The sequence below is a fragment of the Phyllopteryx taeniolatus genome, chromosome 8 (assembly GCF_024500385.1).
Source record: "Phyllopteryx taeniolatus isolate TA_2022b chromosome 8, UOR_Ptae_1.2, whole genome shotgun sequence".
NCBI lineage: Eukaryota > Metazoa > Chordata > Actinopteri > Syngnathiformes > Syngnathidae > Phyllopteryx > Phyllopteryx taeniolatus.
The window spans coordinates 31,534,510-32,042,239 of NC_084509.1; the positions used below are offsets into that span (position 1 = coordinate 31,534,510).

General features: G+C 44.3%; 15 protein-coding genes and 4 long non-coding RNA genes across 57 annotated transcripts in view; 7 read left to right on the forward strand and 12 right to left on the reverse strand.

The window, feature by feature from the left end:
- The window catches only part of tenm4 (teneurin transmembrane protein 4), a 180,509-nt gene extending 34,713 nt beyond the window's left edge, over window positions 1-145,796 (reverse strand). The window contains exons 1-26 of one of the 12 annotated variants that reach the window (XM_061781958.1): window positions 145,334-145,796; window positions 110,376-110,683; window positions 109,297-109,575; window positions 79,486-79,698; window positions 68,788-69,052; window positions 64,800-64,874; window positions 64,499-64,597; window positions 61,713-61,948; window positions 52,626-52,790; window positions 49,931-50,145; window positions 46,759-46,969; window positions 38,417-38,518; window positions 37,748-37,942; window positions 36,009-36,209; window positions 32,465-32,650; window positions 28,868-28,894; window positions 25,205-25,351; window positions 24,451-24,670; window positions 17,931-18,050; window positions 14,278-14,539; window positions 12,492-12,759; window positions 11,080-11,223; window positions 8,235-8,484; window positions 6,767-6,787; window positions 1,973-2,205; window positions 145-299 (exon numbers count right to left, since the gene is read on the reverse strand). In XM_061781958.1, the coding sequence (XP_061637942.1) occupies window positions 145-299; window positions 1,973-2,205; window positions 6,767-6,787; window positions 8,235-8,484; window positions 11,080-11,223; window positions 12,492-12,759; window positions 14,278-14,539; window positions 17,931-18,050; window positions 24,451-24,670; window positions 25,205-25,351; window positions 28,868-28,894; window positions 32,465-32,650; window positions 36,009-36,209; window positions 37,748-37,942; window positions 38,417-38,518; window positions 46,759-46,969; window positions 49,931-50,145; window positions 52,626-52,790; window positions 61,713-61,948; window positions 64,499-64,597; window positions 64,800-64,874; window positions 68,788-69,052; window positions 79,486-79,698; window positions 109,297-109,575; window positions 110,376-110,604 (4,518 nt within the window). In that variant the 5' untranslated portion in view covers window positions 110,605-110,683; window positions 145,334-145,796. Of the gene's footprint in view, window positions 1-144; window positions 300-1,972; window positions 2,206-6,766; window positions 6,788-8,234; window positions 8,485-11,079; window positions 11,224-12,491; window positions 12,760-14,277; window positions 14,540-17,930; window positions 18,051-24,450; window positions 24,671-25,204; window positions 25,352-28,867; window positions 28,895-32,464; window positions 32,651-36,008; window positions 36,210-37,747; window positions 37,943-38,416; window positions 38,519-46,758; window positions 46,970-49,930; window positions 50,146-52,625; window positions 52,791-61,712; window positions 61,949-64,498; window positions 64,598-64,799; window positions 64,875-68,787; window positions 69,053-79,485; window positions 79,739-83,923; window positions 84,174-109,296; window positions 109,576-110,375; window positions 110,684-145,333 lie in introns of those variants that run through there. The other 11 variants (XM_061781948.1, XM_061781952.1, XM_061781953.1 and 8 more) reach the window with 11 other exon arrangements.
- Window positions 145,797-148,547: 2,751 nt separating this feature from the next.
- On the reverse strand, window positions 148,548-208,418 carry LOC133482488 (uncharacterized). Of its 2 annotated transcripts, XR_009789809.1 has the most exons (4): window positions 208,319-208,418; window positions 208,052-208,124; window positions 150,856-150,946; window positions 148,548-149,423 (listed from the first exon to the last, which is right to left on the reverse strand). It is a non-coding gene; the product is annotated as an uncharacterized LOC133482488 (long non-coding RNA). The 2 variants fall into 2 exon arrangements; XR_009789810.1 differs by lacking the exons at window positions 148,548-149,423; window positions 150,856-150,946 and adding an exon at window positions 167,397-168,374.
- A 15,697-nt stretch (window positions 208,419-224,115) lies between these two features.
- LOC133482446 (protein FAM181B) lies at window positions 224,116-227,079 on the reverse strand. 3 transcript variants are annotated; one of them, XM_061782594.1, is made up of 2 exons: window positions 225,672-227,079; window positions 224,117-225,087 (listed from the first exon to the last, which is right to left on the reverse strand). In XM_061782594.1, the coding sequence occupies exons 1-2, from the start codon at window positions 226,528-226,530 to the stop codon at window positions 225,080-225,082; spliced, it is 867 nt and encodes a 288-aa protein (XP_061638578.1). In that variant the 5' UTR covers window positions 226,531-227,079; the 3' UTR covers window positions 224,117-225,079. The 3 variants fall into 3 exon arrangements, with proteins under 3 accessions (XP_061638577.1, XP_061638578.1, XP_061638579.1); XM_061782595.1 differs by having other exon boundaries at window positions 224,119-225,087; window positions 225,772-227,079; XM_061782593.1 differs by having other exon boundaries at window positions 224,116-227,079.
- A 7,065-nt stretch (window positions 227,080-234,144) lies between these two features.
- prcp (prolylcarboxypeptidase (angiotensinase C)) lies at window positions 234,145-248,175 on the reverse strand. Its single transcript, XM_061782588.1, has 9 exons — window positions 247,759-248,175; window positions 243,248-243,388; window positions 243,034-243,135; window positions 242,452-242,633; window positions 242,229-242,386; window positions 241,623-241,795; window positions 236,417-236,584; window positions 235,305-235,492; window positions 234,145-234,477 (listed from the first exon to the last, which is right to left on the reverse strand). Exons 1-9 carry the CDS (start codon window positions 247,933-247,935, stop codon window positions 234,267-234,269), a joined length of 1,500 nt encoding a protein of 499 aa, XP_061638572.1. The 5' UTR covers window positions 247,936-248,175; the 3' UTR covers window positions 234,145-234,266.
- Window positions 248,176-248,992: 817 nt separating this feature from the next.
- On the reverse strand, window positions 248,993-254,463 carry rab30 (RAB30, member RAS oncogene family). Its single transcript, XM_061782602.1, has 4 exons — window positions 253,965-254,463; window positions 252,333-252,431; window positions 251,079-251,346; window positions 248,993-250,810 (listed from the first exon to the last, which is right to left on the reverse strand). The coding sequence occupies exons 2-4, from the start codon at window positions 252,423-252,425 to the stop codon at window positions 250,560-250,562; spliced, it is 612 nt and encodes a 203-aa protein (XP_061638586.1). The 5' UTR covers window positions 252,426-252,431; window positions 253,965-254,463; the 3' UTR covers window positions 248,993-250,559.
- An 875-nt stretch (window positions 254,464-255,338) lies between these two features.
- ndufc2 (NADH:ubiquinone oxidoreductase subunit C2) lies at window positions 255,339-257,683 on the forward strand. The gene is made up of 3 exons (XM_061782604.1): window positions 255,339-255,583; window positions 256,528-256,671; window positions 257,559-257,683. Exons 1-3 carry the CDS (start codon window positions 255,445-255,447, stop codon window positions 257,606-257,608), a joined length of 333 nt encoding a protein of 110 aa, XP_061638588.1. The 5' UTR covers window positions 255,339-255,444; the 3' UTR covers window positions 257,609-257,683.
- Window positions 257,684-257,686: 3 nt separating this feature from the next.
- LOC133482452 (mid1-interacting protein 1-B-like) lies at window positions 257,687-259,837 on the reverse strand. Its single transcript, XM_061782603.1, has one exon. It carries the CDS (start codon window positions 258,637-258,639, stop codon window positions 258,247-258,249), a length of 393 nt encoding a protein of 130 aa, XP_061638587.1. The 5' UTR covers window positions 258,640-259,837; the 3' UTR covers window positions 257,687-258,246.
- Window positions 259,838-260,425: 588 nt separating this feature from the next.
- guca1c (guanylate cyclase activator 1C) lies at window positions 260,426-266,931 on the reverse strand. Of its 2 annotated transcripts, XM_061782600.1 has the most exons (5): window positions 266,794-266,931; window positions 263,235-263,559; window positions 263,017-263,166; window positions 262,043-262,135; window positions 260,426-261,246 (listed from the first exon to the last, which is right to left on the reverse strand). In XM_061782600.1, the coding sequence occupies exons 1-5, from the start codon at window positions 266,796-266,798 to the stop codon at window positions 261,118-261,120; spliced, it is 702 nt and encodes a 233-aa protein (XP_061638584.1). In that variant the 5' UTR covers window positions 266,799-266,931; the 3' UTR covers window positions 260,426-261,117. The 2 variants fall into 2 exon arrangements, with proteins under 2 accessions (XP_061638584.1, XP_061638585.1); XM_061782601.1 differs by lacking the exon at window positions 266,794-266,931 and having other exon boundaries at window positions 262,043-262,225; window positions 263,235-263,429.
- Window positions 263,320-263,944, forward strand: LOC133482454 (uncharacterized). Its single transcript, XR_009789795.1, has 2 exons — window positions 263,320-263,459; window positions 263,568-263,944. It is a non-coding gene; the product is annotated as an uncharacterized LOC133482454 (long non-coding RNA).
- On the reverse strand, window positions 265,470-272,475 carry LOC133482449 (TPA-induced transmembrane protein). Of its 3 annotated transcripts, none has more exons than XM_061782597.1 (7): window positions 272,112-272,462; window positions 270,892-270,969; window positions 270,611-270,658; window positions 269,995-270,127; window positions 268,741-268,901; window positions 267,608-267,678; window positions 265,470-266,990 (listed from the first exon to the last, which is right to left on the reverse strand). In XM_061782597.1, exons 1-7 carry the CDS (start codon window positions 272,166-272,168, stop codon window positions 266,795-266,797), a joined length of 744 nt encoding a protein of 247 aa, XP_061638581.1. In that variant the 5' UTR covers window positions 272,169-272,462; the 3' UTR covers window positions 265,470-266,794. The 3 variants fall into 3 exon arrangements, with proteins under 3 accessions (XP_061638581.1, XP_061638580.1, XP_061638583.1); XM_061782596.1 differs by having other exon boundaries at window positions 270,611-270,661; window positions 272,112-272,459; XM_061782599.1 differs by having other exon boundaries at window positions 266,830-266,990; window positions 267,608-267,733; window positions 269,995-270,143; window positions 270,593-270,661; window positions 272,112-272,475.
- Window positions 272,476-272,608: 133 nt separating this feature from the next.
- zgc:153184 (uncharacterized protein LOC751652 homolog) lies at window positions 272,609-288,859 on the reverse strand. 4 transcript variants are annotated; one of them, XM_061782589.1, is made up of 7 exons: window positions 288,672-288,859; window positions 279,866-279,949; window positions 279,723-279,794; window positions 279,206-279,274; window positions 276,871-276,996; window positions 276,212-276,439; window positions 272,609-274,536 (listed from the first exon to the last, which is right to left on the reverse strand). In XM_061782589.1, the coding sequence occupies exons 1-7, from the start codon at window positions 288,750-288,752 to the stop codon at window positions 274,231-274,233; spliced, it is 966 nt and encodes a 321-aa protein (XP_061638573.1). In that variant the 5' UTR covers window positions 288,753-288,859; the 3' UTR covers window positions 272,609-274,230. The 4 variants fall into 4 exon arrangements, with proteins under 4 accessions (XP_061638573.1, XP_061638576.1, XP_061638574.1 ...); XM_061782592.1 differs by having other exon boundaries at window positions 279,901-279,949; window positions 288,672-288,854; XM_061782590.1 differs by lacking the exon at window positions 276,871-276,996 and having other exon boundaries at window positions 288,672-288,854.
- A 5,363-nt stretch (window positions 288,860-294,222) lies between these two features.
- Window positions 294,223-298,677, reverse strand: mlnr (motilin receptor). Its single transcript, XM_061783109.1, has 3 exons — window positions 298,552-298,677; window positions 296,989-297,777; window positions 294,223-294,991 (listed from the first exon to the last, which is right to left on the reverse strand). Exons 2-3 carry the CDS (start codon window positions 297,767-297,769, stop codon window positions 294,639-294,641), a joined length of 1,134 nt encoding a protein of 377 aa, XP_061639093.1. The 5' UTR covers window positions 297,770-297,777; window positions 298,552-298,677; the 3' UTR covers window positions 294,223-294,638.
- A 4,070-nt stretch (window positions 298,678-302,747) lies between these two features.
- Window positions 302,748-375,874, reverse strand: fndc3a (fibronectin type III domain containing 3A). Of its 3 annotated transcripts, XM_061781776.1 has the most exons (27): window positions 375,637-375,874; window positions 375,240-375,411; window positions 370,035-370,178; window positions 349,418-349,493; window positions 336,721-336,797; window positions 334,993-335,239; window positions 331,099-331,386; window positions 330,038-330,096; window positions 328,053-328,198; window positions 326,595-326,654; window positions 326,356-326,494; window positions 324,879-324,932; window positions 324,368-324,492; window positions 323,963-324,137; window positions 323,355-323,441; window positions 320,557-320,695; window positions 320,422-320,490; window positions 317,469-317,587; window positions 316,102-316,207; window positions 312,901-313,076; window positions 312,315-312,428; window positions 309,910-310,059; window positions 308,932-309,269; window positions 308,577-308,789; window positions 307,927-308,093; window positions 305,942-306,066; window positions 302,748-305,706 (listed from the first exon to the last, which is right to left on the reverse strand). In XM_061781776.1, the coding sequence occupies exons 3-27, from the start codon at window positions 370,143-370,145 to the stop codon at window positions 305,377-305,379; spliced, it is 3,690 nt and encodes a 1,229-aa protein (XP_061637760.1). In that variant the 5' UTR covers window positions 370,146-370,178; window positions 375,240-375,411; window positions 375,637-375,874; the 3' UTR covers window positions 302,748-305,376. The 3 variants fall into 3 exon arrangements, with proteins under 3 accessions (XP_061637760.1, XP_061637762.1, XP_061637761.1); XM_061781778.1 differs by lacking the exons at window positions 370,035-370,178; window positions 375,240-375,411; window positions 375,637-375,874 and adding an exon at window positions 354,139-354,356; XM_061781777.1 differs by lacking the exons at window positions 370,035-370,178; window positions 375,240-375,411; window positions 375,637-375,874 and adding an exon at window positions 353,789-353,930.
- Window positions 375,875-376,907: 1,033 nt separating this feature from the next.
- rcbtb2 (regulator of chromosome condensation (RCC1) and BTB (POZ) domain containing protein 2) lies at window positions 376,908-392,958 on the forward strand. Of its 3 annotated transcripts, none has more exons than XM_061781791.1 (12): window positions 376,908-377,126; window positions 379,133-379,274; window positions 380,643-380,793; window positions 381,881-382,047; window positions 382,137-382,295; window positions 383,443-383,550; window positions 383,622-383,764; window positions 385,236-385,426; window positions 386,260-386,386; window positions 387,740-387,879; window positions 387,960-388,090; window positions 388,471-388,611. In XM_061781791.1, the coding sequence occupies exons 2-12, from the start codon at window positions 379,149-379,151 to the stop codon at window positions 388,492-388,494; spliced, it is 1,467 nt and encodes a 488-aa protein (XP_061637775.1). In that variant the 5' UTR covers window positions 376,908-377,126; window positions 379,133-379,148; the 3' UTR covers window positions 388,495-388,611. The 3 variants fall into 3 exon arrangements, with proteins under 3 accessions (XP_061637775.1, XP_061637773.1, XP_061637776.1); XM_061781789.1 differs by having other exon boundaries at window positions 376,910-377,126; window positions 388,495-392,958; XM_061781792.1 differs by lacking the exons at window positions 376,908-377,126; window positions 381,881-382,047 and having other exon boundaries at window positions 379,136-379,274; window positions 388,495-392,958.
- Window positions 392,959-397,394: 4,436 nt separating this feature from the next.
- LOC133482115 (putative olfactory receptor 52L2) lies at window positions 397,395-407,008 on the forward strand. 2 transcript variants are annotated; one of them, XM_061781794.1, is made up of 4 exons: window positions 397,395-400,506; window positions 401,460-401,636; window positions 404,482-404,965; window positions 406,598-407,008. In XM_061781794.1, the coding sequence occupies exons 1-4, from the start codon at window positions 400,451-400,453 to the stop codon at window positions 406,919-406,921; spliced, it is 1,041 nt and encodes a 346-aa protein (XP_061637778.1). In that variant the 5' UTR covers window positions 397,395-400,450; the 3' UTR covers window positions 406,922-407,008. The 2 variants fall into 2 exon arrangements, with proteins under 2 accessions (XP_061637778.1, XP_061637777.1); XM_061781793.1 differs by lacking the exons at window positions 397,395-400,506; window positions 401,460-401,636 and adding an exon at window positions 402,056-404,138.
- Window positions 407,009-407,010: 2 nt separating this feature from the next.
- si:cabz01090165.1 (uncharacterized protein LOC100333421 homolog) lies at window positions 407,011-450,697 on the reverse strand. 9 transcript variants are annotated; one of them, XM_061781787.1, is made up of 13 exons: window positions 450,266-450,697; window positions 449,176-449,295; window positions 418,305-418,412; window positions 416,575-416,851; window positions 415,675-415,875; window positions 414,360-414,526; window positions 414,046-414,286; window positions 411,965-412,177; window positions 411,580-411,890; window positions 408,522-408,705; window positions 408,008-408,206; window positions 407,705-407,893; window positions 407,011-407,588 (listed from the first exon to the last, which is right to left on the reverse strand). In XM_061781787.1, exons 4-12 carry the CDS (start codon window positions 416,839-416,841, stop codon window positions 407,811-407,813), a joined length of 1,866 nt encoding a protein of 621 aa, XP_061637771.1. In that variant the 5' UTR covers window positions 416,842-416,851; window positions 418,305-418,412; window positions 449,176-449,295; window positions 450,266-450,697; the 3' UTR covers window positions 407,011-407,588; window positions 407,705-407,810. The 9 variants fall into 9 exon arrangements, with proteins under 9 accessions (XP_061637771.1, XP_061637765.1, XP_061637770.1 ...); XM_061781781.1 differs by having other exon boundaries at window positions 416,575-416,899; XM_061781786.1 differs by lacking the exon at window positions 449,176-449,295.
- LOC133482117 (uncharacterized) lies at window positions 418,309-420,781 on the forward strand. Its single transcript, XR_009789697.1, has 3 exons — window positions 418,309-418,447; window positions 419,852-420,103; window positions 420,247-420,781. It is a non-coding gene; the product is annotated as an uncharacterized LOC133482117 (long non-coding RNA).
- Window positions 441,655-477,448, forward strand: LOC133482116 (uncharacterized). 6 transcript variants are annotated; one of them, XR_009789694.1, is made up of 7 exons: window positions 441,655-442,945; window positions 450,722-453,214; window positions 458,372-458,600; window positions 458,842-458,919; window positions 458,996-459,123; window positions 474,737-474,879; window positions 474,973-477,448. XR_009789694.1 is itself a non-coding variant. In XM_061781795.1 (5 exons), exons 2-5 carry the CDS (start codon window positions 458,545-458,547, stop codon window positions 460,779-460,781), a joined length of 678 nt encoding a protein of 225 aa, XP_061637779.1. In that variant the 5' UTR covers window positions 441,655-442,945; window positions 458,372-458,544; the 3' UTR covers window positions 460,782-465,282. The 6 variants fall into 6 exon arrangements, 2 of the variants coding, with proteins under 2 accessions (XP_061637779.1, XP_061637780.1); XR_009789695.1 differs by having other exon boundaries at window positions 474,978-477,448; XR_009789693.1 differs by having other exon boundaries at window positions 474,737-477,448.
- Window positions 477,449-478,427: 979 nt separating this feature from the next.
- On the forward strand, window positions 478,428-481,247 carry LOC133482576 (uncharacterized). Its single transcript, XR_009789839.1, has 3 exons — window positions 478,428-478,638; window positions 479,063-479,320; window positions 480,076-481,247. It is a non-coding gene; the product is annotated as an uncharacterized LOC133482576 (long non-coding RNA).
- Window positions 481,248-507,730: the final 26,483 nt, after the last annotated feature.

A 507,730-nucleotide genomic window follows, 5' to 3' on the forward strand; every position in this document is an offset into this window, starting at 1 on the left:
TGCAATCTAGTACGGCGGCGCGCTCCGTGTGTGCTCGAGCCCGCAAGGTTAAAGTTCAACTTCATCCTATAGCCACTCCCTGCGGCAAAAGGTCAACACACACACCCTCTGTTAATTCTGCTCGGGTGGACCAGGGGGCGGTACCTGAGAGATATCCATGACGGAGTCGCAGCTGAGGGGTCGGGCGGAGGTGAGGTCGTTGAAGCCCAGGAGGGTGGAGATGATGCCGTTCTGGTCCACTCGGCGAATCATGGTGCCGTCCACAAAGAAGATTATGCCATACTTATCCACCGCGACGCCTAAAAAAAAAGAGATGAAGCACAACAGTCATCAGCTCTTGGGATTATGTGGAACGAGCACAACCTGTAAGCGTCGCCTCACAATCCAGAGTGGAGAGCGTAGTAGACCTTTGCGACTTTTCTTTTGGACACTGCTCTCTCAATGTACACTGTTGCACAAACAAATCGACTCTTAGAGCCTCATTTTTTTGGCTCTTTAAACCATGAAAATGAAAATACAATTATTTATATGTCACATTTTATTTATTATTAATACTGTTTGCGTCCTGGGTACCGTCAAAGGCTTTGTAGAAATACAGGTTATGATGAGGATGATATATTTATATGATGATATATTATATTAATATTAAAATTATTATTTTATGTTTTGACTTAATTATTATCATTATTATGATTGTTATTATTATAAACAAATGTTTTAACATAACGGGATTATTATTATTTTTAGATATTTACCTGCAAATGTTTTGAACAAAAACATTTTAACATAGGGGGCTTATTATTATGATTATGATTATGATTATTGTTATTATTATTATTCTACCGCTGCAACTATTTTAGCTTACATCTTTAAACATAGTGTGCTTTTGATTTGATTTTCTTGAAACAAATTGGGTGTATTATTATTCGATGTTTTTTTTTAGATTGAATTGAATTTAAAAATATACCGACTCTTGTCTTTTTCCTGTATCAGACGACCATAAAAAAGCACCTGACGTTAGCGAACACCTTTGTATAGTGTGTATGATTTCTTCTGTATATTCAGAGCCCCTCACACTAATTCAGCATTGGCGAAAGAAACGCTTTTTTTTTTTTTTTTTTTACACACTTTTTACACACGCCAGCGAGATTTCAGCACATACGAATCACACTGTCATGCCGGCAGGGAGAACAAAAGGTGCGCGAGCGTGTGATCAAATGACTTAACGCCTTGTCCAAATATAGAGAACCCGGAAAAAAAGAAAGATGACGCTGGGGAGAGCAAGAAAATCATAAAAATAATGAAGTCTTAAAATAATAATGCTAACATACAGTTGGTAAAAAAAAAAAATATTACCTCTATTGATGAGGTTGTGTTTGCACAGTATGGTTTCTTCAATACTAATATTTGATGGGTGGGACATGGTGGATGCAGCATTTTGATGAACATCCCCGCCCCCCAAATTTTTTTTTATACATATATATATATATATATGAAGGCTAACAATCACTGCTATTTAAAAGTGTTCATAATTCTCTCCACCTTGACTAAGAGCCTAGTTCCCGCTGAAGAAAATCAAGTCCAAAACATTATGCTGCCGCCACGTTTCACTGGAGGTACGGTGTTCTTCTGGTGTTTGCGCCAAACATACGTTTTGGAGTTATGGCCAAAAAGTTCAACCTCGCTTTTACCAGACCATAACAAAATATGGAGCGATATCAGGAGCTCTTACTTTAGCTCCGGTTTGCCATTTGGCACGCCTTAAACAGCGTGTTAGCGTCTGCTCCGTGCTCCTTGTGAGTGTTTTCATTTTGGATTTGTGTGTTTGTCTGGTTGTCTCGTTCAAAAAACACTGAAAGAGCATCGTGAGTGTGACTCGACAAAAAACTTGAACATTGGGGCACTTGTAAATCGAGGTACAAAAACACACACGTAGGCTAACGCCCGTGCTAACTGATAGCACTGACTTCACCTCTGGGGTTGGTGAGCGTGGCCTCCACTGCCTTGCCTCCGTCGCCGCAGCGTGCGTCGTCGTAAGGTAGGCACTGGTCTCCGGTGCCCGCCACCAGCTCCAGATTCTTGGCCACTTCCTTGGGCGCGTTCAGCGACTTGACCTTGAACACCTTGCGGCTGCTGGTGTCCGACAGGTACACGGCGCCGTTCACGGGGCTGCTGGCCAGGTAGTACTTGTGGGCCGGGCTGTTGCTGTGGGCGAAGGTGAAAAGAAATCAACAAAACCGCATGTAACACAATTAAAATGGACTGAAAAGCCATTTAGATTCGTTCGAGATGAGCGGAACAGAACAGACAATGAAATTGAACAAAAGCAGATTAAAAACCACAAGAAAAAAACAATACAGGCAGTTTAGTTGGAATTCCAACATCCACATTAGTGTAGAGAAGTGTACAGAAGATCTCACAGCTCACAAATTGTTATCATGGCACACAAGGTATAGTAGCATACACTGGAGTGAAATGCTAATCATTACACTTTCCCTGACCCATAATTTCTCCGCGATATTACAATTACAATGCTGCAGAAGCGAATCGGTTACGGCTATTGCAAAAAGCAGACTATAGCGTGTCGCTTGTTTTTAGGTATTTGGATTCAAAAAAATAAAAAAAATCGAGGCAATTTGACAACACTTCAAGCCAGACGTTGGCGGGAATCCATGCAATGCAGTAAAGCAGTTCACAGAAACAGTGCTTCTCAAAATCAATATTTGTCTAACTTTCCTATTAGGTTGTGGGTCAAAAGTCTAGAAAGTAAAGTCAAAATCTAAAAAAATACGATTAACCTTCTGCTGTCCTTACTTTTGCTCTTCTTCTTCTTCTACTGTATTTATAAGAATTTATATAATCCTAGAATTTCTTTTAATTCCACATTTCCCCATAAGCTTCCCATTATGTTGCGGGCCAAAATGATCCATTTAAAAGTTTATATTATCTAGGGAAAAAAAAAATCAAAAATGTCAATAATAAGAAAAATACACCTGTTTACATGTTTGAAAGTTTTATCAGCTTGACAAAATATTTTTTTTTTTTCTGATAAAGCTTCTTCTGCTGACGTTACGTTTGTTCTTTTAAGTTGCATAACATAACAACTCCCAGCGCTATATACTGTATGTGTGCATGTACATGTGCACTTCGGGTACATTTTTTCAAAACCAAATCACCTTTGAAAGCTATTTATTTGTAAGGATAATGTAAGATAAGTTTGAATTGGATCGTACATAGTTGTGGTCTATTTACGGTTCAAACTAGTAATATAGGCAATTGTACATAATATATATATATTTTTTTTTGCTATTTACGGCAGGGCACATACCCATCCCTCGCGAATAGAGTTTACTATACACCAGCCCAATACTAAACCTGACCCATTGCATTTTGCAACCTATTTTATCCTTACGTGCGCTCTAAAAACAGCAACGCGGGTGCAGTTTAGCAACGTAGTCATTAGCGTCCACTCCAAAGATAACCCAAGTTTATCGGGCCCTCGGCAGGGCCCGATAAGCATTACGGAGACGGCTGTCAACTGGCCGTCATTCAGAGTGGATTAAGAGCCAATCTTGACTCTTTAACCTTGAGGCTTCTTTTAGGGCTTACACTTTTTTTTCCCCTTTCTTTCTTAGAATACCACAACAAGGCAAGGCTCCGTTGGAATTGTTGACTGATTTCACGTGACATTTGACCTTCAACCAACGGCCGTGGTAGCTGGTGCAAAAAAAAAACAACCGCCGCGATGGAGTAGGTCAACATCCCGCCTGAATAACCGGTTTGTACTTGCCCAGCGCAATCAGCTGATAGTTTATCAGCTCCAGGGGCGTATGTAGAGCAGCCGCTTTTAAAATCAGGAAGCGGTATTTGCCGACCTTGAGCTCACGCGGCCGTGCGCGCTGGCCATCCATATTCACCGACAACATCTAGTTTGTAGGAGATAATTGGATTTTGCCGCATGCTGGAGCAGAAATGAAGGGAGGGCATAGGGGGACATCCTTAGCAGGGGGTCAATGAACACGAACGCGAGGTGAGATCAGCCACCTCCAATCAGTACTGTATCGGCATGCACGGCTCGCACACCGATGGCGGGATTTAGCCGGTTTTATAGCGACGCGTGCTGTTTTTCATCCTGAATAAATCTCCTTTTTATGATGCAAATTTGCTCAGAAGAAAAAAGGGACGTGGTTTGGCTATTTTAGTCTGGCACAAGCAGCACATTGAGGAGTTTGTGCTCGTCGTAGTCCAACGGCGTCCTGAATGCATTCACGTGGTAACACACTAAGATCATCTCACGTTAGTCTGAAGGTCAATAGAAAGATCCTCGACAGCAGGCACATTGCGGTGTCGTCATTACCATGACGACATGGAACGGGGGTAGGGTGTTGAGAGCAGGCGTGGCTACTCCTGGCCCAATGACTTCATCAATGAATCAACGTTGTGTGAAGTCATTCGACCAACTCGTACATGGCACATGCAGCGGACACTTCACCAATCACAAATAGCCCACGGTGATAATTACACCAGCCAATCGGGTATGGGCCGCTCATCTGAAGCGAAGCCTGATAATGCTGTTAGCTAAGGCTAATCTGCGCTAACATGGTAACTTGGCTTAGCTTTGGCTTTAACATGATCGAGTTTCCGCGCAGTTGGACCGTCACTTTAAAATAGCAGATCTTTGCCCAGCCTAGCTGCCAAGCTATACGTAGAAATGAGCCCCGCTGTTACTTCAGAATCCAGCAAACTACGGGATTGCAGCAAAGTGAAAGGCTATTCGTGTCAATTCAGCTAAAATGTGGGAAGTAGCTAAGTTTGACTTTGCTGCCAAGTAACGGGATGAGAAACCTGGTGTGGGGGCGGTATTATGTATATTAGCCCCACTGTTGTGTCACAATCCACAAGAATTCAGGACAGCTTGCTCACAGACACATTTTGGGAAATAGGTAGCTCACAAAATATTGACTTGCTTGTTTACTTTCACAGGTGATCCAGTCTGGCCCTCCAGAGACCGAAATATTTGTATCCAAATACAGTGGACCCCCGGTATTAACTGGGCATGGGAATAATTGAGGCTCGATATAATTGCCATGAAGAACATATCTATTTTTTTTCAAAGGGAAAAAAGATAAAAATAAATACTAACTGGGGGATCGGGTAAGAAAAATGCAAACAGGTGGGGGATCGTGAAAAGATATTTCCTTGAATAATGGAGAATAGGTTCCCCAAAATAATCTGTGAACAGGTGAATCCACCAATGGCTAACAGAGAATATACGGAGTCCACTATAATTTAAAAAAAGAATCCATTTTCGATGCTACGCCCTCTCTTTAGGACGACCCCCTACTGATATGAGGGGGGAGGGGGTGACTTCCAGAGGCTGAAGGTTTTACGACAAATTGAACCCATAAACTGAAGGAGATATTTGAAAAAGTATTGTTTTGTCCTTTGAGTAGCAGTGAGTCACAATACCTGGGTAATACCTGGAAACCAACACATCGTGCCGTTTATAGGCGAATTGAATTTATGGGTCTCTATTTTCCATCGAAAAGAGACAGAAAAGTCAATTGAGAGCCCCGGGGTGTTCGCTATTGTGCGATACCTTCTTTTTTTTTTCTAAACGGGGGGGCCAGCGACCGGCACGACTTGGCTTTTCATTCTCTGTTTGACCACATGTTCGCCGGCTAAAGTCATGACCCCGTGATGGGAAATCAATCAGGAGCCCTTTCGCCTGAGACGTGCAGTATCTGCAGACGGCTCTGCCTCTTCGCCACCTGCCAGGCAACACGAGGCGCTCGTACCTTGAAGCCGAGCGAATTATGTGCTAGTTTCTACGCCGCTATGTGAACCTCTGCCATAGATAATAAGGATCACATAAACTGGAAATGCAGAGTTGAGGACAATCTTGGAGATTTTACCATGCATGTCAATACACAAGTGGCAAAAAAATTTCTTGAGTACAGTAGTTATACTGTATGTCGTCATGTAGCGGCCGCTGGGCGCAATCATCTTTTTCGTGTGTCCTCTTATGGTGATTCCCCGTATGGTACATAATGTTTATATTGATGGTTTCAACTATTAATAGATGCAATTCATCCATCCATCCATTTTCTGTACCGCTTTATCTTCGCAAGGCTCACGGGCGTGCCGGAGCCTATCCCAGCCATCTTCGGGCGAGAGGCGGGGTACACCCTGAACCGGTCGCCAGCCGATCGCATGGCACGCAGAAACAAACCACCATTCGCGCACACATTCGCACCGACGGGCAATTTAGAGTCTTCAATCAACCTAGCATGCATGTTTTTGGGATGTGGGAGGAAACCCGAACGCCCGGAGAAAAGCCACGCAGGCACGGGGAGGACATGCAAACTCCACACAGGCGGGGCCGGGATTTGAACCCCGGTCCTCAGAACTGTGAGGCAGATGTGCTAACCGCCATATATACAAGAAAATGTAGGCAGAGCGTAAAATTACCTGCAGCAGGGCTCGGTCCTTATTATGGCATTGCCTTGTCACATATTTTATTTGAGGAAGCACTAATTAACCAGAGAAGCAGGAGCTGCAGATGCAAAGCAATGGCGTGTGCAAGATGAAACCCAGTTCAAAATGGAAGTGTGTCAGCTGTAGGAAGATGACAGAGCCAGGCAGACACTTTCTACAGTCAGTGTATAATCTCCACTTTAAAGCGGGGGTCTGAATTGAGTTCAAAGGTTCACAGGGAGGAAAGGGAAGGGGAGAGAATCATCTCTTTCGGTCCTCTATGTCTTACCTATGCCGGAAGTCTTTATTTCTGCAAAAAGCAGCAGATAGAGGGGAGAAGACAGACAGTAAATGTTAGTTGTTAGTAATGATAGGCTTCAAAAAACAGTTGTTAGTAGGCAGAATTAATCAAACGGAACATTGTATCACCCGAAGACATTGATTGTTTCCTAGAAGGGAATACTATCAGTTTCAAACTGATACAGGCGCACGAGCGGAGAGGACCATCCATCTTGCGCCTCGAGGGCATTTCTGTCCATCTCAATCCACCGCCGTGCTTTACGACAGCGGTCCCCAACCGCCGGTCCGGTACTGGTCTGTGGGTCATTTGGTACACAGCAGCGCAGAGAGACTGCACAAAGACTGAAGTTTCATTTTGAAAATCAGGTGCATACGACATCCCAGAGAAAGAAAGCAGCATTTAAGAGACAATATCACCAGTCCTGGTTTATTGCTCCAGGTGATTCCCACGCACCGATCTGCTCTGCAGAATTTGCGGCGAGAGCCTCGCAGATGAAGCAAGGAACCCTGCAAAACCGCTTGCGCCCATGGAGTAGCGTTGTGGATTAAAATCAAGGCAGAACATCCATGGAATGGCGAAAGCATCCATAGAATTCTTCGCTTCCGTTTCCCAAGTCCTGTCTTTGCGAGGTGGGATTTTCTACAATGACGGCAACCGAAACAAAATGACATCCAGTCGTAGACTGGACATAGCCAACGCACTTCAGGTGTCATTGTCTTCCGTTGTCTTCCCCAAGATGGGCTCAGCTCGTTGTGGAGAAACAAGCTCCCACAAAACATTCAGTATCGTGGTGACCGACACAGTGGTGTCTTGAGATACAAGTCCAATTCATTCCTTGACCACGCTGCTATCTCAAGTCACCTTTCCCCATTGAAATGAATGCAAATGCAATTCATCTCTTCCTGCCCACCCCCTGCCCCCCCCCGCAGCGAAAAAAACACTTTTGTCACACTTTGTACTTGAATGCACATTGTGCAGCTCTATCTGGTGTGCACTCCTTTGCGCCCTTGGGCCATTATAAGACACGCATGCATATACAGTGGCCTACGGTACCGTCGACTCAATTCCTCGGCACTAATATTCACTGTTCTTCACAGACGATAAATATTTTATATGCATGTGAGTTTTCTTATATTATCTGTCGATGTGTTTTGCTGTTTGTGTTAACTTAACACCGTAATAACACCGCCACATACTCTAGATGCTAATTGTTAGCCCATGTGCCTAAAGAGTTTCTCATTATATGTTAGTATTAAGGTATTCAAGTAAAATTAAAAGCAAAAAATAAAATAAAATAAAATAAATACATCAGATTAGCATTAACTTGTAAATCGGGTCACTTGTATCTCAAGTCATTTCATTTCATTTTTGTTGTTTTTATGCCGGGACCGATGCTTAACGACAAGCGTCCACTCGTCCAGTGGAGCTAATACTGCTCCCTCGCACATTTTGTTACCTGAGCTCCAGGACGCTGGTGACGTTCCCCGTGGCGTAGATCCGCCGCACGTAGTTGAAGTCACCCACGTAGAGGCTCCCGTCGGAGCCGCACGCCAGAGCCACGGGGGCCAGCAGCTTGTTGCCGTCGGCCATGCCGTTGCAGCTGGGGCAGGAGATGCTGCGGCGGCGACCGTTGCCCATCACGCTGCCGATGACGGGCGGCTGCTGAGAGATGAAGATGTTCTCCCCGTTGCCCATGTGGAGAATGCCTGGTGAGGACGCAGTGGAGGGACGCATTATTGTCCCTAACGTGCTTCATTGGTGATGAAGACAAAATGGAATTCAAATGGATCAAGTGTCATCAATTTGTTTTCCCACTACGGGGAAAGTTATTCATAGCACCATTCATTCACAACACAAAATCCATAGTGCTTTACAGAGACAAAGAAATAATGATTACAAACAAAATGACATGAAAATGGGAAAATCATGATAACATTCTAACATAGAAGCAGGATGAATGAAAAGACCAAACAGAACATTATCAGGACAAGATAGTCAGATAGTCAAAGGAAAACACAAAATAAAAGCCACATGGTGAAAACCAGAAATGATGTTTGGAATTCATGAAAAAGCAGCAGTGATGGTAAAAAATATTGATGGAATGCAAATGAAATTTAATACAACTAATCGGTACCAACACAAGTACTGTGCAAGATGCAGTTTCATTCAGTGATTTTTTTTTTTCCATGTACCCCACTTTGAGAATCACTGGTTTCCCCAAAAATATTTTGCAATTAGTCGCCTTTTTTTCGTTATTCACGGCGAGGCCCAGTGCCCATTTACTGTACAATGACCGCATTGCAAAATACAAGGTTGGATTTATTTCTTCAGCAAAGCATATTGGTCCCTCAAGTCAAAAATTGTGTTTCTACTTCAAAGAAAAAATAAACTGTAATCATGTGACAAGGGCAAAAGCGGTGCCAAGTGTCGTGTAAACTACGGAAATGTTGATATGATTCAAAGATCAATGAGTTTTACCATATTAAGCTGTTTTGGGAACATAGTGGTATATTTACGGTTTAAACCATAAAAGGTGCAATTTCAACAACAAGAAAAATGTAGGGGCAGCATCACTTCCTGGGTTTACTGTTTGGAAACCTGATGACGACGTAAAGGGCCTCCTTCAGTCCAATCCGTAACGTCCTGTTTGAAATGCAAGGCGAGCGTCCCTCTCCTTCCGACTGGTACTTGGCGGCGTGAGTGGTCTGAGCAGAGCAACGTTTGGTCTCTCAGCGAGGATCTATCAGCCAAGCATCCTCTTCCCGGGGCGTGATTTAATCACGCAATAGCTTCCACGAGCAGGCTGGCGGCAATTAAATTAGGCTCGATTCTAAAAACGCAGGGCACGAACGTGACACGGTGGAGCCAAAGAAACGAGGGGGGGCGGGGTGGCCTAGCGTCTTGTAGAATCTGGCAGCGGCATCTCCTCCTCCTCCTCCTCCGGATGGCGCATTCCAACTCGGTGTGACGGATCAAAGCTTCCGGAGCACTTTTCCTATCAGCGCGCCTCATCTCCTCTGATGAGCCCCCGTCACACAGAAAGCGAGGCCTTCACTCGTGACAGGTGACTGCCCCGAACTTTCTTCTCTCTTCATCCACCTTTCAAGAGTCATTTGGCAGAAATGAGAAAATGTACCCCTTTTTGCCCTGGTGGGAAAAAGACTGCGGTAGAAAAAAAGGCAAATGTCTTCTCTGGCAGAGTGACATTGTTGTTTTGCAGCATCTCGGGGAAAAAGCACGAGAGACTTATTTTATCACGCCTGTGATAAGCGATGATAAACATCGACACCTGTGGCTCGACAAAAAAATAAATAAAAATGATGATTTCTCCGAGACATGACTTCACACTGTGTTTCAAATTATTCTTGTTCTGGAAACACTCAGCAAGCCTGCACCCGATGACCTCAGGGATCTAGTTCCATAGCTGTGAATGCTTTTTTTGGGTCTGTACAGTATGTGCCCTGCTATTGGCAGGCTACCCCGCTTCTCTCACCCAAAGTCAGATGGGATAGGCTCCAGTTCATCTGAGACTCTAATGAGAGTGCTATAGAAAATGTATGGACGCTATTTGTATGCAGCACGGAGCACTATTGGTTAGCATTTCTGCATAACACTTCTGAGGTTCCGGGTTCAAGGCTCCATCCAAACTGTGAGGACAAGCACTGTAGAAAATGGATGGATGGATAGATGGATGCATTCAGACCCAAAAACATCTCATCCATTGAGATGCTGTTTCGAGTGATACCGCCATCTACTGTCAGAGCTCTGACTTTGAACACATTCACCGCCATTGACGGCTTTAGAAGTCAATTATCCATGTTAACTGGGAAGGCTGGCAGTGAATGATTAAGAACGCTCTACGGTAGTACTTAGATATTTGGCCATAATGCCCGCAGAGTGAGGGAAGAGGTGGAGTTTTATAACACTTCTCAAACAGTTGAGGGTTCAAGAGATACTAGAGTTGCTCGTAAGCTATTTTCACCACATTAAATTGGTTATTAATTCGTACAAATAACAGAAAACATGGGACTAGACCAATAGTATTGATTTGTGAAAAATATCAAATTGGCCATATTTGGACATTCTGTATGAGATTTTCACCCGACAGCTATGACATGCAAGAAAAACGAAAAACAGAACCTCAGCTGTTAACTTTTCTTAAATCCAATATTCATAATTTTCTTGAATGTCTTGTGTTGTCTCCAGCGGTTTCTGGGCGGGCGTAGGCGTGCAACAAAAAGAAGCCCCCCCCCCCTTGCCCAGAATAGAACATTGCAAAAGGGATTTAGAAGTTGACTCACCGCTCTGTATATTCAAAGCGTGGTGCTTGTCGACGGTCCACCCGCCCAGCTTGGAGGCCGAGCTCTCGTATCCCTGAAGAACAGCCGTCCTCTTCTCCCACAAGATCAGGTCCGGACATGATTCATACTCGAAGCCCACAGACACTGGAACAACAATGTAAGGTTGCGCCATGTCAACCTGGACTGAAAATCTCAAAATAAGACGACATGGTCGTGGTAGTATGCGACGACATTGTATCCCAAAGGGCGTTCTCTAATTGCTCATCAAACTGTTTATGTGCTATAAGAGTTATTTTCTCAATATAGCGGAAGGTCAACTACTGATTTGTCCCTTGGGAAATAATGGAAATAATCTGTTCCTGGGTAAAACTGTCACCATCAAAAACCTTGTATTAACTCTTCAGGAAAGTGACATTTTAACAATAACTGAAGTGTAAGAACAAGTTAACCAATATGAATTTTGAGATGTCGACTTACTCTTGTTTAATATGCTTGTAGCCATATTGCACAGTAATCCCACAAACATAGATGGCTAGCTATTTACGAATTCACATCTTCGTGTTTTTGTGCTCTTTCTGAAACACCCAAATATGCCACAAGATGCCGCCAAAGCCTTGTCCAAATAGGAATTGGTGTCAAGGAAGTACTGTATGTTGAAAAGTGATGCAGCCCGACTGAGAGACCAAATCTGTATGCCAAGTTTGGCTTGGCTTGTTAGTGGAAGTCACAGTCTGCCACGTGCTCGAAGATGCTCATTTCTGGTGCATTTTTTTCAAAATTCCCTCATCTCCCACCAGTGGTTAGTAAAAAAAAAAAATAATTAAAATGTAAAAAAGAAAAAAAGAAAAAAATCACTGTTCAAACAGTGCATAATCTTACAGTGACATTTTTACATTTGTTAGGTACACTTGATTGAACTAAGTACAATGCAATTGAATTGAATATTTTAGCAGTTTTCCCCCCACAACCCTCGTGGGGATAAGCGGTGAAGAAAAGGAATGGATACGACTGTTTTGTTTAGGTACAATTTTGATTTAACTTATGTGCAGTACATTTTAATTGAATCATCATTTAAGTATTTTCTATTTTTATTTTCCTATATTTAAGCGCAGTGTTCAAAATATTAAATACACTGTTTATGAATAAACCCTCATTTTTTGATGAACACTTACATACACTTACTACTACGTTATTGTATTTTAACATTGGTCAGGCTGGTGGTACTTGGAGAGCGAATTATTTTTGGAACTTCAAGAACTACTGCTGTACATCATGCGCCAGAGTGATGAGATACTTTTTAAAAAAACACAACTGGAATATAATAATCAGCTAATTTTCAAATCAAAGAAAATAGTTTTACGGTTGGGCGTAAGTACAATATGGCTGAACAAAATGGGTGTTTCCTCACTGACCAAATGCTTCGGACAGGCCGTAGACTTTCTGGCCGTAGACGTCCGTCTTGTCCCACACGAAGTCGTACAGGAGGTTCGGCCCCGCGGGGAACCACTTCCTGAACAGCCGGCCCTCCACCGCCACCATGAGGTGCACCTTCATCAGGTTGAACGGGATGGCGACGTGAGTCAGGGTCACCCTCAGTATGGACTTGTAACCCGCTGTCCTGCTGCTCAGGTAGCCTAGCTTCATGTCGGTACCCGGTATGAGAATTTCCTCCTGAAGCGTCTACGTCGGTGCAAAAACGAAACACGTATCTATCCATTCATCCGGGAACAATTTACACTCTTCAGTGGAAGTACATTTTCAGTAGTATGCATTCTTTAAATGTAGAAATATGGTCGAGATGCACAAAATGGTCGGAAGAACTCATGCCTGGAAATGAACAGGAAGTTGGACATGAAGCTTGAAAAATGGTGCTTTTATTTGCCCAAAAGAGCCCTAATAAGAAGCAGGCATCCTAAACAAATGAGCAAGGCGAAATTGCATGGACCCATGCACAAAATTGAACAGAAAGTCTCAGAACCAAGCACGTCTGGTCTAACACGAAGGCCCCAGGCTGCCGCATGGCCATAAATACTCAGTTTAAATCCATATGCCCTTTTATTTCACAGCGAACGTCCATTTGTTTGCCATTCTGGCCGCTGACCAGTACAGACCGTCGCTTTTTATCCCTAACCTTTGCTCCGAGCAGATCGCCGGAGCCAAAACATCAATAGGGGGACAATTATGGCGTGGCATCGTAGTGTGAAAGATTTCTCCATGATAGCTCACTGAATAGTTTTCTCGATCGATTTAACAGAAATGTCCTTCATTGCGAGTGCTCCGTCCCGCTGGACGACAGCACCGCTGCATTGCCCTTGGGCTCGCGGCTCACACATGGCAGATCATATATGGGCTCATAATAACAAGCCGCGGCGTCGGATGGTTAAAGGTCAACAAAGTGCCGGTTTATTCCGCTCTGCTCCAATTAAGTCATGCACCTGTACATCCCCCTCTTTTGTCTGGCAAGATATAGTGTAACAACGCCGGTCAGAGGAGAGTTCGGTTGATCCAAATTCACCCTGGTGAGGACCGCTGAGTGGCCCTCGAAAGGGGAGCAAAGAGAAGGTGGCGGCTATAAATAGACTTGAATACAAATTTCACCGATGTGCCATAAATCTTCCAAGGCAAACTGGGAGACAAGATAATTAGAGAAGGACAAAGAGACGCCTGTTAGGCATGACAGTCACGAGCACTCAGCGGCGAGTTTGGGTGGCAATGGAGGTCAATGGAAATATATCCTGGAAAGCCCACTTTATCGCCATTTTAAACAAGACATGGAGCACTCACTTGGTTAGGAAAAAAGACACTGCACAAAAAATGGAAAATGCAAACAATACTTTCACTGCGAGGTAACTGCGAACTGAGGGTGGCCCGATGTTTGTTGCGTGTGAGCGTCTGAGGCTCATTCGCAAGTCAAACACAAAGTGAACTCGCGAAGTTGGGAAAGTCGGAAATCGAGGCAGCGCTGTATTTGTATTGGGAGACTAAATTAGCCATCAAACTACGAATTACGCCGTGTTCAATGGAAACTATCGATGACATTGTGAACTCGCGTAATCATCCTCGAAACTGGCCAAGTTCCGAAGAAGAGCAATCACACGGGCCAGATAAGGATCACAGCAGTGACTATTACGCTCCATGAACAGTTCTCAGAGTCTGGCACATATAAATGTATATGCGCGTGTGCGGAGAGTCAGTCACCTGGATTTCGGGCACCACCGTCCCCCTCTCGGCGCAGGAGCCGGCGAAGGCGGTGAGCGGCGCAGGCGACACCGCCGGGCTGGGCCGCGCGAAGCCGCTGAGGTCGCAGCTGGGGATGTCGTTCTCCTCGTGGCGCATGACCACCGTGTCCGTGACGAAGAAGCGGCCCCACGGCAGCCACAGGGTGCGCTCCTGCGTGATGAACGGAGCGCGTTCGAAGCGCAGGGCCACCGCGATGCCCCCGTCGGTCACCAAGTCGAAACTGAGAAGACGAGCCGGACGCACGTGACACATTTCATCTGCTTAAATTGAATTTTCGGGTATCTGTAATTTGGAGTCTTTTCTGACAGCTTTTTACTGAAATATATAAGATATACAGTGGTGCCTTGAGATACACGTGAAATTCATTCTTGACCGAGCTCTTAACGCAAAATACTTGTACCAGTGTCCCCTCGCTATATCGCGGTACACCTATTACGGATTCAGTGCAATGGCGATTTCATTTCACAGTCATATTGCGGGATTTTGAGTGTATGCTGTAATATGCTTTTGTGGGGAAATATATGCTTCCTCGCCTAAAACAGAAAAAAATGCATATTACAAGGAATAAAATGTGCAAAAATACAAACCCCAATTCCAATGAAGTTGGGACACTGTGTAAAATGTAAGTAAAAACAGATTTGCAAATTTTGTTCTTCCAGAGCTAATAGTAATGTGTGTGTGTGTGCGTGACAAAGAGATAGAAAGTGGCATCGATCCCTCAGATGGAGGCGGTCCAGTCCAACATGAGTCTAAAAGCCCAGACGTGCAAACCCGTCCAATCGGTCGCATTATCGGACCCGTGCCTTGGGGTGCGATAATGCGACCGAGTAAGCGAACGCCGCCTCCTGTGCGCACGTGATGCCGGACCCGCTCGGTACCTGTCGCTTCTCGCCGAGAGCCCATTAGCCCCTGCTCACCTGGAACCCACAGAGACATGCTCGTACGCGCAAGCGTGAGGCCGCACAAAAGGAACAAAGCCCGGCCGTTCAAACTAATTTAGCTGTAAATTCGCAGGCTGCAGCTGGACTGGTTTGTGGGACACCTACAAACACTTTCGGACAGGAAACCATGCGCGGCGGGCACCGATCGACGGAGGGGTTTTGCTGGGCGTTACCAGACATGACAACGGCCTCAAGACAGAACTTATCAAGCGGCAGTCTTTGCTCAGCGGCGCTGAAAGTGTGCTGATGCAACGTGCTGTATATTGACAAAAAAGTAAAACGATAGAGACCGAGCCCTGCCGCAAATAGCGAAATAAAATGCATACAATTGATGCCCCAGCCTGAAAATGTTTAGAATTGCCGATATTAATAGTTGAAACTGTAAATACACCACAGACCCATTAACCCCCCAAAACAGTTTCCTATCATTTTAAACTCATCTTATAACATTACAATTCAAAAAATGAATGGCTTTAAGATGATACAAAGGTTTTCATCTGTCAGTCGAGATGTATCACTTCAAACATAATCCTTTGACACCAGTAGGATGTCGTTCGATTCTTTGATCGCATCGCGAACGTTACGCTGCAAAAGCAAGGCCCCGTTTGAATCTGTGCCGCCTAGCTAAAGTGCTCCAGGTTGCCACGATTGTAAAGTTCCATCAGATTGATCACTGCAAATGCCGCGTACTGTATGAATTGATCTCCACAGCTCGGTGGCAACGAGGCTTATTTCAAGCCACCGTCAGCAAGCAGTGACGAAGCGCCCCCTCCAAAACCTCTTTTGTTTACGCCAGAAAACGTTTTTGGGCACAGCGTACTTTGAAAGAGGCAGGCCTCGGACAATGAACAACACATCATTCAAATTAGTCGAGACAGCTTTCCCATTTCTAAGTGGCTGAACAGGTGCATTTCTGATTTCACGCTGCACTGAGCCTGTTTACAGACGTTACAGCAGGGAGTGCTTGTGGCGGCGGTGGGTTCCAGCGGGAGTCGCAGGGCCATGTTTAAAAAACTGGGAAAACAGGGTGATGGAGGAATGTTTACACATAAGCTGTCTTCAAGAGAAGCGTATGCAATTTTGTGAAAAGGAACAAATGGAGCGATGCGTGAGAAAGACGCAGACAAGGGGGGAGGAGATGAAGGAAGGCGCCGTCACAGAGAGCAAAGAAGAGGAAAAGACTTCAAGGCCAAAGCAGATTAGAGGAGAGTTGATGAGGAGGGGTGTCGATGAAAGGCCGGAGGGATATCGGTGAGAAGGATCAAGAGCGTATGCTATATCGAGAAACCAGCAAGTGATAAAAATGTCAGCAGGAAGTGAAGCATGTATTGGGACACGACAGCTTTCTCTAGGAAGACATTTGTTTGACACCAAATAGTAAAGAAATAGTGTGCCATTTGCGGTCCTTAGTTAGTGATCTGGAAACACTAAAAGTCCAAATCCACAAATTTGTCTGAAAACTTACTGTTTGAAATATGTTATTTGTTTTGAATTTTTTTAATTCATGTCCTGTGTGAGAAGAGGTTAGGGATTAGGGTTAGAAATAATAACTATAAAACAAACACTTCTTTTTTTTGGTACCCCTGTCATATTGGAATCAAAGTGTAGGCTACACCTTTTCCATAACCTCTAGTTGGCGGTGGCATATTGGAATTAAAGTGTACAGCTTTTACATAACCTCTAGATGGCGACACACATTTATATAATGTGAAAGTTTTTTTTTCATTTCCCCCTATACCTATGTATAATGCGCTCTATTGATTCTTGACAACTTGTTGAGGAGAAAATGCGCATTACATACAAGAAATTACGGTACATTACGCATCTAACAGTGCCTTAAAAATCACTTAAAAACGCTCCTTTGTCGTTTTTGTAAAGGTTTATCGTCGGGCCAACATAGCATCCGTCTGCGATAAATGTCCGTGTGAAACATTGGTTCCGGCGGCGCGAACAGTTTCTTTTTTGTTTGTTTGATTTTTGTGCCGACATTTTTTAAGTCGACTTAGCCAAGTTTTTCCATTGCCAGGGTGTTGCCTGCCTTTTGCCCAGTGGATGGATGGATGGATGGATGACGGACGGATGGATGGATGGATGAATCGATTTAATGTTGGCTGGGTAGTTGGTTGGTTGGTGAGTTAGATATCCAATCCAATTGAATCCAAGCAAGTATGTACAGTACTACGACTCTCAGCCTGGTTGTTTCCTTCTCATCCTGCTGATTCTTTGAACAAACCAGCTGCCAACAGACTACACTATAATCTCATGACTGAGATTAGGATGGTCCTACTGGTCCTTTAATAAATGAGCTAATGTGCAGACGCAAAGTGACGAAATGCGCGTAAGAAGCATATCCGACGCATGTGCACCGCCTCAAATGAAACGTCTCCCTTAATTCCTCCAAGAGCCGCCGTTGTCTCATAAACAATGTCCATCTGCGCCGCGCCACGCAGTCCAAGATCGCTCGCTTTGAATTGGCATATTTGATTCTTTTTCCTCGCCTGCTGCTACAGAAGCATAATTTACGAGCGTGCACCAGAATGTCTTTGTTTGATGTCTCTGGGAATTGCGCCCGGCGCTCCCAAATTGGAAAGCGTGAGGCATATCAATGGCGGCGGCCAAGCGAGCATCTTTAGAACTAAAAGACGACTTGAAACAAGACAGATCTCTTACCTCCCATCCTGCCTGGTGACAGTGTATCCGAACGATGGCTTGTTGATGAAGCTGATGTTGACGCCCACCAGCGGCGTTCCGTCCGAGGTCACCGCTTGTCCGCGGATGACGCACACGTGCCTGCATGTGGACCCACGAGAGCAGCGAGATCACTACGAGGACAACAAATGGTACCTCGTGCTTAATGATGCCAAAGAATAACAGTCCCTCCGTAAATGAGGACAAGTGTCTTGAATTAAACTGGGACGCAGCAAACATGAGTTTACTGTTGGATAATGCATCACTTCCAAGACAAAAGATGGCCGCGGGGATGAATCAATCAAGCAACCCATTCAACCAACACTCCCCCCAGTACTGCCATGCAATACAAACACAATGGCCTTTGCTGTGTTCTGAGTGAAAGGCTGTGTTACAGCCCTGATTGTTGCAATGCTGCAGGATCTCAGTGTGAAAGAAGCTCTATTTTTTTTTCTCAACTAAAAACGCAACCAAATTGATGCCCCAGAACAGAAGCGCCAGAAAACACAGTACAGTAACCCCAGGGACCGAGCCCTGCCGTTGAACAGCGAAAAACCCAGAGCAATTAGCGCCCCCGCAACTTTATATGTGCCTATATTAATAGTTTAAACCTACATATATGATCTAAAAACAATGTAATAGTATTTCAAAGCTATCTTGCAACATTACACTTAATAAATGAATGTACTAGCAAAACCATACGCATTTGCCGAAGACCATCCATAAGTTCCGCTAACGACCCGGGCTAAACTTAGCTTCTCCCCAACAAGATTTTCGCCTCAGTCACGTCACCATTCTTCCTTTACAACAATTCTTACTTTCCTATTAGCCTGCGCATTGGTGACATCTTGGGAAATTCCACAAATGTCTGATCCGTACTGCTATATGAAACAATATCTGGCCTTCGCTGTGTTCTGTATAAAAGACTGATGAATGCTTTCCGTTACGACTTTGATGCTTGTTATCTGTGTGAAAGTGGCAAATCTTTCTGTGCAGCAAGAAACAACGTAGAAAGATTCATGGTGGCTGGCTTGTGAAAGGAAAACACTGTACAAAATAAAAGCAATCAAGCACAAGTAGAAAAAACATCTCCTTGCATGTCTCGGAGGTGTTTTTTTTTTTTTTTTCTTAGCCGAGCCGGAGCGATAATGAGATAGGAAAGCTTTACTTAGTTTTTTCCCTAATTAAAAAAAAAAAGCCCGACTTATCTTTCTCATTGCGAAGGAAACAATAAGAGTGCAGATTGCTCGACTCGCTTGGCTGCTTATCGAGACCCCGGGGCCGCCCGCCGCCGCTCAGCCTGACATCGATGTCACCAAATGAGATCCGATCGCCAGTCCCCCCCAGCGATGGATTGCCGGCCAGCAGCGGTGCGAGGTAACCAAGGACAAACGCTTACTGTACATCGGTGGATTTCGGAAAACTGTACGTTCTCATCCTTCCGATGTCGAAACAGGCTCATTCTTTCTTTAACATATGGGCAGAGTACGAGCATCTTCGCCACCTCTTGCAGCCAGTCACCCAAATGAGCGGAGACCTCGTCACATCACGTCTGACCTGGCGCAGTAGTACCTCCCCCTCGGTCAGCCATTGTTTTTGCCTAAAACAAAACACTCCCTGGACAAAATGCTATTTTTAAAAGCTTCGGGTCTTAAATATTGTCACATAGCGGACGGAAACCCTCAACATGTCCTTACCAGAGGCAAGATCATTCACCTCCTACTATGCCGCTCCCCCCTAGGAACCTGCCTCTATGTTAATTAGGCTGGCTCTCCTTCAGCAGACCTTGGCTGTCCAACCGCTGTACTGTAAACAAGCGAGCAGATAGCGCCGCAAATATGTCCAAAGCGGCTGTATTTGCACAGAATTACCGCGGCGCTGTCGTACGATCATGATTCACGCCGACGCTTGATTTGGTTTGAAGAGAGCAATCGTAGCGGGTTTCCTTTTAGGATGCGGGAAAGTGGAACCATCTCCTTCCCGCCCGCCTGCTTCGGCTGCACACTGAGACGATTACGTCTCCTCCTCCTCCTCCTCCTCCTCGTCAAGACAAATGATTGAAATATTGACATCAAAACAGAGCCCAAAGAAAGGAGATGTTGAGGGAGCGTGAAGGATCAGGGCGAAGTCACAGGGCGGGCCTCCGATGTGAAGCGCCCAGCGGCGATCATCCAATGACGGAGAGGCCACATTCCTGAATGGCCACATGAGATTCATCGATTTGGGCCACGTGATCCGAGAGCTGCTTTGGCAAAATGGAATGGATGAGTTCGTCTTTGAAGTACCCAGTGGAAAAGGCCAAAATGAGCCTAAAATGGCGGACTTCCCATGTCTTTTTGGCCTTGAGACGTTATTGCGGGTCTTCTCATGTCAGGCATGCCTACCAAATTGGATATTGCTAAGTGAAACGTTTGGTCAGGATCTGACCTTGTGGAGTTGAGTTTCGAAGCGTTTTGAAGGATCCCTGAATATGGCAAAACATATCCAATTCAAACCAAAATGGCGGACTTCCCGTGTCTTTTCCGTAGATCTACTCGTGACAGGCATGCCTAGCAAATTTCGCGGAGCTATGTAAAACGGGCTTTGGGGGCTGAAAGTTTGGTTATAAATCGAGTATGGGAAAATCCCCAAATTGGCAATTTAGTTGGCCTGGCCTGACAATAATAACAACGAAGAAATGAAACAATTTCAAGAGGGCCTTCACGGCGCAATAATACACAGTGACGCCGGCTCATCATAATGATGAGAAAAGGCGTTTAGTGGAGCCCGCAGAGAAGAAACACAACAAGAGGCCCTAATGGCCTAATGCTGGTAATAGCTGCGCTGTGTATCCATCTCTCCCAATGACTGTCCCTGTTTACTAATTTCATCTGCGGATGTCGATGCCGCCCACTGCAAAACCTAAAAACCTAACCAAGATCAAATCAAGTCGTAGCTCGATTTATGGGTTTAAATCTCAATGTTCGTGACTTTATGTAGTCTTATATCAAATCACTTTTCATTCGTAAAATGAATTGAAATGCCACTGAGCCTTTCCAGTCCCCCCCCCAAAAAAAACAACACAATTTCTGTTATCGCTGTAAAGAAAATAACAAAATACAAAATAACAATCCAAGAAAATGTAACAAAACGAAAGTGTAATTCCTGTAAGCGCAGCATTGGAGCGCGGCCTCGTTGTCGCTAGTTGCGACTCTTTGTCCCGTTCAATAAACGGCCGATTTGTTTGCGCGTGTTGCGAGCCAACATTCTTGTTACAAGCTAACTTTAGATACACCGTTACTCAAGTGAAGTGAAAAAAAGGAGAAGAGAAAGTACTGTCATGCCCCTGTCATGCACGTGGGCAAGGAGAGCCATCGTCGCCAATATACTTTATTGACTGGAACAAACAGACAAATACAAAATGAAAATACTGGCAAGGAGCTGCTGTAGGCCACAGAACACGCAACCAAACTCCCGCTCCTGATGTCACTCATAGGCCTACAACAGTACATACTGTAGTTCCATTTTAGGAAAGCAGTTGATTTCTTTCCATCGTATTTTGTGATTTTTGATGATGTACAAAACTGTATATTCCTCATTTCCTGACTTTTTTTGTAGTTGTATTTGAAGCTTATTTTTGGCAGTTTTTACCTGTCTCTCGCAATCCCCGTTTACCATTCCGTCCGGCGTCGGGCCTCGCTGCTCTCTGGTATCGCGTGTGGCGGCAGAGACAGTCGGGAGCTTTTATGCGGTGGCGGCAGCGTTATTGGGTGACACCTCTGCCGCCTCTTGCGGTGGGAAACATCAGAGGGCGGCAAGCTCCGACATGTCTACGAGGAAGCGGTTAAGCGGGATCAATGGAAAGATGATCGGCTGACCGGCCGTGTAGGGAAAGGTGCCGAGAGCCCATCCGAAGCCCTCATAAGCGCTCGCTTCTGTCAGCGTGAATGGTGCAAGGGGAACGAACACCCAGCATGAATAATAGATTGTCACTGATATTTTTAGGTGAGCCTCCATTCTCGCAGCTCATCTCTGGATTCTCCACTTTTGACTTATTTATGCCCAGTGCTCCTGCTACTCCTGCTTCTTCTTCTTCTTCTTCTTCTTCTTCTTCCACGCTCATCTGGCCGACAGCAAACGCTGAGTGCTTGTTGACAGCCAGCGAAAATGTCAACGAGGATGAAATGTCACCGTGTTTCTCGTACACAAGGCGCTACACCAAAAACCGTGAGAGTGTCTGATGGAAGCATGAACGTGTGCTTTTTTAACCGCTGGTCGCTGAAAACTGCTGGATAATGGAAAAATGTCTCACGCACACGAACTCCGACTAGGGAATTCATTTAAATGAGGCCCATTCAGAAGCGGGTATCTTAGACAGATGTGCAATGCTAAATGGCAACATATTTTGTTTTTTGGGGGGGGCTATGTCAGTTAATGTGAGCAGAGCATGGCATCAAAAGTTTGCCAATCATTTTGAGGGGGAAAAAAAAGGAACCAAAAAAAAGAGCCCACGACACCTGTTTAACCAATGCACGCAGCATTTGGGTGAGTTGAAGGGCTCCTACTTTGAAGAAATCCTTTTAGGGAAGTTGTTCAAAGGAGCCTCAAGATACATGGGGGTCCCATTCATCGCAGCTACAATGGAAAGGATATTTCTGAAGGCATTTCAAACATTAGTGGAGTGTTTTACCCTTGTTCTTCGAAAAATTCTCCCGCTTGAACTGGGATACTTTTGAAATATGTGCCGTCTTCCGGAACAAAGTTTAGCTAAAAATAGTGACGTCGAAAGCCATAACCTTCAGCGTCAGGAAATAACAACAACACGCAACAGTGTTTGTTTTCCTGAAACGATTTTTAAAAGAAACGCTCAAAACGAAGTCAAAAAATGTGATGTTGTCGATGTGTTTTTCGGTTTTGATGCAGTGAAAAAAGATGAGTGAGTTCCAAAGCGGGACGTAAATAAGGTGAGAAAGAGTCGCACGAGCGATTCCAGATGAAACGCGAAAGAAACAAAAGGCGTAGCGGGGTGGGGGGATTGCGGGAGTCTGACAGCCTTCCTGTCCAATCTGAAAGTGCGCCCTGCCTCTGGGAGCGGGCCTCAGACGGATTGCAGTGAAAGTAATCACGATACACGAATACGAGATGCCGTTCACGTCTTCTTTTTTTTTTTTTCCTTTTTCTTTGCCTCGTTCCGAGTTTGTCCATCATCATCTGTCCGTCATCCGTCAAGCGGCTCACAACCACCGCCGGCTGTCCATTTCACCCTCCATTACTCCGTCCAGCCGCCTTCCTCCTCCCCCCCCCCCCAAAAAAACATCCCCTTCTAACACTTGCTTTTGCTGTAGTTATTTATAGCGCAGTTGTCTTAAGCAATCAAGTGCAAAATAACTCACAGGACGCAATAACAAGCAACAAGCGGGCTCCAACAAGCGGACTAATGCTATTTCGCAGCATTTAGTCACTGCAGACCCGCAGTTCTACACTTAAAACAATTCATGATCGTCCAGTCGGAACATATTGGATGGCTTGTTTATTGTATGCAATTGCTTTTAGATGAATACGAGGAGTGCGTTTGCTCTTCTGTCTTAAAGATCACACTGGAAAGTAGGCGAACACTCCGCTTTAAGGCTCCATTTCATTGACACCTCATGTACAAAGGCTGCATCAAAAGATAGACATGCTCCATTTTGACTGATAGAAGAAGAAAATAATGAATCGATATTGAATAAACTACATTCATATTTGTTTTTGAGAAAATGACAAAAAAGGAATAAAATCAAGATTTTCTTTAAAGTGAATGTCAAGGTTGACTGATGTCAATATAATTGATTGATTCAATTGATTAAAAATACCTTTAAATATATATATATATATATATACACAATAGAAATATATTAACATGAATAATAAACAAAGTAAAGTAAAGTAAAGCAATAATGCTTCATTTTAATTGATAAGAATACATTACAAAAAGTAATCATTACATGCATTTAACAACATAACAATTGTAAAATACTTGAATTAAATGAAGAAAATCGGAAGTCTGCTGCTCGGAAATGAATCATGCTCAGCGGTTTGACTGATCCATACACCCATTAATAAAATTAAATGCAACGCATTGAAAAGAAATAAATAATACAATAGATTATTATTATTATTATTATTTATAGTAATAATAAGAATATCCATTTGTTAAAAAATATACGTTCAAGTTGAACACAAATGAAATTCATGACTAATGTAATTGTTGATAATTGGACAGCTATGTTATGGCCGAAAATCGATGAGCACGTGCCGTTTTGATTGACGCTGTGAGCGGTATTCGTTGAAAAATCTGTTCAATGTGATTGTAAGTTTCCAATGGCACCGCATCACATTCTGAAAGCCATTTCGAATACTTTGACCTTTCCGATACAGCTCTCGCGTCGAAGCTTAGGGAATGTTGATCGTGTACCTAATGAAGTGCCCGGCGAACATGGCCGAAATGTCAAGACCTCCGACGAGCGCAGCAAAGGTTACTCACTTGGCGTCGAAGGGACTGGCGCCGCGCACCACGTGGGTGCTCTCCCGGCCCACCAGGAAGCGCACGCGCTCGTAGAAGCTCCGCAGCTTGCCCCGGTTCCCCGACGACACTCGGGTCTCCTGGATGATGTCCAGCGGGTCCGGCGAACCCACGCACAGCGATGTGCTGTGACAATTGGCCTGCAGGCAGCAGTCTGGATCCATGCAGTCCAGCAGACCATCTGACAGGGTTACAAATACGCAAAAAAAATAACGCTATTTAAGTGACTGTACAGTAGAATGAAACCTCGCTTTCCATGATCGATTCAATTAAGGAAGTCAGACTAAAACTGAATTGTATGAAATCCAAAGCGCTATTTCCTAGAGGAAATAATGTAAATCAAATTCATTTGTTTTTGAGACACCCAAAGAAAAAAAAGAAAACAACTTTTTAGAGTCAATAAAATCCATAAAAGCAATGGCGAACGACGGAAGATAAATCAGTCAGTGGCGAAAAGAAGATGCTTTCGAATGGATAAACACATTCTCAAAATCTTTGAAATTGCCACAAATGCGTCATGATGGGTCCTCTGCGAGGGGTCATATTTACTTGCGTAAACACGGCGCCTTGGGTTTACGCGCATGCGTGTGACGTCACAGACTCATTCCATCCATAGCAGAAGTCGCATTTGTTTTTGTAACGTGAGCCCAAGAACCTTGGGGTGCCAACAGGGCCACCTGGCATACTTAATAGGAAATCTTCGTCCGTGTCTTACCTCCGTCGTTGTCCTTGACGTCGCCGCAGGCCGTCTCCATGGAGGTGTCGCAGCCGCTGCCCCTCCAGCCCAGCTGGCATACGCAGTACCAGCCGCCGTTACCCAGGGTGCACCTGCCGTTGCCGTTGCACAAACCGGGGCAGCCCTCTGTTTGGGTGACATGAAAGAGAGGATATATAGAGAGGAAAGACTGCTCGGGCAAAGTAAAACAATATTGCATAATAATCTATTGAAAATTCTTTTGCAGACTCCTAAACTTGTCCCCCTGCAAAACCAGTTGAAAAGCTACTTGATCTGGGTTAGTGTTTGGATTTAGTTCCCGGCGCTTCCTGACGTTTACACACACACACACACACACACACAAACGCACAGACACACACTCGTTTGTGATTGTTCCACGGCGAGTGCCTGGGGGGGGGGGGGGGGGGGGGGGGGGGGCAAACGTAATGACCCTCCGCTTCAAGTTGCTCAATGCGATACACCTTCGGCGAAGCCGCTAATATCCCTTCCCCATGCACTCAGATGCGCCCGATCCTCACAGTCGATATTGGAGTCATTACCCGCCTTCGCGCTGTATAATGACACAGTTTGTTCCTCTCACACTCGGCTTACTATCGTGCGCAAACACACACACACACACACACATAGTAGGTTACAGCCACGATGGCTATTGAGCAAAAAAGGTCCACCGCATGTCATTATTCACTCATGTTGTTGATGCAGGCTGTTAATGAATGGAAGAGGCCTCACTCACGAGTAGCAACTGTTTCCAATTGTTTTGACAAGGCATCCCGGTGGAGAGATTCTGATGGATGACAAATCAGTTGCGTCGTGCAATTAATGAAAACACAAGATCCACGTAGATTTTGAAAAGTCAAATGTGCACTGCTACAAAAAGAATAATGCTCCGATTTGAGTGACATTGAACAATATTCAAATCATTTCAAAAGTTCAATCATAAATACAAACCCATGAGTTGAACTAAAGTCCAACTGATACAAAAAAGACATGTTAGTGTATTCAATTACATAATATTAAAAGCAAAGAACTAAAATATATTTTCAATAACTGTGGTGGTAGTTTTGTAAAATATTGCTTTTTGAAAGCTAAAATTGTTGGTATAGATTTAATTCACAAATATACACATACTGAATTGATTTTAGCCACTGCGAGTCAGTTGGAACACCTTTGCATAAATTGTGATTTGAATCATTTCGCCAATGATGCAATTGTGCCTCAGAAGGGCTTTCTTCTGGCTTCTGATTGGCTAAAATGGCCTACATCGAAAAAAATAGACTGCTGAACAAGGCCCGATGAGATTACCCCTAAGTGTGCGTTCCACCATTAAGAGGAGCCAAATGCAACAGAAATGCTAGTAGGGAGAACAAGCCAGGTTTTGGGAAGATGGAAAGCGGGATGCTAAGCACAACGGTGTTTATTCGGGAGCATTATCTGCTCCGATTATCTGCTCACGTGCGATTGTAATCGCGACGTCTCGGGGATATCAAACGCGCGCGTCTGTCACCCTCGGTGTTGTCGGCATGGTGCCTTGATAAACGCCTCGCTGAGCTCACCATTTTTATCAAGCACGAGGAGTCAGACTGACACTTACGTCGAATGGGGGGAAACGGGAAAATGGGGAGGATGAAAGACGGGGAAAAAAGCGACAGGTGGAACCAATGAAAGGTGGAATGTGAAAGGAAGCATTTATGGAAATAATGGCGGATAGAATACGACACAACCCGGAGATGAGGGTTTCAGATCTTTTGGTTAAGTGAGTAGCGTTGTAACGGGAGATTCGGATTTTGATTTATACATTGGCTAAGGGACAGAAAGTGGAAATTCCTTGAGATGTATGCATGTATGCAGTTAACAAAGACTCGCGGACAGCATAACTAGTATGTTTTGTGCATTTCAGTAATAGTTGGGGGGGGGGGGGGGGGGGGTGACCCTATCCTCAGCTATTTACTGATGCCCTTCTTCTTTTGCTTTCGGCCACAGCGCGTCAGGAATTGACATCATTTTCCAGGGCTAAACTGGATTTGGTGACAAGGAAGTACAGTATGTTGAAGTGATAGATGTCAACTGAAAGACAAGCTTTGTGTGTCGTGGCTGGCGATGTTTTTGGCAGTGCACTAATCCCAAAGAGATTCGCGTTTCACTATTCACATGTTCACCAATTCACGTGTTTTTTTTAGGGAAATCCATCTTCAGCTGTTTGGCGAAAAACTCAAAAGAGATTTGCGTATTTATGTGCTCTGACTGTAACAACCTCAGAGGCCATGAGATGGCGCCAAGCCCACGGTAATAGGAAAGTAGTCATTGGTGTCAAGTCAGTATGTTAAACAAACTTGAGAGGAAATGTGGATTATATATTTATAGGGATTTATATGGATTATTCTATGAATAGTAAAAGCAAAAATTAATTGTAATAATGACAAAATAAAATAAGTGAAACTATAAGGTAAATGTATTTAAAAACAAAATGAGAAAACATGTAAAATCACAATAATTCAACAAATAAGAAGAGTCCCGGTGCCGCAATTGACCTGGATGAAAAAAAACAACCATTGGTATTTGTTGATATGGTGTCAGTATGTTACAAATGATTTGGGCAAATATGCTATAAGGCTCAATAGAAGAAAGTAAATATAATACAGTAGTTTAAATGAAGAAGTAAATAAGTCATAACCTGAATAGGACTTGCTTCCCATATCCATTGATACAGCTTTTGTATTGTAATTTATTGATTAGCTAGTGCACCTTCGAAGTGAGTGCATATGTGCCATTGTTCTGCATGTTTGATAATCGAATACAGCGGAGCTTTTAACCATGTCGTCTGTCCTCCCAAGAAAATCAATTAAGCTTTGGCAATCACTGATTTGAAAGGGCCTCTGCTAAACGATAAAGGGCTCCTTAAAAATCTATTTCAATAAAAGGCGGAATAAATAATGCGCTGCGGTCAGAACAATACAATTTTCCCTTAATTTCCCAGAAGAACGGCAGCAACTGCCGGAGGCTAATAGTGTTAGAAAACGTCTCTGTACAAAACGCTGACGCCAGGAACACGTAGCGAGCTGCCTTAGGTTAGCTGGTTAAATTTCCTATCACCACAGATGGCCTCATTTTGGTTCATGAGCTAACAACAGTGCACCGTTATTCTCAGCCAATAGAGAGCTTTGAAATGGGCAAAATCCAGGTAGTCTCGTTAGCATCACAGATAATAGCTAGGCCTCACGTCCGTCGCACAGTGGTTGCATTTTGGTCACCGACCTCACAATAGCATATCATTGTTTGACGCCGAAACGAAACATTGAAATTCAGGCCACACAGCTAGCCATCTTTGCTGAGCTGGCAAAGCTTGATGAGCTAGCACCGTGCATAGCAACTTCCTTTGTGAGCTAACAGCATAGCATCGTTTGATCATTTACCCAAGGGCCCTGTTTCCCCCCCACAACTTTTCAACTGCAACGGACGCACAACTCGATCCAGTGGGTGTGAAGGTGCTAAGTGGAGATGATGGCGTGACAATGGCGCAAAAAGGTGGTTAATGGCGTTGGTGTACAGTGCTCGTCGGTATGTATGCGACAAAGTTAATGGCAGTCACACAACGGCGATGAAAGAAGGGTCGACGTGGAAAAGAAAAAAGGAGGAATGCCATACCTTTCACTACCCTATCCAGATAGTGAGCTTGGGAGATAAAAGATAAGGACAATATAATAAGGGAAGGTAGAGACAGCAAGGCAGAGTGTTAGTGCACCACAAAAACAAAAGAAAGCATGCATCACAAGCAAGACGACCAACACGAGCCAACACAAAGATGAAAACGAGCCATGCAGACTCCCGTCGGACGGAGCGTCTCGCGGGACCGTTTTCAAAGAGCGATTGATGCACGAGGAGGTCAGGCTTTTTCGACTGTGGGACGTTTTCATCTTCAAACGCACCTCGGCAGATGGCGAGGTCGAAACGATTCTGACAACTGATCTGAAATGGTGATCTTTGGCTTCTTAATGGACGCCACGGAGGGATATTCTTATAGAGATCTCAGAATAGTCCATCAATAATGGAGCACCCGCTAATGAAACATTCGCAGACCGAGTCCTTGCTCGAGAACAACAATAACTGAGGTTCTCCTGGTTTATTGGAGGAAAGCTTTCACCGCTCCATTGATGTCTCATCCCCATTGATGCAATGTTGAACCACAATGATTTTCACGGGTCAGCGTGACCGGCCGCACGTTAAACCCCAAAATGTCACCCGCGGCTTGTTTAACCCGTCAAATGTTAACGGGTCAATGTGACCCACTTCATGTTTACCATAAAAATGCCCACAGGTCAATGTGACCCGATTCACGTTTAACTATATAACATCCATGAATCAAAGTGACTTGACGCATGTTTTAAAATAAAAATGTCCTCGGGTCATGTTAAAGCCTGAACATTTTCATGGGTCAACGTGACAAATCCGCTTAATTCAATGTGCAATCCACTGCATGTTTACCTAGAAAATTGTACATGGGTAGATGTGACCCGCAGCATAATTAACCATAAAAATGTTCACGGGTCAACGTGACCCACTGCAGGTTTAACCACAGAAATGTTCACGGGTCAGCGTGACCCACTGCATGTTTAACCACAGAAATGCCCACGGGTCAACGTGACCCACTGCATGTTTAACCACAGAAATGCCCACGGGTCAATATGACCACGCTGCAGGTTTAACCATAAATATGACCGCAGGTCAGTGTGACCCGACTCATGTTAAACAACAAAAATGTCCATGGGTCATGGGTCAATGTGTCCCGCTGCATGTTTTACCATGGGTTCATGTTAAACTCTAAAAATCTTAATGGATCAATGTGCAATCTGCTTGTTTAACATTGCAAATATCCTCAAGTGAATGTGAGCCGCTGCCCGTTCATCCATAAAAATGTTCATGGGCCGATGTGCTAATCGTTCCTGTGTTGGTTTGGGCCAGTGCCGTTCATGTGCAGTCTGGACACAGTCTGATGTGAAACATGTCCTGCTAGTAACAAGACAAAAAGGTGTTGCTAGTCACGCAAAAGTGGCTAAGCGAGCAACACGGAGTAGCTGCTTGCTTGGTCGCAACACCCGAGCTTTGTCCCCTGTCATCACAGTCATGAAATACCAACTTGGCATGAAACAGAACCTCCCCCCAAAACTGAGTGATTCCAACCAGAGTGTGACAAGTGGATGATAAGTGGAATGTAAATCTTTATCCTTTGTTGACTTTGGTCGTGTCAGAGACCGTTTACGAAGACACCTGAAAATTGATTAAAATTGTGCATTTTTTTTTTTTTTTTCAAAATATGTCTCCTTCCAATGTTTTTGGAAGGAGTCCCCCACAATACCTTTAAGCCCCTTGTCACTTCCGGGTCAATATAGTTATCATAGGGTGTACATTTTCCAATTGGAACAGTAACATAACAGGAGGATGAATAAGAGCGGGTACTGAGGAGCGAGCGTCTTTCAAATCAGTGGCCTCAAAAGTTTCGAACTAAACTGCACTCTTCTTCCCGAGTGTTGTTGTTGGAGAGCAAACAAGGAAGGAAATTACAAAAACGTCAACAAGCCCGTAGAATCGACTCTCGCCATCGAAAGGTCGCCACCTCCCCCAAAGGGAACATGCTCAAGTTTTCTTTAAGACAGGAAACAGAGAGAGAACTCCTACTCCGAAGACTGCATGTCTTCAACAACAGTTGAGAATATATTTTAAACAACTTCACAAAAACAAGTCAGCCATATGCACTTGTTTTCAAATGATACGAGATAATAGTTGATTGCAGATGATTTTGCGGCCCTGTCGAGTTATGGCTGGCGAACCACGGATTTAGAAAACACGACCTCCGGATGGCCTGGCAGTTTTGACGTTCAGCGGGTCTGACAGGCCTGACATTAAATAGCGGGGTGCAAACTAAATAAAAAGGCACCTGTCCTGGTGAGCTCCAGTCACACTTGAAAAGCTGTCAATCCTCACAACATCCATCATCATCATCATCATCATTATCATCATAACCCAAATACATAAAATATCTTTTTTTGAAAAAGGGTCCTTTGCTGTCAGGCGCAACCACATGACTCAGGCAGGCACAAAGGCAAATAAAACCAGGCTGCTTGAAAAGCGGGCTGGCAAACTTTGACATTGAAAAGTAATCAGCTAAAAAAAAAAATTGTACTTCAGATACCGACTGACTGACTGACTGACTGCGGGCACCAAGAAAACGGAACATTACAGCAATCTGGAGACTGCGGAGCATACAAGGTGTGTTTATTTTGTTTATTTCTGGCTGTGTGTGCTCACTCTCTCTTGTTTTGACTTCTTGCCATGTAACTGTTTATGGTCTGGATTCCAATGTTATTCAAGAGGAGACTTTGGGCCACAGGAAAACAAAGTGCTAAATCCAAAGTAGAGACTATGGAGTTTATTACTGCTGCATCCAGAGCTAAGAACGAAGGAGGATAAAGAGGCTCTCCTGTCTTTACTTCTGCCGGTCCATAGTAAGGATAGCAATTTTATTCAAGCTGAGAAGAAAACAGAGCAGTCCGGCAAAGTGGAGACTGCGGAGGATATTGTGTTGCTTTTGGTCATAGCTGTGTATGCTCAGGTTCTCTCGTTGTTTTTACTTCTTGGCATGCGGTGTTCATGGTAAGGATACCCATTTTGATTGCAGACTGCAGACAAGAAAACGCAGCACCACAGCCGTTTGGAGACCGCGGGGTATATTTTAGTGTATTTTTGTGTGTATATTTTGCTCATTTCTAGCTGTGTATCCTCACGTCACAATGAGGCGACTAGGTACCGTGTAGTGGAAAAGGGGCTTACAGATGCAACTATTGTGATCTCCTTCCAAGGCAAATCATCAGAAAAACGTGAGGCTTTCAAGAAAGCTGTTGCTATTCAGACAAACCCTGAAACAAGCGAGTGCAAAAGAGAGTGCAAACACACACGGAGCCGGCGGGCGGAAATGAGCAGCAAAGAGGAAGAGGGTGAGCCAACTCAAAGGACACCTTAGCACATTCCCACATTAAAATGCATGAAGGCAAGCCTCGGATCCTTGCGTAAACCCGTTCATGCTTTACTGAGTTGCACAAATTCAATTAAGCATGCTTCCTCCGCCCCCACCGCCCCCCACATCCGCCACGTCTCATCGCCAAGCGGACCCTCCCCATCACACCCACCCACCGCTTCACAGGCAAAACCTTTTTGAAGACGCCACACAAAAGCGTGGCCCCGTCCTACCGATAGTGCAGTGCTCTCCGTTCCAGCCGGGACTGCATTCGCACTTGCCGTCCTTGCAGGTGCCGTGTTCGTTGCAACGCGGGTGACACGCCCTTTGGTCGCATCCGGCGCCCATCCAGCCGTCGTCGCAGCGGCAGGTGCCCGACGCGCAAACCCCGTGGCCGCCGCAGTCGGCTGCGCAAATCTCTGTGGGAGAAAAAGGTGGACAGACAGAGAAGATGGGGGGGGTCGATGGGAGTAAAAGAGAAGAGAACTCCAGGAGTTATTGTTGAGGGAAGGCGGCCACGCTCCACTACCTTGTCTCACGAACGCTGAAAGGAAATTCCGCCGCCTTTCCCCAACAATACAAATCTAATAAGACCATTACAAAAAGCACAGATGCCGACTGCGTCGACCTTACGGCAGCAGACGTCGTCTTCATCTTTTTGGGGATAATTCACTTCTACTTACAGACGGCTGAGAAAAAAAAAAGGCCATAGCTTTGTTAAAAGTGAAGAAAGAGGACTCAAGTAAGAGGACTGATACTAGTAAAAGTAAAAAGCAGTTCCGACTCGAAGCTACGGCATGCTCGTAATGTTTAAAAGGTAATTCACGAAAACAAAATGGCAAACTTTTCACGACGACGGTGTGTGATCCTCTCAAGGCGATATATACACACACGATACATATTCAGCTTACACACGAGGTGCCAACAGGGAAAGTGAACATCTTGCTCGAGCTCGTTAGCGCATATGGTGAAATGAGCAGCCGAGAACAACCTCGGCATCGACTCCGGGGTCTCGCTCGGTGCACAAATTGAGACGGCGATGTTCATTTGACGGTGTAGAAATAGAAAGACACAAAGGTACAGCTACACAGCGCTGTCTCTGCCGACGCCAGCCATCCGTGCATTTTCTCGACCGCTGATCCTCGTTAGGGTGAGTCGGAACCTATCCCAGCTGACTTCGGGTGGGAGGCGGATACACCCTGGGTTGGTCAGCAGCCAATCGATACCGTTCGCACCTATGGACAATTTAGTCTTCAAAACTTCAAAAGACCTCGAAACTTGAAAGTGGAAGTCCTAACTAGTAGCCCACCGTGACAAAGCTAAGCGATGCTAAATTGAAATGTAATCAAATCCTCGTTCCGAACCTTTACCTCCAGTCGATCTGCGGCAAAATGTTTTTTAAAATTCAATCCCAGAAGCCAGTCGTACATACATTGGTTGTCATGAGGTCACCCACAAAAAAAAAGAAAGAACCCATACCCAAAAACAAACAGGAAGTCTGCCATTTTAGGGTCCTTTTTCACCATTCCCAAGGGTCCTTCAAAACCAACTCGTCCGGGAGAATTTGTCAAGTTGCTACCAAATTTGAATCACATATACTGGACGGTAAACTGCCCCAAAACATTTGTTTTTATCATTGCATGTTGGCAGAGCATGGCGGTGAAGTTTGATGACTCGCCACAAAATACGAAATTCCAACAACTCCACTCCACTCCACTGCACTGCACTGCACTGCACGAGGTCCGAAATTGATCCAACGTCTTCCTATCGTAAACGTGTTCCCACTATTGCAATGATTGCCATATGTACACGTGAGAGCTACAGAGAGAGAGCTGAGAGATTGGTTTTCCAATTGGATTATGTTGTGGTCAGCGAATGTAAACAAGCGCACATTTCGCGGCCCAAGCTTATGACTGCTCCAAAGCCACGCGGCAACACCATCTTAGCCTTGGAAGTATTACGGCAAGCGGAATTTATTGAGAGGCTTCCTCGCAGTCTGTTTGCCATCCTGTACGGCACTAAGCTTAGTGTTGTATTACAGGAATGCTTGACAATAAACAGGATAAAGCGGGATAAAGCGGAAACTCATCATCATTTACAGAGCTCACTACCCATTTCCCCCCACCCCACAAAATCACCCCCTGGATTACCTCTTTAAAGGCATTGCATGGAATATCCAAGGAGTCTTCCATCTGAGGGCTGAGATTGTCATCTCGGGCAAAAACAAATTGCCGTCTGAGTGGAAGCAATCGAAGGCAGATGTACTGATTATCGGCACATAGGCTTTCATCCATCAGGGAACCATCGTTAAAAACAAAACAAAACAAATAAAACAAACAAAAGTCTCTCAGATGCATCGATTCGCAGCTTTGCTGTAAAATGAAAGTTCTTCCGGAACTTCTGAAAATCAGACAGCTCCGTCAACCCACCGCTGAGGTAAGAAGAACCTTCTAGGTCATTTTCATCCAAAAAGAAGATTCCAAAAGTACACCCAAAAAAACACATCTCCTTTCATGCAAGCTTTTCTCTGGCAATTCCTCTTAAAATATATCGAATCAAGACGTCTTCTGGCAGAACACAAGAGTGTTAATATGAGCTGCCAAAGATGTCAAGGTTGTTGTCGGCTGAGCTATTAAAAAACGTCTGTCACAAAAACTGACACTGTGTTATTACGAAATGTTATTCCTTCCCTGCCTGCAGATTTAACGGATGATCGCCACGAATGGTCGTCGTTCTTCAGCTTGTCGGCCACGACCGTTCATCGGCGTGTTATTTCCGCTCCGCCGTCAAGGAATTATTTACCGCCGCTAATTAAGACGGAACATCATTAGCCAAAACCGTTGCCGCTTTATTGCCCTTCCGAAGCCATCGGCTAATAGTAGACATTCAGTTCTTAAGGCTCATTGAGACTCCCGGTATGTATGAAAGACGACACGTGCATTTTAAAACGGTGTCCAGTAAATGTCACCGCCCTTTATAGATCCATATAGCCGGTGTGTCGAACTTAGCAATTCATTCACGAAAGAGGGAACTCTTTTTTCCCCAAAGTTTTAGATGGCACACATTAGTCATGTCTCTGCCTAACATCGGCGGCTAGTGTTGTTGTTTCACTGGAATTACGGCATACAATGACATACTTGATATGTCATTAGTATCATTAACATACAGTACAAATAACAGAACAACCAATAGCGGCCACTAGTTGTGTTGAATTGTGACTATTTGACGTGACAACATGGCTCGTTTCATAAAAACAAGATTTTGCCAGCTGCTAATTACAAGACAACGTCAAACAAACCAAACTTGCTCCGGTTTTCATGTTGGTTATGCCTGTAGCGAGTAGTCCTGCTAGTAGTCCTCCCTTAGTACGTAAGCATTCGCCGTTATTGATTATGATATAATCTTCTGTTTTAGTGTGTGGATAAGAAAGCAGACCTTGTTCCTCTCTCGCTCTTCGATGTTGTATCACCGCTGCTGTGAGACAAAGCGAGATGGTTGTGATTGTGGGGGTGCCAGTTGCAGAAGGCAGATGATAACTCGCCAGTTCGTGCGTGCGTGCGTGCGTGTGTATACAGTATGACCTCGCCCGAGGAAAAACAGCCAGACACTTCTTAGAAGCAGCCATCAGCTTGTATTTGATCTCAGCTGTTTATTCAATTGCAGCTGTCATTATTCTGAAACAGCTTGTCCTCGTCGCTTGTTCACATTAACAGGAGTAGAAATGCTGCTGGCTTCAAAACGCTTGAAGACAACTGACAACGTTTTTCCCACACTCACCCGCGGAGCAGTCGTGGCCCGTCCAGTTAGCGTCGCAGCTGCACGTCCCCGCGTCGGCCAGGAAGCCGCCGTGCCCGGAGCACCGGTCCGTGCAGGAGGCCCTGGGGCTCTCGCAGCCCTGCCCGCCCCAGCCGGCGAAGCAGTGGCACTCGCCCTGGACGCACACCCCTCGGCCCGAGCAGGTCGGGTCCAGGCAGTCCGCTGACAAATGAAAACGTTTCCGAAATTAGAATCCCTCAGGTAGGTGCAGAAAGCGTCACGGTACCGAATGTACCAACCGCAGTCAGAATGCGTCAGATATAAGCCCCTTTTACCGAAGTCAGTAGCCGAACGTTACTTGTTGCTGGGCAACAAATATGTCTTATCAAAGTCGACAGACCCCTGTTCTTGTGGTACAGAAAAATGAGACCAAGATGTTTTCGAAAGGCTTGAAATGTGTTTAAATCATGTGGAAAGTATTAAACTATCAATTAAATCATTGAAATAGATGAGCAGCGCACCCGCCCCTCCTCTTCTGAGAGGGCCTTCACTTCAATCGCACTTTTAGGGAATATTTTGTCCGGTTAGACGATACCAGAATGGCGCACACAGATGGCAAACGGACAACGGGGCTCGCGCGACGTCAGCAGTGCCCCCGTTTAAAATGACATCAAGTGGACATAAAGGCCGCCATAGTACGACAAACAGCATCTCCCGCCTCTCGCCAGATGGTTTGTGCACCAGGCCCGAGGAGCAGAGGACTAACTGACAAGAAACTCTCCTGGCAATTAATCACGGGCGGCTGAAGGTCGCGGCGAAGAAAGGTAAAAATGTTAAAGGCCGCTCTCGTCCCCGTTCCCCTCCGCGGCTCACCGCTGACACGCCGACCCGAAATAGAATGGGGGGGCCTGTGAATGTCGCGCACACCCATTTATCAAACCCCCCCGGTGCCATTTTTCATCTTGAAATGAGAGCCTTCAAGAGCTGACAAACACAATGGCTGCCTCACTCTTATCTGCTCGGGCATTATCCTTCATCGAGTTCCCGCTGGATTTACATCAGACGCCGCGTCTGACTTCCAACACCGTAAACGGACTGTTTGGTTGTTCATATGCTGCCACATAGTCGCCATTTATAGTCTGTTACTCACTTGCTATGGGGGATGGCTGCAACTCTCCAAGCTAAACTGCTATACGTGTTGACAACTACCTTCCCACTAAGCAGTCCAATTCGGTTTGTTGGGCAATGTTCTACTCCACAGTCTCCACTTTGCTGCAGGAGTCCGTTTTCTTGCTGACCTCAGTCTCTTCTCGGATGAAATATGTCTGCACACCGTGGCCATCATGTCAAGAACTGAAAACACTACAACCTCGTTCTCCTCCACGGCTAGAAATTCCGCAAATAAACATCCACTCTCGTACTGGCTGACACTATTGCTTTACTCCACAGTCTCCACTTTGCTGCAGCCCTGCCTTTTCTTACTGTCCTCAGGTTTCTCTTGGATAAAATGTGTCTTCTAATGATGAGACCCGAGTGGGAAATACAGGAGACCTCTGTTCTCCTTCATGGCTCGAAATCCTGAAAACAAACTTTGACTTTAACATGAGCCGACCCATTGCTTTACTCCACAGTCTCCATTTCGCTGCATTGGTCTGTTTTCTTGCTGCTGTCCGTCTTCTCTTGGATAAACATTTTTTTTTTCACGTTTGGGCCAATACTTCAATTGAATCCAGTTCTACGGGCTTTTAGGTGTCCATTACCTTCCTCGCAGTTCTCCCCCTTGTAGCCCGGGTTGCAGATGCAGGTGCCCACGATGCAGGTGCCGTGGTTACTGCACGCGATGTCTACGCACTGGTTGGTCGGGACGTCGCACTCGGAGCCCTTCCAGCCACTGTGGCACATGCAGCGACCTTTCAGGTATTGACCGTTGCCGCTGCACAGCACCGGACAGGCGGCTGGGCGAGAGAGCAGACAGTCCATTAGAAGGTGTTAGCGTCAAATTGTGTCTTGTGCCTTTTGGCCTGTTGTTATTATCCATTGAACAATATAAACATGCCGTGACAGAAGTGGATTGCCATAAATACAGCAAACAGGCAAGAATAAGGAGAGAGTGTGGATACGTCGGAGGTTGCTGGCAATGATCGATTGCCCCATTCACTGACTGCACCCTCGCATTTTGGCGAGAGAGACAATTTCCACCGCATCGCTCGGTGTGCGGCGGGCCTATGTCAACTTGAGTCTCAAGAATACCAAGTCAAAGTCAAGTCTTGCGTAAGTCCTATAACAAAGCGACTTAACTCAGACTCAAGTCAAGTCCACCTGAATGTTCTTATCTCCGCTCAATTCTAACTAGTAGAAGAAAAACAAAACCCCGCCACGCCATGTGCGAGGATGACAAACGGGCGCGACGACGTGTCCGCCGAACTTACCTCGGCCACAGTCGGGGCCTTTGAATCCCGAGAAGCAGCGGCACGCTCCGGCCACGCAGTCGCCGTTTCCGAAGCAGCTGCTGGGGCACTCGTTGACAGAATCTTAAGCGGGGGAAAGACGATGGCAATCAAGGAGGTATTTTCAACAGTAATGGCAGCACAACATTCCTCCCCCTTGTTCGCTCAGACTTAATTATTATCTCCTCCGCTAATGACAGTGACGAGCCCGACTTCAAGCTGAATGAACAATTCCGCAGGGCCGTTTTTCCTGCAATTTGCTTTACCGGCGTGAACACATACTCAATGGAAGGCTTGCAAAGTGAATTAAGTCGGAATGCAACACATTTAAGGAGAATGCTTTCCGACCATCACGAGCAAACTAAAATAATGTCGGTAACCACATCAGTACGTCGGTATTGCAGCGGTGCAAAAAACGACATCGCACGGAGAGCTGTTGCTAATATTGGAGGGAACTTTCTTTGGCGAAGTTTTATTATTATTATTAGTATTATTTCTTTCATGACCAATGAAAACATTAACAAGAATAAATAAATGTGATCAATTTGTACATTGGATTCTTGATTTATGTTTTAAATTATTGAATAAATGAGAAATTATTTTGCTCATATCTTTTATTTTATTTTATTCTGTATTTATCATTTCATTTCAATTTTAATACGTCTTCGGACTCAAAAGCAATCTGAAGAATACTCAACAAGACCTTAATGCTAAAAACGAATTTAAATATTTACTATTATTAAATAAATAATAACACGATGATAAATAAGAAACACATTCTTACGATGTAACCTGCATTCAATTCTACATTTGAACAATGATGTATTTATGTACATTTGTATTATTTATGTATTTATTTATAATTTCTTTATTGAAAATGTAATAGCCGATCTTTGAAGCAAACAGCAGAGCGAATACGACTAAAATGGACCCTATTTAAATTCATAAGCATCCATCCATCCGTCCGTCCGTCCCTCCTAAATGTCATTTTTGTTTTATTTTATGAATTTCCCCCCTGCTTCGAACCCAACGGCAAACTGAAGATAATTCCAACTGCTCTTAATGGTTATTTGTTTTAATTGAATTTGACTGATTCATTCATTTATGATTTATATTTGTCTTTATTTTCAAATGTTGCACATTATGTATTTTGTGCTTGTGCAGCTTCCTACATCGAAATGTTCAATTATTTCTTGACATACGTAGCCAATTCTAGCTTTGGTCAGATGATATCGCGGCAATTGCATCATCCTACCGAGGCAGGGTGTGTTCAACCACGTGATAATTATGTATGCATAAATATGTATTTCCCTGAGAATTTTTTTTCCCCCCCAGTGATTAATGGACATTCAGCACGAGAACGTTTATGGTTAACAATAAATCATGATGTTACGCCAATGCATCTCTTCGTCCTTGTACCTTGCTTTAGTCATTTACAATTTAACACAGTCTTAAAATATGTAAACAGTGTTTTTTGTTTTTTTAACAGCACCAATCAAGCCACCATAGCAATGATTAATTTCCTCTGTTGTTCCACCTAAGTACATGAACTCAATTGTGAAAGTAATGAATCCGACTTAACAATGAGGCGCCACTCGTTGGATTAATGGCTGGAAAAGAAAAAAGAAAATCCCATCTCGCTGCTGGGAGAAACTTTTTGGCCAACAAAAGAACCTCTTGTGGTGTCGCAAAGAACTCCGAAATACGAGCTCCGGATGGGGCTTCCCTTTCCTCGGGAGAGTCAATCATCGCTGAAGATGCGAGGCGGGGACAAAGAGGAGATAGCGAGACTCGCTCGCTAATGCTTTTGTGTGCCAGCGCTGCCGCCGGCTCGTCCACGGCAGACTTATAGAGCAGGGAGGTACGGGAGAACTTTGCTGCGGCGCTCCATCGTCGGGAAGAAGTCGGAAAAGAACGTCAGTGTAGTGGGAGGTTTGGGTTTCTTGAGCTCCCGGCGGTGCTGGGTGGCAGTAGGAAAATGAGGTGTGGGATGTGAGGCATGGAGGCCGGACTACATTTCTCCCAAGGGTGCAATTATGCAGGGCAGCTTCTTGGTGTGAACGTGCAGCTAAAAATATGTATACAATATAGATTTATTTAAGTATTGGGACACGCCTTTGATATAAATCATGCAGAGGTTGGGTTGAGACGAGGGATGGACGTCGGTGCAGTGCTTGTGTTCAGTGTTCATAACTGAAATGCCTTGTGTTCCAGGCAACAATTAAGTGAAATGTGTGGCCAGATTGTTAGAAAAACAAATGTCAGTAATGACAAGTTCTTATGTTCAACGTGAGTGAAACCTACGCCACGTTCAGGAAACGATAGCTTGCTGATTTTGCACAATATTTGGTCACAGTTTCAAGACGTGATGACATTATCAAGTATCGGTACTCAAATGTAGGTACTTGTACTCGCAATCAGTCTCAGACAAAAGTGGTATCGGGACATCCCTAATTGAGTGCAAGTTGTTGCTTACACCGGGAAATCGTTCCAAGGGCCGCCTCGTGATCCGAACTGTCATAACTGTCATGTTTAGCCCGAAATGCCACAGAAATTCAAAAGTTGCCTATTTTGGAGAAATCGGAATGTCGCAATCACCAATTCATATTTCTTTCAGAAGATGAGTTTTAAAAAAAAAAAAAAAGAGAATTTGTCAGGATTAAAAAGTCTTAATCTTAGGAGGTTTCTTTTTTTTTTTTTTTTTTTTTTATAAAATTAAATTGTAATATTATGCTAAGCCATATTTTAAGTGAATTTCAAAAATATTCTTTATTCTGGTAATTTGCCATTTATTCTCTAAAATACGCCTATCATTTTCTAAAAGACTATACGCTCCAAAAAGTACAATTTTGTTCTAAACATTTATTTTTTATTTTTTTTAAATCCTGTAACAATGTGCCTTTTGTTCGAAAAACTTCATGCTTGATTTATGAAATAATCTGTCACATTCATAACAAGGTTTTTAAGTGGACCAAAGTAGTGAGGAGTAATTATTATTATTTTTAGGTACAGTATCATAACTTGTTATAGAGATTGTATTACTAGTTGTGAGTAAATTAAGCTTGAAATAATAATTTGAAAAACAACACCATACCTATACAGGGTAGGAGGTATAAATACACTGGTTCGAAGATGTTGTTTTTTTTTGTTTTTTTTTTAAATTACTTAAGTTTACTTGTTTTAAGCGCTTTTGGTGAGACACATTTTCTTGTTCTGTTGGCATATCATTTTCCCGAAATGAAAGAAAACATTCCTTATTTGATGACTTTTTTTCTTGCCATCTGGAGACTTCCCTGTTCCTGTTCCACGGTGCAAGAAGCAAGGTCCACAAAGGCGTGCATTGGTCAGTTTGGTGCAGAAGAACAAGCCTGTCACAAAGCTCACACAGATCGAGGACTGACCTCACAAACGCTTGTAGGTAGGTCGACGACTCCGAATGTGTCCCGATACTTTTGTCCTAACAGCAAATGTAATACTCTGTCTGGCCTTATAATTCTAAGCGTTTTGGCACATCCCAGTCATTTATATGTTTTCTAATATTTAAAGCTGTCGCCGTCACGTTTAATTGACTGACCACGAACCCAGGCGCCTCGGTGTCGACTACACATCGGTGCGCGACACGTTATTCCCGCCTAGTGTTCTCCTCGGAGAGCGGCCATGAATATTTCTTCGCCGCGCGCTCGACGTCGCTCCGACGCATAAAGCACGGATTCGAGCCGGGGCCTTCATTGAAATTCATTACCCTGCGTATCAGGGGGAGCTAACTATTGTGCGAATCCCAGCAGTCCGGCGGCGCGGCGCGGCGCGTGACTTTAATCAGCGCCTTTTCCTTTCCCAGCACGTTCCAGAGGACGCCAGGCACATCTGAATGATGTCAAGGCAGTGAGCTCCTGCTCCCCCCACACCCAGCACCTCCTCCCAATTCTGCACCGGGATCCGTGTCAGGCACCAGGCAGCCAGGACAAATGGCTTCACGCTCCAGAGGGCTGTGATTCGGAACACATTTTCACTTGGCCAGGGAGCCACGATTGAAGAAGGCAGCCTACGCTAATGACAGGGACCCCCACCTCATTTAGAAACCAGAGGCACGTATTTTACGGAGCACCACCCGAACAAAAATACCCCCAAATGAATAAATAATGAAAATAAAATGATGGATGACCTTGTCTCAATTGACTCACAAACTGACTTGCCGTAATCAGTGTAAAATCAGGTTGCTATAAAATATTGCTATAGCATCTTCAAGTATTGCATCTTCATTATGTAAGCGCTTCATCAATACTCACTAGAAATACTACCCGAGTACAGGTCAATATGTAAAACCTTTATGGATCTGCTGTAAGGTTTTTGCTCCTCAATTTGTGATCTTTGCATATGTTAGCTTAGCATGTAAGCATTTTATCTTTTCTCATGAGAGCTAGTACCGGAATCCAGATGTACAAGCCCAATTCCAATGAAGTTGGGACGTTGTGTTAAACATCAATAAAAACAGAATACAATGATTTGCAAATCATGTTCAACCTATATTTCATTGAATACACTACAAAGACAAGACTAACTGATAAACTTTGTTTTTAGCAAATAATCATTTACGTAGAATTTGATGGCTGCAACAAAAAGCTGGGACAGGTGGGTGGCAAAAAAGACTGAGAAAGTTGAGGAATGCTCATCAACACCTCTTTGGAACATCCCACAGTCCAACAGTTGAAGGACAATGTTCCTCAACGTACAATTGCAAGGAATTGAGGGATTTCATCATCTACGGTCCATGATATCATCAAAAGGTTCAGAGAATCTGGAGAAATCACTGCATGGAAGCGGCAAGGCCAAAAACCGACATTGTGTAAAGGATATCACGTGGGCTCAGGAACACTTCAGAAAACCGATGTCAGTAAATGCAGTTCAGCGCTACATCCGTAAGTGCAACTTGAAACTCTACTACGCAAAGCAAAAGCCATTTATCAACAACACCCAGAAACGCCGCCGGCTTCTCTGGGCCCGAGCTCGTCTAAGATGGACCGACGCAAAGCGGAAACGTGTTCTGTGGTCCGACGAGTCCGCATTTCAAATTGTTTTTGGAAATTGTGGACGTCGTGACCTCCGGGCCAAAGAGGAAAAGAACCATCCGGACTATTATGGACGCAAAGTTCAAAAGCCAGCATCTGTGATGGTATGGGGCTGTGTTAGTGCCAATGGGCATGGGTAACTTGCACATCTGTGAAGGCACCATTCATGCTGAAAGGTACATACAGGTTTTGGAGAAACATATGCTGCCATCCAAGCGACGTCTTTTTCACGGAGGCCCCTGCTTATTTCAGCAAGACAATGCCACACCGCATTCTGCACGTGTTACAACAGCGTGGCTTCGTAGTAAAACAGTGCGGGTACTAGACAGTTCAAGTTGTACATTAAGCAAGAGTGGGAAAGAATTCCACCTACAAAGCTTCAACAATTGGTGTCCTCAGTTCCCAAACGTTTATTGAATGTTGTTCAAAGAAAAGGTGATGTAACACAGTGGTAAACATGAGCCTGTCCCAGCTTATTTGCCATAAAATTATAAGTTCATGATTATTTGCAAAAAAACAATCAGGTTTATCAGTTTAAAAATTAAATATCTTGTCTTTGTAGTGTATTCAATTAAATATAGGTTGAACATGATTTGCAAATCATTGTATTCTGTTTTTCTTTATGTTTAACACAATGTCCGAACTTCATTGGAATTGGGGTTGTAAAACCCTTATCCGAGGGCCAAAGTGCTTTCACAAATGAGGTTGCTATCTTACTATAACAACCGCAATAATCATTGACTAAATATACGGTAGCGTAACGGAAGTGCAACAGTTACGGATAGTGCTAGCCTTTTTTGTTTTTTCTCGTGCTGCACATTGGTGTGATGCTGTCAATTCAAATAAGCTTTTAACTGCCAAACGCATATCTCTAACCATGACGTCAGTTCGCCAGAGGCTTAGCTGCTGTGTTTGTTTCTGGATGTGCGACTAGAGCGCGAGACGGTTATATGTTTCCATACCGAAAATGTTGCATGTGGGAACTCGGGACACCACTTCACCGCACCCGAACATATGAATACATTACAACCGTACAGTGCATATGAACGGACAATACGGGATCTCAAAATGCTGCCTTCTTTGTCTTTTTTCTTGTTCTCCCACATTCCTCTACCTGAGCGTCCCAATTTGAAGGTCAATTCCAAGCCTCCGTGGCACAGCCAATTGGGGGGATTCAGTTTCTGCTGAAGGGCACTTAACCAGTGACCCATTTTCCAAAAGAGGCCCTCCCGTGAGCAGAGGAGCTCCAATGCAAACCAACCAACAACTCTGAGTAATCCCTCCCAACCCACTAACATCCCCCCGCATCGGCCCCCTTCCCGGCCCATCCGCATCCCAATTCGTCGCACTGTCGGGCCTTTTTCGGCTCAAGCTTTCCCTGCTCGATGACGCCGGGGAACCTTCACGCGCTCCCCCGTCGAGGAGAAATAACCAAAGTAAACACGGCGGCATGACTTGCCCCTTGTGTCGTATCGTAGCATAAATATTGAATTGCAGCTGCTGTTGGCGCAGCGGGTGGGGGCGTGGTGGTGTTCGAGGGTGATGGGGGTTTGAACGTGGACAGATCTGCATCGATCCTGTTCCTGGCACGGTCCCAGTCGCACGGGCCCAGGAGCTTTTAATTAAAGAGCATGCAAGGAGAACTCCCAGCTGTCACGGTGGTGAAAGCTGACACCTCCTCAGCCCCTACCCTCGCCCCTGCTCCTTGTTTGATAATGCTAGCACTAAGTGCTAACAAAGAGAACTAAGCCAGGGATCAAAGAAGTCGAAATTGGAGCAAATTGGGGTAGAAAAAAAAAAACAAGGCAGTATGGCATGAGTGTACACTCTACACTCAATTGGCTGAACCCCCTGATTGGCTCATGAGACACTCACGCTAATGAGGACGTTATGATCCCTAAATTGCCTTCTCGGGGGGCATGGCAGGATAGCGCTCGTGCCCTGATTTTGGAGTTTTTGCCAGATGTAAGATGTAACTTGATTAACCTGCAGTTTCTTCAGGTGGTAAAATCTGCCGAAACCTGCGACTGACTCAAGTTTTTCTATGAAAGCAATCAAATCCTCTTTTTAAAGCCCAGATCAGACTGATTTGAGGGTGCAGCTCTGTTTCGTGCAAATGAGCCACGGACGGAGTGGCAGAACTAAAGAGGTTGTGACGAGGCAAGCAGCAAAAAAAGCGAGCGCCCATAGAGATAGGAAAAGTGGACACATTGGCAAAATACAAATACCCTCCATGTCGAACACTTTGCCAAACATTTCAATATGTGTCACTTTACGTTCATCTGTGCATCCAACAACACTCAAGGCAGCTCTGCCTAGCATTTGGCTTTGACTTGATAGTGATTTACACAGTGCAGTCCATCTGTTGCTTGAAAATAGTGTATCTTCACCCAGCCTAGGTATCAGGTCATGAGTGGAGAACCCTGGTGTTGGGCTGGTTTTCTGTAAATTAGTGGAATTGTGACATCACAGTACAGAATGGCTCGCTAACCGAATCGTTTTGGGTAGCTAACAGAGGATTTACACTTGATCGGCGAGCAAGCACTCCAAAGACACATTGAAGAATCCATCCATCCATTTTCCATACTGCTATATCCTCACAAGGGTCGCGGGCGTGCTGGAGCCTCTCCCAGCTATCGTCGGGCGAGAGGTTGCCCGCCAATCGCAGGGCACATAAAAACAAACAACCATTTGCACACAGGGCATTCACACCGACGGGCAATTTCGAGTCTTCAATCAACCTAGCATGCATGTTTTGGGGATGTGGGAGGAAACCGGAGTGCCCGGAGAAAACCCACGCAGGCACGGGGAGAACATGCAAACTCCACAAAGGCGGGGCCGGGATTTGAACCCCGGTCCTCAGAACTGTGAGGCAGATGTGCTAACCAGTCGCCCACCGTGCCGCACATTGAGGAATTGTTTGCCTGTAAAATTGTTTGCCTGTAAAATTGGACTTCGCAAAATGTCTTAAAACAAGAAAACACAGCTAGCCTCAAAACAACAAACAATATTTCAAAAATCACAATAACAATTTATAAATAACTTTTTTGGAGGAAAAATTGCTAGAGGCAAGTGAAATGTACACAAAAAACTGCCTGATAAGAAGAAACCACTGAAACGTTGCCTGTGCATTTAGTAAAGCTTTAATGATGGCGACAACTAGAATTTCCATTGTGGGCCTAACAGAAAGTCATTGTATTCTATTATTTGTACTTCTTATTTAATATGGCCAATTTCAGGCTTTCTGAGCGTACTCACCTATGGCAGTGGTAAGAAAAGAAACGGTTTCCATGTCTTTCCCGTCGTTGTAGACAGCCAGGTGCCAGATGCCGGACTCCATGTACTGGATGAAGCCCGTGTCGTGCGTGGCGACGGGCGCCAGGCTCCGCTGCAGGGCGGCGGGCACCTCTCGGCCGGGGGGGCCGCGGACCAGGAGTCGCCGGCCATCCAGCAGCTCCACAAAGTCAAACTGCAGACGAGAAAGGAGAAAGTGAGTGAAGGCAGGATTGATGGATGAGCCGCAGACGCGCCATTAAGAGTGACATGCGAAACGCGAGCACTCTCGGGCCGTGTTTTGACCCAGCGTCATTTGGTCTGCATGAATAAGTTATCCGACCACGGCAGCAGCGGTAGGAGCATTAGCCTGGCCACAACGTGGCTGGATGGGCTGCCGTCATGTCACACTGCGCGTATAACTTTACATGGAAGTGAACGCCATTAAAGTAGAAATAAGGAGTAAATGGCTTGGCTGCAAAACAGGGCTCCCCCACAGTTGTGAAGCTCGCTATCTGGTAGCCGAAGCTTTTTTTTTTTTTTTTTTTTTTTTTTTTTTACAACTGACTAAAAATAAAATATGGTCCTACACGATAGCTTTTATCTATTATCTATCTGTCTGTCTGTCTGTCTAGCTGTCTGTCTACCCACACGCTATCTTTTGTCTATTATCCATATGCCTGTCTATCTATCAGCTAGTTAGCTTGATAGCACAGGGCCTTATCTACAACTTTTTTTGCAAGCCAGCTCTGAATAAATTAAGAAAAAGAATGTATGTCTGAAACGCTAGCTTTTATCAACGATGTCGCCACCTATCGATCGAGCCGACGATCTATCTATCATTCATTCGTCAGATTGCTATCAGGTAGCCTTAGCTTACTTAGAGCTTGCTATTTTGCAAGCTAGCTCGCTATAAATAATCAAGGTGTGTCCTAGATGCTAGCTTTTCTCTCGCTATTATCGATACATCAATTCATCTATAAGGTAAGCCTTAGCTTACATACAGGTTGCCTATGCAAGGCAATGAATATTTGTGCGATAAATGCCGTAGGCTACGCACTGTAAAAGCCATAAGCTAAGCACTAACAGAACTCGTTCACCGAATTTGTCAACTAATGCTCCACGCCATCATTTTAATGTCAAAGCAGTTATGTGTTTGTACGTTTTTGTTTTGATTATTGTTGTGACAATTGCTACTCTTGCTGTCCATTGCTACAAATTGTCACGCAAATGTACACAACACACGTTTTGAGTTAAAACAAATGGAAAAATGCTAGCAGCGCTAACACATTGGGAGAGCTGTCCAGGCTGGTCTGCAATGTGGGGTCCCAATTTTCCTGATAACAAGCTAGTGTATCATCAACTTGGCTTTGAAGCTGTCACTTTTTTGATAAAATAGGCTGACGTGGTTTGCTTTAATAGAAATCCGCGGGGGGAAATTAAGTGAGTTTGCCAAATAACATCTACGAGGAGTCACTTCATCATATCAGCGGAGACTCCATGAATAACAATGAGGCTGCATTTCACTTTCATCTCCACTCTGATCAGGTGAGAAATGACCACTTTCAAGACAACACAAGACTGAAAAAAAGGCTCAATCAAACTGTACGGTAATTCATTCATTCGTTCATCTTCCGTTCCGCTTCTCCTCACGCGGGCCGCGGGCGTGCTGGAGCCTATCCCAGCAATTCCCGGGTGAGAGGCGGGCTCCGTCCTGAACTGGTCGCCAGGCAATCGCAGGGCACATACAAACAAACAACCATTCGCACTCACATTCACACCTACGGGCAATTTAGAGTCTTCAATCAACCTACCATACATGTCTTTGGGATGTGGGAGGAAACCGGAGTGCCCGGAGAAAACCCACACAGGCACGGGGAGAAGATGCAAAGTCCACACAGGCGGGGCCGGGATTTGGACCCCGGTCCTCAAAACTGTGAGGCAGATGGGCTAAGTCGGCCACCGTGCCGCTCCTGTACGGTAATTTCCACTGAAATTGGGCTTGGGAAAAAGCAAAACGGCAGTTGTGCTAAGAGAATGAAATCTAAACTGCGAGCCAAGCGGCCAGATGTGATTCATAACAAGATATATCTTGGAGAAATTAGAGTCAAAGAAAAATCCTTCCTCTCACGGCACCAGTGAGACTCTGGCTCCTTTACATGATTCATGGACAATACCCAACTGCAAAAAAATGTATTGTAAATCCTCACCGACGTAACAAAGAATGTGATTCATAATACACTAGAAAGGGTTATGAATTGATTCCGCGCGGGATGTAACAATGCAGCAATTTATATTCTGCTGCAGAGCAGAAATGTGTGAAATTGCTCATACTGTGTAGACATTATTGTAAATACAATACCAGTATAAACAAAGTACAGGGGGACCTCCGTTTACGACAGAATTCCGTTGCTACCGGACCTGGGAATATGTCAAGTTACTAAACCTACCTAAACCTAAAACAGGACAAGTTTAGTCTGATGTCATGTCAGACAGTCAAGGGGGAAAAAAATCTTTTTATACAGTCTTGGCGAAACACATTGGCACTCCAATGTGATTAAATCCTTGCAGAAATTAGCTAATTTCAAAGCATTCTGAAAAGAAGTCACTTTTTGAATTTTGTACTGAATTTCTACAAAAAAGTGAAAATTGTGTTAGATTTAATAAAATGTGACAAATTACAGTAGCTTTCATTATTTTCTTTGTCCTAAATCCCGCTAAATCATCTTTTTCTTTTTTTGTTTTGTAGAAATGACCTTATTTGAAAAAGAATCAAGCAAAGTAAAAAATGTCACTTTTCGACTAGAATGCATTATTTTTGGATTTTCTTTTAACTAAATTATTGCAAAATTAAGAAATGTGCTAATTTACTAAATTTGACCATTGACTAACCCCTGTGTGTGACATTTCACAAAATGTAACATCAAATTACAAACTTTTTGGACGAATTACTTTGCATTATTTAGTGTCGGAAAAGAATTTGCAGAAATTAGCTGATTAAAATGTCATATTTTGACTATCATCTTTTTTTTTTTCAATTATTGCCAATCAATGCATTTAGTATATTTCAACATTAAATCCCACCTGTGTGTGAGATTTCACCAATTTTTCTTTGTGCTCCTGCTAAAAACAATTGAATTTAAAGACAAAATTCCACCTGTGTGTGAGACGGGGGGAGGCCCCTCCTGCCGTAGATCCCCACTAAGGCATCTTTGCTGAGCGACACGTTGAACTTCAGGTACATGGGGTGGTCCACAAAGATCTGCGACCGCCAAAAGACGCCAGGCGGGATCTGCTGGGCGACCTTGCGGCCCACATCGATCTCGCCCATGTCGATGTAGCTGTCGTCGGGGAACAAGCTGTCCAATTTGCCTGAAAAGTGCACATACACACACACACACACGCATATACGGAAAACTGGTCAAAGATATCCCGCCATTAATTCAGCGCATGGAAGCCTAGGGGGGTGGGGGCAAGAAATATACAGCAATTAATGACCCCGTGTGACCGTTCCTGTCATAACTAAAAAACAGCAAGCATAAATACGTTGATAGTGCTCCGCTTAGGTCACATCTGGATGTGTGCTGCAGTGAGATAGAAAAGATACAAAATAAAATAAGATTGTAGCATGTCGCTGGCTTTAATTAGTTCACCGCTTGACGCTTTCGCTTTAAGAATATCAATGGAACATGTTTTCCTTGTGGTTTTCGCCCCCTTGTTGCGTTTTAATTTAAGCCTAAACACGTTTTCAAAGTGATTTGCCACCAAAGTAATGGCTTGTCTGGGGAAACGGAATTAAAAAGGTCGAGCATATGGCGGCACAAATGGTATAAGAGAGAGAGAGAGAGAGAGAGAGAGAAAACACATTGTACAGTTGTAATTGAACCTATAGTAATAAAGTGAGAGATGTAATTATATTTGAGAAGGATCCGGAAAGCCGAAAATGTGGAAAGCTCCATATGCCGCTTATTGCACCTGGTACTGGACTCGGTGGAAATGACAACATCTGTTAGACGAGCTCCGACGAATGCGCTAACGACAACGAGCCTCGGGACAGGGTGGCGGGCAGGGCTTCATGTTGCAGATGGCGCTCGACTTCAAAATTCCATCAGTGGGAAAGATGAGTTGTACAGTCAACTGTAAATAGCAATCCCCCAAGCCTAAATACTATTGCCGTAGCACTGCAGACAGTAATGATTAACATGTACACACCCCTAATCATCGGAGCTGAGCTGATGGCTGCTACTCACTGTTCATACCGCCACTAGGCAGTCGACATGTCAATCATTATAGGCAGCACCTGCGATAGGTTGTTATACAAGTCCCACCTTCCTGCACTGGTTAAGCCATCATTGGCTGGCTTCTTAGTTTCTGTTGGTAGGTATCGTCATTGATCCATTCACTGCCGTGGACATTTCACGTCGTCAGCTGGAATCCAACCCTTTTACGTATACGTCGAGTATGTTTTTCATCAGGTAGGCGTGGAAGAGGTTCTTGCCCAGCTTGTTTGTGAAATTCAGTTTTGTAAACTACTGTACTAACTAACAGATCTCTGTAGATGGCAGCGTTGCATTTGCAGTTCCTGGGAATTACAGTCTCTCAGGACCTGAAGTGTGCGATCAACATCAACTCCGTCCACAAAAAGGCCCAGCAGAGGATGTACTTCCCGCGGCTTCTGAGGAAGCACGGCCTGCCACCGGAGCTGCTGAGGCGGTTCTACACAGCGGTCATCGAATCTGTCCCGTGTTCTTCCATCACAGTCTGGTTTGCTGCTGCTACAAACTCCGACTGCGACGGACAATCAAAACTCCTGGAAAGATTGTCGGTACCCCCCCCCGACCCACCCTTGAGGACTTGCACGCTGCCAGAACTAAGACAAGAGCGTGCAAAATCCTCTCGGACCCTCCGCATCCCGGTCAGCGGCTCTTCCGGCTCCTTCCCTCGGGTAGGCGCTACCGAACAATGCAAACTAAAAGTAGCACTGATGTTCAACTTGCGCCATGCGGTGAGTGGAACAGCCGCGTTTTGAAAACACTCGTCGGTCAAGGTGCAAGGTTCATCAGTCACTGGTAGGCTGTTCAGTCATTGTTTGTGCCTACGTGTCAGTCATTGGCAACCCAATTAGCTTATCTGGCTGAACTCCATGTAAATGTACTGCTGGTGCTGCAAAACACGACAGCGACTCGTCATTGTTTCCAGTGACAGCAACCCACAATGAGGCTTATTCCAAAAACTATTGATTTCCTCTCTGCGGCGGCTGAGCTCGGACCTTTTCGGCAGCCGCCGCCTCCCTCGCGAAACACACTTTTCTGCCATGTGTTAAATGAAAAAAGACAAGTGCGGGATTCATCTATATGGTAATGACCCCATTCTCTACCTTTTGCGGCCTGCCAGTGGCAAATGGCACGGCTACATTTTGGCTCATTTGCTCCGGAATGGAAGCGAGCAAAATTTCCTGGAGCTGAGCCGTCGGTACCGTGGGGCTAGCACATGCTTTCTTTGGCTGCCAGGCACGGCGGTCCGGGCGGGGAGATGAAAGGATCGCATTCGTTATGAAGGGCGAGCGGGTGGCTAATCACCCCCCCCCCCCAACCCCCGCAGTTGTAGCCCCGGGACACTGGTTCCCTTAAGCTGTGCCATTTTCTCCCTCCAGGAAAAAATAATGCTTACCCACTGACAAGCACTTTCACAGGATTACAATGCCGATCTTGCCGCATGCCACAGAGGCCCGAGTGGGCGCAATGTGAAAACAACCGTAGACCCGCCGCAAATGTCATCGGCAAAACTTTTGTTTCCCCAGCAGAACTTTCCGCCTGCGCTGTTGCGATAAAGCACTTAGAAGCCGAACTTACCGTCGTCTTTGCCCCCGCGATCGGGTACCTCCAAGCCCGTGTTGCCCAGCGGCCTCAAGCTCAGGTCGGTAGGGAAAGGTAGGCCACTTGTATTGTCGTCAGTCACGCGGTACATCTGTCTCTGCGTGGGCTTCAGGTGCCAGTTTAGTCCGAAAAGGTGCATGGCTGGGAGGGGAGACACAAGAAGTGGATTTTGGATATTGACACTCAAAAAGATGCATCCAGTTGTTTGGGAGATTGAAGGATCAAATCCGTTGATCATGTAAGAACACTGTTGCTAGTGCATAGATTAGAAACATGCAGGGGTAAGTAAGGATGCCCGTTTCAAGATTTTAAAGGATATTTGATCAAATAGAATGATGGCAAAGGTAGTCCAATGAGTGTACAGCGAGACCGAAGGAAGGCGGGACTTGCGTCCCGGCTTTCACAGATGCTGCGACTACAGTTTTATTATAAAATTGTGGATTTTTGTTCATCTGTCTGTGCCGGCGAGTTATAGTGACAGGAAGAACAATTCAATACTTTCCCACGAGATGGCAGAAGGTACAATTAATTACTATATGTATCCACCTGTTGCCATTCACGGACAAATCGAGGCCTATCGAACACAAAACGGGATCACTGAATATCAATGCATGGATTGCTGCAGATTGGTCACTGAGACTATGTTGAAGAAAAAAAAAACATCAACTTGACTCCAACCAAAAGCGCTCCAAGTGAAAACAGGCAGTTGAACTCAAAGATGACGTACGGTTTAATGGTTAACGGCAAATTCCGCTGAGATTTGGCATCCCAGCGCCACGCTGACCCCGAGCGACAACATCTGCCTGCCGACGTTGGCACGGACCTCCCTGATGCCTTGTGATTGCTCGAAGCTGATTACCCCCCACCCCCAACAGCAAGACTGAAGCCAAAAAAAAGAAAAAAATCCCAGCAGGCAGACACAAAGGTATTTCAATGTTAACTCAGCGGATAAAGCATGCTGATATTTTACAAGGTCGACAAAATGAATGTCCTACAATGCTGGTGCGGGGGACAGAGGTTGGGGGGCGAGGGGGGGGGGGGGGGGGCAGATCACCAATACGTGAATGGACAAGACGAGCTTAGCGAGGCAAAAATAAATACGTTGGAATTCAACAGTCAGCAGGAAAAAAAAGGAGCGGTAACTCAATAAGGCCATTTTATTGGTTTGTTGCTCCTCTTAACCTCTTCTGCTAAATAAGCACGCAGTTCCTTTCGAAACTTTGAAATTGGCACTCCTAACAGGCCACTGTTGACTGAAAGACATTCCAATTTCAGTTCATGCAAGACAGTTTATTTGAAATTCTGAGACGATTATAAGCGAATCTGCCATTTCTTGATGAAACCGACAAAATCATTCATCGCTTGATCCTTTTGCGTATTTTATCTTCTCCCTTCAACGTATGATTTATTGACATAAAAGCTGCTAAAGAACGACTCCAAAATGAAAAAGTAATAGCATCGATTAAGCGTCATCCTCATTCGATTTGTTCATCACTGTTTCTTGGCTCCAATTGAGGCAGGTCATTCGTTTGTTCTTTTCTTAAAACACCGTCTCGCCTTGAGAAATGAACAGTTCATTTTTGAATATATAATTATTCATTTTATTTATAGGCGCCTATCAAGCCACCGAAGGGCACCGTACAATCATAGTTCAAAGAAATCAAGCAATAGAACAAAATAACTACGTAAAACATCAATTCAAATGGCAAATGTTCAAGCAAGTAGGCACTCCGGAATAGGTGGGTCTTCGGTTTGGATTTGAAGACTCTCAATAAAGGTGGTAGTGAGTTCCAAAGAAGAAATGCTGTTGCAAAACACAAGATGGAATTGAGTTCTGTTACTAAAGAAACAATATTTACCCGTTTGAAAATCCCCCCCCCAAATCATCTGGCACGCTGTCAGAAGGACACAAAAGCCATTGACTGTTTCCGGTCCAGCGTTAAAAGTGCAGTTCAAAAATAGCCCGGTCGGGTGAAGAGAACCGTCACACTGAAGGTGGGGGCCCAAATTAGGCTGAGGTGGCCCCCTCCATATTTGACTGTATAGTCAGTAAAAACACGCTCCAGGATAGACACATTCAGAATAGCATTAAAGGAAGATTCAAAGGGAAATGCCACGGAAAAGACTGCATAAATATTGAGGTCTTAGTGTACATAAATGTCAAGTCTTGTCTGTGTGCTTTTCTTCAAGAAGTTTCTCCACGACACTCGGCGAGCCATTGATCTATGTCCGTGAACAAACGTCTTTTTGTTTGTCATTGCCAACGCTGCCTTTTTGATTTGTGGCGAGAGAGCGACAAAGCGAGCGCGTCGGGCAGGAAACCCACTTTAAACAAAGTCACCGGGCAGGCGGGATGTGTCGTTCCAAGTGTCCTAGTAATGCGTCTTCGCTGGGGCCCATTCTTCATCGCATCTTCAGCCGTCCCCGAGGCCTCCAATGGGAAACGAGCGCCCCCGTTTTGAAAGATTTACGTCGGGGTATCTGTCACAGGCAGAAGATTAGACCCGAGACAAGAGAGATACCCTATTTGGGTTTTTGTTTTCTGGCTGTACAAATTTTGCAATGACACAGGGAGGGTTTTGTAGGACTAACTCGACACTTCTAATGAGACATCCACTGACGGAGACAAGCTTCGCTCTTGACCTCTCAAGAGGTGTTGTGGCCTCCTTTCGCTTACATCTTGGCAGGAACGTCGGGTCACACCGAGTGCCAATTAGGCGGCACGGAAATAAAAGACCGCTCGGCCCATCTGAGTCGAGTCCACGCCGTTCGCCGCCGGCTCGTCCGCTGATGTGATGACTCGAGCGTTGGGCGTGTTTCTGCTTTTAATCATCAGAGGGGCGTCTGAACTCGCCAGCGAACATTCAACATTCTGAAAATATAACCTTTTGAAGAGCCACGCTAAAGCAGAAACAAATAAAGCCCAATTATTCCAAACAAAACGCTACCGTTATGCCGAATGGAGCTGTTGCCCTGCACTTGGTCGGTCTCGGTCTTATCTTGGGGTAATAAGAGACGCCGACGCCCGACGTGTGTTACCGATGTCCGGTCTGCTGTGCAATTTTGTTTCAGTCGCCGTCATTGCAGAAAATCCCACTTCACAACAATAGCATGTTGGAAACACCCATTGTTTCTGCCACGTTGGGATGTTGTTTGACCCTAACTCGTTAGAATACACCATCTGACTGGAGAACCTTCCAACCTTTATGGATCCAAGGAACATATTTTCCAATTGAAAAATCTCACGGCACACCAACAAACAAAAATGTCACAAAAAGTGACTGTATGTACTTCCTGCCATCTAATAGAAGAGCGTTCATTTGTTCTGTCTGTCACTATGCCTCGCTGGCATCAACAGATGAACAAAGATACATTCTTTATTGTAAATATAGTTGTTGTTTTTTTTTTTAGTATATACAGAAAATGAACAGGGCATTTAAATAAACACATTGCCCCATCTTGTGATCGGATTGGTGATCAATTATCGCTTTTTTAAACTCGCTGATCGGTGATTGGCCCAAAAAATCCTAATGGTGTAAAGCCTAGTGCTTTTTTTTGGGGGGGGGGGGGGGGGGGGGGCAGTTTTGAAGGTTTCATTGCCTCGATTGTATTCCACAAAGCAAGCTATAGGTTGATGGGAATCAAGACTCTTAAATTCAGCTTTCTTTGTCTTTTGTTTCATTATTTGGCCTTTTCTTCTTTCTGAAGAATCTGTCCAAAACCATTAGTTTTTTTTACTCATTTTTGCTAGTTTATTCTTGTTGCTATGTTGAACACAGACATATAGTGTAAAAAAAAAAAAAAATAAATAAAAATAATAGACAGTAAAGGGGCTTGTCCGATGTATACCGACCGGGAGGGAATTGCACCAGCGATTGAAAAAGCCCGCTCGACTCTGGGCTCCCGCTAAAGACTTTGGTACGTCCAGGAGCAGCCGGCCAGCTGACCGAAAGCAGAAGTGTAGGGACGGAGCACCTCAGAGAGTTAAGACGGGGCGAGACCGTTTGGAGTTTTGAGAGCAAATCGCAGTCTTCGAATCAACTCGAAATTGCACAGGCAGCAAAGAGGAGTTTTGTGCTCGGGTTCCACTTCCGCTAAGAGGCAAGCACGATCAAATGTGAATGTTTTTCACAGCATGTTTCCTCTCAAGTCTTCTCCCAAGACTATATTGACAAATTGAAATGATTAGAAATGGCCACATAATGCCAAAGGTAGATCAGTAGCCAAAGGCTTGGCGTGATTCTGAATTTCAAGCACAATTCGCAATCCGTCCGTGTGAAATCTTGAAGTTTTACCGATCACGTAGTGACTGAAAACAAACGGTGCACTTCATTGAGTTACGCACGCGAAACGGCGAGGAACCAAAACCAACACGCAGGTCACAACATGCATCACGAGGCCTTATTGGCATAATTCGACATCTCACCTCCAGTTCCCTCAATTACGAGCTTGCGCAATTAATTGCACTCGAAATCAAATGGCCTTTTTTCAGCCGCAATTAAACACGGCCGCTGATTGGGGTGATGCGCGGTCTCCTCGTGTTTTGATGCACCTGGAGAGGGAGTGAGGTTTTCCTTTTTTTTTTTTTTTTTTTAGGCATGATTACACAGCGTGATGAAGCTTTGGACCTGGACCCCCAAAATCCACTTTCATCCTGCTTAAATCTCGCAGATTTATCTCTAATCACCGCCGGCCACAGAACATAGCTAATCATCTTTTGACAAAATAATGAATTTTTAAATCAAATGGATTACTATTAATGCAGTTTTTAGTGTGCTTGGCCCTCAGGGGAAGGAAGAGCCGGAAATTGATAACCTTCCCCAATTGTTATGGCTTAATAACTATTCAAAATGAATTTGTCTCGTTCTAATGCCCACTTGCCAATCGTACACTACGTGACCATAAAATCAGGCAGGCCTTCACCATCGAAAAAAAAAATAAATGTTATACTGCAGCTACTGATTCCATCCATTCAAAATTCTAAATATTGAAAACAATTTCTGGACCTTCGGGTTTGTATTTTTCACACACACAAATCCAGTTTTCCCATAATTCCATATTTTTCTACAAGAGAAAAATGAAGTGAATGAAGCTCCACATCTTTCCAGCCATTTTACTCCTCATACTTCCGCATATTCACACGACTCAAACTTGCAAATATTCCCCCAAAAATGTAATTCATATCTCAATGCACTGCTGTGTCGATATTAACTTGCATTACTGAGCAGAAAAAAAAGTGTGAAAGGTTAAACGTTATGCTTGATGAATTTCCGACTGACAGAATGAATTTTCAAATTCCACATTTTTTTTTTTCAAGGTCGCGGGTTGGCTACGCCTACATATGAGAAGTCATCACGAGACGCCATTATTGCCTGTGTCGACGCCTCAATTCCAACATGAAAGCGGCTGACTTTAAACCAAATGTATCGCCGGCATACAATTCCAGCCGGTCGCATACAAAAGCTAGCAATTCAAAGTGCAGACGTGCTTTTCAAGTGCCGTCGCTATGCCTTTAGGGGCTCCAGATTCCACCATTAAACCTCGTGATAGAATATAATCTGCAACCAGATAATCATTAGAACTGCGACGACGAAAGGTTAACGGTCATCTCGTCTTTCAACCGTCATCTTGCAAAAACACAGAGCAACCGTATTAAATAGAGATCATAGAAATGAGTCAGGGGTGGGAAAACATTTATGGGCAATGGCCAAATTGGATTCTTTCAAGGGACAGATGGGCCCGGTCATTTGTAGATTAAAAAAAATGTATATGCAAAATATGTAATACATTTGATCATCATCAATCAATCATAATGAATTTAAGAATGATTTAACGAATAAAAAATGTAAAGGTCACATGGGCTCACCGCCTGTGGGAGGGGCCATGGGGGACGACTGCAGCGCGAGCTGGGCGGTGGCCGAAGGCGATCCGATAGAAACTGGCTCGAGGGAAGTGGAACGTCAGCTCTCTGGCAGGGAAGGAGCCCGAGCTGGCGCGTGAGGTCGAGAAGTTCCGACTCGATATAGTCGGGCTCGCCTCCGCACACACCTTGGGCTCCGGTACCGGTCCTCTCGAGAGGGCTTGGACTCTCTTCCACTCTGGAGTTGCCCACGGTGAGAGGCGCCGAGCAGGGGTGGGTATACTTGTTGCTCCCCGGCTCGGCGCCTGTATTGCATCCCTCCGCCTTCGGGTGGGGGACGGGTCCTGACTGTTGTTTGTGCCTATGCACCGAACAGCAGTTCAGAGTACCCACCCTTTTTGGAGTCCTTGGAGGGGGCGCTGGAGAGCGTTCCCGCTCGGGGACTCCATCGTTCTGCTGGGGGACTTCAATGCTCACGTGGGCAATGACACTGAGACCTGGAAGGGCGTGATTAGGAGGAACGGCCCCCCCGATCAGAACTGTTCTGTTATTGGACTTCTGTGCTCATCGCGGATTGTCCATAACGAACACTATGTTTAAGCATAAGGGTGTCCACACGTGCACTTGGCACTAAGTCGCAGTTCGATGATCAACTTTGCGGTGTGCTGTGAACGACTGGCAGAATCCCCTGTCAGAAGGAGTTTCAACTCCCACCTCCGACAGAACTTTGCTCATGTTCCGGGAGAGGCGGGGGACATCGAGTCCGAGTGGACCATGTTCCGCGCCGCCATTGCTGAGGGATGCCGCCAAGCTGAAGAAGGAGTCCTATTGGGCCTTTTTGACCTGTGGGACTCCTGAGGCAGCTGATGGGTACCGGCTGGCCAAGCAGAATGCAGCTTTGATGGTTGCTGAAGCAAAAACCCGGGTATGGGAGGAGTTCGGTGAGGCCCTGGAGAAAGACTTCCGGACGGCTTCGAGGAAATTCTGGTCCACCATCCGGGGACAGAGACAACCAGTCTACATGTGTTTTGTGGACTTGGAGAAGGCGTTCGACCATGTCCCTCTGGGAGTCCTGTGGGGGGTGCTTCGGGAGTATGGAGTACCGAACCCCGTGATTTGGGCTGTTCGGTCCCTGTACGACTGGAGTCAGAGTTTGGTCCGCATATCCGGCAGTCAGAGTACTTTTATGGACAGAATTTCTAGGTGCAGCCGAGGTGAAGAGGGGGTCCGGTTTGGTGGCCCTAGTATTGCATCTCTGCTTTTTACAGATGATGTGCTTCCGTTGGCTCCATCAAGCCGTGATCTCCAACTATCATTGGAGCAGTTCACAGCTGAGTGTGAAGCGGCTGGGATGAGAATCAGCACCTCCAAATCTGAGACCATGGTCCTCAGTCGGAAAAGGGTGGCGTGCCCTCTCCAGGATGAGATCCTCCCCCAAGTGGAGGAGTTCAAGTATCTCGGGGTCTTGTTCACGAGTGAGGGAAGAACGGAACGGGAGATCGACAGCCGGATCGGTGCGGCGTCTGCAGTGATGCGGACTTTGTATCGATCCGTTGTGATAAAGAAGGAGCTAAGCCGAAAGGCGAAGCCCTCGATTTACCGGTCGATCTACGTTCCTACCCTCACCTATGGTCGCGAGCTGCGGGTCGTGACCGAAAGAACGAGATCCCGGATACGAGCGGCCGAAATGAGTTTCCTCCGCAGGGTGTCCGGGCTCTCCCTTAGAGATAGGGTGAGAAGCTCGGTCATCCGGGAGGGGCTCAGAGAAGAGCCGCTGCTCCTCCGCATCGAGAGGAGCCAGATGAAGTGGCTGGGGCATCTGATTCGGATGCTTCCCGGACGCCTCCCTGGTGAGGTGTTCCGGGCACGTCCCACCGGGAGGAGACCCCGGGCACGACCCGGGACACGCCGGAGAGACTACATCCTTCGGCTGGCCTGGGAACGCCTCGGGATCCCCCCGGAAGAGCTGGATGAAGTGGCTGGGGAGAGGGAAGTCTGGGCGTCCCTGCTGAAGCTACTGCCCTCAGATAAGTGGTAGAAAATGAATGGATGGATGGATGGAAGGTGTAAAATTATTAATTACAATTTGTTGTAATATTTACAATAAATGAATTAACCAATTGTTTATTGAGATAAATGACTAAATACATTTGAATTTGAGAACAAATATTTTGGACTCTTGAATACATAAATGCTCGGTAGCCCAAAATGACCATACTTCTTCGCCCACTTGTGATTTAAGGGCTCTAAATTATACAAATAAATATCGTGGTAGGAAATGATTTGCATCCAGATTATCAACAGAACAACGAGCGGAAAAAGTCAATGGTCATCTCAAGTTTTATTCCACCTTTTGGCATCTTTAAAAATGTCCGCTTCCTCAACCGTCAGAAAGAATTGCGAACCGTATTAAATATAGATCATAGAGATAAATGATAGCGTATATTACCCGTGTGTGATTCACTTAGGGGCTGGCCAAAAGAGGGAGCGCTGATTTAATAGCGCAGAGATAGCCTTTAGCCAGCTGGGCTGTGCAGGTTGGGGGGGGGGAATTGATGAAAAAAGAAAATGGGCAAGTCTTATCTGAGGAGCGGACATCAGCAAGAACGCTGATTGCACTTTTCTCAAGTGACAACGTTATCCCGGTCAAGGTTAGCTGGCTGGTGAGAAAGCAATGAAACTGCGGTCAACGCTGCAAAATCTGACCTTCAAAAGAAAAGAAATGAAATGCATTATTTCATTTCAGCCCCCCAAAAAATTTGGATACATACACTACTAGTTTCAAAAGCGCCCACCGATGTCTTAGAACCTGTGTATTTTATACTACCTACACCAGTGTTGTCCAATTCTTTTTTTTTCCACTGAGGGCCACACACAGAAAAATGAAAACAAGTCAATATGCTGTATATGCCGTGGACATTTATATTTGTCAACTGGAACCCAACCGTTTATTGGCACCCACTAATAAATTCATCAAGTACAATTTTCAACAGTTAGGAATAGGGTCTCGTCCAGCTCGTCTGTGAAATTCAAGCTTCTGCATAACTGTGATGACAAGCAGATGCCAGGAGATAGCGGTGTTGCATCGCTTTGGGTTTGACATCAGCACAGCTTTTGAGTAGAAGACAGACGGAAAGGTGCGACAGATGGAAGACATATCCTAGCGAGATAAGCTGTCCAGGAAATAAATGGCTGGAACTCACCGATGAAGTAGGCCAGCAGGAAGAGCAGCGTGATGGAGACCAGGATGGCGCTGAGGGCGGCGCATTTCCAATTGCAGTGCTTGTAGGGCTTCTTCAGACTGAAGGCGGGCCGAGAAAAGGTGCTGCGTGGCAGGGGTCGCGGGGGCGGCGAGTACACCGTGCTGGAGGTCAGCGGGTACCCCGGCGACGTGGTGCAATACATGGGCGAGGTTCCGCCCGGCTTGAACAGGAAGTGCCTGTGGACAGGGAAGTGGTTTGAGTCTATGTCGACGCGGGCTGACAATGAAGCGCAATTGTGTTCCCAGGCACACTCTGTACCGTCGCCATAGTAACCCTGCGGCCGGATTAGCCGCGAGACATAAAACGTACATAAAAGGAGCGGTCCCCAACATTTTTGAGCCCTGGGCTGAGTTCATATAAAGCAATATTTTGAAAAAAAAACATTACGCTAACAAGTCAACCAAAGGATTAACATTTTTCCTTTTCTTCCATGTTTTGAAATAATGACGCTTTGTGTTGTTCATGTCGAATTGAATTTCTTTGAATTATCTATCTATCTATCTATCTATCTGGCTAACTACCTAGCTGCCTATCTATCGACCTACCAGTAAAATATTGTTCAGTCTCTGTTCGGCCTCGTGCCAAATGAGCCAAATGACGAGTAGTTGAGGACCGCCGCACTAGACTTTGCTCCGAGAAGGAATATGAAATGGAAGTCGCCGCCTCGCTTTCTTTCCGTATTCACGGCAAAGAATCAAGGAGTCATTCCGGGAAACAAGGCCATTCATTCGTCCTTGGAGGAAGGCGCCCGGGCCGCACTGGCGTTCCATCAGAGGCGGCCGCGCCGCTGTCAAGGCCCTTTTACTGACACGTTTACAAGAGGTGGACGTGAGTGATTCAATGGCACGTTACGGCGTGACTGGGAACATGTGTTACCTTTAAGTACAGGGGTGGGGCGGGGCGGGGCAGACATGCTGGTACAGCTTGAGGAGTTAGGACTGCCATTTTTTCTTACATCTATTAAAAAAGACTACATACGACCTGACCATGTTGTATGAAACCTTTATAGGCTACTCATTGCAGTACTTGTATTAGAGGCGTTAATCAATTAAAACCGCAAGCGGTGATAAATGATCATCAAACCGTGATGCCATGCTCTGTCCCCACAAATCTTATTAGCTTTTAAGCGTAAATCATGTATCTTTGTTCATCTTTCTACGCCAGCAACGCACAGTGACGAACAATGAAATGCTCTTTCTTCCACGACCACCACACATCATCATTATTTTCCAATATATCATTTTTGTGACATTCTCATTTAGTAGTGTGCCGTGAGATTTGTCCAAATATAAAATATGTCCTTTGGCTCTCAATGCAGCTTAGGAACACCGGTGGAGAATTCCTGGTTCGGATCGGGGCTCATTCGGGCCATTTCGACTTATTTTTCAATGACAGGCATGAGGCCTCGAGACTTTATCGCGCGTCGTGTTGCTCGCTCAAACTGCCGTCTGGAGCTATTTTTTTCGAGCTTTCGAGGCTGTGCTAAAGTGTGAGTTTTGGCGGGGTCCTGTTTGGGGCCCCTCAACTCGCACATTTTAATCGGAATATATGTGATAGGCCAAAATCTTTTCGCAATTCACCTCATTTGGGTACATTCCCCAGGTGTAATTTGTCAATGCACGAGCATTGGAATCCATGCAAAACGCTTGCGTTAAACCAAAATGCACACGGAGGCTTTCCGTGAGTCTTGTTATAATAGACACGTCCACCCAATGCCGTGTCGACCGGTGAATTTGCTGTGGGGCTCATTTCTTTCTAATTTCTTTGTGTTTTTCAAGAGGGCGCTACTGAGTTGAAATACATCCAATTTCTGAAGCCATCTCTGTTTGATGATCACTTCTTTCATTTTGCCATGAAAAAAGGCTTGCAAGGCTGCATGTAGCTTGAATTCACACTGGTTTTTTTTGTTCTAATATTGTATTGTATGTAATTTTTAATCCTATTATCGTCACGCCCATGGAGTGCGAACAGGTTTTAATCGCTTGTGTTTATACTTGCATACTAAAACTACTTAAGCATAAAATCCAATGAACTGATTGGTTTCGGAACAGGATAAGGGTGCGGCTCTAAGAATTGTGCTAAGTGGATTACTGGCACTTTTGTCACCCAATGTCGGGGCTCCCAGCAGGCATGGGGTGTGAAAATGTTCTCATTTACATTCAATTCTATGTGAAAAGTTTGCGATGGGCGGCTTGGGAACCACTGCGTTACATTACGTCTCCTCCTTGATTTGTTTGGGATTTAACCTCCAGTTATCGCCACCTGGAGGGCTGGAGTGAAACAGTATCAACAGCAACAATTTTGTGTGTGTGTGGTTCACGGTTTGTTTCTCTTATGCGCAGTATGAATCTCGTCGCTAAGCCCGAGGGACCAATCTACAGCCGTGTAGCGTTTCTTTCATGCTTGACAGAGGTCCATGGTCTACCGAGAGTCTTTCTCGGTATCATTATTTTTCTTCACTGATTATCCGCGAGAAAATAATGGGCTTGCGTTGCCTCACAATCGGACAGTCGGGGTACGTTTTGCACGCCCTCTTAAGTCAGCGATTACGCTTCATTATCCGCAAAAGGGCTACATGGGGACGGATAGAGCTTCTGGCACACATGCACACGCACACACACACACACACACACACAGACACCGACGGCATTGTGAGATCAGAGAATGTCCGATGGAAACATAGCGCAAGGCATTGGCAACAGAAGCGGGGAAAGCATGCGACCTACCCGTCGTCGTATGCGGCATCGCGGCGAGCGGACGCCAGTATGTCCATCTCAATGAGGTTGTCCTGTAAAGTCTCAAGGAATGCCTGCTTTGCTATGTTTCTACACACAGGTGGAGAGATGATATGAAGCCGCTGGTGAGATGCGCGTGCAGGGAGCACAGAGAAAATACAGTGTTCCGCTCAACAGGGACAGACAGCGAGGCACACCTTATGGAACTACTAGTACTACTACGACTACTATCACTACTACGATGACAAAGGTGGGATTAGCCCCCAACCATCATTTGGGCGCGCTGGCCTACCTGGTTTTGTACGAGCCCTGCCCTTCTCTGCATGCGTCTTGCTCCTCTCTAATAAACATTAGAGCGTTCTGGCTCCTTGTAAGGTTGTGGTTGGAAGAGAACAACGTGTCACTTACAAATAGCAAACTTCACGCTGGCTAATACTTTCTGCAATGGCTTTAAAGGTGTCGCTAGTGGTGTGTCGTCCCCGCAAAGCCACCACTCGTGAGCAGGGAAGAAAATAGTTTGAATACGCAGTTGGGTAATGGGCTACAGTATGCAACCAACAGATAGATAATAGACAAAACCAGGGCCCAAGGGGAAGGACATACATGATGGCAACAAACAGGACTTGGAATAGGCCCCGCATGAGACAAAGTTGAAGGTCGTAGGATCATTTGGTAGGGATGGAGCCAACTGTACATTGGAAGACACTAGGGACAAATGTGAAGGATATAAGGTACGGCGCTACAGATGGAAGGCACCCAGGACAAGAGTGAAGGACGTAAGGTAAATGGGCTCCTTAGATGAGAAGCATTTGGGGATGCAAGGAAAACAAAGGACCGGAGTAAAAAGGGTACTGTAGGTGACCAACAGATCATGGAAGACACTACGGCGTCGGGACTAAGGGAACATAAGGGACATAGAGAAACAGATGGGGCGAGGAAAAACTTGAGGACGGGGGGCATAGAGTGGTGCGGTACACAGATGACAAATGGATAATGGAAGACACAAGGGACAGGGACAAGGACCAAGGACATACATGAATGGGGTAAATGGGAGACAAACGGATAACGGAAGACAGTAGGGTTCAAGTTGAAGGACACAGGGAAATGGGCTACATGGGTGACAAACATATAATGGAAGACGCTCTAGGGACTTAAGGAACATGAAGGACCGAGGGTAATGGGGTACACAGGTAACAGAACTGGGGACCAAGCTGACGTACAGAGGGGCAATGGGGTGCATAGGAAACAAACAGAGCATGGATGACACTCGAGATGAAGGTTAAGGGTCTAAGGTGAGGGGGTACAGATGGGGCCGACGGAACTTGGAAGACACTCGGGACAAATATGAAGCAGCACATAGGTGACTAAGCGACGATGCGAGATACGAGGGACTAAGGGAAAATAAGTCACAAACGGAACATGTATCACACTAGGGACAAAGGGAACAAAGCGGAAACAGGATACAAGAGGCAAGTAGGGAACATCGAGGGAGACACGGGGGGCGGGGCGGGGCGGGGCGTGCTTAGCGCTGCCGTTGCTTTGCGGGGACGACATTTGCAAAAGCAGCTTGTCACTACGATTGCTTTCGCATGAGGAAGCAGCCTTAATGAAGGTTGTGCACAAGCCTCGCCAAAGTAAGGCACATTCGCAGTTCATGCTTAATTTTCCCGCTTGGCCTCGTCCGTTCCACAAGCAAACAACAATGAAGGAATGGACCATCCACATGCGGCAGGCTGCTGCTCCAAGAGAAAAGTCCTGCTTTTGAAGTCTTGGAATACCACTTTTAATGAGCACAGATACCTGGGCCCAGGGGAAAAGAAAGACCACGGCGGATACCGGCGGACCGTCGAGATCGGAATGCGACCCGCCCCAATGGAATTCACATTTGGATTCCGACGGCCATTGCCACGCTATCGGGTAGTTTGTTAACAGCCGCATACTAAGTTTTCGGGAAGGGTTTTTCCATTTTTTTTACCAATCAGAAAACCTGCGCTGTTGATGAGCCGTGGCAAAATCGAGATGCTCAGTGGCAACTACTGATGCTGGGATCTTTAACCCGCCCGTTATGTCCCCCATGACCATGTAGGCACTTTTGAAAAGATACTGTTTTTGCCATGAATACTGGAAAATTCTGGAAATAAAACCAAATGACTTTTAGATTACATATTATACTTTAAAAATGTTTCGTAAATCTGACAACCTTTGTGAGTGTGATACAGACGGAAAACATTTTTTTTTTTAAAGGTGTATGACTTGTATACATATTTACACTTTAACGCTCCCGTTATGTTGAAAAAAAAGAAAAAATGAATTCTAGGGGGGGAAAAGGATTAAACATTCTGGTATCCTTATGGTTTTCCTTTTCATAAAAATAAAAAAAAGAGAATTTGCATTTTTGGATGATTAAACAGAAAAGGTCACAGTGACCCCTGGAACTTCTCTGTAAAACAAATTAACACAACAGGAGTGTAAATTCCAAATCCCATGTAAATTCAAATACTAATTACAAATCTACAAATCAACGAATTAGCAAGACCATCCTACTTATCGTCATTTAAATGTAATTCTTTATTATTTTTTTTTTCCACTTTGACCCGCAGCCTAACAGGAGAGTCGTGATGTACTCCGATGCGTGAAAAGCTTTCCTTAACATTAAATATTCAACTCCCTTCTCCGTATGATTCACAATAATAAACATACTGTCTTGTTACATTTCAGTTTTACCCGCGAGGGTCAAGCTACACTGCATCGTGGTGGTCCTCAATATGAAAATCTGTACAAAATATCAATAAATATATAAAATACACAGCACTCCGAAGTTGCCCAAAATGTTAAATACTGTCATCAAAACCCTTTTTGGGCATGATCCAGAATAATAAACATCTTGAATTGATAGATTAATCAGTCGAGGCGAGGCGAGGCCATCGTACGGCGTGCGTTGGCTTCTCTTGATTCGGTTCCGAGTGCTAATAATGAGACCGGCGCCACATTAACACCGACGACACTCGACGCGAGCGCTTCTCGTCGAGCAACATGCGTCGCGACACGCCGGCTGATTGATGCGGCATAAACACGGGTCGGCGGCGCTTTTCACTTCTCATCCGATGTGATTAGAATTGAGATTTGGCAGTGTCGCCCCGGTAACCAACAGGAAAACAAAAGGCCCGCCAGCAGCACTTTTCTCTTGTTTGTTCAAATGGTGAGCCTTGACATCCTGGCTGACAGGGTCGTCCTCATTTCATCACTCCTTGCTAGCATAGCAATATACTAAATCAAATCAAATCAGGATTAAATATCTCAAATGAATGGCAAAATATGCGTTTTCTTTGCCTTGCAAGGTATTTTATGGGTAAATTATAACTTATTTTATAGATATATTTAGATTTTATCACTGGTTATGAGTAAGTTTATCTGAACAAAAGAGATACAGTGGTGCCTTGACTTAAGATAGCGATAGATACATTTGCTCGTAACTCAGTTTACTTGTATATCAATCAATTTTCCCCATTGAAATGATGTGAAATGATTTAATCAGTTCCAGCCACCACAAAAAAAAAACACTACACACTGTATAAAAACATAAAAAATACAGTAATCCCTCGCTATATTGTGGTTCTTTTATTGCGGATTCAGTGTATCACAGATTTTTTTGGAAGGTCACGTCAGGTAAAACACAAGCCACAGTCAGAGTTTTATGACGTACTGTAAATTCACATATACCAACCTTAGCCCGACAAATAGCTAATCCACACACTCGACGGGAAAAAAATGCAAGACTGATTTACAGAACTGTAGTTTAAAACATCACTGCAATTAATTCTGTGCCCCCATAATGCTTTTTGCCGACTACATTGCCAGTTCCGTCCGTGAGTGTGAGGAACGGTGTAAATGGTTAACCCAGGAAAGCGCCTCTTTGTTTGTATTTGTGTTTGACTGTTCGTTGATTTTCACTGCACTAGAACGGCGGTGCATTTAAAGATGGCTCGTAAATAGAATTTTGGCTCTCAACGCAAAATACAAAAAAGATTGACTCGAAAAACACCGTAGCTCGTAGGTCAAGATACCACTGTACACTGTACGACTTGTTATAATAAATCTTGCCAAGTCAACATTTTTCCGTTGTATTGGCAGATGATTTCGCTTCAATTAAAAACTCTACTCCTCATTTCATGACTTGTTTTTCTTCTTTTTAACACCAAGCATACTTAGCATGAGAAGTTGTGCTCAGTCACACTGGAAAGAAGCTCGCCTGTCATCACGGACACGGAGTCGCACTCTACCTGGTCTCCAGCGGGATGTTGCTGTTGAGTAGCCAGTTGTCCGGGGCGCCGCCCGCATCCGGGGCACCGCCGGCTGCAGGGCCGTCGGGGGGCGCGGAGGAGCCGCCGTCGGTGGGCGCGGGGCTGGGGTTGCTCCGTGGCGTGTAGTTGCCCCGGTTCAAGGAGTCGACGGAGGCCGCGTGGTGCTGAAGGTGGTTGGGCGAGTGGGCGTGGGGGAGCGGCAGCGGGGGCGTACGCAGCCGAGGGTGGTTCTGAAAGACGGCGTCTGGAAGGCAAAAAGAGGGAAATCAAGGTATTTCAATAATACGTTTTTAAAAATGCATTAGACCGCCACCCAATGTAAGATTGATGCCCCGAGCTGTGCTACACTAACAGCAGCTCGAGCAAAACTCCTTCGGTATCCCCATGGAATGTTAGGGGGGAAAAATTGCCATCAGTTTCAGCATTCAACACGAAATTGGGTCGACATGTCTGTCATAAAAGGACGCAACAAAAGGTCTCAAGGACCCCTGCGTTCGACGCAGGTATCCTTGACACATGGGTGATAGTTAAAATGAGGAAATTGAAAGAGTCTGCATTAAAGCACGGCATGATATTTGACAGTCGCTTGTTTGTTTGTCTATTAAGCACTGTATGTACCATCAAAATCCATATTTAATGGCAATATTGCATTGATTGGGGGTATACACAAGTCTAACAGCTATGCGAAAGTAGAACGTGTCAAACAAATAAACACGCAAAACAATAAAAGCAGTGTTTAGTCATCTGGCTTCTTCACTTTTCTTGCCTACTCAAACACTTTCAAGCCTTTTATGACACACAGGAAAAACAAAAGAAGTCAGAGATAGAACCTGGACGCCATAAACTAGCGAGCGGTGGGCTCGTTTACATTTATAATGTGCATCTTTCATTGGCCATCTGCAAAGAGTGCGCCGGGCGCTGATTTACCTTCCCACTCGGCTTTGAACCCGCTTCAGTGCCACATATTTCATGGTCGGGAGCCCAGACAAGGAGAGTGTTTTGCAGGGGGGAGCGCTACTGTATATCACGCTTGTGTCGCGTCGACAGATGGCCGAGCGGGGCGCTTCCCACGTAATTAGCTCGGCTGCTGAGGCGGAGATGCCGTGGCCGGCGTGAGTTTGGGGCATGACCTCCCTAACCGGAGCGCAACACTACACGGATAAGATTATGCTAATGACGTACATGAGACACACATCAACATCGTATCAACATCGCATATTCAGTGACATTCATGATGATGCAAAAGTGCTGTAATTCGTTTTCTCAGTTTTTGTTTTTGTTTTCGTAGTAAGTAGAGTACAGTAAACAGCTGCGGTAGCAATAATGGTAGTAATGATAATGATAGCAGTTGTAGTAGACGATACTACCACTACTGTCATAGTAGTAGTAATAGATGTAGTTTCACGACTAGTAGGGATGGTGGCGGGGGTGGTGTCGGTGTTAATATTGTTAGTAGTAGTAGTAGTAGTAGTACTATCCATCCATCCATCTATTTTCTGAGCCGCTTCTCCTCACTAGGGTCGCTGGAGCCTTAGTAGTACTAGTGTTGGTAAAAAGTAATAGTCGTGCTCGTAGTGGTGGTGGTAAGAAGTACCAGTAGTAGTCATTTTGCTATAACTAGTAATAGTAATTGTGTAAGTACTAATGGTAGTGGTGGTGGTGGTGGTAGAAGTAGTAGTAGTAATGTTGGTAAAAGTAGTCATAGTAGTCATGTAAGTAGTAATGTAGTGCTGATCGAAGTCACAGTGATGTGGTGCTAGTAGTAGTAGTAGTAATATTAGTAGTCATGATGATAACAGCAGTAGAAGTAGTAGATGTAGTAATTATAATAGTAGTGGTGGAGGTAATAGTCGTCATGCTAGTAGTAAGGTGTTTCCAATAGCCGCACAAAAGACTCAAACTGTATTATTGACTAAGCCATTGGTTTTGTTTTGTGCTCGCACTGACTGCTATTTGGAACTGTTCATAATTCCCTCCTCCAAAAATGTTTTTTTTTTTTTTTTTCCTTCAATTGAGTTGTACAGGTTATAGGCCACATTAATGGTGGAAAAGGTGATTGATCTTAGTCTCATCTTTTATATCACTAAAACCGGGTATGTAAACATGGGTGTGTAGACTTTTTCTATCATATCTAAATATGCACATGATTGTTTCTTTCCAATTGCTAATTTCCTTTCAAAAAGTAACTTAACTCTCCCGCTATGTAGCCTGTGAAATTTACTGGGGGGTTTTGTTGTTTAAAACTCCAGAAAAAACATTTGTTAAACATGAAAAAATAGGATGGCTGTGTTATTTCCTTTTACAGTTATTTTCTTTTTTTATTTACATGGTGTATTAAATATAACTATGTGTGTATCATTCGCCCATTGTTTGAGCCTCAGGTGAGCCGTTGCTTTCAAAGTAAAAAAAATCAATCAATCAATCAAATCTGAAGACAAAGCGCAAAGCAAAGCCAAGAAGCCTCGGCGATACCACTTAGCTGAAATCATTCAAAAGGACGGCGAAAAAAAAAATGAATGGTTCTCTATTGACTGGGTGAAAAGAAAAGGCGATTCATTAGTTATCGCAGAGAAAGAGAGGATGGCGACTGGGCCACAAAAGCTGAAACTTTCACATGCTTTTACCAAACAGAAGCCCTCATACAACTTTCCGGCCGAAGAATGGGACTCTTTTCCATTTTTCTTTCCGGCAGATGCACGCGTCAATCCAGGCGTCCTGATGCAATTAAGCTAATGCACTTCATTAGGACAAACATCTTCCTCCCCCACACGCTGACTGACAACACAACATGTTGGACGCCCAACGACTGAAGAAGCAAATACATGAATTGCAGCTCCTCACAGGCATGGCTATTGTGCATGAAGTAATTATCTCCTAGAGAATACAGCCATGCTAGTATGGGAGTAGCCAGTATGAGCAACCCCGTTGCATTTATTCATTCATTTCATTTTATTTGAGCGATTGAGCAAGAGCGAGCAGCAACCGACATAGACAACATAAACAATCCCACAAAGCAAAGCCTATTGGCGCCTATCCATTTAGCAATTAACAGACATTTTGCTAGCAGCTTTTACATCGAGCAACTTGAATCGAACTTAAACAGAAACAATCAACATCCTAGGTTGGAGACAAACAGTACATGCATGCACACAGGATACATAATACTGTAGTAATATTGTCACTTTTAATCATTTAAATTGCTTTGACCTATACAGTATACATATAGTAAGTGCTACATAGATGAATAGATCAATAACTTCATTGTACATTTGTATTGATGGCAGTCGTAATACTAGTAGCAGTCGCAGTAGTAGCAGTGATTGTGGTGTTAATTGTTGCGGTAGCGGTAGTAGTGTAGTGGTAGAAGGGGATCGAGGTAGTAGTAGTAGTTAAAATGGCATGGCACGCACACACACACAGCAGCTAGCTAGCTAGCTAGCGTATGAAAGCATGTGTAGTGGTCATAGCCCCTGAGGTCGAGCAAGGTGACACCCGATCCGACCCCCGCCTGCCTCCACGGAAAACGTCCGAGTGTGAACCGTTGGGTTGGACAACATTAATCAAAAGCTATGGGCCTCCGAAATAAATCATTACATCTTGCTTAGCTCTGCAGTGCCTATGGCTAATCACCACTGCACTATTTCTAGCTGAGTAGGATTTGTCTATAAAAAAAAAAACACACACAACAACAAAAAACAAATAGAATTTGTCATGAAGGCAGTCAAGCAAGACTTTCTGCCGGCTCGCCCCGAGCCCGTTCTTTCCTGCACCATTAGACGAGTCAGCGGGGAAGCTCCGCGCGGGAACAGCAGACCCGTCGGAGAACTAACAGGTAGTGGACAGCGAACAAACACATGGTGTCTCTACCGCTGAGCTCGCCTGCTTACTAATTGTAGTGCTGGATATGTCGCACGTAACAACCCGCTTCCAGGAGGCTAACTCAGTAGACCATATGAGGTGCAAATCAAGAAAAACTGCATTTTAAGGATTCAGAACAACAGCAAAAAAAAAAAAAAACGTTTTGTTGTGGTGCTGGCGATGCTATGATATTGGGAGGTGGTAAGGAGGTGGCAAGTGTGGCAGTGTTTGAGTGGGAGCATCCAGTGATTTTTCCCACTCATGTCGGTTTGTGCTACTGTATGTGTTGTTTCCATATTTCCTTAATGTGATGCAGCTTGCAATTTCTCCCTGGTAGAGACCGATAAAGTAACCTGAACTTGATCGCGGCAATCATTTTAGTCATGTGGGAAATAGTAGTAGCGTATTTTCACGACCATGAGGCGCACTTAAAAGTCTTACAATTTCTCCAAAATGGACGGTGCGCTTGACTGACTGGGAGCATTTCCTGCCGACACGCTGCTTATATAGAGGAAAGACGGACGTGACTGAAGTTGGTAGAAGTTGTGGTGGTGTTGGTGGTGGTTGTTATTGTCGTAGTGGTAGTAGTCTTGTGGTAGCGGTGGTAATTGTAGTACGGTAGTGGTAGTGATGTACTAGTCGCAGTGGTAGTCGAATTAGTAATGGTAATAGTCATAGGAGTAGCGGTGCTGGTGGTAATGGTGGTTGTCGTGGTTGCTGGGGTGGCGGCGGTAGTAGTACTATTATTATTATTAGTCATAGTAATAGTGGTAGTGTTGTTGGTGTTTTACAGTAAACTTCAACTGGCCGTGACAAATAAAAGCACTCGTTGCCTCTTATTTGGAGAACCGTGCGAACAAGTTTTTTTCATTTACTCGAATTGTTGTTGTATGACGGTCTCTCATTTTTTGAGAGCGACAGAGTGAGAACGGGTGCAAAGAAAAATAACGTGTTTTAAGAAGTTTAAATGTGTTCGGAGTGTGTGGGAGGGGTAACTCTATCCGTCCATCCTCCGGGATAAACAGGGCTTCATTTTATTGTTATCTATAAATTGAGCTTTTCCTCGCTATCCTGAGCCATTAGGACCGCCGCGAGCAGATGCCCGCCGCTCCTCTCCCGAGATCCCGTGGATTTCCCGTCACCGTCCAAACAAGACGAGTGGTTATGTGCGTAGCTTTCTCTACGTCCGTCTGCCGCGCATCCATCAGGGAGGGCGCGGAGATTTTGTTATAGGGGGCGGGGAAGGACACAGATGGTCCGCAATCATCATGCGATGGACGTGATGCATCTCAATTTGTGTCAGCAAAAAAAAAAAAAAAAAAAAAAAGGGGAGGGGGAAGATGATATGTCACTATGCAAAGGGCATTAGCCACGCGACAAGAATGGAAGCGGAGAAATTGTCTGCCGGCTGACAACAAGATGACATCAAGCGAAATAGCCTGCCTTGGAAGCCGTGACTCCAACTAAACGGCATCATATTCTTATTTAAGTCATGTCTACTTAACAAAACAACAGTCATTTTCTGCTTTTTGGACTTTCCACACACAAACTGCATTTTTGGTCACTGAAAACTGACGTTTTGGGTGGAAATCAGCTAGTGTGAATACTGAAAAATATGTCTCGTTTTGATGACATCACAGCATGCTCCATTCTCTTCTGAGGTGAGCTCTTGAAAATATTTGAAAAGAATTGGATACAATAAAAAAGTTCAATACAATTATCTTTGAAAAAATCTTGCCAAAATAAAAAAAAATAGATACACAAACCTACAATGAAAATATGAGGAAATTATATACAGTTTATGTATAAAAAAACATACCACACAACACAGTTCTTGAAAAATAAGTAAAATGGAAACAAACAAAAAAACAATTACATGTATCTTTAACACATTTTTTTTTACAAATGTAGTGTGGTATACTGTATATTTTTCATATTTATAATAAAAAAGCAGTTGTTTTTTCATTGGCTGGCAACAAAGTGCTGGGTTTAAACAGTAAACTCCATTTTTGTTGTGAGTCCACATCACTTGGCTTTTTTATCCATTTGCTATGGTGCCTTTTCGTAAAATGTCTTTCTTCTGATTGGCTGACGTGGCCACCTCCTGTTGCTTTGGTATGTGCTTGGGGAATGCATTTTTATGGAGACACAGATTTGGATTGTAATCCATATTTGAATGTGGGGGGGAGGGGGGGATAAGAATTTAAGATCTGTACCCAAAATGAGTTGAGCATGAACCTCAGCTTTCAGGGACGACCTCCTGTAACGCACATTTGCCTCACCCTTGCATGTACAAGGGGGGGATGATGCAGCAGTTTGAGAGCTTAGTTGAATACTCTTGCATTGCAACCCCCCCCCCCCCCCCCCCGCCTTCCCTCCACCCACAATCCCCCCCCAGGCCTTGAGCATGCACGGCTCAGCATTCCGGCCCGGTCAGGTGTGAGCTGCTGGAGGGCGGCCGAGCCCCTTTTTTTGTTTGATTTTTTTTTTCCCCCTCCGACAGCCGCATTGAGAGCCCACACTGGCACGGACCCCCTGCCGCCGGGCATTAAGAGATGCTAATCGCGGGAGGTCGGCGTGTTTCAGATGTGGCGGCCGCGGGCTCCCGCTGGCAGCCTCCCCGGGAAGGGAGCGCCTCGCAGAAAACCCACGGCCACCGAGAAACGCACGCGGCACAAAAGGGACTGCAGGCTCCAGCGAGCGGGCCTCATCAGCCTTGCAGACATGTGGGTTTCTCCCAACGAAACCAAGGAGGGGGAAAAAAGAAAACCCACACTACATCCTTCCAGGCTTCTATTTAGTTACCTCGAAATCACTTAAATCCTGCATGTGGGCCTCCGAGATGACCCCGGGCAAATGTGATGCAATGCGATAAAAAGCCACCTGCTCCGCAGTGCAGCACACAGACTGCGAGCTTGTTTACTGACAATTAAAAACGAATAATGCAAAATAATTTACCCCTGCTCTTGCCTGGCTTTTTAATCGCCCGTTGGTGCACCATCAAAACACCTGAGAGATGCCACAGGAGCTTTTTAGCGTCCCTTTCTATCAAAACAGTCACTGGACACAACCTTAGGTACACACGATGTAATGTTTTCCAACCTTTATTGATCCAAGACACTTTTTTTACATCAGTAAAATCTCACAGCACACCACCAAACAGAAATACATAAAAAGGATAGTTAGCCTAATAGCATAACTGCCATATTAGTCCATTTTAACTTACTGTAACAATATCAACAATATAAAATACCAACATGCTCGCTCAAAATTGTGTTTTTACTTTATGTCGATTCAATTCTCAGTCATCTCGGTCTTTGCAATCCGCAAAGGTTGGCTCGAGGCACGCTCAGACAGGTAGTAGGTGGTATATGAAAAAATGCTAAAGCATGTACTTTCTTCGACACAGGATTCAACATTGGTAGCAGCAGTTGGACAAAATCTCTTAAGTCAACTTTGTCTTTCAAGTCCTCCCTAGAACTGGCCAAAATTACCCTAAAATGGAAAAATTGCACTTTTCTTGTTTTACGGCATGGATTCCTGAGAATGTTATATAGGGGCCACTCTTGCCTTTCCAATTTCATGCAGCTACATGAAACTGGAAAGAATGGAAAATAACTACATAGAAACAACAACAACAACAACAAAAACATTTTTGGTATTCATGCATGCTCAGATCCTAATAATGCGCAGTTTTGACTGAAGTATTAGGTGGTGTAACAATGGCACAATATGTATTGTCTTCTTTGCGCAAACAAATCCTGAACATACACTTCTTGTTAAGGCAGTTCATTACAAAAATAACAAACATACAAAATAAAATTAGAACCATAACACGATTGCAACATTTGATTCAATCGCTTCGATGCGTAATTTCACTGTAATTGCTCCGTCAAGTGATGTTTGTGCAATGCAGCAACTTTTAGCTGGCTTAATGAGTCATGTGGCTGTAAAAGAAAAACAATGCTGGGGGCTTCTCCGATTTCCTTTGTGATTGTAATGAACTCTTTGCTGTCCGTGGACCATTGTTTGTATTCACCCTGAAAGCAAAGCGCATTTAGCATGACGTGCTAGCTGTTGGCATCTAAAACGGAATGTGGAACTAAAGGTGGAAATGAAGAAGTCCTCGTCGTTCCTCGGCTGCTGTCCCCCTCCTGATAGCCCAGAGGCTAAGATAACTGCTTTATACCTATGCAAAGTGGCTATCGTTAGGAGGGCAATCTGCCGTGGAAGAGAGCATCAAGTCCACCATCGCCACCCCCGTCCCCTCCTGGATCGCCTCGTCACGGCGAGATGACCACCAAATCACCTCTTGAGGAATTAAGGAAGAGATTTACGGCGGGATTAATAACTCGCTCCGTTGGGGGGGGGGGTTCTCGTTTTTCCTCCTCGAGCAGGCGGGCAGCTGGGACACTTTGGAGTTTGATGTAATTTGAGCCTTTGGGAGCTCGATCAATTATTAAAAGTGTTTCATTTCGTGATATCAGGAGGAGGGAGTTGTCAATGGGGAACTGAAATGGAAAGAATCTGTATTTAAGCTTCTTGTTTTTCTGACAGGTGGCCTAATACATATTTTTAAGAACTATATATATATAAACCTTAAAATGTGCTTCTCACACTGGGGTTCAGGGACCCAGGGCGTCCGCGAGCTGTAACTTGGGGGTCCTCGAAATCTTTTACGATAAATTATTAGGTATGTTGTATCATTTTATTTATTAAAAAAAAAAAAAAAAAAAAAAAAAAAGCGTACAGCTACATATGGGGACATGCATTCCAATAAAACAAACATTCTAAATGAATTACCCCTAGGACCAATTAAAAACTCTGATATGATTGTGGCATATCATCATATCAATCTGGCATCATTGCATAAATATTTCATTTCCCCTTGAACAAAAGGATTTTTTTTCAAGAATAAAGTCCTATTTTTTAAAGAATAAATGCATCTTTTGTGCAATTCAAGGGCTAATAATAAAGTAATAATAAGTAATAAATAATCAATTCAAATTCCAAGATTGAAGCATAACGTGAATGAGAAGTTTATCAGTTATTGACTCTAGTGGGTAAAGGCACAAATGCAATTTGATGTCAATACAGACTGCTTGCTTTGGAGCCAAGTGAGGCAGTGACCCACCTATTGGGAGTAAAACATGTGACAGTTGGAACCTAGTATCAAACAACAACAACAACAACAACAACATTAAAGCTGCAACCAGCGATGACTGGGCCCTCGCAAGCCTCACGTTTTCATGGCAAATGCTAAAAAAGAGCAAAGATCGATTCCATGCTCCACCCGCATTGGATGGCGTAGGCAAAAAAAACGTTTGGCAATTTAACGTCGTCCCTCTGTCCAGGGTACCCGCTTTCAATCGGGGATCACTTTGGCAAACTCCCTGGAATTCAACCAAAATGGCCGATTCCTGTTCAATTTTGTGGGTTTTTCGTGCATCGTGTTATGATAGACGTGCACCTAATTTTGTGACAATTGGCGAAAGTGGTGTCTGGGGCTAATAGTTTCCAGACTTTCCAGGGGGCGCTAGTGAGTGAGTTTTGCCCATCTATCGAGTGAACTTGCTTCTAAGTGGGACTCATTTGGACGAATTTCCTATTAAGAGTATGTCAAAGTAAGAACCCTGGAATTCGCCCCCAAAATGGCTACTTCATACCAAAATGGCCGACTTCCTATTCAATTTAATGCATGGGCCCTTGAAACTTTTCCACGCGTCTTGTTAAGAAAGACATAAGAAATTAATGTCGGGAGCGGATATTTTCTTCTTTCCAGGAGGTGCTACTTTTCGGGACCCCTAAAATCCACACATTTTCATCAGGACCCAGAATATTTGGGACTTTTCAGGCATATTGAGGCCCACACTCATCAAAAAAGGCAAGTCATTCTCATCATCAGCATCACTAGTAAATGTAAGAGTGCACGTTTGCACTTTTTCGGAGCGAGAACGCCGCTCAGCCCGTCAGGTGCACGAATCAGCCGCCGACGTCTTTGGCAAGGAGCTGACGCATATCAACGACGCATCGCACTGGAGAGTTTCGGAAGCATTCATCTGGCTGCATTTGACTTGTTAATTAAAGTAATGCCTTTCAGCGACCGGCTTTAACACGTTACACCATTTCCGTTGTTGAGGTATTTAATGTGGCGGTCCGAAGACGAACGCGGAGTGAAAATACAAGGTAAATGTGTGACAACTATATCAATCCATCCCTTTTCTATCGTGCTTGTCGTCATTAGGGAGCTGGAGTCTACCCCAGCTGACTTTGGGCTAGCGGCGGTGTACACCCTGGACTGGCGCATATATCGAAACAACCAATCACACTCGCATTCACACTTATGGACAATTCATTTACTCTTTAATGAAGCTAACATGCATGTTTTTGGGGTATGGGAGGAAACCCGGGTACCTGGAGGAAACCCACGCAAGGTCGGGGCATTGTGAAAACTCCAAGGCCGGAGCGGAGATTCGAACCCTTAACCTCCGAACTGTGAGGCGGATGTCCTCCCCACTCAGGCACCGTGCTGCCAAGTGCAACAAATCCCTCCCGCTGAATCCAAATCATCCATCTCTTTGAAAGCAACATCTGGACTCTGCAGACTGTGCTTGCCCACGTTTCCCGAGGCTGTGTATCGACTCTTTCTCAACTTTCTACTCTCTCTTGCGGACATAAATAATAAAAAAAAAAAAAACGAAGGCCGATGTTTTCGCCGAAAGGCGTCTGCAGGACCTACAACACACTACGTGTCCGGGAGCGAGGGATCACGGGAAGGCCGGGCCTCCAGAAGGCAAGTAGAGTTGAGAGACGACTCACCGTCAGCAGCTGCAGCGTACCGGTTCCCCGAGCCAGCTTTAACTAAGAATGAATCGGGGCCAAACTCATCCTCCGAGTCAGAGTCCCGGGCTGGCTGAGCTGCACTGTTACCTAGCAACCCCCCCTGGCTCTGATTGGCCGCAATGCAAGGGGGAGGGTACGGGAGCTGCTCGACAGGGGAGGAGGAGGCGGAGGAACAAAGCAGCGTAGGACCTGTGGACCACAAACAGAGACAACACATGGTGGTGGAGGGCTGGGTGGGTGGGAAACACACCCAAACATCACACACACACACACACACACACAAATGCAGGACTTAAATGACACTTGATAACAAAACATCGACACCTCCGCCACCTCACTCCAGCTGAGAAGAACAAGACATGACTTTGATATAGGAGAAGTCATGCCTGATTTTGCTTTAGCACGTGTGAAAACACCTTCAGGGGTGGAACATCCTTTTGAAACAAACTTCACTCTGCATAAACACAACCCTGTACTTCAACACTTTAATTAATCTAATCGCAAAACCTAATGATGGGTTTGGGAACTTGGTCCTCTCTAACCATATACATGCAATGACGAAAATGTTTTCACAATTTCTGTGTCACCCACCTTTCCGGTCTCCATGATTGTAATTTCGTTTTGTCTTTGAGAAATCTACGCTATAGCTACCATGACCCTAAAATGCTGTCATTTCAGGTGTGATTTCTTCAGACGTTTTTGTAAGTCCACTCATGCTCGCAAAATGTGAAACTGCTGAATCTGGATCGGAAAAAATTCTAACTCATTCACTGCCCGCCTTCCCAGTTAACATGGATATTTGACTTCTAAAGCTGTCAATGGCAGTGAATGTGTTTTAAGCAACCAAAATTCCGAAAAGAACAAGACATGAATAACTTTGAGAAAGAAGAAGTCGTTTCTGACTTTGGTTTAAGATGAGCAAAAACACCATTAAGGGGGTGTCAATCATTTCCGCTCACGCATGGCTCTCAAGCATAAACTTCACTGTGCATAACCAAAACCCCATACTTTTAACACTTTGCATTAACACTTTGTATTTTTGGGTCATAAATACTTGATGGGTTTGTGAACTCATCAATTAAAATGTATTACACGTAAAAGTCAAAAAATATATCTATATACCGATTGACCACGTTTCTGGACTGTGTGAGGAAGCTGGAGAACCCCGACAGAACCACAGGCAAGTAGAGTAAGAACATGCAAACTACACAGATTCAAACCTAGAACCTCCTTTTGCAATAAAACACATGAGCAGATGTGTACTGTGCAGAATCATGTGCTCGCGGGTACGGACAGATTCCAACCTTCACTGATCTCAACCACCTTAGTAGCAACTGACCTACATGGCACATGTAAATAATTCACCCCAACCCTCTTATTCTTTCCCCCCCTTCAAGACTTATTGGGTCAGGCCCTGAAAATTAGGACATGACCGTGACGGAAAATGTGTACAATCATGGTTTTCTGTCCATTTGTAAGTCTCATACATGGGACTTGCTTAATACTGACTAATGACTGATTAGATTGTTGGGTATGTTTGTGGTTGGAGCGATAGTTCTTGTTCGATTAAATCAGAGGATGGCAAAGTCAGACAAAACCATCTTCGTGGGATAAGAGAAAACAATAATAGTCAGTGTTGTATAAAAGAGAAGCACAGTGAAGGATTGGAACAACGGATACTGCGTTTGCTGAATGGTTGTTTTTGTCTTCTTGCAACAAGGTATCCAGGTCTCCTAGATATTATTACAGATATTTCAACACTAACAGACTGAGACAAACAAAGGCATCGCAGCGGTCTGGCTTTGCGTTTCTGCTGACTGGGCCTCCATCCATCACGGCTCCGCAAGCGTCCCGCAAGAGTATTACAATGCAACTCATTGATTCACATCTAATTAGGAAACAATTAGCCACATTAGCATGACAGGGTCGAGCCGTGCGCAAGCAGCAAATTCCCACGAAGCCTCTTGAGGAGGCATCACGGTACAGCCTTCATCAAACTTTGCCTGCCTGCAATAAAAATAAAAAAAAATAATAATAAAAAGCTTTTGCTGTGTGCGCTGTAATCCAGGGGTTTTCAAACTTCAAGGGGAGAAGTTCTTTTTTTCCAAGAAAAGCCTGAAAATGATTAACATGACTAAATAACATAACTACCCTGTGCGCCCCTAAATGCCATGGGAAGTATCTTTTTAATGCTTCAAACTACATATTCATGACCCGAATATAACAGAAAGTAACTTTAACAAATTTGATCTGATATATTTGTAATCAGTTCAGTATGTTTGTTTTATTGGCGTGCCGATCCCCATACAGGTATCCACAAATGTTACAAAATAATGTATTGGAAAGATTTTGCGGACCCCCGGGGTTCGCTGCACCCAAGTTTGAGAAGCACTACTCAACGCTGAATCAACCTCGGTGGCGTTTCAGAGCCCCAGAAAAAGCTCGAAGGCGGCCACCTCTCGCTTCCCATCATTCACTTAGCGTCAAGTGGGCCGATTAGTTCCTGACAGCTTCAGCGAGCAATGAGCAAACAAGCGGCACATTAAAGGTCTGAAGTAAACGCTTTAGCGAGCTCTTTAGTGGGACCAACATGCTAGCTGGTAAAAGCTAATGATAGTGCGGCGTGAGGCGCAACTTCCTGCCAGAACGACTCATTACATGTCTCATTAGCAAGTGGCAACAGACAGCAAAGTGTTGCTTTTTCAAGTAAAAAAATACAATAAAAACATTTGAATTATATAACAGCCATTTGTGGTGTGTGCTTGTTTAATGCGTGTGGTAACGTGACATAAACAAATGAGCATACTCCATTTGAAAAATAAGCTCTTTATCCATTCCTCAGCGAACACAAGAACAATGGAAGGGACACGTACATCTGATTGGGGCTCACTTGGACGAATTGTCAAAGCTCTGGAATTGACCCAAAATGGCTGCTTCAAAGCAACATCCTGTTCAATTTGGAACATGGGTCCTTCAGACTTTTTCATTCTGTTATGATGGCCATATCCAAGCAAATTTCCGGTCATTGGGTGAAACTGGTGTTAGGGGCTGCATTTTGAGCAGGTGCAACTGTGTGAGTTTTGCTGAGTCCTCTTTGATAGCCCTAAAAATGCATACATTTTTTTGCAATTTTGTGTCTCCATTTGTCAAAGAATGGGACTCATTTGGGCAAAATCACAAGTAGGAGCCCTGGAATCTGCCCAATATGGCCGACTTGTGCCATGCCCACCCAATTTCATGTCTTTCAGTGAAACATTTTTTTTTTTTTCTACCATCGTCGCAGCATGTGAAGCCGGCCCGAGCAACACAAAAGCTACGGTTCCTTTTTGTTTTACAACACTCCAAGTAAGTAGCTGTGATACAACATGTCCCACTCATTAACTTTGTTTTTCCAAACATATTGATTGATGAATCATTTGTGCCAGCACTAGTTCCCATCGCCTTGGGCAGAAACGAGAGTTAAATACAAAAAGGAAAGGAACCTGCTCACACTGTAATACAGCAAATAGTCTTTACTACACTTTGTAAGTAAGTTTTTTGTATTTATAAAAGTCTAGAAATTATATGACACAAAAACACAATACTGTTATTTCTTTTTTTTTTTCCTTTAGTGTTGTTGAAGCTGGGTTCTTAGCATCCTTAGCTGTCTTAGCTACCTCAGCAATCTCCAGTTCCTGAGCACACATAGCGGTTTTAGCAGTCTTAGCAGCCTTAGTTGTCTTTGAAACATTAGCATTATTATTATCTTAACATTAATCAGAATCATCTTTATTTTGCCAAGTATGTCAAAAACACTCAAGGAATTTGTCTCCGGTAGTTGGAGCCGCTCTGGTACGACAGCGAATACTTTTGAGACAAAGACATTGGGAAAAGGAGTCACTGAGCAATAAAAGGTTGCTCGTAATCTGGTAATCCCGGTACAATTTTTTTTTACATTTTTTTTGTCAATTGTGCAAATAGATCTAGAGTTCTCTAGCAATGAGAGCAGTTTGAATGACTAATCGAGCAATAGTCCGGTGCAATGACCATTGTGCAAGGGGCGCCGAGACTTCAAGAAATGTATGCAGTTTAAAGTGACGAGTTGTGCGATAATCTGGGACCATGTTGATTGTGCAAATGTTGCAGATACTACTCAGTCGATTGTGCAAATTTGTGCAGATGCTACTCAGGCAGATGAGTGGCCAGTATTGGTCAACAACAGATATGCAAATAGTGCAGCGTGGCGAGACTACTACAGTGAGTGCACGAGTTATGTATAATTGGCCCGACAAAAATGTGACAACAAACTCAAGAGAAAAAAATTGGCAGCATGTTGCAGTGGAATTGCAAGTTAACTGTTTAAGAAGTTAATGGCAAGAGGGAAGAAGCTGTTGCTGTCTGCTAGTTTTAGTTTGCATTGTTCGGTAGCACCTACCTGAGGGAAGGAGCTGGAAGAGCTGGTGACCAGGATGTGGAGGGTCCAAGAGGATTTTGCATGCTTTTGTCTTAGTTCTGGCAGCATGCAAGTCCTCAAGGGTGGGTAGGGTGGTACAGACAATCTTTTCAGCAGTTTTGATTGTCCGTTGCAGTCGGAGTTTCTCCTTTTTGTAACAGCACCAAACCAGACTGTGATGGAAGAACACAGGACTGATTCGATGACCGCTGTGTAGAACTGCCTCAACAGGGCCTGTGGCAGCCGTGCTTCCTCAAAAGCTGCAGGAAGTACATCCTTTTTGAGGATGGAGTTGATGTTGAACTCCCACTTCAGGAGAGACTGTAATTCCCAGGAACTTGAAGGTCTTGACGGTTGACACAAGGCAGTTGGACAGCGTGAGGGGCAGCTGTGGTGAAGGATGCCTCCTGAAGTCCACAATCATCTCGACAGTCTTGAGCATGTTCAGCTCCAGGTTGGGTCGGCCGCACCACAGCTCCAGCCGCTCCACTTCCTGTCGATACGCAGACTCGTCACCGTCTTTGATGAGACCGATGACTGTGGTGTCGTCTGCAAGCTTCACAGTCATTTTCCGTCACGGTCAGGTCATAATTTTCAGGGCCTGACCCAGTAAGTCTTGAAGGGGAAATAAAATAAGAGAGTTGGGGTGAATTATTCACATGTGCCATGTAGGTCAGTTGCTACTAAGGTGGTTGAGATCAGTGAAGGTTGGAATCTGTTCTTCTGCTGCCTCAGGAGGACGTCCGTACCCGCGAGCACATTATTCTGCACGGTACACATCTGCTAATGTGTTTTGACAGCCAGTTGCGTTGAGGTGCAGTCGTTCACGTAGAGAGAGAAGAGCAGTGGAGCGAGGACACATCCATGGGGCGCCCCGGTGCTGGTGGTGCGTGTAGATGAGGTGGTGTCCCCCAGCCTCACCTGCTGTGTCCTGCCCATAAATCCACTGGCAGATGGCAGGCGAGACGCTGAGCTGGAGAAGCTTGGAGGAGAGGAGTTTGGGGATGATGGGTGTTGAACGCTGAGCTGAAGTCCACGAACAGGATCCTCGTGTAGGTCCCCGTGCCATCGAGGTGTTCTCGGATGAAGTGCAGTCCCATATTGACTGCATCATCCGCGGACCTGTTTGCTCGGTAGGCAAATTGCAGGGGAAACGGGATGGTACTTCGCACAGTTCCAGAGATCTATTGAAGATTTGTGTGAAGACTTGAGCGAGCTGGTCCGCGCAGACTTTGAGGCAGGATGGCGACACATGCTCTGGGCCTGCCGCTTTGTTAATCTTTTGTTGTTTGTAGATGCGTCTCACATCCTGATCATGGATGGTCGACGCAGAAGTCAGAAGTGTGATTGTGGTCGGTGGTGCGGCTGGGTGGGCGTGGGGTGTGAAAGTGTCCTTTTCAAATCTGCAGTAGAAGGTGTTCAAGTTGTTGGCTAGTGTGCTATTGTTCTCAGCTTGGGGATCGATGCTTGTAATTGATTAGCGATTGTAATGCATGCCATAATGATTTAGAGTCATTAGCGCTGAACTGTTTTTCTAACTTTACTGCATAGTTTCATAGTTTCATAGTTCAATGTTAATTTCTTTAGTCAGCTGGTTTCTAGTTTATACAGGGCCCTGTCTACACTTCGATATGCGTCCTCTTTAGCCTGGCAAATTTGCTTAAGTTTGGCAGTGAACCACGGCTTGTTGTTATTGAATGTGTGAAATGATTTTGTTGGTACACACACCTCTTCACATAAACTGATATAGGATGCGACAGTGTCCGTATATTCATCCAGGCTGCCAGCTGAATTTTCAAAGACACTACAGTTTGTGCAGTCTAAACAGCTTTGAAGTTCTATCTTTGCTTCATTGGCCCACTTTTTCACTGTTTTCACTGTAGGCTGCGCGCATTTAGGTTCTTGCCTGTACGTCGGTATTAAGTGAATTAAGCAGTGATCAGACGAGCCCGGGGCTGCACGAGGTAAGGCACGGTATGCGTTATTTAGCGTACTATAGCAGTGGTCTAAAATGTTATTTTCCCTGGTAGGACAGTCGATGTGCTGCTTGTATTTAGGGAGTTTGTGGTTGAGTTTAGCTTTGCTAAAGTCCCTGAGAATAATGAGGGGTGAGTCTGGGTGGTTTTTTTTCAATTTTGTTTACTTGTTCAGCAAGCGTTAGCAGTGAGGCGTTCGTGTTAACTTGAGGCGGACTGTAAACACCGGCGAGAATGAAAGACATTACCGTCACAATAGCAAATTTAGCCTTTTGAGCAACCTTAGCTGTCTTAACATCCTTAGCTGTCTAACCAACGTACGCGACTGAACTGTCACACAGTGTGCGTGGTTCGGCAACTGTTTTCATGAATGGCCGATCAGGTCTGTCGCTGGTTTTGTAGCGATCGAAATACACATAAGCTTTCACTCACGCCAAATATACATTTCGGGGTTTAAGCGAGAGAGACACCGAACGGCCGCTGCGCCGCCCTCAAAACATATAAATGGAGTATATAAATCATCAAATATTGTGTTTTCCATTAATACTTAAAAATATTTATAATTTTGAATGCCTGCCTGTGGATGAAAAAGTGAAGCTTGCGTCAAATATTTACACGAGAGGTACGTACGGTGCTGGGCAGTTCTGATGAATGAGAGAGCGAGACGCTTTTAAATTATCCACACGCTATCACGTCAACTCTCTTTAGAAACCCGCTTCTTCCTTAACTACAAACTTTTTAAACTTTATGGTTTAATAAATGTGATAAAGTACAATATACTGTATGTACAGCATCAAACGCCTATACAGGCTCAGTATCCACTGCTGTCTTGGAAAGTTAGTTACTTTAGCAACCTTATCTTCCTTAGCAAACTTAGCTGTATTAGCATCTCTGGCTGCTTAGCAATTTGAGCTCTCTTAGCAACATCAGCTGATTTAGCAGCCCTAGCTGTATCAGCACTTTTAGCGTGGTTAGCTGCCTAGCCAACCTTGGCTGCCTTAAAACCCTTAGTTGCCGTACACATTAGCTTTTGTCACATTACCGGTCGGTCCATGAGCAGCCCATGCTTCCTTTGCAAATGTTGCTGTTTTAGTAGCGCTAGCTCTCTTAGCATCCTTAGCTTTCTCAGTAATCTTGGCTGCCTTAGCATCTTTGCTGTCTTGGAAAAACTTCAACATCTTTTAGTGCTTCAGCTAGCTTAGCTCCTTAACTGCCTTAACACCTTTAGCTACTTGAACAAACTGAGCCGTCCTATGCCTGTTTGTTTCTACCACGCATCATGAACAGTGGATAACCCATTTTTACACTTGTATGACAGTCACAAATGCTAACATGCTATCGCTGTACCTATTGTAAGGGCCAGAAAAACAGGCGCAGTTTGCAATACTATCAACATTAAGATTCACTGTTTTTATTGGTTTTACATTTTTAGACTGGTGAGCTACACACGTATGAGACGACTGCATTGTCTTTTTCACAAATTACGCATTCCGAGCAACACGTCAAATCACAGCCGTCGAGCACACGCATCACAAACAGACAAAATCATTACGGCCTGGCAGATATTCGGCTGGAATTTAATTTTAGGGAATGCATTTATCTGACAAGACCACGTTCAAATTGAATTGGGTAAATAGAAAAATATCATTTAAAGAGGGGGTGGGAAAAAAAGAACAAAATCGATTAAGTAGAGTCAACATTCATCCAGAGAGCCGCAATTTTTAATTCTCAGAGAGAGATTGAGCTTTACGTTTTCAAAAACATAACTGACGTCAATAACACTTTTAACTTAAGGCCACAGATGCCACAGAGCTGAGATAGAGATGTCAGCTATTCGTTGAAGGGAGAAAGTATTATTATTTAGGACATAGCTGCCTTTGCTTCCTTAGCAACCTTGGCTGTCTTAGCTGTAAAGCGCAACCTTGGCAATCCGAGCAGCTTTAGCCACTGTCTTAACAATATTAACAAGTCCAACTAACAGGCAACCACATGACAATTAAACACAAACCCTCCTCCAAAGCGCCTGATTGTTCCTATTCTACGTTGTCAAGGTTGCAATCAAAGAGAAGAAAAAGTGATTATTGTTCCGTTAAATACACCTCATAAGCCTCATGGAAATAACACTCTCATAATGGGCGTGACATTAAGCTACTGACGCCGACAATGCCTTAATTGGACGCCTAATGGCTTTGCAATTGCACCGATCATCATCATCTGTTTTGTTTTCGGCACGCTACAGCTGGATTCAGATTTGACCGTGGAACAATTATTATTTTTTTTTAAACATGAAACATAAACATGGTGGGAATGGAAAATTAATTCAGCTTTATTCCCTATAAAGGCCAGGGCTGACAACCTTTTTCCAAGGACCCCCATTACACTGAAGTCTTTCTGGGCTCACAAACTTTGATCCCCATTAAACCTTTTGTAAGTGTTAGCACAGGGGTTCTCAAAACCTATAGGGTACAGAAACCCCTAACGGGAACTTTTTTTCCCCCAAGGAACCCTTCAAATCCTAACGCTGGTTAAACATAACTACCACGTGTACCCCTAAATGCCGTAGACATAAAAAAGTTGCATATTTTTTTAGAAAAAAGTCATAATGTTATGATGACAAAGTTATATTTTTTTTTGAAGAAAAACAAATAAGTCATGTTTTCTCAAGAAAAAAACTTTGTAATCTTGACAAGAACAAAGGCATACTTTGAGAATGAAGTTGTAGTTTTCTTAATATGAAAGTCAAAGTATAATGAGAAAAGTAAGTCATATTTTAACAACTATTTAACAAAAATACAACATTATTTTCATCAAAACATGCCTTTTATTCTGGGAAAGACATCTTTATTCTAAAAAAAAAAAAAATATATATATATATATATGTATATATATATGAATGCACGCATATTAACGAAAAAATACACCTTTTTAAAATGACATCTTCTTTTCCCCCTGTAGTAATACACCACAACCCCAGGTTGAGAAGCACCAATCTGCAGGTGACTCTAATTGAAGACACAATTGCACTTCAACAGATGCCATTTTGTGGCTTAAACTGCAGCCATGCTGCTAACTACCCACGGTTCAGACACCCTGCCAACAAACCAACACAAAGACTCGCAAAGAAAGCAACAACAGAGCCAGCTTTTGAAAAATACTACTTCATTTTTTTTCCTGATTGTTCTGCTTAGCTGCTTTAAATCAATACCATAAAAGAATGGAGCTAATGTATGGCATGGTGGGACACAAATGGTCTTTTTATAGACATGGCACAGGAAATGGAAATGATATTTGTGTTGCAATAAATGAACATGACCACACAAGACGGCACGGTTCCACTTACGGCCAACCCGCAACGTTGTTATTGGCACTTAAAAGATGGCGTCCATTACTCAGACTCTGAGTGTCGAGCAAATTACGACGGGATGCTTTGCGCCAGACCAGGAAGCTAACACAAGCTCATTAACAGACTGACACACGACTGTTTGAACATGTTGTAGATGTCTTAGCATTGTTAGCTCTCTAAACATTTTAGCCATCTTCTTTGACAAACACTTGCTAACTAACAGTTTCTGCAGACCAGCAGATGGCAGTAGTGGTTCCAAAAGCAGTGGTTGCCCATTTTTATTACAGCAAATTAAGTGGCGTCTAAAGACACAGCAATTATTTTTAAGTGTTCTGAGTTTCTATTTCAGGCAACATTTGTGTATTTTTTTTAAGTATTTGTGTATTTTTGGTGAATAGATTATTAAAGATTAAAGATGAACTGAACTGAATTTGGGCAGTTATTCTTTCGAAGAAGAAGAAGAATCACCTTTTATTGTCATGAACATGCATGCATGTACACGAAATTTGTTCTCTGCATTTAACCCATCATAGTGAACACATACACATGTTAGTGGAACACACTGGAGCAGGGGGCAGCCGAAGCGCCCGGGGAGCATTTCGGGGTATCAGTGTCTTGCTCAAGGACACCACAGCCGTGAGTCCGGGGAATGTTGGCGGATGGTCCAGTCGGGGTCTTGAACCTATGTCCCCCACGGTGGCAAGCGATGATCTTAACCATTGGGCCACGAGATACCACGAGAGGGACCCAGTGAGCCACTAGTGGTACGCCTATCGCACTCCGAGAATCGCTGGCCTAAGCTCTCTTCACATCTCAGTTGACACAGCATCCATCACCATTTTAGCTGTCTGACAACTTTAACTGTCGTTGTAAACTCAATCGTGATAGCAACTTTAGCTGCTTTGTTATCCTACGCCATCCTTATCCTAGCATGGGGGGGGGGGGGGGGTGAGATATAGCGTCTCCTCTCCATCAGCCTGGCCTCTGTCACGGCCATCCATCCAGTCCACTGTCGTCCTCCCAAATGGAGGGATGGCGTGCCTGGTGATACATCTGAAGGACACCATCTGTTTACACTTTTTCATGACAAACGACTATAAAGACTTCTGCAGACCTGTTGGGGGCAGTAGTGCTTCCAAAAGCTGGTCTCAGTTTATAGAAATTGTGAAATATTTTTGTATTTTGGGAAAATATTTTTATATTTCTCATCTATGTTTTGTCAAATATTTGTGTATATTTTTGTCTTTTATATAGACATCATTCTATTTATTTTCCGTCCCTTAATTTTCATTTTTGGGTAATATGTGTATTTTGTCTAATATTTTGTCAGATACATTTGTACCATTTTCAGTATTCATGTATTCAATTTTATTTTTTTTCTTGTCTGTTTTTTCTAATTGTGTATTTTTTACTACTATTTGGGGATTATTTTACATTATTGTTTCCCCCAATATTTTAAAATTTTCAATCTAATTTCCTTTTTTTTCCCAAATATTAGCTTTTGTCTAATATTTGTGTATTTTGGTCTTATATTTGAAATCATATTTGTATGTTTATCATTTTATTAAATGAAGTAGTTTCTCCATGAACGTTTTTGAACTGCTCTGAGTCACTAAACCAAATGTTCCATTAGCTCCTTCCTGGTCATTAGCCGGCTTGTCCACGGAATCATTAATACTGATGTAGTGTGGCATCATTAACCCCCCCCCCCTCCTCGCCGTGTAGCTCCTGTCCCCCCCGTGATGCCCCATTCAAGCTTCCCTAGCGGGGGCTGTCATTATTCGAGGATGAAAAGTGAACGCTGTTATGCGCTCACCTCAGTCTGCAGGCATGCGATGACTATTTTAAGCATCTCCTGGCCAACACAAGTGCCTGGAACTAACATGCCAGTGGCCTGTATACAAGTGCGCTGATTTAAATGGACCAAGCTGGGCCTCTCGCACAACTGCTACTGACACACCATATTACCAGAAATAGTGGCCAACTCACTAATAATTTTTCACTCAGAATAAACAAAATAGTAGTAACTGTAATTGTCACTGATACTGATGTTCATACATGCACATTGAACTGCGTTGGTAACCAAAACACCAGCACCTAAAGAGGCAAGTAAATTATTTGTGCAAAGTGCAAAGACTTACATGAGGTTGAAAATGATTTCCCTGTACAGTTTTAAAGCTGCCTTAGTATGCTAGCCATCGTCGTCAGCCATTTTGCGTCATAAGCTGTCTAACTGTGTTAGCAACAGTCGCGGCCTTCAGAAATCTTGGTTCTCTTAGCATCCATATTTGTCTTAGCAACCTTAGCAATCCCAACAGCATTGTCAAACGTATCTGTTTTCCTTAACATTCTTCATCACTTTAGCTACGTTGGTATCTTTGGCTGTCTTAGCATACTTCGCTATCTTTGCAAAACTAGCGCCCTTAGCTGTCTTAGCAACCTTAGCATTCTCATCTGACTCCTGAAGTGTATAACCAGCCTGAGCAGCCTTGGTTATTTCAGCATCCTTAGTTGCTTTAGCATTTCAACCATTTGATCAAACCAGAGCTGTCTTAGGAGAGTTGTGAGGAATCCCACTCGTGTTCTAGGCAGGACACGCCCAGCCATCCAACAACCAATCATGTTGCAGCGGTGCGTGTCCTGCAGCCAATAATATTGGAGTGGGGCGTGGATTCCTAATAACGCGTCTTAGTAACACTTGCATCTATCTGTTTCATTAACCATAGATGTCCAAGCAACCGTAGCTATTGTAGGATCCTTAGTTCTCTTAGCATTCTAACCAGCGTAGCTATCTTGGTATTCTTAGCAAAATTACTATCATAGTAAGCTAATCTATCTCAGCACCCTTAGCTGTCAAAGAAGCCTTCACAAACATAGCCATTATAGCATCCACAACTCTCATAGCATTCTAACTAAAATGGGAGCCAAGCATAGCTGTCAATTTAGCTACCTTGGTTTCCTTAGCAAACGTAGCTATTTTGGCCAAATTGGCTGTCGTAGAAAAGCACAACTGTGAAGACACATCCTCACCAAGCACTCATTGCAACTGGGTCACTTTAACCACCTTAATATCCTTAGCTGTCTTAGTGACCCGAGCTGCCTCAGAAACCTTAGCTGTCTTAGCATGCTACACATCTTAGCCAAACGTAGCCATTAAAGGTAGTAGTATCCTTTGCTATCTTAGCGTGCTCCGGCAAAAAAAAATGTCAATAAAATAAGAGCACGTTGTTAGAATGTGCTGCTCAGTTATTCAGAAGCCCACACCCTGGGAGCGTTGGAGCGCACGCTTGCCGCTCGACTGAGGAGACAGAGCGGCCAGAGCGCCAGGCGGGACGCGCACGGAAGCCGTTCAAGCAAGATGGGTGTTCGTAAATTCAAAGAAAGGGAGCGTGCTCTGCCTCTCTGAACACCGCAGCATTAGGGCGTCATATTCCATTTCCCTACACACCCAAAGTGACCTTACTGTCTTAGCATTCGTAGCATCCTTAGCTGCCTTAAGCAATCTTAGCCAACCATCGCTGTCTTAAGTCACTGAAGCCACCTCGGTATCCGTTGCATGCTTGACTATCTTAGCAAAGCTCGCAACCTCATTTTCCTCCGAAACCTATCTGCGTTAGCATCATTAGCCTTAGTTGTAGCCTAAACTCCTCGTGGAAGGGAAAATAAACAATGGTGATGGAGGATAATTATCAGCTTTTTAGTCTGTCTCCTCTGGTGGATAAACACAATGACATGAATAAATAATAGTCCACAATCCTGTTAAGCCCCCAACGCACACCAGCAGTAATAAAGGGAGGAAACTCAAAGAAGACAAAAGTTTACTTTCGCTGCTTGAGAGACATTGCGGGCCACTCATTAGGGCCCCGCGGAACAAAGAAACCCTGCCTGGCTCCCTGCCTGCCTGCCTGCCTGCCTGTTTGCCTTTATCCCGTCATTCCTTGAGAATGAGACGGCCGCCTTTTGATTTCTTTTTTCTTTTCTTTTTTTTGGGCGCACCTTCGTCAAAGTGCTATTTATGCCCTGGCTGCTTTTCCATTTCCGTCACTTTGTGCAAAGAGTTTGTTTGCGCGTCTGTGGAATGTAAAACACACGGCGCCGAGCAGCGCTGCCAAGTCCTCGCCGTATTTATTTCACAGCACACGGGCATAAACTTCAGCCATGTTTTTCTTTTTTTGGAACGCTTCAATGTACGAGAAGTTGGCTCATTTAAGGCAGGAGGGCTGAATAATTCACCAAACGGAGACGCTGATTGTGCATTTTTTATTTGTATTTTTTTCACTTTTCTTGTGCTAAAAGGGAAAATGTGAATTCAACCTGGCGGTGCTACGAGAAATCGAGATGTAAGAAGTATGCCAAGAGCATAAATTAAAAGAAAAAAAAGGTCATCCAATTTTCCAATGGCTAATTCCCACTGTGCCAATGAACAGAAATGGAGGTGCCTGCAGGGTACAGCAAATGACCCTTTATTAAGGCCAAAGCAGCAATAAAGCAGCATTCAAAGACACCCACACGTCCATTAAGATTTTTTTCATTCTTATAAATTGGTTTATTATTAGATTAATGGATAAGGGGTCCTTATTAGGGATGATATGGTAATTATGGTTACTACCGTATGTAGCATCTCTTAAAGTAGGAGGTGTCTTTCTTCAAGAAACCACAAACCGTGAAAGAAGAAGGGGAAGGCATTTCAAAATATATATATGCAATATTTGTATTTTTCCTATTTCTATTTATTTCCTGATATTTTTTTTTTTGTCGAATATTTGTGTATTTTCCATGTACCGTAATATTTTTATAATTTTCTAATATTTGTGTATTTTTCTCGAATATCTTTGCATATTTTTCTACTTTTGTTTTATTTTCTAATATTTGTGTATTTTTGTCAATTATTTTGTATTTTTTTGTCTAATATTTTGTATCATTTTCTTTAACTTTGGCCTAGTATTTATTGTGTAATGTTTTCTAATTTTGTTCCATTTCTCTAATATGAATATTTGATTCACTGATGGAATGTAAAGCCATATTTTTGTATATTTTGTATTTTTGTTTTTTCCCCCAATATTTCTGTATTTTTGTCTAATAATTTTGTTTGATTCTCTAATATTTTGCCTGAATTTGTGCATTGTTCTTTTTTTCGGTTTTTCTAATATTTTGCTTAATATTTGTTTATTGTGCCATATTTTGCATTTTTTTTCCCAACTGTTTACGTTTCATTTCAAATTGATGCATTTTTTGTTTGTGTACTTTTCATCAAATATGAATGAGTGCTTCATTGATTGATGGAATATAGGACAATATTTTTGACATTGTATTTTTGCTCATTTTGTTTTTCATACTATTTCTGTATTATTTTTTTATTTTGCCTAATATTTGTGTCTTTTTTTTTTTTTGCATATATATATTTATATATATATTATATTTTGCCTGAATGATGTGTATTTGTGTGACATATTTTGAATTATTTATTTTTCATCTAGTATTCGTGTAGTTTTGGTTTGTCTATTGTCATCAAATATAAATGAGTGTTTGATTGAATGCAATGTAATGTTATGTGACGATGAAAGCCTGCATCATTTCTAAATACTTTCATCTCTAATCATTCTTATTAATTTTGTCATTTGCGCTGCTGGCTTAAAACAGGTGTCGTCAGTGTCAACACTGGATATTAATAAAGGTGCAGCGTGTGCACGAATAACTAATGAGCAGGCAGCCTGCCAGTACATTTCCCTCTTTGTGAAACAGCTCCTCATATTTGAGTGTCTCATCGCAAGAGGGAGTGCGAGGTGGGCAGCGGGTTAAGAAGTTCTCGAATCTTAAGGTGAAATCAAGCGCTAGCCACTCCACAAAGATGAGACAATGTTTTTATGAGGCGACGGAATACAATTAAAAAAAACACACACACACACACACGGCAGTTAAGTGTGACCCCGAGATCGAAAGCGTTGCTGATTAACAAGCTGTGCTGTCTTCAAAGGTGAAACGATGAATGCAAACTTTGACGGGTCATTTCAATTACCTCCAGACTTAAGGGTGACATATAAATGCATACTTAATTACTAGGAAAACGTAGCTTTAAGCAAAGACCCAAATGTGTTGCCATAGCAACCACGCCGCAAAAGCTCACAATTTACACTGAATCTACATAATGCCACTTTGGTTTCTTGCTTGTTACTGAGTGTCTGATGAGAAGTGACAACCCCACCGAGACCTTTTTTGTTGCAATGTGAGCTAAAACGGAATTAAATGTGACCACTAATGAGAGAGAGCGTCTCGTCGAGCTGCTCGTGCACCGACTTTATCAATTAGAACTTGTCTGTGATTTCATTAATCAGGAACAATTTGGACAGAAACAGGCATTTGCAATATCGCAATATTGGACATAATGTAGAGAGAGCAAATTGGGCTCTTGTCGTACTTAATCAAGTAACATAATGAAAAAGATCGTTATCGAGCAAGCTTACTTACACTAATGAGCCTTTTCATAGAGGCCTCCATAAAAATATCTAAAGTCAAATACTGTACCGTGGTATTTTCCTTTTAAAAAAAAAAAATATTACGAGTAATGTTATTTTATGTTGTTGGGGTTTTGGAATGGATTCATGGTATTTCTAGTCACGATTTGAAGTTACTGCCATGCTCAAGGAACGAATTGAACTCATAAGTCAAGGCACAAGTGGATTCAGGGACAGAATGAATAAGTGCTTCACTTTCTAGTCACACATCTGGTCCGCACACAAACCCAGCGCAGCTCAGCCTCTGGCTAACAGACATCATGGCTAACACTATGCTTTTTTTTTTTTTTTTTTGCACTTTCCCAGAAACAAAGTATTCAATCCGTTGGCTGTAACGGCGCATGGATTTGTATTCAGACTTTTGGGTATGGTAATACCGAGTTCCCGTACGGAACATAGCAGGTGAGGGATGGAAACTGTCGCCCTGTAATTGTAGCGCTTTCTTAAAATGAAAAGATTCAAGATGTTGTAATATTCACATATTTGTTGCAGCTCTGTCCTTCATTTCCTAAAACGAAGACAAATCTTTTTGTTATTTAAGCTGTGATACATTGCTGAATATTGATTATTGTTGTAGCTGTGATGTGCCGCTTTCATATTCGTTTGTATTATTAAATAAGCATAATAATGCATCGAATCGATGTGGTTGTCTTAGAAGACGCTGCGCCTCTCATTCGAGCAGGCTTCATCAGTTCATGCAACGCTGTCGAGTTAAGACAACACTGGCCTGGGTCGGTGTGGGGGAAAAAACTCAACTATTTCTTTGTCTGTATCGTTTGTTGGTGATGTTGCACTTTCCTAAAAAGGCAATATTAAGCTGTTATACATTGTTCAATATGTGTTACTGTACATGTCGGAATCATTAATTTCTTTTAAAAAAAAGACGGCAAACTACTGATTTCATTTTCCGAAAAAGAAAATAATTTAGATGTGATTAAGTCAAAATGGAATACACTGACACCATTTTGATTCATGTCGATGTCTCAAATCAAGAAAACAACCATTTTGAGGGCTTTATTCAAAAAAAAAACAGCTCTGCGGTGGTCCGCTGATTAGGGCTAGCATCCCTATCTCGCCTCGAGCAGGAAGACTATGTATTGCCTCTCCTCACAGGCACATAAATAAAACTATAAGTGGGGATAATTAGCTGGATCTTCTTGGGGTTTTACGAAAAGAGCATCAGGATTAGGTTGATCATCCCTCTTTGCATGTCCCATATCAGGCGGAGGGAGGGAGCACTGAGACCAAACGCCACCCCCGAGCCCTCGGACGCAGCGATGTCGGTTACGGCGATCTGACAAACTGGAAAGGAGGCGGGTGTGCGGCCACGCTGATAACAACCCAAAACTGTCCACAAGGACCTCTAAAACCCTGCAAATTAGCCAGAGAAGCTCTGCGCTGTAATCCGTGATCTGGGCCCCCAGAAAACAAACAAACAAACAAACAAACAAACGAAATAACCCCACCAGAAACATTGTGGCTGAGAGCCACAAGTGATTTGCATCATTGGTCCTCAGTGGTAGGAAGTAATACTGTGTTACAAGTGCTGCGTTATGGTACATTTCTCACATATTCCCATATTTGACAAGTTTAGGCCAAAATTGAGCCTAGCTCTACTAGCAGACTGCCTATCATGGCATCGTCTTGATGTCGCATTTCCTAACCCTCCAAAACCAACAACTCCCACATACAACTTTGATTTCAAAAGCGGACAAGTGACAGTGAAGTCATTCGCGTTAAGTCCTCAAACACGTCTGCGCCCATGATTTCTCGTTAGCTCGCTGCTTATATACGGCAGCTTCGATTGTGCTGGAACGTGAGCGTAACATAGGATAACTTTTAAGTGTACTGCCCATGGTTGATTCATTGAAACAGTCCAAGAGAGATGATGATCCTCACTTTGTCAAAATAGCCTCATTCCGTTTTTGTCAAACAGCTCAGATGACGAGACAAGAAAAAGATGGAAATAGAGAGTGGTCAAGTCCGACGCAGTTGAGATCTTCAAGTAATGATTTAACACAAGTGTCGGTATTTCTACTTAAGTGCAGAGTGTGATTGAATTTGCCACCTCTGTTGGTCGTCATTTTGGCTCGCGATGTTAATGTGTGTTAACCTGTTGTTGTAACGTGACATTAAAAAAAGTAGCAGCAAACATAGACAGCGGAAATGGCGATGAGAGCGACCGTGCCTTGTCATGGGATAATTAAGGATGCGACAGATGGCTGCATGGAGATCTTGTTTGAGATCGTGCTCCTACACTGTGCCGGGGAAAAAGAACTGCCCCCTTCTCGAGTTCAGGTTTTCCCATATTCATATCTCACAAAGAGAAGCAAAGTATATAGAAAATCGAGTTTCTAAATTATGATTTGATTTAGTAAGGGGAAAAAAATCTAAACCTCTCTGGCCTTGTATGGAAAAAGTAATTGCCCCCTGAAATTAAGAATTGAAATCGAGCTTTCGAATAGCCGTGGAGGAATTTTGCAGCATTGTTTCAACTCAGTCATATTCAAAGGATTCCAAGTCTGCCCGTTTAAGGCCGTACAACAACGTCCCAATTGGACTTTGACTTGGCCACTTCGAAACCTTTTTCTTTCCCTTGCCATTCAGAGGTGGACTTGCTGGTATGTTTCAGGTCTTTTTGTCTTGCAGGATATCCCAAGAGTGTGTGAGCTTGAGGACACAAACTAATGGAAACTTACATTTCCATTTTCTGGATTTTCTGGTGGACAGCAGAATGAATTGTTCCATTGATTATAGCAAGTCGTCCAGGTCCTGGAGTAATAAGCAGCCCCAGATCACCACGATGTTTGACTGTTTGCATTTTGTTGTTTTAATCAAATCCTTTTTTTGCGCCCGATGTAACAGGCCGCACACCTATCTAAAAGTTCAACTTATGTCTCGTATGTCTACAGAATATTTTCTCAAAAGTCTTGGGGATCATCAAGATGTTTCTAGGCAAATGTGAGACAAGCCTTTTTGTTCTGTTTTGTTAACGGTGGTTTTCGCCTTGGAACTCTCCCATGGAGGCCATTTTTTGCCCACGTGTCTATGCTGGAATCATTAACACTGACTGTAACCGAGGTCAGTGAGGCCTTCAGTAGTTTGGATGTTGTTCTGGGTTCTTTTGCCGTTGCACTCCTGTAGTAATCTTGTTTAGCATACCACTCCTGGGAATGTTCACCACTGTTCCCAGTTCTCTCCATTTGTGGATAATGGCACTGATGCGGTTCGCTGGAGTCGCAAAGCCTCGCAAATGGCTTTGTGACCTTTTTCAGACTGATAGATTTAAATTACTTTGTTTCTCATTTCTTCTTACATTTCTTTGGATGATGTGTTCATTTTCAGGTTTGTATTTTTCCCCCCATAATAAGAAGATTTTGAAACTGGTTGGATGGATAGGTAGCTGTCTTCTCTGAGTCGGGATGAATATAGTCTGGTAGTAGGTAGGTAATGCGTTTCATAGATCTGACACTGTATTACACTACATGTGACAAAACTAATGACTACAAATATTTTCATTCAAATGTAAGCCCGTCATGCTGTTGGACACTTACAGTACCGTCAATGCAACACACACACACACACACACACACACGCGTGACCGATGGCTGACAAAGCTACTCGCACTGACATCAGATATGAGTCGTCATCAGCAACTTAACACAGACCTGGACCTGCTGGACCTGCTGGACCTGAGATCAATAGTGAAACGCTGGAGCAGACGGTGGCAGAAAGCAAAAAGAAGCACCTCACATTGTCCTATAAATATATGCACAATGCATACATACTGTCGCGATAAGATAGGAACTCTGTTAGAATTTTGTTTATTATAACTCCACTATGATCTCTCTCTCTCTCTATATATATATATATATATATATATATGTGTGTGTGTTCAATTACAAAAACACAAACCTTGCGGAAAACTGTTTTTATGGCACCTGTGAAGTGATAGTGTATTAAAAAGTATGAGAAGCAGCAGAAAGGCTATGTTGGTTAATATTGAATATCTTTTGAGGGACGATAAAAGCAAGGAAGCTGGATGGAAAAAAATGCTGATGTTATTATCTGTTTAAATGAAAATGTCTTTGATAGAAATGAATCTCATGAGCTGGTGCAGGTGTAGCTAGTGTTGTGGCAATAAAGAGAAAGGAATCCAACAGACTTGTTGCTGGTGAGACTTATGAAATTGTCGGGAGAGAGCGGGATGCGTTCTTTGTCCTGCGGGCACCTGCGACCTGTCCCCTCGCAGACTGTCACCGCCGCGCTGCATTCAAAGACATGAGGTCTCCATGGCGATGTTTTCGGCAGATGAACGCTTTACCGAGTCTTGCAGCATACACGAGGAAGGTGAAAAAGTCACCCAGAAAGGATTTTTCAAGGAAACATGCCTTTTTGGTTTTTTTAAATGACCAGCTGGATAACTAATTGACTGACTAACCAAATAACGTATTCGCTAACCGACTACCTAACTCACCAACCAACTAATCCACTTACCAAATAATTGACTCTCTGACCAAACGAATAACTTAATGACTAACCGACTACCCTACTAGCTGAATAGCGACGAACCAACAAAGCAAATAACTGATAAACGGACTAAACCAATAACTTAGTAAATGACTAACTGACTACCTGTGTAACCAACCAACTAATTGACTGACCAAATAACAGACTACCTGACTAAACAAAGAACTTTTTTACTCACCAACTAACTGACTAACCGGAGTAAAAAAAATAACTTGTGCAAGCCTTCATCCCGCTCCACGTACTGCTCGGCCATTGGTAAGTACAAATTTCGTTACCGTGACAACTTGGGGCGCAGGATTCTATTCTCGTTTATGTGGCGCACGGACCACGACGAACCCGTCCAAAATATCACCGAGCATTTAGTAAGTGCTCCTAATCAGAACCCAACGCGGTTAGCTAATGCCAATCTGTGCCTCCAACAAAACTCAATGCAGCTCTGCTTACCATTCTGGCTTTGATGTAGTGTTTCACCCTTCCCCGTCCAGACTGCAAATGAGTTGCGCTTGCGCCAAGCCACCACAGTGGCTATCCGCCAATCCATCCATCCATCCATCCATTTTAATGGACCCATAATCATTAGGCTATGAAGCAAATTTCTAAATGGGAAGCTAACAAAAGATTTACATGCTTGTTTAATTTCACACGAGATCGGTGGGCATGCACTCCAGAGACCAAAATATGTGTATACAGAGAATAAAGTCCATTTTTCATAATAGGTCCTATTCTTGGTAGAGGGACAAATATTTTGGATGAATTACGGACCCTTTTTTTCCGATGGCTAATGAGGCGCTCGTTTTAACACGAGCTTTCTCAGAGTTGGCCTGTTTTGCGTGACTGAGGACGAATGTAATTAGTGTTAAATCGCTACTTCGCCTGCTTTCATGTTTACAGCGCCCGCCTCTGATTGATTTCCTTATTCTTTTATTTCCATTCCATCCGAAATGTTGTCCCGCAACACATTTTGGTCGTGTGGTCACAGAACTGTTAGAGTTGCAGAGGGTGGGCGCTTTTTCTTTTTCCTTCCTAAACATCAATAGCTGTCATTCTAATGCATTTCTTTTGCTTTTAATGCTATGAAAGCGTCCCGTTTACGCTGGCTTGTAATAAGCACAACGGTGTCTCTGTTGTTTCCACGGCGACCCCAGATTACCTACTTCAAATAGGTGTTCTATAACGCCGGTGGACCAGCCAGGACGCAAGCCTCTCGTGATGTGTCAGTTCAGAGCGCTGTGCGCTGCTCCTACAAAACGCTGACATGATCAGACGTGTTTATTTTTAGTCATGTTATTCGTATCAATAAATGATGGAACATGTTTATTTCAAGGCGAGCTGTGCAAGCGTGTTCACGTACATTCTTTGACATCTTTATCTGTTCACTAATTCACATTTACTGCTGGTTCAAAAGCATATACAATTGAAACTGTAGGGGGAGCTCTGGAGCAAAAATGTACTTTGACCAACCAAGTAACAGATTGACAAACTGACAAACGCGACTGACTAACTAACGAGCCAACAAGCTAACTAAATAGCTAGCTAATCTGCAATAACAATACTGCGGCTCTGCTTAGCTTTTGGCTGTGACACGATAGTGGTTCTGTGCAGAAGTCCAAGGCACATTTTCGGACATTTGTTTGACGGAAGAAGCCTTCACCAAGAACTTAACTTGTTTGGTAAATTGTGTGCAGAAACTTGTGTTGAAGGAGATAGAAACATAGCCGAGAGGCTGCGGAGCCACGTAAACGCAGATCCTCCAAGGGAATTTATTTTGGGGGGAGGGATGCCTCAAGGCACGACGATTTCCCGCAACACATCACACCCGTGAGAACGGTCTTTATTAAGATGAAGCGTGCGTATCAAAATGGAGTGCGTGGAGCTAAATACACGACGAGATGGCAAATCATCAGTTCCACACTGACATATACCTGGCCCATCGCCGACTGCTCCGCAGCCGTGATGTGTCCTGACCGTATTACGCCGATCGACAGCGGCACGCCATATTAACGAATTCATGTTCATGCACGTGCTACATGGCGGCTTGGGAGTTTGTCTGAAAACGCAGCTTAAAACCACTGCAGTCATCTTCATGGCGCGATGGTGTGGTAGATATGCAATAATTCTGTTTATATTTGATCTATGTCATCGTCATATAAGTGACGCGCCCCCGCGTAGGGCGCTCGTATGGTTGCTGGGCGACGCTGATCAACAGCTGCCTCACTCTCGTTCTTCTGGATGGCCTTCCAAATGTGTTCACTCATAAGCACAGTATTCTGATTCAATTACAAATATTGTACAAAAAGTGTTATAGAGATGAGAGAAGACAAAAACACATGCACCTTAGCCTGTTAGACGAGCGATGCTGACGTCTAACAGGCAACCGTTTCCTCTCCGAGGGTTGATTTCACATTGAAAGTGTGACATACTGTATCGTCTTCGACTGGATTTCAAAGGCTTGCACATGATTCAGGAAAAAAATCCACATTCCGGGAATTCTACCCACCTGCAGACTTCAGTGAGCCACACCTCTCAAGCCGTTACGCGCAAACTGGCCAGGTTTGTCTGGAGTCATTATGGCAGAATCGGCGTAACTTGGAAACGCGGAAGCCAGGAGCGTAAAATAGTGACTTGCGCACCAACGGGAGAATATGGCCCCACATAAGTTAACTGGACTTGACTAAGACAAGATGGCGCCTACCCGTGTGGATGCCTCGGTTACACGCTCTCTAGTATTGTTTTTGTTTTTGTGTTTTTCATTCGTCTTAGGAGACATTACACGACTCACTTAAACAAGGGGAGACTTGCTAACCATCAAGGAGGCTACGCCGGACTTTCTTTCACCAACTTTCACGAATCCGCTCAGTTTTTTCCCTGAGTTACACACCGGAGCAGCGACCGCGGTCTTTGGCGCATGGAGACGGAGGCGGCGCCACAGAGGGAAGCGAGCCGGCATCCAAGTGAAGCGCCGCAACAGAGGATACAGATTGGTGTTCCCGTCGATCCACCTCGCGAATCTACGCTCACTACCCAACAAAATGGATGAGCTTCATCTTATGATAAAGACCAGTAAAGACGTCGGACGTTCCACCGCCATGTGCTTTACGGAGACTTGGCTTTGTGAGGCTGTACCCGATGGCGCCGTCACGCTTCCCGCCTTCCATCTTCACCGGGCAGACCGCGACATGGAATCCATCCATCCATCCATTTTCTGAGCCGCTTATCCTCACGCGGGTCGCGGGCATGCTGGACCCTATCCCAGCTATCATCGGGCAGGAGGCGCGGTACACCCTGAAGTGGTCGCCAGCCAATCGCCGGGCACATATAAACAAACAACCATTCGCACTCCTATTCACACCGACAGGCAATTTAGAGTCTTCAATCAACCTACCACACATGTTTTTGGGATGTGGGAGGAAACCGGAGTGCCCGGAGAAAACCCACGCAGGCACGGGGAGAACATGCAAACTCCACACAGGCGGGGCCGGGGATTGAACCCCAGTCCTCAGAACTGTAAGGCAGACGATCTAACCAGTCGTCCACCGTGCCGCCGGACATGGAATCATCGGGGAAAACAAAAGGCGGCGGGATATGCTTCTACATCAACGAAAAATGGTGTACGGACGTCAGCGCACAGTGCAACCCGCATTTAGAATCGCTGTTTTTGAACTGTAAGCCATTCTACTCGCCTCGTGAGTTCGCATCATTCATTCTCGCCGGTGTCTACATTCCGCCTCAAGCTAACACGAACGCCGCACTGCTAATGCTCGCCGAACAAGTCAACGAAATTGGCAAAAAAAAACACCCGGACTCATCCCTCATTATTCTCGGGGACTTCAACAAAGCTCAACTCAACCACAAACTCCCTAAATACAAGCAGCACGTCGACTGTCCCACCAGGGAAAATAACATTTTAGACCACTGCTACACTACGCTAAATAACTCATACCGTGCCAAACCTCGTGTAGTCCCGGGCTCGTCTGATCACTGCTTAATTCACTTAATACCGACATACAGGCAAGATCTTAAATGCGTCAAGCCTACAGTGAAAAAGCGGACCAATGAAGCAAAGACAGAACTTCAAAGCTGTTTAGACTGCACAGACTGGAGTGTCTTTGAAAATTCAGCTGCCAGCCTGGATGAATATACGGACTCTGTCACATCCTATATCAGTTTCTGTGAAGATGTGTGTGTACCAACAAACTCATTTCGCACATTCAATAACAACAAGCCGTGGTTCACTGCCAAACTTAAGCAACTTCGCCAAGCTAAGGAGGACTCATATCAGAGCGGGGACAGGGCCCTGTATAATCGGGCGAAAAACCAGCTGACTAAAGAAATGAACATTGCAAAGAGAAACTCTGCAGCAAAGTTGGAAAAACAGTTTAGCGCTAACGACTCTGAATCAGTCTGGCGTGCATTCCAATCGCTGACCAATTACAAGCGCATGCCATCTGCCAGTGGAATTACAGATTTCTGACGGGCAGGACACAGCAGGTGAGGCTGGGGGAGGCCACCTCATCCACACGCAGGATCAGCACAACGGGCGCCCCAAGGTTGTGTCCTCTCTCCGCTGCTCTTCTCTCTCTACACGAACGACTGCACTTCAACGCACCCGGCTGTCAAACTCCTGAAGTTTGCAGATGACACCACTGTCATCGGCCTCATCAAAGACGGTAACGAGTCTGCATATCAACAGGAAATGGAGCGGCCGGAGCTGCGGTGCGGCCGACACAACCTGGAGCCGAACACGCTCAAGACTGTAGAGATGATCGTGGACTTCAGGAGGCATCCTTCGCCACAGCTGCCCCTCACGCTGCCCAGCTGCCTTGTGTCAACCGTCGAGACCTTCAAGTTCCTGGGAATTACAGTCTCTCAGGACCTGAAGTGGGCGATCAACATCAACTCCGTCCTCAAGAAGGCCCAGCAGAGGATGTACGTCCCGCAGCTTCTGAGGAAGCACGGCCTGCCACAGGAGCTGTTGAGGCAGTTCTACACAGCGGTCATCGAATCAGTCCTGTGTTCCTCAATCACAGTCTGGTTTGGTGCTGCTACAAAAAAGGACAAACTCTGACTGCAACGGACAATCAAAACTGCTGAAAAGATTGCCAGTATCCCCTACCCACCCTTGAGGACTTGCACGCTGTCCTCTAACTAAGACAAGAGCGTGCAAAATCCTCTCGGATCCTCCACATCCCAGTCACCGGCTCTTCCAGCTCCTTCCCACCGGTAGGCGCTACCGATCAATGCAAACTAGAACTAGTAGACATTCCAACAGCTTTTCCCCTCTTGCAATTAACTTCTTAAACAGCTAACCTACAATTCCATTGCAACATGCTGGCAATTTTTTGTCTTTTTGTCTTGAGTTTGTTGTCACATTTCTGTCAGGCCAATTATATATTACTCGTGCGCTCACTGTAGTAGTCTCGCCACGCTGCACTATTTGCATATCTGTTGTTGACCACTACTGGCCACTCATGCCAGATTAGCATCTGCCCCATTTGCACACTGACTGAGCAGTATCTGCACCATTTTCACAATCAACATCGTCCCAGATTTTCACGCTAGGAGTCACTTTAAACTGCATACATTCCTTGAAGTCTTGGTGCCCGTTGCACAATGGTCATTGCACCGGACTATTGCTATATTAGTCATTCAAACTGCTGTCATTGCTAGAGAACTCTTTTTGCACAATTTCCCCCAAAAATAATAATAATTGCACCGGCATTACCAGATAACTAGCAACCCTTTATTGCTCAATGTCTTTTCTCCAAAGTGTTCTCTGTCAATTGACTGTCTGTTGTCGTACTAGAGCGGCACCAAACTACCGGAGTCAAATTCCTTGTGTGTTTTTTGGACATACTTGGCAAATAAAAATGATTCTGAACTGAACAACCGACCAACTAACGCACTGCCGCCAGCACTAACCACTGACTGATAATACTGCGGCAACAGGGTAAGCTGTTTATAGCCGTGTATCTCTACACGACGATGACAAATACGACCCATGTGGTATCGTGTAAAGGACCTCGCTGACGGGCCAAAGCTGCGAGTACCACAAGTACCCAGGTCATGGCTACCAAAGCCAGCGGCGCCTCTTTTAAGTTACAGTAAGATGCCCGCCTTGATGTTCTGCCTCTGCGAGGCCTCACTGTGACTCAGCAGGCACTGGCAGTGTCCTCATGGGGCTCTCTTGGGAACAGATGCATGATGGGAAACACACGCACACACACACACAGAATGCACGATTGTATGCACATGGAATACAGGCTGACACAAAGAACTGACCCCTTTTTTACAGATACTTTACATTTGTAAGTCAATCTGCTTTGTCTTTGTTCTTTTGTTGATGTTAATCAAGATGGATGGATAGACAGATGAATAGATGGATAAATGACAGCTGGATGTACAGACAGACAGGCATACAGAGACGTAGATGGAGAGATATTTTTGCTTTGTCTACGTATTCTCAGTGCGGTATACAGTATATATGGAAGAGCGTGAAGGAAAAGGCTCCCAAACATTTGCATGCATTAAGTGGAGGGTCAAGCGAGTCACATGTGAAAAGGGGGATTGGGGATGAGGGGCGGTTGGCGGGGGTGAATGCCTGCTGGCCTGAATACATTAAAAAGGCCAGTGAATGGTTTGTTGGTTTAAAGACGTTGGCGCACACACAAGAAGCAGGCCTACTTGATGGATTTTAATTAACTTGCCATATATAAATTGTATGTTATCAGGCCAAGCTGAATTAAATGCCCCGACGGAAGTGCTCTTTCTGCCCGAGCGAGTGGAATAAAAAGGCTGCTTAGAATCCCGATGGGGGTCCATGATGCCGCAAGCCCGAGCGCCGCCGTGCCAGGAGCGTCGCTTTAATTATGAACAACGGAGACACAATGTGGAGGCCCGCACACTCTCCCCCAACCCAAGTCACCCGCTCAAATGGATTCTCCCTCCTGTGGACATTTCTGTCGCTTATAAAATACATCAGCAGATATAAATGTAAAACTGTTTGCGAGGTTCTCCGCAAGGCTGCGTCGGGGTAATTAGAATCTCGCCGCCGGGCGCCACATGAGTTCGGTTCTCTGCTGCCGAGGTGTCCTGGGAACGCCGTCGCAAATCTGCCAGATCATATTCAGGGTTTAGGGGCGTAAGGAACTGGAACCACGAGACTCTTCCCAAGCTAATATGAAAAAGACCATTTTTGTAAGTAAACGTGGGAGGCAAACATGCCACTGCTTCATAATGAGATTTAAGGCCTTACATAGTGTGAGGAAACACCTTTTGTGACAAATGAATCGCTGCGGAACGACGGCAGTCAATCGATAAGGAAAGTGACAGGCTCACAAATAAGGCGACTGCCAAATAAGCATTGAACACCTTACTTCCACTTCCAACATCTCTGTGGAAATAGAAACACGACCAGAACAAATGTACACAATAGACTGGACATACATTACACACTTCAGGTGTCATTGTTTCCCATTACCCCAAAACGGGACCGGCTCATTGATGATGGCTCACACTCATTACAACAACTACAATCAGTGTAATGACGAATCCATCCATCCGTTCTCTGTGTTATATTCGCTTATCTTCACCAGGGTCGTAGGTGTGCTAAATCCCATACGAGCCGACTTTGGGCGAGAGGTAGGGGGCACCAGGAACTGGTCACGAGCCAATCGCTGGGCACATGTAAACAAACAGCCATTCACACCCACGTTCACACCTATTGAGAGATCTTCAATTCACCTACCGTGCATGTTTTGTTTTTTTTTTATGTGGGAGGAAACCAGAGCACCCGGAGAAAACGTGCAAACTCCACACAGCGGGGCCGGAGCTCTGATTTCAACCCACAAACGTGTTAAAACAGTCGGCCACCATGCTTATTTTTATTTATGCATTTTTTTCAATTTGATTCTATGCCAATCAATCAAAATATTGCGTTCCATGAAACCAAATCACTGGGCTTATTGACCTTTCCGTAATGTTTGTAAACAATAGGCACCAGGTTAAATCTAGGTGGGAGAATGTGATTGGCTACCGCTGACCTAAAATGGAAATGATGACAAACATTTGTTGTTTGGGGTTACAACACCAGATATACCCCAAAAGTTGAAGATATTCTTCAATTTCCTTCCAAAAAAAACCTCAGGATTAATCCACCAGAACCTGTGGGTCAGAAGCATAAATCAAGTCGATGTAAATATCATCGGGTTTGTGGAAGACATTTTTGGAATATTTTTGGTTGGGTTGTCTTGAAGTAACGTAGCTAAACATAATGGGCCCTATTTTAGTGAGCGGCATAAATCCGACGCAGCGGGTGGCGCAACTTTGCACCAGGGGCGGGTTAGATAAGGGTGTTGGTAATTTCGTAGACCAGCCCAGCCCGGCGGATGTGATAGTGGGGCGGGCTGTGCCACTGTGGGTGTGTTTACAGCGGACTTTATTCAAATCAAAGTGGCTAGCTTCATTCCCTTTAAACGTAACACAATGACAGTCTCGACAGACCGGTCTGCCAAATTGGCTAATGTGCAACGAGCCTTGCACGGTCTACGAAAATAGAGCCCCATGTCTACACAGCTAATATCAGTTAGCTGCCCACTTCACGGTCAAAAGAGCACGTCTGTGCCATTAATCTGAGCAACAGAAAAGTCAATTATTTAGCCAATCCCTCAGTGATCGTGTTAACTATGTCTGAGTTTCTGGATTAACCTGTTGGAAGCAATTTACCTTCCTTAACATCTCCTTTTTGGTTGACACTTCACATATTCAAACTGCAGCGGTCGAGAAGAAGGCTAAAATGATCATTTATTAAGCCATTAATTGTGTTTTCTCAATCGTTCTACCTTTGTCAAATGACACGTAAGGGTTTGTTCACTTGCGGTACAACCGGGAATCGCTTGAGCTTTTGCCACCCAGAAGTACTGTACATGTGAAATCATGGTGCAAAGCTCAATCATTTGTACACAAGCGCTGTACATTTATAATAAAAGTTCCACTTACCGTTCTCTGTGTTTTCATGTTCCGTGTCGGTCAGCGTCAGATTTGAGTTCGCCCTGCTGGAGAGGCACGAGCTTCGGCCCGACTTGGGATTGCCGCGGCCCCACAGCCGGATGGCGTGCTCCGGAGATACAACGCCGTCCGTCTCCGTGTCGGCGTCCGAGCCCACGCTAACAGAGTATTCGCGGTGCGGCATGCCTAGCTCGCCCCGGTAGGTCGCCATGTGGTGGGCGGACGGGAGGGCGTCCCCGAAGCCAAGGTCTCGCAGGGAGAAGTCGGCACCTGCGGCCAGGCATGGAAACGTGAGGCTGATTTAATATGATGCCGGGTGCATCATTTAGCATAATGGAGATGTTGTTGTCTGCAATGTCGGCTGCATTTTGACCTTGAGACATGCAGGATGCAGACATAGCTTTTAAACGTTTGTGATATTATTACTGCTTACAGTATGTAGCATTTAGCTTGTTGCTAGGCGACTAATGAAAGCCTCTTGAGAACATGTCGACTTCCATTTTTAACAACCTGCATGTAGTGAATTTGACTGCGTGGTTGAAAAATGATCCAAGATTCCACATGGGAGCTCCTGAGCGTAGAGTAAACGCTAAGAATTGTGTCGCTTGTGTGGAATTCATTGTCCTCAACAGGAATTCAGAACATTCTAAAAATCTCTGAAAATCAACAGAGATGAATTCATGGCACGGTGGACGACCGGTTAGAGCGTCTGCCTAACAGTTCTGCGGAACGGGGTTCAATCCCCAGCTCCGCCTGTGTGGATTTTTTCATGTTCTCCCCGGCCACTCCGGTTTCATGCATGGCAGGTTAATTGACAACTCTAAATTGCCCGTAGGTGTGAATGGTTGTTTGCTTGTATGTGCCCTGCGATTGGCTGGCGACCAGTTCAGGGTGTACCCCGCCTCCTGCCCGTTGATAGCTGCGATAGGCTCCCTTGTGAGGAAGATGGATGGATGGATAATTCATGACCAATGTTCCCAATCCAGTCCATCCCTAATACCGGGTGTCAGAACAAGAATTGATTTTGAAGGATGTGAACCGAGCTCATGCTAAAATAACAAAAATCCCACCTTGCCGACCGAACTCGTCCACCTCGTGGTGCACCAGCTCCTTGACGCGGCTGCCGTACGCCATGCGGGCGTCGTGGTCGAAGGCCTTGAGGGTCTCGGTGGAGCTGTACGACCTGGGCTGGGTTTTGCCGTCGTCGCTGTCGGCCGAGGAGCTGGTGTAGCGCCGCTCGGGGGGTTCCTGCCGGGCCGTGGTCAGCGAGCGGTACGGTCGGCGTTCCTTCACTTCCATGGCGGTGGCGCCGGCCTCCTCCCCGCTTGGTTTTTATCAACAAACGTGAGTCAACGAGGACGATTTAGTCTCAGAGGTTCTGTTAAACAAACAATGCCAAACCTTGTCAGCCACCTCGTGATGAAAAAACACAATTGTTGGCAGTTATTTGGTGCAAAATGTGCAAAATCACCTTGAGTCTCTGCAATACCCAAGATCTTCTGACAAATGCGTAAGTTGCTGTGCCACTTTTCCCAAAACATCGATACCCCTCGTGACGATAAACACAATTAATTAAACAGTATTATCGGATTACATTTAGCAGGCCTTTTCTGTTCAATTTCCAAGTGTCATTTTCATGATAACCAAGAGCTTCATGAACTATTTAATGGAGGAAGTAGCCAGCTACCTAACACACTGATCATAACACACTGAGCGTTGAAAGTTGATTGTGCATCTTTTTCCCCCCCATGATTTCTTTGCTCTGAAGCACGTGTGGAAAAAGCGGCGACACGTGTCTTCTGTGAATCGTGTTGTTTGCGGGTAACAAATCATCAGCGGGGGAGGAAGCAGCGTCCGACAAACGCAGGACGGCGGTGCGAGCCAGCAGAGATGATCGCATGCGCAATGCTTGCCTCTCACATGAATACAGCTCAACAGACACATAGACGATTGCTCATGCAGATAAATAGAGTAGCGCTATATTAAAAAAAAGCTGAATTCAAATGAAGTGGATTTATCCTATGGTCTAGTGGTCCCACGGAAATCTTTAAAAATTCAGCCTCCGAAACCAGTTCCACCGAGCAACAAGAAATTTGCTGGGCACGTCTATCAAGAGTAGACCCACAAAAAAAGTCTCAAGAAGTCACCTGCAAAGACACAAATCTGTCATTTTGGTTTCAAGTATCCATTTTAGGATGATTTTGACAATTTAGAACTGAACTCGACAAGGTCAGATCTTAACCAAATGATTGAATTGGTGACATGCGACTCGGCAGACCTGTTAATTATGACTCGACCCACGTTAGAAAAGACAGGAGAATTCAGCCACTTAAGGGTCTTTAACTCAGATGCAAACAAAATCGGTGCACATGTTTCTCATGAGTTCGACCCGCAGAAACGTTTCAGGAAACTATGTCCTCAAAGTCTGTTTGAAGTGGCCATTTTAGGGTCATTTTGGCTATTTTGAGGGTTTCTTTCAAAGACTTGACAATCGGTGGGAATTCCAGGGCTCGTAATAGGAGAAACTACAATGGAATTTACTGTAACGAACTTCAATCGGAAGCGGGTAAACTACACTCATGGTCGACGTTACATTTTCAACCATTAGCGATTATGCCTTCGAGGGTTGGCGGGCCATGGTGTACAAGTTTATTTGGGAGGGTACGCCGTGAAAAATGGGGTGCGAGGCTCCATTGATCACTGCTCGCAGCTGAAACGTCCCCGGTGCTTCCCATCAAGTGAACGTCGTAATGCCAGCCGACTACCAATGAGGAGGCCATTACTCTTTTGGGAACAAAAACAATACACTATGGGGAACATTCTCGAAACTTTAGAAAGCCTCTCCTTCTCTCGCATTAGCATAGCGTCAAGGAATGGTTGAAAAACAACCAAATTAGCACGCGAACCCAGAGATGAAGAGCTCTTACAGCTGGCGAGTGGGCGGCGTTTTCCGCGCACCCCCGTGCGGCCGAGGTCCTCGCACGGCGGCCCCGAGTCATTAATCACCGCCATCCTTTCAGCTGTCGATACGTGCAAACACAAGGCAACAATGGCAGTTTTCAAGCACGTTTTGCCCCCAAGCAGAGGCAAGTTGGCTCCAACAGGGGCCATTGTTTCCTGTTTTGTTCTCCCCAAGCAGTCGCTAGCGTAGCATCCCAAAATGCATCGACCTCCACCGAGGAGGTTATGTTTGCATCAGCGTGGGTGGAACTTCCTGACAACACGTATTCTGCCATGGGTGTTATGATGACATTGCTGCTGTGAGTGTACATGCTGATGACATGAGAATTCAAAGTATCCAAATAAATTCCCCTTTTTTTTTTATTGGGCCCCCCCAAAAAATGGAAGAATTTATTTATTTGTAGTTATTTCACAGTTGGGTGCAAGTTGAAGGCTATTTAATAAATGTGTTTGTTACTCCATTTAGTCATAGATCTAAATTGCATGTGTTCGTTATTTAACATTTATTTCATTATTCAGTCACGACATAACACATAATGAAACAAATAAATTCAGACTACTTACTCCATATTATAACATATTTAATTTGACTTAATTTCTGGTTTAACATCTGCTTTTTTCCATCTCATATGGATACCAACACTTGTAGTATTAGAACTACAGTGTATTCAGCTTACTAATTCAAAAGCATCGGTATTGGTATCGGCGATACCGGCCCTGTATATACTTGGCATCGGATCGATATCAAATTGTGCAGGATCGCCAAGTGTGGGGGATTCCAGTCACGTGACTTGACTCGTCAAACTTAAGTTGTCAGTGTTAGTACTTTGGACCTGCTCGGCAAAAAACGATGAAAGAATCGACTTGACTTTCCCCCTGCATTCGCCAAGTCTCGCCTGTTTACATTGAAAGAATTGCTTTTTTTAGACAGCGAGCCATTTGTTTCGGTTCGTTTTTTGTTTTGTTTTTTTGTGTAGCCTGCGCACACCTGGCAAGCCACCAACATTTTCTGAGGCGGAGTGCAGAGGCCACCTCATGGAGCAAGGATCACGGAGCGAATACCGAGTAGGATTACATTTGGATTCAAGGATTTGTATTTGTATTTGTATTTTTGTATATCAAATCGGTGGAAAAGAGGATCACAACATGCCAGGTTTGCAACTCATACAACTACAAAATCTAAATTCAGCTGACATTGTAAAACCCCACCAACACAGGTAAGCTACGTTAGCTTCAGAATTTAGCTTTAGCTTTATGACTATTTTGTGACTTATTTTCCCACCTCTTGAGTATCGCACACCCACCGGCACCCGATAATAAGCAAATGCTTTGATTTGACTGCAGCGCCTTCGCCGGACGCGTCCGAAAGAGACAGTGGCTCCACTTTTCAAGCATTATCATCATCACAGGAGCGAGGCAGCTGAGAAACAAGGTTAACGAGGCTACACTCGCAAAGACGAGTTATTTACAACCGCCGCTGACAAAGAAGATAGCGAGCGTGCCCTTTTTATTTCCCAAAAGTTCTCCCCACTAACAGCCGAAGCCGCAAGTGCATTATCTATGCAATGATTGCAAATTGATTGCCGGGGACATAAGGAATGACGGATGGTCTGTTTTGCCAACCTTTTTTTGAATGCAACTTGCTGACTCAGCATTCCTCAATAGCATTGTCCACATCTGGCAAAAGGTGCCGCGTTATCGGTCTGAGGCAAGTCATGTTAAAACATCTGAAATCAACAATGCATTGCACCCATTCAAGTAGATTGTCGCATTGTCCGTGTAGAAGCGCACACGCAAACGCACACGGGCTCATGAAATGATCCGCAAAGCACATCTTCATCTGTGAAGAAGTTAGCACATGTAAGCAATGCTGGCCAACTGGGACGAGGAAAATGTATAATGTATGCAATTTATCATTGATGTATTATATACCAATCCACCATATAATGTTACGAAACTGCACATTAAGAATAGGAATAGGAATTGAAGAATAGCTTCACACTAGATCGGGTTGCACATTTTTGGAGATTTGCAAAGTTGGAAACTTTCCATAGGAATGGATGGAAATGTAGGGGACTTCATCAGAAATAAAAATTGCAAATTAGTCTACTTACTGAGCCGCAGTTGACGAATACTTAATTCAGTTGAACTTGCCTCAAAAATATAGACAGTATATCTGAGCCAATAAATCAACCAAGCAATTGTAAAAGTTGTGATTGTTCAGTGATTGATGTAAAGCTCGCTCAAATAAATCGAAGTAAAGCTGTCTATCCTTTTATACATGTATAACTGTTACTGCAATTTCTTGTGTTTTTTTCAACAACAACCAAAAATTGCCAAAAGGCAGTAGAGTACATTATACATAGGTATAAGAAAAATGAAGAAAAAAAACTTCCACATTGTATTTATTTTGACCAGAATAAGGGTTGTATAAAAGGTGTACTTACATTCCAATATCATATGTAGTGTCTGATGTTAAAATTGTATATATTTTTTCACCGTCCACCCGAGAATCAAGGCCTCCTTGATGGCAAATTCATAAAATCCTAAATATTTGGGATTTCATTCTGATATTTTCAGAGGTTGAAGTGGGCATAATTAGAGATGTCCACATGCACGCAATCTAGCTCTCTAATTAGGCAAAGGTATTTGTCTTCGTCATTCCAACTTCTCGGATGAAACAGGAAGTGTAACTCTGTATACAAACACAGTGCGGCTCAGCCTCTGGCATTTCGACGTCAATCTCTTACTGTTGAACTTGTCTTCATTGTTCTTTTATTTAAGAATACAAAATATTGCAGTTCCTAAAAAGAAAATATCGTATTTAATATGTTATATATGCTACATATATATTTTTTTGTAAAAATGATTTGATTCATTTGAGAAGTTTTCATTTATTGGAGAATTTACTTCCCAGCTCTCGGCAATTCCCAGATATGCTCCACCTCTATACAACCGTGTTGTATTTAAAAAAAAAAACAAAAAAAAACGCACACATCACTGCCTATTACAGTCGCAAAATAGTGAAAAACCTAAGTGAGATACTTAGCGGAATTATCCCTGTAATTGACTAATTTGGCCTTGGTGGAGGTCTGCGCTCCACAAGAGTGTCACAGTAGTTTCAACAGAACTTTGTAAAAACAAGCTTGACCGAAAACAGCTGATATGTTCAAAAGAGGACTTTTCCCAAAACAGCCTCCAGCGAGCACGCCACTCCTGCGGTGTGAGCCTTTCGCTAATCTGTCAAGGCGATCCAGACGTCAGCCCCCCGCCGTGCACAGCGCAGGGACCGCCGGGCCCTGTGAAAACACCGCTTGCTTGTTTTGAGCCCGGCTCGTCGTCGCGACCGTTGCTCCGGTGTCGGGAGTCACTTAAAAACGCAGTCGAAAGGGAGTGGGAGGCAGACTGGGGGGGGATTGTGGCTGCAATATAAATGCAAATGACTTCGTGCTATCCATCACGCAATTAGCGAATGTGCTGAGAGTTGCTATTCAGTGCAGCGGCGTATAAATCTCACCTTTTCTATTGCCCACCCTAATTAACTGAATGATGCTCTTTACATAAGACGCAAAAAAAAAAACAACAACAAAAAAATGGACTGGCTAGTGGCCAACGGAGAGTTTGTAAATGTTAGCCTCGGATTCACAGATTGCCACGAAATTTGCTGGTACCAATAAACAAGGAAAACTATTCCACTGAAATCGATTTCCAAAAATAATTTCGTTTAGTTTATACATACCTATAGATACCACAAGATGGTGCTAAACAACACCCTTATTGCTTTGACCTAAGCACATTTGAAAAATCGTTTTTTCAGCAAATAACCGAGGACGCATTTTAAAAAATTTCGAATTTATGACCATGCAGGGATAGACAGATGTGTGAATAATCCGTTATATTATTTAGCTGGTTTCAAAGTTGAAAGTCAATTTTTGGTCTGTTTCGAAGGCATACACCTTGTACCAAAATTCAAAAAGGGTACAGTATACTAGACCAGTGAATGATCAATTAACATGATGCAATTTCACTTAATTGTCCCAAAAAGGACTTTTTCCCCCCTCCAAATAATGTAGGTTTGTTCATCCATCTATGCCTGTGACATATAGTGACAAATACATATTAGTCCACTAGGTACAATTAACCTGTGTATACATCGTTGCCATTCAGACAACAGAAAGATTTCCCCTTAACAAACACCTCTTGGGAGAATTTTCCGATCAGTACCAAATTTGAAAGGGGGACACATTCAAATATTCGCAGGGGATTACTAGCGACCGATTCGTGACACAAGTAATTGACGCCCACCAAAATGTACGATTGCCTAAATTCAAAGTTGAAAACATAAATATACCACAGAGTGTAATCTTAAAACAACATAATATTATAACTCACCTTACAACATTACCCTTAAAAATAAATGGCAAACGGTACTGGAAGTGCCACTTCCACTAACAACCCAGGCTAATCTTAGTTCGACCCTGACACACTAATCTTGTCTCACAGTCGAGATGTACCATTTCAACATACTTCCTTGCTACCAATCACTGCACTTTTCTATTTAGACAGGGCTTTGGCATCGTATGATATGCTGTAACGACGTAGCTGTCATTTTGGTTCGGAGGGGAATTACAATTTGTACTTTGCCGAGCTTTGCGCTAAAAGCATTGAACTCGACCAACATGGCCGCCACAGAGCAGCCGGCAGTGCAACGCAGTGGACTGTTGGGCAGATTTCAGCGACACTGTCCATTGAAAGCAGAGAAAGCTGCATACACGATCACTTACTCGTCTTCTGTAAGTCTTTCACATGGCGGGCCTCCATTGAAAAGCCTCCTGGCTCGACAGAAAGGTGGGCTTTCAAAACAAACTTTGGCCAGAGAGGCTTGTGTGTGCGCGGCCGTGCGGGGTTGGCTCGTTCCGCTGAATGGCTCGCCAAACAAATCGGAATTCAGCTTCAGCAAATGCAAGGCTGAAGGGAGCGGGGGGCGGGGGTGTCGGGTGCCATAGCGACTCCTTCCAGGATCAAAAGCTAACCCCACCAGCGCACCGGTGCGTTCAACTGAATACGTAAAAAGGCCTTAACATAAACAGAAGACGTCTATGACTGACTGCAGCTGGACCTCGCCGCTGATCACTCTCACGATGAGCTGGGTCGAGTTGCAAATGTTTAGGACTTGGGAGTCGCTTGGTAAAAATCTCTGAACGTTTTGACTTGACTTAGTATTCATGGGGCTCGACTTGTCTTCAGACTTGAACAACATGACTTGACAAATTTGAAAAATCTTGTCAAGACAGTGTCTCATTTGTTTTTGAAAGCAGATTTGGTGCGTTGTGGGCAAACCTGGCAACCCGCTCGTCTGATATGAGGCCACCTCATGAAGTAAGTATCGTGGAAGGATTCTGATCAACTCGGGAAGCATGCATATATTTTTCAACTCAGAGATAAGACCCAGCAACAACGACATCTAACTTATTCCATCGGTATAAAACCCACAAACACAGGTAAGCTACGTTAACTCCCTACAGTTTAGCTAGCCGTCACCGCAAATCATATTATTAATAAAAAACATATTATTACATTAATTAACACGTCTCTGTCAATCAAAAACCTTCTTATCATTACAAAGGCACCATTGACGTGTGCACACAATAAGCAGGATTATTTATGAACAACACAATCATATCCCCGGCGTGATCAAACTAGCAAACAGCGGGAAGGCGCGCAATTATCCATCCATCACTTGCGCAAAATTGGGCCAATTTGCTCTTTGATGGATTTTTGCAGCATTTCAAAAGCAAATAGGAAAACAGCAGGCAGGAAACGGTGACACACGACAGCTATCGAATCGTGTTGTTAGAGAGCGCAAAAGCGGCCGCTGTCCGATATTAACATGGGAGGGATCCTTCCGCGTGGTAATGCAGTCATTAAAAAAAAAAAAAAAAAAAGCCTAACCCGAGAGGAGAAAATTGTGGCGCTCCAACCTCTTACTCCCAAAAAAAAAAAAAAAACGCATTTATTTCTCACTGTTTTAAAATAAGACAAAATATAATCAAATTGCAATAAAATACATCCATTTATCCATTTTCTATACGTTTATCTGAATTAGGCTTGCAGGTAAGCTTGAGTCGATCCGAGCTGACTTTGGGCGAGGGAAGCGTGTACACACCGGCCAATCGCAGGGCGCATATAGACAAACGACCGTTGACATTGGACGATTTTGAGTCGTCAATGAACCTAACGCCGAACAACCACGTGTGTGCAGGCAGGTTTTGGTTGTCCTCAAAATATTTCCTTTCATTTTTTGTGATGTACTTTAAAACACATTTACAGTTCGCTATTCGCTCACCAGCGTATTTTTGGAACCTGTCCCGAGCTAGTCTCTGAAAAACTCCCTCGTTTGCGTGTTTTTATTAGGCTAATCGGAAAGTAGTAATTGATGTCGAGGAAGTTTCTTGAAGTGGTACATCGCAACTGAAAATCTTTGTATGTCGGAGAGGAGGTAAGTTTAGCCTGGGTCGTTAGTGAAAGTTACAAGTGAGTGTCTGCTTCATGTGATTTTTTTTCAAAATCAAATAATCTGTAAACCATCTATTTTTAAGGGCATTGCTGTAAAATGAGTTTGAAATGATATGAGACAGTTTCAAATCTTCATATAGGCAATTACACTCATAAACATTTTCAGGGCAGTGTGTCAAGTACCGGTACTTACATTTCATTCGCTCAGTCCCTACCTGTCAAGAATAGCAGTGATTTACTTGACTCTGGAATCTGAATTTTTTTAAAATGACTTTTTTCTTGTACAGCGTTGGCTTCTGATCAGCGGTACACACTCAAATGTTCAGGTACATCGTTGACATGGGGATGGCGGGCATTTGTGTTTGGCCACGTCTCTGTTGCCACATGCACGAATCGGCTTTACGAACTGACTAAGTGAAATTCAGCGACTTGGCGATGAAGCGCTGCGTCAATGAGTGAAAATAGAATCGAATCTCTTTAGGCACTTGCTTTATTGGGGGGGAATATGGGTAAAACGGAAAGCGGCGGCTTTGCGCAAGCGACACTCGTTCACAGTCTGGACGTAAACTACTTCTCATCTCTGAAAGGAGTCTTCAGAAATGTCCAGTCAAAGTCACTCGTGGCTAATTTGAGAAATAGTCACGAAGGTCGCACTGAGTAGCCCTCACTGGGTCGCAATGACCTTGCGCTGCCCACTCTGCTTTTGCATGAGACAGCAAGAAAAACAAATCAAGTGATTTGGACCACGGTGTGGATGTGAAGTGTGTTGTCATTCTTTATCCTTGGTGGATTTTGACAGAAGAACATCAGAGACCTTTTGACACCTGGGAAAATATTTTAAATTGTGGGGGGGGAATAAAATGCCTCCACCAGCAGTCATTGAATCCATCCACTCAGTAGGAAAGGAGACCTTTTGTCAGGGGTATTCAGGTTCCTGAGGCGAATGCGACTGATCATGACACGAAATGTCCGATGGCGCTCGCACCGCCGGCTACGGTGCTTTTTTTGTGCCCCCTACTCCATCCGTGCACTCAAACGCACTAACCCAAACAGCAAAGATGCACGGCGTCGACGTGGGAAAAGGCCCTTTGGTCTATCCAGAGGTGGGCAGCGCTGCACCTTTGTGATGTATAAATTGAATCCCGCGGCTCGAGGCCACAATCAGTATCGCTGATCTAATCAGGACAGAAAAGGATACTTCCATCAATAAAACCATATAAGAGTCAGCAAGTGCCCATCACACCCCGATCAATCTGATTGGGTCTGCCTCTTCTCTCCCGCGCTCTCCTCCGCAGACTTTCATGGGATAGCTGCATAGAAGTCAGGACGTACAAATAGTTGGCGCCTGTACTTCAAACTTTCAGGTATATGTACTTTGGACTATTTACTTTTCCTGGCGATGTTTTACTTTCACTCCCTCAATTTTTAAAACGTCTATCTGTCATTTTTAATCAGGACTTAATCACACAAAATAGGCGTGTTACTTTTTTCAAGTTCTTCGAATGACGACAATCATGTAAAAAAAAAAAATGCAGAGAATGGGGATCTTAATTGGTTGAATAATTAAGATCTTTGGGACTTAAAAGATGGAAAAAACAGGGACAGCAACGACATGGAAGAACATGAGCCGGGGAGCTCGAGCATGCACTATGTTGCAACAGGTTGGTTTTTTTTTTGTCGAATCGTGAAAAAAAGATAAAGGTATTTTTTTCAATTGTTGTTTGATAATTGTTATTATGTAATTTAGTTGTTTTTGTTTTGTTTTTGTCTTTTTTGCTAGTCAGTTCCAAAGTTAGCAAAACTATGGGAACACATTTTACGAGCATAAAAGGCCAAGTCACAGTAATAAATGTTTTCATTGTGGCAAGGTATGAAATCGGGTATTGTATGTAGTTCACAGTAAGACTTTAGAGTCACAAACGTCTTTACTTAAGTAGTCTGTACGTTTTTTTGTTTTTTTGTTTTTACTTATAGCTAGATGGACAAACAGACAGACACACAGATATTTATTTCATCTACAAGGGAAATGTATTCATTTTGAATTAGGAGGAGTTGAATTAGTACTTCTACTTTGACCATTCTAAAACTCTCTAAATCTCATTCACTGCCATTGACGGCTGTTGAATTCAAATATCCATGTTGCGAAGAATGGATGCAAATGGAAGCGACGGTTGCTATTCTGGTACAAAGACACAACAGGCTGATAATGCACCTTCATTTTCGGTGAAAATGCAACCGTGTGGTTGTTTTGAGTGAAAAACGGGTCGAACAAAAGCGTGCCTCGACAGCTTTCGAGACAAGATGGCTGACTCAAGAACAGAGAGTGAAAGCGATGATAGAAGCAGCTTGCATCATTTCCTGACACAGCCTAGATACAAAGAGTCTTTGAATGCAAGCTTTTTGGGAAAGGGTCCGTTTCATACCTGCTGAGGACCTCACTGAATATGGTCATTCTGCGGCCTGATTTCAGAACGCCTCAGGCGCTGTCCGGCAAGCGGCGAGTTTGGCAGGCAGTCGCGTGAGAACAGGTTTACGTAAACTTTGGAAATGAAAGTTTTTGAGTTGTGTATTTCTTTCTGTAAAGCATCAAGGGGGAGGAAAACGGATTAACATTTGCATTGGAATACTTTAGTTATCGCACGCTCTCCGATCACAGCTGTAATTGTTTTCTGTAATATGAGCTTTATTCTGTTTGTGTTGTTATGTAATGACAAATGTTCCATTTGAGTGATTTGGAACAATATTTGATGAAAGTGCAATTGCAAGATGCAATGGCATTTCATGTGTCGCTTTTTCAATATTGTTGACGAATCAAACGTAACTAGCATTATATGAAAACATGGTCTGGTCTTCAGCCTGGTTTACCCCCAAACGTTTCCTCTTACTAACGCTGATGTAGACCAGAGGCTAAAAATCAGAAAAATCCCAATGTTTAACGCACTGCCGTGTTTGCGGCGGAGCCAAACCCTCCCACCGCCTCAATGGGCGGTGGGCAAACACGGCAATCGTTTCATAAGGAAACAAAGCACTCATGGAGCCGCGAACAGAAGAATGTCTCATGGCAAACACAACGGTGGCATGTCACACACGCACACGTCCAGACCCCCCACCGACCACCCCTGAAAATCCGCTGACAAACAGCCATTCACGTGGACCTCCCAACTCTTAACGGGAAAACAGCAGAAAATGAGAAGGGAAGCTTTTCAATGGATTGAAAACATCCTGAAGTGTTTTGCTGATAGTTTTGCCACTGAGGCAAACAAAAACATCTGTGTTCTGAGTTATTCTGCAGTCGTCATTTTGATGTGAGCGAATTCTGCACGACCACATACAGAAAAACTTTGTTTCCACCTAAAAGTATGCAAAACAACAACAGCAGCAACAACTAGTGGTACTGAGAGGACCTTAGGTGTTTAAAGGAAATCATATCGAGTCAGGAATGGAGCTATCGCATCTAATTGCAATGAATGTTGAATGCATCATTTCTTGCCACTGTGGCAAAACTCAATCTGCCACTAGGGGGCACCTATGATTCTCATGGGAGGGACCTTCATGACGTACAAGACCTTTGGTCGACCTTGCGGAGCTATCACGAGTGTCCTGTTTTCGGGGAACTTTGCTACCGTACCGCCCAAAAAACTCCATTTCTTCCCAATTTGCCGTCAGCCATCTGTGTCGTACACATGGTTCACATTTTGGAGCAGTCGGACAGAATCTCGAGAAGGAGCTGGAAGCGTCCTTAGGAATCCCACTCGTGTTCTAGCCAATACTGCAAGATAATTGGCTTCTGCATCGCAGAAATGACACACTGCGCAAATGTCCAAAGATGAGCACATTTGGCACCAAAGAAATACAATACAGTTTGTTCGGGTTAGGTTGAAAAAAAGAGAGGATGAACAAACATCTTCAACAAAACCTTTTTTCCCAAAAAAACGTCTAATCATTTTCATATATAGAGCAATATTTCTATAGTTTTAGTGTGAAGGGGAACATTGATACCAATTCTTAGTGCATGTGCCCAAATAATCATATTTTTCCAGCACATATACAGGGTTAGGATTAGGGTTAGGGTTAGGGCGGGCTACGATGGGGTTAGTGGGATTACAGTTCGTGGGATTCATAGAAACGCCACCACGCTGACGTTACATACTTCCGCTCCCGTGTGCCGGGATACAGCAGCCAATCAAATGTACTCCAGCGAATCATATTGGAGTGGGGGGGTGGATTCACGAGTCGGATTCCTAATAATAATAAATATGGTCAAATGAGCATAAAATGGCGACTTCAAGCCATTATGGAAGACTTTAGCTTCTTTTCAGACATGACTTTGGCTCTCTGACAGACATCCCGACCAAATGACAGAATTTCATGTAAAATGGGATTTTGGGTCTGATTGTATTTTTGTACTCCTCAATTCCGATTTGTGTTTTGCTTTTTTTTGGTAGGCTAAACAAAACATACCTACCAAACATCTACATTATTTTCACCAGCATGAACAATCCCGGCAAATTTGGCGACTTTTTTTGGAGTTTGTATTTGGCCTGACATTGACAACGATGAAAAGAACAGTGAAGTGTGACTCGCTGAACCGCAGTGTCGCTGGCTCCTGGCAAAATGTAAATATCAATGATGACTTTGTCTGCAAATTATCATCAACGATGCATGCGGAGAAAAAAAAAAGAATGCAACCGCCCTTGGTAAACAAAACAGCGCACATAAGCTGTAAAGCTTTTGAGCGTTTCGAAAAAAATCAACCGCTTCATCGGGTATAAACTACATTACCCATAATCCTCTTTGTTTTATCTGCTCAGCATGAGGACGGTGGCATTATTCCAAGCTTTCCGTTTTCAAAGCCAACATCTTGCATAATTTAACTCTATCAAGATGGACCGACCGCAAACTCTGCGACCGCGATAAATAACCCCAAACCAGAACGACGTAAAACATTCACTATTGTAGAACTTCGCTGGGAAAGTAAATACTTGCGACTTCTGTCAAACGAGCACGAATATAACAAGATGTTTACGTTCGCATGATTGTGGTTGTAGTTTGCAGTGGTGTACAGCTGTACTGTCATGCCGAGCGATATTTCTAATACCGCGGTGCGTCTGCAAGAGATTACTTACCACCGGAACCCGTGCTGTTCGCGGTTTGCAATAATATGCGCAGTCTCGTTATTGCCGGAGGAGGTCGAGGATATGACTCGACACACGGGAGAGGGGTCGAGGACCCGTGCTAAGCCAGCTTCAATGAAAATAGCAGAGGAAGCATTTGAACAGTTGCAAAGGTGATTGCTTGGTTGCGTTTGGGATTTACAGTCTTTAACTTGATTTTACATTTGTATGCTGCTTCAGAATGTTACAATTAAAAATAATGAGAAAAAACGTGAAATATTGATTTTGTACATTTAAAAAAAAAAAAACTTTTGATGTTGCACTTTCCCCAAAACAAGACAAACGGTTGACGTTCCACTTTCTTAAACTAGAAATAGTTCGTTTTCAATTGCAATTTCCTAAAAAGAAAAACGATTAATGTTCCACTTTCCTGAAAACAAAGGAAACGGTTAATGTTGCACTTTCCGAAAAAAGAGGCCTGAATATTGATGTTGTACTTTAATTGAAAAATTCCCCCCAAAAAATACAAATAAAAATCAATAAATAAAACTTTGGATGTTTCCTGAAAACAAGTGATTGGTTGATGTTGTACTTTCCTAAAAGGAAAACAAACTACGCATGTTGCACTCTTCTGCAAAGAAGACACACTATTGATGCTGCGCCTTGCTCGAGAGAAAAGATTCCAGTCTTTATCACGAAAGGGTTCAATCTTTTTTCAGTTAAGAATGCTCAAATCAATCTTGGCCCTGTCATGGATTTTGTTGGGTCTTTGAAGTTCCGCCGTGTTAATCTACGTGACGCCATCACGCGGTTTGCTTATTCAAATCTTATGTTCCGCTTTCAAATAAGCTCTCGTAGCCCATTGATGAGCTCATGCCAGGTTTTTCCTTTCTTTCTCGCCGCCATAAAACCAAGAGAAGCGAGCGCTCGTCGAGATCGGAGGCCGACGAGGACTCTGCTCAAGTGCGCTCATTGTCTCCCGTTTAAGTGGGGTCAAGAAAGACCACCGCCCCCCCCCCCCCCCACCCCGAGTCCACCCCGAGTCCCCGAGTCCCCGAGCGGGAAGCGTCGGCAAAAAACATCCACTCTTAACCCCCGGCATACCAAGTAGGCTCTCCCGGGCACAAAGGCTGGCTTTGTCCCGGCGCACTCAAGGTGCGCTTTCACGAAACCCTTCATAAGGTGAACTAATGGGGGGGTGGTGCTTGTTTTTAGGTGGGGGGGGGTTCTCAAACAATTGGGGTCCAGGGGTGACATTTTTCTAAGGACACCTTCATAATCCTAACGCCGGTTAAACATAACTACCACGTGTATGCCTGAATCCCATGGGAATTCAAAAGTTACCTATTTTTGAGGGAAAATAAGGAGTTGCTTTATTGTTTGTTTTATTGGATCTCTGATCAGTCCCAAAGGTAGGCATACACTTTTCTAAATGAAGCCACATAATAATGTATTGCAAATGACTTTGCGGACCCCCAAGCTACCGTTCACTGACCCCTTGGCGACATGGACGACGCCGGTTTGAAAACCGCCGGAGGAGAGGACACGCTAGGACAACTTCCAAACGAGGCAGAAGACGAAAGTGCCCACGGCCGAGCAACGGAGTGAATAAAAACACTCGACAAATGAAACTTAATTGAGGTCAGCGTGATTGAAGGCGAAGACGGCTTGCCGCATCGCTTCCAGATGGCGAGCTGTTATTTCGCCGAGCGGATCGGACGCCTGTAACCCGAGCCTCCGAAAGCGGGGGCCGCCGATACTCTGCAGGTTTGAGGAGACTTCAAACCGGGCCGCTGTTTGGATATGAAGGGGGGGTGGGGGTGGGGGGCTAAGTGCGTAAGTGTATGTAAGTGTGTGAGGTGGGGTTTGTGCGGCGGAGCAGGAAGAAAGCGTGTTGAACAAGTTGGGAAACAAGCACGGCGGCTTTACTCCGAATCCTCGTCGGAGGGTTGTTTAACCACAGCTGGAGAATCCCGTCGTTTCGCTCGATGACTCTGTCGTCTCAAGCTTAAACGACGGCGACCGTTTTTCCACATTTTTGTAATTCAACACATTTATTTCCCAGCTCGTATTCATAAAACTAACCATTTCGGTGTGCGAGCATACACTTCATGCCAGCGGTGAGGGAATCGAGTCGCACGACCTGACATGGAATGATGTGTATTGTGTTTTCCATCAGATGGGTGAAAAGAGAACGGCAACATGCAAGCTTTGCAACTCGAAGGTAAAAGACACAACACAACTACTTCCGCATCTCACGTCATCCGTCACTGTAAAACCCACAAAGACAGGTAAGATACGTTAACTTCACAAATTCGCTGACCAATAGCTATTCAAATATGTCGGTTATGTTTATCAGTTTATCAGTTTATTTTTGAAAGGGGACAATGCAATTTCATCAAACACATGAAGTACACATGGTTAAAAAAGCCCGAATTAGCCAGAAGGCTAGTTTTCATCTGTAGTCCCCTGGCCATGATGTCAAAAAGCAGTCAAATAAATACATCTACAAGACAATATCATACAGGATACATCATCAAACTATACTATTAAGAGAGAATCAAACCATACTTCTTTTGATCATAACAAAAAGACAACATAACATACTTGTCTTTTAGTGTTGGCAGCTATAGGTGTTAACTAGCCACATTTTGTGATTTTTTGTGAAGGCCTTGCCTTGTATGTTGGAAGCAGTTGAACCTCGTTCCACTCACCAGCGCTCCTCACTGACCGGGCCGACTTACTGAAAGTGGAATGAGACGGTCGCCTCTGACAGAGCCTCGAGTGACACGCTCAGAGCCGTTTCTTTGGCTGATGAACTCAGCCAGAGGAGCTGGGGCCAAATCGTGCAGTAAATTTGATTTATAAATCAAATTGAAAATCTGCAAATATGTGAAGACGGTCCCAGTTTAAAAGACTGTATTTTTTTGAAATTGCACAGTGATGATAGTGCCTTGGTTTTTTATCCATCACTTTAATGACTTGTTTGTACAAAACTTCCAATGGTTTTTTTTTTGCATTCTGACCAGCCTGGGACCGACTGGTTATGCAATAGTTAAAGTGACTAAGAATCATCGAATGCAGGTACATTTTTGCAGCTTCAGTTGACATTTCATTCCGAATTGCACGGAAATTTGCGAGGTTTAATTTGATATTTTGACACAATTTGTCAATATGGGCTTTAAAGGAAAGCTGTGAATCTATTATTAACCCAAGATATTTGTATTGGCTGACAATTTGCATTTTTTCTCCATTAACAAGTATGTCGGGGTCAGGTGATACTCTATTTGTTTTAGTGAAATACATGCCTACAGTTTTAGAAACGTTTAGCTGTAGCTGCAGCACTCCTGCAACCAAGTTGTGACACAGGACATTGTATGAGTGAGTTTAGCAGCAACAGTATCTTTGGAGCGACCATGAACAAAGAAAACCGTGGCGTCTGCATACATTACGCACTCTGCTTCAGAGCAAACAGTGGGCAAATCGTTGATATAAAGACTAAATAAAAGGGGGCCCAATATTGATCCCTGAGGGACTCCAGAGGTTAGCCTAAGAGACTCTGATCTGCAGTTGTTAACTGATACAGATTGTGTTCGGTCATGCAGATATGATTCAATCCAGCTCACAGCTTTGCGAGAGAAGTTCAATTTTGAGAGCTGGGTAAGAAGAACAGAGTGATTTACTGCATCGAAAGCTTTCCTGAGGTCCAAGAACACCGCCCCTACAACTCCACCCTTGTCGAGAGAAGATTTGATTTTCTCAATGAAGAGGCATGTAGCCATTTCAGTGGAATGCTTGGATCTGAAACCAAACTGCGTGGCGTGGAGAGAGGGGGAGCTGCTGATTAAATAATGGACAATCTGCTCTGACACCCATTTTTCTGCAACTTTGGAAATGGCCGGAAGAATGCTTATAGGTCGGTAGTTATTCAGAGAAGTTGAGTCACCGGATTTAAAGACAGGATGTGTTTCATTCAGAAGATAATAAAGTCATGGACAATATGAAGATATTTTGCGAATATGCAGCATGTTGTGACCGAGTGAGTAAAAGTTGAAAAGTGTAAAGTGCAGCTTAAAATCAGAGCTGGGTCTCCTCTAACAACATTGGTTTTGGGTTTTCTCCAGTTACAAGTTTATTTCTTTGCAGGCAGGATGTCGGACAGCTCTTCCGCTCCCAGACTGTCATCCCGGCTCGAGCTTCCAAACTATTCGACGTCTTTTATAATAGGGAAGGGTTATATTGTTACTTTATGAGACAGGGTTCAAATAAACCAGCGTTTTCCTCCCCGGAACAAAAACAACAACAACATAACGTTGACATACTATTTGACGAATATGTGAATTGACACATTTTTGGAAAAGGTCTGCGGTTTAAAATGAAGGTTTCGAGGCAGGGTTCGGGTTTCATGAAAGTCTTCCTAGAAGATAGGAAGCTGTTGTGGCTACATTTACTGAAGGTGCAATGGTCATGTGTCCCAATACTTCCTCCAAGTATAAAGTGTATGGCGCGTATCGCAAACATCATTATTAAATAATCATCGCTCCCAAAAGTCAGCAGAAGTAGCAATCGAATGAAACACAATTTGGAGTGATGTTCCTCAGGGATGTGTTTTCGGTCCACGATAATTTTCTATACATGTTGAGGACTATCACAGTGTAAATGGGAGTAATGTGTCCAAAATATTTCTGTCCATGTACTGTCTGGTATGGCTGTGTCTGATGTGTTACTTATATAAATATGACGCGTGCACAAACAACGTCACCATAATCATTTTTGGACCCGTTAGGCACACCCAGAATAACGGCGCCACGGTTCCGTCGCCCGCTGCTGGCTTTTTCACTTTAAATGTAAAATAGGTGTCAACTCATAAAGCGTTTGGCGGCTGGCACATTTTCCCGTCATGTCATCACGGTGCTTTTCTATTTAAACGTCTCTCACCTGATGGCGGAAGATACGAACAGTTGAAACCATCTGATGTTTGGTTTCAATTAAGTGGAAAATGGGCTGCAGACCTTAAACCACCTGCAATTTTTGGGGGTGAAAGGATCCTAAAAGGAGCCGATGGGATTTATATCTTGCTTTGTGTGTTTGAGCTGAGTCAGAGGAATGTTCTCATGAACCTGATGTGCTGTAGCTCACAGCTTTGACCCACTGCAGCTTCTTTTATAGCCCGAAAAGCTCCCAAACTCCTGGTTTACAGATTTATTGTCATTTGTCAACACTCCAGCAGGCCTTCACTAGTGTACAAGTCACAGTAGTTTTGGTGCAGCGAGAGACGCTGAGACACTTTATTGATTGCTCGATAGAGAATTACCGTACCAGAATGGGCGGGGTGTGTGTGTGTGTGTGTGTGTGTGTGGGGTGAAAATTAAAAGTTAGTTGAAGACTCTGAATTGCCCGTAGGTGTGAATGTGAGTGCGAATGGTTGTTTGTTTCTATGTGCCCTGCGATTGGCTGGCAAGCAGTTGAGGGTGGACCCCGCCTCCCGCCCGAAGACGGCTGGGATAGGCTGCGGCGCGCCCGCGACCCTCGTGAGCAGAAGCGGCTCAGAAAACGGATGGATGCATAGGCAATTCCGAACCTTTTGGGGGGGTCGTCCATTATCCGGAAGAGTTGGGTTTCCCACACGAACAGCTAATAGGCTAAATGCTCATAGGTATGATAAATGAAAGAAATGAAGAAAATGATTTGGTTTGATTTACTATAATAAGAAAAAAAAAGCGGAGGCCATGTTTTGCTATGCCACAGCAGCCCCTATGTTGGCTTTCTGCTCACCTTGCATACCACCACCCACACTCTCCGTTTCAGCAGTTTTTGTAAACTCTTCGTTCCCAAAGTGCGCACTACTTTTGCTCGATCTTTTCAATTGACTGCCCTAAACAACAACGCTGTGTACATGTTGTACAAGAATTTGATCATTATTACTCATATAAGTACTCAACAAATATGTTTTGCTACCACTTTGCAATCAAGCCCCCCCCCCCCCTCCATGATGGGTTTATAAATCGGTCATGAATTTGTTTGTTCATGCATTCCAATTCCGAAGCTGCTTTTGTTTCAGTCTGTGTGAGTAAAACGAATCAATGAGGAGCGACACTGCATTCCAGGGTAAAAACAAAACACAAAAGGCCTCCGTCGAAAGCGCTTGCGTCTAATTTGTACCTCGTCTTCCCGAGCTCCGAGGCCCTCGGGCTCGGCTTCTCTCGTTGAGTCCAAGTGACTCGAAACACTTGTTAGCGACAACTGCCGCTGCTGTTTTTTTCCTTTCCTTTTTTTCTCTCCCCGAATCCACGGTCACGCCGGGGAAGGGCACCGGCGTGTTATTTACCTCGAGAGCGCCGACTGCGCGCGTCTTTTTGGGCTCAGATGTTGACACGTTGCCTGGTTTCAGCGATTTGCTCGTTGGAAAACATACGCACGCACCAATCAGCATGTTTGTGCGAGTGGAAAATGTGGACATGACACTGCGAGGGATGTGTTAACGCGTCCATCTGCTCGCACGGCGCTTGGAGGATTCGCGAAGCGCCGTGCGAGTGTTACGGTGCGAGCAAGGTGACGGGTTTATTTTCGCCGCCAACTGCTCCTTTCTACCGTTCCAATATTAGAGACACTAATGTCCCGGCTTATCATCTTTACATATGATTGACCGTGAATGAGGACGTGAGCAGATGTTTGCAAAAGTACTTTAAAAAAAAAAAAAGAAAAGTAGAAGCAGAAGCACTGATTCAACTACAGTACCTAAATAAAAGTTTGGGGGAAAAAAACACAGACTCTGAAATGTACATCAGTATAAAATTAACTTTTGATAACTTGAGAAACTTCTCTTGCACACAAAACAGTTTCCCTCTTTTCTTGACTTGCTTTGTGCTTATAGTGAGAAGAAGAAGAAGAAGAAGACATAAACACGTTAAATGTCGCATGTCGGTTGTTGCTTTCTTTTCCACCAAGCGCGAGATGGCATTGCCCGACTTTTAAGCGATCGAAGCAACGTCTTCCGATAGCTTTACGAGTGTTGGGAATTGACAAACAAGAAATGCTAAATCAGCTAATGTTAGCTGAAAACGAAAATCCACTTGATCAATCAGTCGAGATCTCTTTATCTCTCTGGCTTCACCGTACGTTTTTTAGATGTTGTGTAAAAAGTAATAAGGCTATTTTGACAAAGTAAGAAAGTACAGACATCTGCGTTCAAATGTTGGGAGTAAAAGCGGCACTGACCTTTCTCTATGCCGCGGGCCTATGTGCCAGTCTCGGCATATGTGCCCTGCGATTGGCTGAGAACCAGTCCACGGTGTAAAAGAGATTTCCGTTACGACTGAAAGTGACAGGAAGTACGCAAGCGAGTCTGGCCATTTCTTTCTACAGCTCATGGCAGGCTATAGCTGTAGCCGTTGTAATGCGTTCTCCACAAAGTCACTGTATCCAAATGTTTTTCTCCCGCACAAGATTCCGTGTGAAGTCATCCCTTAAAATAGTCCAATAATCCCTTCCAGTTGAGGGATATGAGCACTCTCGCGGCAGTCTCAAAGGATAAACTCACTCTTTTGTCTGCTTTCAAATAGTACATTTAACACTGCTCTATAGTTCTATATATATATATTGGTCAATTGCTTCCAGAGTCTTAATTCCTTCTTGTAGCATGACATTTTGGACAATTGTACATGCTCAACTTGGGTTTGAAGTTTGGGTTTCACGCCTGAGGCAAATTTTTAAACAAGGTTTCGAGTTCCAAATTAGGGTTTCAAGGCACAATGAAGGTTTCAAACTGGGATTAGAATTTTGGCCAATTAACCTACCGCGCATGTTTTTGGGATGTGGGAGGAAACCGGAGTGCCCGGAGAAAACCCACGCGGGCACGGGGAGAACGTGCAAACTCCACGCTGGCGGGGCCGGGATTTGAACCTCGGTCCTCAGAACTGTGGGGCAGACGCTCTAACCAGTCGCCCACCGTGCCGGGCAATGCACTACTTACGTATCTGTGAATGCCAACCTGTGAACGTGTACTGTACTGTAATACCTATACTGAGGTACGCGTAACAGTTGTCCGCAAATAACAGAGATTGTTTTTTTTGTTTTTTTGTTTTTACATACACGTACTAAATTTCAGTCGTACGAACGGATTTTCAACCTGTTTTCCGCACCCTTTGATAAATAAGGGCCGTAGTCTAAATGAAGCTCCTCGGCTCACTTCAACAGTTCCTTGAGAGCAAGATGTCACCAGATGACGCTTTGGCCTCAGCACAAAAACAGTGAATAGATATTTGGCCAGGTAAAATTCCGCAAATTTGTGAATTGGTGAATTCCATACCGTGAATATGCGTGGGTTTACTGTACATCCATTGGTTTGACTTGTTTAGCTTGAATGTTTTTATCACTTAAGTGCACATTTACCACACGTCATTTGGATTTAGCACAGTGGATTAAAAGTCAGCTCCACTCTAAAACTATATGTGGACCCCTACAGCAAAACATGTTTCTCCCAAAAAAAAAAACTGGCAGCTGTGGTGTGGATTGGCTTCCAGCGGCTCAATACGACACGCTTAGTTTAGCCGGCACGTCGGCGCTGGACCGCACTGACGCACGCGCTGACCGTCCAGCTCGGGACCGCCGCCAAGCCCCGATGGGCTTCCTGGCGTCCGCCCGTGGTCACGTGACCACAGAGACGGTCGCCACGCATGCAGATACACTTCAGGGACAAAAGCGTTGCGCCGAGCCTGCTGTGCGTGGAATGGCCATGTGTCCCAATACCTTTGTCCATTTACTGTGCTGCCTAAATCATCGAACTTGACAGAAACAAAAGTATGCGGACACTTGCCGACAGTAGAGGTGTCCCCATACTTTTGTCCAGATGGCATTGTCTCTGTCGGAGGACATTTGTATCTTGTTACCGCACTTTTTGGATAAAAGTATGTCCCAATACTTCTGTCCATATAGTGTGGCACCAAAATACAATTACTCTAAATAGACAAAAGTATTGGGCCGCCAATAGATGGTAAGCCCATGTGTCTCAAAACTTTTGTCTACATGTAGTGTGGAAACAAAATACAAAGTGTTCTTTTCCAGAAACAAGAGGGCTTATATTGTCTTTGGTGTTACCTACCGTACAAAACATTAGGCCTTTTGTTATCGCAATAGATCACAAAGACCATTGAAAGCAATGCATTCTGAATAGACTTCTTTTATTTGATTTGATTTTTTGGGGGGGTCAAAAGCGCTTATCTGCGTCTCAACTCCCTGAAAGAAGCAAACGATCGCCGCGTCCATTGTGCTCGGCGGCTGATGAATCGCACGCGGCGGCCGTGCTGATGTTGAATGCTGCGCGCCGGAGGAAGTTCGCATTCTGTTACCAGGAGCAAAGAATAGGCCTTTTCTTACCAGTCCTTTGAAATTAATTATCGCTGAAAACGTGTGAGACGCCGTCACGAGTACAATGCAGTGCGGCGGGTAAAACACCGCGACTCCTTTGGAGAACTTTGAGAAAGTACATGCTGTTGTTAAGGTGCATGATGAACAGACATTTTGAAGTTGTTTTAGCTGAAATGTACAGAGACCGAGGAAGGACATTTTGAATTGTGGCCACAAAATACAGAATTAACAGATTTGTGGCCGCAAAACAGGTACAGTGTAACGTGAGCACGCCATACTAAGTTGTAGTTATGAAATACATTAGCACAAAATACAAATTAGTGGCCACGAAATGGGTATAACGTGCACGAAAAACAAACTCATAGCCGTGAAATAATTAGATTGTGACACGGAATACTACTTTTTGGCCACAAAGGAGGTATAACTTGCACAAAATTCAAATGGTGATCATTTATTGTTTTAATAATCTCCCCACCTTTCCTAGTTTACAATACATAACAGCAACAACGTATAGTCCTTCGTGTTGAGTGAACGTGAACCTCAGGCATGGATCTTTAACTGAATGAGGAAGCACTTGAAGGATTTCGGTGAACGAATCTTTTGAATGAACCGATTCGAGTGATTCAGTACACTCAAAAGAACCGCCGTGCCCATCACTACGTCAGACTGAAAGAGACTCTCATGTAAGATATTTGCGTCTGAATGAAGGCTTTTGTGAGAAATGAAACTTCAAATAACAGCTTGAAAATGATGATGATGCCACACCGGCTCATTGTTGGCCTATGACACTGGTGGACCAGCCAGGACACCTCCTCCGATTCATCAGCAGAAGCATATTTCCGAGTTCTGTTAGCATTTAGCATGCATGTTGGTATATTTTTTTCTATTAGTTGAAGGGCTTCAGAGATGTCCACCCCCACCCCAAACCCCCCACCCCCACCTCCCTCAGCATACTGTACTGTGGAGAGAGTAAGACGATCAGACACGACGTTGAGACGAAGCGACATAATCTTCCTATCAAAAGGTTAATCCTGCCGGAGACATGAAATCACTCAAGAGGATTCTGGTAAAGCTACACGCAACGAAGCAGCTGGACTGTGGACTGGCCCGGGCTCAAAATCAATAGGGTTCTTGCCGAGGCGAAGGGAGATCATCACGGAACGTTCCAGAAGGATTGCCATTGAAAACAAACAGCTTTTATATTATCAACCTCTGACTTTATGAGTTGGCTACCATAATTGTATTTTTTAAAGAGACTTACACTTAATCGTTAACTAATATGACGAATATTGTTGAAGTCTCTTATCTTGTGGGTCAAATTGACCCATTTTAAGCTGTCAATTATGTTGCAAGTCAAATTGATCCATTTTACAAGGTCTGTTATGTTTCGGGTCAAATTGACCCGTTTTATAACGTCTGTTATGTTCCGGGTCCAATTGACCTCTTTTAAAACGTCTGTGATGTTGCGGGTCAAATTGACCCATTTTAAAACGTCTGTTATGTTGTGGGTCAAATTGACCTCTTTTAAAACGCCTGTGATGTTGCGGGTCAAACTGACCCATTTTACAACGTCTGTGATGTTGCAGGTCAAATTGACCTGTTTTAAAACATCTGTGATGTTGCGGGTCAAATTGACCCGTTTCACCACGTCTGTTATGTTGCGGGTCAAATTGACACGTTTTAACACGTCTGTTATGTTGCGAGTCAAACAATATTTTGAATAAACTCCTCCTGCTCCTGCTGGCATTGCTTTTTTACCTTTTTCTTTAAAAAAAAAATATTTAGCAATAGAAAGAGGAGAGTTAAAACATCACATCAAGAGGCACAGACGGTCCCCTACTATTAAGTCTTTGCTTCCACTGAGCCGAGAGAATATACTGTATGTCTGCGAGTATTGTTGTCTGCCGTAAGCCATTGTTTGAAGGTTTATAATTACCGTAACATCTATGCTGATTTCCATTAGCCTGTTAATGCTCGCTTTAAGCTAGTGGACACATGGTGCGGTTGAACATTTTAGTGTTTAAATATACGTATTTATTTATTTTTTGTTTCATGTGTCAGACTTACAGTAAACTGAGAGTGCGAACAGGCACTAAAGGAACACTTGAAAATGTGCGTTTTAATAAGTTGAATTATTTTATAAAACTAGAAACAAAATGTTTTGAAAATTCTTTATATTGCAGATGTTTTGCCTGTTACAGGCGGGTGCGGAATGTATCCCCGCGAGAAACTCTGGTTCACTCAATCCCTATCACAGAATGATAAATGTCTTTTCGTCGACATGACTTATGTCACGCAGGTGGCTTTAAATCAATAACGTCAATGCACTTTTACGCTACAAACACAACGCAAACAGACAAGTGCTGTCGTCCGGGTCACGCAAAAGAAGAAGAACAGTTCAGCACATTCTGTACCTATTTGATTAATAAGGCAAGTCGCGAAAATGTCATCTTAGCACTGCGGCTGAGAGGAAAAATGCCCTACTGTGTCTGTGACTGGAGCACTAGCGCACTAGCGGGCCAGCTAGCAGAGCCTCAGAATATTGAAGGCGTAACTGCTGAAGGTCAGCTCCGCCGGGAGCCGCCACTCCACCACTTTGCCGCCTGACGCTCGCAAAATGCATAGACGAGGCCTATTCGCTCAGCCGACAGGACAACAACAACGCTGCTGCGCTTACTCTGCTCCGGGAATTCCATCAGTGTAGGTAAGTCACATATGTCCAAGTCTTAAGAAAGTCTCAAGTCTTAACCTTCACGTTTCAAGCCGGTCCCTAGTGACTGACAACAACAATAAATATCAAGCAGGTTGAGTGTACATGAAAGTACCGTGAAAGTTTTTCATCAAAACAATCATGAAGCTTCAATCAAATTGCAGCTAGCAGCTGCGTTCTTTTTCCACGGGCACAAATCACAGGGTCACTTGTTGCTAGCTAAGGTTCACAGGGGCTCAATCAGATAAAAAATAAACATTTCAAATAAAATGGCACAGACCATCCACACCCACTGCATGGCAAAATAATGACTAAAAAAAACATTTAAAAATAAACACCATGAGGACAATGAGACAAGATTAAATTTAATCTGTATTAAATATAACATTGAAATTTAAATTATAATGGAAGTAAAAGGTTCTCTGCCTCCACTAACAGTGTGGTTGAACCACTGCTCTGTTTGTACTATAAAATTCATATTAGAAGGGAAAAAAACACCAATGTGCAGTTTCCGCATGATAGGTCGCCATAGAGATATACAGTACACTAATCAACTATATGCAGTAAATCACCTGCCCAAACCCGGAAAACAGGTTAGCTGACTTCCTGTGTTTGCTACGCTAACGAGCATTAGTACGGTTTGATTACATAATTGTTTGAAGCTGAACTTGCTCAAATTGTATTTTTATTATGACTGGTGTCCTCGGACAAAAGTATTCATACAAATTAGATATGATATATATATATAAACACGTGCGAAGCCTAAACATTGAATATTGTCATCTTTGGTGGCTCCGTTGTGCCACCTTTCGTTAAAAAATGTTTTTTAAAAAACCACTGTAGACGTTTAAAGTTCCTACGGTTGCTTTGTCACAGCCCACGTCGCCATTTACTTGAACCGGGTGGAGGTGTTTAGATCTGTTTTACCGAATGCGGAAGTAGGTTGCGCATATATGGGATTACACAAGTGAATCACAGCTCTGTATTAAACATAAAATCCATATCAAAAGGGAAAAACGGCCAATATACGCGAAATCAAATATTGTTCCACTGCTCTGTATTAATAATAAACTACATAATATAAAGGAGGCGGCACGGTGGATGACTGGTTAGCACATCTGCTTCACAGTTCTGAGGCAGATGTTTTTGTTTCTTTTGTTTATAACATTGCAAATCAATGCTAGTGTTGTGTGTTAGCATTAAGCTAGCTGACTTCCGTCAAAGTCATTTTGTTACAGCAATCGAAGTACTACTCTGTATTAACTACAAAATACCAATTTGAAAGTGGAAAATGCCAACAAAAAACATTAAAAGGAAAAAACATGAAATACAGCAGTCACCAGACTACCTTTCCATCCACTAATTAGCCAATTAAACCACTGCTTTGTATTAATGCATATTAACACATACAAACTGCTTGTGTGTAAACAGATGCCTAATCATGTTTTTTCAGCAATTTTCCAAGCCACTGAATACTAATATATTTGACATCTTTTTTTTTTTCATCCATTCTAAGATGTGATATCTGTATCCAAGAGATGCAAACTCTCACACTCATGACCTTCCTTCTTGGGCTGTCCATCTTTGAACCACTCCGACATCTCCCACTGTGTCCGCATATTGATCATAGCAGATGAAAATGCAAAGCCTTAAGGCTACTTTACGCCGCACAAAATAGTGCTGAACGCAAAAGAAACGCCAAGAAGGCTTCATTGAAGCAAAGACGCTGAGCGAGAGCTGCGATTGCGACAAAGGCGGTCGCAGGGGCTTAATTACCTGAGGATTAAGCCACATTTCACCGTCTTGCATAAGATGGCGGTGGTCATGATGAAACGCCATGGGGGAGGCTGTTCTGATGGGAGGGCCAAACAAACAAAAAACTAGTATGTCGTTAGCGGGATGCCCCCCGAGGCACGTGACGGCTGTCAGCGGAATGATGACCTTCACACACGGATGTTTTTGGTTTTTTTGGTCAATTTATAATTACTGTCACATTTTCCTTCCCGCAGTTCAACGCGGGGCTGCGGCGCTGTCATGAAAATAAAAGGCGGTTCAAATCAGAGAGAGGTAATTTGTCACGCTGTGTTTTAGGGAACATGGGGGCACGTTTGAGGCGACAGTTGGGACTGGAGCAGAAGCTGCGAGCGGCGGTACTTCGAAGCAGTCAGCCTCCATTTCTCTGCGTGAGTGGCGAGTTGTTTAGTGCCGGGGGTCTCAAACTGGGCTGTGTGAGCTGTAGCTTGGAGTCCAAAAAAGAAATTATTTGCAGTCAATTTATTTTTCATTGAAAAAAAAAGGTCCCCATCCCTACATATGGGGACCGTAAAAACTCCCATAAGAAACCAATTAGTCCTATATGATTGTAATGTAGCATCACATACATCTGAAGTCCCTTTTTTCGAAAACAAGACATTTTTTGAGGACCTCATTCTTTTTTTCCAAGAATAAAGGCAACTTTACATGACCCTAAATGCATAATATTGTGGAGATGTGGTAATGAACAAGACAAGGAGACGAGAACCAGTCATGTGACTGCACTCTCCATGTCCAAACTGAGTGTCGTCCCACCAAAGAGCCAACCACTCCCTTTGAAGCCAACTCCTCCCTCGTTCATCTCCTGTCTCTCCCTTGAAGACACGCCCCTGGTGAATGTCTCCCTCTTGTGGGTCACCAGAATATCACAACAATAAAGATGTATGTTTTAAATTCACTTTTTTTTTTATCCTGGGGGAAAAAAAAACATTATGTTTTTGTCAAGATTACGACCTTTCTTCATTGGACAAAATACAACTTTATACTTGTAACATCAGAATCAGAATGATAACTCTTTGCTTCTAAAAAATGTGAATTGATTATCACAGCATCCTAATTGTTTCTCTCGAAAATAGGCAGCTTACATTTAGGAGTAGTTGTGTTTAGGTTTATGAAGGGGAACTTCTCGCCTGAATTCCTGATTTAGTGCAATCAAACAATAAGCTGTGTGCCGCTTCCTCTTTGGTCAAAATGTTTGACAAATTTCCCCCACTGGGCTCCGGAGGACGGCTTCAATGGAGATCACTCAATTTCCCGCTGAGAGGCCCCCTTTGGCTTGATTTGTGCATTTGACAGCCACAAAATAGTGCTTAAATGCCTTATGCAATTGTGACGCTAACTAAAACTAACACTACGATGATTCAAAAAGGAAATGACATTTAAGAATATGTCCGCATAAATCTACTCCACAGAAAATCTCCAAGCTTCTGATTGGCCCCTGATTTGACCTTCATGAATGTGAAGACGCCACAGTCTGGAGGAGTCCCCTCTCCCCAGCAAACAATTGACCGGACGAAGGGTCTTTGTGCGGGTGCAGGAGGCGTGTCCTGGGGGCAGCCTAACACCTGGCTCCCCTATCCAAACAACTACGACGGTAATCCGAGCCCGGAGCTGTGTGGACCTTGTGTTTTTGCACCTGCTCACCCATCTACTAGACACAACGAATGATGAGATGCGGTGTCGTATTTTATGGCAATTTGATGATTCTATTGATGATGCTATTTTTTATATCATACAATAAATAACTCCCTGGATTTGCTCGGTTCCAGTGGAACGTCTGGAATATTCCGGACCAAAAAGAGTATTGTCGCGGCCGTGGCTAAGGGGAGTTAACTAATGTCATGCTTTTAGGTGGGAGCTTTTTAGCGGTTCCTTCTAGGACGTAGCGACGTATCCATGCCAGGGTTTTGGCAGTTTCGTTGGAGTAAGACGCGGTACACACACATAAAGACAATTGGCCTGTTTTTGTGCCGATTTTGACGCTCCCTGACCAAGCACGTCAAACGCCAGACAATCTTAAATTTTATAAGATTATCCTATAAAATTGTCCTTAGTTCTGATGTGTGTTAAGAGTGGATTCGACCCCGTTTTACAGTCCAAAACCGTTCGGGGCCGACAATCTTAAATCATGAAACACGTTCAATATTTATGACCAAAAAAAGCCGACTTGAGTCACGACGCTGAGAATGGTGACGTGCACCAGAATGTAGCCAATCACAGACGCGCCCAAGAAATGAAAACGAAAACGTCTTACTCAGTAGACAAGTGGGTTCCCCAAACGGCAAGAAGTCGAATTTTCCAAAAGAAGTCTTTTATGAGAGCGTGGCAATTCGCCAACCTTGGGGAACACTCGGGAAACATCGGCGCGTATCTGGAAGTGTTACTTCCTCTTCGTTTTTCGTTTTCGATCAGGTGTGATCACACGAGACTTTGAGATCAACGGTGCAACAGAATCTTTGTGTGTGGCGTGATGCGTGATCCTCGGAGCACAACACACACAAAACCGATTTTTTGATCTTCACGCGTGCAATCTGTAGCAGATAACAAATCTTTTAAGAGTCGAACAATCTTTGCGTGTACCAGGCCTAGGAGAAAACACTTTTAAGTGGAGGGTAATATGTGGATGAATATAACTTCTACGCCCACATTTTCAGGGTTGATCGATCCAACTGTGAAACCAGTTTTACAAAAGAGTTCAGTAGTGATGCAACACATTTTCTACCACTGAATATTTTTGGCCCCAAATGACCCAAAAGTGCACTTTCGCTTTCCGTCCGTTGAAAATAACTTTCACACAGATTACATACACTGTCATCTGCGCTCACTCAGAAACAGTGGAGAGCATTAAGATAACGTATGTGCAGCAGCTATCTGTCCAGGTCATCGCTAGTTCTAATCAAGTTTAGAGAAAATGGGACTGTTAGTGTTAAGGGGGCAAACCACCATCACAGGCAGTTGCTTGGCAGAGGCGGTAATGAAGAATCAGAGTAGCCTCCACATGTCACATCCAACCTAATGAACCTGTCGCTACAGAGTGAAGATGAAGACACGGCAAGGTCAGACAAGCTAAATGTCTTTCTGCTCCTTTGAGAGACGTGGAGGGAAAAGGTTGAAGAGCAGGTGAGGATGCGGCTCGGTCGGCCCTTCCGTGGCTGACTTGAAATGGGTTGTCGGCGAGGGCGAGGGCGAGGGCGGGGGCGAAAGCATGTGGGTGTTTCATAATATAGCCATGAGTTACATTTTGATCGAGTGCGTGCGTGATGCATCAAAGAGCAGCCTCGGCTAAACGTAAAGCCCGCAGGCCGAAAAACACTCCGGTAGCGCCTGCTGAAAAAGCAGTTATACAAGAATTATTGATTCCTCAGACACTTTAGAATTACTGACATCAGTGAAAAAAATGACTACACGCCGAGATCCATGTTATGATTTCATTTGTGCTTAAAGGCTATACTGTAATCCCCCGCATATTCACGGTTCACTACTCACAAATTCACCTATTCGTGTTTTTTGTGGTTTCTGAAACACCCTTGGATCGCGGCCATGTCCTGTCTAAACTGGTGTCAGGGAAGTATTGTATGTTGAAGTGATGCATCTTGACCGAGAGACAAGCTTTGTATGTCGAGGAGCTGAGTTTAGCATTGGTTGTGAGTGTAAAGTCTTTGCACATGTATCATTATGTCATCTATAGTTCATAGTTTGTGGTTTTCTTTTATTTCATTTTTTATTTGTTATGTACGGTTTAAACTCAACTATTAATAAAGGCCATAACAAATTTTAGGGGGGGGGGGGGCATCAATGACTCGCGGTTTTTCGCTATTCATGGCAGGGTTCAGTTATCTGCTGTATCAAAAAATAATCTGCCGTTACATAGGTAATAATGCGCATTTTGTGGGCCTCCACATTCACGAAAACCCACCAATTATTGCAACCGTCTGTATCCTGACGAAACTGTACAAATGTAAGTGGTCCCGAACATGACCCCTGCCCAAACTCACTTAATAGCAACCCCTGGAAAGTGGAAAATAACTAGCCCCCGACACCAGTTACAACGATCGACAAGAAATAGAACACGTGAAAAAGTCTCAAGGACAAGCATGTCTAGCACAAGAGCGTGCATGAAAACCTCCCAAGCACCCATTCGAGAAATGTAACAGAAAGTCAGCCATTTTGGTCTGAAGCGGACATTTTGAAGAAATGTACTTTGGCCAAATCCTACTTGGGGATTGAGCAAAATGAGCCCCAATTGGGAGCAGGTATCCCAGACAAATGGGCCACACTGAAACGCAAAGCTCGATTGCCCCTGCAATTCAATGTGAGTGCAGCATAGCGCCAAAGTTGAAGGACTATTTCTTGGATTTGCTATGAAAATGGAGGTGCGAGAGCCCGTTTATTGCTGTTCACAGCTTTAATTATGCATGGAGCTCGTAGTGGTGTCCTGATATGAAGCAATATTTCGCCCCTCTTATGTTGACTAAATAACAAGAAGCAGTAGTGCAATTGTAAAAGTACAAGCACAAGAAAGAACCTTGAATTGACAAACCGCAACATATCCCATTGGACATTTGGGGGATTTTGTCATGCATTCCAATACACAATTATGTTGAGAGTTGTTTTGATGGTAGCCAAACTATCACAAGCACCGGTTTATGATCCATTGACATTGACACCAAACTGTGCATTCTTTGTAACCGCTAAATTTCTGTAGCAAAGGTTTCCCCACCTTTTCTTGAGCCGAGGCATAATTTACATTCGAAAAATCTCAAGGCACACACAACCAAAAAAAAATACCACAAAAACGACTGAATTAATTTACTCCAAAATGTACTGTGAAATCTGTTGAGTGCTATTATTATTATTCTATTATTATTCTGCTATTATAAGCTATGATTCTATTGTATGAATAGCAACAGGTAGATCGTACCTTCTGCCATCTAGTGGAAGAGCATTTAATAGTTCCGTCGTAGCAGAGACAGATGAACACACTATTTGTTGCCAATAATTCATCATTTTCTGACCAATTCGGTGAAACTGGAGAATTTGACTAATCAATCAGATTTCCTACTGTGCAGGTGTACCTAATATTATGTGGCGTGTGACTGTTTTCTATCGTGGTTCCTTTGTCACAAGCGCAATAGCGGAGATTGCTTTCTCGCTGCTCAGAACATCCATCCATCCGTTTTCTGCCGCGCTTGTCCTCACGCGGGTCGCGGGCGTGCCGCGGCCTATCCCAGCTATCTTCGGGCAGGAGGCGGGGTACACCCTCAACTGGTTGCCAGCCAATCGCAGGGCACATACGAACAAACAAGCATTCGCACTCACATTTACGGGCACGTTTTCGACGCTCTAACCGGTCGGCCACCGTGCCGCTCCTGCTCATAACAATCACAATAATTATTTTGGGAATTCCCTCCTGGCCGACTCCGGAGGGAGCGAAGGGAGACGTTTCGTGGCTTCCTCTGTGTCACGCCGCGCCGCCATCATTAGTTCAAATGCTTACAGGGCGATTACGGCGATGCGGCGAGGTCCGACTGAAAAGCGATTTTTCATCCCTTCTCCCACGGGGGTGAAGGCGACGACAACGAGATGAGGAGGAGCAACAGTTTGGAGTGCATCAGCATGACAAAGGCAAGGGAGGAACCATGCGGTGGGACTTAACAACTTAAGACTTCGTAATTCGTTGCCCCCTCGAATTTAACCTCTCATATCCAAGGTTGCATGGACACAAAAGGAATACTGTCCTTATTAGAAATCTACCTTAAGTTTGACTGTGTCCCCTTGCATGAGCTATTCAAAGTGTGGTGCTAAGATACCAATGAAAACATGGTCACAGTCCATTGAACCCCTGTTTATTTGCAGTTTGCTCTTCACTAATTCCCCAATTCTGCGGCAAGAATAGATAGCTAGGATAGCCTAGCTAAAGCTATGTCTATTGGAGGGCCATCAAAACCCGTTTTTTTTCTTGAAAACCACACCGCCTCATTTTGAAGACGAGCGAAGATGAACTTTTAAGATTCAATCGGCGTGAATTTTGTTTCCGGAAGGTGAAAAAGAGCATCGACAACCTTGGAAAATGTACCTAATGTTTTGAGCAAATGATGCGTGCAGGTGAAAATCCATCCAAGCATCCGCTCATCTTCATTAGCTCGAGCCTACGTCCGTTGATTTTCGCCAACAGGCGGCGTACAGCCAGGACGCATTCTGGACAGACGAACAACAATTCGCAGCTCTGCGTTTCGAGCCAACCGTGAATTTCAACCGCTATCGTTCAACATCTGATGAGCTACGTTGCGTCCATTTCCAGAGAATACACCTCAAAGGACACACACTAAGCCACGGAATTAAACACACTCCGTTTAGAGCCAGCCAATCAGTACAAGAGATGGCCTGAGCTACTAGTGCTACAGTGCAACAATGGCTCCCGGGGGTCCGACTCACTCGCTCTCGCTCTCACTCTCACTCGCTCGTTTTACTCCTCCTCTGCTCTCACACACTGTTTGGGAACTCCTCAAAATGAAGCGTCCAACTACACAGCACTGACAGGCTTGATCATTGCTTATTCATTGGAGCACTGGACATTTTTACAATTACTTTTAGTCATACAAAAAACAATGCGCTTTGAAGAGGAACATATTTGTTTTAAATATGTTCTGTATACTGTAATAAGAAAAATAAATGGTGACTTTGATGTTTTTGAGAGGGCACAGTGGTCTGTGTTATAAGAAAAATAAAATGTGACTTGGGGTTTAAAAATTAAAAACAATTCCTGCAAATATTTTAATGTTATTTTATAATATAAATAATAAATGTAGAATGTTTTAGGGATTTAAAAAAATATATATATATTATATATATATATATATATATTAAGTCATTTATTTAAAAAAAAAATTCTAATAAATGACTATGATGTGCTTGGGTGAGTTAAAAATATTTGTATCTATTTTATATTATTTGTTATTTTTAACTATTAAAATCAATTAACATTAACAACTAAAAATTATTTTAAATAACAACAAATTAAAATCAATACGACCAAAATTTGCTATCAGGAATTGAAAAAAATCCTGAAAATAATATAAATATAAAATAATGTACATTATTAATTAGAAAATTATTACTTTTTTATATAGCTGTACATGATTTGCCCAAAGTATTTATATTTTTTAATCATACAAGATAATATAGAATTATAAATAAACGATTATGTTTTGATTTCATAAAAATATATTTCAGTGAAACCATTTAAAACAGCTCCACCGCACAGTGCAAAAAAAAAAATTAAAAAAAGTTGTTTTTTTCTCCCTTATGCAATTCATGTCGCATTACAAATTGCGTTCAAAACGAACATGGCATCATAATTACAGCGAACATATGGATTTATTTATTGACTTCCACATGTAGTCACGTACGCGAACACCCGCACCACGCACGCAGGGACACCAGCCAGCCGTGCACGGCCGGGACCCAAGGTGCGGTTCGGATTGTCGGGGGGGGGGGGGGGGGCACCATGTAATATTGTAATATTTCAAGCAGCCTTTCTGTAGCTTACCATGCTTGGAGAGACAATGCAGCAGGTCCCGTCCGGGTCCACACTTCACTTGACGAGCCCCCACTCGTGGATGCGCCCCCACTCCTTATTTCCACAGTGCGCGACACGCACGATGCTGCGTGAAAAGAAAAGAGGGAGAAAAATTCGTCCTGTTCCCTTTCCTTCCTTCCTTCCTTCCTTCCTTCCTTCCTTCCTTCCTTCCTTCCGTGCGCGCCGCTCCAAATAATAAAGAAAAGAAAAATAATACGAGAGGTGCTGCTCGTGCACGCGCACGCCAACACGCCCACGTCGCGAAGGTTCCGTGGCACCGGAGGCAAGAAAAAAACGAGGTGTGACGGTGCCGAGGCAGAAGATGTGCGGGCGGGTAGTGGAGTGAGTGGCAGGCGGCTGCTGCTGCTGCTGCTGCTGCTGCTGCTGCTGCTGCGTGCTCCCACTCACTGCACGAGCACACGCGAGTCACTGAGTGTGCGTGGACGCCCCCTTCGGTGCGCGGAGGTTGGAGTCCCTGCAAGTGGATGCACCCCCCCCCCCCCACCCCCACTCTCTCTCTCTCTCTCTCTCTCTCTCTCTCTCTCTCTGTCTGCATATCATATTTACATTGCAACTCATGACCCCCCCCCCCCCCCAAAAAAAAAATACAATGATGAGCAGAGTCAAAGTGAGTAAGTAATGTTTGGGGGAAACCCTATATCATTTTTTTTCCCCCAGCAGTTATAATTGTATGATTTAATGCCATGGCATCATTTATGCTTTATTGATTTTTTTTTTACAGCTAAAGTGTCTTCAGATGCGTTGAAAAGCACTAAATGAGTGTGCAGCGGGCAGGCTTGGAGAGTAAGTCATTACATGGAACTAGAATGCGCCATTTAATGACAAAATGTGGCTCATTTGAATCCATTCAATTACTGGGAGAAAATGTGTAGTTCAATTACAGTTGCTTCTGGAAATGTATTGTCATTACGATTTGAAAAATGCCTGCAATTCTTTTTTTTAGATATATAGATATATATCACTTCCTCCTTCTAAAGGCGACGCTTGTGATTGGCTCTCTACAGTCATGTGACATTCCGCCCTCGTCTCAAACGTGACATATTTTTCCGACTATGACCTCGAAGCGCCACCTTGTGGTGCAATCTATTAGTTTGTCTAAGATTTTCACAAGGTTAGACTCCTAGTTCCACTTTTGAACGCAAAAGAATATTGACTTTTGAACAAATTTTCAGTTATATGAAGCGATGTTGTCTAAATTGTGCACATTTGTCATTAGGTCAACATGGTATGGTATGGTATGGTATGGTACAGTAATCTTCCACATGCTGTACGCAAAATGCAACAAACAATATAATTGTGTATTTCAATTTCATCTGGTTTTGTTGTCAGTTTATTATTTGTGTGCACTAAACTAAATTCCTCCCCAAAAATCTATGGTTTGAAACCGCGTTTTAAAGGAAACGTTCAAGGGTTCTGTTGATGCATTCACTCAAAATTTTAAAAAAAACGATTAACACAAAGATTTATGAATTTCTTTGTCCCAGCTTGTGCAAAAATATCCAGATGGGTGATCTCTGGACCCCACTTCAGACACCAAACGTCATCGCTAACGCCTAATGCAGTACGTTCTATAATACCAGCAAGCCTATTGAAAAACCGAGTAGATGTTTGCGTCCTTGGGTGGGCAGCCCCGAAATCGCAAATTTGTCTTGATGTGGCTCATTGGATTCCACTTCTGACACCAAATGTTTTGGCAATATTTTCTGTATTACTATAATAAACTTTGAAACACCCAAGAGTATTGTTTATGACCCTGGATGGCTCTACTTATATGCATAGCCTCCAACTCACAAACCTGTCCGAATGGTACATTTTTGGATCCCACTTTTGTCACTAAATGTTAAGCATAGTATAAGCATAGTAAACATTGACTGCAAAAACGCCTGAATGGCCGATTCTTGGATCCCACTTCTTACAGCAAACATTTTATTTTACCATACGGCATATTGAAACACCAAGTGTAATTGTTACGTCCCCGGGCGGCCGGCCCCTGACTCACAAATATGCCTGGATGTCTCTCCCCGGGCCCCACTTCTGACACCAAATGTCTTGCATTACATTACTATAATAAACTTTGAACCGACAAGAGTATTGTTTTTGTACCCAGATGCACAGCCTCCAACTCACTCTGAATGGTCAACCCACTTCTGACACCAACAGGTTTTGGCAATCATTTTTGTATTGCAGAAGTAGATCTCAGATCGCATGGCCCATTTTGTGTATTACCGTAATAAACACTGCAAAACAAAAGTATCGGTCAGACCTGATATCATGTCGGGCCGTCAGCGGACTCTTTCGCTTTGAGGCTGACAGCAGATTTGGAGCAATAAATTGCAACCTTTGACATGTGCATTTGGCAAGGAGAAGCAAAACGGCCATCTGTCCCGCTCCCGTCTTTTTGTCCTGCTCCTTAATCCGCTTGCCACTCACACTCCCGGTTTGAGCTGCCGGTCAAGAGTTCCTGGCCCTAGAAGCGTGTTTGGTCACCCACAGGACGGAGGGCGAGTCGCGGGGTCGCGGGGTGGGGGGGTTGAGCGGCAGTCCCCTAATTCGACGGCATTGTGTGCCAAGAAGTTAATCTGGGCCGGCCGGGCGGGCGGGCGGGCGGGCTCAAAGGGTCTCTGAAAGCGCTAGAAAGTTAAATATGCTTTCACGTAAAACTGGGGACGGGGACGGGGACCCGCGGGGGGATTTGCGCTGGCGTCCGTGTGGGAAGGTTAGCTTTTTTTTAATTCGGGTTCCAGTTTGCAGGTTTGTGGAGGTCGCGGGTGCTAACAAGTCAGCAGCTTCACTGGGACAATGTGTGTGTGTGAGAAGCCTGTGGATGGTGTGGCTTTATGTATTTTCTATATCACCATTGTGATTGTCTGCGAGGGTGATCCTTGGAACCCATTTCTGACACTAAATATTGCTACTAATAATTGAAATATTACCATAACAAATACTGGAACACCAAAAGTATTGTTTTTTTCCCCCCGGGTGGGACGAACACAACTCGCAAATCTGGATACCACGCCCCGGATCCTACTTCTGACACCAATTATATATATATATATATATATATATAATTGTTTTTTTTTAATTGTATATCTTTATTTATATCTGATATTCCACAAACTCTTATTCATCCATTTCTTTGTATATATTTGTTAAAAAGCTAAAAGTTGATAAAAGCAAGAAGGAATTCTTAGGATGGTTATTTCAGTCCTCTTATTGGTGATGAATTACATTTTACACATGAATTTTTTTAAATTGTTCTGAACTTTGATTTACTTTATTTAACTCACTTTATGTATTTTTGATATTAAATTTTTTACAAATATTTTATTTCCATTTTCTGTTGACTAACATTTCTCTTTTTTCATATATCTGAACATAAACAAATAAAATCATAATATTTGTTTTTTTTGAAAAAGCCCCTGAAAAGATGAGGTCAAAGTACGAAAGAGACTTCCAAGGATGCTCCCATTTTTATCCTCGTCCTCTTGTTGGTTGACGTCATAAATCAAATTGGATTCATTTCATTTATTTGATTGTGTATTTACTTTGGATGTATTTATTTCATTCATATCGATCAGATTGCAGTTGTCGGAGGTTTTGCAATGATTGTTTTCTTTCCCCTTGGATCTGGAAGTGAAACTATGAAGATGGTAAAGGTTATTGATTTTGCAGATGAAGACAGTATGTTTAAGCCTTGTGCTCTTCCTTGAATAATTCCCCAGGTTTGCTGTGAAACTTTGCGGGCCCGTGTTCCTTTGTTTTGCTTTTGAGACGAGGCTCAGTGCTGCCTGCGACTCCAATTATTCGCCCCATGAAACTCCTAATTGGGCTACGCTCGGCTTTGCTCGATGCTGCCTCTCCGCCTTTTTTTATTTGGTATTTTTTATGGTTTTGCCCTTCTTCTGCTTCTTCTATTTTTTTAATCTGCAGAGTTAATCATTAAATCACAAGCATGGCTTCTGCTTCGTGACACCACCGACATCTGAAGTTTGATCTTCATCTTGTGATTTACAAGCCCAATTCCACTGAAGTTGGGACGCTGTGTTAAACAAACAAAAACAGAATACAATGATTTGCAAATCACGTTCAACCTATATTTCATTGAATACACGACAAAGACAAGCTATTTCATGTTCAAACTGATCAACTGGATTGTTTTTAGCAAATAATCATGAACTTGGAATTTGATGGCTGCAACACCTTCCCAAAAAGCTGGGACAGACAGGCTCATGTTTACCACGGTGTTACATCACCTTTTCCTTTGAACACCATTCAATCAACGTTTGGGAACTGAGGACACTCATTGTTGAAGCTTTGTCGGTGGAATTCCTTCTCATTCTTGCTTGATGGACAGCTTCAGCTGTTCAACAGTCCCCGCGGGGTCTCCGCTGTCATATTTTACGCTTCATAATGCGCCACACATTTTCAGGCAGGCCAGTCTCGTTACCCGCACTCTTTTACTACGAAGCCACGCTGTTGTCACACGTGCGGAATGCGGTGTGGCATTGTCTTGCTGGAATAAGCAGGGGCGTCCGTGAAAAAGACGTCGCTAGGACGGCAGCGTATGTTTCTCCAAAACCTGTATGTACCTTTCAGCATGAATGGTGCCTTCACAGATGTGCAAGTTACCCATGCCCATTGGCACTAACACAGCCCCATACCATCACAGATGCTGCCTTTTGAACTTTGCGGCCATAACAGTCCGGATGGTTCTTTTCCTCTTTGGCCCGGAGGACGCGACGTCCACAATTTCCAAAAACTATTTGAAATGCGGACTCGTCGGACCACAGAACACTTTTCCACTTTGCGTCGGTCCATCTTAGACGAGCTCGGGCCCAGAGAAGCCGGCGGCGTTTCTGGGTGTTGTTGATCAATGGCTTTTGCTTTGCGTAGTCGACTTTCAAGTTGCACTTCCGGACGTAGCGCCGAACTGTGTTTACTGACATTGGTTTTCTGAAGTGTTCCTGAGCTCATGTGGCGATATCCTTTACACATTGATGTCGTTTTTGATGCAGCCATAAAATTCTACGTTAATGATTATTTGCTAAACACATGGAAGATCATGGGGGCATCTCCAAACAGTGCCAGATTCCAAGTCACGTCATATTTTCAACTTCCGAAGTCGAACACCACCAAAGACGTACCGTTCAGAAAGTTTTAAATCTGGGCATTGTGCTTTTTCTTTGGCTTGTAGGCTCACTAACATACTTTTTGATCATTCTGAATTTGTCAAGTCCAATGTTCTGACTCGAAAGTCGTGCAAGACATCAGAGGTTAATTTCAGTTCTGCACATTTGGCTTTTTTGGCTCACCAATATTCTTGATGATGGCGCAGTTGGGAATTCTTCTCACATTTTCGAGAAAGATACGCCTGGGCAAGTCGTCCGAAACTTCGGAGTTTGGATGATATGATGCGAGATCTCTGTCTCGCAAATGCTGCGTTTTGCTTTTTCTTTGGCCTTTTGGCTCACCGGGATAACTTTATGTTGGTTCGCCAAAGTCGAACACCGCGGCGTTCGGAAAGCCACCGAGATTTTCGGGAAAGGTTAGCTTCAGCTTGACCTGGAACAGATTAAACCGGATATTGGAATACATTGGCAGTCAACCAGCATTTCAAAAAAAATCAAAAATAAATAGCCTCTCACAAACAAGAAACGTTCAGCTTGAATGAGCTTCTGATTCCCGCAGAATACTAAACCGAATATGGAAGAGCATTGTGACCTGTCATTTTAGTTGTCCTGGTGATTGCCGTTCAGCTGGAGTGAAGTCTTTTTTGAAGACGCGTTTTCAGCTGCGATGTGCCCGAAATACCTCCTCAGAATGTGCGATCGCCTTTTTTTCCATTTTCTGAGAATGTTCTCATTAATTTACACAGCCGCCATCTCCAACGTTCTCGCCGGGTCGTAAAAGGATCGGGCTCGTGAGCGGCATCCACGCGGACTGATGAAAGATTAAAGGGATTGTTGAGATTGAAGGCACATTTAGTACCCCGCCGAGGTCCAATTTGGCGTCGCTTTGCGGCCAGCGAGGCTGAAAAAAACAAAAAAGACGTCGGTGGCGGCGCTTGGCTGTGATGTGACACGGATGGGGGAAAAGTCTTGGAGACCAGCCTGCAATCATTTCTAATGTTGCCAATCTAATGGAGGCGAGGGGGCGGATACTTAGTGGAAACATGATTTGTTACACCGACATACGCTAACGCAGTGTTATAAATTGTGCTTTTCCAAAGTATGTGTTTTGTTTCCGAGACTCAAATAAGCAGCAAAAGCAAAAAGCTCAAGCGAACAGGCTAAATGGATTCAACAATTATTGTAGCCTTCTTCTCTACCGCTGTAATGTGAAGGTGGCAAAAGATGGTATTACGCGAGGTAAATTGCTTCCGAGGGAGATGGAACATGCCGACAGGAAAGTTGATCACAAAATAGTTGGCATGATCGTTGAGGGACGGGCTAATTAACTGGCAATTCATGATCTTTTGATTCTGAAATGGATAGCACGCTCTAGCGAGCAGGCTAGCCGTTATGTTTTGTGTCGGCAACGTCACCAAGCAATCGAGGACAGTGAACCGCTACAAATGTGCGGGCAAGCGCAGATTTTTGTGCTCAGATCAAAGCCATGTCTAATACAGAAACATAAGAAATGCTTGTGGTATATTGGTGCCAATGAACCATGTTGAAGTGAGGGGAGGAACTTCATCTAGTCAGTCCATAGCCTTTGTCTAATGGCCAAAAAGTATTTTGCCACCATCTTAGGGCATCTATAGAAATTCAATGATAAGCCTTTTTAGCGCATTTTCTGTGCGCGCCACTTATCCCCAGCTCAAACCGTTAGCCGACGCTAATCCATACATCTTTTCTACAACGAAAAGCGGAACACTACAAGAATAAAGTTGTTAGGGTATTTTGGAAAGTCACTTAAAACAGGACTTTCTTCCCTGGTTAAACTTTGAGTTGAATATCATAACGTTCCAACTTTATCCAGGACAAATCCAACTTAATCCTTGTAAGATTACAACTTTGAATCCTGACAAAACATGTCTTCGTTCTTGGAAAGAAATGCACTTTCAATAAAGATCAGAAGAATTGAAAACATGTTTAAATTAAGCAGAGGGACTATTTCAAACTCCCCTGTTGTACAGCAAAAGTGTCAAACCCAAAAGGCATACAGAGTCGCCATTCTGCAAGGCCATGCAGCTGAACAGGACGGGTTAAAACAAAAAAAACAACATTTTGCACATGGCAACTTTGGAATTCTTATGGCATTGAAGGGTGCATACTGTATGGTAGCTACTGGAAGTTTAACTGCTGTATCAAAAATCTTTCTCCTGTTAAGGGGTCCTTGGACACAAAAAGTTAGAGAACCCCTTTCTCCATCTACTTGTGTACAATCAACTTAAAAGTCAATTTCCCTCCCCGAATGTCTCCTTTAAAGCGCCTGTGATTACTTCGCGTTCCTTTCCCACCGATATTGCCGAAGCAGAAACACACACTCGACCTCCAACGTGGACCCGATCGTCAAGACGATGAGTAGCAAGCAAAGCGGAGGTCACAAAGATAACGGCGATAACAACTGCTCAAGTCAACTTCAAGTCACAGTCTTCACAGATGCTAAGGATCAGAACGTAGTCGGTTTTTGCTGCGGGCCTTCATTTACGTGCCCGGACGTGAGCACAAAATAACGGCGTGTCACCGGAGACACTCGAGGAACGAGTCGCCGTTAAGTGCTCGTGTTTTGCACGTACCGGTGACTCACCCACTTCAGCGTCGCGGACAGAAAGTCAACCATAAATGACAACAACAACAAAAACAAGCTTAAATGGGCATGCGGTGTTGGACTTTTATTTGTATAAATGACTTCATTTTGAAAGGTAATTACCAGCTACGTGTCCACTAAAAGCTTTTGCCGCTGTTAGAAGGACAGAGAATAATAAATACACTAATCTCCCTCATGCCGCGGAAGCGCGACTGAGACGTCACTCGCTGGATTTTGGGGGTTTTTGTTTGTTTTCTTTTTGGGGGCAACCGACTCAACTCACTTCCCGACAATCAGCAGTTTGGCACGGAGTGAACAATTCTTCAAAAAGAGGCTTTTTATTTGTAGCGTATTTAACCAAACACCCCATAATATTGTCTGAGGAACATCCGCTAGCTTAATGCCAACATACGATGCAAAACATCATAGTCGGGCTAACGAATAGCATCCACGTGGTTTGTGTTGTAACCCTTCCAGCAACAGACATCGAGAAACACGATAGGTCCCAGGCAGGCGTACATTTCTTTTCAAACAATTCATCGAGCCAATGACAAATATTTCTCTGAATTAATACAGCCAATGACAAACATTTGTATTCAGTTACTTTGTTTTACGCTAGTCACGCTACGGCTCGGTCTCTATCTTATGCGACACAGGCACAACACGCAAACTTCCTCGCGAGGGCCAAGATTCTGAGAATTGCGAGGCAGACGTGATCATAATCGACAGATCGGCGTCGACTCGTCAGCGATCGATCCGGACAAAGAGAAAGCGAGATAGAGACCCGCTTTGAAGGTTTTAATCATGGATCTGATACTTCAAGCGAGGACCTGTCTCAGCGCACACATTTTGTCCCATAAAAAGCATCTGAGTTTAGAAACCGAGTCCGACGCATAACCGCGTCGGGTTGCGCGTGACGACCCGCCTATCTTTACTTTTTATAGCTGCTGATCCCAGGCGCAAGCTAGCGTACGGCTTGCCTAGGATGGTGGAGACTACGTGTTCGGATACATGTAACGCTTTAAAAAAACAAAAAACATTTCAAATTATTTTCTACGGAGCCCCAGACATGAATTGTAAAAAAAATACTACTACTACTTTGTACGTACAGAATAACTATAACTATTTTGCGCGCACAAAATAGTTTGTTATAGTAGTTTGTGCGCACAAAGCAATAGTTCATGCGCACGAAATAGTTTTTTTCCCCCTCGTGTCATGTCTGGGGCTCGGTAATTTTCACACCTTTCAGGCACTGATTTTACGACTCGTTTTGGGCGTCACTACCGTCACTCTTCATAGCGCTGTATTGAAACGGATGTAGCGGATATGCTTGCGCTGAAATCAAAATGTTATACTAGTTAGAGGTGTAACCAATATGAAAGCCAGAGAGCCATTTGTGAAGAGGTGATCATGTGCACAAACATGACTAAAGCTAATACAGTGGTGCCTAGAGACAAGAGTTTAATTTGTCCCCATTCTAATCTCTCATCCCAAAAAAAAAACCAACCCACATTTGTGTGTTAATTTTTTCATGAGGAAAACAGCACTCTATGATATGGGACTTTATAAAATCATAGAATGAATAACTTGATTAAACAGAATGTGACTAATTAAACAGTTTGCACATGACGATCTATTACTGCAGTTCAATTCATTGTGCTGCTCCTTCTGGTGTGCCCATCTTGGCCACCAGGTTGTATTATTATACAGTCATGCCAAAACGAAGACCACTGTCATTTCTCACCGAGGATACAGACTACATGCCTGGGAGTCTTCTTATATTTTTCTGTCTCCGTGTGTTGCTCCACCGTTTGTGTTCAAATATCCGTTGCCGCTTCCTTTTTGAAAAATCTTTCCCAAAAAATGTTTCCACTTATGAAGAAGCTGTTCATGTTTTTGATCCAATGTTGCCGTGGACCGCTGTTGCTTCTGATACAGTCCGGCACTGTAATTGCAATGTGGTCATTTTATATTTATGGATTTTTGATTATTTGGAGCTGGTGACGGGGCCTGTTGGCTTGTGGTGGAGCAATGTGTTTCTATGTTTGTTGTGTCTTGTTGTAATGGAGTGTGTTTTGTATTTTTTTCCCCCCGCATTTGTGCCGGAACCCTCTCGAAAACCAGTTGCCGGTTCCCCTCTAGTTGGAGCTTTTGAAACCCATATTTTCTAAGCACTTTAAACGCTATGCAAAGGTCGGCACGGCGACATTATGATCACCGCTTGCGCCAACAAGGTTCACTAATATTGTGACAGGTGGGGTAACCATGGCAACAGAGGCTATTCTCATCACGTCGGATCAACGCGATTCCGGAGCCGTTCTGTTCAGCGACTAAATGACTCGGTGTCGCTGCTCGTCTTTTGAATGGAAATCTTTTATAAAACGTCCAAACAACGGCGCCGAATGCTAATGCTCATGCAAATCGTCACTCAAAGACAAACAAGAGCCTCACAAGGACTTTCAAGTCAAAGGGACGTTAATATTCATGTTGCGATCCGGGCGGGTGCTAAATTAATTAGCCAGAATGCGTAAACGCTAACTCAAAGGGTGCCCATTAACGCTGCGATTCCGTCTCATTTATTGATTGGCTGTGAGTTGATTTGTCTTAAAGGGGACATAATATGAAAATTGAGTTTTTGTTTGTATACAAATAAAGTGAACCCTCCGATATTTGCAATGTGTTATTCACGGCTTCACCGATTTGACTTTTTTTTCCGCCGTGGATCCTATTGTCAGTGATTTGCTGAAAAACTCACCTGGTCAACGAAAGAAGTCATATGTGTCGAGGAAGTATGTTTTAAGATCTGCATATGTCAGGGAGGAGCTAAATTGAGCGGAAGAAATTACGAGAGAGAATCTTCGCCACTTGTTTTTGCTTTGCCCTCGAGGTACGACAAGACGGAGGTGTCGTTATTGCTTGACGATTGCTATTTTTACGGGTTACAAAGGTGACCCATTTCCGAAAAATCACCAGCGAGCGAGCTGCATTTTGTTTCTCTGTCCGCGACTTGGCCGCCAGGCTAGGCGAGGGTCCGCCATTTTCAAGCTACGGCTGAGCGACGCTTTCTGAAATGTCAACGCCGAAAGGTAAGCGTAGCTGTCGTGAGATTTGTTGGATGCAGATTAGCATAAATGCACCTTGCTTGATCGCACGACCGTTCAGGTTTTAATGGGAGAATTTTGGAGGCTGAAGAAAATCAAAGTCGGTTCATGTTTCCTCGTCGCTCAATGAAGTCGGATTCTCCCAGCAAACGAAGCTTTTATGAGGCTGACACGCTAACCCTTCAGAACCTTTATTTGCTATAAACAAAGTATATCTCCAATGAAGCCCAAAGTTGCATTTTTCTTAACTGAGAATGCGGAGGCAAGTGGTTTAGTCCCAATAGTCTCAGACCAAGAAGCTCCTCTTAGCTTGCTTGATACGACAATTAAGTGCACTAGTTTCCACACACAGCCCTTCATCAAAAATTGATCAATCAGAGGTTGGACTGATGGAAGCATTTTAGGGTGTTTAGGATTGAAAATTGTAGAATTGTCGAAACGAGGCTTACCGGTTTCTGGCAACTCCACGTAACTGCGCGTAAATTGTACCACGCACGGAGCAGCGTGACGGCCATCAAGCTCCTCAAACTTGCGTTGCGCTTCAGTCAGGGACAGAATTCGCTTTTTTTGCAACACTGCTCCGATGTCAATTGGCAAGTTGCTGTCGGCGGCCTCGCATCTGTCTGAAACTAAACTGAAAAAAGGAGGCGGATAGTGACTTCTGGAACAAGTTTAACATTGGCTATAATCGGCCCCGACGTGAGCAGATCATGGAGGAAGCTAACACTCCACATCACAGGATAGTTGCTCGGGATAAATCTTTTTAAAACATTTGATAATCAGACTTTCGTTGACTTTGATTAGAAGAGCGTAAAAATGCTTCTATGGCATCTTGGTGCCAAGGAACTACGTTGGGGTGAGTTGAGGAGCTTCATGCAGTGTTTTGCCGCCATATTGCGGCATTCTAAACCTTCCTGGGGGGGATGGGGGGGGGTGTTAATTACTCGCAGACTTTTGAATCGTTCACCGTACCCGGGTTTAATCATCTTGCTGCCACATGACGACTATTGTCCATCTAATTCAGGGGCGGAGCCAGGTGGGGGCCATCTCCCGAAGGCAATCGTTGGGAAAAAGTATTCAGCTCAGCGGCTGGTTATGCGATTTTGTCCTCTATACCAATATTATACGTAATATAATATATATCAATTCATCGGTCGTTGTTAAATGACATCTTCCAAAATACACATTTTTACATATTCATTTGAGAGAGCTTTGCCCTGCTATTTGATAGCCGCATGTGATTTCAAAATAGTGGCATTTAATAATCAGCGCCGATTCTATTCAGCAGACGTCTGGAGAACCCGCAGCCAAACAAGAAGTGCCTGTCAGGCTGCAGTAATCCTAACGGCCAATAAGCAATCGCGCTCATAAATACTACAGTTTCACCTTACCTTACAGTATCTGGGGAATCTTGACCTTTGCGTGGGGATGAAGCGTCTTCCAGTACACCAGCGTGGAGACTAGCGAGTCCGTGATCAATAGCGCTTGATAAAAATAGAATCCAATTTCTATGTCATCTGATGGATTGGCACGTTGCGTGGCAACCGTCCATGGGACGCTGTGGTCCTGTACGTTAACTCAGCACCGTAGCGTTTGGTTACTTTCAATCCAACAGGCTGCGTCTTTTGTTTGTTTTTTGGGTGGGTGCGAAATGGATTGCTTTTGGCTCGACTTTTTCTTTGTTTTTTTTTTGCCTGCTTCCTCTTTAACGTGCCAAATCTCACGGCACATCACCCAATGAAAATGCTAACACACAAATTGACTTCTTACCATTGTCGTTATTTCCTATGGGAAACATTGTCAGTCAACGTTTTAGTGTCCTTTTGTTGGCAGATGCTGCTTTTGACTATTGAAAAAAAAAAACACTGTTCATAAAGTTTATCCCCTCTGTTTCATTATTTGACGGGAAACTTTTTAATTAACCTCCTTAATTAACCTTCAGTGCTTTGTGTTGACAGCTCCGCCCAAATGATCCTTTTTTTTTTCTCTCCCCCTACCGTCATTTTCCCAAATGAGTCCGTATGCGCTTCCGCCAGTCACATTATTGACCGGCGAGTACTCGCGTTTCCACCCAGCTGCTTATCGTGAGATGACCCGGCGTGGTCACGTGACCTCGGACGCCACCCGCGCGCTGGCGAATTGATGAGTCGCTAATGGAGAGGTCGCCGAAGGTTGCCGGGCTAACGGAAGCCGCGCTCGGCTCTCCGGTTTCGATCTGGCCTTAACGGCAAAACCTGGACCTGTGGCTTCATGATTTTGCAAAGGTGGGGATGTCCACTCAAGTTGCACTTCGGGACCCTGCAAAGTCAATTCACAGATTTGTTCCGAAATACTTTAGGACTGAGAACTGTGCAATAGTCTTTTGTGGATTCGACAGCCAATGAAAAAGTCCATGACATGTCCCATTTCCTACTTTCCACGTAAAGGTGGGAATCCTCACCTCTTAGCCTCATTCTTGCTTCTTTGTGATTGATTCTCCTCTCCCTTGCGTTCATTGTTTGCACATGCACCAGGGAGGCAGATAGAAAATGGGAGGCGAGCGAGCCAGGGTGGAGCAGGTGAGGCCAATTTGTACGGTGCCGCAGACACCTGGCGGCCCGATTGAGCCGAGTCGGAAGATGCGTCCGATAACATGTCGCCTTTCCAAAACGCTCTCACGGCCCCCGCGAGCGCGCCAGCGGTCGCCGTTTGGCTTCCGCAGATCGGATTTCATCCTCTGGTGGCCAGCCATGATGATTTACTACAAAACAAAGTTCCGGGCATCTGGGGGGAGGCTCTTTATTGGGAGGGAGGCCTTTATTTGAACAAATGTCGTTTATAGTGACATGAAAAACATTTCCTTTCCCACAAATGAAACCTAAAGTGTCAATTTGAGATGAGACGTATACGATGTAGCCGCCCAGTGACTATTGGGGGTGTGCTTTCTATTTGAGTAGCGGCCATTTACCTATGGGCAAGAAACCAAGAGTTTAACTCCTAAAGGTTACTAAAAACATCCTTTTACAAAGCCTACGTTTGAGTTGGGACTTTTCAGTGAATATTTGGGGTGAGGTTGCTATGAGAGTAGAGGCCATTTACCTGCAGGGATGGCTTTTATTTGTAGAAATGTCTTTATAGTAACATTGAAAAAAATTCCACAAATAAAAGCAAAAGTGTCAATTTGTGGTGAGACATTTTTTTTTTATTGTACCACATACCCAGAGACGAATTGGGGTATGCTTTCTATTGGAGTGGCGTCCAATTATCCGTGGGCCAGGAAAGAAGGCGTCTGTTTGACAGAGGAGTTTAATTATTACAGCGTAGAACGTAACCGGTGACTATTTGAGGCGTGGTTCCCGTGAGAGCGGATTCCATTTTCTTGAGGGCAAAAAAAGCTTGGCCGACTTGTACGTCAAAGTGCGTGACTCGCTCCCACCTCTGCCAAGGGCCATATCGAAAAATCCCTATTGATTGACGCCATTGATTTTTCTGCAGAAAATCGAAAAAGGAAAAAGGCCGGGCAACCAACCAATGGCATCAGGCGTCCTTTTGAGTTCAAGTGGCCTTGGATGCGGCGTCTTCCTGGGCCATCTGTCTTCGCATCTCGGACCGATATGAACTCGATCAAAAGACGGAGCAAGCTAATGTGCTCATTAGCATTGGCCGGGGTGCCCGCCAGCGTTCGGTGTGCATTAATGAAGTCAAGCGCGGCGCCAAACAACGGGACCCCGGCTAACTTTGGAATGCTTCGCCATCCGCACACGGGGGCTCCCTAACGACCCGAGGATGTGAACTTGGCCGCAATTCAATAGGCCCTTGTTGGAAAAAAAAGAAAAATGGCCTTTGTTCAACAGCGCTGTCGTGCTTTTGGAAAAGCCTGACTACCCACAAGTCGGGTTTTTATTTCGACATGCAAACAAATGAGAACACAAGTGGTTCCACGTGTAAGTAGCAAAAAACAAACAATTCTGCCTGCATATTGAAATATGTTACCCGAGGGAGGTGTTTCATTTTCATGAAGGGATTTTTTTTTTCTCCACAAAAATGTTAGTAACATGTTTTCTTGTTTTAATTGTGTGGACATGCTAGGTTGTTTCATTATCTGGCCGTCCCGGTGGTGCAAATTCTATCTGGCGGAGGACCATATTTCCTCAAATAGTGACCTCTGGTCTAATAGAAGCCACGCCCTAAACAATTAGGATTCCAGGTCCAAATGCATATTCAACCTCAACAAACATTCAATAGGACATGGTCATGGAAGATATGAAATGAATAAAGAAGAACAATGAGACACAATAATTGAGCCCAAATCGCTTCCAGGTGTCATACACCTTAATAAAAAAAAACAATAAAAAAAAAAAAAAAAAAATCTCATCTTGACACCTCCTTTTTTTCGTCATCAAGCAAATTATCTCAAATATAAACTGTGCCCCAAATAGTTGCCAGGTACATACAATAAGCCTCAATGTTTTGCCCTCGTGAAAACAGTCTCCACTCTAATATGAACCACACCCCAAATAGTCGCCAGAAAAAAATAAATGCCTCACCTCAAAGAGATACGCTTTTTTTTTTTGCCCCCGGGAAAACGGCTTTCGCTCAAATATAAATGGTGCGTTGCCAAGTATGTTGTAGACACAAAAATACTTGTGTATCTCTTCGCTCCACTATAAAACAAAAATTCTATTGCCCGCTTTAATAAATGCCTCCCCTCAAATGAAAGCATTCTTTTTTTTGCCTTCGGGAGATGGCCCCCACTTTCATAGAAACCAAACTGGGTGCGTCGTTCACTTTAGTAAATAAATGTCTCATTATAAATTGAAGCCTTCTTTTCTTTGACCTCAAGAAAATGGCCACAACCCAAAAAGTCGCCGGGTCGATCGTTCGCTTTAAAAAACGTTTCACCTAAATTCCTCTTTTGTTTTTTTGCAATCGGAAAAACAGCCTCCACTGAGAGAAACCACACTTCAAACTGGGTGAGTTGATCACTTTCAAAAAAATAAACGCCCCGCCTAAAATAATAGACGCCTCTTGTTTTGCCCTTAAGAAAATGCCTAGGACTGGATGTGTCAGTCACTTCAGTAAATAGATGGCTCCTTTGTTTTCCCTCAGAACAATGTCCTTCATTCTTAATGCCACAAAAAAAAAAAACACAGTAATATAAGCCATCCCCCAAATAGTCGCCAGGTCTGTCATCCACTTTAATAAATGACACTTTCTCTTTTGTCCTCGGAAAAAGGGGCTCTACTCTCATAGCAGCCACGCCCCAAATAGTCGTCGCCTGTACCATCCGCTGTAATAAAAGCCTCACCTCAAATAGACACCTCCATTTATTTTAGTCAGCGAGACAAACAAGGCGGAGGACGGCGGGCGTCTCTGCGGAGTGGCGCTCGACACTCGGAGAAGCCGCAGCTCAACAGTAGATCACCGAGTCGGACGCTTAGCGGCGGTTCCCGGCGTCCGGACGCCACGTGTGATCGAAAGCGATCCGACGGGGGGCACGGGGAGCTGCAGCCACCGAGATACTAATCGGTCTGCTGTCGCTACACTCGAGACACTCAACATGACAACGAGGGCAGGCGGGCTTCTTCCCTCAGGCTACCTACTCAAGAAAATACAGACCGGAAGAAACACGGGATAATAGCGTAACGTTAGCATTGCGTCTTATTTGACAGATAATGCAAGCACATTGCTTACCTTGGTGCAGACAACGCAGGCTGTTTTTGGTTTTTGGGTTGTTTTAAGCATTCCAGTGACTGCGGTAATGATAACAGTGAAAATGACAAAAGACGGCGAGAACTAGTCCAATTGTGACTGCATACAAGGCAGCCGGGTGGACCAAATTCAAAGCAAATGATGAATCCAACGCATCGTACACCAGGGAACATTTTCAGCTTTTCTAGAACCCTTTGTTTATATTAGCTGTGATTTTGCAGGTTTGTTGGCACTGGTATTGCTTATTAATTGTTATTATGATTATTATACTTTATGACTGACGATGACACCGGCCCCTCACGTCTTCCCCGGCCTTGTGCGATCCCCCCAACAAAAGAGGCTTGGCGCCTCGCTGTGGCGCAGACCATCCCAAGGTGTCCTTCGGCAAACGCCGTTCATCGTCGACCTGCGCGCGCGCGTGCGTGTTTTTACCACTTTTCTGTGGATGAAAGCGCGACATGTTTTGCAAAGGAAGGTCGTGTATTCCATAAAGGTGCCAATTGCTTCTTGCGGGAAATGAGCCGCGGATTTTATTTTCTGGGGGGGGGGAAAAAAAAAAAAAAAAAAAAAAAAAAAGTATAAGCAATTTATCCATCCATTTTCTGTCACGCTTCTCCTCACGCGGGTCGCGGGCGTGCCGGAGCCCCTCCCAGCTGTCATCGGGCAGGAGGCGGGGTCCACCCTGAACTGGTTGCCAGCCAATCGGAGGGCACATACGAACAAACAACCATTCGCACTCACAGTCACGCCTACGGGCAATTTAGCGTCTCCAATGAATGCATGTTTTTGGGTATGTGGGAGGAAAGCGGAGTGCCCGGAGAAAAGCCACACGGGCACGGGGAGAACATGCCAACTCCACACAGGCGGGGCCGGGGATCGAACCCGGGTCCTCAGAACTGTGAGGCTGACGCTCTAACCGGTCGCCCACCGTGCCGCGTAAGCAATTTAAGTGTATTTTTTATAATAACTGCTTGTGCCTGTGTTTTTTTGTTTTTTGTTTTGGTTTAGGCAGATAATTGTGATTGTCACTGCTTGGCTCTGGCAATGAAGATACTCAAACGATCTGTTATAAGCGCTGCCCCCTTAGTTCCTGTTGCCAAAGCAGGGGAACGACGCATACCGTACAAGAGATAACACGACACGTGACCGTAAATCACAAAGCAACACATTGCAAGGGTGTGGAAATAACACATATTCTTTCTTCACAAAACTTGAATCGAGCTTACACAGAACTGAGCTAAAAGGTACCAGGGGGGGAAGTCGTAGCTCTCTGTGAGACTTCTGGAAAAAGGAACTTCAAGCCACAAAACAGAGAAACTTTACTCTTGAATCTCAAGAAAATGTCCGAGACAAACTAAAGCCGCATAAAGAAGAAGAAACAGAGCTCAAGTCTTTCATCTTAGATTAGCTCCCTTGGCAGTTTTCTTTGTGCTTGTAAAACCAAAAACCCAAAAAAAGACAGTTGTATTTTGTCTTGGTCTTGGAACTGCTATTGTGTCAATTTGTACTGATAGCAACCTGGAAATGAAGTGAAGCAAGGCCCTAATTAATAGGAAAGTAGTACATTACATCGGTGTCAAGGAAGTATGTAAATCTTGACCGAGAAATCGTCACAATTCATTTATTTTTAAGGGTAATGTTGTAGAAGGAACTTGAAATAATAAACCGTTTCAGAGTCGCAGTTTGAGCTTTGAAGGCAATTCCAAATCTTTTTGGGGCGGGGCGTCCAGGACTTTTTTTCGCCATTGGGTCTCAGTCTGGAACGATCTACCGTTTTTTCAGACCTTAACCTTGTTTTTAATTGCGAGAGACCCCAGACGTGACCCAAAATAAAAGGAACAAATCTCGGTCCGACTCGCCGAGATTTTGCCATCGGAAATATTGAACCTGTTGAACATTGAGCATAGTCGGCCTGGACCCCTTTCCGAACAGACGGGGGAAAAAAAGTCCTCCTAAATCACTTAACAGGATCATTCTCTCAGCATAATCTTTCAGACGCTGCCCTTTGCTCACTTTGATCAAAAGTCGTCAGATTTGGCCCGATTGTCAGTCTGAATCCAACACCCATTTCAGAACCACCGCTTCGACTCTTTTCACTCTTTGAAGACATTTGGGGTTTTTTCAGACAGAAGAAGCAGGCAGGAAAGGGTGCGCAGTACAGTACGCCTTTGAAGGGTGCATCAAGGGAACCGTGCGAAAGAAGGCACGCTAACGCAGGCAGATCGCAGAGCAGGAAGTCAAAGTGTCGGGACGCTATTAAGGAATGCAAAGATCCACGAAAAGGCGACGAGCCAGCGCTAGCGCTGTATTTCCGATTACAATGATTCAAAATGGGCCTACATGCAGTTGAGACGAGGGCTACTTCAGATCGGAGTCAGCAGGTCTCATGTCGGGAGCAAATTGCGAGCGTTTTGGATAATGGGTTAGGTTGCAGGGTCCAAGGTCTAGAGGTTTTGGGAGTAGGGCTTTGGGTTTAAAGTTTTGCTAAGAATTGAAGGTTTTGCTCAGGCCTAGGTTGTAGACTTTAAGGCAAGGCTCTTGTTAGGAGGGTTAGGGTTTCAGGTTAAGGACTCGGGGGCAAGTCTAGGGTTTGGGCCCGGGTTAGGATGAAAGGTCAGAGTTTATGTTTAGGAGCAGTGGTTAGGGTTAGGACTCGGGGGGCCTGGTTACAGTTGAAGGTTTTCTGCACCGTGACTGTGCTCGACAAAGAATCCCCTGCGCCTCAAAACTATGTTCTTCGCCAATCCAAATAGACATCCCCTTCGGAATTGGCCGATGTGCTGAGAGTTTCAGTCTGTCCAAATGTGTCACGTGCGAGCCTTTGGCATCAGAGCTCCAGGCTCTTTCGGCCTCGGACGGACAATACAACAAGCTTTTAAAAGCGCTTGAACGGGACTCCCGGATGCGAGGGATTTGTCCTGACAGAACAAGGAGGGAAGGTCGGCCGCAGTTCTGCTTCTTGTCCCGAGTTTGAGGAGGCTCAGGGAGTCCGCAGCAGCTGAGAAAACATTTCAGACAGAGACAGACGACCCAAAGTAAAACCGACCTTTTTCTGCCCCCGACCAACAGCTGGGACAATAAACGCAGCGCAAATAATCTGGAGGCTCTAAAAGTAAAAGCCCGGATTAGCCAAGCCGCCGTTTGGTTTTTTGACGGTCTATTCGGCGACATTTGGATTCATTGGCACCTCTTGCTACACACTGAACTCTTTTGTCTCTCGGGACGCAGCTGCCGCGGCTCCTCGAGGTTCGTTTATGTTAGCGGTCCGAGCCGATTCTCAGGCCGTGACGTCCGTATTTCTGTCCGTCAGCTGCGGGATGCTTCCTTTGTGCACCCAAGTAGATTTCTTTATTTGAGCACAGCGGTACCTCGATTTACGGCAAATTTCTTTTGTTCCTTGACAGAGTTTTATTTTAATTGACTTTGCTCGTATTGAAAATCAATTTTGAATCAAGACAAATAAGAGTCGTGTAAAATATGACTGTAATCGAAAGATTTGTTGTTGTTTTTTCCAAGAAGGCGCATCTTTTTCGGGAACGGACCATACGGTGCAACAGCAACAGCGACAGCTCGGACGGTGCGAATGACTTTGCTATGAAGCGCCGACGCCATTTGTTTTGGCATCACACCTTCCATCCGTTCATTTCGGTTCAGTGCAACGCCAAGACATATTGTTAACGCAGACAAGTGAAACGTGAACCATTTGAACATTCTGGATTATCACGCTACGGAGATTATTGCTTCGGTTCCATCTGGAGAACCGGGGCAAAGCCGTTTCAACGGATGATTCACGAAAGCGGGACGTTGCGTTGCGTTGCGTTGCGTGAGCGCCAAGCTCATTCTAACCCGCGTTTCAAATTGGTTTGAGCCGAACCCTTGCACTGATATTCGCATTCGGGCGATGTCGATTGAGCTAACAAGTTTGATTTACAGCTGAAAAGCGTATCTCGAGCTAGGCAGAGGCCGAGCTGCACCGCGTTTGTTTACCGTTCCTGTGCCCCCGTACCGGACCGAAAAATCTGAATGAATGTATCGCTACGCAATAATCTAAATATTGTAAGAAAGTAAGATTGACAAAAATGGGATACAACAATGAAATACGTGGCTCGAAAACAAAATAAAGTTGGCTTAGCCTGGCACTGCTTAATTTGACTTCACTGTCTCCACTTGGCTGTAGTGCTCCAGTTTCTCACGGCCCTTAGTCTCCTCTTGGATAAAATTCACCTCCATTATTGTCGTTCCTTATTGTGTCTACTTCTGACGGATATATCCAATTATATCTGCAAAACTATATCAAAAGGTCACCTTTTTTTCTTTTTCTTTTTACAAAATGCAACGAAACCTGGAATAAGGACACAATATGTCGACTGCAGAGCCAGTTCTCGGTTTAAGACACTTTTGTTCCTACAATGGCAACGTTCGTAACCTTGAAAAGGAGAACCCACGGACAGAGATCCATCCATCCATCCATTTTCTTTACCACTTGTCCTAAGGCGGGTCGCGGGCGTGCTGGAGCCTATGCCAGCTATCTTCGGGCGGGAGGCGGGGTACACCCCGAACTGGTCGCCAGCCAATCGCAGGGCACATACAAACAAACAACCATTCACACTCACACTTACGGGCAATTTAGAGTCTTCAATCAACCTAGCACGCATGTTTTTGGGACGTGGGAGGAAAGCCGAGCGCCCGGAGAAAAGCCACCCGGGCACGGGGAGAACATGCAAACTCCACACAGGCGGGGCCGGGGATTGAACCCGGCTCCTCCTCAGAACTGTGAGGCAGACGCTCTAACCGGTCGTCCACACAGAACGTTTTATATATATATATATATTTATGAGGGTTACTAATTAATTATCCTGTGGTAATTGGGATATTAACCTTATTTGTCCCTGCCGCAACACCATACACTCACACGCTCACATTATCCGCTCGGCTGTTTCTGTACAGGCAGCAAAGTCAAGCTCCCAAAATATTTGAAAAGATGAGTTTTTTTTGGGGGGGGGGGGGGGGGGGGGGGCGGGGTTGTGGAAAAAGCACATTAGTCAGCTGTAAAACAGACATGGAAATCAGACTGATGGGCCAGAGGGAGAAACTCTCATCGGGTCCCTCGGTGGAGGAAAATGACTTCCACATCACGTTCATCTTCATCAGAATATGCCAAAAGTGCCACAGACTGTTGAAATCACAACCTATGCGCTCGTCTGCGGGAGATTACGTAAGTCGGTCGGTGCTGCGCTCGCTTGCAGTGGGAGTTAGAAAGACTTTAAATGTAGTCTGGGGCTTTGAATTCATTTCCACGCAAACGACGGTATCGGGAACGCAGCCAGCGCCCCGCTAGGTCGCGGGGAGTTGGCGCTTTATTCAATCGACCAAACAAGGCCTGCGCAAAGAAACAAAAGACGAGGAGGAACAGAAGAGAACAAATGCAAATGAAGAAAGTGGAAAAGGATTTGATTGTTTGGCCATATTCGAGAATTGTTCTTTTTATTGAGGTGCCAAAAGGGAAAGAGCGAACCACAAACGACTTTTTGAACAGCCTGCCCACTCCACAAATATTCGGGGGTCTGGCGTGCCCGCCCTCCCACACGACAAGTGTGACACGACACAAGCGAGGGTATATTTTGCTTCATCGCAGTTCCACTCAGGAGACTATCAAGGCGGTCTGGGCCCTCTCTTTCAGCACAAATGCATTCCAGTGAATGTCGACGCATTTCAAGGCTCCCAATATGACCCCCACCCAAAGGGGAAGCAAACATCATACAGCAGCATGAGAAACAATACAAATACACAGTAGCGCCCCCTGGAGTTTCGGTCTGGATTCAGCCAGTAGGTTACGAACAAGTCCTTGCACCGCCTTTTCCCAATTGATCATCGCTCATCTGCCGAAGATGGCCGCTTCCGATTGAGGCTCATTCGGGCGGATTCCCAAGTCGGATTTTGCCGAGTACCAGCCCGAGAATTCCCCCAGTGCGCCTATATATATATATATATATGTATATATTTGGTTTTTATTTCGTTTTTTTACTTTGGTCCGAACACAAGAAGCGCCGTACTGAAGTGGGGCACCAAACTCTTTCCACTGGCTTTACTGCAGCAGATTTTCCTCCGCCTGGACCCAGTGACAGCTTCATCTTCCCGAGAAACATCAATCCATCTCAAGATGTCCTCCACGCGGCGGTTGAGGATAATCGCCAGCAGCGCCTGCGCTCGGTCGCAGACAAATCAGCGATTATCGTTCGAGAGGCGAAAACGCGCGCGGTGGGAAGATGCCATTACGGGCGGTTAGGGCCCGATGTGTGGCTCCTGAGGGAAATCTCCATCGGACAAGCGAAGTGCAGCGCGTTATCCGTCAGATGTGTCAGATGTTGGTCAACTTGTCATGAAATAGTCCGCTGGTGTTAAGAAGAATTCCTTGTCATTTCCCGAGGCGCTCCGCACTCCATTTCCTGCCAGAATGCATTCGACAGAAATTCAATTCTGGTTATTGAAGGCCAATCGCTGCAGCTGTAAACAGATTGCTATTGTTGTCCATGTTTGAAAAAAAAGGACCAAATACTTTTGGGGGTTTTTTTTTGGGTTTTTTTTTCCGAGAAGAAATTTGGAGAATTGCTAAAAAAAAAAATAATAATAATAATTGACACTACTCTTTGGACACCAGCAGCACAGATCGAACAGAAGACAAAGCCGTTTGTCAGTTGTTGTGCTCCTTTCCGTGACAATTTAAGATGCCACAAGATGGCGCCAAAGCTCTGGCTAATATGGAAAGTAGAACAGTGTTCGCTCGCTAGCTCGTGGTTGGCCTCGTGCAGATCCACTGCATTGCACAGATGTATATCGCGCATAATTCGGTTTATATATATATATTTTTTTTTTTATGCTGTCATTTTTGGGCAGGTAAAATACACTCTTGCTCGCTTAAAACCTTAAAATAGAGAAAGGAATCCATAAAATACATATTACATAGAATAAAATGGAAATAGTGAAAGTCATACGTAAAAGGAACAAAAAGTAGCTAACAAAAAAAAAAAATAATAATAATAATAAAACTGGCAACTCACTTTTACTCACAAGTGAGAAGCAGCTGATGGAAGAGTGACTCCTCGCTACGTTTTGCCAAACAGTCACAGAAATGCCGATTCGGGCGTTTTTGTTCACAATTACTCCAAGCAAGCAAAAAAAAAAAAAAAAAGGTATGGAAACAAAAGAATCTTATCCTTTTGCTGATGGGAAGTCTGCAGAAATAAAACTGCTAACGTAACACATGAACACGTTTACCTTTTGCGAGCGGCTAACGCAAAAAGATAAAAAAAAGCTCCATCTTGCCAAGCAGCTGAATGCAGCAAATGTTTTTGTTCACAAAAATCGGATTCAAAACATGCATGGTTCATTGTTTGTAGGAGATTTCAGGCGTGTTTTGGAGTCCAACGGTGCTGCAATTGGACACGCTTGAAGGAGGCCTTCGACTTTGTTGGATCCGCTGAGTATTGGAATGCGGCAATAGTACACGTGTGGCGTGGCGCATTCACACATTTCCCGCAGGGAAACGTGTGTGTGCGTGTATATACAGTTTATTCACATTATTCAAGTTTTATTAATGTATTATTTTTTATGTATATATTAGCTCTTGTTGTTTTGAAATACATATCTTCGGACCTGGCTAAAAAGAACAATATGTACTACAATACGATATTAAATGAAATCACGATATTCATATAAATTAATATTATTATAATAACACATTGAAAAATCTATAAAAAAAATATTTACATTATCTCATTATTAAAAAGTCCTACTTTTAAATTCAAGTGTTTTTATTTTCCAAAATATAAAACAATGTTTTTATGTAATTATTGTTATTATTTATTATTAAACTGATTGATTTTTGTATTGATCTGATTTCATTTTTACATAACGAAACACATTTATATTGAATTCGCTCCTTCCTTCCTTTCACGCATTGACATTTTTTGAATTATTCTAATTCAACATTTATAGATTATGAAATCATGAAAAGTGTACCATTGCGAACCATCATGTCCGCGAGCCAGAAGCGGAGCTGCACTGTGCTCGTTTGCAGACTTGGCATATAGCTCGAAAGCGAGGCTTGTGACATTTCTCGGCCTCTTAGCTCATACCTAGTTTCTTTGTGCGGGAACCCGAATCATCACGGCAAACATACTTGCCCCTCCATTTTGTTGATTTGACTTTTTGGCTAAGAGGCTGCTAGCTTATTTACTTGGTTTTCTGATCAGATTTCGGCTCTCGTCGCAAAGGGAAAGAAAAGAATAATAATCGACCGACCGTAAGTGGAAAAGCTCCGCCGACTCCTGACATATTTCCTATCCAGTAACCCCCGATGGTCAACAGGACTGCGTGTGTATTATCTCGTCTACTGTCTAACGAAACCAAACGCTAAGGAAGGAAGATGTCAGATTCCATTTATCTTCGACAGACGAGCGACCACGACGAGGGAAGATTGAAAAGGGAGACGGGCGCGACGGCGTTAATTGGAGTCCTCGCACCCCGGGAGATGCTCTGACCTTGGACTTATCTCTGCGACCTCAAGCGCGATCGATAACTAAAGAAGAAACGCAAGATGCCACCCGAAGCCGAGGTATCTAATCTCATTACGCGGCGCCGAGCCCGTTTCATTGGGCGACCGCAGATATGAGGGGATGTCTCCGTAAACATTTCATCGGCGCGCTAATAAGAATCCCGTTCAAAAGTTACAAATAAAACCCAAAAAGACGGCGCTTCCGCCTTGAGAATCGCCTCGATGACGCTGGTGAATGATTGAAACTGGAAACGCCGTGTTTACCCCTCGATAACAGCGGGACATTCTGCAACATAAGTACCGAGCGAGTCTCCCCGCAGACTTGGCGCTTTTATAGCTTTGTCGCCGGATCCTTCGCTTTCCATCTTTTTTCAGTCAAAATAAACCAATATTTAATGCGGCCCCGACAGCAATAGTACTTGCGTTACCTCCGTCGTATTGTTTAGTTTATTTGTCAGGGAGCGCGACAACACAAGCGGTGAACTCAAGGGCAGCGCTGTTGCAGATTGGAGCTTTGTGACTCATTTCCGTCTGAAGTCCCTTCGGCAGCTTAGAAAGAAAACGTTCATGATCGTGATCGTGATCGTGATCGTGATACATTCCATGATTCACACTTCAAAACAGAAGTTCACGAAGTTGACATGTGCTTCATTTCCCGACATGGAATCAGGCTAAACTTTTCCTGTTTTTCCGTCCATTTCTATTTGCCAGAATAAGTTTTGGGACAATTTTTCATGACTTTCTTCCAAGTCCGAAGTTTACATACGCACGCGAAACACACTAAGCACACGCAGCGCAACAGATACCTGTACTTTCACTCCGACGTTAACGACGTGTACCGATGGCGGCCGGCTGTTGGGAATTGATTTCGCTGCGGCCATCTTGTGGTGGAGTGTCAGAATCTCACTGGTAAGTCAATGAAAATGTTTTATTTAATGGGTGGGCGTGGAAGAGGGTCTCCGCCCAGCTCGTCTGTTGAAATTCAGCTTGGCGCACCACTGTAACGACTAACAAATGACTGCAGATGGCGACGCTGCATCACTTTGGATTTGAAAGCAACACGGCTTTTTTTCGGCGACAGCAACCCGCGTCGGACGGCCGGCAATACGGGGAACTCTTTCTTTGAAAATGGCCGGCAGTCACTGAATTAAGTCGGTGTACTAAGTACTAACACAGAATACGCTAGTCGGATAAGACGTGCAAATTATCCCCACGTGAATTGCGTAACTCACTCACATCTCGAGCGCTGAAAAATATCCTCCGGTTAAAAGACGTCGACGCCGACAGGCTCGGTTTCTTGAACTTTGTTAAGGTCCCCTCGGCCAATGAGACTGTCTGGAAATGTCGATTCCAATGTTCTCGTATCGCCTGAGAAGCCAATTGATAACTTCAAGATGAATCGCGCCCGCAAACGGGCTATTAGTAGTCGGTCCGCGTGTGCCCGGCGGAGGGGCTCTGCCGGGCGGCGTGTAACACAAAACCACACGAGGTGGCTTTGCTGTTCAGTGACCAATGATTGCGCATGTAATTGCTTCCATAAAAACGGCCCGCCATGTGTGCCGTATTATCGCGGCCTCCCCTCAAAGACAAATACAAAAATACGCGCAGGCGAACGTGTCGGTTGTTGTTTGGAACGATTCGCCATGATGTCACGGGATCCTGTCGAAGCCGAGCCTTTCAGGCGCGGGCGGCCCCGTGCGATGTTTGCTCAACCTTTGCATAATTACAGGCCCCCGCAAACAAGACGGGACCACAGAGGGTTCTTGTTCCAGCAAAACCAAACACCCGGAGATTATTGTTGTACGTCGACGTGACACGCCTGAAGGTTTTGAACGTCCCGCACAAGTTGCTGACGTAAACGAGGTCGAAAGCACTTGGAGAAACATTTTGCCGGATGTATCAAAGCAGCCCCAGAACATTCCCGGGCACCACATTTGACTCCAGAATACCTTGACAGTCCCTGCATAGATTCAGCATACCCTGAATGCCAGATGTGGCAAAGCAGCCCCAAATCATTACCAGGCCTTCTCCATGTTTCGAGCTTTCTGACACGTTTGACACACATTTTTTTTGCTCCAGAATACCTTTGATAGTCCTGAGATTTGATTGTACCTTGCACAGATTCAAGATAGCCCGCATGTCGGATGTAGCAAGAGCAACCTTGGCTCCGTGTTTCACAGCAGATACGACGTGCCGTATCGCCCAAACATGATCGTTGTGCCTTGGTGGAGGTCATCGCCGTCCTTTGTTCACGCAGTATTCCAGTATTCGGTGTGACACAAAATATGTCCTCCTGAGCTATAGTTTGGGGGTTTTTTGTTGTTGTTGAACCAACATGTCAAAAAGTGCTAACATTGGAGGTCTCCCTCTCTCAGCATGGCGGCATATAAAAAAATCATTTGTGTTTCGGGGGGGTGGGGTCACGCGGCCACGCTCCCCCGACACCGGCGTGGATAACCTTTCGCAGCTGGCAGCTCATGAATACATATCAGTTCAATTTAACACTTCAGTGCCTGTTTCACTGAACTTTCGTATCATCTGCGTCACGTCGTGTATGTCGAACACGGAAAGAAGGAAAAAGCACCAAACGGAACGCACCGCGAAAGTATCACAATAGCTCGGGCGAGTCGAGAGTGCAGTTTCTACGTGAATGCTGAAGAGCTGCCGCTGAACTGAAATGATGTCGGCATGATTGGAATTGGTGGGAAATGGGATCTCAATTTGGGATTTTTCCTCACGGACACTGTGACACAGACACTAACAACCCAGACTAAATTTAGCATCCAGAAATGTTCGTCCCTCAGTCGAGATGCATCACGTCAACGTAAGCCACACAAATGCTACTTTGGCATTTTGTGGCATCTTCGGGCATTACTTGAATCCTTCAACTTTTCTGTACGCGGCCCTCGTAGGAAAACGACTCAATTGGGCACTCCTGGGCATCTTTAATATCTGCAAGATGAGTGTGGATGTCAGGCGGGTTGAGACTGGAAAGCGTCTCACTTGCATTTGCCCAGAAAGCACATGTCGCATAATGCAGTCCGTGCACGCCGCGAGGGCAACAACAGGCGCATTCACGTCCTGCCATCTTATTCCATATTCGACATTCAATCAGCAGGTGCGTTCAGGCGGCATGACATTTACAGACTGGGGGGGGGGGGGGGGGGGGGGGGGGGGGGCTACGCTACGACCGTTGTGTCACAGGGTAATTATGGACAATGCGCGTGACGCATGAAATGAATTGAGACCATCGTGGCGCCAGGGTGGCGTTTGCGGACGATGAAGAGCACGCGAGCTACTCGCTTGCTCATCAAGATTTCCGAGAAAGAAAAATCGCATGTTGTGCTCGGCCATCATCACCTTTGTCGCCCGACACGACGACGACGACGGCGATGGCATGCTGTGGAAACGCAGCTGCCTCCACCAAGGATGCTGTTGTGCTTTTAAAAAATAAAGGGGGGGGGGGGGCACTTTATTTGTGCCAACGCTTTCCCATAGAAATGAATGTGATGTCAAAAACAACCAGTCACCATTGTCGACCCTTGACTAAGTCACAAGTCACATTTGAACATCGTTGACAAATGGAGAGACAAAAAAAGTATATCAAAACTCAATGAAACGCGACTAACTACTTTCTGTGGAAATTCCCTTCGAATGCTGAAAAGCTGAACTGAAATGCTTGAGAATGCGTTGAAATCAGGGTGGCAAAAAAGCATTCTTTCTAATAATCGATCAATCTGATTTCAAAAACTTCAAATGTGCACGCCTTTCTTCAAATGATTCCGATTGTTTCAAATTGACAGTTCAAGAAATGCAAAAAGATACATTGATCATGATTCAGTTAATGGTTCCATAATTGTTTCCCAAAGTGAAAGCTGTTTTCCAAACGTCTTACTTTAATTTGGATTTGGACAATTTGAAGTTAAACAAGGTCTCTAAATGATCGATTAACTCGTTATTGATTCATTTGATCATTGCACATTTCTAGTTGAAATGTTAAGCTATGTATAGAATGTGAGATTTGAAAAATCCCAAAAATGCTGGCACAATATAACGAATGGTTTATATCTGTTGAAAAATGCTTTCCAATATGTTACAAATGAGCTGAGCATTTTCAAGTTGTGGTGGTTTGAATCAGGTGAATAAGACGGATGAGTCAAATTCCGATTCATCCCGTGGGATTCGCTCGATGGGAAACGTGCAAATGTGGGAAAAGGGCTGAATGAAAGACGTGACGCTTGGCCATTGCAATGGTTTGAATCAGTTGAGAAAGGCGGACGTTTCCCAAGAAGAGGAAAAAGTGGGCCAAATCACATCAATTCCTCAGCATCCACGCACATGCAAAACTGCTCAGGCTTGCATCGCGCCTATCAGACGCCATGCTCAATGTTCGCTCTGTGGTGATGTCACCACAAGCGAGACAAAGAAAAACAAAAGACCATTGGTGGACTGCTGAAGTGTTCAAAAGTGAGTTTTTCATTTTTTGCCAAGTGCGTTTGATTGAAGATAATCGGCGCAGCACTTTGCAGAGAAGCGGCCCAGTTAATCTTCCCCCGTTTTTACCGCTCGCCGACGATATTTTTGATTGCTGCATGCAATCACTTTTAGATGCATGCAAAACTTTCTTCTCCGTATGAGTCATTTCTTTCTCTTCCCCTCAATCCCCTTTTCCCTTCTTTTCAGCTCACGGCGCTTTAGGTACTACTTAGCCAAAGTGTTTTTGACACGATTTACCGTAGCTGTGACTTTGATGCAAATATTTGGGGCCTTTGTGACGCGCCGACAACAAAAACAACAGCGACAAAGGGCTTTTTATTTACAGATACGCAATGAATAAACGTGTCGTGAGCGAGTTGAACGGAAATTGTTCTATTTGCCTTGTTCCATTTCATTTTGGATTGCATTGAATCCAAAACATCCCCACAAAAAACCAACTGATGAATTGTGCCAGGATAGAGTGATTTCGATTTGGGTGCCGAGAGATTTGTATCATATAAAATGTATGCCTTGCCTCAATAAAAGTTGCAAAATCGAGTCCGTCAAGTAGTACGCAACGTCATCTTTTCTCGTGGAAGTCCAACGACGGCATTAACTAAGAGCCCGAATCCTTTTTTCTTTTTCCCCCATGTGATCAACTTTCAGAGCGCCAGCCGTTGGCACGTTGACACCCCGCCGTATGATTTACTACATTTCCAGCACTCCCGCGTTCTAACTGCGACCAGATTTGAACAACATCAATTCCACCAGATGCTGATGAGACGGAATTTGAATGCATCCGCGGCGGCTCGATACTGATAAATTGTGTTGACGTGCACTCGGGGCAAAAAAAGTTATGAACAGATTTATCGCGCAAATCTTTAGAGCAGCGCTATGGCCCGTAGTACATTTTGCGAGTAAAACGGCATCTGGCGCACTCACGGCGCATTTGAATGCACGGGCGCAAATGTGTTGCACAGACGAGGTTTTGAGGGATAGCGTGCAATTAGGCAGCGTGCGAGTCGCTACGTGCTAAAAGATTCAGTGAGATTCTTCTGGAAACATTCATTTTGATTTATGCAATCATCACCCAAAAATAGGGAGTCAAATAAATACCCGGACAGGCTCGGTAGAGTGTCAAACATTTTGCAAAGGGGAAAATACGAGAAAACATTTCCAGAACGACAACGGCAATTTCCAAAGTTAATAAAGACAAAAACTGAAAAAAATGGAGAGGCGGTCGCCATATCATTCAAATCTGCTCTTTCCGGCGTAAACCTGAAAAGGTTTGTCATTGCCTCGAGATGGCGGCCAAGCACCTTTTTCTGTGACACAAGCCGAAGGCCCGACTCAACGAAGCTCCTTCCCTCGGTTCGACATTGCGATACGAGTGAGTGCCCTCGAAATGTGCTGTCAAACTAAAGAAAAGCAAGAGAACGGCACGTTGTGCCGTGTTCCAACAAACACGTCGCTTTGATTGAGATTAGCCCGTTTAGCTTCCTTACCGGGCCCGACCGACCCCGTTTAGCTTCCGACAACAAACGAGATTACAGGGTAGTCAACTGCGGACGCACTTGCTAACAAACAATGCAAAACGCCACAGACGGACAAACAAAAAGCATTAGTGTCGCGGTGTTGTAACCCTTTTAAGCCACAGACATTTAAGCACCAATTGTGCAGCACAATGTCCACTGAATGGAAGCGAAACATTATGTGATGAAAGTATTTTTTTCTGAAGTGCAATATGATAGAGTGCCATCTTTCTTGGTTTCGGGAGGCTGGAAGGGATTGCGTTCATTTCAGTTCAATTTCAATGGGGAGCGATGATTTGAGAAATGTCTTCACTTCTTCTCCGCGGAAATGAGTTTGTCCAAACAGATGCTTGTGTAAAAACGGGAAGGACCCCGGCGGCTGCCAACAAGCCTCCCCTCAACGCTTGCCGTTTGCGATGTGATTTCTTGCGATTGACCCGAGCGACGTGTTGTTTGCCCTAAATCCGCTGCATTGCTCCACATATGGGATATTGGCGGTTCTCTTGAGGACTTTCTTATATTGGCAGCGACGAGGACAGAAAAACAAGTGCCGGAAGTCGGCTTGGCTTTGCAAATTGTCGCGACGACAAAATACTTTTGTGTCCGCAGATGATTGATGGAGGCTCATTTGAATGCCGTTGACCGTTACTGAAGAGGAAATGAAATTATTGATAGAATGAATGGTCAAATGTGAGCAAGCGACACGGTCCAGATAGTTTGGATATGAATCTATTGAAATGGTTGTTTACCAATTAAATAGCTTAAGTGGCATTTAATGTCCTGTAGAATTGGTCAAATCAAAGCTTTTGTTACGATTGTTGAGTCTTTCCCTGTTCATCAAGCTGTCTGTTGCATGATATGCTTCACGGTGTCAGCTTTCATCCCAAATTCATCAGAAACTGCCTCGAGATTTGATACGAGTGTGCAGAGTTTGAAGGAGATCACAGCATCAGGATCAGAGTCTGTACATTGTTGCTATCCAATATGCACGAGACAATATTAGTTTACACATGCTTTAAAACACACTTTTTTGTTTTGTAAGTATTCCTTGGCGCCTGTCTTCAAGCAGTTGATTTGTTAAATCCCAGTTGACGTTGACTGTAAAACCCACACGTACATCCAAAAATGTAAACTCCAAAATGCTTCACCAAATTTGGTCCAAAGAAAGTCGGCTCCAGTTGAAAGCTACATTGCAATGCCAAACGCTACCGGAAATGAGCGTGGATGTTACAGTAATTATGAACCTTCAAACAACACACACGGCGCAAGCCGCAAATACAAACCGAGCACACGGAAATTGTCGTCGTTCATTAAGAAATGAAAGGAAATGAGAAACGAAGGCGACTGTGGATCTGCACTTTTCTCCTAAACTGCAGCAACGCTGCGCAACTATTCCTTGGCCAGTATTGAGAAAAGGATCATTTCCACTGACAAAGCAAAAGAATCAATCACAGCTATTAAGACATATTATGATCAAATGAGCGAGCTCCTTTCTGACATCCAAGCAGAACGCATCCAAATAAAGATTGAGGAATAATACGCGCGTCTAATTGCATCCCGCGCACTCTGGCATGAACCCTCCTTGTGGTTAATTGATCTCTTCCTTCACTTTGGCATCTTCGGCTACGCGCGACGTCGCGACGCGCGTTCACGCTTTGACGGGGGCGTTTCCCGACGCTAATTGATCAATTGCAGCCGACTCCCGTTGGTCGATACGACGACTCCCGTCAGGAAAGGTGAAAGGCGCGCTAAGACCGACAAAAGCGGACGCATATTTAAGTGAAAATCCATCCCAGAAAAGTCGAACATTTCACGCAGGCTGGCTTTACGCTGCCGATGCTCAATTCCGATATAAATCCGAGAAACTAAAGCGAGCTCTGAGAGTCAGCGGTTGTTTGTCTATAGGTTTGCCCTGTGATTGGCTGACGAGCAGTCCAGGGTGTACCCGACCGCTCTCACCGAAAGTCAGCCGTTATACTAGCCTGACCGGCGGGCATGTGCACGGATACTTTGAGGGGCAGGTGCTCAAGCAAAAAGCAAAAAAAAATAATTTAAAAAAAATAATTATTCATACAAGAAAATCAGTAGTATATATGTTTAACTTACTATATGCATTTATTTACCTCAATAATACAACTTTTAAGTTACTATTAACAAACGTTTGGTTTTTTTGTGATATACAAAAATGCCCATTGTTAGTTAACCTATAACCTGTACAACTCAAGTGAAAGGGGAACTAAAAAAGCAACAATTGAGATAACGTGGTTGCACAAGTGCACACACCCGCCTATGTGGCTGTGTTCAGAACTAAGCAATGGCCTTCCAACGGGGGTCAGCGCACACCGCCGCCCTTTAAAGTGCCTCTCATTAACGACCGATTATTAAGTTGGGAGCATTCGTACAATTCAAATAAAGGCCCCTCAAATATCAAAATACTTTGGGTGGAATTGATGAGAGAGAGGGGGAATATTTGGATGAATGAAGGGGGGGGGGGGCTGCATCCAAAAAAGAGCCCATTTTTCATGTAGGCCAGATGTGTCAAACTCATTTTTGTAGTCAGAGGGCCGTTGACTGTGAAAACCATATCAATGTTTAGTCACCTCATTATTACATATACACAACCAATTGATGGACAGCTAGTTTTGAAATCAGAAGTCAAGGATAATAGTTTGTTCAACTATTGTTCAAGTTACCATAAACAGAAAATGCTGGCAATGTCTCAACACGACTATTTCTTGTTATTATTTTATGAGAATTTGAGCAATAATGTGGCACGAGCGCCCACGAGGGGCGAGGAAGACGCACGTGTCACGGCACCCGTTACAGGCCACGCAGATGCGTATCGCGACGCGGGAGGCGAGCGCCGCCGCCGACGACCTTGAAGCAAATCTGTTCACGTCGCGTACGAGCCGTCATCTGCGGCCTGCCGGCGAATGTTGAAAGAGTGGAGATTCCGCGCCGGTGATGACAAAGTGACGCCGTGGCGATGATCTGAGCCCGACGGGGAAAAGAAGAAAAGAGGCCGTCGGTGAACATTTTTGCAATATTGGCGAGAGCGATCAAGCTTATCATCATTATTTAGCGACCTGCGATTGCTAACCAGTGTGTCGTGCCATGAGAGATGAGGTGTCTCCAGTTTGACTTGATTGGTTTCAAAACTTACATTTAAAATGTATTGAGCACAAATAGTGTATCTTTATCTATCTATGCCAATGACATATAGTGACAGACCGAAAAATGGAATGTTCTTCCCCGAGATGGCGAGCAACCCGCGGATCCAAAAAGCCATTTGGAACAGCACAGCACAGCACAACACCACGTAGCGCTGACCCTAAGCTATTGCAGGATGCTTGGATGTTAGCTTAACAAAGACAAAATCTATTCTCTGTATCCCACTTCCCTCAGCAAAAGTCAACAATAGCTTCAAGTTATCCACGACCTCAAAGAGTACAAGCAGTATAGAATGGTTCAACTGAAAACCCTCTTTGCCTCTACTCCTTGGTTCCCTGCTTCTTTCAGCAAAAGTCAACCGGGACTCCAGTTTGCCACCGACGCGAATGACCACAAACAGGATAGGATGGGTGCATGGGAAGTATAGAGTCTCTGGATCCCGCTTCGCTCACCGAACGTCAACTGTGTTAGACTCACGACCATAACGAGGACAAGCAGTACAGGACCGGTGCATTTCATTCAAAAAAAGAAGAAGAAGAAGAAGAAGAAGAATCTCTACTCTCCGTTCCCCGCTTCTATCACTTCTATCACCAAAAGTCCACGCACTTCAGAAAACAGCAATAGCCGGTTTATATCCTGTCATGATCTCATTATGTATGCCTTTTTCCATTTGCCAACACGCTGTGGGGAGAGGATGGGGTCTTTGCTCTGAAGTAGACCAAGTAAGGTTAAGCGCACGCTGGGATTAAGGCCCGTCAGTCCGACGCAAACCGGCTGACACCCGGTGACGCTGGCACGTCTCCACACTGCCGCCTATTTGAAGCGCAACAATCCAGCCGCCTGCAGAGGGTTCTCCTCTTAATCGAACTGCTTTTTATGCTTGGACAAGACCCGCTCGATGCTTTCGTGACAAACTTGTGTTCCGCTCTAGACTTCTTGAACAATCAAACAGTGTCAAAAATAAATGTTGCTCGTAATTTCGAGGAAACGGAAGATGGCCGTAGTTTGACACCGAGAATTTGAAGTGAAAACATTCAATCAAAGAAAATATATAAATAGAAATACAACAACATTAAAACAGACAAGAAATGCATGCTGTTTAACTGTTCAACCTTGTCAGAATTAAGTTGTATAGTCTCGGTCTTGACTCCGAAAAGTCTCGAGCAAGTCCTGGTCTCGGACAGTGTGGTCTTTGGCGCAACACTACAATGAAGTGATGCATCTTTACAAAACAGTCTCTGCGAAAGTGACATTTCTATTTACCCAATCTGTATTTCCACTGGGGGGGGGATTGTGTGCATTAGAACAAAAAACAAAAACCTCTTTCCGATAGTTTTGGACAGGATTTTGCTCTGCTGGTCAAACACGATGTGATTCAGGCAAGCGTCCGTGTTTGTCAACGCGGGTTGTCGTCGGCGATGGGCGATTCCCATCCTGTCACTCACGCCGCACGGCTAAACATCCACGACGCTCCCTGCCACATCTTTTTCTTTCAAGATCAAAACTTAATCGTCGTCCTAGCGAGATTAAAGAACCAAAGGATGGTTCTCGTCATATGACGGCGAGGATGTATTTGGGGGCGCCGGAGAAATCATTCTAAGCACAAAGTGGCGGCTTGAAGGGAGGATACGATGAAAGGTGATTTAATACTGAGATTTAATGGCTGTAATTAGTTGAGGGGCAGAAAACAAACACCCCCCTCCTCCTTTGACTGCGGCTTGGATGTGTGCGGCGATAAGGAAGGACTCCCTCAAGCGTGTAAACAGCATACAGTAAGCCACTTTTCCCAGTAGAAAGCACTTTTAATTAACTTTTTTTTCCCATCTGCTCGTGGAAGGCCACAAGGAGAGTCAAAGTCTTTCTTGTTTACCCAGCAAAAGCAAGACGTGGCTACGAAGCAGGAGAATATTTCAAACACTTCATCCCGAGGGAAGATGCAAAGTGACTAAGCTGCTGTGGGCGACGAGGAGGGCAACTCAGACGGCATGTGACTGCGCATGATTATCCAGCGAGGGCGACGACGGAACGCGCGGCGAACGGGACGATCCTCCGTGCTACGCGGGGACATCACAAAAGCTTCCAACTTCAGACAAAATGGCTTCCGGGGAGCCAGAATGGAGTCAATTTGCCCTGGGCGGGCGGGCGGGGCGGGCTCTCATGACCAATGCAGCGAGACCTCGACTTACAAGCGTCCCGACTTTTTATGCTACGAGGAGCCGTAGCTCGCTCAATTTACCACGGAGCTTTTTGATGCGTGTTCCGTTCACGACCGCGAAAATGCCGTTTTTGCAGATAGCAAACGGTTCTTCAAGAAAAAGAGGCCTCGTGTGCTTGCTTCAAGCTCTTTATTTCGCCTCCCAGTTGACGTCTACTGTAAAACTAGACATAAAGCAAAGAGAATTCCACGTTGTGTATTTAACCAAACCGCATCTGGTCATTTTAACAACACACGGAGAGACAATACAATACTCAGTCGTATATTCTTTATCCTCTGTGAAGAATGACCATTACCGTGGCTTACCGAGGAGCTGAGACAGTCTCCATATATCTGTATGTCTGTATTATACTGCCCCCAGGTGGCCAAAGGTACACAACACAATGAGCAGCACAATGTCCATTAAATTAAAGCAAATGTTACAATGACGGTTTGACTGGTATTTACATTCAGTTTAATTGTTATTATTGCATGTTTTGATAGAGTATAACACCACACAGTGCTGTTCTTCGTCATTAAAAACACGTTCGGAAAATGTCTCGGTGTTTTTTTGGCGAGCTGAAATGGTCTCATGTTATTTTCATTTGTGATACGAGTCATTCGAGTTACGAGCACAGTCACGGAACGAGTTACTAAACTCCTTAAAGGTCGAGGTACTGCTTATTTGTTTGCAGACTCATTTATGCTGAGGATCAAACAACAACTCTGACGTTTTTGTTTTTATTCCATCATTACTCCACCTTTTCTATACATTTTGTGCTTGTATTTTTGGTGTTCAAATACATTGACGTGTTTGAAAAATGTTGAAATATTTTTAAAGTGGAGGGGAGGGGTATTTCAATGCTGGAACTATTGTTTACATTTTTTGTTCTTATGTGCTCTCTTGTAGCGCGAGTGAATCTGAAACATAAATCCTATGATGGTACTGACAGCTTCTTTTAAAAGGTTGAAAAAAAGCAAAGCTAGTATGTGTTGTGAATTTGGGTCTGACGTCTCCACCAATATATGTTTGTATACGTTTTCTGCCATTTCCCTTCCCTCGCGCAAACAAGTTGAGTTTTCCGTGTGCAGTGCATAAAGTCAAAGATCAGTAGCACAAAAGAGCCTACGAGAACAATAATGCGACAAACAACATTTGCAGGTAGAAAGGGTTTATTTTTTTATTTTTATTTGCCACCTACGGTAATGCCTCACTTAATAGTAGCTTCCGCGCTAACGACCCCCATTGAAGAAGAATTCATCACTGGTCGGGGCTCAACCGACTTACATGACGGTGCTCTGTCTTTTTGGAAGCAAAAAAAAAAGCCAAAGAAAAAGCCAATTGATTTGTCAACGTGAGATCATGCAACATATGCCGACTGGCGACTTTCGGTGGCACGGTTTTCCCGCAAATTTGAATCGTCAAGGGCCGCGCCGGCGTACGCTTCGCATGCTAAAGATGTCGACCGCGTTGCTCCGGGGACAAAGCGCGTTTGATGAAAAGCCGTCTTAATAAGGACACGCAAGGTGCCGTTGCGGCTCAAACTGATGGATGCGATGTGAAAGTCACCCGGCTTCCTCCTCCTCCTCCTCCTCTTCCTCTTCTTCTTCGTGGCGGGTTTGGAGAAAGCGTTATTTTCTGCAGGGGAGCCGCGGCGTGATTGAAGTATTTACGACAAACACAAACGCGATGACGCCCAGAACGCGGGTGACGGTGACGCACGAGCGGACAGGTTAGCGTGTACGGACGGCGGCCCTCTCGGTGGCGACGCCTCGATTTATTGTCGGAAGGTTACGAGGCTCAACTCGGCGCGAGCCGCCTTCCTCTGGGCCCTCGCTACTTTATGGACAGGACAAAAACCCTTTTCCAAACACGCCACGCTGGAAGTCAAAATGAAACTGCTGTGTAGCGATTCACACGAAGGGCTACCAGTTGGATACACACCCCTGAATGATTTGTTGATTTGTTTCAATGAAGATCAAGATCAGGTTAACAATTTCTCCCAGGAATCATCAGCAAGGATTTAACAAGGTAGGAAACAGATAAATAGCAATATGCAACACTTTATTTCAATGAAAGTATTGATGTTTGTAAATGATCATTTCTACAACAGTCCAAGGAAATTACAATGTCCCATGACTGGTCAGCTATTTTTACAACGGGACGTTGTAGCTACGTGCTACATGATTTGATTGAGAAGATTTTAGTTTTTACATTGATACAAAGTTGATATCGATGATGGCAGGAGTTCGGTGAGGCCATGGAGAACGACTTTTCGGGCGGCTTCGAGCAAATTCTGGTCCACCGTCCGGCGTCGCAGGAGGGGGAAGCAGTGCACTATACACTGGATGGGGCGCTGCTGACCTCGACTCGGGACGTTGTGAATCGGTGGGGAGAATACTTCGAAGACCTCCTCAATTCCACCGACACGCTTTCCCTTGAGGAAGCAGAGTCTGGGTTCTCTGAAGCGGGCTCTCCTATGTCTGGGGATGAGGTCACCGAGGTGGTTGAAAAGCTCCTCGGTGGGAAGGCCCCGGGGGTGGATGAGATTCGCCCGGACGTCCTAAAGGCTCTGGATGTTGTGGGGCTGTCCTGGTTGACATGTCTCTGCAACATCGCGTGGACATCGGGGACAGTGCCTCTGGATTGGCAGACTGGGGTGGTGGTCCCACTTTTTAAGAAGGGGGAACAGAGGGTGTGTTCCAACTACAAGGCGATCAGACTCCTCAGCCTCCCTGGTAAGGTCTATTCAGGGGTGCTGGAGAGGAGGGTCCGTCGGGAAGTCGAATCTCAGATTCAGGAGGAGTAGTGTGGTTTTCGTCCTAGCCATGGAACAGTGGACCAGCTCTTCAGCCTCGGCAGGGTCCTGGAGGGTGCGTGGGAGTTCGCCCAACCAGTCTACATGTGTTTTGTGGACTTGGAGTCCTGTGGGGGGGCTTCGGGATTATGGGGTACCGAACCCCCTGATACGGGCTGTTCGGTCCCTGTACGACCGGAGTCAGAGTTTGGTCCGCATATCCGGCAGTGAGTCGGACTGCTTTCCGGTGAGGGTTGGACACCGCCAAGGCTGCCCTTTGTCACCGATTCTGTTCCTAACTTTTTTAGCTAGAATTTCAAGGCGTAGAGGGGGTCCGGTTTGGTGGCCACAGTATTGCATCTCTGCTTTTTGCTGATGATGTGGTTCTGTTGGCTTCATCAAGCCGTGACCTCCAACTCTCACTGGAGCGGTTCGCAGCCGAGTGTGAAGCGGCTGGGATGAGAATCAGCACCTCCAAATCTGAGACCGTGGTCCTCATTCGTAAAAGGGTGGAGTGCCCTCTCTGGGTCGGGGATGAGGTCCTGCCCCAAGTGGAGGAGTTCAAGTATCTTGAGGAAGAACGGAACGGGAGATCGACAGGCGGATCGGTGCGTCGTCTGCAGTGATGCGGACTTTGTATCGATCCGTTGTGCTAAAGAAGGAGCTAAGCCGAAAGGCGAAGCTCTCGATTTACCGGTCGATCTACGTTCCTACCCTCACCTATGGTCGCGAGCTGCGGGTCGTGACCGGAAGAACCAGATCCCGGAACTAAGCGTCCAAAATTATTTCGCTGGGGAGTGGGAAGTCTGGGCTTCCCTACTGAGGCTGCTGCCCCCGCCGATAAGCGGAAGAGAATGGAGAATGAAAGTCACCGTGAGATTCACCTCCTTGATGCTCACAGCCAACCGGCTGGTCTCCTGCATCCTTCAACGAGAGCGTGTCAGAAAGACGTAAGAGAAATCCCGTCTCAAAGAGGAAACGGCGCACTTCTGTCAGGCGTTCGGCGGGTATCTCAGTCCGTTGAAGGCGATCTGATGCAGAGTGATGTACGTATCAAAATCCCGCTGCTGCCGCCTTTGCTTTTGTGTCGCGGGAAAATGAAACGATTACCTGTTCAGTTGACGCCGTGGGCGCAGGGTTATTTTTCTCGTGAACGTCGTTTCCAATGAAAATCTGACGTTTTGGGACACTTTTCATTGAAAACACAGTAATTGAAAACACACGGCCCACGAGTGACAGCTGGTGCAGACACGATGAATTACGTACTCGCCTTTTAGATGCAGAGACCCCGCAAAATCTGCTTTAGTTTGGAACACATAGCCCAGCTGACGTGGGATAAGAAAAGACATCAATCAATCAATCAAACATTTTATTTCAAAAAAGGTTCTTTTTTAGGTTTGGTTTTCTTATGTTGTTGGGGGAAAATGGTTGAAAAAAACCTTTGTGTTTAAAAATAAAATAAAACAACAACAAAGAAAAAACTTATTTTTAGAAAATGGAGGTGGAAAGAATTGTTGAATACATTTTTTGTTGTTGATAAGTTAAACTTCTTTCATTGTGTTTTTTGTTGAAAAAGATGCGGGAGTAATAAAAAGAACTATTTTTGGAAAAATAAAATATGTTTTTAAAAACTTTAACAATTAAAATTGAAATAATCCAATTTTTCTGTTGAAAAATAAAAACGTTTTTGTTATCATTTTTGTTGTTGTTGCAAAAATATTTGGGCCCCAAAAACCTTTTAGTTTAAAATTTTTTTTATTGTAAACATTTTGGGGAAAAATAAAATTATTGAAAAAAATATATACAATATGTGTAAAAAAAAAATAATAATAAATTATACTGAGAAACTTTTGACTTTTTGGGGAAAATGGCAAAACTTTTGCTGAAAAAAAAATGTATTTGATGAAATGATAAAACTTGTGAACCCATAACCCATAGAACCTTCGAGGGGAACTGGATAAAGATGTAGATATGGTATCATGTCTTGTCTTTTTGCCATTTTAAGTCCCTTTGGGAGTTTGAATTTAAATGGTAGTCCCATCTATCATTTTGTCACCATCAAGCAAGTCTGTGTCGCCGCAACCCATTCGATCTTGGTTCGGATCAGGATACAGGAAAATCATTTCACTGTCACCAGAACCATCCGTCCACAGTGAAAAATGTCCTCCAATCAAAACGTCCTCCTCTGTGAACCAGGAAGTAGCCTGCTCGCACACAAACAGTTAATTGCCGAAAAGCTTGACTATTCACGGTTTATGTGTTCAGACCAAAGCAGCAAAAGTCGGACTTTGGCCCATCGTGTGGGATCTCGGTATTGATGAGCTTCATGTGGAAGCGAACTACTGAACTGATTTTGATCCGCTCACATCCGCTTCCCATCCACTTGACATTTCCCACGACGACCTCTCGTCGACGTTTGATTGACAGCGGCGAGACGACAGCCGCGCTGATACCGAAGAGTTGGAGATCAAATTCCTCCCGTACTCGAGGAGTTATTTGATACGGCGTACTCCGGCCGCGTAGCGTCTGGTGTCTATGTCAAAGTCGATTGATAGCGTCAGCGGGGGAATGTCGGAATCTCGGGCTGTTGTCGCGGGAGCCAGCGTGAACATCCGCGCCAAAACCGAGGAAGTCACCGACATGTCGGACACATTTTCAGTACGTCGCATTGGTGAAGCGGCAGTCGAAACATCTGAAAAAGTCTTTTTAGTGGCCAGGCACATTTATTTACTCAATTGTAGGTGTCAATCAGGGTGGAGGCATCCCAGAAATAAAAAGGATACAAACCTATTGTGTTAGGTTTGTTGCATGCTGACAAACGGACGGCCTAGTAACATATTTATTCATGCATTCATCATTTTCCAGAGGAAAAACGGCAGCGCCTTGGTGGCTTACGTTTGTCGCATGCTAACATGCTAACTGAAATGGACACAAATCCTTTTCTTTGGATTGTGCAGGAATTGGCCATCGTAACATGAAGAGAATTTTCTCCAAAGTAGGCAATTAGGGAGAGACGTGGATTGCCGTTTGTGGATTATGAGGAGACGCCGACAGTTTGCGGAAGCCTGCTGCAGTGTATGCGTGCACGTGTACCGCATATGACGTGCTCATGCGTGGCACTGACTGACCGCTCGGGAATGAGGGCGAGGCAGACTAAAATACGGCCCAATCCATCATGTTTCCCCGTCACGATTCGGGCCTTCGGCCTCAGAAAGAAGCCACCCGGCCCGCCTATCCCCGCCATTTCTCAGGTTTTGACAAGCAGACGACGATATTTCGGGCCCTGAGACATATCTTCAGGTAATTGCTTCTCCACCTCACGACCAGCGGGAGACGGTAGCTCTTCTGATTTTTGAGTTTTGAGCTCATTTTGTATTTGAATTTCCAACAGTTATTAGCGTCCGTGTTCTCCCATTTTCATCAGGATAACATTCGAGGACCATTTGGGAACGTGTGTTATTGCGCTTTCACCGCGCAGCTGTTTGTATGCTTCCGAACTGCAGTTTCTCGCTTGATTCGCCTGTGAGGATCTTTTGCCAATAGCTGCCATTGATTTTGACCGAGAGGCAACTGAAGCCTCCATAGAAAACTTCTATACTTATTTTAAAAATGATTTTATTTTTGGAGAACACAGAGACAAGCCACAACACAGTGGAGATGCATCAAAAAAAAAAAGAAAAAAGAAAAGAGCCAATGGCAGTGACAGTGTTTCATTCTGTTGCTGTTTTTTGGGCAGAGGGGGCTATGCACCAGGATTGGAGGAGATCTTTTGGAGCAGCTACGGCGGCGTGCAATTATTTCTATTTGAGGGTGCACCTGAAAGAAAACACCGCCTCAAAACTCACACATTTTTTCACATGCAGTGAAAAAAATGTGCATTTTCGGAATCCTGAACTCCCCCGAAACACCAGGGGTGGACATCTTTTATCATAACATGACAATAGAAAACGTCGCAAGGACCCCTGCCTAAAATTGGGAGAGAAAAAAGCTTCAAAGCAGTCATTTCGGACCGATTTTAGATCTTGTGCCTTAACAAATTCCAACTAGAGAATTCACCCAAAAATGTCGAGCACCCCCTCGGAATGTTAGAAAAGAATTAGCCCCCGACAGCAGTTTTACCAATCCACACAAAACTGGGTACATAATAATGCACGGAAAAGCCTCAGTGACCTATGGCGGATGTTGAACAGGAAGTCTCGCGCTTCGTAACGCCTCATGGGAAAGTGGAACTTTTGAATTCGCTACACCTTCCGTGCATACGCCGAGTTCATTTCACCTGAATTTCTTTCTCCCGGACGCTTACGGCTACAGACCGAACTTGGCGCGACCGCTGCAGAAAATTCCACATTGTACGTCATTGGACTGAGGATGTCACATGAGTTGGGGAAAAACAGCTCCAGAGAACCTTTTTTTTGGGGGGGGGGAAAATACATTAATAAATCAATTGCGCTGATACTTTGAGAGTCTAGCAGGGTGGTTGAGTTTAACACGGAGCAGGCAGGGGGGGGGGCACCGGTGGCCGTGTGGTGGACAAGCCCAATCTGCATCTTATGCCGCTAATCCCGTTCACATCCCTAGCCTTGCAATGACATGCACTGACCCGCTTTGTTCCACGCTCCCTCCCTCAGACGGTCTGACATTTACGTCGCCGCTCTGTGGATCGCTGCAACACTACGGCCTTGCTTTGACCTTGCTCGCTTTCAAAAAAAGAGCGCCTATTCTCGTGCAACTATTCGTCACAGAGTAGAATGGGTTTCTGCAGCATTAAAGCTCAGAGCGGAGTCCTTTATGCGGGACAAAAAACTAAAACATTTGTGACATTAATGTCAAAACAATGGTTAAATCAGATGGCCTTATCCGCAGCTATTTGACGAAAAACTTTCTATAATGCCACAAAAATGGTACCTAAGCTCCAGCGAGTAGGAAAGTAGTCATTTGTGTCAGTGAAGTATGATGCGGGGATGCATGTTGACTGAGAGTCTGTATGTTGCAGATGAACTGGTTTTTTTTTTGGGGGGGGGGGGGGGGGGGGGGCGAGGGGGGCGACCCACCCATCCTCCGCTGTTTGCCGTTTTTGTGTTCAGGCCAAAGCCACGTCTAATATAAAAATTGCTTTGGCCCCATATGCACTTATGTTAAACTTCCTTTAGTCAGGCCACAGCTGTGTCTAATCCAAAGAAGAACAACTGACATCTTGTATAGGCAATTACAAACCTTTTGTGCGGGCAGTAATTACTTGCAGATTTTAGCTATTCGCGGCAGGGCTTGGTCCCTCTATATAGTTAGTAGTTTTTGTATGGATAGTATGTTCTAAATGAGAAAAAACAAAAAAGCATAATACATCTCCTTTAAGTCTTTGTTTTATCTCGTGACTGCTGCAAATAAATAGAACAGAGCCCGGCAGCGTACGTGGAGCATACGCAGTGTAATAAATATCGCAGCTCCGCGACTGTGAGTGAAATGATTATTTCATCAGTAAATTCCGGAATTTCAAGCGGCTGTGATAACAGAGAGGCAAACACTCCGGCCTTGAAGGAATTTTGTCTCCCCCAGCATCCTGCCAGTTTTGTTCCGCTGCCCATTTGTCAACAGGATGTCCAATCGCTCAGTGCCAGGCGGGCAAATCAGCGCCTTGTCACTTTTGACACGACAATCGCCGCGCTCAGACGAGTCGGCGTGGCCGCTGTGCCTCGCGGCGACGTGGCTCCATCCAAAAAACAAAAAAAGCGCCCAGAAGAAAGGCAAAGCGGACGTATAAGAGCGGTGAGGCGCCTTTGAGATGGAGGACATTTCTTTTATCACGGGAATCAAAACCCTGATTGAGCGGTGTGACCAAACCTCACTTTGCCGTAGAATGATGGCATACAATGCGCGGAAATACAAGCTGGCTTGCAAGTCAAATTGACTTCAATATAACGGTAGAAACTCCATTGATCGATACAGTAGAACAATTAAAAGGGCAGCAGCTCCCAATATTTTCCAACTCCCGACCGCGATCGTGCGTGTGCTACTGCGCTACTTGAGTGAGTTCTGCGATCTCCTTTTTTTTTTTTAGGTGTGAATGATCCCCACCTTTGGACACTCTGCCTTCCGCGCACGCTTTCGTCCCGGCTCGGCTCGGCGTGGACCCGCGTGGGGAAACGCCCACTGCGAAGCTTTCAGGCAGAGATTTTGCTTCGACTTGCTTTCGCAATCGAATCGCTCGAGTTATTCGAAAAACCGTTGCCCCGTTATTCAGGACAATGTTCTGCTACGGTATGTTGGCAGGGATGTCATGTTAAGACCTTTTTAGTGGAGACTTCACAGAAAGATAATTAGTTCGCCCACGCACACCCATAAACAGTATTTAGCTTGACTAGTGCCCAAGTAAGCCGCACTCCACTTACACAGCGGAGGGTGTCATTTCCACACCTTCGTAAACGCCCGGCGTCTACGAAGTGTCCTCGCCTTTTTTCTGACACCCTCCCACGTCTGCTTTATACGCTTTCGCATGTTCTGCCCGTAACAGAAAGTTCCACATATGTTGCTCACGCGATAAATCAAAGAGGCTCTCAATGAAGCACAGCAGGTTTAGAGTGCAGTTATTAAGTAGCAAGTTTCTCGCTCGTGGAAAAAGAGTAAGAATTCAGAAGAAGGCACATCTCTCATGTAATGTTGTTGTGTTATACTATGCAAAACTAGGTTAGGGTGCTATACTTAGCTTCTCGCATAGCATACATTTCATGGTATGCAAGAAGTTCCACGAGATCCTGGTGTCTTGATATACAAGTGAGGCGACTCACCGTATGGGTTTCTCGAGATACGAGCCGTCATTTGTCTTTGTTTTTTTTTTTGCTTTGACTTGCTAGCGCAAACGTCAGACAAGAACGCCGTATCAATCAATCGCATTTCATTTACGTGGCACTTATCGTACATCGAAGACACAACCCAAAGTGTTTCACAGAGATACAGAAACAAAATACATGCACAAAAACCCACCTCTCCCCCTCCCGCTCCCTCGCAAATAAATGCAAACGCACCCACACACACACAAACACAGCACCTATTGACCAACAGCGGCGACATAGCCATGGCAACGCACTGAGGACAACCCGTCTTTCCTGTCAAACACGTACACAACCCTTTTAACAAGTGACATTTGAATGCAAACTGTGGAGCAAAACTTTTAGACTTTCAATTTGGCAGTTATATATTCTTTATCCTCTGCGAGGAACTGAGGCGTCTGTACTGTACAGACTTTCATCTCACTGTAAATCTGTCTGTCTTATACTGCCCCCAGGTGGCCAAAGCAGGCAGCAGTATAATAATTATTCAAATGATGCCATGTGAGACAAAAGCTTTAATTCATTTGAATTATATTTAATGATGTCATTACGGTTTTCATAAAGTAAAATATTATAGAATGCTATTTTTTGTGTTTTTTTTATTGGGGGAGGCTGGAACGGATTAATGTCATTTCCATTCATTTCAATTGGGAATGATGATTTGCGATTTGAGTGGTTTGAGTTACGCACGTGGTCGTGGAACGAATTAAACTCATATCATAAGGCACCACTGTATTTTGTTGATTCCAATTTTTCAGACCGAGTGCAAGTACTTACATCGGAGGAATCGGTTGTGGTGAAAAAATATATTTAAAAAAAACACATTCACTTTCATTTACAAACAGTGCCTGAACGCAACTCACGCAGCTGCTATGTAACTGCTCGTGTCAACAAGAATGGCGGCAAAACAAATGGCCGAAGAATAACGTAGAGACAAAGAAAATACAACGCAACTGACAACGAGATGCATGGAGTTCCACGGGCTCGGTTGCCCAGCACACGAACAAAGTGCAAATTAGTTTCGCGTGAAAAAAAACAAAAAAAAAGTGTGTTTCCGTCACTGGAAAGGCGACAAGCGTCACAGCTCGGACTCATGACAATTAACAAAAGCTGTTGTGAACACTACAAAACACACAGAGAAGTTTTCAAACAATTACAACCATGTCTCGTTATACCGACTACAGTATGCTATGCTGTTACGGTTGTTTGTTATGTTTAAATTGTTTATGTTTGTTATGTTAATGTTTTTAGATGATGTTTTTTTTTTTTTTTTAAGTTATGTTCATGTTTTTATGTTACGTTGTTATCGTATGTTACGTTACATTACGCTGCAGAATTGCAGTTAGGTTTTGCTATGTAACGCGATGCTGTAATGTCATGCTTCGCTATGTTGTAACGTAATGTTGGTCAGTTTAATTCACGACGCTCGTTGTTTTAATGTGTATTCTTTATGTAGTTGGCAAAGGTGGCGCAAGAGCATACGTGGCCAGCTGTACATAATCGGACAACACAAACGGTGTGAAATGTGTCGGAAAGGGGTTCCGCTGGCTGGCACTATCATTGCTGTGATGCGTTTTTAATGGTGCTTCCGGAACGGGCTATTAAGGTTATGATGGCCTCTCTCGTTGGATGGCAATTTTTTTTTTTTTTTATTTTTTTTTTTTTTTAAATGCGGTTTCGCCAATAATGTAAGTACGCATCTTTTTAGCAGGGCTCCGTGCACCAGTACAAATATGAGACTTGTGTCATTGTTACCGTGGAATTAATGACTTCTCTATTGTTTACTTCCACTTTTTGGCACAAAATGTCTGTTCCAGAAAGACAGACAACATCTGCTGTGCACGGCGGGTAGAGAGAGAGAGAGAGAGAGAGAGAGAGAGAGTGGAGCGCCGGCGACAAGGAGAAGACGGCATCCACTCGGCCAACGCACAAATGTATTACAGTGTTTGTGTGACTTTTGGCTCAATGAGACCACCGCAAATCAGTTCATTTCTTTACATTCTCTTTATTATGTTTTTATATTTCTGTTTTGCGATACAGTGCTATTTTCTCCATTAAAACATATGACAAAAATGTTGTGGTGTTTTTTGTTGTGTTTTTTTAAGGGGGGTTGGAACGGATTAATGGCATTTGCATTCATTTCAGTGGGGAGGGCTGATTTGAGATAAGAGTGATTTGAGTTCCAAGCGTTTGAATTCACAGAATTTGCGCTGGAGGAAAAATGAATGTCTCTCCTTTATTGTATAAAAGATATGCACTCCAACCTGCCATATTGTGAATGACAATAATGGTTTCCCCTCATCAGTGCTACTTTTAGTGTATTTTCAGCCATTATCATGCAAATAGTCGTTGCCTGGCATCTTTTTCCTGCCAAAGCCGTCACAGCACAATAGAGACTCGGGTTCATTAAAACATCACACTGTTGACTCGGAGGGAGCCGCTGGCCTGCCAGACGGGCCCGTGCCAGAGCCGCGGGCTCGTGCCTCGTGCCTCGTGCCACCTGCCACGCGGAGGCTGCTCACCTCAATTAAAAAATAAAAAAAAAGCCTTATAAAGCGCCTTCTATTCATTTGAAATTCAGCTCTCGTTCCCAGCACAACAATTCCGTATTCACCTGCGAAGCCTCCAAACCTATTTGAGATAACTCTGCCTATGACTCAGCTGATGGTGTTTTCATAATGGAAAGTGCGGGCCGCAATAGGCGTGAGGAGGGGCTTCAAAAAAAACAGCTTGCGGAAGGTATAACGGACGTGCTTGCGATCTGGGGACTTCGCGGCGAGGGGAGAGACATCGTAATCATTCCGAGATTAGCCCTTTTTAAATCATTGCTACTTGCCACCACGGCGGGCAACTGGTTAGCACATCCGCCTCACAGTTCTGTGGACCGGGGTTCAAATCCCGGCTCCGCCAGTGTGGAGTTTGCATGTTCTCCCCGTGCCTGCGTGGCTTTTCTCCGGGTACTCCGCTTTCCTGCCACATCCCAAAAACACGCATCGTAGGTTGATTGGAGAAATTGCCCGTAGGTGTGAATGTGTGCGCGCGAATGGTCCTTTGTTTGGATGTGCCCTGCGATTAGCCGGCGACCAGTTCAGGGTGTACCCCGCCTCTCGCCCGAAGATAGCTGGGATAAAGCGACCCGCGTGAGGATAAAGCGGTAGAGAAAATGGATGGATGGATGGATGCCACCACGGCCTATAATGGAGCTAGGCTACCTGCGCAGGTGTAATAGCCGGGTGTAAAATAGGCCTGTCAAGGTGAGTGACGCCTCCATTTTGAAAAAACGTACATCCGAACAAGGCTGGGTTTGCTTATTTCTGGGCTACTTTGTGATGCAATCCAACAAATGAATCCGTGATGAACAGAAAGACAAGCGCCATTGTACTGGCAGACATCACCATGTATATCACGTGCGACTTTTCAGAATCAACAAAATCTAATAATTGTTGATCGTTTGGCAGGGTTTTCGCAGTCAACGGTGATTGGATACGTTCGTCTTCCTGATTTTTTAGGTGTACGCACTTTGGTGTCACGCACGGGTCACTCCCCTGCCCCATTATATAAGACTTGAACCCAAGCGTGTTAGGTTACAAGGGAGCTGTTGGCTCGCGCCTCCGATTGCGGTACGGAAAGCCCCGCGATGACCCGGTGAGATATATTTCCACCGCTGGCGGCGTTTGAGTCGGTACAAACATGTAAGGCATGTGTACGTATACGAAACGTTTGGACGAGGTGCATTCAAGGACGGGACGAAAAAACGATCAATGAATTAAACCCATCAATAACAGTAAAATTCCACCAGATGGTGGCAAGGTAACGATTTGCTTTTATAAATTGCTTTGGCCTGAAAATGTTTTCAGCAAATAGAGTGGGCGAGTTAGAAAAAGAATAATGTGCAAATATGCAAACTGGCCATGAATATGCAGAGGCTCCCTGGATGGGGATATTTTTTTTCTTTGGAGTTTATAAAGCACAAATGTATTCCAAATCAATTTAGAACTGGAAAGGTTTTGTAAGTCGAAATTCCGCTTTTGGAGCGTTCTAAAGTTTGCCATTTCCAATACCATTGATTGATTGAATTGTTAAATGGAATGGCCGTGAAGTGGCATAGAAAATGGATGGATGGAAGTTTGCAGCAATGCTAAGATTTGGAGTGCCACTCCGATCTGAAGCGTAGCGCGAGCTGCCCGACAGCGCCGCCTACGAGGCGTGCAGTCGACTGGATCGGCGGTGAAGAATGGTTTGTTCGTATTAGCAAAATGAGTGTTTCTGCGCTTGACGGAGCCTAATGACACGGAGAGGTGCATGTAATGTGCTGGAACCTCATTACGTCTTAATAATCATCTCGGGCCGACGCGGCTCTCTTGGCGCAAAGGACGTTACACCCTTGGCGCCCTTTGTAAAAGGCGGCTATTAACCCGCCAAGTTCTGCGGCCGTTTTTTTGGGGGGTTTCCCCCCTCGGTTGGAAAAATGGAAAAGAAGCAAAAGCATAACGACGCATCGGCGTTTTAATTTGCACGCTGTCGTTCGCTCGTTTCCAAGGTCGCCGTGAACTTTTCCCTCAAATCACCGGCGGTGAACGTGAATAATAACCAAGCTGGGATTGCTTTTACACACTTTTGGCAAGGCACACTCCCGGTGGGGGTGTGGAAGTGTGTTTTTAATTAAAAAAACAAAGTTACCTTATTGGCGTAATTAAAGTGGCGGCAATAACGCATTGTTTAATTAAGAAGTTCAGTTGATTAGATGCCCAATAATGGATTCATCTTAGCAAAATGTGACACAAGGGGGGGAAAAAAAAAAAAAAAAAACACACACAGCGGCGGTGGAGGCGGCACTAGCGCTCAAGCAAGGATTTTATGGGGCTTTGCGTGGATATTTTTCCTTGGGTGTGAAATCCCCCCCGCTTGTAAATGGAAACAATCGATATGAAATTAATAAAAAACACATTTCTTAATGACGCCCCGGGAATAATCCGGAGGAGGGAACGCAGGAATGTAAAATGATAAATAAAGCCGCTCAAATCCCAGTGCCGAAATCCAATTTGAGGATTCCATCAAAAGGGCTCTGCCTCCATTACCTATTAATAATCAGCATGGAACAAAAAGCAATTATCAGCCATTCAAGCGCGCTGAGGTTTTTTTTTTTCCAACATTGATTACGCAGGCAAAATGGGAAAAGCCTTAGTTGATTCAACATCCTTCATTATCCAAAACAGCAAAAGGCCTCGCGCAGACAACAGTGGGATTCATAAACCACTTGTCAGCGCTCATTTACCCCACTGACCGTGAACTGAATTTACGACACAATAAACCCAAAACCAAAATAATTGCAGTGTTGTGCTCAGAATAGAATGACTGCAGTTGGCTGCAACGTGACAGCATTAAACAAATGCCACACACACACACACACACACACACACACACCAAAAGACCTGGTCTTGCTTTAACACGGTCCCATTACACGGCGCCTCGGAAATCTTTATAAGCATAGCTTTTTGCACCGCACGCTTTCTACCAAATGACCTTCCGCTGGCCGAGTCCATACCGAGCATTGGCTTTACAGTCGTATTGACGAGGCCTGTTTTACGGGGCTCGCAAGGCCTCGTTCGGCCAGCGCCATAATATGTTTGCGTGAGGGCTATAAAGAGCTCGATGTGAAATCAAATATGTCCTTTAATTCACTTTTTACAGGGCGGGCGGAAAGCTTCCGAAAGCTGCCTTGGCGATGTAAGCGCGCCGTGTATAAAAACATTGTTAACGGCAGGTTTCCGGTGTTGTCCGAGACGCCTTGAATAGGAATTCAAACACAATGTAGCGAAAGATAGCAACTGAGAAGCTACGCGGCCAGGCGATCGACCAGCTTGTCTACAAAAACATCCTGCAGACTCGTGACAACGCGCCCGCTCACAACGGTCCTCATTCACTCATAAATGCGTCGAAAATCTTCTGAGGTTTTGTGTGTAGCAAAATCACCATCACATTCATCACACGTGCGCGCCAGCCAGTTTTAATCGCGGCTATCGTGTCAGAGGGGGAGGCAAGGAAAGCCGCGAACGAGAAACAGTTGGGGCTGTCGCTGCACCTGAGGTCTGCACTCGGGATCGGGTGGAGGGGCAAAAAAAAATGGTTGGATATGCAGGTGGCTGCAAAAAAATGCAAACATTACATTTGCACCAAAACCAGTGCTGACATTCAAAGCAAATCATTTCCAGAAATGGTGGATACTGGAACAGAACTTTGGGCACGCTACAGGGACGTACGCATACAGAACATATTGGAAGTGGAAGTGCCACTCTACCCTGTAAACAAACACAAAGCAGCTCAGCCTCTGGCTAACGATATGCTTTTGGCAGTACGTCAAACTTGGTAACTCATTGGAGCCAGCGTCACGCCGATGCCAGTTTGGCACTCAAACAGCCTCTCCTGGCTTCTTCAGATGAAGCCAAAGCAGTAAGTGCCGGTGGGTTTTTTATAGCAGCATAAGTCAAAGTGTTCAAACTGTTACTGCTGCACTTGTCTGCATCATTCGTTTCCAAAGAAGATGACAACAACTATTGATGTTGCACTTTCCCCAAAAGTTCATTTCATCCATGAGACAGGGTGTCCTGTTCCGAAGTCGGAAAGCGGTGTCGACCAGCCGTAATCTGCGAACGAACCAATTACGTACCCAATCGTGGTTTCGGGCGTACCTTTACACCCCGATTGGATACCTATGGAGAAAAAAAAAAAAAACATTGATGGCCTCACACACCATCACTGCCACTTGGGGCTCATTTTGCCTTCTTCATAAGAAGAATATTTTCAAAGGGTAGTCAGAGCATAGTCTATAATTAGCCAAGAAAATGTGAATAAACGAAAAGCTCATTGAAGTACTGTCTATGCTGCTTTTGCTGTTCCTTTTTGCTCAAATACAAATCATATTTAACTTTATCTGGATATTCTATAGATGGTGGTACCCTGATGTAGGACTGCGATTTTTTTTTTTTTTTTGCTTTGCACCCCGAGCCAAAATTTGAGTTACAAGTAAGCGTCAAAAGATGAAGGAATCGGGCACTGTGATGCCCTGGCATTGGTACCAACGTGAACAACGCTACCTACGTGTCTAACGTCGGCTTGTTTACAGTGCTAATGCGAGCTTAGTATCGCTTATGATGCTATTTTGCTGAAGCTAGCGATGCGCTATCTGTGACTATTATATTACTATATCTTCTCAGCATTGATTTTTTTTTTTTCCCCCAGAATTGCACTCATGCACGGTGCAGGGTGGCCTCGGTCAAAGTTTCGAGACGGGGGAGGGATTCTTAAAGTGAGGTGAACATTCAAATCTTCCGACGAGCTTTAACGTTGCCAATTTTCCCTTTGAGAGCCGATGTGCGAAAGTCTTCAACATCCCGCGTTGCCGGGTTCCTTATGAAAGGCACGGGGAGACAAATTCCAGATGTCTCCATAGATATATTGCAGCATCTCTGTGTAGGAGTCGAGTGTGTGGTAGTAGCTTGAAGGCAGAAAAGGCCCATTTATCATTTAGTCAGTTTCTGGTGTTCCGTCAAGTTTTTCCCTAATGGAGCGTATAAATGCATGATCATTAAAAAGGTACGTCTTTTTTTTTTTATTAGGCCATTTACAGATTGCCTATTGGAGCAGATGCCATCAAGGCGAACCTGCAAGGAGAAAAATGTGTCGTACGTCGCGAATCCAGCCGGCGTTATGATGGATGACGGCGGCATGGGAACCGAAAAGACTGCTGGACAGGGCACACCCTTCCACCTCGGTAGCCAGGGATGGCTTGGCCACATGCCGCTCGCATCATTACGCCGCCTCGGCCTAGACCTCTGGTGCCACCCTGATTGATGGGCTCCACCGGGCCAAATGGCCCAATGGAGGCATTCCATCCAGACTGTCGAACGGGCCATCCGTCTCGGAATGCCTCGAAGAGAGCCGCCTTACTGTACATCTTATCTAGGCTGCGCTGCTTAATCCCACCTCCCGATTAGAAAGGCCAGCCGGGCGCCCTGATGAGTGCGAATTGGGATTGGGCGCGATGTCAAATTAATAAATCACAAATGCCGCGGCAATTGTTGTCGTCACCTGCGCCGCGCAATTCATGACACTGAGCCGCAATGGAGGTCAATATAAAGTAGTTACTCATGGGACAATGCCACGCAACACACTGCCGTACGATTATTACGGGAAATAATTTGCCTGACAGATGGGCAGAAAAGGAGTTCTTCTGTTCGGGTTCTTGATTATCTGCAGCACCATTCAACTATATCCAACTTCTGCAGTAGTCCTCGCCAAGTACATTTTACATTTGGTACAATATAACACAATACTAAGAAAATACATTTGGTCATTGGAGATCAGGCTAACGATTACACGAGGTGGGAATTTTGACTTCTGGGTCTGCTTCGTCTTTATATTTTCACTTGTGTAGGCATCACGATTTAGCATTTTGCATTTGCTTTTTTTTTTTTTTTTTTTTTTTTTTTTTTTTTTGCCTCTCCCACCTGACTTCAGTCAAGAGGCCAGATAATGGCAGGGCTCACACAGGAGGACCAGATCCGAGATTGGAACCCAGGATCTCTCAACGCTGAGGCAGACGTGCTAACTAATAGGCTAACGTGCTGACCGGTTCAAAATCTCAACGATAGCGCATGCCAAAGTTTTGGGTAACATCGGTTTGTATAATCCTGCTAACAATCAGACAGACACAACCTAATCCCTTTAGTGGAGGAAACGACAAAATCCGGTTGTGGATCGCGGCCAATCAAATTCTACCGTGGGAAGTCAATGAAACAAAAAACAAGCTTGGAAAATGGCGAGGCATACGGATGCCAGGGGGCAACATGCAATTCCAGCCAATCGACTCGATTCCCTCATTTTACTCGGTTGCGGCCTCGCTCGGTATTCATTGTGCGTTCGCCAACGCGACGTTGCCCGGCAAGTCATTTGTACATCGGTGGCGGCTGGAAACGAACGCCTCGCCGTCTGCGCCGCTGGACGCCGTGCCCCGTGCAGCCAGATGCGGCGAGCGGATGCATACGGCTCGTTTGCTCCCATGCCGCTTCAATACAGTAAGGCTCATTACGGTAATCGTCGCTTAAATGTTCTCATTATCTGCTGCTTACTGGAAACCGGAGCGCAAAGAGCTGCTTCCCAATCTGCGTGGCAATTCTTTCTTCCCATTTGCAATGAGCAAACGAAAATCCAAAAGTGAAAGAGTGACAGATCTTTCATGATTTCATTTTAGCTTCAGATCAAAAAGGCAAAAATGAAAAATGGGCCACAGGATTCAGATGGGTCTTAATCTAGTGGTGCCTGGTACTCGTCGTGTTTATGCGAGCCGGACGATTGGTAAATGAGCATTACTTAAGACACGTTAGCTCGTTAGCAGCCACAATCAGTCCACCGAGGCATACACAGCACACAGTTCCTCGCGTATCATTTTTTTGTTACGATTAAAAAAACAATAAGTCACATTTTCACTTTTGGATTTTCAAGCACCAATTAAAAATAGGAAAGAATGAATTCCACACACATGGTCCTGTTCTCGAATGTATCTCTGTAAGTTTTTGGGAGAAAATGGGTTTATTGTTTTTGGTTTCAGTCTTCGCAGCCATAACGAAGCAGGAAGCGTCCCAGCTGGTTGCTTCCCCGAAGCCGACACCGAGGCTGTGGCGCGGCGTGGGCGCAACGGAGGTCGCCGCTGGTCTGCCTTAATGAGTCGCTCACGCGTCAACATTGGCACCCGCTCACGAACATCTGCCTCTCGCATTCGCAGTTTACTTACATTTCACCTGCGCCATTACTCACAATGAGCGATCACCTACTTAGCTCCGCTCTGCTGCAACGTCCGTCCGAAAAGGACGCTAGCAGGTTTTGACGCCAGCGCATTTGCGAGCCCTGGGGGAGGTTCATCAGTGAGCATTGTTGAAGCCTCTATGACCCGATTATCAATCGCACAAAGTTGAGAAAGAACATTTGGCAAAAACTTGCTATCGTTGCGATGATCTGATAACATGTACTCGCCCGGTAATTAGCAATGTGATTCCGTCACAGAAATAAAGCAAATCCACTTCCTGGAACAATGTAGAATGTGCTTGCCAACAAATGCTTAAAAAGGTGGGGTTTGCAATTTAAAAAAAAAAAAAAAAAAAAAAAATTTAAAAATACTTGTTTTCATATGTTAAAATTGTCTGTTTGACTTGATAGTACAAGATTAAAATGATCTTTAATCATCCCTCTCTGGCCCCATCTAATGCCTCCAATTTAATTTGAGTTATTATTTTAAAACCTGGCATGGCGAAACAAGAATAGCCAAGACAGGAGGCGTGACGAAAGAGTGTGTCAATCATTTGCATATGCCCACCACTCACACGGAGTCTTGAAGGGAGTACAAGTACAAGTAAGCCTCTCGCAGAGTACACTTACAGTATATGTGATGTTTCTTGGCCAAATTATTTAACTCCAGTTAGAAACAAAAGAAAGAGAGAAAGAAATAATTGCACGGCTATCTACTTAAAAATCAAGGGTCAACATCGACAACGGTCGGTGGTGTCCTACGCGCGGACGGCTGCATGGCTGAGCTTGGGCAGCCACCGCGTATGTCACTTCTCACTGAGTCGTCGGGTAACTTGATCACCTCTCTTATATTTTTAAGCCATTGTACTTTCCCAAAAATACAATATCAAACAGCTAGCATTTCATGTAACGTTAGGATGAAGATTATATACGTTGGGATTTGTAAAGCCTTTCCGCTAGCATACGCGTCGTTCGCACGTATGTCAGCGGCCTTAAAAAAAAAAAAAAAAAGTCATCAATTTACACAGAATGTCTTAGGTCATGCATTTGCGAAACGCAACATGCGCCCTCGAATTAAAAAAAATGAAACACAACTCATGTCTATTGCTGACTAGTGACTGCGGTTCCGTAGATTGACCAGTACATATAAATTGTAAGTACTTTTTGTACTTTTATTTTCCCACAGGAAACCTTCAGGACCAATGAAGATATTTGACGTACCGTTTGTGATGTATATCCAAATAGTGCAGCGTCTCTGAACGTCCCCCGAGTTTTTCTTTTTAAACGGCAATGACGCTTGACCGCGGATGACGGCGTCCTCTCTAATCGCGTCCTCGCACGCGAACCCGGTCCGCCCGTGACATTTAGCAAAGGCTTTCTCCACCCAGTCGACGGATGGGCCGAGAAGATGCCATGAGGTGATAAGCTTCATTTATTGCGGACCTCTCATCAGCACATTTTTTTTCTTCCCTTAAAGCGCAGACGGAACATGCCGATTAGCATCAGGAAGGCGTATCAGGACGGACATAATAACCGTGTTCTCAAGGTGAACCTTTTCAGGCCGCCCGCAATCTTAACTGAACGCAGACGATCGACATTTTTCTTTTTTTTTTTTTAAGGATTATCTCTCCGGCTCCGTGTCTCGAATGGCGCCCCCACAAAAGGGAACGGACTCGTTTTGTATTCGCACAATGCCGCCGCAGATTGCTGTGATTACATTAAGTCAAAGCTCGCCCTTCATAGTTCGGGCTGTGATGTAATGCCGCTGTCGCCGTTTATTAATTGATATCAAAGGCGCGTTAGAATGAAGCTCGGGACGTTTTGCTAATCGAAATGCCTCATTCTTTTTGCGTTTGCCCTTGGGAACGACGGCCGCGATGAGTTTGTCGTCGCAACGCTCCGAGCTTCCTCTGGGAGGCTCTGCTCCTTTCCGACGCAAATAAGTTGATTATGTCAGCGAAAGCACCTCCGGTAGTTGTTTAGCGGTTGTAACGCTTACAACAGCCAATTAGCCGGGTGTCTTGCCTTTGATTCATAGTATTTTGGGGTTAGGGTTATTTATAGCATTTAATCAGCCGGGAGCAACCATCCGTGTGCGGCCCCAAAACCCCGTTGAATTACAAAGCGTCTCATCGTGACAGAAATGCCAAAGATGGAGAAGATTGTCACATTTTGTGCATCGATAATTCAGAGAATCGAGTCATAATTAGAGCCATCGCATCGTTTAGCGGGTATCCAGACGACGCAGCAGCCCATCATTTACTCAAGAGTGAGCGCAACAATACAGGCTCTGCCTTTTAAACAGAACCCAGCGATGACAGGACATTGCTGTGACTGGGTTCCGTTTCACAAAGCATCGTGAATGCACAGATACCCCGCTTTTTCGGAGCGTTTAGTCTGAAAGGCACACGTCCGATGAGCCAATTTTAGGGAAATTGGACGTGCCTCGTCCCGCAACTGAAAATTGACTCCATCGCGGACTTAAAACAGACGAGGCAATTCCTCGCCAACCGGCGCGGCTGTCGTATGCAATATTTCGTGGATCTATGAGTTTCTGAACGGTCATCGTTACGCCGACGCCGCTGCTCCGACTGCTTCTGCTACAGACCCAACAAACGGAAAGCAGGAGGAGAAAATCTGGAAGGACATCAGTTCAATCAGGCAAGGAGACGACACATGAAACCTAAGGGACTTTCTGGAGAAAACTCAATCTGTGGAACCAAAAGGGCAGAGAGGACTAAACGTTAGGAGAAGAGCAAAGATCAAAGTCTGTCTCCTTGCTTCCATTCCATCGGTAACGCGCTCTCTAGTATTGTCTTTGTTTTTGTGTTTTTCGTCCGTCTTTGGAGACCTTACACGACTCACTTACACAAGGGGAGACCTGCTAACCATCAAGGAGTCTACTCCAGACTTTCTGTCACCAACTTTCGAATATCCGCTCAGTTTTTTCCCAGAGTTACTCACCGGAGCGGCGTCCGCAGGTTTTCGGCGCATGGAGACGGAAGCGGCGCCACAGAGGGAAGCGAGCCGGCATTCAGGTGAAACTCCGCAAGAGAGGACACAGATTGGCGTTCCCGTCGATCCACCTCGCGAACGTACGCTCCCTACCCAACAAAATGGACGAGCTTCATCTTCTGTTAAAGACACGTAAAGACTTCGGACGTTCCGCGGCCATGTGCTTCACAGAGACCTGGCTTTGCGACGCTGTACCAGATGCCGGCATTATGCTTCCCGGTTTCCACATTCATCGAGCGGACCGCGACATGGAATCATCGGGGAAAACAAAGGGCGGTGGGATATGCCTCTATATCAACGAAAAATGGTGTACGGACGTCACGGTGATCAGCACACACTGCAGCCCGCATTTGGAGTCGCTATTCTTAAATTGTAAACCATTCTACTCGCCACGTGAGTTCGCATCATTCATTCTCGCTGGCGTCTATATTCCGCCTCAAGCTAACACGAACGCCGCATTGCTAACGCTCGCCGATCAAGTCAACGAAATTGAAAAAAAACACCCCGACTCACCCCTCATTATTCTCGGGGACTTTAACAAAGCTAAACTCAACCACGAACTCCCTAAATACAAGCAGCACATCGACTGTCCTACCAGGGAAAATAATACTTTAGACCACTGCTACACCACGGTAAAAAACGCATACCGTGCTATACCTCGTGCAGCCTTGGGCTCGTCTGATCACTGCTTAATTCACTTAATACCGACGTACAGGCAAGAACTTAAATGTGCGAAGCCTACAGTGAAAACAGTCAAAAAGTGGACAAATGAAGCCAAGATGGAACTTCAAAGCTGCTTAGACTGCACAGACTGGAGTGTCTTTGAAAATTCAGCTGGCAGCCTGGATGAATATACGGACACTGTTACATCCTATATCAGTTTCTGTGAAGAGGTCTGTGTTCCAACAAAATCATTTCGCACATTCAACAACAATAAGCCGTGGTTCACTGCTAAACTTAAGCAGCTTCGCCAAGCTAAGGAGGACGCATATCAGAGCGGGGACAGGGCCCTGTATAATCGAGCTAGAAACCAGCTGACCAAAGAAATTAACATTGCAAAGAGGATCTATACAGCAAAGTTGGAAAAACAGTTTAGCGCAAACGACTCTAAATCAGTCTGGCATGCATTCCAGTCGCTGACTAATTACAAGCGACGATCCCCCCAAGCTGAGAACAATAGCACACTAGCCAACGACTTGAATACCTTCTACTGCAGATTTGAAAAAGACAGTTTCACACCACACACCAATCCGGCCGCACCCGCGACCACAATCACACCTCTGACCTCTGCGTTAACCATCCATGAACAGGATGTGAGACGCATCTTCCAACAACAAAAGATTAACAAAGCGGCAGGCCCGGACCACGTGTCTCCATCCTGCCTCAAAGTCTGCGCGGACCAGCTCGCTCCAGTCTTCACTCAGATCTTCAATAGATCACTGGAACTGTGCAAAGTTCCATCCTGCTTCAAACGCTCCACCATCATCCCAGTCCCCAAGAAACCTGCAATCTCGGGTCTGAATGACTACAGGCCTGTCGCTTTGACATCTGTGGTCATGAAGTCCTTTGAACGTCTTGTGCTGGACCACCTCAAGAGTGTCACAGGTCCCCTGCTGGACCCCCTGCAGTTTGCCTACCAAGCGAACAGATCTGCGGATGATGCAGTCAACATGGGACTGCACTTCATCCGAGAACACCTCGACAGTGCAGGGACCTACGCGAGGATCCTGTTCGTGGACTTCAGCTCAGCGTTCAACACCATCATCCCTGAACTCCTTTCATCCAAGCTTCTCCAGCTCAGCGTCTCACCTGCCATCTGCCAGTGGATTTACAGCTTTCTGACGGGCAGGACACAGCAGGTCAGGCTGGGGGAGGCCACCTCATCCACACGCAGCATCAGCACTGGGGCGCCCCAAGGTTGTGTCCTCTCTCCGCTGCTCTTCTCTCTCTACACGAACGACTGCACCTCAGCGAACCCGACTGTCAAACTCCTGAAGTTTGCAGATGACACCACTGTCATCGGCCTCATCGAGGACGGTGACGAGTCTGCATATCGACAGGAAGCGGAGCGGCTGGAGCTGTGGTGCGGCCGACACAACCTGGAGCTGAACACGCTCAAGACTGTAGAGATGATCGTGGACTTCAGGAGGCATCCTTCGCCACAGCTGCCCCTCACGCTGTCCAGCTGCCTTGTGTCAACCGTCGAGACCTTCAAGTTCCTGGGAATTACAATCTCCCAGGACCTGAAGTGGGCGACCAACATCAACTCCGTCCTCAAAAAGGCCCAGCAGAGGATGTACTTCCTGCGGCTTCTGAGAAAGCATGGCCTGCCACCGGAGCTGCTGAGACAGTTCTACACAGCGGTCATTGAATCAGTCCTGTGTTCTTCCATCACAGTCTGGTTTGGTGCTGCTACAAAAAAGGACAAACTCCGACTGCAACGGACAATCAAAACTGCTGAAAGGATTGTCGGTACCCCCCTACCCACCCTTGAGGACTTGCACGCTGCCAGAACTAAGACAAGGGCGTGCAAAATCCTCTCGGACCCTCCCCACCCTGGTCACCAGCTCTTCCAGCTCCTTCCCTCAGGTAGGCGCTACCGATCAATGCAAACTAGAACTAGTAGACATTCCAACAGCTTCTTCCCTCTTGCAATCAACTTCTTGAACAGCTAACTTACAATTCCATTACAACAAGCGGGCAATTTTTTGACTTGAGTTCGTTGTCACATTTCTGTATTTCCATTTCTGTATTATGTATTACTCGTGCACTCACTGTAGTTGTCTCGCCGTGCTGCACTATTTGCATATAGTGGCCACTCATGCCAGAGTAGTATCTGCTCCATTTGCACACTGATTGAGGAGTATCTGTAACATTTGCACAACCATTGTCCCAGATTATCGCAGTACTCGTCACTTTAAACCGCATACACTCCTTGAAGTCTCAGTGCCCTTTGCACAATGGTCATTGCACCGGACTATTGCGATATTAGCCATTCGAACTGAGGACTCTGCATCTTTTTGCACAATTGTTGTTTGTTGTTGTTTTTTGTTAATGTCTTTATGTCTCCAAAGTGTTCTGTAAATTGACTGTCTGTTGTACTAGAGCGGCTCCAACTACCGGAGACAAATTCCTTGTGTGTTTTGGACATACTTGGCAAATAAAGATGATTCTGATTCTGATTCTGATAAACAGGAGCACCGTGCGCCATTTCAAACGCTCTCAATGCCAGAGTTGTGTGCGAGCGGACGACCACACTGTACACCGTCTTCTGGTTTCTCATTCCAACTGGATGAGAAGACAACTAGACTGTTGTTGCCTTACCCGGTGGTCAACCAAATCTTTACAACACGAAGACACCAACCAGTTCTGCATTTCCTCATAAAGTTACCAAGGGTGTTACTTTACTGAACTGCCACGTTACGTTGGTTCGTTGGTGTTTGAATGAAACACGGTCACTTATGTAACATGGGTTCATGATTGCGTACATGCTAGATGCACATTGTGTGGATGCTTCTTTGTCTGTGTTGTTGCAGATCACAGATTTGGATTCAGAAAGTAAATAAAGCTTTACAATCTACCGATCGGGGCTTATTTGTGTATCGATCAGTGAAACTGATTCTTTTTATTTAACCCACCCGTCCACCCACCCCACGCGTTCTTAACTTATTATATCTTGCAAAAAAAATGCACTGTTTTAAAAAAAAACAAAAAAACAAACGTTTTCAGGACTATTGAGGCCCCCAACAGCTACTCACTCGACAGAACAATCGCCATCATCCAGAGGCATCCTCAATCCCCAAAGAAGGCAGCAGCAGGAACGTCTCGCTGCTGTTTACAAGACAAGGGCACCTCCAATCAGAGCCGCTATTTTCTTTTAAGCTATAACAAACACTCCTGCTTCTTCATACAAAAGAGCACAGAGGTTTTCGGACAACAATAATAAAAAAAAAAAAAAATTGTTTTTTTTTTTTTGTTTTTGTTTTTTTTAAACTCTCACTCAAGTCAAACAGAAAAATCAATACCTTGTAGGTGAGGAAGGGATGGCAAATTGACCTCAGCAGCTCAGCTCAGTATGTAGCGTAACACCACGCCAGTGTATTTATAGTCCCGACTACTGTGATTGACAAGTTCACACCAGAGGTCAGTGCAAGAAACACAGCTGAAAATAGTCATCATTTAAGGCCTCATTACAGAGGAGGAACTTGGCATGCAGCGCAATCAGAGCTTCTGCTTCCCAATAAAAGCCGCACTCGTCCGCGTTGATGAAATGTTATTTGCTATTATTAGTCCGCGCTGCTAACGCTTCATCAATAGCTCCACAAGTCATTGAAATGAGGATGTTGTTGTCACGCTGCGCACTCCCTTGTAAGCGCTAAAATGTCGAGCTCAGGACCGCACTTTGGATGGCCAGCAAAACGCTCGAGGACAGGAAACAGTATGCTAACATCAAATAATTAGCGTCGTTAAAGGGGTGGCAAATTTCCCCAAATCTTTTGCTACATTTCTATGAGCGGTTAAAGCTAGGATTTGGTTGAAATTGAACAGAAAGCTGTCATATAGACATTGTATTTTGTCATTGTGAGACATTTATGCAAAAGAAGATTTCTTTGTAGGGAAGAACTTTGGCCCTTTTTTGAAATGATACGTTGAAGACACACATGTAATACAGTTTTTCAGTGAGGACGGGGCCTCCGAGGACAACCGTAACGGTGACGGATGGAAATGAGCACAGACGAATGACTTGCATTAAATTGTACAACCATTTGTTTTTGTTTTGTTTTGTTTTGTTTTGTTTTGGTGGGAGTATGCAGCCGGAACGGGCGGCGCATACTTCCACGGTGTAATTTCCATCGATCACGGTGCGAAGGGGGAAGGAATGAGAAACACGGGGATCGCGCTAAATCCTGGGAGGCTGAAGTCAAATGTATTGCTTTCCGGCTGTGCACCACCGCTCATCGACCTGTGGGGAAATATTTACAGGAACTTAACTGCATTGCAGATACTGGCTGCTATATATACAGTGGTAATAAATATACAGTAAGCACCTGCATATTCACGGTTCACCGTTTTCAAATTCACCTATTTGTGTTTGTTTCTGCGAAACTTATTCTCTGAATCCTACTGTCATTTGTAACGTTCATTTCATCGTTTTGAATGCAAGTCACGTATTTTGTGCTCTTCGTAAAACACGCAAAGGCCCACCGCACACCGAGCGACGTGGCCCAAACCAACTGCCTTTTCATGCGTGGCCTGGGAGCAGGGTTACAATGTTGCAGACGGAACAGGCAATAAAAATGCACAAGCGTTCACCAAAAAAACATTTCCACCATGTTTTTATGGTTCAATGAAAAACAATACAGTTCAGTATATTGTACGTGGAGCATCAAAACCCAAAACTGGGTTGCAGTTTTTTTTCATTGCAGCGCAGCGATAGATGTGCGGTGCTCAATCGCTCGGGGTGTGGCGAAGAGGCAACAGCTTTTTGGGGTTTTTTTTTTTCTTTTCTTTTTACGTCTTTTTACGGAACATATTGAAATGTTCCAAAAGTCATACTTGACATGTTACCGTTGACTTTGGAGCTTCCAATGTACCATAGATTTGATATTTTTACATTAATTAGTCCGGCCTTGCATTTAGCAGCATAAGATTAACATAGCAGTTCCCCCAAGTCAATTCATAGGTGCTAATTTGAATGTTGGAAGTCGATAATGTACAGCAAAAGTGAAGAGGCACAAAAGTCCCCGCACGTTCTCTCGCCAACATTAAATGTCACGTCAACGCATACGCTTTATATGGACACGCGGCGAGCGTGTGAATATATTTCATGATCACATTTGAAAGCAAAACGATAAGCCGGAGAAGAGAGAAACAGAAGATCCCCACGTGTTATTATGCATCGGGGTGGCGCTCAAATATTTCCTGTAAAAGGTTGACGTTGTCGCCAAATCTAATTACAACCTGGAAAAGCTCCAAATGAAACGAATAGTGCGGGCAAAAAGCGCGACGGACGTGGCCCCTCGCAGTGCATTTCAAGCTCCTTTTCATTCATGCCAGCTACTTAGCGCGCCTTCTTCTCGCGAGCTCGAATCAATGTCACCTTTTGCATCCGGGCGGCGCTAAGTCACTAATGCTGCTTTTATTTGCATAAAGGGGAACGGTGACGGCTGACGAACACTTTTGAAAGTGCCGCGCGGCCACGGGGAGCCGGCGGCCATATTGAAATATCGGCATCATTTGAATTGGCTGCAGCGGCTGAATTTTTGCGACGGTGCAGCTGTGCTTCGCGGGGGCTCCTTCCAGGTTCATTCCAACATTTTCTTTTCATCCTCCAGGAAACCCAGCAGCCTTCTGTTTGTTTCCAGCTGGCACAATGCGGACAAAAGCGACAGCACGCCTCTTTTGTCTGATGCCAAATATGACAGTCACAGCCTTTTTCACTTCCAGCATCCACGGCTGACGTATAAAGGGCACATATCACGGGACATTTGAATCGCTTGGATAGAAACTTTTCAAAATAATCCCAATCGGCCGGAGTTTTGCCAAATAAACGCCGATATATTCGGCGTTTCTCATCGAACAGTAAATGCTCTTCGGATGCACGGAATGATATTCTTGCGCTTTTTGCCCACTACATGGAGCTCTGACTCCATTTAATCCACGATTCATCAGCGATTAGCGGCGGGTTCGGCCGTCGAGTGTCAAGCGTGGACTGGAACGGGCGCTAACGTTCCGATTTTGCCAGAACGGCTCAAATTTGAACATTTCGGCTCCCACGTCCTTTTGACCTTTTGACCTGAAAAGTACCGCTTCCGATCCACTAAGAAGCGCGTGTGTCTTAACTTTGTTCAAATAAACGTCTCAGGGTAACATTTGCAACGAGATTATATTGCGCAAAGCAAGGAGTAGCAGCCTTTGACGTCTTGGAGCCTCAGCCGACACGTGCCGCACTTCGGCGTGTGACGCAATAACAAAACTTCAAGGCAGCCAACAGGGTTAACAACCTGTGACAAAAGACGCCGGGTCACCGTAAATGCCAATGACAAGCTAACATTGAAATATGTATCGTCGCTAGCAAGCGAGTGGAGAACGCTCACACACATTGACTGGAAAGGCAGCTATGATAAAAACAAGAACCGTTTTCGAGTTGATATTGTACCTGCTACAATTGTGGACTGGGTTGCCAAGTTGTTCTACTTTTAGCAGATATCAGCATGCGCCAAGTTGGCGGCTGAGTAGCATGTTGGAAGCGCCCGGAGCGTTGGGCAGTCGCGTGCAAATTGGTTTCGTTGAGGTTTTCAAAAGTAAAGCGCTCCTCCTGTGTTATGTGCAACCTCTACTCCTGAGAAAATAAAATGAACATAGACACGTTGTTTCAGGGATTGAAGCTGTTTGAGGAATGGAACGAGCTTTTCCCCGATCTCTCGGCTGTTGTTTGTGACCGCCCTTTTTTTGAATTAACACCCGAATAGGAGCGGCTCCCTGTTGTGCCATCCCTCTTCCTCCTGCTCCCGGCTGAAGCGGTGACCTTCTCAGCACGACGGCTATCATAATGTGTTCCGAAAAGGTCAGCGAGGAGGAGCGGACTCTCGCTCGTGACGTTTGTCCCAACTGATAGAACCTGAGCCGCGGTTACACACGTGCGCTCGAGTACTTTTCGGTCAATAGTTCATGAGAGGAGACTTCTTCCCAAAACTACTTTGGCTTTCTCCCGCACTCCAGGAACGTGCGTGTTAGGTTAATGGAAGGCGTAAATACTTGTCTGTTTGTGCCCTGTGATCGGCTGACAACTCAAATACTCTTGTTGTTTTCAGTTTTTAAATGATGTCATTATTTTCAAATGTGTTTGTGTTTTTTTTTTCCTTTTGCACTTTATTCTGATAGTTTGTATTTTTTTCGCAAGATTTCCTTTTTTTTTATGTTGTTGTATTTTCCAAAGTCTCCATTTATTTTAGACTATTTTTCTTTTCAAATATTTTTGTATTTTTTATATATTTGTATTTTTTCTTAAATATATTATTTTTATTTCCAAATATTTTGAAGGGTTTTAAGTGTTTCTTATGTTTTAATATGGTTTTCTGGTTTTCTGTTTTAAGACGTTTGTGTTGTCTATCATTTTTATTTTATGTTTGTATTATTTTGTAATATTTCTATTCATTTTCAAATGCAACTGTTAACTTTAACATTTGTATTTTTGTAATGTTTGTATTTTTGGATTTTCAAATATCTTTGCCTTTTTTTGTATGTTTTTTCAATTTTGTTCTTGTTTTGGGTTTGGCTGTTAATGTTTTAAAATAAAAGATTCCAATAGTTTTGCATTATTGTATAGCTATAAAATGTCATATATTTTGTATTTTAAAATATTTTGTTTTTGTCTACGATTTTGTATACTTTTAGAACTATTTCAGTTTAAAAGTGTTTTGTTTTGTTTTCTTCTGCCACTCCCATGAGCAAATAAATCCCTCATGTACTATTTCTCACGCAAGTATGGTGCTAATATTAATAGCCATTCCCACTTTGCGCACTCTAAACATAATATATTTTCATAATATTTCATCTGGAGCACAATCAGGAGTTTATGTTTAAAACAAAAACAAAAAAAACTGAAAACACCGCTTTTGTTCCAAGGTGAAAGGCGTGCGAGGCCTCGGTGTGCGACGTAACAGGTGAAAGCCTCCCGACGGCCGCCATCAAATCGCTTCATTGACCAAACGGAGATAAACGGCTTACAGCTGTTCTACGAGCAGCAATCACATTCATACGGGGGGGAAGGGGGGGGGACTCGATGATGCATTTCGCTTGCAAGCCCCCCCACCCGCGACAAGCAAGCAAGCAAACAAACCAACAAACTGCATTAAACATGAGATCACGCCGCGATCGCTGTAGTTAACTGCTTGAGTGCATCCGTTTCAACAATGGATTTATGAGGGTGCTTGGAGGTTGCCATGAGAGATGGGAGTCCCAAAAATACGACTGGATTGGAAAATTATTACTATTTGCAAAATAATCCAACAATACAGGAAAGATACACAAATACTTTGATTATATTATCCATCCATCCATTTGCTAGAGCCCTTATCGTCATTACGTGTGTCATATATCAAGGAAAATGGACAAATATTGGGGGGGGACTCAAATACATACATAGATAGACCAAAAAGAAAAACATTAGGGGGGAAAAAAAAGCTGAAGATACCACCCCAAAAAAATATTTTAAATAGTTGAGGGGAAAATATTTCTGCAAAACGATGACCAAAAAAATGTGGAAAAATACAAACATTTTTAATAAAATGATTTTGGGGGGGAAAATGAGGGGGAAAGATTTTTTTTAAATACAAAATATTTTACATGTTACAAACAAATCAAAGTTCAATGGACAAATGTAAATTGAGTAAAATACACAAATATAAAACAATGACTGCAACTACAATCAGTAAGGAAAATTCATGTAAAGATACAAATATTTAAGATGAACACACAGAATATTGGGGGGAAAATGTACATACAAATACAAAAATTGAGTCCATAAAATACACAAAGGTACTTTTCAAATGAATGAAAATTCTTCGGAAAAACAATTCAAGACAAAAGAAATCAGCTGAGAAACAGCTCAATTGTGGAAAAAAATCGAGGCGCGTCGGTAATCGCGACAAGGCCTGTCCGCATGGCAGTATGTGAATGAATGTCTGTCATTTCCGATGCGGAAGAAAATGTTTTCAAACAGAAGCTTCGGTGTAATTGTTTGATTTCAACGCGGCAGGTCTAAGTACGGTCCTTAACATGGCCAAGAAACGAGTCAAATTGTGTGTTTTTCACACCCGCTACTCTGGCTGTTTGTTACACGCCCGGCCAAATAACACAGGACGCCCTAAACGTCAGCAGTGACAAAGGAGACTTTCAAACGATACGAGCTCGCCTGCCGTCAGAAACACTGTATTTCCCTGTATTGATATGCACAGCGACATCGCGATTGACGCGTCAATAAGGCTTCATCTCAAATGGGCGCAAAGCTTCATCAAATCAAATCTCACAGCAACAGCGTCGGATCCCCAACATGAGGGCGCATTAATGCCTTCGATCGACGCCAAACGCAAACAGGATCATCCGCATACAAATGATGGACAATTCCAGCCGGGTCACGCCTGGTCCGCACACGCGGACGTTCCGTCATGACAGTCAAGGTCAGGGCGCCTTTTACAAGGAAATACTATCGGAATCTCTCTCATCTGAAAATGGTATGATATTTGAGAAGACAATACAGAAATACGAGGAAAAAGGCTCAAATGTTCGGAGAAATTCCGAAAATATTTGAAAAGGATGGGAAATATATTGGAATATGAGACTCAAATTGCAATCAGGTTTCCCCACTCATCACAGTAGAGAATCCGTTCTTATCAAAGTGCTAAATGATTTCAGGTTGAACTGAACAGTGACTCGGGAAAGGTGTCAGTTCTTGTCTTGCGGGATCTCAGTGCGGCGTTTGATACGGTTGATCGTAATCCACTGCTGAACAGGTTGCAAACGTGGATAGGACCAAACCCAACAGTCCTTAAATGCTTCAAGTTACTTCACAAGCATTGGAAGTTTGACATATGGGGTCCCTCAAGGTTCTGTTCTTGGACCCCTCCTGTTCAACCTGTATATGCTATCTTTGGCTCAAAGTTGTCAGAACCTTTTTTTTGTTTACTATCAATCATAGTTATGCAGATGACATACACTTTTATCTAGCAGTGTCTCCGGATGACCACAGTTCAATGGAGGTGTTGTGTCACTGTCGAAATCCAATAAATACAGTAACCTTGGGTGAACCTAAACTTCCTCCAAGTAAACCACAACAAAACAAAGGTAGGTTTTGGTAGTAAAGAAAAGAGGTTTGCTGGTAGTAAATACCTGGAGGCAAACACAAAGCCGAAGTCCGAAACCTTGGTGTGCTGACCTGACTTTCACTAGTCATATCAAATCAATGACTACAACAGCCTTCTACCAGCTGAAGAACAGAGTGAAGGCTTGCATGTGACTAAAATCACAGAACATTCGGAAAAAATAGAGAAAAACACACAAATATTAGGGAAAATATACCAAAATGTAAGATACAAAAGTGCAAACTATTACAAAAAATGTGCATAAACATTGGGAAAATGGACAATTACAAAGGAAAAATAGGAAAATATTGGACGAAAAATACAAAACTTAGGTTTAAAAAAAATTAGACATATATATATATATGTGTGTGTGTGTGTGTGTGTGTGAACAAAAAATGCATATCATAAAAAATACAAAGATGTGAAATATGCAAATATTAAGGAGATTAACCAAATAATAATAATAGAAAAAACATGGAAAACGTGACAAAACATTAGGACATACATACATACAAATATTAGGAACATACAAAAATGGAAGGCAAAAAAAGTCATAAAACATGACCGAAAAAAAGAAACACATATGGGGGAAATACACAAATATTAGAAAGAAAAATGGACACAAAGAAAATACAGAACGCTCGAAAAAAATGTAAAAATATTTGTATATTCTTCCATATTTTCTAATGTTAGAGAAAATGCCCTTGGAGAAATATACAAAGAGAGAGAGAGAGAGAGAGAGAGAATAAAGTACACAAATATTGAGAAAAAAATTACGAAAATATCAGACTGAAATTGCTTTCTGTATACTTTAACTTTACATTAATTGAACTGTGTAACATGTCTCTACTTTGACTTTAGTACAAAAATAATACATGGAAAATATAAAAGTATAAGAATTGTTGTTTTTTTTTTGAATGTGAAATGAAAAATTTGAAAAATATCTCACCGTCCGTCCCTTGTGCACTGACTGCAATTTCTGTTGCAGTAAATCAAATGGCGATTCTGGACTCTCTGGTTATTGGGAGAGGCTAGCATTGCTCCGAGCGGAACATTTGGCAGGTGAGGAGACACACCCCGAGCGGCCCACGACGAGTTACAGTCCGAACGTGCAGACGCGTCTCCCGGCCGGGACGGAGATGTTACTGAACCCTAACCGTCTGCACACGACCAGCAATGACATAAGGAGGCACTATTTCAAAAAAAGAAAACAAAACAAATCAGCTGTAATTGTGTCCGTATGAGTGCTACCACCGCCGGTTACGCGTGGATCATATTGTGGAATTACTGTATGAAGTTGAATGTCCGAGTCCACGTGTGAATTCATCTTCTCTTGGCTGCTTGGCTCGCTCTGACGTGACCACCCTCAAAGATCGACTTTGTACTTTTAAACCCCTTTCCATTTCATTCCAAATGTACGTGATGCGTTGAGTTTCACCATTTACGCTAGGGATCGACCTTTTTTTTTTTTTTTTTTTTTTAAACCCGATGATCGATAACAGATGACCTGAAAACTGGGTAAACATCAAGGAACTATTTACGCATTTACATTATGCTGCTGCTGACCCTGGAATCTCCCTGCACCTTTTATATTGTTTGAACCTAAAACAACGATTGACATTTTGGAAAACTTGATACATTGTAGAAATATTCGTGGAGCTATGTATTCGTTTACGTTTTCATTTAACTCTGCAAGCCTGGGAGCTCCCTGCACGTTTTGGTAGAATTTGAAAACTCGGGTTGTGCCCAGGACCCCTAAAAGACTTCAATTGCACGCACTCGCGAAAACCGGTGCATGCCGAGGCCCCCCGAATCCAAAGCGCCATTTCCATAGACGAGAAAAGAAAAAGAAAACCACCTCGACACAGATGTTTTCAAGTCGAAACGTAGGAAAAGGAACACCGGAGTGAGCGTTTGCGCTGGGCAACATCAAACGACGGCGTCGCCGCGGCAACACGTTCTATCAAACGTCTACTTCGGGACCGAGCGAGAGAGGCCGAACCTCGCCGTGGGGCAGAGGCGACCAAAATAGATCTCTACTATTCCTACCATAACTTTATTTGTATTTTGTAATTGAGGATAGAATGGTGAGCATGTCTGCTCTGTTTTTCCAACATTTAGCCTCCTCCGGTGTTTGATAACAAAGAATTTTCCGCAATATTTGTCATGGACTGTGATGAGCTTCCCGAGAGGAAAGAGCTTTGTCCACACGTCGGGACACTTTTGGGGCTCGGAACCGGCGGCCCGGTTCGACCGTGTTTTTGGTCAAACCTTTTGCGATCACGTCGCCACGCCGACCTGCGGGCTTCCTCGCACCCAGCAAGTGATGGAAATAACATGCACGACATTTGACACACCGCAGAGAAGAGTGTTGTTCACAAATATGAACCATTCAACAAATCATCCAATATATAAAATGACACATACATACACATATATCTATATATATATATATATATATATATAGAAATCTGGCAAAATCAAGCTCGACTTTTTTTTCCGCCTTTTCTTTCAGTGAAAAACAAAACAAAACGCTGATCTGAATGAAGGCGCTAAAGTTCTTACATCGCGGGGGTGGGGTCACGCCGTGTCGTTTTAATTGGTGAAAAACAGTTTCATACTATAGCTCCCCGATTTAGTCCTCAGTCTTACACACGTTTTGAGCAATTATCTTCAAACATGTCCAACTCATCTTTGTCATGGGCCACATCGTACTTATGACTTGCCCCCCCCCCCGGAGGGCCGCTATGACTGGGAACCCCTATAAACAAAAGAGGACCTCATATAATTACATACAGTATACACAACACATTGATGAATAACCAGTTTTGAAATCAGAAGCCGATAAGAACATGTTTTTCAACTGTTACATTTCTTTTCAACGGGGGATTGGTAACAAAAAACGCTTCCAAATATCTCAACGTTATGACACCAGAACACAATTAGCCATTTTGATTTGCTTTCGCGGGCCCAAAAGCAAATGATGTGGCGGGCCGGATCTGGCCCCCGGGCTGCCACTTTGACACCTGTGATGTACAGCGTATTAAGAAACACACGCACGCACACGCACGCGCACACATCCCGCAATAAAAAGGAGTTCACTGAACATGATTTGTAGTTCAAATGTCATTTGCTGACCAATGAAGTGGAACTGGATCCTTTTCCTCCGCACAGCTGATGACCTCGCATCACCGCACGAGACCAGAATCAACCAAATCCAAACATGGGAACTGGATGTCATGTCTACAGCTAGAATTTGTTGTTGTCGTCCGCTGTTTGCTTTCGTTTTTCTTTGGGCCGCAGCGAGGGCGACGGCGAGCAGCAAACGCTAAAAAACGGAAAAGTCCATTTGTGACTGCGAGGCCTCCAGCAGATCAAGCGTCCTCATTCCTGTGGTGGAAATATTAGCAGTTCAATGGAAAAACTCATTGATCAGCTGCCAACTTCTCTATTTTTTGGATGTCTTTTTTTTTAACGGGGAATGATTTGGAGGGTTAAGAGAAAATGCTAATGCCGCCCCGACAGTTTCAAAGGAAAGATTTAGATCAACTCAAATGTTCCAGGGATGAATTAACATCCTGCCAAAAGCTTCTATTTGGCTCTGGGCGCCCGAAAATTCATCCGCTTCTTCTTCGCTCTGATGGAGCGTGCCCGACTATGCGGAGAGGAACTTTCAGAAACACACCTTGTAACCCAACTCCACCCGTGCGTGAGCCAGACTTGACTGAACGGCGTTCAAGATGGACGGACAGAAAGAGGGATGGATGGAGCCGTCCATTCGTTCTGCGAACTCCTTTGGAGCAAATATCGAGATCCCAACACAAAGCCGCAGTTGACCGCAATTCACTTTGGCATATTTTCGTGCTCTTTTTAAAACACGGCGTTTTCAAAGTCGCGGATCCGTACGTGACATGACTTGGCCTCCACGTCGAGGAAGCGGCGAGCGTCCCCGCCGCACGCCCGAGGACCGAAACTCGCAGCCGCACGTGAAAGGCAGAAGAAAGAAACGGAGTGACGCTGTGAGCCACTTTCTCCGTGCCGTCATAGCAACTTGGTGGAATCAACAAACAAAAGAAAAAAGAAAAGAAAGCAGGCCGCTAAAGGAATGCTAATGATGGCCCGTGCTAACTGCTGAGTTCTGCTAAGACGGAAGGGCGAGAACTGAAGGTCCTTAGAGGGCAACGGCACAGCCTGAAACCCGCAGAAAAAAAATTAAATGGAAGCCATCTGCGGAATGTCTGAGAATGTCGAACTCATACAAACTTGAATTTGTCTGAGAAAGCCTTCATGTGCTGCTGCTGCTGCTGTTTTGCTTAGCAAGGGAACGCTGACGCTGACATTTTCTTCTTTTACGCCTGATGAGGTTTTGTCGATTTACAGGATTTGGCGATGACGGAGGGTTTCGGAACGTGATAATGCACAGCGGCAAAACATTTCTTTTCAGTTTCAACATCTGTGATGAGGGCCAGGCACATTTCCTCATGTCACAACATTCTGAGTTTGACTTTTGGGTTTTTTGTCCATTTTACTTCCATGATGACGGGCAACTACGACATATTCTTGATTTTCAGTTTTATTTCAGTGATGGCAGGTTACATTTTCTGTTTTTTTTTTGTGACGCCTATGATAAAGGCAGTTACAACATTTGTTTTTTTTCTTCTGTAAATTCATTCCTGCAATAATGGACAGCCATGAAATGCTTTTGTTTGCTTCGTCGGCCTTCTGCGATGGTGGACAGTTTTGACATGTTCTTGTTTCTTAGCTTTCCTTTCTCGTGTTGACGTGCTACAAGATACAAGAGACCTGACTTGCATTGCGGCCCGGGTCCACCCCCACCGAGATGTTGTTTGCGAATCTCTCTGACAAACGCGTGCCGTAAATCAAAGCGGCCCGGAGAGGCGACTCATCCCCCATGTCGGCCAGTGCCACAGAATCCATCCGCCTCCTGTGCGGATGCGCCGTTTTTACAGCTGAAAATGGCTTCCCAGATGTAGCTGCCGTGAGATGAACAAAACCAAAAACAATTCCTAAATATATCTATCTATCCATCCAAGGGCGATTGTGCATCAGGCACGCACATGGCTCGGGGAGTGGGTCGACTCTCAAATGGAGTTTCACTGCCACCACGTGGCCATTATTGAGGGCCCGCAGCAAATTGATCAAAACGTGGTGCTTGTTGGACTTTCTTCTTCTTCTTCTTCTTCTTCTTCTTCTTCTTCTTCTTTTCCTTTGGGTTTGTCGCCACAGCGCGTCGTCCTTTTCCACGGGAGCCTGTAAATCTCCGGCATCCTCCTCTCCAACACCAACAGTCTTACATTTACAGTGGATGGATGTCTTCCCTCACGACATCCATCCACCTTCTCTTTGCTCTTCCTCTCGCTCTCTCGCCTGGCAGCTCCATCCTCATCACCCTTCCACCAATATACTCACTATTTCTCCTCGGCCGTCCCTCTGACGAGCTCATTTCTCATTGGATCCGAGCCGGTCACTCCGAGAGCGAACCTCAACACCTTCATGTGCTCGGCTTCCTGTCGTCTCTTCAGTGCCGCCGTCTCTCATGCGTCCATCACGGGGCCGGCCTCACCGCTGTCTTCTAAACGTTGCCCTCCGTCCTAGCAGAGACTCTTGTGTCTCATACAGTAACACACCTGACGCCTTCCTCCACCCGTTCCAACCCGCTTGGACCCGTTTCTACACCTCCTGAGCACACTCGCCATTGCTCTGGACGGTCGACCCCAAGTATCTCAAGTCCTCCGGCCTCGTTCTCTCTTCCCCCACCGCCCCTCTCATTCATGCACATATGTTCTGTCTGACTTGGGCTAATTTTCATTCCTCTCCTTTCCAGTGCACGCCTCCATCTTTCTAACTGTTCCTCCACCTGCTCCCTGCTTTCACTGCAGATCACAACGTCAGGCATGAAACCAGACTGTTGCTCGCAAATACTCACTTCTGTCCTGAGTCCAGCCTCCACGACTCTTTCCCATAACTTGATTGTGTGGCTCCTCCACTTTATTCCTCTCTAGTTCCCACAGCTCTGCACATCACCCTTGTTCTTCAAAATGGGCACCAGCACACTTTTCCTCCATTCCTCAGGCATCTTCTCACGCGCTAGAATTCTATTGAACAAGCTGGTCAAAAAGTCCACAGCCACCCTTGCTAGACGCTTCCACACCTCCACAGGAACGTCATCAGGACCAACTGCCTTTCCATTTTTCATCCTCTCTCATGCCTTTCTAACTTCCCCCTTACTAATCATTGCCACTTCCTGGTCCACCACACTTGCCTCTTCTACCTAACCTGCTGCACATCCCTCTCATCGCTGTGTAGATCCTTTTCTCCTTCTTTAGTGTCCAACCTGGCATACATGTCATCATATGCCTCTTGTTTGGTCTTTGCCCCGTGTCGCATCTCAATGTATTCCTTTCGCCTCTCCTCGGTCCGCTCAGTGTCCCACTTCTTCTTAGCTAACCTTTTTCCTTGTATGACTTCCTGTACTGTGAGGTTCCACCGCCAAGTCTCCTTCTCTCCTTTCGTGCCAGAAGATACACCAAGTACTCTCCTGCCTGCCTCTCTGATCACCTTGGCCGCAGCGGTCCGGTCTTCTGGAAGCTCCTCCCGTCCACCGAGAGCCTGTCCCACCTCTTCCCGAAAAGCTGCGCAACACTCGTCCTGTCTCAGCTTCCACCACATGCTTCTCTGCTCTGCCTTTGTCTTCCTAATCTTCCTCCCCGCCACCAGAGTCATCTTCTTCGCTGTCTAGCCACACTCTCCCCTACCACAACCTTACAGTCGCTAACCTTCTTCAGATGACATCGTCTGCACAAGATGTAATCCACCTGTGTGCTTCAACCTCCGCTCGTGTGGGCCACCCTATGTTCCTGCCTCTTCTGGAGAAAAAAGTGTTCACTCCAGCCATTTGCATCCTTTTTGCAAAGTCTACCAGCATCTGTCCCTCCAAGTTCCTTTCCCGGATGCCGTACTTACCCATCACTTCTTCATCACCCCCTATTACCTTCACCCACATGTCCATTCCAATCTGCACCAATCACGACTCTCTCTCTGTCTGGGATGCTCAGAACTACTTGGACCAGCTCCTTCCAGAATTTCTCTTTCACCCACCTCTAGGTCACATCCTACCCGTGGGGCACAGCCACTAATCACATGACACACAGCACCCTCAATTTCAAGTTTCAGCCTCATCAATCGATCTGATACTCTTTTCACCTCCATTACATTCTTAGGCAACCCTTCCTTTAAAATAACCCCGACTCCATTTGTCTTCCCATCTCCACCACGGTCAAATCATTTCAACCCTAACCCCTAAACTTCTCGCCTTACTACCTTTCCACCTGCTCTCCTGGACACACAAGATAGCAAGCTTTCTCTCCTGATCATCATGTCAACCAACTCCCGAGATGTTCCTGTCGTAGTCCCAACATTCAAAGTCCCCACATTCAGTTCTACGCTGTGTGCTTTCCTCTTCTCTTTTTGCCGAAGAACCCGCTTTCCACCTCTTCTTCTTCTTCTTCTTCTTCTTCTTCGACTTGGACCCACAGTAGCTGAATTTCCAAGGGCGCCCTGCAGGTTGACGGCGTCGGGGGCCGACGTGGTTAACCCGGGCCGCGACCGATCCGGTGTGGAATTCTTCGGACGAACGCTCATATTTGTTTGAAGCCGGATGCCTCCGCATTGATCCGGGCTTGGGACCGGCCTCCAGTTTGCACTGGCTTGCTTGTGCCCCCCATTGGGCTGCATTGCTTCCTTTTTTTTTTTTTAGTTTCTTAATATTATTTATGACAAGCATTTGTGGGTTGATTTTCTAAAGTCCTTTTTAGAACAGTGATCATGAAGTAAAAAGTAATACATCATTAAGAAATATAGCCCATCAGTGGCCTTTTGTCCCTTTTGAAAGTTCTCCAAGGGCCTACAGTAAATTCATGAAAATGCATGATGCGTCCATCATATTTATTAGTTTGATTTTCAAATATATTCTTATTTGATTACATTTCTCCAAGAACCCACAGTATAGTCATAAAAAGATTCGATGTATACATTAGATCAATTATTATTATTATTATTATTGTTATTAGCATTTGTGGCTTAAATGTTTTTGGTGCTTTTTAGAAAGGTTTGTCAAGGCCTTATGGCGTTGTGTTTTTTTATGATGATTATTAATAATAATAATGAAATGAAACCAATTGTAAAAAATAGATTTTTAAAGCAAGTATTAAACTACTAGAAAACAATTATGTAAATAATAAAGTTATCCTATAAGGGGCCGTTTCAGCCTTTTCAACATTCTCCATAATAAATTCACGGGAATATTCGATGCCTCTATCAAATGTACTTTTTTAATTCATGTTTATTATGAATCTGATCTATACTGTATTATGATATGTTGGTTACGTGTCTGAGGCCTTTCATAACATTTAATCTAAGCTTGTATCACATAAATATGATTAGCAATAGTATTTACTAAACAAATTAAATGATTGAATACATTTTTAAAATATGCTTTACACTCGTAAAGAACACATAGAATTTTTTTAGAATTGTCATTTTCATTTCCATCTTATGAATGATCACCATCACTATATTTTTAACCATGTGTTAAAGCTGCAAAATAAAATCAAATAAGATTCTTCTCATCATCTTTTGGCCTTGTGCTGTAGTTCCACAAAGCAGAGAGCAGGGGGCGTCCTACATTCGGGGTGGGAGGTGCCATGTGCTACATCAAGTGCCAACAGTTTTTCTTTTGTGAGTGGATGAAACTCGGCAAAATTGATTTGATTTGGAGAAGTGATCATGTTGCGTGCATTTAATAGTTAGAAAACGATTTCACATTAAGATCGGTGCCGTTTAATGTACTCAACACCCAAATGTTAAACAGGACCTTGCTATTGATTTACTTTACTTTCCCCCCCCCCCCCCCCCCCCCATTTACAGCTGGTTGTGGATTATGAATCCACCAAATAAAAGAACAAACAAAATTGTAAACTGCGTAAATTTGGGTTCATGAATGATAAACATTGCTTCTGGTAGTTTGTCAGTTTTGTCAGCCGAGTGAAACAAAGTCATGTACTTTTTTTTTTGTTTGTTTTTGACAGCAATAAAGGCCAGCTTTATTTCATCTTGTACAGCATCCAAGATAGATTAAAAAAAAAAAAAAAAAATGATTTGAACACAATTCTGATTGTGAAAAATTGAACGTCACCCCTTGAAACTAAATTGTTCCGCATCACAGCGTCGTGAAAATGACAAACACGTTTATGATATTGTGATCTGATCGTGTGCGATTTACATATCTTAATTAGGAAAGTCTTCAATTCAATTCACACTGTTAGAAATGTCCAGGGTAAACGAGCACCTATTTCCAGAATACTGCTAAGCATGTAGCCATTTCAAAACACAGTCAGGAATCATCTGGGGCTGGAGTTTTGCCGGCGCCAGGGCATCTCGAACGGCTTGAAGACGCGGGGGGGGGAAACCAAATAGTCGTCCATTTTGTTCGCTGACAAAGATTAGAAACTCGAGAAAGTCAAGCAACTCAAAGTACGTGCTAACCGCTAACGGAATGCAGCAAATTGAAATGAAAAGTCAGATCATTTGTTCGGCAGATGTTATGAAAAATGTCGATGTGGTCAGATTACATCAGCAAAGTTTGCTAATGCTAACATCGTAAGAGGTGTCCTGGCTGGTCCAAGTACATGATCCACCATGACAACTATTTTACAAGTGAATGTAGCATCAACATGATTTTGAAGACATTATTTAACGGAATGGCGTCGTAAATCAAGGACCCCCTGTAAACCGCTGGCAATCTTTATAGATCTTCCTGTTAAGGAAGCTCTGAAGGTTCTCTATAGGGTTGAGATCAGGGGATGATGGGAGGCCACACCATGAGAAACCACAGCTTCTTTTACATCAGTGATCTAAATTGACAGGAGAAACAACAAAAGCAAAAACTTCAGCTCAAATGTTTAACATACAGTACATCCGATATTCCTCATTCGGAAGCGTGTAGCTTGTCTTAGTGTTATGATGACTGCAGCGGGTCCCCGCTTTACCAGCTTATGAATGGCGCACAGCGAGCGGCGTAAGAATACATGGTCATTAACGTTTTTCATTGTATTGTTTTATATTGATGGACTAGAAGTGTTTTTTCTTGTTCTTTTACAAATGCGTACTGTAATAACTTTACGACCGTTTTAGCGTAGGTTAGTGATAGACTACGACGTGTTCGGACAGAAACTTGGATGAACTCGTCAGCCAAACAACATTTCAAGGGCGGAAGACGAGAAGGCACGCTCAGCTACCGCCGTACTTGCTTACAAGTATTCACGGCTTAAAGTTGTTCAAACAGATAATGACTGGAATTCTAACTTGACTTTACTACTGCGTTAGCAAAGGTTAGCAATGTTCCGACAAAATTATCCTATGTTGCCGGAGCGCCGTTAAAAAAAACCCGTGTAAAACAATGCTGTCTTTTCTCATAGAGATGAGTAATGAGTCCTACTGAAGTCTCCGCTTAAGTCGTAGTTGACCTGAGGTACCGAGCAGTCGGTGAAAAAGTTGGAGAAGGCTAACGAGCACAGCGTATTATCCTCAGCACCCACGGGGGCCGTGGCCTCCGGGTGGCAGTAGAGCGGCGGCTGGCCAGGAGTCGGGAGCTTCCTGGCGAGCGGCGGCGAAGGGTTAGTCCACGACTCCGGGTACAGGAGACCCCCGACGAAGTGGTGAGTATCGTAGGAGGCGGCGGAGGCGGCGACGTCTGGGCCGGACGCATTTTGGTAGAGTTCCTGCTCGGCCACCACGCTGACGTAGTCGGGTCCCAGCAGGTCGAAGAAGTCCGCCGCCTCCGGGTTGGCTCGCTCCAGGTCCCGCAAGGACATTCCCGCCGCAGGGTTGACGTTGGAGCAGTTGGCCGGCTCGGTGAAGAAAGAGGGTGGCAGGTTGCGGTGGCGCAGGGGCGGTTTCCTGGCTTTCTCGCCGCGGACTTCCTTGCTGGGGCTGAAAAGAGCGGCCAGGCTGCGGTTCTGCAGGCTGGCCCGGACGCCGTCACGCTTGGCGACGGTCTTACCCGCCGAGGGGGAGGAACCCGGCCCCTTCCCCGCCGCGTCGCTGACGTTGACGATCCCGGTGCACCTCTTGATCTGCTTCTGCAGATACTTGCGGTGGTTGACTTTCCTCTTAGACTTGACCGGCTTATCCAGGGCCAGCTTGATGTTGCTGGAGGCCGAGTCCATAAAGCTCAGCAGCTCCCTGGTGGTCTCCTTGTAGTCCTCCTCTTTCTCCGGTTCGCTCAGGAGACCCCCGTCCATCGCCGAGCCCGGGAAGCAGAAATTCATAAACTGGGGATTCATAATGGCGGCCATTCTCAACCGCCACGATCCAGACCAGATTCTCACATCATATTCTCCGCCGTCCCGATGCTGCTCGACATTCCGGCGCACGAGTGAGGCGCTCGCTAGCGGAGTGAGGGAATCTTTCAGGGGGCCGGACCCCGTGATGTCAGAAGGAAAGAGGGGGGGCTTCCCCCTTCAAAGAGTGCAGGACTTAACTCTTTGCTTGTCCCTGGGCCACCTGCATCCCCGGAGGGATTTTGTGTGAGATTCCACGCCGAGGGAAGGACAATAACCTCGCTCGGGAGCACTCCCCCCGTCGTGGAGGTTTGCGCGCGCTCACGCCTTGTCAAACTTCCGAGGAAGATTAGGGATGCGAAAAGACTACAGGCAAGAATTTGAGACATTGGTTTTGTTAATCATTGATGCTGGTAGTCCATAGTAATCAACTGGGCGACTTCTAAATTTGCTGTTTTGACTCAACACCAGAATATCCTCCCGATCCAGCCAATAGAAATTCCAAAGAAAACCATGTGGGGGCGGGGAAAACTATGGAATTCTTACACATAAACACGATATAGATCCTCACCAAAATCGGGAATGACTTCTCCATTTCCCATTTAGAACTCGAGAGTGCTTTTCGTTCCAAACTCCGAGGAAAGCAACAGGAAAAAAAGGCAAAAATACTTCAGCAATATTTGCAGTTTGGAAGACAAAAAAAGAAGAAAAGAACGCTCTTTATCCCAATCCTAAAAAAATACAACCTTGTCATTATCAGTCCAACATCTGAATTTCCTGTTTGGACCACAAGCAAGAACTGAAGAATTCTGGCCAACGGGATTTCAAGATTGAATATTTATGCCCGAACACAAAATCTCCTCTCCGTAATGCAGCCAAATTCCTGCGGAGACAAAGAACAAGAATTTTCACACCACCCTTCATCCCAAGCCGGAAAAAAAAAAAACATTTCCAAAAAGACTTTTTGAAATAACTACAATACAGCCTCGTCATAATCATAATCATAATCATAATCATAATGTTTGGACTACAAATCACAACATCCTTCCAATTGGGACAAAAAGGCTTGGGGAACAACATCCAGAAAAACACTTCCATTGAAAACCAAAACCCAAATGAATTTTTTTTTTTTTTTTTTTAAATCGTAGGCACTATCAGGTCAACTTTGCCCATTTCCTTCGGTGACTGCAAAGAACATGAGATGGTTTCTTTATCGCGATCTTGCCAAAAAGGCGCCCAAGGAAAACTACACCACTCGGCATGAATCAAATCCATCTTCTTCATAACCGAGCCAATTTTCCGTGAAGCGTACCGAGCCCAATTTGAGCGCCTCTCGTTGCGGGAAAACGTGGGCGTCCCGTTTGGCCGCAAACGTTACGGTCCCGAGTGGCCGTTTGTGTCTTAATCTGCCGGTGACATAAAGTTGATTTCTGGTGCATTCCCAGGCCAGTGGGAATTTCTGCCCCAGCCTGACAACTATTATGGGGCTGCCTTTGACATAAAGCCCTACAGGGTCTAAATAGCCCCCATTCTTCGGCGGGCCCAGTGAAAGGGAGCTTTGTGCCAGAGATTCATTAAATTGCACCTCACAGCCCCTCGCTAAAATGCCTCTCCAATAATGGAACAGTCCATTTAACTGGAAAAGCTGCCGGAGCCGGAAAAAAAAAAAAAAAGAGGAACGCAGTCCAGAAAAGTGACTTTGACAGAAATCGTGCGTATGAAGCCTCGGCGGGGGCGTCTTTACAGGAAGTCGCCTTGCCAGCCATTGAAAAGGGACAGCCATGTTGCTTGCCAGCGGCTGACTTGGTTTTTTTTTTTTTTTTTTGGAAGTCTGCTTTAAAGATGCACTTTAACTATTTTGTGCCAGTCGCTCGCTGAATAATTCATCGTGCTCCTCTTGGAAACAGTGCATCTTGAGGTGAGGTGTTTTGGAGTTGAAGGGATGGAGTGAGGCTGTTAAAACAAAATCTCTTCCGTGCCAATTGCACAAGAGGGGGGGAAAGGGAGGCCGTGGAAGTGATAGCGCTGATATAATCAGATGTAGGGCTGGCCAATGTGGACAGATTTCCCATCTTAATGGATTCCCCCCCCCCTTTGCCAAGCTTTGAATTGTTTCTCCCCCGCCCCCCAGCAAGTTTTCTTTCTGAGGATTTACTTCCGCAGAAAGCTAGCGAACCCCTGCTATGACCAAGCCCTGCAATGTGTCACCAAAATGGGCAAGTAATTGACACCACAAGATGGTGGCAAAGCACTTTTCTTCTATTAGACAAGGCTACGGCCTGACCAAATGAAACTCCTCTACTCAGTTCATAGCTGCTTGGCACCAACATGCCACCAGATGGTGCCAAAGAAATTGTGATATTAGACATGTATTTGACCTGAGCACAAAAACAGCAAGTGGAGGACAGGTTACAAAAATAATCCACACGTAGGCGAATTCGCAAATGTTGAAGCGCAAACTCGCAGGGGTTCACTTTCATTGAACAAATATCTTGACTGATAATCGGAAAATGAGTGCTTCCTCTTGGAAAAAAAAGGTCCATTTTCTCAAGACATGATTAATAAAAACAAGAACAGAATTTTTAATCAAGGTTTTTTTTTCCCCAATTGTCCAATGTAAATGGTGGGAATGAAACCAGGAAAACTATTTTTTCTTTTCTTTTCTTTTCAATCTGTAGATTTCAGCTTTTTCTAGTCGGGGAAATCAACATTTACTTTTCTTGGTTACGCCAAGCTTTGTTGCTAGGGAGAATTCCTGGAGTACAAGCCTAGCTGTCCCATTGGCCAAGGAGAAATATAAGCTTACCGTATGTCAGTTTTAAAAAAAAAAAAAAAAAAAAAAAAGTTTGAATGTGGAAATATGTGCTTTTCATTTTCTGTTTATCAACACACGACTTTTGTATCAATGCTCCGCATTAAATATAAATTAGATTCCAATATTGCCCATAATGCAGAGCAGTCACTGTTTATGGCAAAAATTATCTTCGTCAGGCCGATCAAAACATTGCGATGAATAAAAAGTGACACACATGGTGTTTTTGTCGCTTCACGCTAATTCAAATCCCAACCAAACCACCCTCATTTTCCCAATCTCACCCCCCCCCTTATGGATGGGGCTTTGGGGGTTTGCACTGCTGGGTCATTGACACTGGCGAAGCATGACGCACACATCCCGGAAACAAGCTGCCATTGTTGCATCAAGGCTGAAAGGGCACAAGGTTGCTTGGGGGGGGGGGATTGGGTTTGTTGTGGGAGGGGGTAATGTAGAAAAAACAATCCTGTGGGGAGGTTAAAATGTGTTATTTCTATTATTTCCAAGGGGTCAAATGTGTTTATAATCAATTTGAAAGCACATTTTCTAAACTAGAACTCGAACTTGTTAGCCTAATAGCGTAATTGCCCGAGTCATTTGAATTTGCTGTCACAATAGCAATAAAAATACCAACCATCTTTTAGGACCACTTTTCTTTTGATCTCAGTGTAGATTCTCAGCCGTCCAGGTCATGCTAATCTGCAAAAGTTGAACTGAAATGAAATGGCAAATGAAATGTTGCATGTTGAATTTGTTGTGTTTTTACCAAAATGTTCAAATCTCATGAAGGCAACTATGACGCAACACAATTGATTCCTTATTACTTTGCTGACCTCCAAGCTATACAACTCGCAGAGTTTGAGAACCGCTGCTGTGGCCCTCCACCCACCGACCCACCCCGCACCTCCCCAAATCCCCTGGGCAAACAGCACACATCCATATTGTGGCGATATTGTTCAACATTAGCACCCCTGCCTGCCATCCAAACACCAGAATTCACTTATTCAGCAGGCCCCCGCTCCCTCCTTCAACGTGGCACACCCGAGCTGTGTGTGTGTGTGTGTGTGTGTGTGTGTGTGTGGTCCCCCGCTAACTGCGACGCACTCCAGCGTTTGGACTCTGCTGAATACTAAATAACACCTTTGATTGATGGCCACTGTCAGACGCCAGCGGAATAAACGACCCCTCCGAGTCGAGTCCTGAGAAAACTTTTGAAGGAGGCGCCTTTGGGTGGCAGAGAACCCCGATAAGTCCTCCCCCGCGCCGGGCAGTATATCTCGGCGTCTGAAAAGTCAGCGGAGCTCATGACAATGCAGCGACAAGTCCAGCTTTTTCTCCTTTTTTTGTGTGTGCGCGCGCGACATACCAGTGCTGGACTTGTTGCCCATCTGCATCGTGTCAGCTTCTTTCAGAGACACTTGAAAATGAACCAACCTACATGCTAAATGCTAAAAAGGCTAACTTGTTTGCGTTTTCCTAAAGTCAAGTTAGAAGTTCAAGAGGTAAGCTATTGAACATGCATTCAAAATCCTAACGGCCTGACTCATCTGTGTTTTGCCATAAAATAAACAGACGAGTCAGTTTCACACTTTGAAAGCATGAAGTGCTATCACAGGCGAAACTCATCAATGTTGTTCTAAAATGAAACACATTGATACGTTTACAGGCATGACGTGCGATCGACTTTTACAGCATTGCGGTAAATGCTAAATCAGGGTGGATGAGGTGGCCTCCCCCAGTCTCACCTGCTGTGTCCTGCCCGTCAGGAAGCTGTAAATCCACCGGCAGATGGCAAGCGAGACGCTGAGCTGGAGAAGCTCGGAGGGAAGGAGTTCAGGGATGACGGTGTTGAACGCTGAGCTGAAGTCCCCGAACAGGATCCTCGCGTAGGTCCCTGCACTGTCGAGGTGTTCTAGGATGAAGTGCGGTCCCATGTTGACCGCATCGTCCGCAGACCTGTTCGCTCGGTAGGCAAACTGGAGGGCGTCCGGCAGGGGACCTGTGACGCTCTTGAGGTGGTCCGGCACGAGACGGTCAAAGGACTTCATGACCACAGATGTCAAGGCGACAGGCCTGTAGTCATTTAGACCCGAGAATGCAGGTTTCTTGGGGACTGGAATGATGGTGGAGCGTTTGAAACAGGATGGCACTTCGCACAGTTCCAGAGATCTATTGAAGATCTGAATGAAGACTGGAGCGAGCTGATCCGCGCAGACTTTGAGGCAGGATGGGGACACATGGTCTAGGCCTGCCGCTTTATTCATCTTTTGTTGTTTGAAGATGCGTCTCACATCCCGTTCGTGGATGGTCAACGCAGAAGTCGGTGGTGCGGCCGGGTGGGTGGGTGTGGGGTCTGAAAGTGTCCTTTTCAAATCTGCAGTCGAAGGTGTTCAAGTCGTTGGCTAGTGTGCTATTGTTCTCAGCTTGGGGGGGATCGTCGCTTGTAATTGGTCGCCGATTGGAATGCACGCCAGACTGATTCAGAGTCATTAGCACTAAACAGTTTTTCCAACTTTGCTGCAGAGTTTCTCTTTGCAATGTTCATTTCTTTAGTCAGCTGGTTTCTCGCCCGATTATACAGGGCCCTGTCCCCGCTCTGATATGCGACCTCCTTAGCTTGGCGAAGTTGCTTAAGTTTGCCAGTGAACCACGGCTTGTTGTTATTGAATGTGCGAAATGAGTTTGTTGGTACACACACATCTTCACAGAAACTGATATAGGATGTGACAGAGTCCGTATATTCATCCAGGCTGCCAGCTGAATTTTCAAAGACACTCCAGTCTGTGCAGTCTAAACAGCTTTGAAGTTCTGTCTTTGCCTCATTGGTCCGCTTTTTCACTGTAGGCTTGACGCATTTAAGTTCTTGCCTGTATGTCGGTATTAAGTGAATTAAGCAGTGATCAGACGAGCCCGGGGCTGCACGAGGTTTGGCACGGTATGAGTTATTTAGCGTAGTGTAGCAGTGGTCTAAAATGTTATTTTCCCTGGTGGGACAGTCGATGTGCTGCTTGTATTTCGGGAGTTTGTGGTTGAGTTTAGCTTTGTTGAAGTCCCCGAGAATAATGAGGGGTGAGTCCGGGTGTTTTTTTGCCAATTTCGTTGACTTGTTCGGCGAGCATTAGCAGTGCGGCGTTCGTGGTAGCTTGAGGCGGAATGTAGACACCGGCGAGAATGAATGATGCGAACTCACGAGGCGAGTAGAATGGCTTACAGTTCAAAAACAGCGATTCTAAATGCGGGTTGCACTGTGCGCTGACCTCCGTACACCATTTTTCGTCGATGTGGAAGCATCTCCCGCCGCCTTTTGTTTTCCCCGATGATTCCATGTCGCGGTCTGCCCGGTGAAGATGGAAGCCGGGAAGCACGACGGCACCATCGGGTACAGCCTCACAAAGCCGAGCCTCCGTAAAGGACACGGCGGTCTTCATCAGAAGATGAAGTTCGGCGATTTTGCTGGGTAGGGAGCGTAGACTCGCGAGGTGGATCGACGGAAACGCCAATCTGTATCCTCTCTTGCGTAGCCTCACCTGGATGCCGGCACCGTCTCCCTGTGCCAAAGGCCGCGGTCGCTGCTCCGGTGAGTAAAAAACTGAGCGGATATAATATATATGCGTGTGTGTGTGTGTCTGTGTATGTATGTATATGTATATATACATATACATATATACCTATACATATATACACATACACATATACGTATATATTACTGTGAAAAGGAATTTTAGGTACGTGAGAGTTGTTTGAATGTGGAAAATAGTTCCCAAAATGTTCTGAATGAACTAAACAGTGAATTGGGAAAGGGAATAATGAGAATGTTTTGGGTTTTTTTTTTGCTTTTCCAATTCACTTGACGGGAAATACTGAGAATGTTTCCAGAATTCCAGTTGTGTATATATATTCTTTTTTTCAAAGTAATATTTTTGGGGTACAGAATAACGTAATTTAAGGAGAGAGCGTTTTACGACAGTGAACTCCAAACCCGCCTCGCTTTTAACCTTCCTTCACCCCCCTACGGAGCGGTATTAATAACATTGCCAGCAGGGGGAACAAACAGGCGGTGGGTGAGTGAATGGTCGCTGGGGAAGGGGGTCCCGCAGGACGGGGTCAGACGGCAACAACCTCCCGCTACTGGCATTATTGGCCTCCTCAGACTGCGGACTTTTATTAAATCTTGGTGCCATTGTTCCCGTTCGCTCTGGATGGGTCAAAGGCAACAAAGACCTGCCCGGGCGGGCGCACTATTAAAAGGACAAAATACACATCGAAGACAACAGATCACGGCACACTGGGCGTCCGCATCATCAGGGTCACCGAATTCTAAACATTCAGACTTATGCTACAATATTCAAAAGTTAGACTTTGTTTGTTTACGTCGGGTTTGCAATGTATGGCTTGCAGGCACGGGCGGCCTTACCCTAACCCTTTTCAAGCCCTGAGATTTCCAAAGACCCCCAAACATTTCATAATAACTGATTCATAAAGTTTACTTTGATTTAAAGCCATTATTTTCGTCTTAATTCACACACTTCAAAGACAACGTGCTCCCCCCTCTTCTCATGCAATGGACTACCCCATCTTCTTACTGCGCATGTGCAGACTTGATTCAGCAAAACAAACAAGTAGGGAGTAGAATGTGCTATTTGTTTTCTAATGTAGGGAGTCAAAGTAAATAGTCATCAGAAAAATAAATAAGTACAGATACGTGAAAGATCTACTAAATCTAAAACAGTTGAGTCGACGCCGCTTCTCACTGAAAGTCAGCGGAGATATGCCGTGACCCGAATGAGAATAAACATTACAGACAACTGACTCATGGATTCTGAATTATATAGATTTTTTATTCCTTAAATCCTTGATTTGATTTGTAGAAAAAAAAAAAAAAGTGTGCGCGTATATATACACATTCACACACACACTTGATGCAAAAACAGTATCAAACCTAATTGTGGTGCATTTTAGCGGCCTGTCTGATCCACTTCCGGAAATAGCTCAGCTCCAGCATGCGGGCCTGCCGCACAGAAGGCGGGTCCAGATCGTTAGCGTGGCGCAGGTCCAGGTGATGAGCGCCGTCCAGAATCATGATGGACACCAGGGAGGCGGACACGTTGCGAGTCACCCCGCCCGAAGACCACGGGTCCAGACCTCCGTTACTGGGACACCACGAGGAGACCATTCAGACTTCTTTTTCAGGGCCGAATCGTACTCACAGTTTGGTAGCTTGACTTACCAGTTTGATCTGTTCCGTGACCAAAACTGGAACTCAAATATTTGTATATCAAATAAATATTCCCCGTTGATATGAATTGAAATGCCATTAATCCGTTCCAGTAAAGAATGTAACGGAATCAAGTCATTTTGTAAAGCCAAAAGTCTCTCTCTCTCTCTCTCTCTCTCTCTCTCTCTCTCTCTCTCACACGTAACTTCAGTGATGTGCCTTTCAGGGGGCTCGGCCTCGTCGTGAGTGCGATGGGCCATTCTCCACATTCGTCTCCACATTCGTCTTATTTTGTATTGACTGTTTGTCGTGTTCAACAAAGGACGCTGAAAGTAAATAAACGACTGTGGCTCTCCTTGCCCATGCACATTACACTTCCTTATTAATTGCACATTCACCCCCACTCGAGCGGCGTCGTACCCGAAGAATTTTGGCTCACACCACACACACACACACACACACACACACAAATCCGGAATGATGTTTAAGATTAAAAATCAACAGCTCCCTTTTTCATTTGAGGAAATTGCAACAGTAAGTTTGAACTCTTATGCTCTTCAAACATTGAGGTGGTTTTTGTAAAAACCTACGGCTCGCCATGACATCTGCAAGTCAGAAGCTGAGCTGCATTGCGTTTGTTTCCGGACTTGGGCCCAAAACTACTTGATTGGCCCTTGTTCCTATACTATTCTGGAATTGTCTAAATTGTCCTGTAATGTGTGCATAGACGTTCACTGAAATGAATTCATTTTCTGGGCTTACCTGAAGATGATGTTGCTGTGCGAGGCGATGTCCTTCCCGCCGAAAACCACACCGGCCCAGTCGGCTCGCGGCCGGACACCGAACGTGGCGTGGCACTCATCCGAGAAGGCCTGGAAGTTCCACTCCGCGGGCTCGAACATGTCGCGGACTCCGTCGGTGCACATGGGCATCACCATCTCGGTGCAGGCCTAAGGAGGAAGGAGCCCCTCGTTTAACGATCTGATTAACCAGAGGTTGGCTCGTTATTGAAGGCCCTCGTACCTCAAATCCATGTTCCCCCACTGAAATGAATGAAAATGCGAGTAATCCATTCCAGCCCCACCCCAAAAAAAAAAACCCACACGACGGTATAGGACTGTATAAAAACATCGTGAAACAGAATGTAAAGAATTGAAACGTCCCCCCGCCCGAAGATAGCTGGGATAGTGACCCTAGTGAGGATAAGCGGTAAAGAAAATGGATTTAACAGCAGTTTCGGTAATTCAGTGGACATTGTGCTGCTCCTTCTGGCGTGCATGCCTCGGCCACCAGGGGGCAGTCTAATACATATAACAAAATGGGAAGCCCTTTGCAACCAAGTTGTAGTAATATTAGTTTTTCACAGAGCAAAAAGAATACGTGCCGTGAGTGTCATTATATTCGCTGTCTGTAGGCGTCCGCACAATTTGTGTTGAAATATCTGTTGTTAAAAAGTCTCTACCGTGATACCGATGCCAATTTCATTAGCTCACGTATGGTGCTTTGCATTATGTGTTAGCATTGAGACAAACTTGTGCGGCTTGGTTAAATATGTGAATTTCAACTGGGAGTGGCAATAAACATCTTGAAGCAAGCACACTTGAACTCTTTTTTTTTTTTTTGAAGAGCTGCTTGCTATCTGCCAAACTGCACGCCTGCGGAGGCAGACTATCATGGTTCAACTTTTTTTTTTTTTTTTTGCTTGCAACGCAAAGCCAAAAAAAAAGGAAAAATTCAAAACAGACCATGCAACGGCTTGTAATAAAAAAAAAACTAATAATTCAGATTGCGGCACTGGTGAGTGAAGGTACCACCGGATAACATTTTACATTAAAGGTCTCTCACTGCGCCGTGACCAAATGGACTCTCTTTACCTGGTAGTCCCAGCCGAATATGCCGAGGCTGCCGGTGGCGGTCTCGGAGATGTTGAGGCAGGAGGAGCTTCCGCTGTAGTTGTAGTAGACCTTGGCTCCTTGGGACACGCCGTGAAGGAGCTGCTGGTCGGTTGCGTACGAATCCAATGCCAGATACTTGCACACCGACTGGGGGGGGGGGAAACACTGATCAACGTTAACGGAATTTAAGTGGTCGACCAAAATTTGTAATTTTCCAGTGGGCTCTTCATTTTTTTCCAGAGCAGTGTATGATTTTTACAGTCGACACCCCAGGTCTAAACTATTAATAGAAGCAATTACAGTGGTGCCTTGAGATAAGAGTCTTGTCAAACGGTTCTACGCAGAGAGAGAGCAGCATTGCGTGGGCGGCATTCTTTTCTTGAAGAGATTTCTCCGGGCCTGTAAGGCAGTCTGGAACATGCTATTTTTGCTACAGTGAATTTTTTGGGGGTCAAGCTGAACCGCCTATGGCATCCAAGGTTACCCGATTTTGGAAAGAAAAAAAATTAAAGAAAACGAAAAAATTCCTCATGGCTCATGAAAGCTACCTGCCCGACTTGCCACGACAACAAAAAGCAAACCAGCGTGATCAGATTGGATAACATTTGAAAGATTTAAGCTTTTTCATATATTTACAATAATGTGTACGGTTCTGGGCGTTTTAGGGCCCAACAAATAAAATAAAAAAATTAAAAATACAATAATTTTGTACTGTCCAGTAATATTGGTACATATGGTCATAAAGAAAGAAGTGATTCGATATAACGGACAATTGGCGATAACCCCCCGCCCCATATACTGATCCTCTGCCACCTCTGCGCTTAGCAGCACGACAATAAAATTTGTCGTTCTTCGCAAAGGCTTATGAATATATGCCTGTGGATTTTGTCGTCATATCCGTCGACATTTAGTTTAGCAACATTTGTGCTGAGATATCTGTTGCTGAAAGGGCAACGGCGCCAGCATAATGCTCATTGCTAGCCCATGCGTTTATGGCATTTCTCATTGTATGTTAACATTCAGGTAGCGCTGGCTATACGTCCTTGCTTTTATATTTATTTTGACAGCAACCTTCAGCTGAAAGTGGCGGCAGTTTGAAGACCATTTACTAATTACATCAGTTACCTGCCACCATACAGCGCTCATATATCAAGTTTAAACTCACAAGTCAAGGCAAACAAAGAAGAAAAAAAAAAAAGTAATCCAATAATGGCTATATTCTCAAAAAATATATATATATATTTCCGTCACTTGTATATCAAGGCACCACTGTATAAAGCTTATTTTCGCTATTCTTGGCAGGGCTTCATCTCTATCCAGCACAAATAGCTCCCACTTGTTTTCTTTACAAAACTTAGTTCCCCCCCCCCCCCCCCCTCCGATCTACCAGCTGACCTCAACACCATGTTTCCACCTTGCCTCGTCACATGCAGCGCTCACCGTTGACCCCCCCGCTGCCCACTCAGCAGGCATATTCTACTTTCCCTACGGCTCAGTGTCTCTAGAAGGCCGGCTAAACGGTCATAGAGAGGTTCCTCTAATGTATGCGACCCCTATGGGCGGTGTAAGCGCTTTAGGCTGAGAAGCTTTTTTTTTTTTTTTTTTTTTAATGACAAAGCTAATGTGATTATGTGAGCCAGTGTGAGAAGGGCCCATTGAGGGTTTAGAGGTGTTGGCAGAGATGAATGTATAAAGCTAATCCTGGCTGAAAACTAAGGAGAAGATGCCACCCCCCCTTCCGCTGCTCTTTTTTTTTTTTTTTCTTCCACGGTGTAAATCTTCGCTTGGACGTGTCCTCGGCCGTCCTCATCCATCGACCACCACCAAGTGCTTGCACAAAAGCCTCAGTAACAACACTAACAGGGTTACAAAAACAAGGAGATCCCAGTTTTTGTTGGGGGGGTTTTTTTTTTTTGGGATTGAACTGTGCAACCGTAACAAAACCGACAAAAAAGATGGCGCTCCAATACAGGCTGTCCCAAAAAAAAAAAAATGTACTTTGCTTATTTTCTGATAATTTTTTTGTAATCTATCCTCGGTTTACAGAAAAATTCCCCTTTATACTGTTTTTGTGCACCATCTGGTGGCAAGGAACTGTTGAAGTAAGTTGAGGAGCTTCAATCAGACAAAAGTATAGTGGTACCTCACCTTACAAGTTTTGAGGTACCAGCTCTCACTCGGCCGATGGTTTTGTCTTGAGATGAGAGCAAAAATTTGAGTCATGAGCGCTAGATACTTCACAACAAGCAGCAGTTTGGTAAATGGGCAACAATTCTTCAAAAAAGAGGCTACGTGTTTTCTTAAAGCGGTTTATTGCTACTCCCAGTTCAAGTGTACTGTTAAACTTAAAACAAAGAGAATTACACCTTGTGTGTCTGACGAAAGTCCGCTTAGCTTAATCCTAACACCATCGACCAGAATGTTACTGATCTTCCCCACACTCCTATTAACCTCTACTATACTCTTAAACATCTTTTAAACTCTTAAACATACAGTAATGCACAGTAGCACTCTACGCTATATACACATTTTCATTCCTTGTAATGTGATTGAAAGAATTTTTTTTTTATTTTATTTTTTTTTTTTAATGTTTTAGGTAAGGAAGTGTTTTTTTCTACCACAAAAAAAAAAAAAAAACAACAACAACAACAACATACAGTTAGAATACCGCGATACAGTGAACTACGTGCATTATTAATATGGAGGGGGGGGGGGGGGACCCAAACAAAATCCACAATGCACTGAATCAACGCAACGTGACCCGCGATCTAGCAAGGGAGCACTGTATACATGTACATGGATCATACTGCACCCTTGTGGCCAATGCGCAGACACCAGAAGGAGACGCACAATGAATCGATTAAATCATAATGCACAAAGTAGCAACCAAGTACAATACTGTAGAGTGCCTTTGTCTTGTTTTTGTTTGTTTTTTTTTAAATTAAAAACGTGTCACGAAAATTGTTGTCTGCGTTTTATGGGGGGCTGGAACAGATTAATGGCATTTTTCATTTCAATAATTTGAGTTCCAGGCTTGTTCACGTGTCAAGGTACCACTGTATTGAGGGTTATTTGCGCCTGAAACAATGTACAGTCAAAGTGAGTATTTTCAGGGGGCATACCCGAAGTCCAAACTGTGATGATTTGCTTTTTTTTTTTTGCATTCTAAACAGGTCGGGACGCTAAAGCCAACGCGAGGCCCCTCCTCTTGTTCCGCAACGGCTGCCATAAATCCCTGCGAATTTCACATGCAAATCAGGCGCCAGCGCGTTTTATGTGAGAAAGCGTTTACAGGCCGCCATAGAACAAGTCTGCTGAACAACCAGAGGCATTTGGACTTGTTGTAACAACATGCACACACACACGGCAACCTGTACACTTTGTGTTCACAATAGTAGCACTGTGTAGAAAACACTGCCGAAAGCGCCGCCTTACAACTGATTTGAAGTTCACAAGAACACGTTTGCAGCATACCATACACACTAGGTTCCAGCTCACCGTGACCCTGAACAGGATCAGCAGTACAGAAAAATGGATGGATGGACTAAATGCAACACACTACAATGTATAAACACTGCACTACAGTACATATTAGTGCACGACAATATACAACAATTCAGCCACACTATACTCCACATTCACACAAAAACACAATAGTAGTTAGGGCTGAATTTCATTTTGTTTGTGCATCGTCATCGCAATGTACGCGTGCGTGCGCAATAGTCCCTGCGATGTTGGCGTTTTGGAATATAGTGAATCAACTGTAATATTAAAAGGGACCAGCAGAGGGAGCTTTCAGGAAGACTGTAAATGGGATTCAAAGTGTTCTTTTGTAATACCTCCATAATTGTAAAACTTTATTCCGAAGAAAATCCTTATTTGTATCAGTTAAAACACGTGCCTCACAGTTCTGAGCCCCGCCTGTGTGGCGTTCCCATGTTCTCCCCGTGCCTGCGTGGGTTTTCTCCCACATCCCAAAATCATGCGTGGTAGGTTCATTGGAGACTCTAAATTGCATGCAAGTGTGAATATGTCCACAAATGGTTGTGTATTGCATGTTTTTGCTTGCACATACAGGACGAAAGTCCTGTTTTTGTTTTCACTCCCCAATTAAAAAACATTCAAGCGACACGTTTTTGATATTGTAGGGCGAAAGCTGCAGCTGGCTACTAGTGTGGACTGAATGGGTGGCAACAATGGGGAAATGAAATGCCAGTATATTCAGACTAATAGCCCTTCAATAACATAGTTGTGGGGGGCATGAACTAGTTGGTTTTTTAGTTCCAAATTTGGAATTCTACATTATGAACTAGTTCGCATAGAAAATGAACTCTCTCTACACCGATCCTGTATTACTTGACATTGCGCTATATATCGGCGATTTAGAAAAAAATGAAAAGACAATAATCATTTCAACCAATCGGTCATTCCCCGATATCATGCAGCCCTAACTACAATATAGTGTAGTGTGTGTATATAATACATAGATACTAAACAACACTACAGTACAATGCATAGACGACACTACATACAACACTAATGCATTGAATAGACACAATATATACAAAATACACAGACACAAAAACGACTACAGCAGTGATTCTGAAACAGGGTGCCGCGGCACACGATTGCCCATCGGGTAAATGATCCCATTTTCCCCCCCCAAGATTATCCTTCATGTATCATTGTTGATCCATCTACGCCAGCCATGTAGTGACAGGCAGAGCGATGTCGCATTTGATGGCAGAAAGTACAATAAACCCGCGTATCCATCGGTCGCTATTCACACAAGCGGCCGCAGATTTGCCGAGCCGTCTTGTAAAATGACGAGGAGAGGAAAGCGGCAAGAAATGAAGGCGTGTTCGCAAGGACAAATCAAAGGGTTATATCCAGTCAAGTATCATTATGCAATACAACATAAACTGAATATCGTCGCTGTCGGGCTGAAAGCTTGGGTGTCTAAATGTGGTCAATTTCGATAGCAATAGTCAGCCCCCTGCGGTTTGTTTGCTTTTTACAAATTATTAACCAATAGCTTGAGAGCAACTGTCTGAGAATTGCCACATAACGCCACCTCGGGAGCCTCGTGGCATTAGATCGCCTCAAGATTTCTTTCGGTTTTGCCGCTCATGGAAAGTAATGACAGAAGCGCACGGCGGGTTTAGTTTAGTTTCGCTGTCGGTACCTGGACGGGCCAGCGAGGAAGCGGCCGCAGGAAGTCCGCCTTGTAGGGGTAGTCCACCATGGCCAGGTTCACCCACGTCTCCTGGAGCCAACTCTTGAAGCCCGGCACGTCCTTGTCGCTCTTGAGTGGCGCGCACAAGCCGAACTCCTCGGACAGCCACTGAAGACCCTGCGCTGCGCGCCGCAAGACATGAGCCCGAGTCTCATGACGCCGTCAGTCAGCCCCGTCCGTGCTTTCCTCCAGCCCGGTGAGCGTTTTTGATTAGAAAAAGCCCTCGAATATTTGGAGTTACTTTTTCCCCCCCTTAAAACGGATTCATTTCTCTCATTAAATAATCGATTGGCAATAAAATTACAAATGAGTAAAATGCTGACTGCGCACTGACATACATTTGACATTTTATGACAGAATTGGCTTATGAATAATCAACGAATGTTAAATAATGTACAAATCTTTATTTGTGAACTATTGTACATATCGTCCATCTTCGTTCATTGGCTAATTTAGCAGTTGTAAATCAGAACGAAATGGGCATCGTATAAAACAAACGTTATTCAAACTCAACTTGTGATTAGTTTTCCCAGCGTTCTGGACTAAATGTCTTACCAGTGGCGGAGAGGTTAGCGATGGCCCTCCACGACGCTCGGATGTTCGCGTCGCAGTTGGGTCCGCTTTTGGCAAAGTCCCGCGTGACGACTTCGTAGAAGTCTCCGCATGGCGCCATCCCTGTGAACTGCCATATTGGTGCGGAGGCGGCCAGGGCACTGGGGACATTTGATTTTTGAAATAGCGTTGCAATTACCCATTTGGAAGAAGTTGCCGCCCTTACCCGACGACAACGTTGGGATATTTCATCCGAAACCAGGCGGCCAGCATCCCGCCGTACGATCCCCCGACGGCGACGACCGGGCTTTGCCGGGCTCCGGCTCTGCCGAGCTTCACATTCTGGATCAGTACGGCAAAATCCGCCAGGGCCTGCTCTGCGGTCAGGTAGTTCAAGTGCTTGCTGTCCTGCAGACAAACAAGTGCGCTTTTGAAACACAATCGCACGCACAGCAGACAGTCTCTCGCAAAAGTGAGCAAACCCCTCGCATTTGTGCGACCTCTTCATGAAGAAATGCTACAATGTATGACTAATGAGGCCCAGTTTGGGACATTTACACGTAGGGATGTCCTCGCTACGGTTGCCCCCAGTTTTGACAAAGGCCGTGTGTTGAGTTAGTACAGGAAATCTTCACTGGACACGGAGCAACGCTTCTATGGACCTTGCTTTGTTCACGGAGAACGGAGAAGAGGGCCTAAACCACAAACTGGATCGTCCAGAATGTCTTGCTAAGAGGAAGAATCAATAACCAAGAACTCTCGAGAGTCCAACTTGCGATTCAGTGTTTTGATAAGCATATTCACTCACGCTGTAAGAGTCCGCTCCAAATGGCATCGATTCTCCGTAGTATCGATGTTCTGCGAAGATCAACATGGCGCCCAGGTCTCCGGCCACGTCCCACATGAAGCCCTGGACCACAACCAGCTCAGTTGTACATTATACGGAAGTCTGACGTCGAGGTTCCGCTGTATTTGAATAATGTGCACGCAAGAATGAAACATGACTTGACGGGTTAACTGACAGTGTTGTTGCAGAACCAGGTGATGTCGCCTTCGTTGCCCGTGTAGAACAAAATGGGACCGCCCGGCGAGCGCCACTGCTTGTCGGCCACAAGGTAGCGCTGTTTGAAAGTGCCATCTTCTACGAAACCAAAATGATCAATCTGGGGTGGAAAATAAATAAATAAAAAGAAGTCACGTTACCTTTTAGTTCAACGTACAAGTAGGTTCCAAGACCAACCGGAGCAATATTTTCATGGGACATGGTAGCAGTGAGTAGGCATGTTTTTCAGTTAACAACAGGCTAGGTTCCCTTTTGGTCAGGACTACAGCTCAGATTTATGCGATGAGACATCACAATTATATCAGAGCTTTTAACTGGCGTAGAGCTAAAATGGACTTCGTCTTACCACAGCAATTTTTTATTTTTTTTTTTTGAATTAAAAAACAATGCGCTTGTTAATTTGACTTTATGTCTGTTTAGATTCTTAGACATTCAGCTTATATGGTAATCAGCAAGGGTTGAATCGAAGCAACTGGACTCTTTTTTTTTTTTTGTTGAATTTGTTTTGGGTTTTTATTTTTTTCTGTTCATGAACATTTTCAAATACAACTTTGGCTTTGTGAGAAAGGTGAAAACTACTGGTGTTATTGTTCCAAAGTTGAAGACACACAAAATGACCATCAATTGCCATGCAAAATGATCAACCGAAGTTACAAATTCAGATGGTGATCAAGTAATTCATTCCCATCCGCTGTGTATGACACAGTTGTCAAAGATCCTGGACACCTCTATAATAAAATGTTTTTCTTTTGCCCATCTGTGGACACAAAAGGAGGCAGTGACTTTGCAAGGCAACGACAGCAGAAAGATTCAAAGCGTCCTTTCAGCCTCATCTTGGCAGCGTGTGGGCGTACCGTGACAGCGTTGGAGAGAGAGGAAAAAAAAAAAAAAAAAAAAAAAAAAAAGTGGCAGATCGGCATGCACCACATAATTGTGTGAACAAAGCATTTAAATGTGGTTGTGTGTCCTTTAAAAAGGTCACTTTTTTCTCCAGTCGCTTTGTTGATTCATTTAATGAAGTCTTTTACTCTGAATATTGTCTTTTCAGAAGGTCACAGTTTGATATTTGCCATAATTTCTCGTTTTTATTCAGCTCCTGTAATTGATTTAGACACATAGAAATGACAAGATGCTGCGGTATTGCTTGTTTTTTTTAACTCTACAGTGAATCCCCGCAGGTAATTGACACCTCGCAAAATAATTTATAATTGCCTACATATGCCACAAGATGGCAGCAGACAACTACCTTAGTTTAAATGAGACCTCAGCTCACTTCTACAGTTCCTTGACACCAAGATGCCAACAGATGGCGCCAAAAATGGCGAACTGTTAATAGGGGGCGGTTGAGTGTATACCTGCTTCTGATTGGAGCTTTTTTTGGGCCACTTCTCGAGCAGGAACTTGCCTAAAACGGCTACGGCAAATACAAACTGACGACTTCCCGTGTGCTGTTCTGACGGACATTTCGTGTCGGTCAATCAAACAAGAGTCGAAGGATAATTTTTTTCTAACTTTCCAGGGAGTGCTACCGAGTGAATTTTGCAGGGATCCTGTTGGGGACCCCTGAAAAACATTTTCACCAGGATACACAAATGCTTCTGAATTTAGCATCGCTCATCTGTCCAAGATACTTGCTTTCGATTGCGGCTCATTTAGGCAAATTCCCGAGAAGGATTTTGTCAAAGTACAAGCTTTGTAATTAGCCAGGCTTCAAACCAATATGGTTGACTTCTTGTTCAATTTTATGCATGCCAACTGGTAAAACTGGTGTCGGGGGGGGGGGCCCCCTAAAGCCCCCTCTCAGCATCCAGACCTGGTTACCTGAGAAGTAGTGCCACTCTGTGGACATTGTGGAAATTACTGCATGAGTGACATCCATTCATTTGCTGCGCGGCAGGCAGTAAAAAGAGGATTTCCTGCGGAGATGAGAGCGATGACTTTGTGACCCGCTGTCACGCAGACAGCGTGGGAAGACGAAGGCGGCGCGACGGACGTGGCTCGAGCAAATGGGAATTGCATCAGACGGACTTTTTTAAGTGTAGTGGCGAGGGGATAAGACAATGTGCATCAGGATAGAGGAAGTAGTCTTTATGGACTCACTGATGAGGAAGAATGCTGACGGTGGGTGGAACACACGTGCACTCCCCTTCCCCATCCCTCTGGCTAATTATGCCAACATAAATACTGTACATTACTCACCAAAAAGTGAAAGATACATTGGTGACTTGACTTACGTTTGATTCATTCCTTGACCACGCTTGAACGTCAAAACACTCAAATCATCTAGCTCCATTGAAATGAATGAAAATGCCAATAATCTGTTCCACGCACCCCAAAAACATGAACAAACATTTTTTGAACCCGTTTTTAAAAATGTACACACACATCTTCTGCAATGAGCGCCTTGGTCACCAGGGGGCCACATAATGCATGTCGATGACAAAACAAGAAAGTCGACTAAATTGCAAAAATATTCATTTTTCGCAGAAGATAAAGAACATATGCCTGTGAGTATTGTTGTATGCATTTGTTCAAATACACCTTTTTAATTTTTTTTAATATATTACAGCAACAACATTGTTAGTTTCATTGGGCTGTTTATGATGTTTTTGAATTGTGTATTAACATTAAGCTAGCAGACTTTGGTAAGACATGATTAAGTGGCTTGGTTAAATCAATGTGGGATTGTCTTTGTTTTACGTTTAGTTTTATGAAAACCTTCAATAGCTTCGGGCAAGCACTTGAAGAGTTAGTCACTATCTGCCAAACTGCTGCTTGTTGTCAAGTTTGATTCACGGGACACACCATAGCACGGACTCGTAACTTAACAAAAAAAAAAAAAAAAAAAAAAAAAAAACCAAACCAGAGAGAGAAAAGAGAAAAAAAATCGCCAGAGCAATGGTTTGCATATTGAAAACCCCCTATCAGATCAAGTTGAGGTACCTGAAAAGTCACTAAATAGCCCAATATACCGATTTTGGGAGTAGTGTACACTTATTAAAACATTACAATCTCATGGCACACCAAACTTCAAAAATTTCTCAAAAATATTTTCTCTGTTCATCAGGGGGATTACATTTAATACCAACCTGCGATACAGAGACAAACTTTTTTTTTTTTTTTTTAAATGGTTAAAACCCAAATAATAAAACATCTGTTTTTAAAACACGTTGTAAACATATCTCAACGCTAAAAAAAAAATGGAAGCATAAAATGTCCAGAAAATACAGATTATTAATGGAGGGAAAATAATTAGGAACAACAAACTAACCGAAGGAAGAACAAGTACACACTCATTGTGTTGCTCTTTACTACAGGAAATAGTGAGGAGGGGGGCTTTGTTGTGGGCAGACAACACGTGCGCGACCTCAACAATATTAAGTGCTGCAGTAACCAAATGTTGCTGCCCAGGTGAGCAGTGTACAAAGAATGATTATGCTTCTCTGTTATACATTTGTAAGTCACGTGCCAATATTTCCACTCAACGCGGACTATGCTCTTTCTGACTACCATTGCATTCTCTTATCCCAGGGACATGGCTTTCTTTGTCGGACTCCTCCATCCACTGATTTCATCAAACAGGAACTATCCACTTAACCACCAACAGCCATTAGTCAGGATTGAGTAAGTCACATACAGTGTACGGGAGACTTGCAGTTATGCAGGTACTGTACAGATGCACAGAAATTAACTGGAATTTATGTTTTCCATTGAACATAAAAATGTCTTGTATGGTTTTTGATAGAAAAGGAAATATTGGAGTAACATGTGATCTGTGGGGGGGGGGGGGGGGAATAACCGCTAACAAAGTACGTTTTCCTGAATATTTTATATTTTCTCACAATGAACTACGATGAGGTCACCAAAAAAAATAAGAAAAAGAAAAAAAAAAATCTAAACCAGATCGTCGTGAGTGTATTATAATTAATTAAGCTCGCCAACCGCACCTGTTAGCATTCACACCAAACACGTTGAATGAATTGTAGCTTTTAATTAGTATCATCATAACATTTAAAGTATAATGAAGAATTTGGCCTACATATTAGAGACTTGGAGTAAAATTCAACTCGCCTTCTGGTCAAAGTACTTTTTTTTTTTTTTTTTTTATATAAATGTTTTGTAATAGCGCTGCCATGTAAAACTAATCCAAGACAAAAACGAGTCCTCATTCAGCACGTGCATGCTACTATTTTTTAATCAACCCAAACTTTAATCGTTTCCAGAATAGCGGAAAATGACTACCAAAAAAAAAAAAAAAGAAAAAAAAAAAGAAAGGAAAAGATAAATCACGTCGCAGTGCACCAACGTCATCTTTGCCACTCACAGCCAATGGGAGGCATATTTGAATGTTGCGTTTCAAGGTTAACTTTTGGTACGAAAACTAGGAAACACTTTTTTTTCCCCCTCATTTAAAGTGCAAAGAAGAATTCGGCGTACATTGTAAAGACTTGGAGAAAAGGTTCAACTCACCTTCTGGTCGAAATAAAAAGTTTCATAGCTGACGGGAATCTCAGAGGAGGGAAACGAGCCTCCGCGTCTGGTGAACAATTGTCGAGTTTTGAAGGCGTGAAAAGAGCCAACAAACAATAATAGCATGCAGGTGACTGCAGCGACATCCAAAAGTCTCTTCCCGGCTCCAAATGTCATTTTTTCTGCCGTCCTGTCAACACTCCCGCCGTCAGCACATTTTGGGGACAGAAGACCGGATGATCCTCTTAAAGAGGAGGAAAGAGGAAGTGAAACTGCCTGTCAGCAGACATCAAAGTGTTTCTAATTTAAGCGACAATAAATATCACGGGTCCAGCAACTGACGATAAACAACGAAACTTCCTTTCGGGGTTTTAGAAAGCCCCATTTGGTTCACGTTTTATCATCTAGTTGCTAGCGGCGAGCCGTCGGCATCGTCGCTGGCTAAACCCAAAGGCTCATGGGAGTTGGAGTTGTTTACGTTGCTCCGTTGACACGCTAACATCTCAGCATGGATCTATAAAAAGCAGAGGTGGCACAAGTACTCAAACTCTGTATTATACATAAACAGTAGTAGAGATTCTTGTGTAAGAAAAACAATCCATAAAATAAAAGAAGAAAAAGACTCTTGTTTTAGGAAAAGTAAAACAGTAAGCTCCTCCTTGAACTGTGTGTCCCAGTGATCTTAGAATCTTAAATTGTCCGTGGCTTTATGCCCCTGGCAGGGGGCGCCCATGGCAAACAGGTCCGAGGTGAGGGACCAGACAAAGCATGGCTACAAACAAAAAAAAAACTCCCATGATGCGTAAAATGATTGAATCACTTGGCTTCCCCAAGTCCACAAAACATATGTAGACCGGTTGAGTGAACTCCCACGCACCCTCGAGGACCTTGCCGAGGGTGGTGAGGTGGTCCACTGTTCCGCGGGCAGGATGAAAACCACACTGCTCCTCCTGTATCTGAGATTGGAATCCCTACGGACCCTCCTCTCCAGCACCCCTGAATAGACCTTACCAGGGAGGCTGAGGAGTGTGATCCCATGTAGGTGCGCGACATGGCCCCCTGCCTCCCCCGGGACATGGGTGAAGTTCAGTTGAAACTCCTTCTGACATATCCACTGAGATCTCCTGATTTCTATCCGCTTTGTATTACGGTCTCTACTTTCTTATTCATCCCTGCGATAAATGGGGTTGAACATGTTCAAAAGACATTCCAATTGGGCATGCTGAAGACCACCGTTAGTCAGATTATTTATTATTATTCAGAGTAATTTAGAGTATATTTTATACACAAAAACCTCCCCGTAGTGTTTTCCTACTGCGTTAACCACACATCCATTGGATTAAAAATAAGTCACTGCAAAATAAAAACATGTCAAATATAAAAGCAAAGTGCTAAATTTGTACGACAAAAAAATGTTACAGCAAAAAAACAATAGGAGGAGTGCAGTTATACGGCGTGTGTGTGCAATACAGTACGTTACAGTTCTGATAAATACATGAGCACTAAATCGCAGTTATGGCATAAAACATGCTGGCAAGCTTATGAATGAAACACAACTATACACAAATTACACGACAGGAGGCCGGCCATGTTACAATTATGTGGCTACGGAGGCAAAAAAAACAAAAACAAAGAAATGCCTCGGCGTAAAATGAAATATTAGTCCGTTAAAACCTTCCAGAGCTAGAGTACGGCTAAAAAACGAAATGGAAAAAAAAATAAAAAATAATAATAATAATAATAAATGGAATCAAATGCTGATTTACGGTGGCTGAAACCCTACTGTAGCAGCAAGTAGGAGGCAAAATATTTCACAGTTTGTCGAGGAGCAAGCCGCTTGGACATTTATTCCATATGCTTGATATCCTGCCATTAAACTATTGCGCTGAATTGTCTGACTGGTAAGGACAAAGAACGTATTAGTACCCATTTATTCAATATCCAGCTTCAGGTCAAAGTACGAGTATACTATTTATCCTGGCTAGTAAAACAACGACACACACTAGTAGCAAGACACCCTAGTCGTTCTACTAGTGTGCTGAATTGTCTTAGTAGGGAGGAAAAGGAGCATACTAGTACATCGACCTTAAGTTGGATATCAAAGATTTTGAGTGGTAGGTAGTACTACTAGTTTTCACTATTCAGGGTCCGGCCTGGTCCCTATATCCCGCGAATAGCAAAAAATCTGCAGATAATTGACGGCCATTACAATTGCACCGAGAGAAGGAAGAAAAGAAGAAGGAAAAAAAAAAAAAAAGAATTGTTGTTTTTTGTTTTTTTTTTTACCCCAAAAGTACCACTAAGCATTTTCCGGGTTGAAAAACAAGGGGAAAAAAACAACAAAAAGAAAAAAGAAATATTAAAAAAAAAAAAAAAAAGAATAGGGAAAAAAAATTGGAAAACAAATCCGCAGATTGAGGTCGAACTGAGAGTATGCGGGGGTCCACTGTATTAGTACAATTCGTAATTGTACTAGTATGCCAAGTTTACTAGTGCGACGGTCCTTCTACGAGTGTGCTGAATTATCATAACAAGTGAGGACGAAGAGCATATGCGTACATGGGACCCTAAACTGGCTATCAAGGATATGGAATCAATGTTCAAAGAGCTTTCTTTTACAGAAAGACAATTGTGCAACATATTAAGGGGGGGGGGGGGGGGAAACACACACACACATTCTCTAATGTAAACGGCAACAAAATCCAACCCGGCCGACGGAGCGTTTAGCATAACACTGCTGGTGAATACTGAGACTTGGGCGTGACTTGTCGCCGCGACGACGGCGGGAAACGGAGCCGTGTCTAGTTGAGGCTGCAGCAGCTCAGGTAGCTGATGGTCTTGCCCTCGCCGGGCACGGGGGCAGCGTCATTGTCGTCCAGCTTGTTGTGCTTGGACTCGCGGATGAGCTGGCAGGCCAGGTCCAGGAAGAGCTTCTCCACGTTGTCCGACTCCTTGGCCGAGGTCTCCAGATACAGCATGCTCTGCGCCTCGGCGAAGTCCTCGGCCCGCTGGCGCGCCACCTCCCGCTTCTCGGCCAGGTCGATCTTGTTACCTGAGGGCGACTGATGAGTTGCATTGGTTCTGTGACCGCGTTCGTAACACAGATCATCTTTGCCCGTTGAAAAAATGGAAATACCATCCATCTGTTCCAGCGTCCCCCTAAAATGGACTCTGTAATAATGCCAAACCCCAAGTGATTCCAAGAGACCAAGATTGTTGCGTTTGGATTCAAGGATGAAGTCTTTGGATGAAATCATTTTTGGGAATTTAGGGATCGAAAACACGTGTTACGAATGTTACGAATGTCCAAAAACACTCACCGACTAATATGGTCACCACCTGGTTGTTGGCGTACTGCTCGATCTCCCGCAGCCACTCGGGAAGGCACCGGAAGGAGTCCTCGCAGGTGATGTCGTAGGTAAGAATGAGGGCGTTGGCACTGCGGTAATAACTCTGAGTGATGGAGCGGAACCTCTCCTGGCCCGCAGTGTCCCATATCTGCAGCTTCACTTTCTGCCCCTTGATCTCCACCGTCTTAATCATGAAATCCACCCCGATCGTAGCCCCCTGGCCAGGCGGGAAAAGGCCCTGAAAGGAGCCCAGAAAAACCTGAGCAGTCATTCGCAGTGTGGTAAGCAGGCTCCCTCTAGTGGTATGCGAAGGAATGACTGCCCAAGTACAATTCGGTTGTATTGAACTTTTTGAGTTCCATATATTTGCATTGAATCTTCAAGAACAGTTGGTTTTGAAACACTTATTCGGGTACAAATTTGATGTCACGCATATGCACAATACATTTGAATTGAATGATATAAGTCAAATGCTGTGGATTTAACTGAACCGTTCAAATGTTGAATGTGAGACTTGAAGTCGGAATGGTTTGGTTTGACTCCGTCGGTCAAGAAATGTGAAAGGATGAGGTAGATGTGTACAATATCGCTTATTTTGTGAGTTGAAGATTTTGAAGTCGGGATGGTTTGAATCAGTCAGGAAATGTGGAAGAAGGAGGTCAATAAAATCTCTGAAAATCTGGGAGTTTGGGGAGTGGGAATTCTAAAATGTCCTGAATGAGCGAAACAGTTTGAAGTTGGAATGATTGGAATGAATCAACAAACGTGGAAGGAGGAGGTGAATGTGTAAAGTCTCTCTTTATTTCAAAATGGTATTGCGAAATTTGCAAATTTGATTGTGAAAAATGGGGAATTTGGGCAATGGGCTAATTCTTGGAATGTGAAAAACAGATGTACTGAGATAGTTTGAATTTGGAATGGGAATGAGGGGAGCTTTTTTGCCAAATGTCTGTGGACAATATGGAAATGTGGGGAAAGTTTGGGGGAATGTGGAAAGCAATACCCTGCATGTCATGATTTTGTGAATATGTTGCGAGTTGGAATGGTTGGAATCAGTGGAGGAATGTGGAAGCGTGGCAAAAATCTGCCAAAATAATCAATAATAATACACTTTTTTTCTGAGCAAAAGTGAAATGCTCTTTAGCATTCACACAATGAATAATGAATGCATCGACGATGTATTTTATTAAATTTTTTAGTTTTTGAAATTAACTCCACACCAACCTGAGTGAAGCGGCGTACGAGGCATGTCTTCCCGACTCCGGCGTTCCCGATGAGAACGATTTTGAACAGGTAGTCATAATCCTCCATACTCATGCTCACCTAAAGGAACAAACAAAATACTGTGCAATTATCATAGCAGACACATTCAAGAAGACACTGACAGGCAGCTGCGGCCAAGTGGAGACTGCGGAGTATGGCATCCAGAGTTGAGGCACAAAAAAACGAATAACTGTCGGAATTTTTAGAAAAAGGTCAAATCAGAAGACAGACGTAATGCGCATGGTAATATTTAGGGACAAAATTGGTAATTTTATGAGAATAAATGAAAGAAAATTGTGATTCTAAATGAATAAAGCTGAGTTTGACAACAATCAAGTCATAATATTATCAGGAAAAAAAAAGTCATAACCTGACAAAAAATATTTTACTGAAAAATATAGACTATCCAAGACTAAATAATAATTTTACAAGAATACTCAGGAGGTTTGACCGTGTCCATGTATATCCGTAAGTCTGTACTATACTGCCACCAGGTGGCCAAGGTCGACACACCAGAAGGTGCAGCACAATGTCAATTGAATTGAAGGAACAAAATGTGGCAAAAACATTTTCATTATTTACATTCTATTTAATTACACCATTACTGTATGGTTTATAAAGTACAATATTATAGAGTGCTAATATTTTAATTAAAAAACGAACTTTTTTTAAAGAATTTTTTTGGGGGGGACGGAACGGATTAATGGCATTTCCATTCATTTCAATGGGGAAAGATGATTTGTGATAAAAGTGTTCTGAGCGCCGAGAATGGTCAAGGAACAAATTAAACTCGTATCTCGAGGCACCACTGTCGACCATTTCCCTGCCTACGAAAAATCCATGAGCGATCGTCACCCCCAACCCCCCCAAAAAGATTATAGTTGCCTATCGAAGTCACTAGATGGAGACAAAGCACTTCTTTTGTCGAAATGAAATTCCTCATGTTACTTCAACATAGTTCTGTGGCACCAACATGCCACGAGATGGCTACTCAATTTTCTTCAACATACAGTGAACACCCGCGTATTCGTGGTTCGGCATTAGCAAATTTACAGATATTTGATAGGGAACTTATCTCCTTATCACCGATTAGCTGTTTTTGTATTCACGCCAAAGCCACGTCTAATGTAAAAATATTGCTTTGGTGCCATCTTGTGGCATCTTTGCATGTTGAAGTGAGGGAAGGAGCTTCACCGTGTCTAATTGAAGGGGGAAAAAGTACTTTGTACACGTTGTATTGTGCAGCAGGTGTAGCTAACGTTGCATTCTGCGAGTGAAACCATAATGAACAAAAACTGTTGTGGGGGGAAAAAATTAAAAAATAAACCACACAGCAGTACTGTGACGCTTCATAGTTGCCCGGTCATTGGAGTCACTATTTTCCCCTTTGCTAGACCGAGCGGACCAAGTTAAATTCGGATGGTTAACATCTTTGTTGACGTCTCGGCGAGGCTACAGTGAGGATAGCTAACGAGCAGCTAGCCACCGTGTGAAGCCATTTTGGCTCTATCCAGGCCATTTTGGCTCTTTTCCTTTGTGGAGATGTAGCCCGATGGAGGGAGGAAAAAAAAGAAAAACAAGACCGCGATTTACCTCAGTAGAACAAACCGGGGATGTCCCCGCTTTTGACGGCTACTCGCGATGCATCGGTCACCTCATCAAGCGGCGACACACAGCACGGCTGGCCGGGAGTAAGTAGCACAACTCCTACGTGTGTTTGTGTGTATCCTCCTTCGTTGGATGGAGGAGGAGGAGGAGGAGGAGGAAGACTGCACTTCAATGACGTCTTCGTCTAACGGAGCACTGCACTGCAAACTCATCTGCTTCTATTTAGATTAAACAAAAAGAAAGGAAAACAGCAATATTCCTAGGAAAACATAACCAATACTAATAATTATTATGCTATTGGTTATTACTCATAAAGAAAAATAATTTGCTTATTTAAATAAAACAACGAACAATTAAAAGAAATCAATCAATCAGTAAACTAATTTGATCCTTCAATAGAAAAACTAACAGGATAAAAAAAATAAATATACATCCATCCCATCCATTTTCTGAGCCGCTTCTCCTCACGCGGGTCGCGGGCGTGCTGGAGCCTATCCCAGCTGTCATCGGGCAGGAGGCGGGGTACACCCTGAACTGGTTGCCAGCCAATGGCAGGGCACATAGAAACAAACAACCATTCGCACTCACAGTCGCACCTACGGGCAATTTAGAGTCACCAATTCGTGCATGTTTTTGGGATGTGGGAGGAAACCGGAGTGCCCGGAGAAAACATTAAATATACATATAATTATCAATTATAATTGTTATTATGAAATTAAAAAATTAAAATACTCATGAATAACAATAAATAAAATAATCAAAACTTGAACAAGAAATAAAACAAATTTGATTTTACAACATAAAAATAAGATTGCAAATTTGAATAATTAAAAAAGCCCCCCATGGTTATTAAAGAAATTTCAACTTTAAAAAATAAATAATGTGCTCATTAAAAATACACAAGCTCGCACACAAAATTACTGACAATTGAATTATTATACAGTATCACCAAATATTACTATTAACCAGAATCTGAATCATCTTTATTTTGCCAACTATGTCCGATAAACACACAAGGAATTTTTAAACTTAAAACATTTTAAAATCCCCTGCTTCTTAAAAACATTTACTGTATTTTTAAATAAATACATGAGTAAATTATTTTAAATAAAAAAAATATGAAACCTCTTCAATTAAAAAGAGTGTAATTTTTAAAAATAGATTTAAACACTTCTGCTTCAAATATATAAAAAGGCCCGCCAGATTTATTTAACTGCATTAGTATATTCATTGTATAACAGCAAAAACACATTTCCAGACTTTTCTTTTTATTTAAAAAATAAAATAAAAAATGGAACTATGTACTGTTGTTGTTTTCCACCTGCCTTGTTTTCAGTCGACTTCCTGTCTGAACGTGACGTCACCGCCTCAACTTCCTCCAGAAGGCGGAAGCCAAATGGACGACGCTCGCTAATCTCGGAGGTCAGGACAAGACAGAAGGACGTCTTTTGGGAATTTGTGGGCCATGGGATTCATTCCGGACGAGGGCAAGGGGCTCCCTCCGCCCGACCTCGTAAACCCAAACTCAATGTGGCTAGCCGGCGTGGGCTGGTGCACCGCCATGCTCCAGAACGCCATCAACCACAGGCCGCCGCTAAAGTCAGGTTGGCACCATTAGCATGCTAGCAAAAATGGAACCATTCATGTAAGGAATCACATTTGATTTACATAGCACTCCTCGAAGAGAGGACTCAAAGTGTTTTACGTGTTGAAATGCATCGTCACATAATAAAGATTTTAACCAAAAAAAATTACATTTAATATGTATTCTGACATTTTAAGAAGCAAATTCATTTTTGTTACCGTTCATGGTCCCTAATTGTTTTAATAACAATCTTGATCATCGATAAATAGCTTGGAGACCTTTTTTTGTTTTTTTTTAAACATTAAATTGTCCAAATCCTCAAATTTTCAGCCTCTCAACAATAAATATTCTGATTTCCCTCATCCTCCTTGAAAGCAGACTGATTAACATAGTGTTTATTCAAAATAAGACATTTACAAACATCCGTTTTTACTTTGAAAAACAATGATCAACATTTTCTGATGCTTACAGATCAAACCAGTAATTGAGTCATCAATTTATTTTTTGCATGTTCTGCTTTCTATGAGATAATGTCCTGTTTTAAAATAAAGGGGTGGAAATTAAAAACTTTTTTTTATCCTATTCATAAAAGAAATATTGACAGATTAAATGATTGTTAGAATAAGCATTAGTTGCAGGCCAAAATAAGGGGTAAGATTTTTTTATTTTTATTTTTTCAATGGAGTGGGGCAGGGGGTATTAAGTACCACTGAAATGGCTGCCAAAACGTGATTTAAATGGTTTAATTTGTTATATAAACAAAACAGTATTTTTAAAAACGTTTTTTCCATTAAAATAATACATTTACTGTAATTACAATTTTGCACTTTTGCTTTTTGAGGCTATAAATGGTAGTTGGATATTTTTTATTTTCATCAATAGTTTTTATTGAAAGTTATTTTGTGTGTATAATTATTTCTTGTTTAAAATAAAACGCCTTTTAATGTCTCCTGTGATTGTCAGGAGCTCATCGACAGGCCCTGATGGCGACGATCGGCTGGTTCATCGGCTACCACCTGACTAAATATGAAAATTACGTGCACGCCAAACTGGACCGAGACATGAACGAGTACATGAAACTGCACCCGGAAGATTTCGCACCCAAGGGTGAGTTCATTTGCTGTTTAAAAAAAAAAAATATATATATATATATATATATATATCATATGTCTGTATTTATTGACTTATTTATAAAGGGTTCTATACAGTGCCCGCATTTAAAAATTAGAATGCTAGAAAAAGACAAAACTGGTTACACTTAATTTGAATGTCTCTCTTTTTTTTTTTTTATATATATTACATATAGACCATAGGTAACTATAAATGCCAAGTATATACTGTCGTTTTTTAGTTTAGTTTTTTAAATTTTATTTTAAAAAAATATGTATTTATCAAATCATGTAAAGAGTGTGATCATTTGCATAAATAATCCAAAATTTGGAAAAAAATACATAGTCATATGTTATCTGTTTGCAAATAATTTGGTCTTTTTAATAGTAAAAAGTTCAAATCAATTTAGAAGTTTGTTTTTTGTAATATCGTGTAGTGTATTTGTCCCTTTTTTATAACAACGCATTTTAATAAGGCAGAATACAATCATACAAATATATTACCCTAAAAAAATTTTTTAATTGTACTACTTCGTCAATAATTTTGTAAAGATTAAATAAAACACTTAATACATTTATGATTTATTAAAATGAAACTTAATTTAGTTTGAGCTGTAGTTATTTAAAGTGCTTTATAAATAAAATATAATTGAATTGTTAAATAATTGTGGTGTATCATGTACGATAAACTTATTTGGTCTGATGAAAGTAAGATTATTATTTATTGAAAATACAAATATTTAAGAATAAAATAAATTGTCACGTATCATTTGTCAATTTAGTCATTAAAAAAAAAAAATGTTGTTTGATTTATAATCCCCTTCTCCATTTTCCCCCAAAATGTGTTTTGTAGTGAATGAACATATTTGCTCTTGTTCTCACTAGAAAAGAGGACCTTTGCTGAGATTGTGGAGCCTTTCATTCCTGTGCGCTGAGCTGTCACGTCACATTCATTGTGCCCAGTATTCCCCTGTATAATTGCTTAAAAATAAATACAACATAATCCAATAGTCTCATGTTCAATGTTTTATTCGCTTGTCCAAATTTTTTACTCTTAACTGTATGGAGATTTCCCAAAGAACAGGTGCATGTTTCAGCGGGAACCTGTGGAAATGCAGACAGTGCTTGGGACCGTCGACCACTTTCCCTGTTGTGGATGAAAGAATGACGAGCAGGCAGTTTGAGCAGAGTGACCCGTTCCTTTACTCATCACCCGGACGGACACAAACAATTCCCGGAAGTATAAGGACAATCAAAACAATATAGGGGGAGATGGTACTTGAAAAGGAGCTCACTGGTGTAAACGGGTCAGAATGACCACTTCTATATCAGTTAATTCTACCTTCTATTGACCCCCTTTTGGGGTCATTGACCGAACCGAACTGTTTCCCCTCTGTCCAAATGCAAGAAAATGGTCAAAGTTTGCATCAACACAGTCCAATGTGATGGTTTTCTTAGCTTGAGTTCTGATAATCATAGGGTTTGTTGCTGTAGTTGTGTTCATTCTACCGTATTCTGTTAAAAAAAAGAACAAATTAACTTCTGGATTTCACCTATTCAAATAAGTCCCCATTTAATTGGAGATGCCGACAATGTCCAGGTACTTCTGCGTCAGCCTGTGGCTCCTGCGCGTGAGCTGGCTGACGACGGCGAAGAGTCCGGTCAGGTGGAAGCGCAGGAGGCTCTCCGGCTCCAGCAGCACCTCGCTCACGCGGACCTTGGACTTACTCTTGTCCTCGGGTTGCGCCAGTCCGCTCTCCACTGCGTTCCTCACCGACTTGAGCATCAGGTAGTCGCCGTACAAATCCTGGGAAGGCGCCTCTCGGTCCTCCTCGGCGGGGACGTCTCGCAGCAGGCTGGGCAGGAGGACCGTCTGCTCCATGTTCCTCACCGCCGAGCTGTAGCTCCTCAAGGCCGGCAGCAGGCTGTTGCGATTTAATTCCGCCGACTGCATGATTTCGCTCATCGAAGAGACTGCGTTTCCTGGACTCGTCCGGATTTATACAAGCGCTACGGTTACGTAAGCACATCGTGCCACTCGTCTGGCAACGACCCGGGTGCTACTTGGTGTTAAGGCTTATCTCTTGTTTGACTTGAACAGTGTTACTGTATGGGTACAGTGCAAAAGTTGGGCTTAAAAAAACAAGGGGGTGGGGAGTAATGAAATAAGGAATGTTATGTAATCTATGCAAAATGGAAAACCTGACATGACAAGTCAATGCAATGGTACTGTATATAACTAGCCTCAAAACCACCCACTGAAAAAGTGACTGTTATATAGACAGTCCCGGTATTTGAATGACTATAAATTTGCCCACACTGTAAAAAAACAAGTAGTCAAATATGGCATATTATCCATCCATTTTCCGTACCGCTTTGTCCTCACTCGGGTCGCGGGCGTGCTGGAGCCTATCCCAGCTATCTTCGGCTCCAGAGGCGGGGTACACCCTGAACTGGTCGCCCGCCAATCGCAGGGCACATGGAAACAAACAACCATTCGCGTGCACATTCGCACCGAAGGGCAATCTGGAGTCTTCAATCAGTAGTATTTAGTTGTCAGTATTAGTATAAATTGTCATTTTAATTACTGTTACAATATCTATACCGATGTGCTTACTAAAACTCTGGCGTTTTAAGAAAACGTTCAAATAAAACCAGCAACTTTGCTGTTAGACTAATGAAATTATCCTAACACAGATAAAACTGTTTCCCAAAAAAAATGAAAATAATTCATTGAAGACATTTTCAGCCAACAGAACAGGAAAGTGTGACTTGGCAAGATTCCATAAAACAGGTGAACAAAGCTCGCCCGAAACCACCCACCGGAAAAGTAACCAGAATGTGATGGATGTTACTGGTAGTATACATTGATACAAATCGCTAGCCTCACGGCATCATTGCAAGTCGTTTGGATTACTGTTAGAATATCAATTGATGATACTGATGTCCTTGCTAAAAAAAAAAAATGTCTTCCTGTTTTCTGAAAATGTTCAAATAAAACTTAGCCAACGATGCTACAAGGCTAACGAAATGTTCCTACAGTGTAGAAAGCGGGCTTAAATCAACAAGCTCAAAAAGTAATGAAATGAGGAATATATGACTTAATTTGAGCAAAAATGGTCCGCGAACCGAAGAGGAAAATTCTACTGCGCAAGATTTCGTAAATATAGTCAACGTAGCCAGCCCGTTACCACCCATGAAAAAAGTAACTCGACCGTGCTGGATGCTAGCTATATAGTCACTATCAATACAAATACAAATATTCCTACACGACAAAAGCTGGACTTTGAGGAAAAAAATAATAATAATGACATTTGTAATATTTTACTTAATTTAAAATGCTTGGAGCAAATAAAATTCGTACACAAAAATGACCTGCTAAGAAGAACTTTTTTGGCAGACAAAGAACAAACATAATATTTTGCCTTGATTTGGACTTTCATAAAAAAGGGTCATGAAATGGAGAATAGTTATCAATTCAATGAAATCTTTTGAGTTTCGTCAAAGTACCAATAAGAACTAGCAAGTGGGAATTATTAACGCCAGCCCTGCTGTAAAAAGGCATCATGTGCTTTGCTGATCAGCTGAGTGAAACCATATTTGGTAACCCGGGTTTATCGAGTTTGTTTGTTTGATTGATTGATTTGTTTGAATTTGTGCTGAGTTGCGTTCCAGTGTGTGGAAACTCCTGGCTAGGCATCGGCCATCTGTCTTTCCCAACCTTTTTGGAGTTTTCGCGTCGATTGGGGAAATTGGTGTCGGGGACTGACTTTTTTCAAGCTTTTCCGGTCTGTTGTGGCGGGTCCATTGAAGAAACACTCAGCAAACGCAGCCAACGCTTATCGTGGAATCCATTTCAAACATTCGGTACACTTGCACCATCTATCCTTTCAAAATCAAGAGTGTTCACAACTGGAAATCCACTGTCGCAGATACGACTCAAAATCAACAGGGTTCACAGATTGAAATCTGTGAAATTTGAAGTTGAATAGAAAAGAAATTCTTCCTTTTGACTCGAACTACTTCAGCCATCTTGTGATGGCTCACTTGAAAGTCCGTAGAGTTCCCACCGCCCACAATCGATAGGGTTCAGAACTGGAAATCCCAGAAATGTTGAAAAGGAGCTGAAAAACATGCCTGTGCATGATTTATTTTTGACATTTGACTACTTCAGCCATCTTGTGTCCTGTGTTATGATTTTTTTTTAAATATTTGACTTGAACGGCCGTCATTTGTCGTCAATTGTGACTGGTGAAAATAAAAAATCCGATTTGGATTTTTCATCTCAGCTACCTGGCCCACGGATCAAAATCAATAGTGTTCCTACCCGATGAAGCCTCTACTCATTACATTGTAGCCAAGCAGTTGAGCCCGTCGCCGTTTTCTCCAGGATAAAAGAAGGCTCCGCCAGGGGGCGAGGTGCAGTGGCGTCCCTCCCGGCTCGCTATTTGGACTTCTTGCATTGTCCCATGATGATAATCTCCAGTACGTGGGTGAGGTCCATCATCTTGGTGAGCATCTCCATGATGTCCGGGTGCTCCCGAGCACCGCTGATGAACTCTTCCAGGGTCAGCTCACCTGGGCAACAAGATGGCGGGTGTCCAGAATTTCACATGAACGCTGAGAGATGATGTCAGCGAGACTTATATAACAGCATATCATAGCACACCCCATGACGACTTGTCTCGACATTCGTACAAAACCTTTCCACCGCGTTAAGTGTGAATGGCTATCGCTTCGAATCCACGCAACACTTTTGGATATACAATAGCGTTAATGTAAATCGTTGTACTGTTTCCCGGCATGGACTCAGTTCATCATTTGATAGCATGAATGCTTATCTCGTAGCATTGTAGCATCAATGTGTCAATGGTTGTCTGTCAGCATTCACATGAATGTTGAAGTAGTAGCTTCTCGACGCTTTCACTCAATTTCTTTTTTTAGGCAGCAGTGAGAATGCTCGTCTCTCAGCATGTTTTTGACAACCAATGCAGCGAATGTTTTCTGTCTTAGCATACAGAGATTGTATTTGACGGCCTTTGAGTGAATGCTCAATGTATGTACGTGAATATTTGTTTGATGCTCTATAGCATTCGTACTGATACTTTTCTCGAAGCATTCAGACGGATGTTCGTTGAACATGTAATCAAATGCTCGATCGCATTTGTACAAATGCATGTCCCTCAGCATTCAGACGGATCTGATATATAATCTCGCAGCATGAACACAAATCAACGAATAGTATTCACACAAATGGCCGACTCTCAATATTCACATGAATCTTTGACGTTTGATAGCACGAGTACAAATGCTGGTCTCTCAGCATTCGCCCATTTCTTAGGGTGCGCATGCACGAGTGCAGGTTTGACCTCACCTTCCCCGTTGACGTCGATCCTCTTGTAGATGAGCGTGACGATTTCTTCGGGGGGAATTTCGTAGCTCCTCGTGATGTCTTGGATGGCCTGGTGGGAGATGCTCTGCTCAGGGGCATGCGGTTTATGACCCAATACAGAAAAGATACATCGGCATTGTCTTACGGCCATACAGCCATACTGTTGGGACATAGGACTTTTAAGTTTCCACTGTACATCCACATCAGCCGTACAGCAGCCAGCACAAATCTGAACTGAATTGGACTTCATATTTGAGCACTTGCGGAGGCTCCGTTGGGATTTCACATCGGCACGGTCTTTCGACTGTGCAGCATTGTAAACATCAATTGAACTCCAAATTGTAGCACTTTTGGAGGTTCCACTGTAAATACACATCGGCACGGTCTTACGGCCGTACAAAAATTGCAAACCTGAATCAAACTAAATATTTTAGCTATTTTCAGAGGTTCCACTGTAAATACACATCGGCACGGTCTTACTGCCGTACAAAAATAGCAAACCTGAATCAAACTAAAAATTGCAGCAATTTGTGGAAGTTCCACTGGAAATGCACAGTGGGGTGGTTTTCATGCCGCAAGTACCCGAATTGAACTGAATTCCAAACTGTAGCCTTTTTAGAGGTTCCATTTTGATTTCACATTGGCTTGGTCTTAAGGCCACGCACAAGTGGAAATCTGAATTTAACTCCAAATTCACCAATTTTGAAACTTCCATTGCAATTTCACATTGGCATGGTTCCAATTCACTTCCAAGTTGCACAACTTTTCGAGGTTCCTTTGTATCTCACGGTAGAAGTATGAGAAAGTGCAGACTAGTTCAGTGAGGCTAAAAATAAGAAGTCCTGGATTAGACCTTGTGTCAACTTTCATTCACTTAAGCCCACTTCCACTAAGCACTCACACATTTTTGGAATCTCCCAGTCGTAAAAAAACCAAACAAACACGACGTACCTTAAATATGGTCTCCATTTCATCCTTGTCGATTTTGCCGTTTCCGTCCTGGTCGAAGAGCTTGAAGTACCACTTGAGCTTCTGGTTGACTTCTCCCTTCAGGAGCAGACTGATGGCGGCGATGTATTCCACAAAGTCGATGTAGCCGTCCTGCAAAAGTAAACAAGATGAGAAATTCACTCAGATTATTGATTCTCATATACTTTGCTTCTTCTCACCCCGTCCATGTCGAAGGTGAAGAAGACCTGGTCCACGTAGCTGCTGGCCTCCGCCGTCATGCCGTTCAGCTCCAGCATAGTCTTGAGCTCAAAGAGCGTGATGAGGCCCGACGGCGACTCCCTCATGAACTTGGTGTACCAGTGGTGCATGTCCTCCTCCAGGATGTCGTCCATGTTGGAGCCATAAGCGCCCATGCCGGCCGGACTGCTCTTCACAATGCGCAGGTAGAGAAGCCCCGGCGGGAACGGAACCGGCGAGGGGAACGTCAGTCGGCCGACTGGCTGAAAAGGCCCCGCGCCAGAGGCTGAATGTAATCTTCTTGATCTTGCCAGGAGCCAAAAGCAGACATAACCCTTTAATGGGATAACAGGGGCAAGACTTCTCAGAAGCTCCGGGACACGGCACCGTGATGGGTGAGGTCTTGCTTTTCCGAGGCAAGACGCCGACCTTCCTCGAATGAGCAGACACCAGAGCCTTATTTTGTACTTAAGTCACTTGTATGTTTGGCATCAAGCTTCCTTTCCATTCAAAATAGAACTCAAATCACTACGAGAGGTAGTAGCCTGGGGAGGGGGGGGGGGGGGGGTTGGTCGGTGCCCCCGAACCAATGTTTTTCTATCGGGCGAAAAGTCCATCGAAGAATGTATTTTGACTGGGAAACTTTCGGCGGTCCACAATAAAAGGCCACTAAAATGTGCGGTGTATATTTCCTCTACGATGGTTGTGCAATATCCTGTGATAATACATAAGCATGGTTCTCATAATAACATGTAGTTTGCACCCTTCTTTACAAACACTGAGATCCAGTACAGGAGCTGAGTGGCAAACTGACAAAGCTATATTGCATACTTTCAAGATTTATCTTGTTAAAAATATACAGATGGCAACGCGCACAAAAATTTGTTGTAAAATGAGAATGAAAAATACAAGTTTAAGCAGAGAGCAGCACTGACCCACGAGTGGCCTCAGTGGAACTCTGCTGCACTAATCTGGGAAAAAATGGCTCTCCATCCCATAGTGTCTGTTTTCAGCACGTCTCTATTTTGCTGCTTTGAATGGGGGCCGGAGCAAAACATAGTCTAATCCAGACAGTTTTTCCTACAATAAAATCTCGTACATGTGCCGCTATGCTTCGAGCTACGTGCTATTTACGTACAGCGGCATCTGCTGGGGAAAATGTTGACATTTCATTTCCTGCCTTATGGTTATCATCACAATTTGTAAAATCTCCCATCATTAGGTACACTTGAGATACGACTTTAGAAAAACGCTTGTATCTCAAATCAGCTTTCCCCATTGGAGTGAATGGTAAGAACAGTGCTTTTTAATCTGAAAAATTGCGCTCTTATAATATTGTACTTCATAAAAACCCACAGTAACAACATAGCAAAACAAAATGTCCAAAAAAATGAAACCATTTTTGCTTTATCTCCATGGACATTGTGCTGCTCCTTCCGGTGTACGCGCTTTGGCCACTTAGGAGCAGTATAAACAGACATACAGATATACGGTCACAATTCCTCAGTAAGATGCAGTAAGGTGAGTTGTTCTTCACAGAGTATAACGCCTGTGAATATCGTTATATGATCTTTCAATGTGTTGCTTCACCGTTTGTGTTCAAACATCCATCGTTTGAACGCGGTGACTTTGATGCTATTTGTTAGCACATCTATGGCCTTTTGTATGGCTTGGTAGGATTAAGCTTACCTGACTTCCCCAAGGCAACGCTGTTGCTGATTTAAATACACTAAATTCTCTTTGTTTTACGTTTGGTTTGGCAGTAAATGTTCACCGGGAGTGGCAATCAAAAGCTCGAAGCCTCCTTTTTTGAAGAATCGTTCACCATTCGCCAAACCGCATTGTTGTGAAGTGAGTCGAGTTGACTGGCACCATACAGATATTGGTTGAAACACAGCTCGTATCTCGGGGAAAGAAATCAGCACTTGCTTTGTATCTCAAAGCACCCCTGGATGATATAGAATATATTACAAACACACCTGATTAGACAACATGCATCTGTACTTCTGTTCGAAATCAAGTAAAACTACTCACTCTTCGAAAATGCCAGGAACAGGAAGCGTCAAGCTTCTCAGCTCATTTCCTATGTATAGTCGTTAGCCACGGTGCCAATTGTATTGCTCACATTGTACTGATCTCCATTTCCTGTTCTAGGGTTATCATGACACAGTTCCTCTTCTGCGGTAGAATCACACACAAATAAAAAGCCAAACACAGTCGGCACACATGAGGCCTTTAATGGGAACTGTCAAGAACAACCTCAATCGGTCTGGACGATGATGTGGTAACTAGTTTGATGAAAACAAAATAGCATCGGGATGTTTGTTCCCGACAATTTGGCATAAACACGTTGAATGCGGTGAGTGGCGCAGACAAACATGTCAGCGGCAAAATAGGTTTTTGGCGGGATTACGGTCAGAGTGAGTGACTTTGTCCCTTGATGCTAACACAGCAAGGGACAATACCTACGAGATTAAATCATAATAATTTGGTTTTTTTTTTTTTTTTAATGTGGACTTGCATTTTAGTCATTGGACAGGAATAACATGTAAATCCACATTTTGTGAGGATTTTCTTAAGAATAAAAAGTGTGTGAGGATTTACTGGTCCATTTGTCAGTGAGCAGAAATAGACAGAAATAGACATAGTGTACAGGAAACATCTATCTGCGCCCTCTGTTGTTCCACCACAAGAAAAACACTTCCAAAATGGAGTCAGCAATCCTCCAGTTTACAACAAAAAGAGGGATCGTTATCATGTACTCGAAGGCCATCCTCTCGCTAATATTCACCAGTTAATATCATAAAAAGCTTTTTTAAAATATACACACAACTCGCCTTTACAAAGACAATAATACTCTGTTTTACATGACACTGATCCCACGCGTTCATATGAATGTCAAAGCTGTCATACGTGTATGCGACAGCAAACTAAACCCAGCCGCTTTGGACATACATTCATGAGGTACACCGGCACAATCTAACTGATGTGAGCTCGCAATGAGCTTTCAACTCAATTCTTTGGAAAACGAACAATCCAGTATTATATTATTATTATTAAGTACGTATAAATATATTTATTACAATTGAGTGAATGATTTTTTAAAATATGTATATATATATATATATATATATTTTTATTTATTTTTTTTTTGTGTGTGTTTATTTTGTTTACAGCACGATGATCAAGTGGTAAGAATGACTGCCTTGCAATCAGGAGATCTGGGTTTGACTCCCCAAAACATGCATGCTAGGTTATTTGTCGACTAAATTGTCCATGTGAGTGTGAACACTTGTTGGCGTACACTTGCCCCGTGACCGCCTGGCGACCACCCCAGGGTGTAACCCGAGCCTGACTCCTAATAACGATCGCTTGACATTGTGCAGGTGTACCTCCTTTACGTCTCTATAAATAATGACATTTACACGCTAATGCTTGGTCGTCGAAGATGATTTGTATGCCGCAAATGTGTGACTGCGTGGTTGCCCGCACTTGTGCCGTCATGTGCACTTTGGAGAACAAGCAGGCAAAACAACCCACCTCATGACAACTTGAGGGAAACAGGGTCGATGTACAAAGAGGACGCGGCGGAGGCGTCGCTATCCTGCTGATCGGAGAGGAACTGTCTGAGCACGTTGTACACCATCTCCCTGCTCAGCGTGAAGCTCCGCAGCTGCTCCTCGTGCTCCTCGGGCATGACGAACGTCAGCTGGTACTCGGCGATCACCGAGTCGTTCCTGGAGAATTAGAAGACGACGACGAGCTCAACGTTGGAATGTTTGTGTTTTTGACAAGAAAAAGAGCACTCGACAGTATTGAATATTACATCAACATACACTAATATAATTATGAAACAGAATGTGACAGATTAAACAGTTTATGCATCATGATTTCATGCTTCAAGGGCAATTGACATTGTGCTGCTCCTTCTGTTTTACGCCTCGGCCATCAGGGGCAGTATAATAGTTACATAATAATACACGACGGTTTCTTCTAAAGTAATATTAGAATATTTTTCGCACATGTCTGCACGGGTTCCTACCTATTGTGTTCAAATACAAGTTGTTAAAAAGTTTAGAATTAACATTGCGTTTTAGCAAAAAGCTTTCATAAGTTATCCAGCTTGCTTAAACACACAATGTGCAATTCTTTGTTTTATGTTTCGTTTTAACTCATCAGAATTTTGAGGAATTCACCATCTGCTGTTGCCTTCCACGATCTAGCGTTCGTAACTCCAATTTTTGCTCGCCAAAAACCAAGACAAAAAACCCAAATCATTGAGCGACGACGAAAAACTCATAAGACAGGTCACTCGTAGGGCGAGGTACATATCAGTGTTAGATGTCACGCTTACCGGAGAGCGTAAATTTCCGCTTTGGAGAAGTAGCGTCCGAGCGCAGGGGAAGATCTGTACAGGCCTGACAGCTTGGAAGGAGAGGAGGAGAGGACGTCATCGGGTTGGGACACGCAGACGCTCGAGCTTCTCACGAGCGCATTCCCGGCATATTTGCATGTCAAGGCACAGGAAGCGAGTGCGTGGGTCATAGACAACGACAAACTTTCAATGTCAAACAATAAAGTCCTCAAATGAAAGAATAAGGCCTCTAACAACACTGTTTGGATTTGGATCAGAAATTCAGCTACAAGAATTACATTGCATTCATTTCAATTCAAGTTGGTTTGATGGAGTTCAGCATTTATTTATTTTTTCACTGTACATCCATTTTTATTTTCCAGGTATTTAAGGTTGCATGTTATTAAGTAATTCAACTGAAATAACTGAACAAATAAATAAAAAGTCAATGTATATATATATATATTTCTCTTATATTTAGGCTTTCATTTTACTTTTCTTTTCTCTGCTTACCACTACTTTTACTTAAAAATAAATAAATAAATCTCTTAAAATTAAATATTCACATACATACGTAATTAGCTTCTCTCTAATTCTTTATTTTTTTTGCAACGTTTGGATATTGCTCAGGAACTAAATTAAAGGAATATAATAATAGAAATGAAATCTATAGGTATGTAATTGAAAACAAAGTGAATTATTATTTTTTTTATAATTAATAATTATAATACTTTTCGAATAATAGTAATGATACAAATAATAATGATTATTTTTATTATTTGTGTACAGCACTTTGTTTCAGTTTGAAGTAATTCATCTGGATCATATAGAGACTATATTATTCATGTAATTCATATTCATAAGTACATGGAGCCATTTGGGTGTTTTCTTTGAAATGGAAGTCTCTATATTTTTGTTTTTAAACGACAAAAGTAAGCATTGCTATATTTATGTATGTATCGCTGCTGGTGTCTTAACTGCAGGAAGGAAGTGAAGTCCCTGTGAGCTGCGTGTACGCTACTGATGACATAAGAGCAATCGGACGTCCGGGGAGTTAAACAAAAAAAAAATAAACTACACTGCGGCTCCCAAAAAAAAAGAAACCATTTCGCTTTTCGTCACAGCTGTCTCACCTTGCCCTCCAGGTCGCTGGCGAGGGCTCGGCTCCGATCGGAGGAAATGCTGAGGAGGTCCTCGGCGAACGCGAGGCCGGGCAGACGGAAGCTGCCGTTGAAGAGGCGAGCGACTCGGAACGAAGACCGGTCGAACTTCTCGTCCGGGTCCTCGCGAACGGCTGCGCGGAGGGAGATGAGCCAGATGGACCACGTGAAGTTATTATTTTGATATTTGACATGTCACTAAACAGCAAATTCCATTTCCTGTTCAGTTGTTGGCATCACACTTTTGCTCTCTGCCATCACTTGCACCTTTCAGTAGTGACATCACACAGCAAAAAGCCAAAGAAATAGCAAAATGATCACTTTAACTCCGAAGTGGAAAATCTATAGCCTTTTTTTGTAATTAGTTCAAATGTATTTTTTGTGTTTTTATTTATTGATCTCATTAAGTAACTGATTAATTTTAAATAGCAAAATCTAAATATTAGTAAAAGAAACCATTCTAAATATGAATTCAACATGTGTCTATTTATTAATTGATTTATTTTAAATAAAAATAAAGGATAGTAAAATGAAAAGTTTTTACACGTACAGTTCACATTTGTTTTATTTATTTAATAATTGGTTAACTTATTGTTTTGTACATATATGAACATATTTTTAAATGTTACATAGTATACTATAAAACAATATCTTATTACTTTTTAAAATATTTTTAAAAGAAATGTTTTATTGTAAATAAAATCCTTTTTTTGCAAAATAAACAATTCTACAAATAAATCTATTATATGTAGATTTAAATATGTATTTGATCAAATATGTAATTTATTTACTATACATAAAATAAGAAATGTTACATATCCAGTTAACATTTTTTAACTATATTACATCATTGATTAATTATTTATTGAAAATAATGACACGGAAAATGTATTTTAAAAACAATTTTACATATTTATTTCTTTGTTTCTTTTTTATAATTAATTGGGCGATTTATTTATTATATACAATACAATACAAAAAAAAGTTAGATAACATTCTAAAATATACATCTAACTTTTCTTTCATTTTAATTAAATTAGTAATAAAGAACAAATTGAAATGTTCTTTATTCCTTTCAATTCAATTCATTTTGAATTACTTATTTGTACGAATGACCTTGCCCATCTGTCCCTTTTCAAAATCAAACGTGGCCGCGGATGGAGCTTTCCGACATCTCATGCGAACATACAACAATTTGCCTTCCGGGGCTGCGGGCGTGAGCGTTACCTGAGCACACGGCCAGAGAGAGGAGGACGACGGCTGCGATGAGGACGGCGAGCAAAGCGAGCAGCATCCACAGGCGCACTTTGCCGCACACCGCCTCGCTCAGCTCCCTCTTCACCCTGTACACCGCACCCTCCTTCACAAAAGGACACCTTGCACGAATAACACGACTTAAAACAAGGTAACGCCATACTTCTAATTTCCCTTAGGGAATAAAAAAATTAAAAAAAAAAAACGTTTTTAAAAATGTCAAATTAATGCAAATAAACCCTCCCATAAAGCTGCTAGTTGAGTAAATAAACTCCACACATCACCATAAAAAAAATCTCATTTTTGTTTTTGTTTTACTCTGAATATAATATTATGAATAACTTCAGAATTTAATGAAAATAATAATGTCTAGCTTTAAACATTTTGCTTCTATTCCATTATTTCAAAAAAGTTGAAAAATAAATGTATACAACTAATATGCAAATGCCTGGTGCTTTGCAGTTAAGTAAAGAAATGCCTACTCAGCCACTATAAGACCAGATAGATAGATAGATAGATGAGTTATGTTATATGTTAGTATAAGATATGTAAATACGATTAAAAGTACAACCTGAGAAGTACTGAATACCTCAGTTGCCAGACGTCCTGAACGCATCGTCTCGCCGTTCTGACCGTTCTTCTGAAACAAAACACACACACACACACACGCTCACACTTATACACCATACTTCCTTTAAAATCTCCGCCCCTTTCTGCTAAATGAAGAAGTGAGTCATGTGTCTCACTAGCGTGGAAAAATAAATAAATACACGTCTGCTCCACACTTGTTGTGAAATTTGACAGCGTGGGGGGGACACTTGCTGTCTGGTAGCAGTTCCTACACACGGCAACTTCCTGCGTCAGTCTCACCTGAGCGCCCAGCAACACGCTTCTCTCGGTGGTGCTGTGGCATCTGTCAGCGTGATTGTCACCGGTCCCCGTGGTTCCCTGGTGGCACACACACATTATACAGTACATCAAACTTAAGGGTTATGGTTTACAGGGGTTAGCTTGTTTTCACCTGTGCATGACCAATCTTTGACAATTTGTATCTGCGACTCCACTTAACCTTAGCAAGTATTAGAGACAACCCTCACAGATTCACAAGAATTGTACATTTTTGAGAAGTCATTTTGAAGTAACTGTCACAATGTCAATAAAAAAATAAAATAAAATAAAATAGACCAATGTGCTTGCTAAAAATGCTGTTTTTTCTTTACCTTTATACAGATTCTCAGTCATCCAGGTCATGCGGTAATCCACAAAATTTGCAATCGAGGAAACTGGACTCTTCTTGTCCGTAGAACTTTTTTTTCTTGCATTCCGAAAATGTTTCAAAATAATTTGGGCAATTCTGCTGTTCGACGAATGGTATATTTTCAAGATAAAAAGTTGTATCTTTTCAGGATGAAATTTGCAATATTATGAAAATCAACTTGTATATTTTAAAGAATGAAGTCGTAATATGACAACATTAAAGTTCTTTTTTTTTTTAGAAAACTTCTCACACATTTATGAGAAAAAATATATATTTTAGGGATCGGAGTTATGATATTGCAAGAATAAAGTTATATATTTTTCAGAGAAAAACAAATAAATTGTACATTCGAGATGCACAAGCACCGCCGAACAGTAAAGCACTAACACAACAAGAGAGGTGTCCTGGCTGGTCCGCCAGTGTCATAGACAAATAAAGCCATCTGTGGAAATTGATATGAGAAGTCTGAGTAGCCTCAACTTTTCACTTGATTTTGTTTTATTTTATTTTATGAAGTTGTTACATATTGTGCCTTTAAAGAGCACAAAAGTAAACCGACTCAAAGTGGAACAACTGTGGAAAACGAGCCTTATTGATTGTTGTACTGCAACTTAATATCATACAGGACATTTGGCAGTAAAAAAAACTGTTGTGGACTAACAGTAGATCACTATTGAGACGTTTAGAGAGACTTGAACTCATTGACTGTCAGTCGTCCATGTTAACATGGATATTTAAATTCAAAAAATAACATAACAAATATGAGAATGGAGGTGTGGTCAAGTAAGTGTCCACGTTGTTATTTTTGGCAAACAAATGATAATTTACTCACCAAATGTGCCACGGTGTCGTTCCCGTTCGTTTTAACGGTCTCCATCTCAATATCCATATTGCCCAACAAGCAAAATTCCCCCCCAAAAAAAAAAAAAAAAAAAAAAGTTCGAACCCGGAAATATCTCTAGTAGTACTACTACGTAACCGAACTTTCTGCGGGTGGTCGTAAACGTCTCCGCCAAATGGTGGAAGCAATGTGGGACAACTCCTGGGCTCGGTCCGACTAAAGAGACACGGGTAGGTTTCGAACACACACGAGAAACACGATGTTCCACAGTGTCACTGAAACTTCCTGACAGGTGAGCCTGGGAGAAGAGCGGGTTTCGCTCACACGACAACACCTGCGCTCTGATTGGTCACCTTTCCGGAAGTGAAACGTGTTGCTGTGCAAATACCAAGTGACGGCAATTTGCTTTTAATTTGAATTTGATTTGATTTTTTATTTTTTTTAAATCAGGCTTGTATTGTTGTTTGCTAAGCCAATGATTTATAAAGCACGGAAAAAAATCTTTATTGCAGCAAATGATTCAGTATCGTTTTAGGAAGGCGAGTTAATTACAGCTGAAAGAATGTAACATTACATCACTAGCATTGTACCAATTGTATCAACGTGACCCATGTATTTTATTTTATTATTTTTTTTTTTTGTAGAATTTAAATTTAGGATCAGAATACATTTGAAGACCGATTTTTATGTAACACAAACAGGAAACTGTTTATTATTGTGCATGGCTTCCAATAGCCGGAGTCCAGCCTGATATGTATTAAAATTAAAGACAAGCAGAAAATTACACACATGAAAAACTATGCAAGAAAAGCACATAATACCAGTGGGAGTTTTTTTTTTATACATTTATGTCTCTTAAAATATTTATTATATACAAGTCCAAAATAGGCGGCACGGTGGACGACTGGTTAGCGCGTCAGCCTCACAGTTCTGAGGTGCGGGGTTCAATCCCCATCCCCGCCTGTGTGGAGTTGGCATGTTCTCCCCGTGCCTGCGTGGGTTTTCTCCGGGCACTCCGGTTTCCTCCCACATCCCAAAAACATGCATTCATTGGAGACGCTAAATTGCCCGTAGGCATGACTGTGAGTGCGAATGGTTGTTTGTTTCTATGTGCCCTGCGATTGGCTGGCAACCAGTTCAGGGTGTACCCCGCCTCCTGCCCGATGACAGCTGGGATAGGCTCCAGCACGCCCGCGACCCGCTTGAGGAGAAGCGGCTCAGAAAATGGATGGATGGATGGAAGTCCAAAATATTTGTTCTCTCAGCCAAACAAAAATACATCTAGTTTTTTTGTTACGAAGGAGTGTTAAGGCCACACTGAAAAGAAAACAAAAATACACTAAAATATCGAAAGAAAAAAGTTGAAAACTGTATTTTCATGAAAAACATATATCGTTGAGATAGAAGTTGTAAATACTAGTGTAGTGCAAAATAAATATATTTTCGAGAAAGAAAATGTGGATATTTTCAAGACATGTTGCAAATTACAAGAATAAAATCATGTATTTTCCCCAAAAAATAAATTGGTGTACTTTCAGGAAAAAAACATGTATATTTCCAAGATTGAAATTGCAATACAAATAATATATTTTCATTGAAGAAATTGTTTACTTTCAAGAAAAAAAAGTTGAATATTTCTGAGAATAAAACTCATAATATTAGAAGAATGAAATCATACATGTTCAAGGAGAAACGTTTGAGGAAAAAAAAAGTTGTTAAAGTTGTTATAATACAAGAATAAAGTTATATTTTTGAGATACAAGTCGTGATATTAAGAAAATAAAGTTATATGTTTTTGAGGGGAAAAAGATGTAAAAGTCATTTATTTTCTTAAAATTACGACTAAACTATGAAAGAGATAACTTTTTATTTCGAAAAAAAAAATACTACTTTTTCCTCGTAAGATTACAACTTCATTCTTTCTTTTCTTTTCAGGGTGGCCCTAGTACTCCTTTGTACTCGATCAACAGCAATGTACAGTATATAATCCACATATAGACTTGAGGACCTGTTCTATAAAGCGCCAGCCGAGGGCGTCAGAGCAGGCAAGTTGCCTTATTAGTCAAAGCAGTTAAATATTCCAAAATCTTTTGCGTGTTTTTTTTTGCAGTCACAGTTCACCCATCAGTCCATCCATCTGGTGGGTCCGGCGCACTTCCTCCGCCCGAGTCTCCTCTTCGTCCTCTGGGGGTGCCTTTGCTCGCGCCCCCTGCTCCTCCTCACTGTCCCTGGGCTCCCCCTTGTCATCCTCGCCTTCTTCAAGAGTGACCCGGTCCGCGCATTGTAAAAGGGCGTCCCCGTTGGCTTCGGGCGAGCGCAGCTCACTCGGCGACCGGAAGAGCGACGCCTCCTCCCCCGCCGACCTCCTGTGTTGTCTGCTGGGCGGACGCCTCTTGAACGACAGCCGTACTCGAGTCTGTGAGACGTGGGAAAGGTTCACTCAATTGACAATGAGGTGAGGCCCAAGACTCGGGAGTTGATTTTTGGGGCCTCTATTTCTGCCAATCGTATTGATTAGTGTTCATTCGTATGCCTCCTCTGCAGTGTTGTTTACATTATCTATTGCCGGCCTGATGTGGGTTTTAATCTCAAAAGGTAGCACATTCAGCTACAAGACGGGACTGGGGATGATTTATACAATACTGATAAAGAATTCAGCTTCACAATGGTAAGACCACATCGAGGGATCCAAACTCGATGTCACGATGATTGCTTGGCCGCCACAAGAGGCTGTGATATCGCCAAGGACCAATCAGAGCAAAGCTGTTTGCCATATTTTAATCAAGGCAAGGCTTATTTACGTATCGAAATATGAGAAATCCGGGCCGTCTCAGCTGCCAGGTGTAAAAGACCAACGAGGATAGCTTGAAAAAGGGCATTCTGTGCATTTCCAACCTAATTAGCTTCTAAACCCGATAAAAGGACATCAAAGACTATTTACAACAAATTTTGTCATGGGGCACTGCAAACATTTGTCGTGCAAGAACAACAAAGTGCAACAACAAATAAAACGACTTAGTTATACAAAAATAAGTTCAATTGTACGAAAAGCAGTGTTAAAAAATCATTGCAATCAATTTTTAGCATTAACTCATTCGTTAGTGCCAAGTGTTTTGTGTGTGAGTGAGAGCTTCGCAAATGCTCCCACCCGGAGTAACGCTAAAAACACTAATAGGATTACGTCTTCATTGTTGCACGCCTCTGAAGCTAATCTGAGGTGTGTGACATCCGCTAAACTAACACGCCATGACCGCCCTGCGGCGTCACCGTTCGCTCTGCCAATAGCCTGGCAGGCGTGTCCGTGTCAAGGTGACGAAAGAAAATACCTCTAGTAGTACACGTGTGCAGTTAAAATACACGAGGCAATTCATTAGCTAGAAAATCTTTTTTTTTGGGGGGGGGGGGGGGGGGGGGGGGGGCAGTGCATTTGGTACCTGGGCCATCAGTGGGGATTTACCCGATTTAATCATCCTCTAACTACCAACACTATCGTGTAGCAAATGTACAAAACATAAAGACTACATAAAATTAAAATATAACAGTTCATAAATGTATAACATATTTATATATTATAAAAATAGAAACTTAAATAAAATACATTATACTTACCAGAGATGTGGATTATTCAATGTATTATGTGTGCAGATCGCTTACAGACGTGCTTTGCTAGTTGAAAGTGGCTCGCTCTGACCAACCAATCAAAAGGCAGAAAAATGTTGCCGTTATTGTGGGCCGGGTAGCCGGCCCTCTGAGGAGGGATAGCGACCGAGCCCTGTCGCCAATAGCGAAAATCCGTAAGTAACTGACGCCCTCCCCGAAAGAGGTTTACAATTGCTCCTCCCCTCACGTCAACAAACAGTAGTTGCTTGGCACCATGAGGCCACAAGATGGTGCCAAAGCACTACATTTATATTGGACAGGGATTTGGTCTGAACACAAAAACAGCAGCAACAACAAGAAATTAAGATAATAGACTATTGGGAATAAACAAACATATTTCCATGGGACAAATATTAGAATTTAGGTTGTAAATGTAAGTCTGTGCTTCAGACACTGTTTACAATATGTTTAAGTGGGAGGGGTGATGTCACCTTGTGGAAGCTGGGGAGCGTGGCACCTTCAGGAGTGCTGTTGAAGCTGACGGGCTCCTCCTGCTCCTGCTCCTCGACGGACAGCTGGGCGGGCTGCAGGTCGGGGCTAAGCGGGGACACGGTGGTTCCGACGGCGGCGAGGGGTGGCGGCGGCGAATCAGGCTGCCGGTTCAACTCTGCGCCCTTGGGCGATGGCAGCAGGGTGGTGGGCGACAGAGCGAGGTTGGCCTGTGGGGGAAACGGCGGGCAAACAATTCATGCTCCTTTATCACTGTGGCTTGACTTGCTAACAATACTAGAATTGACAAAAATGCACAACGCCTCCACTTGGCGACAGTGGCCCTCAGTCTCATCTCGTATAAAATCTTCTTACTAAGAGTATACATACTAACAACTTAGGCTAACATTATTCTCTCCCCAACATCCAAATATGTCAGTTTCTCAGTCGAGCTGAGATCAATTACTACTTTTCTATTCGCCAAGGCTAATTGGCTAAGTTATTTTTAATGTAGGTCCACAATATTAATACAAATACAATTGTCCTTGCTAATTTTATTTCATTTTTTTTATGTCTACGTAGATTCTCAGTCATCTAGGTCATGGCAATCTGACATGGACTATCGATCATCCTAGAACACCTCGACGGCGCGGGGACCTACGCGAGGATCCAGTTTGTGGACTTCAGCTCTGCGTTCAACACCATCACCATCATCCCCGAACTCCTCTCCTCCAAGCTTCTCCAGCTCAACGTTTCGCCTGTCATCTGCCAGTGGATTTACAGCTTCCTGACGGGCAGGACACAGCAGGTGAGGCCGGGGGACACCACCTCATCTACACGCACCACCATCACCGGGGCGGCCCAAGGATGTGTCCTCTCTCCGCTGCTCTTCTCTCTCTCTACGTCAACGACTGCACCTCAACGCAACCGGCCGTCAAACTCCTGAAGTTTGCAGACGACACCACAGTCATGTGTTCATCAAAGACGGGGACGAGTCTGCATATGGACAGGAAGCTGACAACCTGGAGCTGAACAAGCTCAAGACAGTGGAGATGATCGTGGACTTCAGAAAACACCCTTCGCGACAGCTGCGCCTCACGCTGTCCAACTGACCTGTGTCAACCGTCGAGACCTTCAAGTTCCTGGGAATCACAGTCTCTCAGGACCCGAAGTGCTCCAACTCCATCCTCAAAAAGACCCAGCAGAGAATGTACTTCCTGCGGCTTCTGAGGGAGCACGGGCTGCCACAGGAGCTGTTGGGGCAGTTCTCCACAGCAGTCATTGAATCAGTCCTGTGTTCATCCCTCACAGTCTGGTTTGGTGCTGCCACAAAAAAGGACAAACTCCGACGGCAAGGGACAATTAGGACTGCCGGAAAAATCGTCGGTACCCTCCTACCCACCCTTGAGGACTTGCACGCTGCCAGAACTAAGACAAGACCATGAAAAATGCTCTTGGACCCTCCACATCCTGGTCACCACCTCTTCCAGTTCCTTCCCTCAGGTAGGCGCTATCGAACAATGCAAACTAAAACCAGCAGACATTCCAACAGCTTCTTCCCTCTTGCCATTAAATTGCTAGCGGCTAAGTGACTCTCCGTCATGTGTGTTTATGTTTTACGTCTTAAAGTATTGACTGTCAAAATGGGTGTCTATTGTCATACCAGAGCGGCTCCAACTACAGACAAATTCCTTTTTTGACATACTTGGCAATAAAGAGGATTCTGATTCCGCTCTGTGAATAGCGAACTGCGAATAGGCGGGGATTCGCCGGAACCACAGAACCACCTCATTCTTCTACATTGTTGTTGCTTGTCTCACTCAGACTCATGTGTCTAATGCTGCATGATTTTTCCTTCGTTTCCTTTAATAATGTCAATAATCATTCAAATGAGTTTTAAACTGTCGGATCCTGATAAAAAGGATTATGTTTTGCGCATGAATAACCATCAACTATGAATCCAATGTATCACCCCGGTTTCCTCTGGTCAAATTAATGCTAACCATTCACTCGTCAACCTCCAGACATCTATTTGATATGATTTGGGAGGAAGACAGAGACTAAATAATCCACTATTACAGAGGTGGCATACTCGTCAAATCTAGTCCAACACATCACTACAGCAAAGAAAGTGTGTCTACTTCATGGCTGTGTTATTTTCATTTTGGCAAGAAGAAATTGCAATTTTTGATCACTTTTGACAGACATTACAAGCACTTTATTTCCACTAAATTCTTTCCCAACATAACTTGAAGAATAATTTAATATTTGAGTGATTTCAGATTTCTAATTAAATGTGTTGTGTATCTACAGTACATAAACCCTCAATTGCAGGGGTAACCCTGTGTACTGTAAACTGGATTAGATTAGATTAGATTCAAATTCATTGTCATTACACAAGCACAAGGCAACAAAATGCAGATTGCGTCTAACCAGAAGTGCTTTGGCAGTTATTAAATTGCATATGTAGTATAGACAGTGTGGTAGGGTATGTAAATATATGTCGACATGAGTGTCTATTTCTACAGGTCTATACAGTCAATGCCTGTGTATAGGTCGCTATGTACAGTCTGTACATGTTTTTTTTCCAGTCACAAAGGCCCTCTGAGGGAAACCATATCCACAATGTGTCCTGATACCAAAACAAATGTGAAAGCCTTGCTCTATAACATGCATACAGTGAATGAAAGCAAAATTTCCCAACTATTTAACCACTGGAAAACCTACCTGCACAGGCGAAAAGAAGAAAAGGGAGAAGCGGCAGCCCTTTTGTCCCATGGCTGCCACGCTGCGTGTGACAACGCTGGCGAGTTAGAGCCTTGCTCAAGAACCCTGCGGGCCCCGTGATCCCATTATTAGCTCATTAATCTGAGCTCATCGGGGACAAGCGCTCCATCCAACCCCATCACCCTTCTCAACCCCTCTCAAACCTAAAGTTGTGGCAGTGCTTGAACAGCAGATGGCAGTAATGGCTTTTAGCGTTCAAAGTGCAGTACCTGAAGTCTCTCAATGATGTTGGAGCTCTTCATCCTGATTTGAATCGGACTTGTGGAAACTGTGTTTGTCTGGAAAACAAAACACAATCATGAACGCTTTCATGTTGTATACAGAAATTGATTAACACACATTCACCTCCATTGACGGCTTTAGAAGTCAAATATCCATGTTAACTGGGAAGGCTGGCAGTGAATGAGTTAATTTAATTGCAGCTGGGGGAGGCATTTATTAATCACATTTCCAGATGTTACTTAACGTTTACATATTGTACTGTTAATTTTCCATGTACCCGTAGGATGTTCCTGCTCAATTTTGATCTAGACCAAGAATATCATGATAATAATTGTCTATTCAGTGGTTCCTAAACTTTTTTTTTTTTTTTTTTTTTTTTTTTACACTTAATACCAACTCAAAAAATACTAGCGTCTCCAGGTAACACCATCATGACCAAGAATAAAATGCTGTAACATATTATTTCTTGTGAGGTGCATCACGAAAGTCATAAAAATAACTCACATCGGATCCTTGCACGTCACCTTCTCGAACTGGAAACCTCAGCGAACATGGAGGTTTTCGTCGAAATGGAGACTGCAGAAAAAGAGAAAAAGATCGAAGCACAAATACGTATAGCTCCGGTAAAAGATTTTAAACGGTCTAACCTCGTCATGTGCAGTGGGCATGGGTAGTATATGACCTTTGAACCTGCCAGCCAGCTCGGCCACCGATAGCTTGGATGGAGAATCCTTGGTGGGCCACAAAGCATACAAGACGAGAAAACAACATTCATGTTATTGTCCTTAAATGACCTTGAATGCTTCTGAGACCGAAAATGGACAGTCTGCCCAAAACGGCTGCCAAATAACATAAGAAAAATGAGCACATTTCAGAAATGACAAGACAAGAATTGATTTTCTGATTGACTTGTACATATTCTATATTAATGTCTCTTTAAAAAATATAAGTAAGGTCATTATTATTTCATGTTAAATGATGTCACTATGACCACTGTGAAAACACCCATAAAAACGACAATGTGCTTGACTTTTGCACAGTACAGTACATTATATAAACAATGCCAAAAAAAGACTGATTTTAATTTAAAATCAGATTTTTTTTTTAGTAATATGTGATAATTGTATGTATAATTTTCTTTGATCCCTCACTCTGCTAATTGTGTTGCCACCGCAGGGAGAAGCAGGAAAGCTCTCAGAGTGAAAAAAAATGCATCTTAAAATGTGTTCTTTTTTTACATATATACACACCGTGTATATAACAACAACAATATAGATTTCCATTCATCCATTTTCATACCTGCGTGTCTTTATTTCCAAATGCAACTCCATGGCACTAATGCCAAATTCAGGCTGTTTAACACCCTCCTGTTATGTTGGAGGTCAAATTGACCCATTGTAATGTTGCTGTTGTTGTTGTTTTTAAATAGAAACACATTATTTAATGTAAAAAAAAAAATACAAATATTGGCCATAGTAATTTTGATTACACATTTTCTAAATGATTGTTATTCGCATTCGTGGTCACATTTCGCTGTAGTTGTCTCGCCATGCTGCACTATTTGCATATAGTGGCCACTCATGCCAGAGTAGCATCTGCTCCATTCGGACACTGATTGAGGAGTATCCGTAACATTTGCACAATCGACATTGTCCCAGATGATCGCACTACTCGTCACTTGAAAGCGCATCCACTCCTTGAAGTCTCGGCGCCCTTTGCACAATGCTCATTGCACCGGACTATTGCGATATTAGTCATTGGAACTGCTCGAAGTGCTAGAGGACTCTGCATCTTTTTGCACAATTGTTTTTTGTTTTTTGTCAATGTCTTTATGTCTCCAAAGTGTTCTGTAAAATGACTGTCTCTTGTTGTACTAGAGCGGCTCCAACTACCGGAGACAAATTCCTTGTGTGTTTTGGACATACTTGGCAAATAAAGATGATTCTGATTCGGATTCTGATCTACCCCCTCTATCCCTTTTGTGACGTTGTGTGTAAAAAATGACAGATTTTTCCAAGTTTAAAAATCTGGTACAAATATTTGTTTTAATTACAAATAATGTTGCAAAACATTTTGCAGCATTTCTCTTGGCTGTAGTACTTGTAAGCTCCAACATGTGCATGTGGATGTGAGAATATTTGTTCAATTCGATTTCCAATGTTATGTGTTCGGCCCAGAGTCTTCAGAAGCAGTAGTGCTGGCCAACTACATCAGCAATGGGACTGTTTCTTTAACCAATCAGATTTTCAAATTCACCTCAGAGGGACGGCTAGCCGGCCAACATTAACATCAGCATTTTTCCATCCTCTGATTCGGCGGTCAGAGCAAGTCAAGTCCAGCTAGCAAAACAAAGCACACCTGTAGCAATCTGCATGCATGAATGTTTCATAACCAGCATCTCTTGTGAGTGTGGTGCATTTCATCTTTTTGTCATATTATCACATACATATCGATTTTGTCCACAGGAAGTGAGACCCTCTCTCTCACTCGGGTACCACAGCTGTTCATCATCACCACTCTTTATCGCCTCTCGTCGATAAGTTGGCTACAAGCAAAAAGAGCAGCATGGAGATTTCATGGGCGCGTTTGTTTTGTTGACTGCCACAAAACGCAGGCCTCCAATTCTTAGGTGAGAACGCTCGCCTCCCTTCCATGCCCGCACACACATTTTGCAGTGTAACCCACGGCGACGTACACATAAACTATCTCCTGAGCTAGATACACACACGTTTGAATCACGAGCTTTATTTTGCCGTTTTCAAATTCCCCCCACCCCCCAGTCATGTTGTCAACATGACCTCACCACCGCCACCCAAACGCATGACATCAGAGCGTCCGCCGCCGACGCCCTGAACCAGGGCCCAGAATAACGCCCCGGGACCACCCACCCCTCTTAACTCTTTAACGCTTTCCTTCCAGCCAAACAATCGGATTGTGTGTTCAAGAAAGTCACAATTCAGTTTGAATGTGTAGTTTAACCTTTGTCACAATTAATAGAAAAGAGGTTCAAAAGCTTAAACTCTTTCTAAAAAAAACTCTTCAACTCCGGACGGTCTAAAAATGTTTGGGGTGTTGACTACCTGTTGTGGAGCCTACAAATGCTTTGAACACTTTCACGGCTGACACGCTGATTCCCACTTTCTTTGTCAACTTTAGTCTATATGAAGAGAAAATAAAAGCAAAGACGAGCATTGCTTTTATGAACAGTAAGGCAGTAACAATGCTTTAATAGGCAGTAACAATATTAATAGCCAAAACAGTCCGCTTGAGTCGAGTGTTGACTGCTGCAAAGGCGCTATTGTGTTGAGATCGTTCAAAAATCATGACAGACAATTCTGACGTTCCCGAGTTGTGATGATCTTAGCCTGTTTGAATGTGTCATTGTTGTTTTTTTGGTTTTTTCTTAGCAAACCCATATGTTTGATAACATACTTTGCCATACATCTTGCCCTTATCAGCACATGCCCGACCGACCCTCTTATCGACGAGCCATATTAAGCAATCAGCTGCGTGTACGGTATGCGGAGCTCGAGTGGGAATTTGCGGTCAGCCGCGGGAGAGAGCTGGTCAGACTATTCCTGGGGGCAGGACGGGCCTGGGAAAAAGCCCCCGGAACAAAAGCCTGGCTGCCGGCCGGGCCTGCCGTTCTGCTGCCTAACCCCCACTCTCGTCTGGCCCCCTGGGACGCAGGGGTCCCTGGATGGGCCTGAGTACATCTGGAACATACTAAAAACGCAGCCTGCGACAAAGCGCGTCTATATAAGGAAACCATGGGAAAAGGTATCAGCCAATTCGGATGTTGACAAATACGTCACGGCATATCACAGCACGCCACGCTGCGCCCACATTAGATGCCGTAGGCCAAAAAGCTTTGCAATTTAGCGTCGCCCATCTCCAGTAATTCGTATACTTGCGCCTTATTGGGAATCATTTGGGCGAATTTCGTTGTAGGAGTCCGCCGAAAATGGTTGCTTCAAACCAAAATGTCTGACTTCCTGTTCAATTTCCTGTCTGGGTCCCCGAGTTTCATGACTTTTCTGTTATAATAGATGTCAACTAAATTTCGTGTTGATTTTTCAAACTTGTTTTCGAGGCAAATTTTCACCAGGATACACACACACACACACAATTAAAGCTGCATCACCGTATTTATTTATAAGGCCTGAACTGAAATGGCCTCTGATTGGCCACCGATTGAAACAACTGACACAATAAAAATGTTTTGCTTATGATGTTGCGCAATAGAAAAATCTCTCTGACCTTAGTCGCAAAGAAGAAAGAAGGCATTAAAAAAGATGTCTTCGATACGGTGACACAGCGGGAATTTGCTGACTTGAGGCGATTTGCGGAATGTTCGATTCCATTAAATTGTCAAACAGCAGACAAATCACATGAACAAATAACACTGCTGACACTGTTGAAGTTTGACCGTGCTTCCTGTCATACGCACCACTTTGGAACATGTTCAAGAAACCCCATTGTATCATTTTAGTCCAAATATGGGGCACTTTTCATGCAGATTTCTTTAGACGTCAGAGACTCTCCAGCAAGCAATCCCGATTTACAGTCTTTTTCCAGATGAAGCCCCACCTCCTGGGAAAACCTTCGATAAGCTTTCTTCATCACAAGATCAATTCGAAGCCCCCGCGGGAGGCGTCTTGTTTTATCGACATGCGCGTGAGGTTTTCCCGTATGACCCGGCAGAGGACCACACAGTGCCGTCAATTGTCTCCTGCTGCGGCTTTTCCGACAATCTCGATGGATATGAAAGCAGCGCGCCTTGAAATCTAAGTCGAGCTGATACAAAAAAATGATGCTTGGCTCAAGAGCCTGGGGCCTTGTTTGCATAAATCCACTGGTCAAAAAAAGGTAAAAGATGTTGGTTTTTTTGGCAAAGCGCTTGTTCTTCAGTCATTAACTCAATCTGTCAGCACTCACACTAACATGACCGCCAGATTATCTGAATTTTAACGACAATGAAAATTGTAGCTATGTACTTACAGAACGGTAGAAAGAAAACTGATAGGATACGGGGGGGGGGGGTCTCTGTTTACAAAGGAATAAGCCATAGTCCATCACTAATTTATGCTAATTTACAGTAAAAACACTGTAAACCTTAAATATATAAACTATGAAATGACAAACAGAAGTAAATACGACAGTAAGTGAGCACGCTTTCTTGTGCCGTTTGACAACGTACAGTACATCTCGACTGTATGAAGAGCTTTGTAGGTCGGGAATTTTGTGATTTAATGATTCGTTAGGGGTCAGAGAATAGAAAGACTGAAATTGCCTTCAAACTGTAACAATATTTTGAAGAATCTGAAGAAGAATTAATGCCATAAACGTGTTTTGTATTTTATCATCTCGAGTGAAAGTGTGACAATAACCCCTGAACAAAAAATGGAAGTTTCTATAACATTGGAAACATCTGGCTCTGCATTACAATATAAACCAGATAATCCATTCAACACTAATTACATAGACAATTTAATTTCCACCCACCAGATGCTCATCTAATTAGCAAGTTGCATAAAGCATAATGCTAATGAATAGCATGGATGCTAGCTAACAAAACGGGACATTTTCTCCACAGGCATTCAAACTCCACACCGGAAGGCCAAAGCCGAGATTTGAACCGCCAACCACGTACCTCAGAACTGTGAGGCAAAAGTGTTAACCACTAGGCTTCGGTATCTCTGTTGCAACCTGGAGCCATGAATGAAGATATCCACCTCTATACCTTTCTGTGACTTCCAGTCTATGTTTCTAAACATCCTTTTATGTTCAATTCAAAAGATGGCCTGTACAGATTGTCAGGATTTTATGACGGTATCACGTTGAGCCTGAAATGAATTCATGCACTTTACAACATTTTTGCATGGAGAAAAATATTTTTGAATGAAAACAGTTTGGAACTCGACAAACACACCAGGAGGAATGATTTTTTTATTTTTTGTTTGCAAATATCTGAACTGACGTTCATTTTAATAAACAAGCAGATCAAATCCTCAAGTAAAACAATACTGACCCCTTGGGTCCCTGTCTTGGAAGTAGTCAAGCGTGTCTTTACTTTGAGCTACAGAGTGGAAGTACTGATTCTACGCATTTGCGATCGTCCGACCCAAAAAGGTAACACCGAGCGGCTGGTTGACACATTTTAGAGTAGCGGCTGCTTGAGAAGGGGGCCAGTGACAAAGTGGAGATAACAACATTTCCTCTTCCCGGAGCTGTCTCTCAGCTCTACAATGACCCGCAGATTGACTTTGGAAAGCTGACGGCACGTCGTTGCTTGTCATCCCTCAATAGCGGCCCCTTCAGGGTCTCCCCCCCCCTCGGAGCCTCCTTATCCGCTCTGCGGTTCCCACCCCGACTATCTCTGAGCACCATACCGGGCTTTTCACGGAAACTCGCAAGGCTTAAGGTTCGACTTTTTGCTGATAGCAAGGGAAGAAAACACATTACGTGTTCACTTTGAGGTATGTTTTTTAGGTGACTAAAAAGGCTGTAGTATGTGTGCCACACCTGTAGATGGCAGTATCACAAAAGTATACAGTAATCCCCCAGTATTCAAAATTCACCTATTTTTTTTAACCTATTCTAAACTATTCTCTGAAAGCTTTCCTCCGTTTGTGCTCTTTCTCTAACACCCTGGGATGCCACAAGATAGCCCCAAAGCCCAGGTTAATAGGAAAGTAGTCATTGTCGTCGAAGATCTTTGTATGTCAGGGTGGAGTTAAGTTTAGCCAAAATTGTTAGCAGAAGTTATAGAGCGTCGTCACCGCTGTTTTGCTTCAGTATGAAATAGTGAAAAAGGCAAGTTATCGACACAACACCTAAATTTGCCTATTTTAAAAGAAATGTAAATTGGAAAACTAGGATTCCTAAACATTTTAATGTCATTGTAAGCCATTTACCCCCCAAAATGAATGGCTTACGGTTACTTAATTTAAAGAAGAAAAAAAAAGTGGATCCTTTACAACCTGTAAAAATAGCAAAATCGAGACCGCCGCCGCCTGTCAGCTTGAGCTTTTTAATAGCCACTCAGCAGCGCAAAAACACACAATGCCACAAAGACTACCCGTAACTTCCGCTAACAACCCGGACTAAACAGAGCTCAGTTTTAGAAGAGTCAAAATGTATCACTTCCACATACTTCCTTGACACCAAAAAAAAATTTTCTAAGTGACAATATTGAAGTGAGGTGAGAAGCTTCATTTAAACAAAAGTCGTGCTTTGCCGCCATCTTGTTATGTACAGGCAATTCTAAACCTTTTAAATGGGGCGTCAGTTAATGGAGGATTTCCGCTTTTCGCAGCAGGGTTCAGTCCATAACACAGGACCTAAATGAACATGCAAACGTCCTGACCCAACTCCTCAGCGACTCAAAGGTTCCGATGGCAGCAGAGCGCAAAAACAGCCCCATTAAATACTTCAGACCCTCTTCTCACTTTTGGAAAAGCTTCACAGAATTGGACTTGACTTGAGTAGCGCGCCGGCAGGTTGCAGGATTCTCCTCAAGAACACCCCCACAGCGGGGAAATAACGAGGGTTCCCCCACCCCCTGACCACAAATCCAGTCACATACTGTAGCTCAACTGTTGTCTGGCCCTCCACATGGTAGAAATAGAACATTAATGTGGTTGGCGGGATACTTTTTTTGGAAGCAAAAGGAGGCGTTTGAGGAAAATGGGAGACCGTCGTCGTGTTTGTCCATCACCGCTTAAAAAATACAAACTATCCATGTTGCGTTTTCCTAAAAAAAATAAAAAAAAAAAAAAAAACTTCAATATTGTTTGATCGTACACATTATTGTGTTAACTCAGGAAAGCTTCACTGTCATCTGCCCCCTGATGTCGTGTGTGTTTCCTATTAGAGTACAGGCATCCACCCTGTAAACACACTCCATCCGAAGCGTTAATGGATCCAAAACAAGTTAAATGACTTCTCATGACGCAACATTAGGAGGAATGTACTTGATTTCTCCAGCATTGCCAACATTATTCACCAACCCCGAGAATCTGGTGTTCCGATCAGATCCAGTGGCTAATGTGATGGCTCACGTGCTGCAGGGCGGTGCCGGCCGGCCCCTCATGACACACAGTAAACACTAGGGACTAACTTTGAAAAAGGAAAAAAAAAGATCTTGTTTTGCCGTTATAGGGAGGAGGCTCCTAGAAAAGCCGGCAGGGAAATACCACAGAGGAGTAGCCAAACAAAAATGGAAAAAAAGTCAAATACTAGTTTAACAGACCAAAGTGCATCGTAAACATACATGTACTTTAAATGTATGTTTCATTTAAATATATACCTGGAGCAGGCAAACTAGCATATAGTTTATAGGGTAAGTTTCGAGCTAGCTATTTTTAAAACATTTCCCCCAGGCTAAATTGGCTACCTAGTTTATTTGAATGAACGTTTCCAGGCTACAGCTGCTAGCTAGTTTATTTGACTGAACGTTTATGCTGCGTTCAGACCGAACGCGAAGCTAACTTTCGCCTCGCGTTACTTACGCAAGTTTGATCGTGGAAGTTGTGTACACACCGAATGTGAATTTGCGTCATTCAGACCAAACGTCACCGGTTTACAGTAAAGTACAACCGAGCTGTACAAAACCAGTACCAGATACACCAACTTCCTCGCTCACCATCCTCCAGGCCTGCTCTTTTTTTCGTACAATGCGTTGGTAGCAGGAGTAATCAAAAGGTTCCGTCTTCCGACAAGTAGCGAAGACAATTTTAAACTTTTTTAAATTTTAAATTCCATTTTACTCTATTATACATTTTTATTTTGATTTGTTTACCACAACTTCTTTTATCACTCAAAATCAGATTTTAAACTTTGCATATATAAAAAAAAACATGCTCGCTTTATCTAGGTTGGACTTGAACAGTTATCATTGAAAATAGTATCTTAGATTGTATTTGTATTGAGATGTTTTTGTAAACTTAATTGACACATCTACATTTCACTCAAAATGAACTTTTTTAATTTTTGCCTTGTAAAAAAAAAAAAAAACATTTTTTAAAAAAAGACGCACAAGCTAGGTTTAGCTAGCTCGACGAAAATAGCATTTGTGTTTAAGATATGACTTCTATTTTAACCAGTTAAAATAGCTATGTTTTGTTTACTTTAATTACACATCCAGTTTTTTTGTTTCATTGAAAATCAACTTCAAAAGGTTTTTCCATCCAAAACAACAACAACAACAACAAAACAAATACACAGCAAAACAAAAAGTCAGCTTTAGAACTCGGGCTAAAGCCTGTTAAAAATAGGATAAACTAATTTCATTTGTTTACATTTTTGGTTGAAGTTTTATTATATTTACTCAAAATATTTTTAAACGTATTTGATTGTGGGGAAAAAAAAGGCTAACATTGAAGAAATTGGCAATAATTAAAAACAAATTGTAAAAAAAAGTCCTTTTAAGGACAGGAACTTAGTTGTTACCTCCATCCTGGAGAATGTCCCACACTTGAAGGTCCCCTTTTTGTGATTAATATCGTGACGTCTAGCAGTTACAGTGTGCATATGACAAGAAAAGTGGAGTTGTGTGTTTGTATCCGGACACAAATGAGCCCCATGGACAAGAAGGAGGAGGAGGAAGAGGAGGAAGGCGACTTTTACTCACACTGGTCTTCAGTGAGCCATCAAGCCCGCCATCTTGAGTAATATTACTTCCTGTTAGCACTTTCAAAAGAAAAACTAATAAGAAGCTACACTTCCTTCAAAACAGTTTTCTCTGTTTTCTAATCCTAACAAAAATAACCATGCTCACTTTTGATGGGCACCATCACAAAATATTCATTTGATGATGTTTTCTTTTGTTTTTTTGTTTCCTTTAAATCATTTAACAATTATTGTACGGTCATGTATAAATACAGGGAGCTGTTTCTAATATTTTGCTACAATATTTTGGTATATATTTAGTTTTGATTTACTAGATTCAGACAGTACATTAGATGAAGTAATTTATTTATTTGATTCTATTACATTTTACTTTGAGGGATTAAAAAGATTGCATAAAAATGCAAAAATGTCAATTAGTTCTCATTAGAGTTTGTATTTTATTGTATTTATTATGTCATATCAATATTCTATTTTTATTTGTATTCATTTATTTTGTAGTTATTTTTTTATTTTAAGTTTGAAATATTTTATTAATTTCTTTGTATTTGTTATGAATGTTACATTTATTATTTGATTTTTGTGTTTCCTATTATTTTCTATTGTAAGTTGTATTATTTTGCCCATTAGTTTGTGTTCATATTTATTGTTATTTGTATTATTTTATTAGTTTTATTTGTGATTGTTATTTGCATGCTTTCATTTACTAGTTTGCATTATTTGTGTGTTAGTTTTATTATTATTATTATTATTATTGATATTAATTTGGATGGATTAATCTTTTGTAATTTTACTGTTTTGTTTTATTATTGTTATTTGTATTGTTTAATCTACAGTATTAGTTTGGATGTTTTTATTTTTGATTATTTAATTTCATAAATTTTGTATGAAATCAAATGTATTTGTAATTTTTTTTATTAGCGTACTTGTGTATTTAAAAAATAAAATAATATATTTGCTAGTTGTCTTTTAACTCGTCTTTGGCTGTTTAGCTCCCCCTACAGGAAAATGGGCGCACTGAATCATTGCAACCCAGCAGAGTTCTTGCTTGGCCGTCAAACATCAATCTGACCATATGGAGCACACACAGGAAGTGTCATTCATTCTACGTCACATTAATTCATTCCGTCAATCCTGATCACATCAAAAAAAGGGACTCAAATAAAATCACGCGTGTTGTTGTTGTTGTGAGCTTCCTCCTGCGTCCATCTGGCAAACAGGAAGTGGGTCGTTCATGGGAAGGGGATATTTATATATATTGCTACAGTTTTATTTCATTTTAATATTATCACTGTTTAAATTGAGTTTTTTAAAATTTTCATGTTCTTATATTTTATGTTCAAATTATGCATAATGTTACAACGGCTTACGATAATATTAAATCTTCTTTTTAGAAATGAAACCTGTGTGTCGTTTTTGACGAACACTCAGGCCTACTCCTCTACGTTGTTGGTATATGGGGAGCGATTTTTTTATAAAACATTTTTTTGATGTGGTACTTGGTGAAGAAATACTGCTCCAGGCTCCAACATGAGTTGACTGGAGCTCCCTCTGGTGATCATGAGGACAATTGCATGTCTTCAAGGTGCTGAAGGTTGTATTGCGCATAATGTATAGCGATCGTCTCTCCATCGGTAATGTCCGATCACGACTCAAAACTGCAGCTGCCCCCCTAATCTGAAAAAAAAAAAAAAAAAAAGAAAAAAACTGGTCCAGACCCCAACAACTACACAAACCTCCGCCCCCATCTCCAATTTAGCCTTCATCGCACCGGACTATTGCGATATTAGTCATTCGAACTGCTCGAAGTGCCAGAGGACTCTGCATCTTTTTTGCACAATTGTTTTTTTGTTTTTTGTCAATGTCTTTCTGTCTCCAAAGTCTTCTCTGTCAATTGACCGTCTGTCGTCGTAGTCGAGCGGCTCCAACTACCGGAGACAAATTCCTTGTGTGTTTTGGACACACTTGGCAAATAAAGATGATTCTGATTCTGATTCAATTCCAAAGTCCTTGCAAAAGTAGTCGTCACTCAAGTTCACTCTCATTTAACACAGAACAGCCTCTATGAGCCTTGCCAGTCCAGTTTTTGTCCCCTCCACAGTACTGAAACAGCCTCATTAAAAATCACCGTTGAGCGCCTCGTCACAGCTGACTCCGCTTCACTTTTGATCCTCATCCTCCTTGACCTGAGTGCGGCTTTTGAGACCATCTCACACCCGATCCTCCTCAATAGACTCTCCTACACCGCCCGAGACTGCTTTGAGTCATACCTTAAAGAGCACCCTCAGCGCATTCAGCTGAAATCTTTTTCATCCGACCCCACCCTACCCAGTCACTTCAGATGTGCCCCAGGGCTCTGTCCCGGGGCACCTGCTTTTCATCAGCTAGCTCCCTCCCCTCGGCAACATTTTCTGTAAATTCATTTTCCTTTTTCCTTGCTTCGCGTATGTCGCCCAGCTCTACCTGCCCTGCAAACCCAACATTTCACTTCTACCCACTCCTTCATCGTACTGGATGGATGGATGATATCTTTCAGACAATAAATCCAAACGATTTGTGTCCAAGCAGCAAGCAAAGACTAAGTCATCTGATTTGAGCTCACTGGAGGCCAAACGGTCGTATTTGTGAGACGCTGTAGTGTCAGAGGCATGTGCGAAAGGTTTCGAGGGGAGGCACGATGGCACTTTTGGTGACACAAACAAGCCCAAGAGGAGGTCTGGCCACAATTCAGGAGGACGTGACCTTCGACTCGCAGCGCCGGCTCATCTGGTCCAGATGGACGATGCTGCCGGGAGGTGCCAGCCTGGAGAGGATGACTCACGGCACACTGTCTCCCGGCGCTCCGTGCGTGTGCGCGCCACTGCCAGTGAGTGCCACCTGAGCCCCGTGGCTCTGTCGGTCTCCGTCACGTACGTGCCTGGAATCGCACATAATGTGACCCGGTGATTACATTACTCCCATCCGCATCACCATATTCAAAGTAACGGGCCCTCTAAGTGCATTTAGGCAGCGGATAAATGATGCGCGCTTGTCAGCGGGGACGCGGCTCGCCGCCATCTTCTCGACGCCGCCGTCTTCCAGTTTTCAAGACAAATTCGGGTTTTGAGAGCGTGTTTGCTTTTTCACCTCAAAAGCAGCGTGTAAAAAAGCAGGGGAGCAGACATGGAGCTGTTTACAAGGAGATGCTGATGGAGATTAAACCCACATCCAAGACCATCCATCCATTTCGTCATCAAATCTATAGAATAGAATCGAATCAAAGAAAGAAATACAATAACACTAAAAACACAATAAAGACAGGGAACTAAAACTACAATCCCAATGCAAGACAGAAAATAAATGAAATACATTTCCAAAACAAGGCCGGCATATCATACTAATAATGATAATGAAATAACAACAACAACAAAAATACAGATACAGATCCGATGAAATGGAATACAAAAATAAATACAAGGTAGGTCAGAAAATAAATACATTAATAACAATAATCCTCAAAATAATAATACAGTAAATAAAGAATACAATCCCGTACAGGTTTAAGACAAGACTGAGACAACGTTAATATAATAAAAATAGAAAGGAGGTCAACAAAATAAATTGTTCTGTTCTTTACAAGCTCAACCACACACATGCACACTTTCACGCACGCGTGCATACTTTATGTAACTTTCTTTAATAGGGACCACATCTTTGGTAAATAAAGTAGTCCAAACGTGTACACACACAAGCATAAGCACACACAAACACACTCTTCTTGTTGGTCAGATTTATTTGAATGCAAACATACAGTGCCACATTTGTATACGTATGCTTTCAAATGCAATTATCGCACATGCAGCGGACAGCGGCTAATTTGCAGGGAGATACGGACAGGGCTCCAACAGTCAAGGTAAGCGGGGAATTGACACCCATTATGTTTAGCCCCTCAAATCCTTGAATGGGGGGGGGGGGATATCCTGTTCACAAGCGTTTTCTTGAAAAAAAATCAAATTGGGAGAGGGAAAAAAATCAGCAAATACATGAATGCGTGAGTGCCGAACAGCAAATATGCGGGGGTCCACTGTATCGTAAATGCAGCAGACATCGATATTGTGATAACGAACCCAATGACGACCGCAGCACGTCGACATCATCTTAACCTGAATCCGCTCATATTACGACGATACGAAGAATGGAAGTGAAATCATGTCAACATGTAGACAACATCAGACGGGCTGTGTGCACAGTCCAGGGCCACGACATTAACGACACAATTCAACGACGACTCATGGGAAACGAGAACAAATGCTTACAGTCCTGTTGTCTTTGACCTTTGTCAAATGCTAACATACGGACGGCCGAATAACAAACAAATGCGTGGCACGCCTTGACCTGAACATTTTGGTAGTTTTGGGTCGAGTCAAGATGAAACCGTCCCCCTTGGCACAGATGAAAATATGCTACGGTCAGGTTGGTACCGTCGGTCACATGCCAACATACCGACGGCTAATTCAAACATATTACCACGATTTCTCCATTTCCTTTTGGGGATAATGCATTTGTATTGTTTTGTGGTTGACTCACAATGAAAAAAAAAGGAAAAAAAGGTACCATCCTATTGTCGTACGTTTATCACATGCTAACGTATGTCAAACAAACAGTAGCATCACAACAAACACGGCACACCACATATTAAAAAAAAAAAAAATCTCCTTTCAAGTTTTTGATAGTTTTGTGTTGAAGTCACGATTAAAACGTTACGTAAAATGGTACGTTCCACATAACACGTGGATGGCTAAGTAATACACATCACCAACATAAGAATATATTCCTGTTTTTTGGTGTTTGAGTCACGACAAAACCCCTTGAATAAAAAAAATGGGACAGTCTTGTTGTCTTACGTTTGTCACGTGCTAACATGCAAAAGGAAATGAACCCAAATCCTCTCCTTTTGAGTGTGCAGGTGTGCCTAAAGTTGTGGACTTATTTCCAACACCGATATGACTAGCTTACAACGCAAAGTATGCTCCCAAAACACTTTCATCATAATTTCCAACTCATTTTCAAACATTACCGGTGAAAAGAAATGGCTCACAGAAGATTTGATTTCCAAACTATGCACCAGAAGTGCAGGCGTTACTGTACGTCTGCTAACAACCCGGGCTAAACATACAAAGATGTCAACCAGTTGAGAGGTGTCACTTCGACATGCTTCCTTGGCCCCAATGAATACTTTTGTATTAGCCAGCGCTTTGGCGCCATCTTAGGGCGTCACAGAAAGAGCGCAAAAGTACACATAGTCAAACTATACATCAAACGAGGAGAATTTCACCTTGTGTATCTAAAACAAGCATGTTTCTAAAGCATGTTTTGTGTATCTAAAACAAGCTGAGCCTTCATTTGGCAAGATCCATGCTAATGCTAAAACACACTGGGAACCATAAATGGAACCCTTTAAGTAAGTGATACTTGAACACACACCGCGCAGCAACACATGTAGACATTCAATATAACAGTACTCACAGTCATATGTTCTTTATCCTCTGCGAGGAGCTGAGCCGTCTGTACTGTACAGACGTCCGTGTACGGAATTGCCCCCGGCAGGACAAATGCCATTCAATTGATGCAAAGTGTGACAAAAACATTCTTTCTTTTTCAATTATATTTAATTATGGCATTACGTTTTGTACAGAGTACAGTATTTTAGTACAGTGCTGTTTCTCTCATGAAAAAAAACAGCGCTGGAACAGATTAATGGCATTTTTTTTCAGCAGTTGTTTTTCAAATGATTCATCTTTGACATTTCTTTCAACGCACGATGGCGGCGAGGTGAAGACGTTCAGCGGTGGACCCCGTCAGGTTCTCGATGGGGTCCACGGTGCTCAGCTGGCTCTGGCGACCGCGGTGGAGGCGGCGGTTGTATTCTCGGGGTCCGGGCCGCTGGTGCAGCAGGAAGAGGCGCTTGGCGGCGGAGCGGTACTTGCGCGACATCAGGTTGTAGACGACCGGGTTGATGGAAGCGCTCAGGTAGCACAGCACCATGGAGGCCATGTTGAAGTTCTGGCTCAGCATGGCCGTGTCGTAGTCGTCCACCTGGGCGAAGAGGTTGCGGCCGATGTGGTAGGGAAGCCAGCAGATGATGAAGGCCAACACCACCACCACTGGGGGATCAACCATCAGGTTACTGGAAGATACTTTCTCACAGGTGGTTGGTTATAAAAATGTTTGGTTGGGTTGGTTTTTGAGTCATTTAGCAAAACGTAATAGCGAGCCTGCTAGCTTGTGTCAGCTCAATAGCGCGCTATCCACCTCAGTCTGTGCTATTCATCTGAAGAACGGAAAAGTCAGTTGATTAGCCAGTTCCTCACTAGTCATGCTAATCTAACTTCCATCCGTCCATCCATCCATTTTCTACCGCTTATCTGAGGTCAGGTCGCGGGGGCAGTAGCTTTAGCAGGGATGCCAAGATTTCCCACTCCCCAGCCACTTCATCCAGCTCTTCCGGGGGGATCCCGAGGCGTTCCCAGGCCAGCCAAAGGACGTAGTCTCTCCAGCGTGTCCTGGGTCGTCGCCGGGGTCTCCTCCCGGTGGGACGTGCCGGGAACTTCTCACCGGGGAGGCGTCCGGGAGGCATCCGAATCAGATGCCCCGGCCACCACCTCATCTGGCTCCTCTCGATGTGGAGGAGCAGCGGCACTCCTCTGAGATCCTCCCGGATGACCGAGCTTCTCACCCTTGCGGAGAAAACTCATTTCGGCCGCTCGTATCCGGGATCTCGTTCTTTCGGTCACGTCCCACAGCTCGTGACCATAGGTGAGGGTAGGAATGTAGATCGACCGGTAAATCGAGAACTTCGCCTTAGCTCCTTCTTTACCACAACGGATCGATACAAAGTCCGCATCACCGCAGACGCCGCACCGATCCGCCTGTCGATCTCCCGTTCCGTTCTTCCCTGACTCGTGAACAAGACCCCGAGATACTTGAAGTCCTCCACTTGGGGCAGGATCTCATCCCCGACCCGGAGAGGGCACGGCACCCTTTTCCGACCGAGGACCACGGTCTCAGATTCGGAGGTGCCGATTCTCATTCCAGCCGCTTCGCACTCGGCTCGCCAACCGCTCCGGTGAGAGTTGGAGATCACGGCTTGATGGAGCCAACGGAACCACATCATCTGCAAAAAGCAGAGATGCAATACTGAGGCCCCCAAACCGGACCCCCTCTACGCCTCGGCTGCGCCTAGAAATTCTGTCCATAAAACAGAATCGGTGACAAAGGGCAGCCTTGGCGGAGTCCAACCCTCACCGGAAACGAGTCCGACTTACTGCCGGATATGCGGACCGAACAGCCCGTATCGGGGGGTTCGGTACCCCATACTCCCGAAGCACCCGGCACAGGACCACCCGAGGGACACGGTCGAACGGCTTCTCCAAGTCCACAAAAGACATGCAGACCGGTTGGGCGAACTCCCACGCACCCTCGAGGTCGGTTTAGACGAGCTATAAATATGCCTTGAAAGAGATTGACTGCCGATGCGGCGTCACATGAGCACAAGCGCCGGCAGATTAGAAGAGAGTGAAAAGCGTCGTTAGAGTTGATGAATGGTCATTAGCGGAGGAAGCCGGGCGAGACGATCCAATTGAAAGCCTAACGGACGATTGGACGCCATCGATATCCTCGTGCAAGGCAATGACAACGTGAGAATAACAAAACAATACTGGAAAAGACGAAAGACGCCGCGGTCACGCTGATTTTGCTGAGAACAATTCGCCCGCGCCCGTGAATGCACAGAACTCAGCTGTGTGCGTGACAAAAGTGAAAGCAGGGAGACGCAAAGACAAAGGTTGACAAATCACGTGTGGAGACCTCCCCCAAGGCCAAAGCATAAAGCCAACCAACCAAGCAATCAACGAGAATAGCCTTTGGAAACCTTCCTTGAAACCCCAAATTTGAAAGCCAAGCCGGGCTGGAGTGGAGACACTTCTTTGAAACCTTGATTTGAAACTCCAACCCTGGCTCGCAACCTTGGAAGGCTCATTTAAAAACCTCTACCCGGGCTTGAAATCCTAATGCGAAACACAACCCTGATTTAAAACCCTAACCGTGGCTCGACACCCTCCTTTGCGCCATGCCAACACAGAGAGCGAGCGCGTGCACTCACCAAGGATCTTGACAGTCTGCCTGTGCGAGCGTTCCCTGGCGAGCGCGCTAGGTCCCCTCACGTCGCTCTGGCTCTTCCACAGCTTGAGCCCGATGGAACCGTAGAGGAAGACGAGGCAGAGCATGGGGCACACGAAGTACGCGGTGGACACCCACAGCATGATGTGCAGCCGCCCCGAGTGGATGGCGCCGTCCGTGTGCTTGCACTGGCCGCCGCCCCGCGCCGCCGTGTGGTTGTCGTACTCCACGCCTACCAGGAAGAGGGTGGGCGTGGACGAGGCCAGAGCGAAACCCCACAGGGCGGCGATGATGTACTGGACACGCCGTTTGGTCACCAGAACCTTGGTACGCAGCGGGAAACTGATGGCCAGGTAGCGCTCCACGCTCAAGGCGGCGATGTGCAAAATGGTGGCCGACGTGCACCCCTCGAACACGTAGTGGTAGAGCAGGCACACGGCCTCGCCGAACAGCCACGGCACGTATTTCCACAGGCGGTAGAGGTCGAAGGGCAGGCACAGGAAGATGAGCAGGTCGGAAACGGCCATGCTGGACAGGTACAGGTTGGTGGTGGTCTTCATGTCCTTGAAGTGCTGGATGATGAGGATGGTCATGGTGTTGCCTGCCACACCCACCACCAAGATGGCCACGCAGATGACCGTCACGGGGATGAGAGTGGATGTGGGGAACAGGGAACCCTCGTAGTGGTGGTCCACGATGCCGACGCCCGCTGTGTCTGCAGCCTCGGACGACTGGAGTTCCACCTGGGGTCTGGTCCAGGGCATCGTCGCTTCTGAAGTGTGGGGGGGGGGGGGGGGGGGGGAAAGAAAAACACCGTAAGGCGGGCGTAATGTGATGACATACATAAATATGTATCAAATAATCAAGAGAACATTGTAAAATTATACATTTTTCTGATTTTGAATTGAAAAAGTCTACACACCCTTGTTCAAATGCCAGCCTTTTATGATTTCCCAAAATGTGACCAAGACAAATAATTACAAAACTTCTTCCACCATTAATGTGAAACTAGAAACTACTACTTTAAACTCGATGAAATTGTGTCGAGAGGGCAAGTTCAAAGAAACGCGATAATGCGGGTGCACCAGTGTGCTGCGCACCCTCGTAACTGGGGAGGTGGCTGTGTATACCATTCAAACTCGTGTCCGCACGGGAGTCCGCACACGGCCGACACCATTTCAAGTGAACAATTAAATATCAACGACACAAGAACCATAAAATAAGATACAAACCCAACGAATAATGAAAATCCAGAGACCGAATAAATACATACATAATAAACAAACAAAGAAATAAAACGAACATGAGAATAATAATGATCCAATAATAATGAATGATAATAGTAAAAACTATAATAACAATAAAAAAATACAAGTAAAAGTACCCACTGGCCACATTAACTACAGTGTGCATTATAACACTGGCAAAACAGGACACTTCATTAGGTACCCTTTTACATCAATATCAGCACTTCTGTCTTTGCAAATCAAGTCATCCAAATAATACGTCATCCGTGTGTAGTCCAAGGACAAAAAAAGGACTTTACCTGCAAAATGGAAGAGGGCACCTCAACTTGGGGTACGGCGACGAACGACGATTTGCAGGATCTGGTGACACAAGCGAAGAGCATCTCCTCCTCCTCCTCCTCCTCCTCCTCCTCCTCCTCTTCTTCTGAAGGGAAGCTTGTCTCCTAATGAAATGATGACAACGGGAGGAAGTTAAGAAGAAACGTATGTGAGGGGAACATGCTAAATCAGCTTATTAGTGCGCTGTCTGTCATGACTACTCAAATAAATTCAGCCCACAAGTAGGATAGAGAATAAAGAGCCGTTGGACCATTTCTTCTGTATCCTACTTGTGCGCTGAATCGTGAATGAAAACAAGTGCGCGCCTTATTAAGTGGTTTGAGCATTAATTAAGTAAGGTTTCTTCTGGTGAGGAGGGCCGATAGAGCGAGTAGCGGTGGTGACAAAGATTTGGAGAACGTTTTGAGTCATCCATTCTTTGGTTGCAGCTAGACACTCAAGGAGGGCAGTGAGTCGGTTGAAGTTATAGGGTTAGAAGAGCGATAGATATGGGTATCATAACCATAACATTCGTACGATATTTCCTGAAAGCAGTTGAACAACTGACCGAGAGGGAGCATGAATCCTAAAAACATTATTAGACCGAGGACAGAGCCCTGGGGGACACCGCAGTGGAGGGGAGCTCGGGATGAGTCGTGATTGTTTACATGGACACTAAAAAAAATGTATCTGTTAAATAAGAGTGAATGTAGTTTAACGATGTACCTGAAATACCCACCCAGTTGTGCCATCGATGAAGTAGGATGGAATGGCACGGAACGGAGTGCTCACCTCTCTCAGCGTGCATGAGGATGTCATTCGTTATGCAGACAAGGGCTTTCTTAGTACCATGTTTGTGAAGAAAACCAGACTGAAATTTGTCAGATACTGTATTCTGATCCTCAACCGGGGTCAGCAGTTGGTCAGTGACCTTTTGAGTTTCTTTCAAGGATTTGGGATAGAAACAGAATATGGAGCTAGGTCTTTTAGATTTTTAAAATGTAGTTGGGAGCGGGTCACATGAACTGGAGGAAGGGCGCATTCGGGCTACTGTCTTAAGAGGGCACTGAAGGGTAAGAAGAAGATGAATCAGGAATGGCTGGAGGAGGGGGATTTATCATCTGATTGATCTTTGAAAGAGGAACCTTGGATTATTTCGATTACTATTGATTCATTCAGAAAAGTATGTTATTTGCGCACCTTTTTTCGGAGATATGCAGGTATCGGGTTTTTTTTGTTTTTATTCTAATATTTCTGATATTTTCATGATTCTGGATTCTTTGGAGAGTATACAGGTGAACATCAAAATTAATGCATTTATGGTCAGAGGCAAAAGCAAGCATGTTTAAAGAGTTAGGAGGTACGTTCAAGGTCAAAACTAAATCGAGTGTGTCCACGTTCATGAGTAGGACCAGAAACGTGGTGTACTAGGTTAAAAGAATTGCAGATATTTAAACATTCCAGGGCAAATGAGTTTGATAGATTGTCAATGTAGATATTAAAGTCACCAATAATAATGGCCCTGTCAAAATTGACCACAAGAGACGACAGCAGTTCGGAGAATTCATCCAGGAAACCGGTAACTTAATTAAGTGGTCGATAGATGGTAACAAAGCAAACTGGGTTGTCACACAGCGTTTGAAATCTGAGGATTTCCTAACTGTTCAAGGAGCCAAGACTAAAGGGATTACAAGTGAAGTTTTTCTTAAAAACACTTGCCGCCGCCGGGGCCTGTTATTCTAGGGCATTCTGGGATTCTAGGAGTCTCAGCGAGGGACCGAAATCGAGTTGAGAATGAAAGTCTTGTTTCGAGATTGATTGGGTATTTAAAAGAGCAATGACAACAGAATTGGGTTGCTGAACTGAATTGTGATGACTGCGGCGAACACTAATTCAATTACAAAGCCTAGCAGGTGACGCCACAGAATGCTTGACAAGTTTAACATTTGCTCTTGTAGCTATTCTAGCAGGAAGAGGCAGAGGAATGGTGGTTGATAGCAGATGAGAGAGCCTTTGGCAGAGGGATGGAGGCCATCGTGTTTCAAACTGTTGAGGCGTATCTAAAAATGCGGCCAAACTGTCAACCAATAGAATCTTTCTGTTCGTGCAGTAACCTTTTAACCAGATATGCAACTGGCGTAGGCGACTTGATTTTTTTCGTCAGCAAAACACAGGGAAGGGAGGGGACCAGAGATGATTACCCGTTTCCCCAGGTCAGCAAGTTGTCCATGAATCGCCCTTAATCACAAATTGAATTTATTGTCCAACTTGATGCAACGGTCCGGAGGTAGGCACAAAAGGCTTAACTTCCAGATGAATGCTGGTCTCGATCAAGGTTGAGTTTCAATTTTGACATACAGGGGGCAGTCCTTCGTTGCGGTCTGCACCTTTTCTGAACCACTGGCGCACTGGGCCAACTGCCATTTCCAAGACAGCCATGGCCGTGAAACTAGGCTTCACCTCGTGCAGAAACATCCCAGGACTGAGGTTCAAGAGTGGAAATCTTTCATGAAAAATGGATAGATTTGACATGTTTGGACTTAGACCACTATTGCACTCAGGGTGCAAGTACATCCACGTTAGTATATGGGAATGTTGTCTATCATCTTCTGTGAAAAACTGAGCTTTGACAAATGTTTGGACTTAGACCACTATTACTGTACACTATGCCGTGTACAGCCGTGGCCCAATGGTTAAGATCATCACCTGCCACCGTGGGGGACCTAGGTTCAAAACCCCGACTGGACCATCCGCCAACATCCCCCGGACTCACGGCTGTGGTGTCCTTGAGCAAGACACTGATACCCCGAAATGCTGCCCCCTGCTCCAGTGTGTTCCACTAACATGTAACATGTATGTGCTCACTGTGATGGGTTAAATGCAGAGAACAAATTTGGTGTGCATGCATGCATGCTCATGACAATAAAAGATGATTCTTCTTCTTCTTCTATGGGTGTCCATGCGTCTACATGCTAGTACAAGTGAATTTCATTATCTTTATTGAAGTACTGATAGATGTTTTGACTCAGACCACTAGTCTTTTTTTTGTTTTTTCTTCCCTAATCGGATGTTTCCTTTTTCAGGCAACCTAGATGATACTGACTGGGATCCAACCTATGAAACTGAAGATGACAGAATCTTATCTTGACATCCAATATGATCCAAGTCCAAAATCACTATCCTGGGTAAAATCTGAGAAAAAGCACAATTTCTGTGAAACCACATCTCCAGATGAATTAACCATTGCTGTTTTATTTAAGCCATAAAATTTGAAATCACTTTCCTGTAAATGATAATAATAATAATAATAATAATGGAGTTAGCCCACTCTAGTTCTCAGTAGATCATTTATTCTACTATTGTGGACAAAGAGTGTGCCAGTACAGGGACCTTAAGACGGCTATCATTCGGAGGGAACACCAGCATCGGGGCTAAGCCACCTCTTCTTGGCCTCAGTGACAGCAGCGTGCAAAACGACCGTTCGCTCATTAATCAAAAGCATCCGTCACGTGAAATCAGCTCGTTTGACACGAGCTGTCTTTTCTCCTCAGCCTTATCGCGCCGTCACACCTTCCACCTCCGCTTCCTCAAGTCCAGTTTGTTCGGACTAAACTCCCAAAATGGGAGAGAGAAAAAATTAATTAATAAATAAAAAAAACCTCTCTCTCTCTCTCTATATATATATATATCTATATATCTATATATATATAGATATATCTGTATATATCTATATCTATAGTTTCAAGAGAAAGACTAGGATATTTTTGGGAAAGTCGTATTCTTGAGAGAAACCGTATATATATATATATTTTTTTATTTATTTATTGTGTACCTTGGAGAAAAGTTCATACATTCAAGAGAAAAGTAAAAAGAAATGAGTTTATTTTTGAGGGAAGAATATATTTTTTTGCAAAAAACCTTTTTTGGAAAAAAAACTAATTTAAAGAACAAAAAGTATTTTGAAGTAGTAAAAGAAAGAAAAGTACTAGTACTACTTTTTATGGGGAAAACGGCAATACATTTCTAAGATTAAATGTACAAATTCACATTTTCATGAACACAAAAAAAGTTATGGCTCAACCCACTGGTGAAACTGGTAAATTACATTGTTTTACTGTACCTGCTTTTCATTGGCAGTACTTATTTAGTTAGCATCGGAAAAAAAAGACAAAGACAATTAAGAATAATAAATCTTTTTATTGTGCATGGGATTTTCTGTTGTAGATATCATGGCTATACATATAAACCTTAAATACATTTCTATGATTACATTACATTTCCCCGCCCACATAATCAACATTTGGAAAGTGATATGTCTCGCTAAGTAGGTATCGTATAACAAATTAGTCATTTTTGGAATGTATGGTGTATGAGGTATAAATGCAAAGATTAAAATGACATAAAAATGGTTCTGTCTCCATTTTTGTGCATATTTTGACTTTTTTTGGTCGCTTTTTCTTTTTAAATCTCCCTAAACCGAACAGCTGACATTTAAATGGCACACTTTGCTATCAAAAGAGAGAGTGAGAGAGAGGACCAAATTGACAGAATTTATGCAAGGTACCTATGGATTTTTCATTATTTTTTATTTAGTAACACAGTTGCAATTTTCTGACTAAAGACAAGAATAGTCAAACGATTTCGTAGTACACAGAAGTAATAATGTGACGGATGGGGTGCTCTTAGCATGTCGTTATTTACCTCAACTTATATTATTACATGGGATATAAAAAATAGATATATATATACTTCACACAACTCTGCACAAGCCCAAAATAAAAAAAAATTAAATAAAATTGGAACTAAACATGCACAAACGACGACGACGTAGCTCCTCGTTACTGATGTCAAATAAAAGGTAGCAAAAAAGAATGAAAAGGAAATAAAAACACTGTAGTGTTTTCCAACTAAAAAAAAAAAAAAGAAAAGAAAAAGAACACAGTCCCGACATGAAATTAAGATTTTCCCAATTAAGGCCTCTGAAACAACAACTTATCGTTTTTTTTTCTTACTTTTGCTCAGTTGTTTCAGCGACGACAACTTTTTTTTATTATTATATATTTTTTAAAAGTTTGTTGCGTAAAATGCGGACCCGCAGTTAGCCAAGGTTTTTTTTTTTCTTCTTCTTCTCTCTTTCACTAATGTGCAACAAAACAAAATCAAGAAACAACAAAAGGGAAGCGTAATTTTGTGTGGACAAGAATTTCGGAGTCAAGCAGCTGCTGCGTGAATGTGAAAACAAGCTGCAGCTCATCCTCATCGCCACCATCAACATCATCAAGAGAGTAAAAAAATTGCTTCACTTGTTAGTTTGCTTTCTATTAGACCAAGCCATTTTTTTGTCGTCTCCCACCGCTGCCGCTGTACAAAAATAGGATTTCTCCACTCACATTTTTGCATCCTTGAACATTCCCCACTCGATCGATCAAACAAACACAAACAGAAAAAACAAACAAAAAAGTGCGAACCTTCTAGAATGTGGATTTTCACGCCGTAAAAATCCAGCCTGGTTTTTATTTTGGGGATTTGACTAAAAGTCCCTTCATGTGGTCCTCAAGCCCTCAACTGTGCAAATTCACTGGCCCCACCGGGTCCCGCACATATTACATATCTCCATGGGAAAATAGCTGCGACTGCAAATAGAAATAAGGATCATACACATACATGGACAGTACTCACAAAAAGTTGGGGATTTGGGGCTTTTTAGGATGAATCTAAACAGTGATTCTCAGTTCAGAGTTCACATGTCATCTTTAAAAACGTTTTTAGACATTTGTTTTGTTTTGGTACAATTTTATAATGTTGGTCATGATGGTGCTGCTTCAGGAGCCTTTTTTTTTTTTTTTCCTGTGGTAGTTTGTGTAAAAATTCGGAGATCCACTACACTTTATAGTGTTTACAGGTGAACACTATAATTGACCTTTGGTAAATTTGGAATGCGCAGCTGTTCAACGTATTGGTGGTTTTTGCTTTCTAACATGGATTCACAACAAGTATGCTATTGCTTCTCTCCCGATGTCATTTAGGCTAGTATGCTAGCTAATACTATTGATTAGCCTCATGAGAAGATGGCTCGCGTCGATTAACTTCATGACAGTACAGTACAGTACAGTCGGTTATGTAACACGGGTTCATAATCGTGTACATGCTAGATGCATGGCGTCGGTCCTCTCCGGAACAAGAAGCTGAACGGCAAAATTCACAAGTTGAAACTTCCAAGGACGGACGTCCACTTTTATGCCTTTCTGTGACTATTCCAGTCTCTCTGCCGCATATTTTCTTTGTAGCCCTATAACTACAACTTTGTACCGAAAGGGCAATCAAACAACTATTTTCCATCGTTTGTGAATTTATAGTACTTCAATTTGTTGTCGGAATAATATAAGGTGATTAGGCCTTTCTTACGACTGACGAGTTTGACACCTCTGGCAGAATGTCAGTGGCCACCTCCCTCTTAGAACATCGGGAAGGGGCCAATGATCTTAAAGCGTCTGCTACAGAGAGACAGGATTCAGTCGCAGAAAGGCATAGAAGCAGACTTCTTTGGAAATTGACTCAATCAATTGCAGCTCACATCCTTGTTAGAGAGCAGCAAAACGTTGTGCAAAAAAGTACTGAAAAGTTTACAGGTCAAACTAAGTTCACCGGTAAAGGGCATTTTAGGATCATCCCTCATTTTTTGGGAGTCATGTATGACTAGAAGCCCCCACTGGTCGTCTCAGGTGGGAAGCAGGAGATGGCGAAAGGGTGAAAGGAAGAAAAAAAATAAAGCTTTAATAACCGTGGTACCCTGGCGGCGGCGGCGCTCATTTGATGACAAAGTACTGGATGACGAACGCGATGAGGATGGCGATGATGGCAAACACCATGAGGAGCAGGAAGGCGCACTGCTCGTCCGTCAGGCCGCGGCCAGCCCGGCCCGACGTGGAGGAGGAGGCCGCCCTCAAAGAGGAAGAGGACGCCGAGGCCACGGCGTCGCCCCCCCCCCGCTGGACGGCGAGCGTCACGGTGGGGCTGTAAGGGCCGCTCAGCTCGGGCGCGTCCTGGCACTGCCGGATGGCGCACGCCCGGAAGCGGTAGTCGCTGTTGGGGTGGAGGTGCTGCACCGTGAAGCAAGTCCCGGGACCTTTGTACACCTGGTGAGAAAATAACAGAGGGCCTATTACAGACGACATGACATCCCTACCATTGATTTTGTCGAAATGCCAAAAAGGTGCGTTTAATGACATTTGTGTAACGCGCTAGTGCGCATATTGTGGGATCTATAGCCAATTCCAAACAACTTCTGGAGCATCAATGGAGAACACAGCCTTTGCTTAACGGACAATTGAGCCGTGTGACATGAATGTGCGGCTCTTTTTACGCACGTACCTGCTTGAAATCGGAGTTTCCCATCATGAACTGCAGAGTGTAGACAATCGGGTCGCCCTTCATGGGCGACAGCGCCTCCCAGCTCACCTCGCAGGAAGTGTCGTCCGCTCGCTCCACCTTTGGGGCTGACACCGACCACGCAACATCAACTCAGCGTGCACGTGTAAACACGCAACAGACGTTCAGGCATTAATATACATAAACGGGTACTACTAGCACAACAACGGAAGGACGAAATTTAGTGGTCCGTGAAACCCTAACTTCATTCAATGTTCAAACTGTGCATCATGTTATAGCAGACAATCCATTACCTTCTCAAACAGTTGACTTCGAATCCCATTATGATTCTCTCTGTTATGATATTATTCCGTACTCATTGTTGTAGCTTTCTCACTCTGCTTTATTTGAATACCTGTTGTTGATGATTACCACTGGCCACTTAAGTGCTTGAGGACTCTCTGCACCATTAGCACAATGGTCATTGTATTAGAACGATCGCACTACTAGTCACTTTCAATTGCTTGATGCCTCTGCATCATTTGCACAGTTGTCATTGTATCAGCATTACCACATTACTTCTACTATTTCATTGCTCAATGACTCTCCGTACTTGTGTTCTTACATCCTAAATGTTGAATATTTGTAATTTTTTCATGGTGGCGGTTTGTTATATTCCAATGAAGAGGATTCTGATGGCTTAACATTTTTTGTAAAATCCAGTACAGTTGTATTCAACCTTAAAGTACAATACATTTGCGTTTAATCATACTGGGTTTGTTCTCAAATTTTCATTGGAGGTGTCATTTTTATTTAACACATTCACTGCCATTGGCGGCTTTAGAAGTCAAATATCCATGTTAACTGGGAAGGCTGGCAGTGAATGAGTTAACTTTTGTGCAATACATTTTATCCATCCATCCATCCATTTTCTGAGCCGCTTCTCCTCACGCGGGTCGCGGGCGTGCTGGAGCCTATCCCAGCTGTCATCGGGCAGGAGGCGGGGTACGCCCTGAACTGGTCGCCAGCCAATCGGAGGGCACATACAAACAAACAAACCATTCGCGCTCACAGTCACACCTACGGGCAATTTAGAGTCTCCAATCAATGCATGTTTTTGGGATGTGGGAGGAAAGCGGAGTGCCCGGAGAAAAGCCACGCGGGCACGGGGAGAACATGCAAACTCCACACAGGCGGGGCCGGGGATTGAACCCGGGTCCTCAGAACGGTGAGGCTGACGCTCTAACCGGTCGTCCACCGTGCCGCACCAATACATTTTAATTGAATCATATTTTAGTACAGTGCTAGTCTTGGTTTTTAAAACATAATATATTTAAGCGCAGTGTGTTCAAACTGTGCATCATATAGTAATATATAATTTTCTAATCAGTTCAGTTCAGTTGCAATTAACTAAACTACAATAAATACATTTGCATGAAATCGTTTTGAACTGTTAGTTTAAAAATGTTTTATTGAACAATTTTTATTGAAATTTTATGTGTACATTTTAAATGAATTACTATTTAAATACAGTTGCAGAAGTAGTGGTAGTGTTTTTTCATTCCTGTTTTAAAGCTCGGTTTTAATGTTCAAACTGTGCATAATGTTACAGTGGTTAACAATAATGTTAAATATACTTTCAGAAATAAAACCGTTTATTGCATCGTTTTTTTTTTTTTTTTTTTTTAATGACTAGGCCTACGCTATTGCATTATAGAGTTGGCCGTGATGTGGTACTTGGAAAGCCAAGTATTTCTGGAGGTGGTATTTTGTGTAATAAGTTTGAGAACCACCGTCTTCACTTCTAATTGTTAGGAATGTTAAAATATGACTTGTCAGGGTCCCCAAAATGTGAGTGGTTTTATTTGAGATGAGTTCAAAATGAAAAAAAAGTGAAGTCTAATGTGACAATGCGGGATGCTTCCAGAAAAGGACTACTAGGGAGAAAAAACTCCCCACATGGAAGTCGACAGAACGAGGAAGCTTACCTTTGAGGGGGGCCGGGGGAGAGCGCAGGGTGGTGAAGGTGTAAACGGCGGAGAAGGGCCCCGAGCCCGCCTCGTTCAAGGCCTGCATGCGGAATGCGTAGGAGGTAGACTCATTAAGCCTCTGCACTTTGTGGGTGTGGCATGTTCCTTCATACAAGGAGGTAAATCTGGAAGGACAATGCGCATGAAGAGCACGAAGCTGACGACGCTCACTTTTCGAGACTTCTAAACAAAACACTCTGAGCGGCAATGGAAAAAGCATGAAAATAACGATAGGACAGGAAACGCAAACCACCGCAACAGCGGGAAAGAGTCGATGCACCACAAATGCGTTTTGCGTTTTCTCGAGGTTTCTTAAAACACCTGGGAATTACTTTTTCATCTGTGTACAAATGTCACAGTATGTCTTACTTTCACAAGACACCTAGGAACTGCTATCATTTATGTCAAAATGTTCCACCGAATCATTTCGACAATTTGTGTGTACATTTCCTTGAAGAAAGCTGTACAAACGTAATGCTGTCCTTGAAGAGACCTGGGGACTGTTTGAAGTTCTGAACAAAGGGAATCATATATTACGTCTCCTGTGAGAAAGCTGGCAATGGTTTTTTAAACTTGTGTAAAACTGTCATAATTGTCAAGGTACAGACCTGCCACTCTTGTCCTCCACCTGCAGATGATACTGGAGGGGGTCCGAGGCGGCGGCTTTCGCTGGACCGTCGCCCCACTTGAGCCTGAGGGTGTGGTGGCTGAAGGCGGTGCACTCCAGGCGGGGCGGCTGCGGGGGCAGGGGCTTGGTCTTCAGCTTAAAGGTGTGGCTAAACGGTCCCGTGCCCAAGCTATTCAGGGCCTGGATTCGGATCCTGAGAGATCAAATGCAGTCGTTATCTTTCAAAAACCCAATTTCCTGGTATGATGAATACATTTCCGCCATTGAGATTCTTCTGTATGCCCTTAATCTGTTCAAGCCTCCCCCCAAAAACATTTGGAGCCGGAGAGCCCCACCTGTAGCTGGTGTCGGGTTGCAGGTGCCGGATGACATGTTTTGCGACCGGGCCGACCAGAACGGGCTGGCGCTCGCCCAGGTCGATCAGGTAGGACGTGATCTCGGAGCCGTGGTCGCAGGGGGGGTCCCAGCAGATGCCCACGCAGGTGGATGGCGAATAGACAGACAGCTGCCAAACCCCTTCCTCCTCTTCCTCATCCTTCTCCTCGGGATCGCCAAAACCGAGGAGCTCGGACTCCTTCATGACACGGATGTTGCAGACGGCGGCGGGGACGGAGCAGGGGGTCTGGCATAGGACTGCCTCGCTGAAGGGGCCCACACCTGCCACATTCAAAGCCTGGGAAGATGCAAGACCATACTTGTCCACAAGATGACGGTCAAATTTAAGAGACGCCGCACGAAGCTTCATTTCGTTGCGGTTTTGAGGACATCACGCAAAAAGGACCACTCGCAAAAAGTAAGGCATATAGAAATGTCAATTACAATTGTTTTCGAGGAGGAGGCTGAAATGATCCAATGATCATTTGGCCTTTTTTCTCATTTGCTCAAACGACATGTAAGCGTTCGTTTGTGGTGTCATCAAGAGACCGTTCTGTCTTTTGCCAGCCGCAAGTACGTGGGATTTCATGGTCAAACCGTCTCTATATTAAACCATTTATGCTCGTTTCAGTTCACTGACAAATCTACTTCATCAAATCTTTGAATTGAACGCAAAGCTATTCGTCCGTTTCCTCATTCCACAGGCCAACAGGCCCAAGTAAAGTTTGACCTTCTGCTTTCTAGTAGCGAAGCATTTAGTTGTCGTTTGTCACGAGACGTCACTGGCCTCGATGGAAGGAACTAAGACACATTAATGGCGGGAAATACATCCGTTTTTGGACCGAGTCAGTGAAACGGTTTTATTTTGCGTGGCATACCGAATGATCTCATACAGCACAGTTGTTGGAAACGCCCATCAATTTGTGCGCGCTTCGTACCTGTACCCTGCAGAAGTAGTTGTTAGCGGGCAGCAGGCCCTTCATCTCGTGGCCGAGGGCCGCTCCGTTGTAGCAAACCTGCACGCTGCCCTCGGCGGCCCCCCATTCCAGACGAAACTCGGTCACCGGAGCCCCGTTGCAAGGCGGGGCCTGGAAGGGGGGAGATAATTAATTGGTCGTCCGACAGTTACTCATTATGTTATCACAGAATAATGATATTGTTAGGGCTACACGCTAACGCTATATGTGAACCAAAATTGTTTTCAAATACAAGCACGACATGTACAGTCATCAAATTTGACAAATAAACCCAACAATATATAATGATGTACTGTTTATATAAATACAAATGCATAAAAACAACATTTAAATACATATGAAATAGAAAACAGAAATACGACAACAATAAATATAATTGCAAAGAAACTAAGTAAATAAACAAATGTAAAAATATATAATTCGAAAATACAAAATAAATGCATAAATAAGAAAAGAGTACAAAAATATATGTAACAACATGTAACTAATTAGAAATGGACGCAAAATAGTCACCAAAAATAATATACAAACTGCATATACAAGTAGAAAAAAGACAACATTACGAGTACAAAATAAACTGTAAATCTGAAAATAGTGAAAAATATATACATATTGTACAACCCCAATTCCAATGAAGTTGGGATGTTGTGTTAAATAAAAACAGAATACAATGATTTGCAAATCATGTTCAACCTATATTTCATTGAATACACTACAAAGACAAGATATTTATTGTTCAAAATGATCAACTTGATTGTTTTTTGCAAATAATCATGAACTTAGAATTTTATGGCTCCAACACGTTCCAAAAAAGCTGGGACGGGTGGCACAAAAGACGGAGAAAGTTGAGGAATGCTCATCAAACGTCCCACAGGTGAACAGGCTCATTGGGAACAGGTGGGTACAATGATTGGGTAGAAAAAGGAGCTTCTCTGAATTGCTCAGTCAATCACAATCACAAGCAAAGATGGGGCCAGGTTCACCTTTTTGTGAATAAGTGCGTGAAAAAATAGTCCAACAGTTTAAGGACAATCTTCCTCAACGTACAATTGCAAGGAATTGAGGGATTGCATCATCAAAAGGTTCAGAGAACCTGGAGAAAACGCTGCATGTAAGCGGCAAGGCCGTAAACAGACATTGAATGCCCGTGACCTTCGATCCCTCAGGCGGGACCGCATCAAAAACCGACATCAATGTGTAAAGGATATCACCGCATGGGCTCAGGAACACTTCAGAAAACCAATGTCAGTAAATACAGTTTGGCGCTACGTCCGTAAGTGCAACTTGAAACTCGACTATGCAAACAACAACACCCAGAAACGCCGCCGGCTTCTCCGGGCCCGAGCTCATCTAAGATGGACTGACGCAGAGTGGGAAAGTGTTTTGTGGTCCGACGAGTCCACATTTCAAATTGTTTTTGGAAATTGTGGACGTCGTGTCCTCCGAGCCAAAGAGGAAACGAACCATCTGGACAGTTATGGACGCAAAGTTCAAAAGCCAGCATCTGTGATGGTATGGGGCTGTGTTGGTGCCAATGGCATGGGTAACTTACACATCTGTGAAGGCACCATTCATGCTGAACGGAACATACAGGTTTTGGAGAAACATGCGCTGCCATCCAAGCAACGTCTTTTTCACGGACGCCCTGCTTATTTCAGCAAGACAATGCCAAACCACATTCTGCACGTGTGACAACAGAGTGGCTTCGAAGTAAAAGAGTGCGGGTAACTAGACTGGCCTGCCTGCAGTCCAGACCCGTCTCCCATTGAAAATGTGTAGCGCATTATGAAGCGTAAAATACGACAAATGAGACCCCGGACTGTTGAACGGCTGAAGCTGTACAAGCAAGAATGGGAAAGAATTCCACCTACAAAGAGTGTCCTCAGTTCCCAAACCTTTATTGAATGTTGTTGAAAGAAAAGGTGATGTACCACCGTGGTAAACATGAGCCTGTCTGTCCCAGCTTTTTTGGAAGGTGTTGCAGCCATCAAATTCCAAGTTCCTGATTATTTGCTAAAAACAATCAAGTTGATCAGTTTGAACATGAAATATCTTGTCTTTGTCGTGTATCCAATTAAATATAGGTCGAACGTGATTTGCAAATCATTGTATTTGTTTTCATTTATGTTCAACACACCATCCCAACTTCATTGGAATTGGGCTTGTATATCGGATCACAAAATAATCTAGACACCAACATGAATGTTCTTTTTTGATTTGATGAGTGCCACAGTGATGAGCTCAGGAGTATTGACATGCAATCATTTGAAAGTGGTGCTGAAAAATCGTGGCAATTTAATAGAAATCTAAATGGAAACAAGGGCAATGACTTGTTGGTAAACGTAGTGATATTTGTGTCGCCTTACCTCCCAGTTGACCACAACACAGCTGGGTGATTTGCACACGATGGAAGGAGCCTTGCACTGCTCGGGGGCCCCGGGACCGGTGGTGACATCGTAGCGTTCGGAGAGAGGGCCAAACTGAAAAAACAATCAAATAACTCAAATCACATTTGAAATCGGATTATTCTGTGGCATGAATGACTGCACAGCGAACCTCCGTTTATCGCTGGGGGATTACCCCCTCCCACACACTTTAAACATTTAAAATATAGCGTGGGTGCCAGTCATGTGGTTTAATAAGGTATCAAAACATTTGTGTTTTCCTTGTTTGATAGTTAAGATCATTCTATTTTCTCAACATGGTAGTATTTTGCCCAAATTGGGAAATTATAAACCATGATTACTATTTTGATTACTTATAAAAAAAAACTATGTGAGTAAAACTAGACGAAACCTTTTTGAATTTTTGCTGACTAAAACTGGACTTAACTATCCCATATTGAAATGATGGAATTGTGACAAAGACTAATCAGCATTTTTGTCCAAAATGAAAATGGCTGCCCAAAACAACACTGTTATGAGAACACTGCAGTGTAGTTTTCATTCTCACCCCCGCCTTGTTTCCCGCCTTGAGCCGGAAGCTGTAGGTCCTGCCGGGCATCAAGCCCCCAACGGAACAGTCCAGCTCGGGACCCTGGTAAACCTCCCTGCTCTCCTCTGACTGCGGCCCGCTCAGCTCCACACTGTAGCACGACACCGGGCTGCCGCCATCCACCTGAGGCGCACCTGGGAAACGTGCATGGTGAGATTAACTTGAGTGAAGCAATTTTTCCACCTCAGAAATAATGGAAATAGGAATGCATTTCCAGGGTTCAACTGTGGCCATTACGGGCCTCATTGCACTGGTCGCACCAGCACATGATTTGGCATACTATAGTTTCGTATGAATTTAAGCTTGACAGTGATTAGAGATCTATTTCAGAAGTTTGTCTGCAACAAGCAGTAGCAGACGAAGCAGGTTCATTCCATTTGAAACAAGGGAAAAAACTAAACAAAGGCTTTACTTCTATTTGATCATTTGTTCGACTCAGAGGGCCCAGCAGCCAGCGCTGACCCTGGGAAAACCACTTCATTTTGAGCATCACCACAACCATACGATTGACATACATTTAAAAACGATTGCATCATTTATGATTATTCACACCGTTGTGCAAATTATTTACTGGCAAAGCCAGCCAATGTTTGTAATATGTCAAACGAAGACCAGAGACACATTAAGCAGGCAATTTTTGCAGTTCGCGGACCCCTCATAATCCTGACGGCGATTAAACGACCGCAAGCACACCTAGAGGCCATACAAATTGAAAAAGTTGCCTTTTTTTGAGAAAAGTTGTAATGTTACAAGCAGAAATGTATATATTTTTGGAGGAAGAAAGTTGCAATGTTATGAGAATAGTCTCTAAGAATTTTTTTTTTTTTTTTACAAGAACAAAGACATTTTCCCAGGGCATCAAATTCAAAATGAGTGAATATTTGCTCCCAAAAATTAAGTTCATCAGTTTGAATGTTACTTCCCATGGGCTCACCACCTGTGGAAGGGCCATAGGGGTCGGGCGCAGTGCGAGCTGGGAGGCGGCCGAAGGCAGGGACCTTGACGATCCGATCCCCGGCTGCAGAAACTGGCTCGAGGGACGTGGAACCTCACCTCTCTGGCAGGGAAGGAGCCCGAGCTGGCGTGTGAGGTCGAGAAGTTCCGACTAGATAATAGTCGGACTCGCCTCCACACACAGCTCGGGCTCTGGTACCAGTCCTCTCGAGAGGGGTTGGACTCTCTTCCACTCTGGAGTTGCCCACGGTGAGAGGCGCTGAGCAGGTGTGGGTATGCTTATTGCCCCCCGGCTCTGCGCCTGTACGTTGGGGTCCTGAGGCAGCTGGCCAAGCGGAATGCAGCTTCGGTGGTCGTTGAAGCAAAAACTCTGCTATGAGAGGCCATGGAGAAAGACTTCCGGACGGCTTCGAGGAAATTCTGGTCCACCGTCCGGCGTCTCAGGAGGGGGAAGCAGTGCACCGCCAGCTCTACACCCTCGGCAGGGTCCTCGAGGATGCATGGCAGTTTGCCCAACCAGTCTCCATGTGTTTTGTGGACATGGAGAAGGCCTTCGACCGTGTCCCTTGGGGGGTCTTGTGGGGGGTGCTTCGGGAGTATGGGGTACCGAACCCCCTGATACGGGCTGTTCGGTCCCTTTACGACAGAGTTTGGTCCACATTGGCGGCAGTAAGTCTGTTCATAACTTTTACGGACAGAATTTCAAGGCGCAGCCAAGGCGTAGAGGGGGGCCCGGTTTGGTGGCCTCAATATTGCATCTCTGCTTTTTGCAGATGATGTGGTTCCGTTGGCTTCATCAAGCCGTGATCTCCAACTCTCACTGGAGCAGTTCACAGCCGAGTGTGAAGCGGCTGGGATGAGAATCAGCACCTCCAAATCTGAGACCGTCGTCCTCAGTCGGAAAAGGGTGGCGTGCCCTCTTTAGGTCGGGGATGAGATCCTGCCCCAAGTGGAGGAGTTCAAGTATCTTGGGGTCTTGTTCACGAGCGAGGGAAGAACGGAACGGGAGATCGAAAGGCGGATCGGTGCTGCGTCTGCAGTGATGCGGACTTTGTATCGGTCCGTAGGCAAAGCTTTCAATTTACCGGTCGATCTATGTTCCTACACTCACGAGCTGTGGGTCGTGACCGAAATAACAAGATCCCGGATACAAGCGGCCGAAATGAGTTTCCTCCGCAGTGTGTCCGGGTTCTCCCTTAGAGATAGGGTGAGAAGCTCGGTCATCCGGGAGGAGCTCAGAGTAGAGCCGCTGACCCTCCACATCGAGAGGAGCCAGATGAGGTGGCTGGGGCACCTGATTCGGATGCCTCCCTGGTGAAGTAGTTCCGGGCACGTCCCACCGGGACGACCCAGGACACGCTGGAGAGACTACATCCTTCGGCCGGTCTGGGAACGCCTCGGGATCCCCCCGGAAGAGCTGGATGAAGTGGCTGGGGAGAGGGAAGTCTGGGTGTCCCCGCGACCCAACCTCGGATAAGCGGTAGAAAAATGGATGGATGGATGCAGTTTGAATATTAAATATCTTGTCTTTCTAGTTAGTGTATTCAGTTGAATAAAGGTTGAAAAGGATTTGCATATCATTGTATTCTGTTTTTATTTAGGTTTTACACCATGTCCGAACTTCATTGGAAGTGGGCTTCGCAGTTTGTTTGAAGTGTCACAAAAGCAAAAAATATTGTGAAAGTCAATACAAAAATCAGCTTTTAGCCGCTTTTTTTTGTTTTGTTTTTTTTTAGTCAGAAACCGCTGTTTTACATGAAACCAACCCATGCTCAACTGCCGATTACTTTAGAATGGCAAAATGTAGAAACCACCTTTTTTCTGGTGGTCTTGAAACATCCGTCAAAATTCTCTAAAAGGGCTGGCAATATGTGGAACTCTGCTTTGAAAATGGCTGGCAGTTAAGTTCGCTGGGAAATCTCAGGGCCCCTGGCAACTGCCTATATTTGCCTAGTGGGAAGTTTGCCTCTGAGCCAATTGCAGGGCATGTATAAACACCAAGCATTCACACGCACAGTCTTTAGAGTCTTCATTGAATCTAACATGCATGTTTATGGAATATTGAGGGAAGGCAGGAAAATAAACAAAACAACAACAAAAAAACACTACCCCACCACTCTGCCTCTGTCCGAGTTATCAGAGCTTAATGCAATTGATCGAGAAAGCGCAGAATACATCCTACGCACCAAAAAGCAAATGACTCACCCCAGCGCAGTTGCAAATCTCGGGCTTTGGGCTTGCCCACCAGTCGGGGGGGTTGGCAGGGCCCAGGAGGCACCGCGGGAGTCTGGACCTGCAGGGTCTCCGACAGCTTGCGAATGAAGAAAAGAAAGAAAGAAAGAAAGAAAGAAAGAAATATAAAATCTTCAAAATGCCGAGCAACCTTCTTCAGCTCTTGCACAGCAAACGATTACCACGGGTACAGGACAAACATGCGAGTGTTATGTCACCCGCTTGCAACTGTGAGTCATGTTTTCTTGCAAGGCCACTCATGAATAAATGCACGCGCTAACAGTCGACACACAAATTAATGAGGAGCATCTGCGGAGGAGACTAATTTGGGAAAAACATCCTAGGAGGGTTCATCAATTAGCAGTCTTTGTCTCATCAAGGAGGAGTTGTCGCAGTGCTAAAAAAAACAAAAAACAGGCTGCATTAATGTACATTTTCATTATTTATCTGAAATAGAGCAGGATGAATAGTAACGCTGATAATTATTTCTTACCTTTTCCGAGCAAATAAAACTCATTCATTTGTTACTTTAAGTTTTAGTCATTTGTAGCATGAACCCCTGCAAATTTGTGGTTCGCTATTCACAAATTTACCCTGTCGGTGTTCCTCTCTATGGACACCATCTTCAGCAAAAACTTATATTTGCGTTTATGCGTGGACTTTCTACAACATCCGATTTTCTATATTTCCAACTTCCTCGGTCGTAGCTCCTCGCTCCACGGTTTACGTGCTTGCTCCTCTCATCACATATTCCATTGAGGGGCGAGGTGGGAGGAGTTAGGAGTGTTTGCAGGAAATGAGACAATCGTTCCTCGATGATGTCATTTCATGGAGAGGGCTACTAAAAAGGACGTTCCCTGATTGACGTGTCACAAACGAACCGTCTGCGTGGCTGAATTATTACTACCGAAATATAATCAACACTTAACTCTTCTTAACTTTGCAGATGGAAAGACGATCACGATGGGTCTATCTAAGCCCCCCACCACAAAATTGCTTCCGTCATTTTTTTCTTTGCTTTTCTTGTTCATTCAACTTCTCTCTTCACTTCTTGCCTGCCTCGTACACCTGCACACTCCACTTACAAAGCTGCTGATGGAGAGGTGTTCCAATGCATAAGACTGCTCTGTGAATATTTTGTAACATATTGACACAAATCTGCCAGTCAGCTCTGCTCTAAATAAGACTACCGACCCCTTTAAAGTTGAAATTACAAGCATCAAAATCTAATCTAATCTGATACGTCAAACCCTGTTCCTGACTGTACCTCACATCAAACAAGCAGCCATACAAAGCCATGAGAGTGAAAGTGTGTGTGTGTGTGTTTATGAATGACTCACCGGGCTCTGCCCCCCCTCGCTCATGCAGTACACTCTCATCTGGTAGGAGCAGCCCGGCTTGAGACCATCACACACATGCTCCATGGCTGGGCCTGAATACACCAGCTCCCACAACAAACCTGAGCAAACACAATTCAAATTTATTTTTGGTGATAAGCCTCAAGTAGCAACGAACGCACCCAAATGCGACCCGGACAGAATGTAACGGTTAGGCTTGGGCATCGGGAATCGATTGGAACCGGGAAAAGTGTTTCTTAACTTTGTTCAAACAAATTAGCAGTCACCTCAGTGCCACACTTGGAATACGATTATATTGTGGAAAGGAGGCTTTCGTGATGTCTAGAAGTCTGACATGCTCTCTCCTGCTCCGAGCCTCAACCTACACCACGCGGAACTTCAGATGGATTTTAGTCTTCAAACCAATGTCAGAGGTGATGACAGACACAAAAAGAAAATAATTATTTTACCATACTGAAAAGAAAGTCCCCTCCTTGAGCCGTCACCTTATCGTGGTGGAGGGGTTTGTGTGTCCCGATGATCCTAGGAGCTAAGTTGTCTGGGGCTTTATGCCCCTGGCAGGGACACCCATGGCAAACAGGTCCTAGGTGAGGGACCAGACAAAGCACGGCTCAAAGAACCCTTATGATGATGACAAAAAAAAAAAAAAAAAATGGAGTCCGGTTTCCCTTGCCTGGACGCGGGTCACCGGGGCCCCCCTCTGGAGCCAGGCCTGGAGGCGGGGCTCGACGACGAGCGCCTGGTGGCCGGGCCTGCACCCGTGGGGCCCGGCCGGGCACAGCCCGAAAGGGTAACGTGGGTCCCCCTTCCCATGGGCTCCCCAGTTGTGGGAGGGGCCATAGGGGTCGGGCGCAGTGCGAGCTGGGCAGTGGCCGAAGGCGATCTGAGCCCCGGCTACAGAAGCTGGCTCTAGGTACGTGGAATGTCACCTCTCTGGCAGGGAAGGAGCCCGAGCTGGTGTGTGAGGTCGAGAAGTTCCGACGAGATATAGGTCGGACTCGTCTCCACGCACAGCTTGGGCTCTGGTACCAGTCCTCTAGAGAGGGGTTGGACTCTCTTCCACTCTGGAGTTGCCCACGGTGAGAGGCGCCGAGCAGGTGTGGGTATACTTATTGCTCCCCGGCTTGGCGCTTGTACGTTGGGGTTCACCCCGGTGGACGAGAGGGTAGCCTCCCTCCGCCTTCGGGTGGGGGGACGGGTCCTGACTGTTGTTTGTGCCTATGCACCAAGCAGCAGTTCAGAGTACCCACCCTTTTTGGAGTTCTTAGAGGCGGTGCTGGAGCGCGCTCCCGCTGGCGATGCCATCGTTCTGCTGGGGGACTTCAATGCTCACGTGGGCAATGACAGTGAGACCTGGAAGGGCGTGATTGGGAGGAACGGCCCCCCCCGATCAGAACCCGAGCGGTGTTCTGTTATTGGACTTTTGTGCTCATCACGGATTGTCCGTAACGAACACCATGTTCAAGCATAAGGGTGTCCACATGTGCACTTGGCACCAGGACACCCTTGGTCGCAGTTCGAAAATAGACTTTGTGGTCGTGTCATCGGACTTGTGGTCGCATGTCTTGGACACTTGGGTGAAGAGAGAAGGGTGAAATCTGAGACCGCGGTCCTCAGTCGGAAAAGGGTGGCGTGCCCTTCTCCAGGTCGGGGATGAGATCCTGCCCCAAGTGGAGTAGTTGAAATATCTTGGGGTCTTGTTCACGAGTGAGGGAAGAATGGAACGGGAGATCGACAGGCGGATCGGTGCAGCGTCTGCAGTGATACGGACTTTGTATCGATCCGTTGTGGTAAAGAAGGAGCTAAGCTCTCGATTTACCGGTCGATCTACGTTCCTACCCTCACCTATGGTCACGAGCTGAGTTTCCTCCGCAGGGTGTCCGGGTTCTCCCTTAGAGATAGGGTGAGAAGCTCGGTCATCCGGGAGGATCTCAGAGCAGCGCCGCTGCTCCTCCACATCGAGAGGAGCCAGATGAGGTGGCTGGGGCATCTGATTCGGATGCCTCCCGGACGCCTCCTTGGTGAGGTGTTCCGGGCACGTCCCACCGGGAGCAGACCCCGGGGACGACCCAAGACACGCTGGAGAGACTACATCCTTCGGCTGGCCTGGGAACGCCTCGGGATCCCCCCCGGAAGAGCTGGATGAAGTGGCTGAGGAGTGGGAAGTCTGGGCGCCCCTGCTAAAGCTAAAAAAAAAAAGCATCCGCGACCCGACCTCGGATAAGCGGTAGAAAATGAATGGATGGATGAAAAGAAAGTAGAAACACTAGCATTACAAGCTTAACATTGAGCTAAAACTTCAAAAGGTCAAACTAGAAACTTTACATCACAATGAATTGGGCCAAAATTCACAAGGGTGTTCTCAGAGTATCGCAAACACTAACCTTGTGCCTCATCGGTGGGTAGGTAAAGGAATCAACATTTTACAGAGCATCTGGTTGCATTCATTACTCTTTTACTTCCGTTTTCACCACTGTGTGAAGTTACCTTTCATTCCAAAATGCTGAACTCCAGTGCGTAGCCTTCAAAGTAAAAGTCTACATGCCAAAACAGGAAGCTAAAACGTGCACATACAAACCATTCGACGTGATAAAACAATTGAAAATAACTATTTTAACAATGCTATAGTTAAGTTTTAGCTGAAACATTAATTCATAAAGATTAAGTCAATTGGGTTAGTTCCACACACGTTGCGTTTTAGTTTGTAGGTTTGATATTAATGGTGACTGATACTGGTTCTAAAGAACACTAAGTCAAATGTTCATTTGAGGCTATGCTGCGGGCTGCTAAGAAAATGGACGTACATAAGTTTGACACCCCTTATTTAAACCATGCAATCTAAAAGAATCAGAATTGAGAATCGTTTGGAACCAGAATCACTCAAATTTGAATGATGCGCAACCCTAGTAATGGTAAAAACAGGTTTGTTACTTACCACTTAAACCCTCAGACATCTCCACCACATACTTGGTGACATCTGCACCACCATTTTCTTTTGGGGGATCTAAAACAAAAACAACAACATTCAACGTTGTACGCATGTGCCTACATTTTGCCAAGTGATGCATACCCCAGGCCAACTTGAAGCTGTTGGGCAGGACTTTGCCCTTGACGACGGGCCTGGAGGGATAACTGGGTCTGTCTGGGTTGGTGATGAACTCCACTACCGGACTGGGGTTACTCTTACCCTCAGAGTTGTACGCCGCCACCTGGACAAGAGGATGGGAAGTGAGGTGTCAAAAACGAAGACAGAAACCTAACCCACTACATGTAAGATTATCAATAGTCCACAAACACTATAGAATGCAGACTTAAGTATTGGGACACAATCCACCTACAGAACGTGGGGGAAAATTAGCAGCACTTTTTATATAGTACTGAGTTGATTTTTTTTCTGACCCTTCGATAGCGAGCGAGAGTATGTGTGTTTGTGAGCAAAAGAGAGCGAGTCAGAGAGCGTGAGGAATAATGTCTGTGTGCGTGTGTGTCTGAGTCAGAGTGCGTGAGAGAAAGTGTGTGTGTGTGTGTGCGCGCTAAGAAGTGTTTTTTCCCCCGCTTTATTTTTTATTGATTTATTTTAAGTTCTATAGATCTCATGATCTTGGGTGATTTTTGTCCATTCACTCCATCCAAGTATCCCAAGTTCAAGTGCCATTGTCACCCTGAGCTGACGACTGCACAACACTAGTGGCACCGTGAGAACAAAGTGGCGTTTTTGCAATTCAACATGACAAGTGTGCACAAATACGCTAATCTGGGTGAACGCCCGCTAAGTCCGGCTCATCCCACTCAGCATCCAGCAGCTGGGTAATTGCAAATAAAAGCGGGAAGGAAGCTCCTCGGCAAACATTTTCTTAACGTTAGCAATTATGGTGTTTGTAATAACCATACTGGGTTGTCAGAATAGTTCCCGGAAAGGATGCTGTAGTATAACAACATGTAGTACACTTGTAATTAGTAGGACGCACTGAAAATAAATGACGTGTTCATGATAACAAGCACAACAATGCACTTCACTTCCTGGGATGGCAATAAACCGTGTTGTTGACAAGCTGGTGAGAGCAGCATGCTAGCAGCAGGACGCTCCTGTTTAGTGAGGTTTAGTGGGCCCGCTGCCACAAATGCTGGCAAACGGATGATGTGTCAAAGATGCTGCGAGCCTCAGCAGCTTCAATGCAGGATCAAATCAAAAAACACACGCAAACATTTTCATGTACAAAGACATTCTCATAAATACACTCTGCAATCCTGCAAGCAACAGAACTATATAACACATTTATGAACTGGGCTTTTCAAAGAGCAGGATTTTTGGGGCCCATCACCGATGAGTGAGTTTGAACTGATCACCGAGCCGATCACAAAATGGAGCAATGTACGTTGAAGTAACTTCATTGACTCTATATCCAGTGGAACCCTGGGTTGCGAACTTAATTCCTTCCTCGTTTGTAACCCAAAATGTTCATGAATCAAGGCAATGTTTCCCATTGAAATGAACGGAAATGCAATCAAACCGTTCCAGCCTCAAAACTTTTTTTTAATCAGTCTGCTGTTAAACATAAATATAAAACAATATATAAATAAGTGAAAACACACTACTATAAAGAAATAAAACACTAAATAAAGACGATAATTGTTTATTGCACAAAAACTTTTACTAAGTAGGGGAAAGTGGAGGAGTCTTTTGACTAATTGAGAAATTCTGATTCAGGTGTTTCTTTTCTCATTCATTGGTTGATTTGGGCAAACCAAACCAATGCAACGAAACTTGTCTTTTTCCGTTGAGAAAAAAAAATTCATAAAGCGGCATGTCATGTTTTCATTTAAAGATTAATTTTAAATGTTTTTTCCCCGCTTTATTTTTTATTTATTTAAAGATCTATAGATCTCATGATCTTGGGTGATTTTCGTCCATTGACTCCATCCGAGTATCCCAAGTTCAAGTGCCATTGTCACCCTGAGCTGACAGCCTACAGAGAAGCTGACGACATGTCATGTTTTCATTTAAAGATTCATTTTGTTGGACAATTTGCTATACATTTTGACCGTTCAGTTATTTTTTGATTGCCTCGTTCACACGATCAACACCAAGGACACATTTTTTGTCAGTCTTAACAAAGAGCAAAAAAAACAAACAAAACAACAACAACAACAAAGATACAGTACCACCTTACTTGCATTGTGTGATGCACATACAGAGGCAATGATGTTTACACAACACGAGAAGAAGCACAGCACAGTGCTTCCAAACACTATCTTTAGCTGTTTCCCGTTTCTCAGGAGACATTTTGACTGTTTATAGCCCAAATTGAAAAAATGTTTTGCACTGACACTTGACCCACTTCTGTCTTAATTCATAGACAATGTGGCGGGTGTTCACATCTGTGATTGGGTGAATGTGCGGAGGCGGAACCTCCATCTTGCGACAACATGCATGGACAGTTATTTTGACGTGATTACATTGACATTAACCATTCATTTTCTTCATTAAAGAGATGCTACATGCTACAGGAAATAACAAATACTGTAGATCGTATCTTGACGAAATCAAATGCGTTCCGGACCTTTTTTTTGCCCTGTCACGCTATTAGATTTGTGACTGGATGGTCGAGGATATCGAGGCCGAACTTTCTCTTACATGCTCACACGGCTAAAAATAAACGAGCTTTCGGATTCAAACATACACAACGGCAGCGCGGAATGTCCCCGAAGTAAACAAGATTGTGTTGGCTGTATGTCTTAATTCTTGACATTACAGACGATCATAAAATATTAGCTGATCCGATATAGCGGATCAGATCGGTGGAAAGTCCCGCTTTCAACAAGAGATCACCAGAGTTGCCCTCCATCATCACCACAGGTGTCCCTTACCCGGAACTTGTACTTGGTGCTCCTGTGGAGGTTCCTGACCGTGCAGGAGAGTTGATCGCCGTCGTAGGTTGGCTGGAAACCATAACCCTGGAGAGGGAGAAAAGACAGCCCGTCAGAGGAGACACGGCGGCCAGCCAAGTCTTACAAGACAACAACAGCGGTTAGACAAACGATAAAAGGATGTGTCACAGGCGGGAAGGAGCTGTCTGTGTGGATGTTTACAGGAAGCTGATCCAAGCTGTAAATGTCATGTGAATTTATAACAAAACAATTATCCCTTCCCTTCAGCGGCGACAGAAAACATATTGCTTGAACGGTGGACAGAGTCAATATGATGTTTTTTTTTTTTTTTTTATTTATTACCTCCAGCAGTACAGACAGTACACTCCCCACTAGTCACAGGGGATGGGAAGAATTAAAGGTTACTGGAACATTAGCTGGATATGTGGCTCTATTGTCTCAATTTTGTACCAGGGCGATTTATCAGTGTTGAACGAATCCCCCGCTACGGGGGTCGTACAATAAACCTCTGCCATTCGCAGGGAATAAGGATCAAACCCTGCTGTGAATAGCAAAAATCTGGCTGTATTGTCTAAAATGTGCAGTACCGAGCCTTCCTCCTCCATCTCCAGGATGTAGCAGACGTCGTCCTCCTTGGGCGAGCTGCTGGGTCGATGCCACTTGAGACATAACCAGGTGACGCCGGCCATCACCAGCTCCGGAGGGAAGGGCGCCAATGGCACACTGCATGAGGTGAACAGCTCCACAGACTCACTGAATTCACTGGCGAAAGAAGGGACGCCAAGAACAAGAGAGGAGAGTGAGCAACACACACACACACACACAGGAAACAAAAACGGCCTCAGCCTTGGTGGCAAGCAAGCAAGTGCAAATGCTGTACTCATTGGAGACCTTTCGGATAGCTGTACTGTGAGAAGGTATTTTTCTGGAGACATTTGACTTGTATTCCCTTCATTTGAAAAGACAGAAGCCAAGGAAGGAAGATCACCTACCTGAGGCCCATGTCATTTTTGGCTGCGAGGCGGAAGGAGTATTTGGAGGCTGGCGAAAGCTTGGTCACTCTGTACTGTTTCTGAGGTCCGTAGTAGCACTGCTCAAACACGCCAGTGGCCTTCCCCTGCACAGCCAAAGTTGTTGTTTTTTTTTTTTTCTTCTTCCCCCCCTAAGTCACATGTGCAAGGCCTAAGGCTTAACCTTCGAGTTAGAAACATGCATGTTAGGTCGATAGGTTCATTGAAATTTAAACAGTCCATGAGCATGAATGCTTGTCTATATGTGCCTTGCGTTTGACTGGCGACCAGTCCAGGGAGTACCCTGCATTTCCCCCCAAAGTCAACAGGGATAGGCTTTCAGCTTAACTGTAACCTTAATGAGGATGACCTATATACTGTAGAGTATGGACAGTACTAAAAAAACAACCGAATCATTGCTTGAACGAGACACCATTTATGCACCAAAATCATAAAATCCTGACTTGTGTGTGCTTGATTTTAACATTATTACCTCATCCCATTGAAGAATGTAGTTGTGGACCTTTGAACCGTTGTCACATGGCGCCTAAAGGAGAAGAAAACAAACATGAGAATGCGACAATACATGAGTGTGGACAACATGTTCCCTTTGTGGCTCTTGCTACCTTGTTGAGGCAAGATGTAGCGGACAAGACACATTCAGCCAGCTGTGTGCACTTTTTGATGTTTTAATTAACCCGCCGAAGGTTTGTTGAGAACGCAACGCATGCTTGTTTTTGCTAAGCCACACACACACACACACACACACTTTCTCTCTTGCAAGCAAGCGGCATACACACTTAGTCTCACACACAATATTTTCACACTCACAAAGACAATCACGCACACATACACACACACACACTGTCAAAAGCAAACAAGCACACACTTTCTTGCAAGCAACACACATGCATGTCGCACACAAACACACCGACTGCAGGACTAGCAGAGCCCACAACAAGTTTCCCTATGTGGACAAAGTATAGAAATGAAACACTCGTTTTGAATCTCCCCCCCCCCCCCCCCCCCCCCGCACGCACACACACACACACACACACCATTTTCATGTACAAACACATTGTCATAAATACACAACTACACTCCGCACTTGTGCAAGCAACAGACACGCACGCACGCGCGCGCGCACACACACAAAAAGACTCTCCGTGACAGTCGTTTTGACACTCTCTCGCACAAACGCACACACCTGGGAGGCCAGCTTTACGAGTGCAGCCTTTTAGCGCTGGCTAAATGAGAACTTTAGCAAGAGAGAAAGCTGTTGTTTCTCCACGCTGTTGACTCCTCTGCAGCACACTGCCAACATGCTCATTGTCCTTTTGTAAACAGGACTTTGATTCAGCTATTCTGTGACTATTGTAATCATGAGTCTATGGGTTGTGGTTGTCAGCTGTATGGCAGGAATGACATCCCTATTTTTCTAGCATGTTATGTGTGTTCTGTTGAACACTTTTTGCTCAATTTAAACTTCCTGTTTGGGCTCTGTATCATTTGTTATTGGCCAACTTTTTTTAGTCAGCTAATCTCTGCCCAGTGCAGGGCATTTTGTGTTTGTGGTGTTTGACCAAAAAAAAGGCCGCAGAGTGGAGATGCAGACTACGGTACGTCAGCAGGTGATTGTCTAGCTGCTATGTACTTATTCGTGTGCGTTAACGTTTTCCATTTAGGCTTTTATTTTGGTAGGTTGCTACTTCCTGTGTTTGTGCCACAGGATGCGTTTTGACAACGTGAATAAGATTTATTTGGCTCTTTCGTGGACATTTGAATCATTCTGTTTGTGCCATTTATACATTTTATATTTGCTTCTCCCGCTAGCCGCCGACTGGCTATAATTGACCTCCTTGGATAAATCACGCTTTCAAAGTCAACCCCATCAGAGTTCAACACTGAACATAATGTCTTTGTCCCGTCGCTACTATCCCTGCAACCCTAAAATCGGCTTCACGCGGTACCTTCCACTGAAGTACGAGAGTGTTTTTGGTCCCGCTGGCCTTCCTGGGAGCATTGGGAGGCTCTGGCTCACAGCTTAGCGTGGTGAACCTCACGACCTCGGATGGGCTTCCCTGTAAACAGTTACACATTGCCTGGACCCTGAGGGGAAGGGGGAAGACACGCAAACGTAGGTTACCCAAATGTTCCGCCACCTTCACCTCGCTCATCTCACAATCTCTCAGAGAGTGTTATGGCTGACCTGATGTGATAGTCTGTTGCTGGTCGAAGGTTCTCTAAAGTTGCACTTAGTTCCTCGCCGCTGCAATGAAGGGAAAACAAATCAGTGTGATTGTGTATTCAACAGGGTGGCCTAGAATACATGACTCACTTGTTTGTCATACTTCTGAAAATACTCATTTTATTTTTAGCAGATGCTTTGCTAAGCCTGGAGAAACGTGTTTCATGTGTGACACTGTTTGATAATAGCAGAGGTGGCAGGGGTACTCACACTGCTCAAGTAGAAGTGCAGATACTCGTGTAAAACTAAATACCCTAGTCGAAGCACTGATTCATCAACTCCTTAACTTAAGAAAATGTACAGACTATGAAATGTGCTGAAGTACAAAAGTAAAAATGAATTCTTAATGTCAATTACACTTGGCACAACAGGGGAAAAAAAAAAAAAAAAAAACGTCACTGCATCCAAAATAGTTTACCTCTTATTTACTTGCAATGAGCTCGGACTGAGAAGAAAAAAAAACTCTCTGGCTATGCCTTTAAAATAATGTGTTCCCATACCTTTGTTAATAGTGCAAGATGACTAAGGAAAAGAAGAAAAAAAAAAAAGCTAAACTAGTGAATGTTTACAACTGAAAAAAAATACACCTTCCCTGAAAGTGTTTTTTCAGGTTAGACTCAAACATTGCGAACGCCAGAAGCTGATGGTTATCGTTCTTGTCTTTAACAACAACACACAAATCTCTTCTCAAAGACCAAGAATGGGGAATAGCTTGCTTCTCCAAATCATCCTTGTCAAGGCTCCATGGTTCACGTTCCTTCATGCCGCTGGTCCCCTTGTTTTTTCTGCTTAAATGTCCAAGGGCTATATCGATCAAGATGGTAATAATACTGATGAGCCTAACGTGAAGGTGGTTTGCCTGTGATGAAGAATTTAGTTGTTTATGTAACATTGGTTCATAATTGTGTACATGCTAGATTGCTGCCTCAGTGTTTCATTTTTGCCACAATGTAGCATCAATATACAATGACAAACCCTTTTTGGAGCAGGGGGCATCAATCATTCATGGATTTTGCATATTTGCGGCAGGGCTCAGTCGTCCCTATCCCTGGCTAAGGTTCACTATATATTGTTTATAGTCTTGTGGTCCTCCGTGAGGGTTCAAAAAAGTAACAAGCCCTATTTTGAGGCGTAAAGACTACATATGTTTTCAAATGAAAGAAGTCAAATAAAAAAAAAAAAATGTCAAAAATTAATCTACAAGAGATGTACTGATGCCAGAAAAATCTAAGTATTTATACTACCCACCACTGGCTAAAACAAGTCTTCACTGAAGCTTGTCGAGTGATGCGTGCATGATCTAAATTTGTGTGCTTAATGAATTTTGTTCATGAATGTCTGCCTGTACACTCCATTTTATGTTAATAAATCTACAATTATGTGAATTCTGGATCACCCAGTATGAATTGGGTCACTCACCAGTACATGCTCGTGTACTTCCCATCCTTGCCGCTAAATGAGACGGAGACCTCATAGGTGAGAGTTCCTGTGAGGGTGCTGTCATCCTCCGCCGTCTTGGGTACGCTCCAGCTCGCTTCTACCGCCCGGGCCTGGATGTCTGACACCTGCCACATGTACAAAAGAGGTTCTATCAGTGATAATGTGTTATCGAGCAGGCAGGTGTGTGAACAGCATCTGTTACCACGTTTTGCTATTGTATTTTTCGCTCAAAAGTTTGGGGTCACTTTTTTTTTTTTTTTTAAAGAAAAGCAAAGGCGTATGCTGCATGACACCAAAACTCAAAGTAATCCCTTGCATATTCGTAGTTCACGATTCTTGAATTCACCATTTTTATTTCCTTGCTTTTTTTTTTTTCTGTTAACCTGTAGCTATTCACTGAAATACTTACCTATTGGCTATTTTTGTGCTCTTTCTAAAACAACCTTACATGCCACAATATGCCGCCAAAGCCCTGTCTAAATAGGAATTGGTGTCAACGAAAGACAAAGGTTCTCCACTGAGAGATGAGCTTTGTATGCCAGGAAAGAGCCAAGTTTAGGTTGCTGGAGGAAATTATGGAGAGTCTTCGCCGCATATGCATGTACACTCGCACTTCCAGTGCATTTCTTCTAAATATTAAGCTTAAAGGGTATTCAAGTGTGCTGCTATTATAGTTTGAGGTATATTTATGTTTTTAATTGTTAATATCAACAATTCTAAAACATTTTTTAGAAGGACGTCCAAGACTTGCATTTTTTCGCTGTTCGTGGGGGATTACTGTACTACATTTTGTATCCCACCAATGTGAGTTTGCTTACAATTTTGTTTGATAGTGTGCAGTGGGATTTTTCTAATGTAATATGTGCCTTAGCTCAAACAAGGTTGGGAAACACTGGATTTGATGATGCAAGTGTATCTAATGAGATGTCCAGTAAGTATATAGACTATATGTTCTCATAATGTCCAGAGGCAATATTTCGAACAGAGAAGCACAGTGAAAGTCACAGGATTACATTGTCTCTTTTGAGAAGGCTTAAAAATGGCCTGCGCTGCACCCGCAGGGTGATTTCACATGCGGAAGAACTATCAGGTCCATCCACACGGCCCCCGGAGGGCTTCACCTTACTTCCATTACACCCACTATTTTGCATGGCGGCTCTTTGCCCAAACCTGTGTGGCGGAAAAGAGGAGAGGAGGGAAAAAAAAATCCCCCTTTTCCATTGAAGCTCTTTGTATCCTGCGTGAGACGTCACGGTTTATCCAGCCGCTTTGAAATGGACTCCCTTTTGCTCCGTTTACAAGGAGCTCAGAGGATTGTACTGCACATTATATGAGGTCAAAGACATTTTATTTCAGTGCTAATCCTCCATTCACCGGTGGCTAAAAAAAGCCATTTTTTTCCTTTTTCTTGCTCCTGAAGGACCCCCCTGACTCTTCATTTCACGTGAAATAATAATAATTAAAAAAAATAAAAAAAATAAAAAAAAATAAACGTCTCGTTATGTCAATGACAGCATGTTGGACATGAGTTTTCTCCAGAGTGTAATCAATCATAACGTTAAGCGGAATTGGCTTCTGCAGTTGACTATGAATTAACCCCAGGCCTCTACTGGCAGAAATAGGGTATTTTCCTGAGTCTATCAATGTCACATGCCATTGACAGTACATGAGTAATATGTCATTTTCCCAAATGTATCTTGAGAGGAAACCCCATTCTGTCTCATCCCGGTAAATCCGGAAGTCGAAAATTCCCATGAGCGTGCTCGTCAGTAGGTCCAACTCCATTAGCTGCTCAACAGTGGGAATTCATCACCGGTGTTAATAGGACGCTTAATGACGCCACGCGTTTGCATCATTACTGAGCTCTCGTGGACATAATGCTGATGGTCAAATAAAAACATGCAAATCCAAGCAAATTAGCCGCAAAGAAAAACATGAGGAGATAATAGAGAGGGCATACGAACCACCGGTTTACTGATGGTGCTCAGCAGTGCTTGCAGAGCCTGTGCTGCTGCATCCAGCTCTGAGGGGACAAAAACATAAATGCAAGAATGTAAAAAAAACATGACACTTTTACTACCATTAGAAGAGTCTTTTGGAAATAATGTATAGTAAAACCCTGCGCATAGTCACAGTTCACGATTCACCGAGTCGTGTTTTTTTCTATTCGCAGCTATTTGCTGAAAACTCACCGATTTGCTGTTTCATGCTCGTTCTGAAACGCCTCAAATGCCACTGTCCTGTCTAAATAGCAAAGTACTGGAGTAACTGTTCTAAGGAAGCACGCTGAAGTGAGACATCTTAACTGAAAGACAAACTTTGTATGCTGGTGATTAGTTAAGTTTAGCCTGGGTGTTTAATGTCTCGTCACTGCATGCTGAGGAGGCAGCAAAAACCTGTTAAGTTTTTTTTTCCTTAATAAATGAAATCACCATTTAAAAACAGCATTTTAAGTTCACTTGGGTTATATTGATGATCTTAAACAAAGTGGGGAAACTACAAAAATATAAGAATTTGAGAAGGCGGCCTATACTGTTTCACGGCACTGTACTTGATTGTGAAATTTCACACGATGGGTGGCCAGGCACTCCATGGATCCAACTATTTGCATCCATGCAATTAAACTTTTAACTTTTCAAAATCTGACGGTAACTCTCCATTTATGCACGTGGGGGAAGTTGCAATGTTGTCTTAATGATTAATGAGCACGCAATCAAAAACAAATGATGGCCACCTTGCTCCTAGTACCGCTAATGAGGCTCTATTTTCAGCACCTAACCTAACCTAACTCCCAAACATCCGCAAAGAACACAGTCAAATGTAAACCTCCTCCGCTTTCACCAGTGGTGGGAAGTAAAAGAATTCTCTCTATTGTACATTTCAGAGTCTGTACTTTTTTTACTTGTAGTTAAGTAAAGGAGTTGACTCAGTGGTTCTACTTTTACCAGTCTTTTTTTTTTTTTGTGTGTGCTTCTACTTGGGTACAGAGCGTGCGCTTTTGCCACCTCTGTATTCATCGACTGACCTCTAGCCTCTCCGTTTTTGCCCCGGCCTTGCTTGTCTGCCACATGACCGGGCTGCTCTGCCTCGGGCCCTTTGCCTCCTACACCGTTGTGGACGTCAAGCGTCGTGGGGCTTCCACATGTCTTCTGAGGCGAAAGCGGAGGGCTGTCCTTCACCTGGCCTCCTCCGCCGCCGCTGCCTCCCTGCCGGTCCTTCAGTTTCTTCTGGAGGCGCTCATACGTTTTGCTCGTTCTGTCGTCTCTGTGGACAAATGCCGGGCGACCGTGTTGGGAGTGGGAATCTGCAGAGACTGATAGAAGAAAACAGGACATAAACACAAACATGCCAAAAATGCGCATGTAATAATTCAATTGATGGATTCTATCGTAGCCCAATTGTGTCTTCCATCATATATCATATCATCTATCATAATTGGAGTGAATCAAACCGCATCGTAATGGGAGTGTATCGTATATAAGGATGCACAAAAACGAAAATTCATGACTGAAAGTGAAAACCGGAACTGGGGAGCCCAATGTCCAAAAGCGAAAGCAGAAACACCAAAAGGGATTATCAATCACACGGAATTTGGAAGCGCTTCTCATACAAACAAAATGCTAAACAAAGCATTTCACATTCATTCATTAAAATATAAAAATTAATCAAACCCTACAATTATTAATTAGAAAACTATGCCAATAATTACTAAAATTGCATTTATGACTATGACTGCAGAGTTGTCAACTTATAGAAATGGACTTCCAGAACCAATGGTCTGAAATTCAATATTTTTAAAATGATGTCAACAACAATACCATGGCACAGTTATTGGGGCATGTTGTGTAGTAGCATACAAATAATTCTGCCTAATGGTCCAGTTTCACAACATAATCATGACTCTATAATTGTAATCGTTAAAAAAATGATGGCTTTGATATTTTAGTTATTTTATTTTACTGTATTTATTGCATCAACCTTGTAATGGTGGAAGCATTTGCAGTCAAATGACTTCTCTCAGATGCTCTTTGTATGTCCTGTGTCCACTAATAAAGGTTATCTCAAGACTTTACGCCGATCTGATCGGTATCGGCCGATAATTAGCATTTTATTCTGATCCGCTGATCGGCTTTCATGTCATAATTCGCCGAGCTGATCGATGACGCCATCGATCGGCTCTGCACAAGACGTTAAACTCTGCGTCGCCGTTGGGTATGAATATCCAAAAGCTAGATTATTTTTAGCTTTGTCACGTGTCTTGTGCCGCGGTATTGCGAATAAAGTTTTTTCAACCTTGTCGGTGAAAAAAATACATCATCGGTGTGGGACTATTTTGCGGCGTCTCAGACAAACAACACGCAAGTTATTTGCAGTCTGTGTACAACTGAAGTACGTCTTGGGAAACGTCATCTAAATGCTTCAACACAAAACATTTGATCGCGCGCCTGGAGAATGTACACAAGGAGGAGCGTGCCGCGTTCAAGCAACACAGCGTGAGGGAAAAAAACCCCCAAAAAAAACAAACAAACAAGGAAAAGCCAAACGGACGCAAACTCTGGACAACACCCGTCCATATAACGAGGCAGTTAGAAAGTTAGAGTAAGCATGTCATTAATAGTATTTATTAAAGTAATTGAATTGCCATAAAGTAATTTCATTACAGTAAGTTAGCACCCATTATTTCTGTCATGTTGTAATGTTGATTTGAACTAAAGTTATGTCAGTGGCCAATCATTGAATGCCCCCCCTAAAGGTCATTGATGTTTTAACTTTTTAAAATGCAAGAGAATAAATTTGAAGATACAGTTCTCAGTATACAGTACACAAGTATATACAATAAATGAACAAGTCATACAGTACACAAGTGTCATGTAATATAGACACATTGCTCCATCTTGTGATCGGATCAGTGATCGGTTATCGGTTTTTTAAACTAGCTGATCGGCCCCAAAAATCTGGATCGTGTAAAGCCTAGTTATCTCACACTCGAAATATGTATTATATTAATGTACTTTGAAATTTATAGGCCCATTTTCTCAAGTGACGTAGCAGCAGTGACATATTAATTCATTTCTGCTTTCCGGTCCCTGCGTTATCATCTATTTCAGTATTTCCTTCTATAGACACGTGCTATTTTGCTCTTCAAAGTTGAATCATCTCTGCTACACGCGGTGCCAGCCACACCTACGTGACAAGTGTACTGTACTACCCAATCACTTATTTTGGTGTTTAGCAGCTCGTCCTGCCTTAACCTCCCTCTGTGATTAACGATAGTTCTCAAACTGGAATTTCTTTGCTGTCATTGAGGGGACCATTAGTGACTTATGCCACATTGATGACGAACGCGATGTGCCCGTTCGCCTCCGCAGCTCGGCATCGTATTTAGCCACGCCTCTGCGGCTCCGCTTGTAGGTTAGCTGGGCCGGCGCAAATAGCAAGATTGGGTGACAATAGGGACGCTGCAGTTTGGACTAGCCACTAGCATAATGACTGTAAAGCACTAAGGTACTTTCAATTCATTGCAACATGAACATTTTAATTATTGCCGTAATTAAGACGTTCAATTTTGCTCTTAATGTGCATTTGTTGAATATGCGCCTTATTCATTTATGGTGCCCGACTATGTCATTATCAAACCGTGACTGTCGTCTGTGTGTACAATTCTGACATCCCAGTCAATTTATCCACATAGTAATCAAAACCCAATGGGCATTGCTTGTTAATAGCAAATACTTCTTAACTTTAGTGTACAAGCTCGCGTGCCGGCCGAGGCGAAGCTATGAGATAGCAACAACAAACATATTATTTCGGCCGTTTTATTTTGGTCTTTCGGTCCGAAACCAAAAATGCACCTTTGGGCTATTTTCGATGAAGTTCCAGTGCATCACTGTTCATATCCCATCATCAGTGAATTGAATCGTATCGTACATTGTTCCCTCATTGATTCAGTGCACTGATTTTTTTTTCTTTTTTTCTTCCTTATCCAGGATTTGGAGTGTGTGCTGTCATTTTTGGAGTGATAAAATACATGCTTCCAGCCTAAAACAAAAGTGCTAAAAGAAATAAATATATATATATATCTATATATCTATATCTATATCGATATATATCTATAGATATATATCTATCTATCTATAGATATATCTATCTATATATCTCTATATCTATATCTATCTCTCTCTCTCTCTCTCTCTCTCTCTCTCTCTCTCTCTCTCTCTCTCTCTCTCTCTCTCTATATATATATATATATATCTATATCTATCTATATCTATATATATATATATCTATATATATCTATATCTATATATAGACACACACACACACGTGAATTGTATACACTATAAACAAAATGAAATATTACAAGGAATAAAAAGTACATAGTGCACAGTATGTTTAAGAAGGTGTATAAGAGTAGAGAAAGTGCTATAAGTGTATGGTAGAGGTTAATAGGAGTGTGGGGAACAAGAGTCTGGGGAGGTTCATACAGCTTTAAAATCTGTAAAAATAAAATGTGGTCACTACTTCACGGATTTCACCTATTGGAGGGGTGATTGAATCTAACCCCCGTGATAAACGAGGGATTGCTGTATTTCGTATTTGGAGCGAATCGTATTGTATCATAACTCCAGTTAATTGTATCGGAATCGGAGTGAATCAAATCTCATCGTAATTGGAGTGAATTACAGTATACTAATTATTTGGGAGTGAATTTTAACTCATCCCATTGTATGACGTGAATTGTATTGTCATTGGAGTGAACTGAATCTTATCACGTGGCAATTGGAGAGAATCGTCTTGTAATTGTACGGGATCGTATCATAATTGGAGTGAATTGTAAATGTAACATACGGGCCTCAGTGATGGCGATGCAAATCCCCATCCGGGTGAAAAAAAAAAAATAAGATGAGCTCAGTCTCACCCTGCTCTGAGTAGATGTGGGCCGGATGATACTGGGAGATGTACTGCGAGCTCATGTCGCCCACTCCGCCTGCCATGCTTGTGTACAGGTGAGGGGGCGGGGGCATCATGGCCGGGTGTGGGATGAAGGCAGGTAGGTGGGCATGGGGGGGCGGCGGAGGATGGTGGAGAGGTGAGTGGCCGCCCGGGTGGAACTCCGGTTGCTGCGGCAACACCAGGACCCGTCGCACTCCATTCTCTTCAATGATCTGAAAGAAGATGAATCCGTATTAAAATGTACACACTTCGATTCATTTAGTAAGCTCCAAATAACGAATCACTTTTGTAACGGTACTAACGTCTTCATATTTTTTATATTGCATAGAGGAGTTCACACGCGGACCATATTAGATAAAGGCCAGGAAGCGGAACTGTCTGTCCTCTAGCCAAACATTTACTTTGTAAACAAAACGCAACGCAGCTCAGCCTCAGGCAAACAGATGTCAAGACTTGTGATTTTGGCAATATGTTGGAGCTTGTTTACTGATTTGAAACTGCATCACACAAACAAAAATGTCAACAACTAGCGGTGCTAAAGCAATTTCCAGCATCATTTATATAGACACAGATGGGGCCAAAGCACTTCTTTTCAATGCATTGTTGAGGTATGGGCAGATACTCAAAATGAAGTGACTGACATTTGCGATGTCAGAACAGAGTCCTATACCCCCACTAGTTAAGTACGGCGATGTACAAAACAACAAACGTCAAGTCAAAGCTTCAAGTTGTAGGCTCGAAGTTGAAAGAACAATGCGGTTGTTTTTTTTCTTAACACTTAAAAAGCTATTGTAATAATGTGCCACATACCAATATAAAGGAACACAAAACGCTGGATCGTTTACTGTGCGGCCTCTCTTCTTCAGTCAAAGTCACGCTACTTTCGTTACGGATAAATGAGGATTAAAAAAATGACCAATTATATTTGTGTGATGCCTAAATCCAATATTGCATATGAAATGTTCTGGAAAGGACAAAAACTGAGTACTTCATGGAAGAAGTTAGCTCCAGGGCACTTCTTTTTATATCCTCCCGAACAACTTGCTTTTTGACATTGTGACGGAATATTCATACAATCATTATTAGATTTGTTCATTCTGATATAACGCTCAAGTCTTGCATATACCAGTCCCAAAAATGTAAGGATATTGGGCTTCCTGGTGAAATTTCCGGACGGACCTTAGATGAACTTCATTTGACCTTCTCTAAACTTTGTCGACTTACTCAATGTTTAAGTACTTTTGACACGACTTGCCGTTTTCCAACAAGGTGCCGAATGGCCAAATTCCAAACAGGTGTTTGATCCACAAGCATTTCCAAGGATGTTTCTGTGACTCTCACGTATCTGTGTTGCAGCCTGCTGATGACACTATGTGGTACTTCGTGGCCACATCCCTCTAAGAACATCCTAATTAAAGTCAGACAATGGCGCATCAAAGTGGGAACAGCAGGATGAGGACTGTTTAAAGTCCAGGTCCATTAACAGATCAAAACTTCCAGCTTTTTGAGAGTAGTGTCAATACTGAAGTAAAGATTATGTTGGCGGTAGCGAGAAAGCATTTCATGGTTCTCATATTTTTTTGTATGAAATAAATCATACATTTCATACCAACAAAAGTGGATAATTTCCCACTGCACACTAATGTGGCGCAGTAGAATGGTTAGGAATCACAGATCTATATAGGATGCTTACCTGTGAAATGTATCCAGGAGGCACATAGATTGGAGGCACTGAACCATTTGGAGACATCATGGGAACCTGAGCAGGACCTACGCAAAGGCAAAAAGAGCACAAAATTGTCAACGAGACAATCTTTCAGCAGAAACCTGTATTTGTAATTGCTGATTGTGCAGTTGTGTGGATCATCAATGGAAGCCAGAATTCTGTCGCAGCTCTAGAGGATTGCCTATGCATTTTGTACATTCTTTTGACTCTGTGGTGTTTTTGATGCATTTTTGACTGATGTTTATCAGAGATTAAACATTACAAAATTAAACCAGTGATTGATTACACCATACAAAATTACATACTTAATTTTGAGTGTGCTAAATAAATTCAGATGTGGATCAAATAACCCTCCTTTATTCTTTTAAATCTGTGATGCAGATAAAGCCGAAGTTTCTCTCCCTCTCTCTCTTTCTTCCCTCCATCCCCAATTCTTGGCAAAAATGCAAGATGACCACATAACTTAAGTGCTGAAGAGACGAGAGAGTTTCCTGCGTGGCCGTGGCTTAGAGACAACTCAGCAGAAAGCCAGTTAGGGAGAGTGCCAAGTCACATAGAAGGCCATAAAGACTCAGGACCCGAGTTCCACGTGTCATGCGAGGGGTCGAGAAAGATCGAGCACGTACCGAACCACTTGAGGGGGAGTTTTTCTTCATTTTTGGGAGCTGGTATATGCAGAGAGAGCAAATGGGTTGCCATACTGGCCCAAAGTCCAGAAGCTGGCCTTTGAAAGATCACCGCCAAGCCCCAGCACCGTCTCCCCCTTTGTGTGCCGAGAACCATTGCTCAAACTCCACCTTCAGAGATTTGTATGGTTTCAACTGAGTCATGTTTCAATTTGGGCATCATTTGGAAGGGTTTCCTCCTCAGAAGGAAGCCTTTTGCTGTTTAACGAGTACTGGTAGTAACTGTATCCGCATCCCAGCGCAGTATTCGAGATAATCCTACGTTACGTGGCTTGAATCGTGTTGAATGACGAGGAGTGTTCCTGTAGACTCGGCCGTGCTTTCGTAGAGGACTAGAGAAATCTGGGACCATTTACTGTTGAGAGGCTGAAATTCCAAAGATTTGGACAATTTTAAGTTAAACAAGGTCTCTAAATGACAGCGCTAGGAACGAAGGAGTTCCAATTTGGATTCACTTCCGAGTCTGCTTGGAAAAAAAGCCCCCCGAAAAACGAATCCCAAATGATAATTTTCCCATTAGAACGAAAATGAATGAAATAATGTTTTTACTTCCGCCACCATTTTGAATTGTTGTGGCCAAGGTTCACAGAGATCAGTTTTCTCACGTAGAGCCATACTCTCCCCCGAGACAATCTCTGTGGAACTGCACGGATGTTCATGACAGACTGCGACCACGGCAGATGACTTGGATAAATTGTGCAAGATTCATTCAACACACAGTGGCAGATGATTGATGAGCGCTAGCAGCTACCACTAACTGTTAATGTTCAAAAAATGTTGAAACTCTAGCTTCAGCATTCAGTAGAGATGATTTAAAAACAATATTAAAAAAAATTGTGAACGATATGAAAAGATTAATTGATTTGGGTTTTTTTCCCCTGATCGCCCAGCCCTACCTACTAAGTGAAGTTCTCAGGACTATTACAAACACGCACAAATTGTGATCCTCATAAAACTCAATGGTGTTCTACGCACACACAAAAAAAGTCCAGGTTAAAACGAAGACTGTGATGGACGACTACGGTCATGATAATGACTGACTACTACTACAATGGTCGCCTATGACCGATGACGGTTGATTATGGCAGACGACTGACGACTACAACTGATGGATGTGGCGGATGACGAACGACCATGGCAGACTAACGACAACGCCTGACTCCTAAAGGCCTCTTTATACTCCTGCGGTCGCGCGGCCGACAACGCCCGCATTGCGTCACGTGACCGACGAATTGTCCCGTGCGGGCCCTCTGCGTAGCTTGCCGCGTACACTGCAAAAATAGTTGCTTTTGTTTCTTGGTGTGCCGTGAGATTTTTCAATTGTAAAATATGGTCCTCGCCTCCATAAAGGTTGGAAATCACCGCTCTAGTCAGATCGTGGATTCTAATCAGTCAGGTCAAACCAACATTACATGACAGAAATAGTGGGTGCTAACTTTCTGTAATGACATGACTTTATTTTTAATTGAATGACTTCATCCACACCGAAACTTTAGAGCATGATTCGACAGAACGGCGGCATATTTACATCCAACCGTTCGTGCTAGCAGTAGCTTGCTAGGCTACATAACGTTTTGTTGCCTGCTTGTGAGCTGTATCGTATTAAAAGTACGTGAACATACCAGAAGCAAGCGAGCCTTAAACGAACGTCCTTTCCTGTCCTGAGCACCGGTGACCACCAACACACGTTTTCCCTCCATGTTGTCCTTATAATACCGTCGGTTTGCTCCATTCTTGTTGTCGTCGCCACGGTAACGAGTGTATCCGGTCGCATTTGAGTTGACAAGATAAAGCCCAATGATGGTAAAAAACGGGATGCGGTGATATCGGTCGACAAGATTTTATTGCAGTAGTCTGACATATTGCAATAGTGAAAGAGCAAATTTGTCTTGTAGTCTGATCCGGCATTACGTGTTACCACACCGCCGAGGTTTTTTAATTTTTTTTCATTATTATTTTTTAAAATACCTTCTTTGGCTGTCAGATATTTACAGTACTATGTCAAAAGACATGCGACAAGGCTAAAAAGAAACTAGCTTTTGGATTCAAATATACTGGGCACGCGGCGACTCGGCGAGTAGATGTCTTTTGCGGAACCGATCAATGACGTCATTGATCGCATCGGCGAATTATGACATTAAAGCCGATCAGATTAAAATGCTAAATATCGGCCGATACCGATCAGCCTGATCAAATCGGTGTAAAGTCTACTGAGGACCGAAAACTACCCAAGGTTGACTACGACCTTACGGCCAGAAAACTGATGACTAACGATTATGGCAGACTGACAATGTCACGATGGACAACATTGGCGGTTGACAACGACAGACGCTATGACCGACGACCACGGCAGATGACTAATACAATCAACTATGACTAAGGACTATGGCAGATGACGACTGCTGACTAAGACAGAGATGACTACCGAAGGTCGACTACGACCGATGACTGTCGACTATGGCAGCCAACGGTAGACTGACGACTATGACGGACAACGACGACAGACAGTACGACCGATGACCATGTTGTAACCCCTTTAGAAGCCCTCCTCTCAGAACATACATGTTAAACAGCCTCACACATGATTACACATGATTGTAGGTACGAGTTGGACGACCCGCGAAGTAGTGTAATCTACAAAACACTCTTAGTAAGACAGAGGTAGTGAAGCGGTTTCAGAGACCCCCTTCACACTTTGCTCAATCATCCCGAGTGAAAAGTGAAAAAATGACTCCGTGCTTAAGAACACACGGCGGGAACGGTGAGAAGGGAAAATCACCGCAAGGGAACCTGGTCAAGTGCAGCCTGAATGAAAGTCATCGCACTGACTCAGCCCTCATTGAAATCACATCACAAAACGATCAGTGTAGTTTTTTTAAACTAATAATTTATATTACGTGGTAGACCTGCCATGAGCATATTCTAATTAGCTGATGCCAGATAACAGAATATACAGTATATGACGAATGGCAAGAGCATTCTTTAAGACTTTTTTTTTGTCTGCGCAGAATGGCATCTTAATGGAAGAAGTCAGCATTTGTTTAAAGTAATAAAACCGGTGGGAGGTACTCGTTTTGCATCATTCTGACGCACAACTTCTGACAAAGATCAGATAGAAAGGACCACATCCACCCTGCCGACCTGGCCCCTCCCTACCATCTTCCCCTCCCCCTAAATCAACTGGAACATTGGCTGTGCTGACGTGGCCGTAGAGTGCCAGGCTTCCAGCGAGGTGGAGAAAAAAATACCGCCATCAGTCCTCCTCCACAAAAGTGCAGACTGACACCGAGCCATTTGACCTGTGGGAGACGGGTTCAGGCGACACCGTCATCAATCGTGAACGTCACATCATCCTGTCTGAAAGCCTCCCCTCCCTCTTTGCAGGTGCGAGCGCAGTACAAACGGAGCAACTTTAAGCATATTTGCAACGTTACAATTCATTTCATTGGACCAGGATTTTTAAGAACTCAAGGAGTCCGCTTCAAACTGAAATATTCCATGAAAACGATGCCATCTCAAGTATAAAAGTTTGCAGTGCTTTAAGACTGCAACGTCAGAACAGCCAGAGGGACTTCACACAGGGGCTCTAACAGAGATCTCACAGTAAATACGCCGCAAATGTGATTATCAATCACGGCTAATAAATTGACTTAGCACGCACGTTAAAAAAAAAGGGTGGGGAATGCAGACAAATGAACTGATAGTGGTTAATAAATACAAAGCACTGGCTAAACAGGCCAAGTATGAGACAGTCAATAAAAAAAAAAAAGAAATACATACAAATTGCAAATTAGCACTTCCTCTTCAAGTAGAACAGTGATGTTGAGGCTAATATATTGTGCTTTTGTGACACCTCAAGCTATAAAACCACAAAAACAAGACGGGGAAGGGGCTTTTGATGGAAAATTCATAATTTATTTACAGATCTACAACTCAAAAACATTCAGTGTTCACCAATCATTCAATGAAGTGAGTCTTTTCTCATTATCGCGACACACACTTTCTAACTACCTTCAAACGTTACATGTCGATACCATACATATAAATACTCTTTTCGAGTGTGAGGTTCCTAAACCCGTCTGACTTCCAAGATGGTGGCATTTATCTACCTCATAATCGACGTGACAAGATGAGATTTATCCCCTAATCGTCATCTTCGTCTTAAAAACTGTGATCTCAAATTCAAAGCGATGCAATGCTGCCATCTACTGGTGAGCGTTGGTCATTACAGTTATGCCGAAGGTTGAATTTCACAGACAAGCTGAGTGAGACCCTCTTAAACGCCTACCTGTTAAAAAAAAAGGTGACTGACGGAAATACTTCGGTGGCAGTAAGCGGCTAGATTCCAGTTGACGAATATAAACATCCACGGCATTGAGTGAGTGAAAATGTATTCATGTAAACAATGCTTCAAGGAAAATGCTCCTAGCTTAGTTGTTTTTGGGTTCTGGCACGACAATATAATTTATACAAGTAGGGCAACACGGATGGACAAAGTCTTTTGTTTGTATTCATTTTGCAAAATACGCTCAAGGTTATGACAAAATGTTATTCGATGAATTTGTTCAATACTTGGAGACTAACGAGCTGACATTAATCCAGTACGTCGTATGGAACTACATAGTCCAATATCTAAAAATCCTTATACAGTATTAGTATTGGGTAGTAAGGAATGAGTGAATGATTCGGAAAACACAGCCAGTCTCCAATATTTTACAGAGGCTCCTGCAGCCTTGCTGGCTTTGATGACGTAAACGGTAACCTTCACGCTTTTGCATATTACAGCAGGAGCGCTCTCAGCCAGACAGCACCACAATGACCGGGGTTCCCCCCCCCCCCCCGTGTATTTGTTGTTTACAACACACACAAAAATAAAGTGGACACTCCTTGCCGACTAAACTTACATGGGAAAACATTATCAGCTTCTTTGTCGTTCCCTCCTCCCCCTTGTGTCGACGGAGCAGTGGGAGAATGAGTCACAAGCTCAGTCATCCTTAGAGCTACTCGCCGTAGAAGCTGTGAATGAACGCGGGCGTCTCCTTGAAGTTGAGGGGGGAGGGGATGTAGCGAGCATAAAAATAACGTGCTAATGTGATGTTTGCGGGGCCAATTACGTGAACCGTATGTGACGAGCCGCGTTCGGGAGAGTATCGAGGGGTGAAGCATGTTACATTTGTTGCTATCATCTAAATGGCTGTGTGACCCTGACAGCCCAGGTCATTTTACGTAACGCCGACGCACAAAATCGAGAACGACAAACTATCTGGGCTGTGGCATTAGGCTTGGTCAGCATCGGTTGGTTTTTTTGATGGTTTTGCCATCTCTTGGGATAAAACAAGGGTCAAAATGAGATTGAGGGCTGCAGCCATCAAACATTTTTAGAATAAATTAGTCTCCGAATTATCCCATTGATTAATCCGATACAATTATTTCACCTTAAACTGCGCCATTCGCACAATTGTCACTGTACCAGATTATCGCTCCATTACTCATTTCAAACTGCTCTAAATTGCTTGAGGACTCTGCATTATTTGCACAATTGTCATTGTATCACCAATACCACATTACCGGAAACCTTTCATTGCTCAGTGACTCTCCGTAGTATGTTTTTGTCTCAAAAGTATTTTTTTTTTGTCACAGCGGCTGTCTGTTGTCATACTAGAAAGGCTCCAACTACCAGAGACAAATTCCTTGTGTTTTTGACATACTTGGGAAATAAAGATGGTTCTGATCTGACCATCCGTCTATATGTATGAGTCTGTCCATCCATCTAAAGTGTGTGTGTGTGTGTATGTTTACATACACTATATTAAAGAGACATGCTCCCCCGGGCCCCTCACTGTCTGACATGAAATGAGACTAAATCCTGTTTTAGATTTATTAGGATTAGCAAGTATGAAAAATCCAAAACTATTATTACTTGTGTCACCTCTGCTTCCTTTTGAGCCTCCAGCTGAGAAAGACCATCGGTTATGGACCACAAACTATAATTTCAATAGAATTATAACTTTTGAGAAAGGAAATCAGTCTGGCATCAGCAAAAAAAACAAAAAAACAAAGATCGGACTGGATCTAAAATCTCAGATTTGACCACGCTTTTTCAAGCAGTCCATTCATTCCATGCTCCGCTCCAGCGCTTCTATTGAGCAGTGCCCGGACGACATGCAGATCCTACTTGATCACAACAACAGGTTGCTAAGTTGCTACCATCGTAGCAAGGAGTATGAGTGAATGTTGCTTCCTTAAAGGTGCCATATTTTACCAAACCAACTTTTTGGGATAATGGGTAATTGGGGCGCGAAACGTGAAATATGAATTCAAATCAACCACGCATTCCTGAGTTCCAGATGTTTTTCTGCCGAGAGGCCTGAAATCACGTCATTAGAATTTTGAGATCATCTACGTCACTAGCGAAGATCTCCGCTCCCAAGCCAGCACTGTCGACATAAACACATGTACACTCACTCACAAGTGGGTCTGCTGCACGGAGGCAACCAATCAGAGGAAAGGGGGCGGTCTTAGCCAAAAATGGACAAAGCGGATACCGTTGTCAGAGGGACCTTTTCTGGACACGCGTATGACAAAACTGTGTTTTGGTTTTTTCACACTTTTACACTGAGTCCATGTTGGAGAGTCACCCTATGGAGGTCTAATTAGCCAAAATGTGGGAGCTTTAAAGTTGTTTATTGACACTCCAGTTTAAGTTCACTGTAAAACTAGACTCACATAAAAGAATTACACCTATTGAATGTTCAAATACATCACAGCATTTGTTCCTCTCTTTGTTTTTGCTCAGAAAATGACAATGAATACTTTATATTTATGTCATTTATATGGCTCAAAATAATGAATATTGCTACATAACAATACTCTCTGGCATATATTCTTCAAACTCAGTGAAGAAGGAGTTAATAACATTGGAGCGTGACTTCTACTTTCTTTGTTACTGCAAGTGTGTATCTCATGGCATGTATCACACTGGCCCTCAGAGGTCAAGACAGCAGGAACAGCGACTGTCAATAAAAACTAAACCCCAGTTGCATCAAGAGGTGCAACAGTGTATTGTGGAGAAAGCAAACGATTTCCCACCATATACTGACAGTAACAACGATGACTGAATGGAACTTCACTTATTTGGCACTTTAAAAGTATAATTTGTATTTATTTATTTATTGAGATTATTTTTCATGGTTTTTAAAATGTATTTTTTATTGATTCAATGTATGCTTATGTTTAAATGAAGCAGTAGTTATGTTGCAATTTAAATATATATTTGTTATTGGTTTTATTAAGTTATTTTTCAAGATTTCCTTACATCATTATTTTATTCAATTATTACCGTAATTTCTTGTGGATAATGCTCATTCCCCCCCCCCCCCCCCCCAGAAAAATCTTCAAAACTCAATAGTGCGTATTATTCCTAGGTATAGTAAAAGTTAGATTCAAGTACTGATAATAATGAGATTTAATTTTTTCACAGTACAATGAGGTATATGAGTGGATATCCATGTGTTTTAGAATAGCCTGAATTCGTTTTAAAAGCTGCAGTTAAAACTAAACACTAGGGTGTGCCACAATACTAAATACATTATTAAAGAACTCGTAAACCTCAGTATTAATAATGTTACTAATCAGAATTGATTAGAAAAAAAAATTACGAGGGTCACCACTAACATTTATTGCATATAAATATATCAATGGATAGAGAGTCACGGGTGGGAATTATACATGGGAAGAAGGGATTTTCCTGATTTTTGGAGTCAATTTCGGGGGTGCGCTTTATACTCGATATTATGGTACATTCTTATTTTTAAAGTGACTTTATTTAACCCACTGGTTCATAAAATATGGGTCCGTTTTTCCACATACCTACTGTTGCTGATTATTGTTCTCCGTTTGAGTGATATCACTTAAGTCTTCTAAAATTCCACACTACAAAGTAAGTATGTATGATTATTGCTGATATCAGATCGGACCGATATCGGTATCGGATCGGAAGTGACAAAGTTGGATCGAGACATCCCTAATTCTAACTTCAGGGAAAAATACAAACTTGGCATATTCCATTTATTAAAAAATAAATAAAAAAATTACAAATTATGCTGTTCTCACCATCCTGTTTTTTTTAAATTTATTGTTCTGGAGGTCGTTTTACTTGTACACTTTTTTTATATTCAAAGATTAGGTGGGTGGAAAATCCTGGCACAGTGTGTTTTATTCATTGTATTTGTCCCCATGCATTTTTAATCTTTGTGAAAGAGGGTGACGTAGGTTCAGGGTCGTGGAGTTCAACTTGCTCGGAAGGAAGCCCTCAAACAGTTTGGAGTAATCGTTCAGCAAGAGCAGCTGATTACATTGACTCAACAAGATGGGAGTTAATTGACAAGCCGCTAAGTCTCATAAAAATGCAAAATGGCAACCAGCACAGCAGTGTCAGCTACGTCGAGCCCTGGGATGGGGCTAAATTTGCAGGTTGGGCAGGGGGGAGGGGAGAGTGATGTCTGTTACGCAACCAGGGGATGGAGGAAAAATACACCTGCAGCCAGGGTGTTTTTGGGGATGCAGATTTAAAACAGCAAACGAGATAAAAAAAGAAACAAATCCCTGACAAAAAGAATCAGTGTATCAGTCGTTCTTTCAGATTTCAATTGCCAATCAGAATTGTATATATTTTTTCACATTTCAATTTTAGGCCAAGATAAAAAATAAGTGGGGGTAAAAAAAGGTGCATAACTCGATCACAAAAAAAATCGTTTTTTGGGAGGGGGGCTGAAACGAATTGATGGCATTTCAATGGGTAAAGCTTGGTCACGGAACGAATTCAGCTCCTAAATCAAGGTACCACTGTACTGAACGGTGGGATTTACGTGACGGTTTGGTTCATGAGCATTAGTAAAGATACTTTAGCTTGTTAGCAGCCACAATCCCATAAATAATCCATCAGCCATATTATATCAAGGACTAACATTTTAATAAAACGGGCCACGTAAACACCACCAATTAAATATACAATTCAAACTCAGTCCTGTGGCCCATTTTTCAATGTCATATTTGTAATGCTTTTTGTGTTAGGTTAACAAAGTGCTTAGTCACTTAATTTTTTTAAATGTTTGAAATTTTGGATTGCCAAATGAATGGACGGAATGAATGACTCATAAATGAAAAAGGCCGGGGTGGACTTCACTGACGTCTATCAGAGATTAACTGCACTGCGTTGTATCAGACACTCAAACAGTGCATGGCTGGCTGATCTATTTCAGCCACTGGGGGACCGCTTCAAATCCCTCAGACAGAAAACAGACTATGCGCATCTGTAGCGCCATCAGGAACCATAAGAGGTGTCTCACTGCTTTGGCACCAAAGCCAACAGACGCGCACACACACACACACACGTCGGACAAAGTGGGTAGGATGAGGACACGTACTCAGCCAGATAGGATGCCCTACATCTGTATCAGGCTCTACAGGTCCAGAAGAGAGGCTGCAGCCATGAACTGGCAGCTAAGAGCCAGAGAATGCATCAATCCAAGTGGTGTGAAAGACAGCCTGATAAACAAGCGGCTCTGAGGCACCCATCAACCAAAACAACTATCCAAAAGTCAGCTGATACGGAAAAGCCATGACTGGACAAAAAGACGGGGGTTTTTTCCGGCATCTGACATGAAATCAGACTAAACCTCTCCTGTTTTAGGTCAATTAGGATTACCAAAGTTATTTCCATTTGCTAAATGCCAGAATAATGGCATTTAGAGGATATTTTTTTAGATAAGCCAGAGAAGCGCACAACTGCGTGCCAAACTATGCAAAAGTACCAGCACTGAAAACATATTGTATAATTTCAATTTTGACAGCAAGGTATCATGGTACTTTTCTAGTAGCAGTATATTGCGCAACCCTAGTGAAGACACACCAAAACAAACCAAAGACACACACGCTCTCATCTTCTTCCTTCCTGCAACGCAAGCAGTGAGTCATCCTTCTATTCACGTCACAGAGATGAGTGCACACTGTGACAGACCAGTTAGTCTGTTCTACAAGCCTGAGCTACAGTAGGCTATGTGGCACCTCTTCAGTTGCGCCCCCCCCCTCGTCCCCCTCCTCTCTCTGATGGAGAGGCTGCTTTATGTGGCTCATAATGGGCAGCCGGTGCACCAGCGGCACACTCGGGCATGGAGTGGGGAGAAGCAAGGCACAGATTGCATTTTCTTTTTTTCCCTTCCGCCGCGTCATTTCATATCACTGCCTTGGCTCCTTTGTCATCCAAACCTGGCATGCCCGGGGCCTATTATACAGGCTTTTCATCTCATCTTTATTCATTTGTGTCACAAGGCATAGGCAAAGGCTACACACACACACACACAAGAAGAAATAGCATTGTCTGTCAACAATGAGATATGAGGAACTGATCCAGTAGGTTCCCAAAGCAGGTGCAAAAGACGCAGTGTATTGTATCTAGGCTTTACATGATCAGGATTTTTGGGGCCAATCAGCGCGTTTAAAAAAAACAATAACCGATCACAAGATGGAGGAATGTGTCTATTTAAATGACCTGTTCATTTACTGTATATACTTGTGTACTTAATTGCTAACAAAATTTGATTTACAATAAATGTATCTTTGTTCCTCTATTTATGCCAGTGAGGCATAGTGACAGACAGAACAAATGAATGGTCTTCTATTAGATGGCAGGAAGTCCATCTATCCATCCATCCATCCATCCAAATACAGTAATTAATGTATCCACTTTTTGTGACATTTTTGTTTGTTGGTGTGCCGTGAGATTTTTCAATTGTAAAATATGTTCCTTGCCCCCATAAAGGTTGGAAATCACCGCTCTAGTCAGATAGTGGATTCTAATCAGTCAGGTCAAACCAACATTACATGACAGAAATAATGAGTGCTAACTTACTGTAATTAAATGACTTTGTTTTTAATTAAATGACTGCAAGGGTTTTCCCCGGACACTCCGGTTTCCTCCCACATCCCAAAAACATGAATGGTAGGTGAATTGAAGTCTCTAAATTACCCCCAGGTGTGAATGTGAGTGCGAATGGTTGTTTGTTTATGTGTGCCCTGCGATTGGCTGACAACCAGTTCAGAGTGTACCCCGCCTCCTGCCCGATGATAGCTGGGATAGGTTCCAGCACTCCCGCGACCCTTGTGAGGATAAGCGGCTCAGAAAATGGATGGATGGACTTCACCCACACTGAAAGTTTAGAGCACGATTCGACAGAACGCCGGTACAGACGTCAGTGCTAGCACTAGCTTGCTAGGCTACATAACGGTTTGTTGCCTGCTTGCGAGCCGCATCGTATTAAAAGTACGTGAAGATACCTCAAGCAAGCCTTAAACGAACATCCTCGCCTGTCCTGAGCACCGGTGACCACCAACACACGTCTTTCCCCATTTTGTCCTCATAATATATATAATGTATATTTTGATTTTATATTAATATGGGCCCGTGAGGACGTCATGATTCTTGCGGCTGAGTGGCAAAGATTTACGTCAAATATATTTGTAACATCAGACATTACATATCATATGAAAATGAAAGTACACCTTTTTTTCCCACAAGCCCCTGGTATTTGTATACATTTATACAATGGGAAAGATTTGTTTTAAACTTTCCTTATGCCTGTGTAGAATACGCTTTATCGACTTCTGATACATTTTTGGGGGGAAAGAACGTGCATGCACAAGAAATTATAGAATGTGAATTTGTAATCAAAATTATGGCATTGGACCTTTAAGGAAAAAAATGCTTAAAGTAAAATGCTTTTACACAAAAACAGCCTGGTAAGACCAAACATATTTTGCCTTGATTTGAGATATTTAACCTCAGTTATATTTTTCGTGTGAAAGCCATAAAAGGCTTCTGTTCTGTCAATTCTGCAGCATCTCGATGTGAAAGAGGACAATTTCAAAGAGAAATATGTGAAAATCATCATTATGGATACACACGGCAGGCACTTCCTTACCTGTGATACACTGAAATTGACCATCCTCCCGTCGAATAGTGAAAGCCTCACCTGGGTTTACTTGCACCAGGATTACCTGTGAGAGAAGGGGGGGGGGGGGGGGGGGGGGGGGAGAAGAACATTTAGCAAAACAGCAAATAAGAACACGCTGGCTTACTCTCGTCATTGCTAACAAAGCATGACTTGTTTGACCTACAAAAACATGGAAATGTACTCAAAAGGTGAGTTTAATTTGAGCGATGGCCAGATGTTCTTTACACAGCACACAGCACCTTGACTTAATAGTTTCATTCGTTCCGTGACCAAGCTTGTAACTCAATTTACACTATCAAATCACATTTTGTTATTGACATGAATCGAAATTGAATTGAATTTGTGTTCTTTTTATGAAGGAAAATATATATGCTATATTTTGTATGCAAACAAAATGTGAATGTAAAAAAAGTGTAATTACTACACCTACTGCTGTATTCGAGTGTGGGCTGTTTGCCTTTAATGGAAAGCGAGTGCCGTCAGGAGTCAAGTCTGTTAGTATGCGTGTGAGTGTGAGAGTCTGGCCATGAGTTGTGGTCTACGGCAGCTCCTTGCAAATGCTCTCATTTGGAACGTGTGTTTGACCGTTTGTCCCATTACATCAACAGCTGCATCAGCAACTGCCCACATGCAAGGGCATTAGAGTGACTTAATTTCCCCATTTTTATTCACGTCACTTGAGCGGCAGCGTATCTGAAGCTAACTCATAATTCCAAATCGACCAGGCGACAGCTGGTAACTCGTAAAACTCCTAAGGCACTTGAAAGACGTAAGGTACCAGAGTACCATACGAAGCGTTTCCATATTTTTATGACTCATTTCACACATGAAGAGAAAGATGTTTGCTGGGACCCTTTTTGGGTCCATTTGTAACAAATCTGCTACCATGAAACCAATCAAATCTATCAAAATATTGAAAGGCAGCAAATCAAAGTAGCAGATGGAGGCTTTTTGAGCTCAAAATAGTCAGTGAGTAATTAACAAATTAGCTCATATTAACAGATGACAGTTATTATTTAACAGGGTGCAGGGGTAAACAATAGTTCCATTCCCTGTGACTAAAGAAGCCAGGAGACAGCAGTTTCTTTATTTATTTATTGGCGGAACTCTCGTGTCACATGGTTGTGCCTTTTACTGCGTACGATCTAAAATTTAGGCCAACAAAAATCCCCTCGCAAACTATCACTGTGGTGTCAACGGTGCCACGGTTGGATATAAGCTACACAGCCAATCAAAACAGAATCAGTGTGCCAGAAATATAGATTGTTGCTTGCTATGCATCTCTAAAGTTGATGAAACCTTGTGCGGTCGTAACGCCACACCCAGTTCCGTTAGACATAGCACAGCAAGCTAACGTAGCAGTCTACGTCTTCACTCAGTGCGCTGTCTTGTCAAAAAGATTCACGACACTAGTCACACAAGAGTCAAATCGGTCCTTTGTCCACAAAAAGGGTTCATTCAGTCATCCGCTATGAATCTTGAAACACTTGAAATTAGATGGAAACTGACAGATTCTCTGCTTGACCCTATTACATTTGTATAAATGATATATAACCGCTGTTGGGCGGAATCCTTGCATCTCCAAAATGATACAGTGCGGTGAAAAAGTATTTTCTCAAATTGTTTTTTTTTTTAAGTAGTTCCCCCACTTTAAAATCATCAAACAAATGTAAATAGACAAATTTAACCCATGTGAACTTAAAACGCTGTTTTTAAAATAGTGATTTCATTTATTAAGGAAAAAAAAAAAAACTATTCAAAGTTACCTGGTCTTGCCTGAAAACGTACTTACCCCCCTTGTTACATCATGAATTAAGTGTGGCTAATCACAATTTTGGGTCGATTTTCACTGATCACACCCGAGCTCGATTACGTCCAGAGCTGTTCAATCAAGAAATCACTTCGACAGAATCTGTCCATACAAAATCGACTCAGACAAAAGATCTAAAAAAGCTGCAACATGACACGAAGTAATTGACATCTATCAGCCTGGAAAGGGTGATGAAATTCATTTCTAAAACTTGAGGATTCCAGTGAACCATAGGGAGAGCCATTATCCTCACATAGAGAAAACACGGAGGAGTGGGGAAACGATGCAAGAATAAATATAAGAAATTGAAGCCATTTATTCCTCACCTCCTCTTCGTTTGGCAGGTGACGTAAAGTTCACGCTTCGCATAAGATGCAGCCGCATCGTCACTCAGCCATTTTTCCCGAGATGAGTGGGCGTGGAGTAACCGCAAAGCGGGCAGGTACTTGAATATTAATTGGCGTTACTACGTCACACCGTCAGAAATTTTACATTTCTGTTTGCAATCGATTATGGTGTTCAAAGGCTATTGCAGTTGATAGACTGCATAGGTGTCAAAGTTAATCCAGGTCACAGACTCATTTTTACCAATATTATGCATAAAAATTGGATTCTGATTGCATGGGACCTTTAATCAATTCATTGTGGCCGAGTGAGGTCATGTCACGAATGACGACGAAATTTAGGGTATGTTTTACCTTGAAAACATCGGCGGAACCAAACTTTAAACCTTCTGTTCCGTTTGTTTTTCCCATGAACAGCAATAATAATCCTGGGTGAATCTGACACGCACCCTTATTGTTGGATGCTGTCCTAAATGAAGTCTACTGAAATGTGTCAAGCATTCTCACTGATATTTTTTGCCCCTGAAAGTGTGAAGTCTAAATTCCAGTTTTACGAGCTTCAACTCGTGTGTGCTTCTCAAGAATAGCAATAATGTACCTGGGTCAATTTGACCCACACTATAACAGAAGGATTAAACTTACTTTTTAATGGTAACTTCCAGTGAACTTTCTTGTCTTACCACGATGATTTGTATCACCAAGAAAAATAGAAATCTACAGAAAATGGCTGAAATAAGGCCTAAGGAGGTATACTGACATCACAGATTATGGCCACATTTAAGGCCTATTTTGCCCCTAAACTGTTGGTCCAAATCTAAATTTTACAAGAGTTAACTGTCCTATTGAGTTCATTTCTCAGGAGCAGCAATAATGGTCCTAGGTCAATTTGACCCGCACCATCAGTCATTTATTATTATTATTATTATATTTTATTTTAATTTTTTTTAAAACAAATATCTGACTTCAATTTCGACAAAATATATGGCATATCTTCTCAGTAAAAATGGGTTTCACGGTCCAAAAGTGTCAGAAACTCAAACAAAATCCCCATAAACATTATGTAAATGTCATTGACTGCATTACTAACCATTTCAATCAATATTCAGTATATTTGTTCTCTCAAATCTTACTATAACAAGGCTAACGCACTCAATTTGTCATCCAGACGCGTAGCATTGCAGGAGGGTGAAGTAAAACCACGCTGCATTTTTCAGTACAAAGAACCATTGTCATGAAGCCAAGCAGAAGCGTTGGGAGTTCACTGTTGCGATAAACCCGGATTTTAAGTAGGACTCCTGATACAGTGTTGTTTCGTTCAAAAGAACAAATCTTTTCAGTAAAGGTAATGAACTGATTTTGTTCTTTGAGCTCTCCCGCCGTTAGCTGGCGGGTGGGACCGGAAACGGAAGCGTTCTGTGCAGTCTTGACGTGTCAATTGAGACGCGCAGCTGGTGCGGCGGAGAAGATCCAGTCAATTTTCACGCGACTTGCAATACAACAGAAATGATATAAATTGGTCATTCTGTCTCTGCGGCCCGGTAACAAATGCCTCACGGACCGGCGGTTGGGGATGACTGTTCTAGAGGATTTCATTTCAGCAGCGAAAAAACATGTGGTCAAGACTTTCTGGAACTTCCGATAGCAAACCGGGCAAAACTTAGCCCCTCTGCGAAATACAAATATTTCAAAGGAACAGGCAAGTTGTGTCAGTTCAACGTAATTCCTTGACACCATTATCGAGGGTTTAGGTGCGATCCAAAAGAACGCACAGAAACTGCCAATTAAATGAGTTTTTCAGTGAATAACGGTAGATCTGTTACCCAAAATAATGAGAATAGGTGAATTTGCGAATGGGTAATGAATATGAATATGTACCTGGAGCCTATCCCAGTTGACTTTGGGAAAAAGGAAGACTCTTCCCTTGATTGTTTGCCAATCAATCACAGGACACATACAACCACTCGCACAATAACACCGTCAGAACAGCAAACCACTATACCACTAGTGACCTGAAAGACGACACAAGCTTCAAATGTGTTCAGTGCCACCCCTGGCGCAGACAAATGGTGCCACAGAGAAATAAATCATTTTTAAACTCAAAATATCATTCATTAACTCTCCCTGGGTCGTCATTCTCTCCACTTTGAAACTCCTGAAGCGAACGTAGGAAGCTTTTTTTGTTACCTCACTCTTGTGGAAGACGCTGTTATAAAACCGACAGTCCCCCAGTACGGGGCTCTGACTGTGGCTCTCGTGCCGCTCAGGAATCATCAGCACCTCCATCGCCAACACTGTTTCCCATTCATGTGCTCGGCAGCGATGGGAAAAAAGCTCTGACTGCCACACACACACACACGCCGTCTCGTAGGTTCACACACACCCATACGTCAGCAAGGAGGCGGGGGTGCTTAAAGGGAGGTGGGCGAGTGGCTCGGGGAGGTCTAATTGAGTCAAAGTGGGCAGGCGCATCACAGTCAGGTGGTGTCGGCCCAAGGAAACCTACTGTGACATTTACAAAAAAAGCTGCTACTTACTGTCGCCCGCATTGCTTTTTCCTCATCCAGGCGTTGCTTTTTTGGCGCAGTCAAGTGGGTTGGAGGGGAAGGTGCTCCGGAGTCCCCTAGCCGGGGCCGATCCTGGTGCCACTTACACCGGCTCCCTCCAGCACAACATCCAGGAGGCAGCGAGCGGCGGTTTAGGAGGGAAGGAGGGTTTGGCTTTCACGGTAGGAGTGGCGTAAATTTCACATTCGCTTAGTCCTTGCGCCTCAGTCTGGCTCCTGCCTCCCTGTCATCCGTATCCACAGCAACCCCCCCCCCCCCCCCCCCCCCCTTTAACAAATAAGCAACCGTCCACGGCGCACCCTCAGACAATGGCTGGGAAACCTTATCAGCTCGTCTGGGAGGAGGAAAAGGGAGGCTGGATTAACTCTGTGAAGATGCCCTGCCTCCGCTAGCATGCCAGCACACTCGCAGCCCGCTGTGCCCACTAATGGGGTTCATTTCAATTGCGCGCCGTTGGCTGAGTCGGCAGACTGTAACAACACAGGGAGTCCTTTGTTCTGCTACCTTTTTAAAGAAAGAAAAAAATAAATAAATCACAACTGACGGCGACAGCGTGAAGGAGATGCGTAGCTTCTGAGGCTGACATATACACGACTATGCTGGCTCCCTCCCTCCCTCCCTCGTGCGCTCGCCCCTCAACCTCGAACGGCCCAAAAAAAGTAAAACAAAAACAATTTTTTTTACTGCATTATTTACAATTTAGTCAGTTATAAAAAAAAAGAACTGATTAATAAAATAAACAAAATGTTTAATGTATATGCAAAATAGTAAATTTTACCCAAAAATATCCAACCATTTTCTGTACCGCTAATTCTCTGTAGGGGCGCGGGCGTGCTGGAGCCTATCCCAGTTAAATCGGTGGCGGACTGTCGCCCACTCATGAAAACTAATTGCTGAACCCGGCACGCTGCACGACAGTTCAGTCAGGCTTGGCCGCATTGCTTGGTGTGCACTGGGCTTAAACCAGTCTATCACTAATATACACAGTCTTTAAAGTTGCGAGTACAATCAATATGAACAACACTTCTAGGCTATAAATATCAACTGAAAACCAGTAAGTTAGCTTTTTTTTTTTTTTTTTTTTTGTCACTTAAAACAAGTTTTTTATGGACAGCGACAGATAGTTTCTTGTTAAATCATTTCCAATGGGGAAAACTGTTTTGGAATTCAACCTACTTGGAAGTCAACCCAGCATCACGGAACGCAGTGACCGACTTTGGAGGTTGATGTGCTGGGAGTTCAACGAGACAGCACGTGTACCGTGTCACATTAAAGCGAGCTTCTGTGTAGCTACTGATGCTATAACATCTGCCCTCATTCATGCTGAACGCATCATTCCTTAAAGCGACAGCGAGGAGTAGCCTGTGCCAAGTTGACACATGCACACATGCTGCTGGCCCCGCGAGTGGCTCATTCACATAAATCTAATAGAAATCCTGCTGTTTATTTCACTCCGTGTGAAGTATTCAAAGCCGGATTTAAAGGAATTAAACCAAAATAGCTGCCCCGCTGCATCGAGGAGGAACATCCAAGCACAATGAGCTTATGGCATCAGATGACTTTAAGGGGTGAAAAGGAAGCGTAATTAATTTTGTGAGCGGCGATGCATTAATATGTGGTTACATTTGAACATGAGGGAAGAGTTCCACCTATCGAATTGCAAACCTGTTCTGCTACCACAAGCCAAGGAGGAGCCCAAGTGGATCAGTGAGCACCCCCTTAAACCAGATAACCACAACCAACCTTGCCCCAGACGATCGCACTACTCGTCACTTTAAACCGCATCCACTCCTTGAAGTCTCGGCGCCCTTTGCACAATGCTCATTGCACCGGACTATTGCGATATTAGTCATTCGAACTGCTCGAAGTGCTAGAGGACTCTGCATCTTTTTGCACAATCGTCCAAAAAAATAAATAAATAAATAAAATAAAAAATGTACCGGCCATTACCAGATAACTAGCAACCCTTTACTGCTCAGTGACTGTTTTTTTTGTCTTTGTCTCCAAAGTGTTCTGTAAATTGTAATTGTCTGTTGTCGTACTAGAGCGGCTCCGACTACCGGAGACAAATTCCTTGTGTGTTTTTTGGACATACTTGGCAAATAAAGATGATTCTGATAAAAAAAAAAAAAATGTGTCTTGAACGACGAAGATTTTATGCTTTTAGCGAGGATACTTTCAAGTGTCTCTGCACAGTAATTATGGAGCCATTTTGGAAGTGAGCACAGTTGTCTGAATTTGACAGACTGAAATAGTGCAGAGAGAAACTGCAAAGGTTACTGCTCACACAGATGGCTGAGCACTGATCAGCGCTCGCTTCCTGCTCTCAATTTCAGACTGTTATAATTATCTTAGGGGAGCAGAGAACGGAGGAAAGCATGCATTAAAGCAGATGAACGATGACTCTTTGGAACAACAGTGTGGAAGCTCCAAATGTCGAACATGATGAATCGTGAACTCCGTGACGCTGGTTGACTTGCCAATCGAAATTGAATTAAAGATGCAAGCAGCGATGATGACGGTTCCTAGCATCCCTGTTTTTCATAGTGAATCCTTGAAATGAGCATTACATTTTGACGCGATGTGCTTAAAAACAACAGCAGCAGCAATTTAGCATTGCTCATCTGTTGTGTAAACTTGCTTCTGATTGGGGGCTCATCGAGAGATTCCTACTAGGAAATTTTCTTCAAAGTATGCACCCCGGAAGTTGCCTCAAAATGGCTGCATCAAACCAAATGGACGACTTCCTGTTCAATTTCGAGCATGGGTCCTTGGGACTTTTTTTGAGAGTCCTGTTATGCTTGACCTTTCCACCCAATTTCCTGTAGATAGGTGACACTGCTCTCTGGGGCAAACCTTTTTCCAATTTTCCATCAAGGGAGTTTTAGGGTAGTGGTGTTCAGGATCATCAAAAGTTTGACCCAAGCCCCACCCACATTAGATGGCATAGACAAACGAGCTTTGAAATTTAGCATTCCCCTTCCATCTGGTAAACCTGCTGCACATTTGCACAACCAACATTGTCCCAGATGATCGCACTACTCGTCACTTTAAACCGCATCCACTCCTTGAAGTCTCGGCGCCCTTTGCACAATGCTCATTGCACCGGACTATTGCGATATTAGCCATTCGAACTGCTCGAAGTGCTAGAGGACTCTGCATCTTTTTGCACAATTGTTTTTTGTTTTTTGTCAATGTCTTTAAGTCTCCAAAGTGTTCTGTAAAATGACTGTCTCTTGTTGTACTAGAGCGGCTCCAACTACCGGAGACAAATTCCTTGTGTGTTTTGGACATACTTGGCAAATAAAGATGATTCTGATTCTGATTTGGGAAAATTCCTTAGTAGGAGTTTGTCGAAATATGAAATGGGAATTTGCCCTAAAATGGCTGCTTCAAACCAAAATGGCCAACTTCCTCTTCAATTTCAAGCATATGCTCTTGAGACATTTGCATACGTACTGTTTTGATAGACATGTCCAATTTCATGCCAATCGGTGAAACTACTGTCAGGTGCTCGTTTTTTTTGTTTTCCAAACTTTTGAGAAGTGTACTTTTTTTTTTGGGTGGGATGGGGGCTTGATGCCAGAGGTCCATGCGGGAAGTCAGACATTTGAAACTTCTAAAATATATGCAGTTTTACCAGGACGCATTTGTTTGCAAAACTCGGTGCATTTTCGGGTGATAGATATTGTTCGGGTGCCCTAAGGCCTGGTGTAATGTATAATAAGTGTATTGTCTTGAGTAATTGCTTGGTAATATTAACTTGCTTGAGCTTGACATCTCACTGACTGACTTTTGAAGTATATTTTTTCAAGAATATTCTGATTCTGTCTTAATTCTTGTTTTTTTCAATACTTTGAAGAAACCATGCAGCAATAACTTCCAGCGTAAATCAGACCTGGGGACATTTTTGTTCAAAGTGCCATAAACTAAAAATATTCCCAATACACATTGTTTGTATTTCATTATCAACTCCATCACTGATTGATTACCCTTCAGAGTCTCATACCGTAAAATGATTCATTATTATTGTTTTCTTGTTTCAATAACTTTAAAATGGATAAATTTGTCCCACCGCATTAGGCATGGGCTGGTATAAGATTCTAACTGGCGATAATGGAGTAAAAATATCATGGTATTGAAATTACTATTTTTCTAAAATTTTGGTAAATTAACTTTTTTTCCCCATCGAACACTATATATATATTTTTTTTTAAAACAAAGTATAGACTATATGGTACCTTAAAGGTCCCCTATTTTGCCAAACCAACTTTTTCTAGCATTTGGGGTGTAATATTGGCTCCATGGTGCCTCAGTAAACGTGAAATATGGATTAAAATGGTCCAAGCATTCCTGAGTTCCAGACGTTTTGCTGCCAAAAGGCCTGAAATCAGGCCATTGGAATTTCTCGAGCTCACCTACGTCACTCCGCCTTCCCTTTCCACTCGCAGCGCTGTCAACATTAACAAACACGCGCGCGCTCACAAGTGGGTCTTCTACACGAAGGCAACCAATCAGAGGAACGGGGGCAGTCTTAGCCATATATGGACAAAATGGATACAAAAGTGGGTCAAACAGAGGGGCACTCGTACGACAAAACAAAAGGTGTTTTTTTTTTTTCTTTTCTTTTTAAATGAAATTGACACTAAGTCCATGTTAGAGCGTTCCTCTATAGAGGTCTAAATAGCCCCAAAAGTCCCATAGACCTTTAATATGTTCCATATAAATTTTAAATAAAATTAGATTTTTAGTAAGTCAATGTCTCATCACTGGTGAGATGTTTTTAATAACAGACCCACGGGCAACTCATGTGGTCCTTGGGAGCTACGTGGTGCCAGTGGGCAACATGTTAATGATCCTTGATGTACATAATGCTAGAAAAAATATACACACACACAATAATAACAATAAAAAAAAACTTTCACTTAACTATTTTAGGCTTTTAACTTTATTCTACTAATCAAATTTGACTGAAACTGAAAAAAAAAAAAACATTCACTATAAAACGCACAACAAGAAAATATTTTTTAAAAATGTACAACCAAGAGAGAGAGAAGAGAAAGAGGGGAGGAAAAAAAAATAAAATCAGCATCCAGATAACTCATCTATCGTTAAGATTGACAGTGAGAAATACCAAGTGCCTCAGCTTTGAGGAGCTGATTCACTTTCTTACATCAGTCTGGAAATGATCTAGCCTGTTTTGGAGAAGAGTCGCTCAGAAGGGCCTGACGTTGCTGCATTGCACAGCAGCAAGTTAGCAACAGTTGCCGCACACCAAGCAGCACGGCCGAACCCGACCAAATTGTCACACAGTGTGCGTGGTTTGGCAAGTGGTTTCATGAATGGCTGAGCAGTCCTTCCACTGGTTTTGCCGTGATTCAAAATGCAAAATCGCCAGCGCACGCCGGCGCAATGTTGCAGCTTTCAGCCAATCAAAATGCACAAAAGTATAAGCGCGTAAGACACCAAAAAGCCGCCTTCTTCAAGCTATATAAATACAGTATATAAAGCATCAAATAGTGTTTTTAAAATACTTCATAATGTCTAACGTGCCTGTAGAGGAAAAAGCGAAGCTTGTGACCAACATGAACGCGACCGGTACGTACATCGTTGGGCACGTTCAAATGAGGGAAACCAGCGAGACTCCTTTAAAATATCCACACTCTCGCTTTAATTCTTGGTCACGTCCTCTCTCTTTAGCAACGCTTCTTTTTTAACTTTTAATCTTTTTATGGTTTAATAAATGTGATGAGGTACAATATACTGTATATACAGCATCGAACGCCTATACAGGGTCGCTGTTCAGGGCGTGCTTATATCCAATCGTTCAATATGCGGGGTTGCGTCGGCAACTCTCCTTTTTATGCGATCAGGTTTGACAGCATCGCGCAGTGTGCGACAGGCCTTGAACAGACTGGCATTTTCGTTAATATTTTTCCTCACCTTTGTTTTGTCAATAAAATTGAAGTGAGCCTAGATTTTTCTACTTTTCCTGCCGCTCTCGCTCATTTTCTCAAGTATTTATTAGCAGCGCTCGTCTCTCTCGTCTGACTTCCTCCACAGTGCCACCATTTGTGTGTGCAAGTGCTCCGCTCAGAGGAGAAGGGGATGATAAAAAAAAAAAAAAAGAAGGCCTGGCTCTCCTCATTACCTTCAAAGAACCTGCTCATTTAAGTCTTGACAGTCTCGTCTTTGCAACCAGCCAATCACATTCCAGCGGGACGTGCCCTGCTTAGAGCTGACTACAGACGCTTGAGCACATAGCGGGCGCACCTTTAGCGGACACGCCCACACAGTCCTGCAGCTCGAGAGCGGGACTTATTTTTCATGATTTCAGAGCCTTATTTTACAGGGTGATTTTTTAAAAAAAAAATTTTTTTATTTTTTATTTTTATTTGTTCAAATTTGGTAGGCTTTTTAAAAACACTTTGCAGTGTGTGAAATTTACAAGACATATTTGGGGCATCTGGTGCATCTCCAAGTAGAAGTACAGATAAAAACAACAAAAAATGCTGAAGCACTGCATCGACTCTTTTACTAACACAAAAGTAAAAAAGTGAAATAGAATTAAGTACAAATGTTAAAAGTAAAATTTGTATTTTCCCCCTATTTATATAACTTGTAAAATTTCTAAACCGAAAACTAGCGCTCAGGCTTTTATTTCATGAAAGCAACATATTGCCATTATAATAAATTAGCAAACGATAACTGAAAAAAGTACACCTTACCTGTATGTGTTTTTACAGATAAGAGATTTTCAAATGTCAGAAGTTGGTGTTTTTCAGGCTGGCAAAACAACGCATTCGCCACCAATCATTCAAGTAGCCGACAACATCAAGCAATTCTCTTACATAAGGCCACGGATAGCTAATATCTTGCTTCTCCGGATTTGTTGTGCCATTGCTATGGACGCTCGCCAGTTCACGTTGCTCCATGTCGCTCAGTGCTATCCCTGTTTTGTACCTCTCTCTCTAAAGCTACAATCCTGCCAGTCTCGGTCGGGAGCAACCAGCGACAGTCTTACGTGTGTGTCGATGATGATTCAAGGCCATTTCATCATCCCTGGGAAACGTCACATATGCAATAGCGTAATAGGAAAGAAGGAATCTTTCCAAAATCTGCTATAAAGCCCTAGATTAAAGATATTAGCAACAAACTGCGGAGGAGATGCTCCCATCAATGAGAGAGAGGACGTCAAGCAGTGTCTGTGTCATTGTCGGAGGGCAAATCACCGGGTTAATGTAGCACCATTGGGCAAAATAAGCGTGTTACTAACAACGTGCTCAAAGTACAGTGGCACCCATTTGCGATTTACGAATTCTCCTCTTTGCTTTATGTTATTTTCTGTGCTTTAAAAATTCACAGTTCATGTTTTGTGCTTTTTCTGTAATGTCATAAGATGCCACAAGAGGGTGCCAAATCCCAAAATAATAGCAAAGTAGTAATTGGTGTCAAGGAAGTATTGCTGATGTGATACATGTTGACTGAGAGACAAATAGTTATTTAAAATAGTTGTCAAGGAGGAGCCAAGTTTAGCTTGGGTTATTAGTGGAAATTTCAGTCTTTGCCCCATTTTTTTTTTTCCAAACTTCAATAATTTGTAAGAAATTTATTTTCAAGGGTAATAGTGTAAGACTAGAGAGTTCAGGTTTACCAGGGACTCAAAAAAAACAATGCGTTTCCACACTTGCATGACAGTTATTTTTTTCCATTTTCTTTACCCTCCTGTTATGCCACAAACAAACCTATTAATGTCAAAAACACAATGTATCATAATGTATAAAAGGTATATTGTAAAATTTGTATGGTGAAAAGGAGTATGAACATTTTTAATAGCATTACGATTTATGGTGAATACAGTACTGTAACAAACTACTACTACTAAAAAAAAAAAAAAAAAAAATGTACATGATAAAATTGGAATAGAGCTTGTGGATGTGTGTGTGTGAGGCAGGCAAGCAGTGCATGTTGAGGGTAAACAGATACAAAAACAAGAGCCATAAAAAGGGGGATTAAAGATTGTCAATTATGAATATACTACAGAATTCTTTTTTCTTTATGTAAAATGACAGCATCACAAGGGGAGCAAAAGGGAAAGATGTCTAATTATTAGTCACATTGACATTTTTGGTGTACTGAAGAAATGAACAACAACAACATAATGACCTGTATAGTTGATGGTTTTGAAGGCCTGGATCACATTTCCAATAAAAATGTGAGGATTAATCTGAACTGCACTTTTATGATTACACCGAAGAATAATATAATGCACCTGCCGCCTTACATCTGGATAGGATCATCAGTAGTTTGTGACAAAAACATTCACAGCCATTTTGACTGTTGCATGTGACCATATATAAAAATGAAATCAAAACGAGTGAAAATATTATTCTTCAGATTTGTTTCTCCTTCATCACTGTGGTTTGGTTTGACATTTGTGTCTATGGGCTTTTCCGATCCAGAAAGTGATGAGGAAAATGTCACTAGTCTCTCTCTCTCTCTCTCGCTCTCTCTCTCTCTGAGAAAAGGGAGTGTCCAAAAAAACACTGCTGAGTCACACTCTACCCACCTCCTCAAAAAAGGTGACAAATAGTGGTCTCACGCACGCACACACACACACACATGCACCCTAACATGCTGACTCACACTCTCTCACTCAAACACACACACACTCACATACTTTCACCCTCTCACTCTCGCAAAGAAACATTGACAAATGAATACACAATACACTTGATGGCATTTTTGCAGCTTATCAAGCACACACGCACCTTGTCTCCTCTTGTCTGTCTGTAGCAGCAAAGATGACAGAGTTCAGAGAGAGGTCTCACTCAATTGCGGTAAAATGAGTCCACGCAGGGCCGCTAGCCACAAATCAGACCACCCATTCAAACCCGCACGCAATGCCTATTCAATGTATCAACCTCTTCGTATTAATTACCCAAAGTTTTGTGACTCCAGCTGAGCAAACAAAAGTATGACTATTTCATTAAGCATCAGTGCATGTCCAAGCCGTGTAGTAACCTTGGGAACAAAAAGTTAACAGCGCAAAGGTCAAGAGCTCATTTCTACCAGAGACAAAGGAAGTCTGGCATTTTGCCCATTATGAGCCCCCACAAATCTCTCAGTAGTGCACCATGGAAAGAAAAGAAGAAGAACAAAATAGCCCCCAACACCAGTTTCACTAATAGACATGAAATTGGGTGAGCAGGTTTATCATAACAGGCCACACAAAAATGAACAGGATAGAGGCCATTTTGGTTAGAAGCAGCCATTTCGGACGATGCCGAATTGCAAAACGTTTGGAACACGGTGTCAAAGTTTGATGGATTTGTGATAAAAACAGGTGTGAGCCAGGAGGAAAGCAATGTCCAAAGTTTGGGATCATTTCACACTTAAAAATGAAGATCAAGTGCAATGTGTCTACTGCAAATCAGATCTAAATAACTCATTTCATAGAACCTACGAAGCCAAGTTATATTGTACTGTAATGCCCCCGCAAATGGTCAGGGAAAGAAAGAGCCGCCGGTAAACTTTCAATTGCTTCACCAAACAAATGGTAACAAAATAAGTGAGAAGCGCATACATACACAAGCTGCGACAGCCACAAATGAAGCCCAAACACTCAACAGTACAGCCTGGCTAACAGTGAGCAGGTCAAAAACTCGACACGCTTATTCATTCACTCACTCACTCACTCACTCACTCACTCCCACGACACTCACCAGGCCAGGCCAGGCCAGGCCACACCTTTTAAAGCCAAACACGTCAAGTCACAGATATTACAGTGTGGAACGAGAGCACACGACCCAAAGTGGGCAATAATAAAACTTGCACCTCTAATGGGTATTTTGTAGTTTAATAATGCAAAATGTATTTTTATCCCATTACTCGAATGGTGGGATAACTCAAAATATTCTATACCCGCTGCCCTAGATTAGACATTGTTAATATGGTCAAAAAAGGGCTTTTCTTTTAAAAATAAGTACATTAAGTAAACCTCAAATTTCTGAAGGGTAGTGTACTTATACAATCTGTAGTTCAAATTAGGCTTGACACAATCAGGATTTTTGGTGCCGATCAGCGAGTTTAAAAAAAACGATAAAAGATCACAAGATGGAGCAATGTGTCTATTTAAAAGACCTGTTCATTTACTGTATATACTTATGTACTTTAATTGCTCAAACAATTATATTACAATAAATAATGCCAGTGAGGCATAGATGGCAGGAAGTACATACAGTAATTAATGTATCCACCTTTTGTGGCATTTTTGTTTTTCAATTGTAAAATATGTTCCTTGGCTCCATAAAGGATGGAAATCACTGCTCTAGTCAGATCGTGGATTCTAATCAGTCAGGCTTCATAACGTTTTGTTGCCTGCTTGCGAGCCGTATCGTATTGTAAGTACGGGAACGTACCCCAAGCAAGCCTTAAACGAACGCCCTCTCCCGAGCACCGCCGACCACCAACGCACATTTCCCCCCCCTTTTGTTCTTATAATGCAGTCGGCGCGATCCACTCTTGTAGTTGTCGCCACGGTAACGAGTGTCGCATTTGAGTTGACAAGATAAAGCCCAATGATGGTGAAAAAACGGGATGCGGTGGTATCGGAATACAAGATTTGATTGCCGTAGTCTGACATAGTGCAATCGTGAAAGAGCAAATTTGTCTTGTAGTCTGATCCACGAATTAGGTGGTGTCTGTCTGAGACGTGCCGTCTGTCCCGCACAGACGACATTCATTTATTTTTTAAATAACTATTGGCCGTCAGATATTTACAGTACTACGCCAAAATACACGAGACAAGGCTAAAAATAAACTAGGCTTGGGATTCAAATATATGCACGACGGCGATGCGGAGTAAATGTCTTTTGCGGAGCCGATCAATGACGTCATCGATCAGATGGGCGAATTATAACATTAAAGCCGATCGGCATAAAACGCTGAATATCGGCCGATACCGATCACATCGGTGTAAAGTGTAGTTCAAATTAAAGTGTCTTTTAACTTGTGTTTTAGGCACATAACATGTACAACGAGGAATCCAAGGTGCGATATAATAATACAAGCATAAATGGAATGGCGGCATTTATGCATCAAGTCTCATGAGAAGCTGTAAGCACAATGGTTGAAAACTGCACAACATATACTACATAAAAGCAACCAAGTCCACGAGCCATTAGGTAGGTTTCAAAATTTACAGACAGATTCAACTGTTGCCACTAACTAGTAACTGCAGAAAGAACTTGATGGGGATGGAGGGTACAGTTAATGGACAGAAGCAGTGAATCATGCTGTAAACAAAGTGATCTCTAAAAAGTCATCATCTCAGGTAATGACCCCACGACAGCGGCTTCATCTCTGACTCACAATAACTGCTCCAGTCGAGCGTGAATACCCAGCAGTCCAGACTAGACGGGGGGAGAAAGGAAGTGTCCTTGCAGCTTGTCAAAGTAAAAGGTCAGGGAGAGGAGGGGGGGGGTCAGTCATCACTGATTTTCAGTGTCACGGCAGCCCTGCCTTGCTTTGTCAGGACCAAAACCCTCCACGAGGTCCAGCCACCACGATATGTACACGCCTAAGAACTTGGGTGGAAATATCCCAAAACACAGAACGTGACGGCCATTATAAATTGATTAAGTTGGGTTTTACTGGATTTCCTCAAATAGTGGCACCTCGCCCAATTAATCCCTGAAACAGATGCCTCCCTTTGGCCAACAGGAAATAAAAATGGGTTAGTAACAGTGATTATGACCGTTTTAACTCGGTTTCTCACTAAAAGAGCAGCATTTGCCGTAGGAGTGTTCCCTTATATTAATTTATTCGGAGTCAGCAATAAGGGCGGCATGGTGCACGACTGATTAAAGCGTCTGCCTCACAGTTCTGAGAACCGGGGATCCGCCTGTGTGAAGTTTGCATGTTCTCCCCGTGCCTGCGTGGGTTTTCTCCGGGCACTGCGGTGTCCTCCCACATCCCAAAAACATGCACGGTAGGTTAATCGAAGTCTCTAAATTGCCCGTAGGTGTGAATGTGAGTGCAAATGGTAGTTTGTTTATGTGCACCCTGCGATTGGCTGGCAACCAGTTCAGGGCGTACCCCGCCTCCTGCCCGATGATAACTGGGATAGGCTCCAGCACTCCCCCGACCCATGTGGGGATAAGCGGCTGAGAAAATGGATGGATGGACAACAATAAGTGGAACAATTCCAGAAGTGACTAGCTCCTTTCACACAGATTATCCAGACAATCCCCTGCATATTCGCCGTTCCCTATTCTAATTTTCTTCAGTGTATTTTTACTATATTTAAGTTTTAAACTATTAATCCAGTGGTACCTTGATTTACAAATTTCATTTATTCCGTGACCAAGCTCGTAACTCAATTTGCTTGTATATCAATTAGGGCTGTCAAAGTAAAAGCGTTAACTTATGATTAATCACCAACAAATTTCGCATGAATCATATATGCATCATGTATTAATCACAATTTATTTTGACCACACAAAACGCTTACCTTAACTGCATATATCTGAAATGCTGCTAAGTGAGGAGACTCCGACTGGTGTGCTCAGCGGGAAATTTTGCTTCAAACGTCAACTCAATGGGACTTTTGATAAAACAAAGGTAATTTGCAAATAGTACAGCGCTGAACTCTGTTTTCATCAAAGCACAAGTTTAAAATATTTAAAAGCTAAATGTGGTATTATGTTCAGGCTTTACTCGATCGGGATTTTTGGGGCCGATCAGCGAGTTTAAAAAACCAATAACCGATCACTGATCCGATCACAAGGTGGAGCAATGTGTCTATTTCAATGACTTGTTCATTTACTGTATATACTTGTGTACTGTATACTGAGTATCTTCAAAGGTATTCTCTAGTCAGGTCAAACCAACATTACAACATGACAGAAATAACGGGTGCTAACTTACTGTAATTAAATTAATTTATTGTCATTAAATTACTGAAACTTTAGAGCATGATTCGACAGAACGATGGCATATTTACGTACAACCGTTAGTGCTAGCACTAGCTTGCTAGGCTACATAACGTTTTGTTGCCTGCTTGCGAGCCGTATCGTATTAAAAGCACGTGAACATACCTCAAGCAATCCTTAAATGAACGTAATCTCCTGAGCACCGGTGACCACCACCACACATTTTTCTCCATTTTGTTCTTGTAATACACGCGGCGCGATCCATTGTTGTTGTTGTTGTTACCATGGTAACGAGTGTATCCCGTCGCGTTTGAGATGACAAGATGAAGCCCAGTTATCGTAAAAGACGGGATGCGGTGGCATCGGAATACAAGATTTTATTGCAGTAGTCTGATATAGTGCAATCGTGAAAGACCAAATTTGTCTTGGAGTTTGATCCAGGCATTACATGTTGTCCGACAAGTTTAAAAAAAATAAATAAATAAAGTTATTGGCGGTCAGATATTTACAGTACTGTCAAAACACACGCGACAAGGCTAAAAATAAACTAGCTTTTGAATTCAAATATACTGTACACGATGGCGACGCAGATGAAATGTCTTTTGCGGAGCCAATCAATGACATCATTATTTACGTTTTTGGGCAATTTGCCGCAGGGCTCTGTCCCTATCCCTCTGCTATTCTCTTAATATCATTCTAAATAACTGCCAGTGATTAAATTAAAATCTCCCAGGCCACTATTTGTGGAAATATGTTACATGGTGTTTTATCACAAGGTCAACTGCAGATTGAAGTATTGACACAGCTAAGGGAGGTGACTGTGCGCGTTAAGACAAACAGAGCCCTGCTATCAGATACAGTACGTGTTATTATGCCACATGAGAACACATTTCAGTGCACTTCAGCAGTCATGCACACGCAGCGGCTCAAATTGGCCCAAACAGGAGGTGCGGCGCTGACGTCAAGCGGGAAGGTAGAGCCATGGTTTTTTTTTTTTCCTTTTTGCTGGCTGGCATAAAACACTAAGCACACAGATGTGTGACGTGCGCAGGTCATCGGGCAACCGCTTATTTTTTGCCTTCAAAAAGGCAAGCAAATTCCGCGAGGCACAGGATGACAACCCCCCCAGTGGAAAATGACAGGATGGCTGGAAAGTCAGGTGGGCCATGGCTAATATTAGCAAGTCTTATCTGGACAAATTGCACAAGACGAAAGAAACGATGGAAAAAGACAGCGGGGGGAGCGAGAGTGCGAGCGCCGCACTATTCGGGAAGGCACATAACTCAAAGCAGTCAAAATTGACAGCCGTCACATCAACACCACTCAATATCACTTATACCAACCTCAAATCATTGCTGTAATACACAATACCTATTCAGGGAGCAGCACCTGCTAACAAACGCACATCTGCCTCTCAAGAAATTCATCATCAAATGCGGGTGAGGTGTTTCTGGAGTGACTATGAGTAATATCCATGTTTTTAGCATCTGAAAGAATTGGCCAAGCACATCAGGTTTCACATGATGATGATAAACTGTGCAGCTCTCATCTGATTAGTGAGTACATGATATGATGATTTGTCTCCAATATCAGACTTGTGTGACAGCTCATACCCTTCATCTAAGTTGAATAGAAGACAGTTAATTTAAAAATGAGAATTCACACCCTAATGCATCCTAATACTACCCACACAGCAGACTCATTTTGTAATAACAGTTTTGTGCGTACATTCTGCAAATTGACGCATCTCAAATGGTGGCCTCTGCTCTAAAAGACACCGTGCCCCAATTAATGGCTGAATGCGTCATCCACTTCTACGGATAAACTCAGTACTTCAAACAGGCTTCTTTTATGCAGAGATCCCGCACAATTGGCAGACATAGGGAAAAAAAGACTATATAGATTATATGGACTTTCAAACAGCCACGTGGTATGCAGCTATCGGATAACTACATGACGTCAACACCAGTTTTTGGGACCTAACCTCTATTCTTGCATATTTATTGTTTTAGTGGTCAGGCCTAAGTCCTGTCTAATATAAAAGTGTGCTTTGGCACCATCTTGTGGACTATAGGTGCCAAGGAACTATGTCGAAGCGAGAGGAGCTGCTTGTCTTACACAGACCGAAGCCTTTATGTGCGCAGTCTCGCACTAACTTCCAATAACAGCCGAGGCTAAAATGACCTCCTTCCCAACATACAATGTTAGATAGAGCCTCTCAATCGAGATGGATCACTAAAACATCTATGACTGCAATTACTACTGGCCTGGCCTTTGGCACCATCTTGTGGCACCATCTTGTGGCACCTTAGGGCATTTCAGATTGCATACAAAAACCAGAAAAAAGGTGTGAAAATAAAAACAAATGCATTTGTAATTTTAAAATGTATTCCATGTTAATTATAACCTCATATTGTCACTGCTGTTTGGAAGTCTCCCATATCCAATTTTGGACTACTGTATTTCCTATTTATTCACAAATCGATACTATTGGTCAGTCCTCACGCGGGTCTGTTATTGTGTGTGTGTGTGTGTGTGTGTATATATATATATATATATATATATATATATATATATATATATATATATACACACACACACACATTTTACAAATTAATAACCAACCGAAACCAATCCTCTCTTTGACGATGCAATGTTATTGGCTCAACAAACATGACTTTTTTTGGTTTCCTGAAAGTGATGGAAATACAAGGATTCCACCTGACAGCAGCGACATAATCTTTAGTTTTAGTGCCAGGATAAGAAAGCAGACCTTGTTCCTCTCTCTCTGATATTGTGTTATCACTTTGCTGGGGGACAAAACATGATGTCCGTTGTGGGGCGGGGGGACAGTCGCTTGAGACGGATGATAACTGCCTGTTCATGTGTTCATACATGACAATGACAGGGGTAGAAGTATCGTGAGCCTACCTGCTGCGGGCCTTCCCCGTTGACCATAGCTGGGGGCGGTGGTGACGCCAGGATGGGGAGTTCAGGGCTGAGAAGCTGGCCGGACTCCAGAGGCGGGGTGTGGTCTGCCATGTTTTACTCATTCACACCACTAGAGAGGCTCTCCTGCAAAAAAAGACAAGAGTTTTTTAATTTGGGTTAATTTATGGCAGCATACATGTCACGTGTAGGGTTGCATACTGTACCCACACTAAAAAAAGGTACAGCGCTAACTTGCCGTCAAAAACTGTAAGATACCATATCTTTAGTCTTAGAACAGTTTTTCTTCCAGAGTGGCTGTGTGCAGTTCGACAGATACTGAACAATACTTAGCATAGTTTTTCTTTCCACTGAGGCTATTGTAAACAGTTCAAACCTCAAATCATAGAGGGAAAAAATAAATAAATCGATGCACTGGTTTTTACACATCTACACTTTTGACAACTTCTGTGAAGCAATTTTTACATTTTATACAAGGCTTCAAATCTCAACAGTTGACAACCATTTTATCTGTGCTTAACAGCGGAAATGCTGTCAGTTTTTTCTTTTATTTATCAAAAGGGAATGTATATAATATGAATTCAATTAAATCTCAAATTAAAAAAAAAAAAATTTTAAAAAAGGGAATTTGAAGTTGCATGTTATGCCTTCTATGTTTCCATGATTGATAATTTAGGTTTTTGCCATGGTATCTTTTCAGTATCGGTATCGAGGTACTTTGTACAGGTATAGTATCCAAGTTAGAATTTTGCTATTGTGACAATAGTTGTCCCTTTTGTTCCTATCTGGCAGTGACAGGATCCTCGCTTTTCACTTTTTGATTTTCTGTCACTCAAGCATTTGCGTCGGAGTGAAGATATGGGCCGCTATGTTAGCTTCTTGCGCTAGCCGTACACTGGTTAGCTGCTATATGCTTATTTGTGAACATCGAGCGTTGTAGGTGTTAAGTTACTTGAAGCATTGCCCGTTTCTACTTCCTGTTTTTGTTCCCATTCCATGGCTTGATAAGACTTAGTCAAAACGGCATTGACTAACTTTTTTTCAACAATTCCACGATCTTCGATGAAGCATTCGAGTCCATCTGTTTATCAAAAAGTCGATTGCTACTGAGGACCAGCTAGCTGCCATATATGCTTGTCATTTGCGATCAAAAGGTAGAACGTTATGAGTGCGTTATGGTTTGAAACTGCATGTTGAGATTATAACACGACAACAGGAGCAGATTTCTATTTCCCTCACTTATATGGGGAGACTATCCGAAAGAATATTTTAAAAATTGCCAGTGCGGGAAGGTTTGGTTAAGACTTAATTTAAAACTGTATAGGTCACATAATAATGGACTGCCCCTATATGTCAAAATTGGAACTAAACCTTAATCTCAAGCAGTTTTCATCTGAATAATGCAGTATTCATTTGGGCACTAAACTTAAAAATGACCAGTTGTTAGCCCACTCTAGTTCTCCGTGGATCAATTTAACTTCTATTATTTCTTTTTAAATTCCTCAAAATGCACACACAAAAAAAAAAAAAAAATAGCGAATGGCCAATATGAAGGGCGCTGTGGTGTATTTTGATCGGGGAAGATTTTGTTTGGTTATGGCATTGTATTATTGTTTTGTGCACAATGCTTTCTTACAGCTGCAGCTCTTGTGAAAGCCCAATATAAATCAAGTGGAGTTGGGAGTTGAGCGTTAACCCACGAGCTCTCCGTGGCTCATTTCTACTACCGTTATTGCACTGTACACAAATTGATGGAGCAGATATTTTTCACACTGTGAAAAGTACCTCAAAGAAACGCACACAAATGATCGACAGAGGAATTACACACCAGCTCAAGCCCAGCGAAGTGAAATTATTGAATAATGGGAAATTAAATATGATCCATTCTAAAAAAAAATCAGCAGGCTCTAAGTGTAGGACAGATTATGTGAAACTTTTCAAATACACGCCAGTAGACCGCGAAAGAGCTGTATCATGTGTCCTTGAACCTAATTACAGTGCAGTACGCCTGCGCTCCTAAACCTTGCAGTGATCTGGCTTATCTGTTAGCTTTAGCCCCTCCCCGCCTTAAGCTGAAACAACACGGCTGCGTTTACAATGCGACTGTCGAACTGAAGTGCGAGGGGTGGGTGGGCGCTTGGCCTGCAGAGCAGCTCTTTGGCCCCGACGCCCACAATCAGCTGGCGCACGGGCTTGCCGACGTTACACAACATTCCAGAAATCAATACAACAACTGACACCTCCCCTGGATCCACAGTTTACACATTTTGACATTGCTGATGATGTGGAGTTTACTCTGTACTGGGGCTTTCAAACCTTTTGGGTGGAGGGCCCCTTTACAGGGGAGAATTTTGTTCAAAGACCCCCTTATAATCCAAACTCGGGTTGCAAAATTCCCCAAGTTTTCAAAGTGGGAAACTTTCAATGGGAATTAACGGGAATTTATGGGGGAAATAAACCTGGAATTTACAAAACTGAATGAAGGTCCACTTTTTAAAGCCTGTCGCACACCAAACGTTGCGAACGAACAGGCATTGTGCGGGGTTATACAACTAGTTTTCTGGAGTGGTCGACCATTTCTTTTGTTGTGATTCGAAATTTGAGTCGCTGGTGAACCGCATCATAGATTCACCATCCAATCAAAACTTCCATGTCGTATCGCATGACCTTTCACAACAAAAATTACATTTCTCGGTACCGAGCCATATCCAGCTGGCCACTGTAACTATATTTCTAATTTCATATGTACCCATTTCATCTGTACCAGTGGCTAAAAAGTGAAGCGTAGAGTGTGTCGCTGAAATATAGGAGTGCAGTCAATGAATGGGGCAATCCTTGCTAACAGCCTCTCAACATTCTCTTCTTTCTTCTTGCCTGCTTCTGAAATTTTCAATTAACAAGCATCAGAATACGGATAACCACAGAGGCAGTCTATAAACTCCGGCATAAAAAAGTACACATATCCTCCATTCTGAAAGACCAATCAGCTGAGCAGGACAGATTGAAATAAATTGAAAAATAAATAAATGATACCAAGTTTAGAGTTGCTGACGTTCAGTCATCGACTCTGAAGCCAAATAAATGTTCATTTCGGTAATAGATAATTGTAATGATAAATGCAAATATGGTTTGAAATGGTGTAAATGTAGTAAACAACATTGTAATGGTTTTAAAACAATTCATAGTTAAAAACAGTATGTGTTTCTATAATGAAGAAAATTGAAGTTAAAAACTGTACATGGAATAAATTGTTTTCCAAAATGAAGTCCATTTAAGTTAAAAACGGTACATGGGATGATTATTGTTTTAAAATGAAGTAAATTCAAAAACAGTGAATGAGACGATGGTGAAGACTTGAGACTTGCACATGTATGACTTGATCCCACGTTGGCTTCTAAGCAACTGGAAGAGGAAAAGCCCAGCCCTAACATGTCAAACAATGGATTAACATCAAAGTTGATATGCATATTGTCACAGTTGTCTGCAGCTGGCAGAGACAAGTGACACCTGTCTCACAGTTTCATAGTGCAGTCTCATAGTGAAAACCTGCTACATATAAACAGGGGCAGGAAACAACAACATGCTGTTTACGTGAGAATCTTAGTGGTGGGGGTGGGGGGGAAATAAATAAAAAATACAAAATAAAAACTCATTTAAAAAAATCAGTGGCGTTAATGCTCACATTGTTCCAAAACTGTACAACTTTTTTTTATCTTGAAAATATACAAGATTATTCTTCTAATACTATGACTGCAATCGCCAAAATATACTCTCATAATATTAAGACCAATCTAAAAAATAATAATAATAAAAATCTACAACTTTATATCTTGAAAATATGCAAGAATTCTGGTAATGTTGCAAATCAGACTATATTCTTGGGGCGGATGAGTTTTCACACCAAAAACATTTTTCTTTCTAAAAAAATAAGACGACTTTCATCTCCCACCCGTTTCATTCGTCTAACCAATAATCAACTATAGTGCATCTCCTGCACTACTTAGTCTTGCCAAGCCCAGTGTTTATTCTAGATAAGGGTATCATATTATTATTGACAAGCTCCGGGATCCTTAGCAGGTGCAAACTGTGTGCCGATGTCATTATTTTTTTTTCCAAAATAACTGTTTAAAATATTAGTACATTCTCTTATTAGTTAAACTTTAATTTTACTACTTTAAACTAAAAAATATACTACTTTTTAGCCTGAAGAGAGAACACTTTTTTTTTTTTTTTTTTTTTCATCTAACATGTACAACTTTATAAATATAAACATTTTAATCCCCAAAAATATGACTTTTTAATCTCCAAAATTGTTTTAGCCCAATAGTGTAGTTGGCTACTGTATCTCATATTTTAACATTTTTGGAAAAGAAAAAAACAAAATTTGATCAAGTAAATTGGTATCTTCTATTGATTTGTTTACTGAGAGATAAAGTGACCTCCGCAATTATGCTGTTAGGCTAGCGATAGACATCTTTGAATCAATCAAATCAAAACTTGTATTTAACCATAAACTCAAAATTGAGACACATCTCTTTTTCAAGGGCAAGCTGGCAAAGAAGAAGCCTCATATTATTACAATTTTAATCCTCCCCAAAAAAAATTTTGCTCCCAAAAACGTTTTAGCTAAAAAACAAACAAACAAAAAAAAAAACATTAGCCTAGTAGCATACCTGCCGAAGACATTCTTGAATGTTTTTGGAAAACAAACAAAAAAAATCTTTAGCAAGGACACTGATATTTCTATTGATTTAATAAATACATTTAAAATGATTTAGACAATTATTCTAGTAGGCTAACAATATACTACTGCTTTCTCATATGGTTTTAATCCAAGGTTTTTCTCTCAAAACATGACTATTTTCCTTGTATGAGTCTATTCTCATAATATTACATTCATTTCAAAAATATCAGATTTATTGTCTTGCTTGCCATAGTGTCATTCCCCCCCCCCCCCCCCCTTCCTATCAGTTTGTAAAGCAATAATCAGAAGTCATGCTGCTTTTTTTTTTTTTTGCGCTACTTCTGTCTAACCACCCTGTGTTTATCCTAGCTCCGGGATCCTTTAGCAGGTGCAAGCCGCGTGTTAACATTTTATTTCCGAATGCTTCTTGACACGATGAATAATATCAAATGAGGGACGTGTGTTCGTTCTCATGTCAAGAGAGAGCAGCTAATGTTACTCACTTGATCAGTCAGTCAGTCAGGCGGTCTTGGACTACAAGCGATGCACCACACTCAAATTTGTCGCTTCCCCCCACCCCCCTTTCTCTCTCTCTCTCTCTCTCTCTCTCTCTCTTTCAGCCGTCCACGTCAGCGGGCTGCGAAGAGGAGCAGCTCCCCCCCACCACCACAGCACCTGAAAAGAAAGAAAGCACACCAATTCCCAATGTATTAGCTCGCCACGACAAAACAACAAGCTAAAAAAAGAGGAGATGGGGTACATGCTAACGTTAGCCGCCTGATGCTACGGTGCTAATAGTTAGCGAGACGAAGCTTCTTTTCCCACCCTTCCTTTCGCTCCCTTTCGCCTCAAACAGCTTCCAGTGGAGCCGTAAAACAGTTTAATAGAGTCAAGGCTCACCTAAGTGGTCAGTTCTATCGAGATAACTTTGCTTCACAGGTTGGTCGTCCTTGCATAAAAAGCAGGAATTTCGCCATCGCTTACGCTCCGAGTCTCCGCGCATGCGCACTACAGCGAATCATGGCGAAGCTTCAATTTATAATGAAAGTAAATTTGAGCTTTTGCGGCTCGCTTTAAATAGCGTTACTGGTGCCTTATCTCGATTAATGATAAGAACGCAGTTGAGACGTTTTCTACGCTACTTTTCCTCGGGAGGATTTTTTTGTTGTTGACGTGTCGATTGTTTCACAGTGACAAGTGTCAATATAGTGACTGATTGGAGGCTGAAACTGGGTTGGGAAAAAACCCCTTACGTAAACGGGAATCCCACCCAATCGACGAGTGAACGAAACTGACATTTGAAGAAACTGCATGCAGAAAGTGCACAATATATATATATATATATATATATATATCAATTCAATATGTTCCGGTTAAGTTTCTATTTCCTAGGAATTGAGTGGCCCAAATTATAAATAAAAAAAATAGTCCAACTCTGTACTTACATTTTCAGTGCTATCTAGCATTGTGAATAGGTACATTACGATAGGAGATAATTTATCTAACAAAATAGAGAAATCCTATTTACGTTCCCGTATGGCTGTTCAAGATTGGTGGTAGCGCCACCTGCTGGAGCGTAACTGTTACACTGTTACACGGTAAATTGATTATATGACAATTTCGCTGTAAAGTCCATCATAATGTACACGATTTAGAAATTAGTACATTGTTGTCATTATAAATTGGAACAACGCGTAAATTATCAAAAACAAATAAGATGACAGCATTTACAAAGAATAAAACAAAATTACTTTAATCTTTTTTAAGCACGTTGTGGCTCGGTTGGTAGAGCGGGGCGTCATTGACCGAAGGGTCGGTGCCGGCGATTCGAATCCCGGCTCCAACTGTCCGCTGTCGAAGTGCTTGGGCAAAACACTGAACCCCAGATTGCTCCCGGTGGGATAGAACGTTTGGAAGATTTTGTAAAACCCTTGATGTCTTTGAACGCACGGTCGTGATGCCGCATGTGACCAGATGCGACACTCGGCAATATTCAGAAGATGCAAGCTCATGGTACTACGTAAATTAATTTTAAATGTGGTCGACTTAAGTGAGCAAGTTTTACTTTTATACAGACATTATTTGTTTTGTCCATATACACTTTTCCACTGGTATATTCTTTAGATTCTGCCAAACTCACGATGTCTTTGAACGCATCGCCATGATGCCGGAAGTACCGCTACCGGGCAGAATAACAAAGCTAACGAGGCTAACTACTACTAGCGGATGTGCGAGAGCAGATTGCGCCGATGCCAACCCGCTGTCACGATGTGCCCAACGCCAACTTAACCTTACAAACGTGTTGGCTGTGTAATTTTATGAGCCCCAAGGCCAGCTAGTATTGGGCGTTCTGAAGAACTAAGAAGTTATTTTGTGTGTCAACAAGCAAGGTAACTGTGACGCGAAACAAGGCGACGCCTGACGCTAATTAGCTTAACGTTTTTTGTTTGGGACGGTGATGTTTTTAGCTTAGCATTTCGAGCGAATGGGGGCTAATGTTGCTTGGACAGTGCATTGTGACTCGGAATCATACGTTTTATTTTTGTCTAGTCGGGTTTATGATGTGCTTGATTTAGACGGAAAAACAGTCATATTTTGGTCACGTTAGACGAGCGCGATGGCGTCATAATGTGCTGGAACGTTACTCGTGACGTTTTAAGCATGGTCCCCTTTCGACCCATTATGACCCTTTTCCGAAATGATCATTACCAGCCTTCTCTACAACATGCAAAACTACAGTATTGCATATCGAGACTGACCAATAAGTCTAGCTTTTGTAACCACTATTTCTTTCAATTCTCACAATAGCAGACTCAGCGACAGCTTCTCCCCATAAGCCATCACTGCACTGACCAATAACCAGCACATATTATATATATATTTCTACTTTTTTATGTTGTTTATTTTTTTAAACTTTTAATACATACCCGAGTCCTGACTTTGGTGCGATTGTGCATACAGTGGTGTGAAAAAGTGTTTGCGTCTTTCTGATTATTATTTTTTATTTTTTTTGCATGTTTGTCAGTCACACTCAAATGCTTCCCATCATCAAACAAATTTAAACATGAGTCAAAGACAACACAAGTAAATACAAAATGTAGTTTTTAAATAAAGATTTTTGTTAGCAAGGGGGTGGGGGGGGGGGGGGGGGGGGGGGGGGAATCCAAACCTACATGGCCCTGTGTAAAAAAAGTGATTGCCCCCTAAACCGAATAGCTGGTTGGGAAACAATTAGCAGCAACATTTGCAATCAACTGTTTGCGATAACTTTTTAGCGATAGAATTTTAGCTCACTCATCTTTGCAGAATTGTTGTAATTCAGCCACATTGGAGGATTTTCAAGCATTTTTAAGGTCATGCCACAGCATCTCAATAGGATTCAGGTCAGGACTTTGACTCGGCCCTGCCGCAGTCTTCATTTTGTTTTTCTTCAGCCATTCAGAGGTGGACTTGCTGGTGTGTTTTGGAGTATTGTCCTACTGCAGAACCCAAGTTTGTTACAGCTTCAGGTCACGAACAGATGGACTGACATCCTCCTTCAGGATTTTTTTGGTAGACAGCAGAATTCATGGTTCCATTTATCATAGCCAGTCTTCCAGGTCCTGAAGCAACAAAACAGTCCTAGACCATCACACTGCCACCACCATATTTTACTGTTGTATGATGTTCGTTTTCTGAAATGTGCTGTTACTTTTACGCCAGATGTAATGGGACACACACACACACACACACACCTTCCAAAAAGATAAACTTTGATGTCGTCAGACCACAGAGTATTTTCCCAAAAGTCTTGGGGATCATCAAGATGTCTCTGGCGAATTTGAGATGAGCCATAGTGTTCTTTTTGCTTAGCAGTGGTTTTCATCTGGGAACTCTGCCATGCAGGCCATTTTTGCCCAATCTCTTTCTTTTGGTGGAGTCATGAACACACAGACTTTAGATGAGGCAAGTGAGGCCTGCAGTTCTTTGGATGTTGTTATGGGGTATTTTGTGACGTCTTGGATGAGGCGTCGCTGCGCTCTTGGGGTCATTTTCGTTGGCTGTTCTTTGTTTTCACCATTTGTGGATAATGGCTCTCACTCACTGTGCTTCGCTCAAGTCCCAAAGTTTTAGAAAATATAACCTTTCTAACCTTTTCCACACTGATAGATCTCAATTACTTTCTTTCCATTTGTTCCATCTTGTGGCATCTTTCGGCCATTACAAACATTTTCACGTATTTACCTGTGAATTTCCACTACTCTGGGTCGGGCGGGGGCAGGGCCCTGTCCCTATCCCTATCCCTCGCGTTAGCTGCATTACAATTTTAATCTCATAATATTAAAACCTTAATCTTGAAAATGCACAACTTCTTATCTCGGACATGTTTATATTTTCCTCCCCTCTTGTGCCGCAGTGACTGATCGAGTGGCATGCTGGACGTGGGGAAGTGGCCAGTGTTTGCCTTCCTCCCGCCTGAGGAACTCGGCCTCATCCGGCAGGCGTGCGTTTTCGGAAGCGGCGCCAGCGAAGCCCTGTATGTCACTGTCAACGACGAGGTAACGGCGGCGATGCGAGTCTTCGCTCCCTGCGTCTTTGGTCGTGCCAGGTTTCCGAATGCATGCAACGCACGGGGGGAGGACGGGGTTGTGGGTGGCTGAAGCAGATGGAAGGGCGCTATCTTTAGCTATCAGGACCTAATTCTAGACAGAGCTGGAAGAGGGTGGAGCTGCGAACGGCTCACCCTTGCTCCTGTTTTATCCCCACAAAGAGCATTGTTTCGGAAGACTGAAGATAGTGGAACACTTAACAAATGAATGATTATTTTCCCATCGGAAATATTTGAGTTGAATTGTTCCGTGATCACGCTTGTAACTCAAAATCATCTTTTCCCATTGAAATGAATGCCATACTTATATATATTATATTATTACATGTATTTATGTTATTATATAATTACGTTATATATAGTGTAAATAATGAAACAGTTTGTCCATCATTGGCCACCAAGGAGCAGTATAATACATACAGCCGTACTACACAGATTTGATGATGATAAAATGCGGATGACCGTTGCAAAATGAGTCATTTTCCGCAGAGGATAAAGAATGCATACCTGTGAGTATTGTTTATATGCTCTTTTTTTGTGTGCAAATATCCATTACTGAACGCTTTATAACTCAGGCAAAATGGATGCTAGGTTTGTTTGCCAATCTCTGGCATTTTGCATGAACATAATGCTCGCAAGCTCTCAAATTATGTGCTTTGGGTAATACACAGCGTGTGATTCTCTTTGTTTCATGCTTCGTTTTACAGTAAACTTCAACTGGGAGTGGCAATAAACGGCTTGAAACCAGAACACAGGCTCTTTTAAAAAATTAACAATCTTCTAAACTGGTTCATTGTGAAGTTGGCTGCCACCATCTCTCTAACGGCCATATCTACAAATTTTGCTCGCTAGTCATAGCAAAAGATCGACCAAGTGATGGCTTGTATCCCGAAAGACTCGTAAGTCGGGTCACTTTTAAGTCAAGGCACCACTACGCACTAACTGTACCCTAATACGTCGACGAACCGTATTATCAACCAACCGGCACTGCAGTCAGAGTTCCTAACATCGCTCACTCGACCATGCCGTCTTAAATGAACTTTTGGCTTAATTACACTTGAGAAAATCAGTGTATTCCTTGACATTCGCCTATGTTTTTATATTCATATTTGATGATGCAGAGCTATTTTTCTTTATTATGTGCATGTAACCAAAAATTAGTGTTGGGGGCTAGAACGGATTAACGGTATCTAAATTCCTTTCAATGGGGAATATTGATTTGCTACGTTGTTACGAGCTTGGTCATGGAAAGAATAAAACTCGTATGTCAAGGTACCATTGTATATTTGAAATGCAGTGGCATTTTGTCTGTGTGCAGGTCTTCGGTCTGGGCACCAACTACAGCAGCTGCTTAGGTCTCGGCGACCTGCAGAGCACCATCGAGCCGCGCAGGATCGATATCCTCTGCGGGAAGAAGATCGTGTCCCTCAGCTATGGGACCGGACCGCATGTGGTCATTGCCACTTCAGGTAACGTGAAACTATGATGGTGTCACGTAAGTTTACGCGGAAGGCTTCGACATTTCCTTTTGCCGGCAAGAGTAGGGTACTCCTCTGCAGTCAACTATTTTCCCTCTTGAGCTCAGACCCGCCGTGTAAATCCCCAATCGCTTTTCGTGTTAACAGTAGCGAATCACAATCAAATCGTTATTCCTTTTAATATTCTGAAATCAAGACATGTCATTGTCCAACAAATAAATCGTCCAAATTTGATGATTTGAAAACGATCTGTAGCCCCCTGGTTACGCCCTGTCAGCTTTTTTTGGGGGGGTCGCCGATTTTGCCACACCACCAGAAAGCAGGTGTGCTGACGAACTTTGGCAACCACCAAAAAGAGGTTGGCACTTTTGGTTTAACGGGTTACTTTAACAAGGACCCCTCGCCATATCGTGGCCGTGGTTTATTTTGCTCTTTCTCGGTGCCCTAAACTTCGTAAATCTACACTGCGTGGGAACATGAGCCACGAGTTAGCTGCTGGCAATCATCTGCCATAATGTGATGAATGAATCTTGCACAACTTTCTCCGATTCATTTAACTGCAGACTGCTTGCAGTCATTTACGTGCTCTTTTCGCTCCTCTCTTTTTCCGCGGAGATTATCGTCTTGGGAGGGACGGCTCCGTGCATCCGTTGTTCATGATAAACTACAGGACTAGGAAGCTACTGTACAACTTTGCATATGCGCAGTAAGGTAAAACAAAGGAAGTAAAATACGGCGGGGGCAGTATCTTGTCGTAGTATCTTATTCTTTGATTTGTTTTCATTCGATTCTAAAAAGTCTGACTCGACGTATGGTGTTTTTTCTTTTTTTTGCCAGACTCGTGAGTGAACTCGAATAAGCACCAATTCGTTCATAGCACTGGAAGTCAACATGAAAAAGCATTTGCAAGTTGTCAAGCTCATGCTCAGGCAACAGGTGGCACCATAGCCTTTAAGAAAAAGATCATTTTTAGCCAATGAGAAGCCTGTAGTTGATGTAAATGGCACAACCACAATTGGGAATAAAGGAAATGCTTTCATGAATCACTAACTTTGGCCTCGGCCTTCCCACTGCACAGATGGGGAAGTTTACGCATGGGGCCACAACGGCTACAGTCAGTTGGGCAACGGGACCACCATCCACGGGCTAATTCCCGCCATGGTCTCCACCAACCTTCAGAACAAGAAGGTTACTGAAGTGGCCTGTGGCTCTCACCACACCATTGCCCTCACTACAGAAGGAGAGGTCATGCTCCTTAACCGCCGCGCCCCCCCTCCCCCATCTAATTTCCAGCATTTTTTTGAAGCCAGTGAATGTGTCACTTCCGCCTTTAGGTGTACGCATGGGGCTACAACAATTCAGGCCAGGTGGGATCGGGGTCCACTGCCAACCAGCCAACGCCGCGCCGGGTCAGCAGTTGCCTGCAGAGCAAAGTGGTGGTCAACATAGCCTGTGGGCAGCTGTGCTCCATGGCTGTGCTGGACAACGGGGAGGTAATGTGTTGTTTTTTGGGCCCCTTTGACTTGCAGACTTTGACTCTGACTTGGCCACCATTTCCGAGAGTGTATTTGGAACTACAGTGAACTCCCGCATATTCACAGCCTGGGGTTTGAGAATTCGATAATATTTGGGAACCTGCCATCCGTCATTAGGCTGACAAACTCACCTATTTGCTGTTCTTGTGCTCAGGCCGAAGCCACGTCTAATTTCAACACGTTGCTTTGGTGCTGTCACTACAGTGTACGTTAAGCTGAGGGAGGATCTTCATTTAGTCAGGCCTTGTCTAATAAACAAGTGCAATTCCAAACCTTTTTGGGTCTGTGTCAATTATGCGAGGTTTTTTTGTTCAACGCGGCAGGGCTCTGTCCGAATTTCCCTGCAAACAGCCAAAGAAAGTGTTTCATTTGCTCAGTTCTCCAAATAAAAAGCAAACAAAAAAAAGCAAAGCGTGCTTCCTTCAAGCTCTTTGTCACCCCCAGTGTAGGTTTACTGTAAAAGTGACACGTAAAATATCAAATAATTGAATATTGTGTCTTTTAACAGCAATATATTTTGCCAAACCATACAATTGTGTCCAATGGAAGTCTGCTAGCTTATAGCAAACATTATTTATAAATGAACCCAGATGTCAGGGTCAGTATAGACCTCAAGCTGCTATTTTCATACACATGGGGCAACAACACCAATATGAAGCATACGACATTACAGAAATCTGTTTATTTGTGTTCTCTGTGGGAACGAATATTGCTGCAGTTTAGTTGGAGACCTTCTCTTCATCATCTTCTTGCTCTTCATACTGACTGCATCTACATCCAGTAGAGCTCAGCAATAGCCGGTATGTTGCGGCACAACGTTGTACAACAACTGAAGTTTTGTAGCTCTAAATTCGGACTTAACTCTTTGCAGTAGTGTAAAAACCCATACAATCAAAATATACCATAGATCGGGGACGCGAAAGATGAATCGCAATAAAAGCGGGTTTACGATTCCGAGTATTGCCCTTTTAGCTTGGGCTGTGTGGTATCCCAGGGCATGACGGAAAGCAGAAAAAAAATGTGAATAGGTGTTCAACAGCGAATAGCCAAGATGAGGTTCCAAAAAAGAAACCTGAATTGGGATTTATTCGTGTCCACCTTTCAGATCTACGGTTGGGGCTACAATTGCAATGGCCAATTAGGTTTGGGCAACACCGGCAACCAGCAGACACCGTGCAGGGTCGCCGCTCTCCAGGGAGTCAAGGTTGTCCAGGTAAGAGTGAGCGATTGGCCTTTCGGTGACGTCAACCAGCGCACCCTTGCCCTTTTCCTCCCGCCTTCCAGGTAGCTTGCGGCTACGCTCACACACTAGCGCTCACAGACGATGGCTTCGTTTACTCCTGGGGGGCCAACTCGTACGGGCAACTGGGCACCGGCAATAAGAACAATTACTCTCTCGCCACGCTGATCAGCACAGACAAGGAGAGGTGCGTAAACACCCATAGACCATTATTGATTAGAATGCTTGAAATGTTCATTTTCTTCATCTGACTTATTCGTCGGCTTCTCGAATCGAAACAAAATGCAGTCGAGCCATGGATGTCATACACAGTCATTCCAGAATGTGGTATTCACATTTTGAGACATTATGCTCCCAGGTGTATTAATACAAATGTCTCTCACATTCTTCCGTCAAACTCCACAAAGGATAATGAACTGTAAATGGTTTAGATTTGTGAATAAAGGTTTAAAAAGGTAGTCTCTGATTTGTGATTTTATTTGAATTCATTGACATGCTGCTAATTGAGCTACTGAAGTACAGGTTGTTTTCTACAGGTAGTCGACCAACCAATATCAAACATCAAAGGAGTCCTTAAAGTTAGAATTGATGTTTGTAATTGCTTGGAGTGTATACTAGAGGTGTCACAATTAATCGATTCATCGACAGCTGTTTTGATAATCACTTAATTGTTTAGAGCCATTGTTTCATTTACAATCCTCTCTTTCAACCTCTCAATAGAATGAATATCTGATTTCTGTTGTCCTTCGTGAAAGCAAGCTGTTTATCTTTAGCGTTGAATCTCAATAATACATTTGCAAACATCTGCTTATTCCTTGGAAAACGATGATCAACATTTTGCACTCATTTCTGACGTTAGACCAAACCAGTAACGGAATCATTTTATGGAAAAACAAGTCAGTTTAATCTATGACAAACATCATGGTTATTTGCAGCTGTAGTATATGTAACCAGTAATTGAGAAAAGGGTTTCATTTGAAGCACCCTCAGAAGAGTATATTCAACTAGTAGCCCTTGGCATGAATCAGTATCCGAGAAGTTACAGTTTCAAGTCAGTTTTCAGTGAGGTTGGTGAGTACATGCTTCATTGGTTATTTATTATTTTGTTTTAATCATGAAGCATTCATACAAATTAAAACACTTTTTTTTTTTTTTTTAAATTAAACATAAAAATAACCCGATTCGTCGAGTGATTGATAGAACGCAGTCTAAAAAGGTGCGATGGTGACAGACAGCCCTACTGTATACAAATAGTAAATGAAAAGAACCAAGGAAGTCTTTTGTCAGCTGCCTATTCCGAAAATGTGACATCGCAGTTCGTCCAATTGACATAATAACCGCCCCCCCACGCCGAAGCTCTCTGCCCATGACGCGGCAGCTCGGCTCGGTGAAGATCGTCCCATTTGATTTTGAAGCGGTTGGACCAGACAGAAGCCAAAAATTAAGCAGATCTGCAGTGTTTTGTGTAGATTAGAGTTAGCTTCTGAACTAATGTAAAGCTAACGTAACTATTCATCACTTCACCCTTTGAATATAATTTCCATATCCTGTTCTTTGGCTATCATCACACCCTTCCTCCTTGCCATCATTGGTACCCTTTCATGGCATCATAAAGAAGCCAAAGAAAAAGACACTGTCTATTCTTGTGTTCCTTGCAGGATCGTGGAGGTGGCGGCATGCCACACCAGCCATACGTCCGCCGCCAAAACGCAGAGCGGGCAGGTGTTGATGTGGGGCCAGTGTCGCGGGCAGGTGGTGACCAACCCGCACGTCACGCACTTCAGCTGCACCGACGACGTCTTTGCTTGCTTCGCCACGCCCGCCGTCACGTGGCACCTCCTCACCGTAGGTAAGCCTGCCGGTTTAAAGGCGCTATAGGGTGCAGTCCTGACTTTCCCGTTCGACCCCCCCAAAAAGTCAGTTTTCCATTTTATTTCATATTCATTGTACTAAGGAGATGATATGCTGATTTATTCTCATTGAACTACTTATTACACAGACTGTAGCTAGCAGAGCAGTGTGTTGGACATGCCAAAAATCAAAGTACATCCGATGGGGGGGGGGGGGGGGGGGGGGGGATGGACAAAATAACGGAAACACATTTGAAGAGACTTATCATTGTACTGGTATGTGTGCAAATGTTTGGCCACTTTTAATGAGACCTCAGGGTTTCATTATTCTGCTACATTTTCATGATGATATCGTCATTCAGATGACTTTATACTGGTATAGACCCATATCTTATCATTTGGCCCGGAACAAAGTGTTAAAAACAAAAATACATTTTAATGTAGTTTATAATTGTACTTTTTGACTTTTTACATGGGCGTTACATAGTATTGTCCTTTTTTATCCAGGTAATTAAGATAGTATGTTAGCCTTTTTTTGTGCGGCATGTGTCAATGTGAATTCAAGGGCAATGATAACACGTTACAGAAGGGAGTCTTTCTTTTTGATTCCAGCATTGTTACTTTGTGCCATTGTACTGTCGTGCAAGCGAGCTCCTTTCTGTGACAGTGGAAGCATTCGCAGAAATAAACAGGAAAGTCTGTTTCCTGCCTTTAAGCTTCTGATTCAAGTCAAAAGTCCAAAACCACAAACGTGTCACGCTCGTCAATGCCAGTATTTGGGTACGTTGTTTAGAGGATTTTCAAAACACTTTTTTCTCCCCATTGGCCGTAGATGGTGATGACTACCTGACTGTCGCGCAGTCGTTGAAAAAAGAGTTTGACAGCCCTGAGATCTCCGACCTTAAGTTCCTAGTGGACGGAAAGTGCATTCATGTGCACAAAGCCCTGTTAAAAATCAGGTACAGTTCTGAGTCATGTGAACAGAGGTACTGGGACACATTGGTCTTCATCAATTAATCAATCAGGACCCCCTCAGTACGAACAAACAAAACATTTCGGACACTTTGATGCTTCCAACTTTGTCAGAACATTTGATAAACAGTCCATAGAAGGCACGTTTGGAGGAGTTTGGTTTAGAAGATGAAGAAGTCCAGCAAGCCCTCTCTCAGGTCCAACATCAGGCAGGGGGCGTCGAACCTCACCTCACGAATGCGCCGACAAATTCCCACAAAGTCTGACATCTTGTAGAACGTCAGAAGAGTGGAAGCAGTAACTCTCCTGTTCCTGTAATACCTGATGTCTCAATACTTTTGTTCATATTGTGACATGATATTTATTTTGTTTTATTTTTTTCACACATTACATTTTGGTCACCTTTTTCCCAGGCAAGGAAAAAAAAATTTTCCCCACTTTATGTGGACATTACATGTTTTGTCCTCCTTTTTACTCAGGCGTTACATAGTATTTTGTTTATTTATTTTGACCTTTTTAAGCAGGCATTACCCTGTATATTTTTCCCTTTATGTAGGCATTGCATAGTGTTTTTCTTATTCTTTTATGGCGGCATTGCATAATATTTTTCCCTTTTTTGTAAGCATTACATTGTATTTTCTTGAACCTTTTTACAGCGACTATACATGGTATTTTTTTTAAGCATTCTTACAAAGTATTTTCTGCCTTTTTGTGTGATTACATAATTACTTCCCAGTTTTCATGCAGGCACTACAAATTATTTGTATTACGTATTTTGTCCTCTTTTTATGCAGGCGTTATACAGTATTTTTTGCCTTTACCCAGAGATGAATTAGTATTTTTCCATTACATTGCACATTATTTGGTATTACATAGTACCTTTTTATGCAGACATGAGTCGTGTTTTTGAATTTTATGCAGGCATTAAAAAGTGGTTTTTGCCCTAATGACATGGTCTTTTCCCCTTACATAAGCAAGGATTAATACCATGTTTTTCCTTTAAGAAGGCATTCATCTTTTTCCTTTTAGAGCAGGAATTGTTTTTTCCCTAATTTATTCAGGTTTTACTAAGTACGTACTTTTTTTACTTTCATTTCATTCTTTCAGTTTCTAATTGGGGAAAAAGGGAAACCCCTTATTTTACGTAGGCTTCCCCCCCCCCCCCCCCCCCACTATTTTTACATCACATTTCCACTTTTTTTATGCAGCCATTACATAGTATATATTTGTAACCTTTTTATTCCCTCTAAATATACAGTCCCGCAGTTTTTTGGACAGCTACAATCCGACCACACGCATCCCATCATTATCTTGATTATCTTTGCATTGTTTCCCTCCAGGTGTGAACATTTTCGCGTGCTGCTGAACGAAACCGACGACGACACCATCGAAATCCACCAGTTCCCCTTCCTGGTGTACCGAGCCTTCCTGGAGTATCTCTACACTGATTCTATAAACCTGCCACCAGAGGATGCTGTGGGTAAGGACTTTGCACAAACACACCCGCAACACAATGGCATGAAACAATTCGGTTGCTCTCTGCCCCCTTGGGTTTCTTAGGACTGCTGGATCTGGCCACCTTCTACCGGGAGAGCAGGCTCAAGAGACTGTGTCAGGAGACCATCAAGAGGGGCATCTCGGAGGAGAACGCCATCACTCTGCTCTCGGCCGCAGTCAAGTACGAGGCCCGGGTAAGCTCGGAGGTCATCTCGGGATTGATTGCGCTGCGTCCTCCGCACACTGTTTTGCTTCAGACGAAGTCGAGGAAAGAACTCAAGTCGTTAGGAGAGAAATGAGAGGTCCTCTCGTTAAATAGGATGCGGGTCACACGTGTCAATTTATTGTGAAATATGTATGAATGCTGTATTTCCACAAATAGTGGATTTAAGAAGCGGGAAGGCGTCCGTGAGAGGGGAGAAACGGCATTTTTACAATATGTTTATTTATAATGTGCATCCTCGAGTTTCGCTCCCCCATGGAGTCCTCCATCTTATCTGCTCGAGGCGTAAGTGAGACGCCCGAGATTCTCAAAAGTATGGCGCCGTAACGAGGCTTTCCTTCCGCTGACCAGACAGGGCCGTCTTCATCTTTTTAGGACCTGGAGGAGTTCTGCTTCAAGTTCTGCGTCAACCACCTGACGTCCGTCACGCAGACGCAGGCCTTCGCCGAGATGGACCACACCCTGCTCAAGAACTTTATTAGCAAAGCCAGCCGCCACGGGGCCTTCAGAAACTGACACCCTCCCGATCTCCTCCCCCCTCACTCGTGATGACTTGACTTGATTTCCACGTTTGGCAGTCCAACACAGACCAAAAGCCCTATCGGTTCCTCAAAGATGAGCAGGCGGAAGGTTGAGGTGTCTTTTGTGTCCACGTTTTCACCGGTTTAGTTTGCTGCGGTGGTACAGATCTTTTCACGTAATGTTTGGGAACAAGAGAAATGACGACAAAAACGCCGGAAAATTCCCCCCAAATCATTTGTGGGTGAGAAGGATAAATCGAGTGGATGTCGCAAGGCACCTGACAGGTATGTAGACAATGTTTGCTGGAGTTGAATTGTCTGAGTAATTTAGCGAAACATAATGGCGAGCCTGCTAGTTGACGTCAACGCTGAAACATGCCATCCATTTCAGTTTAAAAAGAGAATGTCTGTGCCATTCATCTGGGCAACACAATTTCCACCACGTCTGTTTTTGAATCAACTTACTCGTCGAAGTGTAAATTACGGCCGGCGTTCTGTGCAATTTGACATTTTCTTTTTAACTGACACTTGACACATTCAAACCAAAGCTGTAGAAAACAAAGTCTGGATAAGCTTTGAACTCACTCATTGGTTAAATCACATGCTTTATGGGCGCCATGTTCCAATTCCCAACATTGCCTTACCTTGGCTTTGGACAGTTTTTGGCAAAATGTTTTTTTGTGTGACTATAGACTTTTTTTCAATTCCCCCCCGAAAAACTGAAAAACGGAGTAAAACTGTATTAATCAAGTATTAAACAAAATCTAGCATTTAGACGAATAATGGATTTATTTGGTGTCAAATATTATACCTACTATTAAAACGGGTGATCGCCAACAGGTGCCCTCCCGCCATAAGATAACATATGTTGTCTTAATAATCAGAGCCTTTTATAGTTCACTGACTGGCCATGATGATAATCTTAGATTGACGTATAATATATATATATATATATAAAATGTATGTATGTATGTATGCGTGGTAAATTTTGAAAATAGCAAAAATGCATTGCATGTCCAGAATTGTTTTATTCAAACTATCGCAGTAGAGAAGGCGGCGAAAATCAACATTCAAGCGATTTCCCGTTTTCTCGATCACTGCCTTGGCCAAATAACAGTTTGTTATTTTAATTTTTTCACTTTTGGCGCCATCTAAAGGGTTTGTTCGACATCATGGTGAACAGGTCCAAAGTTCAGGGAGAGCTGATTCGGCTTGCACCACAAAAGAAGGGAGTCCATTCCCTTTCCTGCACCAACAGCACGTCAAGTTCCATCGTCCACAAGCGTACCGACGCATACCACTGCTACCGAACCGCGGAACTGTTGGGGTGTATATATATATATATATATATATTTTTTTTTTTTTCCCCCCCCTGTAGAAATGCTTTCTTAAGGAGTCATTTCATTTGGCTCATCTAACCAACCAACCTGCGAAACCTGTCACGGAAATGTGACCTAGTGCTGCTGTCAACACAAACATCCCCCACGCTGTTGCACAAAGCTGTGGCGCTTTTTACATCATAAACCTTCAAACAACTGCCCCCTTTTTACACAAATGAAGCAGACACACATCCAGAGAGTACAACAATACTCACAGACACGACGAATATAGAGAGAGCAAAATTTGCTGTATGCGAAATGGGATAGCTGAATCCCTGTGCGTGGTACACTAACGAGCATAACTAGGATTGATCATATGATTGTTTGAAATCGAAATGTATCACATTTATTATGTTAAGTACATGTACATCATTTATTATTATATTATAACTTCTTATATATTATTTATACACATATATGATAAATGTAAACGCAAACCAAGCCAAGACATCAAATAGCAAATTCAACCAAATCCTCTTTGATGGCTCTGTGGTGACATTCAGTTTAAAAAAAAAAAAAGACACTCGACGTATAAAATCCCTACGGTTTTCTCTCAGCCCCCATCGCCATTCACCTGAACTCGGAGGAAGTGCTTCGACCCGCTTTGCCGAATGCGAAATTAGGTTTTGTATGTAACCAGATTTGATGACATCATTTATGACATAAAGTCTGTCGTCCCCTTCTTCGTGGTGTTCATGATGCTGACTCTCTTCCTGTAGCCCTCAGTGCTGCTGGGCATGTTGCGGCAAACCGTGCTACTACATACTCAATATTTGGACTTGCGGAAGTATTATTATTATTAAACCAAAGATGGAATTGTACTACCGTCTTTTTGCACTCACGTTATTCATGTTACATTTTACTGTTCCTAGTAGCCTCGTTCACACACTCACTTTCCTATAGTTTTTACAGAGAACTCTGGTCAAAATAGGATATTTGAACTGCTTACCAACAGTGAAAAAGGCAAGATGACTTTTATGAGAATCGTGAAATCAAATGCGATACTGCAAAATGACCTCATCAGAGCTGTAACAGAAGATCTTGCATTTATTTGTCTGTAGCTTTTACACTAAACCAAGTGAAGAATTTTGCTGAGTAGTTGTTTTTTTTTGGGTCACAGCGTTGATTGAGTAGGGTGGGCGAAGCGGGTGTTGGGCGTTGACTTTAAACGCCTGGCATGCATCCATCCTGTCTCTGTTAACGACTCTGACAGTGGAAAAATGGACTGCTTTTATCATTACAGTGGTACCTTGAGATACGACTTTACTTTGTTCCGTGACTAGACATGTGATCTCAAAATATTTGTACGTCAAAGCATCTTTCCACATTGAAATGAATGGAAATGCAATTAATCAGTTCAAGCACCCCTCTCAAAACACTAAAATACGTTATTTTTTGTGAAAAATCGAATTAAGTAGAGGCTTTGTAATTAATCTTAATTAATCACATAACAATATCTGTCCTAAAAAGCACCCCAAAAAATGTCAATGGATTTTAGTGGGCGACTATCAAATAATTGACAGATATATTGTTAACAGTAGAAAAAAAGAGTATAACATATCCTTGGCCAGAAATCAACAGACCTAAAGTTAAAGTGTCATTTTCCCAGATTTTTTCCTTTTCAGAAAAGTGCAGGTCGTGCCTCGAAATGGTTTCTGCGCAGCAGTTGAAAAGATGGATCATGTGTCACTGCCGATATTTATTTAGCACAATTTCTAACTGTTCGTTGACCACTAAAAGGGGTGTACAGTCCAGAGCAATCCACTTTGCGAGTGAATTTGCCTCGTATCAGTCCTAGCAACGCTGTTTCATCCAATTCCTCCATTATGGTAGCTGAGCTGTGATGCGTGCGTCAGTGTAATTGGTGTACCAGGGAATCGCACTGACAAAGGTTCCGCATTGTTTGCAAAACAAATTCCGATTAAAATGTGGTCATTTTTTTAACTAATTGATTTCTTTGTAATTAATTAATTGTGATCAACACTTAAAAGTCCCACCCCGAGAATGTTTTTTCATTTCAAAAAAATTGGCACTCAAGAGTATCGTACTGTATAAGAACACCAATAACATTTGCTCTCCACAAACACACAAAACACGCCGACACCCAATGATTTGTCCTTCCGTCTTCTGTGGGGTCGCTTGGCTGTTGGCAAAGCATCTTATCACCAACTGATAGTGTCCTTCCGTTGTTAAGGAAACCAATGTGAATTGATGGTGGCCGCATCTTGTGACGTTTTCTGCCACCATCTAGCTAAATCATAAGTCAAAGCACCAATGTATTTATAGGGTGTGAAAAAAGCGGCCGACTGTCTGAAAGGGGCTACTAAATCCATGGTGTCACACTACACACGTACAACTGATGATCCCACTTTTCCAAGTACTGCACGGTATTGTTGACAGCTCTTTGTTTCATGATGTTCGCTGCAGGAAGTGACACATTTAAACAAAAGTCGCACCGTTTGGGGAAATGTGCCTCGAAAGCAAAAAAACAAATGTGTGACATTCAAGGATAAACTCCACTTGTATATGTTAACAAAAAGCATGTACCTCTGCATTTTTTATTTTTATTTTTTCAAACTGCATACGTCCTTTTGTTTTTTTAGTCAGCAAAAAGCCAGTATATCCAAATTTTCTGACTTGCTTTTTTTTTTTTTTATCGAAAAAAAACTAACTAATGTCACGGTCAACAAAACGTATACATCCTTTTTTTTTTTTTTTTTTTTTAAATCTGAAGAACAACAAAAATATTTGTTGACAAAAAGGAAGCATCTCCATAATTCGTTTTATTTTTTGGATCTGAATAATTTCCTTGTCAACAAAAAGCACGTATCGTAATGTTTGTTCCTATGCAATAAACAACAAACTTAATTTTCTGTGTTGACAAAAAGCGTGCATGTTCAAATTTTGTGACTTTATAAATTTCTCTCCCAAAAAAAGAATATTTATTTGCGTGTGTCAATCTTTTTCCAAAGCTAAATTTTTTTTTACAAAAAGCTCTTATCGCCCATGTTTGTGAATTATTAGAATATAGAAATTTAAACTGGAAAAGCAACAAAAAATATTTGTCTTCTATATCAACAAAAATAATCTTCAAAGTTTGGGTATTTGAACTCTGAAAACGATTTCCTTTGTGTGCCAGCATAAAGGAGGCATCTCCAAATGTTCCCTTCCCCCCCCCCCCGTATTTGTCAACATGAAGCATATATCTCCAAATTTGATGAATTATCTGTATAAATTAGAATCAAAAGGTTTGAAATTAAAATGTCAACCCAAAAAGCATGTACATACCTCCGTCTGAGGTATCCACTCAAGGATTTCTATCTCGTCAGCCAGTTGAGTCTTCAAAGTCAAACGTCAAGTCTTTTCTGTGTGTTTCCACTTGGACATTTCTGGCTTCCCCTCCTGTCCTCTCAGTAGCGATCGCTCGGTCAGCTTGGAAATAAGTGAATCGCTTCCTCGCAGCCCAGCCCGTTTCCGCCTCCCAAGTGGCACGAGGGTGACGAGGTGCTGCCCGGCATGTGAAGTAGGAGACAACAAAAGCTGCCCGTGTGGCCATTTTTCTTTTCTATTTCCGATTGGCAGCTTGTAATCATCCAGAAATAGGGAAGAGTGGGGAAAAAAAAGGATTTGAAACCAGTCTCGTCACCATACTAGACATTCTGGAAACAGAATGTTTGGTTTAACGTGCTTTCGAAGTTTTTTAGGCGTATGATTTAATTCAAAAGAACATATTTAATATGTCCAAATGGATGCGCAAACAAGCAAACAACAACATGCCCTTCAAAACGTGGAAAGACCAACACGTCATTTAGCAATTGAAATATGTTCCAAGTCCAAAAGAATCTCTTGGAAAGCAGCCATGACGGCGTGGGCAAAATAGCAGCTTCATACCAAAATGGCTAACTTCCTGTTCAATTGCGGGCATAGCTCGTTGAGACCTTTTGGTGCAGCCTCCCTCAATGGGCACGTCCGACCAATTTTGTGACAATCCATCAAACTGCTGTCGGGGATCATCTTTACGATTGGCTCAAGCGAGGCCAGTCACCCTCGTAACCCTAATCCAGCTAATCTTTGGCCGAGTGATGCACGATATGAAACATTTCAACCGATGCCGTTCATTTTCTGCTTTTCATGGCCGATACATTCATACCATCTGCGGTTGTGCTGGATACAGCAATGAAAAACTGATGTTTTAGGAGCTCTGGCCTATCTCTAGCAGTAAACAAAAGGTTTTGGCTCTTCAAACGTTGATTATTTTCATGTCATCACACAAACCGTGCGGTCATTTGCTGTCAAATGAATTACACATTTAAACATGACTATGTTTGGGTATATTTGTCACAGATAGCCAAACTTTGTTTTGTAAGGAATTCCTAAACGAGGCCCAGGAGCTGCCCAGCCGGCCTCAAGAAAGAAAAATAAGTCCTGGAATGAATTCCTTCCTCCTGGTTATTTTGATGTCTTGTCCCCAAATAAAACCGTGACAAAATAAACTTGTCTTTGACTATTTATTACAGCAAGTAGGAATTACCAAATTACAAAGCTAAGGTCAAGTAGAAAACATAGCATGCCGGACTCTCTTCCTTCTCTCGTGGGAGCCGGAAGATGAGTGAACTTTCTTTTCAAACAATAGTTCCTTCTTCCTTTGCTGAGCAGTCCCTCCTCATCAAACCGGTTCTTGCCTCTTCTTAGCCTGAATGTTATCAGCATGTCTGAAGTACAAAATGCAGTTTCGAGATGAAAATTCCATTTAAGGGGGGGGGGGGGGGGGGGAATCCAAACCTGTCATGCCACCAGCCAAAGAAATTCAAGAACAAATGAAAAACCAAGAGAGTGAAATCTTGATCAATCTGGAAAAGTTAACAAAGCCATTTCCAAGGCTTAGGGTTTCCGGCGGACCACGGTCAGGACCATTATCCCCAAATGGATGAAACTGGGAACAGTGGCGAATTGTCCCAGGAATGGCCGGCCAGCCAAAATGACTCCCAAGAGCGCAATGACCAGTGTTGGGATAGCGACCAACTGGTTAGCACATCTGCCTCACAGTTCTGAGGACCGGGGTCCTCTGGGGCCCCCACTGGATGGCCGGTTGTCGGGGCGCCTCGGTAGGGCCGGCGGACAGCCCTGGGTCCCTCGGTTTCGGACGTGTCCCGTCCGCCGGGCTGCTCTCGGGTGGACCCCTGGGCCTGATCCCGCCCCTCGATTCATTGGGTGGTGTCCTCAGCCGCCGCGGTGCGGCCACAGCAATTACAGGACACTTCTGTCAGTCTTTGTACATGTAAAACGGTATCAATTCACTTCAGAATCAGAATCATCTTTATTTGCCAAGTATGTCCAATAAACACACAAGGAATTTGTCTCCGGTAGTTGGAGCCGCTCTAGTACGACAACAGACAGTCAATTGACAGAGAACACTTTGGAGACATAAAGACATTGACAAAAAAACAGTCACTGAGCAATAAAGGGTTAATAGTTAACTTGTAATGCCGGTACATTATTATTATTTTTGTTTTGACAATTGTGCAAAAGATGCCGACTCCTAGCACTTAGAGCAGTTCGAATGACTAATATTGCAATAGTCCGCTGCAATGAGCATTGTGCAAAGGGCGCCGAGACTTCAAGGAGTGGATGCGGTTTAAAGTGACGAATAGGGCGATAATCTGGGAGATTGTTGATTGTGCAAATGTTGCAGATACTCCTCAGTCAGTGTGCAAATGGAGCAGATGCTACTCTAGCCTGAGTGGCCAGTATTGGTCAACAACAGATATGCAAATAGTGCAGCGTGGCGAGACTACTACAGTGAATGCACGAGTAGTATATAATTGGCTCCACAGAAATGTGACAACAAACTCAAGTAAAAAAATTGGCAGCATGTTGTAATGGAATTGTAGGTTAGCTGTTTAAGAAGTTGATTGCAAGAGGGAAGAAGCTGTTGGAATGTCTACTAGTTCTAGTTTGCATTGATCGGTAGCGCCTACCTCAGGGAAGGAGCCGGAAGAGCTGGTGACCGGGATGCGGAGGGTCCGAGAGGATTTTGCACGCTCTTGTCTTAGTTCTGGCAGCGTGCAAGTCCTCACGGGTAGGTAGGGGGGTACCGAAAATCCTTTCAGCAGTTTTTATTGTCCGTTGCAGTCGGAGTTTGTCCTTTTTTGTGGCAGCACCAAACCAGACTGTGATGGAAGAACACAGGACTGATTCGATGACCGCTGTGTAGAACTGCCTCAACAGGGCCTGTGGCAGCCGTGCTTCCTCAAAAGCTGCAGGAAGTACATCCTTTTTGAGGATGGAGTTGATGTTGAACTCCCATTTCAGGTTCTGAGAGACTGTAATTCCCAGGAACTTGAAGGTGTCGACGGTTGACACAAGGCAGCTGCATAACGTGAGGGGCAGCTGTGGCAAAGGATGCCTCCTGAAGTCCACGATCATCTCTACAGTCTTGAGCGTGTTCAGCTCCAGGTTGTGTCGGCGGCACCGCAGCTCCGGCCGCTCCGCTTCCTGTCGATATGCAGACTCGTCACCGTCCTCGATGAGGCCGATGACAGTGGTGTCATCTGCAAACTTCGGGAGTTTGACAGCCGGGTGCGCTGAGGTGCAGTCGTTCGTGTAGAGAGAGAAGAGCAGCGGAGAGAGGACAAAACTTGGGACGCCCCGGTGCTGATGCTGCGTGTGGATGAGGTGGTCTCTCCCAGCCTCACCTGCTGTGTCCTGCCCGTCAGGAAGCTGTAAATCCACTGGCAGATGGCAGACGAGATGCTGAGCTGGAGAAGCTTGGAGGAAAGGAGTTCAGGGATGACGGTGTTGAACGCTGAGCTGAAGTCCACGAACAGGATCCTCGCGTAGGTCCCTGCACTGTCGAGGTGTTCAAGGATGAAGTGCAGTGCCATGTTGACTGCATCATCCGCAGACCTGCTCACTCGGTAGGCAAACTGCAGGGGGTCCGGCAGGGTACCTGTGACGCTCTTGAGGTGGTCCAGCACGAGGCGTTCAAAGGACTTCATGACCACAGATGTCAAGGCGACAGGCCTGTAGTCATTTAGACCCGAGATTGCAGGTTTCTTGGGGACTGGAATGATGGTGGAGCGTTTGAAACAGGATGGTACTTCGCACAGTTCCAGAGATCTATTGAAGATCTGAGTGAAGACTGGCGCGAGCTGGTCCGCGCAGACTTTGAGGCAGGATGGGGACACATGGTCTGGGCCTGCCGCTTTATTAATCTTTTGTTGTTTGAAGATGCGTCTCACATCCCGTTCGTGGATGGTCAACGCAGAAGTCGGTGGTGCGGCCGGCCGGGTGGGTGTGGGGTCTGAAAGTGTCCGTAATCTGCAGTAGAAGGTATTCAAGTCGTTGGCGAGTGTGCTATTGCTCTCAGCTTGGGGGGGATCGTCGCTTGTAATTAGTCAGCGATTGGAATGCACGCCAGACTGATTCAGAGTCGTTAGCGCTCAACAGTTTTTCCAACTTTGCTGCATAGTTCCTCTTTGCATTGTTCATTTCTTTCGTCAGCAGGTTTCTAGCGCGATTATACAGGGCCCTGTCCCCGCTCTGATATGCGTCCTCCTTAGCTTGGCGAAGTTGCTTAAGTTTGGCAGTGAACCACGGCTTGTTGTTATTGAATGGTCGAAATGACTTTGTTGGTACACACACATCTCCACAGAAACTGATATAGGATGTGACAGAGTCCGTATATTGATCCAGGCTGCCAGCTGAATTTTCAAAGACACTTCAGCCTGTGCAGTCTAAACCGCTTTGAAGTTCCATCTTTGCTTCATTGGTCCACTTTTTCACTGTTTTCACTGTGGGCTTCGTGCATTTAAGTTCTTGCCTGTACGTCGGTATTAAGTGAATTAAGCAGTGATCAGACGAGCCCATGGCTGCACGAGGTATAGCACGGTATGTGTTTTTTAGCGTAGTGTAGCAGTGGTCTAAAGTATTATTTTCCCTGGTAGGACAGTCGATGTGCTGCTTGTATTTAGGGAGTTCGTGGTTGAGTTTAGCTTTGTTAAAGTTAATCCATGTATACGCAGACACCCCCCCCCCCCCCCCTAGCATTCTTTCACTGGGTGTGGGGTCACGCGCTTACTGCAAATAACTCATGAATACGCATATCGCGTGTGTATCCCCTCACTTATACTCTCGTACTGGAGACTTTTCTAATTCACATAATGAATGCCACCACACTTCAGTTGTACAGTCGGGTTCACGACCCTTGTCCTGCATGTTTCTTCTCCTGTCCTTGTCCTGTTCTATCTTGTCCTGTCCTGTCCTTCCCTCACAGGCTGTAGCACTCCAGCCCCATGCAACACTCATATTGAATGTTTCATTGTTGTAGATAATGTAATGACATACTTCTCTCATCCTATTTACAATTAGTGCTTTGTCTTTTGTCTTTCTTTCGCTCTCCCTTCGAGAAACTTTGTTCTGTTTGACTGATCAAGTCTGATTCTCAATAAACCTCCATTCTAATACCACAGCGGAAGCTTCAAAACTCCACTCTGACACAGTAAAACTGTTCTGGCATGAAAGGGATACAGATTTTCCATTCTGCTTGACCTAACAGCCGAACAGGACAACAACAAAAAAAAGATTTTCTGGTCTGGTGAGAACAAGATAGAACTATTTGGCCTTAATTCTAAGTGGTATGTGTGGAGAAAATCAGGCATTGGTCATCACCTATTCAATACAGTCCCAACAGTGAAGCATGGTGGGGGTGTTTTTCAGCTCCAGGGACAGGGCGACTGGTTGCAATCGAAGGAGATTTAGGGTCTTCAAACAACCTACCGCGCATGTTTTTTTTTTCCTGCAGGCACTCCGGTTTCCTGCCACATCCCAAAAACATGCGTGCTCGGTTGAAGACCCTTAGGTATGAAAGTGGGTGTGTGAATGGTTGTTTGTTTCTATGTGCCCTGCGATTGGCTGGCGACCGGTTCAGGGTGTACCCCGCCTCTCGCCCGAAGTTAGCTGGGATGGGCTCCAGCACGCCCGCGACCCTTGTGAGGACAAAGCGGTACAGAAAATGGATGGATATATATTAATATAGCCATATATACTGCATATCCACACACAAGACAATGGACCCCAACCGCACCAGCAAGCGAGCAAAATCATGGTTCCAGACAAAGTAGTGGAGTGGCCAGCACTATCCCCGGACCTTCATCGCAGAACAAAATGCTGTTCAGGAGGCAAAACCGAGAAATGCAGAGGAATTGGGGAACTTGGTACAAATGTCCTGGGCCGCAATACCGATGTGGTTATGCAACTAAATATTCGTTTAGGATTCTCAGGAAAGTTGAATCTTCAAGCATTTCTCCTTTTATACAGTACATTCTTGAGTGCTGCTACACTGCTATTTCGTGACTTTCTGTAAAATATCAAATTCAACTACTTTTTCCAATTGTCTTGCTTTTCAATTCAATGTGCAGTGTCCCCAATGCATTTTGTTCATTCAAATACAATTGATTTGAAGAATGTTGACGTTCACTCACCTTTCCAAAACACACTGCGATTGTTTGGAACACAACCGGCTCAGCCGAACTTGAAACCCTAACTTGACGCTTTGAACAAGGGTGAGTGAGCGGGCTAAGCGACTTAACGAGTGCGTCTACGCAGAGCGCTCGCTACACTGATTAGTCTCCCGGGGAAGGTTGTTGATGTTGAGGTTGTTGTTGCTCATCTCCTTCGGGGAACGGTCGAGGGACAAACGCGTCGCCGTCTGCCGACCGGTTGCCCTCGGGAGCCTGTTAACGACGTGTTGACGTCCCAACGAGCAAACAAACATCCAAAATGGCCGCCTGCCAGCCGCCATCAAGAAGCCTCCGGATGCGACGAGACGGGTCGTCGGCGACCCCCGTCGAGCGCGTCGGTCACGTGCCGCGTGACGAGAACGCCAGCCGTGTCAAAACTTTTGCTTCTATTTACATATTTGCACATCTTTTTTATCTGATGGTGTTTGCTTCAGTGTACAAAATCTTGTTTTAAACATCACATCTACTCACATACGCCGGCTGCCATTTTGATGTCGTTTTACAGTCGCCAATTGCGTCTTATTATGCAGCTTCATTTACATACGACGAAAAGCAGACGGGGTTTGGAAATATTCCACTACGACGAGCTACAACCCTGATCGCTCTGGTCTCCTGTGATAGCTTGTTAGCATAGCGTTGTGCAATTAGCACGGCTTGAAGGAAAAGACTCGTTACCAAATCGTTTGTGCCGGACGCGTCGATTCTCAAGCAGGACACTCGTTCGACTAATTAACAGCTTTGAGGTGAATGAGCTGGCGCTAACTGCCGTGTGCTACGTTGCAAGATTTGCATCCCTGCATTTCCGTGACAACACCCCAGAGTTTGATTGGGCTCGGTCCGACCGGTGATGACCAATCAGAGCGCTGCCGCTCGTCCCAATGGGACGCTGGACACTCTCCTATAAGATGAAATGCGGAGCCGAGATTTTCCTTCGCGTGGCGGACGACTCGTGCGGACAGACGGCAGGTACGTGTTGCAGGCCACCGCTCGCTTTCTCTCAATCCCTTTTGCTAGCAGTTAGCAAGATCAAAAGACATTTGGCATAAATTAGCGTAATAGTTCAAATGACGATTTCTTTTCCATAACAGTGTGAAAAACGTGCTAGCGGCTGCAACTAGTGTGCTTCTTTGTTTTTGCCTGAGAAGAACGAATTGCGCAGCACTTTGGTGTTGGCAGTTCTATTTTGTCTAGCAGACCACCACGCCCAGTGGCTAACTTTTTGCAGCTAACGTACCCCTTTGTTTTGAGTGTGAGTTAGCGTAGCGGTCGTGAAAGGGTTCGTTTCGGGAAAATTCCAAATAAAGCCTTCTTTACAGAATGTTTTTTATGGCGTCGGGGGGGGGGGCTGACCAAGTGATCAAACTTTGAAAAGTAATTGTTAACAGGGGGAGGGGTGCGTGGGTGGACATTTTCACATTATTCCTGTGGGTCTTGTGCCTCTTTAGAAACAAAACACGAAACTCTGCAATTGCCTGTGCGTCATTGGCTGCTATAACATTTTTTGCAACTCTGTTGTGTGTAATAATTTGGTGTGGGGCATTTTAAATCTAAAGTTTGAAACATCATTGGGAGGTTTGTTCAACAACATTTGAGTTATATTGGTTAATGAAATCTATACGATGACTTGAACCGGTTCAGGGCGTACCCCGCCTGCTGCCCGATGATCGCTGGGATGGGCGACGCTTGTGAGGAGAAGCGGCTCAGAAAATGGATGGATGGATGGATGGATGGACTTGAAAATGATGCTGACGGAAAAATCATTTGCATTATAACTTGGAACGCGGTGTAGAGCATTCTTTATAGAACCCTCATTACAGAATGTTTTAGATTTCATTTATGACATTTTCTTGACAGAATGCTCTTTACAGGCCATTCTTCTCGGAGCGTCGGTTCCCGAGTAATTGTGGTGTCGTTTGCAGCACGATGTCTCCTGAGAACTCGTCGCACGGCACCTTCGTGTTCCGAGGGTTCCCCGCGCTGGACGAGCGCCGTTGGGTTCTGGCGCCGCCGCTGGTGGCCGCCTCTGCCGCGGCGCTGCTGGGCAACGCGCTTCTAATTTATGTCATCGTCAGCGTGGAGCGCCTCCACAGCCCCATGTACCTGATACCTATGTACCAAGTAACATGTATCCATTGTGGCCCAATGGCACTTTTTTTTCCCGGACTGCACTTAAATTCGTTAATTAATTTTGAAAACTTGTTTACGTATAAATACTGTTCTGCAATGATTCTCAAAGAGTGGTACTTGACCTAGTAGTACTCAATTGTCGGACAGGACAGTACGGGTTTGGGATTGACCAATCACGATCGTCTTTGCATCTGCAAGATTGTACAGAGTAACAGTGTCGATTATATTTGACTCTAATGTGATCCCACTTAAAATGTAAAGCATAAAGCGGACATTTGTGACAAAAATATATATACTCATCCATTTTGTGTACCGCTTCTCCTGCCGCGGGTCACGGGCATGCCGGAGCCTATCCCAGCTAACTTCGGACGAGAGGTGGGGTGCGCCCTGAACTGGCCAGTCGTAGGGAACATATCAACAAACGACCATTTGCACTCACATTCACACCTAGGGGCATTTGCGCGTCTTCAATGTCCTGTCCTGCATGCTTCCTCTCCTGTCCTATCTTGTCCTGTCCTTCCCTCACTCCAGCCCCATGCAACACTCATATTGAATGTTTCATTGTTGTAGATAATGTAATGATTTACTTCTCTCATCCTGTTTACAATTAGTGCTTTTTTCGTTTGTCTTTGTTTCTCTCTCCCTTCTAGAAACTTTGTTCTGTTCGACCGATCAAGTCGGATTCTCAACAAACCTCCATTCTAATACCACAGCGGAAGCTTCAAAACTCCACTGTGACACAGTAAAACCTTTCCGGCATAAAATGGATACAGATTTTCCATTCTGCTTGACCTACCAGCCGGACAGAGAGTCTTCAGTCAACCTAGCGTGCCTGTTTTTGGGATGTGGGAGGAAACCCACGCAGGCACAGGGTGAACATGCAAACGCCACACAGGTGAGGCCAGATTTGAACTGTGAGGCCGACGTGCTAACCAGTCGGTCACCGTGCCGCCCGAAAATATATTCAAAAAGGTATTCACATATCGTAGATTTTCAGCTACGGCACATCCTGCTGCTGAGAAACGGGGTTCGCTGTACCCGTGCACCATGGACAGTTGTACCTTGATTTACGAGTATAGTTTGCCCCGTGACCAAGCACAGAACTCAATTTACTCGTATTGCCTTAAATTGAAAAACCATTCATCTTCCAACCCCCCAGAAACCGCTACCATTTTTTAGTATGAAAAATTAGAGCACAGTATACAAACGAGAATGTAAAGAAATAAAGTGTCATTAGGGCCTCATACACACGAGATTATCTGTTATAGAGCACATGCATGAAGATAAAAAAAATCGGGTTTTAGTTGTTAACCCTAACCTAACCCTAGTTAGTTTAGTTTTAGTTGTATTGTGTGTGGTGTGCTCCGATAATCTCAACACAGAACCCTACACAGTAAGGATTATTATCCACCACCGATCTCGAATCCAGTCCTACAAGACAGAAATCTTCAATCTTCTATCACTCGTCAACTAACAAAAAAACAAAAAATAAGAAACCCGACTGGATATGTTTATTTTGAGGGTTAGGGTTAGCGACCGGAAGCAGGAGTGTTGTACAACACTGATGTCGTCGATAAAAAGTTGTGCTTTAGAAAATACAGTACTACTTGCCATCTGGTGAACCCTCTTCCACAAAATACCACATCGGGTGGGACACGTTTGTTTTTATATACTGTACCGACGCTTTCTTCTTCCTCAGTCAGGTTACTTCTTGATTGGCTAGATTCACAATTTACAGAGTCGTGACTCGGGAGTCGTCGGTTTTCCCCACACACGAAGATTTCTGGTGATAAATATTGAACCCACCTTTTTGGGACCTGATTATCGGGACAAATTCACTCTTAACACACCTCAGACCAAAGGATCATTTTCTACGATCATCTTGTATAAAATATAAAAAAACCTGCCATATGATGTTCTTGGGCGGCACGGTGGCCGACCGGTTAGAGCGTCAGCCTCACAGTTCTGAGGTCCCGGGTTCAATCCCCGGCCCCTCCTGTGTGGAGTTTGCATGTTCTCCCTTGCCTGCGTGGCTTTTGTCCGTCCGGGCACTCCGCTTTCCTCCCACACCCCAAAAACATGCATGCTAGGTTAATTGACGACTCTAAATTGCCCGTAGGCGTGACTGTGAGTGCGAATGGTTCTTTGTTTCTGTGTGCCCTGCGATTGGCTGGCAACCAGTTGAGGGCGTACCCCGCCTCCTGCCCGATGACAGCTGGGATAGGCTCCGGCACGCCCGCGACCCTCGTGAGGAGAAGCGCGACAGAAAATGGATGGGTGGATGTTCTTGGTCAGGAAGGGGCAAAATCGGGACAAAAGCAGCCCCATTATCTTGAAGCGTGTACCAGACCAAAGCTCAAAGTCAAACACACTGTTGCATATTTGTGTGTTGGTGTGCCTTCAAGAGGGGCGTGGCCTAGTGAGTGCCATCAAGCACCTGGATTCCATCTTGTTGGAGAAGTTACCACATGGTGAGTTGAAGTGAGAGTGTCTTCTCCTTGCAAGTGTTGTCATTTTTGACAATAATTTGACTATCCCGTTGAACTGACAACTGTGGCTCTACTTGCCCAAATGCCAGGGCATCGTAGTCCCTCAATTGCTCCATTATCTTTTCCATTCGCTCAAGCGGCGGCATATCAGAATCTCACTTGTTGGCCTGCAACACCAAGCAAAAAAATGGAGAAACCGACGGTTCGTAATTGGAAAGACACGTTGGGGCACTCATAAGTCAATGTACCACACAACCCTGTACCGATGTACTGTGTTGCATCTACCAATGTACTGTGTAGCACGCACTGTATACCATGTCCTCAGGTACCTGCTGATCTGCTCCCTGTGCGTGGTGGACCTCCTGGCCATCGGCGCCATCGTCCCCAGCACGGTCGTGGGTCTGCTTGTGGACCGGGACCGCGTGTCCCTGGCCGGCTGCCTGGCGCAGATGTTTGCCACTCACTTCCTGTCTTCGATCGAGTCCACCCTGCTCCTGGCCATGGCGCTGGATCGCTACGTGGCCGTGTGCCACCCGCTGCGCTACAAGCAGCTGGTGGGCTGGCGAGCGGCGGTCACGTTGACGCTCTTCACGTTGGCCCGAAGCGGCGGCGTCATGGCCACCCTGGTGGGCCTGGCGGGCTCGCTGCGGTTCTGCGCTTCCGACGTCATCCGCCACTGCTACTGCGACCACATGGCGCTGGTCAGCCTGGCGTGCGGCGACACCGACCGTAGCGCCGCCGCCGGCGTGGCTGTCATTGCATGCTTCGTGGGCGTGGACATCCCGCTCATCGTCTTCTCCTACTTGAAGGTTTGAACTCTCTCTTAGTCACCATCTCGGAATGTTTGTAAATACTAACCCAGATGGCAAAACTGCAAGTAACTACCGCTAACCTCCACTGAAAACCATGACAAAAACATGCTGCCAAATATGCCCCCCAAAAAAACCAACCCTCAATAAATCCAGCAGATAATGTCAATAATTGTACGGAAAACATTTGCAAGATGTAGTAGCCACTTCTAAAGGCACAGCCTGGGAACTAATCCCCTATCATCAAGGAATACATTCTCTCAAAAGTATGTAGAAAAGGTTTGCTTCGGTTGTCTTTGAGTCTCACCTGACAGCTAACGTCAGCTCGAGAGCACACTATCCATTTCAGCGTCAAAAGAGCAAAAGTCAGATCATTGGCCGGTCCCTCAATGAGCATGTTAACTACGTCGGAATTTCCACCACTTCTGTTTTTGAATGACCTTCCATCCATCTCTTCCGCTTAGTCATCATTGGGTCGCGGCTTAAGCAGGCAAGCCCGGACTTCCCTCTCTCCAGCCACTTCGTCCAGATCTTCCGGGGGATCCCAAGGTGTTCCAGGCCAACTGGGAGAATGTATTCTCTCCAGCGTTTTGTGGGGTTCTCCCCGGGGCCTCCACCCGGTGGGACGTGCCTGGAGCACCTCACTAGGAAGACGTTCAGTTAACCAGATGCCCGAGCCACCTGATCCGGCTCACCCTATCTCTAAGGGAGAGCCCGGACACCCTGTGGGGGAAACGGATTTTGGCTGCTTGTATCCACGATCTTGTTCTTTGGGTCGCGAACCATAGGTGAGTGGAGGAACGGAGATCAACCGCAATATCGAGAATCCTTCTTCTCCACGACATACCGAGTCCGCATAACTGCAGAAACCGCACCAATCTGCTTGTAGATTTCCCGCTCCATTTCTCCCTCACTCCTGAGCAAAACCCCCGAGATACTTCCCAGACCCGGAGAGGGCACTCCACCCATTGGTGGTTATGAGGCATTCTTCGTCTGGCCCTTCACCTAGGACCTGTTTGCTGTGTGTGACCCTGTCAGGGCCATAAAGCTCCAGGCATCATTGGGACACCAACCCTGGCCATGGCTCAAGAAGGGTTTGAACCAACTTACCTGTGGAAATGTAAATTAGGGCCAGCATTTACCTCATGGAACATCTTTTGGAATACAAACTTCACAAATTGTTTAAAGTGTAAGCAAAAGAACCCCAAAAAATGTTCTTGCAAAATTGCATGCTATACTCATAGCCATGGATGAATGAATGAGGAAAGTGGCCACCACCGCATGGAATAAGGGTGCTTATATACTGGAGGAGGGCCTCATGCTAGAAAGTATACGCCCCGGCCCGCTGATGTCACAGGGCTAGCTTTTAGCCCCGCCCACAAAAGCCAACAAAAAAAAGATGAAGAAGAACACATTGGTCGCAGTCTTTGCACGTTTTTTTACAGCATGTATCTTCAAACATATTCATATGTATTTAGAAACAAAACAAGGACATACGTTTTATTTGGCCCGGTCAAATGACGCGGAAGAGTAACGGTGTCATCGGAGATGGCTTGGGCTTTTGCCACTTGGATGTACGTGTGACATGAAATGTTTACTTTACCCAAAAATATTGACGGATTGCTATGTCAGATCCTGGGCGCCGTGGTGCGGGCAGCGGCCCCCGGGGATGAGCGTCGTAAGGCCTTCCACACGTGCGGCACCCACCTGATGGTGATGATGGTGTTCTACCTGGTGGGCAGTGTCACCTTCCTGTCGCACAACCTCGGTCTCGGTATCCCAACTGACGCCAACAGCGCCATGGGGCTCCTGTACATCCTCATCCCGGCCGCCGCCAACCCCATCATCTACGGCGTCCGCACGGCAGAGATCAGGAATGGCTTCTACAGACTCATCGGCTTTGGGGACGCCGCCGCGGTCAAGGTCTCGCCCGCCAACACCGCCGTCTCGATGTGAAGGCACTATGGGCGCTCGCGGTCGTGTGACAAAATGGCCCCGCCCCCCTCGTCACCCTGGCTAAGAATGTGCATGCGGGTCAACAGCGATTCCAATAAAAATATTTGTTTTATTTCTTTCTTTACAAGTCCCACATTTGTCTTTCAGTGAAAGCAAACAGGGGGAAGTGTTGTGCTGAGTATCAAAGCAACCCAGAAGAGCTCCAGTGTGCTGAACATGATTAGCTGACGGAGAACTTCTTAGTTAGTTAGTTTGTTCGTTCGTTCCAGAACCCGTTCAAACCCTTTCAGACACTATAGAGCTAGACAGAAAGTGACACAAATATGAAGACTCGAAGACCTCCTCGTTCTGCGGGGATGTTCTTCACAGAACCTTCTTCCAAAACATTCCTTATGGAGCGTTTTTAGTAGAACGTTCCTTATTGGCTGCTCTTTACAGGATGTCGCTTACGGAACGTTCTTCATGGAATAATATTCTCTGGCGGGACATTGTTTACTTTGGCGTCGCGGATGCTGCCGAAGGGGCCGAGCGGCGTCGGGGCATCTAAAAAGTCCAAAGAGTCCAAAGAAATCCTCGTTGGACCAGACCATCTGGTGTAAACCCCCTTTGTTTCTGGGTTTGGGGGGACAGAGGGATCGTCACGTAGACCTTGTGACCAGGAAGGCACCTGCAAAGAGGACACGCCCCCTAACATCACTGACTGACAAATGGCGTACATATGTACATTTGCAAAAAATCAAATAATGCAATGATAAAACGATGACTGCTGTGCGTTGAACTCACCAGTGCCGGGCGTCGCTCCTCACTGCCCCGCCCGGCTCGGCGAACCGAAGGGAAAAGGGGGAGGGGCTGTGGAATATTGGCTTTGATTGACAGTTCATGATGTTTGTTATTGCGAGGCGTCGTCGTCGCCGTCGACGTGGGCGGCGTTTAGATCCCCGACAGGCGACGGTCGGCAGCCTTTGCGAGCACCTGCTGGGCGACAAGAGCGCTGCTGACCACTCCTCCATCACCGCAAAATGCCTGCCTTTCAAAAGTTTTTCAAACTCCCCACTCAAATATCAAAAGCAGTTCAATTATTTGGACCTTGTCCCACAGGTGGCAGGGAGTTGGCTCCGCCCCCTCCGCCCCCATTGGTCTGTGAGCAGACGTGGGCGTGTCGGGCGTTGCGTTTGTGGTCCTGGTTGCTGTGCAGTTTGTATTTCATCAGCAGGATGAAGATAAAAACCAAAACGGACGCCACGATGATGCCACCCAGGATCAGGATCATGGTGCCGCCCAAAAACTGAACAACATCGAAAACACAAATGTCGGCGTCACATTTCAATATTTGGAACTTCCTAGCTCCTCTCACCACAAATTCAATCGAGGAGCGATGCAGGAATGTTTGCTCCTCGATGACGTCATTTCCCGGAGACGTCAGGTCATTGACGTGTCGCAAATGAACCGTCTACATGGCTAAATTCGGACTATCACAAATGTAGCAAATGTCCACTTTATGCTTTATGTATTCAAGTCAAATAGAATGAACTTTGTTACACTTTGCAAAGATGACCGTGAATGCGCCCTGTTTGTGTGTGAGGCGATGAGCGCCCCCTACCTGGTCACGTATGGAGTGACATCGTCCGTATTCCGGTTCCGTGGCAAAGGCGACACATCCCACCATCTTGGTTCCGGTCAAGGCGCTGACGCCGTCATCGGAGACGGCGAGGACGCACAAGTCGTAGTCGCGGGAGGACGCCAGGTCGCTTAGCAGGAAGTGCTTGTGATTGGCTGGGATCATCCTGCAAAACAAAACAAAACAAAACATCAATCAATCCATTTTTGGCACGTTGTTGCGATGTTGGATCATGTGCGCCGAACTATCTCACAGTGCGGCGTTGCGCTGTAAAAAAAAAGAACCTATAGGATTTACCCAATACATTTCGTCTAACACTTTAATTGGGTGAATTTAAAAGCACACATTTTGGCTGAAGAATTACTTAATTCACTAGCTATAAAATACAACATTTGGATAACGTGTACCACATAATTCCGATTGCATTCCAGCCACAGCGGCCGAGGGGGAGAGCACGTGCCCCCCACATTATAGCTTTTATATTGCGTGTTCCTCAATATTTCTGTTCTCTCAAAGCATATTTATTTCACTGATAAAAGTCTGCCTCTTTTGGCAGTGCCAAAAGACGTACAGAAAGATTCCACTAGCCAACCAGTGGGATCCCTACACAGACAGCTTCCACATTTTCGTGACAGTCACGGTTTTAGGACATAAAATGCGCCCGACACACTCATAACACAACCCCGATTCCAATGAATATAAATACAAACAGAATACAATGATTTGCAAATCATGGTCGACCTGTATTGAATTGAATACACAACAAAGACAAGATATTTCATGTTCAAACTGATCAACTTGATTGTTTTTTGCAAATAATCATGACCTTAGAATTTGATGGCTGCAACATGTTCCAAAAAAGAGTGAGGAAGTTGAGGAATGCTCATCCAACACCTGTTCGGAACATCCCGCAGGTGAACGGGCGAATTGGGAACAGGTGGGTGCCACGATTGGGTAGAAAAGGAGCTTCCCTGAATTGCTCACTCATTCACAAGCAAAGATGGGGCGAGGTTCACCTCTTTGTGAACAAGTGCGTGAGAAAATAGTCCAACAGTTGAAGGACAATGTTCCTCAACGTACAATTGCAAGGAATTGAGGGATTTCATCATCTCCGGTCCATAATGTCATCAAAAGGTTCAGAGAATCTGGAGAAATCGCTGCATGGAAGCGGCAAGGCCGAAAACCGACATTGCATGCCCGTGACCTTCGATCCCTCAGGCGGCGCTGCATCAAAAACCAAACGTCAATGTGTAAAGGATATCTCCACATGGGCTCAGGAACACTTCAGAAAACCAGTGTCAGTAAATACAGTTCGGCGCTACATCCGGAAGTGCAACTTGAAACTCGACTATGCAAAGAAAAAGCCATTTATCAACAACACCCCAGAAATGCCGCCGGCTTCTCTGGGCCTGAGCTCATCTGAGATGGACTGACGCAAAGTGGAAAAGTCTTCTGTGGTCCACATTTCAAATTGTTTTGGGAAATTGTGGACGTCGTGTCCTCCGGGCCAAAGAGGAAAAGAACCATCCGGACTGTTATGGCCACAAAGTTCAAAAGCCAGCATCTGTGATGGTATGGGGCTGTGTTAGTGCCAATGGCATGGGTAACTTACACATCTGTGAGGGCACCATTAATGCTGAAAGCTACATACAGGTGTTGGAGAAACATATGCTGCCATCCAAGCAACGTCTTTTTCACGGACGCCCCTGCTTATTTCAGCAAGACAATGCCAAACCACATTCTGCACGTGTGACAACAGCGTGGCTTCGTAGTAAAAGAGTGCGGGAACTAGACTGTCCTGCCTGCAGTCCAGACCTGTCTCCCATTGAAAATGGAGACCCCGGACTGTTGAACAGCTGAAGCTGTACATCAAGCAAGTATGGGAAAGAATTCCACCGACAAAGCTTCAACAGTGAGTGTCCTCAGTTCCCAAACCTTTATTGAATGTTGTTGAAAGAAAAGCTGATGTAACACAGTGATGTAAACATGAGCCTGTCTGTCCCAGCTGTTTGGGAAGGTGTTGCAGCCATAAAATTGTAAGTTCATGATTATTTGCTAAAAACAATCAAATTTTATTAGTTTGAACATGAAATATCTTGTCTTTGTAGTGTATTCAATTCAATATAGGTCGAACATGATTTGCAAATCATTGTATTCTGTTTTGATTTATGAAGAAGAAGAAGAAGAATCATCTTTTATTGTCATGAACATGCATGCACGCACACGAAATTTGTTCTCTGCATTGAACCCATCACAGTGAACACATACACGTTAGTGGAACACACTGGAGCAGGGGGCGGCTGAAGCCCCCCTTTATGTTTAACACAACGTCCCAACTTCGTTGGAATCGGGGTTGTACAAGCGGGAACAAATTGAAGTAATGATCAACATTTAGCTAAGCTTGTTTTACGATGTCGTGCATTTTTATTTGTGGCTTGTTTGTGCTGATTATCTAGCTAACAGCCAATCAGAGTAATCGTCACGGACGGACGGGCGATGCCATTTATCATATTGAATCTGGCGAAAACGCAGCGGGTGGAATGTACGAGCCACACGTGAAAACTGCCCACTGACGACGGCTCATTCATTTACTGCTCAAGAAAACGCACACGCCCCCCGAGTCCTGGCTTTTGGGAAGTACTCAATGCTTCTCGGTAATACATTTTACCGTTGTCAATTTAAGACGATTTTATGTTTACCTTACACTCGCCTGACTTTAGTGCGGGCAGCGTGGGTTCAGTTCCCACTCAGTGACGGTGTGAAACTGAGTGCGAATGGTTGTCCGTGTCCGCGTGTGCCCCGTGACCGACTGGCAACCGGTTCGGGGTGTAGTCCGCCTTTCGCCCGATAGGCTCCGGCGCCCCCCGACCTTAACCAGGATAAGCGGTGTTGACAATGGATGGATGGATATTTACCCCTCTCCAAAATGTTTTTTTTACAGACTAGATGAGGATGTCCAAGTGGCACACGCTGCTCTGGGGTGTCTGATTTTGGGGCGAGCGTGCCGTCTAACAGCGACACACTGCTAAGGGATGCCCACCTGTAGATGAGAACGTCGTCGGCGGAGCTGTTGTACTGGATCTGGTACGTGCGCACGCCGGGAATGTGGTTCTGCGCGGGCCACGTGATGAGGGCGCTGCTGGACGTGAGCTCGGACACGCTGACCCGCGGCCGGGTGACGCGCGCCTGACCCCAGCTTGTGTTGGACTTGATGGACGTGGGGATGTCCGAGGGCCCGGGGTCCGCCTCCGGCTTGGGATCGAAATGCGGCGAGGGTTTGACCACCAGCTCCACCGGCGCCGTGGCCTCGCCGGCCGCGTTGGACGCGATGCACGTGAACTTTCCCGAATCCTGCGGCAGATCAGAGGAGAGCGTGTGAGCGGGGAAGCGCGGTCCCCGCAGAACGGGCTCTCGAGAGAACCGACCTTGACGGAAGCCTTGAGGATGTCGAGCGAGCCGTTATCGTAGCAGACGACGCGCGACGTGTTGCCCATCAGTTTCCCTTCGGGGCTCACCCAGTGGGTGGACGGTTCCGGGTCGCCCATGGACTTGCAGCGCAGGCTCACCTCCTGGCCCTCCATCACAAACATCTTGGATGTGTGGCGAGTGATCATCGGAGGCTCACACACAAACTCCTCCTGTAGGAGGTGCACAAACGGTGGTGAGAGAGAGAGGAGAGAGGAGATCATCAAATGACAAGATGGTTGTATTGCTTAATATTCAAGTGACAATGAGCTGGAAGAACATTCATATGAGGCGGATGATATTCGACCATGCAAGAAGGTAAGCATGCATTTGCTGGGATCTCATTTGATGGGCATCCCGCGTCTGAGAGGCACAAAAGGGGCAGGCACGCATAAGCGAAGATGAAACTGCATCGGAGGACGCAATGCTATGGATTCAAATATTGCGGCCTGGTACTGGAAATCCGGCGTATGATTTTGTTGTTTTTTTCTCCTCTAGAGTGCGACTCATTTGGTCGCCCTAATTTCAGAATGGTAAAAAAAAAAGCGAGGCTCCCCCTGTACGCCCGGCCATTGGAGTAAGAAACGTGACTTGAAAGCAGACGCATAAAACTCATTTGGTTTCTAAACCAATCAGAGCTATCGGAGGGCAGGAGGGGCCCATCCCACCCTGCCCCTGATTGGCCGTAGGCGTGCCTATGTGCGAGCGTGTGTGCGTACTTTTGAAATGCAGGCACTAACGTAGCAAGGGCCCTCAAAGCTACGTTTGGTGACGACGAGCGCCACAAATGGAATCGGTTCCAAAACCTAAGCCTGCCACCGCAACGATGTGGGAACAATATGGATTCAAGACAGATGAACGCAGCCATCACGCTAACACCAACGAGCTGGTGTGTCTAATTTGTATGAAGTCGCAACAAAGACAACCCAACTGAAAACCTCAAAGTGCCAAAATCCCAAAATTGCCGTTTCCCGTCAGCTTGCAATGATGCGACCCTTTGGCCCAACAATGCAAATACAAACGCGTACAAATACGGCGCACGTATGCTCACGTTATCGTGTACTCGCTATTGCAATTGAACAGATTGACAAAGCAGCGTTTAAAGAAAGGCCGCAGACTTTGAAAACTCGCCTTGATGTGATGATACTTGACACTGTGCACCATGAGGCTTTCGTGTTGCGTCGCGGGAGCCATTGCGACCAGAAGGAGTACTGAATGTGAAAAGGCGAAGAACCGGTCCTGTTTTATCTCCACAATAAAGGCTCTTTGAACGGCTGTCTATATTGTACAATATTGATTTTTGACCACGCACACAAAAATAAGGTCAATATAACTTCATTCCGGATGAAATCCATTTCCACTCATTTTAATGGGAAACATTTCGTCAGTTGGTGAATGTTAGTAAAATGATGAGGTTGGTCAATTTTGAAACGAGGACGGTTAATCTTCAATGCTCAAATGAGGTGTCTCGTTCCCATGTCGTAGGCGAGACGCTGTGTCCGACTTCACGCGACCTCCTTCGCTCGTGCGCAAAGTGCATTTCAATAGTTTGAAGTGGGTTTTAATAAGTTCAGTTGCTCTCAAGCGAGCCTGGACTTTTTGAAAGGCACTATATAAATTGAAGATACAAGTATAATAATAATAATAATTGTGAAATGTGTTCAAGCATGTAACCAGGAATGAACTGGTACTGATTCCAGGTGTCAGTATTGGCCCGATACCAATACTGATTCCTTATTTCAAGGAATGGGGCACTCGTGAAGGCTCCTGATAGCAGCCATTTATACGTGTAAGACGAAAAAAATGGACATTGAGTAAGTCCCCCTGGACAGTACTGGTGCTATCGGTCCTCAGTATTGGTGAGTAGCCTACTCAAGAGTGAATACCCATACTGGTATCGGTCTGTAAAAAAAGTCAAACTACAGAAAAGAAATGTGGAAACGGGTTCTTTCTACATCACGGCTTTGCACCTATTGGCCGTGGGTCTGGAAAGAGTCCCCAACAATAAACAGGGCTTCACTGTACTGCGATGACTGCCAACCTCTCTGATGGTCCAGAAGTACTTCCCGGCGAGGTCTCTCGGGGAGGCGCAGGTCTCCAGGTCGTCCTCGCGGGTCAACCGCCGTAACCAAACTAGCTCGCAGTTGCAGTGCAGCGGATTCCCACCGAAGCTCAGAACCAAGGCCGTCAGCGGCGAGCCCTTCATCTTGGCGTAGACGGGGATGCGCAGGAACAGCGGGTCGGGCGGGATCTTCTTCAGCTTGTTGGACGTCATGTCCAGCCTGTACATAACAAAAACAGAATTTGAATGGGAATGTCGGGACCGGCGCGGCGACAGCCAGCTTCCGAGCGCACCTGGCCAGCTTGTGCAGGTTGGAGAAGATTCCCTCGGGAACGCTCTCAATGAGGTTGTGGTCCAGACTGAGCGTGTTGACGCTCACCAGCATGGAGATGGTCTCCCACGGGACGTCCACCAAGTTGTTGTAGCTCAGGTCCAAGTCCTCCAGTGTCTCCAGAAAGTCCTGCCGAGACGGGGTTCAATTAAACCGGGGACGAGGAACCAATCAATTAGAAATGCTGGAAAATGTATTACCCTGGTGCAATTCAATGATTGTAGCTGTTAGAAGAATATTTCTTTGGACTTTGGATTCATCTGATTTCTTGTTTGTTTTAATTCCAGAGAACAGCTGCTCACGCAGATACTACCAACAGCGTTCGAGCCGCATGTATACCCTGCAACGAAATGATTGCGGGGCGCCTGGGGTTGGGTGAGCCAGCTGTTGCACTGCATTGTGGCATTTGTAGTTCGCTTGTCCTCAGTGCGTCACAATGTGCCATGAATAAAGACTTTTGGTGCGCTGGCGTTTGCCAGCAGGCTTTACGCGTGGACTGCTATTGTGACTCGATCGGGCCTTTTGTACAGACACGGTCATTTCTAATCGTGTACTTTTGGCACCCCGAATTTCAGTGACAGTGCGATTCATGACATTTGAGTCTCTTGCGACATTCAAGAGGCACCGGTGTCAAAAATAAAGTCGGTATTGCTGTGAAGAGCAAAGACATTCTTTTGACACAGGCTGCGCGGGCCTTTGCATGCCATCCATCCATCCATCCATCCATCCATTTTCTGAGCCGCTTGTCCTCACGCGGGTCGCGGGCGTGCTGGAGCCTATCCCGGCTGTCGTCGGGCAGGAGGCGGGGTACAGTTGCCAGCCAATCGCAGGGCGCATACAAACAAACAACCATTCGCAATCACATTCACATTCCCACCTACGGGCAATTTAGAGTCTTCAATCAACCGACCATGCACGTTTTTGAGATGTGGGAGGAAAGCGGAGTGCCCGGAGAAAAGCCACGCAGGCACGGGGAGAACATGCAAACTCCACACAGGCGGGGCCGGGGATTTGAAGCCCCCCGGTCCTCAGAACCGTGAGGCAGTCGTCCACCGTGCCCCTTTTGCATGCTATTTATTAATGCTTCCGCGATCTGGAATTCATTTCTTCCCGGGTCCAAAAAAGGCTGAAAACATTGCATTAAGGATTGCTGCAATATATTAATTTGAGTATTTTAATTGAACTTGTGATATGAAAGACATTTCCACCATTATATAATGAACTGACATGCACCTGCATTGTGGAAATCTAGAAACGTGAATAAGGCATTATTGTACCTGGAAGGCTCCCTGGGAGATGCGGTGCAGCTGGTTGTTGGCGAGGATGAGGTGGCGCAGGTTGACCAGGCCCTGGAAGTGGGCGTCGTCCAGCGTGGTCAGACGGTTGGCGTCCAGGTGGAGGGCGTGGAGATTCTGGAGGTCGGCGAAGGCCAACGGGCGGATCTGACTGATGGTGTTACGGCTCAGCGTCAGGTGGATCTGATGACGACAACAGCGAACAAGCCGTGAGCCGCTAATGTTGTAGACCGATAGATGACCCGCATAAGACACGGACGGACGATCGGATCCTGACTGAACACACGCGGGGTTTTAGAAGCGCCCGGTACACCTAACGGGAGGTCCGGTCCCATTCTTGGAAGCATGAGGACATTCAAAACAATGAAAGGGTATTTCTTTAAAAGGAAGCTTACAGGCCTAAACATGTGTTCATGCAGTTATATGATCGGGTCAGAATGACCGCTTCTTTGTGAGGGGTTCACGTTAGTTTGTGCCACCATAAATTCATTCCCTTTTCTCTGCTGTGGGTTCACATTATTAGTTGGTTCTACCATACTAGCTACTTAGGATGTTGTTGGTGCTAGCTGCAAGTCGCATTAGCATATTCATATGATGAGCCAATGACAAGCGGTTCAGAAAATGGATGGATGGATGGATGGATGGACTTATAACATCATTCCAAATACCAAATTCAAATTGGTCCAAATAGGAGTGTTTTTGTCATTTTTCTCCAGACCTGTACATTTATGTGGTTTCAGTCCCAACGGCCCTCTGAAGAAAAAACGAACGACAACGTGGTCCATGACAAGAATGTGTTTGACACCTCTGCCCTAAGCACAAGAAGCAGCTGCCCATCAGAATGGTCATGTAGCTCAGTGATGCTAATGAGGAAGTAGATACCAGGCTGGACATGTTGGCGAAGTCTCGGTGCCTCAGCGTAGTGATGAAGTTGTCCATGAGGCGCAGCTCGGCCGTCTGTCTGTCGATGTTGGACGGCACGAAGAGCAGACCCGTCTTAGCGCACAGGACCGTGTAGGACGGCAGGAGGTTCTGACACGTGCAGCGCTTGGGACACAACATGGACGACGGCGACGACGCGCCCAGGCGGACGAGCCAGCACGCCGCCAGGAGGACCAGGAGCAGCGGGGGCGGCGACGGGCCCCCCATGGTCACGCTCCTGCTGGCACCACGCACGCACACACTCGGTCATACACCAAAACACAACCTGTTTTGAGTATAGGGATGGAAATGAAAAAAGACTTGACTTTATCCATTCATAGGAAACAAATATTGACAGATTGAATCGATAATTGTTAAGTTGGAGCCCTACAATCTAACACAACGCAAGCCGACACAACGTACATCGTGTACAGTGCAACTCTGCAATACAGCTAACACGATGTCACACAATGTAATCCAAATAGCTTCACGCAACAGGGTTAGGGTAACAGAATGTAAGAATATCACGCAACGCTACCAGATGCGACACAAGGAGACAGTGCCACACAACATAAGGAACAATAACACGACTCAACGCAAGACAACCTGACACAAAACACAATGGAACACAATGTCCTTTCACAACAACACAAAATAGCCTCATGTAATGCAACACAACCAAATGTATAACTCGAGCTAACACAATGGAATAAAGTCATGCAACACAACACAAAGTAAATCAGCAGTATGCAGCAGAAGACGAGGAACAGGAGGCAAATGTGAGGCCTCGTCGTCGTCGTCGTCGTCGCTGAACACACTTATTTATTTCTGACATTTTCTTGATTGGGTTTTTACTGGACAGAAGGAACTTCCCTTCCTCCGGAAGGGAAGGGAAATGCACTCATGCTCGAGGCTTTGTGGTCCCCCACTACGCAAAACACACATGCACAAACACACACTCGCAGAATGACAGACGTACACACACACACCCTACAAACATAAACGCACACATACGTAAGTACCCACGCACACACACACTCACAGAAAGACAGACAAACACACACACATTCATAAGTACATAAACACACTCACACACAAGGATAGAAAGACACACACCCCGCAAACATTAACAGACACACACACATACGGATAGACAAACAAATACACACAGACACACACATACATCAATACAGACGCAGACGCATGGAAAGACAGACAGACAGACGGACAGACACACAAACACACACAAATAGACAGGCAAATATACACGCACACACACACGATGTATGACTGCAGTGAGTTAAGTTGAGCACGTGTTTCGTCATGGCGACCACATTACCGCACGCACGTGAATGTACGCGTGTTTGTGTGTCCAGATGGCAGTAGAATCAGTGCAAATACCCACAATCCTCTGGGCCTCAAGACTCCGTCTGCTAGCGTGTCAACATCACGCGCACGAGCATGCGCAATGGCTGCGTGTAATGTGTGCATATTCATTACACGCACACACACAACACTCACCTTTTAACACGCACGCACGCACGCACACACGTTCCCACTCACTAGTGAGGATTTGTGCTGCAACTTTGGCACGCTAAGGAGCTAACAGGACGCTCAAACGGATGTCCTTGTTGTGACACCAACAGGTGTGACATCATCACATGTTTCGCCCAATCGGCACGCAGAAGCACCTGAGCGGCGACGGAGGGGGCGGTCCTCTTCACGTGAGCGTGGCTGCGGAGACGAAGCTAAAGGCAGCACCGGGCCATCATCGGCTTGTCCGGGTGTCCGTCGGCGGCCTGCAGGCGAGAGACAGACAGATGCTCGTGCTTAAGTATGATGGGATACTTTGATATCACATGAAAAATCAATATTTCAGCAATCACGTCGTAGTGACCGGCCGGCTACCTTGTTAGCCGAACTACACGCACACACACACACACACATGCACACGGATCACCTCACGCGCACACCCTCATGTAAACATTCGGGAACATCCCACTTCCGATAAAAAGCTAGCATGTCCCCTGAGCTTGTGCGGCGGCAGGAGGAAGTCACAAGTGCGAAAGTCAGAAGACGATTGACAGGTGAATGAAGCCGAGTGTTGGTTGCCAGGTGACCGGAAATGCTCTTGTTGACGATGTTGAAGGACATTTCGTCAAGGGCGTCATAAAAACAAAGGCCTGGCCGCCTCTCCCGCTTCTTTAAGGCCGAGCATTCCGCAGCGGGAAGCCTTCCCGACATTCAAACAATGCATCACGCCGCCGCTCGCCCTCTTCGGCACCCGTGTCGCTCCATCACGGGACATTTTCCACGCCACATTAGCGTGCCGTGCTGCGGGGCCGCCGTCGCTTTGGCTTCCCGCCGGCTGATGGATGGACGCTGCGACGTCGTCTCGGTCCCGCCGCACGCCGCCATCCGTCAAACATCCATCGTCCTTCCGTCTATCCCCGGGTGAAGTCAAAAGGCAAATGGAGCAACGAAGGAAATTCGATGCCCTCGCATGTGGCACAGTCGACGATGCGCTTTCAGATGTTGACTGAAAGCCACAAAAAGTCCAATACAAATAGGAAATGAACACACTTGCAAGGAGCTGTTGTAGGCCACCACTCACACGTGGACTAACTGGCCAACACAACTTCAGGTCCTGATGGCACTCGCTAGGCCGCGCCCCTTTTTGCCACACATCCAACACACGACTAAGCACACTCATTGTGCCTTTAAAAACAGTTTAGTTCTTTACATTCTCTTATATCTGCGCCGGCATGGTGAACCACTGGTTATCTATCACCTCTGCCTCACAGTTCTGGGGACCGGGGTTCGAATCCCGGCCCCGCCTGTGTGGAGTTTGCACGTTTTCCCCGTGCCTGGGTGGCTTTTCTCCGGGCACTCCGGTTCCCTCCCACACCCCAAAAACATGCATGCTAGGTTGATTGAAGCCTCTAAATCGCCCGTAGGTGTGGATGTGAGTGCGAATGGTTGTTTGTCTGTATGTATCCTGCGATTGGCTGGCGACCGGTTCAGGGTGTAGCCCGCCTCCCCCCCGAAGATAGCTGTAACACAATGTAATACAGTGAACATAACAAAGTAACGCAACACAACACGACGTCTTACAAAACAACACAAGCTAAGAATCGCCTCAGGGATTGGAATGGATGGCGACCGGACTGTCGCGCTTTGGCCTCCGATCCGAGTGGGCCGGCTTCATCTGTTCACGTGCGTTGGCATTCCACGACAGGTCGATCCCGAGCGTCGCTACGGAAAGCCCTCGAGTTAAGGACACGCCCCTGACCCTTCAAGAGGCTTCGGCGTTCACTGGGCAGCCGTGGCCCAATGGTTAAGATCATCGCCTGCCACCGTGGGGGACCTAGGTTCAAAACCCCGACTGGACCATCCGCCAACATCCTCCGGACTCACGGCTGTGGTGTCCTTGAGCAAGACACCGATACCCCGAAATGCTCCCCGGGCGCTTCAGCTGCCCCCTGCTCCGGTGTGTATGTGTATGTGTATGTGTTCACTGTGATGGCTTAAATGCAGAGAACAAATTTCGTGTGCGTGCATGCATGCATGTTCATGACAATAAAAGATGATTCTTCTTCTTCTTCTTCTCCCTCGTGAAACCTGTTAACGCAGCCATCGTTCCCTGGAATCTCCGCGATTGACGAGATTAACGAGGAAGTTTCCAGAGAACGACGAGGCCCGCCTCTCTCAAGGCATCTTAACGAATGTCGTTTTGCATCTTATATTCAGCTGTACAAAATGTGCTAAGTCAGTATTGTTTGGTTGTTCTTTGTTGAGGTTAAATGATTGAGTCTCTTCGCAAGGACGGCGTTGTATGTTGGAGATACAGTAGGTGTCATGGTCTGTGTTTTGGGTTTGGGTTGTGTTTAGTTTTGTTCCATGTTTTCCTGTGTTCCATGTTTGTCGTGTGCTCATTAGGTTGTTGTGTCCACCTGTTCTCGTCTATTTTGTGTCGACCAATCAGCTCTCTCCAGCCACTCGTGTCTTGTCCAGGTGTTCCTCGTTGTCTCGTCAATTTGTTTGTATTTAGTTCCCTGGGTTCTTTCAGTCCTTGTCGGTTCATTGTCGTTGTCACATGTCTTGCCATGTCATAGTCGCCAGTTGTTTTATCATTGTGATTAAATATTATTATTTTGAGATTCCCGCACTCCTGCCTTGCCTCCCTGCTTCCCTGCAATTGGGTCCACCATGTTCTTGCCTTGCGTTCCTCGCCGTCGCCCTAACCATGTTCATGACAGTAGGTGGTGTCATGGGCCATTTCCTCTGCTGAGTGAGGCCCTTTCTACCTTCACGTAGATGGCCTCTCTCGGGCCTATTTTAAACCATCTGTCTTCCCTGTCCACAATATGAACATTTTTGTTTCTGTTTGTCTGGGAGGTGCAGGTAGACCGCTGTGTCTTGACCTGAGGATTTGGCCCGTCTGAGTCTGCTCAGTGGTTGCTTACTTTGCCCAATATATGCATCGGTGCACTACTTACTAATAGCAGATTGCTTTGGTAGGTGTCGGGTGTCCGCTCTTTGGGTGTACTGGTCTTTGTCTCGGGTTGTTCCCAGGTTTCAAGTGTACCTGAATGTTGTGTTGGTTGAAATTTCTTCCGAGTTTCTCAGACAGACCTGATACATATGTAACGACAAAATTGTTGCGTCTGTCGCTCTTTTCTCGTCCACCTTGTTCTCGTTCCCTCAGGTAGGGGATGACCAGCTGGGAGGGCCTCTCAGGTGTCTTCCTCCTTCTCTGATTGGTGACATTTTACTCTTATATTGTGTCAGAGTTCCAAGTCACCCGCTTGATAACTTCTTGCACTTTAAGCAGGTAATCAATCTTCAAATAAATCATACAAACGACGACAAATATTGGCATTACTGTCTGTCAAGTAACAAATACGGTGTAACCTCGATAAAAAGGACTGAGATATAATGGATATTGGATAAAACGGACCGTCGTGACTGAACAATGTGTTCAAAAATAGTTTCCATTTGTCACTTATAATGCTGTTGACAAAGTCTGTTAGTTCAGAATTGGCCGCTGTTGTTTATTGCCGTTGTGGCGCAATGCAGGCAGAGAAAGGGAGTATTTCCGGGCCACAGATATACAATATGACTAGATCCAATTCCAAAAGACATGGCTTCTGTGCCTATGTGGTGGCCATGTTGAATGTGAATGAAAACAAAACACCAGTCTTTGAAGTCTGCAACATACTATTTTTTGGTAAAGTACATTTTTTTTGTCAAGCTGTTCACGTTTGGCAACGGATTTGGAAGTAGGAAGCACACTAATTCCTCACGGCTCATGAAAGTGACTCGCCTATGATGAGTACTGTACATTAACAATGTCACCATGACCAAGCACATTGGTGTGGGAAGTTTGGATAAAATGTGAAACTTTCACATATTTTATATATTATATTATAAGATTTTGAAATATTGATTTAGAATAACTGTACTGGGCGTTTTAGGCCACAAAAAAAAAAAAAGAATAATTTGTACTGTACAGTAATATGGGTACATATATCCATCCATCCATCCATCCATTTTCTAAGCCGCTTCTCCTCACTAGGGTCGCGGGCATGCTGGAGCCCATCTCAGCCATCATCAGGCAATCGCAGGGGACTTACAAACAAACAACCATTTGCACACAGGGCATTCACACCCACGGGCAATTTAGAGTTGTCAATTAACCTGCCATGCATGTTTTTGGGATGTGGGAGGAAACCGGAGTGCCCGGAGAAAACCCACGCAGGCACGGGGAGAACATGCCAACTCCACACAGGCGGGGACGGGGCCGGGGATTGAACCCCGCTCCTCAGAACTGTGAGGCAGAAGCTCTAACCGGTCGTCCACCGTACCGCCTGGGTGCATATAGTTTAAAAAAAATAGTGCTTCAATGTAACGGACGACCATCCGGCCATATTAGTCCATTATATTGAGGTTAAACTGTTCCTTCAAAGTCGGCTGCAACGATTATTCAAATAACTTCAATAATTCCATTACAAAAAAGTTGAAGCAAAATCTTTGCCTCAAAGGTTCGCTGGGATTATTTTTCCGGAGGGACTAACGTTACTGCAGACTTACTGCAGTAAAAGTCAGGAGGAAAGAGTTCGTAAAAGGCGGAATGTCTGAAGTTTGGGGTCATTTCACACCAATGTGTCAACTACAGAGCGGAACTAGTTGACACAACTGCATCATCAGCTAATCTGAGCTAATGAATACAACCTATTTTAACACTTAAAAATCGCTTTACTGAACAAACGCAAACAAACTAAACACATCACAAGCACCTTCGGCCACGAGCTGCACGGTCGCAACTGACGCCCGCTGAGGCACTCGGAACGTAGATTGGCTAACGGTTAGCCGGTTAGCAACCAATCAACTCTAAGCTTTCATTGGCTGACTGCCACATCACTCACCAGGCCAGGTCCCGCCTTTTAAACCACACGTATCCAAAGTCACAGATACTGTAGTGTAGAATCCCAAGTGGACAAAAATAATACTTGCACCTCACATGAATACATTGCTTTGGTATTGTAGTTTAATAATGCAAAATAATTTTGTGTCTGAAATCATCGATTCTGAAAATATTCGATAGCTGTAGCCCTACTATAAAAGATTCTCAAACGTGAACATCTTTTGACATAAAGTGCAAATAGAAAAGAGCCAAACATGTCTTAGCTGTTTCCAATGTGGCCGGCTCGCACCGTTGTGTTGCTGAACAAACATTTGCGCCGCTTGCCGGTCTGTCACTGGATGAGGCCCAACAGAAACACGAAGCGACTCCAAGAAAGGTTCCGACCCAACTGAAAGCTTTACAACCTAAAAATAAACCGAAAACTCTCCGCAAATTCAATCATCAAGATACCTTCTAATGATGATAATGATGAGGAGGAGGAGGAGGACGAGGAAGAGAAAAGATATGTTCAATAAAAAGTGCTGCAGTGAAATGTGACATTTTCATATTTTAGCACAAGTGTGTGACATTTGCATGTTGGCACTCTTATATTTTCCATCCATCCATTTTCTGAGCCGCTTCTCCTCACAAGGGTCGCGGGAGTGCCGGAGCCCCTCCCAGCTGTCATCGGGCAGGAGGCGGGGTACGCCCCGAACTGGTTGCCAGCCAATCTCAGGGCACATATAAACAAACAACCATTCGCACTCACATTCTCACCTATGGGCAATTTAGAGTCGTCAATTAACCTACCACGCATGTCTTTGGGATGTGGGAGGAAACCGGAGTGCCCGGAGAAAAGCCGGCATGAGGAGAACATGCATACTCCACACAGGCGGGGCCGGGGATTGAACCCCGGACCCCAGAACTGTGAGGCTGACGCTCTAACCAATTTTGTTAAATAAAAGAAATGCTTAATAAGGGCAAAATTTGATGGCAACCATCGTCTTCACTCACAGTCTCAAACGCATTAACAAACACGCACACACACACACACACACACACAAACACACACAAACACTCTCATCTCATGGAATCACAACTTATGGGGACTCATCTGGACAGGGTCAAACGTTTGTTTGCGTGCGTATACGTGTGCATGTGTGTGAGTGTGTGTGCGGGTGCGTGTGTGTGTGTTGACGCAGGGTGTGTTTTCGTGTTGATGCCAAACAAAGATGGCTTTCATTCTGACACGTTTGCAGTCCTTAACTCATTCACTGCCACTGACATTTGTATTGGTCAAGCCTTTACTATCGCTGATGAATATATCCGCCAAGTACATTTTTCACTGGGAAGGCTTGGAAGAGGGTCTCGCCCAGGTTTGTAAACCTCTGTAATGACTAACAGGTCCCTGCAGGTGGCAGCCTTGTATCGCTTTGGATTTGAGATCAACGCAGCTTTTGAGGAGAAGATAACGATTAGAAATGGCAACATGTTGGAAGTCAGTCCAACAGAGTTTGCATATGTATGCTTTAGACAGAATATGTGTCCCGGTAGGTAGTAGAAAGTGTGTCATGATGTTGGGAAAAGATGACGCAGTTGATGGAGTGAATCACGAACACCATGTAAACAAGCTGCTGTTGTTCAATTGAGCCATGCGCTGAGTCAGCGTCGCCCACGGTGCGTTTTTAGTTGCATATTTGTAAAGAAATTGTTAATGCAGCCCTTTGGGGGGCATAAGGGTTTATCCCAAGCCCGGATAAATGCGTCAGGGTTGCGTCAGGAAAGGCATCCGTCTTAAAACTTTGCCAAACAAATATGTGCATTCATCCAAAGAATTCCATAATGGATTGGTCGTGGCCTGGGTTAACAACGTCCGCCACCAGCGCCTGCAGGGTGCCGGTCGAAATGCAGCTAAGGCAGTAAGGCTAGAGGTTTAGGGGCAGGGTTCAAATGATTTTATCATGGTGTAGATGGGGAGATAAATGGATTAGGGGTTATTTTAAAGGAAGAGTTAGCTCAGAATCTATTGGAGGTGAAAAGAGTATCAGATCGAGTGATGAGGCTGAAACTTGAAATTGTATAATGTGATTAGTGGCTATGCCCCACAGGTAGGATGTGACCTATAAATGAAAGAGAAATTCTGGGAGGAGCTAGATGAAGTAGTTCTGAGCATCCCAGACAGAGAGAGTCGTGATTCGTCCAGATTGTAATGGACATGTTGGTGAAGGAAACAGGGGTGATGAAGAAGTCATGGGTAAGTTTGGCATCCAGGAAAGGAGCTTGGAGGGACGGATGATGGTAGACTTTGCAAAAAGGATGGAAGTGGCTGCAGTTAACACTTTCTTACAGGAGAGGCAGGAACATAGGGTGACATACAAGAGCGGAGGTAGAAGCACGCAGGTGGATCACATCTTGCGCAGACGATGTCATCTGAAGGAGGTTACCGACTGTAAGGTAGTGGTAGGGGAGAGTGTGGCTCGACAGCAAAGAAGATGACTCTGGTGGTGGGGAGGTAGATGAAGAAGACAAAGGCAGAGCAGAGAACCATGTGGTGGAAGCTGAGAAAGGATAAGTGCTCTGTGGCTTTTCGAGAAGAGGTGAGGCAGGCTCTCGGTGGACAGGAGGAGCTTATCAGAGACAAGCAGGAGAGTACTTGGTGTATCTTCTGGTAGGCAAGGGCAGAAGGAGACTTGGTGGTGTAACCTAAAGTACAGAAAATCATACAAGGAAAGAGGTTAGCGAAGAAGAAGTGGGACTGTGAGGACTGAGGAGAGGAATACATGGAGGAGCGATGTAGAGCGAAGGTAAAGGTGGCAAAGGCCAAACAAGAGGCATATTACCTGTATGCTAGGTTGGACACTAAAACAGGAGTAAAAGGTCGTTAGAGGTTTGTCAGACAGAGAGATAGAGATGGGAAGGATGTGCAGCAGGTTAAGGCAATTAAGGACAGAGTTTGAAATGTGTTGACTGGTGCCAGTCGTGTCCTGGATAGATGGAAATAATACTTTGAGGAGTTGATGAATGAGGAAAATGAGAGAGAAGGCAGCGTGATGGACCAGGAAGTGGCAATAATTAGTTAGGGGGAAGTTGGAAAGGCACGAAAGAGGATGAAAATGGAAAGGCAGTTGGTCCTGATGACATACCTGTGGAGGTATGGAAGCGTCTAGGAGAGGTGGCTGTGGAGTTTTTGACCAGGTTGTTGTCTGACCAGAATTTTAGCAGGTGAGAAGATGCCTGAGGAATGAAGGAAAAGTGTGCTGGTGCCCATTTTTAAGAACAAGGTTGCTGTGCAGAGCTGTGGGAACAGAACTGTGGGAACTATAGAAGAATAAAGTTGATGAGCCACACAATGAATTTATGGGAAAGAGTAGTGGAGGATAGACTCAGGACAAAAGTATTTGCGAGCAACAGTATGGTTTCATGCCTAGAAAGAGTACCACAGATGCATTATTTGCCTTGAGGGTGTTAATGGAGAAGTACAGAGAAGGTCAGAAGGAGCTACATAGTGTCTTTGTAGATCTAGAGAAAGCCTATGACAGAGTACCCAGAGAGGAACTGTGGTACTGCATGCGGAAGTCTGGAGTGGCAGAGAAGTATGTTAGAATAAGACAGGACATGTATGAGGGCAGCAGAAAAGCAGTGAGGTGTGCTATAGATGTGACAGATGAGTTGCAGGTGGAGGTGGGAGTGCATCAGGGATCAGCTCTGAGCCCCTTCCTGTTTGCCGCGCTGATGGATAGGCTGACAGATGAGGTTAGACAGGAATCCCCGTGGACCATGATGTTCGCAGATGATATTGTGATCTGCAGTGAAAGCAGGGAGCGGGTGGAGGAAGATTTAGAAAGTTGGAGGCATGCTCTGGATAGGAGAGGAATGAAGATTAGCCCCTGTAAGACACAATACAGGTATATGTGGATGATGAGAGGGGAGGAGGGGGGAAAGTGAGGCTCCAGGGATAGCGAGGGTGGAGTACTTGGAGTCAACATTCCAGAGCAATGTATGAAGGCAGCAAAACGTGTGCTGTAGCTGGGACAGATGAGTTGAAGGTGGAGGTGGGAGTACATCATGGATCAGCCCTGAGTGCAGTGGTGAGCGATAGGCTGACAGATGAGGTTAGACTGGAATCCCCGTGGACCATGATGGTTGCAGATGACATTGTGATCAGCAGTGAAAACAGGGAGCAGGTGGAGGAACAGTTTGAAAGGTGGAGGCATGCACTGGAAAGGAGAGGAATTAAGATTTGTCGAAGTAACACAGAATATATGTGAATGGGAGAGGTGGAGGGAGACGAAATCGAGAGGGTGGAGGACTTTAAATCATTGGGATCAACAGTCCAGAGCAATGGTGAGTGTGGTAAGGAAGTGAATAAATTAGTCCAAGCAGGTTGGAACAGGTGGAGGAAGGTGTCCGGTGTGTTGTACATCTGCCTCACAGTTCTGGGGACTGGGGTTCAAATCCCGGCCCCGCCTATGTGGAGTTTGCATGGGTGTGAATGTGAGTGCGAATGGTTGCTTGTTTCTATGTGCCCTGCCATTGGCTGGCCACCGGTTCAGGGCGTACCCCCACCTCCCGCCCGAAGATAGCTGAGATAGGCTCCAGCAGCCCGCGACCCTCGTGAGGAGAAGCGGTAAAGAAAATGGATGGATGGATGATTATCTTGCCGCCAAAAGTCTGTCCTCAGTCTTTTTAAATATATTTTAAGGCATCACAAAACAAAAAATATGAAGTAAAGTAATTAAATACATTGTTCTTCTTGACGTATCTTTTCCCCCAAAACAATTTTTTTCTGACAAAAAAAGTTATAGAAACAAACTTTTGGTGAGGGAAGAGAGTCTACTCGCGAGCCACGGCTTTGGTCGCTTCAGTACTCGCAGACTAACACAATATTGTGCGGGTCTCAAAAGATCCGTCAACAGCAACTGACAAATCGGCCGGCAGCCAATGAATTAAGTATCCTTCCAGCGTCGCTCCTGTCCATGCTTGCCGGCAGGAAGTGGCACGCGGGTCACTTCAATGTTCCCGCTGTCAATTAGCGGGCTAAACGCTGCCGAGAGCTAACGAGCATGTATGTGTGTGCTAACAAGTGTGCGTGCGTGTGCTAATGGAGCCGACGGCGTGTGACGACTCGTGATGAGCGCAATTAAATGGCAACATCTGTCACTTTACTTAGCCGCCATGACGCTTAGCGCGGCGCACGCCAGCACGGGCTAACAGGCTAAGTGAAGACCGTCGTTAGCGTCTGACGTTTACTAATGACCACCTGCCGCTTCGAACGGCTGGTGATGTCATCACGTGCGTGCGTGGCGGCGGGGTCAATCGAGCGCTCCGGATAATACGCTGGCGCAGGTGCTCACTGAACTGAAGTTTCAACGACAAACACTTTTGCGGACTTCCATCTTAAACTCACAATTGATGGTGTGCGCATGTTTGTTTGTGAGCGTGTGGCAGTGTGTATGTGTGTGTTTGTGTGCGTGTACGTGTGCATGCATGCATGCATGAGTGCGTATGTGTGTGTGCACCCACAGAAGTTTGGTTGTGCGTGCATGAATGCGATTTGTATACGTGTGTTTGTATCTGTGGATTAGTTTTGTGCATGTGTGTGAGCGTGTATGCATGGGTGTCTGTACCCCTGCACAAAAAGTATGTTCGTGAGTGCCTACTGTATATACGTGTATGTTTGTATGTGTGTACGTGTTTATGTGTGCAAGCATGTGTTTGTGAGTGTGTGTTTGAGTGTGCATACGTTTTAAGTGCATTTGCTTGTATCCGTGTGTGTGGGTGTGTGTATCAGGAGACAGGAAGCTGCGTCTGTGAATGCCAATGACATGCGACACTGTGCCACAGTGTGACTGCACTGTGCTGTCAGGCGTGCGTGCGTGTGTGTACGGCTGTGTCAGTCAGTGAAGTGTGCTTCAATCAGATCAAGGCTCAACGTCTCGTCTCTGTGACTCCAGCCTGGGGGGCTCCTCCACTATCAGACTGCACAGACACACGCACGCACGCACGCACGCACGCACACGACCCCGACTCCAACTCCACATGCATCCCAATAAGTCCGCGTTTGAATCCCCCAAAGTCACATGACCCTGCATGGTTCTCCCCAACTTCATGAGTTCCCATGAAAGCAGATAAAGGTGGGGATTCGCATAAAGGGTTGCCATGGTAACCTGATTGGCACCCAGTGTTGCTGTGTGTTTGAACTCAGTGTTAGTGTCAGTGTGTGTGTGAAACGAACGCTTTGATGTCGGCGCGAGCGTGCCCAGGAAGCGGCCAGGAGGAGCTGAGCGCCAGGCAGCGCGTAGCGAGCTTTTGAGCACCCATTCCCCACCCCCCCCCCCCCGACTCCCTCGCTCCATGTGTGCTGCTAAAAATGGCCGGCGTGAGCGCCCCTCCTCCTGCCGTGTATTTTTACAAGTATGTTGTGGATCACGTGGTGACATCACAGCACGTAGCATAAGTAGCGTCATTGCCAAGCAGGAAAATGTCAGCCGTTTTCTGGAGTTCCTCGGTATTCTAGAAAAGACTGATTGTTCTACACAGCGGTCATCGAATCAGTCCTGTGTTCTTCCATCACAATCTGGCTACAAAAAAGGACAAACTCCGACTGCAACGGACAATCAAAACTGCTGAAACGACTGTCGGTACCCCCCTACCCCACCCTTGAGGACTTGCACGCTGCCAGAACTAAGACAAAAGCGTGCAAAATCCTCTCGGACCCTCCACATCAGACGCTTGTCTGATCACTGCTTAATTGGTTAAAGGGCTGCACCAGGTTTGGCACGGTATGCGTTATTTAGCGTAGTATAGCAGCGGTCTAAAATCTTATTTTCCCTGGTAGGAAAGTCGATGCGCTGCTTGTATTTAGGGAGTTCGTGGTTGAGTTGAGCTTTGTTGAAGTCCCCGAGAATAATGAGGGGTGAGTCCAGGTGTATTTTTTTTCCAATTTCGTTTACTTGTTCGCCGAGCATTAGCAGTTACCGGCGTTCGTGTTAGCTTGAGGCGGAATGTAGACACCAGTGAGAATCAACGATGTGAACTCACGAGGCGAGTAGAATGGCTTACAGCTCAAAAACAGCGACTCCAAATGCGGGCTGAAGTGTGTGCTGAGCTGCGTGACGTCCGTACACCATTTTTTGTTGATTTCGAAGCGTATCCCGCCACCGATAATTCCATGTCGCGGTCTGCCCGGTGAAGATGGAAGCCGGGAAGCATGACGGCGCCATCGGGGACAGCCTCACAAAGCCGAGTCTCCGTAAAGCACTTGGCGGCGGAACGTCCAAAGTCTTTACTGGTCTTTATCAGAAGATGAAGCTCGTCCATTTTGTTGGGTAGGGAGCGTAGTTCGACGGGAACGCCAATCTGTATCCTCTCTTGCGTAGCCTCACCTGGATGCCGGCTCGCTTCCCTCTGTGGGATCGCCTCCGCCTCCAGGCGCCAAAGACTGCGGTCGCTGCTCCGGCGAGTAACTCAAAACTGAGGGGATTTGCGAAAGTTGGCGAAAGAAAGTCCGGAGTAGCCTCCTTGATGGTTAGCAAGTCTCCCCTTGTGTAAGTGAGTCGTGTAATGTCTCCAAAGACGAACGAAAAACACAAAAACGGAAACAATAGGCGTCCACACGGGTAGGTGCCATTTTGGATTACCATTTACGCATGAACCTTTCTCTGATAGGGCTGAGTGTAGGTTGTTGTGAGTTATAAAAATAGCTGGCATTTACCTTGTGGGTGATCAGTCAGCCACCTGTGCTCCCAACAACCCTGAGAGAGAAATGTCACCCATGATTGCAGCGACTCTCTCCTCAAACAGGATGAGGCCCTCTGCGCCGATTCCGCCGCCTGTGTTGGCCACACGTTGGCGGTGGGCAGCTGTCTTCCGCTTCACATCCACCTTAATGTCTGACCACTTCGTTTTTTAGTTCAGCGTGTGCGCTGTTCCGACCCTACAGCACTAACAGCCGCACACACGCTGTCCCATTCGCTTCTCTTTCGCTTGTTCATGCCGGAGGACGGCGTGCCAAAGAGGGTTTTCTTGCGTGCCTCCACTTCATGGAGCAACTTCGCATTCAGAAAAAGTATTTTTCTTCATTACCTTGCTCATTTTCTTTTTTTTCTGATCATGCAGAGATCTCCAATGAAGGTGTAGAACCATCTCAAGGATGAGCAGAAGAAATGGGCAGCACCCGAGTTAAATATATGAGGGTCACCGCAATAGGGTCTGAATACCTATGGCTGTGTGATATTTCAGTTTTTCTTTTTGAATAAATCTGCAAAGATTTCCCCAATTTCGTTTTTTTCTTGTCAATATGGGGTGCTGTGTGTACATTAATGAGGAAACAAATAAACTGAAATGATTTTAACAAATGGCCGCAGTGAAAAATCGAAGGGTGTCTGAAAACTTTCCGTACCCACTGTGTATACTGTAGAGCGATGAATAGTGGGAGGCAAAACAATTCAACGCTCTTCCATTAGATGGCAGAAGGTCCAATAAACCTGATGCCATTCATACAACAGACAAAGTCACGGCTGACTTTGGGTTCAATTCAACAGATTTCACATTTCACCCTGAGAATGTCCATTTGAGAGGACAAGGAGACGAGATCAGTATTATTTCATGATTCATACTTCACACACACACACATACACAAGTGCGCACAGCTAGCAAGTGTCACACGTGCCGCTAAAAAGCCCGCGAGCAGTCAAGTGACTCGCTAACTGCTGGCGAGGCGCCGACGCGCGGGTCACGGCTCGCCTTTCTCGGCATTTTGTGCCGTTGGCAGCTGTGAGTGTGCATATGTCGGTGTGCCGCTTTCCCACTGCGTGAGCGAGCGCAGCTGAGTGTGGGCAGATGTTAGCAGATGTTCGCGGCGTGCAGTCCGGCAGCGCTAACGCAAACGTTAATGTGAGGGGCGACATCTGGCTGATGAGCAGCGCAGGTAGATCGACGCCAAACAGGAAGTGATCACACAATGGCAAGCAGGAAGTCACTTCGCAACGGCAAACAATCTTGCCATTCAGTATGTATCAGGTCTGTCTGAGAAACCTTTCAACCAACACAACATTCGGGTACAATTGAAACTTGGTAACACCCCGAGACAAAGACTGGTACACTCAACGAGCGGACACCCGACACCTACCAAAGCAATCTGCTATTCGTAAGTAGTGCGCAGATGCATATATTGGGGAAAATAAGCAACCACTGAGTAGACGCAGACGGGCCAAATCCTCAGGTCAAGACTCAGCGGTCTACCTGCACCTCCAAGTCAAACAGAGAAAAACTGCATATTGTGGACAGGGAAGACAGATGGTTTGAAAGAGGCCATCTACGTGAAGGTGGAAAGAGACTCACTCAACAGAGGAAATGGCCCACAACACCACCTACTGCATCTCCATCGTCCTGCTGTCCATCCTGAAGAAACTTCGTATTTCTTCCTGTTGTTTTGCAAAACCTGTTCTTGGTTGTGTGGGCTTATAATTTAGAGGAAAAATAGTCAATTGTCACAGCAACACTCAGCCTAGAGCTGTCCTGAAAAAGCAAACGTGTATGAGCATATGAACCCTGCTCGGATGAGAGGCCAAATGTCTTCTAAGGCACACAAAGACAATCGGGGTGTTTTGTTGCGAATCAGCCCCTTCCCGACCAAGGACCTTCCCGACCAAACGCCAGACTATCTTATGTCTTTTAAGACCAGCCTTTAAGATGATCCTTTGGTCTGAGGTGTGTTTGGAGTGAATTTGCCCCTATAATCGGCTCCAAAATGGATTGGGGATGACAGTCTTAAATATTTATGACCAAAAATCTTCATGTGTGTGGGGAAAGCCAACCACTCCTGAGCTACGACTCCGTGAATTGTGATGTGTAACGGAACGTAGCCAAGCCAATCAAGAAGAAACCTGACTGACGAACATGGAAATGGCTGTAAATTAAAACAAACAACAAAAATCTCGTCTTTTGTATAGGTTGGTTCCCAAATGGCAAGAAGTATTTTTTTGAAAGCATGTCTTTTGATTGACAACATCGCCATTCTCCAACACTCCTTCAGGCCCTTCGGCAGCACTCGGGAATTTCTGCGTGTGGTGTTTCGTGTTGAGATTATCGGAGCACACTACGCACGATACCAGCAAAACTGCTAAATTCCAGGTTTTTTATCTTTATGTGTGGAGTCTGTAATAGATGAAAAACATATTTGAAGATTTGAAAGATCCTCATGAGTGCCACTTCTATGACAACCAGAATACTCCAGTTAGGAACCATTTAATATCCATCCATCCATCCATCCATCCATTTTCTTCTGCTTATCCAGAGTTGGGTTGCGGGGAAGCAATTTAAGCAGTCCCCCCCAGCCACTTCGCCCAGCTCCTCCAGGCCATAGTCTCTGCAACGTGTGCTAGGTTGTCCCCGGGGCCTCCTTTCGGTGGGACGTGCCCGGAACACGTCACCGGGGAACATCTAACCCTCATCTGGCTCCTCTTGCCCCTTGTATCTGTGATCTTGTTGTTTAGGGTTAGGGTAGGAACGGAGATAGGCCACTAAATTGCTAGCTTTGCCTTTCGGCTCAGCTCCTTCTTCACCACGACAGACCGATACAGAGTAGTTTGAAATGACTCAATGAGTGAAAGTGTCCTTTTCAAATCTCCAATATAAGGTGTTCAAGTCGTCAGGTAGTCCTTTATTGTTCTCTGCTTGGGGAAATCGTCGCTTGTGATTGATTTAGAGTCATTAGCAGTCAACTGTTTTTCGAACTTCACTACATAATTTCTCTTTGCGATGTTATTTTCTTTCGTCAGCTGGTTTCTAGCGCAATTATAGAAGGCTCGATCACCACTTTGCTATGCGTCCTCTTTAGCCTGGCGAAGTTGCTTAAGTTTGGCAGAGAACCACGGCTTGTTGTTATTGAACATGCGAAATGAAGTTTTTATTATTAACCATTAGGTGACCGTTATTAGACATTTTCATTTGTGTATTTGTCCGCAACTACTAATCTAGAAGCTTTGCCAAAACTGCATTCTGTGCAACTCCCACACACACATACAAACACACAACGAATGACACACATGGCGCATTAGAAGGACATAAAGAGACAAAAGGAGGATTATTTTCTTCTCCCACGAAAACATGGATTAGTCATCTGCTCCCTTAATAGAAAATTGACCTCAATAATTCATGCGTGTGTGTGTGCGTGTGTGTGTGTGTGTGTGCGTGTGAGTGAGTGTGTGAGAGACCACGCCAGTGTGCGTTTTTGTGCAAGTGAGGATTTAGCTTCATGAGAGGGTCAAAATATTAGGAACAGTTGTCAGTGTGACACAGTAACATTGAACAAGCACCATGAATGAATATTTACCTAAATATTGTTTTATACAGTATACTGCATATTGTAATCTTGTAAAATTTGTGTGAGTAGATAAAGTAATCTGTTTGATATGTTATAGACGTTAACAAGATGGAATATTAAATATTATAACGTGTGTGTCCGAATCAGTGGGGACAAAAGCATGGCCCAGGCGTCACATACGGCACCATTCATTCCCAGATCGGGCCCACCGAGTATTTACATCGTCAAGAGTTCTGTCATATTTGTTGCATGAATTTACTTGTGTTAAACAAATCAAAACAGAATACAATGATTTGCAAATCATCTTTAACCTATATTTAATTGAATACAGAAGAAAGACAAGATATTTCATGTTCAAACTGATCAACTTGATTGTTTTTAGCAAATAATCATGATCTGGCTTTTGCTTTGCATAGTAGAATTGCAAATTGCACTTACGGATGTTGCGCCGAACTGTATTTACTGACATTGGTTTTCTGAAGTGTTCCTGAGCCCATGTGGCGATGTCCTTTACACATTGATGTCGGTTTTCGAAGGTCACGGGCATTCAATGTTGGTTTTCGGTCTTGCCGCTTACATGCAGTAATTTCTCCAGATTCTATGGAGGATATTATGGACCGTAGATGACGAAATCCCTCAATTCCTTGCAATTGTACGTTGAGGAACATTGTCCTTCAACTGTTTGACTATTTTCTCACGCACTTGTTCACAAAGAGGTGAACCTCGCCCCATCTTTGCTTGTGAATGACGGAGCAATTCAGGGAAGCTCCTTTTCTACCCGATCATGGCACCCACCTGTTCCCAATGAGCCTGTTCACCTGTGGGATGTTCCAAACAACTTTCTCAGTCTTTCTTGCCACCGGTCCCAGCTTTTTTGGAATGTGTTGCAGCCATAAAATTCTAAGTTCATGATTATTTGCTCAAAACAATCAAGTTAATTAGTTTGAACACGCTTCTCGTATCGAAGACGGAGGGCGATGCCAGGATTCCAGAATGCCAGGATGGCAGAATGCTGTTTCGGAATGCTTCTTTCGTGTTGCCCATCGTGTTTGCCGAGACGCATGTTCGGTTTCACCCTGGACGTTCGCTTCTTGGAACACGAGTATTTCATACGTCACAAATTCCGGAACCTTTTGCGTTTGTTCTGCGTGAAAGAGGCTGCAGATGATGGACAGCAGGCGCACGCCACCTCTCGTGAGATCATTACCTCATCACGCTGTCATCAAACAAAAACCTGTCAACTTGGCATCATGTCAGGAGAAGTCATGTGATCACAGATGAGAAGCCATGTGATCACATGATGAAAAAAATCATGTGATCAGATGATGAAAAATAATCTGATCACATGAGAGGTCACGTGATGAGAAATCATGTGATCACATGATGAAAAATCATGTGGTGAGAAGTCATATGATCACATGATGAGTGTTGGGAAGTCATTGGATGAAAACTCATGTGATGTGGTTTCATGCACACATAAACATACACTTGAGATAATTTTAGAATGCACACACACACACACATGCTGACATCTGCTGTTGCTTTTCACCCGAAGGAAGTGGTCCATCCTGATTGGTCGCCCTCACCTGTTTGTGCTCCGTCATGCTGTGCTGACATTTACCCGCCGGCTGGCAGGGGTGCCGAGAATTAGGGATGGAATTTTATGACTGCAACACGTTCCAAAAAAGCTGGGACAGGTGGCAAAAAAGACTGAGAAAGTTGAGGAATGCTCATCCAACACGTGTTCGGAACATCCCACAGGTGAACAGGCCAATTGGGAACAGGTGGGTGCCATGATCGGGTAGAAAAGGAGCTTCCCTGAATTGCTCACTCATTCACAAGCAAAGATGGGGCGAGGTTCACCTCTTTGTGAACAAGTGCGTGAAAAAATAGTCCAACAGTTTAAGGACAATGTTCCCCAACGTATAATTGCAAGGAATTGAGGGATTTCATCATCTACGGTCCATGATGTCATCAAAAGGTTCAGAGAATCTGGAGAAATCACTGCATGTAAGCGGCAAGGCCGAAAACCGACATTGAATGCCCGTGACCTTCGACCCCTCAGGCGGCACTGCATCAAAAACCGACATCAATGTGTAAAGGATATCACCACATGGGCTCAGGAACACTTCAAAAACCAATGTCAGTAAATACAGTTCGGCGCTACATCCATAAGTGCAAATTGAAACTACTATGCAAAGCAAAAGCCATTTATTAACAACATCCAGAAACGCCGCCGGCTTCTCTGGGCCCGAGCTCATCTAAGATGGACCGACGCAAAGTGGAAAAGTGTTCTGTGGTCCGACGAGTCCACATTTCAAATTGTGTTTGGAAATTGTGGACGTCGTGTCCTCCGGGCCAAAGAGGAAAAGAACCATCCGGACTCTTATGGACGCAAAGTTCAAAAGCCAGCATCTGTGATGGTATGGGGCTGTGTTAGTGCCAACGGCGTGGGTAACTTACACATCTGTGAGGGCACCATTAATGCTGAAAGGTACATACAGGTGTTGGAGAAACATATGCTGCCATGTTTGTGCCATAATGCAGCCCTATGGGGGGCACAAGTCAGTGCAAACTGTAGGCCGGTCCCAAGCCCGGATAAATGCAGAGGGTCGCGTCAGGAAGGGCATCCGGCTTAAAACTTTGCCAAACAAATATGAGCGTTCACCCAAAGATGTCATGGTCTGTGTTTTGGTTTGGGTTGTGTTTAGTTTTGTTCCATGTTTTCCTGTGTTCCATGTTTGTCGTGTGCTCATTAGGTTGTTGTGTCCACCTGTTCTCGTCTACTTTGTGTCGACCAATCAGCTCTCTCTAGCCACTTGTCTTGTCCAGGTGTTCCTCGTTGGCTCGTCAATTTGTTTGTATTTAGTTCCCTGGTTTCTTTCAGTTCTCGTCGGTTCATTGTCGTTGTCACATGTCTTGCCATGTCATAGTCTCCAGTTGTTTTATCATTGTGATTAAATATTATTATTTTGAGATTCCCGCACTCCTGCCTTGCCTCCCTGCTTCCCTGCAATTGGGTCCACCATGTTCTTGCTTTGCGTTCCTCGCCGTCGCCCTAACCATGTTCATGACAAAAGAATTCTATACCGGATCGGTCGTGGCCCGGGTTAACAACGTCCACCACCGGCGCCATCAACCTGCAGGGCGCCGGTGGAAATTCAGCTAATGTGGGTCGAAGTCGAAGAAGAAGAAGAGTTGGAAAGCGGGTTCTTCGGCAGAAAGAGAAGAGGAAAGCACAGAGTCTATAACAGAATGTGGGGACTTTGAATGTTGGGACTATGACAGAAAAATCTCGGGAGTTGGTTGACATGATGATTAGGAAAAAGGTTGATATATTGTGTGTCCAGGAGACCAGGTGGAAAGGCAGTAAGGCTAGAAGTTTAGGGGCAGATTTTAAATGATTTTACCATGGTGTAGATGGTACACCTAGGACACCTCGACGGCGCGGGGACCTACGCGAGGATCCTTTTTGTGGACTTAAGATCTGCGTTCAACACCATCATCCCTGAACTCGTCTTCTTAAAGCTTCTCCAGCTCAGCGTCTCGCCTGCCATCTGCCAGTAGATTTACAGCTTCCTGACGGGCAGGACACAGCAGGTGAGGATGGGGGACACCACCTCATCTACACACACCATCAGCACCGGGGCGCCCCAAGGTTGTGTGCTCTCTCCGCTGTTTCTCTCTCTACACAAACGACTGCACCTCAACGCCCCCGGCTATCAAACTCCTGAAGTTTGCAGACGACACCACAGTCATCGGCCTCATCAAAGACGGTGACGAGTCTGCGTATCGACAGGAGCGGAGCGGCTGGAGCTGCGGTGCGGCCGACACAACCTGGAGCTGAACACGCTTAAGACTGTAGAGATGATTGTGGACTTCAGGAGGCTGCGTTTGCCACAGCTGCCCCTCACGCCGTCCAGCTGCCTTGTGTCAACCGTCGAGACCTTCACGTTCCTGGGAATTGCAGTCTCTCAGGACCTGAAGTACGAGTTCAACATCAACTCCGTCCTCAAAAAGGCCCAGCAGAGGATGTACTTCCTGCTGCTTCTGAGGAAGCACGGCCTGCCACGGGAGCTGTTGGGGCAGTTCTACACAGCAGTCATCGAATCAGTCCTGTGTTCTTCCATCACAGTCTGGTTTGGTGCTGCTACAAAAAAGGACAAAGTCCGACTGCAACAGACAATCAAAACTGCTGAAAAGATTGTCGGTAACCCACTACCCACCCTTGAGGACTTGCACGCTGCCAGAACTAAGACGAGAGCGTACAAAATCCTCTCGGACCCTCCGCATCCCGGTCACCGGCTCTTCCGGCTCCTTCCCTCAGGTAGGCGCTACCGATCGATGCAAACTAGAACTAGCAGACATTCCAACAGCTTCTTCCCTCTTGCCATTAACTTGTTAAACAGTTAACTTACAATTCTATTGTAACATGCTGCCAATTTTCTGTCTTGAGTTTGTTGTCACATTTCAGTCGGGCCAATTATACATTACTCGTGCACTCACTGTAGTAGTCTCGCCACGCGGCACTATTTGCATATCTGTTGTTGACCAATACTAGCCACTTTTGTGCCTGAGTAGTATCTGCAACATTTGCACAATCAACATTGTCCCAGACTGTCACACTACTCGTCACTTTAAACTGCATACATTTCTTGACCTTTTCACAATGGTCATTGCACCGGACTATTACTCTACTAGTCATTCAAACAGCTCGAATTGCGAGAGGACTCTGCATCCTTGTGCACAATTGTCAAAATTAAAAAATTGTACCGGCATTACCAGATTACTAGCAACCTTTTATTGCTCAGTGACTGTTTTTTTTCAATTACTTTATGTCTCAAAATTATTCTCTGTCAATTGACTGTCGGTTGCCATACGAGAGCGGCTCCAACTACCGGAGACAAATTCCTTGTGTGTTTTTTATATACTTGACAAATAAAGATGATTCTGATTCTGATTTTCCTTCCTGTCTTATTGTGTACTGTGGTTTATGTGTTTTCTAATGGACCATGAGTCTGCTTAATAAAAGTTGACTGATCAATTGATTGCTTGTATTTTGTAATAAAACAAAGTGGAAAACAGCAACTTGTTATTGATATTATTTCAGCTATGATTTCCTCCTAGAAAAGAGATGTTTCATTGGTGTTAGAATTATGATGGGGTGCTTGAAAACTGTAAGGAGTCCCGAGCTGGACCCAAAGTTTTAGAATCCCTCTTCTAAATAGGTAAATAGTAATGGTTAGAGACAAAACACAGTGAGATTTTAATGAGGAAAGTCTTTATGGGGGGGGGGGGGGGGGGGGGATGACTTATAAGCGTTTGAAAAGCAAGTGTGCATGAGAGATGGGAGGGGCTGTGGCACGCCCGGGTGAGCTGGTCATCCATGAGTGAAATTCACGTTTACGAGACATAAAAGTTGCTCAGGTTTTGCCAGAATCAGAGTCGCCTTAACTGAGCAGGGAAACAAGGCACCACTGATTATGTCCCCTGCTTCTCGTTACTTATACACACAATTTTACAGCCATTAAAACTATTGAATTTATTTTGAACATGGGGATTTCCGAGCTGCTCTTGAATGCATCATAGGTCGTGGCGCGGACACGAAGGAGCACTGGAGCTGATCAAAATAGAACAAAACAAGCCATTGAAGTTGAGGAACACTTTTACACGTTAATGTAGACAATGTATGACAAATGAATAGGACCAGTTAACGTTGAGTGAGTCGGTGATTGTGAAATGTCGACCGACAAGAAGATGTCTGTGACTCATTGGTCAAGCGCTTAAAAGTTAGTATTTTGATACACTTTGTTGTGTCATGGAGTCAAATCAGAGCCCTGATGAAAGACTGATATTGTTACCTACAGTATATTAGCTTGCTTGCTAACTATTTTAATCATACGGTAAACAAAGCCACTCATTGGTTGCACATACCAATTTATCGAGCATAGTTATGAATATTATTGATGGTAAAGCCTCTTAAATGTTTTGGTGGGCCTTGGGATTTCAAATTGGGTTCCGGACCGGCACTTTTTGGGAATGACTGGGTTAGTGTATATATATATATATATATATATATAAACAATGTATTCTAAAATCCATATTCATTTATCGAAACAAATTTAATAAACAAGTGCATTGAACCTTTATCAGAAAACTAGGGGGCTGATCAAAATTGTTGCCGCTTCAAAACCGATCGACAGTACGTTTTCAGTTATTCTATGAAAAAATATACAACATGCTATGAGTTACTTTTTCTCACTTTATTTCTGAAGTAACACTAAACAGAATAATAATAAATAATCAAGTATCGGCTGAAATATTTTTTGGTTTGGTTAAAGAGCAATTATGAATACACGTAAAAATGAGACATTTCACTGAATAATTAACATTTGGTTTCCTCTTTTAGATAATCAACAGTATTTTTTCTATAATTCACCAAGTGCATATAGCAGGTAAAAGCATTTGCTTGTCTACAAACATTATCATAAAGCTCGCTGCAAAGCCGCTTGTCCTCACGCGGGTCGCGGGCGTGCCGGAGCCTATCGCAGCTGTCATCGGGCAGGAGGCGGGGTACACCCTGAACTGGTTGCCAGCCAATCGCAGGGCACATACAAACAAACAACCATTCGCACTCACAGTCACAACTATGGGCAATTTAGAGTTGTCAATTAACCTACCACGCATGTTTTTTGGTATGTGGGAGGAAACCGGTGTGCCCGGAGAAAACCCACGCAGGCACGGGGAGAACATGCAAACTCCACACAGGCGGTGATGGGGATTGAACCCCGGTCCTCAGAACGGTGAGGCAGACGCTCTAACCAGTCGCTCACCGTGCCGCCCTAACAGAAACAATCATAGGTAAAGTCAAGCTGCGCGATTCCTACAATGCAATGTGGATTTTTTTTTTTTTGCAATAATTAACATCCTTATTGTTGATTTATGTTGCACTGTTTTTTTTCTTGTTTTTTTCAATGAAACCATTACTTTCGGTAGTGTCTGAGAGAAATACCTCCTGGTCAATTCCTCTGCATGAATGTGCCCAACAAGGTGTCCACTGTAAAAAAACAAAAAAACCTGTAATGAAGCTTAAGTATGGTGGGACACTTCCACCTGAGTGACATCTGTTCGGAGCATCAAGATTATGGTTTCAATCATTCTGTAATAAAATGAACTTTGGCACGTTGAGCTATTGAGAGAGAACTGCAGGGTGTTCGTATCAATACTCAAAAAGGTAACAAAGGCAAGTCTTTTCAAGTCAATGGGCTTGAGTCCTAGTGAAGTCACAAGTCATTGCTGTTTAAGTCCAAGTCGAGTTGCAAGTCTTGTGACTTTGTCATTGACATTGACATTGTCAAGCCGTGTCGGAAGTAATCAAATTCATTCATTCACAAACAACCTGACTTCAACAGCAGAAATGTGTGTGCGTGCGAGTGTGGGAGTCAATGAGCCGAGTAAGAGCATGAAGTGCTGTTGAAAAAGTGCTTCGATCAACTCATAACGAGCACCAATCAGCTGATCACATACCAAGGTCGCCATGACAACCACACCATCACGACCATCCCGGCTGCCGCACACCATGGCACACATGCATGCCAAAAGGCAGACAGGAAGAAGTATGTTGAGATTTGATTGACTCTCATCGAGTGTGTGTGTTCATCAGTGTGTGTGTGTGTGTGTGTGTGTGTGTGCGCGCGTGTAGTTCCGTCATGCAATGTCGCAGAGTATTTTCTCATGGTATATTTTGTGCGTTTTATGAAAAGGCGAACATGGGATCAATGAAAAGGTTTGATGTTTAAATGATGATGAGAGGCTGAGCGCATGACTATTCATGAGCAGAGGTGACGGCTCCTGAATATTAATGAGCTGGATTATTCACACCGAAGGCCTGAAATGGCGCCGCCCCTAAAAGGAATTACTGTCGCACTCGCCGGAAGCCAAACTCGACGAGACCCGGCGGACTCGTTAGGACGCTAAACCGACACCGACAGCTGGCGGTGGTACAAAGCGTACCTGCCGCCCACACGTCCTGTCTGAATAAAACATCAACATCAGCTTCCGTGCTGCTGCATTTGGCGCCCCCCAAACGGCGTCCGGGTGTCCGTATTGTTAGTGTGACCGGTTACCGGTTAGTGTGACACGCACAACATTTAGCAGCGATAGCTTGTTAGCCTTGCTAATGCTAACCACAAGGGATGTCCTGATGCGATCACATGATCGAAAATCCGGGTCGATCATGTGACTTGAAGCTGACCGAGATCGCGTGAAAAAGATCCGTTTTATTCATTTTCTGAAATTGAAAATGTCACAAAGTAATACATTTATCCAAAGGTACAAAGAGTACTAATTTCCTTTTAAATTATACAATGTAACCTTTCGGGGTGTTTGGTGTGAGAAGAGACTGTGTGTACGTGTTTGCGTGACACACGGTCAGTCTGCCTTGATTCTATTGGCTGGATGCACCACGCTCATTTGGAACAAGGAGACGCGACAGGGACCGCCCACCTGAAAGCAAGCTGAAAGATATTCTACTTCCCAATAAGTCTGCCAAACCGCCTCGCTGAACGTCGTCGTCAACGAGTCGAGAGAACGTCAAACAGGTTAGCAATTGTGACGCATTCAAAGGACTTCACTTCAAATAGAAGTTAAACGCGTACGAATTATTCAAGGTATCTTGTTGCCCACTTGGTTGCATTAGTCTACATTTTAGACACACACGATAACTATGGAAACGTGTTGTTTACCATGAATACGCTCAGACGAATCCCCCATACCATAATAAAGCTTTTATGAGTCATTTGTATCCCCAAGGGGGAAAAATGTACAAGCCCAATTCCAATGAACTTGGGACGTTGAGTTAAACATACATCAAAACAGAATACAATGATTTGCAAATCATGTTCAACCTATATTGAATTGAATACACGACAAAGACAAGATATTTCATGTTCAAACTAATAAAACTTTCTTGTTTTTAGCAAATAATCATGAACTTACAATTTGATGGCTGCAACACATTCCCAAAAAGCTGGGACAGACAGGCTCATGTTTACCACGGTGTTACATCACCTTTTCTTTGAACAACATTCAATAAAGGTTTGGGAACTGAGGACACGAATTGTTGAAGCTTTGTAGGTGGAATTCTTTCCCATTCTTGCTTGATGTACAGCTTCAGCTGTTCAACAGTCCGCGGTCTCCATTTTCAAAGGGAGACAGGTCTGGACTGCAGGCAGGCTAGTCTAGTACCCGCACTCTTTTACTACGAAGCCACGCTGTTGTCGCACGTGCAGAATGTGGTTTGGCATTGTCTTATGTGAAAAAGACGTTGCTTGGATGACAACATATGTTTCTCCAACACCTGCATGTATCTTTCAGCATGAATGGTACCGTCACAGATGTGTAAGTTACCCATGTCATTGGCACTAACACAGCCCCATACCATCACAGATGCTGGCTTTTGAACTTTGTGGCCATAACAGTCCGGATGGTTCTTTTCCTCTTTGACCCGGAGGACGCGACGTCCACAATTTCCAAAATGTGGACACTTTTCCACTTTGCATCGGTCCATCTTAGACGAGCTCGGGCCCAGAGAAGCCGGCGGCGTTTCTGGATGTTGTTAATAAATGGCTTTTGCTTTGCATAGTAGTTTCAAGTTGCACTTCCGGATGTAGCGCCGAACTGTATTTACTGACATTGGTTTTCTGAAGTGTTCCTGAGCCCATGTGGTGATGTCCTTTACACTTTGATGTTGGTTTTTGATGCAGTGCCGCCTGAGGGATCGAAGGTCATGCCCATTCAATGTTGGTTTTCGGCCTTGCCGCTTACATGCAGTGATTTCTCCAGATTCTCCAGATATTATGGACCGTAGATGATGAAATCCCTAAATTCCTTGCAATTGTACGTTGAGGAACATTGTCCTTCAACTGTTGGACTATTTTCTCACGCACGCACCTCACAAAGAGGTGAACCTCGCCCCATCTTTGCTTGTGAATGACTGAGCAATTCAGGGAAGCTCCTTTTCTACCCGATCATGGCACCCACCTGTTCCCAATTGGCCTGTTCACCTGTGGGATGTTCCAAACACGTGTTTGATGAGCATTCCTCAACTTTCTCAGTCTTTTTTGCCACCTGTCCCATCTTTTTTGGAACGTGTTGCAGCCATCAAATTCTAAGTTAATGATTATTTGCTTATAACAATAAAGTTGATTAGTTTTAACATGCTTCGTGTATCGGAGCCGGAGGGCGATGCCAGAATTGCCGCATGCCAGAGTGCCAAGATGCCATTATGGGAGAATGCTGTTTCCTGTCATGTCTTCTTTCGTGTTGTTCCATCGTGTTCCATCGTGTTTGCCCACACGCATGTTCGGTTTCACCCTGGACGTTCGCTTCTTGGAACACGAGTATTTCATACGTCACAAATTCCGGAACTTTTTGCGTTTGTTCTGTGTGAAAGAGGCTGCAGATGATGGGCAACAGGCGCACGCCACCTCTCGTGAGATCATTACCTCATCACGCTGTCATCAAACGAAAACCTGTCATCGCAAATTGGCATCACGTGACAAGAAGTCACGTGATCACAAGATGATAAATCATGTGATCATGTGATGAGACGTCTTGATCACGTTATGAGAAGTTACGTGATGAGAAATCATGTGATCACATGATGAAAAATCATGTGGTGAGAAGACATATGATCACGTGATGAGAAGTCACATGTTCGGAAGTCATTGGATGAAAACTCATGTGATGTGGTTTCATGTACACATACACGAATACACTTGAGATAATTTTAGAAAGCACACACACACACATACTGACATCTGCTGTTGCTTTTCACCCGAAGGAAGTGGCCTATCCTGATTGGTCGCCCTCACCTGTTTGTGCTCTGTCATGCTGCGCTGACATTTACCCGCCGGCAGGGGGTGCCGAGAATTAGGGATGGGGTTGATAGCAAAAGCACAAATTTTCGTGGACACCCAAAAAGGGATTATAATCGCCTATCAAACCATCACTTCTGAATAGCACAAGTCATGATCCAAAAACACTGAGGCAGAGACTCGTGACATTTCAAACACTTACCAACATCACATCCTGCAGCATTTGCCATGGAAAAAAATACATCAGAATCGTAAAAAACAACAACAACAACAACAAAAACATTTGGGATTAGGTTCCCCCAAAATATGCCATTTGGGGAATTAACAAATGCCAAACAGAAAATAGTGTATCAAAGAATGCATGAATGAGTTAAAGGGTGAATGAATAAATGAATCAATGAAATTACTAAATTGACACGAATGAGCGAATGTGTAAATGAGTGAGTGAGTGGATCCATCAGTGAATGAATGAGTGAATGCACGAACGAGCAAGGGAGTGAATGAATGAACGAGTGAATGCGTTCGGCTCATATATGCATCTTTTTACACAATTGTCAAAAAAAAAGACCGGCATTACCCAATAACGAGTAACCCTTTATTGCTCAGTGACTGTTTTTTGTCAAAGTCTTGATGTCCCAAAAGGATTCTCTGCCAATTGACTGTCTGTTGTCGTACTAGAGCGGCACCAAACTATCGGAGACAAATTCCTTGTGTTTTTTGGACATACTTGGCAAATAAAGAAAAACAACACCGTTGGCTGAACTTTTACCGTTTTTGCGGTCGCGTCACGTGACGGGCGAGCACTCTGTCGCTGGCCATGTCATCAGTGTCGGCACCGTGACGGTGCAGCGGAGGAGGAGGAGGAGGAGGCGGTCGGCCAATGAGAGCGCAGCAGCGGCCAAGCGGCCAGATGGCCGAGTGGACGCCCGGGACAACAAACGGAACGTTGACAGCTGACGGATTATAGGCGGTGTTAGCACGCGGATTCCTGTCGCCTTGTAAACTGCAAAAGGTGTGTGGGTGTGGCCAATCACAGTCAAGCACTTCACCTGCCAATCAGAGCCATTCACATGGTCATGTGATCAGTTCGGTGACACTTCTGAAGACGCCACAAGATGCTCTTCATTGAAATCCAACTAAGGAGCTTGCCAGTTAACCACTTAACTTTCTAGCTAACCCAAACTAACCAGCTAACTTGCTAGCTAACCCTAACTAATCATCTAGTTAACCCACCTAGCTAATTAACTAACCAACCAACCAGCTAGTCAACTAACAAGCTTGTTAAATAAGCAGCTAGTTAACAATGTAACTGATAAAGGAGTTCACAAACTACTGTAAGTAAGTGACTAACCAGCTAGTAAATGATTTTACTACCTAGCTAACTAACTGAGTAGCTAATGATCAAATTCATTGACCTGTTAGCTAACGAGCTAACTAATAACCTTGCCAACTCAGTAAATAGCAAGCAGCACATGCCAAAAGTCACTTCCTGTCTTCTGCGTGGGCGTGGTCACTGTCAAACTACATCGAATCACAGTTGACTTTGATGGTCACTCGTTGGTTCTAAACACAACTTTTATTAGGTTAATGTAGAGACGCACAAAAATGGCACAAACAACTACACTTATTTTTTTCTTTTGGACTACGTCTTCTTCTTTTCTGTTCATTTTTCGCATGTTGAGCTCTTGACTGCCCCCTGTGACCACATCACAACAAAACAATCAATTGGTGAAGGTGCAAATATCCTAATCCCCGCTGAGATCAGATCCCTCCCCAATCCCCCCCATCGCTGGGCTGCAACAGACAGCCTGACACACGTGCACTCTCATTGATGATACGTGCACAAGCACACACACGCACACACACACACACACACAGACACAGATACACTCAAACACACGCACCCATAAAAACACATACAGTTGAACCTCAATAAAACGGACCCCGATATAACGGATATTGGATAAAACGAAGCACCGGAACCAAAATGTCCCAAAAAATTTTCCATTTGTCACTTAAACTGCCCCCCTCCTTGAGCCGTCACCTTATCGAGGTGGAGGGGTTTGTGTATCCCAATGATCCTAGGAGCTAAGTTGTCTGGGGCTTTATGCCTCTGGCAGGGTCACCCATGGCAAACAGGTCCTAGGTGAGGGACCAGACGAAGCATGGCTCCAAAAACCCCTATGACGAGTACAATAAATGGATTTAGGTTTCCTTTGCCCGGACGCGGGTCACCGGGGCCCCCCTATGGAGCCAGACCCGGAGGTGGAGCTCGAAGGCACAGCCTGAAAGGGTAACGTGGGTCCCCCTTCCCATGGGCTCACTACCTGTGGGGGTGTCCATAGGGGTCGGGTGCAGTGCGAGCTGGGCGGTGGCCGGAGGCGGGGACCTTGGCGACCCGATCCCCGCCTACAGAAGCTGGCTCTAGGGACGTGGAATGTCACCTCTCTGGCAGAAAAGGAACCCGAGCTGGTGTGTGAGGTCGAGAAGTTCCGACTAGATATAGTCGGACTCGCCTCCACGCACAGCCTGGGTTCTGGTACCAGTCCTCTCGAGAGGGGCTGGACTCTCTTCCACTCTGGAGTTGCCCACGGAGGGAGGTGCCGAGCAGGTGTGGGTATACGTATTGCTCCCCGGCTCGGTGCCTGTATGTTGGGGTTCACCGCGGTGGATGAGAGGGTAGCCTCCCTCCGCCTTCGGGTGGGGGGACGGTTCCTGACTGTTGTTTGTGCCTATGCACCAAACAGCAGTTCAGAGTACCCACCCTTTTTGGAATCCTGGAAGGGGTGCTGGAGAGCGCTCCCGCTGGGGACTTCATCGTTCTGCTGGGGGACTTCAATGCTCACGTGGGCAATGACAGTGAGACCTGGAAGGGTGTGATTGGGAGTAACGGCCCCCCCGATCAGAACCCGAGCGGTGTTCTGTTATTGGACTTCTGTGCTCATCACGGATTGTCCATAACGAACACCATGTTCAAGCATAAGGGTGTACACACGTGCACTTGGCACCAGGACACCCTAGGTCGCAGTTCGATGATCGACTTTGCGGTCGTGTCATCGGACTTGCGGCCACATGTCTTGGACACTCGGGTAAAGAGAGGGGCAGAGCTGTCAACTGATCACCACCTGGTGGTGAGTTGGCTCCGATGGTGGGGGAAGATGCCGGTCTGACTTGTCAGGCCCAAACGTATTGTGAGGGTCTGCTGGGAACGTCTGGCGGAATCCCCTGTCAGAAGGAGTTTCAACTCCCACCTCCGACAGAACTTTGCTCATGTTCCGGGGGAGGCGAGTCACATCGAGTCCGAGTGGACCATGTTCCGCGCCTCCATTGGTGAGGCGGCCGACCAGAGCTGTGGCCATAAGGTGGTTGGTGCCTGTCGTGGCACCGGTAGTTGGAGCCGCTCTTGTACGACAACAGACAGTCAATTGACAGACATTGAGACATAAAGACATTGAGAAAAACAGTCACTGAGCAATAAAGGGTTGCTAGTTATCTGGTGATGCCGGTACAAATTATTATTATCATTTTTATTTATTTATTTATTTATGACCTACCACTTAGAGCAGTTTGAATGACTAATACAGCAATAGTCCGGTGCATTGACCATTTTGCAAAGGGCGCCCAGACTTCAAGGAATGTTTGCATTTTAAAGTGATTAGTAACGCGATAGTCTGGGACAATGTTGATTGTGCAAATGTTGCAGTCACTGTGCAAGTGGTGCAGATGCTACTCTGGCATGAGTGGCCAGTATTGGTCAACAACAGATATGCAAATAGTGCAACGTGGCGAGACTACCACAGTGAGTGCACAAGTAATGTATAATTGGCCCGACAGAAATGTGACAACAAACTCAAGACAAAAAAAAAATTGGCAGCATGTTGCAATGGAAATGTAAGTATACAGATATAGATATGACTAGATCCAATTCCAAAAGACGTTCCTCTCGTGCCTACCTGGCGGCCATGTTGAATGCGGGGCATTGACTTGGCGGCCATGTCATGATTGTTCTATCTATTGTATATTGCGCATAGACTCCAGCGTAGAGAGAGAACGGCATGGCTGCGGTGTTAACTCTGAGGAATACAAAACACAAGTCTCTGGAGTCTGGAACATGCTTTTTTTGGTACAGTAAAAATTTTTGTGAAGCTGTTCGCCTTTGGCAACGGATTTGGAAGTAGGAAGCACACTAATTCCTCGCGGCTCATGAAAGCGATTCGCCTATGATGAGTACTGTACGTCAACAACGTCACCCATAACCAAGCATACCGACGTGGCAAGTTTGGATAAAATGTGAAACTTTAAAACATTTTCAAGCTCTTTTAATATTTATTTACAAAATCTTCCTGGGCGTTTAAGGCAACAGAAAAAAAAACTAAAAAAACAATAATTTTGTACTGTACAGTAATATGGGTACACACAAAAAATAGTGCTTCAATGTAACGGACAATCTGCTATAACGGACACCTCGCCCCTATTAGTTAGTTAGTGTTGTATGGAGGTTCCACTGTACACAGAAACATACACACACCTACAAAAGAGGAAGGAAGGAACGTAGGAAGGAAGGAAGGAAGGAAGGAAGGAAGTTTTCCGCATTTTGTAATTACAAATGTAAAACCCCTGCGCTCATCACTTTCCTTTCCCGTGAAACCCAGAAAGTGCTCCTGATTGCGAACACGTGACATTCTCTGTGCTGTTCCACTGCCATATCCAATACCCTGCCCACCCCCTCTCTCCCACACACTCACACACGCACACAAACACACACATTCACCCCCCTTTACACTCCTCCCCCTCCCCTCGGGTTTCTCATGCTCCCCTGATGTATAATAGATGAGGCAGTAACAGGCACGCGCACAGGATCAAGTATCACATTCCTGCACGATGGGGGGTGGAGGATATGGTATCCTAGCATGTATCAATCCACACACGTACGCGCAGGGGATAATGGCAGCGTATCATCAAATTACGACGACGATTCACTTGCCACCAACTGAGAAAACATCAAAGGCAGCTGCCGATCAAAGCAAACTTAAGCAATCTTACCATCATCGTGAGGACAGCCAAAGAATCCGTGCCAGGGGCTGCTTGGGTGGGGGGGTCGTGGATGGTCAGAAAGGTGGGGGGGACCGACCCAGCTGTCCCGTCATCAATCAAACATCCAAACGGGTAAATCCCATCACATATCGCCAATCATCATGCAGATTGCACGATCCTGCAGATCGTGCAGGTGCTGCCCTGCCTTGATCCGGGCGGGGTCCTGGCTCGGCTCGGCTCGGTAACACGTGACAAATAAAAAGCCAGACAATTGCGAAATCCCGTTGTTCCACCTTCTTCCTCCCGCACGCCTCTGCAGTGTGCGCGCGCACCAAACTGTCAGTGTGTGCGTGCTCGTCTTATCTCTTCAAAAGCCACCATCACGCTCAAGTCTCCTCGACCAACTTCAAGACCTTCCTTGCTTCCTTCCATGCTTTATTTCTTGCTTCATTCTTCCTTCCTTAGAGAGGTCGTCTCCAGAGTGCTTGAGGGAGGCGGGCACGCGCAGGAATGAGCGAGGGAGAGGAAAAGAGAAGAAAGGAGAGAGGATTGGAACAAAACGACAAGCCCCGCCCTCCACCGGTGGCCATCTGTCAATCACACGTTTGTCCTGTGGCCCGAGGAAGTCCACGCCATGCACACATGCGCAGAAGCAAATTAATTGCCTGTCAGAGTGTAAAAGAAAAGATGTGAAGATCCATCCAGCTATCCGTTTTCTACTGCTTATCCGAGGTCGGGTCGCGGGGGCAGTAGCTTTAGCAGGGACGCCCAGACTTCCATCTCCCCAGCCACTTCATCCAGCTTTTCCAGTGGGATCCCGAGGCGTTCACAGGGCAGCCGAGAGACGTAGTCTCTCCAGCGTGTCCTGGGTCGTCCCCGGGGTCTCCTTCCGGTGGGACGTGCCCGGAACACCTCACCAGGTAGGCGTCCGGGAGGCACCGAATCAGATGCCTCAGCCACCTCATCTGGCTCCTCTCAATGTGGAGGAGCAGCAGCTCTACTCTGAGCCCCTCCCGGATGACCGAGCTCCTCACCCTATCTCTAAGGGAGAGCCCGGACACCCTGCGGAGGAAACTCATTTCGGCCACTTATATCCGGGATCTCGTTCTTTCGGTCACGACCCACAGCTCGTGACCACAGGCGATGGTAGGAACGTAGATCGACCGGTAAATTGAGAGCTTCACGTTTCGGCTTAGCTCCTTCTTTACCACAACGGACCGATACAAAGTCTGCATCACTGCAGACGCTGCACCGATCCGCCTGTCGATCTGCCGTTTCATTCTTCCCTCACTCGTGAACAAGACCCCAAGATGCTTGAACTCCTCGACTTGGGGCAGGATCTCATCCCCGACCTGGAGAGGGCACACCACCCTTTTCCGTCTGAGGACCATGGTCTCAGATTTGGAGGGGCTGATTCTTATTCCAGCCGCTTCACACTCCAGTGTGAAATGGAGATCAAAGCTTGATTAACCAACAGAACCACATCATCTGCAAAAAGCAGAGATGCAATTCTGAGGCCACCAAACCAGACCCCCTCTACGCCTCGGCTGCGTCTAGAAATTCTGTCCATAAAAGTTATGAACAGAATCGGTGACAAAGGGCAGCCTTGGCGGAGTCCAACCCTCACCAGAAACGAGTCCGACTTACTGCCGGCAATGCGGACCAAACTCTGACACAGCCCGTATCAGGGGGTTTGATACCCCATACTCCCGAAGCAGAGGCGTGTCGACCGGGACAGCCCACAACATCCAGAGCTTTTAGGAACTCCGGGCGAATCTCATCCACCCCCTGGGCCTTGGCACAAAGGAGCTTTTGAACTACCTTGGTTAACCTCAACCCCAGAGAGAGGAGAGCCCACCTCAGAGACCCCAGACTCTGCTTCCTCATGGGAAGGCGTTTCGGTGGAGTTGAGGAGGTCTTTGAAGTATTCTCCCCAGCAGCTCACAACGTCCTGAGTCGAGGTCAGCAGCGCCCCATCCCCACTATACACAGTGTTGATGGTGCACTGCTTCCCGCTCCTGAGACGCCGGATGATGGACCAGAATTTCCTCGAAGCCATCCGGAGGTCTTTCTCCATGGCCTAACTGAATTCATCCACGCCCGAGTTTTTGCTTCAGCGACCACCAAAGCTGAATTCCGCTTGGCCAGCCGGTACCCATCAGCTGCCTCAGGAGTCCCACAGGCCAAAAAGGCCCGATAGGACTCCTTCTTCAGCTTGACGGCATCCCTCACCGTTGGTGTCCACGACAGGCACCGACCACCTTACGGCCACACCTCCGGTCGGTCGCCTCAGCAATGGAGGCACGGAGCATGGTCCACTCGGACTCAATGTCCCCCGCCTCCCCCGGAACATGAGCAAAGTTCTGTCGGAGGCGGGAGTTGAAACTCCTTATGACAGAGGATTTTGCCAGAAGTTCCCAACAGACCCTCACGATACGTTTGGGCCTGGCAGGTCGGACCGGCATCTTCCCCCACCATCGGAGCCAACTAACCCTAACCCACTAGGTGGTGATCAGTTGACAGCTCCGCCCCTCTCTTCACCCGAGGCGGCTCTGGGAGAACATGAGAGAGACTTGTTGCGTGAGAGTATTCAGGGAGTCCATGATTTTGCAGAGGGCTTTGTCTTGTCTGCCGATATGAGCGCCCTGGTGGGTGAACGGGTCCCTCAACACTTCCATTGTTGCTGGGTCCATGATGGCCTGAGTATTCTGTAACAATACTAATCATATCAGCTTAGACTGGACCCAAAAGCAGACTGAAGTGGAGGGAGTAGGTTTAGAATGGTTTATTGAGGGTTGGCTCAAGGTAAGGATATTCAAGGCGAGATGGTGGACTGTCGGGACAAGGAGCGAGCAGGAAGCGGGGACGTGCACAGGGGGGGTTGTTTGGTGGCGTGGCTGGAGCGGACAGCGAGGCGGTGGGCACGGGAGGAGCACTGGAGACGAAGAACACAATTGGGTGAGTACAGATGCGGGTCGTCGGATAGTTAATTGCATACAATAAAAACCTGGAGGTACGAGAGTCGGCTGGTGTACCACAATCAAGTGTCAATACTAAGCAACTCTGTACACCAGTTGACTGACTAACATGCATGTTGTATGGTGTTCATTCACTAATAAGTTCCATAGAAAAGCTTTAGGCTTGAATTGCTTGTGCTGGGACCACTAACAATAACACAAGTTATATTAAGGTATCAACTCACAGGTTCTTACAGGTGTTTAGACACTAAAAATATTCTCATTAGTAGCACTGCCTTGCTCATTTTCTACATCGTGTCGTGTCCTACCCTTTTCTGTCCTCTCTCATCTTGTTCTCTTGGTTAGTTGTTGCATGTCCTCACCAGGTGTCTCCACCCCCCCGACCCGTCCACAAATAAGAACACGATTTGACTGTTGTCACGTTACGTGTGCTCAAATATCTAGATTAACTATTGTTCTGTTGTGGTTCGCACCCCTATTCCCCTTGTCTGTTGTGTCCCTCGTTTTATCCCCTAAGAACCGTTTCTGTCGCGCTGCATTTTCAATGAACATCAGAATAAAAAAAATGTAAGAATAAGCAGAGGGAGTTTTTCAAACTCCCCTGTTGCACAGCAAAACTGTTCCAGCACAAAAGGCACACAGATCCATCATTCTGCATAGCCATGCAGCTGAGCAGGACAGTCGAAAAAAAAAAAAACAATGTCCATGCATTGCCTTCTTTGGGAACGTCGCCCCTGCCAACGTGGCTGCCACGTAGTCATGTTGGTTAGCCGGGTTGCCACAGCGCCCTGGTGTATCGAGACAGCTATTTTGACGTGATTGCGCTGACATTAATCGTTCAGTGTCTTAATTAAAGAGACGCTACAATTGAATACATAACCTACATACTGTAAAAATCAAAGGAAGCCAAAGCAAAAAAACTTATATAGCGCATTTCATAGACGAGGTAATTCAATGTGCTTTACGTGACTAAAAGCATTTAAAAACAAAGAAAAAAAACAGATAAACATTTAAAACAAAGAGAAAAAAATAAAAGTACAATTAAAACAGCGCGCAGTGCAGGAAGATCATTTAAGAGTGGAAATACTGGACTTAAAAACATAAATTTTTGGGGATTACCTCACTTCTGCTGGCAATTTATTTAATTTGTGTGCAACATAATAGCTAAATGCTGCTTCACCATGTTTGCTTTGGATATAGTATTTATTTTTTGGATGAAAATGAATTGGCGGCACGGTGAGCGACTGGTTAGAGCGTCTGCCTCATAGTTCTGAGGACCTGGGTTCAATCCCCGTCCCCGCCTGTGTGGAGTTTGCATGTTCTCCCCGTGCCTGTGTGGGTTTTCTCCCACATCCCAAAAACATGCACGGTAGGTTAATTGAAGACTCTAAATTGCCCGTAGGTGTGAATGTGAGTGCGGATGGTTGTTTGTTTGTATGTGCCCTGCGATTGGCTGACAACCAGTTCAGGGTGTACCCCGCCTCCTGCCCGACGATAACTGGGATAGGCTCCGGCACTCCCGCGACCCTTGTGAGGAGAAGCGGCTCAGAAAATGGATGGAAAAGAAATTGATTTCTGGACTTTTTTTACCACGTCAATCAGAAACGCTATGAGATCTGTGATTGGATGATCGAGGATGTGGAGGCGGAACTCCCGCCGAGGACAGATTTCCGCCTTACGCCACGGAGCAGACAACTAGTTTTCAGTTTACATCAAAGCATTACGCATTTCTGAATTTGTCTCTGTAGAGTTGCATTCCTTTACACTACATATTCATTTGCAGGTTGTTGTTTTTTATGTTAAATTCCATCCATCCATTTTTTACCACTTATCCGAGGTCGGGTCGCGGGGGCAGTGCAACTGACATGTCGTTCATAACATAGATACCTATGTTGTGAATTTTATAAAACAAGTCATTTTATCTTTCCAATTACAAAGGGTTCAGTGAATGCGCAGATGAAACTGCGGAGTTCAGAACCTCCAACAAGGTTAAAAACAACTGCGTTCGCATTACGTTAACATGTGGTTAGTAAGAGGATAGCATGGAGTTAGCATCTGTGTTTGTGTTCATGTGTGTGCGTGTATGTGTGCCTGTTAGCATGAGTGTGATAAACAACACTTGCACACATGTGCTCGTGTGACTAGGATGTGTGTATGTGCGTGCATGTGTGTGTGTGCCGGAAGTCATGGATGGTCTCTCCATGCAGCAAAGCTCAATTTTTACTGTGGTCATCTCGCCTCATGCTAGCACAACGACATGGAGGCTGCTTGTGTGGGTGCGCCAATTCATTATTTAGTGCCTGTGCGTGCGCGCGTGTTTGTGTGTGTAGGTGCGTGCATGCGCGTGTGTCTGTCTGTGCGTGCGTGCTTGCACAGTGTTTGTATTCCCATCACGTCTTCACACTTCAGCGCTCATCTGAGACTCGGCAGCATTGAGGACCGGCATGAGGTTTCCGTTTCCTGCCGCAACTATCATATGTGCATGCGCACCCAAACACACACACGGACACACATGCGCATGCACAGACACTCACTCACTCACACTCACACACACACACACAATGGACATCATACTTGAATGCATGACAACACTCGTTCCTTCATTAACTCATGAGAAACATCACGCCATGATAAACATTCAGCAAACATACACATGACACCATGTCAAACTTCCCAACTTGACATGAAGAACATGGGAATCATTACATCATGAGAAACATCAAGCCCCGAACAACATTATGGGCTTATGCTATATGAGGAATGTCACATCATCAGACATGTCACACCATGATAAACATCCTGCCATGAGGAACGTCACATCATTAGATATGCACCACCATGAGGAACATAAAAACATGACAAACATCAGGCCAAGAGTCAGAAAAGATGACAGTAGTTAATGTTGAGGCTTCATTGGTGTTTACGAATATCATATCCATCCATTTTCTGAGCCGCTTATCCTCACTAGGGTCGCGGGCGTGCTGGAGCCTATGCCAGCTCTCTTCGGAAAGTTGTATAAATACATGGATTTAACTTTTGTCCGAAGACGGCAGCCATAAAGAAAACTAAAATATTCGTAAATTTGGCATTAAACTATAACGCCATCCAAGCATAGTCATGCTCGTTAGCGTAGCATACACAGGAAGTCTGCTAACCTGTTTTCCGGGTTTGGTCCAAGTGATGTTCTGCATATAGCGGAATCGCTCCGTCTGGTGTTGACTCCTCGCTGGCCAGGAGCAGAGTCAACTCCTCCTGTCATCCCGGCCGTTCAAAGTATATGCATGGTGGATGAAGGAAGGACTATAAACTCTTTCCTATCCTACTTTTCATTTCTATTTTAAAAGGACTTATTGTCTGTTTACTTTTGCTTTGAAGAGAATAGAATAGAATAGATGGCAGATACCAGTTGTCAGTAGCTGTGTGACTGTTGGATTCCTGGAATTTACAGAACAAAGACTTTAAAGCACTTTATTGTTTAAATGTTATGGAGTAAAGTAATGTACACGACGCAGCAATTGTCTGGAAGGTTTATGATTTTTGTTGGGGGGGGGGGCGGTGAACATTTTACGGTATATTGAGTTGAAACTGTTGAAACTTTTAGTAGTGAAGAAAATACTTGAATTTATCAGTTGTAGTTTCAAGTCTAACAATTATGAAGTTGAATAAAGTACCCGTCTGCTGTCCAGTCTATGGAACTGGCCGTAAAACCTGTAAAAAGCAAAATCAAAACAGAATTACTTTCCCAGGTTACCGATTACATTTTTGAAGGAGTAATTCAGTTGCTAAAACTAATGAATAAGTATAACTAATGAAGGCCCTCGCACGTGATATACTGATGTCATGATCATACGTAGACTTATTTGTGCACTGTTATGTTGTGTAACCTAACCTCAGTATTCAAATGTTCTGATAATCACGTAAGTGTGAAAAGTACACGTCAGCCGCAAAACAGGATGTTTTGTCCCAAGAAGAGATAATGCTGCGACCTTGGCTCCACCCTGCTCAAGCTTTAAACACCGCCCTGAACACTGTATATCATCTCGCACCGAACGCTGAGAAAGCGCACATTTGAGCACATTTTGTGCAGCTGCAGCCTTTGCCTGTAGAACATTTGTACCCAGAATATTCTGCAATAAAGATCTTAAAGAAGTTCATTTCCAGTCTCCGATTCGGACTCCAACATTCTCATCATCCGAAATTCAACGAACACGCGAAGGACTGGCGGAGAGATACCATCCTTCAACACTAACTAGCTTAGTAATGCCTAGATCGGACTAGAGGATTTTATTATCCTGTTTGCTATTGTGGCCGATTTCTCAGATGAGGCCTGACACATTTTGTCAGGAACAACAAAACTTCTTGTAGTGTGACATAATCCACAACCAACAATTTGGCCCTACGGTAGCCCTACGACGCCAAAAGGAAAAGTCTAGAATGTTTGATTTTTGTAGGTAAATCTTCCGTGTAGCAACTAGCAACCCTTTATTGCTCAGTGACTGTTTTTTTTGTTTGTTTCTGTCTCCAAAGTGTTCTCTGTCAATGGAGCGTCTGTTGTCGTACTCGAGCGGCTCCGACAAATTCCTTGTGTGTTTTTTTGGACATACTTGGCAAATAAAGATGATTCTGATTCTGGTTATGTTATGTTATTATGATATTATTGTTAGTATTTGATGATAACTATTGTTACCTACATGTTGTTGTAGGTTAGAACCTTTAAATGGCTGGTGCTGCGTGTGTGTGTGTCTGTGTGTATGAGTGTGTGCGTGCTTGCGTTTGTGTGTGTGGTGATTGGTAATAACTTCCGAGATCGGAAAACAACAGAAAGTGCAAGATTCACCTGGTTTGCCCCAAACACAATTACACATACTGACAACACACACACGCACATTGATCTTTTACTGAGCCACATCCTCACAACACCCACGTGCACACAGCAACAGACACGGGGTGCATGCACAACTCAACAAAATGACAAATGACCCGCATGAACAACTACATGAACAATGTCAACAGGAACAATGACCATATGAATAACGACAACACGAACAAAGACAACGAGGTGTTCTAATGCCTGCCCCCTCCCCCCTCCCCCCTTATGAATGTGTCTGGTGTGTTGTTGCCTTTGTGTGGTGTTTAGAGCGCTGTGTGGCTGATAAGAGGAAGCGAGGCGCCACGTTGTTGCCTTGATAAGACAGCAGCAACGGAGCGGCGGCGGCGGCGGCGGCCGACGTTTGTCGACGGAAGACGATGACACGATATCGCGTGAATGGACACACAGCACCTGATTAGCATGTGGCACACGCCCCCAACATGGAGGAGCACTTCCTGTTTGTGCATACTTGGCAAAAAGTGGGAGCCAATCACAAGTGAGGATGCGTCCTATCAGGTCACACACGCCTGTAGTGTAAATTGGTAGTTCATTAATGAAGGATGAATTCATTCAATGATTAAGAGTAGAATGTCAGCAGTCTGCGTTTGATCTAATCAATGAACGTACAACTTTGAATAAACAAGTTCGACTTAAAAATGCAAGTTTAAATGAACCTCGGAGCACCACCCAATTTTGATGAATCGGTTGCATATCAAGTTCAGTCTCCTATCTTTAAGGCTGCGACAGCAACTGGAGTTGTTTTACTCCGTGGCGCTAACACTTCACCACACAAAGTACGGCATCAGGTCCATCAGGTTAGTTACACAGACAACTGCTTATCCTTGCTTTGCTTGTTGTATTTAACATGCGGACAATCAAAACTGCTGAAAGGATTGTCGGTACCCTCCTACCCACCCTTGAGGACTTGCACGCTGCCAGAACTAAGACAAGGGCGTGCAAAATCCTCTCGGACCCTCCGCATCCCGGTCACCGCCGGCTCTTCCGGCTCCTTCCCTCAGGTAGGCGCTACCGATCGATGCAAACTAGAACTAGCAGACATTCCAACAGCTTCTTCCCTCTTGCCATCAACTTCTTAAACAGCTAGCCTACAATTCCATTGCAACTGTTGCCAATTGTTTTGCCTTGAGTTTGTTGTCACATTTCTGTCGGGCCAAATATATATTACTCGTGCACTCACTGTAGTAGTCTCGCCACGCTGCACAACATTGTCCCAGATTATCGCACTACTCGCTTGAAGTCTCGGCGCCCTTTGCACAATAGTCATTGCACCGGACTTTTGCAATATTAGTCATTCGAACTGCTCGAAGTGCTAGAGGACAATTGTCCCAAAAAAAACAAAAGAAAAAAGTACCGGTATTACCAGATAACTAGCAACCCTTTATTGCTGTTTTTTGTCAATGTCTTTATGTCTCCAAAGTGTTCTCTGCCAATTGACTGTCTGTTGTCGTACTAGAGCGGAGACAAATTCCTTGTGTGTTTTTTGGACATACTTGGCAAATAAAGATGATTCTGATTCTGATTTAACATGCTCTATAATGCCAATGTACATTTTCAGGGTTGGCACTGGGTCATGAAACCTCTTTGCCAATGTGGCTAAACAGTATAAAAATCTCCTGGCCACACTTGTGTGTAGTTAGCCACAAAATCGATGTGGCTAATCCTTTAGCTCGTCACTGGGAAGCTGATAAGCTTTAACGATGTGGGCCTAATTAAAACTACCCAGTCATCAATCAGGAGTAGGGCTGAATGATATGGGAAACTACTCTTAATTGTGAGGGTTTTTTGTTTGTTTCTTTTAAACAAATACTGCCATTGCGATTTAGCGTGCGATTTCGGGAGGAAGTTATTTGCAGTATTATTCCCTCAGCACAAGAAATAAATGATTCTAAAGTATGACCAACACAACATTAGATATCGCCAACAAATAAACAACTCTTTCCTGAAGGCCAGACCGAAATGTTATGATCAATTATGAAGAACAAATCTTTATTTTACTATTGAAATAAAGAAAAAAAACTTCCATCACAGTAGAATATTGATGAATGAATTTAATTAATACCTTGTCAAAAAGGTAATACTGTATGAAGATGCTCTTGGGAGTAGAACTGCTGTCAGTCAGCTGAGTATATAGATAAAGTGAGAGTGACGCGAGTGACACTTTTCATCACCAAGATGGGAGTGTAAAAGTGCTCGAAATAGTAAACTATAACACTACCCTTAAATGTTCTTGTCAATTACAGTAAAAGTCTTACATTTATCCACTTGGCTGGAGCTGCGGTGCGGCCGACACAACCTGGAGCTGAACACGCTCAAGACTGTAGAGATGATCGTGGACTTCAGGAGACATCCTTCGCCACAGCTGCCCCTCACGCTGTCCAGCTGTCTTGTGTCAACCGTCGAGACCTTCAAGTTCCTGGGAATTACAGTCTCTCAGGTCCTGAAGTGGGCAATCAACATCAACTCCGTCCTCAAAAAGGCCCAGCAGAGGATGTACTTCCTGCGGCTTCTGAGGAAGCACGGCCTGCTGAGCCAGTTCTACACAGCGGTTCTTCCATCAAAGTCGGGTTTGGTGGTGCTACAAAAAAGGACAAACTCCGACTGCAACGGACAATCAAAATTGCTGGGAAGATTGTTGGTAACCCCTACCCAACCTTGAGGACTTGCACACTGCCAGAATTCTCTTGGACACTCCATATCTTGGTTACCAGCTCTTCCAGCTCTTTCCCTCAGGTAGGCACTACCGATCAATGCAAACTAGAACTAGCAGACATTCCTGCATTTCAAAGGAATGATTCCATACATGGTGTGGGCCATACCTCTAAGTTGGAGTATAAATAGTTGAGTCTTCCACACAAACACTGGCTAGTGAATCCTAACTAAGCCTTGTCGCATGAACTGATGAAGCCTGCTCGGATGGGCCAGTCGTGGCCCAATGGTTAAGATCATCGCCTGCCACCGTGGGGACCTAGGTTCAAGACCCTGACCAGACCATCTGTCAACATCCCCCAGACCCATGGCCGTGGTGTCCTTGAGCAAGACACTGATACCGCGAAACTGCTCCCTGGGCAGCTTCAGCTTCCCCCCTGCTCCAGTGTGTTCCACTAGCAAGTGTGTGTGTTCACTGTGATGGGTAAAATGCAGTGTGCACGTGCACGTGTTCATGTTCATGACAAAAAAGGTGATTCTTCTTCTTCTTCTTCTTCATTAACACCGTTCACATACGGCAGAATGAGCGTGCTCACTTGAACTTTTATCAGGAAGGGCTTTTGAGTTTAGATGCTGGCAATTTGAATTCGCCAGCTCGTTGAACATGGGCAATATTAGCTTGGCCACATCCCGTTTCAATCAGCCATTGGCGAGTTGGCGAAAGGGCAGCTGGAACCCTGATTGTACAGTTGTAGAGATCGCAAACGGCCGTCGCAGATGCCAGGGTTCTCGCTGTGGGCTCTGTGTTGTGTGGAAACCGGTGAGTCTGTTTGAGTCCGTCATGTTTTGCTTGATTGCCAGAGCACAGTAGCATCACTAGCTCCACACAAACACTGGCTAATGCATCCAAGCATTGCTTTACTAATGCCGCACATTATCGACTGCAGTAGTGATTGTTTATGGCTTGGCTAAAGAACTTGAAAAGTCATGTTGGCCTCGCCGAGTATTTCTGATTTCACTGTATGTTGTATTTCAATGCACTTTATTTTCCAAGGAGTATTGTGAAAGTTGAATTGTCATTTTTTTGTCACAGTGATGTGACTGAATGAAAACAATTATATTTGATATTGCTATTTAACGGTGTACGCAAGAAAAGGAAAGAAACTAGCTAGTGTTAATTCATCTTTGATGTTCTTACTGATGGTTGGTCCTGTGTATGTAACAGGGCAGGTGTGACCTGTTGGGGTCTTCACCATCCGCCATCTTCACGTCCTCCTTGTTAAGCACTGTGATGTGACTTTCTGTCTACCTCCATCTTGTTTGCTGTCAACATTGTCTCATGTTTCATGCAGTCTCCCCCCGCTATATCGCCGTCCATCCCCCACACGAGTTGCACACCTTCAGTGCAGTACCACGTTGTGCTGCAACATGCTGGGTAGCACTGAGCTCTACTGGGAGAGAGGATGAGTAATTAAGGACAAGAAGAAGAGGCAGAGATGGTCCCCAACTAAGCTCTAGTCATAGTCGATAGTAGGGGGTGAGGTTGCATGTGTGTGTGTGTGCACGCGTGCGTGTGTGTGTGTGTGTGTGTGTGTGTGTGTGTGTGTGTGTGTGTGCACGTGCACCTCAGCAGCCCATTACAGTAGGTGCTGTCAGCAATAAGGGGGAAGTTCCAAAGGAGGAATAACTCCAAGCTTCCTTCTTAACGTCACCTGGCATCTTTGCACACACGAGCACACATGCATGCACACACACCATGATGTGCTTGTTAAGCGGCGCATGTGGCTGCCGTGGTAACGCTGAGCTTTGAGTCGATCCTTCGTGTGGAAAATGAAGTTGTATTTTTTCTTTTCTGCCTGTCGCCATGGCGACGTGACGCCGGCCAAGGCCAACGCGTCAAGTGTTCTTCTCGTGCATTTGTGAGTTTTTACATGTGCGCATTGTCACGCTGAACACACACACACACACCTGGCCAGACGTTTAGCACGACATCACCGTGAACGAGAGTTCTCATTGGTTGCACAGAATACGCGACAGGAAGCAATCTGCTGCACTGAAGAATGTCATGTTAATTTGTTCATGATAATGTCACAGTTCCATCTGATGATGTAATAGCACATGGAAGATAAAGTCAACCTCTCAATGATAACCGAGGATGAAGACCATGCATGAGGACGTTTGAGCATTGTTGGCGACCACACTGCAGACCATCGCCATAACACGCCATCGCCGTGCCGTCATTACACGCTGCACAAGTGAGACGCTTCGCCGCCTCCGCAACACATGAGCTTGCGCGTGGGTGTTGCCGTATGAAGAAATTCTCCGCAGGCTGTCACACATGCTGATAGTTTGCCGGCTCTATGAATTCTGGGTAAATGTTGACTTACCGAATGAATATTCAGCAAGCAAACACACAATCTCCTTCAGCTGTGTGTGTGTGTGAGTGTGCAGGCATGATAGAGCAGCAGCTGACTGATGGAGAAAATTTAGAAAGGTTGACGCATATGCTGGAAAAAAGAGGAATGAAGATTAGCCGAAGTAAGACAGAACATATGTGCATGAATGAGAGGGTCATATTATATTCTTCGTATAAGAAAAAACAAGAACAAAAATTGGAAAATGGAATGGAGGAAAACATTTAACACCTCAAGAAGAATATGCAATTAATCCGACAGATCTGCTTCGACTTCAAAAGGCAAAACATCAATTAGACGTAATCTTATCAAAAACAGTTAAGCTACACTAACTTTGAGTATAATAACAAATCGGGAAAATTCCTTGCAAACCAACTTCAGCGCAACAAAAAGTCATTAATTACAGCCAGCCCTGCGATTGGCTGGCAACCAGTGCAGGGCGTACCCCGCCTCCTGCCCGATGACAGCTGGGATAGGCTCCGGCACGCCCGCGACACTCGTGGGGAGAAGCGCGACAGAAAATGGATGGTTGCATAATTACAGCCATTCAAGATTCAAAATTGTCACCGCTAGAAATAAATGACATTTTTGAAAATTTGTATAGCATCTTATATGCATCTTCGAACAAACCAGACCAAAAAGAAATGGAAACTTTTATGAAGGATCTAAACATCCCTCAATTAAATACACAAATTAAAGACAGCCTTGATGTTCCTTTAAGCATCGCATAATTACATAATGCGTTACAAAAAATATGCAATCGTTGAATTCATTAAACATTTTTGGCCAATACTAGCGCCTCTATTTTTCAGAACAGTCAAGGAAATAAACGATAAAGGTAGAATTAGTAGTCATATGAACACAGCTTCAATTAAGTTATTATGAAAGTCAGGTAAAGAAGACCCCATTCTCCCGGCTAATTATCGTCCCTTATCACTGATTAATGTAGATATCAGGATTATCTCGAAAGAACCTCGCAGCGAGACTTGAAAAGGTACTCCCGTCGATAATCCACTATGAGCAGACAGGTTTCATTAACGGTAGACGTTCCGCAAATAATGTCACAAGTCTCTTAGCTTTAATAAGCATGTCACAGCGTAAAAATCGAAACGCAATCATCATGTCACTTGATGCAGAGAAAGCTATCGATAAAGTTAGCTGGGCTTTCCTGTTTGCAGTACTTCGCAAAATTGGCTTTGGAGATTCATTTATACATTGGACGGCAACATTATACAATTCGGCGAAAGCGACAGTCACCACAAATAGGATTACGTCACAAGGTTTGACATGACAAAGAGGAATCAGACAACGATGTCCACTCTCACCAATGCTATTTGCAATATTCATCGAACCTCTTGTTGCCGCTATACGTCACAGTGCTAATATTAGAAGGTATCTGCTCACTCGTGACAGAAGCAAAACTCAATCTATATGCTGATGATATTCTTCTTTACTTACAGGAACCCAAGTATTCTCTTCAGGCAGTATTCAATCTCATTAAAACATTTTCCCAACTATCAGACGACTCTACTAACTGGACAAAATCAACAATATTCCCAATAACAGCAAACTCATGGACTCCTGCAGATCAAATCCCAGATTACCCTGTTCCTATAGGAAACATTAAGTATTTAGGTATCAATATGTGGTCAAAACTCAGAGAGCTAACAAATCTAAATTACACACCACTTCTGGAAAAAAAAAATCTCAGTTGACTTAAAACGCTGGAATAACCTGCCTATATCATTACTGGGAAGGATAGCTACAATAAAAATGAAAACCTTACCTCAAATAAATTATTTAGCTAACCAATTACAATACCTCATCAAATGGTTGCACCACAATGAGGAGTGTGATTCTTGGCTGGAATTGCAACAACATCAAACTCCCAAAACTCCCATTTATTTCTACTAGTCTTAAAAGCCATAAATACTTCAAGAATCCAATAATCTGAATCAGAATCATCTTTATTTGCCAAGTATGTCCAAAAAACAATTTGTCTCCGGTAGTTGGAGCCGCTCTAGTACGACAACAGACAGTCAATTGGCAGAGAACACTTTGGAGACAGAAAGACATTGACAAAAAAACAGCAATAAAGGGTTGCTAGTTATCTGGTAATGCAGGTACATTTTATTTTATGTTTTTTTTTTTTTTTTTTTTTTTTTTTTTTGGACAATTGTGCAAAAGGATGCAGAGTCCTTCCTCTAGCACTTAGAGCAGTTCGAATGACTAATATTCCAATTGCACCGGAATGTACCGCATACATTCCTTGAATGTACTTCAAGGAATGTATGCGGTTTAAAGTGACGAGTAGTGCGATCATCTGGGACAATGTTGATTGTGCAAATGTTGCAGATACTCCTCAGTCAGTGTGCAAATGGAGCAGATGCTACTCTAGCCTGAGTGGCCAGTATTGGTCAACAACAGATATGCGTGGCGAGACTACTACAGTGAGTGCACGAGTAATATATAATTGGCCCGACTGAAATGTGACAACAAACTCAAGACAGAAAATTGGCAGCATGTTACAATAGAATTGTAAGTTAACTGTTTAACAAGTTAATGGCAAGAGGGAAGAAGCTGTTGGAATGTCTGCTAGTTCTAGTTTGCATCGATCGGTAGCGCCTACCTGAGGGAAGGAGCCGGAAGAGCCGGTGACCGGGATGCGGAGGGTCCGAGAGGATTTTGCACGCTCTCGTCTTAGTTCTGGCAGCGTGCAAGTCCTCAAGGGTGGGTAGGGGGGTACCGACAATCCTTTCAGCAGTTTTGATTGTCCGTTGCAGTTGGAATTTGTCCTTTTTTGTAGCAGCATCAAACCAGACTGTGATGGAAGAACACAGGACTGATTCGATGACCGCTGTTTAGAACTGCCTCAGCAGCTCCCGTGGCAGGCCGTGCTTCCTAAGAAGCCGCAGGAAGTACATCCTGTGCTGGGCCTTTTTGAGGACGGAGTTGATGTTGGTCCCCCACTTCAGTTCCTGAGAAACTGTAATTCCCAGGAACTTGAAGGTCTCGACGGTTGACACAAGGCAGATGGACAACTTGAGGGGCAGCTGTGGTGAAGGATACCTCCTGAAGTCCACGATCATCTCTACAATCTCGAGCGTGTTCAGCTCCAGGTTGTGTCGGCCGCACCGCAGCTCCAGCCGCTCCACTTCCTGTCGATATGCAGACTCGTCAATGTCTTTGATAGGCCGATGACAGTGGTGTCATCTGCAAACTTGAGGAGTTTGACAGCCGGGTGCGCTGAGGTGCAGTCATTCGTGTAGAGCGAGAAGAGCAGCGGAGAGAGGACACAACCTAATCGCATCCACCTTAACGGCTTGGTGGCAAAGTTTAGAATCTACAGGATCTCAATTAGCTCCCAGTATGCTCTCCCCAATCTGGCATAATTCAGATTTCGCAATTAATAATATACCCCTTCATTTTAGTACATGGGAACCACATGCAATTAATCACCTACAACTACTATTTAACAATAATGTTTTTAGGACATGTGATGAACTGTGGGGACGTTGTGAGCCGGTGGGGAAACGGTGGGAAGCCGACACGTTTTCCCATGAGGGAGCAGAGTCTGGGTTGTCTGAGGCGGGCTCTCCTATCTCTGGGGTTGAGGTCACCGAGGTGGTTAAAAAGCTCCTTGGTGGCAAGGCCCCGGGGGTGGATGAGAATTGCCCGGAGTTACTCAAGGCTCTGTATGTTGTAGGGCTGTCCTGGTTGACACGCATCTGCAACATCACGTGGACATCGGGGACAGTGCCTCTGGATTGGCAGAGTGGGGTGGTGGTCCGGGGGATCGGAGGGTGTGTTCCAACTACAGGGGGATCACACTCCTCAGCCTCCCTGGTAAGGTCTATTCAGGGGTGCTGGAGAGGAGGGTCCGTCGGGAAGTTGAATCTCAGATTCAGGAGGAGCAGTGTGGTTTTCGTCCTGGCCGTGGAACAGTGGACCAGCTCTACACCCTCGGCAGGGTCCTTGAGGGTGCATGGGAGTTCGCCCAACCAGTATACATGTGTTTTGTGGACTTGGAGAAGGCGTTCGACCGTGACCCTCGGGGTGTCCAGTGGGGGGTGCTTCGGGAGTACTGAGTACCGAACCCCCTGATACGGGCTGTTCGTTCCCTGTACGGCCGGAGTTAGAGTTTGGTCCGCATATCCGGCAGTAAGTCGGACTCGTTTCCGGCGAGGGTTGGACTCCGCCAAGGCTGCCCTTTGTCAGCGATTCTGTTCATAACTTTTATGGACAGAATTTCTAGGCGCATCCGAGGCATAGAGGGGGTCCGGTTTGGTGGCCGCAGTATTGCATCTCTGCTTTTTGCTGATGATGTGGTTCTGTTGGCTTCATCAAGCCCTGACTCCAACACTCACTGGAGCAGTTCGCAGCCAATGGGAATCAGCACCTCCAAATCTGAGACCGTGGTGCTCAGTCGGAAAAGGGTGGCGTGCCCTCTCCAGGTTGGGGATGAGATCCTGCCCCAAGTGGAGGAGTTCAAGTATCTTGGGGTCTTGTTCACGAGGGAGGGAAGAACGGAACGGGAGATCGACAGGCGGATCGGTGCGGCGTCTGCAGTGATGCGGACTTTGTATCGGTCCGTTGCGGTAAAGAAGGAGCTAAGCTCTCGATTTACCGGTCGATCTACGTTCCTACACTCACCTATGGTCACGAGCTGTGGGTCGTGTGTGTGTTTGTTTGTTTGTGTGCGTGCGTGTCCAAGCGAGCGAGAGAGTGAGATTACAGAACGTCACCCAAAGATGCATGTTTTACAGTGACTTATGACCATCAAATAGTTAGAAGAAATGTTGCACAGCCAAAACAACAACAAAAAAACATCTGCAACTGACCGCAAGGTGTCTTCTCAAGTGTGGGTTGCAATAAGCCAAGTTTGGGTGGTCACAATTCAAGACTACGCTGGATGACAAACCTGTTGCATTTCGAAGTCTGTAATGTAAAGTCGCACTGTCAATTTTCCCCTCCAGTATGAGTCACTTTGATTGGCCTGCGAATGCTTTGTGTGCGGTCATGTGGCTGCCTTGTGCTGTTCGATTGGTGAACTGGATTCCAATGACACCAGTGATAACGTTGGATTGGCAAACCAGCACCCTATGTGAAAGTATAAGGCGAAGTCTAAAAATCGATCGAGCACGGAATAATTGATTAAAAAAAGTAGCAAGTGGCATGTAATATCACTGTAACGGAGTAAAAGTACCTTTTCTTCTTAACATAAATACTCAAGTACAAGTAAAAAGTATGATGCATTAAACCTACTCAGACACAGTACAATTTATCCAAAATGCTACTTGAGGAAACGTAACGGAGTAAAGATATCGCGTTTCTACCCACCTCTGCCAATCAACTAATCTGTACAACCCCAAGCGCACACACAAAAGCACACGCTCACTCACACACAGACACACACATTCTTACACAAAAAGGATCCTGCAGTGTCCAATTTACAGCACTTTAGATTTAAGTGTAAATCTTCTGTGTGTGTGTGTGTGTGTGTGTGAGGTCACCTTTAAGATAGCAATTCAACAGCTGAGTAGCACACGCGCACACAAACACACATCACATCTTGCTACATACTGGGGAGCTCAGACAGCGTCACAAAAAGACCACTTGATACAAAGAGACAGCTAAGGATTGTTCCCAACCCTGTGTGTGTATGTGTGTGTGTGTGTGTGTGCGTGCGTCTGCATGCGTGCATGTGAAAGGAGCACTTTGTCGACATAACATTATCAGACTAGTGACAGCTCTAATTCTCTTGCCACACACACACAGACACACACACACACACACGTCTGACAGCAGAGGTGACTTTTGAAGAAATGCTGCAAGAGAGGAAATAAAACGAATGAAAAGAATAAAAAGCTGTTTAAAGTGATGGTTACTCTGTATCATGATGAATGACAGATGATTGACAGCTGTCACTCATCATGATGAGAAGAGTTCCACATAGCTACTAACGCGGTCATGTCAAATCTCTCCATCGTGCCTTTTCCTTACTTGTGTACAAACCCCAATTCCCCAAAGTTGGGACATTGGTTGAAACAGAATACAATGATTTGCAAATCCTTTTCCAACCTTGAATACACTACAAGGACAAAATATTTAAGGTTCAGGTTCGTTATTGTTGGATGTTAAAGCTATAATCAACATTTTCAATTTTTTTTTTGTTAAAAAAAAAAAAGTCATTTTCACCCAAGCCACTACTAGAGGAGATGACACAATGCTGATTAAGCCAATCAACTCCTCCAACATCTTGCTGTATCTGTCAGTATTTTATCTTTTATATTTAGGGAATTCCCTATTCATTTCCTGCGGTGGCCTGGTTGGTGGCGCACTGCAAATGATGGCCCGGAAATGACGCATGTCCTTCAAAACATAGTAAAAATGTTGTAAAGGTTGGTAACCAGATATTTTAAACTGGACCCAAAAGCAGACGGAGACAGAAGAAGCGGTTAGAGAGGGGGTTTATTGTGGATGGTGCTGGATCCCGAATCCAGACGCTTGTGGGTGGTCCATGAGGGCAGGAGCATGCGGAAGGCTGAAGGGTGAGCAGGTGAGTGACCCTGGCAGTGTGGTCGGGGCAGGTGAAGTCGCAGGAGACACAGGAAGGCACTGGAGCAGAAGCAGAACACAGGAGGCTAGATGTAAGCACAGGCAATCAAGCAACTTCCTTCAAATGCAAAGTACAGCCGACGAGTAGGCCAATGTACCACATAAGTGCGGCAATAGAGGCGTCAACCTCTACCACGAACTGAAGGGAGGGGTCAGGGTGCCTTAGTACAGGGGCATTGGTAAAGAGTTCCTTCAGGCGTTCGAAGGCTAGGGAAGTAGCAGGTGTCCAATGAAACGGGGAGTTGGTAGAGGTGAGGCTGGTGAGGGGGCCGGGCACTTTACTGTAGTTTAGGATGAATTGGCGATAGAAGTTTGCAAATCCCAGGAAGCGTTGAAGCTCCTTGCGGGTGGAGAGGATGGGCCAGTTGACGACTGCCTGGATCTTCGACAGGTCTGTTTGTAGCTTTCCCTTAGCGATGACGTATCCTAGGAAGTGTACAGCGGAAGCGTGGAACTCACATTTTTCAGGTTTGACAAAGAGACGGTTCTCTAGGAGACGCTGAAGCACTTGGCGGACATGTTATTGGTGTTCCTCCAATGAGCGGGAGAAAATGATGATGTCGTCGAGGTAGACGAAAACAAACCGGTTTAGCATGTCCCGGAGGACGTCGTTGACGAAAGTCTGGAAAACTGCAGGGGCGTTGGTTAACCCAAAGGGCATGACCAGGTACTCAAAGTGTCCTAGGGGGGTATTGAAGGCAGTTTTCCATTCTTCCCCCTCTCTAATGCGGATGAGGTGATAAGCGTTGCGCAGGTCCAACTTTGTGAAGATCTGGGCGTTGAGAGGAGTTCGAACGAAGAGTCAATGAGGGGAAGGGGGGATTTGTTTTTAACAGTGATGTCGTTGGGTCCCCAAAAGTCAATGCAGGGGCGGAGAGTAGAATCTTGCTTCACAACAAAGAAGAAACCAGCAGCCGGGGAGAGGAGGAGGGGCGGATGATCCCAGAAGCTAGGGAGTCCCAAATATAGGTCTCCATGACACTCTTTTCAGGGCGTGAAAGGTTAAAGAGACGACAAGAGGAGACGGGGGCTCCGGGAAGGAGGTCGATGGCTCAGTCATAGGGGCGGTGGGGGAGTAGAGAGATGGCCAAATCCTTACGGAAAATAGGAGAGAGGTTGTGGTATTCTTTAGGGACTCGAGAGAGAGATGGTGGTGTGACTGGTGGCTGAGGTTCACTGGAGGTCGGGACAGCTGATAGAAGACAATGACAATGGCAAAAATGGCTCCAACCGGTAAGAGACAGGTTGCTCCAAACGATGGTGCGGTTGTGCTTCTTCAGCCAGGGAAGTCCAAAACTAACAGAGTCTCAAGAGAGGGGATGACGAACAGTTGGAGGGTCACAGGATGGTTGGCCTACTAGAGGAGAGGTAGAAGCACGCAGGTGGTTTACATCTTGTGCAGACGATGTAATTTGAAGGTTACCGACTGTAAGGTAGTGGTAGGGGAGAGTGTGGCTAGACAGCGAAGAAGATGACTCTGGTGCTGGGGAGGAAGATTAGGAAGACAAAGGCAGAGCAGAGAACCATGTGGTGGAAGCTGAGACAGGACGAGTGTTGTGCAGCTTTTCGGGAAGAGGTGGGACAGGCTCTCGGTGGACAGGAGGAGCTTCCAGAAGACTGAACCGCTGCAGCCAAGGTGATCAGAGAGGCAGCCAGGAGAGTACTTGGTGTATCTTCTGGCAGGAAAGGAGAGAAGAAGACTTGGTGGTGGAACCTCACAGTACAGGAAATCATACAAGGAAAAAGGTTAGCTAAGAAGATGCTGGACACTGAGAGGACCGAGGAGAGGCGAAAGGAATACATTGAGATGCGACACGGGGCAAAGGTAGAGGTGGCAAAGGCCAAACAAGAGGCATATGATGACATGTATGCCAGGTTGGACACTAAAGAAGGAGAAAATGATCTATACAGGCTGGCCAGACAGAAGGATAGAGATGGGAAGGATGTGCAGCAGGTTAGGGTGATTAAGGAGAGAAATGGAAATGTGTTGAGGGATGCCAGTAGTGTGCTGGGTAGATGGAAAGAATACTTTGAATAGTTGATGAATGAGGAAAATGAGAGAGAAGGAAGAGTAGAAGAGGCAAGTGTGGTGGACCATGAACTGACAATGATTAGTCAGGGGGAAGTTAGAAAGGCACTAAAGAGGATAAAAAATGGAAAGGCAGTTGGTCCCGATGACATTCTTGTGGAGGTATAGAAGCATCTAGGAGAGGTGGCTGTGGAGTTTTTGACCAGCTTGTTCAATAGAATTCTAGCGCGTGAGAAGATGCCTGAGGAATGGAGGAAAAGTGTGCTGGTGCCCATTTTGAAGAACAAGGGTGATGTGCAGAGCTGTGGGAACTAGAGAGGAATAAAATTGATGAGCCACACAATCAAGTTATGGGAAAGAGTCGTGGAGGCTCGACTCAGGACAGAAGTGAGTATTTGCGAGCAACAGTATGGTTTCATGCCTAAAAAGAGTACCACAGATGCATTATTTGCCTTGAGGATGTTGATGGAAAAGTACAGAGAAGGTCAGAAGGAACTACAATGTGTCTTTGTGGATCTAGAGAATGCCTATGACAGAGTACCCAGAGAGGAACTGTGGTACTGCAAGCGGAAGTCTGGAGTGGCAGAGAAGTATGTTAGAATAATACAGGACATGTACGAGGGCAGCAGAACAGCGGCGAGGTGTGCTGTCGGTGTGACAGATAAATTGAAGGTGGAGGTTGGAGTGCATCAGGGATCAGCTCTGAGCCCCTTCCTGTTTGCAGCGCTGATGGATAGGCTGACAGATGAGGTTAGACTGGAGTCCCCGTGGACCATGATGTTTGCAGATGCCATTGTGATCTGCAGTGAAAGCAGGGAGCAGGTGGAGGAACAGTTAGAAAGATGGAGGCATGCAAGGAGAAAGGATTAAGATTAGCCGAAGTAAGATAATATATGTAGATGAATGAGAGGGGTGGTGGGGCAAGAGTGAGGCGACAGGGAGAAGAGAGAACGAGGGTGGAGGACTTGAAATAGTTGGGGTCGACCGTCCAGAGCAATGGCGAGTGTGGTCAGGAAGTGAAGAAACGGGTCCAAGCAGGTTGGAACGGGTGGAGGAAGGTGTCAGGTATGTTATATGACAGAAGAGTCTATGCTCGGATGAAGGGCAAAGTTTATAAAACAGTGGTGAGGCCAGGGGACCTGTGATGCTCTTGAGGTGGTCCAGCACGAGACTTTCAAAGGACTTCATGACCACAGATGTCAAGGTGACATGCCTGTAGTCATTCAGACCTGAGATTGTAGTTTTCTTGGGGACTGGAATGATGGTGGAGCGTTTGAAATAGGATGGTACTTCGCACAGTTCCAGAGATCTATTGAAGATCTGTGTCTTATTTGCCTTGAGAGTGTACACCCTGAAGTGGTCGCCAGCCATGCACCATGCACCATGCTCACAAACACATGTTATCATAAATATTATCATTATTTCAATTATACTAAATGGGGCAGCCATCCCGTTTGTGTGTGGTTGAAGTGTGCTTCAAAGCATTCCATGTATTTGTTGGTAATTACCCAAAACTTGAGAATTTATTCAGAATGTGATCTTTGACGTGCCAGGACGAGAAATAAATGCTGTGATGTGATTAAATCCTCGTTACATAGAGTGTGTATTGAAAAGTTTATGTTCACGTCAAAAGAATATAAAACAATGGATGCTATTTACTTGGTTGGGTTAATCATTTAATAAGTATTGTATTTAATGTTATGAATGCTAACTTTTCCAGAAGAAATAGTGTGTGTTTGCTATGTGTGATAATGTCACACATCACAGAGGGGGGTCAGAAAACACTGGAATTCAAAATAAATTCAGTCATTATCGTTCAATATATTTTAGACCACTTTTGAGTCACATTGGATTAACCCAACAGCAAAGTAATGTCCTCCCCATTTTGGGGTACACAATCCCAAACCAACACGCAGGGCCACACCCATAAGGGTTAGGGTCGTCGGGCTGTCAAATCATCGAAGGCAACGCGACCGCTTGATGACCTCGTTTGTTATCCTGCTTACACACACACACACAAAATAGGCAGCTGTGTGGGTGGGGGTCAATCAAAAACAAGAAGGAAAGTGAATATCGATATCTCACACACGCACACGGGGAGTGTGAAGAAAAGATTGAGGATGGCGATATAAGCGAGGAGGATGTGGAGATGAAGGATGCCTAATGCAAATGTTTTCAAGGCATGGGGGTGTGCGATGCACAAGGAAACACCTCGTGTGTGTACGTTCCCATCTGCTGTGGCGTCCTATTGAGGATTCCCGCTCTCTGGGTCTGCCTCGGTAAATGGTAAACAGCGGCAAAAAGGAACAGGAAGTGCTCTTCTAAAATACACACATTAATACATTAAATAAATGCTTATTTCATTATTGTGTCCACCTGCTCTCGGCAACCTTCTACCTTGTGTCGACCAATCAGTTCCCTCCTGCCACTTGTGTCTTGTTCAGGTGTTCCTCGTTGTGTCGTCAATTTGTGTGTATATAGTTCCCTGGTTTCTTTCAGTTCTGTCGTTTCATTGTCATTGTCATTGTCAGGTGTTTGTCACTGTCTGCGTCACGTCATAGTCGCCAGTTATGTCACTCAGTCATTTCACCAGTCAGGTCTTGCTTCTTGTTTTGGCTTTACTCAAGTGTTCCTTTGTTACGTTGTGTTGAGATTTTGGACTTTGTTAATTTAGTATTTAGATTTTTCCATGATGCTTGTTTTCCTTTGTTTTTGGAATTAAATATATTTGTTTTATACTCCTGCACTACTGACTTACCTGCTTGCTTCCATGCACTTGGGTCCTCCACGTTTTTGCCTTGCCTTCAAAAACCCAAAACCTGACAGTCCTCAAGGGTGGGTCGGGGGCTACCGTACCATTTTTTTCGGCAGTCGTGATTGTCTGTTTGTCCTTTTTTGTCGCAGCACCAAACCAGACTGTGATGGATGAAGTTAGAACTGATTCAATGACTGCTGTGTAGAAGTGCCTCAACAGGACCGCTGGCAGGCCGTGCTTCCTCAGAAGCTTCAGGAAGGTCTTGACAGTTGACACGCGGCAGTTGCACAGCGTGAGAGGCAGCTTTGGTGATGGATGCTTCCTGAAGTCCAAGATAATTTTTACAGTCTTGAGTGTGTTCAGCTCCAGGTTGTGTCTTCTGCAGCGCAGCTCCAGCTGCCCCCACTTCTTGTCGTCACCGTCTTTGATGAGGCTGATGACTGTGGTGTCGTCAGCAAACTTCAGGAGTTTGACGTGCAGTCAGTCGTTCGTGTAGAGAGAGAAGAGCAGCGGAGAGAGAACATATCCTTGGGGTGCCCCGGTGCTGATGTTGCGTGTGGATGACGTGGCGTCCCCCACTGCTGTGTCCTGCCCGTCAGGAAACTGTAAATCCCAAAAACATGCATGGTTGATTAACTGAAAACTCTCAATTTCCCGTAGGTGTGAATGTGAGTGAGAATGGTTGTTTGTCTATATGTGCCCTGCAATTGGCTGGCGACCAGTTCAGGGTGTGCCCCGCCTCTCGCCCAAAGTCAGCTGTGATAGGCTCCAGAATGCCTGAGACCTGCGTGACGATAAGCGGTACAGAAAACGTGTATATATATATATATAGATATAGATATAGATATAGATATAGATATATATAGGAGCACTCCATCAGTACCTTGTTTTCCACACTGCTCCGTGAATGCCTTGCTCTTTTTCCAGTAGCCAATTTCTCATCAGTGTTGTAGTTCCCTAATACCTGACGCAGATCTTGTTGACTCGGGTGACGTCTGAGCCGGTATGACTATCATTATGTTCATCGCTCATCCAAGTTATTGGCATATAGCGTGAAGGGTCTTGCACAAGGACCCACCTGGATGTTACTGTTTTGCCCTGACATGGATTTCAACCCCTCTACCCTGTGTCCAAAGCCAGCAGTGTTACCCACTGAGCCATCCAGCCACTCGTTGCAATAGTGGAGCCCGTCGGCAATAACCCCCAAGCTGGGAGGATCCAGCAGATACCAGGAACAACATCCAACATCTCTGTGCAGAAGAGCCTAATACTGAGCACAGCTAAGATCCTGCTCAGAACCCTCAAGCTCCCAGGCATCTGGTAGAGGACCTGAGCTTGAAGGAGATACCGCCTGGGTGGGCAAAAAAAACTATTTACACAAACACAACAACACACAAAGAGAAAAACCCACAAAGTGAGTCAGTGTTGGAACTGCTGAAGATGAAGAGGCGGGCACTGCTGCTCACATGACTCACCAAGGGAGATGATGATGAGGGTGAGGAGAAACATGATGAAGATGATAATGATGATGGTGATGACGACGACCACAACTGACCTTGCGCTGATGGAGTTCAGCTCAGTTGACCTCAGGTGCTCGTGTTTCATTGGTCGGCATGAACTCTGACCCTCCCAGCCTTGCGTGTGTTTTTTGAATTGTTTCCACTTTGAAATGTGATTCTTTTTGCTAATGAGTGCTCAAAACAGACATCAAAGGCAGTGAAGGAGGCCTGTTTAGCCTAGATAAAAGTGAAAAACACCAACAGTCCTCATGACGCTGCCTCGGAAAGTCATCGGGACGAGGAATGTGATCACAACACGAGGAATGCGATTCGGACGGCGAACGTGACGTGGAGAAGGAATGTCATTGGAAGAAGAATGTGACTGGAAAGTGGAATATCATCACATAAGGAAGGTGATGGGAATCAGGAATGTGATCAGAGTAGGAACGGGCTAGGGATGAAGAATGTGTGTGCGTGTGCGTGCGTGTGCCTGTTAGCGGGCTTTAAGAGTCCAGAGGTAGAAAAGCGCGATAAAGGTGAAAGTCCATTTCTCATTTACAATGAAGTGGGTTATATGTAACTCGGTTGGCATGAGCGCGTGAGCACGCTGTCTAACATCATTTGTGTGCGCACGTGTCACTGCGTGTGCGCATGCGTGAAGAGGTGTGGGCAGGACGAGAATGTGTGTGGTCGTTTGTTTCACATTCCCACGAGGTTTGGACTTATTCTGTGTGTGCGTGCGTGCAGGAGACTGTCATCCCAGATGATTGAGCCCCTTTACAGTTGCATGTGTCGCATCTGCAGCCCCAGTTAGCATCCTCCTAACAACACACAGTCCTCTGCTGGCAAATAATCCAATTACACACACACACACACATGTGCCCACGCATGCATGCACACGCACACACACACACTCATATCAGACTGAACAGGAATGCTTTCAGTGGGAGGCTGGCTGTAAATCCTTCACAAATAGCCTGGGATGAAAACTGTTCAACAGGAGGCGTTAATAATACAAAATACACAAACACACACACACACACACACACATTTGCACATATGAGCAAACAAACAAACAAACACACGCACACACTTCTACTAAAATAAAGAGTACTCACTGAATTTGCATTGAATACACTATAAGAAAACGAACCTACCAGTACATCTCAATGAATTACAATGGTGTCAAAAGCTCAATTTAGTTGGGCAGTTCAATTCAAAAAGTGCAACTCATATTATACAGATGCATGACACACACTTTTTGGGTCAGCTCCTTTGCTTAGGCTGTTTTTTTGTTTTTCTTTTTTATTGTCATATTTCTATGAATTTATGCTTATTTTTATTACTTTTATCCACTTTTCTTAGTCTTGGTTTTTGATTAAAAAAAGAAAAAAGAAAGACGTTGTTTTTTTTGTGTGCGTGTCCTTATTGGCCTAGGTGTGTCCTGTGTTATGTACGGGGCTGTATTGCCCTCTAGTGGCGAGAAGTAAACTAATGAGGTCATTGACAAACGGAGAAAAAAAAGGGAGCGCTATAGAGTGCCCGTCGCGACGTTTCGACCTTCGAGGGTCTTCCTCAGGCTTGGGCACCACGAAAAAGAAGAAAAGAAACGAATAATGATCATTAATAAAGTGGCTAATTAACCGTCTTACTGTCCTCCCGTTCCCGTTCCTGGTGACGCGCCTGTTGGCGTCGTCGTCCATAGTGGACTTGGGTCCACTGTCCATTCCACATTTTTGTGTTTTGAATTTGTGTGTCTATTTATATTTTATCCAGTAATATTTATTTATTAATTGCAATGGATTCGCCTTTGCTATATAAATAATAATGGTTGTTTTCAATTGTGCTATTTATTAGGTTAGATCTGTATTGATAATGTATTTTTTATATATAATTCCCCCCCCCCCCCAAAAAATGTGATCTGCTGTCCTTGTATTTGCTTTTCTTTTTACAACACTACCATTTTGTGTTTCAATTTAGAAATGAACCCCATAATAGCCAAATGTTTTGCAATGTCCCTATAAGTCCCTGTATATCCAACAGAATGATGTCCTAACTTGACTGTCATGAACGGAACAGAGAATAGGACCCAAAAATGCACGACTCCAAAACAAATGGACAGTTTCCAAAAAGAGGGGTTTAATATACGGGTATAGGTCGGTGGATAATGGGAACAGGGTCTAGTCTTACTGTGAGTCTGTGACCTGGAAACAAGGAACGCTGGAACGCGACGACAAGGTACAACGAACTGGCGACGAGAGCGAATGAGACACAAGGTTAAATACAAGGGGTCATTAGGGTGAACGAGGCACAGGTGGTGAAGATGTGGGTGTGAAACAGGGGGGAGACCAAAACCGGAACACACTCCCATGACATTGACGTACCATTGTTTTTATGATAACACTTGATATATCGTCGCTTCCTGTTTTCACTCCTCCCCGGGATCCGCGAGGCCGCCAAGACCCACAAGCCGGTGGAGCAAGCAGGAGCTGGCACACGCCGTCAACGCCAGCGCCACGGTGCTGGCCGAGGCCGAGCCGTCCAGCCCTGAGGTAGGGACGCCAGGTGTAGGCAGATGGGTCCAGACGGGACAGCAGACGCTCGATGCACATTTGTACATGAGATGTGCGGGGACGCTGTTACGTGTCAACCCCAAACCATCCCGGAGTGCATCAGTGCGAAGTACCCGTGATACAGCTTTTACAGCGCGGCGTGTTGTGTGAATTTCATAGCATTTTTGTACCGTATTCTGATGTACGCGGTTAAAGTGAGCGCAGGGCTCGACTAATGTTACAGGACTACTTTACTGTCGTCCAGAGAACATGTGGCCTGACATGTCATGGATTTAAAAAGAAAAGTGCGCCACAACTCTGCTTTTGATGTAGCACTAACCCCAAATGTTTGACTTGAATTCCCCAAAATACATGTTTTGTAGGTTTTGGATACATCACTCAAACCAGTGTTGTTAATTTTCAGTTTTGGAGTCGCAGCACAGCCGTGGAAATTGTCAACAGCAGCAAAGTTGTCCAGGCTGAGACAACCCTGCTTCTGGATGGAAAACATCCGGTAAGCTCTCTCGCCACTAGCTGCTGCCACTTTTGGCCATCTGATCCTCCTCAGTCCGAGTTCCCTGAGGAAGAGGGGCTCCGCTTAACCCCGAACAGCCTGAGTGCTGACCTCCACAAACTGGATGACATCCACTGGATCTGTCCACTAATGCACTGCTCTGAGGAGGTAAGGATTGCGAAACACCCTGGCGTGCGTGCTTGTGTTCGTTGTGCCACGTGCATTCAGGGGTTGGTGCGTCGCAGCATAACGCTTAAGATCGTGCCAAGGTGAAGAGGGAGAAGGAAAAGCTCCACAAGCAGAAGTCAAACCGCTCGCTCGCTCGCTCGCTCTCAGGTTGGAACAGCCGATAAAGCGCACCCCAAGTCATCGAGCAGACAAATTGGAATTTGGACTGTTGTTTTGAGCAGGTTACTTTGCTTCCCTCTAGTGGCCTGGTGAGGTAGAATTTGCAGCTGCATGGCCAGCTACTTGAAGCTTTCACACAGCATTCCTTTTCCCCCCTTTCCATATTGTCCACCAATGTTTTCTCCTTTCCTTTTTGAGAGCCTCACCCACCGAAGTAGCCTTTGTCCTGAGGACATGCGTGCTTGCACACTGCCGATGTAGGTTGCGACATTAACATAATTAGATGTCAGCGTGCCAGCTCCGATTGTTTTCAACACAAAGTAGCATGAGTAGTGATTTAAAAAAAAAAAAAAAAAAAAAGGAATACCTCTCTGACATTTTCAATCCAAAAAATATTTTATACATGATAATTGGTCCTAAAATTGCGTCGTTATTTTGTTTTCCTGAAAAGTAATGGTTTTGCACATGCAAGTATTCCACCCAACGCCAATGATATCCAACCTATAGGATACAGCGTGGTTTTTGTACGAGCGCGCATTTGGAGTTTGTAATCGCCTGCGGTCGTGCCGCTTTAGGAACACGGGATGCCAAGCGTACGACTCCCGAAGCAGAATCGCCAGGCAACTGATGATCTTTTCCGGCCCCTCACCTTGACCGCCGCGAGTGAGGAGACGTCGTCCTCTTATCTGCCGGCACCCGCTGTCCTGACTGCGGCGTAGGCGGCAAAGATGAGCTGTTTTGCGTTTCCTTACTGTGCATTTATTTTTAGGAAGCGGGATCACTCGCATTGCTCCTCCACTGGCCTGCTGTGCTAATGAAAGAGCCTACAATTCTGTCATTTTGTCACAAACGTTGCCTGCATGCAGCAGAGTACAGAACATCTTTTAGAAACGACACGATGGAAACCGCCTTCAGACTGAAATGAGACTTTTCGGGGACACCTTGTTTCTACGTCACGCAACCTTCAATGGCACCAGAAGCCGATGTGCAGAAATCTTGGACGTTGAACAGAAAGGAAAAACATTGACTGTATTTGTGTGTTGAGCTGTTAATAATACTACTGATAATGATGTGCACATGCAAGGTGCTCAAGTGGTTTTGACTTTGTTTGGCTTGTCGTGACCTCAACTAAAGAGGTCACGGGGGTGGTTCACGATCAGCTGACTCGAGATGTAATGCACCAATGTGAATGTTTGCTTTGCCAGTAGTTCGCAATTGTTCTTATCGTCTTGCTCTCGTGGGTTTGCTGTCCAATCTCCCACCACCCCCGGGTCCACCAAACCATCCCTCCCGTGCGTTCAGAAACACGATAGGATCAATGAAGAAATCAAGTCGGCCAAATGGGCAAATTGGTCGTTTGCGAAAGCATGTTTAGTCTAAGCCGATGCTTGCTGCGAGGGGCATCCTAAACGATAGCGCGTGCAGGAACATGCTCGTTTCCGCTCACGGTCGAGCATTGCCAAGCTCCACTGTCGTCGGGTACTGTTTCTGCATCCAGTGTGCGCTGCTGCCTTTTTGCCTTCATGGCTTTTGTGCTGTTGTGCCAAGTCGAGCGCCACACTCCAGTGGTGTGTGCAATGTGGCGTTCATTTCAAGTTTACTGTGTCTGGGCTCGCACTTTACAAACTCCTTGATGGGGGAAATGTGCGTGTACACGCGTTTACGTCAAATCAGGTGAAGAATATGAATTTTTATTTGTGAACTATTAAATATGTAATGTAAAAATGCACGCCCATCGATGTGATCCATGGCTGTGGCGTTCCTGCTCCCGTGTCCACTGATGCGCTGGGCCAACGTGTTACTATGGTAACCACGTTATCCATTTGAAGTTGAAAGCCAAAGCTTAAGGAGACTCATGAATCACTTATTGAAGATAAAATGTTTGTGTACAATGTGTAACTTTTTGAAAGTGTATCATCAACTTGTTCTGAACATATGATTGCAACGTGTATATTGGTTTTAAAAAGAAAGCTCATTGAAGGTAATATAGAACACTTTATATTCTAATATGTAATTCGAAGCATTCCGTTTCGCTCCAGTATTCGGCCTTTATTGACTAAATTGTAACATGACGACCTATGTGATTTCGGCAGAACTTTTGAACCCTTCAGTTTGATCTACTGGGCTGACGTTCGATACACTCGATCGTTGTGAAACCACCTTTCAAATGAGGTCTCTTCCAAGCCTCTCAGAGGTCGTGCGGCCGAAAGGCGAGCGTCGAAGCATTCCGTTTCACTCCAGTAGTAGGCGTTTATTGACTAAATTGTAACATGACGACCTATATGATTTCAGCAGAACTTTTGAACCCTTAGGTTTGAGCTAGTGAGCTGACCTTCGACACACTCGATCGTTGTGAATCCACCTTTCAGATGAGGTTTTTTCCAAGCCTCTCGGACTTCGTGCGGCCTCGCAACGACTTTCAAAGCATTCAGTTTCGCTCCAGTATTCGGCCTTTATTGACTAAATTGTAAAATGACGACCTATGTGATTTCGGCAGAACTTTTGAACCCTTCAGTTTGACCTACTGGGCTGACGTTCGATACACTCGATCGTTGTGAAACCACCTTAAGTTTGAGCAAGAGGGCTGACATTCGACACACTCGATCGTTGTGAATCCACCTTTCAGATGAGGTTTCTTCCAAGTCTCTCGGACTTCGTGCAACCTCGCGGCGACTTTCAAAGCATTCAGTTTCGCTCCAGTAGTAGGCCTTTATTGACTAAATTGTAAAATGACGACCTATGTGATTTCGGCAGAACTTTTGAACCCTTAGGTTTGAGCTAGTGAGCTGACCTTCGACACACTCGATCGTTGTGAATCCACCTTTCAGATGAGGTCTCTTCCAAGCCTCTCGGATTGCGTGCGGCCTCGCGGCGACTTTCAAAGCATTCAGTTTCGCTCCAGTATTCGGCCTTTATTGACTAAATTGTAAAATGACGACCTAAGTGATTTCGGCAGAACTTTTGAACCCTTCAGTTTGAGCTAGTGGGCTGACGTTCGACACACTCGATCGTTGTGAATCCACCTTTCAGATGAGGTCTCTTCCAATCCTTTCGGAGGTCGTGCGGCCGAAAGGCGAGCGTCGAAGCATTCCGTTTCACTCCAGTAGTAGGCGTTTATTGACTAAATTGTAACATGACGACCTATGTGATTTCGGCAGAACTTTTGAACCCTTCAGTTTGATCTACTGGGCTGACGTTCGATACACTCGATCGTTGTGAATCCACCTTTCAGATGAGGTCTCTTCCAATCCTCTCAGAGGTCGTGCGGCCGAAAGGCAAGCGTCGAAGCATTCCGTTTCACTCCAGTAGTAGGCCTTTATTGACTAAATTGTAAAATGACGACCTATGTGATTTCGGCAGAACTTTTGAACCCTTCAGTTTGACCTACTGGGCTGACGTTCGATACACTCGATCGTTGTGAAACCACCTTAAGTTTGAGCAAGAGGGCTGACATTCGACACACTCGATCGTTGTGAAACCACCTTAAGTTTGAGCAAGAGGGCTGACATTCGACACACTCGATCGTTGTGAATCCACCTTTCAGATGAGGTTTCTTCCAAGTCTCTCGGACTTCGTGCAACCTCGCGGCGACTTTCAAAGCATTCAGTTTCGCTCCAGTAGTAGGCCTTTATTGACTAAATTGTAAAATGACGACCTATGTGATTTCGGCAGAACTTTTGAACCCTTCAGTTTTACCTACTGGGCTGACGTTCGATACACTCGATCGTTGTGAATCCACCTTTCAGATGAGGTCTCTTCCAAGCCTCTCGGAGGTCGTGCGGCCGAAAGGCAAGCGTCGAAGCATTCCGTTTCACTCCAGTAGTAGGCGTTTATTGACTAAATTGTAACATGACGACCTATGTGATTTCGGCAGAACTTTTGAACCCTTCAGTTTGATCTACTGGGCTGACGTTCGATACACTCGATCGTTGTGAATCCACCTTTCAGATGAGGTCTCTTCCAATCCTTTCGGAGGTCGTGCGGCCGAAAGGCGAGCGTCGAAGCATTCCGTTTCACTCCAGTAGTAGGCGTTTATTGACTAAATTGTAACATGACGACCTATGTGATTTCGGCAGAACTTTTGAACCCTTCAGTTTGATCTACTGGGCTGACGTTCGATACACTCGATCGTTGTGAATCCACCTTTCAGATGAGGTCTCTTCCAATCCTCTCAGAGGTCGTGCGGCCGAAAGGCAAGCGTCGAAGCATTCCGTTTCACTCCAGTAGTAGGCGTTTATTGACTAAATTGTAACATGACGACCTATATGATTTCAGCAGAACTTTTGAACCCTTAGGTTTGAGCTAGTGAGCTGACCTTCGACACACTCGATCGTTGTGAATCCACCTTTCAGATGAGGTTTTTTCCAAGCCTCTCGGACTTCGTGCGGCCTCGCGGCAACTTTCAAAGCATTCAGTTTCGCTCCAGTATTCGGCCTTTATTGACTAAATTGTAAAATGACGACGTATGTGATTTCGGCAGAACTTTTGAACCCTTCAGTTTGAGCTAGTGAGCTGACCTTCGACACACTCGATCGTTGTGAATCCACCTTTCAGGGGAGGTCTCCTCCAAGTCTCTGGACGGTTGTGGGGCCGAGCGGCGACTGTCAAAGCATTCAGTTTCGCTCCAGTATTCGGCCTTTATTGACTAAATTGTAACATGACGACCTATGTGATTTCGGCAGAACTTTTGAACCCTTCGGTTTGAGCTAGTGAGCTGACCTTCGACACACTCGATCGTTGTGAATCCACCTTTCAGATGAGGTTTTTTCCAAGCCTCTCTGACTTCGTGCGGCCTCGCAACGACTTTCAAAGCATTCAGTTTCGCTCCAGTATTCGGCCTTTATTGACTAAATTGTAAAATGACGACCTATGTGATTTCGGCAGAACTTTTGAACCCTTCAGTTTGAGCTAGTAGGCGGACATTCGACACACTCGATCGTTGTGAAACCACCTTTCAAATGAGGTCTCTTCCAAGCCTCTCAGAGGTCGTGCGGCCGAAAGGCGAGCGTCGAAGCATTCCGTTTCACTCCAGTAGTAGGCCTTTATTGACTAAATTGTAAAATGACGACCTATGTGATTTCGGCAGAACTTTTGAACCCTTCAGTTTGACCTACTGGGCTGACGTTCGATACACTCGATCGTTGTGAAACCACCTTAAGTTTGAGCAAGAGGGCTGACATTCGACACACTCGATCGTTGTGAATCCACCTTTCAGATGAGGTTTCTTCCAAGTCTCTCGGACTTCGTGCAACCTCGCGGCGACTTTCAAAGCATTCAGTTTCGCTCCAGTATTCGGCCTTTATTGACTAAATTGTAAAATGACGACCTATGTGATTTCGGCAGAACTTTTGAACCCTTAGGTTTGAGCTAGTGAGCTGACCTTCGACACACTCGATCGTTGTGAATCCACCTTTCAGATGAGGTCTCTTCCAAGCCTCTCGGAGGTCGTGAGGCCGAACCACGAGCATCGAAGCATTTCGTTTCGCTCCAGTAGTAGGCCTTTATTGACTAAATTGTAACATGACGACCTATGTGATTTCGGCAGAACTTTTGAACCCTTAGGTTTGAGCTAGTGAGCTGACCTTCGACACACTCGATCGTTGTGAATCCACCTTTCAGATGAGGTCTCTTCCAAGCCTCTCGGAGGTCGTGAGGCCGAACCACGAGCATCGAAGCATTTCGTTTCGCTCCAGTAGTAGGCCTTTATTGACTAAATTGTAACATGACGACCTATGTGATTTCGGCAGAACTTTTGAACCCTTAAGTTAGAGCTAGTGTGCTGACGTTCGACACACTCGATCGTTGTGAATCCACCTTTCAGATGAGGTCTCTTCCAAGCCTCTCGGAGGTCGTGAGGCCGAACCACGAGCATCGAAGCATTCAGTTTCGCTCCAGTAGTAGGCCTTTATTGACTAAATTGTAACATGACGACCTATGTGATTTCGGCAGAACTTTTGAACCCTTCAGTTTTACCTACTGGGCTGACGTTCGATACACTCGATCGTTGTGAATCCACCTTTCAGATGAGGTCTCTTCCAAGCCTCTCGGAGGTCGTGCGGCCGAACAGGCGAGCGTCGAAGCATTCCGTTTCACTCCAGTAGTAGGCGTTTATTGACTAAATTGTAAAATGACGACCTATGTGATTTCGGCAGAACTTTTGAACCCTTAGGTTTGAGCTAGTGAGCTGACCTTCGACACACTCGATCGTTGTGAATCCACCTTTCAGATGAGGTTTCTTCCAAGCCTCTCGGATTGCGTGCGGCCTCGCGGCGACTTTCAAAGCATTCAGTTTCGCTCCAGTATTCGGCCTTTATTGACTAAATTGTAAAATGACGACCTATGTGATTTCGGCAGAACTTTTGAACCCTTCAGTTTGACCTACTGGGCTGACGTTCGATACACTCGATCGTTGTGAAACCACCTTAAGTTTGAGCAAGAGGGCTGACATTCGACACACTCGATCGTTGTGAATCCACCTTTCAGATGAGGTTTCTTCCAAGTCTCTCGGACTTCGTGCAACCTCGCGGCGACTTTCAAAGCATTCAGTTTCGCTCCAGTAGTAGGCCTTTATTGACTAAATTGTAAAATGACGATCTATGTGATTTCGGCAGAACTTTTGAACCCTTAGGTTTGAGCTAGTGAGCTGACCTTCGACACACTCGATCGTTGTGAATCCACCTTTCAGATGAGGTTTCTTCCAAGCCTCTCGGATTGCGTGCGGCCTCGCGGCGACTTTCAAAGCATTCAGTTTCGCTCCAGTATTCGGCCTTTATTGACTAAATTGTAAAATGACGACCTATGTGATTTCGGCAGAACTTTTGAACCCTTCAGTTTGATCTACTGGGCTGACGTTCGATACACTCGATCGTTGTGAATCCACCTTTCAGATGAGGTCTCTTCCAATCCTTTCGGAGGTCGTGCGGCCGAAAGGCGAGCGTCGAAGCATTCCGTTTCACTCCAGTAGTAGGCGTTTATTGACTAAATTGTAACATGACGACCTATGTGATTTCGGCAGAACTTTTGAACCCTTCAGTTTGATCTACTGGGCTGACGTTCGATGCACTCGATCGTTGTGAATCCACCTTTCAGATGAGGTCTCTTCCAATCCTCTCAGAGGTCGTGCGGCCGAAAGGCAAGCGTCGAAGCATTCCGTTTCACTCCAGTAGTAGGCGTTTATTGACTAAATTGTAACATGACGACCTATATGATTTCAGCAGAACTTTTGAACCCTTAGGTTTGAGCTAGTGAGCTGACCTTCGACACACTCGATCGTTGTGAATCCACCTTTCAGATGAGGTTTTTTCCAAGCCTCTCGGACTTCGTGCGGCCTCGCAACGACTTTCAAAGCATTCAGTTTCGCTCCAGTATTCGGCCTTTATTGACTAAATTGTAACATGACGACCTATGTGATTTCGGCAGAACTTTTGAACCCTTCAGTTTTACCTACTGGGCTGACGTTCGACACACTCGATCGTTGTGAATCCACCTTTCAGATGAGGTCTCTTCCAAGCCTCTCGGAGGTCGTGCGGCCGAACAGGCGAGCGTCGAAGCATTCCGTTTCGCTCCAGTAGTAGGCGTTTATTGACTAAATTGTAACATGACGACCTATGTGATTTCGGCAGAACTTTTGAACCCTTAGGTTTGAGCTAGTGAGCTGACCTTCGACACACTCGATCGTTGTGAATCCACCTTTCAGATGAGGTCTCTTCCAAGCCTCTCGGATGTCGTGCGGCCGACCACGAGCATCGAAGCATTCAGTTTCGCTCCAGTATTAGGCCTTTATTGACTAAATTGTAACATGACGACCTATGTGATTTCGGCAGAACTTTTGAACCCTTCAGTTTGAGCTAGTGGGCTGACCTTCGACACACTCGATCGTTGTGAATCCACCTTTCAGATGAGGTTTCTTCCAAGCCTCTCGGATTGCGTGCGGCCTCGCGGCGACTTTCAAAGCATTCAGTTTCGCTCCAGTATTCGCCCTTTATTGACTAAATTGTAAAATGACGACCTATGTGATTTCGGCAGAACTTTTGAACCCTTCAGTTTGAGCTAGTGGGCTGACCTTCGACACACTCGATCGTTGTGAATCCACCATTCAGATGAGGTCTCTTCCAAGCCTCTCGGAGGTCGTGCGGCCGAAAGGCAAGCGTCGAAGCATTCCGTTTCACTCCAGTAGTAGGCGTTTATTGACTAAATTGTAACATGACGACCTATGTGATTTCGGCAGAACTTTTGAACCCTTCAGTTTGATCTACTGGGCTGACGTTCGATACACTCGATCGTTGTGAATCCACCTTTCAGATGAGGTCTCTTCCAATCCTTTCGGAGGTCGTGCGGCCGAAAGGCGAGCGTCGAAGCATTCCGTTTCACTCCAGTAGTAGGCGTTTATTGACTAAATTGTAACATGACGACCTATGTGATTTCGGCAGAACTTTTGAACCCTTCAGTTTGATCTACTGGGCTGACGTTCGATACACTCGATCGTTGTGAATCCACCTTTCAGATGAGGTCTCTTCCAATCCTCTCAGAGGTCGTGCGGCCGAAAGGCAAGCGTCGAAGCATTCCGTTTCACTCCAGTAGTAGGCGTTTATTGACTAAATTGTAACATGACGACCTATATGATTTCAGGCAGAACTTTTGAACCCTTAGGTTTGAGCTAGTGAGCTGACCTTCGACACACTCGATCGTTGTGAATCCACCTTTCAGATGAGGTCTTTTCCAAGCCTCTCGGACTTCGTGCGGCCTCGCAACGACTTTCAAAGCATTCAGTTTCGCTCCAGTATTCGGCCTTTATTGACTAAATTGTAAAATGACGACCTATGTGATTTCGGCAGAACTTTTGAACCCTTCAGTTTGAGCTAGTAGGCGGACATTCGACACACTCGATCGTTGTGAAACCACCTTTCAAATGAGGTCTCTTCCAAGCCTCTCAGAGGTCGTGCGGCCGAAAGGCGAGCGTCGAAGCATTCCGTTTCACTCCAGTAGTAGGCCTTTATTGACTAAATTGTAAAATGACGACCTATGTGATTTCGGCAGAACTTTTGAACCCTTCAGTTTGAGCTAGTGGGCTGACCTTCGACACACTCGATCGTTGTGAATCCACCTTTCAGATGAGGTCTCTTCCAATCCTTTCGGAGGTCGTGCGGCCGAAAGGCGAGCGTCGAAGCATTCCGTTTCACTCCAGTAGTAGGCCTTTATTGACTAAATTGTAAAATGACGACCTATGTGATTTCGGCAGAACTTTTGAACCCTTCAGTTTGACCTACTGGGCTGACGTTCGATACACTCGATCGTTGTGAAACCACCTTAAGTTTGAGCAAGAGGGCTGACATTCGACACACTCGATCGTTGTGAATCCACCTTTCAGATGAGGTTTCTTCCAAGTCTCTCGGACTTCGTGCAACCTCGCGGCGACTTTCAAAGCATTCAGTTTCGCTCCAGTAGTAGGCCTTTATTGACTAAATTGTAAAATGACGACCTATGTGATTTCGGCAGAACTTTTGAACCCTTCAGTTTTACCTACTGGGCTGACGTTCGATACACTCGATCGTTGTGAATCCACCTTTCAGATGAGGTCTCTTCCAAGCCTCTCGGAGGTCGTGCGGCCGAAAGGCGAGCGTCGAAGCATTCCGTTTCACTCCAGAAGTAGGCGTTTATTGACTAAATTGTAAAATGACGACCTATGTGATTTCGGCAGAACTTTTGAACCCTTAGGTTTGAGCTAGTGAGCTGACCTTCGACACACTCGATCGTTGTGAATCCACCTTTCAGATGAGGTTTCTTCCAAGTCTCTCGGACTTCGTGCAACCTCGCGGCGACTTTCAAAGCATTCAGTTTCGCTCCAGTATTCGGCCTTTATTGACTAAATTGTAACATGACGATCTATGTGATTTCGGCAGAACTTTTAAACACTTAAGTTAGAGCTAGTGTGCTGACGTTCGACACACACGATCGTTGTGAATCCACCTTTCAGATGAGGTCTCTTCCAAGCCTCTCGGAGTTCGTGAGGCCGAACCACGAGCATCGAAGCATTTCGTTTCGCTCCAGTAGTAGGCCTTTATTGACTAAATTGTAACATGACGACCTATGTGATTTCGGCAGAACTTTTGAACCCTTAAGTTAGAGCTAGTGTGCTGACGTTCGACACACTCGATTGTTGTGAATCCACCTTTCAGATGAGTCCTCTTCCAAGCCTCTCGGATGTAGTGCGGCCGAACCACGAGCATCGAACCATTTCGTTTCGCTCTAGTAGTAGGCCTTTATTGACTAAATTGTAACATGACGACCTATGTGATTTCGGCAGAACTTTTGAACCCTTAAGTTAGAGCTAGTGTGCTGACGTTCGACACACTCGATCGTTGTGAATCCACCTTTCAGATGAGGTCTCTTCCAAGCCTCTCGGAGGTCGTGAGGCCGAACCACGAGCATCGAAGCATTTCGTTTCGCTCCAGTAGTAGGCCTTTATTGACTAAATTGTAACATGACGACCTATGTGATTTCGGCAGAACTTTTGAACCCTTAGGTTTGAGCTACTGGGCTCACGTTCGACACACTCGATCGTTGTGAATCCACCTTTCAGATGAGGTCTCTTCCAAGCCTCTCGGAGGTCGTGAGGCCGAATCACGAGCATCGAAGCATTTCGTTTCGCTCCAGTAGTTGGCCTTTATTGACAAAATTGTAACATGACGACCTATGTGATTTCGGCAGAACTTTTGAACCCTTAAGTTAGAGCTAGTGTGCTGACGTTCGACACACTCGATTGTTGTGAATCCACCTTTCAGATGAGTCCTCTTCCAAGCCTCTCGGATGTAGTGCGGCCGAACCACGAGCGTCGAAGCATTCCGTTTCGCTCCAGTATTAGGCGTTTATTGACTAAATTGTAACATGACAACCTATGTGATTTCGGCAGCACTTTTGAACCCTTAAGTTAGAGCTAGTGTGCTGACGTTCGACACACTCGATCGTTGTGAAACCACCTTTCAGATGAGGTCTCTTCCAAGCCTCTCGGATGTAGTGCGGCCGAACCACGAGCCTCGAAGCATTCCGTTTCGCTCCAGTAGTAGGCGTTTATTGACTAAATTGTAACATGACGTCCTATGTGATTTCGGCAGAACTTTTGAACCCTTAGGTTTGAGCTACTGGGCTCACGTTCGACACACTCGATCATTGTGAATCCACCTTTGAGATGAGGTCTCTTCCAAGCCTCTCGGAGGGCGTGAGGCCGAACCACGAGCATCGAAGCATTTTGTTTCGCTCCAGTAGTAGGCCTTTATTGACAAAATTGTAACATGACGACCTATGTGATTTCGGCAGAACTTTTGAACCCTTAAGTTTGAGCTAGTGGGCTCACGTTCGAAGACACTCGATCGTTGTGAATCCACCTTTCAGATGAGGTCTCTTCCAAGCCTCTCGGAGGTCGTGAGGCCGAACCACGAGCATCGAAGCATTTCGTTTCGCTCCAGTAGTAGGCCTTTTTTTGACTAAATTGTAACATGACGACCTATGTGATTTCGGCAGAACTTTTGAACCCTTAAGTTAGAGCTAGTGTGCTGACGTTCGACACACTCGATTGTTGTGAATCCACCTTTCAGATGAGTCCTCTTCCAAGCCTCTCGGAGGTTGTGAGGCCGAACCACGAGCATCGAAGCATTTCGTTTCGCTCCAGTAGTAGGCCTTTATTGTCTAAATTGTAACATGACGACCTATGTGATTTCGGCAGAACTTTTAAACCCTTAAGTTAGAGCTAGTGTGCTGACGTTCGACACACACGATCGTTGTGAATCCACCTTTCAGATGAGGTCTCTTCCAAGCCTCTCGGAGTTCGTGAGGCCGAACCACAAGCATCGAAGCATTTCGTTTCGTTCCAGTAGTAGGCCTTTATTGACAAAATTGTAACATGACGACCTATGTGATTTCGGCAGAACTTTTGAACCCTTAGGTTAGAGCTAGTGTGCTGACGTTCGACACACTCGATCGTTGTGAATCCACCTTTCAGATGAGGTCTCTTCCAAGCCTCTCGGAGGTCGTGAGGCCGAACCACGAGCATCGAAGCATTTCCTTTCGCTCCAGTAGTAGGCCTTTATTGACTAAATTGTAACATGACGACCTATGTGATTTCGGCAGAACCTTTGAACCCTTAGGTTTAAGCTAGTGGGCTCACGTTCGAAACACTCGATCGTTGTGAATCCACCTTTCAGATGAGGTCTCTTCCAAGCCTCTCGGATGTAGTGCGGCCGAACCACGAGCATCGAAGCATTTCGTTTCGCTCCAGTAGTAGGCCTTTATTGACTAAATTGTAACATGACGACCTATGTGATTTCGGCAGCACTTTTGAACCCTTAAGTTAGAGCTAGTGTGCTGACGTTCGACACACTCGATCGTTGTGAATCCACCTTTCAGATGAGGTCTCTTCCAAGCCTCTCGGATGTAGTGCGGCCGAACCACGAGCGTCGAAGCGTTCCGTTTCGCTCCAGTAGTAGGCGTTTATTGACTAAATTGTAACATGACGTCCTATGTGATTTCGGCAGAACTTTTGAACCCTTAGGTTTGAGCTACTGGGCTCACGTTCGACACACTCGATCGTTGTGAATCCACCTTTCAGATGAGGTCTTTTCCAAGCCTCTCGGAGGTTGTGAGGCCGAACCACTAGCATCGAAGCATTTCGTTTCGCTCCAGTAGTAGGCCTTTATTGACTAAATTGTAACATGACGACCTATGTGATTTCGGCAGAACTTTTGAACCCTTAAGTTAGAGCTAGTGTGCTGACGTTCGACACACTCGATCGTTGTGAATCCACCTTTCAGATGAGGTCTCTTCCAAGCCTCTCGGAGGTCGTGAGGCCGAACCACGAGCATCGAAGCATTTCGTTTCGCTCCAGTAGTAGGCCTTTATTGACAAAATTGTAACATGACGACCTATGTGATTTCGGCAGAACTTTTGAACCCTTCAGTTTGAGCTAGTGGGCTGACGTTCGACACACTCGATTGTTGTGAATCCCCCTTTCAGATGAGGTCTCTTCCAAGCCTCTCGGAGGTCGTGCGGCCGAACCACGAGCGTCGAAGCATTCCGTTTCGCTCCAGTAGTAGGCCTTTATTGACTAAATTGTAACATGACGACCTATGTGATTTCGGCAGAACTTTTGAACCCATAAGTTAGAGCTAGTGTGCTGACGTTCGACACACTCGATCGTTGTGAATCCACCTTTCAGATGAGGTCTCTTCCAAGCCTCTCGGAGGTCGTGCGGCCGAACCACGAGCGTCGAAGCATTCCGTTTCGCTCCAGTAGTAGGCGTTTATTGACTAAATTGTAACATGACGTCCTATGTGATTTCGGCAGACCTTTTGAACCCTTAGGTTTGAGCTACTGGGCTCACGATCGACACACTCGATCGTTGTGAAACCACCTTTCAGATGAGGTCTCTTCCAAGCCTCTCGGAGGTTGTGAGGCCGAACCACGAGCATCGAAGCATTTCGTTTCGCTCCAGTAGTAGGCCTTTATTGACTAAATTGTAACATGACGACCTATGTGATTTCGGCAGAACTTTTAAACCCTTAAGTTAGAGCTAGTGTGCTGACGTTCGACACACACGATCGTTGTGAATCCACCTTTCAGATGAGGTCTCTTCCAAGCCTCTCGGAGTTCGTGAGGCCGAACCACAAGCATCGAAGCATTTCGTTTCGTTCCAGTAGTAGGCCTTTATTGACAAAATTGTAACATGACGACCTATGTGATTTCGGCAGAACTTTTGAACCCTTAGGTTAGAGCTAGTGTGCTGACGTTCGACACACTCAATCGTTGTGAATCCACCTTCCAGATGAGGTCTCTTCCAAGCCTCTCGGAGGTCGTGAGGCCGAACCACGAGCATCGAAGCATTTCCTTTCGCTCCAGTAGTAGGCCTTTATTGACTAAATTGTAACATGACGACCTATGTGATTTCGGCAGAACTTTTGAACCCTTAGGTTTGAGCTAGTGGGCTCACGTTCGACACACTCGATCGTTGTGAATCCACCTTTCAGATGAGGTCTCTTCCAAGCCTCTCGGAGGTTGTGAGGCCGAACCACGAGCATCGAAGCATTTCGTTTCGCTCCAGTAGTAGGCCTTTATTGACTAAATTGTAACATGACGATCTATGTGATTTCGGCAGAACTTTTAAACACTTAAGTTAGAGCTAGTGTGCTGACGTTCGACACACACGATCGTTGTGAATCCACCTTTCAGATGAGGTCTCTTCCAAGCCTCTCGGAGTTCGTGAGGCCGAACCACGAGCATCGAAGCATTTCGTTTCGCTCCAGTAGTAGGCCTTTATTGACTAAATTGTAACATGACGACCTATGTGATTTCGGCAGAACTTTTGAACCCTTAAGTTAGAGCTAGTGTGCTGACGTTCGACACACTCGATTGTTGTGAATCCACCTTTCAGATGAGTCCTCTTCCAAGCCTCTCGGATGTAGTGCGGCCGAACCACGAGCGTCGAAGCATTCCGTTTCGCTCCAGTAGTAGGCGTTTATTGACTAAATTGTAACATGACGACCTATGTGATTTCGGCAGCACTTTTGAACCCTTAAGTTAGAGCTAGTGTGCTGACGTTCGACACACTCGATTGTTGTGAATCCACCTTTCAGATGAGGTCTCTTCCAAGCCTCTCGGATGTAGTGCGGCCGAACCACGAGCGTCGAAGCGTTCCGTTTCGCTCCAGTAGTAGGCGTTTATTGACTAAATTGTAACATGACGTCCTATGTGATTTCGGCAGAACTTTTGAACCCTTAGGTTTAAGCTACTGGGCTCACGTTCGACACACTCGATCGTTGTGAATCCACCTTTCAGATGAGGTCTCTTCCAAGCCTCTCGGGGGTTGTGAGGCCGAACCACGAGCATCGAAGCATTTCGTTTCGCTCCAGTAGTAGGCCTTTATTGACTAAATTGTAACATGACGACCTATGTGATTTCGGCAGAACTTTTGAACCCTTAAGTTAGAGCTAGTGTGCTGACGTTCGACACACTCGATCGTTGTGAATCCACCTTTCAGATGAGGTCTCTTCCAAGCCTCTCGGAGGTCGTGAGGCCGAACCACGAGCATCGAAGCATTTCGTTTCGCTCCAGTAGTAGGCCTTTATTGACTAAATTGTAACATGACGACCTATGTGATTTCGGCAGAACTTTTGAACCCTTAGGTTTGAGCTACTGGGCTCACGTTCGACACACTCGATCGTTGTGAATCCACCTTTCAGATGAGGTCTCTTCCAAGCCTCTCGGAGGTCGTGAGGCCGAACCACGAGCATCGAAGCATTTCGTTTCGCTCCAGTAGTAGGCCTTTATTGACAAAATTGTAACATGACGACCTATGTGATTTCGGCAGAACTTTTGAACCCTTAAGTTAGAGCTAGTGTGCTGACGTTCGACACACTCGATCGTTGTGAATCCACCTTTCAGATGAGGTCTCTTCCAAGCCTCTCGGAGGTCGTGAGGCCGAACCACGAGCATCGAAGCATTCGTTTCGCTCCAGTAGTAGGCCTTTATTGACTAAATTGTAACATGACGACCTATGTGATTTCGGCAGAACTTTTGAACCCTTAAGTTAGAGCTAGTGTGCTGACGTTCGACACACTCGATCGTTGTGAATCCACCTTTCAGATGAGGTCTCTTCCAAGCCTCTCGGAGGTAGTGCGGCCGAACCACGAGCATCGAAGCATTCCGTTTCGCTCCAGTAGTAGGCGTTTATTGACTAAATTGTAACATGACGACCTATGTGATTTCGGCAGAACTTTTGAACCCTTAGGTTTGAGCTACTGGGCTCACGTTCGACACACTCGATCGTTGTGAATCCACCTTTCAGATGAGGTCTCTTCCAAGCCTCTCGGAGGTCGTGAGGCCGAACCACGAGCATCGAAGCATTTCGTTTCGCTCCAGTAGTAGGCCTTTATTGACTAAATTGTAACATGACGACCTATGTGATTTCGGCAGAACTTTTGAACCCTTAGGTTTGAGCTACTGGGCTCACGTTCGACACACTCGATCGTTGTGAATCCACCTTTCAGATGAGGTCTCTTCCAAGCCTCTCGGAGGTTGTGAGGCCGAACCACGAGCATCGAAGCATTTCGTTTCGCTCCAGTAGTAGGCCTTTATTGACTAAATTGTAACATGACGACCTATGTGATTTCGGCAGAACTTTTGAACCCTTAGGTTTGAGCTAGTGGGCTCACGTTCGACACACTCGATCGTTGTGAATCCACCTTTCAGATGAGGTCTCTTCCAAGCCTCTCGGAGGTCGTGAGGCCGAACCACGAGCATCGAAGCATTTCGTTTCGCTCCAGTAGTAGGCCTTTATTGACTAAATTGTAACATGACGACCTATGTGATTTCGGCAGAACTTTTGAACCCTTAGGTTTGAGCTAGTGGGCTCACGTTCGACACACTCGATCGTTGTGAATCCACCTTTCAGATGAGGTCTCTTCCAAGCCTCTCGGAGGTCGTGAGGCCGAACCACGAGCATCGAAGCATTTCGTTTCGCTCCAGTAGTAGGCCTTTATTGACTAAATTGTAACATGACGACCTATGTGATTTCGGCAGAACTTTTGAACCCTTAAGTTTGAGCTAGTGGGCTCACGTTCGACACACTCGATCGTTGTGAATCCACCTTTCAGATGAGGTCTCTTCCAAGCCTCTCGGAGGTCGTGAGGCCGAACCACGAGCATCGAAGCATTTCGTTTCGCTCCAGTAGTAGGCCTTTATTGACTAAATTGTAACATGACGACCTATGTGATTTCGGCAGAACTTTTGAACCCTTAAGTTAGAGCTAGTGTGCTGACGTTCGACACACTCGATCGTTGTGAATCCACCTTTCAGATGAGGTCTCTTCCAAGCCTCTCGGAGGTTGTGAGGCCGAACCACGAGCATCGAAGCATTTCGTTTCGCTCCAGTAGTAGGCCTTTATTGACTAAATTGTAACATGACGACCTATGTGATTTCGGCAGAACTTTTGAACCCTTAAGTTAGAGCTAGTGTGCTGACGTTCGACACACTCGATCGTTGTGAATCCACCTTTCAGATGAGGTCTCTTCCAAGCCTCTCGGAGGTAGTGAGGCCGAACCACGAGCATCGAAGCATTTCGTTTCGCTCCAGTAGTAGGCCTTTATTGACTAAATTGTAACATGACGACCTATGTGATTTCGGCAGAACTTTTGAACCCTTAGGTTTGAGCTAGTGGGCTCACGTTCGACACACTCGATCGTTGTGAATCCACCTTTCAGATGAGGTCTCTTCCAAGCCTCTCGGAGGTAGTGAGGCCGAACCACGAGCATCGAAGCATTTCGTTTCGCTCCAGTAGTAGGCCTTTATTGACTAAATTGTAACATGACGACCTATGTGATTTCGGCAGAACTTTTGAACCCTTAAGTTAGAGCTAGTGTGCTGACGTTCGACACACTCGATCGTTGTGAATCCACCTTTCAGATGAGGTCTCTTCCAAGCCTCTCGGAGGTCGTGAGGCCGAACCACGAGCATCGAAGCATTTCGTTTCGCTCCAGTAGTAGGCCTTTATTGACTAAATTGTAACATGACGACCTATGTGATTTCGGCAGAACTTTTGAACCCTTAAGTTTGAGCTAGTGGGCTCACGTTCGACACACTCGATCGTTGTGAATCCACCTTTCAGATGAGGTCTCTTCCAAGCCTCTCGGAGGTCGTGAGGCCGAACCACGAGCATCGAAGCATTTCGTTTCGCTCCAGTAGTAGGCCTTTATTGACTAAATTGTAACATGACGACCTATGTGATTTCGGCAGAACTTTTGAACCCTTAAGTTAGAGCTAGTGTGCTGACGTTCGACACACTCGATCGTTGTGAATCCACCTTTCAGATGAGGTCTCTTCCAAGCCTCTCGGAGGTAGTGAGGCCGAACCACGAGCATCGAAGCATTTCGTTTCGCTCCAGTAGTAGGCCTTTATTGACTAAATTGTAACATGACGACCTATGTGATTTCGGCAGAACTTTTGAACCCTTAAGTTAGAGCTAGTGTGCTGACGTTCGACACACTCGATCGTTGTGAATCCACCTTTCAGATGAGGTCTCTTCCAAGCCTCTCGGAGGTCGTGAGGCCGAACCACGAGCATCGAAGCATTTCGTTTCGCTCCAGTAGTAGGCCTTTATTGACTAAATTGTAACATGACGACCTATGTGATTTCGGCAGAACTTTTGAACCCTTAAGTTTGAGCTAGTGGGCTGACGTTCGACACACTCGATCGTTGTGAATCCACCTTTCAGATGAGGTCTCTTCCAAGCCTCTCGGAGGTCGTGAGGCCGAACCACGAGCATCGAAGCATTTCGTTTCGCTCCAGTAGTAGGCCTTTATTGACTAAATTGTAACATGACGACCTATGTGATTTCGGCAGAACTTTTGAACCCTTAAGTTAGAGCTAGTGTGCTGACGTTCGACACACTCGATCGTTGTGAATCCACCTTTCAGATGAGGTCTCTTCCAAGCCTCTCGGAGGTCGTGAGGCCGAACCACGAGCATCGAAGCATTTCGTTTCGCTCCAGTAGTAGGCCTTTATTGACTAAATTGTAACATGACGACCTATGTGATTTCGGCAGAACTTTTGAACCCTTAAGTTTGAGCTAGTGGGCTGACGTTCGACACACTCGATCGTTGTGAATCCACCTTTCAGATGAGGTCTCTTCCAAGCCTCTCGGAGGTCGTGAGGCCGAACCACGAGCATCGAAGCATTTCGTTTCGCTCCAGTAGTAGGCCTTTATTGACTAAATTGTAACATGACGACCTATGTGATTTCGGCAGAACTTTTGAACCCTTAAGTTAGAGCTAGTGGGCTGACGTTCGACACACTCGATCGTTGTGAATCCACCTTTCAGATGAGGTCTCTTCCAAGCCTCTCGGAGGTCGTGAGGCCGAACCACGAGCATCGAAGCATTTCGTTTCGCTCCAGTAGTAGGCCTTTATTGACTAAATTGTAACATGACGACCTATGTGATTTCGGCAGAACTTTTGAACCCTTAAGTTAGAGCTAGTGTGCTGACGTTCGACACACTCGATCGTTGTGAATCCACCTTTCAGATGAGGTCTCTTCCAAGCCTCTCGGAGGTCGTGAGGCCGAACCACGAGCATCGAAGCATTTCGTTTCGCTCCAGTAGTAGGCCTTTATTGACTAAATTGTAACATGACGACCTATGTGATTTCGGCAGAACTTTTGAACCCTTAGGTTTGAGCTAGTGGGCTCACGTTCGACACACTCGATCGTTGTGAATCCACCTTTCAGATGAGGTCTCTTCCAAGCCTCTCGGAGGTCGTGAGGCCGAACCACGAGCATCGAAGCATTTCGTTTCGCTCCAGTAGTAGGCCTTTATTGACTAAATTGTAACATGACGACCTATGTGATTTCGGCAGAACTTTTGAACCCTTAGGTTTGAGCTAGTGGGCTCACGTTCGACACACTCGATCGTTGTGAATCCACCTTTCAGATGAGGTCTCTTCCAAGCCTCTCGGAGGTCGTGAGGCCGAACCACGAGCATCGAAGCATTTCGTTTCGCTCCAGTAGTAGGCCTTTATTGACTAAATTGTAACATGACGACCTATGTGATTTCGGCAGAACTTTTGAACCCTTAAGTTTGAGCTAGTGTGCTGACGTTCGACACACTCGATCGTTGTGAATCCACCTTTCAGATGAGGTCTCTTCCAAGCCTCTCGGAGGTCGTGCGGCCGAACCACGAGCATCGAAGCATTTCGTTTCGCTCCAGTAGTAGGCCTTTATTGACTAAATTGTAACATGACGACCTATGTGATTTCGGCAGAACTTTTGAACCCTTAAGTTTGAGCTAGTGGGCTGACGTTCGACACACTCGATCGTTGTGAATCCACCTTTCAGATGAGGTCTCTTCCAAGCCTCTCGGAGGTCGTGAGGCCGAACCACGAGCATCGAAGCATTTCGTTTCGCTCCAGTAGTAGGCCTTTATTGACTAAATTGTAACATGACGACCTATGTGATTTCGGCAGAACTTTTGAACCCTTAAGTTTGAGCTAGTGGGCTCACGTTCGACACACTCGATCGTTGTGAATCCACCTTTCAGATGAGGTCTCTTCCAAGCCTCTCGGAGGTCGTGAGGCCGAACCACGAGCATCGAAGCATTTCGTTTCGCTCCAGTAGTAGGCCTTTATTGACTAAATTGTAACATGACGACCTATGTGATTTCGGCAGAACTTTTGAACCCTTAGGTTTGAGCTACTGGGCTGACGTTCGACACACTCGATCGTTGTGAATCCACCTTTCAGATGAGGTCTCTTCCAAGCCTCTCGGAGGTCGTGCGGCCGAACCACGAGCATCGAAGCATTTCGTTTCGCTCCAGTAGTAGGCCTTTATTGACTAAATTGTAACATGACGACCTATGTGATTTCGGCAGAACTTTTGAACCCTTAGGTTTGAGCTAGTGGGCTCACGTTCGACACACTCGATCGTTGTGAATCCACCTTTCAGATGAGGTCTCTTCCAAGCCTCTCGGAGGTCGTGAGGCCGAACCACGAGCATCGAAGCATTTCGTTTCGCTCCAGTAGTAGGCCTTTATTGACTAAATTGTAACATGACGACCTATGTGATTTCGGCAGAACTTTTGAACCCTTAAGTTTGAGCTAGTGGGCTCACGTTCGACACACTCGATCGTTGTGAATCCACCTTTCAGATGAGGTCTCTTCCAAGCCTCTCGGAGGTCGTGAGGCCGAACCACGAGCATCGAAGCATTTCGTTTCGCTCCAGTAGTAGGCCTTTATTGACTAAATTGTAACATGACGACCTATGTGATTTCGGCAGAACTTTTGAACCCTTAGGTTTGAGCTAGTGGGCTCACGTTCGACACACTCGATCGTTGTGAATCCACCTTTCAGATGAGGTCTCTTCCAAGCCTCTCGGAGGTCGTGAGGCCGAACCACGAGCATCGAAGCATTTCGTTTCGCTCCAGTAGTAGGCCTTTATTGACTAAATTGTAACATGACGACCTATGTGATTTCGGCAGAACTTTTGAACCCTTAAGTTTGAGCTAGTGGGCTGACGTTCGACACACTCGATCGTTGTGAATCCACCTTTCAGATGAGGTCTCTTCCAAGCCTCTCGGAGGTCGTGAGGCCGAACCACGAGCATCGAAGCATTTCGTTTCGCTCCAGTAGTAGGCCTTTATTGACTAAATTGTAACATGACGACCTATGTGATTTCGGCAGAACTTTTGAACCCTTAGTTTGAGCTAGTGTGCTGACGTTCGACACACTCGATCGTTGTGAATCCACCTTTCAGATGAGGTCTCTTCCAAGCCTCTCGGAGGTTGTGAGGCCGAACCACGAGCATCGAAGCATTTCGTTTCGCTCCAGTAGTAGGCCTTTATTGACTAAATTGTAACATGACGACCTATGTGATTTCGGCAGAACTTTTGAACCCTTAAGTTTGACCTACTGGGCTGACGTTCGACACACTCGATCGTTGTGAATCCACCTTTCAGATGAGGTCTCTTCCAAGCCTCTCGGAGGTCGTGAGGCCGAACCACGAGCATCGAAGCATTTCGTTTCGCTCCAGTAGTAGGCCTTTATTGACTAAATTGTAACATGACGACCTATGTGATTTCGGCAGAACTTTTGAACCCTTAGGTTTGAGCTAGTGGGCTCACGTTCGACACACTCGATCGTTGTGAATCCACCTTTCAGATGAGGTCTCTTCCAAGCCTCTCGGAGGTCGTGAGGCCGAACCACGAGCATCGAAGCATTCGTTTCGCTCCAGTAGTAGGCCTTTATTGACTAAATTGTAACATGACGACCTATGTGATTTCGGCAGAACTTTTGAACCCTTAGGTTTGAGCTAGTGGCTGACGTTCGACACACTCGATCGTTGTGAATCCACCTTTCAGATGAGGTCTCTTCCAAGCCTCTCGGAGGTCGTGAGGCCGAACCACGAGCATCGAAGCATTTCGTTTCGCTCCAGTAGTAGGCCTTTATTGACTAAATTGTAACATGACGACCTATGTGATTTCGGCAGAACTTTTGAACCCTTAAGTTAGAGCTAGTGTGCTGACGTTCGACACACTCGATCGTTGTGAATCCACCTTTCAGATGAGGTCTCTTCCAAGCCTCTCGGAGTTCGTGAGGCCGAACCACGAGCATCGAAGCATTTCGTTTCGCTCCAGTAGTAGGCCTTTATTGACTAAATTGTAACATGACGACCTATGTGATTTCGGCAGAACTTTTGAACCCTTAGGTTAGAGCTAGTGTGCTGACGTTCGACACACTCGATCGTTGTGAATCCACCTTTCAGATGAGGTCTCTTCCAAGCCTCTCGGAGGTCGTGAGGCCGAACCACGAGCATCGAAGCATTTCGTTTCGCTCCAGTAGTAGGCCTTTATTGACTAAATTGTAACATGACGACCTATGTGATTTCGGCAGAACTTTTGAACCCTTAAGTTAGAGCTAGTGGGCTGACGTTCGACACACTCGATCGTTGTGAATCCACCTTTCAGATGAGGTCTCTTCCAAGCCTCTCGGAGGTCGTGAGGCCGAACCACGAGCATCGAAGCATTTCGTTTCGCTCCAGTAGTAGGCCTTTATTGACTAAATTGTAACATGACGACCTATGTGATTTCGGCAGAACTTTTGAACCCTTAGGTTTGAGCTAGTGGGCTCACGTTCGACACACTCGATCGTTGTGAATCCACCTTTCAGATGAGGTCTCTTCCAAGCCTCTCGGATGTAGTGCGGCCGAACCACGAGCATCGAAGCATTCCGTTTCGCTCCAGTAGTAGGCCTTTATTGACTAAATTGTAACATGACGACCTATGTGATTTCGGCAGCACTTTTGAACCCTTAAGTTAGAGCTAGTGTGCTGACGTTCGACACACTCGATTGTTGTGAATCCACCTTTCAGATGAGGTCTCTTCCAAGCCTCTCGGAGGTCGTGCGGCCGAACCACGAGCGTCGAAGCATTCCGTTTCGCTCCAGTAGTAGGCCTTTATTGACTAAATTGTAACATGACGACCTATGTGATTTCGGCAGAACTTTTGAACCCTTAGGTTAGAGCTAGTGGGCTCACGTTCGACACACTCGATCGTTGTGAATCCACCTTTCAGATGAGGTCTCTTCCAAGCCTCTCGGAGGTTGTGAGGCCGAACCACGAGCATCGAAGCAATTCGTTTCGCTCCAGTAGTAGGCCTTTATTGACTAAATTGTAACATGACGACCTATGTGATTTCGGCAGAACTTTTGAACCCTTAAGTTTGAGCTAGTGGGCTGACGTTCGACACACTCGATCGTTGTGAATCCACCTTTCAGATGAGGTCTCTTCCAAGCCTCTCGGAGGTTGTGAGGCCGAACCACGAGCATCGAAGCATTTCGTTTCGCTCCAGTAGTAGGCCTTTATTGACTAAATTGTAACATGACGACCTATGTGATTTCGCAGAAACTTTTTGAACCCTTAAGTTTGAGCTAGTGGGCTCACGTTCGACACACTCGATCGTTGTGAATCCACCTTTCAGATGAGGTCTCTTCCAAGCCTCTCGGAGGGCTGTGAGGCCGAACCACGAGCATCGAAGCATTTCGTTTCGCTCCAGTAGTAGGCCTTTATTGACTAAATTGTAACATGACGACCTATGTGATTTCGGCAGAACTTTTGAACCCCTTAGGTTTGAGCTACTGGGGCTCACGTTCGACACACTCGATCGTTGTGAATCCACCTTTCAGATGAGGTCTCTTCCAAGCCTCTCGGAGGTTGTGAGGCCGAACCACGAGCATCGAAGCATTTCGTTTCGCTCCAGGTAGTAGGCGTTTATTGACTAAATTGTAACATGACGACCTATGTGATTTCGGCAGCACCTTTGAACCCTTAAGTTAGAGCTAGTGTGCTGACGTTCGACACACTCGAATGTTGTGAATCCCACTTTCAGATGAGTCCTCTTCCAAGCCTCTCGGATGTAGTGCGGCCGAACACGAGCGTCGAAGCATTCTCGTTTCGCTCCAGTAGTAGGCGTTTATTGACTAAATTGTAACATGACGACCTATGTGATTTCGGCAGCGACTTTTGAACCCTTAGTTTGAGCTGTGGGCTCACGTTCGACACACTCGATCGTTGTGAATCACCTTTCAGATGAGGTCTCTTCAAGCCTCTCGGAGGTCGTGAGGCCGAACCACGAGCATCGAAGCATTTCGTTTCGCTCCAGTAGTAGGCCTTTATTGACTAAATTGTAACATGACGACCTATGTGATTTCGGCAGAACTTTTGAACCCTTAAGTTTGAGCTAGTGGGCTGACGTTCGACACACTCGATCGTTGTGAATCCACCTTTCAGATGAGGTCTCTTCCAAGCCTCTCGGAGGTCGTGCGGCCGAACCACGAGCGTCGAAGCATTCCGTTTCGCTCCAGTAGTAGGCCTTTATTGACTAAATTGTAACATGACGACCTATGTGATTTCGGCAGAACTTTTGAACCCTTAAGTTAGAGCTAGTGTGCTGACGTTCGACACACTCGATCGTTGTGAATCCACCTTTCAGATGAGGTCTCTTCCAAGCCTCTCGGAGGTCGTGCGGCCGAACCACGAGCATCGAAGCATTCGTTTCGCTCCAGTAGTAGGCCTTTATTGACTAAATTGTAACATGACGACCTATGTGATTTCGGCAGAACTTTTGAACCCTTAAGTTTGAGCTAGTGGGCTGACGTTCGACACACTCGATCGTTGTGAATCCACCTTTCAGATGAGGTCTCTTCCAAGCCTCTCGGAGGTCGTGCGGCCGAACCACGAGCGTCGAAGCATTCGTTTCGCTCCAGTAGTAGGCCTTTATTGACTAAATTGTAACATGACGACCTATGTGATTTCGGCAGAACTTTTGAACCCTTAAGTTTGAGCTAGTGGGCTGACGTTCGACACACTCGATCGTTGTGAATCCACCTTTCAGATGAGGTCTCTTCCAAGCCTCTCGGAGGTCGTGAGGCCGAACCACGAGCATCGAAGCATTCCGTTTCGCTCCAGTAGTAGGCCTTTATTGACTAAATTGTAACATGACGACCTATGTGATTTCGGCAGAACTTTTGAACCCTTAAGTTTGAGCTAGTGGGCTGACGTTCGACACACTCGATCGTTGTGAATCCACCTTTCAGATGAGGTCTCTTCCAAGCCTCTCGGAGGTCGTGAGGCCGAACCACGAGCATCGAAGCATTCGTTTCGCTCCAGTAGTAGGCCTTTATTGACTAAATTGTAACATGACGACCTATGTGATTTCGGCAGAACTTTTGAACCCTTAAGTTTGAGCTAGTGTGCTGACGTTCGACACACTCGATCGTTGTGAATCCACCTTTCAGATGAGGTCTCTTCCAAGCCTCTCGGGCTTCGTGCGGCCGAGCGCGAGCCGTCGAAGCATTCAGTTTCGCTCCAGTAGTAGGCCTTTATTGACTAAATTGTAACATGACGACCTATGTGATTTCGGCAGAACTTTTGAACCCTTAAGTTAGAGCTAGTGTGCTGACGTTCGACACACTCGATCGTTGTGAATCCACCTTTCAGATGAGGTCTCTTCCAAGCCTCTCGGAGGTCGTGAGGCCGAACCACGAGCGTCGAAGCATTTCGTTTCGCTCCAGTAGTAGGCCTTTATTGACTAAATTGTAACATGACGACCTATGTGATTTCGGCAGAACTTTTGAACCCTTAAGTTAGAGCTAGTGTGCTGACGTTCGACACACTCGATCGTTGTGAATCCACCTTTCAGATGAGGTCTCTTCCAAGCCTCTCGGAGGTTGTGCGGCCGAACCACGAGCGTCGAAGCATTCCGTTTCGCTCCAGTAGTAGGCCTTTATTGACTAAATTGTAACATGACGACCTATGTGATTTCGGCAGAACTTTTGAACCCTTAGTTTGAGCTACTGGGCTGACGTTCGACACACTCGATCGTTGTGAATCCACCTTTCAGATGAGGTCTCTTCCAAGCCTCTCGGAGGTCGTGAGGCCGAACCACGAGCATCGAAGCATTTCGTTTCGCTCCAGTAGTAGGCCTTTATTGACTAAATTGTAACATGACGACCTATGTGATTTCGGCAGAACTTTTGAACCCTTAAGTTTGAGCTAGTGGGCTGACGTTCGACACACTCGATCGTTGTGAATCCACCTTTCAGATGAGGTCTCTTCCAAGCCTCTCGGAGGTCGTGCGGCCGAACCACGAGCGTCGAAGCATTCCGTTTCGCTCCAGTAGTAGGCCTTTATTGACTAAATTGTAACATGACGACCTATGTGATTTCGGCAGAACTTTTGAACCCTTAAGTTTGAGCTAGTGGCTGACGTTCGACACACTCGATCGTTGTGAATCCACCTTTCAGATGAGGTCTCTTCCAAGCCTCTCGGAGGTCGTGCGGCCGAACCACGAGCATCGAAGCATTCGTTTCGCTCCAGTAGTAGGCCTTTATTGACTAAATTGTAACATGACGACCTATGTGATTTCGGCAGAACTTTTGAACCCTTAAGTTTGAGCTACTGGGCTGACGTTCGACACACTCGATCGTTGTGAATCCACCTTTCAGATGAGGTCTCTTCCAAGCCTCTCGGAGGTCGTGCGGCCGAACCACGAGCGTCGAAGCATTCCGTTTCGCTCCAGTAGTAGGCCTTTATTGACTAAATTGTAACATGACGACCTATGTGATTTCGGCAGAACTTTTGAACCCTTAAGTTTGAGCTAGTGTGCTGACGTTCGACACACTCGATCGTTGTGAATCCACCTTTCAGATGAGGTCTCTTCCAAGCCTCTCGGAGGTCGTGCGGCCGAACCACGGATCGAAGCATTCCGTTTCGCTCCAGTAGTAGGCCTTTATTGACTAAATTGTAACATGACGACCTATGTGATTTCGGCAGAACTTTTGAACCCTTAAGTTTGAGCTAGTGGGCTGACGTTCGACACACTCGATCGTTGTGAATCCACCTTTCAGATGAGGTCTCTTCCAAGCCTCTCGGAGGTCGTGCGGCCGAACCACGAGCGTCGAAGCATTCGTTTCGCTCCAGTAGTAGGCCTTTATTGACTAAATTGTAACATGACGACCTATGTGATTTCGGCAGAACTTTTGAACCCTTAAGTTTGAGCTAGTGGGCTGACGTTCGACACACTCGATCGTTGTGAATCCACCTTTCAGATGAGGTCTCTTCCAAGCCTCTCGGAGGTCGTGAGGCCGAACCACGAGCGTCGAAGCATTCGTTTCGCTCCAGTAGTAGGCCTTTATTGACTAAATTGTAACATGACGACCTATGTGATTTCGGCAGAACTTTTGAACCCTTAAGTTTGAGCTAGTGGGCTGACGTTCGACACACTCGATCGTTGTGAATCCACCTTTCAGATGAGGTCTCTTCCAAGCCTCTCGGAGGTCGTGCGGCCGAACCACGAGCGTCGAAGCATTCCGTTTCGCTCCAGTAGTAGGCCTTTATTGACTAAATTGTAACATGACGACCTATGTGATTTCGGCAGAACTTTTGAACCCTTAAGTTTGAGCTAGTGTGCTGACGTTCGACACACTCGATCGTTGTGAATCCACCTTTCAGATGAGGTCTCTTCCAAGCCTCTCGGAGGTCGTGTGGCCGAACCACGAGCGTCGAAGCATTCCGTTTCGCTCCAGTAGTAGGCCTTTATTGACTAAATTGTAACATGACGACCTATGTGATTTCGGCAGAACTTTTGAACCCTTAAGTTTGAGCTAGTGTGCTGACTTTCGACACACTCGATCGCTGTGAATCCACCTTTCAGATGAGGTATCTTCCAAGCCTCTCGGAGGTCGTGCGGCCGAACCACGAGCGTCGAAGCATTCCGTTTCGCTCCAGTAGTAGGCCTTTATTGACTAAATTGTAACATGACGACCTATGTGATTTCGGCAGAACTTTTGAACCCTTAAGTTAGAGCTACTGGGCTGACGTTCAACACACTCGATCGTTGTGAATCCACCTTTCAGATGAGGTCTCTTCCAAGCCTCTCGGAGGTCGTGAGGCCGAACCACGAGCGTCGAAGCATTCGTTTCGCTCCAGTAGTAGGCCTTTATTGACTAAATTGTAACATGACGACCTATGTGATTTCGGCAGAACTTTTGAACCCTTAAGTTTGAGCTAGTGTGCTGACGTTCGACACACTCGATCGTTGTGAATCCACCTTTCAGATGAGGTCTCTTCCAAGCCTCTCGGAGGTCGTGAGGCCGAACCACGAGCATCGAAGCATTTCGTTTCGCTCCAGTAGTAGGCCTTTAT

Bases quoted from the DNA above. Each gene is read 5' to 3' on its own strand.
- LOC133482446 (XM_061782593.1), bottom strand. From the start codon at position 226,530: ATGGCCGCCATTATGAATCCCCAGTTTATGAATTTCTGCTTCCCGGGC.
- prcp (XM_061782588.1), bottom strand. From the start codon at position 247,935: ATGACATTTGGAGCCGGGAAGAGACTTTTGGATGTCGCTGCAGTCACC. The intron at 243,136-243,247 runs GTCAGTTAACCC...GTTGTGGTCCAG, and splicing joins CCTGGTTCTGCAACAACACT to GGCTTCATGTGGGACGTGGC. The intron at 241,796-242,228 runs GTAAGACATTTA...TGCGGCGCGCAG, and splicing joins CGCTAACCTCTCCGCCACTG to CGCAGGGTCTTCAGTGGCTG.
- rab30 (XM_061782602.1), bottom strand. From the start codon at position 252,425: ATGAGTATGGAGGATTATGACTACCTGTTCAAAATCGTTCTCATCGGG. The intron at 251,347-252,332 runs GTTGGTGTGGAG...GGCTCCTTTCAG, and splicing joins TCGTACGCCGCTTCACTCAG to GGCCTTTTCCCGCCTGGCCA. The intron at 250,811-251,078 runs GTGAGTGTTTTT...AGTCGCCCTCAG, and splicing joins GGTGGTGACCATATTAGTCG to GTAACAAGATCGACCTGGCC.
- ndufc2 (XM_061782604.1), top strand. From the start codon at position 255,445: ATGGGATTCATTCCGGACGAGGGCAAGGGGCTCCCTCCGCCCGACCTC. The intron at 255,584-256,527 runs GTTGGCACCATT...TGTGATTGTCAG, and splicing joins CAGGCCGCCGCTAAAGTCAG to GAGCTCATCGACAGGCCCTG. The intron at 256,672-257,558 runs GTGAGTTCATTT...TGTTCTCACTAG, and splicing joins GGAAGATTTCGCACCCAAGG to AAAAGAGGACCTTTGCTGAG.
- LOC133482452 (XM_061782603.1), bottom strand. From the start codon at position 258,639: ATGAGCGAAATCATGCAGTCGGCGGAATTAAATCGCAACAGCCTGCTG.
- guca1c (XM_061782600.1), bottom strand. The intron at 263,167-263,234 runs GTGAGAAGAAGC...TTACTTTTGCAG, and splicing joins TCACCTTCGACATGGACGGG to GACGGCTACATCGACTTTGT. The intron at 262,136-263,016 runs GTACGTCGTGTT...ATCTCCCACCAG, and splicing joins AAATGGAGACCATATTTAAG to GCCATCCAAGACATCACGAG.
- LOC133482449 (XM_061782596.1), bottom strand. From the start codon at position 272,168: ATGGATATTGAGATGGAGACCGTTAAAACGAACGGGAACGACACCGTG. The intron at 270,970-272,111 runs GTGAGTAAATTA...GTGTGCCACCAG, and splicing joins ACGACACCGTGGCACATTTG to GGAACCACGGGGACCGGTGA. The intron at 268,902-269,994 runs GTAACGCTCACG...CCCTCCGCGCAG, and splicing joins CTCTCTGGCCGTGTGCTCAG to CCGTTCGCGAGGACCCGGAC.
- zgc:153184 (XM_061782589.1), bottom strand. From the start codon at position 288,752: ATGCACACTGTAACTGCTAGACGTCACGATATTAATCACAAAAAGGGG. The intron at 279,275-279,722 runs GTGAGTTATTTT...TTTGTTTTCCAG, and splicing joins GTGACGTGCAAGGATCCGAT to ACAAACACAGTTTCCACAAG. The intron at 274,537-276,211 runs GTGACATCACCC...CACGTCTCACAG, and splicing joins CGCTCCCCAGCTTCCACAAG to ACTCGAGTACGGCTGTCGTT.
- mlnr (XM_061783109.1), bottom strand. From the start codon at position 297,769: ATGCCCTGGACCAGACCCCAGGTGGAACTCCAGTCGTCCGAGGCTGCA. The intron at 294,992-296,988 runs GTGAGTGCACGC...TTGATCCCCCAG, and splicing joins GCAGACTGTCAAGATCCTTG to TGGTGGTGGTGTTGGCCTTC.
- fndc3a (XM_061781776.1), bottom strand. From the start codon at position 370,145: ATGGCAGACCACACCCCGCCTCTGGAGTCCGGCCAGCTTCTCAGCCCT. The intron at 349,494-370,034 runs GTAGGCTCACGA...CTTCTCTCACAG, and splicing joins ACGGGGAAGGCCCGCAGCAG to GTAATCCTGGTGCAAGTAAA. The intron at 335,240-336,720 runs GTAAGCATCCTA...ATCTTCTTTCAG, and splicing joins CTCCTGGATACATTTCACAG to ATCATTGAAGAGAATGGAGT.
- rcbtb2 (XM_061781789.1), top strand. From the start codon at position 379,149: ATGCTGGACGTGGGGAAGTGGCCAGTGTTTGCCTTCCTCCCGCCTGAG. The intron at 380,794-381,880 runs GTAACGTGAAAC...CCCACTGCACAG, and splicing joins TGTGGTCATTGCCACTTCAG to ATGGGGAAGTTTACGCATGG. The intron at 387,880-387,959 runs GTAAGGACTTTG...TGGGTTTCTTAG, and splicing joins GCCACCAGAGGATGCTGTGG to GACTGCTGGATCTGGCCACC.
- LOC133482115 (XM_061781793.1), top strand. From the start codon at position 403,747: ATGCATGCTAGGTTAATTGACGACTCTAAATTGCCCGTAGGCGTGACT. The intron at 404,139-404,481 runs GTGAGTTGAAGT...CCATGTCCTCAG, and splicing joins GTTGGAGAAGTTACCACATG to GTACCTGCTGATCTGCTCCC. The intron at 404,966-406,597 runs GTTTGAACTCTC...TTGCTATGTCAG, and splicing joins TCGTCTTCTCCTACTTGAAG to ATCCTGGGCGCCGTGGTGCG.
- si:cabz01090165.1 (XM_061781786.1), bottom strand. From the start codon at position 416,841: ATGGGGGGCCCGTCGCCGCCCCCGCTGCTCCTGGTCCTCCTGGCGGCG. The intron at 415,876-416,574 runs GTATCTACTTCC...TGTCGTCATCAG, and splicing joins TCGCCAACATGTCCAGCCTG to ATCCACCTGACGCTGAGCCG. The intron at 408,706-411,579 runs GTGGGCATCCCT...TTTGTTTTGCAG, and splicing joins GACGACGTTCTCATCTACAG to GATGATCCCAGCCAATCACA.
- LOC133482116 (XM_061781795.1), top strand. From the start codon at position 458,545: ATGGAGGAGCACTTCCTGTTTGTGCATACTTGGCAAAAAGTGGGAGCC. The intron at 458,601-458,841 runs GTGAGGATGCGT...CCTATCTTTAAG, and splicing joins AAAGTGGGAGCCAATCACAA to GCTGCGACAGCAACTGGAGT. The intron at 459,124-460,365 runs GTAGGCGCTACC...TGTCAATTACAG, and splicing joins CTTCCGGCTCCTTCCCTCAG to TAAAAGTCTTACATTTATCC.